Source organism: Grampus griseus (genome assembly GCF_964374135.1).
Source record: "Grampus griseus genome assembly, chromosome: 2".
In the NCBI taxonomy this organism is placed as follows: Eukaryota; Metazoa; Chordata; class Mammalia; order Artiodactyla; family Delphinidae; genus Grampus; species Grampus griseus.
This window is the reverse complement of record NC_139018.1, coordinates 13,246,844-13,797,575: the sequence shown is the minus strand read 5'-3', so window position 1 is coordinate 13,797,575 and position 550,732 is coordinate 13,246,844. Positions and strand designations below refer to the sequence as shown.

Here is a 550,732-nt window from a genome sequence, read left to right as displayed (position 1 = left end):
TTGAACTTAGGGCTGTGAAGCTCCAAAGTCAGAGATCCTCAACCATTACCTTGTATCACTCTTACAGGGCAGCAGCCTGGAGCTACTGCAAAACCCTTGTTAGGAACTTCTGATCATAAACTGAGCTCCCTGGGGGCTCTTCCCTGCACGAGGCACTGTGGGGATGGGGAGAGCATCTGGGTCCCTGCCCGTAGGGGATTTCTTGATCTCCACATTCCTGGTACAGGGACTGGCACGAAGCAAGGCCTTGCTTTCTAACCTGGGTCCCTAGAGATCTCGCAGGTGTACCAAGAGGCCAAGGAGCATCAGTATAAGCAAGCCTCATCTTCCTGGAGGGTCAGTTTTACTAAATGATTTTTGCAGAGAAATGTTATGTCAAAACACATCTATTTAAGTAGGTCCCGAAATTGGCGTAAACATTTAAGCTAAACATGAAAAACATTTGTGATCTTATGATGAGCTTTCTAAGTCTTCTCAGAGTCTCAGAGGATGAGTTTGTTCTCCTCTAGGTTGGGGGTTCCCTGGTGGAAACACTTGAGAACCAGTGTAAGGAGAGAAAAGTGCAATGCATTTAGGATGGATGGATAGATGGATGGGAGTAACATGCCAAAAAAATTACAAAACTAGGAATCTTTGTTTAGATAAACCTCTTTATACTTACCCTTAGGCGTGAGTTGGTCAATAAGAGAATTTCTAGATAGTAATATCAAAGCTGGAGTTCAAAACCTGAAGCCCACAGACCCCCTAATATTGTTATGTATGTGTACACGAACGTGAGCGGAAACACACATGTGCAATTTCCTAGGTAACAGCCTTCATGGTTTTCATCATGTTTCCAAAGGGGTCCTCACATCTTCACTAGAGTAAGAACGTTTACTGCTATTTTCTCTTGTTACCTTTGTCCCCACTCAGCATGTCTCTGGCCCTCCTGACCAGTTCTCTCTATTCTGTTCTCTCTGAACTGTCCCTGTGTGACCTTTAGGCTGGCCCAGGTTCTTCTGTTTAGGAACCCAGAGACTCCCCAGAGTGATAAAGGACCTATTGACTCAGCATCATGAGGTGGTCAGGCTTCATCCACGGCTGGGCTCACAGCTGGCCATCTTGAGCTCTCTGTGACGCTATAAATGTGAACTGGCCTTGAATGCAGGGACCTCAAAGGCAAGACCCAAGTGACCATCAAGTTTCTCAAGTGACCATCATCCCACACACTTGCACAAGTTTTGTTATATCTCCATCCTACCTGAAATAGTATCTTCTTAACATTTTAATCAACTCAGTTTTAATTAGTTTTGTTTAAAAAGAAACTTTGTCTCACTACCTAAACAGAAGACTCATATCACTTGCCATAAACAGAAAATAGAGTCATTACAAAAATCAATATAATGAAGATAAAACTATGTTATTAAATTCTAACAAGATCCCATATCCTAGTAAAGGCTTTAATCCCAAGATCTTTTCTCTCTTGGTTAAAAACTGAGATTGGCAAATGTGGGGAGTTGTTATAAAAACTCATTAGCACCGAACAGAGTCTCTCTTCATGATGTAATGAAAGGACTGGAAGAGAACTGGGAAGGGAGTAACTTTCTGACCGTACGGTTCAGTGTTAATTCATTCCAAGCCTCAGGGCCCCTAAAATCATCTTATGTTCCACCCAAATCATTGGTGCACATCCCACATTGGGGGGGCTACATAAAAGTAACAAAGTACAGCACAGTTTCTGAGGTCATGCCCCCCACATGGTAAAGAACAGTTCTCGGATTTGAACACCAGGCCCGGTAGTTGTAATGTGAGAGACAGTGGGCAGCTCTCTCAACCTCACTGTATCCCATTCCCTCTGTACCTGTGATGTGGAAACAGTAGCAACACCAGATCAAATGAGGAGATGCACAGGGCAGGGCTTTGTGGCCTCTGAGGAGCTGCAAATGCAGTGGGTGCTGGTGGTCCATGTGCTGTGGCGGTGGGGGGACGTTACATCCAACAGGGAAGGATTTTGTTCTCGCACCTTCCACCCAGCACTTGCCACACTGCACTTCATCAACTGTTCTCATTTATTAAATGGTGTCACTCTTGGTGAGGGTTTTATACTAAACCAAAAGACCACAATGTCTTTATTTCTGTTCCACTGAGTCCTTTTATTTTAGTATTAGCTGAGCCAATTGAATGATTTGACACAGTAGAATGTTCTGGGAGAGCTGTAATATCTTGGATTTTGCTAGAATTTTATAGCTTTTAAGGCTTATCCATTCACAGTTGTAATATTTTAACTTTTATAACCACATTGCGAAGTAGGTAGGGTACTTATCTTCAAACTGCCTTTAAGCTTTTCTGAAATAAGAGAGAGAAATAATCACACTTCACATAAAAATTAACTGGGGTTCAGATTGAAGTAGGTTAGAGACTAAGTAAGTTAAAATTATACAGGGCTTCCCTGGTGGCGCAGTGGTTGAGAGTCCGCCTGCCGATGCAGGGGACATGGGTTCGTGCCCCAGTCCGGGAAGATCCCATGGAGTGGTGGGATGCCGCGGAGTGGCTAGGCCTGTGAGCCATGGCCACTGGGCCTGCGCGTCCAGAGCCTGTGCTCCGCAATGGGAGAGGCCACAACAGTGAGAGGCCCGCATACCACACCAAAAAAATATATATATACAGACTGGGTTTGAAGTTTGGCTTTGTCACATTCTGGTTATATGAATATGGGAAAATTACTTAATGTTTTAAAGCCTAGTTTCCTCATTGTTAATGTGGGAACAGTTGTATCCGCATTGCGGCATCACTGAACCAGGTAAATGAAGTGATCTGGGTCTAGGCTCTCATCATCAAGACTATGGTCCCTAAGCCCTTGGAAGTGAAGGATGATAAGTCACAGCATTTCAGAAGCCAAAGGAAAAACAAGACCAGCTTCTAGAAGAGCCCATTTTATTCCAAGATTTGGAAAGAAAGGAAGTTTCCTCCTTCCTATATGACATAATGTAATACATTCTTTTATGACCAAGTGGGATTTATCCCTAGGATGCAAGGACAGTTTAACATTCACAAATCAATAAATGTGATACACAACCAATAGGCTGAAGATAAAAATCATAGAGTCATCTCAATAGATGTAGAAAAAGAATTTGACAAAATACAACATCCTTTCATGATAAAACAAAAACTCTCAACAAATTGGGTATAGAAGGAATGTACCACAACGTAATAAAGGCAGTAGATGACAAGCCCACAGCTAACATCATACTCAACAGTTAAAGGCTGAAATCTTTTAAGGTCAGGAACAAGACAAGGATGCCCACTCTCATCATTCCTATTCAACATAGTACTGGAAATCCTAGCCAGAGAAATCAGGCAAGAAAAAAAATAAAAGGCATCTAAATCGGAAAGGAAGAAGTAAAAATTCTCTCTGCAGATGATATGATCTTACGTATGGAAAATCCAAAAGACTCCGCAAAAAATGTTGTTAGAATTAATCAGTGAAATCAGGAAAGTTGCAGGATACAAAATCAGCTGTGTTTCTATACACTAACAATGAAATATCTGAAAAATAAATAAAGAAAAGAACCCCATTTATATTAGCATCAAAAACAACAAAATATTTAGGAATAAATTTAACCAAGAAGTTGAAAGATCTGTACACTGAAAACTATAAGACTTTGATTAAAGAAATTAAAGACAAAAGATATCCCATGTTAATGAGTCAGAAAAATTAATATTGGAAAAATTGCCATACTACCCCAAACCATCTATAAATTCAATGCAATCTCTATCAAAATTCCAATGGCATTTTTCACAGAAATAGAACAACAACCCTACAATTTGTATGAAACCACAAAAGACTCCAAATAGCCAAAGCAATCCTTAGAAGAACAAAGCTGGAGGCATCACGCTTTCTGACTTCAAACTATATTACAAGGCTATAGTAATCAAAACAGTGTGGTACTGGCATAAAACCAAACACATGGACCAATGGAACAGAATCAAAAGCCCAGAAATAAACCCAAGCATATGCAGTCAACTAATATTTGATTAGGGAGCCAAGAATACTCAATAGAGAAAAGACAGCCTCTTCAATAAATGGTTCTGGGAAAATTGGACATTCACAAGCAAAAGAATAAAACTAGACCCTTATCTTACACCACTCACAAAAATTAACTCAAAATGGATTAAATACATAAATACTGAAACCATAAAACTCCTAGAAGAAAACATAGGGGGAAAGCTCCTTGACATTGGTCTTGGCAATGATTTTTTTAGATATGACACCAAAAGGACAAGCAATAAAGGTGCAAATACACAAGAGGGACTACATCAAACTTAAAAGCTCTGCATAGCAAAAGAAATAATCAACAAAATGAAAAGGCACCTTACAGAATGGGAGAAATTATTTGCAAACCATCTATCTGATAAGAGGATAATATCTAAAATGTATAAGGAATTCATGCAACTCAACAGCAAAAAAATCAAACAATCTGATTTTAAAATGGGCAGAGGACCTGAATAAACATTTTTCCAAAGAAGACAAACAAACAGCCAACAGGTACGTGAAAAAATTCTCAATGTCATACTCTCTGTGCCTCCAGAGGAATGGGGTTATCTATAGCCATGTACCACATGGGGAGCAATGAGGAAATTCCCACCCCTTATTTAAACAAAAAAATGTACTAGAAGATTCAATCTTCTGGTATGGAAAAAAGGTAGTCTAGTGGTTTGATAGACTGTCTTGTCGTCTCATTTAAAAATTTAGCTACTGCTTCCTGGATATACAGTGGTGTGCTAATCAGGTGGGATGGAAAGTACCAGATGAGATGGGAATCCTCATCCCTGCTGTGCATCAGCATCCTTTAGGGACTTTTGTTAACATAACAGATTATCGGGTTCCATTCCTCACCTACTGCAAAATATTCTCTGATGCTGGAACCTCAGAAATATATTTTGCACAATTTTCATTGGTGCTTCTGATGTGCAGTCAGGTTGAGAGCCCCTGTTGAGGAGGAGCTTGTTATCTTGGGTTCCGGAAATTACTGTATCTAATTAGTAAGGATGATCTAACAAGCACAGTACCTTACCTGGCGTAATCTTTATAGTTTTCGAAGAGCTTCCATGTGTTCCATGTGCCACTTGATCCTGATGACAGTCCTGTGAAGAAGGCATAACCGTTCCCACATTTCTGATGAGGAAACTGAGCCTCAGAAAAATGTAAGGACTTGATAAAATTTCTGGCCTCTACCCCTAGATGTGGAGAGCTGGAAGGAACATCACTCCAGCCAAACAATGAAAAAGAGCCAGATGAGCTTCAAATTCTCCACTTTGTGGGAAATCACTGGAGAGCTGAGGTCGTAGAGCAACTGGCCCAAAATAGGAGGAGAAACAGATAATCTGCCGAAGAAGAGGAAACGCAAGTGCTCACTTAGCTGAGGTAGAAGCATTTAGCCAGAATAATTGATGAACTGGTGAATGGTGATTCTAGCCTCGCGGGATGTGTGAAGCCCCAAGGGCCACAGAAACTGGAGGAGCCCACAGCCTCTTGCAGATCTTTTCTCCATGAACCCCACTGAGCACTCACAGAAGAGACCAAAAAGAGCTCCAAGAAAGTGTCCATCGTGGCGCAAACCCAGGGGAGGGGAGTGGCTGCCACGTGGGGAGAGAAACTCCACCAGGACCCTCTCTCTCCTGTCTCCCCTATGGGACAAAAGTCTTAATGTGGAGTGGAGGTGGAGCAACAAAATCTGCTCTCCTTAGGGCAGAGTGAAAACTCACTGCAGTGGGGCAAGGGGACAGAAAAAGTATCTCTGCTTCGGGGAGAGAGGCAGGAATATGTGCTGCACCAAAAGGCACAGGCAGGGGACAAGCAGGAGGACTGGGACGAACATGTCCCTGATGCCCAAGGACATGGCACCTCTCGGAAACAAAGGCTGAATGTGAACAACACAAACACTCCCAGCATCCTCCCCATCGAGCTCAGGAGCTTCCGATGACAGGTATCAGTGGCAGGAAGGTGAGAGCGTGCAAAGAGACCCCCTCTCAGAAGGGTGCAGGGAGAAGACCTAACATTCAAGATCAAACAAACCTCGCTCTGGCAAATCAAGTTTCATTCTAAACACAAGGCATTGCTACAGGAATGTGAGGCCTGAGGAGCGCTGAGGGTAACCATAGCAACCACCAACCTCAAGTCCAGGCCAACTCCTAACTGGATTAAATCAAACATCCACACTAAGCATTTATCAATAAGAAAGGCATGCTCGTGTCTAGGCGTAAAAACTCTGCCTCAGTCTCTGCTGACATACACAAGATGCCCAGCTTTCAAGAAAAAAATTATAAGGCAGGCAGAAACATCAAAAAAAGAAAACTTCCCCCAGAGACAAAGCAATCGTCAGAACCAGACTCAGATTTGAAACAGATGTTAGAAAATATCTGGCAGGGAATTTAAAATAACTATCATTAGTATGTTAAAGATTTAAGAGGAAAAAGTGGACATCAGGCAACACAGGATGGATAATTTCAGTAGGGAGATGGAAACTATAAGAATCAAGTAGAAATGCTAGAAATAAAAAACATAGCAACAGAGATAAACAGTGCCCTTGACAGGCTCGTCAGTCGACTGACACAGCCAAGAAGAGAATCCACGAACTTGAAGACAGGCCAATAGAAATTGCTCAAACTAAACCACAAAGAGATGAAAGAATGAAAAAAAAAAATGACATCCAAGAGCTTTGGGACAATATCAAATGGGCTAGCACATGAATAATTGGAATCCCAGGAGAAAACAATGAGAACAGAGCAGAAGATATATTTGAAGAAATAATAGCTGAGAATTTTCCAAAATTAATGACAGAAGCCAAGATCCAAGAAGCTCATAGTACACCTAGCAAGTTTTAGGTATAAACACACACACACACATACATAATACACAAACGCACACCACATACACCTAGGCGTATCATATTCAAATTGCAGAAAACAAAAAATCTTGAAAGCAGTTAGGAAAAAAAAGAACATTACATTCACAAGAACAGGATAAAAATTACAACAGATCTCTCATCATAAACCATGGCTGTCATAAGACAATAATAGTATGACATCTTTAAAATGCTGAAATTTTTTAAAGAACCCCTGTCAATCCAGAATTCTATATCCATCAAAAATCTTTCAAAAGGGGAGGAGAAATAAATACTTTCTCAAACTAAAACTTAGAGAATTCATTGCCAGCAAACCTACCCTTCAAGAAATGTTTTTTAAAGTTCTTTAACATTTTAAAACAATGGGAGAGAAGGAACAACTTTTCCAAACAGAAGAATTCTAATTAGTAAATGGAGAGGAAATTAGGGAAATAGAGAATTACCATTAGAACACCAAAGTAATAATTGCTGCAGGGGAGACCCACAGATGGATGCTAAAATTAGTGATGTAAAACTTGAAGAAGAACCAGGATATTTACGGTCTCAAAGGATCTCCACCCACCACCAAAATATTTAGTCATTACAAAAAGAAAACTAGTCACTTAACAGTGGACAGTTCTGGCAGACACCACATTAATCCATTGAGCGGAGTTAATGTCACCAGTGACACCATGATGTCACAGATATCATGAGCCATCTAAAATGATGCGTCGAGACGGGAGCAGCAACTAAAGCATCCTTTGCAATAACTTCAATCTAATCATGAGAAAGCATCAGACCCAAACTGAGGGACATTCTACAAAATAACTGACAAGTAGTCTTCAAAAATCTCAAGCCAGTGAAAGACAAGACTAAAGAGGCATGACAACTAAATGCGTGTGGGATCCCGCCTTGAAATCTGAAATATAAAACAGACTTTAGTGGACAAACCGGGGTGACAGTCAATAAATTCTGTAGTCTACTTAATAGTATTATACCAAGGCTACAGTCTTCGTTTTGATGATTGTTCTATGGTTATGTAAGATGTTAAATAAGAAGCTGGATAAAAGGTATATAGAAACTCTCTGCACTATTTTTACAACTTGACTGTAAGTCTAAAATTATCTCAGAAAGTTAGGAAGAAAAAAACCCAAGAATTTCTCGAGTTTGCACACAGCCAGTCACAGCTCGGCGTGGGCTGTGACTTGAGCGTAATACACCCGTGATTCCAGTTCAGTTCTCACATCCTCAGCAGGTCTTGGCCATCGCTGTAAAGCTGTGGTTCTAAGAGTGTGGTCCTCAGATCGGCAGCCTTAACAGCAGCACCTGGGAAGTTTGAAGTGCAACTATCTGAGGCCCCAAACCTGACTTGAAGAATCAGAAACTCTGAGGGTAGGGCCCAGCAGTCTGTATTTTAACCAGTTTTTCAGGCAATCTTTTTCAGTAAAGAGTGCTTTCCTGAGCATGAGCTATAAAGGATGGGAAAGAGACCCTCCCTGGGACCCAGCCTGCATCCCCATCAGGCTGTTCCACTGTTGCCAGATGCCAGTGGCTCCCAGAAATTAATTTCTTCTGTATCTCAGAGCCATTTCTAATCATTTTGAATTTCCCAGACACTAAAATAACTACTCTGGAAACTCTGCTCCCTGCAGGTTATTAGATGAAGGTAATGATTCTGGATTTAGGCAGAAGATGGTGCTTTTTTGTTTGCAAGGCATTTTTTTAAAAATATCATCTCCTAGTTGTCCTCGGGTAGATTTCTTTGTATTCCTAGGGCATTTGCTGAGTGAATTTTGTTTAGTCTTCCCAGCAGCTGGCCTTGGAATTTAAGTTATTACAGAATTCCCTGCCGGTGGGAACCATGCGTCCAGTATGTCCTACCTTCCTCAAAAATCACCATAATCCCCTGGGGAGATTGTTTTTCATGCAGATTTTCAGGACTTTCCCCAGACCTTCTCCATCAGAACCTCTATGGGTGGGACCAAGGAATCTGCATTTTTTATTTTAATATGCATCCACCATCCCCTTAAAAATCAGTCCTTCAGCACATTAACGTTCGAGAACCACTGCTTTGTGGGGTTAGGTGGGAGGAAGAAAGGACATCGCCTCAAAGAAGGTGCAGGATCTGCCTCGGGTTTGCTGAGAAAGATTCGCGGACACGTGAGATTGTAAATTGCAGCAGAGATTTGTGCATTCATTCAGCTTGGTTGGGCTGATGGCCACTGAGACGATCAGAAACCTGCGTGGTGCACCCGTTCCCATGATTTATTCCTGACTTTCTCTGGCCCGCGTGGGAACTTGGGCACCACCCCATCCGCTTCTCCATGCGCAATGGAAATGTTCATCTCTGCTTTCTCGCGGGCTCTTGTAAGTCAGTTCCATATTTATTAAGTATCAAGACCTGCCCTGTGTGAGCTGCTTTGAAGGTGCAGAGTGAATCTCAGGCAGTCAGTCCCTGACTTTAGGGACACACTCAACACACTTTATATCACTAAGGGTTGAAGACAAAGTCTCTGAAACATTTCCAGGGTGACCAGGAAGGGGTGAGGGTCCGTGTGGACTTAGCAAGTCAGGGAGATCGCATGGAAGAGGTGGGCTGGGAGCTAGGACCGGGAGAATGGATACAAGCAGTAAAGAGCTCTCTGCTGAAGGCGTAGGTAGGTGAGAAAGGGAGAAGGAAGATCATGACTGCAAGGAAAGAGACTGTGTCCTGCAGCCAACATTGAGTATTTAAGAGCACCTCCCATGCGCAAGGGAAGTCAGGGGTGAGAACAAGTCTAGAGCTGAAGGCAGCTGCTTGCTCATCTTCTTCCGGAATTCTTTTTCTCCCTCCTCTAAGGAGAGTCTGCCCTGACTCTTCTCTTTCCTTTACTAGAATCTCTCTCCTTCTTGGTCCCCCTGGGTCCTCCGGGATTTTACACTAACCGCAAGGACTCTTTAAACTCTCCGTGAGTTGCTTAAGCTCGATCTAGTGGGAATGGAAGGTAGCAACCAGCGTCAACACCTCGTGCTCCTGGAGAAGAGACGTGGGACAGAGGAGAGTGATGAGCTGGGAGGCACCACCTGGGGAAGATGGGCAGGCCACAGCCTGTTGTATTAGCCAGCGTTCTGCAGAGACACGGAACCCATAGGTTGTGTAGATGCATAGAGACTTCTTTTAAGGGATTGGCTCATGCACATGTGGGGGCCGGCAAGTCCAAACTCTGCAGGGCTGGCCAACAGTCTGGAGACCCAGGGAAGAGTTGATGTTGCAGCTCAAGCTCAAAGACAGTACAGAGGCAGAACTCCCTCTTCCTCCGGGGACCTCAGTCTTTTTCTCTTGAGGTCTTCAACTGATTGGATGAGGCCCACCCACGTTTTGTACAGTCATCTGCTCTACTCAAATCTACCAATATAAAGGTTCATCTCTTCTTAAAATAGCTCCACAGCAACATCCAGACTGGTGTTGGACCAAATATTTGGGTGCCTTGCCCAAGCCAAGTTGTCATAAAACCAACCATCATCACATCTATTAAACACCTCAGAGCCTAAAGCAGAAAAAAATTAGAAACTATCCTAAACCCTGAAATCCCCTCCAGTTAAGCTTCAGAGAGAATGCCCAAAATGGCACACTCTCGCCTCAGGCGTCTGGACCTCAGCTCTGAGGGAGGGACGAGCACTCCTCTAAGTGTCCAAGGTCCCCCTCAGCCGCTCTCCCTCTGCTCTAGGGGCGGTAGCTTCTTTCTGCAGTTGCTGCATCTGCACACTTAAGATCCTCCTTCCCCCTCTGAGTGGTTAACACCTTTCACCAGGTAACCATTCCTTCTGTTAAATTTTCCCTGTTCAGATTGTTGGTGTGGTTTCCATCTCCAAATGGACTCTGATTAAATCAGAGGGAGAGCCCTGAGGAGAGCACCTGTGATCCTTCCCTTCCCTAATTCAGCTGGGAGACTGAAGAAGGGAGAGAACAGAAAATTCTATCCTCTGCTGAAAGTGAAAGCTGCTGTCTGTAGTGTCTCCTCTAGCCTTTTTGCTTCAACAGGGCATCCTCTTCTCTCACTGTACACTTGAATCATTTGAGAGCTTTAAAAAATATATGATGCCCCATTCCTGTCTCCAGGGATTCTGGCTCAGTTGGTCTGGGATGATGCTCAGTCATGAGTATTATTTAGTTGCTTCCATAGTTGTTACAAGAGAGAACTGCATGAAGTACTCAATTTATGCTGTATAAATTGCTATATAAATTCTGTGTTTCTATGTATTTTTTAATTTTCCCTGAGCTATATTTTGTAAGATTTGTTTTGAAATTTTTATCCTGCCTCAGGAGAGAGGTGGTTTGGTCCTCACTCAGTCTCAGGAGAAGAGCATGAGTAGGAAAGTCAGATTAGACATCCATGCCTTGCCTCCTGCAGGGAGGCCACAAAACATGCTCTTCTTTGTTGGATCCACGTGTCAAAACATAATTTTCAAAAAATTAAAATCATAATTCTCATGCAAATATACAGTGAACAAAAATAGAAGACTTTTTTAATAGAAGGTATCTTTAACTCAATGAGGGAACAAAAAGGAAAGAAAAAATGAGAGATGACAAATCATTCAAAGGATGATAGGAGATACATAATTCATATGTATGTACACACACACAGTGAAAGAAAAGATGCTGGAATAAAATTGCTAAATTAGATACAACGTGGGTTAAGCTAACAGCTTTATACAGAACACTCCACCAAATAACAGCAGAACACACATTTGTTTCAAGGGCACATGGAACAGTCTCCAAGATACCCCATATGTCAGGCCACAAAACAAGTCTTAACAGAAAGACTGTTTAAATTAAAATCATACAGAGTATCTTTTCCAATCACAACAGAATGAAACTAGAAATCAATAGCAGAAGGAAATAGCAGAAACTAGAAATCAATAGCAGAAGAAGAATTCACAAATATGTGTAAATTAAGTAACTCTTATGCAACCAATAAGTCAGAGAAGAAATCACAAGGGAAATTAAAAATATCTTGAGACAAACGAAAATGAAAACACAACATACCAAAACTTATGGAATGCAGCAGAAGCAGAGTTAAGAGGAAAATTTATAGCTATAAGTGATTACATTAAAAAGAAGCAAGATCTCAAATTCATGACCAAACTTTACACCTTAAGGAATTAGAAAATGAACAAAGTAAACCCAAAGCTAGCAGAGGAAGGGAATAAGAAAGTAGAGGTAAATAAAATAGACAATACGACAATAGAAAGAAAAAAAAAAAAAACCAAGAACTGGTTCTTCAAAAACATCAACAAAATTGACAGACATTTAGCTAGATTGACTAAGGAAAAATGAGCAAAGACTCAAATGACTACAATAAAAAAATGAAATTGGGAACATTAGTACTGATTTTACAGAAATAAAAAGATTATAAGAGAATACTGTGAGCACTTGTATAGCAACAAATTGGATAACCTAGGCGAAATGCAGAAATATCTATAAACATACACTCTACCAAGACTGAATCACAAAGAAATGAAAAACCTGAATAGAGATTGAATCCATAATCAAAAACCTCCCAACAAAGAAAAGCCCTGGACCAGATGGCTCCACTGGTGGAATCTACTAAACATTTAAAAATAAGGCCAATTCTTCTCAAACTATTCCAAAAGTTGAAGGGGAGGTAACATTTTCTAACTCATTCTGCAAGGCTGCATTACCCTGATACCAAAGCCCAACAAGAACATGACAAGAAAACCATAGAACGATATCCCTTATGAACATTAATGCAAAAATCCTCAAAAGAAAAATATACTAGCAAACTGAATTCAACAGCATATTGAAAGGGCTATACACCATGACCAAGTGAGATTTGTTCCTGGAATGCAAGGATGATTCAACACATGAAAATCAATCAATGTAACACACCACATCAACAGAATGAAGGGATGAAAAACACATGATCATCTCAATTGATGCAGAAAAAGTATTTGACAAAATTCAACACCCTTTCATAATAAAAACATTCAACAAACTAGGAATAGAAGGAAACTAGCTCAACCTAATAAAGACCAAATATGAAAAACCCACAGCTAGTATCATTCTCAATGATGAAAGACTAAATGCTTTTCCTCTAAAATCAAGAACAAGACAAGAATGCACACTTCAGCCACTTCTATTCAACATAATATTGGAAGCAGTAGCCAGAGCAATCAGACAAGACAAAGAATCTATGAGAGAAACATCTAGTTAAAAAAGAAAGAGGAAAGAGAAGGGGATGGGGGAGGGGAGGAAGGAAGGGAGGGAGAGAGGGAGGGATGGAAGGAAGGCAATTATTTCAACCTCAATATTTTTCATTACTTTACATGGATCGTTTCAGAAATATCTCTTGAAAAGAAGAAACATTTATTTGAAGTTTAATGATTTCTTCTATTTCTTGTCAGTTACTTCTATAAAGTTCAAGTAAGATTAAACGTAATTAGTCTTCTAAATGTCATGTATAGATTCATCCCATTTTTGCAATAGCATTTCTTTCTACAGCTGTCTATTCATCCATTTACCCATCTATTTATTTATCCATATTCTGATGCCTAAAAAGATGTCTGAAATTTTGTTCAGGCATAAACCTGGAAATAAATATACTTAAGATGCTAACAATAATTAATTCTGAGTTTTCATATGGCTGACTCTTAATTGCTTCTTTGTAGTTATCTATTGTTTTTAAATATTCAAGAATTAAAATAAAAATACAAAATAAAATGAGTTCAGTAATATGTAGTGGGAAAATCAGACAGATTTCTATTTGCGTATTGACAACTTTGTTAATTTCTCTGACTTTCAGCTTCCCCATCAGTGAAACAGAATAATTATACTCACCTTTACAGCAGAGTTGCACAGCTGAAAAGATTTAATGTCTGCAAAATGACCAGAAGTTCCTGGCTCAGAGTAAGCTCTTAAAGGAACTAACTTTGACTCTGTTCTTGACATGTTACTGTCTCCCTCCTCTTTTAGGGTCATCCTGGCAGCTGTCTCTTTTTCAGCTACCACTCTGACTTTTGGACCAGCCACTCTGCACTGTCTCTCCTAGTTAACGCTTCTAAAATAGACCCTTAAATGAATTTTAAATTATTGATTAAATATGAGTTACTAAAGCTGAAAGAGAGTCTAAGCAAGAGTGACTGGCTTTACTGTAGGGTTTATGGCATTTTAGGGCCAAATCTGTGTGCTGCTATGTTCATTCAATTAACCATTCATTTAGCAAATATAGATTGAGCATCTACCATCTGCCAGGTGCTATGCTGGGCATTAGAGGTAGAAAGATGAATAAGGCACAGTCCAGACTTAGGAGATCCACAGACTTCAGCCTTTATTCCATAATGTGGAACTTGTCAAAAAACTGGTGTCTGGTGCTTAGATGGGTGTTAAGGTGGATTTCTCTGTCCCCGAAGAGCTAGATCAGTTCAGGGAATACCCTGGCGGTCCAGTGGTTAGGACTCCGTGCTCTCACTGCCAAGGGCCTGAGTTTGATCCCTGGTTCAGGAACTAAAATCCCACAAGACGTGCAGCACAGCAAAAAAATAAAAATAAGTTTGAAAAAAAGCACATTAAAAAAAAAAAGATCAGTTCAAAGCCCTCCCCTCCCTACTCCCAAGACTGCTATGAGTTCTAGGGGAGCCATTGCTTTTGTGGTCATTTCTGGCTCTGAGATTCTTAACAGTCTAAACTGTGTTTTTTCAAAATAGGTCCTTAAATGCCTTCCTGGGTGAACACATGTGTGGTTCCTGTTGTGGGTGCTCCCACAAGCACACAGGCACCATTCTTCTGGCTTCTCTCTCTCTCTTCTCCTTTGTGATGATTAATTTCATGTGTCAACTTGACTGGGCCACCAGATGCCCCGGTATCTGGTCAAACATTATTTCTGGGTATGTCTGTGAGGGTGTTTCTAGAAGAGATTAACATTTGAATTCATAGACTGAGCAACGCAGATGGCCCTCTCCAATGTGGGGGGCACCATCCTATCTGTCAAGAGCCCCGGTAGCACAAAAAGGTTGAGGAAGGTTGGATTTGCTCTCTGCCTAACTGCTTGAACTGGGGAATTGATCTTCTCCTGCCCTCGGAGCTCCTGGTTATCAGGCCTTTGAACTACACCACCAGCTTTCCTGGGTGTCCAACTTGCAGACAGCAAATTGTGGGACTTCTCAGCCTCCATAATCCCATGAGGCAATATCTCATAATAAATCTCTTTATCTGTATCTATATCTCTATATCTTCATATCACTATCTATCTATCAATCTATCTATCTATCATCTATCTATCTCTTATTGGTCCTGTTTCTCTGGAACACCCCAACTAATGCACCTTCCTGCCTCACCTTCTCATCCTCTCCTGGATTATTCTGGGGAACTACCGGTTCTTCTCATCATTTATGAAGAATTATAATATTTCCTTCTCTTCACTGTCCTCCTCTTTTGAATTATTCCCCTTCAATGTGAAAAGGGCCTATCGTTGAATCTAATAAATATCTCTAATTAGCATCACAAAGGAGAAGAATTATTTTAAATTATTGCTGAGAAGGATGCCATTATATACTATAGGGAAAGATCTTTCTCTAATATGAAGTGGTTGGGGGCGGGAAGAACCAGTTACAATCGTCTAATTGTTTTTGATCCAAAATATTTCCTGCTTCATTTGTTTTACTTTTTTCTCAGATTAGTGACGGGGGCTGGAGGATTGAATCATAACATGGTTTGAAGCCCCATGTGTGAGGCCAACAGATAGCTTCCTGTTGAATGTTTCAAGGATCTGTTCACTGGGCTGAGAGTGCAAGTACAGTTGTTCTTCATCTCCAGAAATGGCCTCTTTACTCAGAGGCTCTCAGAAAAATTTAAGGAACATTCCTCCAATCAGTTCCATTTTCAAAGGCTTACCTAAAGGGATCCTTAATTAGAACCTTCAGTATAATGGATGCCACTCCCAGACAGTCGTAATTAAGTTACTTGCTAAGTTTCTGAGTCTACGCTGTAGTGACAGGCCTGTCGCAGGGCAGTTCCAGGGGTCCCTTTTGGTCCAGACACTTGGTTGCATTTCAGCCACTGAGCCATCTTTGGCTGTCACTTCTCACTAGATGAAGAGATTGACCTGCAGATGTTACAACTTTTCCACCCTGGACTCGCCATTGTCTTATCTCAACTTAGCCCCTGTGATCCCCCACTTCTCCCATTCTCTTAATTTCCTGGTCCTCACTTCAAAAGCCCGTTTCTGGTGCCTCCCCATGGCCTGACCTGGGCCAGTTTGGTCATTTACAATTCTTATGTTTTCTGTGCTGGATGCTGGAGACCACCAAAAGCTCTGAGAGGAAAAAGAGTTAAGTACCCCACCAAACCCTGCTGCCAGGAAATAATGAAAGGAAGTCTTAGACCAAATTCCACCCTACATATAGACGTTTATTAAATAACTATTTATCAGCATGTCGGTCCCAAACCAGTTCCTACAGCCTGTTCCGTGAGCTTGACGGAGTCCCAGCCCCTGTCCTTCTACACCCTCTGACCACACTCCACATAGAACATTCATCAAGGCAGAAGGACCAGTAGCCAGCATCAAAACAGATCTCTAGGTTCTGCGTTAGACAAGGGACACTTGGAGACTTGGCTGAGGGACTGGGTTCAGTCATCACCCCTTCCCTTCTGCACAGCTGATCTCTTCTATTAGCTCCCTCCGCCAACAGAAGAGCCAACACTTACTGAGTTCTCGCTGTGTGCCAGGCACTGTGCTAAGCGCCTTGTAGATGTTCTTTTATGCAGTCCCCATAATAACCACATGACCTAGGAAGTATTAGAAGCCCCGTTTTACAACTAAGAAAGTGGAGCTTGGAGAAGTGACTTGTCCTAGGTTACAGGAATTAAAGGTGCCCAAAGTTAGAGGAATAAAGAGGGAGGTCTGGCTGGTGCCAAAACTTTAACCACTTAACCACATACTGCATTTAACCACTGCACTGTGCTTGAGTCACTCCCAGAGAAACAAATAAATAAAGTAAAAAAGAAACAGGAAACAAAAAAATTCCTTTGATCTGCCACCTGGGCTCTCGTCTTCCCTTCAGAGCCACGCTTCCCCAAGCAAGAGTTGAAGTTGCCATTTCCTCTTCTCTACCCGCCTCTGTCCCGCTGCAGCACAGGCTGTGCCTCCAGCACCCACGAGATATGGTCACCAACAGCATCCATGTTGCCAGGGGCAATGGATACCTGGGCGCAGACCTTACGCTGTCTCCTGGCGTATTTGGCTCTGTGGTCCACGGCCTCCCTGAAATTGTGTCCTTGCTAGCCTGGCTGACAGTTTTGTCCTACTTCTCTGGGCACCCCTCCTCCAGGGCTCTTCTTCCTTGTGCATCCTGTGAACATCCTCCAGGGTTTACACTCACCCACCCACGTGCCTTTTACTCCCACCCTGTGGAACACTGCTTAGAGCTCTACTGATGTCACTCACTTGTCCTGCTGGTGGTAGAGAAAAAGGCAAAGCAAGTTTCAGCCTGTGTAAGGGATACTCTCTTTGCAGACGTTTCTCTCCCTGTTATATTTGTCAATACTTCAGTATGAGAAGTGTAGTGGGGAAGGCTGCGCCCGCAAGATAATCCAAACCCGTAACACCTCCGCAGACGTGCCTAATGAGCATAAGGGATGACAGAGCATCCTTTGGTTGGTGGAATTACAGGTGAAGTATCGGGACCCACCGTGTGATTAAGTATGAACACTGGTGAGCCCTTATGATGGGGAAACCTCTGGAAGTCTAGTTTGACCACAGCCCTTACCTGTGAGCCATGTTGTCACTCAAAGCTTTCATGCATGGGGTAGATGTGAGTCCCTGAGATGGAGAGAGACACCTTTCCTGAAATTCCAACCGCTAGTGAGACTATCTAGGCTGTTTACTAATAAATGTCTGTGTGTTTGGCAGAATGTGGAGGGGACTTGCTCTCACTGTCACTCACCTCCTGGTGGTGGCCATGGGGGCGCAGAGGGGCGCACAGCTCCTTTCTGCCTCCAAACACTAGAAGCTGCCCAGAGTCGTCAAAAGAACCCGACATTCAACAGATTATAAGATGAACTTTTGGTTCACAACACTCCATTTGGAAAGGATAAAATCTAAGGTCATAAAAAATGTCCTGCCAATGGAGGTTTTTTATTTAATACTTTATTTTTAAAATAAATTTACAGGACTTCCCTGGCAGTCCAGTAGTTAGGACTCGGAGCTTCCACTGCAGGGGGCGAGGGTTCAATCCTTGGTCGGGGAACTAAGATCCCACATGCCACGAGGCATGGGCAAAAAATAAAAAATAAAATAAATTTTCTATTTTAGGATTATTTTAGATTTACAGAAAAGTTGCAAATATAGTACAAAGTTCCCATATACCCCTCACCCAGGTTCCCTGAACGTTAACAGCTTACGTAACCATGGCACAATTGTCAAAACTAGAGAGTAGTACTGATACATTATGATTAACTAAACTAGTCTTCCCACTGATGCGCTCTTTCTGCCCCAGAATCCCATCCAGGGTCCCACACTGCAAATTAGTCATCGTGTCTCCTCGGTCTCCTCTGGTCTATGACACCTTCTCAGCCATTGCTTGCTTTCCTTTTCAAGACCTTGACAGGTTTGAGGAGTACTGGTCAGGTGTTTTGCAGAATGTCCCCCAGTTTGGGTTAGTTTGGTGCTTTCTCACAGTTAGACTGGGGTTATGTGTTTGGAGGGAGAGTCAATGCTGGAAGTCCCCCCACAATGCCCACTGAAGCCCCCTCCACTGAGCAGGGGCCCCCAGAGTGCTCTGTGGGAGCTGTAGGCTGGGAAGGGAGCCGGAGTGACTAGGAGACAGTGCCTTGGAATTCCATGATGGGACATCACCCTGAAGAGCTGTGTGGATTTTGTGGTCACTGGAAGGTCAGAGCTAGAGAAAGGCAACGGTTGTTGATGAAGGGGGTAAATATATCCGAGGCTGAAGGAGGGAGAACAGTACAGCTGCGCATGGGAAACCCTCACCCCTGTGTGTTGTAAATAGATGGGTTAAGCATCCTGTTGCTGTTTCTTATTTTTTCCAAATCTGCTTTTCCACAATAAAGCTGTATTTCCTGTCTAAGAAGGAAGGAAAGAGGGAAAGAAGGAAGGGAGGGAGGGAGGGAAGGAGAGAGGAAAGAAGGAAAACGTACTAGAAAGAAAGAACCTGAATATAATCCACCCTGGATTGTATTTGTCTTTGAACCAATGCAATCATCAAATATAATTTTAATAGGTTTTTTTAAAGAGGAAAGGGACCACAAAAGTTACACCACAGCCTTGCTCCAAGTGCTGGCAATCTTATTTATTTCTTAATTGAATGCAGGTCCCTGAGGAACAGGGTTCCATGAAGCTTAACTTGGGGTGAATGTTTATCAGCCAGTGTCCCCAGTAAGAGGGGAAAGATACAGCCAGAGAGCCTTTGGTGCCCACAGTGGAGGGGGAAGTATTGGTTGAAGCAGAGTCCACAGTATTGCTAAGGGCTGGACTTGTCCTTGAGAACACTAGTTCCTTGAGCTCCACTGGGCAGAGTCCCCATTCCACACTAATTGATTAGTGGTAAATGGCAGAAATAAATGGACAAATAGGCTAACAATTTAAATTAGTTTACAACCAGAAATGAAGTTAAATGCACAGAGCCCCAGTCTCTGGAGGAAGAGGCAAGATTACCAGGAAGCTGGACATGCCTCAGCTTCAGGGAGCTCACTACCTAAGGAGAAAGATGAAGAAATAAACAAATAATCACAAAGTAATAACACATTGAAGGGACAATGGGAGTGCAGAAGAGGAAAATCTATGCCTCAAAGTCAAGGATGACTTTATGAAGAGGTTAATTTAGACAGATGTGTGAGAGTTCACCAGATGAAGGATCAATGTTAGATGATAAAAATCACAGGCGTTGGAATCAAGCAGTCCAAGATTCCAATCCCAGCTCCATTCTTTACTGTTCATATGACCAGAGACAAGTTATTTAGCCTCTCTGAGACTCAGTTCCCCTATCTATAGTATACCTACTAAGAAGAGTTCTTGGGAAGATTAAAAACAATAATGTACATATAGTATCTAGGTGCTGCCTGGCACTTAGTAGGCTTTCTTGTAAATAGGAGCTACCAAAAGGAGAAGGTGCATCAGATGATGAGGGTGTGTATAAAGGTGTGTCGGAGGGATGAGTCACACAGAGGCTGGGGAGAGGGTATGTTGGAAGGCTGTTGGAGCCCAGGGAGCCTGGGTTTTCATTTCTTCCAGTCCTTGACTTACAAGCTGTGTGATCCTGGGCTAATTAGTTTCTCTGCAACCAGAAGATGTGGATAATAGTAGCACAACCTCAAAGGGCTGTTGTGACGATGCAATGAGTTAATGCAGGTAAAATGCCCAGTACAGAGTGACCAGTCAGCACAGGGCACCTATTATTTCTGTTGTCATCATCGTTCTTTTTGTCATCATTGGGAAGAAGGAAGTGAGAGAATGGAGCTAAGAACCAACAGCCTATATCTGGCCCTCCATCTACCTTGACAGTATTTATTGATAGGTTTACCTCTTTGTTGTATCTCCCCACTAGAACACGCCCTCCCATGAGGGTGAGCTCATGGTCTTATTCAATGCTGAGAGCCCAGTATCCAGCATCGTGCCTGGCATGTAGTATGTGCTCCAAAAACATATGTAAGATGGGTGGGTGGGTGGATGGATGGGTGGGCAGATGGATGGATGGATGGATGGATGGGTAGGTCGTTGGGTCATGGATAGATGGGTAGTTGGGTCACAGATGGATGGATGGATGGGTAGTTGGGTCATGGATGGTTGGATGGGTAGTCGGGTCATGGACGGGTGGGTGGTTGGATGGTTGGATGGTTGGATGGATAACTGGTTGCTTGGTTTGGAAAGAGCACAAAGCCTATTACAGGGAGGACTCAGAGCAGGAGAGTGACTGCGACTCAGCTCCACATGCAGTTAAAGCTCCAGAAACGTTTCCAGCAGTGGCCCTGGGAGAATAAAGCAGGAAGAAGGCAGATGGGTGCCATTGCAGGTGGGTGGGCGTACGTGGAATGCACCCCAGCCCCCGCACACAGGTGCAAGGTCAGCTGGACCTTCAAGGGGATCCTTGCCAGCCCCCAGCCACTGGCCCTAGGGAGCCTGGAACCCCACCCAGACAGCAGTGATGGGAGCCTGGCCTGGGTCCCCAAGGAGGGATGGTGGGGGGAGTGGAAGTGGGGCCTCTCCACTGCTCAAACTCTGACCATCCTTTGTTACCTTTTTCTAAGTATCAGGAGATCCGAATTCAAGTCCCGGTTCTGCCACTCACGGCTGTGTCTCTTAAGCCAGTTATACAACCATCTGTGCCTCAGTTTCCTCATTTGTAAATAGTGGGGAGAGGACCTACCTTCTAAATTGTTGTGAGCATTAGACCCAACACAGAGGACGCCCTGGACAGAGGTGACAGCTGTTGTTACTACTGTTATTATTATTTTTGATAATAAAATGCACTTCATAAACAGCTACAATTATTACTATAGGCCAAAGGAATCTCTTTTTTTGCTGAACAGCATAAAGACAGCTTTTCCTGTCTCAGTTACAAAATCCCCCTCTAGATGCAAAGCTCGTTTGGGGCTGTGGCCTCTGAGAATCATCCGTGTGTCATTCTGCTTTCCCTGGCTGTCAGGAGCTCCTGGGTCACCGGCGTGGTCTCTCTCTCCGTCTCTTTGTCTGTCTCTCTCTATCTCTATTTCTCTCTCTCCTCCTAACTCTCTCTTCCTTGATGTTCTCTCTCCTGAGGTCCTCCCGGCCCCACTCACCATCACCCTTAACCGAAAGTGACCCCCTCGCGACTCCCCGCCCCCCCCCCACTCCTCTGGGCAGCTTTGCACAGAGCCTCAGTTTCCTTGCCTGTTAAAGCAGGTATGGTGGCAGCCACATCTCTCAGGGCTGTGGGAGGATTCAGTGAGATGGAGCAGACAAATTGCTTAGCCCAGGGCCTGGCGCTGGGAAGCGCTCAGTCACAGGGCAGCACCTGTGCTCTGCATTTGCACCTCATTTCCTTCCCTTCATCGTGAGTCCTTAAGTCAGGCACTGCGCTCTGGCGTCATCCCTGAATAATTCCCAGCATGTATCACGGCGTCATCTGGGGACCAGTGAGGGGTGAGGAAGACACAAAAGGGAACGAACAGAGCGGGTGATGAGCTGGCCCTGCTCATAGAAAATGTAGTCCTTTTACTTGTCTATTTTTTTGTTGTTGCCTTTGCTTTTTTTTTTTTTTTTTTTTTTTGCTGTATGCGGGTCTCTCACTGTTGTGGCCTCTCCCGTTGCGGAGCACAGGCTCCGGACGCACAGGCCCAGCGGCAATGGCCCACGGGCCCAGCCGCTCCGCGGCATGCAGGATCCTCCCAGACCGGGGCACGAACCCGCGTCCCCTGCATCGGCAGGTGGATTCTCAACCACTGTGCCACCAGGGAAGCCCGTTGCCTTTGCTTTTGGTGTCAAATCCAAAAAATCATCACCAGAACCAATGTCAAGGAGCTTACTGCTTATGATTTCTTCCAGGAGTTTTAGGTCTCAGGTCTTACAATTCAAATCTTTAATCCATTTTGAGTTAATGTTTGTGTATGGTGTAAGACAGTGGTCAAGTTCATTCATTTGCCTGTAGCTGTACAGGTTTCCCGGCACCATTTATTTATTTATTTTTGAATTTTTCAATTTTATTTTATTTTATTTTTTTACACAGCAGGTTCTCATTATCATCAGTTTTATACACATCAGTGTATACATGTCAATCCCAGTCGCCCAATTCATCACACCACCACCACCACCCCCCCCGTGGCTTTCCCCCCTTCGTGTCCATACGTTTGTTCTCTACTTCTGTGTCTCAATTTCTGCCCTGCAAACTGGTTCATCTGTACCATTTTTCTAGGTTCCACATATATGCGTTAACATACGATATTTGTTTTTCTCTTTCTGACTTACTTCACTCTGTGTGACAGTCTCTAGATCCATCCACATCTCAACAAATGGCCCAATTTCGTTCCTTTTTATGGCTGAGTAATATTCCATTGTATATATGTACCACAACTTCTTTATCCATTCGTCTGTCGATGGGCATTTAGGTTGCTTCCATGACCTGGCTATTGTAAATAGTGCTGCAGTGAACATTGGGGTGCATGTGTCTTTTTGAATTATGGTTTTCTCTGGGTATATGCCCAGTAGTGGGATTGCTGGATCATATGGTAATTCTATTTCTAGTTTTTTAAGGAACGTCCATACTGTTCTCCATAGTGGCTGTATCAATTTACATTCCCACCAACAGTGCAAGAGGATTCCCTTTTCTCCACACCCTCTCCAGCATTTGTTGTTTGTAGATTTTCTGATGATGCCCATTCTAACTGGTGTGAAGTGATACCTCATTGTAGTTTTGATTTGCATTTCTCTAATAATTAGTGATGTTGAACAGCTTTTCATGTGCTTCTTGGCCATCTGTATGTCTTCTTTGGAGAAATGTCTATTTAGGTCTTCTGCCCATTTTTGGATTGGGTTGGTTTGTTTTTGTTTTGTTTTTGCGGTATGCGGGCCTCTCACCGCTGTGGCCTCTCCTGCTGCAGAGCACAGGCTCCAGACGCGCAGACTCAGCGGCCATGGCTCACGGGCCCAGCCGCTCCACGGCATGTGGGATCTTCCCAGACCGGGGCACGAACCCATGTCCCCTGCATCGGCAGGCGGACTCTCAACCACTGCGCCACCAGGGAAGCCCAGTTGTTTGTTTTTTTAATATTGAGCTGCATGAGCTATTTATATATTTTGAGATTAATCCTTTGTCCGTTGATTTGTTTGCAAGTATTTTCTCCCATTCTGAGGGTTGTCTTTTCATCTTGTTTATGGTTTCCTTTGCTGTGCAAAAGCTTTGAAGTGTCATTAGGTCCCATTTGTTTATTTTTGTTTTTATTTCCATTACTCTAGGTGGTGGATCAAAAAAGATCTTGCTGTGATTTATGTCAAAGAGTGTTCTTCCTATGTTTTCCTCTAAGAGTTTTATACTGTCCAGTCTTGCATTTAGGTCTCAAATCCATTTTGAGTTTATTTTTGCGTATGGTGTTAGGGAGTATTCTAATTTCATTCTTTTACATGTAGCTGTCCAGTTTTCCCAACACCACTTATTGAAGAGGCTGTCTTTTCTCCATTGTATATCCTTGCCTCCTTTGTCGTAGATTAGTTGACCATAGGTGCATGGGTTTATCTCTGGGCTTTCTATCTTGTTCCATTGATCTATGTTTCTGTTTTTGTGCCAGTACCATATTGTCTTGATTACTGTAGCTTTGTGGTATAGTCTGAAGTCAGGGAGTCTGATTCCTCCAGCTCTGTTTTTTTCCCTCAAGACTGCTTTGGCTATTCAGCGTCTTTTGTGTCTCCATACAAATTTTAAGATTTCTTGTTCTAGTTCCATAAAAAATGCCATTGGTAATTTGATAGGGATTCCAGCAACATTTATTGAAGAAGATGTCCTTTGTCCATTGTCTTGTAAGTTGTTATGGGAAAACCCGAATGAACTTTTTGGCCAACTCGATATATTCTTGGCTCCTTTGCCATAAATTATTTGACCATATATGTATGGCTTTATTTCTGGGCTGTCTATTCTATTCCATTGATATGTGTGTCTGTTTTTATGCCAATACTGTGCTGTTTTGAATACTATGGCTTTGTAATATAGTTTGTGATCAGGAAGCATGATAGTTCCAGTTTTGTTCTTTTTCAAGATTGCTTTGGCTATTTAGTGTCTTTTGTGATTCTGGAGTGTGTTGCATTTCTGAAGGGCCATTTCATTGTGATCGACTGTTTCAGGCATCATGAGATGTCCAGCTTTCTAGCCCACTAAATGCCAGGACAACCCCTCCCCCCAATCACTATGCCAACAAAAAATACCTCCTCATGCTTACAAATGCTCCCCAAGGAAGTGATATTATCTTATTTTAAGAACTGAGTCTTACCTGGGGCTATTTGCCATGCTCTTTTGTCTGACACAGACTGGTCAAAATATCAATACTTTCATGAAGCACATTGGGATTCTGTGGAGGCTCCCCATGAGGACCTCCACACTGCTCTGTTCCCTGACTTTGGCTTCAAATTCTCCAGCTGACCTCTCATGAACACCCCCCCTCCTGCCCCTGGGGGTATGCCACACAGACTCCCCCTGCTGGGGTTCCTACATGCTGGCAGACACCTCTTGGTTGGGATCCACTGAAGGTTCAAGCCAGCTATTTTCTGTGGCATCCTCTTGTTCCATGATGAGCAACAATCAGGCTGCCCCCTCTTCCAATGGCCACAGCAAGCTGGTCCAGGCACCCTCCCACACGGGCCCCCCAACTACAGGCATACATATCAAGTTCCCACCAAAATTACTCTCACGTGCTGCAGCCTGGTACCCCCATATGTCTGCAACTTAGCAAACCTGCAGCCAGGGAACCTGCACTCATCCCCTTCCTGACGGGGAGCCCCACATCTCTAGGGGTGATTCTGCTTGGGTTTGCTCACTTGGTTTGGGAGAGGGAAGAGAAAATCCAAAGTACTTTCTGCTTCCAGGTGTGACCTTCTCTCTCCAGTTCCTTTATAGGCGCCGTCATGGTGGCTGATGGGAGTTGATAGGACCAAGCCCTGCAAGGGTGTATCTGATACCTCTCTTAGCAGGTGGAAGGACTCGTTGTCTGCTGTTCTCAGTTTTAGGATTTCTCCTAACTTCTGTCACCTTCCACCTCCCCTTACAAATGAATGAATAAGCACAGTTCTTTGCGGAATGTAGGTAGGTCTCTGAGCCTGGAAGCCAGATTGTATACAGAGCAGATGAGAAAAAATGAGTCAGCTGGAACTCCAGAATATGTACAATAAGTGTTTATTATGTGCTAAGCTCCACACTATGGGCTTCCCGTGCATTATCTCATTTAAAACCTAATTTTACAGAGAAGGAAACTGAGGAGCAAAGAGGTCAGGTGACTTGCCCAAGGTCACCCAGCTGGGTGGAGGTTGAGGAGCTAAGCTGTGAACCAAGGTGGGCTGGGGAAAGCCAGGCTCTGAACTCCTGCTGTGATTAAGGTTAACCTCTGGGCGGGTCCATCCTGCTGGCAGCTTGGACCACAAAACCCTGTGGAGGGGATCAGAGGGGTCTTCATTATGGGGGTGTTTGTTATCCCAGCAAGCAACAGTCCCAGGCTACAGGAAGCAACGCTGCCATTTTACTAATGAGTTCAGCCGTTATAAAACCAGTGCCACCCAGTCACCACCCCCGCTTCCCAGCACACGGGGTCCACAGCTTTGTCCTCAGTCTCTTGCTCGTGTCTGATTGTCAGATGTTGCCATCCAGATGCAAGAGCAGAACCTTGAATCTTGACAACGATGCTGGACTTTGGGACAGTGATGCTGGAGAGCTGCTTGTGTCTCAAGCAAAGGTCTGGTCCGGGGAGGATGTGGTGAGGACAGGCCAGTTAACACCCCAGGACAAGAGCTTCAACAAGCGGGTGGTGACACGTAGAAAGAGAGTGATTGAATTTTGAGAGTCCAGGAGGCCGTCAAACATTTTTGCTAGAATGACCTTTCTGATTGTGCCATGAAAATCAACTGGGACAGGAAGGATTTAGTATCGCACTGTCATTTACGCTTGTGCTGCAGAAATCACTCTAAGAAGCCACCTCCAAGCAAGCAACGTCTGATTCATTCTTTGTTCACTTTTAGAATGTATGTGGGATGCCATTACACCCTAAATGTCCTTATATATTATTTTCCTAATTATGAGTTCTATTTTTCATAACTGAGTTTCAGCCATGTTTTTTTTCCTCTCTACTTTCTATTCCATTTCAATCCTTGCTTTAAGAGCCTGATAGGATGGGGAAAGAGAGAAAGACTGAGGCTAGGGAGAACTCAAAGGGGGAATGGAAAGAGTTTAGGAGATGGCTTGGAAGAGGAACAAAGGAACCGGAAGCCGTGACGTTGGGAATGGCAGCTGGTGAGGGCCTTACTGGGCTTCGTGGGTGTGGCACAGACACCATGGGTCTGGGGAGGCCTTGGCCATACCTTTATCCACACATATTCCCTGAGTGCCTACTGTATACCAGAAGTGCTGCTGGGGACACAGAGATGGAAAAGACCTTACAGCTCACAATCTATTAGGAGAAAGAGATACATGAACAGATAATTACTATATAAGGGGATTTTAATAAACACTAATAGTGAATCTCTAGGAAATTGTGTTTTTATAGGTTGAATTGTGTCCACCTCCCAAAAAGATATGTTTGAGTCTTAACCCCCATGACCTCAGAATGTGGCCTTCTTTGGAAATAGAATCATTGCAGATGTAATAGTTAAGATGAGGTCACGCTGGAGGAGGGGGGGCTCTAGTCCACTAGGACTGCCGTCCTTATAAAAAGACGGCCAGGTGAAGACACAGATACAGAGGGCAAGCCACGGGATAATGGAGGCAGAAGTCACGCAGCTGAAAGCCGAGGGACACCAAGGATTGGTGACAGTGCCAGATGCTGAGGGACCTAGGACAGGTTCTCCCCTAGAGCCGTCGGGAAAGCATGGCCCTTCCGACACCTGGATTTTGGACTTTCAGCCTCCAGAACTCAGAGACAATACATTTCTGTTATTTTAAGCCATCCAGTTTGTGATACCTTGTTGCCAGAGCAGTACTAGAAAACTAACACCTCTGCTGAGTAAAAATATCCCCAAAGGTTACATTTATTTAACATTCTTGAAATGGCAAAATTACAGAAATGAGAACAGATGGGTGGTTGCTAGGGGTTAAGGAGGGGGCGGGGGTGAGAGCAAAATGGGTGTGGCTGTACAGGGATCCCAACCGGGCTGTTCTGCATCCTGACTGTGTCCCTCTCGAGATCCTGGCTGTGATCTTGTAGTACAGCAGTGCAAGGTGTCAGCACTGGAGGAATCTGGGTAAAGGGTATGCAGGGTCTCTCTGTATTATTCCTAATAATTACATGTGAATCCATAATTATCTAAAAATTTAGAGTTTAATTTTTTTTTGCCCTACATGGGCCTCTCACTGTTGTGGTCTCTCCCGTTGCGGAGCACAGGCTCCAGACGCACAGGCTCAGCAGCCATGGCTCACGGGCCCAGCCCCTCCGCGGCATGTGGGATCTTCCCGGACCGGGGCACAAACTCGTGTCTCCTGCATCGGCAGGCGGACTCTCAACCACTGCGCCACCGGGGAAGCCCTAGAGTTTAATTTTTTTAAAAAACGTAGCTACCATTGATTAAATAATTACTGTGTGAAAGCACGTGGCACGTCTTATCTAATTCTCACTAAGATCTGAGGAAGAGGTATTATCATCCCTATTTTAGGAGGAAATGGAGGTTCAGAGAGGTTAAGGAGGACGTGGCTAGGAAGGGTTACGGATCAGGATTTGAACCCAAGCCTGAATAACTCAAAAGCCCAGGGGCTGAGAAGCACATGCTGCAGTAAGTGGGGAGAGAAGGTCCAGAAGAAACCGAAATGTCCAGGAGGCAGCTGGGGATTTAAGACTAAATCTCAGGACTGAAAAAGAGACAAAAGAGATTCTCCTTCTGAAAGTGGTGGCACGAGGTGAGTACCTTCTTCAGGAAACGCATATAAAAATGGACAAAGTGGGCTTCCCTCGTGGCACAGTGGTTGAGAGTCCGCCTGCCGATGCAGGGGACACGGGTTCGTGCCCCGATCAGGGAGGATCCCACATGCCGCGGAGCGGCTGGGCCCGTGAGCCGTGGCCGCTGAGCCTGCGCATCCGGAGCCTGTGCTTCGCAACGGGAGAGGCCACAGCAGTGAGAGGCCCGCGTACCGCAAAAAAAAAAAAAAAGAAAGAAAAAAACTGGACAAAGTTATCAAAACGACCATCACAGGGCCCTGGAAAATGATCAGAGGCAGACAGCTTGAGAAGTGCTTACTCATGAAAGCACAGCTCCTTCATGGAGAAGGAAGGCAAGTTCAAGGCATTCTGTTTTTTTTTCTTTTTTTTTTAAATTGAAGTTTAGTTGCTGTACAATATTATGTTACAGGTGTACAATATAGTGATTCACCATTTTTAAAGATTATACTCCATTTATAGTTATTGTAAAATATTGGCTATATTCCCCATGTTGTACAATATATCCTTGTAGCTTATTTTATACATAATAGTTTGTACCTCTTAATCCCATATCCCTATATTGCCCCTCCCTGCTTCCCTCTCCCCATTGGTAACCACTAGTTTGTTCTCTGTATCTGTGAATCTGCTTCTTTTTTGTTATATTCACCAGTTTATTTTTTAGATTCCACATGTAAGTGATATCATACACTATTTATCTTTCTCTGTCTGACTTATTTCCCTTAGCATAATACCCTCTAAATACATCCATGTTGCTGCAAATGTGATATTTCATTCTTTTTTTATTTGACGGAGTAATATTCCATTGTATATATATACACCACATCTTCTTTATCCATTATGTGTTGATGGACACTCAGGTTACTTCCATGTTTTGGCTATTGTAAATAGTGCTGCTATGAGCATAGGGGTGCATATATCTTTTCCAATTAGTGTTTTTGGTTTTTTTGGATAAATATCCAGGAGTGGAATTTCTGGGTCATATGGTAGTTCTATTTTAGTTTTCTGAGGAACCTCCATACTGTTTTCCATGGTGACTGCACCAAATTACATTCCCAACAACAGTGAAGGAGGGGAGGGTTCCCTTTTCTCCATGTTTGAGGCATTCTTGAGTGGGGTGTTCCACCCCCTCCCCAGCTCACGTGGCAAAACCTGCAGTTTTCTCAGCCACAGGTGGTGTCTGGACCAGGCAGGTGGCAGAGCAGCTATAAAGCTAACACAGCGATAGTGAAGTGAGAGAGCCAGGAAGACTGAATAACAAACTCCACAATCCCTGGCTGACTGCCCAGCTACACATGCGAGTGGGGGACCCCAGAGAACCCAGAGAAAATTCAAAGCCTGAAGAGACTTCTGAAATTCTGCACTTATGAATGCCTTTCCCATTCCCCACACAGCTTGGGCTGCAGAGGGTAGTGAAGTGTCTGAACAGAACCTCTACTGACCACTTAAAATATGCAGCTGCAAGGGAGACCGCTAGGGAGCGAGGCTCTAAAAACAAAAACCAAAAACTTTGAGGAAACACATCAGCAGCTACATATCCCAAGAGATACAGATTTTGCAGTTAGAGTTAATTACCTAGAAAAAGAAAAGAAACAAAAACAAAACACCAGAACCCTCAGAAGAACAAAACAGAAGCCAGAAATGTTACAGTGATACCACATATTGTTCACAATGTTCAGTTTCAATAAAAAAATTATTAGACCTGCAAAGAAACAGGACGGTGTGACCTGTGCTCAGAGGAAAGCGATCACTTCCGAGTGGGAATATGGGATTTAGCAGAACAAGACTCCAGAGCATTCCCGAGTATATATTCAAATAATTAAAGGGAAATGTGTTAATAATGAGTCAACAGTGGAGAATATTGACAGATAAATGCAAACTGTAAAAAAAAAAAGAACTTCTAGAATTTAAAAGTGTAATGTCTGAACAAAAAACTGACTAGGTGGGTTCAATGGGCAGAAGAAAGAATGAGTGTCTTTAAAGAAAGACGAATAGAAATTAAACCTCCAGAAAACAGGGAGAAAAGGGAAGAAAATTGAACAGAGCCTCTGAGATTTAGGACAATATCAAGTGTAACAACATAGAAGTAATTGCAGTCCCAGAAGGAAAGGAAAAAATAAAAAAGAGGCAGAAAAAATTTTTTGAAAAATAAATTGCTGATAACACCTCAAAGTTGGTGAAAAGGATCAACTTACAGATCCAAGAATTTCCATGAACTCCAGGTAAAATAAACAACGCAGGAGAGAAGGCGGAAGGAGGTGGGAGCTGTCTTCACAGAGGGGCTGGCTGAAGTCCTGGACTCTCCTCGGGGAGGCTGTAGGGAAAGCAGCCAATGGGCCAGGGTGACTCTAGTGAATGGCTGTAATTAGAGGGACTGGAGGAGGGACAGTTAAGGGCGAGAGGCCAGCCTAGACAGTGTACATACATGTCAGGGAGGTGAGGGGGAGAGAATCTCATGGAGGTCAGTGGTGTCGCGTGCACAGAGCAGCGTAGAATTAAGGACAAGGGACCCAAAGGCCACCGGGTATGGTCCTTACATCTCCAGGGCACATTCCGCCAACACCCTCATCCTCTACTGTTGGGAGGGCAGCCTGGTGCAGACTTGCAATATGGCAAAATGGCAAAATATTTAAAAATGCTAACTTTGACCCACTCACTCTACTTCTAGGAATTTATCCTATAGAAATTACTAAGTGAGGCACACAGATTTCTGCATATTCATTGCAATAATAATGACAGCGGACTTTTGTTAAGTGATTACCAGGTGCTGAGTGCTCTGCGTGTGTTATTTACCTCAATGAGGCAAATGCTATTTTTATACCCATTTCATAGATGAGGATACTGAGGCGTAAAGAGATTAACTTAACAAAGGCACATAATACAAGGGAAAGCTCAGGTCTTTCTGACACAGAGCCCCTACTCTCAAATGTGAAAGCAGCATAAACGCTGAAAAATACCAGCTTGGTATAAATGATGGTATATCCAACAACCGAAGTATCACGCTATCGTAAATCTCTTTCCCGTGAGAAGGTCAGCTCCATGAGTGTGGGGTGTTTGTCTGACTTGTTCCTCAACGCCTGAAACAGTGCCTGGAACATAGCAGATGTTCAATAAATGAGTTTATTTCATATTTGTTCATAAGGTAAATTCATAAAATAAGTGAAGGAATAAGCCTATATAATAGAATATTAAAGGTCATTAAAAATCATTTTTCAAAGAGTAGTTAATGACATGAGGGAAATATTCATGATAAACAACTGTGATAATATTTTAAGTAAAAAGGAAATATGTCACATGAAATATATAGTATGTTCCCGATTTTGCTTAATTATTTATTATACATAGAAAAAACAGCTTAAGGAAACACACCAAAATGTTAATGGGGTTACATCTGAGTGGTAGAATAGCAACTGACTTGTATTCGCTCAGTTTTTCTCAACTTTTTTCTCTATTTTTAACATTTTTTGTAATGAACATACGGCACTTCCAGATTTAGAAGAAAAAAAAAATGTTATGGGCAGGGTCAGCAGAATGAAGGTCACGGAAATCACACGGCAGATGGAAGGTTGAGGAGAAATCAACTGCAGGGGCATGGAGCAGCGGTCCCACCAGTCCTGCTGCGAAAAGGAGAGAAATCAGACAGAAACAGGAAGGGCAGCCGGGTCCGCTGAGGCTTCTTCTAGGTGATGATGATCCCGAACCTGTCTGAAGGCAAGGTGGGGAAGAAGCCCAAGGAGCCAACTTTGAAAACCCTGGAGGAAAGTAGAAGTGGTTTCCGTTTAAATGCCTTTGTATTTAGCCAGACCCACTGCAGAGCAGCAGAACTGCTCCCAGCTGAGCAGTACTTTCCTTCAACCAGTAAATGGTTAAGGAGGCCCCACCAAGTGCCTGGGGCAGGATACAGTGATCCAGGGATGCAGGGGTGAGCAGTAGATGTGGCACCCAGAAGACAGTGTCTGAGAATTGTAAACTTTTGTTTCCAATGACAAGCATCTAACTCTTGTGGGATTCGTGCTCAGAGAAGAGAAGGATGAGAAGATATGGCTGGGGTGGGGATCAGATCTGCCGGCCAGGGAAATGTTCTGAGGTGGATGCTGTTATGGGAGAAGAAGAACTCTTCCTCTCCCCTCTAAGGTTAAGTGAGTGGGTACATGCGAATTAAACTGACAAGAGACATATTAACAGGAGAAAAGGTTTATTCATATGCATATGAGAGGTAACAAGAGAAGTAGTAGCTCAATAAATGGTTAAAGTTAGAGGCTTATATACCTAATTTAGTAGCGTAAAGGGAGGGGGGAGAAAAGGCTCCTGCGGGAGAACAAATTGGTTTCTTTAGGAAAGACAAACATATTTCAGGGGAACAAATGGGAGATAAGAAAGGTTGTGATGATATTTGTCTATGCAGGTTTGAGTTGGCTTTCTGTCTTCTTCGGGGCCATAGAACTCCCTCAGAGGGAGGATTTGTGGCCGGTTTACTCTTGGTCTCTCTCCTGGAAGTAAACTGCCCCAAGAGGAAATTCATGGCAGCCTCATTTCCCCAAAGTTGCTGCTTTTAGTCAGATAAGGGAAGCTCCTAGGCTTCTTTCCGCATCTGTTGACTCTCAAATGTTTTCAGCTCATAATAATCTTCCTACCAACTCTGGGATTCTGAGTGGTTACCCGAAGTATCTAAGCTGAGATCTGCAAGTTAAGTAGGAGGAAGCCAGGCAGAGATGTCCCCAAGCAGAGGTCACGGGGCCCCCCAAGGGCTGGCTGAGGCACTGATCCACTGTCTGGGAAGTGCAGAATGTGAACTTGAGGCTGCATCCCAGTCCTAAAACCCTCTGGAGTTTCCTGCAAAAAAAAAAAAAAAGGCGATGAAAATAAAGGTTGGGAGCTGGAATGTCTAAGTTAGACCTGACTGCCCATCAGCTATATGGTCTAGAGCAGGTCATTTAATGACTCTGAGCTCCAATTTCTCATCTGCAATTTGGGGGTAATAGATGAAACTCAAAGCATTGTTGTGAAGTCATGTGAGCCCAGGTCGAAGAAGGTGGCCAGGGGGCACTGGGTGAGAGTTAAGTGGACTCCGAAGTCTTTAGCGTTAGTTCATGCCGTGGGGTCAAGGGCCCAAGGGGAGCAGAAATGAGGAGGAGTGGGAGAGCAAGGGAGAGCGGCCCGGCGCCTTTCGGGCGCCTTGGAGGAGCAAGAGTCCCGCTCCACGAGGCATTTCGAGCACGACCACTGCGCAGTATTTCGTTGGGCGGCCCCCTCTGCTGGTGAGTCTCTGAACTGCATGCACCCTTCAGCCACCCGGAAAACTGGCCGCCGTTCATTCCTCCTTCAGTCCCCCGGCTTGGGAGACACACCGACAGTAACAAGCAACCTGGGCGCTAACTCTGGGGTTTCTTCTTGTTGGAAGGTTATCAAACTTCAAGTCATTTAACCCAAACCCTTTATTAAAAAAGATAATTTAACAAACATAACTGCTCACCACACTGTTTTATGTACTACAAATGTCACCTAGTTTGTTATTTTAAGTACTTCTGTGAGTAGGGTCGGTTAGTGTACCTACTTTACGGATAGGGAAACTGATGCATGGGGTCACACACTGACATGCTGTGTGAGTGGCACACTGGGGGTCAAACCCAGGCAGCCTGGCTTTAGAGTCTCTGCTCTTAACCATTACTCTACACCACCCACTCCTTTATATATATATATAAATAATACATATATATAAAAATATATATATATAAAACAGCTTTATCGAGATATAATTCACAACTGTACAACTTATCCACTTAAAGTGTACGATTCAGTGGTTTTTATATGTCTTCACAGATATGTACAACCATCACTGCGGTACATTTTGGAAACTTTTCATCACTCCCAAAAGAAACCCACTACGCACCAGCAGTCAATCCCCATACCCCTCACCCGTTCCCAGGAAACCACGGATCTGTATACTTTCTGTCTCTATTGATTTGCCTGTTATGGACATTGGAAGTATATGTGGTCTTTTGTGACTGGCTTCTTTCCCTTATAATTTTTTCAAGGTTCATTCATGTCATATGTATCAGGACTTCATTTCTTTTATGTCTGAATACTATCCCGTTGTGTGGATATACACCACCTCATGTTTATCCATTCATTGGTGGACATTTGGGTTGTTTACACTTTTTTGGTCATTATGAATGTGGATGAGAAATTAATTGTCAACTGAAGAAAGAAATGGAGAATTTTACTCCAGCCAACTTGAGGATTATCACTTTGGAGGCAGTCTCTCAGAAAGCTCTGAGGACTGTTCCACCCGTTAGAGGTCAAAGCACAGTCTTGATTTCGAGACAAAGGGTTATACATCAAAGTAACATACTGACCGTTTACGTGGTCCAGATCTGCACGTACAAGGCCAGTAGTGGGTCATCGTGACCCTTGACAGGACTGGGAAAAGAATGTTATCTCCTAAGGAGTTACCTTGCTGGTACCAGGAGAAAACTGCTCTTTTCAGTTGAGCAGGCATTCCTGTGTCTTCCAAGGGGATCTGGTTAATGTATAATGTACATGCACAGGGCACACCAAAGAGGGGTAGTGGCCCAGACGGGCAGAGAGAATTTTATGGGTAAAAAGTTTCTTGTCGTGCCTTAAAAATAATTTTATTCCCTCAGAATAATGCTGCTATGAATGCTGATGCACAGGTTTTGTGCGAATGTATTATGTGTTCATCTCTCATCATCACCCAGGAGTGCAATTGCTGGGTCACAGGGTAGCTCTGTTTAACCTTCCAGAGCAGCTTCCAGACTGTTCTCATTATTATTTTTTTAAATGTATGTGTGCTTTTTTTTAAGGTAAGGCCCAAGGAGGGAAGGGACTCTCCCCAGTTCACACACAAGGTAAAGAAAAGGCCAGAACCTGACCCCAAGTCTCTGACTCCTGGCCAGTGCCCCTTCCGCTACACCATACCGTCCCTTGGGCCGGTGGCCTCACCCGTTGGGTCAGCTGAGCTGCCAGCACTGCCACATTCCACCCCTTCCTCCACCTGCTTCCCTTCACCTTCTACACCAAATAGCGGAACTTCCTTCCACACCAAGGTCCAGATGACGCTTAAACCCTTCCCAAGGGCTTCTGCTTTACAGCAGGAATCAAGCCTTGAGAAGAAAACTTAGTCACTTTAATGGTTAAAGTTCATGGTTGATGCAAAAAGGGTCCGGTTCCAGGCTCTGATCCTCAGAAACAGGTTTTTCAACCACAAAGATGCCTGGCGGTAAGGTATTGAGAGTCCTGGTGAATGCAGGATGTTTCATTGTGTGGGGTGTCCCTGCCCACCCTGCCGCCAAATACCAGTCACATTCCTCCTCATCACAAGGACCAAAAGCTGCCCCAGAACTTTCCCAAGTGTCCCATTAGGCGGCACCGTCTCTGGGAACCCAGCTCTGAACACCCACTCCTACCCCCAGATTCCCTTCCTGTCTGCTGCACCTACAACCCTCCCCACCAGCCTGGAGAGACTTCATTCTTAATCCACGTGGACTTTATCAAATCTATGTTCTAGGTCCTGAGATCTTTCCTTGCCCCCTTGAAGCTGGCTTCTGACACTGGCTTAGGAAGCAGGGGCTCCGTTTTCTCTGCTCTGCGCCAACCTCTCCATCCCTCACCTGGAGCAATGGGTCCAGGAGAGCCCGGCAGAACGGGGGAGGGCAAAAGGTAAAAGGCGATGTTGGAAACTGGGACACAAAACAGCCAGTGGTTAGGATTTTCAGACTATTCTTTCACCACAGCACCTAAAGGAGACTGACACCAGCAAGAACAAAGGCAGCCGGTACTGAGACAGGGGTTCTCAGGTAACGCCAAGCAGCCCACTTAGCTGAGGAGGCAACTCTGAAGGGAAGGCACCTGGGCTTCCCTGGTGGCGCAGTGGTTGAGAGTCCGCTTGCCGATGCAGGGGACACAGGTTCGTGCCCCGGTCCGGGAAGATCCCACGTGCCGCGGAGTGGCTGGGCCCATGAGCCATGGCCGCTGAGCCTGTGCTCCGCAATAGGAGAGGCCACAAGAGTGAGAGGCCCGCGTACCGCAAAAAAAAAAAAAAAAAGTTAAGCATCAGGGCTTTCCCGGTGGTGCAGTGGTTAAGAATCCCCCTGCCAATGCAGGGGACACAGGTTCAAGCCCTGGTCCGGGAAGATCCCACATGCCGCGGAGCAACTAAGCCCGTGCGCCACAACTACTGAGCCTGTGCGCCTAGAGCCCGCGTGCCACAACTACTGAAGCCCGTGCGCCTAGAACCTGTGCTCGGGAACGAGAGAAGCCACAGCGATAAGCCCGCGCACCGCAACGAAGAGTAGCCCCCGCTCACTGCAACTAGAGAAAGCCCGTGCGCAGCAAAGAAGACCCAGTGCAGCCAAAAATAAATAAATAAAATAAATAAATAAAAGAATGATGCATCTTATGATAGAGGTCAGATCATCAAACGAAACTTGTCATCACTCCCACTTTGCCTGTTTCCCCATGTATAAATTCAGAACACCGCACCATGGCTGCAGTACTTCCTTCCGACTCTGATGTGGCTGAATGGCTTGAAGTTGACCATTATTTGCCAATTAGACATTTTTCATAAATAGAATATTCCAAATCACTGATGCACCACAGTTTTTGACAAGATCTATTTAAAGAAGTTATGTGACAAAAAAATCTCGTAAAAAATATTACAATATTTCCAAAGCTGTAATGAAATTAATGATGTTAAAATGTTTCCCAGCTTTCTTTGAGGCTATTAGTTTAAATAAGGGGTTTCTGAGTGAAGAGGTAATAAGGATAATAGTTAATCTTTTGATGTGTCATGGTAAAGCCTTTTGGGTGCATTTCCCAGAAACTGAGAGTAAATGGCTTTGATGACTGAGTAGTAAATCCTTTTGTACACCCAATGTTTTCTAGTTCCTTGCCATCACATGGAAGAAAGACTTAATTCAAATTATCATTAATAATAGATTTTGCTGATAGATCACTATGTGATTTGGGGTATACGACACAGAAGGATTTAAAGAATTGGGTGACATTTTAATTACTAAATTCTTTCCTTTGCTTTTTAATTCCTAAAAATTAATTTATCACAAACTATAATATAATATATACTTTTGATCAAGTGTGTACTAGTTATAGTTTGTAATAACTCAATCTAGAAAACATTTTTAACACATGGCACCTTAAAGACAGAAAATAAAATACATTGTAAAATTCTAATTTGTATAAAATGTTTACAGAGATGTTTGGGAGATTGATCAATAAAATATTTTCAAGCACAGAAATACATGACATTAGGATAAAAGTATGTGGGATGGAAATGTGAATTCAAGGAGAAAAAAAATTTTTAACCCTACAACATACTCACCACCAAAAATTTATTTTCCATCTGTCACCATACAGTTGATCCCCTTTATCCATTTCACCCTTCCCCTGCCCCGCCCCTTCCCCTCTCATAACCACTACTCTGTATTTATATGTTTGGTTTTGTTTGGTTTGTTCCTTTCTTTTGTTTTGTTTATTAGCTTTTTATATTCCACATATGAGTGAAATCATAAGGTATTTGTCTTTCTTCATCTGACTTATTTCACTTAGCATAATACCCTCAAGGTCTGTCCATGTTGTCACAAACGCATGCTTTTATCTCTTTTTATGGCTGAGTAGAATTCCGTTATACATATACACATGTATACCAATTACATCTTCTTTATCCATTCACCTGTTGATGAGCACTTAGATTGTTTCCATATCTTGGCTTTTGTAAATAATTCTGCCATGAACATGGGGGTATCTTTTTGGATTAGTGTTTTCGTATTCTTTGGATAAATACCGAGAGGTGGGAAAGCTGGATCACGTGGTAGTTCTGGTCTTAATTTTTTGAGGAACCTCCATACTGTCTTCCCTGGTGGCTGCACCAATTTACATTCCCACCAACAGTGCATGAGGGTTCCCTTTTCTCCCCATCCTCACTAACACTTGGTGTTTAGTTGTCTTTCTGATAATAGCCATTCTGACAGGTGTGAGGTGACATCTCATTGTGGTTTAATCGGTTGTTTATTTTTTTGTCGTTGAGTTGTATGAGTTCTTTATATATTTTGAATATTAATCCCTTTTCGGCTATATCATGGGGAGAAAAATTTTCAGTGCTAAAGAAGAACCTGTGTACATAACTTTCAAATGGATGGTGTTAGATATCAAGCTATCAAGCTAGTTAGATTCCACTGGATAGACAGGAAAATATCAAGACTTCAAATGTGCTGATGAACGGATTCCTTGCAGCTATTTAAAACTTATGATGAAATTTAGATGCCAACTTAGAAATGTGTCACACAATATGTGGTTGTGCAGAGTTTTTGTTTGTTTGTTTGTTTTGCGGTACGCGGGCCTCTCACTGTTGTGGCCTCTCTCGCTGCGGAGCACAGGCTCCGGACGTGCAGACTCAGCGGCCATGGCTCAAGGGCCCAGCCGCTGTGCGGCATGTGGGATCTTCCCAGACCGGGGCACGAACCCGTGTTAGGCAGGCGGACTCTCAACCACTGCGCCACCAGGGAAACCCTGCAGAGTATTTTTGAGGACACGTGTAGGCAAACGTGTTTGAAGATCTCTGTACCAATAGGTTATAAATTTTGTGAAGGATATGTGACCATTTAATACAGCACAGAACAAGGAAACTAGGAGCAATTCGTGTATTAAAAATACTACTACTAATAATTGTAGCTGATGCTTAGAGTTCTAGGCACTTTAGTCCTCAAACAAGGACTCTGTGTGGGAGGAACTTTTTTTTTTTAATTTTATTGGAGTATAGTTGATTTACAATGTTGTGTTACTTTCAGGTGTAAAGCATAGTGATTCGGTTATACATATACATATATTCATTCTTTTTCAGATTCTTTCCCCATATAGGTTATTATACAGTACTGAGTAGAGTTCCCTGCGCTATACGGTAGGTCCTTGTTGGTTGTCTATTTTACATATAGCAGTGTGTGTATGTTAATCCCAAGCTCCTAATTTATCATGGGAGGAACTCTTAAGGCCCCTATTTCACAGATGGCAAAACTGAGGCACAAAGGGCTTAAACAGCTTACTAAGACCACACAGCTCCTTAGTGAGAAGGCCAGAAAGGAGACCTGAAGTGGGGGCCCACACCCTTAATCCCTGTGCTGATTGCCTGTTTAATTGCTCTTCTTTTATAAATAAAAGATTTAGTATTTAGTATCTAAAATAAAAAGATTTAGTTTCATTTTTAGCATGAAAACATTCTGATTTCTTGTCAGCTGGGTGGAGAATATTGAGAGGGTCCGTGATGGGGAAAAAAGAGAGGACCATGTTTGCTCTGCATTAAGAAGTCTTTTTTAATGAACATCCTCCAGAATAAATTCTTAAGTTTTCGCTATTAGCCTATATTCTTTGAATGTGACACAATCTCAGGGGCACTGTACTTCTTCAGATAACACACAGATTTCCTAGATATTCTGCACAACTCTGGAATTGCTTTCCGCATTCCTGAAGGGAGAGTTTTCTTGTCCCTAACCTATCACATCATTTCATGTATCATGTAGATGCCACATTTGTTAGTGGAGGTTGACAGTGTCAAGACTTTCTATTACAGTATTTTAGTGATGAAATGGAAATAGTAAGTTCCTGTTGCGTGTTAGGGAAATATTTTTAGACTTTCAAAATTAAAATGCCTAAATTAATCTGGATGGGGATGGGGTGGAAATCAGACAAATAAATCCATCTCTCCAGTTCAGCGAGATGCAGCATTTTGAGCACCTGTTATGGAAGTTTACAGTGGCCAAAAGGATGCTTGCCATCTTTCTGATGTTCTGCTGGATGTAATAAATGACGAACTTTACAAACTGGGTGCAAGATGAGGACTTTTAAGACAACATTTGGCATCATCACAAGTCATCAAAAAAAAAAAAAAAAGATTTAGATGATTCATGAGACAGATGAGCAGATTAATTCCAGAGACCAAATCAGAGCTTAAATGTTGGTGCAAAAGTATATGTTAACTTCTCAGTTCCAAATGCCAGTCCAGTTCTTGGAGAAGTAAGTAAAGGTCTTCCCAGCTTGATTTTTGCATATTAAAAAAAATTATATTTTCACAATTGTCTTAGTGTGACAGTCGAGGTCATTGTCTTAAGTTGTTGACAATAACCTAATAACTGCGATTTAAATTTTTTTTCAAGTTAAATATTTATAAGGCTCAAATCTCGCTTGTAAGTTAGCGCATCATTGCCCACCCGCTCGCACAAGCCGTGAGAGCTCATTGGTGCGTGCGGGATTTGGTTCCTATCGGCCTCCGTGGAGTCCCTCGTCAACTTCCGCCTCTGACGGGCCGCCGAGGCGGTGCACTTCCGGCAGCGGCGGCTCGAGCGGCCGAAGCAAGATGGTGAGTGACTAAGGGTTTCGGCTGGTAGTGGCGGTGCGACGGGGTCGAGGCGGCTGCCGGAGGCACTCGGTCCACCCGCCGGCCCGGTCTCCTGGGGCGGGCCTTATCCCGGGGCCCCGGGGCCGGGGCTCGGCATGGAGGGTCCCCCAGGCGGGCCACGGGGGCGGCGGAGCGGCTCAGGTGGCCCGGCCTCACTCCTCCGCCGGCCAGGGCTCTGCCAACCGGCGCGGGGTGTTTCGGCGGGAGCCTGCTCGAGTAACTGGGACGAGGGCTTTCGGAGCCGCGCAAGTGGAGGGATGTGCGGCTTGAGCGGAGGGAGGGATTCTCTCCAGCTGAGGAGGGAGAGCGAGTCGTGGGAGACCGCCCGGAGTTGGAGGCATTTGACGGAGGCCTTAAGATGCCTTTCTAACAGGTGGACCTTGGAGGGAAAGGTCCCGTGGTGCGCTAGTAATAATAAAAGCAGCTAGCATTTATTAGTTCGCGGATTGATGCTGCACTTTGGCGGAGGGAGGGCCCAGGCTCTGCTCTAGGCGCTGGGGATACAGGGGGTGAGCATGACTGACCTAGTCTCTGCCTCTTGGAGCTTACATTCTCAAGAAGACAGACAAAAAATAGAGGAAGGGGTATGTGATATGACGTCGGGGCGGGTGGCCGTCGCTTAGGGCTGTTGTGCAGAAGGGGGTAGGATGGGGAGGGGTAGCTGTTTTACATAGCATGTCAGCGAGTCCCGATGAGGAGGTGAGATTTGAGCAGAGATCTAAATGAAATGAGAGAGTAGCCTATGCAGGTACCTGAAGGAAACTGGTCCAGGCAGAAGCAACAGCAAGTGCAAAGGGCCTGAGATGGGAATGTGTTTGGCCTGTATCGTGAACAGCAGGAAGTCCCGACCACAGTCTTACAGGTCTTAGAAGGACTTCGGGGTAGCAGTATTCTGGGTATGATAAACACGTGGCAGGTACTTTTCCAGCATTTGGTCATTATTCTTCTCAACAGCCCCTTGAGGTAATTATTATCATCCTCAGTTTACCAAGGAGGAAACTGAGACAGGGTAAGCGGCTGTGCTAGAACACAAACCCTGTGGGTCTTTGCTATGAGGTACTAGTTACTCAGGCAGTAGAGAAACACAGGTATTGGTGTCCCGTGGGCCTGAGTGTGATTCCTGGCTACCTCTCTGACAGCTTTGTGACAACAGGCAAGTCACTTAACCTCTCTAAGCCTTCATTTCCTTATCTGTAAACTAGGGGTATTGATGGTGCCAACCTCATAGCGTCTGTAAGAATAAAACGAGATGATACCTTGAGAATGTTTAGCACGCTGCTTGGCATATAGTGTAATGCATATACTTGTTATTATTTGAGGCTGAGAAACATCATGTAAATGGCCCAGACATGAAGAAGTTCGGGACCGACTCAGGAAAACGTCCTCCAGTGGGGCCAGACTTGTAGGACCGTGGGAAAGGTAGATGAACCTGGGAGAAGTTGGTTGCAGCCAGTTTGGCAAGGGCCAGTCATGCCAAGCTAAAGAGTTTGGACATTACACTCTAAATGTTAGGGAGCAGTTGAAGGTTTTTGAGGAGATTTGAAGGATCGGCTCTTTGCTGTAGGCGGTAATAATTGGATTGGTGAGGGAAGAAACTGGACCTGGAAATCTCAGCTGGGAGACTAGAGCCCAAATAAGATATGATGGCCTGGACAAAACAGAGACAGGGTGTGGACAGAAGAGAGAGTGAAGAACTGAACCAGAGTGGGTTTGTTTCAGAGCCCAGACTTTATAACCAGACTGACAAAATCCTGACCCTGACATTTCTTATTCACCAATGATATTGTATTGAGTAGGTACTATGAGTCATGCAAATTTGAAGTGTTTTACGTGCATTACTTCATTTTCAGCAACAAATAGGAGCTAATACTATCCCCACTTTCCAGTTAAGGAAACCAAGGCTCAGAGAGGTGGCTTGACTTACCTGAGGTCACATAGCCTATTAGGAATGAAGTCGGAATTCAAACCTGGATACATTTATTTCCTTAGCCCATGTTCTTAGGCTTGTTGCAGTTCCTCATCTAGAAAGTAGTAGTAATGAACCCTACCTTGAAGGACTGTCCGGGATTAATGCGGCAGTGAAGGAGAACGTCTCGTACAGCCTTCGGCGCATCGTAAACATCTCGGACAGCTGCCCCAGCCAACAGCACACTCCCTTAGGGGTGTAATTGATTGTGAAAGGCCTGCAATTTGGACGGCTTAATGCAGTAAAACCAATTCTATTTCCCAAAACTTCTCAGAGCCTTGAATTACCTTCTTCAGAATAAAGTGCAAAGTTTTAAGAATCCTGCATGTTGGGAAATAGATTTGACTTTAACTCTTTCAGGTAACGATGAGAGGGTTGTTTCGTCCTGATAATGAAGCTGGTGCTGTATTAATTTAGAGGAAGTGATTTGAGGGGACAGAGGGCCCCTCTAGTCAAGTAAATTCACTATTGCTCATTTCAAATGCCGTCATTTCTGAGACACTGCTCTGTGTGAAACATTGTCCTGTAACTGAAGGGTCTGTTTTAAAGTCAGAAATCTCACTGAACTTATTAATACACTAAGTTCTTGATAGCTTAAGGTGATTCAACATTTTAGATTGGGAAGAAGGACCTGCCCGAGCACTCCAGGCTTTAGGGTGGGAGGTATTTAAGCTGCCATTGAAAGGAAAGTCTCCTGGATCTTGGCGTGATGCTAGTAAGGAGTAAGTGACTGACAAGTGACTGTTGAGTAGGTTAAATGATTTAGCTTTCATGGCCCAATTTCATGAAATACACTCTTGGTGGCCTCAGCCAGGTAGTTTTATATTAGAGAGTGTCAGGCTCTATACCTTCCCCTCAGGAAAGGGTGGTCTTAAGATCTTAGTCTCATAATGACACATTAGTTATATCTGTTTCTTAATAGAGTTGTCCTTGATTTAAGATGCAGTCTGTGGCAAGGTGCACCATTGATCTAACAGCTTTCCAGGAAAAAGAAATTCTGCCACATTAAATGTATACGTTGACTGCAGGGTATATCTTGAGTTCAGAAATATTAAAATGTGGGGAAGTGTTGGTGTCTTAGAATCGCAGGAGAATAAGAAGGGTTTTTTGAAGTGATCATATTCTGAATTTATACCTCTGTCTTAATTTTTTTATTTTTTTCAGGGTCAGAGTCAGAGTGGTGGTCATGGTCCTGGAGGTGGAAAGAAGGATGACAAGGTAAATAAATAAGAAGCCAGATATGTCTGTCATGTGAGTAAATTGTGGAAAATGTCAGATCTCAGCTGAGAAGTTCTTTGGGGATTCATGAATTTCAAAATGCAAAATAAATTATCTCTTCATTTAACCAGCCTAGCCTACAGATACAGTACCCTTTTCGTGTTTTACAAAAGATTATTGACCGTCACGTAGGTATTTATGAATTAATGATTTTTAAAGGTGTAAAATTAATAACGTTACAGAAGTGTTAAAATAAATTGCCTGTGATTTTAGTGTTTAATATCCTTAGGTGTGAAGACTTGTGTCAAATCATTTCACCTCAGACTTCTGGCATATTATTCTGAATTCTGACTTCTGTTCCTTATTGAATGATCTGTCAGTGTGTATTATAATAAAGAAAGATCAGTTACATTCACATATTATCATTGCAGGAATGTAAAAACAGATTTTGGGGTTTTTTAGGACAGTCTTTAATAACATCCTAAAAGATGAGGAAAATTGTATTACCTGAAAATAGATGATGGTCCCGCATAAGTAAGTTTGTGTTTTAATATGATTTCTGTGTGATTTTTTTTCCTTACTATTCTAAAAACTCAAGGACAAGAAAAAGAAATATGAACCTCCTGTACCAACTAGAGTGGGGAAAAAGAAGAAGAAAACAAAGGGACCAGATGCTGCCAGCAAACTGCCCCTGGGTAATGACATGGTTCCGATTCCTAGGGGGACTGTCTCTGTGTGTGTAGCTTAGAGGTCTGAATGTGGAGACAGGAAATAGGGCGTGGTTGAAGCTCTAGGTCTGTGACTTTGTGGGGCATTCTCTAGGTTGGAATAAAAGCTGTATTTTGGTTTTAACAGTATACACAGGATACGACTGTTATTCATTTTAAGAAATTCCATTAATTTCCTCTAAATAACCAGCTCCTCTAGTGTATTAGAGTACGGGGTTAGATTAGAAAACTCAGGTTGAGCTTGGTTACCTTAGAGATAAGATACACTTATTTCATGAAGAAATGGAATTTAGTGTATTGGAACTCACAGCATGCGATGCCTGAACATAAAATTTTTCAATGTCTTCCTACCAAGCAAGGAATAAAACTCAATCAGGTGACCTCACCCAGCCCACTGCTCCATCCTCAGCCTCTTGCACTCCCCTTGTGTGTCGTTCTTCACACTGCCCTGCCTCACGTCCTTTGAATCTCCTGCATCAGGGCCTTTGCTTCCCTCTGCTTAAAAATGTTCTTCCCCCAGTCCTTCCCGTGGCTGCCTGCTTCTCATCCCTTCAGGCTTCAGCTCAAATACCTCTGCCATCCTCATCTATCATCTAAACAAGTCTATTCCTGCTTAGATGCAATAAAATAATTTTTAAAATATTGCTTGGTTAATAATAGAGTCAGACAGTAAAAAAATGTGCCATTAACCTACCGTAGTGAATCAATATGGTATTGATAAAGAACAGATCATCAGATCCCCAGAAAAGCATATAAAATTCAAAAACAGAGTCAAGTTATGGATAACTAATATGTGGTAAAGGTGACATTTCTGTTCTGTGGAAGAGGATGGGTTATTTAATATAAATGGCTGGCATCTTTTATTTGTTATTGAGAGAAAATGAAATTAGACCCCTTGCTCTTTGGCAGATGAGTTAGATATACATATGTAAATAAGTAAATAAATGAAAATTCAGGAATACATTTAACCTTAGGGGAGGAGAGACCTTTTGAAGAAGCCAAGAAACCCAGAAACTACAGAAGAAAAGTTGTCTATATAAATGTTAAAAGTCCTATGTAGCACGAGACTTTAGGCCAAAAGAAACAACATACGAGTGTGGAAAAAAATATTTGCACGTATGTTAATATCCCCAGTATTTCATAATCCTCCTATAAATGAACGTATGTGTTACCGCTAGGGTGCAACAACCTATACTGACTGAACAGCACCTGCAGCTATCTTTATTAGCACCTGTGGGGAGTAATAAACCAAAGCAAACTATCTTTTTGGTCAATGAGTTTTTTCTTCTTTGTAGACAGTTACCACATGTCATTTATATTATCTGTTTGGTCATAGGCCTCATCCCCATTATTATTGGGCTGGCCTAAAAGTTCATTCGGGTTTTTCTGTAAGATGTTACAGAAAAAACCGAACGAACTTTCTGGCCAACCCAATACATAAAATCCCTCTCCCCTTTGCATTTAGGCACCTGCTTACTTCGGGTCACCAAACTTTGAATTTTTCAGTGTCTGTCCAACTAAACTAAGTTTAAGTGTTAACTTCTTTTTGTTCTTAAGGATGAACCGAATTAATTGCAAACTTCAAGCTCCAAGTATAATAAAACTTTCTTTTTTAATTACAGTGACACCTCACACTCAGTGCCGGTTAAAATTATTGAAGTTAGAGAGAATTAAAGACTATCTTCTCATGGAGGAAGAATTCATTAGAAATCAGGAACAAATGAAGCCTTTAGAAGAAAAGCAAGAGGTAAATTGAGAAATTACTGTAACTTGTTTTTTTTTACCAATTGAATTCTACTTAGAACTTAAAACTGCTAATGAATAAATGAAATTCATTTTCTGCCTTTAATGAATTATTATTTAACTGCCTTTTTTAAAAAATTTTATTTTAAATTTATTCATCGATTGATTGATTGGTGGCTGCGTTGGGTCCTCCCCATTGGGTCTTCGTTGCTGTGTGCGGGCTTTCTCTAGTTGCGGCGAGCAGGGGCTACTCTTTGTTGCAGTGCACGGGCTTCTCATGGCGGTGGCTTTTCTTGTTGCAGAGCATGGGCTCCAGGCGCACGGGCATCAGCAGTTGTGGCACGCGGGCTCAGTAGTTGTGGCTCTCGGGCTCTAGAGTGCAGGCTCGGTAGTTGTGGCACACGGGCTTAGTTGCTCCACAGCATGTGGGATCTTCCCAGACCAGGGCTCGAACCCGTGCCCCTGCATTGGTAGGCGGAGTCTTAACCACTGCCGCTACCAGGGAAATCCTTAGCTGCCTTTGAAAAGTACCAACTGCTTTGTGAATCTCGTGAACTGTCAGCATCGTCTACTTTTTAGGTCTAATCTGCTTTTCCTTCTTGGCCTACTCTTATGTAGGAGGAAAGATCAAAGGTGGATGATCTGAGGGGGACCCCAATGTCGGTAGGAACCTTGGAAGAGATCATTGATGACAATCATGCCATCGTGTCTACGTCTGTGGGCTCAGAACACTATGTCAGCATTCTTTCATTTGTAGACAAGGATCTGCTGGAACCGGGCTGCTCGGTCCTGCTCAACCACAAGGTAAGTTGATAGCCTAAGAAAGCCCGTCGGAGTGCTTGCTTCTTGCTTGCAGATCCGTCCACCTGTCCCGTGGAAGTAGATCACCAGAGCACTCCAAAGGGTAGAGAAAATTCTGTGATTGCCATTTCATTGTAAGTGGATTGTGTGAACCTTACATGCCTGTGTTAAAGCTTAATGTCCCCTGTTAGGTGCATGCTGTGATAGGGGTGCTGATGGATGACACGGATCCCTTGGTCACAGTGATGAAGGTGGAAAAGGCCCCCCAGGAGACATACGCTGATATTGGGGGGTTAGACAACCAAATCCAGGAAATTAAGGTATGTCAGGGAACCAGCTCTGGGGTTTTATTATGTATTTATTTATTTTAAAATATTTATTTATTTACTTGGCTGCTCCAGGTCTTAGTTGTGGCATGCGGGCCCTTTAGTTGCGGCATGCATGTGGGATCTAGTTCCCTGACCAGGGATTGAACCTGGGCCCCCTGCATTGGGAGCTTGGAGTCTTAACCACTGGACCACCAGAGAAGTCCTGAGCTCTGGGATTTTAGACCTTTGGTTTCTTACTGCTGTCTCATTTACGGTGCTTGGAGTTGTTTTGCGTGTTTTGTTTTTTCTTTATTGATCAGACCAGTAGCTGACTCATACCTTACTAGTGGTGGTGTTTTGTGTTGTTAGTACTGAGTTAGGTAATAGAAGTAAGTATAAATTGTGTGATAGTTTTGCGGCAGCAGCAGCTTAATACTCTGTACATGTAATGTTTAATGATTATCTGTGTGAACATGTTTCCAATTGTACTGACTTCAGCTGTGGCTATCCAGAAACCTCCAGTGATGTCTGGGGGTAGGGTGAGTGGCACACACTTGCACAGTGCTGGCGTCTAGAACGTTAACCCCAGCTCCTGCCATGGTCCTGGGGTCAGGGGCATGTGGTGGGCCAGCCCTCTGCAGGTTCTTTCATCTGCAGGGAGGTCATTCAGAGTGATCACAGATCTCCACTGGTGGCTCTCAGACAGCTGGGAAATAGCCGTCATGTCCCTTGGTGGTCACAACAGAAAATCTTGCCAGCTCCTGCCTGCAGTTTCATTGAAAAGGGTGAATTTTAGCTTTAAGTTTCTTTTGCTCAGGAAGGGCTTAAATGTTACTCAAGGTTGACTTTTACTGGGAAAGGGAAATTGGGTGCTATTAGGAAGAGGGGATCAGTGCTGGGAGCTCAGGTAGGACAGAGGTCCTCTTCAATGTGTCCTTGCTGCTGGTGGAAGTCAAACGTTGTCTCTAACAAGAATAATTGAAATTTTAGCTTATTTTTGTTGAAAGTGAGATGTACCCATGATGTCAGTGAATGAATCTGATAAATTTCAGTAAGAAAGCCTTTTATTTTTACCAAGTGTCTGTTTTCTTTAGGAATCTGTGGAGCTTCCACTCACTCATCCTGAATATTATGAAGAGATGGGTATAAAGCCCCCTAAGGGGGTCATTCTGTATGGTCCGCCTGGCACAGGTATGTGTGCTCTGTGTTGGTCACTTTCCAGGCACTAAGCTCGTCTCTTGAGCAGCAGCACTAGCTGGTTATAATGACTTAGCTGTTGAGTGAGGATGCCACACTTCCTTAGTTTGAAAATGTGCTCTAAGCAGCATTTTGGACATTTCTGAATAAGCAGCTCCTCTGGAAACATACCTATTGCATGAAAGTATATATTTCTGTATAATAGGTGTACTAAGAAACTGAACTATCTTAGGCTTGTAATTGTAGACTTAACAGAGTTAATGTGTTAAAAACAATAGTAGGAATTACAACACAAGATAAACACCAGTAGGCACCCCCCCAAAATGCCTGCTCGATGTGAATGCATTTCCAGTTCCCCTGCACACCTGTTGTATGCTCAAATGTGCTAGATTTACATGTTGTAAAACATAATGCCTTTAAATATTTTAGAGTAATGTGAGTCTGTTGAAAATATTTTGTAAGAAAAAATAAAAATAAACAGGGTGCTCAACTTTGGCTGTACGTTGGAATCACCTTGGGAGCTTTAAAAAATACTGATGGCTGCTCCCATCCCTGAAGATTCTGATCTGTTCATCTGGAGTGTGGCCAAGCATCAGCACCTTGGTGGAGGACAACTGTTTTAAAAGCTATCCTGTGCTGTTCAGATTAGGTTCATCCTCCTGGTCCGTTGGTACTGAATGAGTCTACCATTGGATGAATAAATGGATAAAGATAAAAATGCATATACGTATCTGGTTCATTATGCAGTAAGCTGACCTGAGTAAGTTGTATAGTCATTGCTATGTAAATTCCAAAGGAAGAGAGGTTATTTGATTGAGTGAACTGAAGCCATGTTGCCAAGAGGGTCTGTACTGAGGATTGCCCACGCTGGAGGGACAGGGAGCCAGCTGTACCCTGAGGCAGGGAGCTACTGTAGCCTGTCATTTTATAGCCCAGGGAAGTGAGTTTCAGAGAGGCCAGCGACTAGCCCAAGGCCCCATTAGCTCTGGGAATTGAGCTGGTACCAGGGCTGGAGCTGGAACACAGGCATTCTGACCCGCAGCCGTGAGCCTTCTTTGGGGCACATGTGCTGACAAGGGCTGGAGTGGAGTACCGGGTGTCAGCCCTGTCGGGAGGAAGAGGAGACTGGTTCAGGGATCCCTCTGGCCATTGAACATCCCGGCAGCTGAACCTGGCTGCTTCTGGACTGTAAGATCCCATCCACTTAGAAGGTCCTTTTGGTCTTCTGTCAGCCATCCTTAAATGATGCTCTCAGGAAGCAGTCCAGCCCTCTAATAGGCATCTGAACCTGCCACTCTGACTGCCCGGCTGAGGGAACGCCATTGCCCCGTCTTGTTGCAGAGCTTAGCTCCCTGTCCTCCTTCCCGCTTGCACGAAATCTTCTGTGTCACTCACTCACTCGCCTGCCGGCCTCCTCCCCTCCCCTTACAGGCCTGAGGGTGGTCCTCTGCCAGCTCTGCCTCTAACTGCCTCTGTGTCCTGAGGTGACTGCCCAACCCTCACCATCAAAGGGGCCATGGTCTTGAGCTCGAAAGTTCTCAAGTTGGTACTCTTTGCTTACTCTTGTTCTTGATCTGAAGGAGGAATATCAGGGAACAAAGCAGGGTTGGAAATGTCAGGTCTTCCCTGAGATCAGTGAGGAATGTCCCGTAAGGGCACACCACGAAGAGAAAAGTCTCTTGAGCTTTCAGCAGCTCACAGCTGTGGGCTCCATCAGGAGCTGGTCTTGGCTCAGCTGACTCAGCCCTGGGGCAGTCCCACAGCAATGTCTTCAGGAAGCCCCAGGGCACTGCAGGCCCTGCTCAGGGACACTATGTGTCCTTCGGTCAAACCTAGGGCTCCCGGGCCTTTTTTTCATCACTGATAGTTTTGTAGGAGTTGAGTTTGGTTCTCTAACCCTGGTTGCATAGGTCAGGTTAATATATGCAACTTTGCAGTAAAAAGTATTTTCTGACATTATCTTGATGAATTTAGGAAGATGGTTAAAAATAATCAAAATATGTTTTTTAGGTTTTTTGAATTTCCTCGTCTGCTTTGGAGAACAGAATGCTTTTCACAGAGGGATCCTCCCATTCTTGATGTCTTTTTAAGGTGACAATGAGGATTTTAAAGTTAAAACAGCACTTGAGTTTTTTTTTTCCCTTTTTCTCTTTCAATCTAAAATAGGTAAAACCTTACTAGCCAAAGCAGTAGCAAACCAAACCTCGGCCACTTTCTTGAGAGTCGTTGGCTCTGAACTTATTCAGAAGTACCTAGGTGATGGGCCCAAACTTGTTCGGGAACTGTTTCGAGTTGCTGAAGAACATGCACCGTCCATCGTGTTTATTGATGAAATTGATGCTATTGGGACGAAAAGGTAGACTTTCTCTTACCTCTTTTGTGTTATTTAGAGGTAAAAACCATATGGTTCGTCTCTAAGAATGCCCGACCGCCGGGCACTCCCTACGTGGCCTGCATGTTGGTTTGCCACAGTCCGTACTGGGTCGCTTCCATGCATTCTTTAGGCTCTGCTCTCCCACGTGCCAGGTAACAACTACCCGGCAGTTGACTGGTCAGTAGCCATGCCTTGAGCACCCGCTCTGAGCATGGCACCATCCTGACTCTGGAGACACAGCCATGAGGATGAGTCTCTGCCCTTGAGGAGCTCAATTGTGAAGACTGAATAAATCACATAATTTCAGGCATGAAAACCACTACGAAGAAAATAATGTGTTGTTTATCTTGGGCTTTGGGAGGGTGTGACATATAGGCTGAGACAGAGCTGTGTTTTGTAATCCCCTTTAACAGGAGATCAGTTGGGTCTTCACTTCTCCCTCACTTCTTTTCCAAAGGTATGACTCAAATTCCGGTGGTGAGAGAGAAATTCAGCGAACAATGTTGGAACTGTTGAACCAGTTGGATGGGTTTGATTCAAGGGGAGACGTGAAAGTCATCATGGCCACAAACCGGATAGAGACTTTGGACCCAGCACTTATCAGACCAGGTCACATTTGCTTTGGTTTCATTGTGGAGAATGAAGGTCCTATGTGGATTTGTATTTCTTAGGAGCACTTTGGGGAGAATATAAATGATACGTGTAAGGCAAATACTGCCTGGAAACTTAGAATAATTCACCAAAACTGTGTTCCCTTGAGATAATCGTGATGTAGTCTGTGTAGCTTGGCCCTTTTAGCCTCGAGACGCCTTTTTTTTTTTTTTAAAGAAATATGACAGCTGAGGTCCATTTTTTACATTCAGGTAGTACCAAAAGAAGCAGTAGCTAATTTTACTGTCTTTTGTAATGTTTTTAACATGATTGATCTGTCCTTTTCCACTAACTGTGCCATTTAGGAATCTCTCCTTTCGTTTGTTTCCCAAAGTACCAGAGCAGAGAGGATTCTGTAAATGAGATGAATTCAAACGTTGATATTTACAAACTACAGACATGAGTGTTCACTTTTTAAGATCTGGACCTCCTTCCATAGGACACTATGTGACTGAGACCACTCGTGTGGAGACTAAGGCCTCTCCCCGGGCCCCCAGGAGTGTGACTGAAAACCTTTTATACCCACAGGCCGCATCGACAGGAAGATCGAGTTCCCCTTGCCCGATGAAAAGACGAAGAAGCGCATCTTTCAGATCCACACGAGCAGGATGACACTAGCAGACGACGTAACCCTGGATGACTTGATCATGGCTAAAGATGACCTCTCTGGTGCCGACATCAAGGTGAGGACCTGGGCTGGATTGTACCCCTTTGTTTTATCACGTGTGTGTATGAGTTTGGACGTGTCTTCCCAGATGACCGGAGTTTAAAGCAAGGCCTGGCAGCACTGCATACGGCCACAGCCTGCCTTCTGGGGGAGGACCTGGGTTGATGCCATGGTTAGGTAGGGGCGGCACACACAGGCTGTTTCACGCTGGTGCCTGCACTGAACTGCGTATCCCTGGCATCTATAGAACTAGGTTAGTGTCTCAGTTGGGGAGTAAATCTCTCTTTTTAAAATTTAAATTACCTTAAAATTCTGCACCAACTTTTTATTTAGAAAAATTTCAAGCCTTCAGAAAAGTTGCAACAAAAACACCCACATACTCATCACCCCCATTTACCAAATGTTACCCTTTTACCTGTTTCTTCTCTCTGTATGCAGAAACACTCTCTCTTCTGAACCATCTGAAATAAATATCCTAAAGGCCATAACCAGATAGAACCTTCAGTGCCAGGATTGTGTTTTTACCATATCATGTTGCTTGGGTTCTTGTTTTACTTTTGGCAAGTAATTGTTGAGAAAATAGAGTAAATACTGTACTAAAACTTGTAAATATTTAACCAGAAAATACAAGTTCTCTTCTGACTATAGGTAAATGAAATGGATGTACACTCTATGTGGGCTCTAAATTTCTGGAATAATTTTATCTATTTCTTAGGAAGATTACTGCCTTTAATGAAAGCAGGGCTGTGAGAACTTACTGACCTGCCAGGCCACAAGGTGGGGGTTGGAACCTGAGCCGGTCCTCTTCCTTAGTGAAATAGTCCCAGTTTAAGCCACTTCAGGTCCTTTGAGGAAATAATTAGAATGTTTAAAACATTAAAAAAATCTAATCGTTCCCAAATGGTTTGAGAACTTCGTGTTTAGGCTGGGTGCCTACACCAGATTTCAAAATAGCACTCTCTGAATTGTTAGCATAAAAAGTATTTCACTTTCTGAACACACTGTTCCTTCTTACAGGCAATCTGTACGGAAGCTGGTCTGATGGCCTTGAGGGAACGTAGGATGAAAGTAACAAATGAAGACTTCAAAAAGTCTAAAGAAAATGTCCTTTATAAAAAACAAGAAGGCACCCCTGAGGGGCTCTATCTCTAGTGGACCACAGTTGCCTTCCAGGAAAAGGTTGGAAGTGTGTCGACCCCCTCAGAGGTGAGAGGTTGGGGAAGTTGCCCAGGAGTCCATGTTGCGGTTGATCTTCACTAGCACAGCACCCCGAGCACCTTTGCAATGTGATGTGTAGGATGCCCGTCCGGCCCTCTTCGTATGTTGCTCGCGTGCAGCGCTCTCTTGCCAATAAAGCGTGCTCTTTCTCAAACACACACTGAATCCTGTTTCTGGGCCCTCCACACCGGCCGCTCGGTAGCAGCAAGTCGATGGATCTGGGTGCTAAGGAAGCTGGCTGACCAAAAGGACTGCAGACTTCAATACCTGCTGCCCCGTCACACCCCCAGAGCTGGTGGCAGTTGTTCAACAGCAGCTGATGGGAAAGCAACGAGCGTACGTAAATAGCGGCTATCTTTGTCGCTTAAGCAACAAGGGCTGAGGAGTCCCTACAGCCGCGGCTTCCCTTTTGGAAGGTCGGTGGAGCATGTGGGCTCTCAGCGCTCTGGAGGCAGGAAGGAGGTGTTGCTGTTGCTAAGAGACTGAGGCTCCTACAAGAGACCTCAAAAGGGCAGGGCTGAAGAGTCCCTTACCAGCCCTGCCATCCCTTGTTCTCGGGTTCAGAACCTGATCCCTCCCAAGAGTGCTCAGAAATGTGTCAAGCTTCCCCTTCCCTTTCTTTGTCTATTATTTCCTGCTCTTCTCTCATTTCAGAACAGTTCCATCTCAAAGCCTGTAAGTGGGGCAGATCAAGGAAAGCCTCCACTTGGTTGGTCAGCTTCCTTGGGTGCTCCAAGATGCCCTTTAGAAAGTGCTCTAGCTCAGGGGTCCCCAGTCCCTGGGCCTCCACCTGTTAGGAACCACCGGGCCGAACAGCAGGAGGTGAGTGGCAGGTGAAGGAAGCTTCATCTGCTGCTCCCCATTGCTCGCATTGGGGCCTGAACCATCCCCCATCTCCCTCCCCCCCACCCCACCTTCTGTGGTAAAACTGTCTTCCACAAAACCGGTCCCTGGTGCCAAAAAGGTCGGGGACCGCTGCTGTAGCTGTGCTGCCCTCTGCTGCTTCTTCCCAACCAGTGTCCATCGATTTCTAGCCAAAATTCTATGCCACAGCACTGGCCTTTCTGGATGAGGTGCCAAGGAAATATGCTTTCAGCAATTCTAGAGAGCATGATTGATTTAAAAAAAAAAAAAAAAGCCAGAGAGAAGCTGTCCACTTTCTAAAAAGCAGGGCCTCAGAGAAGATAAAGCAATTTCCTCTCAGCCAAATGTAACTCAGTTCCTGGAAATCAAAACAAGAGCGTGGCCAACACCGCTGAAAGCCACCTCCGGCACGTGTCACAGGCAGCACTGGGTTTGGTAGGAAGGAGCTCGCTCCATTTTCCACGACTGGCTGCTGGTGAGCTCCCTGGCAGCGGAGTCCTTATTTGTTCAGGCAGTGCTTTCTACACGGTAACGTACACACAAAGTCCCCTAACAGGGCGTCCTGTTAGAGCCCAGGTTCTGACAGCAGGGCTGGGGAGGAGCCTGAGGGTCTACATTGCTCCCAAGCGACGCTGGCTGCTCAGGCCGTAGTCGAGGACGTCACTGAATAGGGTTCAGGGAGTAATGAGAACTTAACACATTTGATACAGGTGAGAATACCAAGGTTTAAACGACTCCCCACTGCTCTGGTCTGAAGATAAGGGTAAAATCTGCTAAGCAGCCCAGGGGAGGAAGTCCTAGTATTGAGTAACCAGACCTTTTTTTTTTTTTGACTGCAAGACCCAGGAGACCTGGCAGGACCACCAAGGATGCCAACCGAGAAGGTACATTCACCCCAGCAGGGCTGGCGCTGGCTGGGCAGGGGAAGAGTGGACCAAACGAGAACTCGCACATCAACCATGACAGGTTCATTTATCACTTAGCATGATTCCTGTCTATGCACATATATACACATACATATATAATATGCAAAACGATGGTTTTGTGTCATTTGCACACACAAACAATGTGCAAGAGGTGAGAGACCAATAACCCAGACACAAACTATCAGGAAAGAAACTCCAAAGGCAGAGGTCTTAACACACTCGCACGTATGTGTCACCGTCTCTTCTGGTATCTCCTGCTCCCATGGGGCCGGCGCCGAGGCCTCGGAGGCACGCCCCACTCCCCTCCTGGTCTCTAGTCCTCAAGCAGAAGCTCCAGCTCCTCCAGCGGCAGGCGCACCCGGAGCTCCTTCTCCGTCATCAGGTCCAGGATCTCCTGCATCTCATCGGGGAAGTACTCCACGGCATCCAGGTACAGCACCTGGGGCCGGAGAGCAACATCCTCGTCAGCCGGCCGCTCCCTCCAGCTGCCCCGCCACAGCCCACGCTCCCCTTGCTGTCCTAACCCAGCAACACCTTGACGTGCTTCAGGAAGGGCTGAACTCAAAAGCAGAGGGAAAGTGAGTAAACTCAAAGTGAGACCCTCTCTTTCCAAAGTGGGGCTGGCAGCTGTGGGCAGACACTGCGGTCACCATCAGTCTGGTCTCTGAACATCTCCTGACTTGGGCTGTACAGGGCAGAGCTGGGACGCGGATCCCAACGCTCTCAGCATCTGGGCTGAGCTTTGGGCAAATGTTGGGCACCAGCTGCCTACAGCAACGCTCCCATGAAACGCCAGCTCCAGTGCAGGGAAAGGACACAAATGCCCCTCCGTCTCCAAAGGGGATGCTCTGACTATGGAAAGGCCTGGGAAGTGCCCTGTCCCCATGACACTGACTGGATGAGGCTTGGCAGGGAGGTCCTTGGGAATCTGAAGAGACCATGGCCTTTAGAACTCACCTTTGCCCAAGGACAATTCTGAAGTGCCTTGTAGAACACACCTTTGCTTCTTTCTTTATTTCCTAAGGAAACCTGAGGCAAGGGGAAAAAATACAAAAATGACGAAAGAGAATCCAAGGCCATCCCGGTACTGATCCACCCGGGGCACTGCCACAGTGGCTGATGGGTGGTATGGGTCCCTGTACCACGGGATGCCCTCAGGGGCCACTGCTGTGTCTCAGTGGGCCTGGAGTTGACCTTTAACACTTCTGACTTGTTTTCATCTCCTCCATCACTGGGCCATCACACCTGGCATTACTAAGAGTGCCTAGAACGAGGCCTGTGCATGAGGTGAGGGTGATAACTTTACACAGAGAAAATATTTGCTTTAATACTTGCCATTTTTTGAAAACTCTCTTAGAGAAATGAGGTGACCAGGATTACTGAATCAGTAACCTTATCAAAAGCAAATTTCAGGTCAAAAATTTCAGTCTGAGAGCATGCAGATATTCAGCACGTTTTTAATCTAAGCACATTTTTATACTGATATAAAATCCTTATATCTTGTATCAACTCACAGACAGGCGCTTTTTCCACACCTGCTGTGGAAGCCGGAGCAGCGTGTGTCCTCCCCTCCATATCCCCGGGCCTCTCCCAAGTCCCAGGGAGGGATCTGTCCCTCCTCCAGGGAGTCACAACCCACCAGGCAGCTCCCCAGGCGGGCGTCCGCAGCTGTGAATGGGCACAAGCTGAGCTCACGGAGCTGAAGTCTGTTCCTGGGCTTCCTGCCCACCCACCTCCGCCAGACTTCCCCTTCCCACCGCAGAGCTTTCTAGTGGACGCTGGCTCTGCCCACCAGGCAGCCAGGGCATGATGTCCAGACAAGACCGGTGAGGGCTGTTGACCGACCTCTCAGAAACGTGGGGGATGGCATCAATAGACCCCTAGCCACAGCTCAGGACCTCTATCTACCAAGGACAGCCTCGCCTCCTTTTCAGATCTTTCAGGTTAACTCCCACAGTCAGGAAGACTGGAACTCCGGGCTGTAACCAGCATCTGTGATAACCTTCAGGCCGGCAAGGCGCAGGCCTTCCTCACCCCCTCCCAGTGCCACCCACAGAGTCAGCCGCGTGGCCCGGGGGACTCCTGCCTCCCTCCCTGGTATGAGCCTCGGCCATTCTGAGGCTGGACCTCTGAATTTATACCCAAGAAGCCAGTGTGAGCTGTCCTTTTTTCACACACCAAAATACTTCAATGTCCTCTGCTAAAATAGTAACTACACTTAAGGCTTTGTTCTTGAAAGAAGAAAAACTGTACTCCTGTACTTTCTCAACCACTGTATTTGTGAGACTCACAGTTAACCCTGGAATCCAGCAAATCCAGGTACGTAAGTTGGCTAGCCTCAAATGAGAACTGCCCTCTGCTATCTCCTTCATCCGTCGGCCACTGGAAAACGCCGTTGCTGCATCAGGTATGAAAGGGTTAAACGCCAGGTGAAAGCGTGGTAGTGACGTTTCTCCTCCAGGGAGCCAGAGCCACACCCTTCCACAGTGGCCCCACGGCGTCCTGCCCTCTCCTGGCACTCAGAGCCTACACATCACATTTTGGCCCTAATTTGATTTTTTCACTGAGTTTATCAAAGCGTTAGGAGCTCACCCAGATGCCTCAGAAACTGCTAGGAGTTTCACTGCTCTAATTAATTCTTGGTCTGATGCTAATCTTTCCAAAAAGACAGACATTCCTTAATGGTCCCAGGCTTTTTGTCTAAGTCAACAAGAATTTTTCTGTCTACAGTCCACCCAGACTTGGCTCATGGCAGATCCTCAGTGAAAGTACTACAAGTTTGCACTTCACCCTATCTGTCTCTACCTAAAAAAGACCGGAGAAGTTAAATTGGCAAGTGTGCAAGCTCTCCCTCTTTTTAAATTTAGAGTCTTTCACTGGCTTAGACTCCCAGAGTGTTAGCGCTGGAACCATTAGGGAGCATCTGGCGCGCTCCTTCAGAGAGGGCCTGACCACGGGGGTGGAGCTCAGTGGGAACCCAGCCCTCCTGCTGCACCCCAGTGGCCTCCTCTGGTAACAGGCAGGGCCCGCGTCCAGGCCGCGCGTGCCCACGGACACCACGCTGGCGTCTGGACTTCTGAAGGTTTCCATTTCACACAAGGGAGTCAAGACGTAAAATCTGAGCTTTTGAGTCTGAAGAATAAACATTAAAAACACAGAAACTTTGGTGGTAATTCATCTTGATGCCGACTTCTGCCCACAAAATTGTGCCCGTTTGTCCTGGGTGTGCTGTCCTGAGATCTGTCCTTCCCTGCTACTCAGGCCTTTCAGAGGTCAGGGGAGGTGCTCCCCGATGAATTCTGGACTCTAAGAGGATGGGGGAGGCCCAAACCTCTCCTAACCCCTAACTTACACTCTATGTATCTCTTTACACCCGACTCTGTCAAATGTCAATGGGAAATGTTCAAATACTTTGATCAACTTCTGAGAAATTATCCTATGGAAACAATCAGGGAGATACATATTTATCTTCTTTTCCAGGAAGGTCACTCCTGACTTCTGAAAGGTACAATATTCAATGGAGGTCACTGTGATATGATTCAATAGCCTTGAGCTAAACAACACTCAAGTGGCCTAGAAGATTGTTTCTAAAAAAGCATGCACCTTAGCAGTAGATGTATTATAGTAAAGGAGGCCCAGCCCAATGCCAAGCCTTTAAGCAAAGGCAGAGACAATTCAAGACTCCAGGAATGAAGCCCAGGAACCACCTTTCAGCCTGCACAACACATTAACAAAACTAAATGGCATCTCGCCATATTCAATTACTGTGGTACTTTTAAGTAAAAACAAAGTTGCTTTGGAAAGGTCTATTTTAAAAACCACATTCCAGATTGAATCTTATCTTTTAGTAACAAAACAGAATCAGGACCTGGAAATTCTTAGAGGCAGAACAGCAACAAATTTAGGTCTCTTTCAAATGAAAGCTCTTAGACTATTTCCAAGTTGTTGACTCAACAGCATCAACTAGGAGAAAGCCACGTGACATTCTGCTGCACCGAACAGCCCAGGCATCACTCCTCGCTATCATTCTACCAAAGGCCCCAGTAGAAAAGGCAACTTGTGACCCCTCCCACGTCCTGAGGGACCTGACGTCATCCCACCAGGATGCCCACAGGATGAGCCAAGGCTGAGAGGGGTGCGGGCTGCTGGACACCCGCACCGCTCACTTACGAAGGAGGAGGCAGAGCTCTGCATAAACACAAAAACTCCGCATCTTTTCTTACCAAAAAATTCAAATACATCCTCCACAGTAAGGGGCACTGGCTGCCGTAGTCACTCCGCATCGCATTTTCAAACAGGGCTCTGATCCGATGTGTCAGGCCGGTCTCGGGAATGGTGGCGTAGACCTCTCTACCATCTACCCTGCAAGACAAAAGCTCATGTACCTCCAAGACAACTTCCCACACCTACGTTGCAGTGGGAAGAGATACGTCAGTGACAGTTGACGTCAGCGACAACTGGATCTGAGCACGTCGGAGGCAGTGCTGCGGCCAGGTCTGGGGACATGGGGGTGCAGGATACAGTATGATGTGGCTCCTCCAGGGCCAGAGGAAGCCAGCGTCGAGGGTGCTGTGGTGTCTCCGCCACACTGGGTCTGCCTAGAAGGCACACAAACTCCCTGCTTCTCTGTTTTCTAAGGAAAACCTACCCTTTCATCAGCAGAGTGCAAATTCTACCCTATGGGAAAGAAAGACCTTTCAGTTGAAAGTAGAGTGAATAAAATCCTGATGGAAGAAGTAAAAAACAAGTAAACTGAAATACTATTCTGGACCTCCCTGGTGGCTCAGGGGTTAATAATCTGCCTGCCCACGCAGGGGACACAGGTTCGATCCCTGGTCCAGGGAGATCCCACGTGCCGTGGAGCCACTAAGCCCTTGCACCGCAGCTACTGAGCCTGCGCTCTAGAGCCCACGAGCCACAACTACTGAAGCCCACGCACCTAGAACCTGTGCTCCGCAACAAGAGAAGCCACCACAGTGAGAAGCCGCACACCGCAATGAAACTAGAGAAAGCCCGCGTGCAGCAACGAAGACCCAACGGAGAAAGAAGGAAGGGAGGGAGGGAGGGAGGGACGGAGGGAGGGAGGGACGGAGGAAGGAAGGAAGGGAAAGAAAGAAAGGAAGGAAATAAAAGTTAAAAATTATTTATTAAAAAAAAAGAGAAAGAAATACTATTCAGAGGCAATTCTGAACACTCGATTTCTAAGGTCAGAGTGAAGTAACAACAAAGCTTCTGGAAGGAACAATGATGCCTAAGCCAATATGTTCCCAAGCCTGTCGTTTAACCTTCAGATATAAAATACTGTATCCAAAAAAAAAACCCAAAACATTTAAAACATGACACTGTTATCATCAGTAATAATAACAGAGGCTAGTAATTAGTCTGCACTCTCTCTGTGCTCGATACTCACCCTTCCCAGCAACCCTCTGAGGCAGGTCTTTATTCCCATTTTACAGAAGGGGGAACCTACTGGAGACATGAACTGACTTGTCCAAGATCACACAGCTGCTAAGTGGAAGAGCTGGGATTTGACTCCAGATTCCAACTCCAGAGCCTGTGTTCTTACCCCCATGCTTTTACTACACCTTCTCAGACACCTGAAGACCTGGCAGTCACCACTCATGCACCGTAAGCAATGCTCAGGGATCCCAAAAAGCACGGCCTAAGGAGACAGCCACGGGAGCCTCTGACGAAAGGTGTTGCTACTTGCAAGTCTCTCATTCCTTTTTCACCATGTTTTTCTACAACACGGAGAAACCCCCCGGCAGGCGTTCCAGGCCCAGGCCGCATTCACTTCTGTATTCTGGAGGCCGAGTGGGTGGTGGGAACATGGCAAGCACTGCATAAAGGTTTCTGGACACACAGACAAGATGCTCTGTAATTACCTCTGCACAGTTTCCACTAGTCTTTTCCTCATTTTCTCAGCTTCAATTGCGAACAACCACGGCTCCAAGGGTTTGGCAGACCTGGTGATCGCATCGAAGAATCTTCTGGTCTTACTGGCACTGTGGGACTTATTCTGAATCTGTACATACGACCTCCAAAGAACCTGGTTGTCCGGATACAACTTTAAAGCCTCCGAGAGAGCCTCTCGCAGAGGAGCCAGAGGGTAGACGGCGACTTTCATGTGGAATCTAAGCAGGCTCGTGTGCATCAGGGTGACGGCCTCAAGGACACTGCTCAGGCTCGGGGGGCTGGCACTGCCCTCCAGACCAGGGCCCTCTGCGGAAACAGAGACCTTGTGTTTCGCAAATACCTGCTCATATATCCGCACAGCAGCGTCGATCCCTATGGTCAAATACTGGAAGAGCATAAAGCATTTAACCAGGCTAATCAGGCGGCTAAAGGAATCGGCGGGAGCTGGATCAGAGACACAGCTCTCCCCCAAACAGTCCTGCAGCGCGTGTTCATAAGCCTTCCGAGCTTTCAAAATGTGAACGGCCAAGACTTGCCCGGTGTAGGGCCCGTAGGCCCCATTCTCGGTCAGTCTGGTCAATACGTGAATGGCTCGGGCTGGGGCAGCCCCTCTCACGTCCGGCAACAGCTCCACCTCCAGCTCGGCGTAGAGGAGACCGAGCTCACACAGCTCATGGTCCTTCAGTTCTCTGCTCCCTGCCATGCCGAGCGCTGTATCGAAAACTCTTCTGGCATCCTCTGTGTTGCCGAGCAACCACTCCAGATGCGCATACTGCTTCCAGAGGCAAAAATTGTTGCGGTTGTCTGGCTCCTTGAGGAGATTCTTGGCTAGTTTTTTGCAGTTCTTTCCTTGTGATTTTAATCTCTTCTTGTTTTTAGTGCGCAGACACCAAACGACCTAAAGGTAAAAAGAAAAGAATGACTCCAAGTGCTCTGTGATATTAAAGACATCCCTTCGTACTGTCAGCTGCAGGAAGCCACACAAGGCTCTTCACTGCCTTCCTTTATCACGTGTCTGCTAAACACTTAGGCTCTCCGAGAAACAAATCAGGATTCCACCAGGGCCACAGGAGCCCCAAAATGAACACATCTAGGTTTCCATCTGAAATCCCTACAAAGAAGGCTTATATACTCCACATGCTCTTCTCCAAAGATAGATGACCACCAAATTTTACCAGGCACTATTTTAATAATACAGCCTGGTGTGTGCAACCTGCAATTAAAGCATCAGAACTTTGGGTTTTATAATTCAATACTAACCGGTGGCCAGCAGAGGGCAGAGGAGTCAACCCTAGATGAACTTCTAGCAGATAATGAAGAGCAGCATAAGTAAGTAGCTTATTTTCTCTATTTTAATAAGCCCCTAAATCCTCTAACCTGGCTTAAGCTTAAGCTTGGTCCTTAACACTAACTGCTCACATAATCACAGACATCCGGTAATAAAGAGTCAACACAACAAATAGCTCCCGTCACTGACGCGCTGGACTCACTCCCACCTTCCTCCTCTTCCCCGTGGCCCCTCAGAAGGGGCAGCCGCACACCCGGTGCCTTTGGGTCCCCGAAGGAGGAGGTGCTGTGGCCCAGAGCCCTGAAGAACACCAAGAGCCTGGCCATCCCACTGACAAACAGCGACGGGAAATGAGGTCCTCACACAGGGGAGGAGGAGGCCGGAGTTACCTTTGCAATCTCGTACCGTAACCAGGAGAAGCAGAGCTGAGACCTCTCCTTGCCTGAAAACAAAGGCATCACGAGGTGGAAGATGTTGCGGATGAACTCCTCGCCCTCTCGACTGTGACCCCTGGTCCAGTGCCGGCAACCCAGCTGGTCTGTGCGTCCGATACAGCTGACGCCAGAAAATGAAAGGTTGAGAAAAGTCAAGGGCTTTTCATCATAAAGTCCATTGTCAAAGATGCTGTTCTCATCCATGGCCAGATAGAGGCAGGAGGCCGGAGGGCTGAAGCCGGAAGGCACACCCAAGAACTGCAGAAAGGCTGCAATCAGCCGAAACTGAAGATCCGGGCTGGAAAGCTGGATCAGAGACTGTCCAATATCATCAAACAACACCTGCAACAAAGACAAAATCATGTGACCGAATGCAACAAACAAAAAAGCCTTCACATTTTTTTCCACAATTCTTTTTAGAGGAATATACTTACGAGTCAACATTATTCAAATTAAATTTTAAACAGACAGGAGCTAGGCTGTCTGCAAGGCGCAAAAAAGCTAGAGGCCTCCCAAGGCAAGCTGAGGGCGGGAGGGTGACTGCCAGGGGTCCTGCAGCGCCGGCAGCATCTCACACTTCCTGGGAATCCTCCACAGGAGGGGACACCAAAGTGGAAACTTTCAAAGTCTCCTAACGGATTCACAGGAAATCTAAAATCACATTCACTTCTTTTTCGTTACATGCATTTCTGAGAACACACAAAATTGCTTTTCTAGTTACTCTGATAAGTTACAATTGTGAAAAATTTTTATTTTAAGATAGAAGAACTTTACTACTTTGTGGTTTCTTTGTATAAAATTGCTTCAGGAAATGAAAAATACGCTCAAAAATACACAAACAGCAGCACAGTAAAAAGGAAACTGCAGGAGCAACGGACCATGCTGAAAGCAATTGTAAGAGCCTAATACGGACTGTAACCGTTTGTAGCTGACTTCGCGTAATAACTTTAAAATGTAAGGCCACGGGGACTACACTGTGTCTCAGGTCCTGCTTATCTGACTGGTCTCTGTGGCCCTCAGCAAAGAGGAAATCAAAACACGAGCACAATAAAAGTGGACTACCTGGGACTCAGCTCATCAAAACCATCAACTAATCAGAAAGCTTTTTCTCCTCCAGGCTTTGACTAGAGAAAAAAATCTCTATTTCTAGAGAAATTGTTCGCGGCAGTAGGTTCCTCCAAAAATGAGGTTCCGGGAAACCGCCAAAGTGCTGAGCCTTGAGAACTAACTTCTGAAGGGTGACCATGAACTCTGTAAAGCCATCAAACACCAAAGACCGAGCCCACCCACCCTGCCTGAAAACTTCAGCTCGGCGGGCGGGGACCTCACAGGCAGGCTCGCCTCAGAAGGTCGAAGGTCACCGCATGAGCAGCCATTCCCCTGGGCGCTGGCCCTTCCCTCCTGCCCAGAGGCCACCTCCGTCCTTCCTCCCAATTCTGTTTTCTCATTCTGGCCACTCCTCGAACATCCCCAGCCCTCTGGTTCCTTCACTCCTGCTGATCCCTCTGCCTGGAGGCGAAGCTCTGGCATCACTCTCCACATCCAGGACTACTAACTGAGCGCTCACCACTGGGCAAGCCTCGTCCAGGCACTGGTGATGCAGCAGTGACAGAAACGGGAAAAGTCTCCACTCTCACGGCACGTGATTTGTAGGGAGCGAGCGGGTCAAAGCTCAGGAGCCTTGCTGCTGTAAAACCTCTCAGACTGTACTTGTGACCTGTCGCGTGCCAAGCAGCACACAGTAGACGCTTGAAGAGCACGGGTTTGAACTGGGCGGGTCCACTTACACATGCATTTTTTAACTAAACATGTCCCACAGGACCCCATGACCCGTGGCTGGTTGAATCCGCAGCTGTGGAACCACGGATGCGGAGAGCTGACTGCAAAGTTTTACTCGGATTTTCAGTTGCTCGGTGCCCCTAACCCTCTCGTTGTTTAAGGGTCGACTGTAGTAGGTATCTTGCCAAAGTGGCTCAATTCCAGGTATCAAAATAGAATCTCTTCCTTTCGTTTAATGTAAAACTTCCAAAGCTGCTGGCCACTGGGCACAGAGTAGCAGGCGCCAAGCCACGCAACAGCCGTGAGGGACGTAACCTGAGTGCCTGGCAGCACAGGTGCCCAACAGATGCTACTTCCTCCCCAGCAAGATGAGCTGGACACCCACCGTCCCAACACGGCCTCTACATTCCTGTCCCTCTTGTCTTCCGGAGTCACACCCACCCACCCATCTTTAAGGATCCAAGAGTAGGTGGGGAAAGTGGACACAGTTGAAGAATCTAGGACAGTGACTCCATGCTTTTAAACCCTGAGCCCCCAGGCTTCCGTGCGAAAAACTAACTGAATAACCTGGAAGACAATCTCCAGAAGGGGGGACCACCAGAGCCGACCCTCCTCCTCGGGGACAGTAACTATCAGGTCGAGTGCCTCGATGCTCCCCCATCAGTAGCAGCCAGTGAAAGTCTCCCCGGTTTCCGGGAAAGAGGGGAGTTTCCGTAGGCAGGAGCAGGCTAGAACCTCCCAAGCCAGGCAGGTGCCCAGAGAGCCCAGCATACTCCTTCCGGGGAGCCAAACCCCAAGGGGAACGGGGGCAGAGCAAAGACCCCGCGGGAGGCAGCGCTCACCTGCCTCTCCGGGTCCTCACAGTCTTCCTCCGCCTGCTTCTTGGTCTTCTCAGGGCGCCACGGCCGCCAGTGTCTGTGGTCTCGGGACCGCTCAGCAGCAAGCCAGATCTGCCACCTGGGCAGAGTCTTATCTTTAATTTCCTGGTCGTCGTCTTCTGGTTCATCATCGTCATCATCTAGGCAAGAATCAAACTTCTAGACACCTAACCAGCAAACAAAGCCACCATCAACACTTAAATCTACCTGCTGGTTCCAGCTACAGAGGTGGGCACCTGGAAGGCCAAGGTAAGACCCAGGCCCAGCCTTCTGCGACACTCAGTGGCATTTACAGACTCTCCCATAATCACTCAGGTTCCCAGAAAAAAAACGGCAGGTTAGCCGGTGAAATCAGATGATTGTTAATGCTATCACAGCAATTAAAATGGGAATGACACATATTTAGGACAGCACTGCCCAGTGGAACTTTCTGTGATGCCGAAAGTGTTCCAATTCTGCGCTGAGTAATATGATAGCTACCAGCTACAAGTGACTTACTGGGCACTTGAAATGCAGCTGGTAGAATAACTGAATTTTAAATTTTATTTCATTTTAACTAATTTTAATTAAAATAACCACGTGTCACTAGTGGCTACTGTACTGTACAACACACTTCTAGAATGCTAAATGACATTTAATGAGAGCATTGCTTTAGATTTTCTTAAGCCATCAGAATTTTTAGCCAGTGGCCCTATGATTATGACACATGTTTACTTTTTTTTTTAAAAAAAAAGCAAGCCAAGATATCCTATACTTTATTTCACTTTGTTTCCTAACTCTGAACATGCAGAATAGGAAAGGAAAAAAGTCTGAGTCTTCTGTAAAGTTCAATATTTAAAAATAAACAAACAGAGTATGTACAATGGTGCAGCCACCCAGAAAACAGTTGGGCGGTTTCTTATAAAACTAAACTGCACTTAACGTAAGACCCAGAAACTGTATTCCTCGTGCTGATCCCAGAAAAATGAAAACCTATGTTCACACAAAAACCTATACATTAATGCCCACAGCAGTTTTATTCATAATAGCCAAAAACTGGCAACAATCCAACTGTCCTACAGAGGGTGAACAGAGAAACAAACTGTGGTACATCTATGCCATGGGCACTGCTAAGCAATAAATATGAAGAAACTGCTGACACATGCAACAGTGTGGACGGATCTCAGGGGAATTCTGCTAAGTGAGTAAAAGGCAATCTTAAAAAGTTACACAGAAAACAACTGTTAGTGAGGATGTGAAGAAACTGGAACCCTCGTGCACTGGTGGTGGGGATGTAAAATGGTGCAGCTGATGTGGAAGACAGTATGATGGATCCTCAAAAATCAAACCCAGAACTACCATATGATCTGTCAATTCCACTTCTGGGTATACACCCCGAAGAGCTGAAAGCAGGGACTCAAACAGGTGTTTGTGTATCCACGTTCACAGCAGTATTATTCACAGCTGCCAAAAGGTGAAGCAATCCAAGTGTCCATCCATAGATGGAGAGAGAAATAAAATGTGGTGTATACATACAACGGAAAATTATTCAGCCTTAAAAAGCAAAGACATATTGACACATGCTTCATACTGTATGAACCCTGAAGACATTACACTAAGTGAAATAAGCAATCACAAAACAACAAATATTGAATGATTCCACTTATATGACGTTCTTAAAGTAGTCAGATTCATAGAGACAGAAAGTAGAGTGGTGGCTGTCAGGGGCTAGGGAGAGAGGAGAGGAATAGAGAGTTAATACTTAATGGGTATAGAGTTGCAGCTGGAGAAAATGAAAAAGTTGAGGAGATGGATAGAGGTGATGATGGTCGCACAAGTGTCTGAATGTAATTAATGTCACTGAACTGTACACTTAAAAATAGTTAAGATGGTAAATTTTGTGTGTGTTTTACAATAAAAAATGTTGAAAAGAGTTACATGCCATGTGATCCCATTTATATAAACAGAGGTGAAATAACACAGTAATATAATAATAGACATGGAGAACAGATCAGTGGTAGGAGTGGGGGGAGCGGGGAGGAGGTGTGGCAAGAAAGGTACAGCATAGGGGGCCCTGTGGCGATGCAGTGGTTCTGTATCTTGATTGTGGTTACGTGAAGCTGCACATGTGGTAAAACCGTAAAGTACGAAACAAACACAGGCAAAGACGAGTGCCTGTCAAACCAGTGAAATCTGAATAAACTCTGTGGATTGTACCAGCATCGATTTCCTGGCTGTGCTACTGTCTGCAGCACTACCACTGGGGGCAGCTGGGTGAAGGGTGCACAAAACCTCCCTGTGTATTTTTTTTCCCAACTTCTTGTGAGTTTATAAGTATTTCAAAATAAATAACAAACAAGCAAAAATCTCAAAAAATCGAAATGCATGATACGTGTACCAGCATTTAAAACCCAATATTCTACCCAATGCTCTTCTGAATTCCTCAAAGAAGAAAACAAATTTAACTATTTATCACCTTCTTCTAAAGGTCTACACTTGAAGTAATCCTTTAATCACGCTGAGAAACTTACTATAAGAGAAATTACCCTTGTGAGCTACATATCAGACTTAGATACCAGAATTTATTACATCAGTAATTCAAAAAGTTACATGGTTGTGGACAGATGTATATACGTAACAATCACAGCCTAACAGGAAGCGAGGGTAAGCAAGGAGAAATAAGTTGTACCATATGAAGAAGTACTTCAGAATCAATGAGAAACACCAGCCACTCTCTAAATGCCAGCCCTGTCCTGATGAACCAAAAACTTAAAAATAAAACAAAACCAAAAATAATTATCCACTAGTTTTCTGAAAACAAGAATCTTTCAACCTTTCTCCTGATGCTGCTGGGGTTTTGCGTACTCCCATTATATTCATTAGAAAGAAATTCATTGAATTTTCTCTATAATGGAAACTTTGCAGGAATATTAGCACCAACATATGTCCCTAACTCGATACTAAAAATCAAGGTTTCAACACTGGGGTTACCTTTCTGAGAAAATTAACTTTACATCTGATTATGAGTGACGATTAGACATTCGGACATTTATCAGAGAAGTAATGTTAACTTGGTCTCTGGACACTGCTATGAGAACTCTATCCTCATAGAACTGCAGAATACGGTAAACTTTAGAACGTAGATTCCATGCAGTCTAAGAGTCTTGCTCATTCACAAAACACAGAAACAAAAACAAGCTGAAAACACAGAACCATGCTGAGTCGGTCACTCAGAGAAAGAAGATTTATTACCCAAAGACCTATGTTCGTAATTCTTCATGTGGTCTCGCAGACTCAGTGGCTAAAAGTGCAACACCTACTTCCATTTTTCCCTGCATGTTATTGTTTTCATATATGAAACCACTGAGGTCAGCCTGAAGAACAGTTCCAGTTCTTTTAGGAAAGGACACTCAAGAGAAGTCAAAACAGCTGAGCCTTTGACAGCATAGGTGAAGCATGACCATCACCAGACAGTGCTGCCCAGAGCAGAGTCACCCCAAACACCTGACGGTCCCCCCCACCCAACCTGCCTTAGTGGAGGCAGGGATGCCACCTGGCCTGGAGCTCTGCGCTGCCACGCAGACCTTAGCTAATCCAAAGCTTCCATGCCACGGATGAAGAAACCAAGGCCCAGAAAGGTCACACCTGTGAGAAGAGGCTGGCCGAGTCTGGGCTCTCTCCCCCTCACACTTTCAACAAAACCAGAAAGTGAAGCAATTCCTGAATAGCTGAGAGCTGTGCTGTCCAATTCAGTAGCCACAGTATGAGGCTATCAAGCACCTGAAAGTGGCTGGTCTGAACTGAGATGTGCTGTAAGTATAAAATATACACGAGATGGCAAAGTCTTTGTATGGAAAAAAAAGAAGGCAAAATATCTCATTAATTTGTTTAAATTGATTACATGTTGAAATGTTCATGTTCTGATATACTAGGTTAAACAAAATAACATTATCAAAATTAATTTCACCTCTTTCTTTTCACTTTTTTAACGTGACTACCAGAAAATGTGAAGTTACATATGTGACTTGAATTATTTTTCTGTTGGTCAATGCTGTCTTGAAGAATACAAATCTGGAAAATACTTTGGAGTCACTTAGGATGACTACTGTATAAATGCTAGTTAATAATTATAGTATTCCTAAAAAGGCAAGTATTTTTCAAATAATCTGTTGGTCTGTACATTGCCAAGAAAACGAAAAGACAGTCTTAAACACACACAAAAATGGGAGGAGGGAGAGCAGGGGATTAGTAACAAAATTACTAATCAGAAGCAACCTACAAAATGAAAATTACTTCCTCTGGAAAGAAATTCAACCCTCAAGAGTGTATGGACTAAAGGAGGGCATGGCAGTCAACTGCTTTAAAATCTCTAAGGGGAAGAAACAGTCTTTCTCCCAGGTCAGTTACTTCATGAGTTTTTGACACTTTGATGTTTGCACAGTGTTCTTAAGCTACTGATAAATAGCTCACACCTACAAACAAATAACCCGTGAAGACGTGAAAACAAATTCTGGAAGGAAAAGGCAGAGCATCTCAACTGAGAGGCGCCTTACCTGGGCTGACGACCACCCAGCCGCCCCGCTCCTGCTGCTGCATCCACGCTCTCCAGCCTCGGGCGCCCTTCTCCCCGGCCCTGGGCTCTCCACTGTCCCAAAAGGGCTCAAAGAATTCTACCTGTTCAGGTTTAAGACACAGAGGTTAGCCTACCTTGTACAGAACTGCTAAGTCACTGGGCAAAATCAGTGCTGACTGGCATAAGAGGGGCTTATGATTCTTGAAATCTTGCCTGTCATCAGTCCTGGGAGTAGATATACGATACACAAAACAGAAAAAACAATTCGTGTGACAGGCAGCCACCAAGAGAGGCCCCCGTGGCCCTCCCCTGCCTTGAAGTATTCACACCCTTGAGTGTGGGGTGGGCCCAGCGGCTTCTAACAAACAGAACATGGCACAAGGTGATGGGACGACACCTCTGAGGTTAGTTACAGAAAGACCGGCCAAGCCCACGAAGAGGGACCTGCAGCTGGGTGGGAGAAGGACGATTTGCCGGTTCTGACCCTGGTAGGCCAGTCTGACCAGGGACAGGGGCACTGCCAGTTCCCTGAATGCCACTGGGCCCCCTAACTGATACCTGAAGTCATGTTGCTTTCAAGACCTTTGGAGGGGAAGGAGAATCAAAGTCTTTTCTTTAAATAGAATGACAGTTGATTTACAATATTATATTACCAAAGTTTTAACAGGACAGACTGTGAGCTCTTGAGGTCAGGACCACATCTCAATTACAGTAAATTCCCAGCACCTGGCACTGTGCCCAACACACAGGAGGGACTCAATAATAAATGTTTGCTGGGAGACAGCTGAACATGGCTGGCACCCAGCGAACAAACAGGCCTGCAGGGTAAAGCCTGGTCCCTCCCTCAGTCATCTGGCCACCAGGCCTGCAGCGTGTGGGGGCAGTTTGGCAGCAGCAATTCCCTATGGAACAAACGTGAACACTTCCATGAACAGGAAACTGAATATGTCATCACCTGACAATCGGGACTTTGAAAGTTGGCCAGTAGGGACTTCCCTGGTGGTGCAGTGGTTAAGACTCCACGCTCCCAATGCAGGGGCCTGGGTTCGATCCCCGGTCAGGGAACTAGATCCCACATGCCGCAACTAAGAGATGGCATGCCACAACTAAGGAGTCCGTGAGCTGCAGCTAAAGGAGCTGGCAAGCCGCAACTAAGGAGACCCAGTGCAACCAAATAAATAAATAAATATTTAAAAAAAAAAAAAGTGAGCCAGTAACCTGTTCAATGAAAGCTTTTGCAAGAAACCTCTTGAAGAAGAACGAGCAGGCTTCAAAGGGCAGGAGCGGCAGGATGACGCAGCCTGAGCCCCAGTCTGCAACCAGGAGAGCCACAGGAGGGCCAGGCCCTGCGCTCGAGTGCAGGCAGCCACCTCGGCCAGGGGAACCGCGAGGACTACACTCCCTCTTTACAGGATTTGCTCTTATAATAAGAAGGGATGGCAGAAGCGCAGTCAAGAAAAAGAAGGTTTGTTTTTTTTTTTTTAAGTGTGATGAATGGTTATAACCAATTCATTTATTCCACAGAAGACCAGTAATCCCAGACTCTGCCTGTTTTCTGTTGTACTACTCTGTTTATGGTAACAATGTCTCTCAGTTACAAAGGTATGGAATGTCATTAAACAAAAGCTTCAAAGTTGTCATACACATGCTTTGAAATCACAGATCTCTTATTCACTGGGTGCCCACCACCGTCAGCTCTGTGCCAACAAGCACTGGTCCCTACCGTGTGCTGGGAACACGTGTTAAGCTGAGGTGTGGTCATGCCCTCCAGAGTATTTAAAGCCTCAAGTGCGTGGGCCAGTCCTGGGTGATGCTTCTGTCCTGGGCAGCGCCCCCCAAGCCGATCAGCAACTGCTCCCACCCCAGAGGGTGTCAGCAGAGGGGTGGGGGTGAGGGAAATTCTGTTCCTGACCCCCAGCACACACCCCAGGCTCCACAGAGAGGTTAAGAACCACTTCTGCGGCACAGCAGGTTCTTCAAACAGCAAAACGTGTCTTAAAGTAACTGTGCTATCTGGCTTATTATACTAATAATCAGTTATACCAATACTAACCAATATTCTTTAACCCAATTTTGTCTAGGAAAAAAAGGTTAAAAATAAGGATGATAAAAAGTCTTTACAGGCAGTTCATGAAAGCTCCACAAGATGGAGACCATAGCCTGTCACCAAAGACCTTTGAAAGTTCACCATAAATTCAGATGTCCAATCCATCTCTCATCAGACCCTCTTTGCTGAGTAGAAAACTCAGTTTTCTTGAGTGGAAAAAGGGAAAAGAAGGTTGTCTTATTTGGATAGTTCTATAGTTAGTTTTTTTTATTGCTTCACATCACGAATATTGGCAATGTTCACTCATCTTCTAAATGACTAACCCCCCCAGCCCTACCCACCCCCAGTTAGGATCGGTGTTGACAAAGCACCAACATGTGCTTGCAACTCCACTTGCAACTCCAGCAAGATTTTAGGTGGTGGAAAGGTTAACCGGGGGAGAGACGCGAGACCCAGATTAGAGTGCACGCAAGCAGGAGAGAGGACCACAGTTTACAGGGCATGACAACTGCCTGCCTGGAGGGCGGGGGCAACTAGCACTTAAACACGGGCAGTTAAGTAAGGGAAAAAAAGGAACATAAGTGAACCTTTATATTTGGGGAGGCAGAGGGATCGTCTTTCCTCTCTCCATGTTTCACTACTTTCATTATGGAATTTTCCTTGCATTGCCAGAATATTTCTGAGGAACAATCCTCAACAGGACTGATGTAAAGGAGGATATAAATATTCTAAAAATACGACCACCACCTCCCATTATCCACACACCCCCACGAAAGAGGGAGAGGGGGAGAGAGATAGAGATGGAGACGGGGTGGGGGGGACTCAAGCAGGACTCGCACCTGTCCTTTGGTAGGCAGGTCTTTCACACTGTCGGGTTTGAAGAAGGTGAAGTCAACCATGGCCTGGAACAGAGAGACGGCCTTCTCGGAGTGACCAGCCTGCCGCAGAAAGTGGCACTGCTGAAGAAAGAGGGCTGCAGGCAGGGAGAGCAAAGGGGGAGAACCCTGGTTAACACCCAAAAAGGGAGAGAACATAACTCTACAGACATGCAGTTCAACACCCAGAACATCTTTTCCCTGAAATTTAGTGACTTAATATTTTCAAAGCTGTGAGACATACATGTCCTGATTTTAAAGGACTCAGATGGTACTGCAATGAAAGTACATTCTCATTTTTATGTGAAACTATCACAGAGTACTAATAGTAACAATAAAATAAGGCAAGAGGATGGTCTGAATATTGGTTATCAAATACTCAAAGCTCATTAATACGAGAAAAATTCTAGGAAAAGGATGGCGTCATAGATTTCTTATCAGAAAGCAAAGATCTGTACTCAACTGATCACTAGATGGCATTATTCACCAGCAATTTTCATGGTGTACTCAGTCCGCTGTAAACAAATCAGGGTTCCATGTTTGAAAATTTCAGTTCATTTAAACTGTGGTACAATTCCATCTACTAAATACCATTAAGCTATTTGAGCTCATCACAAAGGATATCAAACATGAGACTCTTTTAAGTCAGTGGAGTAAATGCTTATTATTTCTAGAGCAATATATTTCTATCTTTAGAAATTAGCAGCACTATTCGATAGCAGGGATTTGATCAAATAAACACCTGCTACATGCCGGACCCTGAGCTAGACTCACCATATATTATCTCAGCTGACGTGCGCAACAATCAGGTAAAGCAGGTATTGTACTATTGCTGCTGAGGGAGAAACTAGAGCTCAAACAGGTTAAGGAACCTATCCAAGGTCACACCAGAACCCATGAAGGGCAAACTCAGGATTCAAGTCAAGAGTGACACTCTCCAGCTCCTGTATAACATGCAGTCTCCCGTGCCTCATTACTGGACAAAATTTATATTCTAGTCTCCTTCAGGACCTGCCAAAAATGGTAACAGTATAATAATACCAAAAACCTATACCTATCAGTGATGTCAGCCAGTCAGGGCAACCCGCACACAGTAGTACCTCAGACCCTATGCTATAATGGGTCAGATGAGCAGTGCAGGCATCTCAACAGATAAGGCCACCAACAGCCAAAGCAGTTAAGAGACTTGACTACATTTACCTGATTAACAAGTAGAAAAGTTGGAACTTCTAGTCTGGTGATATTTTCCGAGCCCTACTGGCTCTAATGCCCCACCACCAAGAAGCTGGAGGGGGAGAACCTGTTATCAAAAGGAGTCATAATACCTTTTTTAAAAATCAGTTTTATCGATTTAGACATTCCTAAAATAAACCAAAAATAAATCTTCATTTTCAAGTTAGCCAAAAGAAAGTACAGCTCCTCCCGCGTAAGAGGATCTGGTCATCATCTCCTTACCAAACATGGCCTCCTCAGTGCCAGGCAGCTCAGGGTGAGACAAGATGCTGCCGTCCTTAACAGCAGACAAAGTACTCAAGCATTTTCCATAAAGACTCTGAATTTTTGATATGGAAAAGGTGCTAAACTGGCTCTGGCAAAATAAAAGGTATTTCTGCCAAAGGGCTGTATTGTTGGGATGTAAAAATATCAGTTTCTGCCACTCTTTGACCAGAGTGGAGGGCTCCCAGAACTCGGTGCAGAGCTGCAGCTTGGCAAGTTTCAGATCCACGCTGCTCGGGTTGCTTTCCACGGCCCGTTCCAGAATGGCCAGCTTCTTCTCCAGAACCAGCTTCAGGGACCGCTTCCGCTTTTCCTGCTGTCCTTCCTCGATGGCATACAGGCCCGGACTCCTCATGACCTCGTCCTCAACAACAAAAACACCGATTTACAAATGCAAATGGAAGTGGGGGACCCTCAGGATTTCAAGGCTGCTTGTAGAGTGACTTATAAGCTCCAAACGGTTTCTCACCTCTCAAAATGAATTGTTATTCAGACATGTTTGATCTCGAGTTTAGTTCACCTAATTTACCTATCCACTCTCTGTCATTTTAAACTTAGATTTATGTATCAATAACTAGCATGCAATGTCTTGAAAACCTTTTCTGAAGAGCCAGTTTTACCAATAACACAGCCAAATGTAGGACAAATATGATAATTATATAAGTGGTTCAAAAAGATAAGTGGGACGAAGACAAATCCATGTGTTCCAGAAGGGGAGCACACAGCTCTAACTACGTCATTCCACGGGCAGCCCCTCTTTGCAGTTCTGTGCACTTCGCATGTGCTGTTTGTATTTCAGGAACGCCTCCCCCTGCCTGGTTAGCATCTACTGTTCTTTCACGATTCTGTTCAAGTTTCACCATCCCTTGGAAGCCATTTCTTACTCCCTAGTGGCAAGTCACCCCCTCATTCCATCCCCAAATTAGATGTTATAGCGTTTATTACCCCAGATTGCATTTATCCTCCCTCACGGGGCTTTGAGTAAACTCAAGGCGAGGGCTGAATTCTAGTTATCTTTAGAGGCCCGGCACCAGGGTTCCTCCTAGGAGCTCAAAAATCACTGCAGAGTAAATCAGTGCCCCAAATTATGACCGTCATTCTAAGGTAAGAGAACTGGGACAGCGATACTTACCTGAAAAGCAACAAATGCCATCCACAGCTGAATGTCCCGAGGATTCTCCCAAACCCTCCTGTTAAACTCCTCCACCTTGGCCTTGAGAAGCACGTTCTCTCTGTTGGGCTGTGAATCTGGCTGCTTGGATTCTTGCTCTGAAGGACCCCGGCCCTGCAACCACTGCGTGGTGGCTTCATCATAAATCCCCAGAGGGTTCAACCAGGTTGTAACAGGGGAAACCACATCCTCTGCACCCTTCACTGGGATAAATGAGATTGACTCTGATGAGGGAGGTTCAGTTTTACTGCTAATGGCAACTCCGTCAATGTTCATTAATCCCACACTCTTCTTTGTAAAGTAGCGCTCGACATGCTTGTGTGACCGCTTCTTTTCTGTGGAAGTCCCCTCCCAAGATATACACTGCTTCCTAGGGTTAATGCCAAGGCAGGAGTCTCCTTTCCTCTTGTATCTTGTATTTGAAAAAGAAAACAAGTTACTGAGAGAACATGTGCCCTGGATCCAAATGACTGAAGGCCCAGCAGACACACTCTTGTTCTGCAAGTTAACTGCATATATTCAAATTCACCTTCCCTTCAAACTGCTTCTAGTTAGAGAAGCACGAGGATTAGCTGCTAACTTTTTCTGCCTGTTTGACTTATTCCTCTAACATGACTCTTTGTTTATGTCTCATGAATTTAAGATCATGCCTGTCTTCCAGATCTTAGTAACTTATATTCTCCTGCAGCTTTGTACAGCACTGTCCCATACATTGTGTCATTTGAACACCCCAATCATGTGTGACAGGCAAGGCGGAAATCATCTCCTCTTTTACACCATTCCTAGATGAGGACGCTGAGACCTCAGGTGACACTATGTCATCTGTCTCCTAGACCAGTCCCTTTTTCTCAGTACTGCCCTGTGTCCCTGCTTAAGATAACAGAGAGGTCTAAGATTCTTTTTTTAATCCTGAAACGAAGTATGTCAAATAAAATTACACTTGGCTATTTTCTCCTCTACAGGAAAAGAGGCTGGGTTCTGAAATGCTTTTATGGATCATGTAGGCGTCCCCAGAGTTAAACACAAGACTACTGAATATGTGCACAAAAGCTAAGGAAAACTGTGCACACTTTTCTGTATGTATGTTATACAAACAACCCAATTAAAAAATGGGCAAAAGATCTGAACAGAAATGTCACAGAAGATATGAATGACCAATAAGCACATAAAGTGGTCAACATCATTAGTCATCAAGGAAAAGCAATTAAAACAGTGAGATACAGCACAGGCCCACCAGACAGCTAAAATTAAAAGGACTGACAATACCAAATGCTGGCAAATGCTCTGTGGAGTAACCGGGACTCTCATATGCTGTTGGTGGGAATGTAAACTGGTACAATCACTTTGGGAAAAGGTCTGGCAGTTTCTTAAAAAAACTAAACGCAGACCTTACCCTATGACCTAGCAATTCTATTCCTAGGTATTTACCCAAGAAAAAGGAAACCACAGGTCTACACAAAGAGCTGTGCACAAATGTTCTCAGCAGCTTTATTCGTAACAGCCAAACACTGGAAAAAGTCCAGGTGTCCATCAATAGAAGAATGGATAAACAAATTGTGGTATGGTACTCCCACCAGGAAAGAGGAACAAACTACCGATAAATGCTACAGCATGGATGAAACTCAAAAACATTATGCCGAGTGAAAGGAGCCAGACACAATGGAGCACGTACTATATGATTCCATTTATATGAAATTCCAGAATAGACCATACTAATTGATGGTGGAAAAAAATTAGAATGGTAATCTTCTCTAGGGAGGTGGGGTGTGGACTGAGTGGAAGGGAGCCTGGGGAAACTTCTTGGGGTCATAGTAATGTCCTCTATTTTCATAGGTGTCTGGGTTACACAGGTATATGCATTTATCAAAACTCAGCAAATAAAGATGTCGATTATTACACTGTAAGTAAATTTTAAATCAAAAGAAAAAAATAAGCAAATCTTGAACTCTAGCCAATGATATGCACGTTGAAGTATTTAGGGGGCAGTGTATTGATTTCTGCAATTTACTTTGAAACGCATCCAAAAATTAAGATGGGTGGGTAGACAGCCAAATGGACACGTATGTAACAAGGCAAGCACAGAAACATCAATGGTAGAACGTAGGGCATGGTTATATGAGTGCTCACTGTAAACTTCTTTCGACTTTGGCTGTATTTTTAAATTTTTTCACAATAAAATGCTGTGGAGAGAAAAAAACAAGAGAGAGGTGCTGCCATCTTCTGTCAACTCCCAGAGAGCTTCTCTTCCACCTCCTCCTGGTCCAGCTCCATCACCTCCTTTCCTTCCTCACTGTCAGCAGAGACCTGAGAAGCTCTCTGCTTGCCTGTGCCTCCCTCACCGCTCCACTGTGGTGGATTCCACTTTAGGGGAATAGTTTCTCTTGCACACACAAGTTTTCTCTCAAACCCTTTCTCTTTATCCTCTCTCCCAGTTCCTCCTGGATTACCTCTGGATAATCTCTCTCCTTTCCATTTATGAGTCAAACAACTTTAGCAAAGGGGTGATGAGATAAAATAGGCTAAAATAGCTCTATATAAGCCTTTCATCCCCTAAGAAACAAATTTTAAGTTAAAAACTAGTTTTGTTTTCCTTAATTACTATTTTCTTTTATTTTCACTAAAAATGAACAATATTTTAGATATTCAATCTCTTAAAAAATGTTTTCTGACTTTAAAACTGCATTTTGTAAAACTGATTTTAATAGCTTCCTTTTATAACAAATTTGATGAAAATGATAAAGGAGAAAAAAGAATGCTACTGGCCTACATTATTAAGTATCAACTTTCAGATAATGTGCATATGTATATATTCATATATATACATACACACATCCTTTTTAAAAACAGCTGATATATTATAGCTTCAGGCTTTCCTCCCTACTTTTAAGCATTTCCCCATACCATTAGTTTTAGAAAATACAATTCTTACTGGCTTCAAACTGGTTCATTGGAAGAGTGTGTCATAATTTATTTAACCATTTCCCTACTGTTGGATATTTAGGTTCTATACAATTTATCACAGAACCTTAATAATTGGACAGGACCTAGGATTAATGCAATAGTTCCCCAAATAAAGGCACTTTTTCTATAAAATCCTTACCAAATAATCAGCTAGTCTTCACTTGAATAATTCCAGAGGTAGGGACCCTCACTTTGTTTGGAGGTTCAGTGAATGATATCACATGTATCTAATTTAAATAAATTCAGATATAGGTACTTAGTCACCTCCCCAAAAAAAAGAGAGAGAGAGAGAAAGAAAGAAAGAGTGAAAGAAATGAAAAGAAAAGAAAGAGGGAAAGAGTTTGGGAAGAGAATATGTTTAAATCAAACACCCAGTTCTGCCCTGAATCCACTCAGTGGGTCTGAGCCCCAGAGTAAGCTGGACTGAACAACATGAATTTGCCTTTCCTTTGGCGAATTCAATTCACACATGCCTTCTGAGTGTCTGACTGCCTAGGTCCAAATTCCAACTCCACCATTTACTAGCTGGGTGACCATGATCAAGTTTTAAAAAACAAACAAACAAACTGTGCCTCAGTTTCCTTGTCTGTAAAACAGGGATAATAACAGTACCTTATGTCAGAGAATTGCTAGAATGATCAAAAAAGTTTATATATGTAAAGTCCTGGGACTTCCCTGGTGGCGCAGTGGTTAAGAATCTGCCTGCCAATGCAGGGGACATGGGTTCAATCCCTGGTCAGGGAATTAAACCCCACATGCTGCGGAGCAACTAAGCCTGTGTGCCACAACTACTGAGCCTGTGCTCTAGAGCCCGCGAGCCACAACTACTGAGCCCACGCACCACAGCTGCTGAAGCCCGCACGCCTAGAGCCCGTGCTCTGCAACAAGAGAAGCCACCGCAATGAGAAGCCTGTGCACCGCAACAAAGAGTAGCCCCCGCTCGCTGCAACTAGAGAAAGCCCACATGCAGCACTGAAGGCCCAACGCAGCCAAAAATAACTAAATAAATAAATAGAAAAAAAATTAAATTATATATGTAAAGTCCTTAGCCATACAGTAAGGACTAGATAAGTTTAAATTATTATTATTATTATTTCATACAACTTGGCTCCTAAACTTGAGCCAATTATTTCATTTGGTATATAGCCAAAGAAACAATAATCTCTTCCAAAAATGGAGGAAAAACTAGCTGAACTTCACTGACAGATAGTATACTAGTCCTATGGAATTTTCCAAAGGTAATTCTGACTTGTTATACACTCACTTTAGAAGCTGACCCTTGCTTACCACAATGCTCCAAAACACACCACATCATTGCTGGGATGCTCACACTCTTAGATCGCTTTCATGCTGAGCCAAACTTCCACTCACTGGTCCTCGTTCTGCTTCCCAAGTTACACAGGACATTGCCAACCCACCTTCCAAAACACAGTCCAACAAAGCCTACAAAACGACGACCATATCCCTGACAGGGGCCAAATACCCACAAGCCCTCACCTCATCCTCACACGATGGCCTTTAGTCAAGTGTCTGCTCACCTTCCTCTCAATGATCTTGGTTTGTCAGTATCCCTCTTAAAAAGTGTGAAAATTCAGCACCTGACACAGTATTCCCACCATCCCCTGAGCAGCTCAGAGTGCCATGGGACCAACACCTCCTCAGACCTGGACACTAACAGTTGTACAGCTATTAATCTGGGCAAGACTTGCCTCACTTAAGTTTTAGTAATTTACTAGGAAATCACACCAATGCCCTAAGCCCTTTGTAGTAGTCTCTTTGCAGTTTAGATTAACAAAGTTGTCTTTAATTACTCTTCCTGAGCTCTGGGCCATTCATTAGCAGAGGCTCAAGAGCCACTCTCTGTTCATATTTTTTCCTTTTTTCAATCTGTTACTAAATAATAACTCTTTCTATTTGCACACCAATTTCTAATTTCATAGCAAATATTTTTGATATTTGAGTGTAAGGCACAGCAGGCGTTACAATTCCCAATTTACAACTGAAGAAATGGAGGCTCAGAAAGGTTAAGAGACTTGCCTGGGATTACATTACTAGTCAACAGCAAAGTCAGAATGAGAACCAGAGTCTTCTGTTTCCCAGCCTAGAAAATGCCCTACCACCCAACCTGTCTCCTCTTTTTGTGGACAGTGGAAGAACATCTGAAGTCAGAGAAATACAGGTTTAAACCCCAACTCTCCTGCTTCCTGGTTGTATGACCTTGAGAAGGTACTTCATCTCTGAGATTCCTTTCCTCGTTGGTAAAATCAGAGTGTCCCCTCCTCATGGAACAGCTGTGAGGGTCAGACAGGCTAGCATCAGTGAGAGAACACACACAGGATCATGCTACCTACTTCATGCCAGGCCAGCATTTGCTGTGTGTCCCCACATCTGCGGCATGAAAAACCGCACAGGACTTTAGGGAGCATTAAAATCATTCTAAAAATACACAAATACACTTTAAATATGATAGTCATTTACTCCCTGCCATGAGGTTTTAGTAGACAGTATGGAGATACAAATATGCACCAAAAAATAACTGATATAAACTCATCATAGAGGAAATTTTAGTTGGAGTTGCTTATGTGGTGAGTTACAGTGTCAACAATGAGTGACAACATGACTAAAATGTGGAGGTGCAGCAAAGTAATGGGAACTAAAATTTACTTTAAAAAGTAATTAGCCCATGAAGAATGATGATGATCTTCAAGGCCTCCTCTTGGCTGTATATTCCATGATCTCTACCTTCAGTTTTCATTACCTATAAGCTGTTTGGGAATAGAGACTGTGTATTATTGTTCTTACAAAGTAGTAAGTGTCTAAAGAGTTTATTGAGGATTCCAATATTTTTGATTGACAGATTAGAGGAGAAAAGTTTAAACTCATTACTGAAGCAAATACCATCACCTATTTTTACGATTATCTGGTGACATCTGCATGCTGGAAGCAGTTTGAAAAGGTCATTACCATTTAATGTCATTTTTTAAAACGGCACACGTGCGTTGCAGGGGGTGGACAAATAAAAGGCTTTTGTAACTTTTAAGAACGGCATATAGATTAGCCCAAATGGTTCACGGATAGTCACAATTATTTCAAGGTATTTTTCGGTTCATTCATTCTACAAATATTCATTGAACACCTACTATGCCAACACACTATGCCAAGCACCATGGCTAAATAAGATTAATCTGACCTGGGTCCTGATCTCAAGGTTTAAAATTTTATTTTAGAATGTGAGATTACTCACCTTCTATTGTATATGCTTACATAACTTAACAGTGGATAAGAGTCAACAGAGTCGATGGGGGGCGGGGGAAGGCAAAAAGACACAGACAGTGCTGAGAGAGCACAGAGGAGAAGGAAGTTCCCTCCCAGCAGGGAAAACCAGGGAGCGCTACCACGATGGATACCTTGCTACATCTCCTCGGTAAAGAGACTTATACTCCCAGTTTGCAGGATCCGGCTTCTTATCTGTTCTGAAGGTTTCTCCCGTCAGAGCCTGAATGTCCTCAAGCCAAACAAAGTGACGTCCAGTATCAGCAGTGGCATTATTTTCTTGACTGTGGGACAAAGGAAGGCGAACAAAAAAAGGGAAGAGGCACTTAGAAATCTCCCAGTTACATATCTCACGTTTCAGAAATGTGAAAGTTACACACTTCAAACTCCATACAGCATCAAGCACACCTAAGTACATAAAATGTGCACATGCCATAAAAATGGGAAGAGGACTCCTACTCTGGAGAAAGTTTTAAAATACAGAGCAAAAACTGTCAACACTAAGTGACCCTTTACCAAGAAATCAAGTCAACTTATCCCAGAAATACAAGTGAAGGATACAGGTGTTTTTTAAAAAAAAATTCATTTAAATGATTATAACTTGATTTTCAAGTATATTTATAAACAAGGTTTTTTCTAAAAAAAAAAAGAGAGAGAGAGAAAGATAAGGCTGCCCTAACTTTGCCTAACTTTCTTGAAAGTGCTCAGATAATTTATTCCAATTAAAAACTTAACAACAACGGCAACAAAGCCACAGTTCTGAATGCTTCAGTCTTGCGTGCTACTTATGTATGGTCTAAGTCTCGTTTTTATAGTCTGGGCTCTGTGTAGGGTGTTTTGCCTATACGTCCGGACCTCTATCTAAAGGGCAGAGTCTACTATAAGACAAGACCCTTATTTATCCCTTTGAACCAATTTGTGACTTGGCAGACTTTCAGATACAAAGGGAACCAGTTCCCTAGGAGTCAAAGAAGAGGGAGGTTTTTTTCTGGCATCTAACATGTTTCTTCCTCTAAAGAAAATCAGTTCATAATGCTGCTGACACAAGAAGGTGCCAAAGTAGTCGAAACAGCCATTAAGTGTTGTTCCATCTTTGCTTTTTGGCTCTGCCCAGATAGAAATAAAGATTCTAAAGGCTTATAAATCATTCTTGGCTGGCAACACAAGGGAATGGTATTTCAGGGACACAAAGTAGCTACTCAATAAGTATTTGTTGAATGATGCATCTCGGGTTAAAATACATGGTGATTTTTAACACATTCCCCTCCAGAACAACTGTGGAGGGTTTTCTGATGACAAAAACTGAAAGGGGCAGCAAAGGGAGAGAAAGAGATCGGTGCACTCCAGAAAGAAATGGAAAGCCAGTGCGGAGAGGGGGCGGGAAGGGCCAGGCTGCCGACCACCCCTGGGGAGCAACAAGCCCTCACTCCTCCCCTACTGGGTACTGCGGTCAGGAAGCAGGCTGTGGTCTAGGCTGTGTAAGAGGAAGGATGCGCCTCCCCCTGAAGGTGAAGAAGAGCTCATCCTAGGAGACAAAGGTCAGTTATAAGCTGTGACCTCTGGGGAAGCTGTCCCTCGATCACCCTGAAATAGAGTCCCATATGGTATGCAACCCACCCCTCCCTCCAGGCCACTTTCCTGACATCATGGAAAGACTCTCACAACTCAGTAATATCTTACTCCCTGTCTGTACAGAAACAAACGATTCTTCCAGGTCACCGTTCCAGGAACAGACTGCAGAAGTGAGTAGTGAGAAAGTAAAAGACAAAGACAAGAACAATCCACTCTGATCTTAATGGGGATATTCTACAAAATATCAGCAGACTTAAAAATGCTGTCTGGATCATAAAACTATCAAGAGGCTGTAAAGATCACCTCTGATGTGGTTAAGCACAGGCTGAAAATAACTTATCTTTCAAGTTCTTATGGTCATTCCTGTACAGTTTCAGGAAATCCTTTAAAACTCATTTTCCTCAGCCATAAAAAAAGACAGTTAAAGATGAGTCTTCAGAACACACAGCAATTAATGTATTTTGCTTTGAAGACATACCAAAAAAGCAACAATATCAATGGTATATTCATCCATTCATTCATGTAACAAAAACGTACTTGAGCATTTACTCCACATCAGGCCCAGTGCCAACGGCTGGGGGGACTCAAAGGCAAGCAAGGTGGGGTGGTTCCCACCCACAGAAATTCAGCCAAGTTCGAAACCTTGCTGCTAGACTCCTTTATTCCTTCCTCCTCTAGGGTTACAGGGATAGCACCTGAGACACAGAGAAGGCTAAATAAATCTGGGTCCTCTGAGCCACAGAGGACTGCGGCATTCTCCAACACTGATCTGCTGACAAAAGGGTCCCGGAAGACTACGGTGTCTGCCTCTCTGGAGACTACGGGCCGGATTCCAGACTCACTCTGACCAGAGCTCTCACGGACATCAATGGGACTTCTAAGCACACCACAAGAGCAAATAATCCCTGAAGAGTCGCAAAAGTCTTAACAGCACTAAATTTTTTCAAGTATGCCTTGGAAAGGACTTAAATTTTCTCTCTTCTAGACCACATGAACAAAGAAAAGAAAAAAAGTTAAATGAGGAATAATAATTCAAGTAGTTTCACCACATAACCACCTGTCTCACGCATGGGAAAAGTGCCTCCCTATGTAAGAGGAAGTTAGATTAAGCAGAGAGGAAAAGCACCTGCTCTGGGGTCAACCTGTAGAACACCTGGAACACTATGCTCAGCGTAGACAGCAGAGCGAAACACGGGGAGAAAAAAGGGCCCCAAGGAAAGGAAATGCTGTGGTCATGAGCCATTCTATACCATTAACACAGTGGTTCTAAACAAATGTGAAATAAGGACAAAAGCAATGATTATTTTTAAGTGCTATATTAACCTTAACGTGTGTGTGTGTGTGTGTGTGTGTGTGTGTGATGCACACAGGGGTTCTGATGTGAGTGACTGAAAGGAAGACATATCAAGAAAGAGAACGAAGACATTTTTCTTACTCGTTACAAAAGCGTGTAAAGCTAAGTAGTGACCTGGTTCACATGCCCACTGTAAGGCACATCTGCCACCTTTCAGAAATCCTGTAGACTTTTTGTCTGAATCAGATTTGACACAATCATTACTGTGTCTAAATAATATTTCTCAAATAAAATCATGGTCCTATTTTTTTTTTAAATGAAAGTTTTCTTTTCTTATGTTGACCTAATGATAGAACTCTTTTCGGTTTTTTCCCACTTTACTGAGGTATTTATTGACTCCATTTTGATTGAGTGGCTAAACAGTCATTCAGATGTCTAACTTGTGGCAACGATCAAGGGAGAAAAAAATCAAGATTTGAAAAATCATAGGTATCTGAGAATAGAAAACCTACTTCGGTTTCTCTGATTCCTTTTTACTGCTTCTGATGCTTCTGGACGATATGTCTTTTTCAGAATCAGTATATGACTCAGATCCACTGCTACTTGACTGCCCACGTTTTCTCTTGGTTTTCTTGTGGTGCTGATGCTTCCTTTTCTTCTTTTTCTCTTTCTTCTTTTTTCTGCTTGTTTGTTTGGGCTTTTTGTTAGTGTCACTTTCATCTGAAGGCTCTGAATTCAGAGGACTCCTATTTGGGAAAAGCAACATTAGAATTATTTTCAAAAGAGAATTAGGGAAATAATATGTAAGTAAGTATGCAAATAAACAAATATGCAAAAGGAAATTCTATAAATGCCCACACCGACTTACTATGTGCCCATACATTATACAGTACCTTCCTGGATTGCAACTCACCTTAAAGATTTAAGAGTTGGACCTAAAATAACATCAGCCGAAGAAATTCTAATCTTTCTAAGATTTCTAAGCTTGTAAACCTATATTTTCATAGCTATATATTTTTAAATTAATCTACCAGTTATTTTTATCAAATACAGTTTTTTTAATGCTATAAAAGGTTTATTTTCAGTCTTACATATTATGCCAGCATATCCTTAATGCCAAAAGAAAAAAAAGGTTTAACTCTGGTCCTTGTTTTTTAAAGTTATAACAAGATCTTCCTCATTACTCCCTCTCATGCATTAACTATTCTCAATTTCTAAAAGCTTCCTACACTTTTAGAGTACATCATATTAATGAGACCGTTTGGCCTATATTTGTGAGAGAGCTCATTTCTCAATCCAGTGATCTATAACAAAATTCTTTCAAAGCTGGGTACAGATGCGTGCCATTTTGCTTTCCCCAAAGTTTTCATGAGGTTTTATCCTATCCTTCTATTTTTGCATGCAACTTCTATCTTTATGCAACTAAAGAAATATCTGAATTACAATATTCTAAAGGTTACTAATGAGGTTAATAAAGTTACTTAAGAATCACAATGATGCCATTTCCCTTGTGGCCTAATTACTGGCAGTAACTGTGTCAGGTACTTGCCACTCCAATGGAAAGGGAAAAAAAAAGGATAATCTGTTAAGAGTGAGATAAGGGAAAATAGTCAAAGATTACCTCATTACATCAGGTAAAAGGAAGAGTTTTACTTAACTCTTTTATCACAGGGTTTTCTATGGAGCATCATTCAAACTAAGCCATAGATGGTACACTGACAAAGACTAAAAATCCACCTATCAAAAAAACTACCTGGTCAGTAGCGACTCTTCAGAAACAAAGGCTGTGACCTCTTCAGTTTGTTGGCTCAGAGATGTTATGGTTCCAACACAAAAGCTTGGGTTGCTCAGCCAGTCTAATTCTGCACATGGGCAAAAAGGAGAAAAGATCAATGAAATTAGCTCAATAGGATTTCTAAAGCAGGAAATCCATCTTACCAGCTGACATCTTAATTCACAGCCAACGTCAGCCAGACATTTTGAACAGTCCACAGAAGCTGAAGGGAATCCACGAAATTGTTATTTCATAGGGCATGGGGCTTTAACACACTCTAAAGTATTTAAAACTGAAATCCTCTTGTGATATCAGGCTGTAGCTTAAGCAAAAGCCATGTAATAAGCATGGCCTAAAATACAACAAGGCTTTACGTATTCCATCCACACTCTAATGAGCATGAACGCTTCCAAAGCATTAGGTTTTAATGACCCCAAATTTGATTTAAACAATTCTGAAAAGTTAAAAAAAAATCAAATCATGCATAGAAACCCACCAGGCTTAACATTATTCCAGAAGATTCAGATATTTTTCTTTAAAAAAAAATTCCAATGTTCTTAGTATAGTAACTTAACATAAGCTTTTCCTTATAACAGTACTCTGTGAAAATAAAAACAGAAGGTGTCAACTTTTTAAATTAATGCTAAAATTATATAAGATGTTAATAATGATTATCTTTGGACAGTGAGGTTAAATGTCCAAAATTTTTCTTCTTTCTGCTTATCCATTAATTTCTAACTCTTCTATGATGAACTATTTCTAAATTACTTATTTTCTAACTTTTAGGAGTCTTGGCTGTGAAGGAAAGAAAAAGAATGGTGGCAGCAAGGGGGCCCACGGTGGTGTGTGTATTTTGTCCTGCTTTGTTTTAGGATGGGAGGCCACAGCACGATCACATGCTCAGGAGAAAGGACCCACAAAATGGTTGAAGTTAGAAGAGAAAAGGGTTAATTACATTTTTTAACAGTTGTACTGGGATATAGATTATATACAAGGTTCACCCATTTAAAGTGGACAAGTCAGTGGTTTTTAGTATATTTAGAATTGTGCAACTGCCACTGTAAGATAATTTTAGAACATTTTCATCATCCCCAAAAGAAACCCCACACCTATTAGCAGCAACTCCCCATCACCCACCTCCTGCCCTCCGACTCCCACAACCAGCCCTAGGCAACCACGAATCTACTTTCTCTCTCCGTAGATCTGCCTATTTTGGACATTTAATATAAACAAGATCATACAAGGTATGGTCTTTTGTACTGGCTTCTTTTGCTTGGCATAATGTTTTCAAGGTTCATCCATGCTGTATCATGTATCAGTACTCCATTCGTTTTTATTGCTGAATAATAATTCCATTTTATGGCTATACCACATTTTATCCTTTAACAGTTGAGGGACACTTGGGTTGCTTCCACTTTTGGCTATTATAAATAATGTTGCTATGAACATCCAGGTACAAGTTTTTATATGGACATATGTTTTCAGTTATCTTGGGCAGATATCTAGGAGCAGAATTGCTGGATCATATGGTAACTCATGTTCAGCATTTTGAGGAACTGTCAGATTGTTTTCCTAACTGCCTGCACCATTTTATACTCCCATTAACAAGGTATGAGGATTCCAATTTCTCCACATCACTGCCAGCTTGTTACTCTCTGTCTTTTAGATTACAGTCATCCTACTGGGTATGCTGTTTTCTCACTGTGGTTATGATTTCCATTTCCCAGGTGACTAACGATGTTGAGAAACTTTTCATGTGTGTGTTTGTTGGTCCTTCATATTTCAATAGAAATAGTTATTCAAATCTTTTCCCCATTTTTTAACTGGGTTGTCTTTTTATTATTGAGTTGTAAGAGTTCTTTATATATTCTGTATTCTAGTCCCTGGTGGTAACTGCATCTTAGCGAAGAGGGGATATCGGAATGTATGCTCCATGATACAGTACCTTATTTTATTCACTGCTGTATCCCTAGCACTGAGAGCAATGCCTGGCATACATCAGTAGGAGTTTAATAAATATCTGTGGAAAAGAGGGGATGAAGGAAGGAAGGAAAGTTCCTTAAGAGAAAAGGTACATTGAAAAGCAGAGGAAAAAGGGAAAGAAGAGAGGGAATCTAGCTTATGAAGGGCTTTACTGTAGGTCAAGCAACAGGTTAAGCACTTAATTTACATCCTTTAATCCTCACAACAACCCTCTATAGGAGGTACTACAATCTTCATTGTACAGAAGAGGAAACTAAGGCTCAAAGGGATCAAGTAATTTTTAAGGTCATACTTAATAAGAGTTAAAAGAATTCTTCATGCAGTCTTTCTTCTATTGTCTCCTTTTTCCTTCTGTGGGGTTCCCTTCCCTTGGGCCTAATTCCTGGCAAGAGGTATGTGAAAATAGTTCCTGTTGCTCACTGAGGTCACAATTATTTTCACAATAATTGGATTCTATCATGAGCAAAGGAAAAGTGGGAAAAAATGGAACAAACAATATGCAAGGAGAGATGCTCTCAAAGAAGTCCATTATATTTTTACATAAATATCTGGATAGTGAGGAGAGCTTGGAGGAAATGTAAAGAAATAGATACGTTAAAACAACAAAGTGTGTAGCTCTCCAAAGTCCTTCAGAAGGTACAAAAAAAGCTTTTAAAGGATGCATTTAAGGCTTTGCCATATGGGACCACTGTGGGGAGAGAAAAAAAGTAGTTTATAAAGAACTAAAACTCTTGAGTTTTGAACTCAGATCATCACTGACCCTCTGAGTGACCTTCATCTCAATCAAATGACCTTTTATAGGAACAAAAGGTATTTTTACCTGATAAGAAGTTGCTGCTGGTTTTTGGGGGGTGGGAGGAGGGAGGCTATCATATTAGCAGTAACCATGTGTGGAATATTAAAGTAATAATCATTGGGTGTTAGGCCTAGAAAAATTTGGGAGATCACCTAGTCCACAGATTTTCAAACTTTCTTAGCCAAGGAACTCACTGTTCAAGCACAATCTTTCAGAGAAGTTCAAAATGCAGAACAGAAAAAGCAGGATGCCCTTGTTGGGGGCTCACAGGGAGGGAGCAGGTCCACAAAGACTCACTGGAGCACAGCCTGGATACCCGTCCCTCATTTACAGATCAATAGCCAGAGGCTCAAAGAAGTTAAGTCACACACACATCTGAACCTGGATCTGGGATCCTCCATCCAGCCCTCTCTAACCATGCCATGGTGCTAACTCTTCACTGCCTCAGCTAAGGAGTTGCTTTTCCTAAGTCTCCCCGCAATCGGTACAGGGGACTACGACAGCAATTTTCACATTGTAATCTCATTATCTGCATGTCAAGTCTTCCCATCATATTCTAAGCCAAAGGCCAACAACTCAAATCCTTACAGGGACCAGATGAGTAATGATTACTATGACACTATCGAGAGTGACAACAGAAAAAAAGAAAACGACAAAAATATTCTTCCAGCCAAACAAATATACCAACTGGTTTACAACTCGTGCATCCAAGTTTCCAGCTTGCCTCCACTCCCACTCCCTTCTTCCCAAACCAAAAGAAACATGAGGGCAGGAGCCATGACTATTCACTCCTGTATTCCCAACTCCTAGCACAGTGCCTTGGTACAAAGTAACTGGAGTCAATAAATATTTGTTGAATAAGTAAAATGAATGAGCATCTGAATCATATCTCTGCATCCCTGTACCCCCAGCACCTAATTTACAGAACTGAAAAAATTTGATTGTTAAAAGCATGCCATTGGGGCTTCCCTGGTGGCACAGTGGTTGAGAGTCTGCCTGCCGATGCAGGGGACACGGGTTCGAGCCGCGGTCCGGGAAGATCCCACATGCCGCGGAGCGGCTGGGCCCATGAGCCATGGCCGCTGGGCCTAAGCGTCCGGAGCCTGTGCTCCACAACGGGAGAGGCCACAACAGTGAGAGGCCCGCATACCGCAAAAAAAAAAAAAAAGCGTGCCATTATCTAGGTATAAAGTACTACTTTATAATTCTTCCAGTCTTCATTGTAAATTCAGATTTAATCATTAAAGAATGGAATACCTACTATGTGTCCAGGCACAGTTCCAGGCTTTGGAGGCACAGTGGTGAACAAGTCCCTGCTCACGTGGTGCTTATACTTAATCATAACATTAACTGTTCATGTAATACATGTGCATTCTTAAATTTTAATTACACAGAATCCTGGAAAGTTATCTGAGATCAAAAGATGCTTTATTAATCAGATTGCAAAGTCCTTTTCTATATTTACTTACATCTTCAAATAATTTACAAATACCAATTATGTATTTAGATAACTGTGCTAATACCAAGCAGGATGTAACACGTTACAGAGAAGACTAGCAGGATACCACATGCCTAGGGTTTAAGATAGAGAAGATGACTAGCTAACAAATCTTTTGTCCCAGCAGGTTAGTAAGTAAATCACAGGTTGAAACTTACCTGGAAATTAGCACCCTGCTATACACATACACACATCTAGGAAGGGAAGAAGAGTGGAAGTATCAGGCAGAAAAACCACTTTAGAACTACTGCCTAACAAAACCAGGCAGGTATCTACAAAAACCACATCATGTGTAATTTTACAGAAAAAAATATAATGTATCATCACTGAATACTTCAAGCTGAAATGCTTTTTGCGATTATATAAGTTTATTATATAATTCTATTTCTCCATCACTAGTGAAAATGCTTTAATTCAATTCCACTATAGATGGAGGGAAGAAGGAATTGTCATGAATAGATTTAAATTTTAAAAACAAATTTTGGGGGGCTTCCCTGGTGGCGCAGTGGTTGGGAGTCCGCCTGCCGATGCAGGGGATGCGGGTTCATGCCCTGGTCTGGGAGGATCCTGCATGCCGCGGAGCGGCTGGGCCCGTGAGACATGGCCGCTGAGCCTGCACGTCCGGAGCCTGTGCTCTGCAACGGGAGAGGCCACAGCAGTGAGAGGCCCGCGTACCGCAAAAAAACAAACAAACAAACAAACAAATTTTGAGGACTTCCCTGGTGGCAGAGTGGTTAAGAATCCACCTGCCAATGCAGGGAACACGGGTTTGATCCCTGGTCCAGGAAGATCCCACATGCCGCGGAGCAACAAAGTCTGCGCCACAGCTGCTGAGCCTGCACTCTAGAGCTCATGAGCCACAACTACTGAGCCCGCGTGCCACAACTACTGAAGCCCGTGCACCTAGAGCTCATGCTCCGCAACAAGAGAAGCCACTGCAATGAGAAGCCCGTGCACCGCAACGAAGAGTAGCCCCCACTCACCACAACTAGAGAAAGCCTGCGCACAGCAACGAAGACCCAACACAGCCAAAAATAAATAATTTTTTTAAAAAATTAAAAAGTTAAAAAAATAAAAACAAATTTTGAACCACAGGTGGATAAAATGCCCTTGTTCTACACCCATTCCCCATTGTATTAGGCTTTCCCCTGCTTTTCCAAAGTTCACTGTATGACACTTTCCTCTTATGAAAGACCTTCAACTAGTACCTATTTTCACTAGCCAAAATCCGAAGAGGATTTTCGCTTTTACCAAAAAAAAAGGCGAAAAGCAAAAGTAGCCTTCAGTGTTTGTTTTGCAGCGAGCCTTCAGAGAGGCAGTGAGCACCCCAAGCAGCAACAGTGGCGTCACCAAGCTCCCTCCTCAGGAAGGAGCTCAGCATCAAGCCGCCATAGCTTTGAACTATGTCTGTGAGTATCTGTGCTTTATCCTGATTTACTCTGTGCATCCGTTAGCAAGATGTGTCCTGAAGTAACTGTTTCTTCACTGTACATCATTTCAGCTTAGGACAGGTTTCATCAGAACGCTGCTCTACCTTCAGATAGTGGGGGAAACCTGTATAACAAAATAGCACTGATTATGAGTTTACGTAAACTCAGAGGCAAGCACCATCCCTTCAGTGATAATTCAAAAGACATTTCTAGGGCTCTACAGCATACATATTAGGGAAGGGGGTTATTCCTTTAAAAAGAATGAGCCAAGCTCTTTGTTTTGATGGAAACACTTGATTCCTGACAGAATCTGAGAGCACAAGCATTTGTACAAACAGCACTGGCAAACATGACTAAACTGCATTTAAGACAGTGAGTACAGAGAATCTAAGCAAAGTCAGCCTTTCCACAGAGTTAAGCTACAATTTGAAGAGACCCAGGGATCCCAAGGGTAATGTTTAAACAACCAAACCCCAAAGTACAATATCACAGTGTGGTTTATAATACAATTTCCGGTGTCAGAAGGACCTGCGTTCAAACACTGGCTTTAAAGTTCATTAGTTGTGCAACTCGGAACAAAAAGCCTAATCTCTCCAAGTTTTCTCCTTTCATCCAGCACCTTTTCCCTGAGAGCCAGGCATGGACAAACCCAGGACAGCCCTCAGGGAGCGGACACACTGGCAGTCATTTACATGCAATTAGACAAGGCCAAGATAAAGAAAAGTTACAGGGTATAATGAGAGCACACAGCTGGGTTCCGTAGTCCATACTAGGTATGGATCAGAGAAAGCTGCCTGGGAGAACAGCTCAATAAGACCTAAAGCATGAGAAAAAAAGTAGGCAAATATGCTCCTAGGAAGCATCTAGGCAAGGGAAATGGCTTATACAAAGGCCTGAGAGTGAGAAAGCATGACTCTCTGGGCAACAGGAGGGAGCTGCTATGGCTGGACCACTGGGAGTGAGGGGGTGGGGCGGGGGGAGCAAAATGAAGCCAGAGAGGTTCAGGGGCCTAAGAAACCCTATCAGAGTTTGTGTTTACCCTAGGAGCAATGGGGAAATGCTTGAGTTTGTGGCAAGGGTGACAAAATCAGGCCTAGGGTTCAAAAGATCAGCAGCAAAGAGCATACACGTTTTGAAGCTAGATTGCTTGAGCTCAAATCCTGCTTCTGTGCCTGTTTCCTCCTCCCTAAAAATGCTGACAATAATACCGACTTCACAGGGTTGTTATGAGGATTCAGTGACTTAATATGTATTTGTAAAGCATTTAGATCAGTGAATGGCACATAGTGGTCTTTTTTAATTTATTTTTTATTGAAGTATAGTTGATTTACAATGTTGTGCCCATCTCTGCTGTACAGCAAAGTGACTCAGTTATACACATACATTCTTTTTAATATTCTTTTCCATTATGGTTTTTCCCAGGATATTGAATATAGTTCCCTGGGCTATACAGTAGGACCTTGTTGTTTATCCATTTTATATACAATAGTTTGTATCTACTAACCCCAAACTCCCAGTCCCTCCCCCACCCCCCCTCCCCTGGCAACCACAAGTCTGTTCTCTATGACTGTCTTTCTGTTTTGTAGGTTGGTTCATCTGTGCCATATTTTAGATTCTACATATAAGTGATAGCATATGGTATTTCTCTTCCTTTTTCTGACTTACTTCATTTAGTACAATGATCTCTAGGTACATCCATGTTGTTGCAAATGGTATTATTTCATTCTTTTTTATGGCTGAGTAATATTCCATTGTATATATGTGCCACATCTTCTTTATCCATTCATCTGTTGATGGACATTTAGGTTGTTTCCATGTCTTGGCTACTGTGAATAGTGCTGCGATGAACACAGGGTTGCATGTATCTTTTTGAATTATAGTTTTGTCCAGATATATGCCCAGGAGTGACATTGCTGGGTCATATGATAGTTCTATTTTTAGTTTTCTGAGGAACCTCCATACTGTTTTCCACAGTGGCTACACCAACTTACCTTCTCACCAACTTACATTCCCACCAACAGTATAAGAGGGTTCCCTTTTCTCCACACCCTCTCCAGCATTTGTTATTTGTACAGTTTTTAATGATGGCCATTCATTACCAGTGTGAGGTGGTACCTCATTGTAGCTCTGATTTGCATTTCTCTAATGATTAGCAATGTTGAGCATCTTTCCATGCGTCTATCAGCCATCTGTATGTCTTCTTTGGAGAAATGTCTATTTAGGTCTTCTGCCCAGTTTTCAATTGGGTTGTTTGGTTTTTTGCTGTTGAGTTGTATGAGCTGTTGGTGTATTTTGGAAATTAAGCCCTTGTTGGTCGCATCATTTGCAAATATTTTCTCCCATTCTGTGGGTTGTCTTTTCATTTTGTTTATGGTTTCCTTTGCTGTTCAAAAGCTTGTAAGTTTGATTAGGTCCCGTTTGTTTAGTTTTGTTTTTATTTCTATTGTCTTGGGAGACTGACCTAAGAAAACACTGGTACGATTTATCTCAGAGACACACAGTGTTTTTAAATAAGTAGTTTTAAAATTCTGGCTGTGGTGTGGAGAGTGGTTCAGGGAGTGACTATTTAGAAGGCCGTTGTAATAATCCAGGGGATGACTGTGGTGAAAATTATGCAGTGGCAGTGAGAATAGAGGGAAACTAACGAATTTAAGAGTTATTTGGAAGGACTGGATGAAGAACTGAATGGGAGGAACAGGAAGTTGAGGTATGTGTCTAAGTTTTGGCCTGGGAGAATGGCGGTGCCATTTTCTGACATGTGGACACAGGAAGAAGAGCAGGTTTCAGGTAAAAAGACAATGTGTGCAGTTTCTTCCCCCAATATAAATAATAACCTGCTTCATATGCCTCATATCTTCCAGCCCAACTCTGTCTGAATATTCAACCCCCAAGCAACAATGTTTTAGAGTAGACAAGCCTAATAAATCTGATGGTGTAGAAAGAAAAGCTCGAGAATTGGAGGGATCACACACTGAGGTCTTTCTGCTGCTCCTAACACAGGGGAGGCGCTGGATACCTGTTTGTTGACAGAATGAATGTTACTGAATTTAGCCTCCCCAAAACACTTACTGAGCGTGATGCCTGCTTAAATCCTGGCCTAACTCTTAACAGTACCGAGAGAGCGGCGAACAGAGCCTCTCTCACTTGCTTTGGTATTGCTCATCTTTCCTGTCCAGGAGTTTTTTGTTTCTGTTTTTGTTTTTGTTTTTAATTGAAACTCTGCACACACCAGTACTAACACCATCTTACATTTTTAGCACATTTTATAGTGTAAGGCCAAAAGTACAGTGCTTCTATTTTTAACAGCAAAAGACCAGAAACAGTCAAAATGTCCTTAATAGGGACTGACAGAATAAAGTATGTGACATCCACACTATGGAGCTCTGTGGACCAGTCAAAAGAAGTGAGGAAGACTTCTATACTCCACTGTAGAGTGATGTCTGGGATTTTAGGTAAAATGCAGAATAATATGCATTTAAGAAACAGAAGTGTGGGCTTCCCTGGTGGCGCAGTGGTTGAGAGTCCGCCTGCCGATGCAGGGGACACGGGTTCGTGCCCCTGTCTGGCAGGATCCCACATGCCGCGGAGCGGCTGGGCCCGTGAGCCATGGCCGCTGAGCCTGTGCGTCTGGAGCCTGTGCTCCGCAACGGGAGAGGCCACAACAGTGAGAGGCCCGCGTACCGCAAAAAAAAAGAAAAAAAAAAAGAAACCGAAGTGGAGGGGGGAGGAGAGATAAATTTGGGACTTGGAATTAACAGATATACATTACTATATATAAAACAGAGAAACGATGAGGACCTATTGTATAGCACAGGGCACTATATTCAATATCATGTAATAACCTATAATGGAAAAGAATCGGAAAAAGTATATATATATATATATATATGTATGTATAACTGAATCAATTTGCTGCATATCTGAAACACTGTAAATTAACTATACTTTAATTAAAAAACAAAATATTTAAAAAAAGAAACAGAACGGAAATGTAGTTGCTCATGTTAAGGAGGAAAGAAATAGAAGGATATCATTGATTACTAAAAATTCTAAACTGTAGGGGAAAGTTGGAGAATTGAGATGGAGGTTTATTCTCCGAAAATAACTGGGTTACACGTATTTTCAACTTTAGAACCATGTAAATGTTTCACAACATTACAAAATGGGACCAAATCAAAAAGAAGAAAAACACAATCCCCCAAAGTTAAAAACAAATATACCTAATTGTATATCAAACTGGTAATGAAATCACACAGAGAATTATTTCAAATGAATTTAAAACACAGTAATTTGACAGCACATGGGTTGTGGGATACAGCGTAAGGACAAATAGAACCATAAAGAAATAGTGAACTATTTAGTATTAGTCATACTACTATTGTTATTTTGGACCTATATATAATTGGACTAATGACACTAAGAACTAATATTTTCAGCATAAGAGGAAATGAATATAAATAGTAAATCAAAGAAATCAATTAAAAATCTCATAATCTTAAACTTGGATTAGAAATATCAGTATGAAGGCATGATGTATTTTTCTCTTTCTGGTTCTGGCCATTGAAAATGTTTAGAAGTAATGACAACCCAGTGCCATGAGTACTCCCAATATCCAATTTGTGGTTTTAACATACCCATACCATTTTCCACTAAAAGAAACCAGGGTTCCTTTGAGAAATAGTCAATTCCAGGCCATAATAAAACATGTAAGCGATGAGCTCTGAGCAGCTTTTAGGGCAGAAAACAAGGAAGTGATTAAAGACAACGGGTTTATGCTAAAAAGACACAGGCCCAACTTGATCAAGGCCCCATCAGCCAAAAATGGGACAATTTGAGCATTAGAAAATAGTATTCGCAATGGACTGAAATATAAGTATGTTAAAAATTCATGAGTTCATAATTAAAGGGGGTGGGGGGAGAAACACCTCATTTGTCACCTCTAAAAGTTGCCAAGACCCAAACTTGTTATTCTGTAAACTAACAAAAGGAACAAACCAAGTATTCATCCTGTCCTTCCTGCCTGAACTGTATTTCGGGGTATTCCAACAGTTTTGAGAAAAAGTTCTTTATAGGATAACTGATACTAATAAATATAGGAGGAATGCTAAAAACGGAAAATACCCATTTTGTAACCCCAATGAAATGGTGGATCTAAGCAATAATCATAAATGGCTGCAAAAATCATTAGGTGAAAGACTGATAGGCAGCTTCATAATGGATGAATCAGGCCATCCAGGAATCCACTGATCAATCTTACCACTAAAAGGGAGAAAACTGGACAGCTCATCTTCCTGATTTGGCTCAACAGCAAGTGTAGAGCACACCCAATGAGGTATTTTCAACTAAAAAAATTGTACCTGAATCTAATTAACGCTCTACATCTAACTACCAGTTTACAGGAAATGCTAGGGTAGAGAAGCATGTTAAATGACACCACAAGGATTTGGTGGGAAATGTCTATAGGACAAATGATGCAGTTTCCTCAACAAATCACAAGGGAAAATAGAAGGGAGGGAGAAATTGTTTTATATTTTTTAAAAAGACCTAAGAGACATATCCAAAATGCAGTGTTGGATTTCTTTGGATACTGATTTGAAGAAACCAACTGTAAAAGGCCATTTTTGAAACAACTCTGGAAATTTGAACATTAACTGACAATTAGATGATATTAAAGAATTATAGTTACTTTCATTATGGCTAATAATGTTGTGTTTAAATTTTTTAAAATACAGTACTTTATAAAAAGCTCTTAACATTCTCTAACATCATACACAAAAATAAACCCAAAGTGGATTAAAGACCTAAAACGTAAGACCGGATGCTGTAAAACTCTTAGAGGAAAACACAGGCAGAACACTCTCTGATATACACTGCAGCAATATCTTTTTGGATCCACCTCTTAGAGTAATGAAAATAAAAACAAAAATAAACAAATGGGACCTCATTAAACTTAAAAGCTTTTGCACAGCAAAGGGAACCATAAACAAAACGAAAAGACAACCCACAGAATAGGAGAAAACATTTGCAAACAATGTGACCGACAAGGGATTCATCTCCAAAATATACAAACAGCTCATACATATAGCTCATATTGATACAGCTCAATATCAAAAAAGTAAACAACCCAATCAAAAAAAAAGAAAAAATGGGCACAAAATCTAAATAGACATTTCTCCGAAGAAGACATACAGATGATCAAAAAGCACATGAAAAGATGCTCAGCATCGCTAATTATTAGAGAATTGCAAATCAAAACTACAGTGAGGTATCAACTCACACCAGTCAGAATGGTCATCATCAAAAAGTCTATAAACAGGGCTTCCCTGGTGGCGCAGTGGTTGAGAGTCTGCCTGTCGATGCAGGGGACACGGGTTCGTGCCCGGTCCAGAAAGATCCCACATGCCGCGGAGCGGCTAGGCCCATGAGCCATGGCCACTGAGCCTGCGCGTCCGGAGCCTGTGCTCCGCAACGGGAGAGGCCACAACAGTGAGAGGCCCGCGTACTGCCAAAAAAAAAAAAAGTCTATAAACAATAAGTGCTGGAGAGGGTGTGGAGAAAAGGGAACCCTCCTACACTGCTGGTGGGAATGTAAATTGATACAGCCACTATGGAGAACAGTATGGAGGTTCCTTAAAAAACTAAAAATAGAACTACCATATGACCCAGCAATTCCACTACTGGGCATATACCCTGAGAAAACCATATTTCGAAAAGATACATGCACCCCAGTGTTCACTGCAGCACTATTTACAATAACCAAGACATGGAAGCAACCTAAGTGTCCATCAACAGATGAATGGATAAAGAAGATGTGGTGCATATATACAATGGAATATTACTCAGCCATAAAAAAGAGTGAAATAATGCCATTTGCAACAACATGGATGGACCTAGAGATTATCGTAGTAAGTGAAGTCAGAGAAAGAGAAAGACAAACACCATATGCTATCACTTATATGTGGAATCTAAAAAATGATACAGATGAACTTATTTACAAACCAGAAACAGACTCACAGACTTAGAAAACAAACTTATGGTTACCAAAGCAGAAAGGTGGGGGGTGAGGAATAAATTAGGAGGTTGGGATTAACATATATACATTACTATATATAAAATGGATAATCAACAAGGACCTACTGTATAGCACAGGGAACTCTACTCAATACTGTGTCATAACCTATACGGGAAAAGAATCTGAAAAAGAATAGATATATGTATAACTAATCATCTTGTTGTACACCTGGAATTAACACATTTTAAATCAACTACACTGCAATATAAAATAAAAATTAAAAAAAAAACGAAAATAAATAAATTTTAAAAGAATAAAAAGCTCTTTTGCAATCATTACCCCGATGCGGGTACCCAGAAGATGTCCAATAAACACTGGTTAAGATAAATGACAAGAGTAACACTCCCCTGTAAACCTGCCACTTCACCCTCCCAAAATAAAAGGATTAATCCTTGGCCTGTTATTCAAGTCAGTACCATCCCTCATCACCAGTTCCAACCATATTTCCCAAGGTGCCTCCTTACACCTCTACATTTCCAGACAAATTGAACTACCTGCAGTTTTTTGCAGAGGTCTCATGTTTTCCTTCGTGCGTGCCTTTGAAGGCCCTGGAATGCCCTTCCACTATCTCTTTGTCCAAATCTACCCTCTTGAAGACCCATCTCCAAAGTTAGCTCCTATATAATGCTTTCTTTGAACTTCCCCACAGAAGTCATTATTCCGCTGGTTCACCTGTGTCATCTATAACATCCCACCTTGTAAGTACTGTTACTTTTTTGTTAAGTACTTACTATTGGTCTGTACATTCAGCTAATATTTATCGAACACCTACTACACTTTGGGCCTGTGCTAGGGGTTAACGATGCTGCAATGAATAGACAAACACTGTTTCTGACTACGTGGATGTTACGGTCTAGTAAAGGATGACCAAAATTACACTAGTTATATAAGAAATTACTCACAATTATGAGAAGCATACCAAAAAAAGAAATGTAGGAATTACGACTGGATACGATAAAGGTGTCAGACACAGCTGGACTCTGCCACATAAGGGCATGATTTAGGATTAATCACTTTAAATTACAATTCACTATGTGCCACAGCTTTTAACAATGCAGATCTGGGAACGCTTAAGGCCTAAATAAAATATGTAATGCCATTACCTGACCTACAGTCGACCCTCAATAAATAAATGTTAGTTCTTATTCCCAGCAGCTGTGCCCATCTGGACAGAAACTGTGTTTGATTAGCCTTTGGATCCTAATTCTCTAGCTCTTGGTCTGCCAAAAGATATGAGTCCAATAAACAATTCAGAAATAAGGAGAACAGAGAAGGAAAAAAAGCTGTAATAAGAACACCCAGCATTTGCATCAGGAGTCTCCCCGAGATGTGGAGTACCATTGTTTCCATCTTACAGGTGAAGTAACTGAGGCTGGGGGGAGAAAACGGGGCTCAACAATATGATTACATGTAAGTCCCAGCTCCGAAGCCTCTCCCGGTCTGTCTTTCTCCTTTTGGACTCTACAACTCTAGCGCAGAAACCCGGACGAGCGCCGCTGCTCCTCCCACAAGGCTTTGCAACACCGCGGAGAACTCTGGGATACAAATGAATAAACAAATCCAAGGCAAGGGCGAGACCTGGGCCCGAGAAACTCCGCCCTAAGCCCACCAAGTACCTTCTTCATCCCTTTTGTGTGCTTACCTTTCCTGGGGCTCCCGCTCTCGGGCTCCTCACTAACACCCGCAAAGGCGGGGAACAGCGCCATGTTCACAGGCCACACCGCCTTTTCACTCCACAAAAATGGCGGCGGGAAGCCGAGGCCGGTAGTAAGGCCCTTGCGGTCGGTGTGCACTCTGGGAAGTGTAGTTTTCCCGTCGGTCCTTTGGCTTGTACCCAAACCGCGGGGGCGGGGCGGAATGAAAGGGGAAGGGGCGTGATGGGGGAGGGGCGGAAGGGACCACTTCCCAGTAATTAGTACCGTCAGGCTTCTGTGAGAACCAGAAAATGCTGAGACTGGAGGTGCAACTGTTCAGAGCACAAAGTTCAAGGAAGTTGGGATTCTGATTACACCCCAGAGTTCACACCATGGCTTCCTGAGTCAAATCAAATTCCCTAAGCTTCAGGGTTTTTTTTGGGTTTTGGGGTTTTTTTTTTGCGCGGGCTTCTCACTGTTGTGGCCTCTCCCCTTGCGGAGCACAAGCTCCGGACGCGCAGGCTCAGCGGCCATGGCTCATGGGCCCAGCCGCTCCGCGGCATGTGGGATCTTCCCGCACCGGCGCACGAACCCGTGTCCCCTGCATCGGCAGGCGGACTCGCAACCACTGCGCCACCAGGGAAGCCCCAAGCTTCAGTTTTGATGAAATAAAAATTTGTATTTTAAGGCAAGATAAAAATTTAAACAAAATTTTTCTCTGCCCATTTGTACCTCCTCCCTCCCATCTAGTGTGCATCCTGCATCTGCATTATGCATTAACCAGACCTCCGCAATGGCAGAAATACCTGCTCAGCCGTAAAGATCAATTTTTCTTTTTCTGGTGCCAGCTGGGTAATTCCTCAGAAGATAACATTCCTTTCTCAATCCTGTAAGGGGTCATCTATGACCCACCACTCACCCTGTATGTGTAGGCATCTTTGGTGAACTTTATGTACAATACCAATATGTCATTTCCCTTAAAGATAGTGATTGGTGCAGAACAGACTGGTCAGACGACCTGCGGAGAGTACTGGGCCACACCTTATGGAAGTTCTTGGCTTAAATACATATTTATGAACTTAATGTTACCAGCTATATTACTTGTTTTCTGTCTATTCTATAAGATTATTGTTTCCTGCATTACCAAATGTGTGACTGAGTCTCAGATAAAATTAATGATGAATAGATGCCTTGAAGTGATTGATCAAATACATAGTTCTATAAGATCAATGATTGTAATAGTGTAACTCTAGATACGGGAAAAAGCAACAAGAGGGAACCATTTCCTGGACCATAGAAGACTAGTAAGACAGGCAGTCCAGAGGCTTTTGGTTACTGTTAAAGGGGCCTACTCCAGTAACAGTACCTTGAGGGGCCTATCAATGACATCTTTGCTTGACCTGGGAATGAGCATTTCCAGCACCTTGGGACAAAGTGGTCACGAAATCCCTCCCAAACCTTGGTCAAAATTAAGACCAAAAGGGAGGGGATTGTAAAATAAAGAATGTCACCCACCATCCAGTTCTACAAGAATCAAGTCACTAGCCACTGCAGTCACTGAAAGGAATCCCTGAAAGGAATTCAGGGCAAGCATCAGGATGAGGCACTTTTGTGCTCTGGGAGAACTGATAGAACTGGCCCTCAGATAGTTAGATATTTTCAGGTGAAAATTTTATGAACCCAGTTTCTTGCACCTTCCAATAATTAGAAAAGCACTAAAACCATTAACTAAGATACCTTTTCCTCCCAAATGGCAGCAACCTCCTATCAAGATGAGGGTTTGCATGTAACCCTTCACCAAAATCACATACATTCTGGCCTCGTACTGTATCTCTTCGGAACAGTTCTCAGAGCTGTCTGGGAGATTGTCTCCTGTATTATAATCCTCAGTTTGGCGCAAACAAAACTTTCCATTTCTTTCTTAGATTGACAATTGATTACGTTTTTTGTGTGGACAGTTTCTTCTGCAAAATGTTTTGAAGGTTAAATTAGCATAGAGGTAAAGTGCTTAGGCTTGTGCCTGGCTCGTGGAAAGCACTTAATACAAGTTAGCTTTTATGTGAGTTGTGACTGCAAGTCTGACTCAAAGCCTTGTGAGATATCCAAACTTCAATCAATTTATCATTTTAAATATTTTAGAAATACAAAAGAATTCAAGGTCTTCTCAAGTTCAAAGGTCTTTGCTGGTTAGAAAATATATTTACCCACTTATGAAGTATTCTTGACTTTAAAAAAACTGAATCTGAATCTAATGAAGACCGCTACCAGAAATACATGAGTAAAGGAACAATTTAAAGAGCTCATACCACCTAGAAGCAATCAGCCAAATTCGGAGTGTAGGAAATGATAGACAACAACCCAGTTTCTTCAACGAATCAACATCTTTAAGGGGGTGGGAGATTGAAATAGATGAAAAGATTTTAGAGATATATCAACCAAATGCAATATACGGCCTCATTATGATTCTGGTTGGAAGAATTGTAAAAATTCTTGTTTTGTGACAGATGGAGAAATTAGAAGTCGACAGAATATTAGATGACATCAGGTAATTCTTATTAATTCTGTTAGATGTACTAATGTACTAATGGCACTGAGGTTACTTTTTTAAAATTCTTATATATCAGAGATATATAGTGAAGTATTTGCAGGTGAAAATAAATAAATGAAAATATATTGGGGGGGTGGTGGAGTCCCAGGGAGTTCAAAGATCTTTAGTTAGGAAATAGATTAAGAGTGGGAGATGCAAATCAAGTCAAAGGATGGATGGACTCTTGCGAAAGCTGCAGACCTGTGTGAGAATTAGGTTGTGTGCGTCCAAAATGAGCACCCTTCAAGTTTTTTTTTGTTTGTTTTTTTTGGGTTCTTTTGCGGTACGCGGGGCCTCTCACTGTTGTGGCCTCTCCCGTTGCGGAGCACAGGCTCCGGACGCACAGGCTCAGCAGCCATGGCTCACGGGCCTAGCCGCCCCGCGGGATGTGGCATCTTCCCAGACCGGGGCACGAACCCGTGTCCCCTGCATGGGCAGGCGGACTCTCAACCACTGCGCCACCAGGGAAGCCCACCCTTCAAGCTTTGAAGGCCTCTACACATTGCTTACAAAAAGAGACTTAGTATGACGATATGAGCAGCAAAAGTCTGCAACTTTCAGGTTCTACCAAAATCTCTGGCTCTAAGGTCCCTCAGTTAATCGGGACAGCTTCCGCCTCCATTAGCAGACATCTCCCTTAGCAGACTCCCCTGGCTGCTGCGTTCCCCACCGCTTCGTATCCTTCCATTCCAGAAGAGCAACTAATGTGGAAGGGTTAGGAGAATCAGGGCCATAATAGTAACGTTTTTGTCCAAGAAGGAATCTGGGCATATTAGATATTTTCGGTACTACAGATGGGGAAGAGAATTTGGCTTAAGAGACGCCTTATAAGCAAAATTTAAAAGTGTGTAACTGAGTAACTGCTTTAGATTCCTGATTTTAAGTCGAAATCTTATGAAGTTTAGGCAAAGTTTCAGACCATCGAATAAGTTTACCATACTTTTAGGTATAATTGATTACCTTTGTAAAAATTAATACTTGAAGAAGATTGATGTATTGTCAGGTAACTGAAATACCCAAAGAGGAAATAAAATGTATTACGTTTATAAATTTATATAAGATGCATAAATGCTAAGCCAAGTTCAGCAAACTTTTTCTTAAAGGTCCAGATAGTAAATATTTTAGGTTTTGTGGGCCAGAGGGTCTGTGCCACAGCTACTCAATTTTGCCACTGTATTGGGAAAGCAGCCAGAGATAATAAATGTTAAATGAATGGACATGGCTATGTTCTAATAAAACTTTATTTACAAAAACAAGTGGTGAGCCCACAGGCCATCATTTGCCAATCCCAAAGAGGCCTGTATTACATTGGGAAGTGTTTCATTAGCTAGCTTTATAAACTGAAGCAAACATTATTCAAGATCCCTAAAAATTATTGCTAAAATAACAAATGAAATATGTAATCTGAACTTGAACATTTAAGAACATTATTCTTCAATTAAATCATTTATTCCTTTATATCCAACAACCAGTTTTCAGGAAATGAAAGGACAAAGGAACGTCATAAACACCACCAGGGGATACAATCACCAAAATCCTGATTTTGGGAAAACGTGTGGAACAAACTACCTGCTTGCTTTCTTTCTCTCTGTTTCTCTCTTGGCTGTGTTGGGTCTTCATTGCTGTAAGCGGGCTTTCTCTATTTGCCGTGAGAGGGGAATATTCTGTGTTGCAATGCACAGGTTTCTCATTGCGGTGGCTTCTCTTGTTGCTGAGCACGGGCTCTAGGCGCACGGGCTTCAGTAGTTGTGGCTCGTGGGCTCTAGAGCGCAGGCTCAATAGTTGAGGCGCAGGGGCTTAGTTGCTCTGCAGCATGTGGGATCTTCCCAGACCAGGGCTCGAACTCGTGTCCCCTGCGTTGGCAGGTGGATTTTTTGTTGTTGTTGTTTTTTGTTTTTTTGCGGTACGCGGGCCTCTCACTGTTGTGGCCTCTCCCGTTGCGGAGCACAGGATCCGGACGCGCAGGCTCAGCGGCCATGTCTCACGGGCCCAGCCGCTCCGTGGCATGTGGGATCTTCCCGGACTGGGGCACGAACCCGTGTGCCCTGCATCGGCAGGCGGACTCTCAACCACTGCGCCACCAGGGAAGCCCTAGCAGGTGGATTCTTAACCACTGCGCCACCAGGGAAGCCCCCTGCTTTCTTTAACAAATAAAGTGCAAGGGAAAAAAATAAAGCAAGTACCCAAATGGAGACATGTATTAAAAGAGACTTGAGTTAAAAAAAAAAAAAAAAAGAGAGACTTGAGAGGCATATTGACCAATAGTAATGCACAGATCTTATTTGGATTCTGATTCAAACATACTGTATACGTAAAATGATGACATTTACAAAACAGCTGAAAATGTGAACACTAGCTGGATATTTGATAAAATTAAGGAATTATTGTTCAAACTTTATAGACATGATAAATGTGTTATGGTTATATATTTTTTTAAAGAGTCCATATCATTTAGAAATACATGCTGAACTATTGACAAGTAAAATGGTATATGCCTAGGATTTGCTTCAAATATGGGAGGGAATTAATTGGTGAAGGTATGGTTGAAACAACATTGGCCCTGAGTTTATAATTATTGAAGTTGGGTAATGTGAACATGGGGGTTCATACATTATTTGGGCCTTTTTTGTTAAGTATATTGAAATGTTTCATAATACAAAATTTCTAAACTGGAAATTTAAAAGCTTATTTTTTTAAAAACATAGCAGTGAAAAGGAACAAACTACTGATATACATAGCGACATGAATGAATCTCAAAATCTATGCTGGGTAAGAAAAGCCAGACACAGAAGAGTGTTTACTGTATGACTCTGTTGATATAAAATTCTAGAAAATGCAAATTAATATATAGTGACAGAAAGTGGATCAGTGGCTTCCTGGCTCTGGGAGTAGAAGGAGGGATATTCTGTGTGGTGCAAGGAGAATCTCTTGGGAGTGATGAAAATGCTCTGTGTCTTGATTGTGGTGGTGGTGGTTTCATAGATGTGAACCATCTGTTTTTTTAAAAAGCTTAGGAACACACTAAGGTTTCGAATTTGTTGTTTCAATAAACTGAATGCTAATCTTTTAAACCAGGATCAGCAAACTTTCTGAAAAGGGTCACATAGTAAATATTTTAGACATAGCAGGACATACGGTCTCTGTGGCAACTACACTGAAATCTGAATTTCAAAAATTTTCACGTCACAAAATATTATTCCCCTTTCTATTTTTTCCAACATTTATAAATGTAAAAACCATTCTCAACTCGTGGGCCATGCAAATCAGCGTGGGCCGATTTGACCCACGGCCATAGTTCACTGGACCCTTACAAACTTTTTACCATTAGACAAAAATAAAAGTAAACTTTTGAATAGTCTTTTCTGCACAGGAAAAACCACCCCAGAGAGCATGAAACGAACTCACTTAACTATTAGTATTATTATCTGGGTATTTCCAGTGCATTTGGCAGGGTATTTCTTGGAATAAACCAACGTTTTCAAATTATGATTTGGTTTTGCGTGGAGCTTGACTAAAGGAAAAGAATGCACTGCTCATCTACTTGTAAATGTTGCTATTCTTTGTAGTAGAGATTACTCACTCTAAATTCATAAGTTGCTGTTCTAGCATCTGTCACACTTTCTAATGTACACTCATTTAGCCTGTCTCACAGACCTTGATCACCCTTGGACACCAACAAGGGTGAATCTTTTCTCCAAAGCTGGGAGGAAAAGATGTGGGGCAGGGGGGGTTGTGCAGGAGAGATATATGAAAAGGGGCTGTATTTTAGTTGCAGAAGAGTTGGATGAGAGAGGTTATGCAATCTTGATCTCAGTAAAGTGGGCAGTCAGACTGGCCATGAAGAATGAAAAAGACGCGGGCATGACGTAGGGGCTGAAAACCATAGAAAACAGCCTTTAAACGATGTCATAGAAGACACAACATGAACAAAAGGATTACCAGGAGGCAGTTAGATACCAAGTACGTAGGTGTAGGTACTCAGTACTTGTTTGTTGCCAAAATAGCACCTACATAATTCCCATTTACTTTTGGAGAAGGATATTATAGAAAAAAGAATAGGTAGTGGACATCTTTTGTTTTGCTTAACTAGCACCCTCTTTTCTGAATCCACAGGGTGGTCGTGTTAGTACAATGTGGCCTTACTGTCCTGGCCCCATCTGATTGGTCAGGGTAAGGATGTGACCCAACTTGGCCACGTCTATAGTTGGTCAGTGTTCAACACAGCTCTGACCCAGTCCGGGCCAAGCAAAGTTCTTTTCCAGGAATTTTGGAGCTAGAACTGAGAAAGAGAAGCTTGTCCCTCTTTGTGTGTCTGGACTGCAAGATATAATAGCCCAGGAGCTGGTGGACAAGTAGAGGAACCCTGCTTGTAGAGAGAGAAGGATGAAAGCAGATGTGAGTTGGAGAAGAGGGGTACGGAACTCTAATTCTAATCGTCCCTGGAGCCTCGGGTCTATGCTTGGATTCTGGAAAACAGCCCAACATCCCTTTCATGTATCCCTCATTTCAGTTAAACAGATTCCAGTTGACTTTCTGTCACTCACAACCAAAAGTCCTATATGATACAGAATGAATGAGTGAATGAATGAATAAATGACATCATCTCTACACTCAAGGTCATAATCCCAGAGCCTAGAGGTGCTCCAATTAGTTTCAATGATGATGAGATTTTTAAACTGGTATAAATATTAATAAAGGGAAACCTCACTAAAATGGATTTGGGAGGCTAGAAGCAGGAGAGCTCTCATGCACATACCACTCAGTCTCAATTACAGGAAAAACTGTCAATTACAGACCCCAACAAAAGAATCACCAACAAGAAGGAACCATCAATTCCAGGCCCCAACAGAAAAAGATGTACATTGCATCTCCTACATGAAATCTAATACCTCAGCAATTCAGCCAATGAGAAACCATCATTACCCCAAACTCTCACTTTCTCTAATGGACTTTCATTCAAAACAACGCCCCTGGGCTTCTCTGGTGGCGCAGTGGTTAGGAGTCCTCCTGCTAATGCAGGGGACACGGGTTCGACCCCTGGTCGGGGAAGATCCCACGTGCTGTGGAGCAGCTGGGCCCGTGCGCCACAACTACTGAGCCTGCGCTCTAGAGCCCGGGAGCCACAACTACTGAAGCCGGCGCGCCCGGAGCCCGTGCTCCGCAACAAGAGAAGCCACCACAATGAGAAGCCCGTGCACCGCAACAACGAGTAGCCCCCGCTCTCAGCAACTAGAGAAAACCTGCGTGCAGCAGCAAAGACCCAGTGCAGCCAAAAATTAAATAAATGAATAAATAAATTTATTTTTAAAAAAAAAACCTCCCAGTGCCCTCCTTTTTCCCTATAAAATAATGTTCTTCTTTGTTTATTGGACTTGCCTATGGTTTTTGCTATAGCTTGTTTGTCCCGAATTGTAATTCCTCCGCTATCCCGGAATAAACATATTTGCTGGTTGAATAACTGACTTTTATTTTTATGGTCAACATTGGCCTATGAAGAACATGTAAAAGCAAACTCTTTTCATCTTAAGAAGAAAGGAATCTTCACCCAGTAACTCAGGCAAACTGGAGAAACCGGTCTATCAACTCATTCAATCTTAAGGAATTTTCTGCTGGTCCCTATGAAGTAAAAGAAAGAAAATGTGCCTTTGGAAACCAGAGATATCAACAAGGAAATAAAAGAGCCTGAGCCATTTCATTGCTGTGATCTGCTTTCCCTTTTTTTTTTTTAAGAGGAAGAAGGATGGCATGTCTTAGGTTGGAATGCCTTAATACGTGGACACAATCCCGAGCAATTGTTCTTCAGTCATGGCTAAAGTGGCCTATTTATGCCTAATCGCAGTTCACATACTCAAGAATCTGTCTGAAATATGTAAAGTTTTGAGAAGTGGTGCAGAAATTACGGAAGAGTGTCAGCAACAACGCTTAGTAATGATGTTAGCATTTAGAAGAGTCTCTAGGAGGAAACTCAGGTTTACTCTTCTATAAGGAAGGTTATGTGGTCAGGCTGAGGGCGTTGCCTAAGAGCTTTGGATAAAAGGGATTAGAACCAGAGTTTTAAAAGGTTAAATGAATTTTCTTGTGTAGCTTACTCTTAAACTAGCCTTTCTTCCCAAAATGCCCTGAACTTTCAGTCTCTGTTATGATTAGACTCTTCCAGAAAGTGATATGTTTTATAAGTTATACTGATAATGAAAGGGATCAGTGAAAAAACATAAGCCTTTTATTTTTTTAAGTAATTTTTAACAAGCAAATAGTTAAATCCCCACTAGTCAGGCTGCCTTTCTTTGACTAGGAAAGTGACATTTTTAAGAACTGGTTGGTCCCAGTTTCCATTCAAAAACTCCTTTTTCCTATTGACTTTTCTCTCCCTGGTGATTCTCCTGGCTTGTGGCAGCATGTCTTTTAAGTATGGGGCAAGCGTGGCCGGTTTATCTCCTCCCCTTCTTATTCCCATCTTTGCCTCTCTTCACTGCCTCCTCTCATTGCCAAAAAGAACAAAAATGTGCATTTTTTTCACCTGTAAATTTCCAGTTGCAAATGAAAGTATCTAAATTAAATTGGTTTCACCTTGTGCCCACCTATTTAGGAGTACAGAGAGGAATTATCCCCCCCTACCATTTTAAGCATGCAATACATGCTTGATACAAAAAAAAAAAAAAAAGGTTTAAACACTGGAAAGTATAAAGAAGATGGGGAATAATTGCCCATATTTTCATTACCCAAAGACAAATACTATTTTGGAGTATTTCTACAGAGCCCTTTTCTTTCTTTCTTTTATGTCTTTTTGGGGTCTTAGTTTATGGGTATATTTTTTCATCATAACTGTGATTACTTTTCCTCCTAATATTCTATATAAGCATTTCTCGGTTTTACTACAAACCTCATAAATATGCATTAGATGCATAATATTTCATCCAATGAAATATTCTACTTAACCACTTTCTACTTCTAGATATTTCGCAAACCTTACTTCTTATGTCATCTCATCAGTGTTACCCGTGAGTTTTCCAAAACATGAATGGCCGGGCAGGATGGTCAGCAACAAGATCTTAAGTGGTAGCTCATCCACCAGTAGCCAAGAAAGGATGTTTGCAATGAGGAATTGCCACAGTGCTGGAGCATGAAGGGTGACGTGGCGAACATGGCAGCAAAAAAGGGCAAGAGGACACTTTCTAAAAAGACAAATATAACTTCAAATAATGTAGGCAAAACTCCATGAAACATTCACTCGGCAGTCACTACATTATGTGCCAACAGGACATACAGACATCTCAACAAACAAAGTGCAAAGATAATCTATAAACAAACAAGGAGTACCAGCAGCTGGGGAGGTGGGGATTAACTCTGCCTGGGAGGGCTCCACAGAGGTGGAACTGCTCACCTACGTCTTGACAAATAAGAAGGAGTTCCCTGGCTAGACAAAGGAGAAAACACAGGTAGACAGAGGAAATAGCATGTGCAGAAGTCCAGTTTCTAAAACAGCAAGGTGTGGTCAAGGACTCTCAATCAGGGCTATGTAGCTGCAGTGAAGTGAGAGAGGCTGGGGTCACGTCCTGAAGAACCCTGATGCCCTGTGTTGAACAGTAAAGAATTTGTCTGGTCCTTGTGTCTCTCAGTGGTAAACACTAAATCCTTGGCATTTACTGAGTGATCCTTTGCTGTTCATGGTGGCCCCTGACCACACCTGTGTTTATGCTAACGCGATGACTTTCCAGCATGACTGTCATGACTTAGACCAGTCATGCTGGAAAGATCAACCATGTGATTAGAGGGTTGGGGCTTTGAGCCAGCCAACCTCTAGGGAGTGGAAGGAGGCTGGAGGCTGAGTTCAATCACCTGGCTGATAATTCAATCAATCATATTATGTAATGAAATCCCAATAAAACTCGAGACCCCAAGACTCCAGTGAGCTTCCTGGTCGATAAATACATCAAATGTGCAAGGAGGAGGGTGCATCCTGAGTCTACTAGGAAAGTGCACAGAAGCTCTACATCTGGCTGGTCCTGATTTGCATCCTTTATAATAAAACTGTAGTTGTGAGTATAGTACTTTCTTGAGAGTTTTATGAGTTGCTCTAGGTGGTTGAGGGCACCCCTGAATTTGTAGCCAGTTGGTCAGAAGTGCAGGTAGGCTGGGGGCCCCTGAACTTGTGACTGGAATCTGAAGGAGAGCAGTCTTATCAGGGACAGTGCCCTCAACCTGTAAGTCTGCAAACTTCAGGTGATCTGCATAGGAATCGCACTACAAGGTTGCATCCTGGGAAGAAATTTGGACCTGATTTTGAAGGATTTTAAGTAAAGGGACATCACATATTTGTGTCTTAGGAAAATCACTCTGTGCAGTATGAAGAGTGGACTAGACAGGGGAAAATATGAAGGGAGGGCTTTATGGATTGCTGGGAATCAGGCAGGAGCAATAAACTAGGCCAACATACAGCAATCAGGAGTGAAGATGAATTACCAAAAATCTCTGAAATAACTGTGTGAAGCAGCAGATCAAAGAGCAAATCCCCCAGGGTTGGCTCTGCAAGAATGTGCCCAACCTATCATGGAATGAAGACAGAAGTTTATTGGAAACATCACTTTCGATTATCACAAGCTAAAAGATTTGGATCTTTTAAAAAAGAGTAAAAAGATACATTTTTCTTTTGAGTCTTTAGGAAGAGTTTAAAGACACAGAATAATACAACGAATGATTATGTGCTTACCCCTGCCCCCAATTAGCACATGTAAATATTCTCTTCTTTTCTATTAATTAGTTCTATTTGTGCTTATTTGTTTTCTATTATAAATCAGTGGCTTTCCGCAGGGGGGCGGGGGACTCCCAGGGGACATTGGATGGTGTCTAGAGGTATTTTTGGTTGTCACAATTGGGGATGCTACTGGCATCTAGTGAATACAGCCCAGAGGTGCTGCTAAACATCCTAAAATGCACAGGACAATCCCCATCGCAAAGAATTATCTGGCCCAAAATGTCAGTGCTGAGGCTGAAAAATCCTGATTTAAATAAAAGAAATAAAATATTATAAAGTTGAACTCCCTGTGTACCCTTCCAAACCCACTTCCCAACCACCCTCTCCCCAAAGGCAGCCACTAACTTGAATTAGGTATAAGGACAGAGGATTTTTTTGGAGTTATATTTTTCCAATTTCTTTTTTGCTAAGTTCTTAGGGTTCAACCCTTTGAAAATGTTTAGTTAATTCTCAGTGTCTCCTACAGGAATGAAAGTACCCACACAGACACCACTGTGCCACCAAAAAAGGACAATTGTAAAGGTGCTGCCTTTACACACGCACACACACACACACACACACACACACACACCCAGATCCATCCCCTTACCACTGTTAATCTGCGCTGCCCTCTTTCTCAAGCTAGGCTGGGTTGCCCACCTAAAAGCGGGAGAGGAGACACAGTGCTAGACATGCTTCAGCCTTGACCAAAACATAACAAAAAACTCTTCTTCATTCAGTCTCCTTTGACACTGCTACTAGCGGTCCATCCTACAGGATCCTATGGTTGACCCTTTTACAGAATATAGTAAGTGTTTAATAAATTTGTTGGAACAGGGTCACTAAAAGCAGGCTTATTGAGCAAGGATGATCTAATTCAAGTCATCGTCTTACAAAAAACTTACAAACAGATGTTTGTGTTACAAACAGCTTATGAGAATTTGGGGGTAATACTGAAATGATGCTTCAATGCAAAAAAAAAAAATCAACTAAAAGAAATGAAAAAGTTATCAAAAAGATGGAGAACAAAAAATAGCTCCTGGGCTTCCCTGGTGGTGCAGTGGTTGAGAGTCCACCTGCCGATGCAGGGGACACGGGTTCGTGCCCCAGTCCGGGAAGATCCCACATGCCGTGGAGCGGCTGGGCCCGTGAGCCATGGCCGCTGAGCCTGCGCGTCTGGAGCCTGTGCTCCGCAAACGGAGAGGCCACAACAGTGAGTAGGCCCGCGTACTGCAAAAAAAAAAAAAAAAAAAAAAAAAAGCTCCTTGTTTTTTATTTTAAAAAATAAAAAGCAAAACTATCTTTTAACTGCATGCTAAGTACTATGCTTTATACTGGTGATAAACTATCACTCCAAGTGAGGGAAATATCACTCAAGATGCCTTCAAGGATCTCATAATCCAGAAAGGGAAACACAAACATTAGCAGATAATGCTCGTAAGATGACATGGTGGGACAATGAAAGAGATATTTTTTCAGTATAACTGCAGCAGAGATGAAATTAAAGACTCAATTGGTAATAGCAATGCCCTTCTTCATCCCATGCAGACTATTGTTTATAACCTTGTAATAAGAGCTGAGAATGCCATTTAAATTAAAATAGTCCAACAAACTTACTCTACCAGATTTAAAATATATTGCTATAATAATCCACTGTAATTTATATGGATAAGACACTGGTTTAAAACTAGGTAGATATAATAGAATAGAGAGTATAGAAACAGAGTTTGATCTAGCATAAATATGGTATTTCATATCAGTAAAGAAAGTATGGATTATTCAATAAATGATCTTGAAATAAATTTTAGTTTGGAGGAAAAAGTACATCATATCCCTAGCTCTTCTTAGTAGCAAATAAATTCTAGGAGGATCAAAGATTAAATATTTTTAAAACACATGAAAAACTAGAAGGAAATATAGGTATTTTAAAAATCTTGAGTCAAATGAGATATTTCTAAGTATGACACCAAATTTAGAAATTCCAAAAAGAAAATAATTTTTGCTAGATTAAATTTTTAAACTTCTGAACTACAGAAAACTGTCACAAACAAATGTAAAAAGAGAAGCAATCTTTTTTCAAAAAAAAAACTAGGTCATCTGGACTAATATCCTTAAGACATATGAAGAGCTCTTATAAATGAATAAGGAAAATGTGACTCTCCCTGATAAAATGGGGAAAATGAAATAAAAATGTAATTCACAAAAGATTTACAAATAATCAGGTAGAAGATAGCGTTCTTATTAATAGTCAAAGAAATGCAAATTTCACCACAATAAATGATGGTGAAGATTTTAAGTCTGAAAATACCAGTTTGTGCAGAAAGCAGATATTATTACATGCTGATGGTGGCAAGATACCTCGGTAGAAATCTTCTAGATGGAAATTTGGTAATACGTGTAAAAAGTTAAAGGAGAAGAGAAAATAGAGGGGAAGAAGGTTGAGGGGAAGAAGAGATGCTGAAGGGAATACTTTTGAACTAGTCCTTTTCATGAAATTTGTCTTAAAATTTATCTTAGATATGCTTCTAGGTCAAGGTGTCAGCAGGGTTGGTTTCTCCTAAGACCTCCTTGGCTTGCCGATGGCCACCTTCTCGCTGTATCCTCACGTGGCTTTGCTCTGGCTTTGTTTCCTTTTCATATAAGGATACCAGTCATATTGGATTAAGGCTCTACCCTTATTTAACATTAATTACCTCTCTAAAAGCCCTATTTCCAAATATAGTCACATTCACGGTTAGGGCTTCAACATACGGATTTGGGGGGAACACAATTCAGTCTATTACAAATCGTGAAAAGTGGAAACAACCTAGAGGTCCAGAAAGTAAAATATTATGCAGCCTCACAGCGATGAAGCCGATTTATACTTGTTCACATGGAAAGCTGTCACAATACATGACATTTTTTTTTTTGGCCGCACCCCACAGGTTAGGGGATCTTAGTTCCCTGACCAGAGATTGAACCCCTGCCCTCGGCAGTGAAAGCGCAGAGTCATAACCACTGGGCCGCCAGGGAATTCCCTATGACATGTTTCTTAACAGGTTTTAAAACAATAGGCTTAGTATGACCACACTTTTGGAAAAATATATATGTATATTTGCAAAAAAACGTTATGTATGTAAACAAAGTGACATCTGGATAGCGGAGCTCTGAGAAAGATACATATTCAATTTTATATTTTTATGAATAATATAAAATGAATATTTTAACCTTTATAATAAAGGAGAAAAAAGTTATTTTCGAAAGGGCAGTTCCGTCCCAAATTTATTTCTTCCAGGATTATTTAAATACATTTCAAATTCTGATTGCTAATTTTTTGCATAAATAATTACAAACTATGAGCCAAAGTGACTCCGCGGGGTGCACCAGCGGAGGCCACTGATGCGAGGCAGATGACAAGCTTGAGTGGAAGAGATTCATTTGCAGAAAAATTATGAACATAAAAAAGTGTTAATTAGCCAACAGAATTTATGGGTGTGTTTTGTGGACCCTGGCACTCATTCAGTTTGATTATTGTAGCCTATCAAACTACATAATTTAAGCCAAAAGGCCCTGTTAGAATAGACAAATACATTGACAAATTTCAAAGACAATAGATTCCTTTTTTTAGCAACTTGGAATCCTATGCACAATTTCAACACCAACCAAGTGGAATTTCACAAAAAAAGTGCAGTTTCACAACAAGGAAAAAAACAACGTAACTGTGTATGTTGGTTTAGTCCCTGATTGGTTTATCCACTAATTCAGTCCCCCGAGTGACAACTCTTTCCTTTTAGTGAAAAATCATCTCAATTTGCTACTTCTTTTGAGTTAGTTTTTGTATTTAAAGAATCAAAATTCAAGGCAGCTCCCTCAAATTTGAAGACCTCAGCAGTGAAATCACCTAGTGGTGATGGTCGTTCAGACTAAGCAACATTCCCAGTGTAGCCCTCCCTTCTGCATCATTAGTTATGGTTACGTTGTAGACAGAACCTCCATAATGCAGCTTGATTTGCCTAAATAGAAGAAATAGATCTTTCTCTGTTAGAGGGAAAGTTGGCATCAAGGACAGAAATTCATCTCCTGATTTTTTGCCATCCTCAAACGTTTAGCTAACTGATTCATCAGAACAAGCGAAAGCATAATGTCTTTCAACCTCTCCTGGGATTATCAAGTAGCTGATTGCAACCTTTCACAATCCTTCAGCATATGGGTTGCATAATCTTTAGGGGATTCTGCAGAATGTGCTGATAATGGTTTCCTCTTTGACATTCAAGTTAATTATCACTATTGAATCTTTAATACTTAAAAAATATGTGTTGCTTAATTTGTTCATGAATCAGTGGTTTAATAAATGCCAGCATATATATTAAATTATGTTAATGTTTAATATCTTTTTTGAGCAAAGTGCATTAAAAATTAAAATAAAATTAATTCTCACTTTCCCATTCTTACACTGTAAGTAATGTTATTTTACGCTGTGCTACAGTCTTCTACAAATTGATGTTCAGTGCTTTGAATTAATGAACTTTGTGATTTATATACTGGCTGGGGTATTATTCATTGCTTTTTCAATTACAGTAAAACTTTATACATCATGACATGAGACTGAGCAATTGGATGAATAGTACTGGGGGAGTTTTTCTTTTAAAAGGGATCACGTAATAAAGACAGAAAACTAAATTAGCGTCTCTAATATGCCAGCCAGCGACACTGGGCTCCGTGTTAGTGCGCTTATGAATGACCTTCCGGAAGTGAAGTTTTCAGAATCAGAATGTTCAGGAAAACCTGATCTCCCGCCCTTGAATAACTGCAAACGTTCATGGCGAACCACTATCATCCAGAGAACTAAAAAACAAGAATCTCTAGGATCCAGCGTATTAAAAAGAGGCTGAGATTTTGAAAGTACTGACATGTCGTATCATCCTATCAATTTTTAGAACTGCCAGAAGTGATGGTTATGCTTTGCACCAACACCTAAGTGTGTCCCATGCATCTGACTTCTTTCCATATTTCTTTTAGTCAACACTGACAAGATTCCTATCCCTGCCCTGGGCTCTAAGGGCTGAGGGAACATAACACAGGGATGACATTCCCCCAGGGTTTGTTCTGTTTGTTTGTTTGTTTTAATCTCTTGAAAACCATGTGTCATTCCCAGGAGGAGCATCCCATGTAGTACATGGCCCCAGCTGGAAAACTCAAGGTGAGGCCAATGTGAGGAAAGGCTAGAGGGGGCCTCACTGAACTGCTCCCACAATCACAGAAGAGCGAGAAGCACAGTGAGAAGCCAGGAGAAGCGGTTGACAAGGCAACAGAAGCAGCAAACAGGCTCACTGGGAATCCAGACTCAGCACCGGCAAGCCACTGCCTGTGAAAAACCCACAGCCACATGGGGCCCAGGCTCCTTCCAGCCAGCTTGACCTACTCTGCTCATGACCCTCAACCTACAGGAACTTCAAATGCGCCAATAGAAAGGGAGGCTTTTCACCTGGCATGAGGGATTTTACTATTCAAAAGGAAGGACACAGGGAGGGAGGAAAGACCTGTTATCGCCTCAGAAAAATGGGCCTGATGACAAGACCCTGCACCACGAATACCCCAGAAGCCTGGGCAGCCCCTTGCTTACTCAGGCAATTTGAGACCAGACCACACAAAACACCGGAAGGAAGCCTGTGCTTAAGACAAGGGATAGCCATGTAACTAATTAGCATTTATTAGTCCTGTGCATAGATATGCAAAATACCCATCACACAAGGAGACTTCAAACTCTAATTTTAGGATTTTATTCCTGTCTGAAAAATATAACCTCTGTTTTCTGGAATTTTCCTCATTCTGTTCTGGCATCTCTTAGTTGGTCAATCTGCCCACATCCCTTTGGTCACCTCCCATTAGAACAGGTCCCCCTCCACCCCGCGCCCCGCCCCCCAGGGCCATTGCCTCCTCCGGCACAGGGCTGGTCCCAAGTCACTGTCTGTCATACAAGCATCCATCTGAACTGACCCCTCATTTCTTGTCCCCCACCCTGTTCCCTGCTTATGGTCTTTCCTGACCCTTGTACCTGATGCTCAGGATGGCTTCTCTGGCTCTTAACACTGTCTTCTGCTTTCTCCTTGATTTAAACCCAGCTCTTTGATGAAGCCTGTCTAAGCCCCTCCAGGAGCCCCTTACCCAGGACAGGTCCCCACCAAGCCAGCCCTGGTTCCTCCAGCTGAGCAGACCAAGACAGTTCTGGAAATTTTGCATTTGGAAGTCAAGGAGAAAATCTTATTTTGCATCAACACTTATTGTAAATAACACCTGTAAAAACTGGTGGATTTCTTGTCTGATCCTTTCTCAATGATGCAGCATGGTATGTATCTCAGGGTCCTCATTCCAAACATCAGTGAAGGTTGCACAGAGCTACAGTTCATCCAGTAAGATGGTTCATCCACTAATAGGACCAGACACTGGAATCCTTGGCTTGAGTCACCTCTCTTGTCATTTGATGTTTTCTGATAAGAGACAAGTGCTGTAAAAATAAATAAGCAACAGCATTCCAGTTGTTGCAAGTTCTGGGGAGCAGGGGGCTTTTAGACTTCCTACGCCATAACCATTCAAATGGATCCCAAAATTTACGTAGCTCCTGGAAAGTGTCACAATTATCTTGGCAAGTAAATCACTCTGCCCAGAAGTATCCACAAAATCCATTTTTTAACATCTTTATTGGAGTACAATTGCTTTACAATGGTGTGTTAGTTTCTGCTTTATAACAAAGTGAATCAGCTATACGTATACATATATCCCCATATCTCCACCCTCTTGCATATCCCTCCCACCCTCTCTCTCCCACCCCTCTAGGTTGTCACAAAGCATGGAGCTGATCTCCCTGCTGCTACCCACTAGCTATCTATTTTACATTTGGTAGTATATATAAGTCCATGCCACTCTCTTACTTCATCTCAGCTTCCCCTTTCCCCTCCCTGTGTCCTCAAGTCCATTCTCTACGTCTGTGTCTTTATGCCTGTCCTGCCCCTAGGTTCCTTAGAACCAGTATTTTTTTTTTTTTTTTAGATTCCATATGTATGTGTTAGCCTACAGTATTTTTCTCTTTCTGACTTACTTCACTCTGTATGACAGACTCTAGGTCCACCCACCTCACTACAAATAGCTCAATTTCGTTTCTTTTTATGGCTGAGTGATATTCCATTGTATATATGTGCCACATCTTCTTTATCCATTCATCTGTCGATGGACACTTAGGTTGCTTCCATGTCCTGGCTATTGTAAATAGAGCTGCAATGAACATTGTGGTACATGAGTCTTTTTGAATTATGATTTTCTCAGGGTATATGCCCAGTAGTGGGATTGCTGGGTCGTATGGTAGTTCTGTTTTTAGTTTTTTAAGGAACCTCCATACTGTTCTCCATAGTGGCTGTATCAATTTACATTCCCACCAACAGTGCACAAAATCCATTTTAAAGCCTCTGCTTTCAGGTTATCTGAAGACCCTGTATGGAGAGACCTAGCATAGGTTGTAGTGAATAGATGGTGTAGGTTCCAAGAAAGTCATGACATGTGCTCAGTTTTGGCCAGAGTGGCTCATGGTTATACTGTGGTCAGTGCCAGCTGAGACCCACTCAGGACCCTGCATGGCCTGCCCAATGACCTCCAGAACTTTTGGGAAGGTGGTGACAGCATGGGAGCGTGACTGAGGGAAGATTCAGGGATGTGTCCCACCCTTAGTCTCTGAAATAGGTGTGACTCGTTGGCTCCAGTTAGAACTGGTGAATTCCCCAAATCCAAATGTCAGAGTGGTGATTTCTTGCAGAGAGTGGATGGCAGCCCTGGATATTTTGGGAACGAACCGTATCATCTTCCCTCATCTCTTCTGGGAGAGCAGCCTACTTCTACACATCTGCTCCCAGGAGATCAGTCTCCAAAAAGCCCCACCTTGAGTGCAGGTTAGAGGGTCAAAAGATGCTGCTGCTTTGGCTGCCAGCTGGGGTGATGTAGGCAGAGAAGCTGGGATGCGGAGGCATGCCATCCTGACCTACAACTGCTTCCCTTGCAGCCTGTAGACACTGCGAAAGCAATTTTGAAAATCTGAGACATCTTGACGTATCTGTTCATCTTAAGCTTATTTTAATAACTATAATTTTATTTATTTTTTAAAGCATTTATACCCTTTAAAAATTTTATTTATTTACTTATTTTATTTTATTTGGCTGCGCTGGGTCTTAGTTGCGGCACACAGGATCGTCGTTGCCACATGCAGGATCTTTGTTGCAGCATGAGGGATCTTTAGTTGCATCATGCGGGATCTTTTAGTTGCAGCATGCTAACTCTTAGTTGCGTCACGTGGGATCTAGTTCCCTGACCAGGGATCAAACCTGGGCCCCCTACATTGTGAGCGCAGAGTCTTAGCCACTGGGCTACCAGGGAAGTCCCTAATAACTATAATTTTAGATGGTCATCTTTTATCCTGATCTTGAGTCTTACATCTTACATTTAATTTTTAAGCATCATAATGAATATTAATGAACTAATTTACTTAGGGATTCACCTAGAGTCTATTCCTTTATGTATGGCTTTCATCACAGTGATCTCAAACACTTCTAGGAAGATTACCCACATAAATAGTGCCCCCAGCATTTATGCTGGGAAATACTTGATTGCTTTCTGCTTATTGTTAATTCAGGAAACCCGTTCATTCTCAAAATATAAACTCTTGCAATTGAATCAAATGACTCAGCTCTCCCGCTCCAGCCATGCTGCCTGGCCTTTCCTCACAGCTCCAGACAGGGGTCCAGTTGTCCTGAGCACACCCCCGCTCACCTGTCCTGTTGTACGAAACTAAACGCGTTCCCTTCTTTCCCAGAGTCTCCCTATTTACTCCCACCAGTTAGACTGTGCAAATATTCCCGTGTCCTTCGGGGATCCCAAATCACACTAGACCCATGAACCAACCCCCAAAATCACACATGATATGTGGTCCATGTGTGCATAGTTTTCTGGGGATCACACCCACGGCTTTCATTATATTCTCAAAGGGCCCGTGACCCTCTCATCCAAAAGGATGGAAATCGTCTCTCACTGTCATCGATACTGTCCTACGGTATACTTGCAACAGTAAAACAGCCTCCTGGCTGGTCCCCCCGCCTCCAGGGTCCTTCCAGTCCATTCTGTGCACTGACACCACCTCATTGATCATCAGTGGAACACAAGGTTTACCTGCTTTAATTCTCTCCCATTCCCCAAGTCCACAGGAGCCTGAGAGCGGTGCTACCACACCTGTTTTATTCCTAATTAATTGCTTTTCTACCTAGAACACCTCCCCTGCCTCTCTCCGCACGCCCATTCAACCTCCACACTTCAAGGCCCAGCCAAAGGCACGTCCCAGCCGAAGACCAGCCTAGAGGTGGAGTTCAGTTTCAGATGACAGGATACCTGAGAGGGGATGTGGGCCTGGAGGTTTACAGAGCTGGAAAGGTCTGCATGGAGTTGAAAATCTTGAAAAAGGACGAGCTCTCCAAGGTTTCAACCTTGACAATGAAAGAGCTCTCCAAGGTAACTAAAAGCAAAAACAGTCAAATGTTTATTCTCAATTTCTACAGCACTTAGGTGCCCGGCCCAGGGCTCCACAAAGAGCTCACTTGAATACTTACCGAACAAATGTGGAATGTTACATTCAAAACGAAACATAATCTGATGGGGGAATGGGAGTTTCATAAGGTTAAAATTTGCCTGCAAAATATTTTGAACAAAGTACTTTGCAAAAATTAGGTGAATTATTTCCCTAGTCTTTGCCTCAAAAATTGTAATTTATAAAAGCACTGGAGTTGAAAGTGGTTTAAAGCGGCAAATGAAAAGTCAAATGACATCCTTAATAGGTGCATATTAAATATACATATTTCTATTAACATTTTTCATGGATGTGATGATAAAGTAAATCTACAGTGGAGAGAAAGAAAATACACTTTGCATTAATAATTTGTAAATCACTATCTCAGGGATTTGCTTAATTACTGTTACCTATGCAACTAACCCCGGGCATAATTATTTAGGAAAGAATTCATGTCTTCCTTGCGACACATTCTAAACCAATATTGTTGGTCTCTAAGGAGAAACTGTGTCCGCAGTTAAGTTAGGTGTTTAATATCATGAGTCAATATTAATATTAAACTAGAGCTGAAGAGAGAACAAAAAACAGGGGCTGGTGCACAGCCACAGAACCACGCTACAACTGCAGGCAAATGTGAGTTGCCAAATTAGGTGTTATTGAAATGGAAGACCAAGCAGGAAGCTGGTGGATCGGCAGGCGGGGCCCGTCCCTCATAACGCGCTCACCAATATAACATTCCCCCAGTGCTTCATCTTCATTTGCAGAGGATAATGGATAGGATCAGGGCTGCGAGAGTTTGGTCAGTTGCACAAGACCCAGCCTCTAGGCACAGAGCTACCACGGAGCCTGGCTTCTACCAGACCATCTACTCTCTACCAACTCAACAGCAGTTTATAAATTCCCCCCAGGGCTTAACAATGCCCTTTGGACCTCCATGCACAGGAGCCCTTTAAAAGCCGTCATCCCCAAAGCTGGCTGCCCATAGCATCCCACCAGTGTTCAGACCACACAGCCCAACTGTGCCCCAAATCTAGAGAATTTCCAAGTCAGAGCCCTCAACAATAACTGCTCCTCTGCACATGTGACGAAACAGAGGCCTGGAAGATCTAAGAACTGGGCCCGAACCTGATCTTCTTCCAGTCCGGAGGAGGTTCTGCTGTATCCCAGTTCTGCCAGCTGTTATGACATAGGGGATGCCAACCGAAGTAGAGCTGGCTTTTCAGAAGTGATATTGCAGTCCTTCAGGAATCCTGAGCGCCTGGACCTTTGAGTGTTATTGGAAAAGCATTGTTCCAATTTACTGGAAATTTTCCTTTTACAAATTGACCTCCTGCCCTTGCTAAACTGTTCCCCTTCTTTTCCTCTGGAAATGGTCTACCTGGACACCCCTTGCCATTGTTACCCGGCTGTGGGCACAGGGATTCCTGTCTACTAGGCTCCCTTGTAAATAAATGTAGTGAGCACTGGCAAAGAATGGGAGGAAAAGGCTGGAGCATCAGAGGTTTTTTGATGCAGCTGTTCTAGAGCAAGACCCACGGTGCAGAAAACCAAACTCTGACAGCAGGTGTTTGCAGCAAAATAAGGGTTTATTTGCAGGGTGCCAAGCAAGGGAGTGGGAGACCAGTCTCAGATCCACTCCATCTTGGTCTTTGAGTTAGGGCTGTTTTAAACGGGAAGAACAAAGAAACTGGGATTAATCATTTTGTGACATTTCTGTGACATTTCTTAACTGTCGTTTCGCGAGTCAGGATGCCTCTGGTTTATGATTCTCTGGCCAGATGGTCCAAGCCTCAGGGATCTGTGAGCTCATCTTGCTCTGAGTCTTTACGTTAACGATGACCTCCATAATAGCAATTTTACTGTATTAACAATGTTACCGAGAACAGCCATCTTTGTCATCTGACTGTTTGATTCGTGTTCAGTTAGCACAGGATTGAGGTCAGAGGAGACAAGAAAGAGATCAAGGTTTTGAATAGAGAGATTAATCATAAACTCTGCAAGGGAACTCGGTTTTAGAGGCACTCAGTTTCACAGTCAGTGGCCAAGTCCTTGACCTGAAAGCTGCCTCGGGTGCCCGTGTCTTCATGAAGGGCTTTGCCTGGCTCAGAAAAGCCTTGCAGCTGATAAACTTTGTGAAGTCCCTGTCCTGCCTGTTTCCACCAAGTAAAGCACCCTCAGCCCTTTCCCCTTCCCTCACTGGTTTAGGCAGATGGCCCAGTCCGTCACAACCAAAGCGGAGAAATGGTCTGAGCTGACTCATTGAAGAACAGTAATTCCTTCCAGAGAAGATTCGCCATTCGCTTAGACACTGGAACGATTATTTGCTGGCGGACAGCTGAAATTACTTTTTGCTGCAGGTAGGCAACTGTTCCAGAAGTCAAACTAATAGAATTACTGGTTTCTGAACGGCTTTTGGAACAAGTAATTTTCAACAAGTCAGCACAGCATGTTCAGTGAACTTTCCACCCAGGACAAATCCCTGCCTCTGTGACTCCGCACTGCAGGCAAGATGTGGGTTCTTCGATGGGGCACTTTGGAACTGTAGGGGCATTTTTCTTCCAGGACCCTTCGTTTGAAAATGGGACTTGAGCAAATCGTGCTTGGAGATATTTCATGAGCTTGCACCAAATCACTCTTCTAATTTTTAATTACTCTGGGAGTTGGCATTAAATTGTATCAACCAACTAACCAATCTTTCTAGCAATAGCAGGGTAAATCACTTTCCCAGTCATGGTATCCCATGGTAACTTCTCCCTCCATGCTACCCATTTCTGAAGAGAAGTTAAGGGAAAAATAAATCCAGAGGGCCTTTTAGTCAAGGTTCCTAACAAGATTACCAACTACTGTAGACTGTAGATAATGATTTTGCAACTAGATTCTCTATTTGATAAGAAAAAGCCCTTTTGAATGCTTGTCAACATTGGACCCTATCAGCTGATTTGATGTCTAACAGATTTTAAAAAGCACATCCATGGTCTGTTGGGACAACAGTTCCTTTTACTGAGAAGTCTTTGAGGTATTTTTTGCTGTTGTTGTTGTTGTTATGATTACTAAACATTCCCGCCTCCTGCTTTGCCATCCACTAATTAGCTGAGCTCTGTTTTTGAGTGGGCTGGGCCATAACTGTTCTCTTTGTGCCCATGAGTTGGCTTGTCCTGTTACCTGTCCAGGGGAAGGAGCAAACGCAAAACTGTATGACTTGGGAGAAGACTGGGCCTACCTTAACTCTAGTATCATAAGAAGAGACAGGTCTGCTTTTAAGCAGATTGAGAACACTGAGTTGTTGAGAATCAAGAGAGGATGGACTATATAGACTATTGATCCGGAGACTGTGTATGGTGAGAACATTTAAGACTTACCCGCTTAGTAACCTTCAAATATACAATACAGTATTGTAAACTATAATCACCATGCTGCACAACAGATCCCTAGAACTCATTCATGTTATGACTAGAAGTTTCTACCCTTTGACCAATATCTCATCACCACCCAACACCCCAGTTCCTGGCAGCCACCAATCTACTCTCTATTTCCATGGCTTTGGGTTTTCTAGATTCCACATATAAGTGAGATCATATAGTATTTGTCTTTCTCTGTGGAGACTATTTTTCAGACTTTTTGACATATGGTCAATGCATAGAGACCTGTTAAGGGAATTTATTTCAAGCAATTGGTGTTATCAGTCTGCTTTATTGATATGCAAATTCATTAGAGTCTGGGATCCCCAGAGAAGGAACTGTAACCCCACAGCAAACTTCCTTTGCAGCCCTTAGAAATCAAAAAACCTTCATTCATTGTTAGGAAAGTTGAAAGTATGCTAGATAGCTGTCCTCAAAAGCCTGAAAACTGCTTAGCTGAAAATCATTAAGTAGGTTTAAGGAACTGTTGACTGTTTAGTACTACAAAACATTTAGTATTACCACAACCTTTGCAAGTCATTCTGATGGGGGCACTAAAGTCACTCAACTGCAGGACCCCAGCTCTAAAACATCAGGAGGGTAGAGTCTGCAAATTGACAGCATATGAGTCAGAGCAAAAGTTTGGAATCAGACAGAACTGGGCTCAAATCCCACTCTACCACTTCCTACCCGTGTCTTCCTACAATCCTGTCTGCCTTGCAATGGGGGTGATGAGATAATGTATGTGAAGCACTTAGTGCTGTGCCTGGCACATAGTAAATGCTCAACAAACAGTGATCAATACATTAATTATGCTGATGAATCATGCTTCCTTTAAAAGACATACACCAATAACATTTCAAAGGGCGTACCCTTTGCTAGCCAAACCTCCTTTACGGAAGATCTAACATTCTGGGTGTTGAGGAAGATTCTAAGGTACCCATGAGACCCATACTATCACAAAAGGTCAGTGTGGTCACTTATCACAAAGTGTGGTCAGTGGGCCACTGCCCCAGAATCACCAATAGTGCCTGTTTATAAAACTGGTTTCTGGGCCCCCTAGAAGGCAGGCTGCATTGGTCAGGATTGGCCAGGCTATGCTGCAGTAAGAGACACACCCTAGAAGCTTGGCGATTTCACCTTGAAAGGTTTATTTCTCACTCACGCAAAGTCCGCTGTGGCTCTGAGCGTCCTCCAGGGCATCTCATTTTCAGCAGGGGCTCGGGGACGCAGGCTGTTTCTCTCTGGTGGCTCCACTGTGGAGGTAAAGCCTCTTGCTGTTGACGTGGCAGGTGAAGAAGACCACCAAAGTGACTCCTGGCACATCTACTCACAGTCTGTTGGCCAGAACCTGTCACGTGATCCCGTTTACTTCCAGGAGCTGAGAAAAATGGTGAGGAGGGTGGATATCTGAAATGTCTCTCTCTGCCTCACTCACTGAATCATTCTCTGGGGTTAGGATCTAGGAATCTACATTTTCAAACTCCCCAGATGATACAATTCAAAGTTAGCCATCACAGGGCTGTGATTGTCTACTGCTGGCAATGTTCCTTTTTGGGATAAATAATTTGAAATAATGGAAATGAGAGAGTGGCTCTGTCAACATAATAATTAAACTGGGAGTCTAAGAGTCTAAAACATTAGGCTCTTTTCTAGCTGTTATGTTAAGTGTAGCTCTTAGGTACAGATGCCTCTGAAATCTATTTCTGGTCCAGACTCTCCACTGCCTTCAGACTGATATATACTCAGCCAGGGTGTCACAAATCTCAAACTGTTTGTTCATCTCTACCAAACCTGTCCCTGTGTCGTGTCCTGGGACAGTACCAACACCCACCCTCTCGGGCAGCTTCCAAGGCTTCGTGACTTGGGAGTCTTCCTTGGCTTTTCCCTTTTTTTAACCCCTCAAAGCCAGGCATCAAGACTGTGTTTCTGTCTCTTCACCGCATAGTGCGTCTGTTCCCATCTCTCTTCCTCCACTGCCGTTCCCTTAGTCCAGGGTCCCATCATCACCTGCCCTGGTCCAGCTCCTCTCTCCTCTCTCTCCCAAATTGCTGCCAGGGTGATGAACTCCCCTTCACGATAAGCATTTCCTCATTTCTTCCCAGCAAGACTCCTCTCCTCAGCCTTCTCTGAGCTTACTCTTTTCCCCTTCACTGTTCCCCAGCATACTTCTCTCACACAGCTATAATTTGAACTCACCTGTATCTGCTACACTGCAAGCACCCTGAGGACAGACAGCAAGTTTGCCTCTCTCAGGATGGGATCCTCATGGTCTGACACCACACTCAGCACATAGTAGGTATGAAGGGAGAGACCAGTGAGGGTGGGGAGCTGCATGGTGCCTGGCACCCGGTGGGTGCTATACAAAATTTGTTGAGAAGAGGATATCCAACCATCTTCCTCTGCTTAGTTATCCTGTCCTGCAGCTATGATCAAAGATGAGAAAAAGAGGTGGAGCGAGTCAGCATGTTCAGGGTGTCTGAGTAATATTGTTTTGCAAGCAGAGCAGCATTTTAATTTGCAAAAAAACAATTCTGGGTAAAACCAAGTGAATTAAAAATAAATTGCATGAGTGAACTAATTCCCAGTTCAAGGAGGGCTAACAACTGAAAGTGATATCATTTTTCTTAATTCACAATAGAATCCATAAATATTTGGGGGAGTTAAAATAGTAGTGTTAATATTTGTTATATTCCTGAACATCTACAACAGTATTTATCCACACGTAGTAAAAAGTGAGCCAGAAATATACTCAGAATGTATTTCTAGGAGCATGTTTGTGAGCCATTTACATACTATACAATGGGTCTCATGTCTTAAATCATAATACAATTTTGTTACAAAAGTTTTCTTATCTCTAGGTCTGCTCTTTCATATATTTAAGGCAAGACTTGGCACCTCTACTCACTAAAGATTTCCAAAAAATGACCCTCAAATAGGAGACTCTACAAAAGAGGGTAATGTTCTAATATGTAGATATAAAGAGATAAAGAGAGATTAATGAATTAGAAATAGTACTTGGAAAATAATGAATTCTTTTTTTATATTTTAATTAAAAATTTTTTTTGATGTGGACCATTTTTAAAGTCTTTATTGAATCTGTTACAATATTGCTTCTGTTTTATGTTTTGTTTTTTTTGGCCATGAGGCATGTGGGATCTTATCTCCCTGAGCAGGGATTGAACCTGCACCCCCTGCCTTGGAAGGTGAAGTCTTAACTACTGGGCCACCAGGGAAGTCCCAACAAGAAATTCTTTTAAAATAATTTTTAATAATATGTGTGTGACAAAGCGAGAGAGAGGCATGGACATATATACACTACCAAACGTAAGGTAGATGGCTAGTGGGAAGCAGCCGCATAGCACAGGGATATCAGCTCGCTGCTTTGTGACTGCCTGGAGGGGTGGGATAGGGAGGGTGGGACGGAGGAAGATGCAAGAGGGAAGAGATATGGGAACATATGTATATGTATAACTGATTCACTTTGTTATAAAGCAGAAACTAACACACCATTGTAAAGCATTATACCCCAATAAAGATGTTAAAAAAAATATGTAAACTATTTGGAAACTAGAGACAATCAAAAATAATAAAACAAAAATCGGTCATAATTCCTCCCAAAGCAGATAGTTACTAAATTTTTTGATTTATCTGAAATTTCATATGATGTATGGTGTAGGGGAGAAATCAAACTTTATTTTTTTCCTGAATACAAGTTAGCCAGTTATCTCAACTTATATCATTGGGTAAAGCCTTAGAAGAAGTTAATTTCCACTTAAGCAAACCAAGATTGCACCTGTGTTGGCGGCACTTCCTGAGATCCTCTGCTTTTGCCACAGTTCTAAACTTTCTTGGTTCTCTGACTGAAGGGAATATACCAGCAGCGGTGGCCATGTTGCCCACTCAGACCCCAGCCCCGGGTCTAATTCCTTCTCTGGGAAGCCAGGAGGACTAGTCAAACCAGAACAGGGAGTTCCAGGGTGGCACCAGCTGAGGGAACAAGTGGAGGCAGAAAGGGTGTCACAGACATTTTCCAAAAGTCTGAATGCATATGCCCAGGATACCACCTCTTTGAATCTAACCTAAAGAAATACTTTCACACATGGACAAAAATGCAAAGGAAGCACTGACCACTGCAGCATTATCAGTTATCAGCAAAAACATCAATAGGAAGTTGGTTACATAATGATAAATCTGTATTATGGAATACTTTGCAGTGATTAAAAAGAATAAGGGGGGAGGGAGAGAAGGGAAAGAGAACGACTGCAAAAACATATTAAATGAAAAACCAAGTCATAGAATAATATGTATGATTTGATCTTGTTAATGTAAAACGAACCCTCATAAATGTGTATAATGTATATATGATATATAAAATGTAATATATACAAAATATGTATTTATACATATATAAAAATATATAAAATAAATAAACATATATATACATATATAATATATAGTATATATTTAGAGTATTTAGGTATATGTAACGAGAAAATGTTTTGAAAAGATGCAAATTCCACTAAAGAAATCACAAATGGAATTGACAGGGGGAGTGCTGGAAAAGAGAGATGGCAGAGACGCTGTTTTACATTTTGCTCTAAGTACTTCTGTATTTTTAAAAAATCTTTTACAACGAGAAATGCAGGAAATGCTTATTCAATATTTTCAAAAGACAAAAATAAACATATAAGAAAGGAAGACTTTCATGGAAACCCTAAGCCCATTTATGCCAGCATGAACCAGCATGTTCCCGACTTGCCCGACAGTGGGGTTCAGTCTTTATCAGCAGGTGCAGCTGAAGGCCAGCCCACAAATTCCTACCCATGACTCGAAGCTTAATCTGGGAAATGCAGAATGGAATACAGGAGAACAGGAAACACAGGAGTCCCAGGAACGCTTATATTAAGGACCAGTTAAACCCAGAATTTTAAAAAGTAAAAGGAGCCAGAAATGATGACTACAACAAAAAGAATCATCACCCCCACGGAGAGGGCCAGGCCGATTTTGTTCTGGGCTGGACTTGATTAGACCATGGCATGAAAAAAATGAAATAATTTTTTTTTTACTGTCTCAGAAGAAAAATACAGAAGGTGTGTCTTGAAGTGACCGAAAATCACAAAGTTTTATTTTTTAAAGTGGAAATGATTCTCTCTTTTGCCACCTGGTGTATCTTACCAAACTGATTTACTAAAGGCTTGACCTTTGGGTCGTCCTATGTTTATAGCAGGTGCCAGATTAGATTCCATTAAACTGGAATAAAAAGCACCTGCCCCAGCCTGCAGCATCAGCCCAGTCCGAGGGCCGTCTGAGAGAGCAGGGGCATGGGGAAGCCTCAGGGAGGGAAGACGGTGGGCTGCCCTACCTGTCAGGTGTCCTAAGGAGAGCACTCCAAGGGACCCTGCTCCTCAGACGCTGATTTCTATTAATGAAGGAAGTACTCAGGAGAAGGGAGGGGAGCATAGACGTAGTGGATTATGAGGAAAACACCACTGCCACCACCACCTTCTTTTATAGGTCTGGTCCCAGAAAATGTCACCTTATTTCCCAATTCCCACCCTACCCTTGCCCAGGGGTGAGAAGGGGTGAGAAGAGGGGAAAAATGATTTGCTTTGATACTTGAAATGTATTAAAACCTGCAGACACTGACAGTCTGCTCCTCTTCCATGCAGCAGCGTGGGGCAGTGATGAACCTAAGGAGAGAGATCCTGACAGCTGAGAACACTCACAGGTTAAGTGGTTCTGTGCAATTCCACACCCCTGCTGGTATCCCCCAAAGGACGAAATCCCAGAGTACTGTTAAGTGAGACAGTGTCTTTTATCTAAGGCCACTTTTTCTATTCCGTCCTCTCTTGCTGCGTGCTTTCAATTACCCTTCTCTTGCTCAATTATTTAATCTTTACCCCTCAACTGCAACTTTTCAGCATGCGGAAGGCCTTCCCATTTAAAGAAAAATAACCACATTCTCTTGTTATGGACTAAATTTTGTTCTCCCCAAATCCATTTGTTGAAGCCCTAAGCCCCCAATGTGATGGCATTTGGAGACAGAGCCTTTGGGAAGTGATTACATTTAGATGAGGTCATGAGGTTGGGGCCCTCATGATGGGATTACTGCCCTTATACTCAGAGGAACCAGAGAGCTTGCATGCTCTCTCTCATTCTCTCTCACTTTCACTTCCCACCATGTGAGGACACAGCAACGAGGCAACCACTGTAAGCCAGGAAGAGAGTTCTCTCCAGAAAGCAGCCATGCTGGCGCCTTGATCTTAGACTTTCAGCCTTCACAACTGTGAGAAAATAAAAGTCTGTTGTTGAAGCCACCCAGTCTATGGCACTTCGTTACAGCAGCCCGAGCTAAGACGGTCCTACACTCTGCTTCCAGGAACTACTTCTTCCACCATTTCACAGCCAAATTTCTGGAAAGTGTCAGTGTTTATAAAGCCTGTCTTCATTGCCCTTCTCCCACTCATCACACCCCTCCAGTCTGGCTTCCTCCATTTCACTAGCCCAAAGAATCTTTCTGTTAAGTTACCAATCACTTCCATATTGCTACATCCAGTGGACAGTTTTTGCCTCTCTCAGGTGTATTTGACCACTCCCTCTTCCCCTGGCTTCTATGAAGCCACACTCTCCTAGTTTTCCTCTTCTGTCTCTGGCTGCTCTGCCTTAATCTCTTTTGTGGGCCTATTTTCTGCTATTGCCCTAGGCCCTCTTCTCTTCTCCCTGTAGACACTCTCTCAGCCGGGGTGCACACCTTCAATTATCACTTACATGCCAGTGATTCTAATTTTCATCTTCAGCTGGGACCTTCCCTCTAGGCCCCAGATCTACAAATGCTGATCTGACGATTCTAAGAGGAGCACCCCAGGACCAGCATGTCCAAAGTAAACTCACAAGTTTGCCCATAACATGGTTCATTCATGCATTTAGACAAATGAGTCCGAAATCTAGGAATGAATCATTCTTGACCATTCCCGCCTCCATCTTACATCCAATTTATCATCAAGGCTCACTTATTTTGCTTTCTGTGACCAATTCCCTTTATGCCCCTTCCTCTCTCACCTGCTCTATTGCAGTAGCTTCCTAAATGGTATACCTGCATCTATTCTTGCTGTCACCAACCCATGTGATATTTTTCAAAGTGCAAATCTGATCACATCTTATTCCTGCTGAAATCTTCCAATAAAGTTTCATTGCTCTTACATTATGACCAAAGTCCCTAATGCAGGCCTAACCACGCATCTTTACTTCCGTTCCAGCTTCCTCTCACACCACACAACCCCTCACTTTCTACTCCACAGAGGCCATGTTTCCTCCCGCCAAAGGACCATGTCATGTACTGTTTCCCCTGCATAGAACACTCTTCTACTCCTCTTCTTCTTGTCCTGTTATGGGTTGAATTGTGGCCCCCAAAAAGATATGTTGAAGCTCCAACCCCTAGTACCTCAGAAGGTGATCTTATTTGAAGACAGGGTCTTTACAGAAGTAATCAAGTTAGACAAAATGAGGTCATTAGGGTGGGTCCTAATCTAATACGACTGATGTTCTTACTACAAAGGGGACATCTGGGCACAGAGACCAACATGTACAGAGGGAAGGAAATATAAAGACACAAAGGGAGAAGGCAGTCATATGCCTTGGGAGGTACATCTACAAGCCAAAGAACACCTGGGGTTGCCAGCACACACCAGAAGCTAGATAAGACAAGGAAGGAGTCTCTCCTAGAACCATCAGAGAGAGCACGGCCCTGCTGACACCTTGATTGCGGACTTCTAGCCTCCAGGACCACGAAATAATACATTTCCGATGCTTTAAGCAACCCAATTTTTGGTACTTTATTATGGCAATCCTAGGAGGCCAATACATCCTATCAATCCTTCTGTCTCATTAACTCCCATTCAGTTCAATCAGACTTTCTCAGGGAGTATGTCCTGGACCTCCTGGCTAGGGCCCCTATTAGATATACACAGCACTCTGTTCTCCCCTTCATAGCACTTACCACAGTTACAACTTGACATGTATTTACATGATTATTTGACAGAATCTCTCATTAGACTATAAAGTCCACTGCAGTAGGGACTGTGCCTTTCTTTAGTTTATTGTGCTACTCCCTGTGCCTAGCCTAGTACATCACACATACTGAAGCTCTATAAATATTTGTTGAATAAATGAATGAGAGAAAGAGATAAGAGGGGCATGCTGGAGATGGAACTAGAGGCTAAGACCTTAAAAGAAGACAGGCTGGGAGACAGTTTAACATGATAATAATTTCCAGAAGGGCCTCGAAATACCTCTGCTGTCAGCTGGTGCTATCATTCCATAGAAGAAAGGTTTGAAATGCACATATCCCTGAGAGAGATAAGACATTAACCTAAATTTGCATTAGCATATTAATAACATCCTTCCCAGAAAGTAAGCTCGAGGAGAAGGTGTGTCATGGAGAACACTAAATCAAGACTCTGAATGTCTGAAGATGGAGGCTGTGACTTGATGATGGGAACCAGGGTGAATGGTGTAAAAAAATAACCTTTCTTACGTCACAGTTTTGTTAAGGGTCAGCTTACCATTGGCCAGAAGCAAACTGCCAGATTACTACTTACCAAGCGTCGACGAGACCCCTTCCCAGAGAACTTTAACACAGCGCTTCACTGACACTTGGCAGCCAGGGAACCACTTCCTCTTCAACTAGATGATGCTGGGGGACAGTGAGAGGACGGGTATCCGGGACCCACCCAACCCACCATGCCCTTGAGTTCTGATCACAAGGTTCTTCTGCTGGAATTAAAATGGAAAAATCTTCACCATTGATCAACATCCAGATCCCACAAGGTACAGGCCACCACACACAGCCGGTTCACAAAGGACAGTCAGCTTTTCGGGGAGATCAAACTTTAGAACCCAATAATGACAGGAAATGATCCTCACATTTTATTAAAAAGGATTTGCTGAAGATCAGCAGAAATAGAAGAGAAAGTTGTTGTGTTTTTTTTTGTGGTACGCGGGCCTCTCACTGTTGTGGCCTCTCCCGTTGCGGAGCACAGGCTCAGCGACCATGGTTCACGGACCCAGCCGCTCCGCGGCATGTGGGATCTTCCCGGACCGGGGCACTGAACCCGCGTCCCCTGCGTCGGCAGGTGGATTCTCAACCACTGCGCCACCAGGGAAGCCCCGATAGTTGCTTTTATAAAACGTTTTTAGAGCTACAGGAGTTCATTTTTTTTTTTTTTTTATTCTCTACTGCCAACATGCCTTCAATGGCAGCAAAAAGGGAAACAGATTTTTCTTCATTGCCCCAACTCAGGATATATTTCCAGAATAATGATTAAACACCCCTCAAAATGCCTCCCATTCATACTCTCTGAAATTGTTAACGTTAGTTTTATAAAGGATTAGTCTAAAGTTTACTGAAATCTTAGACTTTTAGAGTTAAAAGGGATCTTTGAGTATATCTGATCCAACCTCCCTCCAGTGAAAAAATATATTCTACAAAATTTCCAACAGTGACCTCAACTTATGCTTGAGTTTTCATGGGAACAATGATCTATTTTACTTCTTTTCTAGCCAAGTTATTCCATTACTAAGCAATTCTACTTAAGCTTTTTTTTTTTTAACATCTTTATTGGTACTTAAGCTTTTTTTAATATATCTTATTACATGGAACTCTATAAAACCAGTTGGCTCCATTTAAATTTTACGCTGGTACCTTATTCTTCCAAAAGTAATTGCCTAAAAAATTACTTAATTGAATATTTAAGTGAAAGGCACAAAATTGGCAATGATTTTATTTTTGCACTTATGACCTCTGGAATATTCCTGTGGCAGGTGTAAAATTAAGCTAAATTTTGAAATCTAACACAAGTTTCAACATGTACATTACACATTTGCAGTCTTTCCCCAAAAAGAGCTTTAAGCATTAGAGTGTTTTCAATCTTTACCTTTTTTAGTGAAACTTGAACTTCACAAAACAGTCATTTGTGAGGTATCTTTCCTACAGTGACTCATTTTTGTGAACAATTTCATTTCTATAAAATATATTGTTGGCACGTGGTATAGTCATTTAATTTTATAATGACAGTATATTTTAAGAGTAAAAGCAAATATAGATGATTTAGAAATTCTGAAACATAAATTGAGCAACTGGAAGTAAAAACCAAAAGCTTTCTCAAATATGTTTTAAATAAACCATTAGAGTCAGAGTAAAAAGAAAACTTTTAACTTTGAGCAGAATTTTAGAACATTTTAAATGTTCATAAAAATCTCAAAATATATAACCAAAATAAGCAGAAAAATACAGAGGTCACAGGCTTCTGATTGGGCTCAATGTGGAAATAACAATCTACACTGTTTCCTGAAAGTCATTAATAGGACTTAGTCAAAACGAGAGAAAATTCTAAAGAAAGGAGATCTGATAATTAAATCATGAGATGATTAGCAAAAGCATTTACCTTCCAAGAGGCAGCAGGAAGAAGGTAATCTCAGCCAACATCTCTATTCAGCAAAAAAGAGAGCCCCGAGAAACTGAAATGACTTAGCTAGATCTCCCCTACTGTTCTCTATAACTGATAGGGGCTGCTGCTGTTTGACTCAGTTGTAAGGACTCATACCGATGAAAATTAGTTATAGCAATTGCTTGTACTGTCAGCCATGTTCAAATGCTGCCTTCTATACTGTAATAATCACGTTTCAACTTGAAAGGGATGAAAACCTCCACAAATACTGAAGCATACTGAAAATAAATTGAAAACCAGTGGGAAATAGAGTGTGGTTTAAAAAGCTTCATCAGCAACTTAAACAGAAGAATTACGACTTGTGCCCCAGATAAAATTTCAGAACGGACTTCAAAAGCAATCCTTAGACTATTTTCAGTGTCTCAAAATATGTTAGTGGGAAGAGAGGCATAACAATTTTATTTGGATCTGTTTTGGACAAAAGAAAGTTTAATTAGAGACAAATTCCATAATTCACTTAGGAAGCAGAGTCCTTTTTCCTTGGTTTTTTTATTTACAATATTTTAAAGTTACAGTTTTGAAAGAGCTGAAAAATGTTTCCTACTAACTCTCCCATGTTCTCTGTGGATAAAAGTTCTGTGTTTTGGATCCTTCACATGACAGAAGATAAATGCAGGAGATGGAAGGAGTGAATTCCACAAACACTCAGCCTAGCTGCAATGTGAAACCAGCAACTCTAATAATTTATAGCTATATAAAAAGAAAAAAGGGAGACTGCTACACTTCACAACCACGAGGAGTAGCTGATCACAACTTTCATACAATACGCATGCAAGCACTTCCCCACAATCACTTCAAAGAACCATTCTCTTGTTCCAAACAATTTCAAAAGCAAAGGAACTACCTATAGCCATTTAGAAAATGAAATGCTGTCTAGAAAATAATTATTGGGATCCATAAACAATTAAAATTGGAGATAGGGGATACTTAGATTTACTTGGATTCTTTCTTAGGAAGTTAAATTAAGAATTATCAAAGAAAATAAATTTCAAAATACTGTATAAACTCCTTTGGAAGTAAGCTACATATAAATAAGTAGGTGTTCTCTTGATCTGTTCAAAAATCATCTGACACTAACAGATATACTACCCTGTATTTTGGTAGTACCATTTACGATCCATAAGATGGCAGGCCTAGATTTCATAGTGATATTCTTAAAAGTGTAAGTATACTGGTTGCCTTGAAATAAATATTGAATATTATCAGCAGTGTGTGGCTAGTAATAATATTAAGGGCATCTATCAGATTAAATTTGGAAATTATGAAGCATGGAAACTATTAACAAGCTAATGCATTCTATTAGCTCATAATGAATCACAAAATACTACAGCCAGAAGAAAACTCACGATCATCTATTTTAGTCTTGCCTTTCTCCATATAAGGAAACCAGAATCCAGATTGCCCAATGTCACAGGGCATAGGGAATAGCAGAGAGAGACCCAGAATCCTGGTTTTCTTCACCCCAGTTGGCATTAATCCTAACGTTCACTGTATTTCTTCAGCTCCTCATGGTGGCATCAAAGGCCACATAACTGCTCTGCCCTATCTCACTGCTCTCAAACCCCACTTCTGCACTTCTCCACAGACTGCCTTTTACTTGTCAAAGTGTCTCTCATGAGTTAGCACTCTGTTCTGCCTGGACCCCAAGCATGGAATTCCACAACTCTCTTCATGAATTTGTTCGTGTGTTTCTCAAACTGGGGTGTGGTGATATGGAGTGGTATTTGAAGCTACAGGAGTAGTTAAGTCCTATCTCTTAGACAGGTTTTTGGAGGTGCCACATCTTCTTAATTGAAAGAAATAAAATATGTATAAATTTTAAACATGAAATACATGAAGTTTCAAAAAAATGTGTAGCACTGGGTAGACTAGCTCAGGCCGGCAGCAATAAATCTCTTCTGTTCCCTATCCTGTCAGGGATACTCTGGTGAAAAGCTTACAGCTGTACAGTCGGCCCTCAGGTTCTGTTATCGGTGGATTCAACCAACTGTAGATTGAAAATATTCGGGAAAAAAAAATTCTAGAAAGTTCAGAAAAAGCAAAACTTGAATTTGCTGTGCACTAGCAACTAGTTACACAGCATTTACATTGTATTAGGTCCTATAAGTAATCTAAAGATGATTTTAAGTATATTGGAGGATATGCATAGGTTACATGCAAAGATCACGCCATTTTGTATAAGGGCCTTGAGCATCTGCAGATTTCGGCATCCTCAGGGATCCTGGAACCAAACCCCCTCACATACCAAGGGTGACTGAACCTGGTTAAAAGGTTCCTTTCCTTCAGAGCATAGCCTGGAGCCCACCCTGTCTTCTGTGAAGTACCTAAGGTCATGTTACACTTGTGTCCTAGACAAACTATCACACTACTGCCTAAATACTGTGTAAATGGTCCTAAGATAAATTTAACTTCTATGTGACAAAACATTATATTATAAACATTATAATGGAAATCAAATATCAACTATTATACAACTATCATATGGGATACATATGTAACAGATAGAGACAACTGGTTGGCAGAATTCTTATGGGCAAACCAAACACAGTAGACGGAATTAATAAAAATAAACCAATGTACTACTTTTAGAGTTTTATACTGAGTTTTTTCCATTAAGCATTATATGCTATAGAGAAAAGTACGGAGATCCAAGAAGGTGAGCTAGAGGACTTCTGACCAATTACCTAATCTGTCTTGGTCTGCTTTCTATTTTCTCATCTGTAAAAAAGAGTGAATTGGACTAGGAAGGGGGGGAAAAAGTTTAGAATTTTAAATTGCTTTTTCTCATCTTTTGCTCTACCATCTCTTTGGCATAACTTTTTAATGAATGTAACATAAAATAATCAGTGCCTAAACCTTTTTTCTATATATCCTGACAGTGATTAATTCAGTTACTTGAAATATACTTACTTCCTTAAAAATTCTCAGCATATTCATGGGTTAGAAATCTGTAAACTAGTCCATGTTGTGAAAAACACAGACGGACTGAGGAAGGATTCCAGATTACGTGACACTAGAGACATGACACTTGAATGCAATGCATGATCTGGGATTTTACTTTTCTATAAAGAACAGTAGTGGGACAATTTGCAAATTTTGAATGAAGACTGTAGATTGGACAATATTGGACAATGTTATTATGTCCTTTTCCTGATTTTGATAATTGTACTATAGTTATGTAACATGTAATAGAATGACCTTATTTCTAGAATTATACACTGAAATGTTTAGGGACAAAGGGCTATCATGCCTGCCACAAGAAAGAGGGAGCACAAGAGAACATGTATGAATGTGCCAATGTGATAAATGTTACCATTTGGGAAATACAGGGTACATGGGGATTCTTTGTACAATTCTTGGAACTTTTCTGTAAGTCTGAAATTATGTCAAGTAAAAAATTAAAAGAGGGACTTCCCTGGTGGCACAGTGGTTAAGAATCCGCCTGCAATGCAGGGAACACGGGTTCAAGCCCTGGTCCGGGAAGATCCCACATGCCGCGGAGCAACGAAGCCCGTGCACCACAACGACTGAGCCTGTGAGCTGCAACTACTGAAGCCTGTGCGCCTAGAGCCTGTGCTCCACAAGAGAAGCCACTGCAATGAGAAGCCCTCGCACTGTAACAAAGAGTAGCCCCCGCTCGCCGCAAATAGAGAAAGCCTGCAGACAGCAACGAGGACCCAACTCAGCCAAAAATTAATTAATTAATTTTAAAAAATTAAAAGAAAGAAATCAGAAAGACAACTTGTTTGATGGCTGCATATAGAACTACAATGGAAACCAGATGTAGAAAGATTAATGAGAAAGGAAAATTTTTCTGGAAAGAAATCCTATTCATTTACAATACTATATTTCTCTGGAATTTGAGTTTATGATACTAGACATAACACACTATACTATGTATTGTAGAAAAGGATGCTCCTATTAAACATTGGTGTAAGGATTCTTATTTGATAAGATAAATGTTTCTATAATGCCATTCTGTTTGTGGCTTGCTTCTTTACTTTTATGTTCTGCTTTAGTAAATCTTTACCAGTGTTATAACTTAAAATCTCTTCACAGACAACTCACAGGAAGAGTTTCACTAAGAATCGATGTAAAAACATACCCCAAGTGATTAAAGACAGTTTTGAGACTATGAAATAGAAAACATACATGACAAATAGAAAAGCAATTTAAAGTAAATTTCCCCCAAAAAATGATATTTCAAAATTTACTTTACACCATAAGAGGGAAGGAAAGGCAAAACAAACAAAACAAAAAAGTGAACTCTAATATATGCCTTCTCTGAGTGCATAGGTAAGCTGTTCTGATGTCCCCAGGATTTAGCACACAGAAGTAACCCTTACTACTTTTTTATGGTATTCAAAGAGCCTGTAATAAATTATCTTCCATATGATTATTAACAAATGTATTTTTCAATCACTTACTAAATGTATTAATTCTTTTTTTTTTTTTTTTTTTTTTTGCGGTACGCGGGCCTCTCACTGTTGTGGCCTCTCCCGTTGCGGAGCCAAAGGCTCCGGACGCGCAGGCTTAGCGGCCATGGCTCACGGACCTAGCCACTCTGCGGCATGTGGGATCTTCCCGGACCGCGGCACGAACCCGTGTCCCCTGCATCAGCAGGCGGACTCTCAACCACTGCGCCACCAGGGAAGCCCTGTATTAATTCTTAATAAAGAATCACATAGATTTGTCTTCTGTAAATCCTTGTTTCTGATTTATCCATCTCAAAGTTAAAATACCCCTGAATTGAGAATGCAGTTTGGGCTGAGGGAGAGGCAGGAAGATGACATTGGGAAGTATACAAGTTATTTTCCACAGTATTGGTAATTTTCTAATTATTTGAATAGGTGGTGAATTCACTGGGGCTTATTTTAATATGCTTAATAATTTACATTTACTATATATATTATTTTATATGTATCAAATATCACATAATAAAGGTGTTTTAAAAGAACATATGTAGTATTTTCCCTTTTAAAAGCTACATTACAAAATAGAAGCTTTTCTTCTTTCATTTAACTCTCTTTTTTCCTCTCCAACTATTTTAATAGTTATTGATTCAGATGTTCAACATACACTTAGTTAGCAACTATTATATGCCAGACTTGGTTGTAAGTATTGAGGGTATAAGCAAACGTAAGTGTAACTAACTAAATAACTAACTAAATAAAACTATGGTCCCTGCCTGCATGTGGGTTATAGTTTAGTTGTGAGAATGTAAAGGGCAGAGCTATGTGTAATTCTTTGCAAGCTCGGTACTCCCAGAGTACCTTGCCCAGGTAAGAACCTCAATAATGTTCACTGATGATATTGATGAAGCTTGCACCACCTATAGATCTTTTTTATGGGTAGAAGATTCTTTATGTTGTAATCAGATCATTTTACCATTTAAAATAGACTTCATCCAGCAACAAAGAAATCTGTCATACTGGATTCCTAAAGGCCACTTGGAATTACATCCTTTTGGGAAATCTCAGCAACCTTGTCTTCCTGAAATAATAATCATTGCAACAAGTTTCCAGGTAGAGGTAAAGAGTTGTAGACACTTGTAAATTTTGTTTGGTATCCAGTTATACCATCATTAATTATTCACACAGAGAAGAACTCTCAAACGACAGCTTGTGTTCCCTCTCTTCACCTTTTAAACATACAAGTTTTACACAAATTCATAAATCTCAGGTTCCAGATGACAGGGTTTCTCTTTATCAGTCTTTCTGCAATAAAATTTATCAAACCTGATGTTAATTAGGAAGAGCAGCACAAGGGAAGTAATACCAAAAAACCCACTGGTAAACTGTTCTGAAAATAACTCAGGCAATCACCACTCATTCTCTTCAATGAAAATACTTTTTCAAGATAATAAACAAACTTTGATCAAAACATCAATTGTACTAAATCTCACAGGAAAATGTTCTGTGAAAAATCTTATTTACGTACTCCAGGTATGTAATTGTATATATTTAATTGTATATATTTCTTTAATTGTATATATTTCAGGTTGTACAGACTTTAAAACAAATGAGAGACCAGAACTTAAAAACTTCAAAGACTAGATTTACCAATATGGCATATTATAATTTGAAAAATGCTTGCATAAGTGACGAATTACAACTCTTATCTTAATGAAAAAAACAATGCTATAATGTATTTTGCCTCCCAAATTCCAGTAGCAAAAAGATGGCCCTTTTTTGCTTTAAAGTCTTATGATTAAAAACAACAATCAGTTCGAGTATTGAAATAGTTCCCTTAGTGCTATGTATACAGTTGATCAACTAAACTACGTATGAATGCCTATGTATGTAGTTATCTATATAGATAGATCATATGTGATCATACAGTGGTAAGGCCTAAACACATCCCACTGAAGAGGATTTTTAGATTTTAAATGTCTTGGTTTTGATTGAGTCTGAAAGTCTAGACTCTATGACAAGAGTTGCAGAATTATTTTGTGTATGTTTTTCTGGGAGGTTTCTATGGCTTTTATTAGACACCCAAAGGTGCTGATGACCCCCAAACCACTAATAACCATGACCCCAGGACAGGGTAATAAGCACTCACATTCAAGGGTATCTGACATACAGAATGAATTTAATAAACATTGTTGAATGAATCTTGAATGAATATCCTTTTTCTAGAGTATCATTAAACTTTTCAGTGCTGTCATCAGAGATAAGTGTTGACTAGAAAAATCAGAAAAAAAGGGGAGAAAAATGACAAATCAAGACTGAGTGATTACTATATGCAGGACAACGGTGCAGGTGGTGGGAATTTTTTTTTAAGGTAATTTCTGTTTTTAAGGAACTTATGATCTAATTAGAATGATAAAAACACACAAAATGATGTAAGAACATTAGCAAAAGGGAAAAAGGTAGTCAGTGTATTATAAAATGTATACTAGAACTACTGACGATGAAAAGCCTTTCCTAGGTTTGAAGGATCTTTGACATATATAGCGTTTAATTTTGCCATCTATAATCAGGAAAAGACCAGAAGTATAAAGGGTAGCGAGAGGTGGAATAGAAGGGGTTGGAATAAATACTCTTTTTACGGTCTTTGGTGATTGGGAAGACGGTACCAAGGGAAACACAAAATAATCCAGTGGTTCTTGAAGGGCAATTGTTCTTGACGCTCTTCCTCCTTATTGCTAGTGTATTTTTTGGAGGGGCACGGTGGGGGGCCATGGGGATGCTGACTTGACCAGAGCATAGGAAAATCACTCCTCCAGTGCTCTGAAACCATTAAATATCTTTAAGCAGGTACTACCCAAGGTCTTTCACCCGAAGGCAAATGCACTGAAAAATTCTAGTTCACATTCAGAAACATGCCCAATCAACAGGAATATTTGGAAGCATAACTTGGTACACCTCCAGGCCACTGCTGTTGGCACTTTTCCTCTATGAGGTTTCTGAGGAGTCCGAGTAGAAGGCCAAGCCCAACTAGCATCTATATACTTTCCCCATTTTGATATCATGAGCTTTCGTACAGTGAGGCAGAACTGTAGCAACATATTTTGCTTACTGGTCTTATTTCCTTCATATAGAAAAATATGTAGGAGATACATGACGAAACCAATGTTGGAGAAGACAGTCCAGGAGTTCAGCCCAACCACAGTGGTATTTGTTGCTTTTTCATTCTTCACTTCAAACTTAAAGTACATAAAATACTATAATTTAAGAAGTATCGGGGACTTCCCTGGTGGTCCAGTGGTGAAGAATCCACCTTCCAGTTCAGGGGACGCGGGTTCGATCCCTGGTCGGGGAACTAAGATCCCACGTGCTGCAGGGCAACTAAGCCCGCACACCACAACTACTGAGCTCGCACACCTCAACAAGAGAGCCCGAGTGCCGCAAAGTACAGAGCCCACGTGCCCTGGAGCCTGCACGCCACAACTAGAGAGAGAAAACCCACACCGCAACAAAAGATCCCGCATGCCACAGCTAAGACCTGATGCAGTCAAAACATAATAAAGACAATTAAAAATATATATATCATTTCTTGGATCTTCTCCTCTAATTCCACTGCTAACACTTTCAGATTAAGGGTAATTCATGGACCAACTACTGCATACAGTAAATGGGTTCAACTTCCAACTCTGTCACCATGGGTGAAGTTGGATAAGTTATTCTTATAACTTAGTTATTATAACTAACCTCTTGTAACTTAGAGGTTAGTTATTCCTCTCTAACCTAAATTTCCTTATTTGTGAAAAGGAGTGAATAATAAGGTTTTCGTGAGCTATAAATGAGATATTGCAAGGAAGGATATTGCACGGCATTTTGTAAGGGCTCAATAAATATATGCCATTATTCTTATCGCTTTCATTAGTCTCCCTGTGTACAGCATCACTGTAAAATTCACCTCCCACTTTGCTGCCACATAATTATTCTGAACTCACCTCTGATTCTGTCCGTCTCTTGTCAAAACTCTTCAATGGATTCCATGCAACGGCATCATCTTATCTTCTGGCCGGGAATGTGTGGCCATTCTCTATCTAGCCTTAACCAAACTGCCACCAGCCTGTCTCCCAAGAGGCCCCTTAATAACAGACGAAACTTCTTCCCCTTCCCTAACATACCCTTCATACCCTTCATACAGCTTGGTAGCTTTGTTCCTGGTATTCCTTCTGTGTTGAATGCCTTCCCCATGTACATCCATATAAGTCGCTGATCCTCCAAGCTAGCTTGGATGCCACCTTCTCCACAAAGCTTTCTCTCATCCCTCTAGCAAAGTGCGTTCTCCCTCTGGATGCCTGAAATACTTGTTTTCTTTTACCTTGAAAAAAATGTTATTTAGGTTCACATTACCTCCCAACTCAAAATACAAGTCCTTTAAAAACCAGGGTTTGAATCAGTTTTATTTTATATCCACATGGCCCCTAGTACAGGGCCACACTCACAACAGATACTTGAAAAACATTTATGGAATGAGTAATCAAATACTCATAATAAAGTAGACAGTAAGAACAGAAGAGGGTAAAATAAAGCACTGAGGGAGTCCAGCGGAGGAAGAGGTTATCTTAGCTAACTTTGCATTTGAAGTCTTTAAGGATGGTAGAACTCTGCTAGGCAGAGATGATGGAAATCAGAAATCGAGGCCCAGAGAGCAACGTGAATGTAAGAGGGAGGGGAAAAAGCACAAAGATTAAAGAACAGTTCGTACGGCCAAAATTTAGGAGTTGCAAAGGGTAGTAGATTATTAGGACTGAAAGATCAGATTACGGAGGGCCCTGAAGGAATTCCTGAGGAAACTGCACTTAAGGCTAGAGGCCATAGGAAGCCATGGGAGGTTGAGGAGGGAAATTATATAGTTATATATGTGCTTTAGAAAAACTACTCCATCAGCTGGGCGTAAGATAGAACTAGGGGCGGGAGAACAATTTTTGCAATAGTTAGGAAAACAGCCACAGTGTCTTGAACTATGGTGGTGACATATAATGGCAAGAATGTAAAGGTGGGACTTCCCTGCTGGTGCAGTGGTTAAGAATCCACCTGCCATTTCAGGGGACACAGGTTCGAGCCCTGGTCCAGGAAGATCCCACGTGCCGTGGAGCAACTAAACCCATGTGCCACAACTACTGAGCCTGCGCTATAGAGCCCACACACCACAGCTACTGAAGCCCGCGTGCCTAGAGCCCGTGCTCTGCAGCAAAGAGAAGCCACTGCAATGAGAAGCCCGCACACCGCGACGAAGAGTAGCCCCCGCTCGCCGCAACTAGAGAAAGCCTGCACGCAGCAACAAAGACCCAACAAAACCAAAAATAAATAAATTTATTTATTAAAAAAAAAAGAATGTAAAGGTAAAAGAGAATAAAAGAGGACAGGGTGGAAAGAGAACTACAATGGAGCAATGGAGAAGGAGTGGGGTTCTGAACCTGGCCTACATGGAGACAATTCAGGTCCATAAACTTGGATGGAAAAGTAGAACATCTCTTTTCACTAACCTCTAAGTGAAATGTAGCATGCCTTCAATTATGAATACAGCAATGAACCATAGCAGCATTAGGCTTCGTCAGATTGACAAAGGGGTCCATGGCATAAAAAAGAATTTCTGGGCTCCAAAGTGACGAAATCTTTAGGAGAGCCTTTACCAGAGATAAAGATTAGAACTGAATAAGAAAATTCCGAAACAGAAAGATTGAAAAGAAAGAAAACAGAGGAAGAGAGGAAGGAAGGAAGGAAGGCACGCAGGCAGGCCCTGTGTGGGGACTGAGAGAAGGAAGGACAATAAAGATGGATAAAATTATGTTTGAATTTGGACATGCTGAGTTTCAGGCGTCAGCCCACACTTACCTTACACAAGGACATCCCTTTTCTTGAGCCCAGTAGCCTCCAGCTGCAGGGAAACCTAATCGCCTCTATATAGTAGGAATCTTCATTTCCTATTCTGTTCATCCTCCCATCTTGTGGGAATGAAAACAGTCCAAGGGTGACCAAATGTCCTGGTTTGCCTGGGACAGAGGCGCTTTCTAGGACATGGGCCTTTGATGCCAAAACCAGGAAAGACCAAGGCAAACTGATGTGCTAGTCACCCTAAGGGCCCTCAAATCTGGCCTGCATGCAAATAAGGCTACAATAATACTATGCCTTCAATTAAGAAAAAAACTATGCTATTTAAGGTTTATTTTAGATCTGAGTTTGTCAATCTGTTCACCCCACAAAGCAGAAAATACTGAAGGAAAATCTTCCTCTCACAGTGTCAGACAGTTATTGGCACTCAATAAATGCTTTAGTAACTGAATATCATTATGTCAATAGTTCTACAATTTACATAGTGCTGGCACATTCCCATCTCATGCAATCGTCACAAGGACGGGGAAACAGACTTGATTCTCTTCATACTACAGAAGAAACCAAGACTCTGGAAGATGTAGTCCTTGGCTCTACCTCCCACAGCAAGCCAAGTGGCGGACTCCCAGCACTGCAGCTGACAAAGAACACTGAATTACTGCGTGTTCCACAAAGGCACGAGTGGTTGTTGCTATATGGCGATTATGCAAAGCTGCAACTGTCTTTCTTTTGCAATGTCCATGAACTCAGTGGTCTGGTATTATATTGATACACAGTAAAATGGAGTGTAAGTTTTAGGCAGAAAGCACCCTAAGGTAAAGTGATGGTTTGCCTATGGGAAAAGGCATAAAAAGCCAATGATTAAATGTTCGAACTCGGTATGATGAGGTAAGAGAAGCAGTAACTTACACATCAAATTGTATGGCCAATGGTTCCAAAACTATGCTCCCGTATGCAGCCTCTAATTACAAAACCCATACAAGGCAGTGACTGCGCCTGTATTAGTCAATATAGGAATCAATACAAGACCCTCGTGTGCCTGTAATGATCAGTCCAGGAACCTTGGACCGGGATGGGAATGGTGAAAGCCAGGATACATAAACTTGGATAGTTAATACTAAGGCTTCATTCAAGGGAGAGGCCTGGCCTTGCTGGGTTTATTGGCCCCCGCAACTCACCAACTACCTCTCCCTGTAGCCATGGCAACACCCACACCAAGGCAGCTCCAGAATTCACCTTTGGATACCCACACCGCACCGAATTTGCACCTACGCAGCTCAAATAAAACCAACAGAGACATCCCTCCCGCTAAACCAAGACAACCATGGCCTTTCTCGTTTCTCCAGCTCTAATTCACCCAGGGAACATAGTCTTTCTTTTCACCCATATCCACTGAAGAGAGTCCTGGACAACGACCACTTCTGCTGCAGTAAAAGATAAGAAGAGGGTTTTTCTCTTTTTTGCGGGTGTGGATATCAGAGACGAATGAAAGCCGGATGCGCGCGCGCGCGAGCACACACACACACACACACACTCACACACACACAGAATAGTTGCCTAAAAAGGCAACTAAACTGATAAGATCAAAATAATTTTCAGCCAACATCTCGTAGCATGTCTGTCAGGCAAGCTCCGTTTTGCTCCTGCAGGCCACTGTCCCTGCAGCCGGTAAATAGTTTCCAAGACGGCTACTGGACTTACAGCTCTAAAACACAAAAAACACATTCCCTGCAGGCGCACAGCATGAGCAAGAACCATGACGTATTCGGGAGAGCTTTCCAGAACTGCTTTCCAGCCCGAGCAAGATGCCCAGGAAGCAAATCTCCCTTTTGCTTCTAGAAATGGAGAGGAATCAAATCACACTCCCCGCGCTCGCCGAGAGAACGCAGACCCAGCGGTTTTCGGGAAGCGGCGGCTAAACGTCCTGTCAGACCCCCTCCTTCCTGGATGGCCACTCGGCCCTGAGCCGGGAGCCCGCGAATTCTACCCCCTCCACCTCCCTGGCACCTGAGCAAAACCGAAACAACCCACCGCAATGGAAAAAAGGAAAAGAACCCCCCTCCACAAAACTTCTGTCGCAAAGCGTTTTTCTACTGGCCCAAGAGCGCCGTGAAAAACCCCTTTGCGTCTGGGACGTCCCGGCTGCCACTAGTAAAGATGGCGGCCATAGGCGGAGCCGCTCCCTCCCGAAGGCGGCCGGCTGCCCCTCCAGCCATGGGCATTCACGCCCACTGCGGCTTGACGCATTGCAGGTGCGGCGCGGCCAATCAGGCGCCTCGACTCTTTCCGGCCAACTACTGCAGGGTCGCGCTGGCCAATCAGAGCATCCTTGTCAAACTGAACGAGGAAAGCAGCCTCGGCAGCGCCAACTAAACAACCGGCCCCAGAGCAGCGCGTTTTGGGGCGTGGAAAGCTAGAGCTGCTGTGTGCTCCTCCGCGGGGAGATATAGTGCCCTCGGCCCGCGCCCCGCCCCGCCTGCCCGCGCGCGCTTGAAAAGCTTAGGCTTGAGGCTCGCCTATTCTCTTCCCCTCGGAGGGACGGGAAGCTAGGAGTTGTTTTAAGAACAATGCTGAGTTCCTTTGCCGTAGCACGTGGCACTCCGGGGGGCGATCTCAAACCACTCTCGCCCTGCCTCCTGGCTTGTTGAGGCCGCGCTCGTTACGGTTCATCCGGCACGTTGTGAGAAACAGTTGCCACTGGTGAAATAAGAAAAACCTCCCCTTATCTCCAAAACCTGACTCGATCCGCCTCTGAGACGACCCTTCCTGTTTACGAGCGGAGGCCCAGCCGCCCGACAAGCATCCTTGTGGGCACTTTTGTTTCAGAAGGGCCCTTTTCCATTTCCCTCCTGTGGTCCCGCGGGCTCGGGTTTTCCGCCGCGGCCGAGCAGGAGGGGCCTGAGGGGGACGCGCCAGGAGCCGGCCTGGGGGCTACGGGACAGACGAGGGTAACTTAACAGGCAGTGAGCTGACAGCCAATGGTTAGCTCCTGGGTAGACCGACGGGGAGCTTCTTGTGTCCTGAGGAAAGACTCTCCTAGATGGAGGAGAAGGCTTAGTGAAATAACCTGTCAAACGTGCCAGATCTGGTACCGTAGTGTGCCTAGTGTGTAGTCTGTCTGGGTTTCTCTAATCCCTCACTGTACAGCCAAACAGTCTGAGATCCAGGAGGGTCAATGGACCCTCCTGCAGTCACACAGCAACTGAGAAGCAGAGCACAGAACAGAATCTAGGTTGTCTGTCTCCCAAGCCCGTGTTTTTCGGCTATAGTAACACCTCATCTTCTGGAGCTGATGGCTGTAGTGTGAGATGGCTCAAGCATTTGGGGAGCTTTATTGTATAATTGAAGGAAGGTATAGGAATTAAGGGAACTAAGTTGTCTCTGAACATAATTTTCCATTAGTGTCCTACAGAGAAAGTTAGCAGAGAAGAAATGTTACTTGGTTATTCTCACTCCTGTAAGAATCTAGCTAAGAAAATGAAATCCTCTGGATTTCTTAGAACTGCCATTTCATTTAAATGTGATTTTATCCTCTCTGATTTTGACACAATATGACTTGGATGATCTAATGATTTTTGTGATTGAACTACTGTATATTCCTGTTTCCAAGATTATGCTATTAGTGGTCTTTCCTGAGGTTTTACAACTTGTAGTGGTGTCTGCTCTGTACCCGTGTAAAAGTTGTTCTCTGATCTAAGGCTATAGTTGCCAGCTGCTGTTTATTGCTGCTTCTTAGGCTTTTACTCAAAGCCTTGATCAAAAAGGAGAAAAGCTGTGGTTTTCTTTTTTTTTGAAGATGTTGAGGGTAGGAGTTTATTAATTTATTAATTTATTTTTGCTGTGTTGGGTCTTCGTTTCTGTGCGAGGGCTTTCTCTAGTCGTGGCAAGCGGGGGCCACTCACTACCATGGCCTCTCTTGTTGCGGAGCACAGGAGACACGCAGGCTCAGTAGTTGTGGCTCACGGGCCTAGTTGCTCCACGGCATGTGGGATCCTCCCAGACCAAGGCTCGAACCCGTGTCCCCTGCATTAGCAGGCAGATTCTCAACCACTGCGCCACCAGGGAAGCCCTGTGGTTTTCTTTCTGTAGGCGGCTAGTAGTCATCTCTAAAGGTGTTTACCAAATGAGCAAATATCTGAACTTCCAAATGAGCAACTCATTATAAAAATACCTACTCAAAGAAACAGTACATCATATTTCTTTTGCAATGTGTATGGTATAGGAAATATGTACCATGACTTCTTGGTGTCAAGTCAGATCATAATGTGAGATAAGAGCTCTGGCTGTGCCACTAACAAATTGGAAATTCTTGGCTAAGCCCCTCTGTTCCCTGGACCTCAGTTTTCTATTCTGTCGAATGAGAGGATTGAATTAGATGATTTCCAGACTTCCTTTCAGCTCTAATATTTGATTCTGCTGCAAAGAAGTTAGACCATAACATAGCTGTGTCGTTATATTTAGGCTTACCTGCTTCTGCATGTAGTGCTTTAAGCTTTTTTTTTTTTTTTGCGGTATGCAGGCCTCTCACTGTTGTGGCCTCTCCCGTTGCGGAGCACAGGCTCCGGACGCGCAGGCTCAGCGGCCATGGCTCACCGGACCAGCCGCTCTGCGGCACGTGGGATCTTCCCGGACCAACCCCCGTGCCCTGCATCGGCAGGCGGACTCTCAACCACTGCGCCACCAGGGAAGCCCTGCTTTAAGCTTTTAAAGTCACTCTTACATTTATTTTCATGCTGGAGGGAGAGTCCCCATTTACCAAGAAGTTAGGTTTACTGTAAAGTGTATCCCAGGTTTATCTTAATGTGAATCAGTGTGCCACAAAATATTCCTCTGAGTTTACTTCAGTCCTAGTACATACCAAACATGCTACTTTTGGTGGTCAGAAAAGTAGCTCACTAAATTGTGAGCTCCTCAAGGACGGGGCCTATCAAATTTATCTTCATATTCACAGTGTTTAGTGAATTTCATTTCCATGAGCTCAATAAAAGTTTATTGAAGGAATGAATGAACAATAATTAGGACAGAGGTAGAAAGAAGAACTTGGATGTGAAGGGGTCTTTTGAGTTTCAAGAAAATCAATCAACCAATACTTACGGAGAGTCTACAGTGTAGAAGGTATAGTTTCTTTTTTCAACACCACAATTTTTTTTTCCATTTGAATTGTCTTCACTTTTTATTTTTAAATTAAGGAAATATCGTCATTATGGGACATTAATCTTTTGAAATAGCAGGGCTTATCTCCAAGCTTTCCTTTATATGTATTCTATCATGTTCTTTGAAGAATATAAATATTTAGAAGAAAATGTTTTTTTAAAAAATTTGACACTCAAAATTGCTCACTTTCCCCTTTTATTGTTGCTTTTCTGGTCTTTTTAAAGAGATCATGTCCTCTTCCCAGCTTTTGATCATTTTTGGCTCTTTTTGGAAATAAATGTCCAGGATTGATCTGTCAGTGGGAGTAGGCATGACCTAGTCTGTTCTAAGTATTTTAACTGAGTATCATTCAACAAAGTAGGAACTCTATAATGATCTGAATTTTTACCATTTATAAAAAGATGTAACTCTTGAGTCAAGTCCCCTATGACCTTAGCTCTATTTACATTCACATCTCCAGGGGTCTCCTAGTTACTAGGGAATTCTGCACAAGTTCCTCACAAATTTCACAAGCAAAATATTTAGAATCATAAAATTCTAGATCAGGGAGGCACCAGAGAAAGTCCATCTGGGTCCCCTTTCCCATTTTTCAGTTAAGAAAACTAAGTTCCAAGAAGTACAGGTTCAGGACAGAGCCGCCTTTAGGGTCTTACTAGACTGATCTTTCCTTTGACCTTTGAAAACATTTTAATGAAAGATTAGTCATATTAAGGGGATCAGAGGAATGTTATCATTTACAAGGCCTCCGAGTGACTGTGGAAAATCTCTAGATGACTTTGCTTTGGACTTTGTGATTCCATTTAGGGATTGGCTGTCCTGAATTGTTCCCTGTGCTAGGCCTTATCTATACAGCTTGTTTAAAATCTTTGACCTCAGTTTAAATTGCTGACACTTTCCTGTTGTTAAGCCTTATCATAGTTTCTTTACTTACGTCTTCTTCAGGCTAGCAGTGGTTCCCTTTCTTATTCCCAAAAGAGCTCAGAGAAGCTAATTTTTAAAAAGAATTTTTTTAACTGAAGTGTAGTTTATTTACAATGTAGTGCAAAGAAGCTAATTAAAAAAAAAATTTATTTATGTATTTGGCCGCGCCAGGTCACTGCCGCGTGCAGGATCTTCATTGTGGCATGCAGGATCTTTTACTTGCAGCATGCAGGCTCTTAGTTGCGGCGTGCGGGATCTAGTTCCCTGACCAGGGATTGAACCCGGGCCCCTGCATTGGGAGTGTGGAATCTTAACAGCTGGACCACCAGGGAAATCCCAAAGAAGCTAATTTTTTGAGATGAGTAACAAACAAATGAAAGGGTAAGTAGTTATACAATTATAATTTTTTCATATCATTCCAAAGTATTTTTTAGGGTATTGCAACATGCTAATAAAGAATAATCATGGATATATCTTCATTTCTCACTGTCCAACTTTTAGGCTGGTTCCTAAAAATTTGGTTCTTTTCTTCAGCTGATTAAAACAGGTATGAATGGACTTGTTCAGAGTATGGTGCTCTTTCACAGAAAGAAAAACTTGTTCCATGACTTTTGCAGCACCTAACCCCCAACCCAGCTGGCTACCTAGCAAATGTTACAAGCAGCAGCGTTTAGAAAGTAAAAATGGCTTGGTGGCAGCCTGTGGTATCACCATACAAAGCACAGGTTGAAATGCATGCTCTAGTCTCAAAGTACCCCAAAATACAAAGTTCCCACAGGTGTATACAAAGTCCTGAACGGCTCTGTTCCGTTCTCAACCTTTCTTTAGGATTTGAAAGTCAGAAATACCTCTATTAGAATCACTACGTCAATAGGCCATTTAAAACATGGCTTCTATATTTTGCTGCTATTCGGTTTTGAGGTCATTTCCTAGGTTTCAAACGTTGTGTGAAACAGGTGCAACTGGGAAACTTTGTGTGGCAGAGAAGAGCTAGAGCAGTGAAACGTGAAACTATAAATCAGTTCTCTGAGTCACAAATCTCTTCGGCTGCTCTAGAAGACAGTGATGACTCAGCAGCATTCCACTGGCATGGTGGAGGGAATGAGTCTGCCAGGGCTTGTTGCCCTGGGCACCAGCCTGTTGGGGGCGTGGAAAGATGGGAGACCTTGGATCTTCCCACTGCTGAACTGTTAGACTGCTTCAGATTCCCTGACTGTTCTGAATTGCCTTCTATCTGACCTTTGCCATGTTTAGCTGATTGATGTTTTAGATATTACAAACAACCACAACTTGTATTTGTCTCGCTAGGTATTTATTGTTTACAAACTAATTCGACATTCTTTTCACGCATGTAACCCTCACACAAGCCCTTGAGGTTTTGTTATCACACCCATTTTACAGATGAGATGGCTGAGTCTGTGTGGTTAACTGGCCAAGGAAATAGTCATTTAACCTGGCAAATAATATGCCACAATATTATCCTCTTCTTGGGAAATAACTGTTTTCTTTGTCAAAACAATAAAAATAACCAAGCCTTTTGCTGAAATAAGACAAAATTTCTTTCGTTTTGGTTTATAGAGGAGGGTGTGAGAAGAAAGGGGGCACACCACTACTCAGTTGTACAGCTTAAAAACTCTCCTGAAGGCAAACCTTTTCAGGGACCAAATGATCCAGTCATCTTGTTGTGATGCCTAGAGTTGGTTTATTAGCCAACGACTCGGAGTCTCTACTTAGGATGAATAAGACTCAAGAAGCATCTTCACTGGACTTAGACAGAGATAGTTCCAGTTTTTCTGTTCAACTACAACTTGCCTTTGGCCGTATTTTCTCCATATAGGAAGCAGGGAATGGATCCAGTCATGTGAAAGTGGGGAAAGAATTGCAGAAGGAGGAAGGATCAGCCCAGGTCCATACGTGCTCAGGGCTGTAGAAGGGTACAGGTCAGGATCAAAGCAGGAACAGTCTGGCCTATTCCTGAGGAAGTATGATCCGCCACCAAATCTAGGGAGACTCATTTCTGGTGGTAGTTCCAGTGGTAGTATCAAAGCAAAAGACTTCCTTTTCCTTTTGTCTCTGCTTTGGAAAATTCACTTCTCATATCCTCTCTAGCCCAGTAGTGAATTGAGCTCACCACTAATCAATTAAATAATCTATTGATATTTATTATCAGGTACTGTGCTGAGCTCAGAGTATAAGATGGTAGCTTCTGCTACTACCTGGTTGAGGAGATGAAATACATGAAAAGATAATACCAAGTAGAAATGGGTAAGAGGTGTAGGCATTCAGAAGAGAGGAAGTATCATTCAGAGCTATGATAATTGGGAAAGTTTGAAAGATGTGTGATTTAAAGAGGACATGAAGGACTGGTAGGATTTAGATTGGTGGCGAGGATCTGGACACTGAGAATGGCATGGAAAAGGCAGTGAGTTGGGAGGGCAGAATGAGTCTTCAGGGGTCAGAGAGTAAACCAATTTGTCTGAGGCAGAGAATTCATATTTGTAGAATAACAAAAGTAATGCTGAAAAAGTAGATCAACAGACTGTTGAAGGGCTTTGAATGCTAGGCACAAGGACGTTGCATTTTATCTCCTGCAGGCATTGGGGAGCCTCTGAAAGTTTCTGAGCAGAGAAGTGACAGGATGAAGCTAATTTGGGTGACTGACTGTGTGCTGCATGTATCAGAAGGGAACAAACTCATTGGGATGAACAAAGAATAATGGATGTGGTACTAAAAATTTGGAACCCTCAGGATTCTTGATCCAGGCAAACATGATGCTCCTTCCTTTTTTTAAATCTCTAGAATGGTGCTGTCCAATAAAACTTTTTTTTTTTTCAATAAAACTTTTGTGATGATGGAAATGTTCTGTGCTGTCCAACACGGTAACCACTAGCTATGGGGGCCTACTGAGTACTTGACTGTGGCTAGTGAAACGAAGGAACTACATTTTAAAATTTTAATTATTTTGAGTTAAATAGCCACACGCAGCTAGTGGCTACTCTACTGAACATCATGGCTCCAGAAGGCAGGATAAAGGCTATTCATTATGATTCAAAACCAAACCACACAGTTACCAAAATAAATCTTAATTCTGTTGGAATTGGTGAGGCCCATTCTTTGGTATAATCCACATTCAGCATCAGTTTCTCTGATTTATCATTATGGCCCAGTTTTCTGCATATCAAGACCTCAGTGAAAGTACCAGTTTGTGCGGATCACTGGCTCTGCCCTTCAGGCAAACTGAGTCACCCCAAAACCTGCCATTCCAGCTTACCACTGTGGCTACACAGCCCTCAGATGACTAGTTGTTAAATCATCTATAAGCTGCTAAATGCCTATTGTTGCATGGACGTCTTAGACCTGCTCTCTGGTATGACCCCCACTGTAGCACATGTGGTAGAAATGAGAAGTTGCTGGTTACTGTTTGGATGTTGATTAAAGCTACTTTTGCACTTGACTTTTGGATTAATGGGGAAAATGGTGACTCAGGAATTTCCAGAATAATATGGCTTAGAGAATACATTGCTCAGTAGGTCAGCTGCATTGTTTTAAAAAAAAGTTTAAATTTAGTGTAAACACCTAAAGCACAAAAACTATGATCTTATCCCATTGGGCGTTTTAGAATCTGAATTCACATACTTGGTCCTTAAGTCTATAACTGTTGGCTGCCTGTGACTTAAAATTCAGTCCATTAAAGCACAGACCTAACGAGGCCCAAGTCATGGGTCCAGTCTCATTAATGGTCAATTATTTTGCTCTGTTCTCACACTTGCTGTGTTGCATATTCATGACCTTGGTCACAAGGGTGGACCAAGCCAGAGAGGGAATAGTGCAAATCCATGACCACAGCTACTAGCAAAAGAAGCACAAGCCCTGTGAATGGAGGGCAAGATGTGTCCTCTACTATACAAAAGAAAGTGTTTAAAAAACAAACAAGAATTGGGCACATATGCAAGGTGAATGGTGCTATTTGGAAATATTTCACTTTAGATCATTAACTAAATATACTGATGAACCCTGCAAGCTGGAACACACAGTAGGACATGTAGTGGTCTGGTTATGATTCACTGAAAATTCTGGGACACTAAGTAGACATATGCTAAAATTGATAATGTTTTTCTCATGGTAATAAGTCATGGCCTAACACTTGCTTATTTTGTTACAATGGTAACACATTTCAAATTTGAATGTAATGTTAGAATTTTCCCTGTATTCTTTACCTATCTAAGAGTCATTCATAAAATATAATAGCAAAAAAAAAGATAATAGCAAAATTTTATATGGAAAAATAATGAGGTATTTTGTCATTGATAGGGATAGTAAAGCTTGTGTAATAATCCTGTATAACACTTAATGAAATGTAAATCCACACACAAACAGCAGGAACCTGTTCTGGCTATTGGAGATGATTGATGAGGAAGACAATCCCAAATGGTGGATCATCATCAAATTATATTGGACTATGGGGCAGAGAAGGAGGGAGCTGGGGATGGTGGAGAGGTAGAAGACAAGATTTCTTTCCTGTGAGACAGCTTACAAATTCCTTAAGGAAAATCCTCTAACTAGATAATCCATCCACGAAGACACAACAGACTATGGTTATATTCAGTGAATGAATTTAGACTGGTTACTTTGTAAAAACCATCAAACCAACCATTCACCTCTCTCTCTCTCTCTCTCTCTCTCTCTCTCTCACACACACACACACACACACAGTCATTTTCTCAAAAGACTGTAAGCTCCATGAAGGCTAGGAGATCTATCTATCTATCTATCTATCTATCTACCTATCTACCTATCTACCTATCTATCCATCATTCCAATCATCCATCTCTCTCTGTGTTTAATTTAAAATACCAAATCCCAGGGCTTCCCTGGTGGCGCAGTGGTTGAGAGTCTGCCTGCCAATGCAGGGGACGTGGGTTCTTGCCCCGGTCCGGGAAGATCCCACATGCCGCGGAGCGCCTAGGCCCGTGAGCCATGGCCGCTGAGCCCGTGCATCCGGAGCCTGTGCTCTGCAACGGGAGAGGCCACAACAGCGAGAGGCCCGCATATCGCAAAAAAAAAATTTTAATAAATAAAATTAAATAAAATACCAGCTCCCAAAGATACAGCATGGAATAGGACTGGGATTAGGGAGTCCTTGGCTATCTCTTTCAATGAAAGCATATAGTCAACTAAATGTTTGACAGTGAGCAAGTCTCCTCACCTCTTTAGGTCTCCTCTGCAAAATGAGAAATGTCCTCCAACTAGGAAGCATCACAAAGTAAAAGTTTTTCTTTTTCTTATGCATTCTACTCCTTGTGTGGGAGATACAGCTATTACTACATTCCTATGATCTTATTTTAGTTTTAAATCCTTGGGTAAGAAGTATCTCTTTAACAACCAAATTTGAACCTTATTCTTTGTGCTCCTTCCAAAAAATTAAAAATAAATTCTATTAAAAATTCTATTAAATTACAAGAGATATAGTGTAATGCTTACATGTTTGGTCCTCTGAAATAGATTTTTGGGTTCCACCACTTAAATTAGGCAAATCACTGAATCTCTCAGTGCCTTGATTTCTACATAAGGATAATAATGACACTGGCCTCACAGGATGGGCAGGAAGATGAAATAATACAGTTAGCACAGAGCCTGGCCATAGCCAATGCTCAGCAAATGTTAATTTTTAAGCCATTCCCATTTCTCCATTTGCCCTCTTCATCTTCAGTATATGTATAATTGTGTGTATACACGCATATATGAAATAATGTATAATATATATTATACATGTATATTTTATAATAACATATATTATAATCTCAGGCACACCGTTTTACAGCTGGAAGGAATTTTTAGATTAAATCCAAACCTCTTGTTTTACCCCTGAGTATGTAAAATTATTACATTTTTATTCTTTCTGTTAGACTCAGATAGGTAGAGTAATCAGGTTAGTGACAGAAATGATATTCGAACTTGAGATTCCTGACTTGGGGTTGCATTCTTTCTATTTTTCTTCAATTTAATATTACTTTATATAAATAATAATAACCATTTTCTATCAATATTATGAAATATTCCATAGTTTTTTGGTTCTCAGTAAATTATGAGTTCATAATAATGTGACTTATTTTCTTGATTCTTGATCTTTTCATAAATTAGGAAGTTTATTCACTTAAAGAAATCTTTAATGAACACCCAGTGATCATCTAGGTGGTCGGAAGAACCTGCTTCAGGAAACAGGTAAATCTTCACACGGTACCTTTAAAAATTTCAGGTATTAATTTCACTAATATCTAATCTAATATTAGAGCCCCTGAGCAAGATCTTGGGCAAGTCACTTGACCTTCTTATATTTCAATGTGTCAAACTGGCCGTAAAACTGAGTAAAGCATGACCTCATTATAAATCCAATTAGACTTGAAAGCTAAGATGTGATTTGATACATTAAAGAATTACCAAAAGGGAACTCTAGCTGGTAAAATATGAAGAATCACAATAATGAATTTTACTATAATAAGTAAAATGATTCTGAAATACAGTTTTTAGCAAGTAAAATCATGAAAAAGGTTCACAGTGTTTTATTTGGGTGAAATAGGTTAAATGATAGAGGAAGAAATATTATTTTAGAAAATGCCTGGTTTTCAAAACCATACATTGTAGCAACTTAATTATAAGGCGTGGAAGACTATTAGAAGGTAATAAACCCTTAACAAACACATTTTATTTCTAGGCCACTATTTCCCCCTACCTACACAACGTATGCCAAGTTTTAAAATGTATTTAACTAACTACTGTATGAAAACCTGGCAAAAGAATACAAATTCCCTTAGTGTGTTTAGCCATTTAGACTGTAACTCACTGTATTACTGAATATTCTTTTAACTGACTTTATATTAGTCCCTTCCCCCTATTTCCAACTCTCCTATTAATATATACATTTAAAAAATATATATACATATATTTTATTTCCACTCAGGTTACCCCTGTGAGCACAAGATGATGATGATGACGATGGCGATGACAATGACAGTGATTGGTAGATGTGTTAACTGGATGATGTCTTTCTCATCTGCAGAGGGAAGGCAGTACCATTCCCTGGCTTGCTGCTACAGCTTCTCTTTAAATCGTACAGCAGGTTCACCCTTTCTGCAGCATTCCAGAAGGAATATCAGTAAGAACAGTTCCACAGATGCTTGTCTGAGGTTATCACAGAAGTCCTGGGGCATCTACAGTGTGCCTGAACATTTTCCATTGTTTTACATCTTTCTGCAGACTTTGTCAAAGCCAGAAACAAACACAACCAAGCAAAGCCCTTTCAAGCAGAGCTTGTCAATCGCACACTTTGCCACATTCTCTGAAACAGTAAGCAAATGATAACTTGCAACTGTTGCTCAGGCCCTGTAAACAAAAGATCAAATTCTGTGCTCTGCCTTGGCCAAAAAAGAAACTGCAGCATTTTGTCAAGATTTTTACAAAGTTCTGGGCTTCAAATTTACAACTGGTACTGTCGTTTCTCTAGTATACAGAAAATTGAAAACATTAGTAAATTTAAAGATTAAAATACTACTTGAAAAAGCATATAATTAAGATTGTACATTAAAGAATGGTCTAGCTCCATAGTAGAGTCAGTCAGCTGTGTGTTCTAGCTCTAATCTAGGGGATTCTATGTATCTATTTTTCTCCTTCTTTGTTTGTACGGGCGTATGAGTAAAGATCTGATCTCTCTCAGGACCAGGTAATTAACAAAAAACCCAAAACCAAACAAACAAAAAAATTAAAGCATGTGTTTTAAAGTCTATAGAAGATGCACAGATACATTAATTTCAGTAAGACTGGGATCAGGATGAATAGTATTTTCCACAGGAAAAAGAGAACCAAACAGTAGGAGAGGGAGATTATTCAGGCATAAAAAAAAAAAAAATTCAGTGGAAACGTAAAAACATTAAAATAAGACTGGCTAAGCATATGAACACGACACAGATTTAGCAACTGAGCATATATTAATTTGTCTCTGATATTACTTCAAATTTTCAAAAGCAAACGTCTGACCAATTTCTTGCACGAGGCACACTGCCCTTCCCCTTCCAGACCCCTCTCCCCGGCAGCAGAAGGAGAGCGGTCAATTCCTGTCCCCAGTTCCCCGCGGCCGCCCCCTACCCTAGGACCGCCCGCAGCTCCCCAACGGAGGCGGCCAGCTGGGGACGACGAGGCCAGGGGCCAGGGGCACCCGGGTGCCCCAGCGGAGCAGTAGGAGATGTGAGGTGGGGGTAGGAGGGGGGCCCACAGGTGGGGGTGGGGCTGGGGTGAGGGGCCTTGGGCTTCTGAAGCCCAGGGCCGCCCCAAGTCGGGGCTATGCTGACGTTCCGTCCTCGCCCCGGCCCCGGTGAGCATCTCCGGGGACTCTTCGCCGCACCTGTCCCGCGACCCTGCGCCTCTCCCCTCACCCTTCGCGTATGGGTCTCCAGCCCCGGCCCGCCGCGGCTTGCGCGCAGGGGCCGGCGGGAGGCCGGGCGCGCCTGGGGGCGGGGCCGAGTGGCCAAGGCCCGGCCCTCGCAGCGCAGCTCAGAACGAGGCGGCCGCGGCTGAGGCGGAGGGATACCGAGCGCCGTATATATATCGCGGAGCGCAGGCTCGCACTTCGACAGTGGTGCTGGGAGTGTCGCGGACGCGGAGCCGTTACTCGCAGTTGGGCGGCGGCGGCGGCGGTGGCGGCGGTGGCGGTGGCGTAGCGCTCAGCGCTCACAGCGCCTTAGCAGCAGCAGCAGCAGTAGTAGCAGAGGCACCCCTGCGGTCACAGCCCCGGCGCAGGTGCAGCCACCCTTGTTCTCTCTGCTCTTCCTCCGTTTGCTCGCACCATGGTAGGTCGGGAGTGGCAAACGCCGGCGTAGCAGCTGCCGGCCCATGATTTCTTCCCCAATTTTTAGTTCAGACTATTTTTTACTCCTCTTTTTCTTTTCTTTGTTGGGTTTTTTTTCTTTTCTGGGTGTTACGAAGCAGGTGCGGTTTAGGATGCATTCCGGATTTGCATCTCGGTTTCCTCGGCCAGGGATCCTCATTTAAATTTTGGTGCGTCTTGGAGCTGGGATTGGCCGTGGGCTGTCCGCGGGCTGGGGCTCTGGCCCCAGCTGAATCGGAGCCATCTGCATCCACCCCCCTCCCCCAGTCCGCACCACTGCATCCAGCGCGCCGCACCCGGGCTGCCCGCAGCGCTTCGCCTCTGCCCCGGGGGGCGGGGGAGCCGGGCGGGGCCGGGCACTAGACCCTGGCTCGCAGGCAGCTGGGCGGGCGGGCAGCGGAGAATGAATGGGCCGGAGCGAGCCGGTGGCGCTCGTTGCTCCTGCCGGGATGTGGGGGGCGCCGTCAGCCTTCCCCCAACACTGCTGTCCCCGTTGGGCGCTCTCTCCCGGCGCTCTTTCCTCCTCCCTCCCGGGGGGCGCGGCGCGGGCGTGGGCTGGGAAGGAAGGAGCCGGGGAAGGGTGGGGTGGGGGCAGGAAGGCGCGGGGTGGGGGCGGAGAGGGCGGAAGCGGCGGGCCGGCCGCCCTGCACCCGGGCGGGGCCCTGCGGCGTGGCCGGGGCTCGTGTCTCGTGGGTTCGTCCCCCTGCAGCCCCCCACCCTGTGCGGCAGTAAAGGCGTGCGGGAGCCTCGGTACACCAGGAGGTCCCTTCCCGAGGGAGGCGCTCGGCTCGCGCTAATTGGGGCGGGGGACAGGCGGGGGAGGAGGGAGCTGGCGCGCAGCTCGGCTTCCAGTAGAGACGCAAAGTTTCTGCTCTGGGAGGCGGTGGCGGCGCGGCGGGCTCGTCGCCTCGGGGAGCAGAAGCGGGTGGGGGGCGCGGGGCGGACTGGGCCTCCGCCTGCCGCGCAGCCGGGGGGTGGGGTTGGGGGTGGGAGTGGGGGTCTCCCTGGCCTGGGAGGGCGGCGCCCCCTTGAACCCGCCTGCACTCGGGGCCCGCTCCCCTGCCCGGCCCTTCGCCCGGCGTTTTCTCCGCCCCGAGCCACTTCCCAGTCCGAAGGGAGATGCCCTCCACGTTTCCGCTTTCTCTGCAGCCTCTAGATTGCCAGATGCGGCTGTGCGCCTCGCTGGGTGTTTTCCATAGCCCCTTTCCTCTCTCGGCGGGCAGGGCTGACATCACCCACAGCGTTTTCTGGCTTGGCGGGGTGGGGAGGTGGCTCCCGGCAGGTTCAGCGCACCTTCGCCCCCAAGGCCAGCGCGGTCTGGTGGTCGGCGTGTATTTCTTTGTCGAGGAAGGCTGATGCTCTCGATAACCACTCTAATGCGAGAATTTTGCGGCGAGGTGAGACTGTCTCCACGGTGAGGTGACAGCTTCTCTTGCGAGGTGTGGCAGCGCTTCCTGTTGTGCAAGACAGACGTTGCCCTGGCATTACGTAAATCATCGTGTCTCCTTCATTCGGTATAAAGAAGACCAACGTGCTATGTCTGGGTTAGAAAGGAAGGAAGACCCAGTTCTAATTTGAAAACATAAGTGTCTGATATAAATCAGTATATGGGAACATCATTCCTATTGTGAAAGCTTTCACTTATGAGTTAGAATAAACTTAATCCCGTCAGCTTTCTAATAGGACTTATTCTGGAACTGGCTTCATTAGGCGTCCTTCATTAATATAAAAATACATATTAGCTCTCCTTGAGATCTCGAATTCCCCTGGCTGGAGGCACAGGTTCAGTGTTGCTGAGGCCAAATAATGCAAGTGAGAATTACCTTCGTGGCCGTTACCACCTCTAGTCAAGTATTTCTATTATGAGCAGCTCTTACGTCATCCATAAAGTAGGTAAATATTCTCTAACAAAGTTAATAGTTCCTCTCCAAAAAAGGGAGGGCGCAGTCTCAATAATTATTATGTAGTTTCTTTGTACTTAATTTTTGCAGTTTTCTAACAGCTCAGCTGTAGGACAGTTCCATTTTTTCCTGGCTCCTGAGTCAGGATAATTTGACCAAGGGCATTTAGCTGTTCTAAATTTTAGGCTTTTAACAAATAGCTGCCTAATTTAAATGATTGGAAAGCACTTGTTACGTGAGAATGAAGTCGGTAGGATAACCCATTGCTGTATATTTTTTTCCATTGAATTGTGTCTCATAAAATAGATATAAAAGCCTGTTAATCCAACCCAATGACATTATGTAACGCCAGTTTGGAGCTTTGGAGTGCCTGCAGCAATGCGCAAGGTGCACTAAAAGTCTGCCCCTGGACCCAATCCTGGCTGCGGTGACAGCAGCAGCAGGCTGGGTCCCTTCTTGGATGGAAGCGGGGACTGTGGCACCCCTGGTGCAGTAGGTGGCGCTCTTCTTTCTCAGAGCCTGCCCCTGCAGCCGATGCAGTGGGCCTTTTGCCACTAGAGGTGCCATTTTTCAAACTATGAACTGACCCTTCCTAGTTAGACTGCAGAGCGTATAGCCATAGGCCCAGAGAAGAAAACCCGAAATGAGATGTTGTCACTTCCTTTGCCATCCTTTGTTTTTAAAATAGCGTAAAGGGTTCCCTTTATTCTAATTGTTTTTATTAAGTGACTTTGCTGAAGTTTTCAAACAGCTGATTTTTTTTTGAGATTGATTTTTGAAAGATCACTATTAAAAGTGTAATTGGAAAAACCATGTTGACCTCGATCAAACTCTGGTGGATTGAATTATAACCTTTTCTTTTTCTATGTAGGCTGATCAGCTGACCGAAGAACAGATTGCTGGTAAGTTGATGATTTCAGGGAGTTTCAGTAGACCGGAACTAGGCAGACTCAGTTCTGGTGACTCCTCTGTCCTCTCCCCCTATAGTCTGAGCAGTTTTCTAAGAATTTACTTAAATGAAAACAATAAGCAGAGATATTTAGGTCAAGTGTTACTCCTTGTCAGCGTTTTGGAGATAATGAGAAAGGAAGTAGAACTAAGAATACCCACATATTATACTCTGGAGTATTTGACTATGCTTCACGGTGTGCCAGGCTTTGTATATAATGAGATTGCATGGAGCCTGCTACAAAAATGTAGCAAAAATGTAGTTTAGAATTCTTATGCCATAGGTCTTTTAGTAATTCACCATGAAAGCTTGTACTTGCTATTCTAAATGGGAATGGATGGAAATAAGTGTCAGGACCACTGTAATAATTGGGAAGGGAATGATTTAGTTTATATTTTAGCTTTTAATATTCCCTGGAGAACTTTTTTTTTTTTTTTTTTTTTTTTGCGGTACGCAGGCCTCTTACTGTTGTGGCCTCTCCCGTTGCGGAGCACAGGCTCAGCGGCCATGGCTCACGGGCCCAGCCGCTCCGCGGCATGTGGGATCTTCCCGGACTGGGGCACGAACCCGTGTCCCCTGCATCGGCAGGCGGACTCTCAACCACTGCGCCAGCAGGGCAGCCCCTGGAGGACTTTTTTGAGATGGTTTCTCTTTAGGAAACCAGGAATGCCTTTGAAATACTCTGAATGCCATGTAGAGAGAATACACTGGTTACGTGGGATTGTACATTTCTGGTAACCACCTCTTCCTATGGCTGTGAAACGGGGAGTTCTTGTGGCTGTAGAAATTTAACAGGAAGGGACCATAAAGGAACATGTGGACCAATCTTCACTTGTCAGATTGGACTTAGGACTAAATTAAGTGTGTTGAAGCTTAGCCTTCCTTATGTGACAATATTGTGGCTTTATGGAACTGGTTACCAGGAATGACGTGTGCTCTATGGACTACTGTGTGAAGGCCAATCCAACAGAACTGCTGTGATCTTTGTTTCAGCAGATAAAGAGCAGACAGTTTCTCTTAACTTGCACAACTTGGATGGCTTGCTTTGGCAAGTTAAGGAAAGGGCGTGCTGTGGCTGGGTTGGGTGAAGACATTCATTCTAAAAGGTAAACTTTTGTTTTCAGAATTCAAGGAAGCTTTCTCCCTATTTGACAAAGATGGCGATGGCACCATCACAACAAAGGAACTTGGAACTGTCATGAGGTCACTGGGTCAGAACCCAACAGAAGCCGAATTGCAGGATATGATCAACGAAGTGGACGCTGATGGTAAGGGCTTTAGCACTATGAACGAATGCCAGCGTTGTGTAATTCAAGTTCAGACATTAAAGATTGTCTTTCAGGTCCCCAGATCAAGGCAAACGTGCAAAGATCCTTTCTGTGGTTTCCTTACAGCCACTGACAATTAAAATAGAAGATTACGGGCCTGCCTTTCGCCCTGCTCACTGTCTAGAATATTTCCTGGATCGGATCACAGTATTGTTCTTTTCCACTCGCCATGACCTACAGCTCAGTCTTTTATCAACTGGCCCATGAGTCTGCACTGAGTCCTATGGGGAAAGTAAAAATAAATAGCCGTAGACCTTTAAAAAAGCTTATTGTCTCTAAGAGGAGAAAAAACCCAAGTGAGGTGGGGGAAGAGCATTCTCAGATGTTAACATGTGGAAGTGAGTACAGTGTGAGCTGTCAGTGTGTTGTTTTTTTTTTGTGTGTGGTACGCGGGCCTCTCACTGTTGTGGCCTCTCCCGTTGCGGAGCACAGGCTCCGGACGCGCAGGCTCAGCGGCCATGGCTCATGGGCCTAGCCGCTCCGTGGCATGTGGGATCCTCCCGGACCGGGGCACGAACCCGTGTCCCCTGCATCGGCAGGCGGACTCTCAACCACTGCGCCACCAGGGAAGCCCTGTCCGTGTGTTTATTGAAGAGGATTTTGAGGATCATTGAGGCTTGGAGGTGGGGTGCATGATGATTGTAGGGAGCAGATTTATAGAAGCTAGTAGAAGGATGTGGAGCCAGAAGGGACAAGCAGTAACCCCTCCAGCAGTTGGTCACCATTTGGTTGTTCGTTCCTCTGGACTCCAGAACAGTGGACAGTAGACCTTTTATTGGGCACTTCTATCAGTAAGTCGTTTTTGATCACTTCCCCCCCCAAAAGAAAACACGTTTTTTGGAAATAATATCAATTAAATTAATAATTTTAATTTATTTAATAAACTGAAGTAAATTAATCAAATCTACAGACATTGTAGAACATCAGTAAATTTTGAAAAGAGGTAGGAATAAACAATTTGGATCTAGACTACTTTCTTGATGATTGGCATGATAGTAGCCATTAAAAATATGGTATCATAAGGTGATAAAATGGAATTACACTTCTCTGGTAATATACATTTAGAAGCAGGGGTTTTGGGTCAGCTCTTTAACAATGGTTTTACCCCATTTGAACTACTTCTAAAGACTGTTTTCATCCTTAGTAATTTGGAAAAAGGTTTTTCATAGTTCCGTCTCGTTTGACTGCTAAGGGTGACCAGCCATCTGGGAGCGTGGGGTGGCTCTCTCATGTTTTGTGTAAGCCCCGGGGAAGCTGCTTGGGGGCTGGCAAAGTGTATTAGGCCCTCGGGTTTTATGGAACAAGGTGGGGAAAGTTGTCTCGAGGTATAGAATCTGGTACTCACAATGAATAAATGTGATGCCTAAGGACATCGCTGTGTGGCTGTAAGAGAGCATTTCAAATAATTTTGTCTTCCGTGAATGTCAATAATGCTTAAAAATTTTGGAGGCTAAATAGATTTGAAGGAATCTCTGAATTATTATTTTGATTTAAAGGTACTGGTGAAAATGAGTGACTTAACGTAAGGCTTTTTTCTTCTAATTTAATTTTTGTTTCTGTTTAGTTCAAGTAACACTGTTGATCTGGTGACTTGTCTTTGGGGTGTTCATCGAGCTGTTGGTTTTAAAGGAGGAGTTGTTTGGAATACTGGCCATAGAACAGATTCTTCTGACAAAGTTTCCTGAATGTTAATAGTCTGAGCTGAGAAAACACTTTTGAGCCTTGCCCTTAATGGGAAATAAAGATACTGGAGTTGGGGAGAACATGATTAGGTGACTTACCATAATGTGGCTGAGAAATGCCTCCTGGAGAAGACTTTGCAACACTTCATGGTCCCTGGCATAACAAAGTCAACTTTTTTCCCGCTCATAATCCTTTTCTTTCCTAAAAACATTGTGTAATCCTGGTGGCCCAATTATGGACCTTCACCAGCATCGCTAGTGCAGGCAGAGCTAGATCCGAGTGACCTCCCTAACTCTGGGGAAGGCAAACTCAGGTGCCTCCCTTGGGAGTAGAAAGATTCAGCTTGCACTGCTGTGGGCTTTTTTTCCTCTTGAACGGTACAAAACCTTCAGTGGCCAAGAGTCTGTATGTGCATTTTCCTTTGCATCATTAAATGCTATCCTGGGCACTGATCACTGGTTTGAATTAAGTGAATCACATGAAATTGCCCTGTGAAGTATTTGAATAGTTTAAACCTAAGATGGCTCAACATAATAAAACAATTTACCAGTTTGTCCTAGCAAATGCTTACTGTTCTATAAAGTGGTTCTAAAACTATCACTCCAGGGTAGCGTCACTGGAGCGCTTATTTTACATGAGCTTTTGTTTTTTTATTTGAGGCAATGGCACCATTGACTTCCCAGAATTTTTGACTATGATGGCTAGAAAAATGAAAGATACAGACAGTGAAGAAGAAATCCGCGAGGCATTCCGAGTCTTTGACAAGGTAACCCTGCGTCTGCATTGCAGACTGTGCTTAAATATGGCTTTCTGGCTGTCATTTCTAAAAGCTTTAACGTTCTGTTCTAGTTAGAACACTTACCTAACTGCCTGAGCCTCTGTAATCTCATTTTCAGATATCCTGACTTATTGTAGTAACCTTATCAGATGAGAGTAAACATAATAAATAGTAGAGAAATTTTGAACCAAGTTTCTTGATTGTGACTTTCAATTTCTGTTTGCTTTTCAAAAGCCCCTGCAGTGTCTGCATTGCCTGACTGCATGTGTTTAGTAGGTAGAAGTGGGAACTGGAGATGGAGAATTGTCGACATACACACAGTTGGCAGTAACTTGAGGGGCTTAATTAAGTCAAAGGCCTACTTGCCCACAGCGAACCACTATGAGTCCCTACCAGTAACAGTTGCTGAATGTTCACAGGATGGCAATGGTTACATCAGTGCTGCAGAGCTACGTCACGTCATGACAAACTTAGGAGAAAAACTAACAGATGAAGAAGTAGATGAAATGATCAGAGAAGCAGATATTGATGGAGATGGACAAGTCAACTACGAAGGTAACACACCAAGTTTCTTCAGCTTGGTTTTTAAGGTTTCCCTTTAGGATCTATAAACAAGTTAACTGCTTGAACTAGATTTTTTTTTTTTTCCTTATGCAGAGTAGAGACGTTATGTTCATTAAAGCTGCTTTTGAAGATAACCGAAAGTTATGATTATTTGTCTTTTCAGAATTCGTACAGATGATGACTGCAAAATGAAGACCTACTTTCAACTCCTTTTTTCCCCCCTCTAGAAGAATCAAATTGATCTTTTACTTACCTCTTGCAAAAAAAAAAAAAAAATTCATTTACTCATTCTGTTTCTATATAGCAAAACTGAATGTCAAGAGTACCTTCTGTCCACACACACAAAAAATCTGCATGTATTGATTGGTGGTCCTGTCCCCTAAAGATCAAGCTACATCAGTTTTCCGATATAAATACTTGTCCTACCTTAATGATAAGGAAGCACTTAGTGGACACCTGGCAGGTCCGTCCGCTCATGGTTAATACACTGTTTGGGCTGGCCAGTTTTTCATGCATGCAGCTTGACAGTTGAGCACAGTCAGGCGTTTGTATTAAAAATGAAAAACAAAAAAACAAATTCAAAGCCTGCTCAAAGGGGCTCTAGTTCAATTTGTTACCATAAACCATAAAAGCTGGTTTACTGAAAACAGACATTGAAGATTGGTTTACCTCAGGATGCTGTGGAAGAGAAACTGTCCAGGCATAGCCCCACTAGCAGGATGGCCCTCTTGTAACTTCCCCGTGCCCCTACCTGTCGTGACCGGGACACACCCTGGTGGCATGCCCACGTGTGTTGGTTTAGCCTTGTGTGCATTGTGCTAGAGCGGAGTGGGTGTCAGGCTATCACCATTCATACAAATTTTTAAAAACCTTTATCAAGGGAGCATCTTTGGACTCTCTGTTTTTAAAACCTTCTGAACCATGACTTGGAGCCAGCAGAGTAGGCTGTGGCTGTGGACTTCAGCACAACCATCAACATTGCTGTTCAAGAAATTACAATTTACGTCCATTCCAAGTTGTAAATGCTAGTTTTTTTTTTTTCCAATAAAAAGACCATTAACTTAAAGTGGTGTTAAATGCTTTGTAAAGCTGAGATCTAAACGGGGACAAGGCAGTTGGAGGGGAGGCAAGTGTACCTTTAAATGCCCACAGCCCAGCATTGGGTTTCCCTCCCTCCCTCCCTCCTGAAATCCCAGCACCAACTGCTGAGCCTGAGACCTTGCCTAAAACCAAGCAGATGCCGATTGCTTCATCTTATTTATGGACATGTAGGTCTACTTGTATTTTCACTGGGGGGGAGGGGGAAAGTGAATTATGGTAACTTAATGATTATTCAGGCGGTAGAGCTCTTAATGAAGGAAAAAAACCACTTTCTCTCAAGCATGTATTTAGGGGTTCTTATCAATTGTGCTGCTGATTACCTGTTTTATGTAACTACTTGAGACCATCTGTGCAAAAGACATGATTTAGTGCGTCTGTAATTCAATCCTCGCTGTGTGTGGTAGAAGCAGTCACTTTTCTAAGCCAGGCTTTTCATGCCTAAAAGACACTACCAGTCACCTTTTGATTCACAGTTTTTAATTTATGATTATACTTACCTTAGACTCCTTTTCCTTTTCCTTTTTGTTTTTTTCGGTTGACTTGACTTTGCTTCCCCACCCCCCAAGTAGAACGAATGCTAGCTCCCAGCTTGAAAGTAACACTCCCAGCCCAGAGGGAATTTTGTGTTTCTTGATAAACCTGTAACCAAAACTCAGAGATGCTGGTACTGGTCTTTGCAGTGGGATTGGTTTGCTTAAAAGCTCCCTAAGAGGCGTTTGGATTTAGCGCAGACCTCTTTTTGAAGTGAAGGCTGAATGTGCATGTTTCAGGGTGTTAACTTGGTTGTATCTTATTAGCGAGGAGATTTGGATTTTGAGTGTTTCTGTGAGAAGTTTTACTTTGCCAGGGAACAGCGGCAGGCTGCTAGTGAGGCAGTGAGAAGCTCTTGGCAGCCAAATGGGTGCATTCGGGGCTGTTTACGGAGACCCTCAGCTTCTCCCTCTCCTACTTCTCGTCTCTCTGGCACTTTGCAGCTCTTTAGTTTTCCCGCCAGAGGGGTGGGTCAGAGCAGTGGAGAGGAGCCTGCCCATCTGCCTTTGCTGCTGGTCCTTAGACCCGGTGGTTGGAAGAAGAGAGGTTGACGTCATGAGCTGGGCTTGGCTTTCACAACTCCTTGAATCTGGAAGGAACATCTCAGAATACCTCGGGGGTTTTCTTCTGGTGAGACAGGACTGGGGTTTCTCCTTCGAGTAAGTTAATAACCTGGATGTTTCTTGCAGGGAGGTCAAGTAGCCTGACTGTTGACCCACTCTCAGGCCTGCGGCCGATGACCTCCTGGTAGTTTTAAAAAGGGTTGAGGGCGATTTGGCTTGTTTTTCAGAAACTTTGCCTTCTATCTTACCCTTTCACCAAGTTTTTTTTCTAGAAGCTGGGTGGACTCCATGTTAGTGGTCCTGCAGTCTTTCCTAAAAGACTACTCTTGAAACCAGATTCTTGAATGGCCCGGATCCTGTACGGGAACCAGAAACCTTTCCCCCAGGGAATGCTGAGTTCCACTTTGGTGCACCGGGAACTCAGTCCACTGTAGCCTTTCTCTCTGGCCTTTGAGAGGGACGACCAGCCCAGGGGTTGAGTGTTTGCAGTCTGCAGGGGTTTGTGAGAGGAAATGGCTGGAATGAGGTGGCAGTACTGTGAAAGTTGGTCAGCACCTTCCTGTAAACTCTTGCCCTACTTCTAACTGCTCTATAAATATATATATATATATATATATACACACACACATATATATATATATATATACACACACACATATATAAAGTGACTAGTTTAACTGGCATCCCGCAGGAGCCTGAGACTTGCCATAAAAAACTGCTGAGTCCTTGGCATATACCTTCATAGTTTTGTTCTCCATCTGTTCAGGGTAGGTGTCAAGCAAGGTAAATGTATCTTGATATTTCAGATGGACTTTTGATGTACTGTTGCCAAGGAAGGTTTTTTTCTGATTTTTTGACAAACGAATTTTTGCACACTTTAAATTGGTGTCTTTCGGCAACTTAAAACACATTGAAAATTAGCTACTGTACATATTTTTATATTCTCTTTATAAATGCATGTCTGACTGTACTTGTAACCATATTGTAACACGTGGCCGCCCAGTAGGCCTCGTGCTGCTGTGGCCCCGTCGGAGTAGCAGCATATTAGCAGCCCCTCAGCATACTGGGAACTTCTTCCTAAACAAAGAATGTAAATTTGGTCAAGTCTGCTCTTGGTTCATTCAATTATTTTTAACATTTGAATTAATTATTGTATATCCTAAATACATTTATCCTTTTGGCAGTGACTAGATTCCACGAATGTGTCTTAATCTATCCCTTCAGCTGGCGGTTACTATTATCTTTTTTGATCCCTTGAAGTTACCCTGTAGGAGACAGAAATTCTTTGCTGTCTGTATTCCTCAGAGTGAGAAGGTAGTGGCATGGGTGGAGTGTGTGTTCTTTCTCCAAATCTATTATAATGTTCATTAAACATGTCTGTAGCAAAGATGGTGGTAGTTCTTTTGTTACCGAAGTCACCCTTCACCGTGGCGATTTGCGAAGGAGATGTACTCGAACGTTTCTGTAAATCGTGAGATGAACTGTTTGGAGATTTAACCACCTCTCTGATGGGGGACCAACTCTATGGAAATTGTAAATAAGTTCTATTTATAAACCTGGCACTGTATTCAATAAACATTTCTGCAGCCTTTCATCTCTAACTGCGAACTCTGTAGGTTTTTAGCTCGCAATGCTTTCCATTCCTTTTGCTCAATGAACAAGCTACACCTGCCCTCAGCTGTGATTCCACCTGGGCCCTAGCGTGGTAGGGGAGGGACCAGAAACACCACAGACACATCCCACTACGGCCTTACCCTGGTTTTAAAGTTTAGGTGTCAATAGCTGACGTTTTAACACAATCTCTTGGCATATTAATGTATCTGTGTTTGCCTTATGTGGAAAATTCACACCGTAAAAAGATTCATTCCTCTTTAACTTCAAGGTTAATCCAAGTCTCTTTAGGAATTGTGTGAAGAAGTACACTTTAAACATTAGATGGGAATTTAGATACTAGATGGGAATTTAACATTACGTAAGCACATGCCTCTGCCCATGTCCAGAGCAGGGCAGTGGAGGCTACAGCTTCCATGCAGAACCTTGGAGTTGAAACCTTGTCCTTAATCAGTGCCATCGCAGACCCTGGTTTCTAGACAAGGTTCTCTAGCAGGAAAGGCCATCTCCTGGCTGCCACCTGTGTTTCCAGAAGGATCTTCCCCAGGCTGCCTTGCCCATTTCCTTTCTTCCCACTGCACAGAAGCACAAGAGGGCTGAGAAGAACGGGAATGATCACAGGGTAAGCCCCTGCTTTGGCCAGAGGGCTTGAGACACAGCCAGCCCCTCGTCTACAAGGATGGAGACACCACCGTGGGGACAGAGCCCTCTGCTGAGACTTTAGGCCCGGCTCCTAGTTTTGCTTCTGTCCTTCTGTAGCCATAGACAGGTTCTTTACCTCTCTACACCTCAGTTAAAATCAGATTATTGGACGAGGTACATTCTACCTGTGGCTTTCTAGTATTGTGACCAACCCAGCTTGGCGTCACTTGGTGTTTAAATTGAAATTGCAGCCTAAAGGGTGGGAGGCAAAAGAGTGTAGGTATGCTGTACACTTGGAGATGACAAATGGCATTTTAAAAGTCTCAGCAGCTCCCTGTTGGGGGTGGAGCGGAGGGTAAACTTGCTCTTAACACTGTGATGTAATACTGGAACGGGGGTCAAAGAAACATCATGAAGTGACTTCCATCCTCCTGGCAGCACAGAAATAGGAAGCTACCATTCACTGCCTGCAGGAGATTCAGTCCAAGTGACGTCATCTAGTTTTTCAGCAGTTTTGGTTCAGGAAGAAAAACACATGCACACATTTCCGATTTGAGCTGAACTTCCCAGAGCACTGAGGGCCGGAGCGTCCAGTGACTCATGATGCCTTAGAAGGAAATCAGACTTCAAGTTTTTTTATAGCTGCTGAGAAGCTGAGAAGCTGCTGCTTCTCTCCCACTGCCCTCAGCCCTCTGCCAGGGAGTGAGAGGAGTTCACTCGTGCTCTGGAATCCACGGGAAAGCTGACGGGAGCCCGAGGAACTGCCGGCTCTCCCATCTCACGTCTCCATCGACAATGCCGGAACTTGGGTTAAAAAAATGGTGGCACTGTCCCACATAAGAATTATTTATGTCCTGCCTGTGTGTCAGCAACTATGGGAGTGAATGTGTAATTTACATATTCAGATAGTATTTCAAATGTCACGTTTTTAAGTTCTGCTTTCACTTTTACAAAGGTGAAAGGTCAGTGGTTCGGCTCCCTCTTCACTCTTTGTGAACATCCCATTCCCTTCCATAGCCTGGCAGAGGCCTGCCTCTTCCTGTTCCTCCTCTTCTGGGTCCCCTGTGGTCCTATCAGAATTCTGACTACTCCTTGAGAAATGCTCACTGCCCCCAGCCAGGAGCCCTTCTCTCTAGTATGGCTGGACCTAGCCCAGATTTGTCTAACACCATGAGAAATGAAGCCACCTGGTCACATCTCACCTCTTCTCTTCTTCGCCAAAGTCTTGATCTTCAACTGGAAGATGTCACACAACACCCCGGGGCTCCCACGACCTGATTCCAACTCAAGGTTGGAGACACTTCCCTAAACCCCAGAAGTGGGTGATGACCCAATGGTTGGCTAAACCCTAGTGAGCTCATCCTTTTTGGAGGGTTCCGGAGGGGAACTCAGGGTCTGAAAGCAGCTGTTCAAACAGAGCAAATCCTTTAACTCAGCTCTGCAAATAACTGCCCGGCCTTCCCATTCAGGCTGCCACCTATGGCCAGGAAGGAATTCAGAGCATAGTTCTTTTGCTGTTTCTTACTGGGAGCGCCAACTCATTAGAGGAAAAAGTGAGAGTGCTGTATTCTGATGATTTGTTCTCAGGTTCAATGCCTACAATGTTCAGAGCTCAGAATTAGAGGACTTCAAAATACTGGAAGGCTCAGTATCAACCTTTTGAGGAGCTTTTGCAGGCTATTCATAGAAACATGAGATACAACCGCCAAGTAGCGTGCCAATGAACAATATATAACAACTTGAATAAATAAGAACTGATGCAGACATAGCATAAGAAAGTATAAAGCAAGAATTGACAAGAGTAACAAATCCATCATCATAGAGATTTTGACATAGTTACCCCAGTTATTAAGAAATCAAGTAGACAATAGTATATTTGAACTACACAATGAACAAGTTGATTTCATGTATGTACGTAGAACATGGCAACCAGCAGTTAGAGATTTCATATTACAGATATTAACATTAATAATAATAAATCATTAAATATTATATTGATTATAGTTATAGGATAATATAATTACAAATACGTAACAAATTAGTAATGATAACATAAGAAATTAATAAATAAGTTTAAGTAGAGAATTAAGATTGACTATATATTAGATCATAAAGTAAACTGCAACAAACATTAAAAAAAATCTTTCATATTGACCAAGTTGCCTAATAACAATGCAATGGATAGAAAACAATTTAAAAATTACAACTTTTAATATACCCATTTAGTTTGAAAATTAAAGTCCACTTCTAATAGCATTTCTAAAAAGAAATAATATGCACATCTAGAAAATGTTTAGGACTGAATGAGAACAAAATTCTACATTCCAAAACTGTGGGATACAGCTTCGAAATTAATAGCATGAAAATGCTTATAATGGAAAAGAAGAAAGACTAAAAATAAATAAGGTAAACATCCAACTTGAGTTAGAAAAAGAATAAAATAAGCCCAAAGAGAGCAGAAGTATCAAAGATACCCACAGAAATTAATGAAATACGAAACAAAGGTACAAAAAAGAAGATCAACAAAGACAAAAAGTTGGCTCTTTGAAAAGATGATTAGACACAGTATGGTAGCTTGTCAAAAAATTAAACATATAATTACCACATGATATATCAATTCCACTTCTGAGTATATACCCAAAAGAATTGAAAGCAGGGACTAAAACAGATATTTGTACACCCATGTTCATAGCAGCTTTATTTACAATAGCTAAAAGGTGGAAGGAACCCAAGTGCCCATCAGTGGGTGAATGGATCAAAAAAGAAGGTGGTGTATATATATATATATATATATATATATATATATATATATATATATATATATATATATATATAAAACAAAATATTATTCAGTCTTTAAAAAAGAAAGGAAATGCTGACATATGCTACAACATGGATGACAACAATCTGTTCTTTTGTAAGAACAAATACTGTATGATTCCACTTACATGAGGTCCCTAGAGTAGTCAAATTCACAGAGACAGAAGGTAGAATGGGTGGATGCAATGGGGGGGACAATCATTGTTTAATGGGTAAAATTTCAGTTTTGCAAGATAAAAACGTTCTAGAGATGGATGGTAGTGATGGTTGCACAGCAATGTGAATATACTTAATGCTGATGAATCGTACACTTAAAAATGGTAAAAATTATAAATTTTGTTATGCATGTTATACAATTGTTTTTAAAAGTCAAGCAAGTGAAGAAAATATTACAGAAAGATAATGTCATCCTGGAAGTTGCTTATATTGCAGATGATGTTTTCTGTTTCATTGATTTTTTTTCCCTATTATTTCACCATTAATATAATGTTTAATTATTATAGTTTTATAATAATAATAATTTTTTATAATAATAATTTTTAAATTATTATAGTTTCATAATAAAAAATATATAAACTATATTATAGTTTTTATAATAAAAGTTCATTCCATTTCTGGTTTAAAAAGTTTAGACAAATCTCAGGCAGTGCTAATGAAAAAAATGTTAGGAGGGAATTCTCTGGTGGTCCAGTGGTTAGAACTCCACGCTTTGACTGCTGAGGGCCCGGGTTTGACCCATAGTCGGGGAACTAAGATCCCACAAGCCGTGGAGTGCGGCCAAAAAAAAAAAAAATGTTAGGAATAAAGTGGGAGACGTAACCACAAATAAACGAGAGATTTTTTAAAAACTGTACTGTAAAAACTTTGATGCCAATAAATATGAAAACTTAGGTAAAAGGGATAATTTCCTAGAGAACTGACTCAAGAAGAAGTAGAAAATTTAAAACAAACTAACCATTAAAGGAATCTAATCAGTAGTTAAAAATATATCTACCTGTGCTGGATGACTGTCTAACTGTGCCCCATTCCTCCCCATGAGTGATGAGGCCTTGGTCTCATACCCTTGAGTCTAAGAGGACACTGTGACTACTTTGACCAATGGAATACACTAGAAAGGATATACTAGTTTCTGGGCCCATGCTTTTTCCAATTCTGCCCTTGGAACATTCTGGAAGCCCTGAGATCTCCATGCTGGAGAGGCCACATGTAGATGCTTCAGCAGACAGTCAGCTGAGCCAAGCCTTCCTGCCAGCTGTCCCCACTGAGGTGCCCAGTAGGTGAGGCTATCTTGGATCTTCCAGACCAGGTCATTTGCCAGCTGAATACCACTGAGTAATCTCAGTTGACCTCAGATGGAGCAGAAGAATCACCCATCTGAACCCTGCCTGAATTCCTCACCCACAAAATCAGGAGATAAAATAAAATGGAAGTTGTTTTAAGCCACTAATATTTGGGTTCATTTGTTCTGAAGTAACAGATAACAAAGCCACCACCAAAAACAGAAAAAAATTATTCCAGAGAAAGAAAACAAAACAGAAAGATTACACTGCAACTCTTTACCCATTCTTGACAAGTTCTTCCAGAAAATAAAGAGAGAGTATGTTAAAACTGATTATCCACACCAGATAAGAATACAAGAAGGAAGGAAAATGACAGGCTGGTCTATGTACATAGATGTAAAAATATACAAATATAATTATTAAACTCAATCCAGCAGTGTATTAAATAAAATGCATCTATGAACATGTTGGTTGTAATCCAATAACCCAATGATTATTTCACATGGAAGGAGAGAGAGTCGTACGAGGGGAAGGAAAGGCTGAACAACCTAGCCAGTGGAAAGGCAGATGCCCCGAGCTTCAGGCTTTTTGGAACTGGGGACTCCCCCTCCTCCGTCGAGCCTCTGGTCCTCTTGCTTGTGCATTGTCTTCCTTCCCTATCTTCCTCGAAGACTGGCTTTCTCTACTGTAGGCAATGTGGCTGGTACCACTCCTGAGATTTATACCCTACACTTTTAGCCAGGTAGAGACAATCTGTTTCAGTCCCAGCTCCAACATTTTTGAGGAAGAATTCTGCTACAGTTTGCCTAAGGCACCCAATCTTGGACTATTCATCTGTGCCAGGAGGTAGACTCTGGGGAAACAACTATGCATTAATTTCTTATTGCTGCCGTAACAAGTATCGTAGACTTAGCGGCTTAAAACGGGGGTCTCCAAAGCCTGGGCTGCAGACTGGTAACGGTTCACGGCCTGTTAGGAACCAGGCCACACAGCAGGAGGTGAGTGGCTGGCCAGCGAGTGAAGCTTCATCTGCCGCTCCCCATCGCTCCCCATCACTCGCATTGCCGCCTGAACCATCCCTGACCCCTCCCCCCCAGCCCCCCACCCCCGACTGGCCTGGAAAAATTGTCTTCCATGAAATCGGTTCCTGGTGCCAAAAAGGTTGGGGACCGCTGGCTTAAAACAGCACACACTTATCTTACAGTCCTGGAGGTCAGAAGTTTGAAATCACTTTCACTGGCCTAAAATCAAGGTGTCAGCAGGACAGGTTCCTTCTGGAAGCCCTAGGAGAGAATCTGTTTCCATGCCTTTTCTAGCTTCTATAGGTCACCTGCATTCCCTGGCTCATGGCCCCTTCCTGAATCTTCAAATGTAGCATCTTAAATCTCTTTCTCTATGACCCCTGCTTCTATTGTCACATCTCCTCTGACTGTGACCCTCCTGCCTCCCTCTTATAAAGACCCTTGTGATTATATTGGGCCCATCTGGACAATCCAGGATATTCTTTCCACCTCAAGATTCTTAATCACATTTGCAAAGTCTCTTTTTCCATGTAAGGAAACATATTCACAGGTTCCAGGAATTGGATGTGGGCCTCTTTGGGGGCTATTATTCTGTCTGCCCTCAACTGTGATTGGCTTAGATTGGATCAGGTGTTCACCTCTGGACCGATCAACCACCACTAGGAAGTTGGGCTACTCTAAAGTCAGGGCTGCTTCCACAGGAACCTCAGAGATGGGGGAGTTCTCAGAAGGATGGGAACACTACACAGAGAGGATGAAAATTTTCCCCTCCGGTGGCATTGCTGTCCACTCATTACCCAAACTAGAAATGTGGGAGTCACTCATAATTCCTTTCTTCCCCCTCATGCAGTATCAATTGTATTATTTTAACCAATACTTAAGTAGCACTTAGTCTGTGCCAAGCGTTGGTTTCAGCCCGTGACCCATAGTCACTCATGTATCCTCCTGTGAGATAGTTACTCTCCCAGCTCCGTTTTCCAGGAGGGAACCTGTGGCATAGAAAAGGTCCAGTGCTTGCCTGGGGTCCCACAGCCAGGAAGCTGAGAGCCAAGATTTGAGCCCAGGAAAACTGGCCCTAGAGGCCATGCTCTTAAACACCCTTCAATTCTGCTTCATCCTTTTCCTTATTTTGCCAGCGAGCATTTCCTAAATGCTGTGTTTCTTCCCTACATTATCTTATTTGCTCCTTCAGATAACTGTGATTGAAGGTGGTCCAGACAATTCTACCTTTTAAACGCCCTGCACCCTGACCTGCTTCCCTCCTGAGCCTTATCCTGTTACCATCCACCTCTTTTTTTTTTTTTTTTTTAGGCTGCACCATGCAGCGTAATTGAACCTGGGACCCTGCGGTGAAAGTGCAGAGCCCTAACCACTGGACTGCCAGGGAATTCCCACCGTCCACCTCTTATCTCTTGGTTGACTGCTACTGCCTTCTAACTGGACTGTCTGCCTCTGGCTTGGTCCCCTCAAATTCATCCGTCAAACAGGTGACACAATAATCTGCCCGCTTAAAATGCTGAAGTTGAGGGTTCCTTTCCCATTGTCGAGGGGAAAGTCCAGTCTCACTAACACACTCTCCAAGGCCTTCCATGAGGTGCCTCACCCACCTCTCCAGCTGCCTTCCTGCCACTTTATGCTCCAGCAAAACCAACTTGCTCATGGGTCCCCTCACATACAACCCATCCCATTAAATGGTGAGTTTCTTGAGGGCAAAGACTTTCTTACTTACATCTGAATCCACTTGGCCTGGCATGGAGGGATGACTCATACTCCAAAAATGTGTTAGGGATCCACTCCCATGGGACAGGAGGTCTCCAGTGGATTGCCACTGAGCTCTGTCCTGATCTATGTTCCTATGCTTGGCTCTGATGAAACCATAACGACACCCCGTATGACAGAATCAGGAAAGTTGAGGTTGAAATGATGGTCCCACAGGAATTTAACAGACATGTGTGTAACATCTTATGCTTAGGTTCCAGAATGCACCTGCCCACGTACAGCAAGAGGGAGACAGAATTTAGGGCAGCAAATAAGGTAGCGCTGTGAAAATTAGAGATTCAGCGAGCGACTCGAGGCCAGGAAAGGGTCAGTGTTGAGTCCAGAGTTTGAAATTCCGTTTCTGACGTTCTTTCTATAGTCCAGCATGGCTTCCCCAAGGCCTCTCTCTCTTATTGGTTTCTGTCTCCATTGAAGAAGAAAAGCGTGTCTTATATTTCACGGCATCCCTGTTGGCTTAGGCGGTTCCGTCTGGTCACCATGCTTGTTCCGCCACTCTGGGATGGCTGACTCCTTCTCAGTCTTTGGGTCTCAGCTTGGATGTTTTCTCCTCAAGAATCCTTCCCTGACCATCCTCTACAAGACATCCGCCCATTAGTCTCTACCACAGCATCCCTGTTTGTTTGCTTCCCACCAGCGTAATTTGCTTCCCTTCCTTGTTCATTGTCTGTCTCCTGTGAGAGACAAAGCCCACGGGGCAGGGACCAGGTTGGTCTTGTTCACCAACGTGTCCCCAGCCTCCGGCTCCAGGCCTCGGTGTTGGAGGTCCTCAGTAAATAAATATTTGTTGAATTGGAGAAAGATATGCCACTGAAGCAGTAGAAGGTTACACAGGAAACGCCAAACACGCAGGTGGGCCTTCTCAACAAGGGGTCCTGTCACGGCAGCGGATGGGAGGAGATGAGGGGGTCAGTAAGCCCACAGCAGGGTCCAGCCCTGGGGGACTGTAGTCCTGGCCAAGGAGCCAAGGCAGGGACTCGGATCCAGGTGGCTCTTTGCTGTGTTCGTGTAGGGCCCAGCATGAAGTTGAGTTTAATACATTATAGCTGGGTTTTATTATTTTTTTTAATTTTTATTATTTATTTATTTATTTTTTCGGCACGCGGGCCTCTCACTGTTGCGGCCTCTCCCGTTGCGGAGCACAGGCTCCGGACGCGCAGGCTCAGCGGCCATGGCTCACGGGCCCAGCCGCTCCGCGGCATGTGGGATCTTCCCGGACCGGGGCACGAACCCGCGTCCCCTGCATCGGCAGGCGGACTCTCAACCACTGCGCCACCAGGGAAGCCCAAATACATTATAGCTGGGTTTTAAAAAATTTACATATCACACCGTAACTGCCTGACTTCTCCCTTGTTTTTTTCTTTTTTAATGGTAGCAAAGCTCATATAACATAAAATTAACCATTTTAAAGTGTACAATTCAGTGGCATTTAGTACATTCACCATTGTGCAAACACCACCTCTGTCTAGTTGCAAAACATTTTCATCACCCGAAAGGAAACCCCAGAGCTCCTCCCAGGCCCTGGCAACCACCAACCTGTGTTCTGTCTCTACGAATTTATCAATGCTGTACAGTTCCTGTGAATAGAGTCATGCGATATGTGGCCTGTCGTGTCTGGCTTCTTTCACTGAGCAGAGTGTTTTCAAGAGTCATCTACACCGCAGCATGTATCAATGCTTTGTCCCTTTTTATGACTGAATAAAATAACAGTCCACTGCATGGATAGACCCCAAGTTGTTCATTCATTCATCCGCGACGGGCATTTGAGTGACTCCCGTCTTTTGGTCTCCCCTTGTTCTGGCCAGTGATGCATGTATCTTAGTGGGTGACCTAAGAAAATGGTACCCCAGTGTGTGTGATGCTGATATCACAAGTGAGAAGAATGTGCCCTGGGGGCCCTGTGTCCATCCTGCTGTCTTTGGGGGCAATGCTAAGAGCCCAGCTGTTGGCCTCAGGACATCCACCTTTGAGTCCTGGCTCTGCCACACGGGCTCCCTGGACCTCACCTGCCAATGGAGCCGGCCACACTTGTGCTGCCCCCTCATAGGTATGTTGGGAGGCTCCTGTGGTTGCCAGAAGGCTTTGTGAGCTGAGAAGCTTAGCAGATGGGCAGCTAATGCTGCTGGTTTCCAGACCCAGGTGGAGCAGTAAGTCTCTAGGCCTCATGTGACCCAGACTGCTGCGGTCCAAATCCTGGCTCCTATAATTTCTAGTCCAGTGGTTAAGACATGTTGTCAGCTTCTCTGAGCTATTGAGAGAATACTTTCCCCCCTGGGCCCCTGAGTTGAGCTGGGCTGGGAACTTGGTTCTCCTGCTTCCAAACTTCAGATTCCTTCCTCTGAAATAATGAGAGGGGGCACCTTTTTATCAAACTGTTGTGGAAAGGTGAGGGACAGGCTCTTTGCGAAACCAACCCACATGGGCGTCCAGATACAAACCTTCACACAGCTGCGTACACACATCCAGGTTAGCCATCAAGACACTGAACAACAGATAGGGCCCTTGTTACCTCCACCAACTAGAATGCTCTCTTTCCTTCACTGGAGCAGGTCGGGGGTTAACCCTTCAGTTGAAGGCTCATCTGTGCCAGGGTTCCAGGGAGGGGCTGGGGCAATAAAGGAGCACTTGGGTGTTTGGGGCAGTGGCTGTTTACCAGCAGGTAAGGATATTTTAGAATATTTGAAGACTGAAGGCCATGATGGTATTTATCAGGTACACATCAGATGAACGTCGACCTTGCCTACCTGCGAACATTTGCTCATCCATCAGCACATACAAGGGCACTGCCCCCTGCCAGCCCGCGTCCGACACCAGACTTTCTGACCTCCTGCAATCAGTTTTCCTCGAATGAGGCCGGCGGGGGCTGACTCAGGCGGCACACGGCCAGCCTGCTGATACTACCCTCAGCTCCGGCCTGAGAAGCTTCAGGGAAAGAATCACGCACATCCTGAGCTCTCACCTGCCCTGGACAGGCCTGTGGGCCTCCTGGTCTGGATGTCAAGGCAGCTGGCCACGGTTCCACCCTGTCCTTCCCTCCTGCCAATCACGTTTGCAGGGAGAAAAACTCATACCACACAGGGTTTCTCCAAAGTCCTTCTTGGGAAGAGGCCTACAGGATGGGCTGAGGCTGGGTTTCCTACCTTTTGGAGCTGGGAAGTCACTCTGGGATAACCGGGCCAAGCTCTCCACTTACCAGGTGAAGAATTAGGTCCCAAATGTTGGAGGAGAACCAACCCAAGTCACCCATGGAGAGGGTGGTGAGACTAGGGCAACGTCCAGGCCTCCCAAGGCCCAGCTGACACCTTCTACCTTTACAAGTAGAAGGGGACATTCCCCCACTTGGTGTTCCGATTCCCTCCCAGGCAGGACCCCACGAGCAAAATGTCCTAACTGGCTCAGTTTTCTCTCCAAGCTCCACCCGTGACTGTTCTGAAGGCCTGCCTTCTATCAGCTCTGGTCAGGACTTAACCCATCCATGTCCTGCTCTCCCAGGTTCAGGTGTCAAATGGGTCCACCTGATTGGCCAGCTGACAGGCTGATGCACTTCAATGAGTGTCCTCTCCTGGGAGTGTGTGGCCTTCATCAACCCAGTTAAATTCACCCTTCCCCACACCCAGCCCATACCCACCGCAACACACTGGCTAAGAGCTCCTTGGAGGTCACAGCTGGTCCCGTGGTCTCTCCCTTGCAGAGCCCAGCACAGGGCTAGACTCAGAGCAAGTGTCTGGTGACTGTTCCCTGAAGGGGACTGAGAGGGACAGGGATCTGCTTAGAATCCATGTCCTTAGAGGGACCGGGAAGGGGAGGAACTGTGGAGGGTGGCCTGCAGGGTGGCTGCGAGCAGGCAGGGAAGGGATTCCCTCGGGGGGTGGGGGGGGCTCTGGAATCCCTCGGCCTGCCTTCCTGGACAGCACCCACCAAGCACCCAGTCCCGCCTGTGACTGTAGGGGCCAAGGTGGGCCGGAGAGCGCTTGCTCAAGATGGGCTGGGGGGCTTCCCTGGTGGCGCAGTGGTTGAGAGTCCGCCTGCCGGTGCAGGGGACACGGGTTCGTGCCCCGGTCTGGGAAGATCCCACATGCCGCGGAGCGGCTGGGCCCGTGAGCCATGGCCACTGAGCCTGCACGTCCAGAGCCTGTGCTCCGCAACGGGAGAGGCCACAACAGTGAGAGGCCTGCGTACCGCAAACGAAACAAAACAAAACATGGGCTGGGTGGTAGCAAGGCCTCAACGACACCCCCCGCGGGAGGGTCCTGATTCTGAACAGATGGGCATGGGGAGGGCTTCAGGGAATGGCTGAGAGCCCAGGATGCGGGGCCGGGTGGAGCTTGCGTGACTCAGGTGGGCAGTGGGGAGCCAGGGAGCCTGTCGGGCTGTTTGTTCTCCGTGTACCCCCAGACTCATCTCTGCCCTTCTCTGCCCTGCCCAGTGTCCTGGAGTGGGGCTGGCCTGTCTCCATGGCATCAGTGGGCCCCCTTACCCACTGGTTTCTGGTTGGAGCTGGCCAAAGGGAAGCACTTAGGCAGACTGGAGGGCAGAGGGGCTAGTCATTGCCAGGCCATGAGTCAGCAGTGGCTGTGTCCCAGCTGCTGCGTGTGTGTGTGTGTGTGTGTGTGTGTGTGTGTGTGTGTGTGTGTGTGTGTGTGTGTGTGTGTGTGTGTGTGTGTGTGTGTGTGTGTGTGAGGGTCCCAGCTCCTGTGGGGCAGCCCTCCCTGCAGCTCCGGCGCTCTCTGGGGACTGCCCCTGCCCCTTGCTCGGCAGGAGTAGGGCTGGTGCCGTGTCTAGCCTGGATGCTTCCATATCCCATGCTGGTGTCCTTCTCCCTGTCCACACCCTGTAAACAGCCCCAATTCTCCTGTTTCAGGGTGCCCTCTGTGTCCCTCCAGGACACTTGTCGGGACCCTGTGGGTCAGGACCAACAGTTGACAAGCATGGTTCTAGAAGATGAGGGGGAAAAGGCCTAAAGCAGACATGATAGTAACTGGGGCTCTGAGGCTCACCCCAGAGCAGACTCCACTGGGCAGCAAGACTTCTGAGCACAGAGGTCGCCCAGACTCAGCTGGAGGCCCTGGGGGCTGAGATTAGAGAACCAGCTGAGCCCACAGACATGGTTAGGATGACTCCCAGAGGAGGGAGCTTGGCTCCCAGGACAGAAGAACCCAAAATGGCCCTCCTCAAGCCCAGGCAGTGGGGGGGGGGGGTGTCTGAACCTGCAGACGGGCACCCCAGAATGGCTCATCCCTCATTCCTGCTCCGCCCTCACACCTCCTGCTGCCCATGGGGAATTGGCCTGGGCTTCCAGCATGCACCTGGACTACTTGGACCTTGATAGAACAGTCCAGAGCCTTGGGGAGATGCGGGAAGGGCAGTGGGGTCAACACAGGGCCTTGTTCTGACTCTGGCCTTCCTACTAATCAGTGATGGAATCTCAGGGGGGCAGCTTCTTACCCCTGGGGCTGCAGCCTGCCCTGCTCCCACACTGGGACTCTGGGGCTTCGACCCAAACCTACTTGAGAAGATACTGAGAGCTGACTTGGCTTCTCTAAAAAATTGGAGAGAACAAAGAAGCAAACTCACCAGTTACCATGGAAACCACCCAAAATTTAAAAGACTAAAACAACAGTTTAATATCTCAAAAATCCTCTCTTTTCTCTCCCCCTCTTAAAAACACACACTCATATACAAATCCCATTGTACCACATTATTCTGATGAGATGGGGTGGAGGTGGAGGGGAGGACGAGAAAAGGATTCAGAATCTCAGGGGGACCACATGGCGATGGGGTTCCCAGAATTAGTTCTAGGGGTTTAAATTAAAACACAAATAAACATTGGAAATGCAAAAGACCTAAATCCTCCTGCTCCACTGCAGATGGAAACAAGGTAAAAGCTTTTCACTGGATTAAAAGGGAGAGAAGATATGCAGGTGGGATAGTGGGGCTGAGGAAGTCAGCTGGGCCCTAGTGCCTGAGGGAGGGCCGGGGACCACTGCTCCCTCCAGAACCCCATCTCTTGGGCTTGGCCATCACTCCAGTCCCACCCTGTCCCATCCCCCCACTCTCTGCAGGGCCTGAGAACTGAAGACTGGGAACAAGGCATCCCCAGAACACTCATCCCCTGGTGTGGGTGAGTGGAGACTGAGCTCCCTTATGTGGAGGCCATGGAGCCACTGCCGAAATGCCAGGTCCACTCCTGTGAGGACAGGTCTCGCCTCCCAGAGTGTCACACTGGCCCCAGAGAACTGCCCCAGTATAGCACCTCACTGCTGGCAGGATGAGTCTGTGGGGCACGCTTGCTGCCCTGTCCTTCTGGGAATGGTTCCCTGAATGTCCACAGGACCCACCCATCCTCGAGTCTCAGGCATGTGGTTTTTGCAGGACTGACTCCACCCCCAGTCCCAGGGGAGAGGCCTGCCTGGCCACAGGGACGTGTTAAAGGATAAGCAAGTGACATGTCATTAGATGCTGACTTGGAGTTCTGCGAGAGAGATGTCCGTCTTCCCCTCTGGGCTTGAACTTGGCAGCGTGAGTGTGCTGGGGGCCACCCTGAGAACATGAAGGGGTAAACCTGCCTAGAGAAAGGAGCCAACACTGAGAAAGCAATGCTGAGATAACATCACCCTGGATTAAGCTTCGCCTGAACCCCATCTCCCGGCCCCCAAATGCTTCAGTTGTTTGAGCAGATACATTCCCATCATTTCCTCCTGAAAACATTTTAGATGGTACAGATCTCGACCCCTGGGCCTGGCATTCAAGGCTTGTCGCCATCTACTTCTCTCCCCTTTTATCTGCATCTCCACTAATTGCTCTGCATGATTCCTCCACTCAGCCCACTGATCCAGTTGGCCTTTTTCCAAACATGCTGCGAGCAACCCACCCTCCAGGGTGTTGCTTACAGCACTGTCCCTACCAGGAATGCCCGTTCTATTTATCTGAGTACTGAGTACTCAGCACTTGCTACTATCTGAGTAGTACTTAGACAGGTAGGCATATTAGATTAGGACTAATTGCTAAGTACTACTTACTCTCCAAGGTCCTTCTCCCTCTTCCAGGAAGACTTCCTTGGAAGCCTCCTCTTGTGTGTTTTCCTGATTGCCCAGGTCTCTCATCTGGCCCTGATGAAATACACCTGGCTTCCCAGGTGGTTCATGAACTCCAAGTATCATCCCTTGGCTTGATTCAGTAGGTTCCTAGAACCTATTTCTATTCCAGCAAGGGACTTGTGTTTAGGGATGGACACCTGTCCCCAGGCCCCAGCTCTGCCCTGTTCAGGCAGCAAAGAAAATGGATCCTATCATACTCATTTTCACATTTGGTCCTTACAATAGGTCTGTGAGGTAGGAGATTTTAACCCATTTTAAGAACCAAACCTTGAGGCTCAGAACAGTTCAATGACTTGTCCAAGGTCACACGTTCCTGCACTAGTAGACTTGGCACCTCAAACCCAGGTCTTCTGATTCCCTCGTTCATTCCTCAGATGAGAGACAGAACTGAATTTTACTGAGGGGTCCCCTGGGATGTGTGTGCATCTCTCCTTGGTCCTGCGGAGCCCAGGGTGGCACCTGTACCTTCACAGCTGAGCCAGTGTCTTCCATCCTGGACCCAGCAGGCTGGGTCCCAGGTGGCAGTGGATTCTGAGCAGCCAGGGGCTGGCCAGCCTCATCCTGACCATGTCAAATCCCAGAGGCCTCGCTGAGGGGTCATGTCCCTCCAGATGAACAAAATAAATTCATGGAAATGTTTTCACAAGGGCGTTTTTCCTCTGCTGGTCTCTGCTTCCTTGAAAAACACAGACTTGGAGGTAAACAGTCTTTGCTGCTACAAGGGAGCAAATACAGACTTCCTTCCCCATCTCCGGCCCCGACAGTTCTGCTTCCTCTGCCCTTCTTTCCAGCACTGTCCAGTGTCCCCCAGGAAGGCCTGAGGACCAAGCTCCAAGGGTGGAGGGTGTCCCACAGAGACAAGCCGCGGGGACACCTGGAGCTCCAGATGCTTCTGCCTCCCCATCAGTCAGGGTAGTTGGACTCCTGTCCTCTGGACTCTCCCCACTCCCATCAGATGGGCCCGCTGGCCTGGAGAAGCAAAAGGGGAGCACTTCTGAAAGGAGGGGTGCTGTTAGGTTAAGATGGAGGCTCGATCCTGACGGGAAAAATAATCCACGGGCTTGAACCATGCTTTCTTCTTAATTCCAGACCCTGGAATTTGCTTGTAAACAACACATTGTCATCTTGATTTTCAGCTCCTTGAAATTAAACAATGTTAAGAAGGGTTTGTACGAACAACCTTAACTGCAGAGGGCAGAATGAGAGGAATTACTGTCTGTTTATTTATGCTTTACATTTTCTACTTGAAAAATGCTTCAAGATACATTTCACTTTCTGTCTGGGATTTTTTGTCCCCCAAGATCCTGGTGGGGACGCCTCTTTCTAGTGATTCCTGGGGATGGACTGGAGGCAAACAGCAGTAGAGTGACCTGCCCTCAGTCACCTGCAAGGGCAGGATTCACATGATGGGTGAGCACCACGGCAGATGGGATTATTGGTTGCAGTTCCTCACTCCCCTGTGCTCATGTAACACACCCACACCCTAGCCATAGCCTCATAGATTTCCTTGTCCCACTGATTTTGAGGCTGACCATGTGACTTGCTTTGACCTATGGCAGGTGGACAGAAATGGCAGTGTGCCAGTTCTCAGCCTAGGCAATAAGAGACCGCACGTATTTCTACTTGTCCTCGTGCGCTTTTGCTATCTTCACGAGTGAAGTTTCCCCTGGTTGCCGCTGCCCTTTTATCCTGGGGCCCAGAATGAACATGTGAGGGGTCAGAGTTGCCCCTATTGATCCACAGATCCCCGAGAGGGAAAAATGACGGCTGTTGTAATTCTCTGAGTTTTGAGGTGATCTGTTACACAGTGTTTCATGGCCATTGCTGACTGATACAAGTACTCAGTAGAAATTCTGTAGATAGTAGGTGATTAATAAATGACACCCTGGCATGTTTATTTCCTACAGATTTACTGAGCATTATCTATGTTTTTGCCAACCACTGTGATATGTTAAGTTATGGGGATACAGATAATAACAAAAATCAGTAAAATAATAATTAACATTTATTAAACATTTACTAGGTTCCAGGTATCATGCTCAGCTCTTTATATATAATATCTTATTGAATTCTCCCACATTTCTATGAAGAAAATGAGGAAATTAAGCCTTTGAGAGTGAAAGCAACCTTCCCCAGATCATATGACCGAGAGACCCAGTTTCTGTCCTCAGGACACTCACAATCTGGCAAAGAAGGATGCTTGCCTGCATACACTTGTGCACGCCTGTCCATGTGACTGGACCGGTATTATTATTGTCCAAGTTTGAATTCTGTGGTGAGGCAGCAAAAGGCAGACTGGCTGTTTTGGCAGGAAAATCTGCCTTGTTCTTCTCCGCAGGCAGAGTTGAGCTAAAGGCTGTTAGCAAGCTAGGGGGTGGTGAGGTTACAACCTGCACCAAATGGCATGAAGGTGAACATGACCCCCACAGGTGCTTAGGAAAGCCCTGCTTTTGGAGTTATAAAAGCTTGAAAGTAAGTTTCTGTGGTTCTGCACCCAGCTTCCATAGACATGTGGTATGACCTTGGGCCCACCCCTTGCTCTCTTTGGGCCTCAGTCTCCTCACCTGTAAAATGGGCTGGAGGATGTGGTTGGGTGATCTCTACAGTGGCTTCCATTTCAGAGATGTGTGTAGCCTTGGACCCCTGCTTTGGAAGGAAAATGTCTTCCTTTCTCTTTGCTCTTGTCATCTGCAAGGGGGTGGGAAAGGGAGTATAGAGGGGTAGGGGAGGAGTGGACGTGTTCTTTTAGAAATTGTGTTAAGGGCTTCCCTGGTGGCGCAGTGGTTGGGAACCTGCCTGCCAATGCAGGGGACACGGTTCTATCCCTGGTCCGGGAGGATTCCGCATGTCACGGAGCAGCTAAGCCCGTGCACCACAACTACTGAGGCTGCGCTCTAGAGCCTGCGAGCCACAACTACTGAAGCCCGCGTGCCTAGAGCCTGTGCTCCGCAGCAAAGAGAAGCCACCACAATGAGAAGCCTGCGCACTGCAACGAAGAGTAGCCCCCACTCACAGCAATAAAGACCTAACTCAGCCAATAATAAATAAATAAATATTTATTTATTTACTAAAAAAAAAACGAAATTGTGTTAAAAGCAGTGCAAGCACAGAGACTTCCCTGGTGGTGCAGTGGATAGGACTCTGTGCTCCCATTGCAGGGGCCTGGGTTCGATCCCTGGTCAGGGAACTAGATCCCACATGCATGCCACAGCTAAGGAGCCTGCAAGCCGCAGCTAAGACCTAGTGCAACCAAAAAAAAAAAGCAGTGCAAGCAGTTTCATACTGTGATGTTTGTTTGATTAGAGACTTTGTTGACTGTGGCTCTTTCTCCTGGAAACTGGCTGTAGAGTGGGATTTTAGCACCAGCACACGGGGCGTGTGTGTATGTGTGTGTGTGTGGGGTGGCCGTGTTCTGTGGGGGGGGGGGTTAGCTTTTCAAATGGAAGGATCACAACCCCATCAATAGCTACCATTTATTGAGCAACTATTATGAGCCAGGCACTTGCATTACCTCCATCAATCCTCCATTTTACAAAGGAGAAAACTGAGCCCCTTAGAGGCTTCCTGTGCTGCTTTCTCCTGCTCAGGAGCCTCTCCTCTTAGCAGAGATGCCCTTCATGGCTCTGTCATCTTGGGCAAGTTCTGAACATCTCTGAGCCTCAGTTTCCTTATCTATAAAATGGGCATAAGAAGCCCTGCCTCACAAGTTTGTCGTGAGGATCACACTGAGTAACATAAGTGTTACTGGAACGTAGAAGGCACTTGATGAAAGTAAACATTTTACTTAATGTGCAAATAAGCATGTATTTACTTAAAGTCTTTCCCTTCAGATGCAATAATTCTAACTCCATCCCTTCCCAGAAATTTTTATTCTGTTTTCACAATTACTCACTTTGCTCAGTTCAATTCAAACCTCAGAATCATAGACATCAAAGCTCAAAATCACCCAATGTCTGCCGGTCCAGTCAGTTTTAATCTTGTTTTTTTTTTTTTTCTTCGCTGTCTAACCAGAGAAACCTTTTTGCTAACTAAACCTTCCGGAGAAGCCCAATGAACAAAACACAGAAAAGCTAGGTTGCTCTGATGGAGGCAAGATGGCTGGGTGGTGCAAGGGATGAAATCCTGCCCGATGGGGGTTCCTCCTCCCCTAGAGGGGGCTTCTAAATGCCTCTGAGGATCCTTGCCTGGCGCCCTTCAAACCGCGTGAAATCAGTCTCCAAGTGCATCATTTGGAGCCCAAGGCTGGTTGCAGAGATCAGACCAAGGAAGAAGGATACTGCACTTTACTGATGACCGCAAAGGTCCCGGCAGTGTGTGGGCTGCATTCAGAGACAGCGGGATTCCATGCAGGAAGCAGCTCCCAGCTGGCTTCTGCTGGATCACGAGGGCTGGCATCCCCAGGCTGGAGCTAGGAGTAACCTTCCTGCTGCACCCCAGCACTCCTGGTGCCGCTAAAGCAAGTGAGCAAGGGCAACCTTGAACCTCTTAAGTTATATTGCTATTAATGAGCACCTTTTCCCCATGCAAATTACTTGTCATATACCTCCCGTGATCCTGCCTGGGATGCCGAGGTGGAAGGCATTAGGCCTGCAGTGAAGCAAGTTTTGATTTTTGTTTTTCTTAGTAATATTCATTTTTTAGACACAGTCCCTACAACTCTTCTGTCCTCCCTTTGTCCCCACCTTCTTTGTGTGCCAGTGTCTCTCTGTGTCTCTCTTAGTCTTTGTGTGTCTCCCTGGATGCCCCAGTCTTTCTCTATGGACTATTCTCTGTCTCTCTCCCTCTCTGGCTCACTGTTTCCTCTTTCTCTCCATCTCTCTGATGTTCTTCCCTTCTTTTTTTTTTAATTAACAGGAACAGAGCTGGTGGCTCTGAATTCACAGTGGCTACCCCCTTGCTAATTTCACCACCAGGACCCATAGACCAATGACCACGTGGGAAGAGGCTTTCAAGAAAAGGGCAGTTCCCATGATTCTCCTCTCCTCTCTCCACGGGAACAGGAGGGGAGCCATTTGTGGCTGGTTTCTCCATGGGAAGCTTTAACAAGGTGCTGGCAATCAATGGTGGCCTTTTGAGCCCCGACTGCCTGCTCTGGGACACCATCCAGCTCTAGAGAGAGCTAAAATACCCACACTGGACAGATATTATTAACACTGAGACAGAAAGTAATTTCCCCTCAGCATTTACAGAATCTTCCCCTCAGCTCTGGGAAGGAAACCAATATTGTCCCCATTTTATGGATGGGGAAACTGAGGGCCAGAGTAGTAAGTGAAGTGACTCACCAGAGGTCTCACAAGTGATTCAGAGCAGAGCCAAGACTTGAATCCAGGTCTCTTGACCCTAAACCTCAATGCTCTGAGCATGAGGCCTGTGGAGATGGAAGCTTCCAGGAAATATTGGTGGGGAGAATGAGAGGGGCAGGCTGCAGGCTGCTTAGAATTGTGACTGTTTTCCTCCTCTGGGTCCCGGGGCTGAAGTGAGGAAATTCCTCCATGAAGCAAAGTTGGATTGCCTCTTGGAGGCTTCTCTTCCTGTGTTTGGAAGGCTCTCAAGGCAGGAGGGAAGGGGAGCAGCTGGTGGGCATGTTCCTTGCGCCAGGAGAGAGCTGTAGGCGACTACTTATTTTCCTGTGTCCTCCTAGGGTTTCTTTTCTTTTCTTTTTTCTCTTAAAAGATTAACTTGAGAATTTAGTATCTTTTATCTATTTATTATTATTTTTTGGCTGTGTCACGTGGCATGCAGGATCTTAGTTCCCCTACCAGGGATCGAACCGTGCCCCTTGCAGTGGAAGCGCAGAATCTTAACCACTGGATCTCCAGGGAAGTCCCTCTACTAAAGTCTTGATTCAGGGCTTCAGTCTGATCTTGGATGGGCAAAGGGGAATTACAGGTAACTGAGGAGGGATGGCAAAGGGGGGCAGTAGTCCACTCCCAGAGCTGCCTGGTGGCAGCATGGTGCTTCATGAGAACACCCTAAGGAAGGTGGGGAGGCTGTTTTGTGCCCAGCTCAGCCTGTCAATAAGCTATGCTGTGGTTGGATTGGCCCTTGTGGTTCTTATTATGATTGTAAGGCATCCTTCGGCAATACCCACCAGGAGACTCTGTAAAAAATAAAGGTTTATTACTTACAGGACCTGGAAGTTACATGACACACCTGGGGCCACACAGCAAGGCCTTGCGGGGCAGGGGTGGGGTAGAGGGAGAATGGGCCTGGGCTTTGCTTTTATCGGGGTCAACGGTGGAGGCCTAGGGTTTCAAGGACTCAATCTTTATTGGTGAATTTAAAACATAAGAGTGAGCAGAGAAAGACAAATATCATATGATATTGCTTATATGTGGGATCTAAAAAAATGGTACAAGGGAACATAATTACAACAGAGAAATAGATTCACGGATGTAGAAAACAAACTTAAGGTTACCAAGGGGGAAAGGCGGGGGGAAGGGATAAATTGGGAGATTGGGATTGACATATACACATTGCTATATGTAAACCAGGTAACTAATAAGAACCTACTGTATAGCACAGGGAACTCTACTCAATATTCTGTAATGACCTATATGGGAAAAGAATCTAAAAAAGAGTGGATATATATATATGTATAACTGATTCACTTTGCTGTACAGCAGAAACTTATATAACATTGTAAATCAACTAAACTCCAACACAAATTAATTTTAGGGACTTCTCTGGTGGTCCAGTGGTTAAGATTCTGCGCTTCCACTGTAGGGGGCAAGGGTTCGATCCTTGGTTGGGGAACTAAGATCTCGCGTGCCATGAGGCACAGCCAAAGAAACAAATTAATTAAAAAAAATAAAGTTTAATTATCAAGGGGGAAAAAACCCCACAAGAGTGAGAATTTAAAGCATGGGAAGAGAAAAAACAACTAGCCCAAATGGTCAGTTATTGAAATCAAACAAGGTCTCTAAAACAAAGGCGCCTCAGTGGGAGGAGGTGGGCTGGGTCTTTACCTAGTCCTTTGGCTGGCAATGTGTTTATTCAAGATCCCCATCATTGAAGTGGATGCCTCTTTGAAGTGGCTGCCTGGACAATCAAAGCTTAAGTCAGGCACTTGCATTACACAAAAGAAAAAACAAACAGACAAGAAACAACTGGCAGGATTTATACTGCAAAGGCCCTCCACAACTGGAACTATACGGACTAGGCACCCTCCCCGCATGCAGACTCTCCCCTCACTGTCAGCTTTGAAGGGCTGGGGTGAGATTTTATTGAGGGAGCTGAAGCTGGTCTGCTGGGTGGGCTATGAGGGAGGGCGGAGGCACTAGTCCATTGCTATCCATTTTGGACATCATTCACTGGTTTAGGGAAGCAGGTTTGCCTCATCTGGGCTCCACGAAGGATGTACGCTGCACAACTCTGGGGAGCACCGGTCCCATTGTGCAGTGCACAACCTACACTCCTGTATGTGGCAGCCTGGTCTGGGAAGGAGGGGTGCCTGATTCAAGGCAAAACCAGCCCAACACAGATCCCGGCTCTGGGAACTGAAAGGCTGGTCTTGGTCCACTTTAGTGACCAATTCAATTTCAGATTGAACTAGCCCACACTGAGCTCCTATTATGTGCCAAGCTCATAGTAGGTGATTTTTCTTATTCAAATCTCTCCATCTCCCAGTGTACTCTCTACTACATTTTGAATTGGAGGAAATTTACTTGCCTTATTGATAGAATGACCACATTTATGTTCTCAGGGCAGACGGTTCATTTTCAAAACTCAAAAGTCAGTTTTTCTTTGTTTTTGTTTTTTTGCAGTACGTGGGCCTCTCACTGTTGTGGCCTCTCCCTTTGCGGAGCACAGGCTCCATACGCGCAGGCTCAGCGGCCATGGCTCACAGGCCTACCCGCTCCGCGGCATGTGGGATCTTCCCAGACCGGGGCACGAACCCATGTCCCCTGCATCGGCAGGCGGACTCTCAACCACTGCACCACCAGGGAAGCCCCAAAAGTCAGTTTTGTAGCCAGGTCTGGCATGCAGTGTAGATTGCCTTTGTGCCTCTAAAGACAATTGAGACATTCAAGTTGGTACTCAAGAGCCTTTCTGGGGCCCCGTGGATGCTTCTTCTCATACTGATGACCCACAGGCTTCCAAGCAATCACTCAAAGGGTCCCTGGGCATTTGGCTCTTAGCCGGGTTAAGAAGGGCCTGTGATTCTGGGAGGTTCTCCTGCATCAGGGGCTGGGCTGCCTGCTGGAGTGGCCTGTGGAACTAGAAAGGACCTGGGTCTTGGGTTCAACTCTTAGCTCTCTTACCTACCAGCTATGGACCTTGGACAAATTTCTTGCAGTCTCAGTTTTCTTACTGTGAAATGGAGATGATAATACATGCTGTATTATATCATGAGGTTTACATGGAAATAAAAGGCACTGTTTATTGAGTACCCACTGTGTACCAGATCTGCTGAGCCCTTGACATTTGTCAGCTCATATGACTTGTACCTGGCACAAAATCCCCACTATTTGCTGAATGAATGAATAAACGCTTCCTCAGAGGGCCAGCTTCACGTGCAGGCCACCTGGGCACTTGCACAGGACCCCACACTTAGTTTAGTGCTCTGCTGTTGCCATCTTGAAATGTTTCATACTTTTTGAGCAAGGGACCCTGCTTTTTTTTAAGGTAAGAAGTAGATTTATTAATATCTTTTGTTGCAGGAAAATGGGGCACAAGAGGACGGTCAGGTCCCAGGTCTCGGGTGAGTTCCTGGGATGGGCCATCAAATAAGGGTCCTTGGCTTCACGCAGGGAAAGAGGACCCTGCATTTTGATTTTGCACTGGGTCCTGCAAATCATGTAGCTGGTATTGCCTCTCCATAAACCCTGTGGGACATGCCTAGTCTGCATTGTCATACCTATTCTACAGATGCATAAACTGAGGCATAGGGAGGCGAAACTACCTGCACAAAGTTTCCCAGCCTATAAAATGCAGAGCAGGGCCCCATTGTGGACCTCCACTAAATGCAGTTCATTTCACTGGGGTGGTGGCCCTGTTGCTCTGGCCTCACGCCTGGGCTGGGCCTGGCAGTGGACAGGTTACAAATCCACAAATTGGAGTGGCCTTTCCTCCAGCTCTTAAAAGTCAGGGGTTTGGAGGATCTCACCAGTCTTTGGAAAAACTTCCAGTTTCTGACAAAGCAGTAAAAATGGCCTTCAGTCCGCCCACTCTCTTTCTGTCTTGTTCTGGAAGATGAGTGAGAGGTAAATGCGGGAGAAACAAGGAAGATGAACAAATGTCATGGAAAGTCAACAACATCTCCCTCACCAGTGTGGTCGAGGGGAGGAGGACACAGAAAAAGAAAGCCCCCCACCCCAGGCCTGGGGCCTCTGGGTGGCTGTGTCCACGGCTCTCCAAACAGTGCTGAAAATGAAAACTGTGGGACAAGCTGGTCCCCACTGCCTAGAACAAAGGGAGGCTGGTGTGTCTTAGTCACTGCTAATTTCTGGCAAATTACTGGCCTTGGGAGCAGGACTGCTTGTAAAGTTCTCAGCTGCTCTAAGCTGAAGGCAATGTATTCAAAGGGAAATAAGGGCCACATCTGCTGAGGTGATGGGGAGACAGGGAGCCTCTTACAAGCTCGTAAAGACGGTGCTGGAATCTTAGATGCACCTGCAACAGGCCTGGCACTCTCCTCAGCCCAGTTTTTATTCTTTTGGATTGGTTTGCAGAAGGATGCCCAGAAGGGTTTATGAGAACCTGGGACTGTGTGTATGGGTTCTTTAAAAAATAATAAAGTCCTCTACTACTCCCATGGCTGAGTGCATGTGATGTGGGAGTCGTGGGCGGGAGGAAATTGCAACTGGTTTTTTTCAGCCTGAGAGGGAGGGTGTTGGAACAGGTTCTGAAGGAGAGGAAATGCTCCGTTGTCTCTTAATTCCAATGATGCTGGATCCACACACAACACTCCAGCAGCTCAAGGCGAAAAGGGAGCTTCAGGTTGTAGGTGAGCGTTCAGGTTCACCAGCGTTCAGGAGCTTCAGGTTCCAGGTCTCAGGGCTGGAAACCCTGCGAGGGTAAAAGGAGAGAAGGAAGAGGAGGTAATGCCTTTGCATCCTTGGGCCTCAGTTTACCCTTCTGTAAAATGGGATCTGGGAGCCCAGACTAGAATGGAGCTTAAACATTCTGGATTATGAACCTAGAGAAAAGGGGCAGGCAGGAAGAGGGGGTTATTCATGAGCCCTAATATGTACACAGAGCTTTACAGTTTATGAGCCTCTTTAAAGACATTGTCCATTTCTTCTTCTTCATTATCATCCTAGCAGACATACAGAGAAGGACATAAGCAAATGCAAAGTGTCATGGGTAATTCTAATTGTAATAAATTCTAAAGCAAACACCCATCTAGTGAACAACCCAGATCAAGACAGAATGAATGACAGAATGATGCCAGCAGCACTAAGTGATCTTTCCCACTCACATCCCCTCCCATATACTACAGGCACTCATAGCTTTGCTTTTATGAAAATCATTTCTTTTTCTTTCTCTTTTGTTTTAGTTTTGCCACCGTGTATACATTCCTCAATGATAAAGTTTAGCCCTGCCTGTTTTTGAACCGTATATAAGTGGATTCATACAGGACATGTCATCTGTGTCAGCTTCTTTTACTCAAAATCATGATTGTAACACTGGCCCATTTTTCCAGATGAAAAAAGGGAGCCTCGGAGAAGTTAAGTGACACATCAAAGGTCACGTAACTAGTCCTGGCAAAGCTGGGCATGAAGCCACACCACCTGGTTACTCCGTTACCCAGATCAATCCGCTGGGGTTGCTAACGTCCGTTTCCAGCAATAGGGCAGAGTAGGTAATCCGAGAACAGAAGAGAGGCCCTTATGGCTGAGCCAAGGTCACGGGCCCTAGAGAAGGAGCCTCTGTGACCTGCTCTTCTCTGGCTTGTTCCTGTTTCACTTTTTTTTTCTCTATTGAAGCATAGTTGATTTACAATGTTGTGTTAGTTTCAGGTGTAGAACAAAGTGATTCAGTTATTTATATATATATATTCAATATCCTGTAATATATTCAATATATTCTATATATATATATATTCTTTTACAGATTCTTTTCCATTATAGATTATTACAGGATATTGAATATAGTTCTCTGTGCTATACAGTAAATCCTTGTTTATCTGTTTTATACTCAGTAGTGTGTATCTGTTAATCCCAAACTCCTAATTTATCCCTCCCCGCCCTTTTCCACTTTGGTAACCATAAATTTGTTTCTGTGTCTGCGAGTCTCTTTCTGTTTTGTAAACAAGTTCATTTGTAGCTTTTTAAAAAAAGATTCTACATATAAGTGATATCATATGATATTTGTCTTTCTCTGCTCCACTTCTTAATATATGAGTTAGGACAATTTATCAAAATAAACCCCTAAGTACCAGCGGGCAACAGTGAGCAATCTAAGCTAATGGAAACATAGATTTTTCTGAATTTCTTCTTCAAGAAAGCCTTGCATTTTCTCCTCATAGGCTTTGGCTCCTGAGGCTGACACAAACATAACATAAAATTGAGGCATTTTACAGCACCCAGATGCCCACAGGACTACATTTCCCAGCCCCTGCCTGGGCAGTTCTTTCATGTTACCCCTGCCTTTGCTTGGCCCTTCAGGGTCATGCCAGAGGCCACTAAAGTCTTGAGAAATGTCCTCAGTTTCCAGCAGTGGCATAAAATGTTTCCTCATATTGTCTTAAGTGGGGCTCCTGGTGAGTCAGTTATATCCTAGACTGCAGAGAGGCTCCCGGGTTTTTGGAAGATATTTGCAGCTGGGATGAGACTTTGGGGAAGGCGGGATTCTTGGCTGGAGAGGGGAGATGGTGAAGGAGGAGAAATGAATATCTGAAGAAATTGGGCTGTGGGTATTCGGGCATGGAAATGGGGGCAGGGCAGCTTAGAAACACAATACAGGGGTCACAGTGCTCGGGGAGGGAGTGTCAGGTGAAGACAGGGCCCTTGCACAGACCCTGGCCTGGGGCGGCTCCTTCGAGGTGCTCATGACTGAGGCCCTTGATCCCTTCCAGGAAAGCACAGAACTATCTCCAGGAAGCCCCCAGCCTTGGGCAGAGGCATGAGCACTTGTCCAGGAGTCTGGGAGCACTCAGGATGTGCCCGGTCCTGTTGCACGCACGCTCCCGTGTTAATTCATTTGAGACTTACAAGGACCCTACACTTTTTACTGGCATCATTACTTTATCATAAAAGGGAACGTGACGGTTCCCTTTTGACAGACGAGGAAAATGAGGCACTGTGAGGGTAAATAACATGCTTGAGTAAACTAGTGGTGGAGCTGGGATTTGAACCTTGGTATCTGACTTGATTTTTTTTAAATCTTAAAAAAATGAGGGGATGGGACCGGGCGACATCCATCGTCCCTCCCGGTCCACCATCACAAGGGCTGATGGTCTTGTCTGCTAACTTTATTGTGAAGTCTGGGGTCACACAACGCAACAGAACAAACCTTACGAGAAGCAAGCAGCTTCGTAAAAGATGAGGCTGCCGGGCTGACCTGATTTCCTTCCTTGACATCATGCGATTGTAAGAGAACAGGCGGGCTGGGGGCACATCCTGCCCGTGGTTTGTGCAGATCAGCCGTGAGCCAGCGGTCCCTTGAAGCTCCACTGTGTTCTGGGTCTCTCTGAACGAATCCTGCCCTGCCTCGCTCATGCAGCTAATGCTGGATGGGGGGGTCCTCACCTCCTCTGACCTCCCCACCTGCTACGCCAGCATGGTGCCAACTTGTACTCACAACCAGTAACGCCAGTGGTGGGGACTGAAGCTGGGCCTCTCTCATCCTTTCTCTGTGGGGTAACACTGGGTTGTCATAAAGTGGGGTCCGCCTAGATAGAGTGGGGAATCTAAGGCTTTCATTGGCCTGACTTGCTTGGGTGCCTGCTTAAGCAGAGAAGCAAAGATGAGCCACAGGGGGTGGCATTTAAGAGTCACCAGGTCGTTAGAAACAAACTGGTCCTGAGAGTCAGAGGGGAGAGACGTTGGCCCCAGCTCTGGGGGGAAGCTCTGAGTGACAGCATCGGGGAACCCCTGCTACCCACTCCCTGGACAGATGAGCAACTTGCCCAAGTTCATAGTGAGTGATGGTGGAACTGAGATTCAAACGGGATCTCTCAAGGCCAAGTCTGGGGCTCCAGCCACTTAACCTTTTCTGCCTTCACATCTGGTACCAGCTCAGGAAACCATATGCTCTGGTCATATGGGCTCGACACCCAGGAGGCCCCACCGCGCTGCCAACAAACATGAACGTGAGTTTGTCCCATCTCTACGGGAACCTCCAGTGATGACTCAGCACCTGCATGCTCTGAGTTCTTGGAGCTCCTCCATCCAGAAACAGAGAGCCTAGGAGTAACATGGCTGGCAGCTCTTGGAGTCGCTCCAGGCCAGGAGGGACACAGCCCGTCACGGGCCACCTTGGCAACCTGTGCCGTTTCTCCGGGGAGTGGATTGATCCTGTGCTCTGCACTCTGTCTCTCCCAGTCCCCGTACACAGCGATACCACCAACCAACATTCACTACCCTTCACAGCAATCTAGTGAGGTTGATACATTACTGCACAATAGCATTTTACCGATGAGGAAACTGAGGCATAGGAAGGTTAATACCCTGCCTGTACTGGTTAAGTACAACTAGTCAGTGGGAAAGCCAGGATGGCAAACCCAGACAGACTGGCTCCCAAGTCCATGTGCCCAATCACTGCACCCAGGTTATCCCTCCCTTCTCCTTTCTGGGGGAAATTCACTCAGCATCTCCTTTAAGAAGCTCCCCTCCTCCATTCCGTGAGGTGGGGGGAAGGGAGGGGCTGGCTGTCAGCCACCATGCCCTACCCACAGGGCGGACCCAATGCCCAAGCTGGGTCAATCAGGTTCTCTAGGCACAGGACTCTTTGCCTGAGTGACAAAGACATCTTGAGTCATCCTCACAGTGATGGCCCCCAAAAGCTCCTTTCTGACTGAGTTCTCTGGACCTGCCTTTGTTTCTTCAGCGTTTCTTTCACCACTGAGCTGTCCAGTTTCCTTCCAATAAATAGCATTTTTCCCCTGCTTGTTAGCCAGAATTAGGTTCTACAGTTCAAGAACCCTATGGGTATAACCACTGCAGAAATGACTTACCTTTCATTCCATATACATTTAGTAGGTGCCCAAACAGGCCTGCATTCAAATGTGAGCTCTGTACTTACTAGCGGTGTGATCCTGAGGAAGGGACTTCTCCGATCTGATCCTCACCCCTCTCATCTGATAAAGGAGGACATTACCTTGTAGAACAATTATACGGACAACATTCCAAGAAGAGGAAAACCCAGATGCAAAGGACTGGAAGTGAGCGAGTGTTTGCCTTTGACCACAGTGGCATTAATGGCCCTGTTCTACACCTCTCCCTGTGTCCATGCCCTTTGTCATGTGGCTTTGCAGTACCTTCCTTATTGTGGGTGGGAGGTACTTCCCTACCTCTTTACTCTGGGCTCGACTATGTGCTTTGGCCAATGGGATGACAGCAGATATGGCTCAAGCAGACACTTGATAAGGGCTTGCAGGACTGATTTTGCTTCCTCGTGCTACTACCATCACCTTCAGATGGACATACCCAGGTGAACCCACTGGCCTCAGGTGGAGGATGAGAGACACATGGAGCACAGCCATCCCCAGCTGAGCCTAGCCTAGATCCACGAGCTGCAGACTCATAAATTGGCCCAGCCAAGACCAGCAGAGCCAGTCAAGTTCAGCCTGGGTCAGCCACCCCCCAGCTGACTCACAGACATGTGAAAAAATCATTCATGATTGTTATCTTAAATGACTGAAATTTGGGATATTTTGTTATGTATCAATAATTAACTGCTACATAAACTGGTACGCAGAAGTGAACATAAATCATATGTAACGTTGTTTTTTGGGACTGGGTGGTGGGAATGAGTAAACTATTAGGGAAGGCTGAAAAAAAAGTAAGGAAATTGCTCTTGGAGGCTGGAAAAATGGCAATCCACATTATGTAATGCTGAATCCTTTAGGAAAACTGTTAGTAACTTGGGAGATAAAAAGTGTATCTAATAAACTCTTGGACTTGGGCAAAGAGATTTCTCAGCAGAGTATTGAAAGCATCAGTTGGCTTTTATGACTGTGTTTGATAAGGTACTACAAAAAAGAGACAAGCTCATAAAATAACTGCCTAGTTTGCAAGTAGTATTAGAAGCATGATAGAGAAGGTAGAATCTGTTCTGTTGCTGTGGCTTCTGGCACATGCTGTAGAATGGAATCAAAGACAAAGGGAACCCACAAAGTTTTTAGGCAGAGTTATATTGACAAAATGACTCATAGCCTGAATTAAAAGAGATGGAAATTGTTCAAAATATAAAAAGACCTCTGGGTAGGAAGTAGTTTCAAAAGATTGCTTAAAGGCTATATTTTATAATGCCTTCAGAAGTAGCCAGTGATGGTGATAGAAAAGGAAGGACATCTCAGAGGCTGGAGCAAGAGCCATAGAGAACAATGGGGAGAGAACCTTTCTTAGAATGCAGATCTTGGAGCCTTTCGGCCGGAACCGCCATCTTCCAGTAATTTGTCAAAATGACCAATGCAAAGGGAAGGAGGAGGGACACCTGCTACATGTTCTCTAGGCCTTTTAGAAAACATGGAGTTGTTCCTTTGGCCACATACATGTGACTCTACAAGAAAGGTGATATTGTATGTATCAAGGGAATGGGCACTATTCAAAAAGGAATGCCCCACAAATGTTACCATGGCAAAACTGGAAGAGTCTACAATGTTATGCAGCATGGTGTTGGCACTGTTGTAAACAAGCAAGTTAAGGGCAAGATTCTTGCCAAGAGAATTAATGTGCATATTGAGCTTTTGAGCACTCTAAGACCCGAGATAGCTTCCTGAAATGTGTGAAGGAAAATGATCAGAAAAAGAAGGAAGCCAAAAAGAAAGGTACTTGGGTTCAACTGAAGCACCAGCCTGCTCCACCCAGAGAAGCACACTTTGTGAGAACCAATGGAAAGGAGCCTGAACTGTTGGAGCCCATTCCCTATGAACTCATGGCATGATGGGTGTAAAGAAAATAAGGGACCTGGACTGTACAAGTGTTTCTCTTAACTGAGTAGAAGTGTTGTGTCCCCTCCCCCAAAGAAATATTTAAAGCACATTTTAATTGTGTCCAGATTCAGTGGGTGATGTCTTTACTTTCCAAATTTAGTAGTTTTTCTTCCTGAAAGATGTGAGGTAGTTTGCTGTGCAATATACTCCACTGGTGAATAAACTGCCAATTATAATTTATATATATATTAAAAAAAGAATGCAGATCTTGGAGCTAATCAAGGAATGTTACCTATCCCCAAGGTTGTGGTAGCTGGAAATGTTTTCCCAGCAGGATTTCAGAATTGCTATGGACCAGTGACTGGTATGGATCTCCTTCTTCCCCTGTTTGAATAGGAATGTTTATTGCAGATGTCCTGTCCCTAGCTTACCATTATATGTTGGAGGTATGGGAGATGGATAACTTTCCCAGAGGTCTTGGATCAAAAGGAGCTGTATCTGGACTGATGTAGATCATGAGAAAGTAGATTTTGAGCTTGATGCCACCAGCTGTTTCTCAGTCTTGCAATGGGAGTGATTGATTTTTGCATGTGGGAAGGATCTGAGTAATTGAGGTTGAGTGTAGGGTGCAATAGATTGATTGCCTTAATGGACCCAATTCTTCACCCCTGCTGTATCCACATCATTTGCCATGTAAATTGGCAGTGCCCTCTTACTGTGGGGAGGAAGCACTTCCCTACCCCTTGACTCTGGGCTCCTATATGACTTGCTTTGGCCAATGGGATATTAGCAGAGCTGACACAAGCAGAGTCCTGACAAATGCTTACCTGATGGGGTTCGTCCCCTTGCGCCTCTGACATCACCATCAGAAGGCTGTGCTCAGGCCAGCCTAGTGATCCACGGAGGAGGATGAAAGACACATGTGGCAGAGCCTCTCCCAAGCTGGGCAACTGCAGACTTATGTGAGTTCACTCAAGACCCACAGGACCATCCAGCCAACTCCAGTCAATCCACAGAGACATGAAAAATAATACGATTGCTGTTTCGAGCTTCAGAGATTTGCAGCGATATTTTTATGCAGCAGTAGATATCTGATATAGCAACAAAGTGGAGTTTTTCTCCACGGGAGGCTGCTAGCCACACATGAAGACCAAATGAACCCCTTCCCTTGTAAGACTTCTCCAATACTAATCATGATAACAATAACAAAAGCTATCACTTACTGAACTCTTATTTCCAGGTCCTGTGAGAAGGGCTAGATGCATCATCTCGCTGAATTCTTACAACAGCCCTGAGGGTTGGTTATGATTATTTCCATTTTATAGATTAAAAAACCCCCAACACCCCCCCCCCCCGGGGCTCAGAGAGGTTAAGAAAACAGGCTGAGGTCACACAGATAGTAAGTAGTACAGTTTGGATTCAACCTCAAGCTAGTCTAACTCCAAAAGCTATGCCATCTAGTCAGGCACAGGCACTGTAGTGAATGGGGTTGGTTTCAGGCCTGCATTCTCCAGGCTGCCCTATGGATCACACAGCATTTGTTGGTTTTGTTTTCCCAACAGACTTTAATGTAAGAAATTATTTGAACAGGTGCTGGAGAATTGAAGAAGTGAAACGGGGGATATGAGCATAACACAGAGGTAGAAGCCACAGCTGTCATCACCCTTAAATCAGGGAACAGAGGGAAGAGGTGGAGTTATCAGAACTTTGCAGCTGGGACTCCATTTTCTGGGGAGGAGCCCTGTCTGGCAGGTGCTGGTGCCTCTGATGGGCAGAGCTCATTTCTGACATGTGAACAATGTCAAGAGCATCAAGGAACATAGCTGGCTGGTTGGGGAAGGACTGGGTTATCCAGTCTGGAACCCACTTTGCTCCAGACATAAAGAAGACACCCAAGGAGAAGGAACGACACCAGGGAGAAGATGGGGCTTGGATTAGGCATCAGAAGATGGGGATAACTGAAGAAGAGATCTAAGGGAAGGAAACACTCACCCAAGTTCCTGGGGCTAGGATGGGGGCAGGGCTGAGACTGAACACAGATCCAGGTGTGCACACTTCCCACACTGCCCTGGGGAGGGACGCACCCCTGGAACTTCCTGCCAAGACTCCAAGCATGGGCTTGTCCACCCTCTGACATGATGATAGTGGTCATGTGTGCTGGGGAGGGCAAGTGACAGTGGCCCTCTGAGTTGGAGTATGGGGGCCACAAGCATGGTCTTTGCAGCCAGATGGTCTGGGACCTAATTCTCCCCTCTGCCACCTAGTAGCCATGTGACCTCAGGCAAGTCACTTAACCTCTTTTATTTTTATTTATTTATTTGCGGTACGCGGGCCTCTCACTGTTACAGCCTCTCCCGTTGTGGAGCACAGGCTCCGGACGCGCAGGCTCAGCAGCCATGGCTCACGGGCCCAGCCGCTCCACGGCACGTGGGATCTTCCCGGACCGGGGCATGAACCCGTGTCCCCTGCATCGGCAGGCGGACTCTCAACCACTGCGCCACCAGGGAAGCCCAACCTCTTTTATTTTTAAACTTTTTATGTCAAGAGAATTTTAGATTTACAAAAGACTTGCAAGGAGAGTTCCCACATACTCTTCACCCAGCTGCCCCTGATGTTAGCATCTTACATTCATCCCAAGAAAGAAAGGAACACTGGTACATTACTGTTAACTGAACTCCAGACTTTATTCAGGTATCTCCAGTTTTTCCACCAATGTCCTTTCTCTGTTCTGGGACCTAATCCAGGATACCCTGTCACACTTAGACTTCTCCTCTCTTTGCTTCAGTGTCCTCATCTGTAAAATGGGGCGATGGTCATGATGGCACCTAGAATCCTTGTCCTCTTGTGAGGATCAAGTGATGGGTCACTGATGCATAGCACTGAGGTGGTGCCTGGCACAGGGAACGGCTGTATCAGTGTAGGTCATGATTATAACGCTTAAGACCAGTGATGCCTTTTCCTGCCTTCTGGGAGCGTACCCTGGAATGCCAGCCGGAGCCCCTACCACTCACTCAGGACTCAGGTTCCTTTGGAAACCCCTGGCAGTTAGGTGGGTGACAGCGAATCCCAGATACCATCACTGAGACCCAAGTGGTGGGAATCCACGTCGTCCAAATCCAGCAACTGCACTCTTCAGCCCGAGCTCACTGCCCCGCAATGATCAATTCTGTAGGAATTTCACAGGCTCAGCATTTGAGGCGTCCCACACATACTGTGGGAAGAGGGATCGGGACACAGAGCTGTCTCAGAAATAGGAGAAAGAGGAGCAAAAATAGGAACCCAGGGAGAGGGTGGGCAGCAGAGCATCATCTGGGCCAGCCTGAGACCCTCCTTTTCAAGTCACAATGCCACCCGCAAGCCCTCGCTGAGTGCCCGGTGCTGGCCAGGCTCTGGGAGGACAGCATGACAGCGGGCGCACATGAAGGTGCCGTCCGAGGCCACCTTCTGGGAGCCTCCCGCTGCCTCTGGGTTCTGGAGGCATCCTCCTGGGAAGGCCCTGATGGCCTGGTTGGGCATTTCTGCAGAAGCATCAGCTGGGTAGAAGTAAAGGGGCGGGGAGGGGAGCAGAGAGGAGATAGCGCGCGGCCAAGGCAAGGGGCGATGTGGCGGACTGGAGGGAGAAGCGGGCGTATGCGATTCCCCGTGAGCTAGGCTGTATGTTCAAATGTGGACAAGTGTTTGCCCAGGGGCACCAAGCCTGAGGGGAGCCCAGCCGGAGAACAGCGCGGAGAGGGCTCGGCCTGCCCGGGAAATTGTTGCATGGCTCTGCGTTATGCTGGGAAAAAGAGGGAGTCTGGGTTTGTGACGACCAAGGGAAGAAGACCGGAAGCTGCCATGCATCACGCCTGCTGTGGGCCCTGAGGCTGACCTCCGCTGTCAGCCACCCTCCCTTCTAGCTACCCCGGAGTAGGGGTTACAGAGGCTCAGAGAAATTAGCTGATTTGCCCACGGACAGACAGGTACTAATTGGGAGAGGTAGGTGTCTCATACAGTGTCCTGCTCTGAGGAGGGTGAGCTGCTTAGGACTCTCAGGGGGTGGAGGTAGGGGACTTCTGCACCAGGCTGGCCTCCCAGCTCGCAGCCCCACCTGCTGTCATTCCTGGCTCTGATGCAGCTCATGGGCTCTGGAGCTCACGCCTAGCTGTGGAGGCAGCTGGGAAAGTCAACCCACGGCCTTGGGGGCTTTAAGACAACCACCAAAAAAATACTAGGAGGGCAGAGAGAAGCCAGCACTTCACTTAAACTGCAGTGGCTGTGTAGAGGCACATTCAGGCAAAACTTCAAAGAACTAGACTGAGAAAGGTCTTGAGGAACAGGAAACAGACTAACAGGTAGAGGGAAGAGCAATGGTGTTTGCTGTCGATTGCACTGATGGCCCCAGGGACTGGCCCACGCTCTTTGCCGTGAGATCTTGCAGCTCCTTCCCACCTCCGATCTGGGATGCCCTTGGTACTTGCTTTGGCTGATAGAATGCAGCAGAAGTGTGCCAGTCCTGAGCCCAAGCCATAAGAGGACTCTCATGCTGCCACCCACTCTCTTGGACTCCAGCCTCCTCCGTGGGAATAGCCTGGGCTAGCCTCTTGGGAGATGAGACACCTCATGGAGCAGAGGCAAGTCACCCAGTTGTCCCAGCTGAGGCCCTGGCATGTGAGAGAGCCCAGCCCACAGCTCTTCTGCCCGCTGACACATGAGTGAGACGGCTAAGACAAAAGAACTGCCTCGCTGATCCCCAGACTCAGAGGCTAAACAAATGCATACTCGTAAGCATGGGTTTTGTGGTTTGTTACACAGCATTACTGTGAAATAGAGAACTGATACAGTGTTCAGTGGGAAGACAAGGCTTGGAGGTGGGAGAGTGTGGGGTACCTGGGGATGGTGAGCAGTCCAGAATTTCTGTTTCAAAGGGAGGGCTGGAGGTAGCCCCAAAGTATTCTCCAGCCAGGGGCCCTGGAACCTCCAGGGCAGCTGACCTGGCCAGCTGTTGAATGATGGATCAAGTGAGTATCTGATTGCCTGGCTGACTGGCCACCAGCCTGACTGCTATCTGATGAGCTGACTAGTTGAATGCCTGCCAGGTTCACAGACAAATAGGCCAGCCTGATGGGATGTTTCCTCAGCCTGTTTTTTCCTATTGATATTTGCCAGTGGCCAGGCCTTTGGAACACCTATCACAAGACGGCTTCCTGGCAGATCCTGCTCACTGGTGACTTTTGCACCTCCCTTGTGCCCTCTATTATGGACTGAATGTTTGTGTCCCCTTCAAATTCATGCACTGGAATCCTAACCCCCAATGTGATGGTGTTAGGAGGTGGAGGCCTTTGGGAAGTGATTAGGTCATGAGGGTGGAGCCCTCATGAATGGGATTAGTGCCCTTTTAAAAGAGGCCCACAGAGCTCTCTCCCCATCTCTGCCACATAGGAATACAATGAGAACTTGGCTGTCTGCAACCCAGAAGAGGGCCCTCACCAGAACCCAACCATGCTGGCACCCTGATCTCAGACTTCCAGCCTCTAGGACTGTAAGAAATAAATGTCTCTCGTCTATAAGTCACCTGGTCTGTGGCATTCTCTTACACAGCCTGAGTGAACTAACACACCTTCTGAGCATTCATTGCATAGATGGCCACATGGGGTTTGTCATGTCTACTGTTCTAGTTGTTAGAGGGGAGGAGGCCTTACAGGAGATGCTGATGACGCAGGGGGGTAGAGTTAGGACAAGTAAGGTCGAGGGGGTCTTAGATGTGCCCCCCTCCTCTGCTGGTGCTGGAGCTGAAATGTGCCCCTGAAACCCTCTAGTCTAACCTCTTATTATGGAACAGGGAGCCTGAGACAGAGAAGGCAAACAGCTTGTCCTTGGTCACACAGCAAGTTCACAGCAGGGCTCAGACTGGAACCCCATGCCAATGGTCCCACCACACTGCCCAGCACTGCCTTGCCTTCCCATAATCTCCCCTTGCTGCCAGAGCCAAGCTCCCCCTTCACCCCTTCTTCTGCCCCTCTCTGAGGGGGAGGGGAGCAGAGCCACACAGAACAATCTGGCGTCCTGGCTGGGTGGATGGGTGGTCAGCCCCTCATGCCAGCTCAGGACCCCCGAGTGCCCCTCCCTGTAACTACAGTCATCAGTCATTCTCCTTGTCCTTGTCTTGTACCTGGTCTCTCCCCCACCAACCCCCACTTCTGTCTGGGTGCTGCTCAGAAGGCCTGGGGGCAGGGGTCCCAGCCTGCCCCTCAGAGAAGAAAGGGGGACCTTCCAGCCTGTCCTGCCCCTTTCCTTTTTGTTAAAGAGTCCCTAGTCAGCTAGGTTCACAGCAAGGGCACAGTGATGGGGGTGAGGGCAGTGGAGGTTGTGGGCATCGGGTGGTGGGGAAGGAGACCTGTGGGTGTGGGAAGAGCCTGAGCTGGGAGTCTGGAGAGCCATCCCCAGTCCTTGCACTGCCTCAAGAGGGCTCAGTATCTTCATTTATCAAGTGGGGGGTGAGGAGTCTAAGGGAACTCTGAGATCCTGTCCAGATCCCCAGCCTGAAGTTTTTGTGTTACCCCCTGAAGATCTGCATCTGAGAAGGGAAGGAGGCTACCTGTGTGTGTGTGTGGCGGGGGGGGGGGGGGGGGGGGGCTTGCTGCATGCCAGGAGTCCTTTGAACCTGCCGTGTGGGTGTGACCCCCAGGACCTTGAGGGAGGCCCAGAGAGGCTCCAAGACCATGCCTAAGTTCCATAGCTGTTAAGAGGCCAAGGTCATTCTGGGACTGGAACCCACGTCTCTGGCCCTGTGAGGGTGCTCTGTGTGACAGAGACAGAGGCCCAGGTCACCTGCACACCTTTGGCAAAAGCACAGGTAGGAAGTAGGTGGGAAGTGGGCTAGTTCAGGCCTAGGCTAGAGGGCCAACCCCCATGGGAGGGGCTGGAAGGGAGGGACCTACTGCCTCTGCCCCGAATGTGCAGTTTGGTGGGGGCATGGGTAGTCCTAGGCCTCTGCCCTGTTTCTGAGGAGAGCAAGGAAACGCTCCGTGTGTCCTGACTCTGTGGCTCCAGCTGGAAGTGTGTTTTTGCAAGGCAGCCTCTCCCTTCCCCACCCTTCCACCCACCCAAGCAGTCCCTCTATCCCAGGACTCCCCGTGCCCAGGTTGGTCCCTCTGGCTGGGGACCTGTGTGAACCATAGAGCACCAGCCTTGGCGTCAGGCAGTCCAGAGTCAGGTCCTGGCTTTCTGCCACTGCATCTTTCCATCCCTCAGTTTTCTCATCTGTAAAATGGGGATCACGACAGGGATTACCTCATAGGGTTGGGGGAGGGATAGGGCCCTTGTGTGCCAGTGCATGTAGTTGGGATTCCTGGGGCAGAGATAGGATGGAGGGGCCCACAGGTGTCTCACCCCCTCCTTCGAGAAGTAAAAGCTGCTTTGGTTTCCATCCCCAACTCCCCCTGCTCTCTCTCCCTCGGGCCATTTGAATGGTCTTTTAAAAAAAGCACAGGGATTTCTGAGGCGAAGGCAAGTCCTGGGCAGCTCCTGGCTGCCCATGCCACATTTTGGACTCAAACCTGTAATTCATCACGTGTCTAGAGCAAGTCGTAGGCATCCGAATCTCACACCTCACATTCTCAGCTCAGCCTCCTCCCTCTGGGCACCAGGCTGTTTCCCCGGAGGGCCGGGCTAGTGCCTCTTCCTTTCCTCACTCTCCTAGGATTTGCGCGCCCGCAGACTCGAAGGCACTTGCGCTGCCCCAGGGGGTGACGGAGTAGGGGGTGTTTGGAACCCTCTCCCCGCGCTCCCCCATGAGCTTAGAGCTTGGTAAAGGCAGCAGCCGGCAGCTGCCAGTCCCCGGGTCTGCTCAGGGAGGGACCCGGGCTCCTGGCTCAGTCCTTAGCTCCCCCAATTCGCGCCCCACCCCCTCCCCAGACCCTTGATTCCTTCTGCGGAAAACCCCCAGCCGCGAAAAGCACTGCCCTGGAGTGGGTTTTGGAGTGGCAGGAAGAGCAGCCAATGACGTTGGAGGCCAAGCATTACATCATCACTGTGGGCTCCCATTGGTTGGGGACACGGCCTTCCCGGCGCTTACCCCCGTGCTTGACAATGGGCATCTCTGTGCCCCAGGCTCCCAAAGGTCTAGTGCTGGGTTTGCAGAAGGGCCCGACGAGCTGGAGGTCCAGGCTCTGCCACTGATAAGGGGTGAGGCGCTGTGTCGCCAGGCGTCAGCTTCCTCACGTGCAAGAGGAGAGAGTTTCTGCTTTAACATCCTCGCCCACTGCCACCATTCTACAGAATTCCCCAGGACCAGGCTCTGACCCAGTTCCTCCACACCACATCCACCGGCTTGAAGGTCCTCCCCGCGGGGCCAGGAGCCCTGGGGGGACAAGAATCTCGCCTGGCCCACTCTCCTTTTCATCCCCAGAGCCGGGCAGGACGTGGACATGTATAATAATGGTTAGCGTTAACTGAGTGTTTTCCTAAAAGGCAGACATTGTGCTAAGCTTTATATATCATTTTATTCATATTATAAATATTAACTCCCCACTGACATTGAGGCTGGGTAAGGACAATGATTGCCCAAGGTCATGAGACTGGTGAGTGGGAAAGCCAGGCATCGCGCCCAGGCAGGCTGGCTCCAGAGCCCGTAATTCCAAAGCCATGGGAATGAAGGACCAACCCTCACCGCTGTGCCTGGTTTAAGCTCCCCTGCCTGACAGGCAGTCCTTGGCAGGAGCCTTCCCTGGACTGGCTTCTCAGGGCAGGGCTATTCCGCTGAACTGTTGTCAGTGAGCTTGGGTGTTGCTGGGGAAAAGCTGTTGCTGGGATTTGAGGAGTTCGGTCCTGAGCTGTCAGAAAGGATTTTAGCTCTTGTGCCACCCCAGGGATGGTGGCACATAAATCACAGCAGACTGGCTCCTGGCATGTCACCTGTGGCATTTGATGCCAGCATGGCTGCCTCCTCTGTCTCCCCATCTGTCTTGGCTCTTGTTTGAACTCTACACAGATTCTCTGAGTGATCCGGAGAAAACTGTCCTGACTGTTTAGGCCTGACATCCGCTAACCTGTACCAGGAAAGGGCGGAGATGGATAATCTCACACCCAGGAAACCTGTGGGGCCCTACCTGTGCCCTCCACCTGAGCTCATCTGGCCTGTGCCCTATGGTTTTTGAGCCAAGGTGCAGTTTTGGGGGTGCAGGACCAGGGAGAGGGTGCAGGTGTCTGAATGCTTTTTTTAAAAATTTTTTGGCTGTGTTGGGTCTTCATTGCTACGCGTATCCTAGCAACCTCCAAGGCTGACATCCGCAGGGCTAGACCCAAACTCAAGGCTTGTTCGAATTCCCTAGCCTTCCATTAATGTGTGTTTCCCACAGAAATGGGGGGTGGGTTGGGGAAAAGAGGAGAGAAAAAAGCAACAAGTGTAGCATCCAGCCCCATCCTGGCCCAGATCAGGCCTCTCAAAAAACACAGTGGGGGTGGGGGGGGGAGGGAGGAACAAGGGGAGTCCTTTAACTGAATATTGCCACCTGCCTGTCACCAAGGTCAATTTACAGCCATTTAGAATACAGTGAATCTAGGCAGTGACCGTCAATGACAGCTAATATCATAAAATGATAGCTGGAAATTATGTTCCTTCCGATGGAAGAACACAACACTATCTATGCAGTATTCCTGCCCCCAAAATCAAACCTGAATCTGATCAAGCCTCTAGAGGTAACTCCCAGTTACAGAGATGCAGCGAGATCTTATCTATAGGAAAAACACTACAGGTTTCATCAACAAGAGACTGTAAGGAAAAGGAACAACGGCAAGAACAGCAACAACAAAAACCTCAAACAAAACAGAAGGGGAACAGAAGCTCAAGAGAAATACCAACCAATTATAATATATGGACATTGTTCGGATCCTGATTCTTACTAATAAACTAAAAAACAACAATGACAGTAAAAACTAAGACATTCTGGGCTTCCCTGGTGGCACAGTGGTTGAGAGTCCGCCTGCCGATGCAGGGGACGCGGGTTCGTGCCCTGGTCCGGGAAGATCCCACATGCCGCAGAGCGGCTGGGCCTGTGAGCTATGGCCGCTGAGCCTGCGCGTCCGGAGCCTGTGCTCCGCAGTGGGAGAGGCCACAGCAGTGAGAGGCCCGTGTACCGCAAAAAAAAAAACCAAAAACCTAAGATATTCATGAGACAGTTGGGGAAATTTGAACACTGACTGGATGTCTACTGATATCATTGAATAATTTTAATTTTTAGGGATGTTAAAATGATTTGGAGATTGGAAAGAGTCCTAGTTGTTCAGGAATGCATACTGAAATATTTGTGAATAAACTAATAAGAGGTCTGGAATGTGCTTTAAAGTAATCCATGATGGAGAGGAGGGTGGAGAGGTTTAGATGAAACAAGATTGACCTTGAGCTGATGATGGCTGTAACTGGGTGGTGATAGGAACATGGGGGTCATTATACTATTAATTTAAGTCATGTCGAATAGCTGCTATTTAACCATTTTGGACCTTCAGATGGCAATTTTGTATGGTACAAACTAATCCTTTGGTATATGTTTGAAATTTTTCATAATAAACGTTTTTTTAGAGCAAAAGGAGAGGTCCAATCCTGCTTTTCCAAGAGACTGTGCTCTAGGAAAGTGATATCCCAGGCTGGTACTAAACTCTGTAGCACTGTTATGAAAAAAGCTGAAAACAACTCTCAGAGGCTTCTGTAACCTGCATGAATGATCTCTGTTGAACTACTAATAATAGTAACAATATAATTTACTGATCACTGACAGCAAATGCTGAGCGACTTGACTGGGTATGTTTGAGCTACGGAAGATGGCTTCATTGACATTTTAACTGCTTACTAAGTAACAATAAAAAATTAAAGGAATCCAAACAAACAGTAGACACATCAAACGAAAATTCTTCTTGCTTGCGGAAGAAGGCACACTGGATCACTTCTGGAGCATAAATTTTCCCTGCGGAACATTGGCCAGAAGACCCCAAAGAGGGGGCAGAGTCAGGCCCTGAACTCCAGCGCTGCTTCATCCCATGGTCTCTGCAAATCTCCCAACTTTTGAAGCCACAGTGTTGAACTCCTGCCCATTTCTCAGACTTGTGGTTTCCTGTACCTGGAGAAGGCCCAGGTCACTCTACTACATCCCTTGTCTAGTTCCTGCTTTTATCTCGATGCTGAGTTAATTACTCATGCAACCAACAAGGTTTTATTTGTTTGTTTTAAATAATGTCTTCTCTTTGTGAACCACTGTGCTGGATGCTTTAGATGACACGGTTTCTTGTCGTGACAAGCTCGTGAATCAAATCCCAACTCTTAATAGCTTTGTGGCCCTAGGCATGTAGTATTTAACCTCCATTTGGGTCTCAGTTTCCTTACCTGCAAATTGGGGTTAATGATAGTTAATACCTGCATATAGGGATTTTGTGAGGATTAAATAAAATAAGGCAGATCAACCACTTAGTGTCTGGCACATTGTAAGGCTCAATGAATGGTAACTACCACTATTATTATTATTACATAAAACCCTGAGTGTTTAACAGTAAAGGTAAACTGTGTGGTTTTGGTGATATGTGATATAAGATATCCTAGTGGACTGGTTTCACAGGAAAATCTTGTACTGAGAAACTACTAACTGCCCCTCACTATTCATTGTCCCTTTTTTCCTTAGTAACAAAGCTGGGACTACATTTCCCAGCCTTCCTTGCTGCTAGACATGGCCATGTGACTAAGTTCAAAGAAGTGAAAACACAGGTGTTATGTAGGACTTCTAGAAAGGCTGCTCAAAAGGATCTGATTCAGCTGGGAGGAGAGTCCCTTTGTCCCCATTTCTTGCTTCTGCTGGTGTGGAATGCTGATGTGATGGTTGGAGCTCTAGCATCCACTTTGGAGTGTGAATCCATCTTGCAGATAGAAGAAGTGTACTGAGGATGATAGAACATGACAGGAGCCTGGGTTTCTGATGACTGTGGAACAACCATGATGTCCCTGGACTCCCTATCTCTTTACTTTTTTGTGTGAGAGAAGTAAACTCTCTTGTTTACCCCACCCCCTCTTCTCTGGTAACCACCTGTTTGTTCTCTGTATTTATGACTCTGTTTCTGTCTGTTTGTCCATTTGTTCTGTTTTTTTAGATCCCACATATAAGTAAAATAATACAGTATTTGTCTTTCTCTGACATTTCATTTAGCATGATACCCTCTAGATCCATCCATGTTGTCTCAAATGGCAAGATTTCATTCTTTTTTATGGCTGAGTAATATTCCATTGTGTATGGGGTGGTGTCTCATTGCAGTTTTGATTTACATTTCCCTAATGATGAGTGGCTCTGAGCATCTTTTTATGTGCTTATTGGCCACCTGAATGTCTCCTTTGAAGAAAGAATGTTCTCTTTAGTGTGTGTGTGTATGTGTGTGTGTAGGTTATAAGAGGGGCTCGAAGATATCACTGGAAGTAACATCAAAGAGGCCAAATGAATCAGATTACAGAAGCCTGTGAGAGGTAGATTCAGAAATATTCTTGAATTTGAGGCGGTGGAGCATCTGTGGGTTTGGGGGTGAGTGAGGGACCAGATGACCATCGGAAGTGATGAATCTTGGCTGTGCAGTGCCAGGTGGCACTTCAGTTGCCCCTTCAGTGTAACAAGCCATCTCTATCAGTCAAAGAAATCATGAGTCTGTCCAGATTCGGGGGAAGCACACATAGGTGCCCCTTCTCACCGGGAGAAGAGTCAAGTTCATATTGCAGAAACACATGAGATGGGAGATTCGATTGCAGTCATCTGTGGAAACTACAGCCTGGCGCTGGAGGTGTCCTTCCTTTTCAGCACCTGTCTAGTTAAGAAGACCCTCAGGGTGGATGCTTTCCCTTACTTCGCAGTTCCAGCCCATTCAGAAGTATCTGGAGGTGCTTACTGCCTTCTAAGTGGGATACACAATGTGCACCTAAATTATTTATGGAAACAAATGATATCTATCGTGGAAAATAACCAAGAAAAAGCTTAAGCATTGAACTAATTAGCTAATGTAATTGAAACAAAGGGAATAGTTCAGACTCTAAGTATGACTCAAAAATAAAGAGAAATGATTTTTCAGTGGGAGATGATATAGTTCCCATCACTATCCAAAATTACTGGACTTATGAGTTATTCATTTAACAAAATTTCCGGAGTGCCTACTAGGTACCAGGCACTGTGCTGAGTCCAGGTTAGAAGCAGATGATCCAGCTCCTACCTGCAAGCAGTTGGATAAGATTTAAAAACTGTGGACCATGATGTGCTAAGCGCTCTGCTGGAGGAATGCAAAAGGAGCCCTGGGAACATGGGGGTGGTTGGGCTCAAGGGTCAACCTTGAGCTGGGTTTTGAAGGAGTATAAGAGTACTGGGAACCCAGAGGCAAAGCAGGGTTTGACCTGCAGGGTGACCCTGCAAGTTTCCTGAGGCTGGATCTTCTCAACCATGGCTGAATGTTGATCTGTCTCATAGACCCAAAGTTAAAAAAAAAAAAGAAATATATATATGGTTTCCGTCTTTTTACTGTAGCCTTAAGATAAGGAACAGCTAGTTTTATACAGCAATATGGGCCTATTCAGGGAAGGGGCAAGCAGCCCCCCAAATCTCTACAAGCCCAGAGGGAATCGTCCAGTTGTATTTAGGGCAATAATCAATGTCAATAATGATGATTCTGGGCCATCCAAATGTTTAATTATCTCTTAGATCCATTGTTTAAATGAGGCACAGCAGATGATTGCATCTTAAAGAAAATCAATCATTCTTATATAAATTTACAAACAACATTTACACATATCCTTTGGTCTAATTTTCTTGACAGTCCTGTAAATGAGTTTATCCCCACTTTCTGGATAAGGCTCAGAAAGGTCAAGGGGCTCACTCAAGGTCACTCAGTTAAAATCAGAGAGGGGACTCCAGCTTAGTTCTTCTGGTATGTTTTACTTTCTTGACGGGATAGTTAACTTCTGGGGAACAACTGATTCTTCCATGATGCCAGATAAATGACAGATGAATGGATTCAAGTTAGCATCACGGAGGGGAGGAAGCGATGGTCTTTGGTCTTTTATCATTTCGAGCCCCACCCCCAAGGTCATTCTGAGCCTGGATATCCCACTGGCAGGAAGAGGAAGAGAGAGTATGGCAGCCCAAGAAGATTTTCTGAACCAGGTGGGGATGTGGCATACATGATGTCCCCCACATTCTGTTGGCCAGAACTCAGTCACGTGGCCTCATCTCAAGATCGAGGTGGCAGGGAAATATAATCCCCAAGTAGTAAAGTGCTTCCCAGTGCCATTTAGACTAAGAAAGAGAAGCATGATTGTCTGATATTCTGCTGGTCATCAATGCCGTAACACACTTGTCAAGCGTTTACAATGTACCAAGCAACGTTCTATGAGTTCCACCAGTATTGACGCATTTAATCCTCACACCAAAACTGGGTGGAGGTCCTGCTGTTAGTCCCATTTACGGGTAAGGAAGCTAAGGCACAGAAAGGAGGTAGTTAACTGGGATTCACACTGAGATCCTTGCTCTGGACCTTGGAGCTTGGCTTGTCTCCATCCCACACATCCCTTCTTGACTTCTCCTCTGACTTACAGCCTGCATCTGGCGCCTCGTCTCCATCCTCTGCCACAGGTCCAGGTTACACTTTCTCCATATCTCTTGTGTTCCCCTCTCCCCTAGCTTGTCCCCTCCCATCCACTGTCCCCTCTGCCACCAGTGATCTTGAAAGTCAAGTGTGGCTCTGTCCTTGCACCTTCCTACCAGTGCCTGTCTGTTGCCCTCAGGATAAAGTCCAGACTCCCCTCCGTGGCAGTCTAGGTCTATTCAGTTTGACAATATCTCCATCCTCATCTCTCACCAAGCTGTGTTCTCCAAACACTAGGCTTCCACCCCTCTGAGCTTCTCACCAGTCCCCACTCACCAAGGAGCCCAATTGTGAACTCATGCGTTTGCAATGCTGTGCTTTCTTTCTGGAATGATCTTTCCTTCTCGCATTTGTCAAATTCCCAGTTCTTCAGGACGAGGCTCAGAGACCGCCCACCCCATACCTCCCCTTGGGGCTCCCCCAGGTGGGTCCTTCACTCCCTCTTCTGTGCTTCTCAAGTTTGCACGGAGACTCCAGCCCTTCCCACAGTACCTTGTTGGTTCTTTACTTGAGTGTCTCCCTCCCCAGACCAGGAGCTACTCAGGGTCAAGACAGTATCTCCTCCACCATCATTTCCATGGGGCCCAGAACAGGAGCTGAGCTCTCACACTGTCGAGCCAGGAGGAAGGGAGCCTGTGTCCTATGGCCCGCTCTTCCCTGGCTAGATTTGACCCTAGTCAGCCTCTCTGTGAATGAATGGAGGGCATTTGTCTAGTCAGTGGTTCTTAACCCCAGGAACCTTGTAAAAATTACTGATGGCTAAGCGTTACCCCCAGCAATTCTAATTCGATGCTCCCTGGTGATTCTAATATGCAGCAGGGCTGAGGACCACTCCAGCGCTTCTCTGGCTTTAATGTGCACGCAGATCCCCTGGGATCGTGTTGAAGGGCCAGCTCGGATCCAGTAGGTCTGGGGTGGGGTCAGAGGGTCTGCATTTCTCACGAGCTCCCCAGTGATGCCAGTGCTGCTCGTCCAAGGTCCACAGCTTGAGTAGAAAGGACTTAGATGATCTCTCCCGTGGCTGGCCTGGCATTCGATGCCACTGAGAAGAGAGGAGGAGGCCTGGAGGCCTGCAGGTCAGAAAGAAGGGGTGAGGGATGAGGGGAGGTAGTGAGGTCAGGGAGGTGGGGCATACCTGAGAGCTGTCAGGGAGGACACATGGGGGGGACATGGCGATACTTGGCACAAGGGTGGGTGACGAAGGTCCTGGCCTGCATGTTGTGGCACCACGGTCCGTGGTCCTGCGAATCGTAACAGCTAGTGTTTACCAGGTACTGGGCAATATTCTAGACTTCTAATAACTCATTTAATCCCCTCGTCCTTTTCATAAATGAGGAAACAGGGGCACAGAGAGATTAAATAACATACCCAAGGTCATGCAGTAGGAAGTAACAGAGCCCAGGCACTCTGGCTGCAGGGTCTGAGTGACTGACCCCTTCGTCATATGGCCCCTCTGGTTTCTGAGCCAATGCATATTCATTTCTTTGTTCATTTCACCAAATATTTGATGGCCGCCCGCTCTGAGCCAAGGTCCAGGTTGGGCACTGGGAATACAAGGGTGCCACTGCCCTGGCCCCCACCCCACAGAACCCCAGCCCCTTCTGCAAGATCTACTCTCACGAGCAGCTCCTCGAATCTGGCCCCAGCTGGCGGGCATGCTTGGCTGAATGGAGGGTCAACGTGTAGCACCCACAGGGCTCTGGACCGGAGGAAGGCAAAGCAGCCTGGGGCCCTTGTCTCTTTCCCTGACAACCTCCTTCCCTGCCCTGCCCAGCCTCTTAGGAGTTCAGTCCTCTTCAGGTCTCCTCTCCAGTCCTTGAATTTCATTGTCCCAGCCCATGAGGCACCTAACTGCTTGCCTTTTACAAAATCAATTCCATTCTATTATTTACTAATTACTTAGTTATTATTTTGATGGATGGAATAGGCACCCAGCCCTCTGGGCTTCTGGAAGCCCACAGTACTTGGATAAATAATAGATCCTCACACTGGGAGGCAGGTGAAAGCCCATGTGCTGCGATGCCATTGTTCTCTGTGTCCCTTGCTCCTGGGGACCGAGAGCCTTCACCTTCCCTCAGGTGGGCTCTCACGGAATGGGTGCCCCATTTGGTGAGCTCACTGGCTGAGGTCAGAACTCTCCCTCAGGGAACCTGGTTGCTATGGGGACTGATGCCCTGAGCTCCAGGTCGGGGAGAGGAGACGGACACGGGGTCAGCAGGAGAGTTATCCAAGTCAGAGGGAATCAGACTGACCAAGGAAAAGCTTATCCCAGCCAGACCCCCCTGGTCCCAGCCTCTGTCTCATTGGGTCGTCATGTTGGCATCATTGCCGCCACCATCAGGCTGGGAGCTCCAGCAGCATCTGATTTCTTTTCATCTCTGTCACCCCCAGAGCCTGTGTAGATGATGTCATGTGTATCCCATGGGAGGGGAGAGCCCAAGGATTATCATTCCAGTAGCTGTCACCAGCCTGGCATCTGCCATTCATCTGCCGTTTTGTTTGACTCCTGTTCCTAATAGCTCACGTTTGTGACACATACGGTATACTGTTTATTCACAATTAGTATTTCCACTTGATGAAAACCTATGGGATCTTGTAACTTACATAGCAAACTCATAGGGAGTGTTTACAATGAGCCATGCCTTGTTTGAGGTGTTATTCACTCATTGAATCCTCATAGCAGCCCTATGAAGTAGGTACAGTCATCATCTACATTTCACAGAAACCTGAAGCACAGAGAGGTTAAGTCAACTTGTGGGTAAGTGAGGAGCTGGGATTTAAACCCAGGCGGCCTGGCTGCAGATTCTGTGCCCTAACCCTTAGCTGAGCTCCTCTCCTGGTCTTTTCATTTCCAATCATTCTTCTCTTTCCCTGATGTTGTATGCCTGCCTTGATCAACATAAAGGAGCTTCTAAACTTTCTGATCAGGTATGCCACCAGCAAAAATTTCTGAGCGTGCATCCCTCCAATATACGTATATTTAAGTGCCTATAAGTTATGTTCAGGCACTGCCATCAGGAATCAATATCTCAAGACCCAATATAGACTTCGTGCAAGGGCCATCACTTACTATGATGGAAATAACCCACTTTTCAAATAGTCTTCTTGAGAATTAAAAATTGGGGGCTAGGGGTAATTGTTTGTCAGATTTGTCACTGGTTTTATCTCAAAGCAGCTGAAAGTAAAGGCTGTCCTTGGAAGAGAGGAGGGTCAGCTTTGTCATTTGCTTGTTTTTCTCCTGTGCTTACGTGATTTGTATTATCTTCAGCCCATAGATTCTTGGGAGTCTTTTAAAGCCATATGTCCACTTCTTGAGAGCTGATTTAATGAAAAGTAGTTTGCAAACTCAGTTGCCTTGGGCAAACCTGAAACCCACACACTGAAACACTTATGGAAGAGGGTCTGCGGTTAACCTCACCACACTGTGGCCACCTGATTTGGGACAACCTAGAGGTCAGTTTGTAAATTAAACATTAGTAAAGTATCATTTCTTTCCTAATTTTTACATGAAGATCTGAACAAAAATTCTAATATTGTCTGAACTCAGATGAACCAGCTTTAGCACCCCCTGGGTGCATATACCGCCCCCCATTACAGTCTGTTTCTTGCTCCTTTAATGTTTATTACCATTTTTTCTATGGTTTTCCAGAGTTCTTACACATGATCGGCCAATTTTACACAGATCAAACCTTTGACTAACAGAATAAACACTTAAAAATAGCCACAGAAAATTATTTGATTAACTAAATACAAGCTCAGAAACACTAACATTTCTCAAAAACACTTTTATGGGTGGCATTAAGTTCAAAATAGGTGATCTGTGTTTAGTATTAAACACAGTAGAAATTCTAAGCTTGATTTTAAGAGATCAAGTAAACAAGTGCTCTGAAGGACTTGCAATTCTTGTGAACAGTCCCTGCCTACCTGTCACTTGTTGGGTCAACATTTACAGAGGAACAAGGATGGTGATCACTGCTGTAGTGATCATGGGATTAGTGGGCCCAGCTGCATTTGTATCTCCCATATCAGCATTTGAAGCAGAGAGGTTTAAAAGGGGAGGCACCTGAATCTTGGAGAGGTTAAAGGTCACACAGAGAGTTAATGGTGGAGCTGGGTTATAGCCAGGTCTTTTGATAGTGCTATAGCAAGCTTTCAAGTTGGCCTGTGAATTTTTGAAAAAATTTTGAGATTCTTTGATGTTTTTTTCATTTTTATTTACTTGATCCCAAGTCAAAACTATAAAACATGGTACATTCAGATAAGTCTACTTCTAGCTATGTTCACTTCTATTGTTTTTATTAGCTTGGGGGATTACTTCAATTGTTTCTTCTTAAAAATATAGATAAAACACACACACACACACACGTGTGTGTGTTTGTGTTTATATGTATTTCTCCCTGTTCTACACAAAAAAAGGACAAACTATGCACTCTGTTCTGCACTCTCTCTTAACAATATGTCTTGGAAATTTCTGCATAACATTACGTAGACATTGTCCTCATTCTTTTATACAACTGCATAGTAATCCATTGTATGGATGTACATAGGCTATTCAACCAATTACATATTGATCAATATTTGTTTTTTTTCCAGTTTTTGACTGTTACAAATAATGCTTCAATGAATGACTTTTACCTACATCATTTTGCATTTCTTTCAGTGTACTTTTGGGATAGATTCCTAGAAATGGGATTGCAGGGTCAAAAGGTAAGGCCTACGTAATTTTGCTAGATATTGCCAAATTCTTGATAGGGAGTGCTTTTTTTTTTTTTTCTACCAGAATTATGTGAGAGTGCCTGTTTTCCTAAGGCTTCTCCAATAGTGTATGTTGTTAAATTTTTGGAGTTTGCCAGTATGTTAGGTAAGAAGTGGTATCTTGGTTTGGTTTTAATTTGCATTTTCTATTTTTATAAGTTTAGTGGCTACGTGCTTTTTTTTCCCCCTGGGAACTGTCTATTCATATCTTTCATCCATTTTTCTACTGAGCTGTTGTTAGGGGTACTAACTCTTTGTGATGTAAGCTTAAAAATATTTCCCCAGTTTATCATTTTTTCACTGTGCTTATTTTTTTATATAAAAAAAATGAAAACTTTTTTATATAGTAACTTTACTATTTTTTCCCTTATTGCTTCTGGATTTTTAGTCATAGTTTAAAAAATGTTTTTCCAACCCCAGGTTATAAAGGAATTCACATATATTCTCTTTATAGAATTTTATTTAGTTTCTACAATTAGATTTCTGGTTCATATGGAATTTATCCTGGCATGCAATGTGAAGGCTGGATCTGATTTTATCCTTTTCTATATGGCTACCCAGTTGTCTCAACACAACTTATTAAAATGTTCTTCTGGGCTTCCCTGGTGGCGCAGTGGTTAAGAATCCGCCTGCCGATGCAGGGGACACGGGTTTGAGCCTGGGTCCGAGAAGATCCCACATGTCACGGAGCAACTTGGCCTGTGCACCACAACTACTGAGCCTAAGCTCTAGAGCCCGTGAGCCACAACTACTGAGCCTGTGTGCTGTTACTACTGAAGCCCGCATGCTTAGAGCCCGTGCTCTACAACAAGAGTGGTCACTACAATGAGAAGCCCGCACACCACAACGAAGGATAGCCCCTGCTTGCCACAACTAGAGAAAGCCTGCACACAGCAATGAAGACCCAATGCAGCCAAAAATAAATAAACAAATAAATAAATTTTAAAAAATAAATAAATTAAATTAAATTAAATTAAATGTTCTTCTGGGACTTCCCTGGTGGTCCAGTGGTTAAGACTGTGTGCTTCCACTGCAGGGGGCACATGTTTGATCCCTGGTCGGGGAACTAAGATCCTGCATGCCATGTGGTATGGCCAAAATAAATAAATAAATAAACAAATAAATTAAAATAAAATAAATTTTAAAAATAAAATAAAATGTTCTTCTTTGCCACCATTGACTTGAAATGCTACCTTTATCATATACTAAATTTCCATATACACTTGTGTTTATTTCTGGATTTTGATCAGTGTGTGCACCAATACTATACTGTTATAATTATAGAGGCTTTAAAATATATTTAATATCTTTTAATGCTAGGATCCCTTATTACTCTTCTTTTTTAGTTTTTTTTTCTTTTTTTTGGCTACTCTTACTAGCTTTTTTCCTTATGAATTTTGTAATCAACTTCTGATGCTCCAGGGAAAAATAGACGGTATTTTGGGAGTGAGAGATCTCAGTAAATTTATAAATTAACTTATGGAGAATTGGCATTTTTACAACGTTGAATTTTTCTACCTGAGAACATGGTATATACATCAATTTACTCAAGTGTACATATCTGCATTTCAGGAACTTAAAACTTTTTCTTCTTATAGATTTTACACATTCCTTGTTAAGTTTATGTCTAATTTTTTTTTAAGTTTTGCTATTATAAATGGAGTCTGCTCTGCTGTTTTTTATAATTTCTAACATAATTTTTTATATTTATGAAGACTTGGTTTCTGCATGTTAATTTTATCTTACTATTTTGCTAAATTCTCAACATTTATAGCAGTTTTTCCATATTCTTTTGGCTTTTCCAAATATATATAGTCATATCATCTGCAAATAGAGATAGTTTTTACCTCTTCCTTTCTGGTTCTTATACCTCTACTTCCTTTCTCTTATCTAATTGCATTGGTGAATATCTCCAATGCATGTTAAATAGTCACAATGTGCTGTTTTAAAATGTGCTGTTGGTTTTTGTTTGCTAGTATTTTATTTAAGATTTTTCTATCTGTGGTCATAGGTGAGATTGGTGGGGCCTGTTTTTAAACCTTTCCATGGTAACCATGGCTTAAGCATGGGTGACAGCATGAACTGCAAAGATTCTCATTAACTTCACTTTGTGTCTCTTTCCTCTCTTCTTCCTCCACACTGGCTGGTGTTATCACCTTCAAAATATACCTCCCCTTTGCTTCCTTTTTCTCACCCTCCATTGGTTTTTTATTCTTCTCCATTCACCCTCATGTTTGCTTTCTGTTCTTTCTCTTTCCTGGGAATCTATGAATCTTGATGGGATTGGGTAAGTGAATAGACCTCAGACTCACAGAGACCAACCTGGTATTGAATCACAGCTCAGCCACTTACCAGTTCTGTGACTTTGGGCCAATTGTAGAATCTTTTCAAGCCTCAGCTTTCTCATCTGTAAAATGGAAATGATAATAGTGCCTTACTTCACAGTATTGCTGATAAGAGTAACGGATGAAACAGACAGTACAATTAACATGTGTCTGTTATAGCTCACCAAACCCATCCTTTCTTCCTGAGCATATTCTTAAAAAGCATTTCCATTTTTCCTTGCAGTTAGGTGTGGCCAGGTGCCTGTGTGCTAGCCAATGGAATATGATCAGAATAATGTGTGATACTTACAGGTAAGGGCCATAAAAAACTTCCCACAGGTAATTGTCCATGCTTTTCCCCTTCTGCTAGTTTCATGCAGACAAGCAAGGTGCAGATGGTGGAGATGCAATGTGGAAGGAGGCTGGGCCCCTGCATTGCCATGTGGAGGAGAGTCACTCGTTAATCAGAAACATAGTTTCAGACTTTACTTGAATACATAGTAAACCTCTACCATGTTTGACCCATTGCCCTTTTCAAGGTTTGCTTGTTACAGCAACTAGAATTACCCTAAGTAATACCATGCTCAATAAACATGACTTCTTCCCATCCCTTACAACCCATCTCACAATGCCAGCTCCCTGGTGAGACTTTCTCCACCCTCCTCAGGCAAAATTAACGTCATTCTGTCTCTGTGCTCGCAGGTCACTTAGCACAAGCCCTGCCTGAATCACAAACTGGATTGTGGATTCTTTGTTTACTTACCTTCTCTAGTCACCTGGCCCACAGCTGGTGTTCAGCAAGGGTTGGCGGGTTGAATGAAGAATGTGTGTAGTATGAAGACGCATCAAATCCACGTTCTAATAAAGATGGAAGGCTAGCTGATGGCTGCAAAAGGGTGTGGAAATAACACACTCACCTGCTCGTCCAAAGTTAAGTCTCAAAGCGAACTGTTGGCCTAGTTACAACATTACGTCACTGCCAGGGACAGCTCTCAGTAAAGGCTCTTGTTTTTGCACTGGTACCAATGACGTGGATCGCACGGGCCCTTCATTTCCTACCACATAAGGTTCAAGCCTTGGTTCTGTCTGGAATTGGCTGTGCGGCCTTGGACATGTTACCCCTTCCCCCGCCCCCAGCCCCGGACTCACCCCTCCAGCTCAGAGAGCTGTACCTGGGAGTGGGGGAGATAACTTCTGACCTGAATGTGGGCCTAGGGGAGCTGAGCGACAGGGACCTGAGGCTGGGGGAGGCCTCCCTATGGCTTCTCTGGGGTCCCAAGTGGCATTCATGTCAGCAAACATCAGAATTATGGGCCCAGGCCTCAGCTCTCCCTGTCTTGCCCAGCTCAGCCCCAGCCAGTCTCACTGCTCCAAACTCCCCATAGGCAGGGCCACTATATTTGGAAGAGATTCTGGGGATCGCCACCACTGCAGAAGTCATACAAAATTAAAACAATACTGGAAATACTGTAGTCCAAATGAGTTCTGATTTTTTTGATGATTATTATTTTGACAGTGCTTTTACAACATTACATATCAACATCTTTCTAAAATGTTTTATTTTTCCTCATTTATTTTTGGTGACCCTGCTTGCAGTCTACTTCAGCACCTGCTGGGCCTCCTGTGTTAGGATCCAGGAGGCAAGTGATACTCATCTGAAAGCACCTTGAGAATTGCGCATCCCTGGTGTCTGTGGGAGCGGAGCCCAATTCCTGTCCGTGTGGGTAGGTGCTGATACTTCCCTTCACACGTGGCTGGAGAGGAGCCAGGTCTCAGAGCTGCAGCACCTCTCTCCAGTTCCCGTGGCACTTGGCACTCGGAGGAGGAAGGAAGTCTTGCAAGCTGCCGAGTGTGGGGTGAGGGTGTGACAAAGGGTGCAGGGATGGGGACGGGTGGGCAATGGAGAAGCTGAGCTGGGAGGAAAGTGAGTCGGGAGGGGCCCCTAGAAAATGCCACGTGCGTCATCCCTTCGGCTCTGGATGAGGCAGAAAAATGTGGAACAAGCCCAGATGGTGCTTGGTGGTACAGGGGATTAGGGGCTTGGGACTGGGGAACAAGGAACCCCTGACTGGACTTCCAGCCTTTCTTCTGATGTTCCAATAGTGGCAGTGAAGCAGAACAGTTAAAAAGAATGCACTTTAGAGCCAGATTGACCAGATCCACATCTGGGCCCCATCATGACCTTGGAAAAATCACTTAATGTTTCTGAGACAGGAGTTGGTCCAAACTGGAAGGGATCAAAAAAGCCAACTAGTCCAGCAACCTCGTTTTATAGAGGATGCTGCTGAGATCTTGAGTGGGGAATGAGCTCTCCAAGAGTCCCAGCTAGTAGGAGGCAAGCTGGAGTCTGAACCACGGACTTCTGACTCCCAACCAAGTACTTCATCCAGTACATCATTGTGAATATTGGGTACAAACAACATCCACCACCAATTCCCCCCATTTAACCAGTTATCCCTCCAACCATCCATCATCCATTCACAGATCTACCAACTGCGCCATTTACCCACCCATATACCTCATTCCATGCATGACCCATCTATCATCCATCCATCCACCTATCAGTCTATCCAACTAGTCCTTATCCATCCATTTACCCACCATCCTATCCACCATCCATCTATCCACTCACTTATCTCCCCATCTTTCCATCCAACCACCATGACATCCATCAACCCGGGGGAAGAGAGGGGGAATGACTGTACATAACCAACAGTGTTTGCCATAGGGTGTGAAGCTGAAATTATTACTATTAAACCTGTTGTTCTTAATTCAATTCAAAGTGATTACTGAGTTGCTATTAAGTTCATAGCTTTGTGCTAAGCACTGCTGGGTAGGGGTAGGGATTCAGAAAAAAAAAAAACCACAATACATAAAATATTTCCTCCTAAAGAAATAGGACAACTAAAAGCAATTCTAGACCCTGGGTTGGGTCTTAGCTTGGGAAAATAAAAGGACTATAAAGGACATTACTGAGACAATTGATGAAATTCTAATATGGGCTGTACAACGGATAATACTATTTTCCTGGTATGGTTAATTTCCTGATTTTTATAACTGTACTGTTGTTATATAAGAGAATGTCCTTTTTCTTAGGAAATTCACACTTGAAGTATTTGGGAATAAAGGGGCATGAAATCTTTGACTTACTTGCAAATGATTTCAGAAAAAAGTTTTTTATATATATAAAAATATATAAAATGTATAATATATATTAACACTGTAATATATGGTAATATATATGGAGAGAGAGAGTGAGGAAACAAATGGGGCAAAAAGTAAGCAATTAATGAATTTGGGTCAAGAATATAAGGGGGAGCCTTTATATTCTTGCAAATTTTTTGTCTGTTTGAAATGATATGAAATAAAAAGTCAGTCCCCCAAATCAATAGTTCCTTTGTGTTAGAGCTTATAATTAGATGAGGGAGATACCCATTGGAAGCTCAAACACATATGAGGAGGGCGAGATGCGCATTAATTTGTGAGTGTTTGTGTTCCCCTCCCCCACCCTGCAATGTACATCATAAAGAACGGGAGGGGAGAGAATGCAAGTAAATCTGTAGGGGCTGGGGCTGGGATGGGCTTTTGAGAGCTGCAGCTTCAGGCTGTATGAGGACCTGGGAGTCGCAAAGGAGCTTCTGAGAAGTCTGCTACGGATGATGAATTTGTTTTTCAAGCATCAAGAATAAAGACTGAAATGTCTTTTGAAATTACTTTTGGTTGCTTGACTGTCTTTGAGTGCAAATCTATGCAAAGACTGACCACACGGAGCCCTGCATCTTATCCCGGTAACAGATTTATAACTACTCCCTATCAATGAGGACTACAGCAAAGAGGTGACTGAGGAATGGGCTGGTCAGAGAAGGTCTACCTCCGATAGTCATTGGAAGATATGGACGGTGGAGCTTGAGGCATAAGTGGCAGCTGGCTAGGCAGAGAGGAAGAGGAAGCTATGGGAATCCAGTGAGAGAGGGGAAAGTCACAGAGAAGATGGGTATTTATGGAGCACTGTACTAGGCTCTTTTACATACCTTCATTTCACTTAATCCATACGATATCCCTGCTAATTACTCACTGTTAGTTCTATTTTGCAGGTAAGGAAGCTGGGTCGCAGGGAGATTGCCTATACTGCTGGTAAATGGCAGAAGCAAGAATTGCATGACTCTAAAGACCTCTGATGCCACAATGCCTCAGGAAAGCGCATGGCTCGAGGAGATGGTAAGGACAGATGAGAATGGGATGTGTCTGAAGGGAATGGCCTTGAATGCTAGTGTTAGGGGAACCACTGACGGAAACCACCCTCCCTGCTCAGGCATGATAGTAGCCACTTGCATGAGTTATCTTACAACAGGAGGTCCTGGTAAGGAACGTGGAACTAATAAGCTACAACCAACCGGAAGAATTCGGGAAAGGCCAAGAAGAGGGAGGAGACACCGGTCTATATGTCCCTAACAATCTCCCAGAATCCTTCTCGCTGGAATCCATCTTGCCTGAGTGATGTGCACGCCACCAGGAAGGACCCTGAGTCAGAGTGATTGGCCAGAGACAACCTGGAAACTAATTCCATCACCATAAAACCCAAGACTGCGAGCCACGTGGCAGAGCAGTTCTCCTCGGCTGCCTTACCCTGCTGCTCTCCACCAGGGCGCCTGTTCCCAATAAAGTCTCTTGCCTTTTCAGCACGTGTGTCTCCTTGGACAATTCATTTTGGAGCCCACTCTCGGACCCTGGAAAGTGTCCCCCTTCCTGCAGCACTAGGAGTGAGATCCCAGGCTTTACAAATACAGATTCCCAGAAAACTACTAGAGGGAAAGGGCCTGGTGGACGTAGAATATTAACAGTTGGGGCCGGGGGACTTCCCTGGCGGCGCAGTGGTTAAGAATCCACCTGCCTATGCAGGGGACACGGGTTCGAGCCCTGGCCTGAGAGGATCCCACATGCTGCAGAGCAAATAAGCCCATGTGCCACAACTACTGAGCCTGTGCTCTAGAGCCCGCGCACCACAACAAAGAATAACCCCCGCTCGCCGCAACTAGAGAAAGCCCACGTGCAGCAACGAAGACTCAACACAGCCAAAAAAAAAAAGAAAAAAGAATTGGGGCCGGGTGTTCCCAATCTTATCCAGCCACAACAGCAGTGGTGACACAGAAGGCCACCTCTTAGCGGGCCTGGTTGGTAGACCTCTCAGCCTGATTGAATATCCTCAGGGTAGAAAATGCTTCTTTCACCATGGCACCAGGCACATTTAAATTCAGAGAGAAGGATTTGTGATTCTGTGTGGGCAGACTCCAACTGTGAACTTGCCAGCTGTCGCTTCCTGTTCTCTCCTGCCACAGGATGGGGGGAAGCGCCCCACTTCCCCCCCCCCCTGCCTTGCAGAATGCATGATTATTGGACGCACACCAGCTGTTCAATTATTCCAGCCTCCCTCTGCTTGGTGACTTGGACTGAAGCCCTGCCCACCTGGCCGGCCGTGACTCCAGACCCAACCCTTCCGGGATGGGCAGAGGGGCTGAGCATGTGACACAAGGGGCCAAGAGAAGGCTGCAGTTTGGAGGAACGGCTTCAGGGCAGCATGAAGGGAGCAGTGAAAGCCAGAAAAAAGTCATTTGGGATTTCAGCAAAGTCGAATCCATTCTCCTGACTGGGCCAGGGCTCTGTCTCCATCTTTCAGATGATGGCAGTGAACTATGCCCTGCAGGATGGCTGAGCCACGAGATGGAAGGATCCTGGGTCTCTGAAGGACAGTGAGGAGGACAGCTGACTAACCACCCTGAATACTCAGCCAGGACTAGTGTGAGCAAAAAGAACTTCTGTTGTGGTGATCTGTTACATGTTTGGGCCTGCAGTTACAGCAGTTAGCCTGCTCTAACCAATACACAGTCTGAATCATCAGGGTGTCATGAAAAGAGCACCCTACTCCTGGTTCTACCACCAATTCACTCTGTCATCTTGGACCAGTCACTTTTCTGGGCCTTGGCTTCACCATCTGTGAGAAAAGAGTATGAGTTAGGTGATTTCCAAAGTCTCTTCTATTCTACAATTCTACAAGTCTGTTTTCTAAAAGGTGGGTGGTAATACTTGAGAATAGAAACCCAGTCAGATATTTGACAAAATGCTCCCAGTCATCCTTACTAATAATATAGTAAAATGGAACCTTGCAGGTTGTAGGTGGAGACTGGTCACAGCAGGTTGATTAATGATACCTAAGGAGCACTGAGAAGTAGATCAATAACAACTGGGAAAGGAGGTCTCTAGTGACATGCTACAGGGCTCTTTTAAAATCAACAATTTGGATGAACACACAGAAAGGAAGCTGGGAAAATACAGATCTTTCTCCACTTACAGTGGGGTTACATCCCCATGGTAAAGTTGAAATCACTGTGAGCTGAAAATGCACTTAACACACCTAACCTAACGAACATCATAGCTTAGCCTAGCCTATCTTAAAGTGCTCGGAACACTTATATTAACCTACAGCTTAGCAAAATCATCTAAAACAAAGACTTTTATAATGAAGTGTTGAATATCTCATGTCATTTACTGAAGACTATACTGAAAGTGAAAAACAGAATGGTTGTCTGGGTACAGAATGGTTGTAAGTATATAACCGTTGTTTACCCTCGTGATTGCTGGCTGACTGGGAGCTGTGCTCACTGTCTACTGCCCAGCAACAAGAGAGAGGATTGTACCATATATCACCAGTCAGGGAAAGATCAAAATTCAAAATTTAAAGTATGGTTTCCACTGAATACATACTGCTTTTGCACCATCGTAACGTCAAAAAATTGTAAGTTAAACCATTGTGAGTCAGGGACAGTCTGTATATGGAAAACACAAAGCTGGGAGGGCTGGTTTATAGATGGATGAGGGACTCATGGTTCAAAATAGTCTTTATTAAGCAAGAAGTTGGGACAAAGACAGCAAAGGAGAATGAACCAAGATGGATGCAGGTCCTGCAAAACTCAAGGGCCGGGGCACTTGTTTTGGCAATAGGCCTTAGCGACAGGCTGTGCAAAAGTGCCCTGGGCATTTCTGTTGACCACAGGTTCTCATGGAGCCAATGCCGGGTCATGGCTGCTGAAATCCACAGCATCTGATGCTGCACCAAGCAGTCACACAGAGGATCCTAGGAGGGGACACCAAGGGAGGCGCCCATCCTGAAGGTCAGGCCATACCTGGGATCTCTTGTACCATTTAGGGGACCACTGATGCTTTGGAACAGGGGTCAGAAAACTTCTTCTGTAAAGGGACAGGTAGTAAATGTTTTAAGCTTTGTGGACCATACAGTGTCTGTCTTGACTATTCAACTTGGCCTTTGTAGCACAAAAGCAGCCATAGACAATAATAAATGAGTCAGTGTGTCTGTGTCCTAATAAAACTTTATTTACAAAACAGGTGGTGGGCCAGATTTGGCCCTTAGGCTGTAGTTTGCAATCCCTGCTTTAGAAACAGGCAGACATAAGCGACTGGAGTGGTGAGGGTCCTGGAGGTTGGGGCATATGTGGATTGGTCAAAGAAAGGAGTGGAATTCACTGTGGAGAGTTAGATGTGCCCATTCAGTGGTCTCAGAAGGAAAACCATAATGGGGGGAAGTCACAAAGAGGCTTAATTACATTCATGCCAATAAGGACACCATAAACCAACAAAGAGATGATTCTGTATCATCGGAGGTGTGCAAGCAGAGGCTGGGGGATGGGGGAATTGGGCTGGGTGCTCATTAATCCCCAGTCCTGCTCTGGAGTGAAAAGGTTTTCTACCTCTCATGACGGCCCTGTCTTCCCATCCTTCCCAGTGCTCAGTGCTGAGCTGGTACATCCTGCCCACATAGTGAGGCGTGAATAACACATTGGAGGTGGAGCCACAGTCCCTTTGATCATGAAGCTCCAGGAGTCGGGGAGACATTTGTAGGGCTGGCTTGATAGGAGACTTGCAGTGAGCCCCGTGGAGGATGGCGAGCGGATGCAACCCCCTTCCCTTATGGGTGATAGAAAGCTGCCTCCTACAATGGGGGGCCTGGCCCAGAACTGAGCATTCAGAGCTCCCCACATGACCAAAATGGTGGGAAGGAGTTGGATGAGTTAATTTCTCTGGTCCTTCTCAGCATAGGTGTCGTGGGGCCAGCAGATGGAAGCATAAACCTCACTCATTGCTTTTGGCTGACCGCTGGAAGGAGGCTTGCTAGTAGAAGTGGGACCTCCAGGTTTCTTGAGACAACATTCTGGATCCCCTCACCTCAATTCCGTAAGGTCACGACCGAGCTTGACCAGGTCTGACATTCAGTTTTGCAGTAAACCTATGGAATGGCAGGCCGGCCATGAGGTTTTGTTACTAGTAACAGAAACCACAACTCACCTGACTACATAGAAGCATAGAAGCAAGTGACTCAGCACCAAGGGTATGAGACCCAAGTCCAGGTGAGTGAGGTGTCTGCTCAGGTAAAAGAACCCGCAATTCCAAATGGCTTAAACAGTGAAGAAATGCATCCATTATCTTAGCAACGATCTTCAGTAACATGGGACCCCGCCTCCCTGGCCACAGCTGATTGGACCAGGAGAAAGCACCAGACTCAGAGCAGCCAATCAGTGGCCTGGCCAGCAGCCCATGGGATGGTCTGGAGGGGGAGTTCTGTGCCATCAGGGTGCCAGCAATTAAGATGTCCAGGCTGGACGCCTTGGAAATTTGATCCAGAGAGTTGGAGAGAGTGGGACAAGCCTTAGAGGGATCTGAAGACAAAAATCCCACCCAAGGTAGTGAGTAGAGGAGCATCAGGCACAAGGATACGGAAACCAGGAGAAAACAAGGCCAAGTGGCTCAGCATGGAGGTCATGCCCAGCGACTGGCCTGGCTGAGTTACTATCTTTGCTGCTCCCACAATATCTTTATACATGATCTCCCACCAACCCCTCACCATCATCTGAAAGGTTCTGAGGAGTGCAGTGAACCCCCTGGAATTCTAAGCCTCTTGTAGGAGTATGATGGGCATAGGCAGACCTGAACCCTGGGTCAGGTTCTCAATCCCCAGGGTCCCCCAGGAGAAATGAGGGGGTGCTGGGAATGGCATCCAGGTCTCTGGCTCCCTGAACCTCCTAATGCCATCTCTAGGACAGGAGCCTCCTCTGGACCTAAGAGAGCGAGCACTGGTCAGCCAAGGCCAGGAAACTCAGCCAATGGTGGTGCCCGGCAGGTGTGGGCAGTTGGCATTGCCCTCCACCCTGGCTTCAACCAGGAAGGTCGGTGTGGGGTGCAGGCAGTGGGAGGGGAAGTGGGGACAGGGTCTTCAGAGCATGGACATGTGCTGCCTGTGCCCCTCTGTGTCCCCCCGCCCCTTCATTTCATTAGCAGCCCCTGGTGTTTCTTAGACAATGGAGACCATCCAGACACCACAGTGGCTGAGGGTGCCGTCACTGGCATCCAGCCAAACTCCTGAGTCTGCCAGTTACTGGGCAAGTCATCCAACCTCCCTGGGCCTCCACTTGCCCATCTGTGAAATGGGGATGATGATAGTACCTACCACATAGTGGTGAGAGGGTTAAATGAATTCACATGTGTAAAACACTTGGAACAGTGCCTGGTGCGTAGTATGTGCTCAGTAAGCACCAACTACTGTTCCTAAGGGCAAGGGCTCAGGGAAGGGAGCGGGAAGGAGGACCTAGAGAAAGGAGAAAAGAACATAGAAACATCAAAAGAGGGAGAAGGGAATGAAAATGCAGAGGAAATGTGGGGTCCGCTTGGGTACTGGCCCTACCCTCGCCCAGGGCCTGCTCAGGGCTCACTTTCTTGTTCTTCCCTCCCCCATATGCTCTCCCCGGAATTCTGAGGAATTCTGCTTCCATCCCCCAGCAGTTGCCATGGTGATGGAAACCTGGACCCAGTGGAAAGTTCTCTGTGCTTGGCAACGAGACTGCAGCACCCTGCCTCCTGCCTGCCTGTGCGTGGGCGGCCAGCTACGACTGCTGCCAGATTCAGGGCCAGCACGGCCGCTCCCTCTCCATGGAGACCAGCCCTCCCCCATAGAATCTAGGATGGGAGCCCTGGCATGACTGGCACCAAGCGCCCTCAGGGAACATCTAGCCTGTCCCACTTTATAGGTGGGACATTGGGCCTGGGAGGCGACGTGGGTGACACAGGGCACCTGACACCCCTGTATTCTCTCTTCTGGGCTCAGCTGTGAATTCTGCAGGCATGGGGTACCCGAGGACATCACAGCATTGGCTACAAGGCAGGGCAGGCCAGTCCCAGAGAACTGGACAGCTGCGGAGAGCCAGGGGGACACAGGAAAACAATGGGACTCTGGGGAGGGCACCACGGTCCCCTTCCCACGTCACAGTTGTCGGTGGGGTTTGCTGGGGTGCTGAGTTTGCTTTCCTCTAGTCAGGCCTACTTTTAGCCAAAGTGAGGTCATAAAGCCAGCCTTTAGCAGCTCCCATCTGGCCTTTCCTGACAGGGTCCCACTGCCCAGTCTCAGCTCCTTCCTCCACCCCTTCCCTTCCCCCCAGACTGAACCTTGGTTCCCAGAAGGAGACCAACTATTTCCTTCAGGTGTTGGTAGGTCCTGGCTTCTCCTCCTTCTCACCTACTCAGCTTCTTCTGTGTGATGTTTCTTCTATGGATCCCATATTTTCAAAACATTGTCCCTTGAGCAAAACATCTTTATTGAGTGGCTATGCTCACACAGCTCATTTTTCTTTTTTTCACAGCTCATTTTTGATCATCAAAATCCTTTACACCCCAGGTTTGACTGCTCCAGAGGCAGAGACACGGGACTTGTGTGGCTGTATGGGGGATACATGGGACAGTTCCAAGAAGTGAAAACTGCCGCTAGCTCAGGACTCATGGTCCCCACACCTTAGAACCCTGCAGGTGACAGTCCGCAGGTTGGCGACAATGGGATTTCTCCCAAGTCCCACAAACCACCAGTGGGTAGGATGTGGGTTGTCTTGGGAGCTGTGGCTACTGGCCAGACGGAGGCCAGGATGGGCCATATCACGCCTACCCGCATTTCCTGTGAGTCTGGAGTGTCCAGGCGTTTGGGGTTTATGAAAGACTCTTGCGGTTGCTGCCGAGAATCCAGCTCTTGCCAAGAAGGGGTCTCCCACCCTGTTTCTGATAATATGACTTGGACAACAAAACAACTTATTAGAAGCAAAGGGCTTTCCTCATGGGATCTTAGTGACCCTGGAAGCTGTTACCCAAAGACTAGACACTAAGCCCATGAGTCCTAATTTTCCATGGAAGCTAGGATTTGGAAAATTCCCTTAGAGATAGATGTAGCCCAGTGTCTTCATTACCCAGCGGTGTGAACTGCAGTCTAGAGGGGGGAGTGATGGCATAGGCAGGGGATGGGTACCAGATCCAGAGCCAAGGCATAGGGGCTCAAGAGCCACCTCTGTCACTCCTGAGCTAAGTGATTACAGAAGAATTGCATCACTTCTCTAAGCTTCAGGCTTCCCATCTATAAAATGTGGCCACTGTTCATTCCTTCACCAGGTCATGTGTTCCACAGAGGAAGAACCATGTCAATCTCTTGTTTCTCTTCCACATTCCTACTACAGAGAGCCTGGCATAGTAGTCCTGGTGAAATCAAAGGGTAGGAACAAACCATGAGGGCATTCCTTCCTTAGACCATCCACCTCTCATTCATTTCATTAATTCATTTGTTTGTTCAACCAAAATTTATTGTCATCACTTATGTGTTGGGGGCACAGCAGTGTGGTAGACAGACAAGCTTATCATTAACTCATGGGGTCAGGTAGGTGATTCCCCACACACTGGGATGTGGGAGGTACAGAACATAGAGGAGACCACCACCTTTAGTTTTGCAGAACCTGAGAAGCCTTCCTGAGGAGGTGACAACTCAGCCAAGACCTCAAAGATAAGAAGGTTTAATACAAGCAAAAGCAGTAGGATTAGAGTTCTAGGAAAGATAAGTATAAACTGGAGGGGGAGAGGTCCTCTGGGGCCACACAATTCCCCTTCCCCCCCCTCTATTTCCCAAAGAAACAACCTCACTCTGAGCAGAGACCAGAGAGGTAGTTCAGGACCACGGAGAGCACCGTAGGGACTTCCCCACCATTTTGACCTTGCTAATTCGAAGGTGCACCACTTGGGCTAAGACCTGAGGAGAAGGGCTGGTCTGTGGCGGTTTGGGAACCACCGGGTTAGAAAAAGAGGTAGGAGAGTCTGGGGACCTGACTGAAGTCCAGGGTACCAACTGTCACCTCTCCAGCTGGGTGATGGCTGCAGTCACCAGACCCAAGAGGAGCCTGGTGAGCAACCCCTAGGCATGGGAGCCCAGGAGCCCTGCTGGCCACAAAGAAAACAGCAGGATGATTGAGACAAGTGGTTCTCAAACTGTTTAGAGTCAGAAATCCCTTTGAGAATCTGCTAAATAATAAAGAATAAATTTAAAAACATAGCATATAAATAAGTAAATCATATAGCATGTCAGAAGGTGATATATGCTGTGGGAAAAACAACCCTCCCTCCCCAATTAAAAAAACAACAAACAAACCCAAGTGAACTGAATATTTTGGTATAATTTAGGAGGTTTTTTTTCTTTCTAGCATTCTAAAGTCACCTCTTTATTATTTATTTATTTATTTTTATTGAAGTGTAACTGATTTACAATATTATATTAGTTTCAGGTGTACAATATAGTGATTCCGTGTCCTTGTAGATTACACCCCATTTAAAGTTACTATGAAATATTGGCTACATTCCCTATGCTGTATACTATATCCTTGTAGCTTATTTATTTTATACATAATAGTTTGTAACTCTTAATCCCCTACCCTTATCTTGTCCCTTCCTCCTTCCCTCTCTCCACGGGTAACCACTAGCTTATTCTCTGTATCTGTGATTTTTAGCATGCCCGAGCCCTCCATGGACACAGTTAAGAACCAGTCCCCCTCCAGGGTATAAGCCAGTCTGCATGAGTGTAAGGGATGGGGGGGGAGGATAGGTGGCGAGGGAAGCTGGCTGAGTCTGCCTGGATCCCCAGGAAGGTACTGGGGGCCCCATGCTCCCTGACCAGCTGCTAGGGGCATCCCCAGGATCCTGGATCCTGACTTACTTGCAGTCCCATCTCTCCATCATCATATTTATTGATTGAGCATCTATGTTGGATCAGCCACTGTTCTAGGTGTTTAGAAGATATCGGAAAAAGTAAAGCCAATGCCCCCAGGGAGCTTATACTCTAGTGGATGAATGCAGATTGTAGATAATCAAATAACTGAAAATTATATAGTATATTCAAAGTGGTAAGTGCTGTGCAAAGAAAAGAAGAAACCCGGTAGGTTAAGAGGGATTGGGGGCACCCAGGATGGGCTGGGTGGGGGAGGGGCAGTTGCAATTTTAAATATGGAGGAAAGAGTGGGTCTCACTGTGGAAGTCACCCCTGAGCAAAGACTTGAAGAGGGTGAGGGCCGTGGCCATGCAAACACAGAGGGGAAGAGGTCCAGACCAAGGAAACAGCCACTGCAGAAGCTGCGAGAAGGGGACTGTGCCTGGTGTATTGGAGGGATGGCAAGGACCAGTCAGGGAGTAGGGGAGGGGGCAGCAGGGGACCAGATCGTGGGGAGGCTTCACCAGGCTGGTAGCCAGAGCAGTGGAGGAAACAGGTCAGATTCTGGATAGAGTCTGAAGGTAGAACCAACAGGATTTGCCGAAGGATCAAATGTAGGATGGAAGACAGAGAGAGAGGACTCAAGGATGACTCTGAAATTTTGACCTGAGCACCTGGAAAGATGGAGTTGCCATCCACTGAGATGAGGAAGCTGTGGAGGGGGCAGGAGGGGACAGAACGAGAGCTCAGTTTCAGCTGTGTTCTTTTCGAGATGTTCATTGAACATCTCGGTGGAGACACTGAGGAGGCATTTGAACTATGGGCTGGATTTCACAGCCCAGAGTGGCTCGAATGGCTGCCTGAGCCCAAGCGCCCATCAGAGCTGGCGCGTTCCCTCACGCATCTCCCATCACTGCTTGCACGTCCCCAGGGATGGGTGCTCACTGGCTGCTGAGGCGGCCCCTGTCTGTCTGAACAGTCCTGACTGAGAGAAGTTCTTCCTGCACTGAGCAGACTTCTGTACCAGGGCTCTAAGGACCGCAGAAAGAAACGCAGATGAGAGGCACTGGGTCGCTGCCTCCGGTGTAAGAGAGTGACATGTAGAGGAGATATATGGGTTCCTGACACCTTCCCAGGGTCTGGCTGCAATCCTTTATGAGACTGGGTTTCCCCAAGATGCCTGGAGCTTCCCCACAGATGTTCCCTTTCTCTTGAGCTGGCTCCAGCGGGCTCTGCCCCTGCCACCTAGATCCCTGCCCAGCCAAGCCCAGGACTGACAGAGGGGCTGTGAAGACTGGGTGAGAGAATGTGTTGAATGCTTGTCCCTGTGCCTGGTGAGGAGCAGGTGCTAGATACAATGAGATAATCACCTGTGACAGAAGAATCACCTGTGCTCCAGAAGCATCCAGAAAGGCAGTGGTCAGGAGCCTTGAGTGAAGTCCTGAGAGGTGGGTAGGAGTTAACCAGATGAAGGGAGGGAGGAAGGGCTTCCCTGTCCTCAGGACATCTCTTCTCCATACTGAGCAGCCCAGCTCCTGCCACGGCCACGCACCCTCCCCCATGGCTAGTGTGGCCCTGCCCCTTACTGGCCGTGCCCAGCACAGAGCTGTGAGAGAGAACATAGGACTGTGTAAAGAAAGTTCACAGACTAGATCCAGATATTCAAATTCAGACCCTTTGCTTACTAGCTGTGTGACCTTAGACGACTTAACCCTTCTGTGCTTCTGTTTCTACTGCAGACAAGGGGATAGTAAGAGAACCTACCTTGTAGACTTTTGTGACAACAAAATGGGATAGTGCCTGGAAAGAGTCTAGACATGGCGAGCGCTCAAGAAATGTGAGCCTCTGTCATCACAGATGGAGCCTGACGTGGTACTGGTCTCTGCCTCCACTCCGTCCAGCCACCTCTGGTCTGCCACGGTTCACAAGGCTTGCTCCAGCACGTGAGCTCAGGAGACCCCATTTTACAAAGAATGAAATGAAGGTGACTCTGAGTGGCCAAATGACATTTCTTAGACCCTAGAGCTGGTTCAGGGCAAACTCAGCCCAGGGTCTGGCTCAGGAGAGAGGCAGTTACCGAGGGACCCAAGTGAAGGTGTGGTGGGAACTCAGGGCTGCAGCAGGAAGCAGAGGAGACAGGCAGGGCTGAGGGGAGAGAGAGGCAGTTTCCAGCAGGAAGAGGGAGAGGAAACCCAGCAGTCTCCCCAGGGGCAGAGGAAGGTCTGACCCCAGACACCTGGCCGTTCCGTTAGGTCCCCACAGACCCCTCTTGCTTCGACTCTGGGTCCTGGGCTGCAGCAGAAAAGTCATTTGCTGAGTCACCCAGCAGCTGGGACAGCCCCAGAACTTCCTCAGGCTTCCTGCAGAGCTGGGCTGCCTGAATCAGCTCATCCCATTCAGTTCCATGCCCCTGCCCAGCGTCACCTCTGAGGCTCGGCCTCTGCTCCGGCCTGGCCACTAGCTGATGGTGTATCCTTGGGCAGGTTGCTTACCTCTTAGACCTACAAACTGTCCAGTGGGGGTTCCCATCACCAGAATGCAGCCCCCAGGAAGCCAGGGACTTTGATGGTCTGTTTGCTATGTATCCCAGGACCTACAGTGCAGTCAGGTAGATGGTGCTTAGAGAGCATTTGTCAAGTAAGTAAATGAATGTATGAATGAATGCCCAGCTTTGGTCTGACGGCAGTAGTGGAAACCAGATAATAGGCTGCAAAGTTCAACTTGGTCCCGTCTCCAGATCTGTGCACACACTGGAAACTGGACCCCTCCTTCAGGATGCTTCCAGGCCTCAGACTCCTTATAACTGAACCCCTTCATTGCCTGCCCCCGACCCCAGCTTCTGCTCAACATCGTCGCCCCTGACCACCGCCTAGGAGTCCCCTCAAAATCATCACCCTCATCTCCTGTCCATCACCTGCTCCCTCTACATACTTAATCTCAACTCCGCCCACTGTCTCCATTTGAACTTCATCACCTTAGCTGGGCCACACCCTTTCCCCTCCTACCTTCCAGAGCCACCTCCCAGCTGGCCCCTCTCCAGTCACACCTCCCCACCACACACACCACCCCATCCTCCCCACTGCAGCCAGATGGGTCCTTCTCCTCCAGGACAGAGTCCAAATTCCTCAGCAGGCCCGGCATGGCCCTTGGAAGCTGGACCTCTGCTTATCTTTCCAGAACTCCTGCCTCTCCACGCCCCTCTCCTCTTACTGTACGACACTCCCCTTATGATTCAGGAACCGCCTTGCTCTCTCCACACCTCTGTGCCTTTGCTCATTCCATTCTTTTGGCCTGGAATGTGCAAAGGCCTCCCTTGTCCGCATGATAAGCAATCATCCCTCACATCCCTCAATGTCCAGGGAAACCCATCCTGACCGCCCAGAGTTGTACAACTTTTGTGAATACATCTATTATATTACATTTCTCATGTTGTACCTTAAGTATTGGATGTCTCTCTCCCTTAGGACGTATTTCTATAATAGGCTCATGGTTTATTTAGGTTGAACATGAATATAAATGTGAATATTTAAATATAAGCAGTATCCAGCTCAAGTAGGTGTTCATAACTGTGTGAATAATGGAGGTATTGTTAGATAGCAAGGATGGGAAGACAAATGGAAAAATGAAAGAAAGAATGATTGGATAGATGAATGGCTGGAAGTAAGGAAAAAGGAAAGATGGATGGATGGATATGTTGAAGGAACAAGGATGGAAGGAAGGAGGGACAGCTCAATGGAAGGAAAGAAGGATAGATATTGAATGGCAGGATGTAATGATAAAGGATGGATGAATAAATGGATGGATAGATGGGTGGCTGGATAGAGAGAAAGACAAGAAGGAAAGATGGAAAGATAGAAGGAAGGAAGGAAGAGAGAAAAGAGGAATGAATAAAAGAATAGTTGGATGGAATGGATGAATGGTTGGTTGAATGGACGAATGGAAGGATGAAAAGATGGAGGGAAGATAGGAGGAAGACTGGAAGGATGGTTGAGTGAAGGCATGAATGCTCAGATGTGATTCGTGGATAGATGTGAGTTTTTGTGCCGCTGGAGCTGGTCGGCTTTCTCACAAGGCAGTAGGGGTTCCAAGGTAGTCCCTGTAGCTGGCCCCAGTTGCCTGACCTGGCACATTTATACTGCACGTTTTCACCTTAGGCAATAAACTCATCATCAATTTGTGGTTACTAAGAAAAACTAGAATTCTAGAGATCATTTAGTTCAATAGACTCAAGGGCGTATCAGAGGAAACGGAGCTCAGAGGGTTAAGCAGCCTGCCTAGGTCATAGCCGGCTCCTGGACTCAGCTACCTACCTTGAACTCAGCTCTTCTAACTCCCTCCAGAGCTCTGCACGCTATTCTTTGACCTGCCCTTCTCCCCGGAGGCTCATTCTGGGCAGTGCCTGCCTGTCCACCAACTTGGGGAGAGTTTTTTTCATGGAACAATGCGAAAAAGAAATGACCTCACCCAGGGTTGAGGCCGGGGAGACCTGAGCGCGGCAGCTGCCTTTCCACACCCAGCGTAACCCTGGGCACATTCCTGAGCACGAGGAAGGGAATCTGGGCCAGTGCCAGCTTCCAGGCACCCTGCCAGGGCCACGACACAGAAAAGGTTTGTGCAGCATTAGAGAGCGGTCTGGGTGCCTGGGAACCCTCGGGGGAGGTGAGCCGGGAGGTCAGGGTGCCCCTCATGGATCCCAGAACAGGGCCTGGCCGTGGAGGAATCTGGCCCCTGTGCACTGTCCCACCTGCCTTCTGTGGTCAAGGTCCAAAGACTGAACCTCTACCTGTGCCCCCAGGCCTGTCCCCTCCGTAGCACTGACTCCTCTCATTCTTAGCTCTTCATCCACGGACTTTATTAATGAAGCTTCCAGAAGATGCTTGGCCACTTGTGGTACCCACACACTCTCCTGCCTCCCTGCATCCCAGTGAGGCCGGCAATGACCCAGGAGAGCCGTGCCTGGGGTGCCATCGGCCCCTCTTTCCAGTTTCCTTCCACACGTAGCCCCACTCTGGGGCACCTGGTGGTCACCTCCTCTGGCTCTCCCTCCTTTACCGCTCGTGGAGACTTCTAGCAGCCCCCTTGCGGGGAGGGACTTAGGGTTTCTACTACACAGCTGTAGACCCAGAACCCGGGGCAAGAGGGTCAAGAGAGGTCACAAGATTCAGTTACCGAGGGGCACAGATTCTGGAAGGTACCCTTAAGGCAAGGTGAGAGCTTCACTTTTTCAACATCTCTGTCTAACTTTGTAAGTCCTGCTGCCTGTTCGTTTTCTTTAAGGCAGCCTGAGGACAAAGCATGTATTTTTGAAATGGCAACATTTTATTTTCTTTTTCTCCCTTTCTTCCTGGAAAACAATTCAGGGCTTTCTTTTCATGCTTCATGACCATAGTGACTGAAAAAAGTCTGCTTTGGAAAGTTGGGGGAGAGTCCAAGTTTCCTAAGGAGGCTGGCCTGGCCACGGGGTGTGGGCCATCTCGCTTTCTTTGGTGCGGACGTGGTTGGCCGACCCCTGCCAGCCAGCCTCAGACTCAGGCCTCCCGCCCTCCGCGGTTTTAAATGTTGTTTCTTTTCAGAGTTAAGAATCTGTGGTTTTTAATTGCACCCCAGGATACCACCCTGCTCTGTTCCCAACCACTGGTCTTCCAGGTGAACGCAGGGCCTCAAGGTAAGTTTCGAGGCTCTGTCATGCTGATTATTCATGAAAACACATAGAGATCTGTATTTACTCAACCAGAGACAAGTACTGGAAGCCTCTACAAAGAACTAGATATATAAAGTCTAGTTTTAAAATGTATGCAAATTAATGTTTGAAGTGTAGATATATGTAGCAAAATTGCGATAATACTGTAATTTGGGATTTTATTACTGCACGTCTTTAAGAGTCCAGCCTCTTCCTGGGCTTCCTTGCCTCTGCCATTGCCCCTTACAGTCATTTTCAACGTCTCGCCAAGAGAGAAACTTAAGGCACACGCATTTAGGACAGGGGTCAGAAAACTTTCTTGTAAAGGGCCAGAGAGTAAATATTGTAAACTTTGTGGGTCACACAGTCTCCAAGGCAGCAACGCAACTCCGAACAAAGCAGCCGTAGACAATAGCGAACAAAGCAGCCGTAGACAATAGCAAACAAATGTGTTCCAATAAAACTTTATTTACAAAAACAGGCTGAGGACCTGAGGGTTGTATTTGGCCAGTCCCTCTTTAGAAAAAGGACAGACATAAATGGCCGGTATGGCAAACATTCAGGAGGATTAGGGAAAGAACTTGTTGGGGCTCTGTGTGGAGAAGACTTGGAGACTTAGACAACCCCCCCTTTAAAACATTGTGGGATTGGGGAGGGACTCAGTGGTCCCAGAGGCAGACTGTAATGGGGGGGTGGAGTTACAGGGGGTTTATTTTCATTCATGACAAGACATAAGCAACCCAAGACACCCATAAACAACGGAGGGGTGAGCTCCTCGTCATTGGAGGTGGGCAAGTGGAGGCTGGGGCATGGGGGGAGGGGGCTGGGTGCTCTTTACAACCCTGTTCTTAGAGTGTAAGTTCCTCTGCTTCTGCTCAAAACTCTCCGTGCCCTTTGTGCTTGGCACAAAGCAAAAACCAAAGTAGCCACAAAGATGGACGACCTCGCATATCCCGGTCCTGCCGCCTCCCATCCCCCTCCCTCTCTTGACTCCAGTCCTGCTGACCTCTGGGCTGATTCCTGAGCCCCTGGACACACTCCCACCACAGTGTCTCTGCCTTAGCTGATCTGCCTCCTAGAATCTTGTCCCTAGACCTCCCCACGGCCAGCTCTCAGAAGTCACCTGCCTCCTAGCGCACCCTAGCCCTCCACCCTGCAGTATAGCTTTTCCTCTCTAGCATTTACCTCTACTTAATATGCCATTTAGTTTACCTGTTTATTTGGCTGACGGGCTGTCTCCCCCAGCTAGAATGTCAGCTCCACGGGGCAGGGATTTTGGTCTCCGGGTCACTGCTGTGTCTCCAGTGGTTGTACTATGCCTGGCTCGTGGTAGGTGCACAATAGTTACTAAAGATGGCAGATTGTAGTTTTCCAAAGATGGCCACCACCACACTTCACCCCCAACTTGCTTTTTTTTTTTTTTAACATCTTTATTGGAGTATAATTGCTTTACAATGGCGTGTTAGTTTCTGCTGTATGACAAAGTGAATCAGCTATACGCATACATATATCCCCATCTCCTCCCTCTTGCGTCTCCCTCCCACCCTCCCTATCCCACCCCTCTAGGTGGTCACAAAGCACTGAGCTGATCTCCCTGTGCAACTTGCTTTTCTTACAGCACGAGGCTGACACTCCCCGCTTTGAGTAGTGGGGCCAGCGCTCCATCCCCTTGAAGCTTGGCAGGCCTGTGACTATGCTGGGAATGATATTCTGAGACTGGGTGACTTCTGAGACTGGGTGACAAAGCTCTGTCCAGTTCTACTGGGATGTTTGCCCTTGGAACCCAGACGCCATGGTGTGAGGAAGCCCAAGTCACATAAAGGCCATGAGCAGAGGCTCCAGCTGACAGCCCTGGCTGAGGTCCCAGCTGATAACCGGCCCCAACCAGCAGACACACGTGTGAGGAAGTCTTCAAAATGACTCCAGCCCCAGACACCGTAACTGCATCAGAGGCTCCAAGTGAGAGCCAGTCAACCTCCAGGAATGCAGGCTATAGTAACGAAATGTCGTGTTTTTCTAAAAATTGAAGCATGGTTGATTTACAATGTTTTGAGTGTATAGCGAAGTGATTCAGATATATATATATATATATATATATATCTTCTTTTCCAGATTCTTTTCCATTATAGGTTATTACAAAATATTAAGTATAGTCCCCCGTGCTATACAGTCGGCTCCGACTGCCCCTGCCTCCACCCCTACCTCACATTCTGTGGCCTCAGGCCCAGTCCTTCTCATTAACTGACCATCTGTCGCTCACTGTGGTGAGGGCCACCCCCTGTCCCCGCCCGCCTGAGGCTCCGTCCTCGTCCTCAGCGCTCAGGGAGCCACCCCAGGGCCGCTCGTCAGCTCCCTCTGGGGCTTGCAGATCCGAATAAGCCCTTGCTCTCTGTCCTGGCAGAGCCTCTCTTTCTTCTGCTTTACCCCAAATGAATAGAAAAAGGGTCCAGGAAAGGAGGTGTGTTGAAAACTGGCCTTTGAGTCGGGGTCAAATGGCTCAAGCCTTGGCTGCTAGAAGCAACATGGACCCCCAGAGGTTTTGGGGGACACATCTCTGCTCCTTACTAGCTGTGTGAACTTGGGCGACTTCCTTTACCTCTTTGAGCCTCAGTTTTGTCATTTCTGAAATGGGCACAATAGTACCGGTCCTGAGGCGTCAGACATGCCTGCCTGGCTCTGGGGCTGAACCAAGATACTTCTCTGAGGTCACTTTGAAGTTGGTCTCCGCCTTCTCTGGGTCCAATGGCCCCTTCCCCCCGGACAGAAGTCCCATGGTGATGATGTGTGTACAGGTCTGCTTGCCCTTCACGTGTGGGCACCTGGAGGGCTGGGACCCTCCACCATGTCCTCTGTTAGGGGCCCCGTGCCCAGCACAGGGCCACATGCAGAGAAACCAGCCTGAGTCAGAGGAGTGAATATGGACTGATTTGTGAGCTCACGGCTCCAGCTGGGGCTGAGAACCCAGGGAAAAATGTCCCAAGCAACACCTTGGGGTGAGTCAGCAGGCAGAGACAGGCAGAGGTGGGCAGGGGCAGGCCAAGGAAGACGCTGTCAGCTCACCTGGCCTTTGGAGAATTCCTAGACAGTAACCCAGGGACCGGCCCAGCCCAGCCCACTGTAGGTGGTGCTGACTCAGGGGTGACTGACTCCTCCTTTCCCAGAATCCAGGGGCCCTGGAGGCACCTCAGCTGAAGAGATCTCTAGGACCCACAGGCCTGATCTCTTTTGCTTTCCCCATCAGTTTCGTCCTGTAATCTTTGTCATTCTCATTGTCATCATCCCATTACAATGTATTTGTTTTATTTGGTAAATGTAATGTTTGATAAATGCTGTATTTGATTTAAGTAATGATTATGATATACCAGGCACTATTCTCCGTGTTCAAAAAATGTGAATTCATTTACTACATCAACTCTGGAAGATGGGTACTACTCATTAACCCGAGGCCCAGAGAGGCTGAGTAACTTGCTGGACGCCACATGGCTAATGGATGTCAGAGCAGGGCTCTCTGCTTCCTTCTGAGAGGCAGCAGCTGAGAACAGGGCACAGAATGGTTCTAAGCCCATGTCCAGACACAATATTATCCTGTAAGCTCCTCCACATGCCACGTGGGGCCTCCTGAGCTTCAGTTTCTTCATCCGTAAGTGGGGACAATAATGGCCATTTCTGCGGGGACCAGGGCTGGGTACAGGGGCCCCATACCCTGTCCTTTCCGTCCACCATCTGGCCAAGGCTGGCTCAGAAGTTCTCGCTGATGCGATTCTGCTGGAACAAGCTGCTGGGACGGAAGGAGGTAAGAGCAGGGCCAGGAAGGAACCCTTAGACTCCATGGCTGGCTGCACTGGGGGGAGGCCCCAGAGTGTGCCAACCCCAAGTGGTGACCTGTGCCCTTGACCTTCCTCTGCCAAGCCGAGAGCCTGGGCTGGCTCTGTATAACACTGGGCCAGGTTCGCAGCAGCCCCAGGGCCTGGCCCTGAGCTGTGGGCTGGCTTGCCAAGGTAGGGTGACCCTGAGGTCAGGAGGCCTCCTCAACAAGGCCCGCCCCCATCTATGAGGAAATCCACTCTGTTCCCCAAAGAATTCCCTGCGTGAGCGTCCTGCCAACCAAGTTACACGGGGCCTTTGTGAAGCACAGGGTGTGGGCAGGAGGGGCGGGCAGGGCTCGGGCCAGGAGGAGCCCCGGGCCTGGTGGAAGGCCATTAGGCACCTGCCCAGGAGTTGTGGGTATCCCCCTCAAATCAGCTTCAAGCCCCCAAAGCTCCCACCCCAGCCCTCCTGGGGAACTGGGTCCTCGGGGTGAGGGGAGACGGAGCCCAGAGCACAGCTTGCCCTTCCCCTGCATCAAGGGAGCTGAGGCGGGTGGCACGGGCTGAAGGTCACACAGGCGCCTTGGCCATTGGCCACCTTGGGCTGGGCCTGTCACGGGAGGCCTGTCACGCACCAAAGGCCTCAAAGTAGCCCTTTGACACTCTCTCTGAAAGAGGTGGCAGCCTTGGGCATGACTGAGATGTCTGCAGGGTGAAAGGAAGTTTATTTTATAGCCACCAGGGAGGGTCCCATCCCTGGATGCCCCTCCCACGCGTGCCACCCCCCGCCCCTGAGCGTGTGTATGTGGAAAATAAGTCCTATAACTAGCTTGTCACTATCACTACGGTGTTGCCCTGCAGGTGAGGTGGGGCGTTAACAGTAGCATTTTATTAACTGCAAGCTTTAGAAATAACACTGTGATTCTTATAACCCTATCTTGACATGTCTTGGTTTGGTAATGAGCGTGCTTTGCGTTGTCTCCATCTCCGAGGGCCTGGCCCCGGGACTGCAGGGTGAGTGGGCAGCCTTCCCCACCCCCATCCTGCAGGGATGGCGGGAAGATGACGAGGCTTTGGGACTGCACCAAGTGCTGATGACCAGCATGTGAGGGGCAGGTGGACGCCTCCCAAATCAGCTCCGTGCAGAGCACAGGACCTCGGTGCCCGGCCCGTCTCACCAGCCCCTCCTCTGTGACCTTGGGCCATCAGACTCTCGAGGGGCTGAGCTGAGTGACGTCTCTGATGCCCTCCAGCCCTGCCCGTGCATGGCGAGGACAACCCAGCTCAGTCCCGGGGAAGCCCCTCACTCTGGGGATTCTCCCCCGAGCCACCTGGGGCTCGAGCAGCTTCAGGAAGGAAAGACAGGCTCTTTGAGTTGTCATAGCAGAGCGGGCCTCCAGGTACCTCCTGTTTACCGAGGCTGAGTAAATACAGCCAGGCCCTAGCAACGGGCACAAAGGGGTCTTTGTGCAGCCGCCCAGCCCTCTGCTCCTTCCCTGGCTCAGCCCCAGCTGGGGAGCGCTGGGAGAGGCAGGGCCGGGCCACCAGGCAGGTGACAGGGGTGGGTACAGGACCAGCTGTGCGAGGGCTGGGTGTCGGGTAGCCAGGCCCTTGAGGGTCCCGTCCTCTACAGGCAGGAAACTCCACCCGATTCTTTCTATCACGCTTGTCAGTCAGAGATGCAGCAGGGCGAGCCTTGGACCAAGGAAGCGCAGGGGGGTGGAGGGATCGATGTCACTCTTGGCCGTGAAACCTTTAGCACGTTATGAAGCAGGTTTGGGCCTCCGTTTCCTCATTGGTAACAAGGGGCTGCACACCATCTGCCTCGCGTGGCCGCCTGGGCATCAAATGAGATGAATGTCTGAGGACGTTCGTTCTATAAACCCTACCCCTGGGCAGACAGAGCAGAGGGAGCTGTCATTTCAGGCTGAGAGTCGATGGTAAATGGGTTGTGCCCCCGGTAAGAGCCGGAGGCTCCCAGGCCCCCTTTTGAACATGAGGAGCCCCTCTTCTGGAAGCCTGCTCTGTACCAGGCCCTGGGGGAAATCCCCTCTCCCCACTGGCCCTCAGTGTCTAAACAGGGGGTAAGGCAGATCATGACAAACGGCTGACTCGTGTAGTGTGTGAAGCGCTACAACAAATCAATACAAAGATGAATGCCTAGGCTGAAAAATGAGGCAAAAACACGAGAAAGTAGTTCATAAAAGAATGGCTGATAAACACTTGGGGAAAAAACAACCTCACCAGAAACAGAAATGAAAATAAAAGCAACAATGAGATTTTCTTCTTTTCCCCCATTAGATTATCAAAAGATTGGAAATATTTCTCCTAGTATTGTCAGAAGTGTGGGGAGGGGACTTCCCTGGTGGCGCAGTAGTTAAGAATCTGCCTGCCAATGCAGGGGACACGGGTTCGAGCCCTGGTCTGGGAAGATCCCACACGCCGCAGAGCAACTAAGCCCGTGCATCACAACTACTGAGCCTGAGCTCTAGAGTCTGCGAGCCACAACTACTGAGCCCGCGAGCCACAACTACTGAAGCCCACGTGCCTAGAGCCCGTGCTCCGCAACAAGAGAAGCCACCGCAATGAGAAGCCTGCACACCACAACGGAGAGTAGCCCCTGCTCGCCCCAACTAGAGAAAGCCTGCGTGCAGCAACGAAGACCCAACACGGCCAAAAATAAATGAATGAATAAATAAATAAATTTTAAAAAAAAGGAAATGTGGGGAAAGAGGAGCCTCCATAAACTAGCGCTCTGCCACTTACTAACCCCTGACCACCGACATAAACTTCTCTGTTCCTCACTTTCCTCATCTGTAAAATGGGTAATGCAAGTACACACCTTGCAGGTTTGAGGGAAGGATTAAATGAATTTTTCGGTATAACGTGCTTACAGCAGTGCCAGGCAAGGAAAAAGTGCTTAATATATGGTAGTTATTAATTATTAATATTATTATTCAAAATATAAATTGGTCCAGTCTTTCTAAAGGCCAATTTGGAAACATGTATTCCAGGTTTAAACTGCCAACCAGTTCCAGGTCTAAGGAAATAATCAGACAAGTGGACAAAGAGCAATTAAAAGGATATGCATCAGAGCATTGTTTGTAAAAACGAAAAATTGGAAAGAATCTGAATGACCATTAATAGGGAGCAGAATAATTAGATTATAATCCATCTATCCCATGGAATATCGCCCAACCATTAGATCAGATAGGGTGGAGATATCTGTATTGATATGGAAAGTTCCACCCATCACACTGAGGGGTGAAAAAGCAGGTCATGTGACAGGGAATTCAAAGAGATCCCATTTATGGGAAATTGTAAACATAGCTTTATAGGTTTTGTACTGTGTGTGAGGATACTCACCAGAACGCTAGCAGTGGTTTTCTCTTCAGGTAGCTTTTATTTTCTTCTTTACATTTTTCTGTATTATTTAAACTAAAACACAAACAAACATGTATAAAGTTGTTTTTAAAAAATCTTCCTAAAGCTATTTCCTGTTGTTTCAAGTTCACATGCAGTATGTGCTGAATGGAACCATCCAGGCCTCCCTCTCAGCGTCTGGAAATGAACCAGGGCACGGAGGGACTCAAATCGGGAAAGATGTGGACCGTCCTGATGGTGGGGGGGTCAGGAAGGCTCCACGGAGGGCAGCACAGAGGCAGGGAGGGCCGGCGGCCAGTGCAGGAGGGACCCTGCAAGGTCAGAGCCTGGAGGAGTCCGGGGGTGCGAAGGATGGGGTGGAGGGGGGCAGCTAGAAGAGTAGGTTGATGTCAGATCACAGGGACTAGAGGGCCAGGTGCAGGGTGTGGTTTGTTGGTTTTTTTTGCGGTACACGGGTCTCTCACTGTTATGGCCTCTCCCGTTGCGGAGCAACAGGCTCCAGACACGCAGACTCAGCGACCATGGCTCACGGGCCCAGCTGCTCCGCGGCATGTGGGATCTTCCCGGACCGGGGCACGAACCCGTGTCCCCTGCATCGGCAGGCGGTCTCTCAACCACTGCGCCACCAGGGAAGCCCAGGGTGTGGATTTTATTTGGAATGTTGGGACAAGGCGCAGGCACTGACCCGGTGACTCTGTCCCTTTTGGGTTGCTCACATCCGGGCCTCACTGCTCCCGGCAGGAAAGACTTGGAAAGGAGGGGACGGGCCCGCGGAGGCCGGATGCTCGCACATAAGCACGTCGTGCCTACTTGAGGCCTGCTGGGGCTGCAGCTGTGACTGTGTCTCTCCCAGTCCGGTAGAGCCTGGGCCATCCCGTGACTCACAGTGAGAGCTGGGCCTCATGCACCTGCTGGGACATGGTGAGCCTGGGGAAAGGACTGGATCCTCCTGTGGTCGGCAGGCTCTCCCACCCAAGTCCAGAGCCACCCCAAGGCAGCCTGGTTAGTAACCACAGGGCTTTTGCCTGGCAGCCTTGTACAATTACAGGAGATGCCGTGCTTCCTTCTCTGCGCTCCAGCCACGCCCCTGGATGTCTTGAGATGCGCTATTGGCATCTGGGGGCTCAGATAATTCTCTGTGGGGACCTACCCTGTCCATTGTAGGTGTTTACCAGCATCCTCGACCTCCACCCACTAGATGCCAGTGGTGCCCCTGACAGGTGTAACAGCCCCAAATGTCTCCAGACATGAAATGACCCCTGGGAGGCACAATCACCCTCAAGTGGGAACCAGGGCCCCACGGTGACCTACATGGCCGCCAGCCCCTCTCCAGGACCGAACGCTCCTCCTGGGCAGGGTCTCTGAGCCCCAGCTCAGGCCCGGTGCACAGAAGCGATTCAGCCAAACGGGGAGCTCCAGCGCTGCCTCACCCGGACCCCTCCCCTCCCCCGCCTGCAGAGAGAGCCAGAGCAGCCTTGCCCCCTGCCTGCCCAGCCGGGGATACTGAAAGCCCCACTGTGTCCTCCCACCTCCCCTAGCTCTGGTCTCCAAGTCACCATGATGAAAAGAACCAAATCCTTGGAGTGAAACAAGCTTTAGTAACATTTGCAGACACTGCCCTCTACCCCACCCCCACACACAGGGAAACCAGCGCTGGGGACACAGCAGCCAGCGGCCAGCGGGGCAACTCCCTCTGCTGGGTTTCTGCACACGCATCCTTCACACACATCCTTCCCCGGTACCTCTCAGGAGGACCTGCCACCGGATGCAGCACCACATCCTTAACGCGCTAAAGTATTTATGGGGAGTTAAATTCTCAGGACTGCCGCCAGGAAGGGCGCTGTGGGTGATGCTCCTGTAAGATGTGCAGGGCTTGGATGGCCAGGAGGGGTCCTGGGCAGGGGTGCTGCGAGGTGAAGGGTGCCAGGTGGGTGGCAGGGGCGCTCCTGCAGCAAACATCCTGGGGCCGTGATCTGCACAGGTGAGAGGTTGCTTCCTTTCAGACTCTGATGCGGAAGGGATTCCGTCACCTTGCCCTGCCAGTGCTTCGGACCAAGGCAGCTCCTGCTGCAGGGCCAAACATAAAGTGAAAAGCCATTCTAGGTAGGCAAGTGGCCAGCAGGGCACAGAGGGCATCGAAGGAAGGAAACTCTTGACAGCTGCCGGGCTGGAGCTGCCAGATATGGGGCTCAGGGCATTCGCAGGTTCAGGGACCCCAAATCTTGTGCACACGGTGAAACGGGCCTTGCCTCAGGAAGGGCCCCTTCCCAGACCCCATGTCCTGGACGAGAGCTCATGGGGCACAGCAGGAGTCAGCAAAACCCCAAAGATGAGGCCTTTGGATAACATCAGAACAGGGCCACGTCTCCAAGAAGAGGACTGTCACCGGTCCTCAGAGAGGAAAGACTGGACCCTGATCACACCAAGCCCCACTGTCAGGCTCCCCATCCTTAGGCTTTGTTAACTGCAGGGAGACAGGTGACCTTTTATTTCAGAAGACGCCTGACAGCCAGCCAGCCCTTGATAAATCATCTTTATTTGCTGCATGCCATCTCAGGCTTCTCAGCACTGACTGGCCCCTGGAGTAACGGAGTCCAAGGAGAGGGGCCACACTAAAGCATCTGAGCTTCTAAATGACTTCCTATTTGGTCACAGTTAAAGGGGATTCCAGGCTACCCCGCGACACCATCGCACACAGGCAGGCCGATGTTTTGGTGAGGGCTGGTGGGGGTGGAACCCCGCGGGAACGCCATCAGGTGTGTCACGGTACGAAGAAATAAAGGCTGAGCTCTGCAGCTCTAGACGTCTGGGTTTGGGGGACACAGGATACTATGACCAAGATTCTGGTGCCTGGGGTGGGCACAGCCCGGTAAGTGGCCCCCCTGCTTCCAGCTGGTTGTCTTCAGCAGGCCTCTTTCTGGCTGGGCTTGCTATCTTTGGAGGCACAGCTGCACTGGGATTTGGGGTCCCTTCCTCCCCTCCCCAGGGAGTTCAAACCCCTGTACCTCCTGTGTCCTCTATCATCACATTGCCCCCTGGAGGATGGAGCTCATGGTCACATGCGCACAAGTGGCAGACATTTTAACAGGCCCTCCCTCTCCTCTTCCTGGCCATCCAGATCCCAGTTTTGTTCAAAACAGCAGTGTCCAGGCCCACGGGACGAATCTTGCCCCACTGACGGTCCTGGGCCCTTTTTCCAGATTCTCTCTTTCCAGGCTCCCTTGCAGCTCTAGGTGGCCACTGATTCAGTCCCAGGCAATGAAATATAAGGAAAAGTCTGTTGGGTGGAGGGGGAGTTGGGGAGACATCTGGGAGAGCTTTTGCGCCTTCATAAAAGGGACAGGTATCAAAGGAGAGTTCTCTTAGGCCACCTTTCCTCTTTTTTCGTGATGGAACGCAGGCCTGATGTCTAGAGCTGCAGCAGCCATCTTGCAACCATGTGACACCAGGTTAACACTGAGGATGGTGGGCAGAGGTATGGAAAGACCCTGGGTTCTTGATGACCTCACCAAACTGCCAAATCACTCTGAAGCCCCCTATGCCCGGGATTCTTTTTATTTTTATTATTTATTTTTAAATTGATTGTGGTGATGGTTACTCTGTGACATGTACTCTGTTTTTTTTTTTTATGTACTCTGCTTTTTAAAAATTTTATTTTATTTTTATTTTTATTTATTTTTGGCTGCATTGGGTCTTTGTTGCTGCGCATGGGCTTTCTCTAGCTGTAGGGAGCAGGGGCTACTCCTCTTTGCAGTGTGCGGGCTTCTCACTGCAGTGGCTTCTCTTGTTGCGGAGCATGGGCTCTAGGCATGCAGGCTCAGTAGTTGTGGTGCACGGGCTTAGTTGCTCCGTGGCATGTGGGAAATTCCCAGACCAGGGATCAAACCCGTGTCCCCTGCATTGGCAGGTGGATTCTTAACCACTGCGCCACCAGGGAAGCCCCAGGATTCTTCTTAAATAAGGAATTAATGCACTTGTGGTTTAGCTGGGTTCTGATACTTGCAGCCAAACACATCAGGGAGGCAGTGAGGTGTGACTTGCTCATTGTGAGCGTATGTGAAGCGCCTAGCATGGTGGCCATTATCACCATGGCATGTGGTGCATGTGCTGCGTGTGTACGCGGTCGCTTACTCACGTGGGTACGTGCAGATGGACGATGGATGCGTGAAGTATACGTACACGTGACCTCTAGAGTCGGGATGCAATTCACGTCCAGGTCTTGTGACTCGGCCCGGCCCTGGGGCATGCCCCTAACCTAACCTCGGGAGACTCAGTTTCCTTAATTAAACTCAGAGGATGATGACGATTAACTAAACTGGCAATTAATATGCCAGGTGTCAAGATGACGCAGTTAGAGCGAGAGTTCTGGCTCCACTTGGCAGGCGGGGAGGCCGAGGCTCAGAGAGGCTAAGTGACGTGGCAAAGTCATGAGTTGAGAGTGGGGAAGCTGGGACTTGAACCAGATTTTCTGCTCTACCATGTGGCCTCACACAGTGCTTTGGGCATTGGAGGATTGCATGTGGTGTGAGTGCAGGGTGTGTGTACAGGGTGTGTACGCAGGGGTGTGTTGCAGGCGTGTGTGTGCAGGGGTATGTGTGCAGGGTGTGTGTACAGGGTGTGTACGCAGGGGTGTGTTGCAGGCGTGTGTGTGCAGGGTGTGTGTATATGTGTGTATTCAGGGGTGTGTCTGTGCAGGGGAGTATGTATAGGGTTGCGTGTGCAGGGGCGTGTGCACACCGTCACACAGCGCAGTCACATATGCTCTCGCAGACTCCCAGGCTCCGGCAGGGTGCTCTGTGTGCCGATTCCCTCTAGCTCCCGGGGCGCTGGGACCTCCTGCTCCCTTCTCCAAAACAACATCAACAGCAGCATCGGTAACAGCTCCCAGGGGATGAGCCGCTTCCCTCCTGTTTACCACCTGCCCTGGCCTCACCCTGCTGGGCTGCTCCAGGCTGCCACCAGCAGGTGTGTTTTCTAGGCCCCTGACATTTTCCCCTCTGGCACCTTTCAGGGCCGGCTTTGATGCATGCAGCTGCTCCTGAGAAGAGCTACCCTCTCCTTTGATGCCAAGACCCCCAAAACAAAGGGTGTTTCCCAGGCTTCTCCAGCTGAGCCAGCCTGGGGGGCAGGGGTGGGGCCCTTGTATGAAAGAGAGGCCAGGTGAAGGATGTCAGAAGCTTACAGAGAAGCTTACCCTCCTCCTTGTTGGAGCAGATCTTTCAGGTTGCCCTGAAGACAGGGGTCCACTAGGACCTTAAGCTCTGGCCCAGACGTTGCCCAGTCACGACAACGTGACTGGGAAACCCTCTTGTTCTCACCTTACCCTGAAGGGCGCCTTTCCCCTTCCCCTTGCTGCCTGTCCTCGCCTCCTTTTCTGCATCTCTGGTAGAAGGAGATTCTTCCCTCCCACCTAGAGCTCAGGGCATTCCCACCTCCTGGGCCCACCCAACACCTCCAGCCCCCGGGCCACAGGCCTCAGTTCCATGATTTTCTCACAACAAACACACTGCCCTGCTGTCCTTCCCCCAGGGAGGCTTTGATCCACCTTGGGTCCTGAGCCAAAAAGTCATTAAAAGAAAGTACAGCCAAGGAGGGGAAAAAATTGCTCTTCTGACAGGACGAAGCCAACCACTGTCACACACCGAGGCCACTGACCCTCTCCCAGGAACTGCGGGAGAGCTTCTGGGGGCGGGGCGAGGGGGGGGGAACAGAGTGAGGCAGAAGAGGGTGCTTATAGCCGGGGCCTTGCAACCCAGCTGGGGAGCCCAGCTTCATTCCTGATGAGGCCTTGAGCAAGAGGTCAGCCCCTTGGGGACAGCCACCTCGCACCTGGCATAGAGCAGGCCCCAGTGAGGAGGGCCGCCTGAGGGCTCTGCTCTTTCCCACAGCTCACAAGCGTGTTTGAGGGGGGACAGCACCGGCCTGAGCCTCTCACAGGACAGGTGACCAACTGAGGTCTGGGAGCGATGACCTGCCTGACATCACAACCTGGCCCATAGAAGACATCACAGCAGTAAAGAGAGTGGCCCTCAAGAGCCTCTTTCTCAGCTGGAGAAACAGGCCTAAAGCGGGCATTCTCACGGGACGGGGGCTAGAATACACATCTCCTGGTTCTTCCTGCATCCTGCTGGACTAAATAGCTGATGCTTTTTTTTTGACCGTGCCATGTGGCATGTGGGATCTTAGTTCCCCGGCCAGGGATTGAACCCATGCCCCATGCAGTGGAAGGGCGGAGTCTTAAACACTGGACCTCCAAGGACATCCCCAGAACTAAATAGCCGATGCTTATTGGGTGCTTACTGCACTTGGGGCCTAGCGCTCTGAGCTTTCAGTACATGATCATAGTTATTTTTACAACAAACTGATAAATTAGGCACATTTATTACCCTCCCATTTACGGATGAGTTAGTTGGGATGGCAAGGGACAGACCCAAGGTCACACAGCTGACACACGGTGGGGTTAGGACTCAAACCCAGGGCGTCTGACTCCAGTGTCTGTGGCCGTGGCCTCTGATGGGGGCTGAGGAAAGCTGACATAATCCTCTATGTCGTGGGCCCCGTGAGCCAGGTGGGAAGAGTGCAAGGGCGCCTTCTGCAGGGTGCCTGGTGCACAGTAGGCCCCTAGCGGATGAGGCACTGCATTGAGATGCACGCAGACTAGGCAGTCACAGCAACAGGGCGCGCTGGCTGAGACCCCACGGAAGAAATGGAAGGGGCCGAGGTCAAGCACTTAAAACAGTGGTTAGTGCAGCCTAAGCGCAAACGATGAACCTCTGTTAATCCGGAGGCCCTCTGCTCGAGAGGAAGGACAGGCGGGGATATCCGTGAGGATGCAGGGGCCAGTTAGGACCCTTGAAAGGAACAGAAGAGCAGAGCGTAGGGGAAACTCCTCCCAAGGAAACCCAGCCGGGGTAGTGGAAGGAGGAGCCATTGGCTGAAGGACACAGGGGCTGCGGTCGGTACGGCTTCCTCCAGGTGCCTGGTCCCGGCTGGGCATGGAAGTGACCAGAGAGATTGCCCAGGCTCTTGCCATGGCTTCCTCTCTCTCCCAGCCACAGGCCTTTCATGGTCTCTGGAGCTTCTTCTCTGAGAGTCTGCCTCCATCACCTGTCCCCCAAGGGAGCTTCACGTTCGTGGAGGGGCGCTAGGGCAGGGAAGGCCTCCTCCACCCCCAGCCCAATCCTATCTCTTCTTGCAGCCACAGGCGGGCTCCACACCACCCTCTGCCCTCCCGACCTCTCTGTAAATCCAGGTGTAACTGGGTCTCAAAGAGAGATGCCCCTCTCCACACTGGATGATGGGGGGAGCTAGTCCTTTGGCTCCAGACCCTGAGCCCGAGTTGGTTGCCAGGGCAACAGCAGCCCTAGGGGAGGCGGGAAGCTGGGTGCTGGGGAGTCACAGCCCAGCCCGCTCATCCCTAAGTGCTGTAAGGGTGTGTGTGTGTGCCTGCTGCATGCCTAGCGTGCGAGCAGGAGTGTGTAGCAGGGGTGTGTGTGCCTTGGTGTGTGTCTCTGTGTGTACCATAGCCTGTGAGCATGTAGCCCTCAATTCTGTAACAGAAGGGGAGGGAGGAAAGGGGAGGAGAAGGAAGGGGAAGGGAAAAAAAAAGTGTGCCTTGGTTAATCCTTCCAACTGTCCAGGAAACATCCCCCCATTTTATAGATGAGGAAACTGAGGGTCATTATGTATTTTGTCAACAGCATAGCAGGGCGGTGGCATTTCCCCTAGACCTGCCGGATCCAAGCCTGGACTCTTTCCCGGTCCCCTCTGTCACTCCTTCTGGCTTCAGGTGCAGGGCCCGAATTGTACAATACACTTTTCTCTGTCCTTGGACTGTGTGCCTGGTGTTGTTGAGCAGAGCTCCTGGCTCACCTGCCATCCGTCCTCCTGAGGCAAGTTATGAACAGCTGTGCAGGAGGCCCCGTCCTGATGGGGTCCCTGGGCAGGGGCAGAGCCTGGACCCCACAGGACTGAGGACCAGAAGGAGGTGGCAGGGGAAAGGGCACTGGGAGCTATAGGCTCGACTCCACTCTGGTCAGCTGAGCAGCTGCACGCAGGTTGGGGAAGCTGAGTCTCCTGCATGCATCGCACTGTCCCTTCTGCCCCTCACCACCGGAGGGGCTCCTGGGGCTGTGGCTGGGGAGAGGCAGCTTGGTAGGCCCATTACCCGTGGCCTCACCAATGGCCAAACCCTTCACTGCCCGTGCTTGCTCAGGGACAGAGAGAACCACCCTTCCTTCCAGAGAACTCAGTGGAAAGAGCTTGGGGGACAGACGGCCCAGGCTTCAAATCCTGCCCCCAGCTGCTCACCAGCTATGTGACCCCGCATACGTTTCTTAACCTTTTCAAAGCCTCGGCCTTTTCACGTGTGATGGGGCATCTACTAGTCTGCGCAGGCTGCCACGACAAAGTACCACAGACTGGGGGCTTAAACAACAGACATTTGTTTTCTTACAGGTCTGGAGCTGGCAGTCCAAGATCACGGTGTCGGCAGAGGTGGTTTCCTCCGAGGCCTCTCTCCTTGGCTTGTAGACGGCCGCCTTCTCCCCGGGTCCTCACATGGTCATCCCTCTGTGCGTGCCTGAGTCCTAATCTCCTCTTCTTGTCTCCCAATCTCCCCCAGTCTTATTGGATCAGTGTCCACCCATATGACCTCATATAAGTTTTCCATTCCTTTAAAGCCCTTGTCTCTAAATACAGTTGCATTCTGAGGTACTGGGGGTTAGGACTTCAATGTGTGCATTTGGAGGGGTACAACTCCATCCATAATAAGGTGTAATATGAGTAGCAGTCTCCTTGGTTTGGTGTGAGGGTTATTCATCATGGAATGAAGCCAGCAGGCCTGGGCACCACAGCCCAGCCAGGGTCTTCATACATCATATCCATAACCCTCACAGCCTGGGGGGAGCACAGGCCTGCGCCCCCAGGAAATGGGGGGTGCTAGGGCTCAGTGCCTGGTCTGGCTGCACCCTTGGCCGGAGCCCAGCCTTCTCAAGCCTGCCCTGTCCACTCCACCACAGAAAAGGGCAGATGTGCACTGTTTCCAAGAGCCGTCCATACTCTCAGCCCCACGAGCACAGCCCAGCCCTAGAGTGAGCAGGACGAGGTAGCAGGGCACTCCGCTTCCCAGATGGGAAAACCGAGGCACGGAGAAGCCACGCAGGGCACTGTAGCAGGGGGTGGAGGTGCACTGGGGCCGTGGGCCTGGCATAGGGAGCAGCGATGATGAGGAGGTAGCTGCCTGGCTGTGCCCTGTGCTCCCAGAAGTGGGAGAGAGGAGGTGGGCCTGGCCTGAGCGAGGGAAGGATCCCTGTGGCCCCAGACCGCGGCTTCTGCCCCGGGCCCTGCCCGGCCGAGCCTCCACTTCCTGAGCCGGTAGCCAGGACAGGCTGGGCTGCTGAAACCCTTCCTAAAAAGGAATCGGGCTGTGGTGGCCCAGGCTATTTTTAGACAATTGTGTTGAAAAATTCCCAAAGTACATGTGGCATTTCTTCAGGAAGAAAAAACAGAGAGGGTAAGTGGACTCCCCCTCCTTCGGGAGGGTCCTCATACCACCAGGGCCCTGCAGCTGCCCAGCCTGGAGTTAGGTGATCGGGCCCTTGGGCCAAGGCAGGGCTCACCTCGGCCCCTCTTCATCCTGGGCTTTCAGGGGGTCTGGGACACACACGATCACCCCAAATTACAGGTGAGAAGACTTAAGCCATGTGGCCTTTGTCCCCATTTTCAGTCTTCACTTAAAAAAAACAACTTTTACAAAATAAACTTTACTGGAGTATAGCTGATACAGCAAAGTGAATCAGTTATACATATACATATATCCACTCCTTTGTCGATTCTTTCCTTGTATAGGCCATTACAGGGTATTGAGAAGAGTTCCCTGTACTGTGTCTGTTTTATATGGAGCAGTGTGTATATGTCAATCCCAATCTCCCAATTTATTCCTCCTCCCCCCCACACCCCGGCTTTCCCCTCCGGTAACCATAAGTTTGTTTTCTACATCTGTGACTCTATTTTTGTTTTAAAAAACCAGTTTTATTGGGGTATAATTGACAAATGATAAACTGTACATATGTAAAGAGTACAATTTGGTATGACCTGGGTTTAAACTCATGAAGCCAGCACCACAGTGCAGGCAGTGAACAGACCCATCATCCCCCAAACTTGCCTTATCCTCTTTGTAACCCCACCCACCGGACCCCCTCCACCCTCCTCAGTTCCCTCCTGCTCCTGGGAACCACGAGTCTGCTTTCTGTAACTGATTTGTTTTCATTTTCTAGAATTTTCTGTAAATGGAATCATACAGTCTGCTCTCTTTTTTCGACTGGCTCCTTGAACTCATCATCATTACGTTGAAATCCATCCATTTTTTTTTTTTTTAATTGGAGTATAGTTGCTTTACAATGTTGTGTTAGTTTCTGCTGTATAGTAAAGTGAATCAGCTATGCATATACATATATCCCCTCTTTTTTTGGATTTCCTTCCCATTTAGGTCACCACAGAGTGCTGAGTAGAGTTCCCTGTGCTATACAGTGATTCTCATTAGTTATCTATTTTATTGCCAGGACTATCCCATTATGTGAACGGACCACAATTTGTTTCTCCAATCATCTGTTGATGGCTATTTGAGCTGTTTCCAGTTTTTGGCTATTATGAATAAAGCAAGTCTTTGTGTGGACAGATATTTCCTTTATGGTAAATACACAGGAGAGGAATTCCTGGGTAACTCGATGTTTAACTTTTTAAGAAACCACCAAGCCGTTTTCCCAGGTGGCTGCACCATGTTACATTCCCACCAGCAATACCCAAGGCCTCCAGTATCTCCACATTCGTGCCAACACTTGTTATTGTCTGTCTTTTTGATTATAGACACCCTAGTGGGTGTGAAGTGGTATCTCACTGTGGTTTTGATTTGCATTTCCCTCATGACTAATGATGTTGACTGTCTTTTCTTGTGCTTGTTGGCCCAAATCGCACTTCCTTCTTAAATAAGCTTTTAATTTGGGGATAGTTTTAGATTTGCTGAAAAGTTGCAAAGATAACATAGATACGCAGATATCCCCTCACCCAGTTTCTACTAATATTACTCCCTTCTGTTATCTGGTATATGTGTCGCAACTAAGAAACCAGCATTGGTATATTGCTATTAAACTTTATTTAGATGTCACCAATCCATCACATCCATGTCCCTTCCCTGTGCCTGGATCCCCACACCACGTGATATTGTCATGTCTCCATAGGCTTCTCCAGCTCGGGTCAGTTTTCTAGAATTTCCTTGACAGTTTTGAGGAGTATTGTCAGGTATTTTGTAGAAAGTTCCTCAGTTTGAGTTTTTCTGGTGTTTTCTCATGACTGGGTTTTGGGGAAGAAGCCCACAGGGGTGAAGAGCCTTCTCATCCCATCCTATCAGGGTACATGCCGTCCACATGACTAACCACTGGTGATGTCGACCTGATCTCTAGGTTTCTCCTGCCAGGTTTCTCCACTGTAGTGTTATTAGTTTTCCTCTTTCCAAACTCTACTCCTCAGAAAGGAGCTGCTAATTCCAGCCCACACTTGAGTGTTTAAGCTTCTCAAGCCTCACTTTGCTTTGAGCATCTTCTATGTCAGGCGCTTCACACTGATACTTCCCTTAATCCCCAGCCCTTCCACTGTCCCACAGGGAGAGGGTCCAATGATCCCTAAACTCGGCAATGTTTAAAGTTACAAAGGATCAGGGATCATTCATTCATACTCTTTCCTACCCTTTTAACAGACGAGGAAACCGAGGCCCAGAGAGGGAGGTGACTCACTTATGATCACACTACAATCAGAAGTGGTCTTGGGGCACTGGATAGGGCAGAGGTCTGGAAGGATGTCCTGGCCCAGAGTAGACATCTATTGGTAGATGAGTTGGGCATATGATGATTGAATGATAAGGACTTCTGTTTGTGATAAGGTTTCTCTGAGGACAACGCAGACAGCCATGCAGGACACCTGTGCCTCCCAGGTACCTGCACAAACCAGGGAAGCAAGAATGGGTGATGCCAAAGGGCAGACCACCCCACACTACCCTGATGTGAGCCTGGAATGCCCCCCAAGCTGGCCACACAACAGAAAGCCTGGATTCGGGGTTTCAGCTGGCTACGCACAGCCTGCTGAGTGGTCAGGGTCCCCATAGTGAGCAGACACAGTCACAGCCTACGGTGTGAGTATAAACTGGTAGGGTGATTTGTTCATACGTATCAAGGGCATTAAAAGTGTTAATGGTTTTCACCCTGGTTCCCACAGGGAGGCCACGGATGGACCATGGAATCAGATGGATCCTGGATGGAATACAGCTTATGCTCTCCCATGAGTCACTTTATCACCCTGAGTCTCCGTTTTCCCATCTATAAAATGAGGGTAGATTTGAGAAATGCTTTCTTTTTTTTTTTTTTTTTTGATGAAATTAGTGGTGTTAAAGTGTGCGTCAATCCACAATCAGGGTGGATTGGTTAGCAATATTGTACGGGTACCTCTAATGCGCCCAGTAACCTCTACCCTTCCTGGAGCACCTAGGACCAAACCTCCATCTAATTCTGTGTCCAGATGCCTTTGAGGATTTTGTTGCCTGATCAGACCAGAAGGGAAGCTGAATCCTGCCGTCAGAATCCTGTTGCATCTGCCCTAGCGGACTTTTCATGGGAGAGCTTCTCAGTGCCTGAGATGCCAGAGACTGGGAGCCCCACCCGGCCCAGACCGGGTATCTGCTTTGGCACCTGCTTCCTGATGGTACCCTGTGTCTACGCCTCACATGCATTGGGGCACCAGCTGGCAAGGTGAGCTTGGCAAGGGAGGAGCCGATAGCCCTCCGTGCTGCTAGCGATTGGTCTCCACACAGAGCGGTCAGACAGCATCTAGCAACTAGAGCCACCCACGTGGGCTCTGTTCAGTTTATAGACCACCTCATAGAACCGTGAGGGTTAATGAGACAATCCACAGATAGTGTGTAGTGTGGTTCCTGCACAAACTAACATTCCTCCTAGAAGTCTACCCTAAGATAGATAATCAGAGATGCTGGAGAAAATGTGTATGTGAGGGGCTAAGAGTGTGGATTCTGGAGTCTGGTGACCTGGGTTTGAAGCTACCACGGAATCACCCAACCGTGGGCAAGTTTCTTCATCTTCTGAAGAAAGCTTCATCCCGCAACTGTACCAGTATCTGTAGTAATATCATCCAGCTCACAGAGCTGTCATCAGGGTTAGATGAATTCATGCATCTTTTAGTTGTACGTAGATCTTTTAGAACAGTACTTGGTGCACGGTAAGTGCTCAATCAATGTGAGCTAGCATTAATTATTCCGTTGTATGTGGTGTGACAGGGTAAGACCCCTTAAATGGCTGATAATAAGGGCCAGGGTTAGATAATAATAATAAGGGTTAAATGTTTGACAGGGCATCCATGTGATGGAAGGTTAGGCTGTCTTTAATTGTTCATGGAGTTTAATGACAAGGGGAAGATTAAGTGAAATGGTGTATAAAGTGTTACATAGAGTATGATTTTACTTTATTAAAAATATACACTCTACAAATGAACTTATTTACAAAACAGAAACAGACTTATGGTTACCAAAGGGGAAAGATGTGGGGAGGAGGGATAAATTAGGAGGTTGGGATTAACATATACACACTACTATATATAAAATGGATAATCAACAAGGACCTACTGTACAGCACAGGGAACTCTACTCGAAACTCTGTAATAACCTATATGGGAAAAGGATCTGAAAAAGAATAGATGTATGTATATCTATAACTGAATCACTTTGCTGTACACCTGAAACTAACACAACATTGTAAAGCAACTATACTCCAATATAAAATGAAAATTAAAAAAATAAAATGCAGTTATCATTCAAAAATATATATACTCATAGGAAATTGCTGGAAGACAATAGGCCAGAATGATGAGAAAGTTAACACTAGATGGTAGAATTTAATGACCTTTATCTTTGTATTCCTGAAACTGTGTGTGGTGGGAGTGGTCAGCAGAAAAATGCGCCCGCCACCCATAAGATGTCCACGCCTGTGAATTTTTCACCTTGCAGAGCAAAAGGAACTTTGCAGAAGTGATTATGTTAAGGATATTGAGATGGGGAGGTGATCCTGGATTATGCACTTGGGCCCAAAGTAATCATAAGGTCCTAACCTGGGAAAGAGGGTGGTGGAAGTCAGGGTTGCAGCAGGTGCTATGATGAGGAAGATCAAAGGTCAGCACGATTCACTGATGGTTTTGAGGATGGAGGAAGGTGCTGCAAACCAAGGGATGTGGGCAGCCTCTAGAAGCTGGAAACAGCAAGGAACGGATTCTCCCCTCAAGCCCCCAGAAGGAACACATCCCTGCCAACACTTTGACTTTTGCCCCTTAAGACCCATTGCAGACCTCTGACTTCAAAATTCTAAGAGAATAAACGTGTGTTAAGCCACTAAGTGGCCATTGACTACGGCAGCAATAGGAAACTAACACAATGAGCATGTATTTTATAATCACACACACACACACAGAGAGAGAGAGAGAGAGAGAGAGAGAGAAAGCTGCTTGTTATTTTTAAAAAGGCAGAGTTATGGGTGAAGCAACTTCATTTCCACAGAAAGCCACGTGCACCTGCCAGGGCAGACAGGAGCTGCCCAGGTTCAAGATGTTAAATACGAGAAAATGAAGTTTGTAAAAATTCTTCAGGAAGTTGAAAGCCTGAAGATTCAAAATACTGTGCTGAAAAGTCGTGTGGTTTTTGAGTTCCATCTGATTGCTTAATGAATTTTATTGTTTTTAAGACCACGATTGGCTAAATGAAAATATTTGTAAAAACTAAATTAGTAACCTTTGACCAACCATGTTAAAAAAAAACCAACAAAACCTTGAGAGGATTTAAAGTGGGCCACATCTTTTCAGTTTAGAGAATGCTTTTTCATCTTCACATGGTCAGATTGTCAGTTCCTTGCTGACAATTAGAGGATGGGCCCCCTTTTGCACACTGCCGGGCCCAGGCATCTAGAGTGAAAAGTGGCAGAACCACAGGCTTCTTGGCCATGGTTTTCCCTCAGGAAGTCTGTACATGATCCTCTTTTAGGCAGAGAACCCCAGACTCCTACCTCTCTCCATGGTGGGGGGCCTTCCCGTCACTCAGTGTCACCGCCTCACAGAAGGGTCCCCTGGCCACCCCATGTAAAGTAGCCATCCACCCATTACGTAAAACTTGCTCCCAGCACTGCCATCTATCCAGTAATTATTTATTTACTGCTCTGTTTGCTGTCTGTCTGCCCAGTCCCCACCTAGACTGTGACCACCTAAGGCCACAGGAGGTGCTCAGAACCTGGTAGCTAACAAAGGGGGATCCGGAGGGGGGGGGTCCACCTTCCTGGCAGCTGTACCTTCCCGGGTGCTGCTGAGGGGCAGTGGGGCTGGGGGCTGGGGCTGAAGCTCAGGCTGGAATCCCCTCCTTCCCACCATGGCCTTGGGGGTGCTGCATGGGAGGGCCAGGCTGGGCTCTCACCAGAGAGTAACGATAAGCACAGTGGTGGTGAAAGTCATGTTAACACGGGTACCATCAATGGAGCACATGTGCCTGTCGAGCGCTGTGCTTATGTTACACACACTCTGAATCTTTGCAGTGATCTTGTTCTGCCCATTTGACAGATGAGGAAGCTGAGGCTCAGGACGAGTGACGGCTCCCCCGTCCCCCCCACCACAAGGTTCCTCAGAGAATGAGCATCCAGGCCCAGATTCAAAGCCTGGCTGGCCGACCCCACGGCCCGAGCCCTTGGACACAGGCCCTGCTTCAGGCAGCTGCAGACGTGAGCTTCATGGCGCGTGTGGGCAGGGCTGGCTCTCCCCCTCTCCTGGACCCGGGGGCCGAGGAGGCAAAGGTGAGGGAGGCCACCAGCTGCACCCCTGCTGTCCTGGCGCTGTGGGCAGGAGGCCCCCGGCCCAGGCGTCTCATCTCCTCCTCCAAGCAGAGAGGGAATGAAGCGCAGTGGGAATCGCCATGTGGTTGCAAATAGTTCTGTGTGGGAAGAGGGAGGAGGGAGCGGCCTGTCTCCCCAGGGACTCGCCTCACTCCAGGCAGGGGAGAAAGAGGGGCGTCCCTGCAGCGCACCCAGGGCCCAGGCCCCGTGCTTCATCGAGGCTGTATTAACAGGCCCAACGGCGGTGTGAGGGGAAATGTCACCCCTACGTTGAGACAGGAGCAGGAGGCCCTTCTCCACTGGCGGTGACGTGACCGGGCAGAGCTGGGATTCCAGCCAGATCTGTGTGACCCATAGCCCAGTGGTCACCAGGAAAGCCTATTGTCCTCAGGGGGCCAGGGGTCAACCAGTAGAAGACGGGGGAGGCAGGGAGGGCCCTGGAGGCTCTGGGTGGCCCAGCTGGAGCTGCTGCTCCAGGCGGACGGGCAGAAGGCACCCCACGACCTGCCTGCCACCCCCCGTAGCCAGCGTCGCTCTGGGCCTGAGCATCCAGGAGTCGTCCAGCGGCAGCCTGGCTCCCAGGCCCCTCGCGGTGGCCCCACGGGGTGGCCCCTTCCTGGCACCGCACACCCGCTACAGCTGCCTGCTGACTCATGTCTCAGCTGGGAGGGCAGGCTGGCAGGGGGGCCTGTCCCCAGAGAAGGACAGTGACTCAGGGTCACCCCCCGGCAGGCACAGAGCTGGAATGGGTCCCCCAGGGTATGGCCTTGGCGGGGCAGGGTGGGGGTGGGGGTCTCGGCCTGGCCCCCAAAGACCTTCTGGAGGAGCCCCTGCCTGCCTGAGACATTTGCAGGATGTCCTTTTCCTGGTCCCATCTGGCCGTGGAGTGGGAGGAGGCAGCAGGAAATGAGCTGACCTCGAGTGGGAGGAAGGCTGGTGGCAGTTCTGAGGGTCAGTCTCCTGGGGACCAGCCATCCGCTTGTGTGTGTGTGTTGGGGGGGAAGGGGGCTGGGGTCCTCACAGCCTGGCACGGTCTGCCCACTGCCCGTCTGCCCCCGGACGGGACTTGAGCACGGCCTCAGGAGCTTGTGGTCCCCTGTGTGGATGCTTCCAGAGCAGGCGGGAGGGAGAGGAACCAGAGGAGGCCTGAGCGGGCTAGCGCCAATTCTACAACTCACTTGGTGCCCCCAGTTGGACATGAGAGGTGGGGGGGGGGGAGGGGGAGAGGGCAGGAAGGAGTTAGGTGGAGGTGAAGGAGGAGGCACTGTGCCGCCTTAGGCTCCCTGTGGGAGAGGCTGGGAGGGCGTGGAAGAGGGACATGGCAGGGCACGGAGTGGCTGGCTCTGCCTCAGAACCCCCTCTGCTGCCCCCAAGCCTTCAGCCGAGCCTGCCATCTTACCCCGCGCTGGCGATGCCGGGGGAGCTGAGGAGGGGCCGCTGGGCTGGGGCCACGGCTGAGGTGGGAGTGAAAGGCTGCCCGACGTGCCCAGAGCAGACAGGGTGGAGGGCGAAGATCTCCAGAGTGTGTGAGATGGGTGCCTGGCTAAGGGCAGGACTTCCGGGGGGCAGATGGGATGGGGCATCCAAGGATGGTCATGTGACCACAGAGGAGCTCGGAGTGACCGTCCGGAGGACTCTGGGGGCTGTTCCATGCTGTCACAGACAGGGACACGCACAGGCCCTCTCTTGGGCCATGAACAGGTAAGGGGTCCAGGGGAAGGAGGCCTTGGTTCCCACCTGGGGAGATCCTGAGCTCACAGCCCTCCCTGGTCCTGAGAGTGAACCTGGGACCTGGCCCAGGCCCCAACCTGGCCCTGTCCCCAAGACCCTTCCCCGCTGCTGGTGGTGGGGAGGGCTGGCTCCCTTTAAAGAAGGGCAACCCCTCTCCCCTCACTTCTTCGTCCTCCCCTCCCTGGCCCACCCGCCCTCCCATTCCCTTCCAACTCGGTGGGGAGCTGGAGCTTTCGTGTTCCAGCCATGACCCTGGGACCCAGTCTCTCTACCTCCTCACTCTTTTCCTGAGTTGGCATCATTCTCAGGCAGGCCATCCCACATGGTGCCAAATGGCCACCCGCATCCCCAGGCTGGCATCCTATCAGGATGTCAAACCCAGTAGAAAGAGGTTTTTTCTAATATTTCCATAACACAGGTGCTAGAGGGGCCTCCCATTGGCCAAGTTTGGGCCACATGTCTAAACCTGAACCAGTCACTAAGCTTGGGGGCTGTAAAGTTCTGGACGAAAAGGTCGGGCCCATGTGTTCTTCCTTGAGCCATACGGGTGGAGACTGGGTTCTCCCAAGGGAGATGGGACACTACGGAGGGGACAGATGGTGGACAGGCAGACAGCAGCCGTCACCAGTGCCCCTGCACAGGCTGACGTGCGCAGGACTCTCCAAGGCAAGGCCCTGACACACAGCCAGCCTGGGAGAGAGTGGCTGGTATGATACCTAGACTATTATCCTTGGGTGGCCCTGGCCTCCTGCCTTCCCGGTCCTGACCTGAAAGGGTCTCTTCCCGCAGTGCTGCACAGGATGGCAGGCTGGCCCTGACCCTCCAGCCAGGGCTAGCTGCTGCCCCTCTGAGCACCTGTCCTTTCCTGCCAGTGTCTCACGTTGCAAATTCCATGACTTATGACCACCCGCAGCTCCAGGTGCTGCCTGGCAGGGCCAGTGCTAAAGTTGGGATGCCTACCTGCTTTGCCTACAGTGAGCTCCTGCCTTCAGTCTCTCTCCAGACATCAGCTGACCCCTCACCTGCCTGCCTAGTGAGTCACGGAGGTTGTGTCTAGCTTGGGGGGAGGGGGATTGAGACTTAGCGTGCCTACGATCAGAGCTCAGGCTCTGCACACTTCCCTGGGTCCTGGCAGGGTGGGGTCACCCCACAGCTGCTCAGCCGCGCAGCTCTGGGGGATTAGAGAGGCCTGCTCAAGTCCTCTCTGGTTCTTCACCTTTACTCTTCACTCTGTTGGGCTGAGTCTCTGACTTCACGTCTGGCCCCCAAACCTCTACATGCCCTCTCCTCACGGTGGCAGGACGGCTACTGCAGTTCCAGCCTCACCTCTCAGGTTTAGGTCCCTCAGGAGAGTGAGACTCTTTCCTTGCAGCTCCCACTCTCACTGGACCATTTCAGGTCACATGCTCATTCCCCATCCTCCGTAGAAGTGAATGCTAGATGTTAACTGGCCAGGTCTCAGTCACATGCTCCAATCCCAGGCAACATGGGGAGAGCTGGGAAAGGTGAATTCCCACACTAAAATCAGGGCTGGACCTCCTAGTTCCAAGGGCGGACCTGTCCAGGGCGGCCCCCAGGCGCCGAAAACTCCCCACCCCAGGAACTGAGCCTTAACCTCTCTCGGGTCTGTGGGCTTTCACGAACAACACAAGCCATGGGTCCATTTAAAAATCATTTTATTATTAACGTCATCTTTCCATTTAGCCAAGTGTCTGTCATGTATAAGGAACGTCGGTAAATATTCCATTTGAAGCTTCTTTGTACATATTTCCATCGATAAATAAACTCTGAATTCACATAAAAAAGTTAAACTTAAATAACTCATATTTCCTTCTCTTGTAACAGGCCTATACTGGTAAAATATAAATATTCTTGGACTCAGGCTTTGTTCTAAGTGAGGGCAGCAATTTATCACATGGTACAATTACTGACAACAAAACTAAGAAATTGTCGGCTGGTGTCCTGGCTTGGACGAGTACTGAGGCGGAAAACAGAAAATTCACATTTGGTTTCTGGGCCAAGGGTAGGGCAGGAGTGGTGATGGTGGGGCGAGAACAGTTTTCTTTAGAGCTCTGATAAAGTAATCTGTCCTGCCACTGAACTTGAACTTTGAATATATTCTTCTATATTTGCAGATTAATTCCATGATCATTTTACTTAAAACTTAGATGTCAGCTAACAAAATATGGCACATGGTCCATTTTGAACAACGTCAGTAGGCTCAGAAACTACCATTGGGCTGGCGAAAACGACAACAGAAATGCACGTAGAGAGCGACGATCAGGGGTTGGTTTGTTTAGTCCACTGTGGTCAATCGCACATTCATCCAGGGCCTTCGTGCGCACACTCGACCCTCAGCGCCCAGGCGGGGCCCCCTTGGCCTGGGCAGCAGTGAGGCCGGGGCGCTGCTCAGAGCACGCGGGGGATGATGGTGAAGGGCACCGCGGGGCTGCTGGCCTCCAGCTCCAAGGCCGTCAGGAAGCACTCAGTGGCCGCCGCGTCGTTGCCCTGAGCTTGCAGGACCTCACCCAGTCCGTTCCAGACCTCGTGGGCCGTGGAGTTCACCTGCACCGCGTCCCGGAGGATTTTCTCGGCCAGACTGTAGCGGCCCAGCTGATGGAGGATCAGGGCCTGCAGAGACAGACAGACAGTCAGAGAGACTACCACTCTGCACTCCTATCTGTCCTTGAGTTTTGGCACGTTCCTTGGAGGGAGGCATGCATCTCCATTGGGCTGGGCACAACGTAAGTTCAAGTTCTTCCTGCACTTGGGGCTAAGAGTCAAAAGAATCGCTCGAACCATGAACTGTATGAAGTTACTGATGTTCAGCCTTTTTTTTTTTTTTTTTAACGGTACGCGGGCCTCTCACTGTTGTGGCCGCTCCCGTTGCGGAGCACAGGCTCCAGACGCGCAGGCTCAGCGGCCATAGCTCACAGGCCCAGCCGCTCTGCGGCATGTGGGATCTTCCCGGACCGGGGCACGAACCCGCGTCCCCTGCATCGGCAGGCGGACTCTCAACCACTGCGCCACCAGGGAAGCCCTCAAAGCGTTTTTTATACCCCGTAAATCTTTGGCTAAATGGAATCTTACTGCTCACGCTCACACATTATGGGTATAAACAGACAAAAAGGAACTGCTGAGGGTAGGACAAGGGAGGGGAGCCCAGAGTCCCCAGTGGGCTCCCCAGAGGCCCTGTACAGGCTCAGTGGAACCAGCTGGACAACCATTTGGAGAGTCTTCCTTTAGGACAAATTTCCCCAAAGTGGCATTACTGGGTCAGAGGATAAGACTCTTTAGGGTTCTCCAAATATTTTGCAAATGATATCCCCAAAGGGTGGCGTCACGTTTTTAGCCATCTACAGAGTTGCAGTGGTCCGTCCCCCGCCCCACCCCCGCTACCATTACTCTTTATTTTTACTAATTTTGTAAGTGCAGATTGTCCCCTCCTTGTCAAAACCTGCATTTCTTTCATAACAATTGAGGTTAAATATTCAATATTTCCCACGCCCGTTAGAAGACGTGCATCTGTTACCGTAATTGTCTAAAGTCTGTTTTTGACTTTTGAGGGGTTTTTTTCTTCTGTGAACAGAAGTTTTTAGTTTTTTAAGTTGAATTTGTTGATCTTTGGTTATTTACTGATTGATTGTCACTTCAAAGCTTTGGCAGTTATCCTTTCAAAGAACTGACATGCCTTGGATTCCATTTGTTGTGATCTGACTCCCCCGCCCCCATAGTTGTCCACCTTCCCCGGCAGATAGGAAACCTCAGTGGGTCTCCTCTACGTAGCTGGACACAAACTAGCTACTCCCCGCTTCCCCTCATTCCTGTGAGGCACTGCCTTTGTCACACAGTGAATTACTGCAAGAGATGCGGGGGGGTGGGGGGGGGAGCTTCTTAAATTTTCCGATGAGCTACACCACCTACCTTTCACATAAGCACCGTGCTGTTTGGATTTCCTTATTCCACATTAGGATTGAACAGGTGGGATTAGAGCCTTTCCTCATCGCTCTTCGCTTTCAGTGTATTTATTGACAATCTTGCCCTGTACTAGTCCAGATGAATTTTAAAAATCACTTTGTGGCTTCCCTTTGGGAGTTGAATTGTACTTGCATGAAAGCTCTAAGAGTGTGGAGAAGCCTAACATCCTTACAGTGTTTTGTCTTCCTGCCCAAGAATGTGGCCTGACTCACCGGTCCTTCAAATCTCGGCCCTGTACTTTCTTTCTGTGCCTCACGTGTGGCAGGGGTGAGTCCTCCCTGGTTTCCTCAAAGCTGTACTTCACCGGCGGGCAAGGGGCAGACCCAGGCAGTGCAGGGGCATGACGTGCAGCCTGGGCCAGGTGGGCCCACTCCAAAGGGCTCTGGCCTCCAAGATGAGCTCTTAGACGGGGTAGGAGGAGCCCTCAGCAGGCGGTGTCCAGCACCTGAGGGTTGTCTGGCTGACCTTGCCCCGGGCTTGTGGCCCTGGGGGTGGTGTCTGAGAGCCAGAAAAGCAGCCTGACTTCCTAGAGTCGCCTGCACCTATGAGCCGCTGGCACGGGAGCCGTGAGGCCAACCCCGGAGGAGCTTGCGGTCAGCGGGGCCTGGGAGACCCACGGCCCCAGCACAGGGTGTGACGCCTCGTCTCTGGGAGGGGAGCCAGCCCGGGGAGGCTCCCTGAGTGAGGAGGTAGAGGAGGCCTCAGGCCAAGAGGCTGCAGACTTTAAGGTCAGGTCCAGCCTCTCTAAGAGGCAAACTGCATATGTGTCCTTTCTTATTAACATCTAGATACGCTGTAACAATGTCCACCCTGGAGTCCCTGGGTACGAGTAGGTCCTGGACTGGATCTGCCAGAGCTGGGGGCTCCAGGGGGGTGGCCAGGGCCAGGCAGGAGGGTGTTCCAAGCTTCGGAACAAAAGAGGTGGCAGAAGCCAGTGCTCGCAATTAGGATTTTACTGGGTTTCTGGAATTTGCTCTCCTCAGACTGCAAGGCCTTCCCGTTCTGCAGTGAGCACTGCTGGGTTTCGGCTGCCTTCCTAGGCTGGTCAGGGTCAGGTTTGCTGGGACTACCGTGAAAGCCCCCTGTTTGCACATGAGGCCACCGCACAGAAGCACTTCCCGCGTCCACAGGGTTTTCTCCTCATGGCTCCCTCCCCAGAGCACCGACTCCCTACCCACCCAGGAGGGGACAAGGGAACAAGGGCGGACGTTCAGTGTGGACTCGGGCTTCCTGGCAGGATGAATAGTAATAATAAGAGCGGCAGCAAGTGCTAACAGTGTTTATAGCACACCAGGCCCTGCTCCAAGTGCTTAGTTCACCTGGGGACTCCAGAGCAATTTCACACAGGCGTGGCCAGGACACAGAAGCACCTGCGTGCAAGGCCTGCTTTTATTGCTGCGGAGAAAGAGCCCACAGTTGAGGCGGAAAACATGCTCACGCACTGGGTCCTCCTACCCCCATTTTGCAGGTGAGTATGCCAGGGTGCCTAGAGGCTCCGGGTCTCTTGCCCTGGGACAAGCTGCTTACTGCAGAGCCGGGCCAGAACCTGCATCTCCCAACTCTTCAGGCCTCCCTGAAGGCCATTCGGCTGTGGAGTGCACGGTGGGGTGGGGAGTAACCGCATCCCTCTCCCAGGTGGCGCCCCCACTACTCCGGCCCTCCGCCCTCCGTTAGAGAAAACCTGACAGCTGACACCTGCACTTCCCAACCTCGAAGGTCAGGTGGAAAGAACGGGAGGCCACTTGCCCAGGACGTGAGGGCTATGCCTCCTTTCTTCCAGGGGAGGTTATCAGCCCCAACTCCTGCTAGAACATTCTGATTTAGCCAACAGAGAAATGAGAGGAGGGAGGAGGGTCTGGGTAATGGCAGCAAACACAGGCATTTAAAGGTTACAGAAGGAGTCCCGTCGCGTTCCTTCAAGGCAAGACTTTCTCAATGCATCAAATTATTGAACACACACGTTTTCTGAGCGGCTCTACCAGGCAGGGAGGCACAGATTGCGTGTTTGGCAAATGGTGATGGGGACAAGGCACCTGGTAAGCCACAAAGAGGCATGCTTGGTTAATTGGTGCAGGTGGAGAATATAACTTAGGTCCCACTGGCTCTGCTGCGGTAGAAGCAGCCTCATGCTGTTTCCTTTCTGTACCCGGAGTTCTGTCTCCCCGTCCGGCACTATGCCGGACGCTTGAACTTGGCTTTGGCTCGTCTCCTATTTCCTCCACTTTAGATATAAGGAGACAGGCTCGGAAAGGCCAAGTGTCTTGCCCAAGGTCACAGGGCACATGAGTATGGAGCTTGCAGGCCAGCCCAGGTCTTCCTGAGGCCAAAGCCCCGTTCTCCCCACCTTGGCTTCTCATCCGCTCGCTGCTGCCTCTGTCACTTTAAGAGACAAGGCCGGTGCCCCTCAGGCACTAACCCAGTTACATCTGAGCAACAGTAAACGGGCACCTGCCATGCTGTCTCTCCCTTCCACTTTCTCTGACCACTGACGGCCGGCTCTGTCGCTCCTTCCCGCGGTTACAATGGGGAGGTGGCTCCTCTCCAGGGCACAGCTTTTCTCCTATTTTTCTGCTGTTTGGGAGCATCCTGTATATTCACTCAAGGACCGGAAGGCTCCTTGCCTCCCTTTGGTGGCCCACAGGCCGGCTGTGACCTTGAGGCTTGGGGTGGCTGCAGCCGCCAAAGGACTGGGGCTGCTGTTAGCCGGAAGGCAGACCAATGAGATGTGGAGACCCAGGAGGACCAGGGCCTTGGTCCAGCAAGGCCCGGAGGTCACTGCTCTCAGCAGCAATGACCTGCCCCTACTCTGCTGGAGTGGGGACGAGAACCCCAGTCCTTTTGCTGGGAATTTTGTTTAGAAAGTGGCAGGCTGCTGAATCTACCCTATCTTGGGGGCTCTAGGGTACATGGCAGCGGCAAGTGTACCCCCCAAAATGCCTGCAGGAACCAGCCCCTGGGCTAATCTGACCCGTCGCCCTCAGTGCTGGGCAGCTAAGGGCCGTTGTGAGTCTCTAGTGTTCTCGTGGGCTTGGAAATTTCCAGCCCATTCCTGGACTTATATTCCGAATGTACGAACAGGCTACCATTTCCAGATGACCTTGAAGCTTCCTGAGCAATCTGTCTAGTGGAACTAATTCCTAAAGCTGGAGCAGCTCAGGGAGACATCAGACTTGCTAGGGGCTGCCAGCTCAGGCTTGGCCAGGGAATGAAAAATCGGCCTCTCCCCAGTGCCCCAGTGAGGCAAGAGCAGCTCAGAAATCAGTCACACGAGGAGTCCAACCAGAACAAGCTCCAGCTGGGGTCTGAGTCACTGTACTGGGCCAGCGTTGCCGGCAGGTTGGCCAGAGGTGGGATGAGACCTGGACGGGCCTGGCTGTCAGGACTGACACACCTCCCGAACCCCTCTACGTTGTGAGAGGCCTCCCCTGGCTTTGATGTGCGCTTATGCATTAGGACCCTGCTGTCTTTTTCATCCTTCAGGCCCCCTGCTTCCTCTCTTCTGCAAAGATCAGAGGCCACTGATCTCACCACCAGCTGGGTCTCACCACCAGTTGGGTCCAGCTTTCTCCTGGTACAGACCTCTGGGTTCATCCAGGCTGATTTGTCAGCCCAGGTATTTCTGCAGGACATAGCCCCCAGCCCCCGTCCACCTGTCCAACCTTAGTCGGTCCCGGCCTGGCCCCCTGCTGCTGGGGCTCTAGTCCATCTGCTTGAAGTGCTGAAGATCCCCATTCCCCCCAAAGCCCAGGCTACACTGCCTACCTTAGGCAGGGCTACCCAGAGGCACACGGCTCCCAGCTCCAGCCCTCAGGCTGGCAGGAGACAGAGATTTCGACGACTGACATATTTCATTACCTTAGTAAGTACCCCCCATCAAAATCACAAAAACTCACTGAGCGATTGCCCAGCCCCCAGCCACGTGCTGGGGACACCGATGTGGGCAAGAAGCAGGCCTGCTTTCAAAGCTGGGGCCTGGTGACCATCCTAACACGACCGAGCTATGTGCCAGGCGCTGGGCTACGCCTCGGCCGGCGCGCCCAGGCCCTCACTCACGTCTATGCCTCGGGGCCTCAGCAGGTAATGTTGGCTCCTGCCTAAGGCAGGGCGTAAGTGGCAGAGCTGAGACGTGAACGCTGCCGCCCGTGCTCCTGACACTGGGCCCTCTCCCTTTCTCTTGGAGAGGATGTGCAAACAGGCCTCCACCTTTGCCAGCCCTGCTGTTTCTGGAGACTCTGGAGGTGGGGAGCTGTCTGGGGCTGGCCTTCTGAGAAGACGGGAAGCACTGAGGAGGTAGCTCATTAGTCCCTTTCTCCAGACACAAATGGAGGCAGCTCCCCAAGCTTGTAATTATTATAATCAGGTGTTTTGTACAAATAAGATCTTGGCGATGCACCAAGTTGCAAATAAGGGATTAAATTAAACTTGTTATTTCAAATGAGACAAAACGGACTTGGCTAGTTTGAAGCCAATTAGCATCTTCCTCATTCATGTCTTTCATGCGTGTGTGAAAATAGCTGCTCAAGGACTAAACACCTTGCCCCACGCTGAGGGCGCCGTGCAGAAGCCCTGTGCAGGCTCCACTGCTGCAGCCCTGGCTCTGCGGAGACTCTGTCCACGGTCCCGGGAGACCAACAGCCGGGCTGCAGGACAAAAAGCTCCTTGGAGATTTTAGACATCCCTGTGGTGCTCTGCCCAAGTGCCAAGTCAGCCCTTCGCTGGGTTCAACGGTGTCTCAGACCCCTGCTTGTCCCCCTAGGCGCACAGGTACAGGGAGATAACATCGCCGCAAGATCCCCACCACAGCATGCCTTGCAGAGGGGGAAGGATTTCCCTGGCACCCGTGAGCCAGGGGCCCCATCCTGGATGGGGGCTAATGACCAGATCTGCAGCCTTTCCCAGGGCCTGGCCTGCACCTGAGCTGCTGGGACCGTTCAAGGCAAGCCAGCACCTCCGAGCTTTGGACAAGGATAGTTAAGCCTCCTCCTGGTGGAATTCCCGTTGTCAGGACCCTGGGATTGTGATGGCAGCTAAAGGAAAGCCTGTCTCCCCAGCTTGTTACTCTCGGGGACAATGACAGAGCTGCTGAGCTGGCTGCAGTCTGAGCTGCGGCTGTGCTGGCTGGGGGAGGTGTGTCAGGGGGTCAAGACACAGGCTGTGCAGGCCCTCGTCACCGCTGGTGGCTCTGGAGTTAGAGGGGCCCACCAGCAGCCGGGGAAAGGTGTGGATCGCTCAGAGACGGCAGAGGGTAGGTCAGGAGCACGGGCTCTAGGCTCCCCCGAACTGGTTTGAATCCTAGCTCCACCACTGACTTGAACAACTTCTTCTGGGTCTCAGGTCTTCTGTCTGTATAATGGGGACAAATACTAAAATACAGGCGAGCAGCGAGGCCTAAATGAGACAGAGTTTGTAAAGTACTCAGTATGATAAACCTTCGGTGAATGGTCCCCATCATCAATATTACGATTATGAGCGCTATCATTCCTCCTAACGATCGCGGGGCAGGGAGGGCTTCCAGGACGCCCACAGTTAGATGCTTCGTCACTGCCAGCCCTGATGCCCTCTGGGCTGGTGCTCACAGAGCAGGGACCATCTGATTTGCCTTTGCTTTTGCAGCACCTAGAGCGGGCCTGGCACAGCTGAGGTTCTAGGTGAATGTCTGTTGAATGGATGGAAGGATGGAAAAGGGGATGGTGTGGATGCTGTGTGATGGTGGGGAGGGGAGAAGTGGGCGTGGCCTCTTCTAGTGCTTCTGACTAATGAGCCCCTCAAAGTTCTGGCCTCAGGTCACCCTTGTCCACACTCCCAAGTCAGACCCCGCTCACTCAGAGCCTTCTCCGCCTTCTGGGTACATCAGCATGGTGGCTGAGTGAGGGAGGGGAGCAGCTCCGTGGGAGAAGGTGCCCGGCTCCCGCTGGAGCCCAGGAGCTGCCATGGCCTGCCCTCAGGCTGTTTGCTCACTCACCACAGATCTGACACCACTCCCCAAGAAAACCCCAGAACCCACCTACAGACTTTCTGGTCCTACACTCTTACAGATGAGGGAACAGAGGGCGAGAGAGGAAAAGAGGCTTGCTCAAGGCCACGGCCCCTGGATGCAGAGTGGGCTCGACCCCTGAAGGTGCCAGGAGGAGAGGCCTGGTGGCAAGTACCCAGAGCTTTAGTTTCGGAGCCCAGTGCTTTAACACCACCCTCAACACAGCTGTATGTGCACGGCAGAGTCAGGGCTTTCTGGAAGCCTATCAGGCCCCCAAGAGGGAACAGGGACCCCACACGAGCTCCCACCCTTTCCCAGAGGCCACAGGTCGGCTGGTCTGGGAGTCAGCACCAGCTGAAACATCACATTGGGTGAGAAAACCCAGCGCGCTGCCGTCACTTCTCTTCAGGTATTTGCATTTTCTTCCTGAAGATGCAATCCATCAGAGAGAAGCAGGGTGGTAGCGGTGGTGTTCTCAAAACTATTTTTCTTTCAAATCAGAAGACCACAAGGAGACAACCGACTTAGAAAGGCTTTCCTCGGAGCAGCTCTGAATGCCAAGCCCAGGGAGGCCCGCTCTTGTCTGCAAGCATCAAAGGCACTGTTGGTTCTGAGCACGAGCATTTTGTGGGTGCAGCGAAGGGGCAGCCCTGAGCCCCGCCCTGCTTTCCAACAACGCCTTGAAGAGGAACTGAACTCATACTCGGATGGGGCGGGGTTGCAGCTTCTTCACCTGGATTCCAGCAGCTCTGGGTGAGGCCTGGTTTACACTGGGCTCTGTTTTGTGTTTCATTTCTGTTTGCTTTGAGTGCTTAGAAATCGCACTGGCTTGCCAGGGGCCCGCGTGTGTGTCTCTTGGCAACTATGGCAGCCACGGAAGCCCCGCCTAACCCGGCCAGGAGTCCCCAGGGAGCCTCATCCTAGGGATCCTGGCTGATGCCGAGGGCGTCTGCAATCCTACCTCCTAAAGCCCCTTGCCCGCTGGAGCGCCAGAGCCTTCCATAGGCCGTCAAGAGTGAGTCGAGGATGCCCTGGAGAAGGACCCCTGGGAGTTGGTGGGACTCAGTTTTCCTATCAACAGATCTCAAGTTTTGGGGAGGGGCTGGTTCTTTGCCACTTTATTCAATTTGATCCAGTTTCCCCAAAGGCCAAAGCTAGCCATTCTTGAGAACCATGTACTCATCTGAGCCAGGACACAGCAGGGCATGTGCACGGCTGCTGCAACCGTCACCTGGGGGTCTCAGAGTCCCACCTAGCTGCCCCGGTCCTCAGGTGGGGACAGAGCATTCATGAGGCCATCTGACCTTCAGAGCAACAAAGGGCCGCTGACGTCCTCATGAAGAGGAGGGGCAGTGCTGGCTGAGCGGCTCCCGGGGAAGGGCCAGTACTGGACAGTGACCTTGAGGATGGCTCCTGACCAGGGTTGGTGGGATTGAGAAGCTGGGGGCGGGGGGAGGAGAGTGGGGACCAGGCCTCCACGGTAGCCAGACTTTTTCCACGTATTCTGGGGCTGGAGACGAGCGTTATGAGAAAACCTCCCGGCACCCCTGTGGCCTCCGTCCTCCACATCCCCCCAGTCTCCCTGCTCCGGTGTCAGAACCAAATCACGAGGTGGCTCCTTCCCCCACCCCACTTCAAGTCAACTAGGCCAAATGCCCCCATGTCCTCAGACAGGCATGGGGGTGCAGCACCCAGAGAGGAGCCTCGGCCCGAGGAACCAGCGGTCTGGGCACTAAGCTGACACCCTGGGAGCCATTCCCTCAGCAGTGTGTGCTGTGAAATGGTGCTGAGTATTCCAGAGCGAGGAGGGAAAGACCCCCAGCCCTTCCCCTCCCTCCCGCAGAGGATGAGCAGACGTGGCTGAGAGGCTGCCCACACCTTTGCTCACCAGGACGCCTGTGCTCTCGTGGGGGCCCCTTTCCAGGTCAAATGTTTTATTTGAAGAAATGTACCTTCTGGGGACCAGGCCTTTCTAGCATTGAACTCAACTCAGAAGGAAACAAAGCTCAATTTTTCAAAAACCTCTTGTTTTTCGAAGCCAGCAGCCAACCAGCTATGGAAGCAGAAATCCTCGGGGTTGGCGCAGGGTGTGTGGGGGGGGGTTGGGCCTCTGCTCTATGACAGAAATCCCTGCTGCAGTCCCCGACAGGCAGCCTCCCACTCTTGCTTGCACCCTCCAGTGACGGGGAGCTCACTACTTCTCCAGGCCGCCCACACCGTTGGTGGGCAGTCTGAACTGTCGGTTAAAAACGTGTAGCCCTAATTAGGCTTTATATCTAATTCCTACTCTTTGATGTTTGCTGAGTCCTCTGGAGTCATGCAGAAAAGTTCCCTCCCCTCCCTTTCTGCCCTATAGCCTTTCAGGCTCTGAAGAAAGTTTCCAGAATTCTCTCTCTCTCTCTCTCTCTCTCTCTCTCTCTCGCTCTCTCTCGCTCTCTCTCACACACACACACACACACACACACACTTCAGGGCTTTAGAGGAATGGTAAACTCAGACCTCCCACCCTCCTGCCCTCATCTCACTGGACTCTAGTGCTGAGGGCGGTGCCCAAAGGAGACCTCACTGTGGGCTCAGAAGGAGGAGCCGTTAAGCCCCAGAAAACCGCGAGTGGGGCTCTTCCTTTATGTTTAAGCGTCTGACTGGCAGAATCTTTCAAAGCTGCCTTCTTCCAGGATGGTGTGGAATATTCTGAAGGAGCTCATTCTACGATTAGCAGAGCAATGGGCCGTCAGGCAGTAAACACCAGCGGTGAGCGGGGGGGCAAGTCTGGCCCGAGCCAGAGGGCCCGTCCAGCCCCCAGTGGATGTCACACAGACTCAGGGCCCTTGGCCCCAAATTTCCTCTGGCCTAATTTCTTTGAAACTGGGTAGCTCGGCGTCAGTGCTGAAATATCCACAGATCATGGTGGCTTCTAGGGAACGGTCCCTCAGGGAGGAACCACAGCTGGCCTGCCAGCAGCTTCCAAGCACCGAAGGCCCACAGCCTGTCGCATCTGCAGCAGGGCGTCGGGAGGGCGCTCAGGCGTGTGCAGAAGGGCACGTGAGCGCCTCCAAAGGCGGGAAAGGGGGCCATGGGTGGGCACGCACGCTGTCAGGGTCACAGAGTGAGCTGAGGAACAGCATCCCAGTTCCCGGGTTCCCAGGACGGGGCTCGCTCACTTTGCTACAACCAAGGCTGTTTTTAGCTCTTCTCTCCCTTCCGCAAACTTCTTTTGAGTACTGCGATGATCCAGCACCGCGGTGTCGGGAGCTGTGTGGCGCGCAGGGCGCTCAGAGGCACAGGCCGACACCCTGGCCACATTCCCTGCTCTCTCTGGCCTGGAGGGGTTGGTTTGCCGGGGGTCCTGCCCCAGACTGAGAGCCCCCTGAGCAGGGCAGGACTGTCATTCACGTGCGGACACATCGAGAACAGAGCCAGGCTGCTGGAAGGAGGATGAGGGGGAACATTCCAGGAAAGAAAACATGACGCTCCCCCCTTTATAAAAAACGAATGAGAAGCTCATAGTTGGGGTGACCACTCATGGCCACACAGCGGTGAAGCACTGTCACCCTAAATCGGATCCGATGCCTCCACCTCTAAAAGCTTCCCGTAAACTGGTACCTGGCCCTGCGTGTCTAGTTCTTCCTGGAGGACAGTGGCTCTCCCTGAATGGTCTGGGGTAGGCAGGCTCCTATCCGGGGGAGCCACACCGGGGAGGGGCCTTAGAGGTGACAGAGAAATGAGGAAATGGCCCTGGGAGTTGGGTCCCAGCACCCAGGTTTCCCAAGGACCAGCTCAGGGCTCTTTGCCGCACGTCAGGTTACCAGGATCTCTAGCGAGGGCACCGGGCATACAGGGAGCTTAGACGCATGCCAAGAGCCTTCTCTGGGTTCACTGGCTCTGACCCTACAGCTCGTGGCTGGTTTGTCCAGGGAGCAATCCTCCTTGGGGGAGAAGTTCTGGGGACATGACATCCCCGTCCAGCTCTGTCAGCCTGCCTGGGCAGCGCAGGCCCTTCCTGCACGTTGTGGCTTCCAGACCATGGGCTCTCCAGACCCAGGGGACCACCAGAGTGCCTGGCCTGAGAGGGGCTGACAGCGTTGCCCTCATCTGTGTGACGTGAAGAGCGCCCACCCTACCCGGCACGCTGCTCACACGGCACGCCCGTTCAGTCTGGGACGGGGGCAGCCCGGCTCCCTTCCCTGCGACGTTACCTCAGCAGCATCCGTCCCACTGGCTGTGCTATCTTATAACCATCCCCCACCTGTAATCTCTGCTGGAAGATGAGCTCAGACTCCAGATTACAGATGGGGCGTCCTGTGCCCTTGGCAGTCTCCCCTGGCCCCGACTGCAACCCGGCTGTCTAGAACCCAGCGCCCCTTCACTTGCCCTTCAGAGTTCATGGTGTGGTGATTTTGCTAGTCAGGAAAAAAAAAGGGAGAGCTGACCTCAGTAACAGAAGGATGACATCACCTCAACATCAGTATGTCTGAGCATCTCTCTGACTCGAGCGCTGGAAGGACTAAGGAGGCGTCGGCTTCCTTCCTCCCTGAAAACCAGCGCAAAGGCAGGCCGGGAGCTGCTCTCTCTCCTTACCCCAAGTGCTGCCCCGACCCCTAGCCCTGGGGGTGGAATTACTTTTATCTGTGTCCCGAGGCCTGGGTGTCCCACACGGCAGCAGGCAGGACCCTCGGAGACCAGGCCGGCAGGGTGACAGGGAGTCCCGTGCCCGGGCAGGTGAGCTCCACACTGGCCGCAGCCTGAGGCGAGGCACTCGTAAATTCAACGAGCTCGCGCTCAGAAACGCCAGCGTGAGCATCTCCAGAGCTCTGCGTGGCACACTGAGCTAACTGAAGAAATGTCAGCTCTAGCCAGCCCCACGCAGCATCAAGGGACACCCGTGAGAAGGAGTCTCGGGGTTACTTCTGCACCTGAGGCTGGGCGGGGGCCCTGGCGAGGGGCGAAGGGGGGAGCTTTGGTGTCCCCAAAAGATGTGGAGATCCTGGGCATCGTCCTCACTCTGAAGCCTGGGACAGTTCTTGGTAACGTTCCAGGTAAATCTCTAGCCCCGCCTCCCCCACTCTGCCATTTGAATCACGGGCTTCGTTGTTGCAACTATTAGCTCAGAGTCTCAGCGTGAACGGGAACGTCAGCTGCCAGCTCTGAGGAGAGAGAAAGCCACAGCTTGGCCCCAGGGCTGTGGGACCTGCCACGCCCCAGCCAATGTTTTCTGTGGGTGCTAACACGGCTCCCCGTGCCCATACTTTTCCATTGGTAATGGGCAAGAGACTCCTGGCTGACTTAGTTAAACATCTCCCTGGTTGACTTATTTATAAAGAATAAATAAGGAGGATATCCACCTTCCCCAACAGCAAGTCAGGCAGGAACGAGAGCAAGGGGTGGCCCGGAAGTCAGCATTTCCCCACGGTCTGAGTTACCCACGCAGTGGAAAGTTTGGTGCTCATCACCCCCGGAGGCCGAGGCCCAGCCTCCCACCCTCAGGGGAGGCTGTTGCTACTCCGGGTGTGTTTGGGAAGATGGTGTTCCTCTCGAGGCCTGTGCAGCCCGGCCAGAGAGTAAACCGGGTCCTGCTTTGGGCCCAGCCTCCCCGTGGGGTCCCAGGGCTTCCACAGGTGAGAACAGCAGCCCAGGCAGTCACCTGGCTCTTCCAGAAGCTGGTGGGAATGGGGAGGGAGACATGACCCCAGAGCCCTGGAGCGGGGAGTGGAGGTTCTCCACGGTCAGAAAGACGATTCCCAGGCCACCACCTCGTCGCTGAGCTGACGAGCTTCCTGGGAGAAGCCGAGGGTGGGAGGGTCCTAGAAACTCCAGCCTCACTCCTGAGGTCCCAGGCTGAGATCCCTTCCCAACGACCCTGACACACCCTCATCAGGCCTCTGTCCCAACCTGTCCTCAGATGGGGGGATGGGGTGGGGGAGGGTCACACCTTTGACTGGCGTGTCACTGTACGTGAGTCTGAACATTTACCACCAAACAATGAAAGCAAAAGCCGGTCCTGTTATTTCCAACAAGAAGTCCTGGCCTTCCCTGGGCCGGCACCCTGGTGGAGGGCAGGCCCTCTCAGGCCAGCTCCGTGGTCCACCGCCAGCTGTCCAACTTAGGCAAAACCTTCTCTCTAGCCTCTTTCCCAACCTAGAAAATGAAGGGGTGGAGTAGATGATCTCCAGATGAAAATACTAGGGTTTGGGAGAGTTTCCCACCCACCAAGTATTTTTGGAGCACCTACTACACACCTGATGCCCGTCTATTCTTTCAGGGCTTAAAGTTTAATTGGAGGAACAAGCAGAAAACACTCCAGGGCAGCCTCTTTCCTGCTGTCTGCAGGGTAACCGACCACAGTGTGAAAGGAAGGGGCGAGGGGCAGCGGCCGGCACGGCTGGGAGGGCTTCCCGGGGGAGGAGAGGCCCAGAGCAGGGCTGCCCTCCAGCAGCAAAACTGGACACAAACAGGAGAGTGGCCCCAGAGGCACATTCCCTACTGCGGCGCAGTAGCCCAGGCAGAAGAGAGGAGAGCAGGCTCTGCTCTGATTCTGTGGGGGACCCTGGGGACGCTGGGGACCTGTGTGCCCTGGAACCCCGTGGGCACTCAGTAAATGCTGCTTGACTGAAAGGCAGTTCCGGTCCCTGGCACGTGCTCAGTATACTACAGGCACTCAATAGATGGCTGTGTGTGGGCGTCATCTCCCTGCTCAGTCACCCACTCCAGTCTAGGCAGTGCCCACCCTAAGAGGGGTTGGCACCCTCCATGGCACCCGGAGCAGGGGAGCGGAGGGGAGGGCTTCCAGGCCCCAGCCCTGCAGGCTCCTTGGGGCTATCATGGAGAACGTCAGCTACACGACGGCCACCAGGACGCCTCAAGGCCAAGTGCTCCCGCGACCGGGCTTCCAGCAGGTCCGGCCGGGGGCTGCCCACCCGAGGCCCACCGGCTGGAGCGGGACAATGCTCCCCACCTGCCCCGCCGGGACGTGAGCACGGTGATTTACTCTCCGCCAAGGAGGATGCGGTCATTTTGGCGAGCGCCTCCCCCATCCCCGCCAGGGTTTGGCATGAACAATTTTTCCATTTTTACACAGGAACAAACAGAAATGATAAGACAGTTTCTGATGACGGGAGGACAGGAATTGATAAACCTTGGAAAAAACGTTTTCCACAAATAACATGAGGACTCACCCCACGGAGTGCGGGCAGGAAGGTAGGTGTGGGCTCCAAGACCCCTGGGCCAGGCCGGGCCAGCCTGGAGGACAGAGCCCGGGGAAGCTATGCTGCAGTGAGGAAAAGAAAGACAGGCAGTTTGCTCGGACATGGGGACTTCCTTGCCTGGGCTTTTGTTATAAACGTTCTCCCCAGGGTCCTCAGGCCTCGTCCTGGGACATGCGGGGAGCAGCTGCCACCGGGAACCACGTGGCTGCCGGGGAAATGGAACAACCTGGCCCGCGCTCTCTGTTCCCACAGAGCCGAGCTCTTACCACTGACCACTTCAACACAGAGTAAACAGCATCAAGATTAGGGCCGTTTCCTCAAAACTCCCCCATCAGCCCCCATGGGAAGGGTGCAGTGACGTGGTGGCTCCCCTGAACAGAGGCCCTCAGGGCTGGGCCTCGGTGCCCAGGGCCATGAAGGCTTCTCCAGGCCACGTGCCTGTGCAGGGAGCTCCCCAGCGGATCCCTGAGGGGTTGACCAATCACCTGGGTGGAGACAGGCAATAGGAGAAGGAAATTACAGCCACTGCAAATATCGCTCCTGTGGTTAAGCTCCTGCGACTCTCACGTGTGTGGACTTAGGGAAGGTAACACTCACTGGGTCCACAGAGGTGGCCGCTCGCAGCCAGTGGGGACCTGCCCCGGGCTCCGCTGCCCCAGGAGCTGAGCGGGTCTGGTCTCAGCTTCCTGGTAACCCTCTCGGGCACCCCCTGCTCTCCGACTGGGGTACTTTGCTGAGAAGTGAGCCCTGGCCTTCTCCCAAAGGACCTAACGTCCACCTTGCATGGGCCCTGGGGACCTCTTCACCTCACCCTCAGTTCTCACAGCCATGTGTCCTTGGGAAAAGGGAAGGTGCAGAAACCTAACACCTGCTAGGCAGCTCTTACATGCTGGGCAGGTGCCCTCACAACACCTATAAGGATAGACAGCTAGTGGGAAGCAGCGGAAGATCACAGGGAGATCAGCTCCGTGCTTTGTGACCACCTGGAGGGGTGGGATGGGGAGGGTGGGAGGGAGACGCCAGAGGGAGGGGATATGGGGATGTATGTGTAGGTATGGCCGATTCACTTTGTTACACAGCAGAAACGAACGCACCATTGTAAAGCAATTATACTCCAATAAAGATGTTAAAAAAAAAAAAAAGGATGGAATTCTCATTTCTGCATGACAGAGGCCAAACTGTCCAAGGTCATAGGAATCGCCCATGGTTGGTAGAGCTAGAAATCAAACGTGGGTCTTCTTGGCTCCAAGATGTGAGATCTCCCAACGACTTCTCCCTCCCGGCCACCTGCCCGGGCAGTTCTGAGTCTCAGTCTAACGACCTCTCCCTCCCGGCCACCTGCCCGGGGAGTCCTGAGTCTCAGTCTTTCTCCCCGTTGCCTCCTCTCAGCTGTTGTCTCTGTGGAGAGTGGTGAGGTGAGCTCCATTGCATCTGTGCCCCAAGCACCCTGCGCTCGCAAGTCCTGACTCAGGGACACCTGTGCTCTTCTTTGCCGATGTCCACTGCTCCCCCTTCTCCTCTGCCTCCCTCCCCACCACTAAACCATCTGGATCGGAGTCCAGCCGTGTGCTGGTAAAGTTGCTCTCCGAAAGAAAAAACCCCGGATGCGTAGCATTTGCCACTTTCCGTGGTATAAATACTCCCTCCGCGGCTGAGTTCACAGAACGTCACTGTAGGCGGAGCTGGGAAGCCGGGAACAGAGCGGCCCACCGGCCCCGCAGGCACTGTCTGCGTCCTCTAATTGGCAGGAGCCCTGAGCTCCTCGCCCCCAACGACAGCAGAGAGGGGCAAGAAAGGCAGGCGATGCTGGTGCCCTGAGACACGTGCACCCCGTCGGCCAAAGCACATGGTACCTTGATGGCTGGGCGGGGTCAGTACAAAAATACTATTTTCTCCAGGATCGAGGACAGAAAGGGAGAAAAGAGGCCCGTTTTCTTCTGTCATCAAGCAACTTGACTCGGGGAAGCTTAAGGCATCGTTGAAACGCCCTCATAACGCCTCCGACATCTGGCCTTTGTCTTCTCCCGTTCAGTCTCCAAAGGATCGTTGGGCAACATGGCCTCCTAAGCCTGGATTTCCCTAAAGCCAACTTCCTTGTACACCGGGCTGCGTCCTGTCATACTCGTGGGTGGGTGCACGGTGGTCGGGGGTGACTGCTGGGAGGGGTCACGGGAGGAGCTGCTGGCAGCAAGGAGGATGGGATTGCAGCTTTAATCATTCCAGAGGCAGGAGCAGATTCGTCCCCTTTGTGTAAGACACCAGGCAGCAGGTACAGAACCTAACAGCTTGTGGGAGTCCTAATTAGAGAGCCAGGTATAACTCCGTTGACCTGCCCGGCTTTGAAAGGCCTGGAAAAATGCATGTTTGTCCTTAGGAAGAAGCAGATTTTGCTTCTCGCTTGTTCTGCAAGGTCCCCGCGGGGATCGCTTGTTGGCACTTTGATTCTAGCCTCCTGCATCTGCCCGGATGCCCGCTGCCCGGACGTGGAGGATCAGAGAGAACCTGCGGGGACCCAGGTCCCTACAGGGGAGGGGCCGTTTTCCACAACAGGCCTGCTTCACGCCTTTGTTTATGAAGAAAGACACAGCATCGTACCCCACAGCTTCCCCCGTGGGGCTGGGCCAGCAGTTGCTGCTTCATTTGGAAGGACATCAGCCAGCATTTCAATTACGGATCTAATCAAGACTGACCTCTCGGCAAGGCCAGATCCCAGGCTGAGTGTGTGTGTGTCCAGGATTCCTTGGAGGAACAATCACTGCTGTTATCAGCTTGGGTTATCCCCCTCCCAACCCCGCCCCCCCAACCCGGGAGGCTGCCAGCTGGCCAGAGAATCAGGTCTCCAGGAGACATCAAGAGGGGACAGTTCACGTTTTTCTCGAGAACCAAGGCCGCCTTGACTGTCAGACACCATCGGAGTCTAGGTAAAGCTAGAACAACCCCTCACACGGAGCAGAGGCTCAAATACTGAGTCCTTTGCGGCTTTACACGCCTTCTGGGCGACTAGCTGATGTTCTGAGAGGCATGAAAAGAAACAATACCTGCAAAGGTATTTTAAGAGACAGGTGTTATGTAAACACCAAGCAGATGAGGAAGGTGGAGGGAGGACGCAGCCTGGAGGAGGGACGAGAGGGACCGCGGCACAGTCAGTGGACCTGGCGGGAAGTGAAGGGGCAAAGTAACCACGGGGCGAAGTGCTTGGAGTCCCGGGAACCTTGGCGGAGGAGCCGTCGAGCTGAGGAGCTCGCAAAGGGCGTTCCCAAACTCTTGGAGTCTTAGGCTTTCTGGACACCGAGGCCCAGATCTGAGAGCTAGTGGGGGGTCTCTCAGACCGCAGTTCTCTTCTCTCCCCAGGAGGCAGCTGAGGCCTTCCTTGGAGGCACGTTGGGGTAAGGCCACCTCCGGACCCCGGGCAGCCTTCTCATCAAATACCCCAGCGTGGAGCCCCTGCACACCTTGTACCCCTCCTTGGTCAGCAGGTTTCTAAGAGCAAGGGGTCTGCGATGACAGGCCCCAGAGGAGGCTTCTGCACATCTGGATCCAAGTAATCACCTTTCCAGAGCCTGAAACCTGGTGATTCTTGGTATTTCGTCATTGGTGCATTTGGCATTCCTTCCTCCTAAAGCAATCCTTCACCACCACCCCACCCCCTTGGTAACAGGAGGGACACCAAAGGCTAACCCAGAAACTTCTCTGCATGTGCCTGGGCTCCTAAATCAGTGCTGAAGCTGTCGATTCAGGCATATCCAGGGTCCGGGCAGCTGTGAGCAGGGATGCTACACAGCAGGGAGAGACCCCTCTGGGCAAGGTGAGAGGCAAGAGGAAAGACAGAGACTTCACTGCAGTTGAGAGCAAAAGAGAAAGGAGACAGGCTCAGCAGTTGCTGCTTGACTGTCAAGTCACAGAGTCAAGCCCTCCAATCCCCAGAAGATGGTGAGAAATTCCACTCCTCCCACCAGAGCAAGGGGCAGAGTTCTCTGGGGCCAGGGTCACCCTGGAGGGGTCCAGAGAGCTGATGCCTTTCACCCCACCCCCAACCCAAGAAGGCAAGTGCTATTATCCTGTTTTACAGATAAGGAAAGTGGGCATGAAACCTTCAAAAGTGATGGAATCAGGATTCCTGGTGGGTCTGCCACTCAGTGCTGTGCCCTTGGCAAGTCCCTTCCCCTGTCTGTCTCAGCTTCCCCAATTGTGAAAGGGGACGCTTAGATTAGGGAATTCCACTGGCGTTGTAAATCCCGGACTGCTTTCAACTGCCTGGGGAGCATCAGGTCCAAAGGCTTTCATCTGCCACCTGTCCACCCTAGGCCCTCATCCTTGATATCGGTGAAGGAAAACCAGAAGCAGTACCTGGGGGAGACTTCTCACAGGAGGTCCTCCCTAGACCTCTGGGCTGAAGAGTTTTAAGCTCAGACTGTCAGAAGGTCCGGACAACACGTGAGAGAGACATGGCCCAGAGAGAGCCCAGAAACACCAGCAGGGGCGTCTCTGGGACCAGCCCCAAATGATGGGGAAGCAATTCAGGCACAAGACGGGTCGGAGGCTGCCAGCCCGCATGGCTCCAAATGCCACCATGAGAAAATGGTGGCAGCTACGCCCTCTGGCTGAGTTCAGAGGCAGGCTGCGCGGGGGCGGAGGGAGCTGAGGAATCCAAGTTAAGCAGCAGGGCTAAAATCCTGGGAGGCCCGAAATAAGGAGGGGGGATTAGGGACCGGGATCTGAGAACACAGAAGGACCCTGGTAAGTGAAAAAATCTGGATCAAATTCCTGATCCAAGCTAGGGAGCAATAACTGTGGAAAGGCAGGAAAGCAGTGGAAGCGAACCGTCAAATCGTCCTGGAATAATGGGGCAGAATTTCTAAGAATACATGGTTTGGGTAGAGTATGTCAGATTTTAAATAATTTTAGATCATCATTACTAATGAGACACTGAAGCACTCTGCCTGTAATTAGTCATCTAAGACTCCAAAACAAAAGAGGAATAAACACAGAATTCATTTTTTCCCTTAAGCTGCAGCAGAGGAAAGCCTAGTGACACGGCTTGCATTTCAGAGCCTGGCCTGGGTCTGTGCTGCTTCTGGGTCTGTGATTTCAGTCCTCAGGGAACGCAGGGGTGGCCCGATGCCGCGGCTCCCTGGCCAGCACCCAGAAAATGCTGCAGTGGGAGGATGGACCCAATCATCAAGCAGAAAATGTCTGCAGAGAACATCCCTGCACCGACTGATGCTGTCTGGGGTGGGAGGGTTTCTGGCGGGGGCGGGGGGTGGCGGGAACAAGGGCCCCAAGTCACACAGGAGCCATGCGGATGTACAGCACACGTTCCGGATTCCCAGGCGACACTCCTTTTGCTCCAACAAGGACACACGTTCCCAACAAGCCAGAAGCACACAGTTTCAAAATGATGTGAAGACATAGCTTGTGTCGTAAAACCTTTCAATTACCTGCTTCTTCCCTCAAGTCATTCCCAATACCCGCCACCCCCGTCCCCACTCAAAGGTCCTCTCTGCTGGGTTCGCTCCCCTGATCCGCTTCGGCAGACTCGCTCTTTGACTGTTTCTGCCACCGCTGTCACCTCCCTCCCAAAGCCGGGTGCAGGTGCTCTGCAAAGCCGGTTAGGGCAATGTGGCCTCTCCCTCCCTTCCTCGGAAGACGTCCCTCCCCAACCCAAGCAAGATGTGAGAGCAGAGAAGATATCTTGGTGCTGTGGAAATAAGGAAGCTGCTTTCATCTGGGTTTGGAGTGGGGGTCAGGGGCAAAAGAAGAGGCTCCCTCAGTCTGGGACCAAGAGCAGAAGGTGGTCTCGTCCTGAACGGGACGCCAGGCTCACAATCTATGGAGGGAACCAGCAGGAAGGGCTGAGGGTGTGTCCCGAGTCACAACCAAGGGACAAAAGATCGTCCTTGGGGAGAGATGGCTTGGGGGTGACCAACAGAAAGTCCACTACAAGAGAATTCACCTGGCCTGAGGGAGTGGGGTTTGGACGTCCGTTGTTTTCAGACAGGAGATGATGTTGAATGATACTTGCATGGCACACGGGGCTGAGGCTACCCCTTTCTTGCCTCACCTGTAGCCACAGGACATTAGCAGGGAGGCTCTGGCCTACAGGGGAGGTCACAGGTGGGAGCGCTCTGGCCCAGGAAGAAGCTCTGTGTGGCGGAGGAGGGGTGCTGCCGGCGTCCACGCAGCTCCAACCCCTCGGCAGCTGCCACGCCAACACGTCTGCCTCGGTGCCCCCGGCCGCCCGGGGTGGCCATTTCAGCCTCCCCAGCACTTGAGTCTGAGTCAGGCCTTGGGGCCTGGCATCGAGCTTGGCAGGTGAGCTCCTCTGGGGAGCGGGGAAACAGAGCACAGGGGCTTCGACCAAGGAATGGTGGATTCTTTTTACATTACCATTTTGATCTCTGGTCTGGAACTAGGTCTCTCGTGGGTGTGGTCAGGTGAGTCCGTTTCTTAGAGGTGACCCTCCCCGACTGGACTGAGAGAGCCTCGCAGGCCCGGCAGACAGCTGCACGGGGGCGCCTGCCCGCCCTCGGCCCGGGCCTCGCCCCTGTGGACTCCAGTAGCGTCCCACGGCCGTCTGTGGTCTAAGGATGGTGACCACCATGCTCCCCAAATGGGGTTCAGGGTCTGACACAGAAGAATGTGCTTGGGGACAACAGGACAGAGTATCTGAACTTGAGAGGGGTTGTCACCGCGCCCCTCCCGGGGCCCCTGAACAGAGGGCTGCCCCTCCAGCCTTCTGTCATGTTCAGCCCCTGGAGCAGGTCCACAGGTAACCACTAAGCTGACACACCTGACGGGAGCCCTGCCTGGCAACCCAGCAAGTCCTCTCTGAGATCCCGCTGCCCCAGGAGGTGCATTAATTAGCCCTGTCCGGCCCTCCACGGTCTCCAGTCCCACCTCAGTGTCATTTCCTGTCCTCGTGGTCGATGGGACTTTGTGCAGAGGCGGAGCCACAAAGAGCTAGTAAACCTGCCCGGCGGAGCCAGCATGTTCCCACGAGAGCTGCTCGGTCTATTCAAGGGAATTAGCACCCAGGCTTTGGGGGGCTTCACTCATAGAAGGGGAGTAATGACATCTGTCAAGTTCACCGTCGCCTGTAGTTGTTCTCCCCCTCCCTCCTCCCCAGCCCACCCGCCCCACGCCGGCCGGCCACCCCTGGTCTATGCAGTCACTGGGCTGCCTCAGGCAGGGCGCCTTCCCCCAAGGAGCAGACAGACCCATGAGCAAACAATTCCGCGTTGGTTCAACCGGTGCTTCCAGGGAGGGAGGTCAAGGGGCTGAGGGCCCCTCTGTCAGGGTAGGTAGGTAGGGGGCCAAGAAACGCTTCTCAGAGGCAGTGACTCCTGAGCCGGGCTCCACGACAGGCTCTGCCCTTCCTGCCGCCCAGGCTGATGCCTGGTACCTGACTGCCCCTGCCCACAGGCCGAGGGACCACCCCACCCTGGCCATGGGGGCACCCATCTTCCACAGCAGCCCTGGTCTGGCCCAGCTGGGCTTCCCCCTGAACCCAGTCAGAAGAGATGCTTTCTGCCTCTACCTGACAACAGGTCAGGCCAGCTGGGGCCTCCACCGTTCCCTGACTCCTTTCAGCCTGGATAACTAGGGCTACAGGCTCAACAGAAACAGTCAGAAAGTAATACTTAAAAAGGAAAGTGTAATACCATGCTCTCGGCCAAGCACGTGCCACGATATATTCTTTTTTTTTTTTTTTTGCGGTACGCGGGCCTCTCACTGTTGTGGCCTCTCCCGTTGCAGAGCACAGGCTCCGGATGCGCAGGCTCAGCGGCCATGGCTCACGGGCCCAGCCGCTCCGTGGCATGTGGGATCTTCCCGGACCGGGGCACGAACCCGTGTCCCCTGCATCAGCAGGTGGACTCTCAACCACTGCGCCACCAGGGAAGCCCCATGATATATTCTTATTTCAGCTCCTCCAACTGCTGAAATTTGGTTCAGGAGGAAAGCTACACCCATGGTCAGTTCCTTCAGAAAAGAACTCCCTGTCAAATCGAAGCAGAGAGGCTTCCACCACGGGCAGGTGGGACCTAAATTATGGAGACTGGTAGTAACGCTCATAGCTAGTGCTTATGGAGGGCTAGGCAGCCTGTGTGACTCACTTAACCCGCAAAATCACACTGCCAGGGGATCACCATTATTATCCCCATTTTATAGCTGAGAAAATGGAAGTACAGAAAGATTAAGGGACGTATCTCAGGCCACACAGTTGGTAAGTGACAAAGCTGGGACCCAGGTGGGTTGGCTCCAGTGCCACGCTCTCAACCTCTGTGCTGTCCTATCATTCAAGCTGGAGACTCTTAAGTGACTCTACCTTCTTGTCCTGGCTCTGCTCCTAACTTGAAATACGACCTAGGGCAGGTCACCAAGGGCAGCGACCCCATCAGTAAAAATGAAATTCTCTATTTCATATTTCATACGGCAAGAATAAACATCAGATACGGCGAATGAGGTTTTACATTTCTTTTTTGAGGTTAAGGTTATATTCGTGCCAATTATTAATAATTCTTGGGGGACTTCCCTGGTGGTGCAGTGGTTAAGAATCTGCCTGCCAATGCAGGGGACGTGGATTCGAGCCCTGGTCGGAGAAGATCTCACATGCCGAGGAGCAACTAAGCCCGTGCGCCACAACTACTGAGCCAGCACTCTAGAGACTGAGAGCCACAACAACCGAGCCTGCGTGCCACAACTACTGAAGCCCGCACACCTAGAGCCCGTGCTCCGCAACAAGAGAAGCCACCGCAATGAGAAGCCCGTGCACCGCAACGAAGAGCAGCCCCGGCTCACTGCAACTAGAGAGAGTCCGCGCGCAGCAACGAAGACCCAACGAAGCCAAAAATAAATAAATAAATCTATTAAAAAAAGAAAAATTCTTGGAAGGGCCTGAAGCTGTCAATGTTGCTCAGAGGCAGTGTGTACCATTAAGGGACGGGAGGGAAGCTGGAGTGAGGAACAGGGGCTAAGCATCTGGTAGAAGGCCCTGCTGTTTCCTCTCCTCTGTTAGTTTGAGTCCCAAATACTGTCAGTAAAGACAGTAGAGAAGTTAAGGCCTGTACACTTTTCAAAGAGTACTGTCAACAGCACACAGATGAGTAGGAAAGGTGGACATCTAAATATTTCAGTAGTCTTCCTTTAAAGAAAACAATTGTTCTCCTTATGTTTAAAAGCATTTTAAAAATCCTGGAAGTAAATGAAATACAATTAATAGATGAGAAGGCTTCTCACTAGACGATGGTAGTGTTTTGTTCCCTGCCAATCATTCTTTCTATGTACAGAGAGAAATCGATACTTTGGATGAAAGAGATCCGTTTCTCAAGATCAGCATTTGCAAGGGGAAGGGTATCTCCATTCGGCTTCATTACCTTAATTGTACCTGGGTCTTATCCAGAGTAACAGGAAGGATCAAAGTTCCCTTCTTTAAGACTGGCTTCTCCAAGGGAAAGATGCGGAGCCCTGCCCTGTCTGGGCCCTGGGCCCTGGGTACCCCTTACTAAACTGATGGATAAGCTAGACAGATACACAGACAGTTGCCGCCTCTGGAGTCACCCTGAAAATTTCACGACTCCATGCTGCATCTCTCCTCCAATAGGGGCATCAACTGGAAAACGTGCTTCTAAATCATAAAATAGATGCAAGCTATTTCCTCCAAGTCTCATGAAACACTTTAAAAGAGGGAGAGAGAGAAAACACCAAAGTTTCATAATTTAGCAGTGCAAGCTGCGTCAGGCAAGCCGGAGTCACCTCTTTCCCTTGATTCAGACCTGCCCTGCCTGCCACCCTTCTGGCTCGTCATGCGCAACGGGATGAAGTATTTTCGCACAGTAGACGCGCGTGTAAGCTTGAGGACATTTTAAAGAAAGCTCCGACTTCAGGTCCCTCTTTGAACTTCAGAAGAGCTGCCGCCGTCTCCGAGCAACGTCATTAGCCTTGTTCGGATGCTTCCGGCTCAAACTTTAGAGCTGCGAACACGACTTAAAAGGAAGTAACCATCCAGAAGACTTGTCCCCCTGCATCGCGCATTTCAGGTCCTCCTTCCAGACCTCCCGCCGACGTGGCGTGCCTCCGGGTATCTCATAACAGGATGCACTTTTCCGACAGCGCGGCCGTTCTCTGCCAGCCTTTGCTACTAATGTGCTCCCGGAACAGAACGGCAGCACCCGTTCTGAAGTTCTCACACTTGATGTCACTACAGATTTCTGATGTTTCTGAAAATGTAAGATCACGGAGGAGACCCTCGAAGACACCTGTGCTGAAATCTTTAGGCTGGAGCTGTCTGGATTGAACTGAGGTGCGGGGTGAGGCGTGTTTCACGCCTCATCCACAGAGGTCAGCCAGCACTTTTGGACCCTTCATGCCCCAAACAAAAAGTCTATTCTATTATTCAACTGGCCACCTACAAGAGCCCCCAAAGTGTCTTTCCACTGAGCAGGAACCCCCTGCAGCCTCCCTGGGGGTCCTTGCTGAGCTATTCATACAACCCACCATCACGGGGCCCTCAGGCTGAGGCAGGGAGGCCTCCGCCCCATTCCTGGGAGGACCTCTGGGGCCTGACCCCTGGCCTCCGATGGTCCCTCTTCCCCATCGTCCTCCCCTTTCTTTGGGGTGCTCCACCAGTAGGCCTTTCTCACTACTTCCTGTGGCAGAGCGGGTGAAATTCACACCACCCGCCCCCGGTCTCCTAGCTACGCTCCTTTGAAGGATGGATGGCCTCTGTCCCTGTCCGGGTGTCCAGCCTTGTCGTGGGACCTTCGACATTCAAGGCTGTGGTCCCTGGTGCTTCCCCTCTGGTTTCTCCCCGCTTCGGCATTAGCTCTGAGAGACCCTCATCTTGCCGTAGCTGGAGGCCCATCCCTTGGGGACAAGTCAGTCCTCTTCCTTCCCTGCAGGGCAGGGGTGGGGCACAAGCAGGGCCCTTTGGGCCCAGCCCCTCTCCAGCTCACACCCTCCCCAAAACCGCCCGAGCAGAGCACGCCTGTCTCCCTCTCCTGCGGCCCCGGCCTCCAGCACGCCCTGGGCGACCCCCACCATCTGCTTCTGTTTCACACCTCTTTTCGACCTGTCGAGTTCATTGGTGAGGTGCTCCAGGATAAGTTACTTTCTCAGCAGTATTTTCCCCTCTAGTCTCACCAACATCATCTCCCCGCACACAGCCTTTCTGGCTTCCTTCCACGTTCATCTCCCTCTTGAAGGCTCTCTCTGTTCCTTTCTTTTTTTTTTTTTTTTTTTTGCGGTACGCGGGCCTCTCACTATTGTGGCCTCTCCCGTTGCGGAGCACAGGCTCCGGACGCGCAGGCTCAGCGGCCATGGCTCACGGGCCTAGCCACTCCGCGGCATGTGGGATCCTCCCGGACCGGGGCACGAACCCGTGTCCCCTGCATCGGCAGGTGGACTCTCAACCACTGCACCACCAGGGAAGCCCCTCTGTTCCTTTCTTACCCTCCCATCTCACACACAGCCCTCGGGAGCCTAGGGTGACGTTATCAGAGGGCAAGCGGGTGGCCCTGTTTGCAGAGCCTGTCCCTATCCTGGTCATCGTGTCCCTGTCTACCCTGAGTCCGTGCCTGTCCTTGGCCTGGGTGGTATCACCCAGAGGTCGTTCCTCTGCCCTTAGTCCGCCGTGAGCCCCCTTTCCCTCCTCTACCCCCTCCTCCTGAGCACAGGGTTACTGGTGTGGAAACAGTTGCTCTATGTTTCATTAATTTATCTCAGGTCCTGGGAGTGAAAGGCTTTTTACCACGGCATGCAAATGTATGTAAAGTTATATACTTATGCAAAAAAGATATGAACATATGCCTTTAGATTTTCTGGAAAGAAGTCTGATCACTCTATGATTCCCTCCCCTTGTCAACAACATCACTTTGTAATTCCTTATCCCGTCAGCTCACCGCTCCCTTACTATCTGCCCACACTCAGCTCTCTTGTCTTGTGCTAACTCATTATTAATATTAAACACATTATTTCTCTTCTTTCTTTGCCCTGTATGTGAATTTAAACACATCTGTGAAGGCTGAAACTATTAGAAAACTGTCAATTTTCACTGGGGTTTAATTTACATTTCTGTTGTCAAGTCGGACCTTGTATTAACTTTAATACATTTAATACTTTAATGAATACCATCTGCCTCCAAGTCGTTATTGCTTTTTAACAATATTAATGTGTTTGCATTTCTCTGAAATCGTGCCTCTCCTACGAGCTGGGCTGGGCGGTGGCACGTCCTCCCACTAACCCGCCCTAGAAGGTAGCAAACAATCGTTCCTCAGGGAACAAGCTCGCGCCCCGACTGCTAACCGTTCTCCGTGGCCACCGTCAGCCCCTGGTCTCCACCTGTGACACACAACGTGGCTTCCTTCCTTCAAATTGGCTCCCTCCGACTGCCCCTTGGCCCCTCTCCTTCCTCTCTGAGCATCAGGGCTGACGCAGACGCACTTTCCATCCTCTGGGCTTTTTCCATGACCTGCAATCTGCCTGCAGTCGGTTCCTTCCCTTGGAAGCCCCTTGGCTGGTTCTTTGGGATGGTGCTCGCTGCTGCGCTCAGGTCCTTCAAACTCCTTCTAGTCTGACCTCTGACCCTCGCCGTGGCCTTGCGGCCAGGCCTCCTTGGCCCACCCTGTCACTTGCGCACCCCACTCCTGAGAGCCAGGCAGGTGCCAACGCTCACATCTGTTTCCGCCTCCTCTGCCCCGTAAGTCTAGAGCCCCCGACTCTTCCCTTGGACGTCACCTGGGAAAAAGGCGGCCTCTGATCTCCCTGCTGACAATTCGTCTTCACTTAGGGGTTTGCAAAGCAGTCTGGCTGCCACGAGGGTAGAGGCAGGACCTTCTGTGACTCAATAAGAGGTTTCCCTTCCCGTGCTTCGTCTGTGTCTGGGGCTAAGATTATGCCTCTTTATGCACCAAGAGGGTGAGCCAAAGAAACAGAGCTTTCCTGTGCCGCTGGGGTGGGAGGCAGGAAAGACAGGGCTGTGATGTTTCAGGGCTGGGGGCCTGGGTTCCAGGGGCTGCCCCTCCGTGGGCACCAGGAGAGTCGGCAGTACCGGTGGGAGGGGAAGCTGACCTTGGCTGCCGCGGGGCTCCCGCCAGCTGTGGCTGTGGCTGGGAGGACGCAGGCCAGCGGGCATCATTTACGAGGTCACCAAGAAGGAACTGGCCGAGCCACCCTTTGGGACCCACAACAAGCACAGTCACTGGGCAGTTTCGGACCACGAGAATCTGAACTCCTCAAATTTGTAGGCCTGTCGGACTCAATCTGCCTCCAGTCTAGATAGTTTTTGAATGTATCAGGATGCGTGGAGAAGTTTAAGAGTTTATTATTATCGCAATTTTCTCCTGTTGAAACCTCCAAGGCAGCTAATGTCTCCGGGCCAGAGAAGGCTCGGTCGTTGCCCTGGATCCAACAGGCAAGGCCCCTCCATCACCCGGCCCTCGCTCACCAGCTCTCCTCCGCTGGGCCCACTGCTGCTCCTTTCAGAAAGGAAAGCGTCTGGCATTTGGCAGGGAGCTCAGGTGTCTTGACAAGCTCCAAAGGTGAAACAGAAAACTTTCCCGGTGCGATTTTCCTATTTGATCTTTTGTCTCATGTGTTCCCCTTGGGGACGAACAAGAAATACTTCTCTGAATAATTCATAGGCCCCGGGGTAGAAACACGCTGCCTCTTTTTAATAAAAAGGCTGAGTGCTCGGTGTTGATTATACCTCTTCTGTGATACTTCAGCAAAAGCAGGGAGATCTCAAAAGCTCTTTACAGATTCCTCTTACAATAGTGAGACAAAAATGAAAAGCCATGGAATATTTTTAACCAAACAAACTAATGTTTGGATAATACGTAAAATTATTTATAAAGCTGTATTGAACTACAAAATGCTCATAAAGGGAAGTTGAAAATTAAATGATTGTGATTATTACAAGGTCTGATTTATTTTTAAAACTGAAAATGATTGTCTTCAGTTTTCTATTTAATGAGCACCTACTAGGTGCCAGGAGCTCTGCTGGCCTCGTTATGTAAACCATTTCATGTTGTTCTCACAAATGAACTGGGTAAGGAACAGCTCAATGCACAGAAACACCGAGGCTCTTAGAGGTTAAGTGACTAGCCCAAGGTGTCCCGGGGGCAGGGACAGGGCTGAGTTTGAACCCAGATCTGGCTCAGAAGCATACGTTTCCCATGGTTCCTAATGCTGGGCACCTGGGCCCTCTTCTGCTGAAAACCACTAGTTACTGCTCAGCTCCATCTACATTTTGTGATGTTACTGTGAGCAATGGTGAGAGAACAAAGCCTTTGGGACCCTCTGGAGAACATTTTACTTATTGGTTACAAAACCGTATCCTCTTAGCACTGGACAGAAACTCAGAGCCTATCTAGTTGAATATTTTCATTTTACAGCAAGGAAACCGAGTGCGGAGAGCTTATGGGCTTTCCCCAAAGTCAGAGAGCGAGCGAGTGACACGGCAGGGCCAGAATTCTGTCCCTGGACACCTTGTCCGGTGCCCGTTCCTCCACGTCACACCCCCCTGATCATACACGCTGGGCTCCCGAGGGCTGCCCACCTGAAGGACACCTCGGCTGCATTACGGGCTTTTCCCTTCCCGTGGCTCATGAAATCAGAGATGTCCTACCGCTAAGAATGAAATACAAATTCAGAAGCTAAGTCTGGCCGACAGGCCCAGAGAAAGCAGCTTTTCACCCGCTCCCTGGACCCGGTTCATCTCCAAGTCTCCATCCAGACTCTCGCAGGAAGGGGACAGCAGACGGGCAGCTCCTGGGCAGCCGCTGTGCCCCACGTGTGAGTGGTCTAACTGACCCCGCCCAACTGAAACCGAGCTGGTCGGGTGGCCAACTCCCAGGCAAGGAAGGGAGGGGAGCAGTGGGGCAGCCCCGGGCTCCTGGCCGGGCACCCAGAGGAGGGGCATGTGCGGCTTCAGAGCCACCACACCCGTATGCAGTGTGGATGCTGTGGTGACTTACCTGGGTCCTCTGGGCACAGTAGGGCTGCCCCCGTCCTCTGACAGGATGCTCCCACTAGCCAGTGGCCTCCGAGACAGGCTGGGGTCTCGGCTCTCTCAAGGTAAGAGAGCCCCCCAGGAGGTAAAGTGCTCTGACTTCTGTACTGAAGGCTCCCCAAGGTGCGGACACCCCCAAGGTGGCTGCTATAAGCAGCTCGGAGACCAAGATGACAATGACAGTGCCCAGGGCCACAAATATGTCTTTATTAAACCCAGAGCCACAAGGTGGCTTGGACTGCTGGCCGGAGACCGCTGACTCAAAACTCTCCTCTCACACAGATCAGGACCCCCAGGCAGGGTCGCTGAGGCTGTGCGCTGCCGATTCCTACGAGCTCCATTTGCGTAAACTACAACAGGAACGGCGCTCGCTGGCTTTAAGCACCTTGACAGCCTGGCAGCCCAGGTGCATCTGGCCTTTGGAACAGGAGCAGGGTTTGAGGGTCAAGAACTATGTGCTGCTTCCCGGGGGACCCCTGGTCCAGGGCTGGAGGCCCCGCCAGCGCTCAGACTCACCAGCCGCTGCATGCTTTTCACGTGGGTGGGGCTTATGGATAAGGCCTCTTCATACCACCGCCGGGCCTCCTCGATGTTTCCTCGGAGCTCGGCAACCTGGCCTCGCATGTACAGGACGTTGTGGGACATCGGGAAGAGGTTGGCAGCTTCTTGGGTACAGGCTGTGGCTTCTGCCGGCTTCCCAATGCCGATGTAGACATCAGCTGTGAGGAGGAGAGCACAGGCAGATGCTGTCCTGGGCCACTGCCCTTCAGAGGCCCTGGGACATCGCCTCCCCTCCACCACGGGAGTCTGGCAGGGGCCCACCTGGAATACGCAGGGCCCAGAGCCAGCCAGCCTAGCCCCCAACCCCAAGTGGAAACAGCCGCGGGCTGACGGTCCTTCCCGCCCACTGTTCACAGGCACTCGAGTCAAGGCCGTGCGGCCTTGGAGGGGACACTTGTCACCACCGATGAGACGGGAGTGAGGCCTGCCTGGGCCCTGCCCCCCCATTCGGAGGTCACGCATCCTCAGGGCACATCAGGGACACCTGCCCTCAGCTCTGGCAACCACAGAAGAAGGGCTGGATGAACCCAAGGACAGGCAAACCAGAGGGGCACAGCCCCTCACAGGGCAACGGCTCTGCTCTCGGGCTGGTTCCCCGATGCCAGGAAGCGTGACAAGGCCAGCAGGCGGTGCTGCTATGGGCACGACATAAAATCACTGCTCCATCAGACCCTGCCCTGGACCGACCAGGGAAAGCCACTGCACCGGGGGGACTAGTAACTGTGTAACACTGCCGAGCCATCGCTTTCCAAAAAGCAGGAAAATGAGCTCTCCTCCAATCTCAGGTCTCAAGGCTCCCACGCCTCCGTGGAGGGTCCCTAATTGCTCTGCAGCCCTGGCTTCCATCATGCACGTCCCGTGCCCCCAGCCATCCCCAGGTCCGCTCAGATTCCTCATTTCCTTAGGGCCCTGAGGTCACGGCCCCACCGTCTCTCCAATGTAGGGCCTGCGTTGGCTGGATGTGGGAAGACTCTCCCTCCTCAGCCACACCTGTCAAGACCACCACCAAGAGCCCCGCTCAGGTGGCCGCTGTGCTCCGGGCCCACGGACCCCTCCTCCCACCCCCGGGCAGCCCCTTCCTCGCCTGCTCCTGCCCTGACTGCTGGCCTCCACTCCTGGCAGAGAAGGAGGTTTTGTGTCCATATCTCCAAGTTACGTGTATATGCACACATTGTGTATAACGGAAGGCACACGAGAATAGGAATGATAGAAGAACACAATACAAAGAAACAGAAAACGTTGACTTTTTCCCTCACGCCCCTCCCGTCTCTCCTCCAGCCCCTCTGTCCCGCGCAGCCACTGACAGACCAGCCTCCCCAGGCAAAGCTCCGGTGGGGTCACCACCCTGCTGCAAAGCGCTCCTTCCGTTCCTGGGCACCCCTCACCCCCTTCAGTCTTCCCCGGAACGGCCTCTGAGAGGCTTCTGCTGACCATCCCACCTAAAACTGCTGCTCCCCCTACCCCGTCCTGACCCAGCACGACCCAGTTCCTTTCCCTGCTTTCTCTTCCGGCCAATACCAGGCTCACCCTGTCTGTCTCACTCACTGTCTGGGGGGCCCCTCTAGGACATAAGCCACCACCTTCACACTATTCACTGCTGAGTCCCCAGCGACCGGATGAGCGCCTGGCAGTCAGAGCGCAAGAAATGGTTGCGAACGAATGAACGGTAACAGTAATGATACCAGTAGCTAATTATCATCAAACATGGGCTTTGTGCAAAGAAGTGCTCTCATTTCTGCTTTTGTCTGCACAGTGATCCACTAGGTACTATTATTTTATCCCCGTTATACAGACGAGGAAACTGCGGCACAGACAGGCTGAGCAATTTGTCCGAGGTCCCAGGCAAGGTACAGGCAGGCGTGGCTTTGCGGCTGTGCTCTCAGCTCTCTACAGAGAACAGTGTCTCCCCTGCCCCCAGATAACATCCAGACCCCTTTGCCTGGCATCCGGAGCCCGTGGTGACTGTCTCTACCACCCCTACTAACCTGTGTTCCTATTGCTTCCTACACCCACGGGCTCTGCCGTGTTAAGCCGCCGCTGTTTCCCTGGGCTTTTGTTTATTCTCTTGCCTCTGCCCTGATGGTGTCACCCCTGTACCCCCTTTAAAGCCCAGCTCAACGGCCACCACCCCCGGAAGCTACCTCTGACCCCGTCCCACCGCCCCAGCTGGAAGGGGAGCCCAGCCTGGGTATCCCTCTGATGGCTGTGTCCCTAGAGACATTTTGTGAGGGGTCCTGGCTACGCCCCCGGACAGCACGTTCTGCTGACATCCACCCTTCTACCTCCCCACCTCCAGCTTCAGGCGCGGAGACTGGAAATTCTGGGTGGGCAGGGTGTGGTCAGTGTCGATGCCACTGCATGGCCCTCTCCTAAGCACCTCACTTCCCTGGTGACCATAGTCACACCAGTGACTGACTCCTCAGGCCATGAGCAAGCCCGGGGGAGGCACAGACCCACCCTGCACCCCATCTGTGCTTCTGGCCATCAGTCCCCCTCAACAGGGAGCAGAGGTGATGGGCTGGCCCGGGGACCTGCGGGGAGAGGCCCAGCCTCTCAGACCTGGAAACTCGGACACTCACATACAACTGAGCTCTAAGTGTGGCCGGGCCGGCACTGCGCCTGCCTCACGTCCTCCGAGACTCCTCTCTTGAGGTACTTACTGAGCACCTACTACACACGGGGCCTCTGTAGGAACAGAGACCACACGCGTCTGTCCTTCCGCCTGGGCCTCTGCAAAACCTGCCCTCCTGGGAGGTAGACACGCAGGGCTGCCCGCTGTCTTCCAGTAACACGACTCTCTCCAAGCTCCCGCCAGAAGAGTCCGGGGTGTATCTGGCAGTTTCAGGTTCCGGAGCCTGGCGGCTGCGGGGGCAGCAATACAGAATGTTCCTCCCACTGTATGCTGCCTCCTGACTTGCTTCCCTTTGGGGGTGAGTTCGTGTTCATTTCCAAGGTCCCAGGGCTGCCTGTGGGTGGGTGAGACACCACAGGCCCCTCCCATCTAGATCGCTCCGGAATAAAGGCCAACTTGGGAGAGCGGGGACGAAATGATTCCAGAGCTTTGTTTTGCTTTTGATTTTTAAATTTTATTTTATTTTATTTTCATTTATTTGTTTTTTGGCTGCTTCGGGGCTTAGTTGCGGCACGCAGGCTCTTCATTGCGGTGCGTGGGCTCCTCTCTAGTTGTGGCGTGCGGGCCTAGTTGCCTCGCAGCATGTGAAATCCCAGTTCCCCGACCAGGGATCGAACCCGCATCCCCTGCATTGGAAGGCAGACTCCCAGCCACTGGACCACCAGGGAAGTCCCCAGAGGTTTTATAACAAGAATCAAGGTGTATGTTGCAGCAGTGGGGGGAGCCTTGAACACCAACACAACAATGTAGATGACACCCTGTTCTGTGTGGGTCCCCGTGAAAACAAACACGGGACCGAGTGTCTTCTTGGTTCCGTGTCTTCGGCTACAGGTCTGGTGCCTCTCCTCCCTCCTCGTGATGAGGAAACAGACGACGGGGGCTGAGCTGAGTCATGATTGAGAAGGTGGGAGAGAGGATCCAGACCCCCGAGGACTTCTTTGCCGTGCTGTCCAAGTTGTAGGGGCAGGCTCATGTCACTGCTGCGGCCTGTGCTCCCGAGGCAGAGGGGCGGGCGAGTGCACGGCCCGCGCTGCTCCCTGACCCCTCCGTTTTAAGATCAAACAGAAGGACACAGGCGCAACGGGCTGGGGTGATTTTCAAACCATTTCTCCCCAGTGGAGCCTCTTTCCTCCAAAGAGATCTTAAGAGTGGACAGCTGGCCTCCCCTCTTGGTTAGGCCCCCTCTCCGGGTCTCTGAGGCAGCACTGTCTCCACCTTATTCAAGCCCTCCTTCTCCTTGCTATCAGGACTCTAGGGTACCCCGTTGGTCAGCCAGTGTCAGGGGAACATGGAGGGTTCGATCCCTGCGCCCAGGCCTTGTGTGTGACCTTGGGCAAGGCCATCAACTTCTCTGGGCCTGTTCACCTGCCAGGTGGGGCCTGAGGCTGGCCCGTGTCTCTACCAAGAGGGTGGAAGCCTGGAGTCTTGAATGCCTGCATTCTCAGCTTGCTCCTGCGGGCGTGATGCTGGGCTCTGCCCCTGCGACAGCGAGGCCAGCAATTCGGGACGGGTGAATTCGATCAGCTGTGATGCACTGGGAGCCCAGCTGAGGCCAGGAGTCACGATGCATCCTCCGATTCAGCCTCCCTGGGCACAAAGCTGGGAGTGTGATCTCCATCTCACTCCCTGTCTCTTTCTTAACTGGCTCAGAACTCAGGACGTAAACAGAGGTGTACTATTTCCCTAAAGCCTCCAAAAAATGTGATCGGTATTGTCTTTTCCCACTAAAACTATGAGCAACTTCCAGCCACGTCACCTCTGCACCCCTTAGCACAGGACCTAGCACTTAGTAGGTGCTTAAGGAAAGACTGTAGACTAATGGACACTGCTTGCGGGTCAGAGGAAGGCAACCGTCTCTGTGGCCCAGGTCGATGAGGAGTCAAAGGCCAGAGAAGCCACAGCAAGTGATGCTCCCCTGACCCCTTCACCAAGGGCTAAATTCAAGTGAAAACAAAAAAACCACAAAAAAACCCACAAAGGGCCTTTTGAGCTCATTAAGAGATATAAGAGCTTGTACCGAAGGAACAGCAACAGAGAGGGAAGCTGGCTCTGGGAACTTAAAGCTGATCGGCTCCTAACAAGAACACAGTTCAGCGCAGTGTCAGAGCCCCCGCTGCGGGGCGGGCTCTGAAGGGTCACTCTCTGAAGAGGTCACAGGGACAGAGTCTGTCCTGGTCGCTGGCAGCTGACAGCCTCTAACCAAAGGTAAGGTGCCACGCAGGGTCATGGACACTTTCTACCCCTTTCTGAAGCTCAGACTAAGCTCTGGCTGTCCTCTCTGGAATCCCCTGCCTTCTCCTTGCTACCAGGTTACTATGAAAAATGCTGGAAATACCCCTCCACCCCACCCCCGCTTGCAAACCCTCAATGGTTCCCAACTGCCGGTGAATGTAACCCAGATGTTTTTGCTGCCCGTTCTAAACTAGGACCCTGCTACCTTTTCACTCCCTCCGTGCTCCATTCACGGTCTCACCTCCACACATTGGCTCTGCTGTTTCTTCTGCCCAAAGTGCCTTCCCTGTACTGTTGCAGACCCATCACTCCTCACCCTGGGCTCCCGCAAACCTCGCCCTGCACACGACGTCCCCCCAAACCCCACCCTGCACACGACTTCCCCAGATAGGCCTGGGTGCGTCACCCCTCCACTGCCCTGCGTGCTCTGGGAAGTCCCTCACCCCAGGCTGCCCCGTGCTCCCGTGACTTGTGTTATCCCATAGAGGTCACGTCCCTGGAGGGCCGGGATCAAGTCCACTCCCCTGTGCGTTGTGCCTCGCGCAGAGGGCTTTCCGAAATCGTTGGTCAAACCAAGCTAAAGATGGGATCTGAAAAGGGCTGAGCTATAGTGCCAAGGCCCGGGGCCTCTTTCCTCCTCAGTGGTGAAGGGGGCTCCCGATAGGGGGACCTGGAGCGGGATGCACCCACAGCCCCGCACGGGGCCCAGTTTCCTCACTCGTTCATTCACTCTTCTGACACTTGTCAAGCACCTGCTTCACGTCGGCTGCAAGGCTGAGAACCGGCTCCCATTGCCTGCCTTGGGCTCAGGGCTGTTTGGGTCGTGCGCCGTGCAGAGGCGCTGGGCAGAGTGGGGCTGACCAGCCTGGACCCCGCTGGCCAGCTGTGAGCCTGGAGTAGGGCTGCATCTGCCCCTGGAAAGCGAGGAAGCTCTTCTCACCAAGGTGCCTTCAGCTAAGGCACACCTGCTCCCTGGGGCTTAGCCTACCCAGAGGGGACATTCCTGTGAAACTCACACAAAGGAGCCGTGTATGTGAGAGGCGGCCCGAGGGCTGTACCTGTGTGCGAGCCATCAGATCCTCCATTCCACCAGAGGTCCGGCAGAGAGGGATGCAGAAAAAGGCGCGTGGGCCATCAGCTTCTCTTGGTCTTGCAGGCAGCAGGGAGTTATGCCTGCAGACTCGCCGACCCCCCGAAACCATTTCCCTTTCCCCAAACCCTGCTTCCCTAGAGAGAGGAGACTTGGGAAACAACCTTAGCTGGTCCTGGGACAGCCTCCGCCGCGGAGGGCAGGGCAGCGCCAGGGCTGGGCACACGTGTCTGCCGGGAGACAAATGTCTTTGTCTCCACCTTATTCAAGCCCTCCGCAGCATTTCCTACCTGCCACACGCACTTAAAAATCATCATTTTACAATGGGGAGAGGGAAGGGGGCAGGGGCAAGGGAGGGGTAGGGGACTAAGAGGTATGAACTATTAGGTATAAAATGAGCTGCAAGGATATATTATACAACGTGGGGAATATTTTATAATAACTATAAATGGACTATAACCTTTAAAAAGAAATGAAGATACAATGCTGATCAAGAAATCATTATTTTAACAGTTATGGAGTGTCTGACCCCCCCCGTTGAACACTCTCATGCATTTTCTGTGTGACTGTCAAACTGTCGTCATTTTGCAGAGGACGGCACTAGGGTGGTGGGACCAGGATTTCAACTAGTCTGAGTCCAGAACCCAAGCCCTTGATGGTACCGCGCAGGCACCTTCGTAACCCCCCTTGGCTGCCAGGACGCCACGTCTCCCGGTTCCCTCCCGCCTTGCTGACCACTTCCTTTCTGCTGCTTTGGCTTTTCCTCTCCTCCCCAAATTTTGAATGTTGAGGGCTCAGGTCTGGTGCCTGGCCCTTTCCCTTCTCCATCGACATTCTCACCACATCCCTTGGCTTTAAATCCCCACTCGCAACTTGATGTCTCTAGCCCAAACCTCAAGCGTAGACTTGAGTATCCAGCCACCTGCCTGACACCTTCACTGTGGGTCCTCAGGCACCCGACGCTCCCAAGTTCAAGGAGGGCTCTGGTTGCTCTTGCCCCCCCATATCCCCACCCATCGGTTCCCACCACCCAGGCTGCCCGTGGCAGGAAGAGGAATCACCAGTTACCCGCTGGCTCCAGCTCCCAACACAGGAGTCTTCCTTTTCCTTCACCCCTACATCTAACCCATCAACAAGTCCTATCAGTTCTGCCTCGAAAATGCAACTCAGGTATCCCCCCTCTCCACCCTCAGACCAGCCGTTCCCCGCGGTCACACAGACCGAAGTTCCTGACCTTGCCTCCCCACGGCACTGTCTCCCGTTCCGTGCCCCACATTCCTCCAGGGTGATCTTGTAGCAACCTCCCTCTGATCCTTTCATGCTCCCGCTTGCCGTCCTTCAACAGCTTTTCAGTGCTTTTAGGAAGAGATCCTGACCTGGTCACCGGGGCGCTGGCTCGTCTGGCCTCGCCTCGGCCACGTGGTTCTTCCTCTCTAGGCTGCATGCCCTGCGGCCCTGCCATTTCTCTAACCTCAGGGCTCACGTGGCCCACAGGCCTGTCCACGTGTGTCCTACGCCTGCCACATGCTCAGGCCTCCTCCGGTCCTGGCTGGGGAGGACCTCGGTTCCCAGTTCTCCCAGAGCCTACACTGCTGCTCTGGGGTACTCGGCACCGTGGAACTAAGTGCTTCTGCAGTTGTTACGTTTCATATCTGTAAACTCCATGAAGGCAGAGCCCGTGTCCGTCTGCTGACCACTGAGCTCCAGAGCCTCGCCCTGATGACGCACGTAAACAGGTGCTCACAGGTGCGTGCTCCATAGCTAAGCGCCCTCCCTGGGCGGGGGCTGGGGCTCTGGGGCCACACTGGCTGGGTTTGGATTCTGGTTTCTCCACTTACTAGTCATGTAACCTTAGGCAGGTGACGTGAGAGCTGTGTCTTGGTTTTTCCATCTGTAAAATGGGGTGATTAAAGGGTATTTATACCTTATATGGCTATCACAAGGACTAAACAAGTTAAGACACATAAAGTCCCAGGATAAGGTCTGACACATGCACGGTGCTTGGTAAAGGTCAGCTACCTGCAGGTCGTAGACCGTGAATCAAAACCTCCCAGGGCAGCAGAAGGGGCAGGTCTGGCGGGGCTGACCCATGGAGACTGGCACCGTGTCAGGTCAGGCTTGACCCCTGGGTACCACATGTTCCCTCCTGCAAGCACTCCCTGTGCAGTCACCCTCACGCCACCTGTCTGGGAGCTGTCTTCACCTTGTCATGGTGGCCGCGCCACAGGATTACCCTTCAACCCTGCCGATGCAGCCTCCCGGTGGCTGGGAGGAACCTAGCAGGGGGAAGGGCAAACGGGACAGGCCGGCCAGGGCCAAGGAATTTGTGAGAGTATCACAGCTTTACATTCCCAGCAGAAATCAGAAAATCTGATCTTGCACATCTAAGAATAGCCGTTGCTTTCGACGGTGAGAGATGCCAAAGTGAAAGCTATAATTATTAGTAAGTAACAAGCAGAAATTATCCACCTACTGCACAGTCATTTTTAGCTGCCATCCCAGAAGTGGAAATTGAAGGATGGACACCAAGAAGCTGCTTGGCTTGGGAAAGGCCCTGGTTCAACTCTGAATGACTGTGAATGTATGAATTTCCAAAGGCCAGTGATAAGGTGTGCATTCTAAAGAAAACGATGTATGACTCCCAGGGAGATATGTCTCAAGGTGCAACAAACATCAAAGGCTCTAATTCAGCTCACCTGACTCCTGCCCAGTGAGACCACAGAGGAGCTGGTTTCTATTTGGCCTGGGTTTCCCTTCTGCATAACAGAGGAAAAGAACGCTTTGGACCTTCTTTGTAAGATGGTGTTTATACAAATGGCACTAGAAGATACTTGGAACTTCCAGGAAAAGAGACCATAAAAATGGGTAGTTTCTTTCTAAATATCATGTGATACCCAGAGCTGATACCCAATCTTTTGATACCCAAAAGATTGGTAAATGTAAAAAAAAAAAAATTTGGCAAAAATCCCCCAACAAAACCCCAAAACACAAACAAAATTAAAATGGGGGGAAATACTTAGAGCACATATGGCACAAGGCCAATTTCTTTGACACATAATAAGTGCTTACAACTCACAAAGAAAAGCTCGGTATCTAAGAAGATAAATGGGCAGAAGCCGTGAGCAGACAACTGAAATACCATTTTCATCTATCAGATCGGCAAAGATCTTGAGGTCTGATGATTTGCTGTGTTATCAAGAATGTGAGAACATGGGCATTCTCACCTTGTTGACTGGAATGCAAACTGGCACAATTCTGTGGAAGGCAATGTGACAAAATTTACCAAAATTAAAGAGTACGCACCCTTTGATCCGTCAATTCCACTTTGAGGAGTTTACCTTACAGGGACGGAACAATCTATAGACGGCTACTCATTGACCCATCGTCTGTAGCAGCAAAATACTAGAACTAATCTAAATGTTAGTCAGTGGGCTACTGGTTAAATTACGGTAAAATCATACAGTGGATTTGCTCTCTGACGTGCCGACGGGCAATGGTCTGCAGCGAGTGTTATACCCCGGCGGGGGTGCACACACTAACGGTGGCTGCCGTGGGGGAGTGTGACTGACACTCGGGTTGGCAGGAAGCCTCTCATTTCACATCTCTTGTGCCTTTTGAACTGTGTAGCATGTGCGTGTATTATTTTTTCAAAAATAATTTAAATAAAATTGTCACATGGGTCCAAAAAAACCAAACAACAAAACATGTACAACCCATGCCAGTTGGCCACCAGGTACCCTGTGAGGAGCCTGAGGCCCTGGGGTCAGAAGCGTCCAGGAAGGAGGAAGAGGTACAGCGGGAAGGGGTGCCCAGGGCGTGGGTCCCACCACACAGGACGGGAGGGACCCCGGATGGTCAAGCATCCCTGGACTTCCTGGGTCTGTGCTCCCCACTGGGCCTGTGGCTGATGTCCTCACAGAGCAGCCAGAGGCTCCGGTGTCCCAGTCATGATCTCTTTGCCACTCAGATGACACACAAGTGGCTCAGGGACCTGCTCATATAATAGGCTGGAAATCTGAGGTCGTCTCAGAGTGGCCTTACCTGCCAGCCTCAAATCTGGGGCCACCTCCAGCACGGGCCTCCACCACAAGCTCCCACTACACTCAGATCATCAGCAAAAACAACCAGGAGAGAAGAGACCCGCAAACGCCACAGAAACACCATGGCCTTGGGTGTGAGGCCTTGATCTAGTTTCTTCCAAAGCTTGCGGCATTTACAGAATCTGGCGGTATTGTTAGAGCTGACGATGGACGCAGATGTTACCTGGTTTCCATAAGTTGTCAAAAAATGTGAGTCACTTTTAGTTTGCCACCCAGAGCAGTAAAGCTCAAACCACCTATGGTAAAACCTTACAGTTCAGTGGAAGCTTCTTTTATGAATTCCTTCTGAGTTTACCTCTTCAAAGACCATATTGAATATACGATACCATTCTAATCTTGACTCAAAGTCAGTGCTTTGAAAGAGTCAATATAGCACCAATCCTATAAAGATTATAATTTGCTTCACTCATTCATACTATATAAGCGGGACTTACATTCTGCCTGGAGTTTAAGGCAAGTATGATATTCCATTTCCAGAATTCAATCCCACCAACTCGTAGAATGTTAAAAGCCACACGCGTTAATAGCAATGAGAGCTTTATTCTGTCCTATAGGCTATGGCAATGAGAAAGGGATGTCACACGATTGATAAAACTTCAAGGATAACTCCAAAAGGAATCTTAGCTGCCGGGTTCTTCAATGTTCTAATAAGCAGCTACAAAATTTCCTCCCGAGTCATGGTGGGTCACGTCGAGGAGCAAAGCCTGGATAACTGAGGGAGGGGCAGCAAGCCACTGGGCAAAGCGGTCCTGGGACTCAGTGACCCTCACCAAGGTCATTAGGTTTTCCGAGCCACAAGCAAGAGAATGCCTGGGAGGTCAAGGGAGCTGCTTCCAGCCTAGAAGGATCACCTTCTGCCCTTGTGGTTTCCTAGACATTGACCCTTTAAAAACTCAACTTCATGCCCATTTTGAAGGACAACTCTGCCCCTCTACTAGCCCTGCAGGTTCGGCCAGTCTCACCTGGCCTGGACACTAAAGTGAACCCCTTCTCTTTTTGTTCTTTGCCGTCACTGCTCACGAGGATGACTGAGTAGGACAGGCACCAGGTCCTAGACTGGGGACCAGCTTTTCTTCAAGAGAGCCACAGAGGAAGGCATGACTGCTGTTCCCGGGCCCTTGAGTCAGCCTGTCTAGAACCCAGCAAGAGGCTGAACGCTGGCCAGCATCTGCACAGGAAGAACAATCAGCACGTTCGTGAATCATCCCTCTTTTGTATTTCTGCTTAGAAGAACATAATTTGTTAATTTACAGTGGTTGTTTTGGCTCAATTAAAGATGCCAACACGGGAGCGGCTGACTGAGCTCGGCTCTGGGACATGCCAAACCTAGGTAAATCCAATTGTGTTTCTTACACGAAGGTTCCAAACAAGGTTGGACATCATACAATTAGCCTTGGCAAAAAAGGGGTAAACAGATGGCCAGTGGTGGGTAATAAGCACTTCTGCGGCCAAACCTGGGCTTTTGCCGTGCACCCTGAGAGTTGAGCCTGGGAAGGCCTTGCAGATCAAGGGGTAAAACTGGAGAAACAGAAGTTATCTTTCCTATGTAAGCACATCAAGAGCCGCCATTTGCTCTGTATGGTGGGATTCCCATTGCTAAATGTCTGCAGGCTGCACAATAATGTGGCGATTCCCTAGCTATGCAGAAGCAGCCGTGTGAAACTGGGGGAGGGGCAGTCACACCTGCCTTCTGGGCTAGTTTCCAGTCCGGCAGCTGCTGGTACCTGCCTCGCTCTCTGAGGATTACCAGGAGCGCCGTCAGAAGTGGCAGCTCGGACATCCAAACGCTGTTCCCCCCGTCCCCTCGGCTTAGATAAAGACATCTGTGTCATCAGGACACCTGGCCCCTCTCCCAGGGTCTCTTAGACTTCACCACCAGGGTGTGCCAGGCACTGTGCTCACCAACCCTAGGAGACGATGCTATTGACCCACCATACGGATGAGGAAACCGAGGCTGAGAGGGGAGGCTATCACCTCCAGCCCATGCAGCTGTTGGTAAGTAGCAGAGCTGAGGCTCCACTCCAAGGCTGCAGGACTGCCAGACCTCCGTCGGGTCTGGGACACCACGCTCTGCTGTCCCCCTCAAAGAAAGTCTGGGGTGTAGATCTCTGGCCCCTGCGACAGCATAAACCCTGCGGCCCAGGCCGCAAGCTCCCCTCTGGCAGAGCGGCAGGTGGGCGTGGGGTTGAGGGGCGGAGCGGTACCTGCGTGGAGCCAGATCTGCGCCAGCGTCATCCAAGGGTGTAGCGGGCCCTGCTTGGGGGCACTGCTCTGCAGAGACGACGCCACTTCCGACAGTGCCTGCTCCACTCTGGAGGCTGCTACCGACGTGGCGTGGACAGAGCCTGCGGGAGGGTTTCGGGAAGACGGCATCAGAGGTGGAAGGACAGACCCAGAGCCAGCCACCGACCCACACAGCCAGCCGTCCCCCTCACACACAGGCACGGGTTCAAGACGTACACACACCCCTCCCTCACAATGTTTCTGAGGTTTACGGTCCTTACTGTCCATACAGTCACTATGGCCTGGCACCTTAGTTTCTGTCCGTTGCTTTAGTTCGTCTTTTAGTCAGGACAGAGCACACGCTGTGCAGATGCTCCGTCCGGGAGCTGAGTCGAGCGCAGGCTGAGTGTCGGGGCAGGAGAGGCACAGCTAGCCACGAGGCCGTGACACGCTGCTGAAACTTCGCAGACGTGAAGTACTACGAAGGGAGGTGACAAAGCACCCCCGCCTGGGCCTGAACCTAGAAACTACCTGGGGGGCAGGGGGAGGAACCACACTTGCCTCCTGGGGCAGGATTTGGCATAGATGGAGCCCATTCTCAAGACAAACCCAGCAACCGCCCGTTTCATTCCCTGGCCTTTGAGGGATCTGGAACCGTATTCTAGGACATGCCTTAAAAACTGTAGACAAAGCACAATTTGCCTGCTGTCTAAGCAGGTGTCTATCACTAAGGCTAATACTAGACTCGCCGAGGACAGGTTACGGCAAAGGGGCCCGGAGCTCAGGAGCTGCACCCGCCTCACTCCTCTGTAGAAGCTACTGTCCTGAGAACTGGGGGAGGCGGCAGGCTGAGCACATTCACCGGCCAAAGGGCTTCTATTCAGAAGTCCGATGAGTCAAATGACACACTCCTCTCCACGCTGACCCTCGGGAGGTCCTGGCGATTGGAGGCCACCTCCCCAAACAGGGGCTCTTTCCCCACTTCTTTCCAACATCCGCTCTTGGAGGAATGGTTTCAGAGCTGAGAGCGGGAGTCTCGGTTATTTCAAATTTAAAACCGGTGATATTTATATTCACTGGCAACATTCTTAACTTATAACGCATCGTAAAGCGTAATACGGAGATAAACGTTCCAGCGCCTTCAGTGGTAACTATCGACTTATCGTGAGGTTGAAAATGGTGATGATATAGAGAGATAAATGCTGACTACTCAAATAAATTTCACTCTGGGTAAAATGAGACTGTGAGCATAAAAATAATTTCTGTTGGGGCTTTGAGATGCACCAAGTTGGTCCTTTTTATGATAGAAAAATATTAATCTAGAAATGGGAAAGTATATTCTCAGTAAGGCACAAAGGGCCAGCAACTTCTTGCAGTTAAACATCAGAGATTGTCTCATTGAAGTCACAAATGACATAAGAATGCCTTCTATTTTCATGAATATTTAAGGAAGAAAGCTTCTAAAAGTTCTAAACAGTGAATAAGACGTGAAAGATTTGAAAAGAGGAAAGCACAAAGTTATTATTTTCAGACTATACGATTGTATTTCACGAAGACAAAATCTGGAAATTAACTGATCTGAAAAAAATTTTTTTTTAAATAAAAATTCATGTATTCATTTTTAAGACTACCTGCGGCAATAGACTGGCCATCCATATTCCAACACAAAGGAAACATGGATTTTTCTAAATACACTCAAATCCTTCAGTGGGGTGGGGTTGGTGGAGGCAAAATGCAGGAGGTGGATGGGAACCAGACTGGGAATCCAGCGTCTGTGGATAATCCACACACAGCGCCCACGGGGAAAAGCATGAGGAGGGCCTCTGGAGAAGGACCAGTGAGTCCTCCAGTGAGCGCTGCCGTGCAAGGAGGATCTCGAGGCCCAGTTCAGAGGCACTGATCGATATCATTATGATCCAGGAGAACTGATGAAGTTCAGCTAAGAACTGACCTTGCTTAGACAAAGTGTGTGGGACTACCTAAAAAAACCCCAAACAGCAAAATGATTAAACTGCTGTTGATTTTTTTGGTCTTGTTTTGTTTTGAACCTTTTTATGGAAAAATCAATGCTTTAACTTTGATAACAATGATTTGATGTCGTTTCCCTGAGACTTTCAATAGCAACTATTAGTAAATAAGTAAGGTTGTTGTTGCTACATTCTGACATTATCAAGCCGACTCACCTCCTCACTGACTACCTTCAACAGTGGTTCTCAACTTTGACTTCGCATCAAAATCACTTAGGGATTTAAAAAAATCATATGCCGTAGCTACAGCCCAGACTGACCGAATCATGGACCCTAGGGGTGGGACCAGGCATCTGTTTGTTAATAGCCCAGGTGGTTCCAATGTGCAGCTAAGGCTGAGGCCCCTGACCTGGGGAGAGAGGAAGCAGGTGTTATTAACTGACATGTGGTCAAGAAAAGCCTGCAGGCGTCCTCTACACAGGCCAGCCAGCCTGAGCTGTCCTGCTTCCCTGCAGCCCAACAGTCTGGGGAAAGAGTATCGGGAAGATCTTGTCCTTTAGGACGGAGGTTCTCAGAAACCTCTCGGTCTCAGAATCCCTTAGGAGTCTGCAAATTTATTGAGACCCCTCAAGAGATCTTGTTTACACGGGTTATATCTATTGATATTGACCCATGAGAAGTCGAAACTGAGAAATGCTCAAAATATTTAGTTATTAATTCATTTTTCAAAAAGAACAATAATAAACTACCGCTCTAGAAAACTCCCACACATTTTCTACCAGGTTCTCAGGCTCCTTTGCTACAAGGACTTGTGAGTTTTGGAGGTGCTAATTCTGTTTTTTTGGATTAACTGTTTGGTTCACAAATGCACTCGTCAGAACTAATGTCAAAGTCCTTTCTCTTTGTGGTATCTATATACAACTAAATCAATTAATGCTTCACATAATCATCTGTAAAATAACAGATTTTAAGTTATTATTACAATCAATGTTTCACTGTGAATAAGGTCTGGCAATGATGATGATGATGATGCCAGCAGTGGTGATTAGCGGCTTCAGTGAACGTGGCCTGTTTCAGGCACTCTGATTTGCACTTTACATATATTATCTCACTTAACCTTTAAACAATTCTTTGAGGCAGGTAACACTGTTACCTGCATTGTTTAGATGACAAAATTGAGATTTTAGTGAGTATCTTACCCAAAGTCATACAGCCAGCAGGTGGCAAAACCAGGACTCAAACACTATCCTAACTCCGAATCTAGCCTCTGAATCCAGCCCTGATGCCACCTCCACCGGGAAGGCTGCCGTGAGCCTTCTGTTTCTTCTCCCTACCACCCTCGTGTAAAAAGTTAGGCCTCGGGTCCTCAGTGCCCCATCTCCCCCTGTGGGTATGGTTATCACTGTACAGACCACACTGTTTTATGTAAAAAGTTGATGTAACTGTCTCTCCTCCGAGACTGGGTGGTTCTGGAAGACAGGAACATGCCCTCCATTGAGGTATTTTCAGGGGCTAACAATGCCAGGCCCACGCAATGTACTTGGTAAATGCTTGCAGAATGAGTGAATGATGAATCAATGAATGGAAGAATGAGTACTGTCAATACACACATCACTGTGTGAAATTTAGAAGAGTGGCCCCTCTTTGGGGAAGCACGTCTGGGTGCCCTACTGTCCTTCCCTAATGGCTCAGAGGCCAGAACCTTCCCTGTCTCAAGGGGCTTCTCAGCATGGCTGTGCTCACTTCCAACAACCCGGACTAAGAAGCACAGTGGTGCACAGCTGGATTAACACTGTACTCACCTAGGGGCTTCCCAGATCTAACATAACTAACCTGCTTAAATAGGGAGGGTAACTGAGGTCCGTCAGAAATAACTGTTTCCTTCCTAGTCGATCCCTTTTCACACACACCTCACAGGGGCAGAGACCCTTCAGGTTCTGAACTGGGGATGGATATTAGGGCATTCAGTACTCATTAATAATGGTAGGTGACTTATGATAATGGTAAAATTATTTAATAGTTAATGTCTACTCTTTCTGGCAATAGCACAGTATATCAAATTCTTCCACTGGGTTAGAATTTGGAGGAAAAAAGGGATAAACATCATTATGAATCAGAATGGATATATATCTGATTACAAATAATCAAAACAACCTGTAACTTAACTGTTTCATAGGATTGAAAATGGTAAGTGGCAAAACAGATTTTGATTTCTGTTGGTAACACCTAGAAATGCTAGTTCTAACCCGCCTATCTTTACAGCAACCCCTTTCTCACCAAAGCAAATGTCCTCCTACAGCGTGCATGGGGGTTAAGAGGATTATTCCCCTAAGGGAAATGGACAAATTGAGGCTTGAGAAAGGAATTAGAGGGAGGAAGAGAAGACATATTTCTAATTTGAAATCCAAGACTCTGGAGAAACAAGCTTCCACATAATCAGGTTCGACAGGTAAGCCAGCAGATGTGTCTGGCCACTGTACACCTCTTATTTATCACGTTAATTTGAGAAGCGCTTATCCCTGTCGTAACCCTGAGAGCCGAGCAGCCACCAGGTCCCTCAGTCACAGGGCACAGTGGCTCTGAAAAGCTACTGCAAAACCAACTGAACCGACAGCTGACACAGGCAGGTGAGAGCACGCCCTAACATCTGGCCTAGGTTCTGTAACCTGACTGCCCCAGTGGTCCAGAGGGCATAAGATGCCCCGGAGCTGAGGAGACCTGAATTTCCTCCCAGCTAGAGGCCCAAGAGGAAATGTTATCTCGGACACCTGATACATAGGCAAAATGCCACTTGAAGAATTGTTCTGATCCCTACATCTGGGGTCTTTATCTGAGTCCCCCCTCCCCCCCGGACCACTGTCTGGGTGGGGTGGGGGACAGGGGCAGCGAAAGAGAGGCCCCAGGAGCTGCAGTGGAGAGTCATCTCCCCATGGGCTGAGGGGCCAGGAACCCAGGCCCCTGACCTCAGGAAGCTGAGTCCAAGCTCAGCTTGGAGGATGTCTGCCCCACATTCCTATCATTTGCTGAAGCCTGTGGAGAAACCCTGCCACAAGTAGGATGCCGGGCACAGCCAGGTCAACTTGCTGTTGCAGTTGAAGCCTTCCCAAAAATCCTTTTCCAAAGCACACTACACCCGCGGTCAATTTCACACAGACCTCAAATGTGGCAATCACACGTGGACCCTATTTCAATATCTAAGGCTCATCATTCAAAGGGATCTCAGAGCCAATAATTCTGTGAAGCAAAGGGCTCAATAAATTATGTGGCCTAGTTATGTTCCATCACCTGTATTTTCACAAGCAGGGTCACTGAGTGCATGGCATGTATTTATATTCTAGCTACCCTTTTGGCTGTTCTGGTCGCATTATGTAAGCTGCTATGGTCTGAAGGATGTCCACCTTCCCTGTCCCCTCATATCTTCACAGCATGTAGAAGATGAACAGGTCTCAGATGCAGCCCTGCTGCCTGCTGACTTGGTGAGCAACACGGTTCAGGAACAACAGACAGCTATGTTACTTGATGTGCGAAAAGAATCCTCTACCAAAGAGACATCAGGAGGCACATCTCACAGGTGTTTGCTCAGGATTCAGGCTGCTCTTTGCTTCCCGGCCCTGGAGAGTTAACTCGGATGCCTCCTATGCATGAACGTGAGACAACGTAGAGCACGTGGCCGCGCCCCAAGTTCCATCTCTCTGCTTGTCACCCACATTCTTTCTGCCTGATGCCGCCGCAGCAGATACTTGCCCTCCCCACGTTTTTCTGAAAAGAAACCAAGTGTGCAGAAACTACCCACCGCTAATAAATCTCTGTACTTATTTTCCCTCAGTCCTGAAGTGATTCCATCGTATCTGTCAGTAGAGTTTATTCAGCTTCCGGTTCTTAGAAGCTGTGCCCCCCAAACAATGAAAGAATTAAAGAAAAGAAGGCGCCCCTCCCCCCTTTAAAGACCCTGCAAACTGAACAACGATCTGAGTGACTAAGCATTCTGCCCCAGAGCTTTGCTTAAAACTCTTCGTTTTTAACAGGAAAAGGATGCCTGTTTCTCAAGATAGGGCTTGCGCATAAATCAGTGCAACACTGCGGACTGCTGGCAGCCCAGTGACCTCACACCTGGCCCCTGTGCTCTAAGAACCCGAACGTCCTTGGACCCGAGGAGACAGTGCTGACTGTCTCTTCTTTTCTGAGGCGAGAGGAGAGATGCGAGCGTCTGCTCTCACTTCAGCACTCAAATTAGGCATATTTTTCTCTGTACCTTAAAAACATGAGCCATTTTCCTCCACTCCCCACCCTGCCAACCCCGGGCGAGGACAATTCCTATCTTTGCTGGAGGCGGTCCTGCCTCTCAAGGAGGCTGATCTGGGGGTGGTGGGCTCTTCACAGCACGCTGTCAGAGATCCCCCTTCCACATTCTGATCCCTCGAGGGCTGCCCCCTGCCCTCTGCACAGCATGTCCACCCACGTGATGGGGCCACGGGGCTGGGGCGGATTTAGGGGCCACTGCTGGGTCTATCCAACTCCCACCGACTATGGGGCCTCTTGGTTGTGGGTCCCGCTGATAAATAGCTCTGGAGGTCATTCTAGTAGATACTTTCCTTTGTTCACTGAGTGAAAAAGGAGGTTAAGATAGCCAAGGAAATCTGGACAGCCAACCCACGGTCCCAAGACGAGATCACAATTTCCAAATGACTTTAACAGAACATCAAGCACAGCTGAAACCTGACGGGATGTGCCTTCTCTTGAAAGGGGAACGTCCTTTCCAGGGAAAGCTTTAGGGAAGGATCCCCCGAAGGCAGGGGTATGTGGTCACCAGCGGGCATGCGGGGCTGGCCTGCGTGCTGCTGCTGGGGGCTGGCGGAGCTAAGCGGCGCACATGCAGGGAGGGGCCCGCCGTGAGGGTGAGCCGGGAGACAGCAGCTTCCGGAGGACTGCACAGGGCAGAGGCTACCCACCTCCTCAAACCCTCCCCCGTGCACAGCCATGAGGCCGTGTCTCTGGAATGAAGTGTCCTTCCGCCTGGGAAAGGCTTTTGTCTCTGATGCAGCTGATGGGAGAAGCCTCCCTGGCTCAGGCCGTAGTCTAATTGCTGGTCACACACTCAACTTCTCCCCGAGTGCCATTTATTATTGACTTGTCCATCTCCTAAAATTCCAACCGACCTTGTTTAAAGAAAGACACCCCAGAACTACTTAAGGAGAATTAATTTTAATTTAATTAAAATGGCAAGAAAAGGTTTATACTTGAATCATTAGGACTGAATGTTTTAAACTGCCACTCCTCGAAAGCAGTGGGGTCATCACTAGAGTGATTTTTTGGTCACATATAGGTGACAAAGATGACTTTATTCTATTAAGCAGTAGCAGAGGGTGAAATTCACCACCTGACTAGTCACTTCCTGATCATGACAGATGTTTCTGAATGTTAGAAAAATGCGAAGTCAATAATACAACGCCAGCCACCGTGGAAGGAGACAAAACGACTACCTTGGCTTTATTTCTCACCTGAGTTCGTTTGAGAGGTGTGTTTTCTCGTTAATGTCTATTCTCGTGTCCTGGTTCCTAAAGAGAGCCGCGGTGTCACCAGAATCGGTGATATGAAAAATGAAGCTGAGCACCCAGTTAGCACGTTCTTGGAGAGAAGAATAAAACCTCAACCCACACTTCTCTCCAGAAGGATGACTGCTGGGGCGCTCGCTGCTGGGGGCGCCTGGGATCCTCAGGTTTCAGGAGTGAGGGCAGCGGGGCGGGGGGCGGGGGGTGGGGGGGGTCCTGGCGGCTGCGTTCCAGTCCGGCTCTCCCCATCTGGCCGGTCACTGCCCTCTGGAGGCCACAGAGTCCAGGCTGCAACTTGGGGAGCAAGGCACCTGGCCGAGGTTTGAAATCAGGATCAGCTACCGGCAAACCCCAAAGGTGTGTGTGAACAGAATAATTAGTCGACTAAGACCTTTACAGATGAGGATGCTGAGGCCAGGAAGGTTAAATGAGTTGCCTGGATTCCTCTGCAGAACCCAGGTTTCCTGACCCTCGAGAGACTTGGAGCTGTTTTTATGGAAGTAGTTAAGTCCCTTGTATAAATATGTCAAGCCTCCCTTTAACATATTTGAAGGGAATTGCTTAGTCTGCTTTAAATTCTGGTAGAAGTAGTTTAAGTTTTATGATGTCTGATTAGCTTATTTTAGGAAAACGAATTATTAGAATTGTTTTCTATGAGCAATAGTGGTTGAACTGGAAAGGAATTTTAAGATTCAACTAGTTCCCTCTACCTCAGATTTACAGATGAGCCACACTGGGGAGGCTGGACGTCTCACACTTTTGATCAGCCCCCGTGGGGTTGCTGACCAAGCCACTGCACGCCCCTACTTGGGCATTCTTTCTGCAATGCCTTCTTCTGTAGTCCTTCCCAGACAAGTGCTGCCTCCTCAGTGTTTACACCCGAGCTGCAGAAAGCATTAGAGGGCCTGGGAGGGCTGGTCCCCAGCGGGAGGGGTGAGCAAGCTTCAGGTCCAAGCCATCTCAACATTCCTGATCAACGGCCACAACACACACTGCATGGTGGGGTCAGCGTGATTCTGGAGACCCTCAGAAAAGTTAACAGATAGATCGGTAAACTACTTACTAACTGAAAAAAGGGAGGGAAAACCATGAAAGTATACTTCTGGAGAGTTGCCTTGGAACAACAAATCAAACCAAAAATTAAAACCAAGAAACAAACATTTGAAAAATCAAAATTAAGGCTAAAAAAGCAAATGGAGTTCTAATAACCTTCCAACCGTAAGTCTGGCTGTCTGGAATCAGATTTCAATTCAATAGTGACATATGTTTTTCCACTAACAATGATTTTTTCTTTTTTTTTTAAAGCAAAGAAAGGCCAACTGGGCATTCCCCTCCACGTTTAAATGTTCACTCAGCACATGAAAGCTGACCAATTCATGTAATGTGTTTTGTTTCCAGGGCAGGAAATTCCAAAGGGAAGGGAAAAATAATCAAACGAGCAGTTTTCAGATCTTTCCACACGTTAACCCTAATCACGATTCCAACCGTTTGTAGGGCTGGGCTAGCTTTCAATCCTGTGAAGTAAAGGACTGGAGGGAGAAATTCATAAAACTTCAGGTCTTGGCTATCTGTCCTAAGGGAAAGAGTTGGGATTCAAATTCATTATAATTTTAATCAAGAAATTCTACATTTACTAGCAATGTATGTTATGTTTTCCCTTCTCTAACTAAATGTTGGATTTATGGGGTGGGGGGAGGGGAACAGTCTTACTTAAAACACCTGGTTACTGGCTATGCACTCCCTAAGGATGGAAGATGACTCAGAGCTTCACAGAGAATAAACAACTGAGCACTGCTTGGTACATATTACGTTCAGCAGAAAGCCCAGTGGGTGCTCATCGCCCTAACAATTTGCTAATTAATCTGATATAAGGTGCCCCACCAGAAGAGTCTGGACTTCAATCTTCAGAGGTTTAAAGGGACACAGGGCTCCTTGGGATGCAACAAGATAACTACTGGCAGGATGTGGAGGTAGGTGGGTTCATTGTGCAAACGAGAAAGGATGGGGCAGTGGGAACATCTAACATTATTCTAGAACAGTAAGATCCCATTTTAAGACCCCAGAAAACTGGGCAAAAGTCAGTGTAATAAACAATTTTTTCTGGAAAAACCAAAGCAGAAAAAAAAAAAAAAAGTTGGCAATTGCCCGTAGGCATCATATTAAAGGGAAAATATCTATTTTAAGAAGTGGATTAAAAACGACATAAGCAGTTTGTAAATTTTATCTTCATATTCCATTTCATAAAACTGGGATTGCCGTTGAGGCTGAGTTCAGAACACTTAATATGCAGATAAGTAAGGTCAGAGTGTTTCTTGGTTTGAATTATTTATTTTAGATCATAGTCTCCTTTCTGCCAGACTGTGTGTGTGTGTGTGTGTGTGTGTGTGTGTGTGTGTGTGTGTGTGTGTGTGTGTGTGTGTGTGTGTGTGTGTGTAACACAGCAGGTTACCATCAGAAAGATAAGCGCATTAGGGAAAGTAGTTCTTTCTGGCAGCAGCTCCCCTTATGAGCTTTTGTTTAGCATATAACTGAGTGTTTGGAACAAAGATGAGCCCTTTTAAATCATGGACACAGAGATTAAATTTTCTGGCCGTGTTGCGGGTAAAGTGAACATTAAATAAATGAGTGGAAGAACAAGGGTGGCTCTCCTGGTGAGAGCCATATTTAGGTGCCATTTAAGGGCTTTATCAACAAGTGTCTCATTTCAATACAGGGATCTTTTTTTTTTTTTTTCCATTGACAAGTCCCTAAACGCCCTAAAACAGACTTTCAAATTTCCCTATTATTTAAAATCAAGATTAGATTAAAATACTGTTCAATTTCCCTGCATAGTTTCATGACACAAGCCCTACGTTTTCCTTCCTTGCAAACAGAAAACAATTTATAGCATTGTTTTTCAAAATGTAGTACACAGCCCACTGGCATCGGGATCCTAAGGAGGTATTTTATAAATACAGATTCTGGGGCCCCACCTCAGGCCTCCTGAATCATAAACTCCGGGGGTAGGGCCCAGAGAATCTGCAGCGTTCAAAGCTCTCTGGGTGATTTTAACGCACAGTAAGGTTTGAGAACCACATACTTAAAAGGCATATGACTGATATCTTTAGAATACTACCTTGATTACTATATACTTGGTGAATTAATTTCTAAACTGAAAACCAGAAATGATTAGGAGTAAATTATTATTTGCAAAATGTTCTAATTTGTCTTTTTAAAAAATGAGATCTGTATGAATTTATATCCACTCCAGGAAAGCGGAAAGCACAGAAGTCCCCAAGAACTGGAAGCGATGCTCCAGAGAAGCTTCTATTGATTCTGCTCTAAACAGATTTCCTTTACTTTTTAAAAGGGAGGTTGGAACTTGGGCACCAACGTCTCCTTCTGCCCGCACAGTTTTTGGATTTTCAAACTAGCAAGATTTTTCTCTCAGGTAAATTTGATGGAGTTTCCGATCCAGCTTAGCAGTTAGGAAGATTATCAGAAAATAAAACATCAGGCAAATGAAGCAGATCTAACAAGAAAGGAAAAAACCATAAACCATGTTTACACAGAGAGGGTTCCTGGCGGGGACCTGGGTCACTGACTGAATGAGCTGCCGGGGGCCACACAAAGGTATCGGGTTTGGGATGAGAATGAAGATGAGAAGATACAAACAGGTGGAGAGGAGATTCGGTTCTTGAAAGAGAAGAGGAGGAGGAGGAATCTGACACTAAAAACATGAAAGAGAGAGAGAAAAAAAAGGATAAAGGCAAAAAAACTTTAGAAACACAAAGAAAAAAAATAAACTGGCTTTTAATATACTCACATAAGCTGCAAAGAAAATGAGGCCACGTAATACACAGTCATTCCTCTACTTGACAAGAGAATGCAAGTGCTTTCCGAAGAAAACACATTTGCTGTTTTTTCCACTGGTTATTTAATTGTTCTGCAACAACACCACGGCATAAAAACATCTCAGATTTACCTGGGCACGGATTCAGCAGTATGATCCATTGAAAATAATGCCTCTTTAACCTAGAATACCCAGGACATTCTGGAGGAAAAGAAACTATCTGCTTTTCAATTGGAAAGGATTAGAACTTGACTTTTCCTTGATTTGTTTTTTATGAGAAGCACTTATATAAAGTTTACTTGAAAACTAAGGTCTTTCTAGGTGCAGATAACTGAGGTGCAACAATGGGTCAGGTCCCTGAATCGTGACAATGGAGTCTAAGCTTGCTAAGCTGGTCTACGGTTGGGTCCACTGGCCGGGCATTTTGAAAAGGAAGCTATTACTGTCACTTCCATGCCTTCAGCTGGAGAGATACACAGCAGTAGGGAGAACCACTGCAGTGCCAAATTAAAATTTTTCCCAGACAAAATGGATCAAACTTTCAAGGCGGAAGAATCCTTACTACGGATCGGTGTCTGGTAATATCTACCAATGATCAAAGATAAATCTCCTTACTCCGCTTCCTGTTTTGAAGGCAAAAGGAAGGAAAAGAATTCTTTTTCCTCCTCTATTTAAGGAACTAACTTATTCCGAAGAAAAGACAATGATTCAAAGCTTCAAAGTTAAATGACTGTCCCTCCATTTGATTCCTCTCTCCTGATGGCTAGGACCTATTGGATGACAGAGGTGGGGGGAAGGGGACCCAGAGGCGATATTAGAAGGGAAAGCATATTCCTTAAGGGTTTTTTTTTTCAGTCTGCCACATCCATTTAATAAAACCAATGTCCACTCTTTAGCCACAGTGGACTCAGCTATAGTCCAAAGCTTGTAGACATGGGTTCCCCTTATGTTATTACACAGATCTGCATATGGACAATTTCAGAGGTGGAAAACCATACCCCAGTTAATTATTCACCTTCCAAAATCAAGAACACTGAGCCTGTACTTCATAATGACCCAGATGTATAATAATGGGATCTCGGTTATATTTTTATAACCGAGCTCTCATCTGTTTGACATATACACTGAAATTTTAACAGGCAAAATACGATGTCTGAGATCTGCCTCAAAATAGTCTACAAAAACTAAGTGTGGGACAGCAGAGATACAGGAAAAAAGAATAGGAATTGTTGAAGGCTGGTGTTAGGTACATGGGGGTTCATTATACGAGTATTTCTATTTTGGTATACTTGAAATTTTTCCACAGTAGAAAATTTTTTTAAAAAAGGAAATAAATTTTAGCTCTGGAAGACAAAAACAACAATCCAAGAGGGCCTGTGGCTTCACAGAGGCGTCTACTGCACACTGGGTGACTCAGAATTGGCAGTATCACAACCGTGGCAGGTCACCTCGGCTTTGGCCACACGTCTTTGCCGGCTGTGCTCTTGTCGGATGCATTTCGAAAAGCAGAGAAGCACTGCAGAAGCCTGAGGACGTTCTCCCAAACGGGTGCAGAGGAATCCTCAGGGCATGTGTAAAGGGACACGTCACAGGGGCTGTGCAGCACGTATATGGTATGCTATTTTCAAGTCAAGGGACACGGGAAATAAGATATAATCTTATTTGTATGGGAGGGTAAACAAAAAGCTAATAAAAAATGGTTGTCTTTAGGGAAAGGCAAGATGGAAGGGCAGGGATGGAAGCAAAACACCTCTATGGAACCTTCGGAATCAAGTTTGGACCAAATCTGTGGGTCGCTCACGAGACAGGCAGCCCCACTGATGCACTAATAAGAACCGCTGCCCTCCTGCGACCACCAATGGGCTGAACTATCTAAAACTGGGCTTTATTAATCAAGATGGAGGCATCTTTTCCATTTATAGGTGAGTCTTCATAATTTTTAAGTCTCTCTGATTTAAATGATCACTTCAGAATGTTTTACCATCATTTATAATCAGTCTGCAACTGATAAGGCCTGCTAACATGGCCTTCCGTTTCTCTGATTCCTGGCCTCCTGGGTAAGTAACTGGTGGTGGTGGTGTGAAAAGCAACGATTTGGGGCTGTGGGGGCAGGGCCAGTGAGAGGAGTCTTGGAGGGCGTCGTGTGGACATACAACCACACCAACACAATAAACTGGTCACTGGCCAGCGCCTGAGGGAGAGCAGTGTCCACTACGGACAAGTGGCAGCGACCCCCGACTCTGCCACGGAGACACACCTCGGCTGGAAGCTACAGCACCTGATGTTTAACCTGAAGTGGGAGCCTCCTGGAGGCTCCGGGGAAGAGGTCCCAAGGGGCAAAGGGGAGAATGAATCCCAAGGGCCTCCCTCATTTTCTCCCACTGTCTGTTTTTAATGTGATGTGGATGAAAGTCTCAGACCTCAGGGGAGATTAAGGTCCCGATCAGCTGGTGGGGAAGGGGGTCTGAAATTAGTATGAGTGTCCTCGCAGGGTCCTGTGGGTGGGGGAGAAGGGGAAGCTGGCCCTGGGCAGCCACAGCAGCTGTGAACCAGCTGTAGTGACTGTTACCTCCCTCTCTTCTCTCCCCGGGGTCCGAGCCTCACCTCTCAGTGGCTAAGTCCTGACAGCCTGACCTTCCCTCTCCTGCAGCGAGGGGGGCTACACACGTCCCTCTAGCAGGTCTGGACCACAAGCAGAACTCTGCTGTACCATCCCAGGTCAGAGTCTGCCTGGTGCGCCGTCTAAGCCCACCAATGACTGCCCCTCCACCCAGGGGCCAGGCTACTCCAGGGGCGAGTTTCTCTGTGGCCTAGCTGGCCTGCATTTTGAGCAGTGGCTGCGAGCCCTGTTAAACTGCACTAATTTATAATTCATGCTGCTTCCGATGCCCAACACTCTTTTGACCTAGGAGCCCCAAGGCCCTGGGATCAGGCTTCTTCAGCCGACTTTAAATTTGGTAAAAGGGAGACTAGCACAGGAAGGCAGGCAGCTGTGAGGACGGGCTTGGGTGAGTACCACACCCGGCTCCCATTGCCACCTGGGGAGAGATTTTCCAAGGACGGCTGTGCACGCCTCGGGGCTGCTCTCTGGCTCTTTGGAGGGGCTTGGTCAGGAGCCGGGACCTGGCACAGTGCAGGAGAAAGACCCGGAGGCTCCTTTCATGAAATCAACCCACAGAAGACCAGGCGTACCCAGACAGCGATTCAGCCTGACCCAGGGCCCTCTGGGGTGGCGGGAGAAGCACCAAAACCAGCTTCCAAATGATGCTCTGGAACTATCCCTGAGGCTCAAAGCGCCGTGGATTTCTTTACATTCTGTGGGTCTGTCGAGTCCTCCGAATTGCCACTGAAAAGTCAGTATTACTACTAAAGTTACTTGTTTGGAGATTACAGAGGTCTCTTTACCCCTCTGTACTTAGGCACCTGTGGAAACGCAAATGATAACTGAGGTGTAAATATCTGCTCCGAGGCAGTAAGTGCTACAAGCTTCCTCGTGGGGTCAGTAGATTCAGAAGCTCTGAACCCACCTGCCTCTCCCTGCAGGGTTTCCTGTGGGGTTGTGTGAGTTCATATGTGCAACTGATTAGAAACCGAAAGCTTGATTTTTAGCAAGGTCTGAAATCTGAAGAAAGAGAGAGAAACAGAAAAGCAGAGGGAAGCTTGATGGGGATGGGAACAGTCTAATTTTAGTTTCAAATTTTCGGCTCCAAGAGCAAGGGGAAAAATCGATTTCAAAGAGCTGCGTTGGGCAAGTAATATTACTTCCCCCACTGTGAACAAACGCTTGAAAAAAGACACCGGAGAAAACGCACCTCAGGCGACAGTGTAGCCTATTTGGGTGAGGACTTCTTCCCGCCCCAGGCCCTGGCGGTCTTCGTCCCGCGCGGCTTGGGGCCAGGCCCCACGTCCCTTCCGGTTGACACCATTTCGGCCCCTCTGGCTTTTTATTCTCACCTGTCTCGGGATCGCTGAAGTCTGGCAAAGTAATTGTATTAAGCTGTCGTCTGTCAGCAATGGTTCTATCTAAGAGGCTGCTCCCACGTCCAGAATCACTGCAAAACACAGCTACAAATGTCAGTCATTTGAAGGGTGGGCAGGGGAAGGCAACAGAGTCAACCAATCCCGACTCCTGAACCGCAGCAAAACCTCCTGTGCATTTCTGGAGCTTCATCAGCACCTTTCCACTCGTCACCGGGCTTCCTGCTTCCCCGCCCGGCCTGGTCTGGGATTCCTTTCAGGATCCGTATCACAAACACGGTTTAAACCGCACCCAGAGACCCGAGCTAATTTTCGTCTCTTTTGTGCCATGGCAAGACACAAAAATGAGAACTTCGAGCCACGCTCTCCATCCACCGTGTGGGGGAAGCTGATGAGCATTCTGTGCTGCTACGTGTCGGGCTCAAGCCCATGAACACATCATCCTCGAGCTGTCTTTAGGAACCAACGCTCTACACCAGTGCGTCTAAGCCCTGGCTGCACAGAAGAATCACCCGGGGCATCTCGAAAAGCCATGGATGCCTGGGTCCTGCCCCAGACCAAATAAATCAGAATTTCTGGTTTTCAAAGCTCCCCAGATGGTTCTCATGCATAACCAAATTCAAGAACCACTGGCCCTGCCTTTTCAAAGGGTGACACAGCCACGGCCTCGTTTGTGTCCTAAGAACAAGCCTTTAAGATAAATGGCGTGGTTGATACCTCTATTCAATAGACAAGAGAGAGGAGGTGTGAGGCCCTACACTGAGCTGGGTGCTGGCAGAGTGGCAGCTACAGCCCCCTTCCGGTGTTCCCGAGCTGGGAAGGCTGGGCCTTGGAGAGAACACAGTCGCGTTTGGGCAGCAGCCTCCAGGCCGGTGGTTCTCATTAGCTTCCGGCACTGAAGCCCCCTCTCCAGGCTGCTCCCGCGTATAGTAACGGGATCAGCCCCACTCCTTGGGCGAGTCACGTGGGAGACCACATCGGGACTAACGGGAATGGAACACCGTTAAGGGCGCTCAGCTCAGAAAGATTTTTTTTTTTTTTTAATTCTAAGAAACTTGTAAGTAAAAACAATTAAACAATTGCATTCTTTTTTCCTCTATCATGGTATTCTATCAAAAGATGTATATCTGTCTCTTGAGGTTTGAGCCTTTAATGCTTTTCTTTGAATCCATTTTTTTTCCCCCAATCTGGGGGCTCTACAAATGATTTTTTTCGTTAAGAAGTTCAAATTCCACAGTAAAGGGACACAATTTCCTTCCTCTATGCAGCTGTTGCTAAAAGTGGTACAAACAAGATTTGCTATGAAACTTAATATGGTTTGCAGGCTGCAATTTCCACGTCCAGTGATGTAGTTAGAGAAATCCACAGGAAACAGAAGGAAACTTGCTTCAGTACAGACTGGTTTGTCAGCCTATACTTATGACATCACTGGATACATGCTTTTAGGAATCTGTTCTATTAATTATTTCCATGACTGAGAAACAATAAATGTCTCTGAGCAGAAGACAGCATAAAAGTACATGCAAATTTGCATTAATCACATTAGCAACTGAATATTTCTAGCATTGATCTATTCATGCATGTATTTTTAATATAAATATTACAAAAAATACTACAAAAATATTACAAAGAGTTAATTATCTGAACGTTGCAATGGCTCCCCACTTAGGAGTTTTTTGGAAGATCTTATCTCAAAATATAGTGAAGTTTTTCATCACCTTGGGGATTCCAGGACGCACAATGAGGTCTTGGAATTGCCAAGGAAGGATCTGCCTGGGTTTTCAGTGGACCAAATCACAGTAAGTGGATGGGAGATGTCTGGTTCAGCCACAATCCTCCAGGCTTCTCATTTCATCAAGTATCAGAGCACAGGGTTGGCTGCTGCATGTCATGCTGGGTCCTGGAACCCAACCAGGAGTCTGGGTTCTTATCCCACATCTGTCACTAATGGTAGGTCACTTTGAGCAAGGCCCCTTTCTCTGTGCCTCAGTGACTTCCCTGTTAGGTGAGGTGGCCTCTTCTTCCCATACAGAAGTGTGTCAGGCTGAACTGAGGTCACGGAGACAGAACCTTCAGAAGAATTATAACCTCTGGACACATGCCAGGTGTCCTTATAAACACCATGCCTCCAAATACGCATCAGGGGTTAACAAGGCTGGCCGACTTTTGGAGACAACTTATTCCCAGCTGTCTGGTGCAACGGTAGGTGTGGAGAAGCTGAGTTAAGGACCTCCTACTCCAGATGTTATAAACCCCAACTAAAACGAAGATCTTAACTTATGAACCTCAGCCAATGATAGGGACACAGGACCTATTTCCCTTCCACCAGCTGAGAAACAATATTTGGTTACATTCCTTTGTTTATCTCCATAGTATCTGTTTATCTCCATAGTATCTGTTTATCTCCATAGTATCTGTTGCTTATATAGCAACAAATAACTGTTCACAATGGAGATGCCTTCATTTCCACTCTGACTGTTGTGACTGACTGAGAATTTTGGTGGATGCTTCAAGCAGGTTTTAGTTCTTTGTTTATATGGTGCAGAATTTGTCTTTGCCATGATCCACAGGATATGGAAGGAGGGGCAGAGGGAGGCCTGGCCTCGCTCTCTCATTCTGGCCAGCGTGTCTCGGGCAAGCCTTCCTCTCTCCCTCTGGGACACATCTACTTGGGCACTCCGTGGACCACCTCCCCCCTACAGCTCAGTCACCTGACCTCTTCTCTGTCTGGCCCTTGGGTGCCAGGACCACCTCCGAAGGACGATGACAGGAAGGAAAGGAAAACCATTACTGGTCAGTGGTGTTAGTAGAGGGTTTAGGGAAAGGAAACTGGAAGGAGCCCCAAATCCACCGCACATAAGCTGAAGAGACCCACATATGTAGATGTACACATCCAGGTAATTTCTATTCCCTTAAAGAAGGACTGAAAATCCAGAGTAGACTGTACTGATGGTTAAGTTATCCTAGAAACTGGAAGCTTCTCTTGGAAATCCTCTAACACAGCTACACAGAGATTAAACACAAGAGGCAAGCTGATGGTGGACTGGGAGCCAGAACCCTGGGGTCCTTGTCACAGCCTTGTCCTCTCCCAGCTCTGAGACACAGTGCCTGGCACACAGTAAATACTGATGTAATAGAGGGGCCTTGGATAGGAAACCAGAACATTTCCCAGGCAACTTAAGCCTGGATTACATGAATCAAGGCAAGTTCTCAACATTCCCAAACTCAATTTTCTCATCAGTAAAATGGGTCTGATGTAACACGACATTCGCCCATTTTATGGGGCTACTGTGAAGATGAATGAGAGCACACTTTGTAAAAAGAAAAGCTCCACCGAAAGATGGATGACTACTAGCGTGAAATGGGGTTTCCGGGGCTTCCCTGGTGGCGCAGTGGTTGAGGGTCCGCCTGCCGATGCAGGGGACGCGGGTTCGTGCCCCGGTCCGGGAGGATCCCACATGCCGCGGAGCGGCTGGGCCCGTGAGACATGGCCGCTGAGCCTGCGCATCCGGAGCCTGTGCTCCGCAATGGGAGAGGACACAGCAGTGAGAGGCCCGCATACCACAAAAAAAAAAAAAAAAAAATGGGGTTTCCAATTTCCAACTGAGGTTAGAGCAAATAAATTCTTTTTAAAAAATGTTTATATGCTATTCGTTAATGTGATTGAAATGGGACTTGGGAAGAAAAACTTTTCTTCCGATCATATGGCTACATGATGGAGATGGTCTAAGTGGCAGTGACAAGAGGGGGAAGAAGTAGTTAATAATAAAAAATAAAAATAAAGGAAAAAAAGCTGGTTGTCAATTCAGAGAGGCAGCATGGGTGATGGAGAGAGCTTTGATGTTTGGCAGACCTGGGTTTGAATAATAGCTCTACTAGTTGTTTAATTGAGAAAACTAGGGCAAGTTCTTTAATAAAAGTGTAGTGTAGCTTCACTTTTATTTTCTATGAAGTGGAAAGAACAGTAGCTTTCTTGCAAGGCTGAGGCAGGGGTTGAGGAGGACGTATGTATAAACAGCTTAGCACGGTGCAGCACAGAGAAGGTACAGCATCCCTTGCTGAAGCGCTGGACCGCCTGGCGAGGCTCTGGCCAGAGGTCACACTGTCTTAAGTGGCCAAGTCAACGCGCACAAGAGCTGAGGGAGCTGTGCACTTCAGCAGGAGAGAAGACGAAACGTGAGGCGGATTTCTGTCCTAAAGGCACGCAAAGCTGCAGGCCTCAACCCAGGCTTCTGAAGTGACCAACACCTTGCCAAACGTACACTCAGGACAACGCCACCCACCCTTTGCTCACGGCAGGAGAAGCGTTCTCAGCCTGCAGGGACCGCTCTTTGGCCTCAGGCTCCGTTCAGCAACCGGCCCAGAGGGTGGTGCTCCTTCAAGCAAGAGTGAAGAGGAGGGACGGGTCGCAAAGGACAGGAAGCCAGGTCTTGTCTTCCGTTTGGCCCTGTTACTGCCCGTGTCTTCTTCCGCGCCCCCTTGTCCCACTGCTCTGGAGGCCTGTGCCAGCCCCTGGGTGGGGCTCTTGGGGGTGGCGAGCAGTGGGACGCCCTGGGAGGGTGAGCACAGGCCCCTCACAACTGAGCACACTTAGAAACACGGGCGCCTGAGCCCGGAAGTCAGTGAGGACCTTCTCCAGCTGGAAACCAACCGGCCCCTGCCAGCATGCTTTCTGCTCAGTTTTCACGTCTTTTATGAAGCAGGGATGCTTCTCAGCCACTTGTGCATGCGTTTCTATCCTCTTCTAAAGCCCCGCGTGTCCCGACTTGAGGCTGCTGGGCCCAGAGCCGCCCTTATCTGGAGAACTGCGGGGTGTGCTGTCCCCGTCAAGACACTACCCTCCCCTCTTCTGCTTTATTCTACTGCCAGGGTCACGCCCTCCCCGACCGTACTGGGGAGGATGTCTAAGTCTGCACACTGGTGAGGGCTACAGGAGAAACATTTATTTATATCCCAGAGAAAATAGTTAAAAAACAAACAGGAAACTCCTTAATAAGGGGCTGCTGGACTGCCAGCACCCCCCCTCGAGGCTTTGGGAGTAGCTGGAGGGAGCAGTTCCGTAGAGCTGATGCGTCCTCCACCCACCCCCACCCCCACCCCCAGCCAGACTCTGCGCCCGGAGCCAAGGTCCCCCGTGCCTGGCCCTGAAGGATCCTTCAGGGAGCTGAGCAAGTACGGACACAGCCCAGGCATTTGGTTAAGTGTTTTTAAAAAGCTTTCCAATTCTGCTATTTTTTCTTCTCCTCACATGCAATACTCTTGGTTGCTAAGTGGGAAGAAATGTGGGGAGGTGGGAGAGGTGTGGAGAACTGAGAGAAAACTGGCAACGGGAAAGCTGATGGATTTATTTTCTCACTTCTAAAGGGGGTACAGACAAAGGGATGTGCTCCACTAGGAAGCAGCCAGCCCGGGGAGTATCGCCTGTAGCTGGGCTCGCGGCAAAGACCCTCCCTCAAATCCTGCTGCGTCTGGTAGGCTGGGAGTGGGGACTATGGGACATAAATATGGACATTTCCTATTTCTGCCTACAGACTTAGAAAAGTAGAATTTTTTTAAAAAATTAAAATGATCTTTATCTCCAGAACATACCCACAAAAGGGAAGAGGCCAGTTTCACGATTAGCTTTTCACCAAGAGGAAGATGGGCCCCATGGGCCTGGTAACGTGCCACAGGCTACGGTTAGGAAGGGGGCTCTCGTGTAATTCTTGTGGCTCGGGCTCTGCGAGGGGGGGCTCCCGGCCAGGCTCCCCCATCTTCTAGCCACACCGCCCACGGGGCTTGTGGTCTCAACTCTGGCTCATGTCAGCTCATCAGGACCCATCACCTCAACAGGGCCCTGATTTTGAACATATATATTTTTTTAACGGCAGAAACTTGTCGAACAAGATCTCACATGGAGCCCCACCAGCACCCTGCTGCTTCCCTAACCCCACCCCACCTTTCCTCCCACCCCGCAGCGACTCACCAGCCTGCCTGCCCGCCTCCTGCTGGGCTGGATTGGGTGGGCCACACCCTTGGACACATTTACGATTTGACTTATACATTCTTAGGCTCCTGACTCTTAAGAGCAGAATGTGGGCTGTCCATACATCTTGCTGCGAACTTGAAAAATGTTCTGAGTGCTTGAGCAGTTGTTTGAATTCACCTGAATCGTGAGGTCCCTTTTCATTAAATCACTTCCTTCACAGGTCAGGGCACACTTCGTAATCTAGACACATGCCGGGAAACACTGCTCAAGACTTGAAGATGGTGCTTTTCGGGGACATGCTGGGAGTTGACTAGTGGACCTTCCTTAGATTATCTGCCTCTGCAGGGTGGGCGCCTTTGACTGACTCCTACTGGCTGGGCCCTTTCACATCTCTATGGGGCAGAGTTGGCCAGTAGAAAACCTATGAATTTTGTCTGGTCGAGATATAATCAATGTCCACTCCGTAGAAAAGATAACCCCAAACAATGTATTTCATTGTTCTAGAGAATATTATTGTTTTTATATTTATTTGCAAATTCATTTCAGCAAATCTATTTTTCAAATTCTTCTTTGAATGGGTCTCAACATTTTACTGCTTCCCTCATTAGTTAACGAGGTAAGTAAAATCTTCCATATGTGCTAATCTTTTATGTTTTATATGTGCTAATCTTTTATATTTGTTTGAGTCATGATTTTAACTTTTTGAAAATTACACTTTATCATGTCAAAAGCAATTTCTACTCTCCTTAGTAGCATGTGGCCTGTTGTCTACGCAGGTCTTTTTAAAATATTACTGTGAGAACCCCATCTGGAATATATAATTGACTAGTCTATCCATAAAGCACCAGAAAGATAAAGACTTGTCAAAGGGAATTACACAAATGGCTGGCCGAGGGAAATCAGACGGAGACCAATTGGAAGTGAGCCTAGAGGGCCACCGTGGCAACGAAAGCATAAGAAACCCACGATTTGGAGATTTCATCAGACGCTAAGAGAAAATCGGCTTAAAAATGTAATGTGTGAGGCTCCACTGCTCTTACCTGTGGCTCCCGGGGGCCTAGGGGTGCACAGGGGTGGAGAATTTGTCCTGCTAAATGCCTATCGGGGATGGACTGAGAGGCAGGGGCCATGCCAAAACCACGCACAACAGGTGCCGCCGCTGGCCTCTTACCTGGGATTGGTAAGATTGTAGCAGGACTTCCAAGTCTGCAGCATGTGCTTACAGGTGAGGAGCGCCTCATCCGGGCCCCGGCACAGCGACTCCAGCCTCACTTTGGAAAACAGTAGTCTGTGGTGGGGGGATAAAGGGAGAAAAGAACACAGCTCAAGCCAGAGTTCCCACCAGGACAAAACAGAGTAGCCAGAAGCTCTGTACTCATTCTAGAAGGGTGCGCCCAAAGGCTGGATGCGAGGGAAGCAGTGGCAGGAGGGCTGAGGATTCCAGAACTCCCGGCTCAGTATCTGCCTTTGCGTAAGTCTCACCCCCAACGCCAATGCCGGCACAATGCCACCATGTGTGGTCAGGTTAAACGTATCTGGAGTGGCTAATTTCATTCAGAACACAGGGATTTTATTAAGACCGTGCTTTTTAGAACAAAGCCAACTTATTTGCAAAACTTCAAAAATGCATCAAAAGCGAATCTTGATTTATTTACAAAATTACACAGGCGATGTAATTATCTACATAAATATCTACAAATAACCTTCCGCAATGATCCTCATCATGGGAAGGAGATGAAAGCCTGAACCGAGGGCACATAAAAAGGGGGCCTCGGGCTAAGGCCCTCTCCGCTTTGATCTTTTCCAGCCCTGCTCTGTAGGGGCTAGGACTTCACCAAGTCACCCATAGTCACCCACTACCTCTTCCCAATTTTTTTTTTTTTTACCACCGATGGCTTCGCGTTCCGCCCAGACCTTCAGGGCACTAAGCTTAGCCCCTTCTCCCTTTCGTGGCCCCTCAGAGCTGCCCCGCCCCCTAAGTCTACTTATGTCCCTCTAGACATCAGCTCCCTTGGTCCCTGGGCTCATCACTACTGTCCCTGTGAAAGCCCCAGCATGAGCCCAGGTACCGTCCTGAAAGTCTTGCTGTCCACTCACCTGCCCGGCTCTAAGAAGTCATATAATAAAGATCTCCAAAAATCATTTTCATTCCCAGCTCAAGAAACTACAATGATTCCTTACTGACTGCAATAATAAGTCAAAATTCCTTATTGAGTCCTTTAAGACAGGGGTACTAGTCCGCGGCCTGTTAGGAACTGGGCCGCACAGCAGGAGGTGAGCAGCGAGTGAGCAAAGCTTCATCCGCCGCCCCCCATCGCTCGCATTACAGCCTGAACCACCTGCCCTGCCTCCCACGGCCCCCCACCGGTCCGAAGAAAAAATTGTCTTCTGTGAAACTGGCCCCTGGTGCCAAAAAGGCTGGGGACCACTGCTTTAAGACACTCTGCCCACTGGCCCACTCCTATGTCACCATCCCATTCAGTGCCACGGATCCCACTGGGCCCTTTACTCCTACCAATGTAATTCACTGGCCAAAGACTATGTTTTTATCATAACTCTAAGAATATATGCCATGCTCTCAATCTTTTTTTTTTTTGCGCTACGCAGGCCTCTCACTGTTGTGGCCTCTTCCGTTGCGGAGCACAGCCTCCGGACGCGCAGGCTCAGCGGCCATGGCTCATGGGCCCAGCCGCTCCGCGGCATGTGGGATCTTCCCGGACCGGGGCATGAACCCGCGTCCCCCGCATCGGCAGGCGGACTCTCAACCACTGCGCCACCAGGGAAGCCCATGCTCTCAATCTTAATCTCTACTAATCCACATCACTCCTTAATTCTTCCTAAATTCAGCTAAAACTCCACCTCATCAAATAAGTCTTCCATGGGTACCACTTTCACACCTTTATCTTTACACTGTGTGTATCATATCAGCTGGTGTTTGTTGTTAATAAAAAGAAGACAAAGACAGGGAGGAACTCCTGCTTTTTAAAGGTCTTCTATGTGCCCGTACTTGGCACTTTTACAAAACAATATCAGTGTTATCTGTGTAAGGACCCCTCTCAGTAGGGGGTTTTATCTCCCTTCAATAAAAGAACCTCTGGCCTCACTTCCACAGTGCTTAGAACTGTGCTCTGAGGTCAGTGGGCTTTAAATCAGCACTTGCTCACTGACTATTTTCTCTATAAACCACAGAAGGTAAAGAAGTATGTTCCCGGTGACTTAAGTTAGACACATAGGAGAATTGCCTCACTACTCATCTGAGGGCAGGCGCTTCGGAGGAGGAAAGTCCACCCCCTGCCCCGGGAGAGGTGGAAGGAGGGCGGTCCTAACAGTCGCCACCCAAGCTCAGGATGGGTTAGCACCAACCACTCCCTCCAAATGGAACACAGGATGCCCAAGGGGGCGCTGGTGGCTCCCAGAAGGGTCAGGGCTGCAGCCTTCTCAAGCCTGGGTCTGCAGAAGCCTAGGACGATGGAATAACAGGCCAGGTAAGGAGACGGATGGAGGCCCTGATCTACCAGCAGGTGGGCGTAAAGAGTGAGGCCAGATGTGAGAACAGGGCTTGGCTTCTGCTCAAAAACACCTCAAGAAGTGGAAATTCCCTGAGGCCTTTCCAGGACTGCCTGCAAGGGATGGCAGCCACTCAGGCTGTCTGAGGGGTTTTTAAGGAGCCGGAAGCCAACTCTTGCTGATGTCTTCATGAGTCCAGAAGGTGGTGGGAGTACTTCTCCACCAGAATCTCCCACATGACACGGGTCCAGTCAACATGGGTCAACTGGAACATGTGTTACAAAGGAAGGAGGAGCTGCCGAACGGTCACCTGCCAGCGTTTGGTGGAGACCTACTTGGAGGCCAGAGACCCTCGTGGATGAGGTCTGGGTGCCAAGCAATTTTGGCCAGGGGAGACCCCACCGAGACCATGGTGTTCTCTGGAGGCGCACCGAGTCCTCTGGCTGAGTCAGGTTCGGAGCTTGCCAGCCCACGGACGGCCACGGAGTCGTGGGGAAGGTGTCCTGGCCTGGCAGGCAGAGCTGCGGCTCTAAGAGCAATTACCCACGATTCCTCTAACCGTACCAAAGTACAAAACACCAGAGCTCGTCTCTAAGCCACAGCTTGGGGGAACAGTTCTGTGCAAGGCTTCTTGGCTGGAAAAAGAACTGCTAATTAACATGAAATAACAGCTTTCAAACACTTGACTCAGGATATGGAGTTGAAAGGTGTGGGCTGGATTTCAGAGAACCAGACAGGAAGAACAATAGTAGAATTGCTGAGCCCAAATGATGGAAAAGGTACTTGGAAGTGAAGCAAGAGGGGCAGTGTGAAGGAGAGGCTGACGGAGAAGAGGAGCTGAGAGCACAGGCTGGGGAGAGAAAGCAAAGCCTCTCGGCCACTGTCGGATGTGCCCAGCGCGATGGGCAGACAGTTCCAGGAGCCTTTAGCTCCGACATGTTCTTGCGTGCAAAAGAGAAGCAGGAGATTGGAGGCCTCAGAGACTCTGCTCCTTCTCGCCATTCCCCAGACCTTGGCTGGTTTATAAGGCAGAGAACAATGCCGAAAACAGGACAAGGGACTTGTCAACGTGTTTGCCGAGCCCTGCTCACACATTTCAAGGTGGTTCGAAAACATCTGGCTGGGTGCAAGTTACACTGGCACAGATGTGAAGATAAGCGTTCATGTGCTGCGTTTGATGTCCAAAGATACTGTAGATTCCATCTACTGAGGAAACCCTGAGGCAAAAAACCTGGGACCAACCAGCATTTCAATCTGTGGAACTGTCAACCTGATAGAGAGGGCACAGGGATGGCCGGGCTGAGATCATTTGCCGGCCACATCACCCAGGACCCACCACAAATTAAGTGAGATGTTCCTCTTAAGTATAGTAAGGCATCACATGCTGGGAAAATGGTCTATTCCTCTTCCCTGTACCTGGCTCAAAGTCCATTAATCTAATTAAAACGAATTTTGCCCAGAGACTCATTGAATACTTACAGGATATTAATGAAGAATAGAACCTCGCTAAAATACCAATCTAACAATGTTCCTGGTAGTCCAAATCTAGCATCACGTGCAGTGCCTTTTATGATCTGGCTCCTGCCCACATGCTTAGCCTCTGTCTGCCCTCTGCCCGCCGGGTACATCCCCTATTCTAGCCACGATCAACTTCCTCCGCATGTCACTCTCCTTCGTGCCCCTGGGTCTTTGCACATGCTGTTCCTTCTGCCTGGAATGCCTTTTCTGTCCGCTTCTGCTTTTTAAGCCTCTACTCATCTTTGGAGATTCAGGTCAAAGAGCCTCCCCAACTCCCAACCACTGAAGCCAGCCTTAAGTAATAGGAGCTAAAACTCCCAAATGCAAATGCAATTCCAGAAAATACAAGAGCTCTCAACTGTGGAATAATAAGCTATAAGCCAGGAGGCTTCTGCTTTCAAGATGGGTGAAATAATGACAATAACAGCAGCAGCTGTCAGACGCTGTAAATACGTAATCAGTGATCTCTACAACAACCCTCCAAGTTAGGCTGAGAGCTAAGGAATCTGCCCCAGTTCACGTTGCCAGTCGCTGTTAGAACAGAAATGTAAACCCAAACCCATTTGACTCCAAACAGCCAAACGAGAAACAGAGGAGAATGACTTGAAATGTTCTGGCCACACTAATGAAGATATGTAGCATTTTCTAATCCAGTGTTAAATATTTAAAACCCTAAAATGTGCAAAGATCTGTGTTAGATACTGTGTGGAATAAAAGTGGCATAAAATACAGTCCCTTGACCTCAGAGAAGTTACAGTCCAGTCAGCAGGAAAGACTTGCCACGAATATTAGGCAGGATTTCTGGCTTAGGGACAGATTAAGGCCCTGAAATCTGGGTAGGGCTGCAGGAAAAGTGGAGTTTGGGCTCCTGGGGTGTTGTTCCTAGGATACATCATACATGGTTCTTTAAAAAATGATCACACTAAAAAAAAATTGATCACATTTGCCTGTGCTTTTTGTGACTTGCCTCTTTCACTCAAAAGTCAGGCACATATAAAATTCTAGACACTTGAAGGATGCAGTTAATCAAGGCTTTACTTTTCATTAAAACTAACAGAAACAATACTTTACCCCATTTTTGGAATTTTTTGAGAATTCCAAGGTAACTCTTGAAATAACTGTCTGGCTTAGTGTAGAGCTTAGAAAGAAGATACAGGCCCCTGGTGAAGCTCTGGGGCCATGTGGCCTGGTGACTTTTCACTGGGCACCCTGGAGGATGTACCAGGGCCAGGTTTAATGTCTAATCCTCATCCCCGGGAAGACTCCTCACTCCCTGGAAACTGCCCCCAAGCACTAGGCTTCCCCTCTAGCACATCTCTCTGGTTTAGCTTCACCCCGGGCCCCACCCCCATGAGACACAGACTCAACAGGATTCCTCGAGCTTTTTCCACGTGCCCTCCCATCTTCCTGCCTGCGCTCACCGTGCTCCCTCTGCCTGCCTAGAAGTCCCCTCCCCAGAGCCCCCCAACCAACTCTACCTGTTCAAGTCCCACCGTCTGACATCTCCTATGACTCACCCCCTGCCCCCCAGGCAGCATCTAGCTCCTTCCTCATCTGTATAAAATATTTTTTGTAATCTGTTCACTCACCCCATAATTTGTACAGCTGACTACCTACATGTCAGTGTGCCTGATAATGAACTTGAATTTGTTCGTCCTTTTGTCAATCATTAAAAAAATGCCTATTACGCCCTTGAGGCCACAAAGGGGAATAAGACATGGTATCTTTCCCCACCAAACCTCACAGTCTAGTGTTACATACACATATGTGATGAACACAAACAGACATATGGACAAGGTTCTCTGGCAGCACAAAAGGAAGGAGACAGGGTCGGCCTGGGGGGGTCATGCAAGACAGCTGAGAAGTAGGACTTTCAGTTAGGGTGGGAGGGGTCCTGGGGAAGGGCCTTCCAGGCAGGCAGATGGACCATCTCGACAATGGCAGGAGCGTCCCGTGCACTCAAGGAATGGTGTCTGGAGTCTGGGATATAAGGCTGGGGCCCACGAAGAAGCTAAAAGGGTAGATATCACTAAATTCTGAAATCTAATACTCCTCACGAAGCTTTCTGATGAAGAACTGTCCATGAAAATAAATTAGGAAAGTTTAGAGAAATTCTAAAGTAATAATTCCCTCCAATCTTATTTGGCAGTATAAACAATGCGCTCATTAAGTCCATCAAGGAGGAAACACGCATATTAATAAACAAAACCCCTCACTAATTAGCAGATTAGTAAATGCTGTATTCAAGGCAACTGATTCAGAAAGAACATCACGGGAACCTTGAACGTTTGGTATTTTGTGCTGATCTGTGCTTGTGTGCTCTTGGGCTCAGCATGCCAGGGACCTGTCTTTGTTTATCTGCTGAATGTAGGCTGGGATGCAAAACAGCTGTGCAGGAAACGCATGTGGTATTTGCCCACGTGGGACAGTGGCCACGGGGGACTTGGATACCTCCCACATCTCTCACTTCCCAGGAGCCTGACCTGAGAGCTGGAGTGGGGCGGGCTGCCAAACACCTGAAGGGAAGTGTCACCACTCTGTCACCAGGTAGAAGTGACAGTGCATCAGGCAGGGGTGGGGAGGAGGTAGGTATGATGAAATGAAATTTTAAATTGAGAAGATGGCTTGGCAGCCACAGATCAGATGGTGAGAGAAATTGAAAGAGATGCGCCCCAAGCACGTGGTGATGAGCAGGGGCGGTGGAAATCTGAACCCAGATGAGTCAGCTGGGAACAAAGTCAGACAGGACTGAGCGGCAGCCGGTCACGGAGAGGATGTTCGAAACACCTCTAACCCACCCCTCAGGGGGGGACGAGGGGCTGCTTTCAGGTTTCAGTGTGGCTTTCGTGCAGGAAATCCATCTCAGTTCCTCGTTACCAGCATTTCTCATGTCCTGCTGGTCTTGGAGCCCTTGCTCTCCTGGCCGGGTTTCCAAGGCAGCCCAATCCCAGGAGGTGGTGTTCTCTGCAAAAAGCAGCCTCTGACCCGGGGCTGAGTCACTGTCACTGGAGATCAAGGCCACGACTGGCCTGCGAGCTGCCTGGCCTGACGCAGCTCCACAGGCCCAGTCACCACCAGGAGAGCCCATGATGGTGGGGTTGCAGCTGCGCAGGCCCCAGAGCTGAGGCCTCCAGCCCCCTGAGGACCCTCTGACGACAGCTGGAAGGGATGGGGGGGTATGATATTAGATTAGATATCAAACACTGCTTGGGGGGGTCTCACTAATGGTGGTTGTTCAGTAAATGTCACCTGAATGAACGCTCTGTCTACCCAACTATTACACGGGAAATACACAATTTCTTTGATCATCTGGCTCACCTAACTGCTGTACTGATGTGCTGTTCATTGACTCATTAGAAAAAATATAGATTTTTCCAATTAACCCAACCCTGGAAAAGGCCTTGAGAGGTCCTATAATGCTTTACTGCTCAAGAGCGTGGCTGGGGCAACAGCCTCTGCATCCCCTGGGAGCATGTGAGAAATGCAGAAAGTACACACCACTCGAGACCCGGTGGATCAGAACCTTCATGTAACAAGAGTCCTAGGTGATTTGTGCAAACTTAAGTTCAAAAAGCACCACTCTACTTCATAACTCTCCATCTTAGCCTTCAAAGGGTCTGAGTTTTTTTAAAAAAGACATCCAAGGAAAAGAGTTCCCATAGTCCCTACACTTAGGCAATTCTACCTGTGTTTATTTCATTCCAATAAGGATTTTGAGGGTATTTTATTCTTAAATTCAGTGGCAATTCTCATCAACCACCTACATTAAGCTCACAAATGAAGGCTACCCCCACCTGTGGTCTTGAACCTTCCTTTCCATCTGGAGAGAGTCTCTGGGTGGCTTCCTGGTGGATGTGCTACAACCCTGTCCGGGTCCTTCCCGAGCATCTCCGGTGAGGGGCAGCGTACTAAGCCAGGGGCACCATTCGCATTTTCGCCCACATAAAGGGCACGTCCCGAGTCTGCAAAGCACTGGATAATCACCCACTGCCTTTGGGGGGTCCTCTTCAGGGCTGGAAAACTCAAACATCTTCCAGAACCAAGCAAGTAAACAGGAGGTGAGCTCAGGATCTCAGGGAGTGTTTGGAGTCATGCCTGCCCAGCCTGAAGATAATTAAATCCAGACATCTTTGAAATGTGCGTTGACCTCCTGGAATTCTAAGAGATGTCGGCTCACAGGCTGCCAGACAGGAACCCTTCGTCTACAAGTCTTAAAGGGATCAAATCTGAGTGCCTGGTTTCCTCTACAAAACCCCCAAGTGCGCGCTGACTCCTGCTGGCTTTGCTAACAGGACCACCAAGGGAGGGTTTGGAGGGCACGGCTCCTGCTATGAGAGCATCTTCTCCGGGAACGAAGCCCTGTCGAGAGACCGGCACAGGCGGCTCATGGGTAAACTTCCGTCTGGGAGTTTTTACCGCTGAGGAAGTTCTTGAAATCTGACCACTTTCAGGGCCTCTGCTTGCCATGGAAGGAGATGCCGCACAGGGTGCTGGCAGGTCTGGCGGGGGGGACATTCAGCACGGCTCCCAGTCGCCGTGAGCCTGACCCCAGCTCAGGCTCCCAGATCTGCTGGTTCCTGGAACATCGACACCACGCTTGTTCAGCAAAAGGAAGCATCAGGGTCAGATACCTCGCTCTGCAGGACTTAGCAGCCCCTCATCCTGGCCTGGGAGGCTGCTTGGAGTGACGGCGCTGGGGACGGTCCTGCCGCCGCTTCTCGGTAGCCTGATCCCGCCTCCTCCTCGTGACCCGCAGGGACTCCTGCACGATCCCGTATCAGTTACACTCTGCTTCTCATTTCAGTCAAAGTGTCAACAATCTGGAATACTCCCCCATCCTCCTCACGATATTTTTAGAACAAACAAACAACTGACATATTTAGCTGAAATAAATCACCCCAAGAAACCCCAGTTTGGCTCATTTTTCGCTCCCACTTCAGCTATTAATCTCAACTCCGATTAGCGTCCTGGAACCGGCACCTAAGCCGGAAACGACCAAGACAGGCTGACCTGAGAACATGTGTGGATTCACGCTGCCCAGACTTGGGAGACCTCCTCCCATGCCTGAGCGTGACAGTTTCATGAAGGGAGCCCTTTCATTAAGTGCTATCCACGAAGCAGCAGTCGGGATGGTTTCCTGAGCACGGTCGGACCGGGTGGAACCAGGGGCCGACGGCGTGCAGGGCAGCAGGCGGCCGAGAAGCTGCCCCCAGCTCTGGTGAGCGATTCGGTGAGCAAGTGCCTTGGGCCCGGTGAGCCCTCTGCTATACAAACGTGTGAACAGGAAACATTTGAAAAAAAGTTCTCCATTGAACTATCCCGGCTCTAAAAAGAAATAATCTATTCTGTCTGAACCACAAAGCCATTGGTCGTCTCTAAAATTGTGAGGGGGCAAACCAAGAGCAGATCTACTGACAGGCCGCTCCCCAAAAGCCGTCTCTGCGGGATTTATTTCTGACTCGGCTGCCACGGCCTGGATCTCCCCACATTCCCACGTCTGAGGATGGGAGCTCAAGAAGAAAAGATGCACTGGGGGCCCTTTTCAGGGATAAAGGCAGATGCCAAAGAGTGGGGATCCTACAATCACCTAGACCTAGAAGGAAGAGGGCTCAGCCCGATGAGACACAGACTCTAAGGGAGCCATGAAGTTCTGTAATTTAGAAATGGCAGCCTCCACCCAAAGTCAAGAAGGGCGCCAGAAAGGAAGAGAGCAGCGGGGTGCTACGAAGCTGGCCAGCTCCGTGGGACCAGAGGTGGATCAGGCATCCCGCTGGGATCACAGGCCGAATGGAGCCATGGGTCCTTGCACAGAACCTGCTCTCATGAAACCTGCCCTGTCTTATCCACGTTCTCTCTTTACCTTCTCTGTGTCCTCACGTAGCACATCATGAGGTTTGGTACACACTTGGCAGAAAGCGGGCTCTCTCACCCTTAACTGGAGGGATGTTTAAAGCAGAGCAAGTCTGACCGTCTGCAGGTGGGTGATGCATTCCCCACCAGCTGTTTTCAGCTCAGGATCCCACAGGAATGCTTAGGAGATAAATTTGAAGATTCTTTTCTTGCTCTCCTTTAGCTCTCAGGTGTTTTTGTTTTGTTTGTCATTAACTGAAAATGCAAAGACCACTACAAATGAACTGGCATTCAGCTGGACTTGTACTATTGGAGGTTTTCTCACAGGTGGCTGGGTACCTAGCAGGAGCGGTATGTGAGCCCTGAAATCAGCAGACATCATCATTTTATCATGTAGCGGAACTCAGCAGAGTGAAAGCGGAAACAGACACTAGACGAAACACAGGTAAACATGCTTCGCTGTGAACTAAGGCCTCTAGGCTGCTCAGCAGGGTCGTCAGTGTACAAACGAGTAGTAATGTTTGCAGCAAGCTAAGCTCTGGGTTAGGGGCTGGGGATCCAGAGATCTCCAGGAAACACCCCGCATGAATTCTGAAGATGATATTCCACACTTTGAATGGTGGGACGAGATATCTAGGAGAACTTGAGACATTGTAAATGGGAGCACTGAAATAAATAAACCTTCTGCATGCCACCATCGGGGATGGCTGGCTCTGGGGTGACTGCCCTGGCCTGGCTTCTCCCAGCAGCCAGGCCTTCAGACAAGCTCTCTTCCCAGGAGGACAGGGAGACAGGCGTGCAGAACTGGAACCCTGTATCCACTAAGTACTCTACTTTGTCTCTATGATTTTGACTACTCTGGGAACCTCATCTAAGAGTAATCATACAGTATTTGTCCTTTTGTGGATGGCTTGTTTCTCTAGCATAACATCCTCAAGGTTCATCTGTGTTGCAGCATGTCAGAATTTCCTTCTTTCTTTCTTTTTTTTCTTTTTTTTCGAATTTCCTTCTTTTTTGAAAGCTGAATAACATTCTGTTTTATGTATGGACCAGATTTTGCTTATCCGTTCATCCATCCATGGACACTTAGGTGATTTCTACCTTTTGGATATTATGAATACTGCTATTATGAACATGAGTGTACAACCTCTGTTTGAATTCCTTCCTTCAATTCTATTGAGTATTTACCCAGAAGTGGAATTGCTGGATCATATAGTAATCTATTCTTATTTTTTTGAGGAATGGCCACGCTATTTTCCAAAGCAGCTGCACCATTATACATTCCCACCAGCAGAGCACAAGGGTTCCGGCTTCGCCACATCCTCTCCAGCACCTGTTAGTATCTGTTTTTTTTTTTTTTGTTTTGTTTTTTAAAATAATAGTCATCCTAATGGTATCTCATTGTGGTTTTGATTTGCATTTCCCTAATGATTGGTGATGCTAAGAATATTTTCATGTGCTTACTGGCCATTTGAATATCTACTTTGTAGAAATGTCTATCTAAGTCCTTTGTCCACTTTTTTTTTTTTTTTTTTGCGGTACGCGGGCCTCTCACTGTTGTGGCCTCTCCCATTGCGGAGCACAGGCTCCGGAAGCGCAGGCTCAGCGGCCATGGCTCACGGGCCCAGCCGCTCCGCGGCATGTGGGATCTTCCCGGACCGGGGCACGAACCCATGTCCCCTGTCTCAGCAGGCGGACTCTCAACCACTGCGCCACCAGGGAAGCCCCTTTGTCCACTTTTTATTCAAGTCCTTTTGCTGTTGTTGTTGTGGAAAGTTGATTTTAAATAAGCTGCTGCACCACTGAATCCACTCCACTTTGGTCTGTGGTGTCGTTTAGGCTGTCACCCGCTCTCCTTTGCCCAAGGATCCCCTCCCCAGCCTGTATCTGAGGAACAGGCATCCCTGGGTTGGTTACCTTGCACTCATCCCTCCCAGACATCCTTCAGGTTTCCAGTGAATCATTTCTCTAGTTTAATTAGATGAACAGCCTCTTTTCTTGAGTTCCAACTTTCTATCAAATGCAAATTTAATAGGCATGTTCATTACTCCATCACTCAGCTCAGACATAAAAATAGTCCATAACACCTGGCCTCTCAGTAATCACTACATCAAAACATTACTCAATATGATATTTCAACTTAAACTGAGTTTCTCTGAGACTATGTGTGTTAAGTGAGACAGACTGAGAAAAAGGTACAATCTTACTTGCCAAGTAATATTTTTTTTAAACGAGGTATATATACTCCACTCAAGAAAAGAATGATCCCCATCAATCTTTCTGGTTTATTGAAGAGATTAACGGAGGGTGTAGGATAAAAATCCTGTTCATCTGGATTGTTAGCCTGAAGAGGGCATAAATTACCTCTCTCTCGTCCATGGCGGCATGCCCAGCACCTCACATGGCAACTGGAATGTGGGAAGAGCGCAATGCTTCGAAGGCACAGAGCACAGAGGCCAAGGCCAGGCTGCCTGGGTTCAAAGCATGACTCTGCCACTTACTAGGTACACAACTAGACAAATCACTAAACCTCCCTATGCCTTAGTTTCCTTATCTGTAAAACGGGGATGATAATACTACCAACCTTTGATGGTCTCATGATGATTAAATTAGTTTAAAATATGTGAAGTGCGGATAGGAGTTGCCTGTCACAAAGCAGTGCATAAATGCTAGTGGTTATTATTGCTAAATGAGTGAACAAATGGATGAATGAATGCATGAACGTTATATATGTTCATTTCTTTCCATACAGTTAGTTCCTGTTGACGTAAAAAGCAGCACGATTGTCTGAAAAAATCTGTTTCCACGGGTACGAAAATAGAAGACCACATACAGAAGAAGAGATTGTTTTCCAATCTGGTGGCTTGAGGATTTGTTTCAATATCTGATATATCAAAGTCGTGGATCAGAAAACACCATAATGATCCCACTTGTATTTTTATCTTTGAGAGGTTTCAAAATTTACTTTTTGTGCTTTGCAGTAACATTTGATGGTTTCTTAAGTGTGTTGTTGATTTGATGACCTCTCTGAGAGCCGGAGAATAAGTGTCTGTATGTGTTTTACTTAAGTAGGAAAGAGTAAAGTTCAAATCAACTAAAAATCTGTAATTAGGAAAGTTGTAAAACCACAGTTTGTCTCAGGGCAAGAAACTACACCCTGGTGTGGCTGCCCTTAGCAGCCATTGGAAGGCTTGCTGAAATTAGAATAAAATATCTCAGTTATACTAAAGTTCTCAAATGTGCCACCATTGGCATGATACTATCTGGTATATTTTCCAGAGACAAAAGTAACAAACTGTCAGTTCTCATTGCGATATTTTATCTAGAAATGAATAATCCCGTGGCAGAAACACGACGTCTGTGAGGGCCTGACCAAGCCCTGGCCACCACCCTGTCTTTAGGAGAAACAATTGTTCCCAACATCACCTGGCATCTACTTCTACATTCTTGGGCCAGTGAGGAAAATTACTAAGTAAAATACAGTAATCAATTAGGAAATTTTTGCAAAGCTCTATTTTAAAAGAAGAACGATTGAGGCTCTTATACCAAGTACAAGAGAAAGCGAATCTATCAGAATCTGTGAACACTGTTCAATATAAAAATGTGTACTTTGTTAAATTTTATTTTGGAAAAAACTTACAGTGTGTTAGAGACATTTAATACGTAATCAGCAAATACTAATTTTTCATCCTTTTGTTTAGGCATTTAATAGTTAAAGGGTTTAAAAAAACAAGTTTTCAACAGAAGAAAAAGGCAGTATTAGAGGAACAAAAGAGACAAGATATATACAGAAATGGCAGACGTACATTCAACCATCATTAATTATATTAAATGTGAATGGACCAAACACTTGACACAAAAGGCAGAACTTATCAGACTAAACAACAAAAGCAAGATCCAGTGATATGCCAGCTATAGGAGAAGACATACTGGAAGAAATGATGGCTGAGAATTTTCTAGAAATGATAAACAATACAAACAAGACCAATCCACAGTTTTAAAAAGTCCCCAGCAGGACCTACTCTTAGCTGTATCACAGTGAAAATGCCAAGCATCAGCAAGAATGGCAATGAAAGCAGCCAGAGAGAAAAGGCAGATGACATTAAAATGAACTAAAATTAAACCAACGGTTGACTTCTCAACAACGACAAAAGGAGCAAGATCACTGTGCTGTGAGGAAATGTGAGCTTGGAATCATAGATCTAGTTTGAAAATCTCTTTTGAGAGAAAGGCCAAATACAATTTTAGACACAGGTTGAGAAAGTTTGCCAACAACAGACCCTCACTAAAATTTCTAAAACAACCAAAATAGAACGTTTCTCTTACAAATTAGTAAAGGAAAAATATGTAATAAAAACATAATTATTTAAAAGAAGGTAGGAAAGGAGAGGATAAGATATGAAAAAAGAGCAGGACAAATAGAAAACACAAATGAAGTGGGAGACACTAATACAAATATGTCACTATTTATAATAAATGGAAATGAACTAAATGTTCCAGATAGACTGTCAGCCTATCTGGAACAAAAAAACAAAACAGCTATATTTAATGAATACAAGAGTGCATGTAAAATATAAGAATATAAAAAGTTCAAAGAATGGAAAAAGATATTCTAAGCACACACACACACACACAGTATGTGTGTATACATGTATATGTACACATATACATTTGTGTGTGCAGGTATGTGTCCATCATACAAAATAGACTTTCAGGCAAAATGAATTATGCAACTACTTACATATTGATAAAAGGTTGAATTTACTAGGAAGACATAGCAATTCTAAATTTAAATGCACCTAATAGCACAGCTTTTAAAAGGTGCATTTTAAGAGAGGCCTGCGTACCGCAAAAAAAAAAGAAGAAAAAAAAATTGCTTCAACTATGTGGTAAAACAGGACAATCTACCAATCAGAGGTAGTTTCAATATACCTCTGCTCAAAAACTGATAGATATTAAGTAGAAAAAAAAAATCAATAAGAAAAAAAAGATCTGAAAAGCACAGTTGATAGCTCAACGTAATAAAATATACAAAAAATTACCCCCAAATGCAGGAAACATTCTTTTTAAGCACACGTGAAATATTTATAAGTAGTGACCACATGCTGGGCCATAAAACAAGTCTCAACAAATTTCAAACTTATATTGATTATAGTCTCTGAACACAGTTCAATGAAGTTAAAAACCCATTGACAAAAGATAAGTTAAAAAAAACCCATATATTTTTAAATTATAAAATACAGTTCTAAAATAATTAATTCATCAAAAAATAATAATGGAAATTTAAAAATATTTAGAATGAAACAATAACAAATATTTCACGTATTGAAACTTGTGGTTTATAGTTAAAGGAGTACATAGCAGAATATTTTATCTTAAATGCTTATGTCAGAAAATAAGAAAGGCACAATACTAAAGAACTAAACATCCAACTTAAAAAATTAAGAAGGAAAACCAACTAAAACAAAACAGAACAAACTCTAAGAAAATAGGAGAAAAGAAATAATAGAAATAAGGACAGAAATTCATAAAAGAGAAAGTAAATATACGGTTGAGATGATAAAAAAAACTAAAGGTTCTTTGAAAAGATCAATGTTTCAGACAGTTTTCTGGCAAGACTGTTCAAGAAAAAAAAAAAAGGCACATTAAACAGCAATGAGGAAAGAAAAAGACCTAACCACAGATGCTGTATGACAATAAATAATTTTAAAACATTATAAACTACTCTATGGCAATAAAATTTAGAACTTAGATTAAATGGGCAAATTCTTAAAATATATATAGTATATCAAACATAGCTTAATAAAATAAGAAGTAGAAAAACCTGAATATACTATAATCATTTTTAAAAAGCATCAGAAGTCCTTCCATGGAAAAAAAGACCAGTCCCAGATGGTCTTACAGGCAAATTCTACCCAAACTTATTATTCTAGGAACAGATAATTCACATCTTACACAAAGATTCCAAAACACACAAAAAAGAGCTAGTCCAACTCATTTTATGAGGCCGGCCTAACCTTGATGCCAAAACCTGACAAGGATATAATGAGAAAGGAAAATTACAAGCTAGTTCACACATGAACATAAATGTAAATGTTCTTTAAAAAAACTAGTAAACTGAATCCATTAAAAAATGAATAGATCATGATGATGTTGGGCTTATTCCAAGAATGCAAGGTTAATTTAACATTTAAAAATATCAATTAATATAACATTCACAGATTAAAGGAGTAAAATCATATAATCATCTCAATAAATACTGAAAAAACATTTGATAAAATTCAATATCAATTCATGATGAAAAAAAAAAAACTCTTAGCAAGCCTTCTTGGAAGAAGGAAATTTCCCTAAACTCTTAATAGAGGTTTAAATAGAAAAGCATGGAATTTTTTTCAGGTAACTAGGAATAAACCTAGTAAACATCAACAAAATCTTTATAAAGAAAATTATAAAGCTTCATTTAAAAAGTATTTTCTAAAGGCCTAAATAATTAGAGATATCTAATTTTCCCCAAACTAAGCTATTAGATTAAATGTAATTCCAATCAAAATCTCAACAGATTTTTTTTGGTGGAACGTGAAAAAACCAATTTGAAAATTTATATGGAGGCTCAAAGGCCTGAGGGCAGCCAGGATATCCCTGAGGAGCAAGTTACAGGGGTGGACTGACCTCATGTATAATAAAGTTGTAAGAATGACGATAGAGGGGCTTCCCTGGTGGCGCAGTGGTTGAGAGTCTGCCTGCCGATGCAGGGGACGCGGGTTCGTGCCCCGGTCCGGGAAGATCCCACATGCCGCGGAGCGGCTGGGCCCGTGAGCCATGGCCACAGAGCCTGCGTGTCCGGAGCCTGTGCTCCGCAATGGGAGAGGCCACAACAGTGAGAGGCCCGCGTACCGCAAAAAAACCCAAAACCAAAACAAACAAAAAAAAAGGATGACGATAGAGAGGCAATCACACAGAGGTGGGCACCCTGAACCCATGGAACCAAGTGGAAAGCTCACAGACAACTCCTCACACAGATGGACGTTTGGTTTAAGACAAAAGTGGCCCTGGGGAGAAACCGCAAAAGGAATCTTTTCAATACATGTGGCTGGACAATTGGGTATCCACATGGGAAAAAATTACCCTGGATCCCTTACACCTCACATACATAAAACAGTCAATTCCAGATGGACTCCTAGCCTCAAGGATGAAAGATAACATGAGAGAGCTTGAGAAGATAACTTAGGAAAGGTCTCTTAAACTAGACAGAGAAGTACTACCCATGGATATGACTGATACATTCAACTATACTTTAAAATTAAGAACTTCTGTTCATCAAAAGATATCATTAAGAGAAAGGAAAGACAAGACACAGATTGGGAGAAGCTTTTTACAATGCATATAACCAACAAAAGCATTTTTAATCATAACATAAAGAAATCTTACAAATTAGCATGAAATGGACAACCAGATTAGAAAAGAAGAAAGACTTCTATATGTGCCTCATAAAAGAGAAAAGCTAAATGACCAATAAACACATGAAAAAGGTGTTCAACCTCATTAATAATGAGGACATGCAACTTAAACTCACAGTGTAATACCATTAACCAGCAGCCAACAAGTCTGAGGGCACCAAGTGTTGGTGTCTGGAGTTGCGTGGGCCCGTGGGCACTGCTGCTGGAGATGTAAACGGACACAACCGCTATGGAGAACAGTTTGGAATTATTTGGTAAAACTGAAGATACACGCATCCTATGACTCAACAGTTCCGCTCCTAGGTGTCTACCTGACGAAATACTTGCACATGGGCACCAGGAGGACTGTGCAAGGATATTTACAGCAGCATCGTTCGTGTAACAGCTGAAAACTGAAAACAACCCACATATCCGCTTACGGTAAACTAGAAAAAGAAATCTTGGTATATTTATACAATAAAGTACTATTTGTCAGTATAAATGAATAAATTGCTGTTGTATGCAAGAAGGATGACCCTCAGAAACACAATGTTAAGCAATGAAAGCAAGTGGTGTAAGGAGATCATTAAAAATTTTTTTAGAATTCAGGATGGTGGTTAACCCGTGCAGGGAGAGGTCAGGGAAGAGGACAGCAGGAGTGCACAAGAAATTCACAGGCAACATTAATGTTCTTTTTCTTAAGTTAAGAAGTGGGTATACATAGGTTAGTTGTATTATTATTTTGAATAGATTTAATAAATAGTCTTTTGCTTCTACTCAATATTTAATCATTTTAAAGGATTCTAAAATATTACATTTGAAGACACTGTAACAGTAGTAATACTATTAATATGAATGCCTCTCAATTACTGAGTGATCACCACGTATGAATGCCTTCAATGCACTGACCAGGACAGCTCACTGCCCCTGGGGGAGCCCCTGGTTTCTCCAGGGTTACCCGTCCTTACTGTCACCATGAAGTGATAAAAGATGGTAGCTAAGTATCTTGAATACGTTTAATGGAGACCAAAAAGCTCTGTAATTCTCTGCATCAGGCTAAGAGGCTAGTGAAATCACTTCTTGGTTCAACAGTCGGACAGGCCTGACCCTAGCAGAGGGAAGGGGCCGAGGGAACATCCACTACATACTCAGTCTGTGGTAGGTTGTGGCTGCTGGGACACGAGAGACACGAGGACATCCCAGGCTTCCGAAAGTCTGCAGCTCTCTGGAGACAAGCTTGTCACAAACATACGGATAATGCTACATGGCAGTTGGGACAGGTGCCCACGTAATCTCATTTAGGTTGGTGTTGAAATGTTTCAGCCAGGTTGGGAAGAAACCATGGGATCCACTGACTATATCTGGCCCCAACTTTTAATAAAGTATTCTTGGGAGGAAGAAGTTTCCCATCACAAAGGAAGAAATACAAATATTTAAAAAGCAAGCAAGTCATCAGAGGCTCTCAGCCCTGCTGCCATATGCTTTGCTTTTTTGAGCTTACAGCTTAACATTAAAATAACAGGCTCGCATTCCTCAAATACCTCTACTGCTGTTCCTTACTTCTACTACTTGAAAAGGCTGTCAGCTGCTGTCACTTGGAGGCATTACCATATTAGCCACCACTGTTTACTGCTTACCGTGCAGTGTGGCTGTTAGTTTAATAAGCCTCCTCTCCTCTCAGATGACACCCCAGGCTGTCTACGCAAGGGCCACACGCTGGAGTCTAACATCTAACAAACATCCAATGAAGGTGCTGGGCTTGGGAGGCAGGGGCAGCCACTTTATAAGAGTATTGATGAGAGAAACCGAATTCAGTTGCATCAGGCTCTACTCTACTGAGGGCTAAAGGGCCGAGTATTTTTGAAAGTGCTTTAACCACTTGACGGTTCCACGGGCTAACCAGCTTTGGATAAAATCCAGAAATGCACTCCGTGTGCATTTTGAGATGTACTCCGTGAGCAAGTGGCAAAGCTCTTTAATTCACTCTGCATAAATAGCTGAACCTACAAGAGAAATCTCTAGTCAGAGGTTTCCTGGATTATAATGAGAATTTTCTCGATGGGGAGAAGAGAAGTGCCCTTTTCACTTGAAGACAAAGAAATGTTTGTAATGGAAACGTGTGAACCGATTTTCTGAGCGGAGTTTGCTGAAACGCACTGATTAAAACCACAGTGAGGTGATGAGGCAGAGAAATAAAGCCAAGGCGGGTCCACTTAAAATTTGCATTATTTCTGGAAGTGGAGAGAGCCTGCCTTCCCTTCTCCCCCTGCCCCAGGCCGCCCCCGCCCACTGCTGACCCTGCCACTTAGACAATGAGAACCTGCCAGCCTGCGGGACTGTTTACTGTTTCTGGCCACTGTGTACTGGTTACTAAGCTACTCCACTGAGGATAAAATGAGTAGCCCAAAAGACAATGTCCTTCTCAACAAAGCCTAATCAACAGGCCTGGATTCAGGGATTCAGAGGGAAGACGGGAAGACGCAGACAATTCCAGCACATGGCAGTGTGTAATGACAATTAGGTTACGAACAAACACTGCTGATTGATTTAAGGAATTCCATTTCCTAGAGAATAAACCTAAGACACAAAGAGGTCAGGTATCCAGATCAAAGTTGCCTAAAATATAGTGATCACCTGGAAGTAATGGAGTCCTTTATGGAACGTGGGACAAACAAGCTACAAAGCAATGTTTCCCAAATTTCAGTCATTGGAGTTTGTTCAACATAGCTTTTGCCATATCCATGTATATTAATATTTCCCTTTAAATTCACTTTAAAACAACTCATTTAAAAATTCTTAGTCTCCCTCTGAGCAATAATTTCTATGAAATCACACTTTGATAGGCAGCTGTATTTTCTCTAATGTACATTTTAAAATGCATAGCTATTAAAATAAAAATGTTCATCCACAATGCATTTAAAATCATCTTGTATGTCTCAAAGGTACACAATGGGAAAGAATGGATAAAGTATTTCAACTCAGGTTGACCTGAAGACTATGTTTGTTTCTAAATATCATGAAAAAACAAGAGTAAAGGGGATTCTGTACTATTTACCACCAGGAAGTGCATGAAGGACTTAGATAGATTGGGAGAAGTAAATTCAATACCTTCTGTGTAAGGAAAAGCAAGTCCAGTATCACTTACATAAAATTTTCTGGATATTCACTCAGGGCCATGTCAATGATATTCAGAGCATCATGGTAATGCTTTTGTGCTGACAACAGGAGGGCAAGGAGGTGCAGGGAGTTGGCATCATCGCCTTGAAGTTGAAGAGCTTGGCGGACATACCCCAGAGCCTCTGGTATCTGGTTTAAAACAAAACCAGAAAGAATTTTTAAACACACACACACACACACACACACACACATAGAGCCACCATTTCAGTATCTGATTCTCTGTATATATCAGGAGTTGTTTCACCATGTGCCACACTCAGATTTTAAGCCATCTTCACGGCAGCCCCAGGATATTAACCACAAACACGAAAACAGAGGCCCCCTTCAAGCAACAGTATGACTAATGAAGTGATACAAGAGACTCTGTTTCTCAGTATAACTGCCAACACCAAATCGTTTACTTCTCCCTAAATAATCTGTCTCTTTTTCCACAAAACTGATTTACTTTCGATTATGCCCAAGATAATTTCACTCTAAATGGAGACACATAACAAATTCCCAGCAGTTTTTATTGGAATGAAACTGACTTAGCTGAACTGTTCTGATTTTTTAAGTGTACTGAAATTAAACTGCTTGATAAGTTTCAGAACCTTAAACAGAGCTTTCCAAAGGATCAGACACCTGTGATTCTTTTCAAGTCCCTTTGTCCTGCATCTCCGTTAGACATCAAGGAACTATGCAAACAAATTAACCAACCCCACACCTTTCCAAACTACAATCCAAAGGAACTCCACCCAAGAAACAAACTGCAATGCCACATACACAGCAGGTGTGTCCAAATTTAAGTAGGATCAGATACAACCTTAACCTTCAAAATCCAACAGCTCTTCAAGACTTTCTTCAAAATCACCCAAGCACAAGGGTGGATAAAATGCATACATAACGGGTATCTGAACACCCGAGATTCTATGCAGGTTTAACAGTACCTAGGGAGGATTAGAACCTGAAGCTGGATTTCAAAACAGGCTCAAGACTGAAGCATTCTTACACGGTCACCCCAGGGACTCCTTTCTGTCTCCCCTCCAACTCCGGGCCCTGGCTGGACCTCTTCTCAGCTCTCCTGCTTCTTCCCAAACCCTCAGTAACCTCGCTCCTTAGTAGGAAACCGTGACTTCTGTCTTTACCAAATCTATTCGTTTTCCTCTCCGAAATACCATTTTTGATGAATGTAAGTTAAAAATGCTGGTTACAGAGGCTTTCTGTTTTGAGCCGTAGAATCCCAGCTATCACAGCAGGAAGAGATCATCCGGCCCTACACGTCACTTCACGAAGTGAACCCAGAAGCCTCCATCTACTGCGCCCCTCCCCAGGGGCACAGGCTGCTGTGTAAACAGCACTGGTATTCTGGGAGGGTCAAAAGGCAGGTACACTCATGATATCCGTTTTTAGGGATGACTAGTGTAATCAGGAAAAAACTGATACAGGGTGCAAAGTGAGGTCCTTAAGGGCTGGGCGGACTTGAAGGAATTCGAAGCTGGTTCCTTCATTCAATGAGTATTAGTGAGGGCCTACCACGTGCCAGGCAGTGTCCCCGCTGCCAGCGCAAAGCAATGATGACAGATGTGGGTTCCTGCCCTCAGGGAACCTAAGGTCTAGTGAGAAAGATACTGAACAAGAGAGCTGGGCAAGAGGAAGCAGAGGAACGGGCTGCTATGGGAAGGGGGCTTCAAGGAGGAGGCGAGCGGAGCTCCTGGAGGAGGAGAGAGACTGGACGGTTGGTCACCCGCCCACAGCTGTCTCTGCAGCAGCTTGTGGTCAGGCCAGCTGTGAGCCACACCGTGCCAGGTGAGCTCTCTTGGTTTCCTTGGTCCCCAGGCCACCAAGGGGAGCCACTTCTTGGCAGCGTTCCCTGGCCTCCGGGAAGTCAGATACATGTGGACAGCCCAGGCCTGCCAGGGGAATGGCATGTCTGGGGAACTGACCTTCGATTCACCCTCCAGTCAGCACTTAGGATTGTGCTGGGGTTACCACCAGTGTCTTGCACGTGGTGGGCAGGCAGACATGGGGCCGGAGTCTCCTGAACAGCTGGGAGGGAACGGGAGGGTATGAGAATGGCAAAGGCAGCTTCTGGAAGCTACCGCTGGGAAGATGAAGGCCAACAAAGCTTGCACCTCCAGCAAGGAGAATACTGTCGAGTCTCCTATTTCGAGGAGACACTGTGTGTAATTGTTCATATCTTCTACATATTTGAAAGGAACTGGTCTCTTTTGTCTACACTCGCTGGCATCTTCCTGTCAATCACTGATACCCTTATGACGACCAGGCCTCACCAGTGACTAAATCCCCACCATGCAGCTCACCACTGGGCTCTGTTAGCAAGGGACAAAGGCTGTCTGAGGACTCCTCCGTCAGGGTCTACATCATGTGCTGCATCCCCTGTTGCCATGTGACCCCAGGTGGGGCCCTCCAGATTTGCAGATTTAATCTCCAAAAGCAGAGCCTGCCTGCCTTGTGTCTTCACAGCTGGTGCTCCAATTGACCGAAACACCAGGGTCTCCGCTGTGAGGAGGCAGCGGCCTCTGAGGAGAGTCCCTGGCTCCAGGTCAGCCTCAGGTGAAGGAAAGCAGGTCAGCTACTCCCTCAAACTGTATCAAGACGGAACAGGCACCAAGTGTGGGAACATTGGAGAACTGACCTGTCTGGAGATGGCAAGCTGCAGAGCCAGGTAGAAAGCTGCCTGGTGATCCGTAGGTGACAGGCTGTGGGCCCTGAAAAAGCATTTGCAGCTATTAGTACATGAGAGAGGCCATTGTTACTTTCCATGTCAAACAAGTACTCCCATTTGTATTTTTATTTATACCAAGGCCCCATATTTTTTTAAATTAATTTTCATTGGAGTATAGTTGATTTACAATGTGTTAGTTTCTGCTGTACAGAAAAGTGAATCAGTTATCCATATGTCTACTCTTTTTTACATTCTTTTCTCATATAGGTCATTACGGAGTATCGAGTAGAGTTCCCTGTGCTATACAGTAGGTTCTTATTAATTATGTTACCAAGTCCCCATATTTAATTTAACTATTTAATGTTTCATTTAAACTCTTCTCCTCTGTCCTCGAACAAATGGCATGCATGTTTCCTCTTGCCACTGTACATGGGAATGACACAGGAGCATGTCTCTGTTTTGTTTAGCATCTGAAATGGCAGCCAATGGGCTTGACTTTGAGAAGGAGCCTGGGGCTGAAGAAGCCACAGGCCCCGAGGTCTGACCTCCCCAGCAGACGCCTCCCTTGGGCTGAGCAGGAGAGCTCCACGTGTCACGCTGGGACACGGTGAGGCTGTGAGCATACTTGGCAAGGCGACAGCTGCTTTGGTTAAGTTTTCGCTTGGTCTTAACACTACTTTATCCAAATTTCTGGATTTCAGAGAAACCATATGAAAATCAAAGGCCCGGCTTTGCTTGTAAAATGAGGTTTTGGTTTTTTGATGAACTATAGAGAGAAATGGAGGATATTCATTCAGTCTTTTGAAGCTTCTACTAAGTTCCATGCAGTTTAACTAATTACATGCAACCAAGACATGTAAGACTTTGTGGCCAGACACCAGACTTAGTCTATCAACTGGCTTTTGACACCAATGGGAAGAGGCTATGCTGACCTCCTACTTGATGGCAGACACGTCATTCTTGCTTTTATGTGGAAGTCAACTGTATCTTACCACAAGCAACTGGGGGGAACTAGGGGGTGGGGGATGTTCTCTGTCCTTTTTTTAACCTTAAGAGCAAAACTCCCATCCCTGGGGAATCTTCACTAGTAAGTTTGCCTCCAGACACTGCCTTAGGACTCCTCTCACTTTAGTCTAAGAGGCTGAGGCGGAGGATTTGCCTGTGTTGCCCTTTGAGATGTCTTATTTCTAGCAGAGGCCTACTCAGCATGCCCCAGTTTTTATTACTTGACAGGCATTGGTTTTTCCATGAATTTATACATCAAAGAATATTTTTCTTTGGTGTTCATAAAAAGTGAGATTGGAATGTCATGGTTTCTGTCTCTCCCAATTATTCAGGGAAAATGAATACAAAATGGATTATGAAGAGACTTTGAATTTAGCATTATTTATTTTATCTCATCCTCTTTCACAATTAAACCAGCTTTCTACAACCCTCAAAAAGAATTCCACAGAGCTATAATTTTCTCAGCACAGTCTAGAGTTTTTACAAATGAAGTTAAATCAAATCACGGTTGTTTCTACCCAACACCAACCAAGTGAAAAGCTGACAATGGTCTGCTGAACTCAGGGTGTGGATAAGAATAGTTCTGACCAAAGGCCCTACCTTAGCCTCTTCAAATGATTATTAACTGTTAGCCACAGCACTAAGAAACAAACAGAAGTGCTAGAAATCTTGGCATCACTGGGGTACATTAGGACAACGTCGGAAGAATCGTCAACTTGGCTAATAATGAATATCCAACAGCCAAATTTCTAATGAGGCACAACTTAAGCAGACACATTTAAAAAAAAAACCTTATTTCAAGAATTTGGCTAATACGTTAAACTGGCCACTTTAGCTTATGAAAGAAAAAAGGAAACATGGAGATGCTCAAAAAACTAGAAAAAGTGCAAGATGTTCATCTCAGGTAGAGTCCTGAAAACGTGCTCCAGTTGCGCGGGACAACTTCGGCAGCTAGGCTTCCTGTGACAACACCAACTTTGTATGCCCACAGAAAATGTGCTTGACAGAAATCATCAAGCAATGCAGGTGAGAGGAAGGACATTAGTGATCTTGAAAACTGCAAGCTTGCTGGACTCTGTACGTGAATTTAGAGCAGCGCTATGAATCCCATTCCCATGCTGTGAGCACCTGGTGAGGCTGCTAAGAGAAAATCAGAGACCTAAAAAATGTCACTACAGGGGTGCTCACAAAGTGCTTCCCTTGTCAAAGCACCTCCATACTCATTAATTCCATTTTTATTCCATAGGAAAAGAAAGAATTGCAAGACACTGGCCCACTGAGGGCACCCATCTATCCACCCATCCACCCATCCATCCATCTACCCCTTCATCTCTCCATCCATCCATCCATCCACCCATCCATCCACATTATGCAGTACCTACTGTGATGCCAGGCCCTGTGTTAACTTTTAGGGAGCTTGGAGATGAATAATACAAGTGCCTTTCCTTGAGGAGCTCCCCCCAACACCACAGAGGGGGAGACCTAAATGATCATTACAGTGCAGTACGAGCAGTGCCCTGAGAAGGGTACGCCAGACTGCTACTGGAGTGCATGCGATGGGCCTCCCAGATCACCTGGCTAAAACTTAGACTGCCCTGAGGTCCACCCCATCATTCTCCTGAACTCTGGCTCCAACATCCTCTGGAGCTGAACCAAGAATACAGAGATAGCTGATCAATTTTGACCCTGGCCCATTAAGACATGTACCCCTTGTAACAATAATAACTACAATTTATGAAGCATCTACTATTAAGCATCTTGTTCGAGAACATCAAGCAAAAGAGGTAAAGCCAGAAGTGAAATTCCGAGGCCTGGTCTCTCCACCGTATCACCCTGCTGCCTTATTTAGCCGATTCTCCTTGAAGTCCCCTTCAATCCTGATTACAGTAGACATGGGATTAGTGTATCATTATGTTAAGAAAGAAAAGTGCAAACCTGGTTAAATCTATTACTCTGGGACCTCCCATTACTTACACACATAGGATGACCCACTTGTCCTGGTTTGTCCTGTATTTTCCTGGTGTTTGCACTGAAAGTCCCATATTCTGGGAAACTGCTCAGTTCCCAACAAACCGGGCTGGCTGGTCACTCCATACCCACAAAACATACCACATTCAAACTTAAATTCAAGCTAGGAGTGGGAGAGGAAAATAAAAGTGAGATTGTGAGACTGTGTCCCTTCTACCACACTGAGTGATAAACACCAGTGACACCACGCAGCCCGGATTCCTGCACGTTGGGGGGCAAGGCACTGAGACATGCGCTCGACTGTTTCCAGCCTGGCTTTTCTCTGTAGGATGTGAGAGCCCCCAGGAGCCACCACTGAGATCAATACAGCATCTTAGAAAGCTTTGCAAACAACAGTCTTTCTTCACTATAATTTTGTACAGGACATATGAATTGGTTCAGCCTCTTGGGCTCAGCTTATGAGTGTATGAACAGCTGAGGGTCTCAACATTAAGATGCAATCATGCAACTGGGATGTCTTCAAAAATCACCTCTCTGAATCCAGGAGAGAGCAAACCTTTTTGAATTCTGACTCCAGTCATAATTGAGTTAATTTTCACACGCTATATCTGCAACCTCACCACTTTTTGAGATACACCGTTTTCTTTTTAAACCAAATTTGCTAAACAATAGTATTAACAGAATTGTGGGGAGAAGATTTAAAATATATAGTAAGAAAATATTTCTCATCCAAGTGATTTTTAAATACTCATTTACATGTAAGAAGTAATACAGATCCTTCTTATTTACTTAAAATCTTTCCCTTATAGACTTTTGTACAGTACACTAGGATAGTCCTAGTTCATGCGTACTTGAAACCAAATATTTTTATTACTTTGAAAAATACCCTTAAATACACATAAATACAAATTTAGGTTAGCCTTCCCCAATAGAATCACGTAGGTTAGTAGGATTTTATTCCGCTTTATTCCCATATGAACTAATATTTTAAAAATCCCTTTGAATTAGAAACTAAGCAAAAGAGGAACAAAAAGAAATTCAGGCCAATGGAACAGCTGTTATATAACATGAAGTTATGAATTCTGCGGCTCAAGGCAGACCACCACCATGGCTGTTTTTAGAGAGCCAGTAAGATGAGCTGATTTAAGGAAAGTGAAACAGTGAAACAGATGTAATGACCACTTTCTTAGGCATCCATGTGTGGGTTTTACAAACTAGGACTGGAAAATTTAAAACTCCAAATCATTTGAAATGGAAATGCTTTCCACACTCCGTGCTGAAGGATATCAACAAAAACTTAGCACACAGATAGGAGGTCTGTTTGCTGCTGTCAGTTGGTACCTTCTGTCATTAACCAGTCTGGGACTGGCAGCGTGAAGGAGCTATGGGCACGCCTGCTAGGAAATGGAAAGAAAAGAGATGAAAGTGTTTCAGACTAACTGAAACCAAGTGCTAATGATTTCGTGATAAAAAGGAGCATGTACACTGTGACAAACCTATAGGCAGCCCTAGTTCTAAGGAAAGAAATCTAACAATGGTTATTAGGTATTGAGAGGTCCTCGTAAAACTTTTGGTTAAGTAACTAAGTTTCTAATATAATTCCAAGAAATCAAGTAACTCAGGTATATTTAAGCTGACAGGATCAATACCAATTCTAGATTGGACATCATGGGGTTATACTTTCAGACAGTGATTCATGTTAGTGATTTATTATGCCTGCAGTAAGAATAAAATGAGGGAAGTGTGGTGTAGTAGGTACCAGAGAAGCCAGTCAGTGTCAGAGACCTTGACCTTCCTGACCTCAACAGCTACAGGATTCCGGCTCTTCATCCCTGCATCTCGGTCCCTCACCTGCAGTGAACACACGACTTGTTCCATCTACCTTATTGGTGTGGGGTGAGGATCAAGTAAGGGGTGTGAAAGGCCACTGTGACATGCAAGCGGTCTCTAATTATAAGGCCTTCTCCTAATTTCATGAAAGGTACAGTGATGGAGATAAGCATAAGGTATTATGGAGCATGGAGGGGATGGAGAGGCCTGGGACCTGCTGGCCTGACTGTCTTATAAGTATTTCAGAGACTGCCCTAAAATCTGGCCTTTTCATTTCGTAATATAAAAATCTGCAGATTGACATGTTAAAAAAAAAAAGGTTGCAAAGAATGATGCTTTTTCTAGATGATAAAAAATGTCTTTAATAAAAGGAATCATCTCCCTAGACATAAAAAAGTACCTCTCTTAGAGCTGAAATCGCTTTATTAGGAATGAATAAAATGTGCCCGAATGAATAAACATATCAAGGATGCAGATTTACATGGCAACAAGTGATGCAGCAAGTTTTATACTGTCTGTTCGGTACTCGGGAGGAAAGACTCCCAGGGGTAAAATACTGTTTACATAATCTTTATAAATATCTCTTCTTTTTATACTTATCATACTTTGGTGTCATTATGTACAGCCGAGTGAAAAGATGAACTCCCACTCACCTCTGAAATGCAAGAAGCGCCTTTCTCTGTAGGACCTCCTGCATCCCTCGCAAAGAAGCTAAGAAAAGGGTTCGATTAGTCAGTGGCATGGGAGATCAGGGAGTTTCTGACAAATAGAAAACTCATCACAAAAACTAAACATTTGACTGGATTAAGAGCAACAAATTCTGGGAGCTTATGTGCCCAGTCCTGTCCCAGGCACTGTCGAGGATGGGAAACGAAGGCCGTGTCAGCCTGAGGCCCTTGCACTTGTTGGGCATAACTGTGGAACCATGCCAAGGCGAGAGTGAGAGTTGGCTGGTCACTCTTGGTACCCCCAGGAATAGCAGCCTGTCTTCAAAAGACCAGCTGGGAACTCCAGAGAGGAAACCATTCTCAAGGGCAGGCATGTAATTCATGGGTGAAGAATGGCTCTGCCAGAATGGAAGAGAAGAGATTCAAGCCCCAGTGGGTGGATTTGACGGCCTTCAGAGTTCCTTCTGGCACCGAAAACCAAGGACACTAGCCTGATGCCATGGAAGGCCAGTTTAATTCACGGAGGCAATGGCTAGGACCTTTAATGCCTTGATGTGAACACCAGGGACAGACAGGGCAAACCCAACACTGATACTGGAAAATCAGCTCAACACTTCCCCTGTAGACAGCATGTGAGAAATGCCACCTTAGAGCCTTGTAGAAACTAAAAAGGTACTTTTTACGGGGACAACAGAAAAACTCCTAGAGGAACCTGTTGATGGCTGCACCTGGAGATGGTCCTTATCTAACAAATCCAACATGGCAGATCCCATCCTGACATCGCACTGAGGATGGTGGAAGGCTGCCCAGAGCTGGATGTAGCTGTGAGCCATGACTAACTTAGAACAACAGTGAATGAGCTAGAGGCATCCAGAGAGCTGTCCCAAGAGAACCGTGGATACAGATGAGACCCAGCAGGGTCACGTGACTCTCCCAAAATTAGGTGTAGAGTCTCAACTAAGAAGTTATATGGATAAACATATGCTATGAAATTTACCCTTCACTGAAAGCCTACTATAGTTAAAAAAATGTTCTGGGTATTGTCAGTGTATATGAAAAATTAGCAAAAAAATCTATGATTGAAAATCAGTTGATATGCAAAACTTCTCCAGGGTCTTTGATATTTTAGGGCAGAGGAAAGAAAGATTTGGGGTAACATGTAAAATAAACTATAGCAAAATTACAAAGAAAGCAAAAGAAAATGAATACCATAAAAGTCAGGGTAGTGTCTTCTCTTAAGGGGGCTTGTGATTGGGAGGGGCACGTAAAGGGCTCCCAGGTAGCTGGCAAGGTTCTATCTCCTAAGCAGGGTGCTGCTTATAAGAATACTTTCCCTTATACTAATTCACTGAGTTGGACAATCATTTTTGAGATTTTTTTTGGTATTTGTGTTACATTTAACAACAAAATGTAAAAGGAATAATAGAAAGTTCAGAAAAACAATTTACCAATTTACCCTTTCTGCAAACATATAATTGAAAACTCATTAAGTATAGAAAACATAATTAAGATTTTTTTTTTTTAGCCGGAAGCCCATCCACCAAAACAGTAAATACATCCCAAACGTGTAATGTCACTGCAGGTGCTGTGAGCCACTATACTACACGTGTACGTATCCGTGAATTAAAATGTGCAAATGGGGACTTCCCTGGCGGTCCAGTGGTTAAGACACCGCGCTCCCACTGCAGGGGGCATGGGCTCGATCCCTGGCTGGGGAACTAAGATCCCACATGCTGCGCGGAGCGGCCAAAACATAAATAAATAAAAAAGAGTTGTTTTTTTTTTAAAAAAAAGTGCAAATGGAGAAGGGGCAGGTACTGATAAATCAAGGGATGCTTTCTGGAGGAGGTGGGCCCTGAATGCTTCTACATTCCTAGCCTAAGACCCAACATCCCTCCACATGGGGAGAGCTCAGGCCAAGCGCTGGGGCAGAGTCAGGTGAAGGCCGGGTGGGGTGAATTCTCTCTCAGGGCCCTGCTCACCTCACTCCTCAGGACAGATCCCTACAGCTGCCAGCTGGGCACCACCAGCACAGTGCACCTGTGAAGAGGGCCTGGGAGCCGGGGCACAGGGCCTGCATTTCTTCCCTCCCATTCTCCGACCGGTCCAAGCAAAGAGGACAGCGGTGGCAGGTCCCCACAGGACGGCAAACGAGGAACCAGCCATGCGCCCTCCTGAGACAGGGGATGGGCCGGTCCTGCAGTGCAGACTTGGTGGCTCCCCAGCTACCGTGGGCGGGGACTTCGCTCACCGTCAGTGGCCTGCAGACTGTACGTAAGCCCCAGGGCCAAGTAGCCTTTGGCCTTGAACTCTGATGTTTTCTCTCCCGCATCAACGACGGTTTTGGCAAACTTCTCAGCCTCTTCCAACTGAAAAACCAGGTAAGTTAAAAACAACACCAACATCCTGCAGAATTTCTAACATGAGTTCCCGTAAGCATCTGCTGTCCTAAGCGATTTCTGATGAGTCACTGTGAAAATAACTCCCAGATCTTCCAGTTCCACTCTGGTGATTCTGTTTTCTGTATTTCAGCTTCTCAACAGTCCTCAGGATTCCCACCTTGCCTTTTTGCTTTCAACCTTTCCTTATCGCTTTTTTGCCCTCTTTTCCAAGGTCACTTGCATACTTGGTGGGGCTCTTTGTCGTCTCTGTTTTTCACTGATTGGCTCTGTGATTAGATTGTGCTAGGTATTCAGAAGCTATGTATACATGTATGTATAATTTGTAAAGAATAAAGTTCTTGAAATATTTTGTGCTTGGGTCTTTCCTTTTTTGCATGACATAAAGAATCTTTTAGGCTTGGATTCTCTTTCCCACAAGCTGTTAGAAATTTCAAAACTCCATCTATTTATTTTACAGTACACCGCACACAGACCTCGCACTGGCAGATTCCAAAGGGAAGAATGTGCACCTGTAAACTACACCCACAATAAGACCTTTTGCACAGCTCACTAGAGGCAAAAATAATAAGATTTGCTCCTTCGGGGTATGGTAAGTGCTGATGTTACTGAAGCTGGGTGATAGTACATGGATGATAGTTGATTATACTCCTTACTTTTGCGGTATTTGGAAATTTTAATGATAAAAATGTAAAAAATATACAGAAAAGATTTGTTATTCTCATCTTGTAAAAGAGAGTCAGGTTTATGTTAGGTGTTATGGTGATGAATGATGCCATCGCTGGAAGGAGTGTGGCAGAGTCACAGCTGGAAGCTGGCATTTTCAAAACCGAAAGATTCGGTCCACTGCTCCAGCCACTCTCGGGGCCTGCCTGCATGTCCCCTCACTTGCCACACCAAAGTGTTAAAACCTGCACGGACCACACAACACCTTCACGGCTGTGTTTCAGGTGAGAGCCACATTTCAAAATGTGTTTTTTCTTCCACACTTTCCCAAGAAAAATTTGACCAAAGTAGGACACTTTCTTCACAATGTTTACTTTCGCCCTGCTGGGTGAGAATAAATGGAAAAAAAAGAGCAGCAAGGACCGTCATGGTAGAAAACCTTAGCCACGTGCCTCAGTCTTTTGGGCAACTTCTTCTTATCACTAACCTTGACATGAAGTTAGAGAAAGACATTAAAACTCCATTGTATGTGGCGATCAATTGAGTTTTCTAGTTTCTGCTCAAACAGTACGTTTTTGAGGTACTACAATTGTTACAAATCAGGCTCTTCCCAGATTCAAAGCTGAACAAGAACATTGGAAGCTGAAAGCCTCTGTGCAGGAAGAGGAATGAAGGAAGCTGGGTTTACACATGAGCTAAAGTAGAGGTTGACTCTTGGCTTTACAGAAAAGCTCAGGCTCTCCTAAGAGGGAATCACTGAGTGACATAGACTTTTTCAGTCCCATACGACTTACATACAGGATGCGTCTGAGTAGGAATTCCAATTCCATCTTACCATTTCTACTTTTGAAGCACATTCCCATGAAAAAGAAAAACCTGGAGTTGTACTGATTCCCCGAAGTCCTTGGGGTGGGGTTGAGGCCTGAGGAGGGCTGTAGCCTGGGCCAGAAGCCCGGGGCTCTGAACAGCCTTGCTTTTGTGTAGCTGATGCACTGCTACTATTTCCTCTCTGCCTAGGAATCAAAAGGGTGGCAGCCCCCGCACACGCGGAGGGCCCCAGCCCCACTCACCCAGTGAAGGGAGCCCATGCACAGCTTTGCGGCCAGAAGTGGGATGGTGGCGTCGTCCGGCTTCAGGCGGATGCACTCTTTCAGCACCTTCACCGCGCGAGCAGACTTGGCAAAAGGAGATCATTTCTGTGAAACTCAAAATTTTTGACAGAACCAAATACTAAAGCCTTCCCAGTGGGGTTTCTGGTTAGGATACACTCTTAATGAGGTTTTCCAACTTTCACCCAATGAAGCAAGAGCCTGGGGATGGAGATAACCTGAGCTTGGAACTTTTGGGGGACCGGGGAGTAAACTGTGGTTAAAACAAGTGAAAACGCTGCCCCGAATCCCCCTAGTTTTATTCCCTACTTGTGTAGCCATTGTAAAAGTAAGAAAAAAATAAAGACAGTGGAGGTTTACATTATTATAAAAAAGAAACTATCTAATTTAAAGCATACCATTCAGAATGGAAAGCATACCACTCCACTTTGCCCCAATAATCTTGTGTCTCAGACTTTACAATTCACTAAAGGGCCCAAATTAACAAGAATAACAGTGGCTATTATCTTTATTGAGTGTGTTCGTTTTGGGGGTCCTATGCTAAACACCTTGTGGGTATCATCTCACTACCTGATGACAATTCTATGAAGTCGGTACCATTTCTCCATGAGACGGAAGAGGAAGCTGAGACACTAAGTGACCTGCCATGGGTCACACGGCTTCGAGGTCCGCACCAGGCCTCTCTCTCCACAGCCCTTGCTTTCAACCAATACCGTACACGGTCTCAGATCACATCTTGCTACAGATAATTAGCAGATTTCCCCTGCCAGGAATAGTTTACACTCTCAAATGAGTGAAAGGGGTCAGTGTGAAGAACTGACCTTACAGCTTCAGATAAATAAAGTTACAAACACTAGAAAAAGGCAAGAATTTCAAAATTTTCTTCTCAATGATGTGTCCATGTTGGCCCCCAAATAATTAAATTCGATCACTCATTTATAAATGACCACAGGACAGTTTCAAGTAGCTGGTGTAGACATCTACCAGGTATCACATCATCCCATGAAATTCAAGTTAACCATCAACACAGAGGACTGCATGTCAGAAAGGGAGACTCACTTTTCCAGCAGCCATGAGTGACAGAGCAAACTGGTACCAGAGGTGGAACTCCTCAAAGGCAAACTTCATGGCTCTTTCTAAGCACTGGATTGGAAAGAAGAACAAATGCAGACAGGTAAGAATTGCCGGTGGCGCAGCTGGGCAGGTGTGAGTGTGCGTCTGTGCGCACTAAGAGCAGTCCTACCACATCGGCTTCCCTGGAATGCTTAAAGCACCCTGCTCCTCCGAACCCTCCCGAGGCGCCCCCCGAGGCAGCCCCCTGGGCCAGAAGCCGGGGGCAATCCACAGCTGACTACAACACAACCCTTGATCCCAAGGAGCTTTTCCTCTAATACAGGCAAAGAGGCAGGTACACAAACTACTCAAATACAAGGTCCCAACTGACAAGTGTCCCAAGAGGAGGAAACAGAAAGTACTGTGGGAAAGCGGTCACGGGCATCGGGAACGGCGTCCTGGCAGACTGGTACTTGAGCCAGTTCTGTTGGATGAGAAGGGAGAAAACACAGCTAGGATTCAGAAACGGTGCTCCGGGAAGAGGGGGGACAAACAAGGACGTGGAGGCACGAAAGAGGATGCTTCGACGTGCCAATGACAAGTGGTCCAGTATAAACCCAGCTGAGGGCACGGGCGGCCAGAAGGCAGGCGCGGCTGGGGCCGCGTCACTGAGAGTCTGACGTGGTGGCTCCTTGTCTGAGTTGTTCCATCTCCCTCCCCCTCCCCAGCTTTGGTTCTCCCTCCTCTGTGCTCCCAGAGTTCATACCTGTGTTAATGTGATGTCTTCACCCGCCCCAGCCCAGCCCAACCCAGTCCAGCCCAGCCCAGCCCAGCCCAGCCCAGCCCAGTCCAGCCCAGCCCAGTCCCACTCTGAGAAACTATCCAGGGCAGAGATCCTGTCTTCAATGTCTCCTCAGTGCCCGCCTGAGGCGGGAGATCTACAAATGCAGGTCACCCAATCCATGAGGAGCCTCTGGTTTCTGCAAAGAGTGACACGACCATGTCAGAACCTAAGGGAGATCATGGGATGAGGGGGGTGTATGACCAGGGGGGTGTATGACCAGGGTGGATGAAGGCCAGGAATAAGGTGGATAGAATGGTCCAGGGACTTCAGAAACAAGGACAGAAGCAAGAAATGTGTCTGAATTAGAATCAGCAAGGAAGGGCCACCCAAGGAAGGAGCGGGTGGCTGGTGAGATGGAGGGAGTGAAGGGGGCCCCCAGAGTCTCCGGCCTACATACCCGGGAGCAAACCCATGGCACGGAAGGTCTGTGTATGCAGGTGTGTGTGTGTGTGTGTGTGTGTGTGTGTGTGTGTGTGTGTGTGTGTGTGTGTGTGTGTGTGTGTGTGTGTGTGTGTGTTTATTAGAGAGAACGACAGAGAAAGAGACAGAGAGAAAGAGAGACTGGGGAGGCAACCTGAGGGGAACTAGCAGGCAGAGAAGAAAGTGCAGAGATGGGTTAGAAAGCCAGGCCCCTGGAACAATGGGCTTCTCACGTGAGGCCTTCTCCCGAGGAGGTTTTTAAATGAACAGAAAAGCCTTAAACAGCAACAAAACCTTCACCCTGAGAGGGCAGACAGCTCCCATCAGGGTCACCTCAAAGACTGATGTGGACATGCGGTGGCACCTACGGCACCACGTGGACATGCGGTGGCACCTACGGCACCACGTGGCCCCTCTTCTCCAGCGACGCTCCCTGCAGCCCGGGAGCGGAGGAGAAGGACAGGTGGGATGCTTAGGATTCATGGATGCCCAAGGAGGGAGGGGCAGGGGGCTGGAGCTGAGAGACAAAGCAGCCACAGAGAAGGTCATGATACAGGTAAAGTGAAGGGGTGAGAGGAGAGGAAAGAATTCCAGGATTTTAAATGGTATTCACAGAGAAAGTCACAGTAAATACTGTGCTGGTTGGTTTACTGTGAAAACCTGCCCTAAAAAATATATTAAGAAGCGAAGTATAAGCAGTTAATAAGCCCATGCTAATGATGGTGTAGGATGTAAAACGGACACTTGGTCCCTTATTCTGATCCCACTGGAGACACACTTCGTCAAAAACTCGGGGGTGGACATGTGACTCCGTCCTAGACCAGGATGTTGGCAGAAGTTAAGGGGAGGGCACCTGCAGTTGGCATACACTTTGCCCTCAGCCCTGGTCCTTCTTCCGCCCGGGACAAAGACTCAATACTGGAGGTGGGGCGGCCAGGAAGTGAGAAACATGAGGACAAATGCTACCCTCTAGAATGACTGAGCAGAAAGAGAGAAGGCGCCGGGCCTCTGATATCATGAGATGCTGCAGCTGCCTCTCCTCAGACTTCCTGCCATAGGGAAAAAATACTCATATTTGGTTAAGGCACTCACTATATGGTGGTTTTGTTCATTACTTCTGGATACACCTCTCACTAATAAAAACACTGAATAGCAGAGCTGGGATCTGAATCTGTCGCCAGAGCCCTCTTACCTGCTCTGCTACACAGATGAGCAACAAGAAAGCATTACTGTGCCTTTAAGAAGCACAGTGGGTGTAAAAAGAGGAAAGCACCTCGCTGAGAAGATCAAGTGGGTGAGACAGGGTGGTGCGGGAAGACCTAACCCAGGTGTGGGGCGGCACGGGCTGGGAGCACGTGGGGCAGGACAGGTATTAAGGAGAGAACGCCAAGCGGTGAAAAGCCAGTGCTTGGAAACTGACTTAGGGAAGGGGGATGAGGGATGATGAAGAAGGAAACCAGAATGATGATCACATTGGTGGAAGTAGGCAAAGGAGTCAGTATGTGGAGAGAAGTAGGTAGATAATGATCAAAATGAGGTTTGTTCTACAGCTCCACTCAACGAATTCATTGCAATATAACCACTAAGCACTTAAATGTGTACACGGAGACATTTAAAGGTTTAAGTGCTTTTCTGCCTCCTTTTGTGAAGAAGAACGATAAACATCAACTTCTTTCCTGATAAACAAAAGCTCACAGCTCAAACACTTTGCTCTGAATCAAAAAGCTAGAGCTTATAAATAAGTGTGCATCCTTATTTTCTTTTGTGACAAAGGCCAACATACTCATTATCTTCAGTGAGAAACATTCATGGAAGCCTAATCGGTATAGAGCTCCACTCCAGGTGCTCCAGGGAAATACCAGCCCTCATAAAGAGTAGACTCAGAATCGTGGGGCTACCAGGGAACTTGGGAAGCATCTAGTCGAAGTCTCTTAACGGAAGGGACATTTGTCATTTTGGCTGCCTATCACCTCAAAACTCTCCTGTTTATTTTCAGGCAGGAGTTGGGGTAAGGACACCCTAGATAAAAGGGGAACAGACTCTGCTTTCCAGGTGCCAAACCTAAGGGTGAACGAAGGAGGGAAGCAACTGGAGTGTGTCACGTGACCTGAGCCTGGCCAGTGAGATGCTCCTGCCAGCGAGCTGCATCCAGAGGTCTGGGCAGGGGGACGGGCCGTTGGAAGTTGTTTTCCGTGGCCAGGCCTGGGGGCCGCGGTAGCAGCCGGGTTGGTGGAGGCCCTCCAGAGTTAACAGTATCCTCCCAGACTGGGGCAGGGGGCTTTGCCTCCTCAATTTCTGCTCACCCCTGTTCTTTAGCCTTCTGTGGATCCTGTGTGCTAAACGGTATGCATTGGTAGATGCATGACTTTTCTGCCTGAATTGACAAGTCACGTCTGTTACCTACAACCAAGGTTCTGAAGGTGCACCCGATCAAATGCTTCAAGCCCCTCTGATAGCACCCCCTACCACCCAGCCCCCAACAAGTAGTTGTACTACTTCTGCCTGAGAACTTTCCAGAATAGGGAATTCATGACATGTACAGCAGCTAGAAATAAAGAATCACCACAGGTTAAGTGTGTGAATTTGGGCAAGCCAATTAACTTCTCTATACCCAGATTCCTCACCGTAACGTGAGAAATATAACAGTAATTAATGTAGCAAGTTACCAGGAAGATTAAATTAGTTAATACATAACAAGCAACAGGAACAGTACTTCAGATACAGGCTAGTAGGTGCTAAAAAAAGGTTAGCTATTACCCAAAATTAACATTCTTATATTAAGAGAGGAAATGTAATATGACATCTATCATTTTACCCAAATTTAATATATGAAAATTCAAACGTATAATACATAATATCAGAAATAATTATTTACTTTACAAAATGTTTCCTCATTTTAGAAAAGGATTCAATCTGAGACCCTTGAAAATAATGTACAACTTTATGGAACCAAACTGTTAGAATACATGTTTATTATTTCCTTAATAAGTGGTATGGACTAAAAGTCTGTGTCCCCCCCCAAAATTCTTATGTTGAAACCTAATCCCCAATGTGACCGTGTTAGGAGGCGGGGCCTTTGGGGTTGATTGGGTCATGAGGGCGGAGCCACAGAGAGATTCCTTGCCCCTTCCACTGGGCGAACAGCGGGCAGTCTGCAACCAGAAAGCAGGCCTTCACCAGACATCAAATCTGCCACTCATGACCTTGGACTTCCCAGCCTCCAGAATTGTGAGAAATAAACGTTTGTTGCGTACAAGCCACGCAGTCTGTGGTATTTTGTTACAACAGCCCAGACTCGCTGAGACAACAAGCTCTTCGCTAACACTGCAGCCAAGTGCTCTTCTAATTGCTTTACAGGAACTGCCTCGTTCGCTGGTCCCAATGACCCAACAAGGTCCAAGCAGGTACTGTTACATTTACAGAGGAGGGAAATGGAGCACAACTTTGCCATGTGACCATGCAGGGTCTCAGAGAGCTGTGGCAGAGCCAGGATCTGCACACAGGTGGTCTGGTTCCAGAGCTGGAGCGCTTATCCATAGCTCTCCACTGCCTCTGAGACGTTAATTACAGACAAGCCACTCAACTGATTGGGCCCATCCCTACCGCATAAAGCAGAGTATAGCTAAATAAAAGCCTCCTAAAAATGCCACACGTTCCCTGAAATACTCCCGAGATTCAACAATATTTTGTACTGCTGAGGGGCCCTCGCTCCTGTGTCCTCTTGGGGATCCCTGGAGCTCTGAGGACTGAGGCCTTTCCAGCTTGCTGAATTTTCAGGAAACTTCACAGATCCCAGAGATGCCCACCAGCATCACGGTGGCCCATCTCAAAGGCGCACGATTTGACAAAGATGTACCCAGGCCATGGTTTCCTCTACACTGCAGATCTTTCACAGCCCCTCCCAGCTCGGACCCCATTCTCATAACTGTAACTACCCACGTCCCATTATAAGCCATCGGGGTGTCATAGAGAGAGTTAGGAAACGCAAACCAACAATTACAAATTAACCCTTCACCCCAATTCAAAAGTATTGGCGCTCTGGCCTCAGAGCCGATGGCTCTGTCTTCCTGTGGGCTCTTGGCATCCTCTATACAATGACGGCAGCTGGCTCTGAAAAAGTGCCCAGACAGCTCCAGATGCTCCTGAAATCCTGATGCCAAGCGTACTGCTCGGCTATGTAACGCGTCCTCCCCTATGTCCCTGTAAACACGGAGATTATATAAATCTCTAAGCACTCAGGTCGACATACCTCAATCACAAAGGAAGCGCTCTTCCAAAGAATGCATCTAAGACCAAAGGGAACTTGGGGCGTCACTGGAGCACCTGCTATCCACAGCCTCTGCCCCTTAGACTAGGGCTTTGCTCGCCCCAGTTCTGTTTGGCTATCCCTTTTAAGCACCTTAAACACATATGTATGTGACAGAGTAAAAATTTCCAGTTTATTTTCCTTCTTAAAAATTTTGATTATTACTATTCCTGTTCTCTGTGAGTTAACTGCCTTTGATACAAATAAGAAGTTTGGTGATCAAAAATTTTTATTGTTGAAAAATTTCAAACACAAAGATGGGGAAATAGCATAATAAATCCCCGTGTACCCTTCACCCTATTTCAACTACCAACTCAGTTCTCAACCTGTTCCATTTGTATCCCTACCCATTTCTCCCCAACATATTATTTTGATGCAGATCACAGACAGCATAACATCTTGTCCATAAATTTAAAAATTCCAGTTTTAATGAAGTAAGGAGCCTGGGAGCAGAATATATGCTATAAAGTGAGATAATTCACATTTCAATAACGGTTCCAGTCTAAAAGAGGTACTAATGAAAATGGAAGAAGATGTAGGTGTTGCAGGATGGAGACAGACGGGAGTGGGGTGCATATAAGAGGCGGCTTCGGTCCCCCAGACCCAGCCTGGCTGGTGGCTGGAGAGGAGAGCAGCACGTGCTGATGGCAGCGGCTCTAAGGCCAGACTGCCTAAGCTTAATGCAAACGCCTCGCTCACCAGCCAGAGGGTTGTTATTGGGTTAAAGGAAGTCATACGTGTAAAATGCTTAGAAGAGTGTCTGGCACAGAGCGAATGCAATAAACATGCTACTGCTGATGTCGCTTTCACGAAACAAAGAAGTAGTGGATGCTGCTGCAGGGCTAGATCTGCGGCGAGGAGCCCTGGGAACGGGGCTGGGGTGCCAGTGGAGGGCAGGGGGAGAGAGGAAGGGAGCCCCTAAGTGGAAAGGGGGAGATGAGAGCTGGCCCTTTTCCACTTCCAATGTCCAGCGGAGAGACGGCAGTGTGGGCCTGGGGAGAGGGACGTGGACTCCAATGCAGATCTGCAGATCCCTTAGTCACCCACACAAAACGGCAGGTGATATCTCCAAATCATCTCCCTTACAAGGAAAGAAGATGGATCTGGCAACAGTATTATCTCTACCAGGAAAGACAGGTCCATTTGCTGCAATCAGACTTACTGCCACCTCTCTCTAAATCCCAGATAACATTCATTTAATACCAAGAATATTTGGTAGAACAATAATTAGACTCTAATTGGCATCCTAATCATTTGAGTGGTCATCAAAATGTCACTTCCAAAAATGTTATTTCCTTTTGGTAGCAAGAGCTCATCCCTTCCAGTCTCCTAATTTGGCTTTTCATAAACGAGCCGCCTCTGAGGGGGCTCCAGGGATGAGAAGTTCTTCTGGCAGAAGAAAAGGATTTAGCAATTACCTTCCTAGTATGCAAAGCCCAATTACACGAACTGGGTGCATGGCAGTGACAGCTGTGCAATACCACAAGCAAGGAAAAGCCAACGTCTATATTTGGAATTCAACGGTGAGATTCCAAAACCCATGGGGGAGGGGGCAGGAATAAAATAATCAGATACCCCTCAAATTTAGCCTGGAGGGGATGTCTAAAATTCATCACTATTAAAATAGAACAAATAACATAGAGAACTGTCTCCATTATTCACCTTTGTGGACAGGTTGGCCATATCCTACAAGTTCTCATAACCTAGATCCTTCGATTGATTAGGAAGCTTTTCTTTTCTACATCGTATATACTTAATGAATCAATTAATAAATGTAATTCCTGGCAGGTGTGTAACAATTTTTAAAAATTTAACATGGTATATGAATAATATTTCATTTCCTTACTTTAGCGGTGAAAAACTAAGCAATGAAAAACTATCTAAGCAATTTAGACATTCTGGACCATTATCTTAGACCCACAGATTGATATAATCAGAGAGCGTGTTGACCTTCGAGATTATCTCGTCCCATTCTTACTTTACTAAGGACATGGAAACTAAGACCTAGAGAGAGGAGATAGGACCAGCCCAGGGTCACACAGTGGCAGCCCTGGAATTAGAAGCCAGGTCTCATGATGCTCAGGTCAGAGCCCTTATTTCTAAATTAACTGCATATAAAAGTACAAATTAAAGTGGAGTTCGAGAGATCTACCCTACAAGGAGTCTGGGGCCAGGAAAAGCTTCTAAAAGTCAGGCTGATGGGACTCTCAGCTACAAATAAAAGTCCTCCTACCCAGTTTTGAGAAAACATAGACAACACCCATCAAGGCTTGCTCAAGTTTTCTCCCCTTAAACTGGAAATAAAACGGAGCAAACCCCACGTCCGTGCCCCCGCTTCCCGTTTCTCTTTTTGCTCTAAAGCAGCGATATGGCTTCAAGCAGAGGAGTGTCAAACCTTTATTACTTCAGCAGATGCTTAAATTAGAGGCCACCGCTGCCTCTGGCCATGGTGGGGGGAGTAGAGAGTGGGTTGTTTTTCAAAGGTCACAGAGTTTATTACAGAGCGTGAACGCTGGACGCCACCCTCCGGCACGCTCTCCCTTCGAGGATGTGAAGCAACTGGATCAAGTTTGCACAGTGAGTAAAGGGTTGCCAGGTTTCTACTCAAATACCGCTCCATCTGCTCTTTTGCTGATGTAGCCCTTTGTTATTCTTACAAAATGAATCCCTAAACTCAGGAAATGGGCATTTCATTCCTCTCCCTCCTCTCTCCCCAACTGCCCTCACCTTTTGGTCTTTGTTTTCAGTCCTTCTCCCCTGGCTCTGGGCACCAGGGACTTCAACCATGGTGGCCCCTTGACACACACAAGAAGTAGGGAGGGAGGTAAGGTGTCCCGGGTGCTCCCCAGAGGTGTGTCTTACACAAAGTAGGTGTTCAACGAACGCTTGAATATAGGTCGAATGTTAGGATCCATTCTTCTGGTTGTCCTGTAACGGGGGCCCCAGACAAATCTTCATGACCTTGGATTTGGCAACGGATTCTTAGATATGACACCAAAAGCATGAGCAACAAAAGAAAAAAATCAGTACACTAGACTTCATCAGAATTAAGAACTTGTGCGCATCAAAGGACATTGTCAAGAAAGTGAAAAGACAACCTACAGAATGGGAAAAAGTATTTGCAAATCATGTATCTGTTAAGGTTCTTATCCACATTAAATAAAGAACTCCTATAACTCAACAACAAAAAGACAAACAGCCCAATATAAAAATGGGCAAAGGGGACTTCCCTGGTGGTCCAGTGGTTAAGAATCCTCCTGCCAACGCAGGGGACATGGGTTCGATCCCTGGTCCGGGAAGATCCCACGTGCCGCGGAACAACTAAGCCCAGGCGCCACAACTACTGAGCCTGCGCTCTAGAGCCCATGGGCCACAACTACTGAAGCCCAGGCGCCTAGAGCCCGTGCTCCGCAACAAGAGAAGCCACCGCAATGAGAAGCCTGCACACCGCAACGAAGAGCAGCCCCCGCTCGACGCAACTACAGAAAGCCCGCACACAGCAACGAAGACCCAAAGCAGCCAAAAATAGATAAATAAAAAAATAATTTTTTAAAAAATGGGCAAAGGTCTTGAACAGACATTAGTCCAAACAAGATAACGCAGATGATGAATATGCACGTGAAAAGATGTTCAACATCATTAGTCAACAGGCAAACTCACAATGAGATACCATTTCACGCCTACTGGAATGGCTATAATACAACAACAACAGCAAAAAAACAAAAACAAAAAATAAAAGCGTGGGTGAGAATGTGGAGAAACTGGAACACTCGTGCCTTGCTGCTTGGAACATAAAATGGTGCAGCTGCCGTGAAAAACAGTTTGGTAGTTCTTCAGAAAGTTAAACATAGAATTACCATGTGACCTGGCAATTTTACTCTTGGACATATACCCAAAAGAACTGAAAACAGGAACTCAGATACGTGTCCATCACTGCATTATTCACAATAGCCAAAAGGTGAAAACAATCCACACGTCCATCAACAGACGAATGAATAAACAACATGTGGCATATACACACGATGGAATATTACTCAGCTCTGAAAAGGAATGGAGTTCTGATACACGCTATCAGATATATTATTACAACACAGCTGAAGCTTGGAAACACTAGGCTAAGTGAAATCAGCCAGAACCAAAAAACTAGTACTGCATGATTCCATTTGTATAATGTACCCAGAATAGGCAAATTCACAGACACAAAAAGTAGCTTAGAGGTTACCAGGTTATGGGGGTTGCGGGAATGGGGAGTATTGCTTAATAGGTACAGAGCTTCTGTTCGGGGTGATGGAAAAGTATGGAAACAGACATACTGGTTACACAACACTGTGGATCCAATTGATGCCACTGAATTATATATTTTAAAATGGTTACTTATGGCATTTTTTAAGTTGAAAAATTTTTTCCCTTGAGGGCCATAAGAAGAGAACAATGATGCTTATTTCAAAAAACATACCCATAATGGTGGGAATATAGACACCTGTGGCCACATCAGTGGCTGAGATTCTTCAGGGCAGGCCTGTCATTCAAAAATGATGTAGTTGATCCCTACTGGGCTGACCCCCAAAGCTGGACCAGAGCTGGGATCTGCACCAGTCAGTGCTCTGCCCCAAGCAGGGCCCACCTCTTCCTCTGCTATTTCCCAAGTAAAGGACCTTTAACCTTTGGGCCTACCTGGGGAAGATACACTCATTGTACATCCAGGGACAGTTTACCCCCAAACCAAAGGAAAGCAGGATGAGAATGTACATTGGTTTTGAAGCACGGGTTTATTCAGCAAGTGTTTATTGTGCACCTATCACGAACCAAACGCTCTGCCTCGATTTCTCAGAAGTCTGCGGTTCCGTTTGCATCAGGCCACCCTGATGCCTTCTAGGGACCCTGGCATGTAGGTCAAGGCTGGGTTTCTGCAGAGTGAGTGGGGCTGCATGAAATACCAAATGTTAGTGTAAACTAACAAATGACAGGCCGGTTAAGCAGATGTAGTTAGATGTTCAAGTGTTTTCTACAAGGCTCCCTGATTAAATAAGTGTTTGGGGTACGGACGTGTAGATGCCCCTTTGGTACAAGCACGAGCCAGACAGTCCTACCCACAGAACTATAAAGTTGTTGAGATTTACCATAAACAAATGAATACGAATTCAACAGGAAAGATAAAAAAACCATTTCTGTCTTTAAAGCTGCCATGTCTGTGTAGAGGGGATACACACACCCTTCAAAAAGGACCCCAAAACATTCTGTCAAAATGGAGCCATTAATAGTCAAATTCAAGAAACAATTCCTTAGCAGCTTGCGTTCATTCTAAAAAACAGAGAAAGCGGCGCTTGTTGCTTTACTTTTAATAGCGCAGGTTGTCATGCCAACTAGCGCTACTGTTTAAAAAGGGGGAGAAAAAGAAGTGTTCCTTCCTACACAAACCTTTCAGCAGGGCTTCACATCAGTCTTTAAAAACATGAAAACTCCTAGCACTGGAGATACGGTAACCATTGCGCTTATATTTAAACCCGTTAGGATGAGGATATGATGCTCCTTTGGTTTGAATTCCCTTTGCACACAGCGCTCCTTGCCCAGGATCCGGCTGAACAGCGCCCCGAGAGAAAGAAAGGCACCGTGTGGGCACACAAGAAAGCAGCCCATCTTGAGATGCGAGGGGAGCCTTCCATCTTGAACCACGGAGACACAGAGGAGAGTCTTTCTGCAAAGTGGCTCTGCTCCCCACATAAGCACCATTCTTAAAGGGCGGAGTCTGCACAATGCTTACGACACACACAAAGGTGTCGTGAGTATGAGAAGATGGACTGGGGGCCCCCCACCCTGTCCCTGCTGGTGCGGGAGTGCCTGGACCTGCGCTAGCCACGTCCTGATGCAGAAGTGTTGACGCTGTTTGGGGACAAGAGAAGGGAGGAAGGTATGATGAGGACAGGGTGGGAAGGAGGCAAGACCTCTCCTCTCACAGCAGCCTGGTGGAGGTGAACTCTTCTGTTCATGAAAGATTCTACCCAGAAGAAAGGAAGGTTCCTGCAGCGGCACAGAGGCAAAGATAATCTGCTCACAGAGCAGCTGAAGGGTGGTGTGCCAGACACGTCAGGGCCTGGCAACCTGGCTCCTTGCTTTCACCCAGTCCTCGCCTCTTCTCCCTCCATGAGAGCAAGGCCTCATGTCCCTGCACCTCCGTGACCTTGATAATGAGGGTGTCCCTCTGCTCTTAGACTTAATTCCTGTCAGGCCCCGAAGAGCCAATTCATACATCAGCTGTTTGTCATTCTCCCTGGCACCCCCAACCTGCCAGCTCTGCTGCACCTGGCCTAGTCCCTTCACCTGCAATTAACGTGCCTTGCACTATCTAGTCTTCTCTAACTGGTTACCTTTCCATGTGTTGTTTTCTGATTTCCTTATATAGACTGGAAGTTTCTGGAAGACAAGATACTGTTTTTGTATACTTAGCTGCTTCCCCCATGCCTGGCAACTCCTGGGCACCCAGCGGTAGAAACAGCACAGCAGCACGCGGCTGCTGTTTAATGAGCTCTACGTGTAGGGCTCTGTTCTGAGCGCTTTACATGAATTAGCGAATAACCCTCAGAATGATCTGACATAGGTGTGATTATTATGCCTATTTTACAGAAGGAAAGACTGAGGCATAAGAGGTTAATGATTTGCCGGGATCACACAACTAGTAAGCGGCAGAACCAGAACTCAAACCGAAGCTCTCTGACTCTAGGGCCTGTGCTCAGGACACGTGAGATGTCTGACCCGGGTTTGGGGGTTGAGGAGGCAGGGCTGGGGTGGGGATGTCAATGGAGGGGAGGAGAATGATGGGGAATATCCACAATAAAACGTCTGTGATACTGTCCCATTCCTTGAAACTTACATAGATGTACATGCACTTGTTCATAAAGAGATACAGGACAAAGTGATCTCTAAAATGTCAGTGGGTAGTCAACTCTTTCAGGAGAGTGGGATTCTCAGTGACTTTTTTCTTTGTCATGTTTGTATGTAATGTTTGATTCTTCAAGGGCTGTAGCATGGGGCAGAAAGACAATGAAGTTGTTTTCATTACAGGAGGAAAAAGAAAGCAAAACAAAATAAAAAGAGGGAGAAAAAGAAGGGGAAGGGGGATAGCCATGAAATGTTTCTCAACAGAAGGGTGTTTGAGAAAGATCACTGTGGTGACGATGCAGCAGATGAAGACAGGATATAAACAACCGCCACGTGAATGATAATGATAATCCCAACATCCGTGGGGCCCAGAGAAATAATGTAGGAAGTTTAAAAGCCAGTTACTCCGCAGCAGCACTGTCGCCACGGCCAAATGTCCACCAACTGATAAATGGAGAAACAAATCGTGGTCTATCCATACGATGGGATGCTACTCAGCCATAAAAAGGAATGAAGGATGGATACGTGCTACCATGTGGATGACCCTGAAAGCATTACACCAGGTGAAAGAAGCCAGACACAAAAGGTCACATGATGGATGATTGCATTTACATGAAATACTCAAACTAGGTAAATCTAGGGAGTCAGAAAGCAGATTAGTAGCTGCCAGGGCCTGGGGGCGGGGAGGAGTGGGAGCAGCTGCTCAGTGGGGCCGGGGTGTCCTCCCAGGGTGATGAAAGTGTTTTGAAATTAGAGGTGGTGGTTGTACAACAGCATGAATGTACTAAATGCCACTGAATTGTACCTTTTAAAGTGGTTGAGTGTATGTCATGTAAATTTACCGCAATTAAAAAAAATCCAGTTAGCCTTTTAACCTAAAGTCCTCAGGAAATGGAAGAGCAGATGAGAAGAAAGAAAGGAAGGGTGGGGAGGAAGGAAGGAAGGAAACATACAATACAAATTGGGGGGAAAAAAGGGGGAAGGAGGGAAGGGAGGGAGGGAGGAAGGGAGGGAAGGAGGGAGGAAGGGAGGGAGGGAGGGAGGGAGGAAGGGAGGGAGGGAGGGAGGGAGGAAGGGAGGGAGGGAGGAAGGAAGGGAGGGAGGGAGGGAGGAAAGGAGGGAGGGAGGGAGGGAGGAAGGAAGGGAGGGAGGGAGGGAGGAAACCCCAGCAAATGAGGGAAGCGGGACACTTTAAGTCATGGCCTGAGACCAAGGGAGAGAGGTCGGCGCTCAGCCAAGGGCGGACCGAGACCCTCCTCCAGGAGGCGAGCTCTCCCAAACCAGGCCCAGCCCTCGAGACGCTGTGCACCTGCGCCTTCCTCCTAAAACAGCTCTACTCAGATCTGCTTCACTGTGGCCGCCACATGTGCACTGGGGGAAGCTCCATCTGCAAAACTAAGTAGAAGTAGCAAGAAAAGCTAAGGCCAAGGATTCAGATCCGTCATTACTGGATGAGACCCTGTGTGGAGACCCCCCGGCAGCGGCCAGCCCAGATGGCGACTGCCTGCTGCTTGGCGGCCTTCCTCTGGGCTGGGAGCCGCTCACGGACAGGGACCCCGCCTCGCCCACGGCTGCATCCCCGGCCTGAATCACAGCCCCTGGCACAGAACCAGGGGCTGCATTTATATGTGTTAAAGAAATGAATGTCCTCTATTATATACATATTTGATCCATCGATTTATATGTTTAATAGATAAAACACAGATACGGCACGAAATTCAAAAGGCTCCGAGGGATACACAGTGATAAATTTCCCTTTCTTCCACCGTTCTGCTCCAGCACTTGCAAGGCAATCCCTGACGCTGTTTCCACTGTTGACAATGTGACTAGAGCATATTCTGAATTGCAAAGGCTCCGGCAACCAACCGGACTACCCAGTGACTTGGGCGTCAGGTCATCACCACGAGATGAAGCTACATGTGATGTCAAGGTGAAAGTCATCTGGCTGAAGACAAGGTCCCAGGATTCCGTGCCGGGCAGAGGCCCATGCCAGGGAGCTGCGGGCTCGCAGAGGAATGCCGCTAGGATGACAGCCGTGCCCCTGGAGTCACTTGTGGCACGACGAGAAGCCTGTGGGCAGGGGCTGTCCAGCCTGTCAGCCTCAGGCTCCTCACACCTGCTGCGGACACAGGGGAATTTCAAGCTGGGGACAGGTTCTGTTGCTACATGATGGGAGGAAAGCAGACGTGCCAACCATGCTCAACCCTGGCCTCTGAGAAACTTTTAGTGGTTTGTCGGGGGTGGAGGGGAGTTCACCTTAAGAGAACTCAGCTGTGAGCTGGGTGGCACTACAGATGGGCTCTTTGGTGGAAGCGGCGGACAGGAACTAAGCTGGCCAGAAGGAGGGGGTCCCAGGAAGCCAAAGCCCTGGGGTGGTAAAGAATCCAGGCCGATCCCAAGCCTGGGCAGTGTCCCAGGGGGTATACCGTGTATGACAGGAACATCTGGACTCATTGCCTTATCTAAGCCAGATGGCGAGGGCTTTTTGTTTTTTTTTTTTTTGAAGACTGAGTAACCATTGCCCTGTATAGTCACCAAACCAAAGACTAAAAAAAGATCCAAGCCACGCAGGCTCATCTGTTCTCCAAGGCTCCTGCCTAATGCGGCGATGCACCGGCAGGCAGGCTACAGGGTGAGCTGGGTGCTTATCTGATTTCAGCCAATCTGTTACTGTATTTCATTCCCTGTCCTCGTGCCCGGAGGCTGTTGCAATGTGTGTAAATTTAGAAAAAGAAAGATAAATAACATGGAAAAGTTCGTTTTAACAAAAGGAGTTGTCTTTCTTCCCTGCTTTCTTTTTACTTCACTAAAGAGAAGATAAAATGATCTTGTTACTGATTTAGCCCCTACCAGGGTGGATCTGGTATTCTGGGCAGGGACTCAACAGCGCACAACCGCAGCCTCGGATTAACCAGCTTCTTCTGAAACTGGAAAACCCGTCAGGCTCCCATCCTAAGTGTTTCTTAGCAGCTGAGGGGCTGAGACGGTAATGCCTGGTACAAGATCTGTGAGCAACTGGGGTCTCTCCTGAGCGAGTAGAAGACTCTACGTGGCGACAGCGTTTGCTTCCCGCGAAGCCTGCACCAGCTCGCCCAACGCACACTGTGCCGGAAGACGCCAGCTCACCAGCGGCTATGCATTGATACTTTATATAAAATGAGACCTGTTTTACAAGGAAATTAATGTCACAGACGGGAGATTGGGGTTATGGTGCAAATTACACTGAAAGAGAAACTGCTTGAGAAACGCTTGCCTTCTCTCATACGGGAACTCGCCCCAGTGGGTTTATGGACCCTTGGTAGGAGATGACCACCAATGAATTCCACCACCTAATCGTTTAGCCCAATTCGCATTTTGCAGAGATGGAAACCAAAGTTAAGTGATGGGCCCAAGGCCACATGGCTGCCAGCGACGGGGGGTGGGGACAAGACCAGGTCCCACAGCTCTTCACAGTGCTGGTACTGCCAGCACTACCCACTGCTGGAAGTCAACCAGACTCAAGGGCTGTACCTCTGACAGCATCTCATACTGGCCTCTTCTTCCAAGAGCGATGGTCAGTAAATCATAGACCACAGATGCACTCTGTAAACTGATGAGGCGGTCGCTCTTGTGCTCAGGTATCCTGCTCAGCACAGCGTCCCGGTTGGCCTGGAAACAACACAGAAGAGAGAAGCAGACGGTGAGCTAGCCCGTGCACACAGCTGTCACCGTGCGCAGAGAAGCCATCCAGGCTCTCCTGCCCCTGGGAGCTTGCCGCGGGTCTGGAGGCAAGGACACAAATGAGACAGGGGTCATTTATTCAAAATCCCCAGAGCACCACAGCACATGGTAACATGGTATTATCCAAACACTGAAGGCCTGGCGGGCACTTGTCCCTGTCAGCAGGCGTCTGGAGGAAGCTTTAGGAGTCGGTGAAAAGCAGGGTGGTTCCTCCTGGGCTCGGGTTCACAGACAGCCATGCTGCAGACACAGCTGCGCTCTGGGGCAGCAGAATCAACCACCAAGTGAAGCCCTGCTGCGCCTCACTTGTAGATCCTGCTTCTGCTGTACATTACAGAGCGGGAGAAAATTCCCAGCCCCACACTTCCCATCACCAACTGGTGTCATCACGTTCCATCAGTCCAACAGAGATATAGCGTACTTTTCCTCTCTCACCCAAGTCACGTTCAAATCCCTATATGACATCTTCACTGGAACAGACTACAGAAACTAATTCAACTTTGTTTAGGGAAGCACAAAACAGATGTACAAGAGACAGCAAGAAGCGAACGGATTTTTGTTTTAAAAGACGTTAGCACAGAGGACCCAGGAGAACACCAGGGCATGCCTATTTCACTTCCCCACTGCTTAGCACAGAAACACAGCAGGTGCGTTCAAGCTTATTTATCTCATCTATCTAGAAATCAACCGCTCTTCACAGTGACTTATTTTCATTACTTTTGAAATTTCTCCCCCAATTCCTCCAGACATATCACAGGTACTGGAGACTCTCAACATAGCTCATTTTCCTTTTCGCCCTAATAGGGAGTTCAGTATCAATAAAGTTAGATTTTTCCTGTCTTCTTTTCCTTGCTAAGGAACAGAAGTCCATCCCTAGGAGCACAGAAAGGGCCCCTCCGTTCTCCCCACGGAAGTGGCACGTGCAGGACGAGGGTCACCGGTCCAGGCGGGCTGACGTCTACCTTCCTGCCTGACACTTGGAAAGGCCACGCACACAATCTCCTGCTCACTAACGAGGTGAATGCTTTCTTTCGTGTGAGTCCAAGGCACTGACTTGTAGCCTCCTGTCAGTACTTACTTGTTTTAAAACTCCTTACTCTTAAATGTCAAAGACAAATAAGAATATATAAGACAGGCCACTTCCTACAAAGTGAGTCATCTCTTATGGAAACAAGCCTGCTTTTGAAGATTTCATTCTAAGTTTTTCTTGTTAGGAGTGCCTTTCGACCCAAAAAAAGAAGCTCTGGGGAAAATACGGCCTGCTGTAAGTGGTCTCATTTTATTTATTTCCTCTAAATGTTCCATATTGAGATCAATGCCTGGGAGAGAAGGGAGTAAGACAAAACACCATTTAAGAGAGATTTTCAGGTTATGCCCAAATGTGTCTTTTTTTTTTCTTTTTAAAAGAAAAAGTCTCTCAGTGCTTTTTGATTAAAAAGGTACAATATAGAACCTCAAACAGGTCCACAAATAATAAATGTCCCAGAACATTGTCTCAGTGGTAGTTGTACTAATATGGCTCTGATAACCCCTTTCTCCTGGGGAAACTAATTTGACTTGAGGTAAGAATGCAGTCCAATTCCAAATGAGTTCTTGTAGGTGGAGGGACTATGGACAAATTTATGCTTCTAAGTTAAAATTAGGACCAGTAAAGAATACAATTTTCTCAGACACCAAAAAAGCCCGGCAATTCTCATTTTGGTTCTGAAATTGAGCACATCTATTTTCGGTCTAAAAACTGAAAAAAATCAAGGAGTCAAGGGACGTGAAAAAAGACTTCCAAAGGCAACTTAATTTAGACTTCTACCTACGTAACTATGGAACGATTTACAGGGAGAACATAACCATTTTGGTTGGCAACCTAGCCCTTCATATCTACTGTCATTGGATTTCACCATCCTCTGAAGAGACTTCCTGGAAATTAAATACGACAGAGTCAGATTTGACTGTCTCCAGGGGATCCGAACTTTGAGTATTACTAGTTTCTACCACTTCAAGGAGGGAGCAGGAGAGTTGGGGACATCACTCCCAAGACAACAACACTTAGAGCAAGCATTCTAGAGATGTGGCCATGTTTCCCAAATTCCAATCTGGAACACATGATCTGACAATAGAACTCAATCCTTTCAATCAGAATTGTCCAAGAAATCGAAAGCGTATGCTCACCACGCTTTCAGAATTTTTACACCGTTACTAACCAAGTCTGCCCAAAGGAAGCTAAGTGCCAGGTTGTGAAGAGTCCAGCGATGAGGCCTGTGTGGGCAGCCCCCCTCCCCCGCCACAGAACTGATGACGGTGAGATCTGCCCATCTGAACACCAGTTACTGGAGGCCACTGGGCGCCAGCCTGTGCACATATGTGCCTCCACATCTGTGCCAAGGTAGAGTAGAGGATGTAAATGACACCGTCCTAAGTCACCAGCTGACAGTCAAGGAAAGATAAGCCACAGGGGCAACCTGTTTCCTTCAGAGGAAGTAGGGCCAATGATGTCAAAGAGCTTCCAAATAAAAAGAAGCGGTGACTCAAGCAGTCTCGCTCTTATAAACATCTCGGGGCCATTTCACAGAACAAGAGAACCCAAAGCTTTAACTTAAGGCAAGAAAGCTACGCTGCCTGCCTAATCCCAGACTCTTTTGCCCCTCTTTCACTCAGCACGCAGACATTCCTCTTGTGCTCCGTTTCTAAGTCTTTCTCCCTGAGTGTATTTCACGCCTCCATTTAAACTGTCTGCTTGGGGAAGAAGGGAACACCTTCTCTTGCTTTAGTTACGACGCCTTTTCCTCTTTTCTCCTCCTGCCTGCCTGGTGGGGTGGGAGTTATGGAAGAAGGCAGGATGCTCTGCTACAAGGAGCAGCAGACCACTGCATGATGCCTCCATTCTGCCTGCTCTAGGCCTCCGGTCCCTCGTCTAAATAACTAGGTGGATGTGAGGACCTCTAGGTCCCTCCAAGTTCCAGGGGCTTGCTGTTCTGCTCAGGTGCTCAGCAGACACCATTTACTTGCCAAGGTATTAACTACTATAACACAGATTACTCCAGAATGTTTCAAGCCGGGCTGTCATGTCTAGCGATATGCAGAGTAGATACCCAGTAAAGGATGAGCGATGAAATCGTAGACCTATATTTGATATCCTGGCCAAACACTAAGAAAACATTTCAAAGGAATTTGATGGTCTGGCAAAAACTCCCTCACAACAGCAGAGCCAGGTAACAGGAGTAGGCTCTCTGGGCCTGGGCTCTGCAGTGCCTGGGAAACAGGTGGGGGCTTGGGGAGAGGACCTGGGCAGGAGGACGAGGCAGTTTCATCAGGCTGCTGCTATGGAAACCAGAGGTTCAAGTATACAAGTGTTTCACCCCCAAATTCTCCCTCCCACCAAGGCAAATGGAGAAGGCTCATAAAGGTTACCTTTTGGGGGCTTCTTTCCCCTTTCAAGGTTCCTCTGGTGGTCATTTTAGCTATAGTTACCCATATACAACTGTGTTAGTGTTCAATCAGTACTTGGTGGATAAATGAATGAACTAAGGGAAGAGAAGCTCCATGCTCCAGGCTGACCCAGGGACATATCTGGCCAGTCCAAGAATTAGAAACGTCCCTTTTTTTTAAACCACTATACTTTTTTCCCACCAGGTATCCCCTTTGGAAAGTACTCATCTCCAAAGAGAAAGAATCACCATCCTGATGGAGTCACCATATCAAAACAGGGACCATAGGAATAGGGGAAAGAAAAACGTAAAAACACATTCTACTCACCATTGACTCACTAATCAGCAATAACAACAGGGCTTCTTCAGTATTTTCTTGAGGACAAAAAATGCTGTATAAAGAAAATTGACGTTGATATATGGCAATTTCAAAATAACACAAAATACATGACTAAGCAGAACTGAACGGCTAACAGCTTCTAGATTTTTATATAGTGTAGAACCCACGAAAAATACTGTATAATCTGGGCCCCTGGATTAATCTGTTTATTTCTATGGTAATCTATGGAATGTATACACTTTAACTACGCATTTTAATAGCAGGCAGCCGGGTAACGCTGGAGAAACCAAGTTAAAAGCCCAAAGAACGTTTGTGCCTATTACAGAGGTGGAAAGTTTGATCACTACAAACTGACGTTATCTAAAGAACACAAGCTTCCTCCTAAACCCATTACGAGGTATAAACTAAAGACATTTCACTACATGGTACTCTTCTTACCTCTTACTTGCTAGCTGGCGTATTGTATATTGTCATTTAGATGATACAGGAGATAGGAAGCAATTTTAGAGTTTGAATGATTTCTAGAATACAGTAAGAACTTAGTGAGCTATCTTACTCAAACACACGTGTACTACGGGGTGGCACGCAGGAGCTGTCTTATTCATCAACTTTATGGGATTTGGCTACCATCTTGGATTAAAATAAAAAGCTTTTAAGCTCAGTGTTGCTCAGGATTAAAGAACAACGAAAACCAAACATAACTCTGGTCTCCATTCCCTATATCCTATTTTTTGTGCTCTGAGCGTTTTAAAAGACCTCCAGGGAATTCTCTGGTGGTCCAGTGGTTAGGACTCTGCGCTCTCATCGTCCGGGGGCTGGGGGTTCAATCCCTGGTTAGGGAACTACGATCCCACAAGCCGCGGGGCACAGCCGGAAAAAAAAAACCCTCCAGCATTTTCCCCCATTCTAAAGTTCTAGCATCCTTTGAATAGAATTGTAAGTCTTATCACTGGTTGGGCCAAACTCAACTCTGTTTTTTTTTTTCTCGGTTCTTGCTTTTTTGTTTGTTTGTTTTTCGGCCATGCCAGGCGGGCATGTGGGATCTTAGTTCCCCCACCAGGGATCAAGCCCGCACCCCCTGCGGTGGAAGCGCAGAGTTTTAACCACTGGACTGCCAGGGAAGTCCCATCAACTCTTTTTCGTGGAATGGTAGAAGAGTGCAGTAAAAATGAACTTGGTTAAAAAAACTTGGGGATGTTTTGGAGATGACTAAATAAAGACTAAATTTACATCTTCCCAGGGGTAATATTACAATCATTTAACTTAAGAGAAGGGATGATTTCCCCCCCAAAATGGCCAAAAAAATGTTTTCCAAATGATTGCAAATATTTGTTCTCTTTGAAGTGCTGGCAACTTTTGTATTGTGTCAAAGGGCCATGAGGAGTAAGACAGAAAAGTCCAGTGACTGATACTCTTTTTACAATTCAGTCATCCCTGGAGGTAAGGAAACCACCTGTGGGATGGTTCCTATTGCTCCTGCAGGGCTAAAATTTATAAAAGGGCTGGGCTGTGAGTGAGAAGCAGGATTCTGGAATGTGCAGTGACCTCCTTAAAGAGGTAACTTGAGGTGATTTGGGTTTTTGGAAGATGGAACATTTCTTTCCCCTTAAATTCAGAAATAGAGCCAACAGGCTTTGAATTAAGAACGCTCGTGTGTGTGTGTCTGTGTGTGTGTCTCTGTGTGTGTCTGTGTGTATCCCCATCCAGCAATCATTTCCTGATATCCTGGCTCGTGCTTACATGCAGTTGGGACCTTACAAATAAAGCAGAACCATTAATCATTTTTTTCACAGCTACCCAGTTCTGCATTGTCCAGACTAATTGAAAAGAGAGGGAGCCCATTCTAATCATAACTTAACACCAGCAAATTCAGTCCAGAGATAATCCCCAAATTCCACTTGAGCCATCTAGTCTACTTAAATGTGAGGTTGTGTTATTTTTACTAGAGCTGCTAACAAGTAGCACATTAACTGATTCTAATTCTACTTCCTCTACCCTTCTTTTCAAGGCAGGAAAGATGGGTACTCAGGGGTGCTGCAAAGTTCTCAGGGCTGGCAGGAAGAAGTGGGGGGCGGGGGAGGGGGAAAGGATAGTTTTAAGAGACATGCCTAAAAAGCTACCCACTGGAATGCCCCCTTCTCCATAATTATGAATTCTCTAGATCTATTTCTGGTCATTCTTTCCCTCTTCCCTGCCCAGGGAAGTGTGGAGCTCAGGGTGGACAGTCAAAATTGTTGGGGCCCTCCTTTTGTGATATTATCCTCTTGGGGCCCAAGAGCCTCAAGGGGAGATCCTGGGGTGCCCAGGCCTCAGCCTTGTGGAGCCAGAAGCCTGGGGCCTTAGACCTGGAGGAAGTTGATTGAAGGGATGGCCGTTCACAGCTTCAGTTCTGCCATCAGGTAGTTGTTAGGACCCTTCAATGTCCCCTATCTTTAAACTTTGAACAGCATCCTCGTCCTTACCAAAAGCCTCTGCACTGGCTACCAGGAGGTTCAGACCTGTATTTAGCACGCCATGATCATTACTTTCTCCCCTTAGGCCTACCGAGGAGTTTAGCACAATGTGTGGCACTCCTAGTTTTCAATAAATCATCATCCGCTTCCTGGCATCATAGTGGTTTCTAGCTTCCTCCTTTACTTAATGCTAATTATCTAGTCTAATATGCATTTAATTATCTAAGCCACCTCAAGTGCTTTTTACAAGGAGGAATACAATGGAAGTAAAAACATACTTGAGTGACATGCACACATATGTGGACTAAGAAACATATATAAGAATATTCATAGCAGCACTATTCCTATTAGCTCCAAATGAGAAACAACGCAAATGTCCATCAAGAGTAGAATGGATCAACATATGGGAGTATATTAATAAAATGGAATATTATTCAACAACAAAAACAAACTACTACTACATGCAAAAATATGGATGAATCTCTCCAATATAATGTTAGACAAAAGAAGTTAAATGTAAAAGTACTCAATATATGATTCCATTCATGTAAATTTCAAAAATGGGCCAGGCTAATTACAGTGATAGAAGTCAGGATAGGGTTACCCTTGGGCAAGGAGCAGTAACTGGGGGAGGGTACAGAGAGTCCTTCTAGGGTTCTGGCCATGTCTAGTTCTTGACCAGGATGCTAAATTACTTGCATGTGTTCACTTAGTGAAAATTCATCAAGTTTTCTACTTTTGGTTCGTGTATTTTTCGCAATGTATATTATGTGCCAGTAAAAAGCTTACTTAAAAAATAAGTAAACAAAAGTCAATAAAATTCTTCATAGAAAGATCTAGAAGAAAGGAAGTAAGGAGGCCTATGGCATGTGATTCTTCCTCTCTTTTTTTATCTTGGATTATCAGCATTTGATTTCCTTTCAACATTTAAGACGGAGAGAGGATGAGCATCCTGTACCCACTTCACATCCAGGTTGCAGTGACAGGGAGGGGAGTTTTCTGGCAGAGGTTATTTTTCAGTAATGGTCCATCATGACCAATGGTCCTGAATGGTCCGTGTGGTTTGCTGGAGCTGGAAGGATCTATGGCACATCAAGTTTGCTTTGTGCTCATGTTCCTCATAAGAGGGGAGAGAGGAGGGACCACTGGCCAAAATGAGATTTAAACATCATCTATGGATTCCCCCTTTTTACCTCCCAACTCACATAACTGAACTGGTGATAACATCTTTTTGCCACAAAATTGCTTGATTGGAGAGTCCTGTCTTGTTAATACGGAAGCCCCAAGCAGATTTTTCTCTCTTTACTAATAAATCAGAAGTAAGGGTATGAACATGCAAAACTAGAAAGCTAAAAGCTGATGGCGATAACTGAAGGAAGAAAGATTAGCACAGAGATTAACTAACTAGAGAAATAGAAACACAATAGAGAAAAATCAACAAAACTGAAAGTTAATTCTTCAAAAAGATCAATAAGACTTGACAAACTTTTTAGGTAGACTGACCCAGAAAAGAAAGAGAAGACTCAAATTACTAAAAGGAGAAATGAGAAATGGAAGAGGGTACATGACTACAAATCTTATAGAAATTATATGTGTGTGTGTGTGTGTGTGTGTGTGTGTGTGTGTGTGTACGTGAATACTATGAACAACTGTACTCAGCAAATTAGTTAACTTAGATGAAATGGACAAATTTCTAGAAAGACACAAACTACCAAAACTGAAGAAATAGAAAATCTTAATAGCTCTGTAACAAGTAAAGGGAGCGGATTAGTAATCAAAAACATTCCCACAAAGAAAAGTCCACGAGCAGATGGCTTCACTGGTGAATTCTACCAAACATTTAAAGAAAAATTAATAATAATTCTCCATAAACTCTTTCCAAAAATAGAAGAGGAAGGAATATTTCCCACTCATTCTACGAGGCTAGTATTATCCTCATACTAAAATTAGACAAAGACATCATGAGAAAAGAAAACTATAGATCAATTATTTTATGATTATTGATGCAAAAATCCTCAACAAAATACTAGTAAATCAAACACAGTAATAAATAAGGATTATATACCTAGTGGGATTCACCTAGGAATGCAAGGTTGGCTTCATATCTGAAAATCAATTAATGTAATACATCACATCAATAGAATAAAGGACAAAAGCCAGATGATCATCTCAGTAGATACAGAAAAAGCATTTGACAAATTCAAAACCTTTTCACAAAAAAATATACTCAACAAACTAGTAATAGAAGGGACTTTCCTCAACCTGATAAAGGGCATCTATGAAAACCCACAGCTAACATCATACTTAATAGTGAAAGACTGGATGTTTTCCCCTTCCTAAGATCAGGAATAAAACAAAGGTGTCCACTCTTGCCACTTCTATTCAACATTGTACTGGAGGTTCTACCCAGGGCAATTAGGAAAGAAAATGAAATAAAAGGCATTTATGTTAGGAAGAAGTAAAACTATATTTGCAGATGACATGATCTTGTATATAGAAAATCCTAAAGAATCTAAAAAAAACTATTAGAACTAATAAACAAGCTCAGCAAGACTTCAGTATACAAGATCAATATAGAAAACCAATTTTACTTCTATATACTTGCAATGAACAGCCCCAAAATGAAATTAATAATAACAATTCCATTTGTGATAGTATCAAAAAGAATAGCACACACACCAACACACCCTTAAGAATAAGTTTAACAAAAGAAGTGCAGGGCTTCCCTGGTGGCGCAGTGGTTGAGAGTCTGCCTGCTGATGCAGGGGACACGAGTTCGTGCCCCGGTCCGGGAAGATCCCACATGCCGCGGAACGGCTGGGCCCATGAGCCATGGCCGCTGAGCCTGCGTGTCCGGAGCCTGTGCTCCGCAATGGGAGAGGCCACAACAGTGAGAGGCCCGTGTACCGTGAAAAAAAAAAAAAAGTGCAAACCTTATACCCTGAAAACTACAAATTGTTGCTGAAAAAAGTTAAAGAAAACCTAAATAAATGGAAAGATATCCCATGTTCATGGATCAGAAGACTTAATATTGTCAAGATGGCAATACTTCTCCAATTGAGCTACAGATTAAATACAATTCCTACAAAATTCCAGTTGCTTTTTTTTTTTTTTTTTTTTTTGCAGAAATAGACAAAATGATCCTAAAATTCATGTGAAAATACAAGTGTTTGGGGATGGCAGGTGACAGCTAAGGGGTGCTAGGTTTATTTTGGGGGCAGTGAAAGTATTCTAAATTTGACTGTAGTGATGGGCTATGTGACTATATTAAAAGCTATATTAATGTGAATTGTACACTTTAAATGAATGAATTATATAGTATGTGAATTATATCTCAATGAAACAGTTTAAAAAAATGTGTGTATTTGTGTGAAATGAAACTTGTGTCTCAGTAACCTGTCACATGGGAATCTTCCCTTTAACTAATAACTTCATTTAACTAGATCTGCATTTTGCCTCCATGATTCTCCTTGTACAGATGGGGAAACATGTTAAAAGAGTGACAGAGGCTGAGTGGTTTAGGAAATAAGGGAGAAGTGGCCAGCACTGTGAGCTTCTCTGCCTTCAAGGGGTGAGGCCACACTGGAATCGCACCCAGAGAGACACAGGGCTTCATCCATGTGTCAAAGTTGATTGGGGGAGGGAACAAGAATTAGATTCTTCAATATACCGGCACTTTGGCTATTAAGAAGCATCTGAAGCAGAAGAAAAATCTAGGGTCTATTTTTAAGATTTAAATATCACCTAAGAAAGAACCCCAATCCTGCTGCTAAATAGTTCATAATGAGGGGTCAGCATTTTAAAAGTGAGAGTTTGAGAATTGCTAGAACAGATGTTCTATGAATCCAGACAAGTACTAAGGAGTAAACGCAGGGAAAAGTTAAGAAAATGCTCAGTAGTCTGAATCCATATAAGAAATGCAAATTGAACAAGATGAGGAGGGAGACAAATGCCAGGGTCAATTTAAGAGGATTAAGAGGCAGTTACCCTGAGAAATTCTGCCCCTTGTAAAATGCGGCATTGCGTTCAGAAGTCACACACGTAATAACTATCTAATCACCCCATGTCTGTCAGTGCTTTCTGGGGCCTCAGAAGCAGCAGCCTGCGGTCTTTCAGCCATTTTTCCAATTTGTAATGACTAAAGAAGGTTTCCGTATTTATTCTTACACGTTCCCCTTTGCTTCATGGAGAGGTTCTGAAAAGCCATCATGCCTTGTCCTTGTAGGAACAAAGACGGGAAGGAAAGCTTTGAGGGGAGGAATGAGTCAACCCCTGTTCCCGTTTCCCCGCCTTCTTGTGGTCTCTCTCCCTCCCACCTCCTCCTTCCCGGACCTGGGGAAATCCCAGGCTGAGACCGGAGTGTTTCCCTAGCCCATTTTCCTCAAAGGTGATCAAGTTCCCAATCCAAAACTTAAACCAATTAAAACATTCTAAAGAGACATCACCTTCCAATCACCGGTAAATTATCAAATTCGCCTTCTTCTTACAGCTAATTCAGTTTAAAACAAGCTTTTAAACAAAAGGATCAAGGAATTGCTGAGGAAAAGTAAAGAAAAGTCAACTCTGGCTTACTAATAGCTTTGTCACTGACTGCTGTATGGTTCTGCGGTTCTTATAATAAACGAAATGAAAATCCCAAAGACCAACAGCGAAGGCTGAGAATGGCAGCCAAGCACTAGATGAGAGCATTTTCCTACTCAAAACGTCCCCACGCATGCATGGATATTTGCTGAAATTATGAAGAGTAAAGAGCTATCTTTATTAAACTGGTAGAAAATCTACCCTTGAACTTCTATTCAATCCTTACATTTTCCTGAAGTTTCCCTCCCATCCCCTAACCTACAGATGAGGACACCAACTCCCATACTTCTCTCCTGAGTAGACACGGGCTTTCCGCGTGAGGGTGTAGGTTTTTGTGTTTGCTCCTTTCCGGAGAGGATCGTCCAGAGGTGACTGGCATGGTGGATTCTCCAGAGGGTTCCAGTAGCTCTGCTCACACATACCCCGCAACAAGATCTCCGCCAGCTGCCTGGCTATTGTCTGGGGACACAAAGGAGCAAAGGCACAGCCATGAATCTATTTTGTATCATTCATTCATTCATTCGCTCATTTAATAAATACGTGTTAGTCATCACTTTGTCATCACTGTTCCAAGACTCATAATTAAAAATGTCTACTCCTATGATGAAAATTATATCAGTTGATGACAAAAAAAGAAAAGAAAAAATGATACACTAAGATATTTGAAAGATTAAAAAAAAAATAAGTTTATGCCCTTCAAATGCTGCCCTGCCTGTTATACTCTGGAACACTAAACATGTTTTATACCGGAAACAACTGAAACTTTTAGTTAAGCGCTTTTCCAAAAGCTCTTATAAATAATAGGTGAACTGCAAATATTTTCATCACCTCCCAACCGAGGCCTGCCAAAGCCCGACCTTGGCAGAAAGCCAGTACTCAACCTAGATGATGTAATCCCTGAAAAAAATCTCTTCGTTGATGATAAGATGATGTTCGGTGCAGATTTTTAGAATGTCTTCCTTCTTCGGAGTGCCAAGGGCAAGTCCTTCACAGCCCCACCCTGCGACTCAGTACCTGAGGCCCCGTTCTTACTGCATCCTGGCCCTTCAGCCCAAAGGTTCCCACTGGCCTTGAGCAAAGTGGAGAACTGGCGAAGTGACTGTGGCTACTGATCCAGAAGACCGTTTTTTTAAAGCTGGGTAGGGATCTCCTTTCTTACTGTGAAAACCCAGAAATATCCAGATCTTGTTCTTCTAAGTTAGGTGCAGATTACTATGTTTTTCCAAACTCTATAGCTCCACTGCCTAGAACAGCATCACGTACGATGTATGGGGGAGGGAGATGTGGCAGCTACTAAGAAGTACTTTGTTAACTGATGCATAACAGTTAACTTACCTCATAATCTTCCAGTGACAAAGAAGAGAAGTAAAAAAAAAAAAAAATCCCTCCGAAGATAGAAGCACTGCATCTCAGGGTGGTCCAGGCCACCTCACAATCAGCCAGAGGTGGCCAAAGACAACTTCAACCAGCAGATTTTTCCACAAGGTTTTAGCATTCTTTGGAAGATGCAGACAAAGAATGCTGATCTTCCCTGACAATGAGCCTTTTTAAATAAATATTTTCCAGAACAGAACTTTGCTAGGCTTTCATCCATGTGAAATCTCTTAAAACACCACAAGGAATCTTAAATGCAACCAAATCACTAGCTTAGTGGTTTCTGATAGTCACTGGGTAAAGGCAAATTTTCTTCATTATTCCCAAGTAAGACCCACTAGCTTTAAATGTCTATAAAAATGTGAAATTAAATGCACTCCTATCATCCCCAACTGAGCCATCTGTAAAGATCTCATAAGAGCACGATTTTTAGGACCTAAACAGTTCCTGAACTGTTTTCTTAAACCTTCCATTACAGCCTCATTTTGATCTCACTGCAGTCATATAAGCTAATGACTTCTGCTGGAAGCGCCAACTAGCAAAAATAACCTCCACTCACTATAGCTGAGAAAAAAACGTTAAAGGAGAAAAATGAACAGAGAACTTCACTTTCTGGATGTATCTGCCATGGAGGGATTCTAAGGTTGTAAAAGTCTCTGCCCTCAAAACAGTTTGCTTGTCCACTGCTGGATAGCTCACGCTAGATCTCATTTTCCCTCAAGGTATTAACCTTCCGGAGAGATTTTTAAAATGAGGTTATGTGATTGCACATTTTAAAGGCATCACCTCGTCATGCATTACCGATTAGGAAGGATGTTGGCTGTGTTCACTGAAATCTCAAATGAAGTTCAGAAAAGGAGATTAAATATGAGAAATTATCAGCAAGATCACCAATATCTATGATACCTTTTATGTTTTATACTCCGGTTATATTTAGCTTGCGGTTTAAATGTCTAAAAATTGTTGGTAGCTACCAAATACATTTCAAATACATTTAGAATTAAAGGAAGGAAAGGAGAGAAGCTGGTCTGGAAGAAGACTTGAACTTCTTTGTACAAACTGGGTCATTAAATGCACTTTTTTGTATGTGATTTTAAATTGTGATAAAATTCACATAACATAAAATTCATCACGTTAACCATTTTAAAGTGTACAGTCCAATGGCACTTAGCACATTCACCATGTTGTACAACCATGACCACTCTAGTTCCAGAACATTCTTTACCCTAAAAGGAAACCCCATACCCTCTAAGAAGTCACTCTCCATTCTCCCTCCTTCCACCCCCTGGGAACAGCTAATCTGCTTTCTGTCACTATAGGTTTGCCTCTTCTGGACATTTCACATAAATGGAATCATATAATATGTGGTCTTTTTGTGTCTGGCTTCTCTTACTTAGCATAATGTTTTCAAGGTTCATCCATGTGTTAGCATGAATCAGTACTTCATTCCTTTTTATAGCTGAATGATATTCCATTGTATGGCTAGACCACATTTTGCTTATTCAATCATCAGTTGGTAGACATTTGGATTGTTTCCGTCTTTTGGCTATTGTCAATAATGCTGCTATGAACATTCATATACAAGTTTTGATTTGAACACCTGCTTTCAATTATTTGGAGTACTTATCTAGAAATGGGGCTGCTGTGAATGTACTTTTAAATCCTTCTCTGCTATGGTCTCACACCAGAGTTTACAAAGCAACTTTTTCATCTCATAAGGATATCATAAATTTGTAATTATCAGCTAATCTAAAAAGAATCATACAGCAATTAAGGCTGATAGAAACACTGTCTTATGAGTGGCAATAGCTGGAGAAGTGTCCTGATGTCCACCGGAAACCAAGCACCAGTGTAGACTTCCCAGGAAATGCTTCTCAACTAGAGTGGGCAAAGACTCACTTGTGGAAACTAGAAAATACGGATTTTCAGGCCCTGCCGCAGACGGACTCAGTTGGCATTCCTGAGGTCAGATACAGGGATGTGTATTTGCTCAAAATTCCTCAGATGGTTCTGATGCACACCTTTCGTTAAGCACTCAAGGGATTAGAAACGGTTTAACTTAGGTCACTTGAGAACCATCCACCAAGACCAAAGGTGTACTTGCAACTCAAGTGTGACATTGAGTGGGGAGTGACTCCCCCACTTACATAACACTAACCCGTCAGTAACAGCTGAACGTGCCCAGGGGCAGCTTTAGCTACACAGACTTTCTTTAGAAGCCTCTTCACGGGGCTTCTCAGAAAAAAGGAAAAAAAAAGAAAAAAGAAGAAGAAAACTGTCTTCCTTCCTAACATCTCTAGTCAGAATCCTACCTCACAGGATTTTTATAAGTTAAAACACATTGGTTTGAAAATCATAAACCTTAGACAATAATGGAAGATATTCTCTAATTTTGATAAATATTGGAGTAAGCAGCAAGCAGATTCTCACAGTGCAGTGCATGCACTCAACCTTCTAACGAGGAAACACCCCTTATCTCCTTAACAAAATATATATTTTTTGAGAGTCTATAAGCAATTTTGAAAGATTGGCATTTTTAAAATTTTTATTTATTTATTTATTTATTTATTTATTTATTTATGGCTCCGTTGGGTCTTCGTTGCTTTGCGCAGGCTTTCTCTAGTTGTAGCGCGCGGGGGCTACTCTTTGTCGCGGTGTGTGGGCTTCCCATTGCGGTGGCTTCTCTTGTTGCAGTGCACAGGCTCTAGGCATGCGGGCTTCAGTAGTTGTGGCTCGCGGGCTCTGGAGTGCGGTCTTGGTAGTTGTGGTGCACGGGCTTAGATGCTCCGCGGCGTGTGGGATCTTCCCGGACCAGGGCTTGAACCCGTGCTCCTGCATCGGCAGGCAGATTCTTAACCCGAGTCACCAGGGAAGCCCAAAAGATTGGCATTTTAAATGTGCTTTTAAAACAATTATAAGAACACTTGCCAATATAACCACTTACTTTCATTGTGCTTCCAAATCTTAGAAGAAGCTATTCATGCTGACCAGTTCAGAAGTTTTATGGAATGTTGGGAGTAGGTCAGTTTGAGAGAAAAGATAGATAGCAATAAATTTTATCCATATTTTTTTTTTTTTTTGCGGTACGCGGGCCTCTCACTGTCGCGGCCTCTCCCGTTGTGGAGCACAGGCTCCGGACGCGCAGGCTCAGTGGCCATGGCTCACGGGCCCAGCCGCTCCGTGGCATGTGGGATCTTCCCGGACCGGGGCACGAACCCGCGTCCCCTGCATCGGCAGGCGGACTCTCAACCACTGCGCCACCAGGGAAGCCCTATCCATATTTTTGCAGGGTTTTTTCCCTTAAAGGACTGTGAAGATCAAAATGTTTTGTTTGAACTTCTGAGGGCACCCGTAAATCATATAATACATAGGTAGATATCGAAGACCAAGTGAGTTCTTGGTGCGGGGTGTGTGTGAAGTCGCCCGTCTTGTCTCACCTCCCATAATTCTAGGAAAGCCTATGGCTTAGCCATCTGGGCCAGTGAGTTGTATGTCCACATCCTTAGCATGAAGATACAGCCTCATTTCCCAGGACAGGAATCTCTTAGCCTTGCCCAACTGAACACTGTCCCACAGCATTTAAAGGACTCATGATAATGGGAGGACAACAGCATGGATGACGAGACCAAGGACACTGCGGTCTTAGTGGGGCTGCCACATCGGCTGGGGCCTGGGGCGCTTCTTAGCTTCCACGAGCACCAAGCCTCACCCAAACACTCGATGACTCTGGCTCTGAAGGGTAAACTGTGGAGGTATAATTAATGAGCCTCCCAGACAGGAAGGTGAAAGGTTTAAAAGGAAAGAGAGAGAACTCAAGTCAACAGGAGAGCCAAGCTGCTGATCAACCAGTTTATTTAACTAGCTTTTCTATTTCTGGGTTTTATGGTCCATATAGTGAGTCCAACAGCTAGGTTCTCCTCAGGATCTAATCTGCTTTGCTCTGTCTGGGTTTTGGTATGAATCAGCAGCCTACAACGAACCCTTCACCGCACTGGCATCAGGAGGGTATGCCTTCTAACTGCTATACAGGATGCATTTTTTGTTTCAAGAGAGAGCATTCGCAAGAAGCAACTGAAAAGATGCTCAACATCATTAGCCATCAGGGAGTGTAAATCAAAACCACAATGAGACAGCACTTCACACCCACTAGGATGGCTAGAACTAAAGAAAAAGATAATAAACACGTGTTGTTGAGGATATGGAAAAACTGGAACCCTCGTCATTTCTGGTGAGAATGTAAAATGGTGCAGCCGATCTGACAAATAGTTTGGCAATTCCTCCAAATGCTAAATGTAGAGTTACCATGTGACCCAGCAATTCCACTCCTAGGTATCTACTCAAGAAAAATGAACACATATATACACATAAAAACTTGCATGAGAATGTTTGTAGCAGCATTATTCATAAAAGCTGAAAAGTGGAAACAAAAAATGTCTACTGACTGATGACTGTACAAACAAAAATGTGGTCTATCCATACGATGGAATATCATGGTGCGACGAAAAGGAACGAAAGACGGATACATGGTATAACGTGAATGAACCTTGAAAACGTTATGCTAAGTAAAGGAAGCCCGTCACAAAAAAGACCACATACTGTATAATGCCACTTATATGAAATGTCCAGAATAGGCAAACCATAGAAACAGGAAGTAAATTAGTGGCTGTCGGAAGCTGGGGAAAGGGAAGAATGGGGATTGACTAGTAATGGGCATGGAGATTTTGGGGGAGTGATGAGAATGCTCTGAAATTCAATATTAGCGATGGCTGAACAATTCTGTGACTACTAAAATATAATGAGTTTGGGTGAACGTATGATGTATATATATATACACATGTATATATGTGTATATATATATATGCTTCACTGAGATATAATTTATAATGTATAATATCTAAATTACATAGTATGTTATGATATATAATGTATTATTTATAATACACGTATGAAAGAGAGAGAGGCACTTGAAGTGCCTCGGGCCTCAGCCAAGTCATTAGTTACACTTACCATTCGCAGGTTCTGGGTTGTCCTCGTTTCCACTGCTCTGAGGATCTCTCTAAATCTCCCGACCCCTCTCGTCAAGTTCCTGTGCGCACACAGAATGGGACAGGGTTTCCGTCTGGCGTGTATTAATGTTAGATATTTTATACACATACTTCAATTCATTTTGCCTACATAAAAGCTGTTGGCGAGACTGTAAGCAATCGTTCTGCACATGCCTGTCCATCTTTGTTCAACTCTGAAAAGTTTGACCTAGGATCAGTGGTCTTTTGAACTTCCACAATTCAATTTTCTCGGGAAAATAAATGTCGGAAGATCAGATCCGAGGCAAAAAACAGAAGGCAAGATATCTTTCCAGAGTCTATCTTCTACCTCACAGTGGCTGAGGAGTTTTCCTGCTCTGCTGAGTGGTGCTGAAAACTCTATGTTTTCACCGCAAGGTGGGTGGCAAAGGGGTACAGGAGTATCAACAAGGCACTGTGTGCAACGTGGGAAAGGCTTCTTGTGACCTGCAACCTTTACAGGCAAGACAAAGAGAAAAGGTATGAAAAATGAGGGGCTCCACCAAGCAACCACTCCGTGTCTTCGAGAACACACGTCACTGCCCAGTAAACCCATCGGCCCCTCCTGCCCCCAGCGAGGCAGAGGGTCACAGCCCCTCCCACGGTTAGTGAGCGCTGGCTGGAGGCCGGCGCCACCTGACTGGGGCCAGCATACCTCATTTTGGTGCCCACACACCTCACAGAGATGTGCAGGGTGACACGTTTCGTGAAGGGACAGTAATTCGTTAGTAAATCCCGGTCCACGTGCCCAGACCCCACTTGCTGTCTGCCCCCTCTGAAGGCCGTGCCTGACCCATTCAGCTGGGAGCATTTCCCAGCAGGTCCCTTTACATCGAGCACCGCCACCTCCTACGACAGAACCCCGTGATATTTATAACCTGCTCGTTAGAACACATCTCAGCTTTCCAAAAAAGCCACAGAGCGGGTCAGCCGGTGCGGACCTGTCAGCCAGCCTCTGCAGTCTGTGGCAGATGCTCTAGGTATTCAGCTCTCTTCTTGGATGACATTTTGAATCACACAAAGGGATTAAATCAAACTGAAGGTGGGTTCTGTATGCTACGAGCACTCATAAGGGCTATCAATTCGTGTCTTATACCTAACGTGACATCCCAGGACGCTGATTCACAAGAACAGCCCCAGAACTTGAAGGTAATGGTTTATTGGCACAGATACGTCAATACTCCCATATTCCTCTCACCCACACATATCAGATGATACCAGATCAGAAGCTTTACGGTGGCATGAAAAGAGAGGCTTGCGCTTGGCAGTCCAGGCAGCACTAAAGGAGACGTGAATAAAAATTAGGTAACAGGCCCTGGGACATGCAATCTACGCTGCTGCTTTCCCCTTCATCTGCTTTTATGGGATCTGTGTTCACAGGCACCAGAGTACACTTGCTTTGGACTGAAGCTCGGTTCTGTTAAGTAACATGGTGGGGAGAAAACAGCTACAGCTGAAAAAGGGGACGGGCAGGGCAGAGCAGTCTCATTTTATTCCAGAATCGCAGAGTAAGCTCCTACTATGTACGAAAAGAATGGCGTTTTGAACTGTGTGAAATAAGGTGGGACTGGGACAATATAGTTGGAGACCCAGGTTTAAAGGGCTGTTTTGGCAGGGTGGAAATTAAGCCTTCAGTAGGCAGTATCAAATCTATATGTTATAAGTCAGGGAAGGCTATCAGACGGGAATTGGCCATTTGGAATGCCTCCCAGGCCCTCTTTGCAGAGTGAGATACCTATCCAGTTACGCAAGCACAGAATTGTCTAGCTATAAGTGATCTGACACAACCTGGTCCACTGGGACACAGAAGAGAAACGGCTTGCTCAGCCCTCCACAGCCAGTGAGAGGGAGAGCTGGGACCTTTCGACCCAACCTCTCACCTTCCTGACAAAAGAAATGTGAGCCCTCAAGCTGAAGTGCAGCTCTAGAAGAAAGAACAAAATATGCATACGAGAAAGGTCTGTTTTACATCATTAATATGAAAATTAATATATATACATAATACAAGTCGGATGCGCTCCAGTGCTCCCAGCTAACGAGATTCTCCTAGGAACTGGTTCAAAACTGGAAAGAAAATCTGCTGGCCCAGGTGAAGCAGCCTGGTGTCCAAGGGTGAGGCCTCAGCTGCCCTAAATGAGAACCGACGGGTAGAGAAATTCAATTCCCCTCTGAGGCCGAGGTGTGGTTTCTCCCGTGCAGGACCGAGGCCCTCTGGTGGCGACTGCAGGAAGTCCCCGTGACCGAGAGGACGCACAGGAGGCCAAACCGGTAGCAGCTGAGGGCGTATTCCTGACGCATTGACACTGCCTTTGAGGCAAATTCAAGTTTTTCTCAAGCTGCTTCCAGTTTACTTCTGGGAAGAGCTTAGGATTCAGAACCAAGTTCTTCCTGAAGCTGGGAGGAATCCTGCTTGTCAACAGCAGATCTGCAGTAACCGCAGAATGTCTCAGAAGGCCTCCGGCTGTGCTGGTCGAACGGCACCGTCAGGACAACCATGAGGCTGCCTGTCCACCCACGGGGCAGGAGGGAGGGGGACTGGAGGGGAGAGATCACCCAGCTTAAATATCAGAAAAGGAAATAAATATCCTAAGCGCAAAGACATCCAATTCTCAGCAACTCTTATACCATCCATACATGTTTTTAGTCACATAATTTTATTCAAGCAATCACTTCCACTGTTGCCATGACAGCAGAAAAAAAATTTTTAAGCTAGATGGATAATCATGATAGAAAGGAACAAAAAAAGGAATTAACTTGCAAGAATTACATTCTAAAGGCTATGAAATACCCCAATTTGAGGGAAATAAACAAAAGCCACATGATTGTTTTCATGTCTCTAAACTCTTAGTTTATCCTTAAAATGTGGAGACCCATGAACTACCTGGAATGAACCTCTGCTTAAAAACTCCACTCCAAAATGAACAGAAGAGAGACAAGGAGTTGCCCCGGTTTTGAGGGTTTCCACAGACCCTCGACATTAGGTCATTTGTTCCATTTCAACACCTTTGACTTAGAGAGTGCAATGATGTCAAAATCCATTATGGTAAACTATTCTTAAAAGGAAGGTTCTGGCCAGCATTCAAGCAGCAGGCACTGGCAAGCTGTCAGAACTTGGGGTTCACCTCCTGCACCTCGCTTCCTGAGCTGGGTGCGCTTCCCTCCACGTGGAACGGTTCCCAACTGCTAAGCTCTTACCACGGAGAAAGGGCCTACAAGTCCCTCGAGCACCAGCTGGTTGTTCAGCCCGACAGGCAGGCGAAACCTGCCAACATCACCGACAGTCCCCAGCCCAGCAGGGAGAGCCCAGGCCAGCGTCCTCAGCCTTGCTCTCGTGCAAACCCAGGCAAAGGAAAGCCCACCCACGGTTCACGGGCACACATTCTAATCCCCCCCCTTGACATACTTCCTTTTTTTCTTCTCTCCTCCCTTTACCATCAGGTTTCATCCTCCTCCCCCTGAGCCACCTCCTTCCAGGTCTCGTGTGCTGGTCCTCAGGTCACTGCAGAAGCATGACTTCCTGAAGACACCCGGGGAGGGCACTGACTGGCCAGCGCTCGGCCTCCCTCTTGACCCTTTGGGCCTTGAAAGCAGCACTTCTGAAGGCTGGTCTCTGAAATGTACATTCTGACGTACAAACCTACAACCGAACCAAGGCGGAAACGTACATGGGAAGGAAGCCAGAGTTCCCAAATCCAAATCCAAATGGAAAACCGAGGCTGGGAGAAACTCGGAGACCGGAGAACTATTTCACCTGGAGATGGGCAGCTATTTCAACTGCAAGCTCAATATATTTTATTTTTATATTTTTTATGTTCACTTCTTGGGAGCAGGGTGGAAAAATACAATTCTTCCCTTAACCTGTCCTTCCATATTCTCTTCTAACCTCAGAGTTTGGCCCAGGCCACCAATGCACTCAAATTCAACCTCAACTGTCATTGTCATCGCAAACTCAACGTTCTGATGTGCATAAAATACTGGATGTCAAATTCCTGGGTAACAAGGGAAAGGTACCACTGCCAGCGTAGGTTCAGTATTTTTTCTCCTTCTCTGTGGTGGAGAACTTTATAACTAAAGATCAATTTTAGAACAAGTCAACACAGTAGATCTCTTAGAGCTAAGAAATCGTTCGGCTTTTTCCATGTTCTTTCATACCAACTGGCGCTTCTGAATCTCTTAAGCAGTAGGTTATTTCAATAATTACTGAGCACTGTTACATATCGGGTTCCAGTCTCATCCCTGAGGATACACTGGTGAACACGGGACAGCACCAAGAAGCTTGGATGGCTTCACATCCCCCATAAGAACATAAGCGCCTTGAGGACCAAGATCTTTGTTTTGCTCACTGCCATATCCCAAGCCCCTCAAACAGAGTTGGCATCCAGAAAGTGCTCAATAAATATGTGTTGAATGAATGAAATTCAGAACTACCATGAGCTGAGTGAACCACGACCCCGAGGGGATGCACTTTCTACCTGTTTCTTACCCCCTTCGTTCTCACCGCACATGGACTGGCAGGCAGCAGAGCAAGCTCCCTTTAAACAGAACACGTCTCATACATCCTCAGTCGTGTTTGTAGCATGGGTGCCTGGGAGAGCAGGGACATGCCTGCAGCAAGCAACGTACCCAGGCATGCCCAGCCTGCCAGCTTCTAGAGGGTTGTGTGGATAATGAGGATTTCGAGGCTTTTGAAAAAACCTTTCAGACAGTTCAGGGAAACCTTGCTGCCCAGGTGCCTTTCCACATGCTCCTCTCTCTCTTTAAAGAGTCCTAAGTCATCCTTCAAGACCCAGGTCAAAGGCCACCTTTGAGAACCTTTTGTGAGCTTCCCCAGGAAGACACGACAATGCCTCCTGGTGTTGCCAACAAGTTTGTACTTTTTTTTTTTTTTTTTTAAATTTTTGGCTGCGTTGGGTCTTCGTTGCTGCACATGGGCTTTCTCTAGTTGGGGCAGGAGGGGGCTACTCTTCGTTGCGGTGCGGTGGCTTCTCTTGTTATGGAGCATGGGCTCTAGGTGCACGGGCTTCAGTAGCTGTGGCACGTGGGCTCAGCAGTTGTGGCACGCTGGCTCAGTAGTTGTGGCACACTGGCTCAGTAGTCGTGGCTTGCAGCTAGAGCGCGGGCTCAGTAGTTGTGGTGCACGGGCTTAGTTGCTCTGCGGCATGTGGCATCTTCCCGGACCAGGGCTCAAACCTGTGTCCTCTGCACTGGCAGGTGGATTCGCAACCACTGTGCCACCAGGGAAGTCCAAGTTTGTACCTATTTTGAGTGTAGACAGCACTAAACCTGTGCTTTTCCTTTGTATTTACGTCTGCAGTCATCTTGAGAGCACAGGCCCTCTTGTACTCACCTCTTCTTGTCCCAACTGCCTCACAGAGCCAACCAGGTACCCAGTGACCCTCAGCAAGCTTTTTGTGGGGTGAGGGCAATCTTACATTCTGAAATCCCCTTCCCCATCTCCTGGCTGAAAAGCATGTTTGTGATCACAAAGAGGACAACTGAAGAGATCCTTCTCACACCAGGAGATCCACCCTGTCAGTGTCTGGACACTGTCAGCACTTACAACCCTAGAAAAACACAAAGGGATACCATGTATCCCTAGGTCAATTTCTCTTCGTTCTCAGGCTTGGGAATTGCTTCCCCTTCATTTATACAACCCTTAGTACCATCTATGTGGAAAGAGTCTGGAATCGAAACCAGAACTCCAGATCCGGAAAGTGGGAGAAGAAAAAGACATCCTTCACAGTACGGAAGGCCACTTCTGGCCGGCTGTCAGGGAGCTGTTTTTCCCAGAATGGATTCCAGCTTCTCCCTCTGTGCACACTCTTTGCCTCAGATCCAGTGACATGCATTTGTGAAGACAGATGGCTTGCTGTAGTCAAGGGCCAGGGATCAAACCCACAACCTTGGCCTCATTAGCAAAGGACTCTCTCTGATCACTGGAGCGAGCCAGCTGCAACCTAGATATAGCAATGGAGGGTGTGACAACCGTGCACGCCGGGACCTGAACAAGCGGGCGAAGCTTCCGTAAGTCTCATTTCAAACCTAATGAGAGTCATACTAGGCTTAACAACATTTTTTGGACCACCCTGGCAACGAGGGCTTCCTCGTGACAAAAGCAGAGCAGACCAGGCATCCTAGTCAGCTGGCCAGGCAGCCACAGCACACGGAGCAGCTGGGTCCCGGCAGCAGAGACACAGGTGGACGAGGCACAGGGAGCCCTGCGGGGCCCGGCCTGCTCACGCCTGTGACATGTGACAGCCAGACAAACTGTCCTGCCTGTGATGTATGACAGCTGGACAAACTGCCGTAGGGGCTCAGACGGAAGGACTACGCACCCTCCTACCCATTCTCTCCCCTCATCCCGACCCCGAGGCTCTGGGGAAACACGGGATACGGAAAGGCCTGCTCCTCTCCCATCCTCCTTCCTTTCAACCTTTGGAAATGAGTCAAAGGATATCAATCCTCATTCAAACAATACACAGCGAGTGTCCACTGCGCATGAGGAGAGGACCCCGGGGACGCAATGCTGGGCTCGCCAACAAACGCGCTTCCTCCCGCAGACCTGGATCGTAACGAGGCTCAACTTGACCCGAGAGGCCTCACAGTACCTAACGCAGAGCTGGACTCCTCGATCTGACAGCACTTTTAACAAACGAACCAGAGCGCGTCTAACACGTGAGGCTCGCTCTTCAGGGCACCCACCTGGAAATCCATGTACGCATCTAATCTACGTCCTCAAACCGAGGCAAAATAGAACGCGGACTCTGGAGTCAGTCTGGGCTCAGACCCAAGCTCTTCCACTTAACTAGTTGTTGACCTTGGGCAAGTGCTTGCCTCGGTTTCCTCATCTGTAAAATGGTGAGAACACATGTACCCACCTCATAGACTGGCTGTAGGAATTAAATGAGTTCATACACGGAGTAAGTGCTTTTTAAGCACTCGCCATGATTATCACTATCATCCTCAAAACTCTGCCATTGGTCAAAACGGTTCTGGAATTCTGGAATCTACCTTCCAGTCAATGCACAGACATGAAAGTCTGTTTTACTTCTTTGGAGTCATTTAATTTTGAAGAAAAAAAAAAGATATTCCCCAGTCTGATTCATTCATTCACTCTGCTATTTACTGAAAGCCTACCATGCTCACAATGACAGAAGACACGACTGATGTCAGGTGGAAGAGTGAAAAGCTCTTTCCTGGGGCCCTGTGGTCACTCTCGCAGGAAAGGATGGCGACATCGCTTAGGAGTGCTGGTGCCCGTGGGGAGGAGCAGAGAGTCTCCGCCAAAGGCCACCAGGTAAGGGTCAGAGCCCAACAACACAGATGAGGCAGAGGAACCAAGGCTGTTAGCAGTTGAGTCCTTCTTGTTCTGGCTCAGCTAATACAGGTTTGCTCTGAATCAATCAACAGGGGCCAGTCCAAACTCAAAAATGTGAGCTTGGGTGGCTGAGCCACTAGAGGTAGTTTAGTGGCTCAAAGTAGTGGTCCAGGAGGTTTAGCCACTAAAGTTCTAGGAGAGCCTGATACAAAGCTGACAAGAGAAAAGCTCAGCACCGACATCGTTCACTTCCACAGCGGAAGTGTTTGCTCGAGAGCAGCCCGAGGTGGGAGACACACACACATGTAGCACGAGGAGTGCAAGAGAGGCCAGGGCTCCAAGGCCTGCTTCCAAGAAGGGACATAGCTTATTACGTGGAACCCTGATACGCACCAGGCCAATCTAATACTCATTTAAAATGTCAGTAATAAAGCAGAAGGAAAACAATCTAGGAGGTAGAACTGGTCTGCTAACAATATGGCTTCAAACATTCATGAATTCTAAGCAGCAGGGTCACATAGTTAGGAGGACTTCTGACCATCCTGTTCATCCAGTCACTTGGGCTGTGGAGAGGGGGAAAGGCAGAGAGGACATCAAGGTGGGGGGGCAGTCCTTCCAGATGGACCACAGTACTTAAGCTGAAGGTTCAATACAAGGATAAGAGGACAGTGTTCACTTCCATTCCAATAGCGGGAAACAGAACTGCATTTCCAAAACAACCTCTGGGGACAATATTTCAAAAGCTATGACAAGTGAGAAAAAATCCAAGGGACTCAGTTTAAAAATAACATATATAGGACTTTAGGGACTTCCCTGGTGGCGCAGTGCTTAAGAATCCGCCTGCCAATGCAGGGGACACGGGTTCAAGCCAGGAAGATCCCACATGCCGCGGAGCAGCTAAGCCCGTGCTCCGCAACTACTGAGCCTGCGCTCTAGAGCCCGAGAGCCACAACTACTGAGCCCATGTGCCTAGAGCCCGTGCTCCACAACAAGAGAAGCCACCGCAATGAGAAGCCTGCGCACCGCGATGAACAGTAGTCCCCAATCGCCACAACTGGAGAAAGCCTGCACTCAGCCATGAAGACCCAACGCAGCCAAAAATAAAATAATAAAATTAAAAAAAATATATATATATATATAGGCCTTTAAATGTCCAGGAGTCACGGGTCCAAACGCCTTCAGGAGCCAAGCAGGCAAGAGATGGGGGTGAGGAGAGCTGAGTGGGGACGGGGAATGGCAGCAACTCTGAAGGCAGCGCTCAGGCCAGGTCAGCCCGAGGGTCCCATTCAAAACCAGACCAGGCACCCTTGGAGGGGAAAGGAGGACCTTGGCCATGAAGCAGGCACATAAAAGCCTCCGGGAATTTTCTCGGGGAAAACAAAGCAGTGTTGCCCAGTTTGAGGCAGCATGGTGCCGCTTGGAATCCTCACAGGTTCTTGTGAGTCAGGCTGGGAAAGATTAGTAAGTTGGGGATAGAAAAGAAGGAGAGGGCAAAGGTTGAGAGTGATCCTGAGACGAGGAACAGAGACTGGAATGTGAGACATCTGGAAACAAGGCGAAGGGAAACAGTACCAGGCGCTGGACCTCCACGGGAGGGTAAGAGCCCGGGAAACAGGCTTCACCTTGCTGTACCTGCCTCCCCATCTGTAAAATGGGACTAATACCTGCTCCTGAGGCCTGGATAAGATGACGCCTGTAAAGTCGCTGGCCCAGTGCTCAAATCATGTAATCCTCCCATTCCCCACCCTCCCCTAACCCTCGCACCACCCACCACCTGGTCCTCCGTTCCACACATAAACTGTTATCGGGTAAAAGCCAAAGACAGACACTGGTACGTTTGTGTACCTCTGGTTTAGCAGAAGATACTGCAACATCAGGACTGGTTTCCATCGTATACTATGGTCAAAATTTTTTTCTCAACTGACAGGTATTTAGTATCTTCTGTAGTTTTATACACGAAGAAACAAAGGCTCAGAGAAATTATGTAACGTGCCCGTGATCATCACACAGCCCACAGACAGAAGAGCTGGTATTTGAACCCAGGCCCAGTCTGACTCCAGTGCCCAGAAAAGTTGATGATCCCTGTCATGCAGAAGCCTGCAAACAGTCTGGAAACTGTGACTAACTCCCATGACACAAAAGCAAAAGCACGACAGGGCAGAAGAGAAGCAAGGAAGGCTGGGAACAGCGAGGGCCAGGCCAAATTCCTACCGGGACACACTTGGCTCTGAAGAAGGGCTGTGATTCATGGCCCCTGCCAGTGGCGGCAGACAACAAAGGGACAGCACAGCATTTCTGCCGCGTGGGCTAACCTTCACGGCAGAAAGAGAACTCTGAACTGGACCAGGATGGACAAGGAGACTAACATTGACAAAATGATGGTAATATAAAAACGGGTCTGTCCACAATTCGTTAGGACAAGCTTCTACATCAGATGCTTTCATCATATGCCTCACAGAGTGGCCCTTCCCAGTCAGAATTCACATCCAATCACTCAGATGGTGAGCTCAACTGTACCTTTGCACCATCTATAGAAAAGAGGCTTTGTTAAGCACATGAGCAGGGCAAACATGATCTGTGGGGAGAATATTGAATTTGCTCAGCAGAATAAGCTATTTTCAAGCCCTTCTAAGCCATCCAGAAGAGCAGACATTTACTAATAGACCCCTGACAAGATAATTACAAATGAGTCCTCTCTCTCATCAAGAAAGCCTCCCTAAGACTTTCGGCTGCTGGGAACTTCCCTGGTGGCGCAGTGGTTGGGACTCCACGTTCCCAATGCATAGGGGCCTGGGTTCGATCCCTGGTCAGGGAACCCGTGCATGGATCCCACATGCATGCCGCATCTAGGAGTTAGCATGCTGCAACTGAGGAGCTGGCGAGCCTCAACTAAGGAGCCCACGAGCTGCAACTAAGACAACAGCGCAGCCAAATAAATAAATAAAATAATTTTTTTTTTTTTTTTGTGGTATGCGGGCCTCTCACTGTTGGGGCCTCTCCCATTGCGGAGCACAGGCTCCAGACGCGCAGGCTCAGCGGCCATGGCTCACAGGCCCAGCCGCTCCGCAGCACGTGGGATCCTCCCGGACCAGGGCACGAACCCGTGTCCCCTGCATCGGCCGGCGGACTCTCAACCACTGCGCCACCAGGGAAGCCCTAAAATAAATATTTTTAAAGAAAAAGAGACTTTCAGCTGCTTCAGGACAGAGACGGGGTCTTCCAGGGTAAGACCAGCTGCACACCTGCTAGTCACAGGGCTGCTGTGAAGATCACATGAGGCCACAGTCACTGCTCAGTAAATGTTCGCCATCATCGACTTCTTCTGAAGTGACACGAGCTGGTCCCACGCCACCCCCAGCCCATTGTTCCAGATGGTTCTCCCACCAACCTAGTGAGCAGACAGGACTCGTTACCCTCAACTGACAGAGAGGGAAACTGAGTCCCAGAGATGGAATGGGAGAGGCCTGCCCAACAGCGCTGAGCGGGCAGCGGAGCCAGGACCGGGATCCCCAGTGCAGGGATCCTTCCCCTGCCCCTGCTCGGTGTCCTTCTATCCACCCCAACTATTTTTTTTAACTTTTTGTTATATAAAAAATAGACACAGAACGCCACATAAAACAAATATATCGCTTGAGAAATTATTACAAGGCAAAAACACTTGTAACTATCACCCAAGTTTAAAAAAAAAAAAAAGAATCGTTGTCACTCACCCCATCCCAGTTAACAGGCCTCTCCATCCAACCAGAGTAACTGCCCCCCTGACTTTCCTAGTCATGGCCTCATTCCACTCCTTACAGCTTAATCACTCAAGTATACATCCCTGCACTTGCCCATTTTTTTTTTTCTTACTTGATGAGTCTTTAAAATCTCGCTTAATCTACAGGTTCCCTTTCTACCTCTTTCTTTTCCTTACAATTAATCAGTTAAAGAATCTGAACTGCTTGACCTGTAGAGATTCCCATTGGCTGGAAAACCACACAGTCATGCAGTTCGATAGGAAAACCACAGAGTCATGCAGTTGGATATATTCCTCCTTTCCCTGTATTTCTTGCATTTGGGAGCTGGATTTTGAGGCTTCACCCATTCATGTTCAATCCCTTTGCAAGACTTTGCCAGTCGTGTGTTCTTCCATCAGGAGGCACATTGGGTCCAGCTGTCGCTCTTTTTTTTGCTGTTAGCTGCCCTTGATGCTTGCTGGTCAGATATGTTAATTCACTGGGAGTTACAAAATGGTGACATTCTAATTCTCTCACTGCATTTTCACTTACTAGCTGGAATAATTTTATAGGGAGGTGTTTCCCTTCATCTAATATTTGGTTTTCCAGTTCATACAGTAAATGGAGGAAAACCATTTGAATCTTTCTTTCTGTCTACTTTGTTAGATACTGAATTAGAACTCATGAATTTAAACATATTTGATGAGACTATTGCAATTTTTATCCTTCTTGAAATTTAAATTGTCCCATATATGGCCTGAATTCCATGTTAGAAAACATAGCCCTAGAAATCTTTGATAGTTCTCTTGCTATCTGATATGTAGAGATTTTACAGGCTTGTCTTATTTATTTCCTAACCCAGAACTGAATGAGGTTTTTTAAATTGGAAAATGATACTTCAAGATCACAACCTAGGCACTAGGGACGGTCATTGCTACTGGGTCAGTCACTGAGCCAAACCTCCTCTCCTCTCCTTGTCTCTCTGAAGGACTTATTTAAAGGACCTCCTCTTTCTCTCTCTCTCTCTCTCTCTCTCACACACACACACACACACACATACACACACAAACATATATGTGTATATCTACACACACACAAATACACATACAGACACACACACACACACACACACACAGATACTTAATGATTTCATACTGATATTTCCAATTCAGTCATTCAAATTGAGGACTACACTACAAATAACAAATGCTGGAAAGGGTATGGAGAAAAGGGAACCCTCCTACACTGTTGGTGGGAATATAAGTTGGTACAGTCACTATGGAGAACAGGTGGAGGTTCCTCAGAAAACTAAAAATAGAATTACCATATGATCCAGCAATCCCACTCCTGAGCATATACCGGGACAAACCCATAATTCAAAAAGATACATGCACCCCTATGTTCATAGCAGCACTATTTCACAATAGCCAAGTCATGGAAAATACCTAAATGTCCATCAATAGACAAATGGATAAAGAAGATGTGGTACATATATATACAATGGAATACTACTCAGCTATAAAAAAGAATGCAATAATGCCATTTGCAGTAACATAGATGCAACTAGAGATTATGATACTAAGTGAAGTAAGTCAGAAAAAGATATACCATATGATATCAGTTATATGTGGAATCTAAAATATGGCACAATTATAAAGCAATTATACTCCAATAATAAAATAAGGCACAAATTAACCTGTCTACAAAACAGAAACAGACTCACAGACACAGAGAACAGACTTGTGGTTGCCATGGGGGAGAGGGGTAGGGGAGGACAGGACTGGGAGTGTGGGATTAGCAGATGTAAACTATTATACATAGGATGGATAAACAACAAGGTCCTTCAGTACGGCATAAGGAACTATATTCAATATCTTGTGATAAACCATAATGGAGAAGAATATTTAAAAAAAAAGAATGTTGGGGCTTCCCTGGTGGCACAGTGATTGAGAGTCCACCTGACGATGCAGGGGACACGGGTTCGTGCCCCGGTCCGGGAAGATACCACATGCCGCAGAGCGGCTGCGCCCGTGAGCCATGGCCGCTGAGCCTGCGCGTCTGGAGCCTGTGCTCCGCAGCGGGACAGGCCACAACAGTGAGAGGCCCGCGTACCGCAAAAAAAAAAAAAGAATGTCTATATGCGTATAACTGAGTCACTTTGCTATACAGCAGAGATGGGCACAACATTGTAAATCAACTATACTTTAAAAAAATTAAATTAGAAAAAAACAAATTCAGGACTACAGAGTTTTTCCTTGATTCCTTCTATCTTAAATCTATTTTGCCTTTCTCCCACACCAAGAATCCTGGTTCTCAAGGACATGGGGGATAAGAGAAGTAGAACATTCCATGACTATTAAGCTGCTCTATTTTGTTACACAAAAACATTTCACAATATCAAATCATATCACCATCATTATGATTACTGAAAAGCTAAAAATCTTATTTTCTGCATATGCTATCAGCATTCTCCTTTCATTTTTTAGTTTATGGTTGTACTATATCTGTTATGAGACAATCAAAGAAATAGGGAAGCATGACCTATACTTTAAAAAAAAAAGAGTAGTCAATATAAACTCACTCTGAGTGAGCCTACGTGTTGGATTTAGCAAAGACTTCAAAGTGCCTATTATAAGTATGATCAAAGAATTAATAGAAACTACGTTTAAAGATTAAAAGAAAATAGCAAGTCAGCAAATAGGGAATCTCAACAGAGAAATAGAAACTATAAAAATTAACCAAGTGGGGATTTTAGAGTTAAAAAGTATAACTAAAATTAAAAATTCCCTAAATGGGCTCAACAGCAGCTTTGAGATAGCTAAAAAATCACTGAACTTAAGATAAATGAATAAAAATCATCCAATCCAAAGAACAGAGAAAAAAAAAAGGCTGAAGAAAAACAGAGACACATAATGATAAAACTGCGGAAAAACAAATCTTGAAAGTAACAACAGAAAAATAATTAATCACATAGAGGGGAACAACAGTTAAGATTAATAGTGACTTCTCATCAAACATAGGGGAAGATATACTCAAAGTGATGAGAGAAAAAAAAAAATCACCAAGAATTCTGCATGGCGTAAAATTGTCACTCAAAAATGATGGCAAAATAAAGACATTCCCAGATAAACAAAAAGTGGGAGAATTCATATCTAGCAGACATGCCCAATACAAAATTTTAAAGGAAGTCCTTCAGACTACAAGGAAATGACAACAGAAGGTAATTTGAAACCACAGGAGTAAATTAGTAAGAGTACTAGAAATATAAATATGTGGTTAAATATAGTTTAAATATATTTTAAAATCTTTTCTTCTTTTAATTTATATTAAAAATAGGACTGTATGAGGAAATAATTATTAATATCGCACTGTTGTGTTTATAACATATAGAGACATTAGTAGCAAAAGGAGGGAGGAAATAAAGCTATATTAGAGCTAACCTGCATATTTTACTGAAATAGATGGATAATTTAAGATATGTTTTATAATTCATAGAGGAACCACCATAGAAATTTTCAAAAAATACAGGTAAAAAATCAACAGAGGAATTAAAATGTAATGCTGAAAGGTATTTGTTTAACACAAAAGAGGGCCATAGGGAGGAACAAAGAATAAAAAAGACACGAGACATACAGAAAACAAAGAGCAAAATGGCAGATGTAGATCTAATCATGTCAGTAGTTACATTACATGTGAATGAGTTAAATATTCCAATCAAAAGGCAATTTTTTTTATACTGGATAAAAAAAGCAAGCTCCAACTATCCGCTATCTGCAAGAGATATACAAGAGAGGTGTTTTAATTCAAAGATACAAATAGGTTGAAAGCAAAAGGATGAAAAAGATACACTATGTAAACAGTAACCACAAGATGGCTGGAGTGGCTATATTAATATCAGATAAGGCAGACTTTAAGTGAAGAAATATCACTAGAGACAAAGAGGTATCTATGAAAAACCTACAGCTAACATCTTACTTAATGGTGAAAGACTGCATGCTTTCTCCCTAAGATCGGGCAGGAGTAAGATAAAGAGGTCTGCTCTCACCACTTCTATTCAACATTGTATTGAAGGTTCGGGGCAGTGCAATAAGGTGACGGTAGAAATAAAAGACATACGGTTTGGAAAGGAGGAAGTAAAACTGTTTTTATTCACAGATGACATGATCCCATATGTAAAAATCCTAAGTAATCGATCTATTAAAAATTATAAGAACTAGTTAACAAGTTCAGCAAGGTTGCAAGATACAGCATCTATATATAAAAATCAATAGTATATATATGTATATATATATATATATAAGCAAAGAATAATCTGAAAATAAAATTTTAAAAACAATTTCATTCACAATAACATAAAATGAATAAACTACTTAGGAACAAATTTAACAAAAAATTCAAAACCTGTGCAATAAAAACTGCGAAAAGATTTTGAGAGAAATTAAAGAGGATCTACATAAAAGACGAGACAATGGATTGGAAGATTCACTATTGTTAATGTGGCAATTCTCCCTAAATTGATCTAGAGATTCACTGCCAGCCTTATTCAAATCCTGGCAGGCTTTTTTTTTTTTTTTGTAGAAATTGACAAGCTGAGTCTAAAATTCATATGGAAATATCAAAGACTGAGAGTAGCCAAAATAATTTTGAAAAAGAACAAAATTAGAGGACTTACACTAACCTAATTTCAAAACTTGCAATACAGCTACATATTCAAGACAGTGTGCTATTGGCTTAAGAATAGACATATAAATCAACGACACAAAATAGAGACCCCAGAAATAAACCTTTATATTTATGCTCAATTAATTAATTATTTTGCTAAAGTGTCAAGGCAATTTAATGGGAAAAGAGTTGACTTTTCAACAAATGGTGCTTAGACAACTGGATATCTAAATGCAAAAAAAAAAAATTCACTTAGACTCTTACATCGCACCATACACAAATATTAACTCAAAATAGATTAGAGGCCTACGTGTAAAAGTTAAAACTATAAAACTTCTGTAATAAAACACAGGAGAAAAACTTTGTGGTCTTAGATTGGGCCAAAATTTCTTAGCTATGACACCAAAAGGACGATCCATAAAAAGAAAAATTGGTTAAGTTGGACTTCATCAAAATTAACTTTTCCTCTCTGAATGACATAATTTAAAAAAATGAACACCTGCCATAGACTGGCAGAAAATATCTGCAAATTATATATCTGATAAAGGACCTGTATCCAGAATATATAAGGAACTCTTACAACTTGATAATAAGATGACAATCCAATTGAAAACAGGGCAAAAGATCTGAAGACGTTTCACCAAAGAAGATATAATAGCTAATAGGCACATGCAAAACAGCTGAACATCATTAATCATTAGGGAAATGCAAATTAAAATCACGAGATACCACTACAAACCCACCAGACTGGCTTTAATTTCAAAACTGCCAACACTAAATGTTGAAGAGAATGGAAAGAAGCTGGAACTCTCATACACTGCTGCTAGGAAGGTAAAATGGTACAGTCACTCAGGAAAACAGCTTAGCAGTTTCTTAAAAGTTAAACATAAACTTATGACCCATCAATTCCACTCTGATGAATCTATCTAAGGAAAATGAAAACATATGTCTACAGAAAGATTTGTCCATGAGTGATCATAGCAGCATTATTCATAATAGCCCCAGAGTGGAAATGATCCAAATGTTCATCAACTGGTAAACGGACAAACAATGGAAAAACTATTTAGCAATACAAAGGAGTGATTACTCATATATATTCAACAACGTGGGTAAACCTCAAACACATTATCCTAAGAGAAAGAAGCAAGACACAAAGGACGACATATTCTATGATCCCATTTATGTGACATTTCTGGAAAAGGCAAATCTATAGAGCAGATAAGTGGTTGTCTGGAGCTGGGGGTAGGAGTGGGGACTGATTACAAATAGGCATGAAGAACTTTTAGGGTGATGGAATGTTCTAACGCTGAATTGTGCCAATGACTGCAATGCTTCCGTAAGTTTATTTAAAACAATTGAACTGTAATATTTACAACAGGTGAATTTTTGATATATAAATTATACCTGAATAAAGCCACTAAAAAATAATAGTAGCATCTTGCTTTATGATAGTTCCTGGCTACCTCCCCGTCCTTCACTTTTATCTCTACCTGATCGTTCTTTTGTCTCTTGTGTCACTTGGTCAGTTTTCATTCCACTTTCAGCATTCTCCTCACTGTGGGGTCCAGTCCCAGCAAAAAGCCCTAGTGGGTCTGTTTCAAGTCTTCACAGGGGCCAGACTGCTCCAGTCCCTTAGACCTTACTTGGCAAAACCCTCTTATTTTCAGCAGCTAATCTCAAATTGGCCAGACAAGCTTTTCAGGAGTCTTGAGGGCTATTTTCGGGTCTCCTGTCCTCAGGCCCCTGGGATCCCCCATTGCTTCCTTCTGCTTTCTCCCACACAGATGCAAATAACATGCTTGCCTCTAGCTGTTGGTAGTCTGTCGCCATTAGCTTGTACTTTGGTGTTCGTGAGTACACCTTGTCATCTAGTTTCACTGTAAATGTTGTGCACGGGTTTTTGGTTTTGCTGTCCGGTTACTGTGTCTTTTTTAATGACAGGATACGAGAAGATCCCAAAACTATACTGCCACTGTTGTTATCATCTTCCCAGACTCTCAGCTGCTGATTCTTACCTTTTCTTCTAGGGAGCTGACAAACCCTTCACTCTGCAGGGTTTTATTAATTTATTTATCAAACTTACCATGTGCCAGACACTGTCCAAACACACAATAATTACTAACGCACTTAGTCTGCCTAACAACACTATGAAGCAGGTACTATTATTATCCCCAGTTTACAAATGAGGAAAGTGAAACACAGAGAGGTTAAGTAACTTGGCAAGGTCACCGCGCTTGTAAGGGGGAGGATTCAAATCCAGGCAGGTGGATCCAGAGTCAATGGTTTTTAACCACTAGACAATGCTGCCTGCCAAGGGTGCATAAAGTGTGTCTGGCCTGGTAGCTCTAGCATTCAACGAGGACTGCCATCCCTGCCCCCCCAGGCCTCCCTGAGATGGGGAAATCTCACCCCTCCCTCAAAGACCAAGTTCAAATGTCAGTTCTTCTAATGAACTTGATGAACGCACCCAGGCAAGTGCTTGTTCCTCCTTCCTCCCCTCCCTCTCCTTCTCCCCAGCAGCCCATCTTTTCTTTATAGTGCTTTTCACCAGGTGTTATAATTATTTGTTGTCTTCCCCATGAGCTCAGAGAACATTTTTTATTCATCGCATATCCCAGAGCTTATCCTAGTGACTGGTGCCCAGCAGGCTCTCAATAAACATACATGGAGTTGAGATGGCAATATCTTCTTTTTTTTAACTAGCTCAAAACGTACTTGAAAGCAGTGTAATTGCATCTTTAAAAAAATCTGTAATTCAGAGGTTTTACCAAGTCTGGCTAATGAGTTTTTCTGAGTATTCTTCAGAAGAAACACAACATCAGATTCTTCCTGGTATTTTAACTGCTTGTTTCCAACATGCAGAGATTGCTGCTTCTGATGCTAATTTGCCAGGGAGAGTCAAAGGAGAACCAGCTCCCATAACCATCAACCAAGCACCTGCCAGCAAAGAGAAGATACAGAAGGAAGAGCTAACTGAACAAAAAGGTACAGTATTTCTGTGCCGGGCCTAGAGAATCACCACCAAAGTCACCTGTGAATAAAAAGTAAAAATTCAAACCTCAAATAGAGAGGAAGGTGGAAAAATCAAATGTCAACTGAAAAAAGCAATTCATTAATTTTTAAAAATCTTACAATTTAATGCAGGATTTTGCTATGAGAACATACAATCATATTGCAGATATCCTTATTGGTGTAAAGATCTATGGCGGACATTGCTATAAAAATATAAAGGCAGGTGTTTGTAAGAAAATTTATGGCCCCCTCACTTTCAATAGAAGGTTCTAGCATTTCCTAAGAAAAGTCATAAATTTTCCAAAGATGTCTCAGTCATTTTCTGGGCTTTAACTCAACCTCTCTGCAACTCTCTCTAAGAGCTGACTAAAAATACCTCTGCAAAAAAAAAAAAAAGTATGGAGAGAAAAATGATGACTTAAAAAGAAATAGGTAGGAAATATCCCTTGAAAAGAGCTGGGGCCTCCACCCCCTGCACCCTGCCCTCATATAAAATATTAACACATTTGACACCTAAACCAGGGAAGGGAAAGAACAGGTTGATGAGATTTGCTCTGGCCAAGAACAGGAATGCTGCGTGCCTTCCCAGCACCCTCCTGCCCATCCACCCCGCTTCCCGGGCAGATACATCTGGACCGGCTCTGTGGCACAGACGTCACTAAATTACCGAGAAAGCTCTCCACAGTCTGACAGGCTCAGAGAGGGTAAAATCTGGCTTCCTCCTTGACCAGACGGGACGTGAATTCCTCCTTCCCGACACACATGTGTCATTTCAATGGCCTGCCCTTGAGGGGCTGCCTACAAAGGCCATGCTTAAACAGGCTCTCAGGCTTCTGTGTCCAACTTCAGCCTGTGAGGCTTCAACTCAAAGCGCTACATACTTGAAAAAAAATGCGGGTCTGGGAGGCTCTGGGAGCAAATGTTCTCAACACTAAACCGTGGAAAATGATAATTCTCTTTCCTGCTGTGGGAACGCTAGAATCCCATCCAGATGTGTACACGCCAGGCTTAAGCAAGGAGGGCTACAAGCACCAATTTTCCACCAAGCTAGGAGCTTCTCAGAAAAGAAAGAGTCTATCAGGCCTGCTTGGGGGGTGTCTTATAATAAAGCCACCGTTATTGGAAACAGTCTCAGAGATAAGGCAGACAGCAGAAGTCCCTATGACCTTCCCAGAAAACGTATTATCTCTTACTGAGGTCAAGGAAACCACTTGATACCTGGCCCCCTTCACCCTCTTCCAACAGAAGGACATCATCTGTGGGAAGAGCTGGACGGTCAGAGCACAGCTCCCCCTAAACAGCAACAGGAGCGGTCACTTCCATGAGGCCCATCTAGGCTGTCTTTTTCTTCCTTACATCCCGGCACCTAGCACAGTGCTTGCACGCTTAGCTGTCAGTACATACATGCTGCGTGAACTAATTTTAAAGAAAACACACAACTGTCAGGCATCTGTGAGCCACAGCCATCTCGGCCGAACGTAAGTTCATTCACTCACTCACTCATTCATTCACGTACACCTGTATACCAGATACTCTCAAGGTACAGATCCCTCCCCAAACCAAACAGATAAAAATTCCTGGAACTTATATGCCAGTGATGGGAGACAGACAATAAACAGATTAGATAAGGGGAAAAAAACACAATGTGGGCAAAGGGTTAGCAAATTCCTTTCCTCTCCTGCTTGAGAATCTGACCTTAGGTTAACTTTCTAGTTCTGTTTCCCTGGAAACCTAATAAAGCTAGAATGTCAATTATGTTACGAGGCAACACTGCTTATATTAAGAATGACCTCTGACTGATAACTTGCATCTGGACTGGAAGGAACTATAAATATCCGACGGGGACAACGCCGCTTTGGGCTTCCTTGAATGTGATGACTTACGACTGAGCATATCCCTCAGGGAGATGTTAAGCCGGGGCAGACCCCATCCCTACTCCACGTGAAGCTCACTCTCTAGCATGTGAGCTGTCACAGGATGAGGGAGGGGCAAAGAGGACAGCTCCTGGGTGGCCAGATGACTGCCAAGAGCACAGCTCACATAGGAGAGAAACCCTTGACACTGCCTGGTTGGCAACTTACGGTTCTGTTCCAGATCTGTCTCCACAGATGGCCAAGTGTGGCCAGTGAAAGGGGTCGGAATGCTTAACTGAACCTAAGAAGATCCCTGGTAAGCACTGTTCGTAGTACATTTGATGCCCGTTAAATACTGAGAAAAACAGAGCAGAGAAAAAGGATGGGTTGGTTGGACCAGATGCCTTTGATGCCTATTCAGGATCCTTTCAGGTCTAACCAGCACGAGCACCCTTCCCAGTCCACCTTGCCTTTGTGAATTAGCTCCTCTTCACTGATTCATCTGCAGGCTCTGCTCAGTCACTTGCTCGGGAAACCTCCCCTAACCACCAGCTCCAGGTCAACTTCATTTTCAAACGGCCTCTTACAGAAATGGGTACCTTGCCGCCTGAGCCCCATCTCGGGGTGTAGTTATACACCCAGGAATATAAGGACCTGGTTTCTCTCTGAAAGCAAGAAGCACGTCTGGCTGCTCACCATTTCACCCGCAGCACCTGGAGAACATCTGGCAGGAGCAGCAGCTGAATAAACACTGGCAGAACAAGTGAATGTTGGAACAAATCGTCTAAAACTAAACAGAGTTGGGCAGTAGTCCTCACATCGCACTGTTATGTTCCTGCTGTGTATGCTCACTGAGGATACTCCTGTTCAGAGCATGACCCAAGAGTCGGCCTGCAATATTGCCCTCCATAAAAGAAAATTCCAGGGTCAATCTCCGGTCGTATCAAGAATTATTGGGAAATATCAAAAAAATAAAGTTAATTTTGATTTTTTAGCCACAACTGTTATATAACCATCTCTTTTGGGGAAAACGTGCAAAGTGAAAGGCTGAATTTAAAGAGGTAGTATCGCCTTCTTCTCCTTTCCTAAGGTGTAAGCCTACTTGTAGTTATTTATCTTCCTGTTGGACTAGAAAATCCACTGGGATCATTTGCTGTCTCAACCCTAGCTCCTAGCACATAAATGTTTGCTGGATGAACAAATAAGTGAATGAATAAACAAAGAACCTCCCCCTTCCCTCCTGCCTCCATTAAAATAGAAAATCACTATCCCGGACAAACGCAAGGTGAAGAACTGGAATAATCTCCGGTACCAGTTCATCTTTCAGGGAATTCCAACTCTGAATGGAGGCTGAAGGAGGCAGCCTACAGCTGGGAGAAACCGTCCGGAGAGGGGCCTTTGTGAGATGCGAGTAACTGCTAATGAGTTCACCGGTCCCCTCCCCACGCCCCGTGCTCCCACCCTACCCCGCCTTGTACTCTGGAAGCCTCAGATGACCTACCCCGTTCTTCTGCTGAAGCCAGGACAGGCCAACGTGGAGGCACCCACCTTGCTGAACGCGGATAACGCTTTGATGGTGCAGGCCTCGAACACGCCGTGGGTGCTAGCGCTTATGCAGTGCAGAAAGCAACTACCCGTCCCCCATAATTCATTCCCTGAAATTTATCACGGAAAGTGGTCCTAGAATTTCATAATTAAAACTGACAAAGACTCCTTTGTTTTCATACTAAACTTTTGATGGCATTAAGGGATGAGCCAGACCTAGTCTACACTGAAACGAAACAGAGGAGACTTGGCTGACGCTTTTTATTCCATAAACAATTACAACTAGACTGGCTTTAAAAGTCCTTATTTTCTCAGCCTGATGGATTCCTTGCGGCTCTGCTGCCCAGAGCTCCATCTTCAAGAAGAGAACACTAACTGGGCGTGGTCATTCTGTGCGAGCGCTGAGAAAACCGGGCGTCAGCAGGGGGAGGCACAGGCCACCAACTAGCTGTGTGACCCTGAATAAGTCTCACTGCCTTGTTTAATTCTCTTCTTTTTCTTTCTTTTTTTTTTTTAGCAGTTTTAGGTTTACAACAAAATTGACAGGAAGGTACAGACATTTCCCGAAGTCCATAGTCCACCTTAGGGCTCACTCTAAGGAAGTGAATAGTGTTGCACATTCCATGGGTTTGGACAAAAGTATAATGACACCTATCCGTCATTATAATGGCGCACAAAGTATTTTCACTGCGCTAAAAAACTTCTATGTGCTGTGTATTCATCTCCCCTCTCTCCCAAACTCCTGGCAACCACTGACCTTTTTATTGTCTCCACTGTTTGGTCCTTTCTAGAATAGCATATAAATGGGATTTTTTATTTTTCCTTGAAAAGAGGGTCAAAGCCTTTAAGTCTATAAGACCACTCATGGTCCTCCACAGGCTCTAGGCGGCAAACTCCCCCGCTAAACACTGTGGCTTTTCTTCCAGCATGGAGCCCTGTCCCACTGGTCCCGCTGAGCGGCCACCTGGAGGTGCAGGAGGACATGTGTAGGGTATTTGTTCATAGGAAGGCTACAAGTTTTGTGTCCCTTGTCACAATGAACCCAGATGCTTGTCAGGTGTGTTATAAACAGAGGAGCCATTTCTTCAGGCTCCTGCTCTGAGCACACCCCAGCACTGCCTTGTGTACTGACGGTCTCCCTGAGCAAAATGTAAACCCCAGCAAGGCAGTGACTGGGTCTGACCCGTTCACTTAGAACAGCGTTTGGCACTAGTAAATAACCTCTGGAGGTTCTTGATAAATATTTATTAAATGATCATTGAATGTGATTTCTCTGGATCTCAGAGTCCTCAGCTACAAAGGGCAGTGATTTTTAAAAATATGCTCTAACCATTTGGACTCCAGGATTTTCAGATTCTATACCCGACCTTCAGCTCAACTATTATGAAAATTTTCCTTATTACTGAAATGACTCATGGGAAGTGCTTGCACAGTCCGCTAGGTTGACCCAAAGTCTTCCAGACCCAGGACTGCTTGAATGACAAGTGGCATCACTGAGGTGGTCCTGGCTGACCAGGCTGCAGGACTCACACTGGTCCGTAAACTTCCCTCCTGAAGCTGTTGTGAATAAAGGAAGTAGCCCACTTACATGGACTCCCCCCCCAACTCCCTCCATCACCCCATCTTTCTCTCAGTCCAATACATACATGGTTCTTGCTGAGATCAGAACGTAGCCTATGGCTGAAAACCAAGTAAAATGAACCAAGTCCGACTGACATGGTGGGCGTGATTCTGCTGGCACTAGACCCCTGCCAAATGAACTACCCTAGCCTTGGCCCTTCCTGATACCCCATCCTTCTCCACACCTGAAGAATAAATGCCCTGCATCTTAGCCTGGTTTTCAGTCTTCCACCATCTCTCCGCCATCCATCCTTCCAGCGAGAACCCTAACTTGGAAAAGGAAATGGGAACTGAAATAACATTTATTTAAAGTGACCCACATCTGACGCCACCACTTCATTCGTGCCGCTCTTTCCCCAATCTAGCTTGTGCTCTGACCATCCACCAAAAGTCCTTTCAAGGTCACAAAGGCTTTCCATATTATCGAATCCAGTGCTTTGGTATTTACCCTTATTAACACCTCAGCATCATCAGGTGAGCCCTTCCTCCTCTTCAGGCACCTTAGGCTTCTACGAGGACACACCCTCGTGGTCCCTCCTACCTCGGGCAGCTCCCCTATGGGCTCCTCCTCCTTGGCCCAACTCCAACTCTTGCAGGTTTCCTGCTGGGTCCTGGGCTTTGCTTCTCTCTTTACGGTCTGTCCCTCTCAGCCCATCCAGTCCAGGGCTTTAAATATAATCAACATGCTGAGACTCCCAACTTATAACTCAAGGTTCAACCTCCCCTGTGCTCATCTATCCTCCTAGTCGACACTGCCACTTGGAAATCTCACAGGCTCTCAAATGATACACATCCAAATCTCTGATTTCCCCTTTTCCGAATCTGGTCCTCCCCTTGTCCCCACTCCATCTAAACAGTTGCTCCGACTGCAACTGGGGAGTCATTCCTGATTCCTCTGTTCCCCTTCCCGCTCCCCCCGCAAATCCAATTCATCACCTAGTCCCCACACCAGTTGGGATCACACATCAACGAACAGCAGTTCTACCATACATCTCCAATCCATCCACTTGTCTTGGTCCCTACTACCACTGTCATCTTTTTTTTTTTTTTTGCGGTACGCCGGCCTCTCACTGTTGTGGCCTCTCCCGTTGCGGAGCACAGGCTCCGGACGCGCAGGCTCAGCGGCCATGGCTCACGGGCCCAGCCACTCTGCGGCACGTGGGATCCTCCCGGACCAGGGCACGAACCCGCGTCCCCTTCATCGGCAGGCGGGCTCTCAACCACTGCGCCACCAGGGAAGCCCCACTGTCACCTTTGATAGTGAGCATCTAATGCCTTGCCCACCACTGTCACCTCGCCTTTGTTTTGGTGACTTGGGGATTTTTCTTTGGACAATCGCTACTCTCCCATTGTACGCCACCACAGTAGATCTGCCTTTTCAGGGTAAGCCAAACCAGGAGAGTCTGTGACTCTCCCCCTTCCAACTCTGCTGCAGCCACACTGGGCTCTTTTCAGGTTCCTAAACACATCAAACTTCCCTGGGTCAAGACCTTACACGTGGCGGGCCCTCTGCTTGCAGCACCCTTTCTCCTGCTTGTGGCACGCTTACTTCCTTCTCATCCTTCAAGTCTTGGTCTCATGTCACTTCCTCAGGAGGCCTGGCCTGACCACCCTACCTAAGCAGGTGCCCTCTGTTATTTGCTGCACCCATTCGTTTCCTAGCATTTATTACGATTTGTAATTATAAACATTGGTTTACTTGTTTATTATCTTCTCCCTCACTAGGCTGTATCCTCCCTGAGAACCCGGACTATGTGTCTTATATTCCCCAATTCAGTACCAAGCACAGTACAGGCACATAGCAGAACTATGTTGGATAACTGACCCAACCTACTGCATGCCAGGTCCTGTGCTGGGAGGTTTATATAGAAACACATACATTACTGTATAAACCTCTGCTCCAACCAGAGTGGTCTCCTGATACCCTGCAGAATATATACAATACTGAGTACAGTTCTAACCCCAGGTTTCTACCAACTAGTTGCAAAGCACCCCTGACTCTCCCCAATCTGTGCACCTACATCATCTCAATCCCACTTCTCCAAAGCTTTACTCCCCTTCCCAAATCTTCCGCCGTCTCAACAGGCAGCCTCCTTATTTGGCTTTCTGGCAACCTGGACTTCCCCTGTCACACATGTACAGACTATCCTGAGACTGCTTCTTTTAGTTAATTCCCTGAGATGAAGTTCTAGGAGGTCAGGGACTTTGTTGTTCTTTTCCGCATTAGAGCCCCAGTGCTAGGACAGGGCCTGGCTCCTATGCAATTAGTCCTCACTAAATGGATGAATAAGTACTTTACTGAATGAATGAATGGGCCTGGAAACCTCAGCTCAGTTACAGTGATTATTAGGTGTTCTTGCACTGTTTACTCTTTTATACAACCATACTGTCGCCTATAAAGTTACTTATTTTCACATCTTACCCTTTTTCTTTTCTCCTACTATCTCCCACAGTGCAGGCTCATTTCTTTTTACTCTCTGAGTCTCTCGAGAAATGTCATGTACCAAAAGTTGATACATACGAAACACTTACTGGAAATGTGTCTGAATTTTCTCATGTTCCTTGCATTTGACTCCTAATGTAAAAAGCAGGGGGCAGTTGAAAAAACAACCACTTCTATCACCGCCAGAAGGAAGACGTACTGAAGGCAAGAATGCAGAGGACAAGGCCAAGTCGCTCCAGTGCCTGGGGAGGCCAGTGCATCGAGCCAAGCCCTCTCCCTCCCCCTCCCTCCCGCCCCCAACAGGGCCTGTGGGAGCCCGTCTGCTGCTACTGTTTCTCTGAGGCCATAAACCCAGGAACCTCGGCAGCCCATGGGATGCCGCAGGCCTCATGGCCCTTCTTCCTGCCTTCTAATTCCAAGCTACACTGAGCAGGGCTGAACAGTTGCAAAGGTCAACAAGATGACTGGGGAAGTTTAAAAACTTTGAAAAGTCAATGCATAGTGCTAATTAGAGGTCTATTTAAAGCCAACAAATGCATAGTGCTGACTGACTGTAATAACACAACTCCAAAAAGCCCTCCATCCCACTTTATTCCCTGGCCTGGCTGCAGGCACGTGGGGGGCAGCCCAGAGTCTGACCATATTGCCTGACTTCCTACCTTCTCCGAGGATCTCCCACACAGAACTCCGTGATGCACCCTAGGAAAGAGGACGACCCAGCGGGTACACTTCCCAGACACTGACGCTCATTTGCCTTCTTGCTTGAATTTATCCCCACCCTCCTTGAATTAAAACCAATTCAGAACCAGGGGAAACACACACTACAATCCATTTGGCTTACCCAGTACACCTGACATGCTGGAGCAAGAAGCAAAGCTCCTTGAAATGTCCTTGGCTACCCTTTGTTTATAAGATATAGTTCAATATTCCTAAAATAACGTGGAGTAAATAAATGGCCTCCCAAACCCAAGCTTCTCTGGCATTGTGGCCTCAAGGACTCAAGGAGGGGCAACACTTCTCAGAAGGCTGAGGGGAGCCCCAGGCTGAGGCTGTTTCTCTGCACACTGCCCAGAACACCCAGTGCTAGTGCCTCACACCAGGCGGCCCCGCCTCCTTTCTCTGAAACACTGGGGTGGCCCTCGGTGATTAGGGGTTACCCAAGCTAATTGTTACGCATCTCGAGCAGAGCTGGCTCACACCAGCAGTCATAAACGAGGGCCCTTCCTTGAAAACTCTGCTGTGTGAGGCTCTGCAGTGAAATGAGTGACGCCTGCTTCGAGAACGTCCACTTCAGCTGGAGCCCGACCTTCCTGTGGTCCCACTTCCAGCTGGCAAGCCAGCCGGGCATCGTCATCACTGGAAGTTACAGTTTCCCCCTGCCTGTTTGCCTGACGCTGCACCAGATGCTTCCACATGCGTTCTCTTATTTGCGCCACACGCAGCTCTCTGGTTCTGGCACTATTTTACAGATAAAGAAACGGACATCCAGCGAGGAGAAGGGCTGGTCCCTTATCCGGTCCTCTGGCTCCAGCGCCCTTGCTTCCCCTCATCCGAGTGCCTACCGTGGGTGAGGAAATTCGAAAAGCTCAGAGGCAGTAGCCCTGGCCCTCTGCGGCTAACGCGCTCTGCCTCCACCCTCTGCACAGCCTCAGCAGGACGGTTTTCTCATCCACAGCAGGCCTGCTGCTGCCACCCAGAGGGATGAGAGAAACCCCCGTGAAATCGACGTGGGTGTGTGCCAAGCCAGACCACGCCCAAGGACACTGGGGCTGGGATGATGACAGGTGCTCTCTCCCTCCCAGGGGACAGGGGGGAAGGGGGAGTGAGGGGGCAACAAGGAGAGGGAGGGGAAGGGGGTGAGGCAGGAAAGAGAGGGGGAGGAAAGGAGCGGGGAGAGGGGCAGGGGGAGGAGGAGAGAAGAAGAAACATATGATTTGTGACAGGCTGTAGATGAGACATGAGGAAAAGTGTGATGAGAAAACACCAATTCGTGGAGGCTGGGGACCATCCCCCGGCAATGTCTCATCCCGGGGTCAAGCGCTCCCTCACAAGTGAGGCTGGATGGTGGACAAGGCCACGGTTTGAAGGTTGAGCCAAGGCCCTGCACACAGCATTTCCCCTGCAGTGGGGGCAGCACTGAAAGGACTGAGGTCGGAAGCCCGGCAGCCAGGTCACCGTGCGTGTAATAGAGGTGATGCTGTTTACACCGCCAACCCCAAGGGCGGTGGTGGGCGTGGAAGATATAACGCCATGAGGATCAACGATGAAATAAAAGTACTTGGTAAACAGAAGAGGGATCTAAGGGATCAGAGCGGCCCAGGAGCTGGTCCTGGCGTCAGGTTCTTTCTGAAAGAGACCCAAGTTCACGGGCTTGGCAACTAAAAGGCTGAACATATTTAAGTGTATTTCTAAAGAAAAAGGTACGCTTTACCAATTAGTAACTCTTATTGCCAAACTCATCTAAGATGCATTTTCCTAACCCTGAAAATCAGTCAAATCCTGTCAATCCCAGATATATATATTTCTAAGTTGTAGAAACACAAAAAGGGAGCGAGACGACGAAGGAGCAGAGCAAACGCATTGGAAGATGGGAAGCCGCTGGTGTTTAGGGATGGCTCCCGCCTCCATTTGCCCCCACTTGCTCCGCAGAGACACTGGCGGTACGCGTCCACTGATGAATGCCCCCCGGGTGTGGCTCTTGGGCCCCGAGTGACCCACCGTGTAAGTCAGCAGCCCTGACAGCGCTTGGCATGTCCAAAACCTCCCACTGGTCTCTCTCCTTTCGTCCGTGTTTCGTGGTCTCAAAACTGGCCCTCACCTCCACCTACCCACGTAACCTCTTGTTACCGCTTTAGAACACTGCAGCTGACAAGAGCCCTCCAGGGTGGCCGGCTCAATGCATCACTGGTCTTTAGAGCCCAGGGAGAAGACCAAGAGGACAAGAAGAAACGAAGAGGGGCTTCAAAATTAAGCAGTCCCTTAACTTTGACTATGTCAATGGGAACCTTCTTGAACTTGGGTAAGATAAAATGAGACATGAGCCAGTAAGCAATTCCCAGCATGTAATCCATCACCTAGTGCAAACCTCTCATCATTATTTTTTAGTTGGGCTCTGGTGGGCATCCAGAGGTTCGGGGCAAGAGGACAGAGCCCCATAGCCCCGCTTCTTCCTCCTCGACCAATAAGCTTCAAATAGGAAAATAAGTCATCCGGCTGGTCCTTATCAATCTCACACAAAACATTTTCAATAGAAGGTATTGGTTTGGGACTCCTGAAAGCCCCAGGGAAATTCATTCCGGCCTCTGGACTTGCATATCAATCACACACACTCACAGGTTAGAGGGAGGGAAAGCCAGGGTTGGAGTTTCCTCTGTGATGACACTATTTATTGTGAAGAGGGAGAATAAACAGAAAAAATATTCTACGTTCCCTCCCTTCTCTCTCTATTTATAACAGCAAAGAAACTAGAACTCAAAACTCAGTCTAGAGGACATGCACCATCACTCAGACAATCTCAATCAGTGACAGATGAGATCAAACTCAAAAGCATCTATGCCAAAGCTACCAAGCCATTCCAAACTTTGGGGTGTTTATTGCAGCCTTTTGTGGGTCCTGCCAATCTGAACCTTTGGAGCAAAGCAGGCCTTCTCCACAAACAGTTTAATAGGATTTGGAAAATAAGCATTTACTCCCCCAACAAATGGGAAACAGAAGCACGTGGCTCTGGGCAGGTGAAATCCCACTTCCATGAGCTACGCCCCAAGGTTTGAAGCTCTTGAAAATGAAGAGGGAGCAACTCCCCTGTTCAGTTATCCAATCTGCAGCTTAAAGCGCTATTGGACTATTCCTGAGGAAGGGGCCTCCCACGCACAGCCTAGGAGGAGCTACGGGGGAACCAGATACCTACTGTTGGTCTCCATGCACATCTATCCTGCAGCAAAATGTCAAAACAAGGGACAGCTGAAGAGATTTGGAAGAGTATCATTGCATTTCTCATAAGAGCAACACGAAAAGGAAAACAAGCATCAAATGCATGAGAGAGCTATCCCTTACGTGCAGGCTCTTAAACCTTTTAAAAACTCTTTTCAAGGGCAGCTCAAGGGGAAAATGTACCTGTGTGGCATTACAGCCATACTCGCTTTCATAAAAACCGTCTGAAATTTGGCAAATCCAGTTCTCTAAACGGATCAGCCATTCAAAGGCAGGTGATCCTGTGGGCCAGGGTTTCCGATCCATTCATTTTCCCCACAACAAAGCAGGGAGGCCTGTGCAGTACCATCCCAGGGAGGCAAGGGAGCACAGAGCATGGGCCCCATTCCCTCCTGGTCCCGGTGCTCCACACTGTGACTCGTACTCATAGGGGGGCCTCCTCCCTCCCCCCACCTTCAAATCTCATGGGAAAGTGAGGACCCAGGTGGAGAAGAGACAAAAGAGCCTATGCTCATTCTTTTTTTGAAAAAAAATTTATATTTATATTTAAAATTGCTTTACGATAAAAACTAAACTGAAGACAGCATTATAAGGATTCTACTTTCCTTCTTTAGGAATTTGATTTAGAAAAAGAAGAAGGCTTACCCATTTTTGAAATAGAGGACATGGGCTCTCTGTAGTCCTGTTTCTAGGAAAAAACCTAGTTCTTGATCGTGGGGAGCAGAGCCAGGCTTAGGACTTCTGTTTTGAATATTAGAAAGTATTACCTAGAAGGGGAGAAAATCGGAAAACTAATCAGATCCACATGCAAGCCTGCCTCCTTCAAACCCTGTCTCTAAATGCACTGCAGGACTTGAAAAAATAACTTCTGTATGCAAACATCAGTGCAAGGCACTGAGGTAGACGTGTAGCGATAAGAAAAGCAGAGAGAATGACTTCTGTGAGACAGGGAACAACTGCTAACCCCGGGCCACGTGTGGCCCTCCTGGCACTGAGGACAGAGGAGTGAAGGGTGCTGATGAGCGCACGGTGCCAGGAGAAGCATTAGAGGTGGAGTGGCTCTGCCGAAGGTCAGGATGTTGACAGAGAGGCTGAGTGACACAGAAGCCAGTCCAGCAATGGACAGAAACAGTCATCATCCACCAATGGCTGAGGTCACTGATGGGTGGCCCGCGGCTTCAGCCCTCCAGAGTTTGATGAGCTTCAGAAAGAGCTGGAAGGTGCCATGATTGGCACTGGCTCTGGAATTAACCAGAGAGGGCAAATTCACCAGGCTACAGAGCTGAGGCCTGTGGACTGGGCAGCAGCCACCTATTCTCAAGGGGAGAGTTGAGAAAAACCACCTCGACTCGCCCTCTCCCCAAACTTGACCTCTTGTCAGCAGATAACAAGGTTTTAAAGGTTGACGTGTTTAGCCCTGCCAGAAAGACTGCCAACTAGTCAAGAGAAAGGCTTGCAAGTTGAGGGGGATACAGTGAAGTGTAAACACTTAGCTACGGTTACAGAGGCCGCTCTCCTTAAACTCACAAGTCAAATGAAGCATTTATCAACCAGAAGCTACTGTGGCCCATTTTAAAACCACAGGAGTGCTCTCCAAACATGCTGCCAACATCTGCTGAGTCAGCAGCTCTCCAGAGATCCAGCTGTTAGCCAGACCCCAAATATTTCAGAGGCCTTGAAATTATTCTCCAAATGGAGCTGAAGGAATTGCTGGTTCTCTACCTTATGAGCTTTAGGGAGGGAAAAAAAAGTAGAAGACACACAATGAACAATACATTGTGGAACGAAAGCCGGGTGGGCAACCCTTGCCTTTGAACTACATCCCCGCATCTTATCAAAACTGCCTGGCTCCTTCTTGACTTAGCCCTTGGCTCTGCAAGTGCTAAGAGGTAGGTAGGTGTTCCTCCTGCCTCTGAGAACTGTCATTTTTGGCTTCACCCTCACCCATCCTCGAAGTGCTGGAGATGCACAGAGTGCGGTTCTGGGCCCTTGTCCTTCTCTGTGAAGTGTCTCTCAAGATGATCTCATCCACTCCTCAAAAATCAGCTACATGCTGCCGAATCCCAAATTTATAATCTCTAGTCCAGACTCTCCCAGACTCATATATCCAACTACTTCCTTGACATTTCCACTTGGGGGTCCAATGCTGAAACTTTAAAAAATTATCCTCCATTTGCTTTTGATAATAGTTTTAAATTTTTTTAAATGCCATGGTTATTTTAAAGTGAAAACAATGTAGTACAGTACAAAAAGAAAATTAAAAATCATCTCAAAATTCTACCACATAGAAATAGCCAGTGAACATTGATTGAACGATAACCCAGCTATCTCCATGTACGTATGTATCAAGAGGAGAGAAAGATAATAATCATTTTACAAACATTGAGATTGTTATACATACTGGTTTTAATTTTAAATTTAACAGGAGAAACTAAAGTGTGACCAAAGTAATCACTCAACCTCAGAAAAATGTGGTTTTTTTTACACATAGTTCATACATTTATGTCTCTCTGACGTTAAAAATATGTTATATTTATTACATGTATGCATGTGTGTTATATGTATGTGTATATAGACAGAAAGACAGAGACAGGGAGACAAAGAAAGAGCCAGAGAAAGGACAGAAAGTAGGTCATTCTTTTATCTACACAGTTCAACACCATACAGTATCTGCTGACCCAGAACAAAAGTGAGGAAACTGACATATTCATACTACCTTCTCCTTTGCCTTCTCCTCAGCCTCTTACTTTTGTTATAGTACTGTTTTTTATTGCCAAGGTACCTAACAATTATGTTCTACTCCATAATTGTTTCTCATCAGTTCTATAGCAAAATGCATTTGAGGGGCAAGATAGGGGTAGAGGATCAAGAGGTACAAACTAGTACGTATAAAATAAATATGTTACAAGGATATTTAGTACAACACAGGGAATACAGCCAATGTTTTATAATAACTATAAATGGGATATAACCTTTATAAATTGTGAATCACTATGCTGTACCCCTAAAACATATAATACTGTACATCAACTATACCTCAATCAATCAAATGCATTCATTGTTTCTTTAATTCTTTATTTTCAATTGATGCTTGCTTGGTGGAATATTGCCAAAAAGGGCTCGTGGATGCTACAGGCCCTGAATTCTTCCAGGTGTAAGAATGTCTGTCTCTTGTCTCTGTTCCTCTAAACCTGAGTATGACATTCTCAGATTTCCCACTTTCTCTCCCTCAGAACATGGCAGACGATACTCCAGTCTTCCAGCACCGACAGTTGCTGTGGACAACTCGGAAGCCAGCCTTACTGGTCTCCCTGCAGACAATCGGCAAAGAGCAGTCCTTTTCTCCCTGAAGTCTAGAAGATCTACCAGGTGTTGTCTTGCCGCTCATCATTCTATGTCAGCTATTCTTGGAACACAGTATGAACTCTCAATCTAAAACTTCAGATCTGCAGTATCAAGTAAGGCACTGGACTCGGGCTGCCATTCTGGGTTCAAAGCCCAGGTCCACTACTATGGGCAAGTCACAGTCTCTAAAGTTTTCTCATTGGTAAAATGGAGATGGTAATAGAATTTTTCACTTAGTGAAGTCCTACGAACTAAATGGAATAATAAATGGATAGAACACTTAGCACAGTGTGTAGCAAGTGCTGAATAAAGCCTTACTTTGTTGAAGAATTTCTCTTTGATTATATAACTGCATTTTCTTATCTAGTCTGGTTTTTTTCCATTTTCTTTTTCAGGAATACTAATTGTGTGCACTGTCTTAATTACTGTAGCTTTGTACAATAGAAAGTTAAGAAATTGGGAAGTGTGAGTCCCTCAACTTTGTTCTTTTTCAAGATTGTTTTGGCTCTTCTGGTCCCTTGCATTTCCATATTAATTTGTGAATCAGCTTATCAATTTCTGCAAAAAAGGCAGCTAGGATTTTAATGGGGATTGGGTTGAATTTGTAGATCAATTTGGGGAGTATTGTCATCTTAACAAATTAAGTCTTTTGTTCCATGAGTGTAGGACGCCTTTCCATTTATGTAGGTTTTCTTTCATTTCTTTCAACAGTGATTTGTAGTTTTCAGAGTATACGGTTTGAGCTTTTTATTATCCCAATGCATTTTAATCTTTTTGATGCTATTAGAAGTGGAATTACAATTTTAATTTCATTTTCAGATTGCTCATTGCTAGTGTATACAAATAAAAGTGATTTTTGTATATTGACCTTGTATCCTACAACCTTGCTGAAATCATTTATTATTTATAGTATTTTTTGTGTGAATTCCTTAGAATTTTCTATATACAAGATCATGTCATCTGTAAATATAGTTTTACTTCTTTTTTTAAAAATATTTTATTTTTTGGCTCTGTTGGGTCTCTCTTGCTGCACGCTGGCTTTCTCTAGTTGCGGCGAGCAGGGGCTACTGTTCACTGTGGTGAGTGTGCTTCTCATTGTGGTGGCTTCTCTTGCTGTGGAGCACGGGCTCTAGGCGTGCAGGCTCAGAGGGCTTCAGTAGTTGTGGCACGTGGGCTCAGTAGTTGTGGCGCACGGGCTTAGTTGCTCCACAGCATGCGGGATCTTCCCAGACCAGGGTTCAAACTCACGTCCCCTGCACTGGCAGGCGGATTCTTAACCACTGTGCCACCAGGGAAGTCCCTCCCTTTTCAATCTGGATGCCTTTTATTTCTTTTTCCTGCCTAATCTGATCTTGGAAGGAAAGCATCCACTCTTCCACCATTAGATATGTTGTTAGACATGGGTTTTCACGGATGCCTTCTATCAGGTTGCGGATATTAATTTCTTTTTTTTTAAATTTTTCTTTACTTCTATTCCTAGTTTGTTGTGTGTTTTTGTTATCATGGGGATTGTTGGACTTTGCCAAATGAGTTCTCTGCATCTACTGAGATTATCATTATCATGTGGTTTTTGTCTTTTATTCTATTTATATGTTGTATTACATTCATTGATTTCCATACGTTAAATCAATCTTGCATTTCTGAAAAGAATCTCGCTTGCTGGTATATAATTCCTTCTCTATGCTGTTAGATTCAGTTTGCTGGTATTTTGTTGAGGATATCTGCATCTGTATTCATAAGAGATACTGGTCTCTGGGACTTCCCTGGTGGCGCAGTGGTTAAGAATCCTCCTGCCAATGCAGGGGACACGGGTTCGAGTCCTGGTCTGGGAAAATCCCACATGCCGCAGAGCAACTAAGCCCGTGCACCACAACTACTGATCCTGTGCTCTAGAGCCCAAGTGCCGCAACTACTGGAGCCCACGTGCGTAGAGCCCGTGCTCCACAGCAAGAGAAGCTACCGCAATGAGAAGCCCACACACCGCAACAAAGAGTAGCCCCCACTCACCGCGACTAGAGAAAGCCCACGCGCAGCAATGAAGACCCAACACAGCCAAAAATTAATTAATTAATTAATTAATCAATTAATACAAAAAAAAAGAGATACTGGTCTCACAAAATTAATTAGGGAGTGTTTTACTCCTCTTTTCCTTTCTGAAAGCTTCTATAGTACTGGCCTCATTTCTCCCTTAAACTGAATCTCTCTTCATTGAATTCACCAAGGAAGCCAACTTGACCTGTAATTTTCTTTATGGGACGATTTTTAATGATAAAGTCAATTTCTTTAATTCATATAGGTATACTTGAGTTATCTATTCTTTCTTGAGTGAGCTTTGGTACCTTGTGTCTTTCAGGGAATTTGTCTATTTTCTACAAATGATCAAGTTTATTTGCATAAAGTTGGTCATAATTTTCCCTTACAGCCTTTCAATGTCTATAGATCTATAGAAGTGCCTCCTTTTTTCTGGGTATTGATAATTTGTGTCTTCTCTCTTTAATTCTTGTTCAGCTTATTAATAGTTTACACAAATTTTATTGATCTTTTCTAAGACTCCAGTTTTGGTTTCACTAGTTTTCTCTACTGTTTATCTGTTTTCTATTTCACTGATTTCTGTTCTAATCGTTCTTATTGCCTTCCTTCCGCTTATTTTGGCTTTAATTTGTTCATCTTTTTCTAGTTCCTTGAGTTGGAAATGTAGATCATTGATTTGAAATTTTTCTTCTTTTCTACTATACACATTTAATGTTATAAACTCTTCTATACATTTTGTTTTCTATATCTTGAATCGCTATTATTAGGTATACACACTTTTAGGATTATAATGTCTTGATGAATTGACTCCTTTTATTATATCTCCCTTTATCTCCTATAATATCCCTTGTTTCTAATTCTACTTTATGATATAATACAGTCACTCTAGCTTTGTTTTGATTATTGTTTGCATAGTGTGTAATTTTACCTTTTATCTACCTATGTTTTAATATTTAAATCATTTTCTTGTAGATAGAAAATCTCTGCCTTTAAATTGGGGTGCTTAGACAATTTACATTTAATATAATTATTGACATGGTTGGAATCATCTTGCTAGTTTTTGTTTTATTGTCCCATATGTTCTTTGTTCCTTTTTCTCACTTTCTTCTTTTGTTTTTTTTTGGATTGATGATTCCATTTCATTTCCACTATCAACTGGTTAATTATGTCTCTTTCTTATTTTTTAGTGGCTGCCCTAGGGTTTATAATATAGATCTTTATAACATCTCTAAGTAATATTACGCCAATTCATATATAGTATAAACACCTGATAACAATATACTTCTATTTCCTCCACTATCTTTTTTGCTATTGTTGTCACACATTTTACTTCTATATTATAAATCCCATAATACCTTGTTCATATTTTTGGTTTAGGCAGTCGATTATCTTTTAAAGAAATTAAACATAAGAAAGTCTTCTTTTTTTTTTTTTGCGGTAGGCGGGCCTCTCACTGTTGTGGCCTCTCCCATTGTGGAGCACAGGCTCTGGATGCACAGGCTCAGTGGCCATGGCTCACAGGCCCAGCCGCTCCGCGGCATGTGGGATCTTCCCAGACCAGGGCACAAACCTGTGTCCCCTGCATTGGCAGATAGACTCTCAACCATTGTGCCACCAGGGAAGCCCAACCATTTTCTCTTCAAATAGTTCTTCTGTTCCAGTTTCTCTCTCTTATCCTCTTGGGGCACCAAATACATATATGATATTTTACCACAGCCCTTGGATGCTCTGTTCTGTTTTTTTCCCACTCTTTTTAATTTTCTTTTTGTGTTTCTCTTTGAATAATCTCCATTAACCTATCTTCATATGAAAGTTTTTTCTTAGCTCTTTCCAGTCTTCTAAAAGTTATCAAAGAAGTTCCTCATCTCTTATATCATGTTTTGTTATTTCTAGCATTTTAATTATGCTTTTTTAATAGTTTCCTTCTCCTTGTTGAAATTCCCATCTGTTCCTGCATGTTGTATATCTTTTCCATGATATCCTTTAACATATAACTCATGGGTATTTTAAAGTTCCTATCAGATAGTTCCAATACCTGGGTCATTTCTGGGTTTGGTTTTGTTTATTGCTCGTCACAGTGATTTGTTTATTCCAGTTTGTGTGTGTATATATATGTATCTTATAGTTTTTTTTTTTTTTTTTTTTTTTTTTGCGGTACGCAGGCCTCTCACTGTTGTGACCTCTCCCATTACGGAGCACAGGCTCCGGACACGCAGGCCCAGTGGCCATGGCCCACGAGCCCAGCCGCTCCGTGGCATGTGGGATCCTCCTGGACTGGGGCACGAACCCATGTCCCCTGCATCGGCAGGCAGACTCTCAACCACTGTGCCACCAGGGAAGCCCTTAATTTTTTATTTATTGTTGACAATTGTGTATACAGAAATAAACTGAGTTAAATAATATTTACACTTGAAAATGTGTACCCCTTTTCTCTTATCAGGCCCTAAGTGTTGGGGATTGAGTCAACCTAGTCAGTAGTTGAGCTGGAGCTGGGTTTTATTGTTTCTATAGTTACCTCCAATGCACCACGGGCTTCAAACTCCTCCAGCATTGGGCTGCTAACTGTGGGACTTGGGATTCCAGAGGGTTTTCCTCAGTGTTTCTATCCCACCCTCAGTTTTTAGCAGTCTCTGTATGCTTCCACTACAGAGGAGTTCTCTCTCCACATTCATGCCTCTTTCCCAGTAGTAGTCTGCTGTTGTGTAGTACTTGGTGCTGTGTTTGTTATGTGGCTGGTGGTGGAAGGGAGAAATTCTTGGTTCTCCTGGTCCAGCCTCAGTCTTAAGAAGGGTCTCTATACCAGAACCTCAGGGATGGGGCTCATCTTCAAGGGCCCCTTTCTGGGCATCTCCCTCCTAGCTCCTGGAATGCCTTCCTGGGACAAAAGCCATATAACTTCTACCCCAGAGAAACTTTGAGCATGATTACACTCCTAGGAGTCCAGATTCAGCCCAAAACTGAAGCCTCTATTTATCACTCCATCTTATAAATACAGCTGGTCCTGTATCCACGGGTTCCACACCTGCAGATACGGAGGGCCGACTGCACTACGCCATATTACATAAGGGACTTGAGCATCTGCAGATTTTGGTATTCACAGGGGGTCCTGGAACTAATCCCCTACAGATACCGAGGGGCGACTGTAACGTCATCCAGCCAGCTGCCCAAATCAGACACTGGGGATTGAGCCTTGAGACCTTGACACTCTCTCACATCTAATCTATTACTATTTTCCTCCTAATTATTTCTCAAATGTCTGTATATATCCATTTCCACAACCATAACTTTCATCAAAGCTACCATCACTTCCTGTTAGATTTCTACAGCAGCCTCCTAAATACAGTCTCCATGTCCTCTCTTGCACCTTAACTTCCTTTCCACCTTCCACAAGCAGCCTGAATAATTTTTTAAAACACAGTCTGGATCGTGTTACTCTTATGCTCTTTCTCACCTCTCATATATCAGCTTGATTGTCATTTCTCAGAAGGGCCTTCCCTGAGCACTAACATAAAGCAGGCCTGCCTCTATTATTCCCTCCCACAGCAACCTATTCTATTCCTTCAATGCATTTATTAATTTTGTGTGTGTGTGTGTGTGTGTGGTACACGGGCCTCTCACTGTTGTGGCCTCTCCCGTTATGGAGCACAGGCTCCGGACGCGCAGGCTCAGCGGCCATGGCCCACGGGCCCAGCCGCTCCGTGGCATGTGGGATCCTCCTGGACCGGGGCACGAACCCGTGTCCCCTGCATCGGCAGGCGGACTCCCAACCACTGCGCCACCAGGGAAGCCCTATTAATGTATTTTTTACTTGATTATTGGCTGTCTCCCTCCATGGTGCTGCACCTTCTGCAAAGTCAGGGGCCATGTCTATTCCATTTACTAATATATCCAGTGTCTACTGCAGTGTCTGGGACAGGGTAAGCATTCAATATACATAGTAAGTGTAGTAAATGAATAAAACACATAGTAAATGAATGAATGAATAAATTTGCAGGGCCAATAAGAAATGCAGGGAAAAAAGCAATAAGAAAATAACCTATTCTGCATTAGGCACTATGTAGGTACATAGACTATCTCATTTATTCTCCCACAAAAACCCACTGAGACGCACACTATTACCCTCTCTTTACTGAAGGCGAAACTGAGACTTTGCTCCACTGAGCAAGCTGCCCAAATCACATGGCTAACGAGTGTTAAGGCTGGTGTTGAAACTCAGGTCTACCTGACTCTGCAGTCTGACTCCTCTCCCTTTGTCCTATTAGTCTGCATTTCCTTGCAGAACAAAGTCCAAAAGACAAGGTCAGGGCTGCCAGGATGAGTCAGGATGGGAAAAATGCAAGGTGGATGAGAGAGGGAATAGCTTAACTCAGAGTTTGCCCTGAAGTCTAAGTATCTTGGATTTAATCCCTTCCTCACAAAGAGCCTCTAACACATGGGCCTGGGCAGGAGCATTGTTTGGCAGTGTTGAAGCCACCACTTTTTCTGTGGATAAACACTTCCCTGTGAGAGGACTGCCAACAAGTATCCTTAACAAGTACAGCCTGCTTGGGCAAAAGCACACACCCAACACCTGAGGAAGCATGACAGAAAGTGGGCTGGGGCCAAAGATTTTAGGTCAAAAGGCCCAGGTTCAAGGTCTGGTTCTGACATTCCTCACCACTTGTGGACTTAGGACAACTCCTTTGATCTCTCAGATCTTCACTGTTTTCATCTGATTAATGGGGATAATAATATATACCTACATAATTGTTATGAACTGCAAATGAGAAACTCAATGAGCATGTAAACACTATAACCCTTACTGGAGATATATTAAAGTATCACCTTCAAGTAGGAACAAAATAAGGATACTTTCCACCACCTTTATAATAACATTGTTTTAGAAAAGTCTGGAGATAGGGCATGAAAGAGAGATAAAGTGGAAAACAGTAGAAAGGAAGAAAGAATAATGACAAAAATCATTCCTCTGCCATATGTTCATAGCCTTAGAAAAATGAAAAGAAACAACTCTATTTTTATGGAGGAGTTCAGTATCATGGCTGATAACCCTGTATTCCTATCCTTGTCAGCATTCAAGGTTCAGCTCAGGTGTCATCTCTTCCAGGAGCCATCCCCGAACTTCCGCACGGGTCCAAGACCCTTCTCTGGGCTTGCAGAATTCTCTGAGCGTTCCCCACCAAAGCAGCCCACGTGCTGTTTATGGACCTGTGTCCTCAGAAAACAGTAAGTTTCCTGAGGACATGCTCTGTGGCTTATTTCCTCTAGTGCCCCTGGTGTCAAGCACAGTGTGCAGAACAAAGAAGGCACTCATTAAATATTTTTGTAATTGAATTTTAAAAACCAAAGCATTGCTATATGTGAAAATGCAATGAAAAAAATGATCCTATATGCGAAGCAATACAAATAGAAAAGATCTGGGAATACAATCCATCTACTGAAGTCTGTAAAACAAAAATCTTGCAAAATGGAAAGAGGTATCATGGTCACAGGTGAGTAAAGACTAAATATAATTCTCCAAACCAATGTATAGCGTTAATAAAAATTTGACCAAATCCCAATTATTCTAAAATGCATCTAGAAATACCAACAGAAAAGGACAAAGGGTATTCTGAAAAATAAGTAGTTACTAATCCCTTCAGATGTTAAAACATATCATAAAGAAGCACTTATTAAACAGTGTCACACTGGTGCAATATAAGATTAGCAGAACAAAATAGGAAAGTTCAGAAATCACTGTTGTGTCTAAAATTTTATTAAATGACTTAAAATACATAACAGAAAATATGAAAAAAGAAAGATAAGATCATCTTAAAGTGGTACTGAAGTTTGAGGAAAACATTAGAGTCATATCTAATATCATACACCAAAATAAATCTCTCCAACAAGATTTGAAAATTAAAAGTTTTTTTTTTTAAAATGGAAAATGGTTGAAAACTTTTTATATCCTAGAGAAGATTTATCCCAGTATTTCAGCTTTAAAACAATGAAATAAATGTAATAAAAAGATAATCAGATTCAACTAATATATATAATAGGTTTAAAATGTATGAACAATTTAGAAATGGAAAAGTACTGAGTGGGAAATCATTCAGAGCAAACATAATAATGGGTTAACATATTTATGGTATAAAAGCTTTATTCAAATTATAAGAATAATACGACATCTTAAAACCAGAGAGAAAGTATAAACAAACAAAAAGGAAATATAACAAGGTTAAACATAAAGTTATCATATGACCCAGCAATTCCACTCCCAGGAATATACTCAAGAAAAATGAAAACATTTGTCCACATGAAATCTTATATACAAAAAGTTATAGCAGCATTATCATAACAGCCCAAAGTAGAAACAACCCAAATAATAAACGATAAAATAATGAATGGATAAACATAATGCAGTATCGCCATACAATGGCATATTATTTGGCAATAAAAAGAAATGAAGTACCGATGCGTGCTGCAACATGAGAACATTACGCTGAGCCAAAGAAGCCAGTCATAAAAGACCACATGTTGTATGGTCTGATTTACAGGAAGTGTCTAGAATATACACATCTATAGAGACTGGAGAAATTGGAGGTAAATAGGGAGTGACTGCTAATGCGTACAGGGTTTCTTTTGGGGGTGATGAAAATGTTTTGAAATTAAGTATTGGTGATGGTTGCACAACTCTGTGACTATATTAAAAACCACTGAATTGAATACTTTAAATGGGTAAATTCTATGGTATGTGAATTATATCTCAATAATGCTGTGATTTTAAAAAAAGAAAAGAAATATAGCTAGTAAGCAAATAGATGGAAAAAATTTCAACCTGACTGATAGTCAAAGAAATGCAGGCCAAAATGGCAAAGTACTGTTTTCACCTAGCAAATCAGCAAAGTAACTTAGAAACAAATGCAACCCCGTCAAGATTGTGAAGCAACCACTACTCTCCTGTATGGCCAAAGGTATAAGATGTTAGTATGACTTGTAGGAAGCAATTGGATACAATATATAGTAACGAGAATGTTAAAAATGTCCCGACTTCTGGGAATTTGCCCTTAGGAAACAAAGCAAAACAAGGGAAAAGCTACCTGAAGGAAGCTGGCACCAGAGCAGTATAAAAACAGGCTATACCCAACTATAAGTGAATTATACCATAGAGGCCATCCACTTGGTAAAATATTACATAACCATGACAACACTTTGAAGTTTTGATGTAATCTTGAGTGAAAAAAGACAGATATAGGCCCCTTTAATGCTATAAAATTATGAGGGCAAAGACTGACCAAGAACATACAAAAATAAAAATAAGCTACTGTTCTTTTCTGGTTTCCAGGCTTTTCTAACTCAGCTTTAAGTGTGCTGTAGCCTCCTTTCCCAGCCAGTCAGATGGCAGCCTCAAAGTCGGAGCAACATACTGGCCAGTCAGTTTCTTGACATTTCTTTAAGGAAGTAGTTTATTCAGATGCACTACATTAAGCCATGACCTATAACCTGCTGCTTCAGCTTAAGTGAAAAGGCGGGGATTGGGAAGGAGAAGAGAAGGGAGAATCCATCTTTTTTTCATGGTCTCATGTTTTAGACCCTAAAGCACAGCCACATGGATCTCCAGAGTCACACCCTGCCTTCCGTGTCAGTAGCCCTGAGTTCTTTTCTTAGGACATCTTGTTTGAGTTCAAGACACACAGTAACCTTAATCTAATCCAGTTGTGAATCCAACGTCTCAGCTGTGTCACTGCAAGTTCTTCCTGTGGGGGGGACAGAATCCACTCAAGGACTGACCACGATGACCAGTGAACGGCTCCTGATGAACAGATGAAGTCTAGGCTGGGCCCTGCAACATTTGGGCACCAGCTGTTTCTCAACACTTCAACGCTGAAACAGCCCATAAAAAAAACTATGGGTGTCCCGTAATTTAGCATTAACTTCTTTTCTAAAATAGGGTGTAAAGAAATGAACTGTCAGCAGAAGGTAAGGTTCCACCCTGGCGTGGCTTCTGCTCAAGAAAGCCATACCCAGCTGGCTGGCTGATGCATGCAAAGGACAGAGACAGGATGATTTCATTTGCCAAAAGCAGGGCTCATATTATGATATTCGAGGGTGAAGTCATCTTTATTCCTATCATTGCACCTTTAGAAGCTTCTTGTGGGGCAGATAACTTTATTTACTGTTGGTGTAATGCCACCATCCAAAGATAAACTAATCAAGGTCAACCTATGTCATGTCCATCTATTCTAATTTGGTTTGCTTGATTAAATTATTCTATATGCATAATTTTGGAGGTATTTCTCATTCCCCTTCAGAGAACAAACTATCAGAGAAAATTATTAGCAGATGTCTCTGTGACCCTAATGTAACAAGGACAACACTAAACAAATATTCAATGCACGCGGCTTTCAGGTATTCAAATTTCCTTTGGCCCTGCCTCCCTGTTTGGAACAAGGAGGGGGAACAGTACATGGAAAGCTCCTATCATACTGGGCGGAGAACACTGGTGGCTCACTGGTTTTCTTCCCCAGACAAGTCAGGCAGTATTAATCCCGCCATGAAAATGGAAAGCTGAAGCACACAGATATGAACGACTGGACCAGGTCCAACAGCCGGGTGAGCAGAGGTTCAGAACCCGGGTACGATGTGGGGACTCTAGGCGAGATGGTGTTCCATTAGCTTCCAGGCAAGAAACGCAAAACCAAATTCTCCTGAAAAAATTACTCCATAAATATCTCTTTAAAATTACTTAACACTTTTAATAAAACAGCATGTCTAAAATACTCCATATTTTCATCTAAATATCTGAAATCTTCGAAGGTGAGGAAAGATTCCACCGCCAGGTGACACAGGAACAGATAATGACAATAAAACGAACATTTAATGTGTGCTAAACATGTACTGGGAACAACATGAGTTGACCCAATTTATGCTCACATCAGCCTTACAGCAATTATTATTGCTATTTTACAGCTGAGGTTCGGAGGCAGCACAGAGAGGTTGAGTAACTTGCCTGATGTTCCACAGCTAAGAGGTGGCAAGGCCAGGATCCCAACGCCGGCGTCACTTAACCCCTGGGCCCTGCTGCCTCTCCCAACTTAACTTAGCCGCCTGGAGGGGAAGCCAAGGTCAGCCCCCTTTCTGAAGAGCCCCCGCCCTTCAGGAAACAAACAACACTAACGTTGCTAAACATACCCACTCTTAGAGAAACTAGAAGAGGAATGCGGCTGCAGCAGAAACAAATCGATGGTTCCAGATTATGAAAAAACATTTTCCACAATACTCCAAACTGTGCTCAAAAGTTCTCCTCAAATTTTATCCTTGCTAGTGAATGACATTAAGAGGCAACACATAAATAAAATGCCAAAAGGTCCCGGCAAACAGAAGTTTCTTCGCTTTAGAATGGCTGGGAAATGAGGGGAAAAACCACTGAAAGACTGTCTTTGCCCAGCAGAACAAACACAGGAACAGTGTGTGGGGTTTTCTACTTAAAGGGCTACCTACCCAGAAAAGCAAAGCACTATTTACCTAAGCTTGCCCCAGTCTTTTGCTTCCTTCAGATTTTATTTTCCTAACATTTGTTTTCAATTTAGCATAATTCTTAAAAGTCACTTAAGTTAAAGGAAGAAAAAAAAGGCCAAACAGGTATCTTCCTCTGCATGCCATCATTGTCTTGCCTCATAAAAACCCCTGAACTTCCACCAAGCCCAGTGGTCACTTAAGGAAGGTCATTTTTCCCCTAGACTTCTAATTAGTCACAGATAATTTATTGAGCATCTACTACAGTCAAAACAGATGTTTCATTCATTCAATCTCTCTCATTGCTAATATCCCAGCTTCCTGGATCTGGGGAGACCCAAAGTGGTTTCCCATGAAGGAAAACTCAGACTGGAAAATCAGAGCCAGAAATGTGAAAGTCATCTAATATATACCCTGAAATTGAACCATACACTGAGTGAGGCTGCTTCCCCACACTACTAAGAGCTATGGCTTGCTTGGTCAAATACTTATTGAGCACTTTCTACATATAAGGGTGTAAGAAACTACGGGGTTCCACATTTATTGGCAGTGGCCTGGGATAATGAAGTAAGTGATGCTGAACTAGGTGTCAGAAGAGCTGAGTTCTAATCTTAGCTTTGGCCCTAACTTCCTGTGTGTCCTTGGGGGTCTCCCTTTCTGGGCCTCCATTTTTTTCTCAAAATCTAACATCCTATGATCACTGTTTCCTCAAAACCACGAAAAATATTTATTTTAAATCCTACGATTATGAGAGTCTCCTTTCTGGTCTGGCTAAAGAAACCAGTGGTGAATAGGTGGTTATAAAGGAACACAACAGGAAGTACATCTAGATCTGCCAATTCCCACATCATTAAAGACACACATAACACATGAACCTCCTTTCTCCCAGCCAGGAGAAGGCAGCCCCAGCGTGACAACAGAGAGTAAAATGCAAAATAAGGTCCTCTAAGTGGCAAGGACTGTGGGGTCCACAAGAACAGCTTAGCTGGCATAAGCAGACTTCTCAGCTGCCCAGCACTGGCCATCAGGGAGGTAGACAAAGAAAATCATGCAGATTTTAAAATCAAGCTGCATGATCATTTCTCTAAAGATCGTACCATCAGTTCTGAATAACAAATAATTCCTTTCTCATAGAACAACATTTTGGCAAGACAGCCAAATATATTCCTGAATTCCTGGATATCGCGAACCATGATGTATAAACCATTCTGGTATGGGCCAGGCCAGACACCACTCCCATCATCCTCTCCCCCTCTTCTCTGTGGCTCTCACCCTACTCTCCCTGCTCTTGAAAGGTAATTCTGATCCTTGCCACCCACATCAACACACTACAAAAAGATTTCTATGAAAGAAACTACTTCCAGTCTGTACACTTATAAAATAACAAAAACTATCAAGACTTTGGTAGTCCCTCTCTATTCTAATCCTTAAGGAAACAGAGAACCCATAAGTTGATGGGAAACAAGATTCTGACCATTTTCAAAAAGTCTCACAGAACTTCTACTCATTTTAAACAATCTCACAGGATGCACCTCTGGGTCCGAAAGGGGAAATATCAGGATCCAGCCTTGGTTAGAACACCAGGAAGCTCTGTAAGGGGCGGACTTGACTAGGAGCTATTGTTTTTAGTAAAAATAAGTGTCAATTACCAAGAATCCAATTCGTTTCTGAATCTGGGCTAAATGCCTTTATTTAAACGACCTTTTACAATGCCCACAAGAACTCCATGAAGTAAGAACCATTATTATGCTCCTTTTACAGACAGGAAAATTAACGCTGAGAAGTGAAGGAGGTAACTTAGTGAAGAGCAGAGCCAAAGACAGCGATCCTTCTGAACAGACAAATTGCCCAAGCTCCCCAGCCTCATCCAGCCTTCAACGTCCTCTGTCTGAGGGCGTGAGCTCAGGGTGCCTTGCTCACTCGTTCTCTCCTCAGATGGCCCTCTGATCAGCTTCTGGTTTCATTCCCCACAGCAGAGGCAAACCACTGACTGCTGGGAGAAAACCCAGATGGTCTCAAGGAACACAGCCTGCTCCAAGCAGGTTGGTTGAGAGTCCCCAGCAGCCCTTTGGCATGACCATTGAGGTAAAGCCTCCCAAACTCCAGATGTACCCTATGTGGGTACAGAATCCACACAAGTACAAAGGAAGCTCAACCTGTTTTGCCCATGAGAACAGGAATGAGTAGCCAGCTTCGGGGCACTGAGGGTATAAACAGATGCATAGTGTCATTTCTGCTCAGAGGATGTTAAAATGCTTCCCAAACATTGATCCATCTATTTTCACAAGGTGCCACCTTTATTTACCACCATATTCTCCATAGCATTAAAGAACAGAAGCAAAGCTTTGCACCCAGAGACAGACAAGCTGAAGGCTTCCAGAGGCTGACCACAGTTCTGTGAGATCTGATTTGAAATTTTAAAAACTTATCAACTGAACGAACACATGGTCCTCACTTACCCTTTCTATCTCTTGGAGGTACAGGAGTGCAATGTCCCCTGCCTTCTCATAACACGTGATGACATCCTGTTCCCGATCCACAAGGAGATTACTGGTAGAAGAAGAAATAGGCAACTTCTCTAAACAAAGTCCTAAAAAAAAAATCAACATACAAAAACTGGGTAAGTTGTTTTTCATGGGGCTTAATTTTTTTTTTTTTTTTTTTTTTGCGGTACGCGGGCCTCTCACTGCTGGGGCCTCTCCCCGCTGCGGAGCACAGGCTCCAGACGCACAGGCTCAGCGGCCATGGCTCACGGGCCCAGCCGCTCCGCGGCACGTGGGATCTTCCCGGACCGGGGCACGAACCCGTGTCCCCTGCATCGGCAGGCAGACTCTCAACCACTGCGCCTCCAGGGAAGCCCCATGGGGCTTAATTTTTTAATATTGCTCTAGAGGGCCAGATAATATTAGAGAAGCAGATACTCTGCCCTCTCTCTTTAAGGACAAAAGGGAACAGCAAAATGGAGTACCAAAAAGAATATCCATAAGTTTCAGATGAAGGAGGCCCCTATATATACAGAAAGCACCATTTGACTTTGATATCCAGGTTGAGAATTTGATCGGGTACTTCACCATGATTCCATTCAGATCTAACAGAGCTTCTCATTCAAGTATGTCTCAAGGTCCTTAAAGAATTTTTTAAAGTAAGTACAGGTAGGCTCACAGCACAATACTAGGTACAGAGTATCTTCTGTCCCATGATGTACACTTAACCGATTGAACACAAAACATTTCTAAATGCTCTCAGGAGCCTCAGTTACCAGGAAACTCTTCCAACTCTCAGCCCTAGAGTTCTGTAGTGATGACAACACCCCAAGCCACCTCTCAGTTCCAGGCCAAGAAAACACCCAGAACATTGCTGTGTGGGCACACCTTGGGAGATGGAGGGGTTACTCTTTGCCAAGAGAGAGTTCAGGGCTGGGACGGGATATGAAAGCATGAAAGACTGAGAAACAACAATGCTGAGAGGAGCAGCTGTTGTGTAAACCGAGCACCAACCTCAGCCCCTGCTCTGGGCAACCAGGCTGGGGCACGTCGGGCTCCAGGTCCCCGCCTGCAATTGGAGGCAGAGAGGGAGCCCCGCGGGGAGGGTTTCTGCTGTGTCAAGTGCCCTGGGGTACCGGGAAACACACACTGCACATGTTCACTCCACGCACGAGGGTGCGAGAAGCTTCAATGCGGACACAGTCCGGCTCTGCAGCTGGAAGGGGCCAGAGAGGTCCCTGGGAAAGCCACTCATTTTATAGACGAAGAAGCTGAGAGCCATCATGGTAAAGTAAGCGACTTGCCCAAAACCTGACAGGCAGTTAACAGCACAGCAGGAACGAGAACCCAGGTCTGGGGCCTCCCAAGCAACACCTGTCAAGTGAGCTGCTGGCTTTCAGAGCAGACACCACCGCAGAGGGGACCAAACACACCAAACGCCAGCAAGTGACCCAGAGCCTCCCATGCATCACTCTGAGAAGGGCCTCCTCCAAGGTGCTCTTATCAAACTGTGACAGTCCCTCTAGGCTGTAGAAGGTGATAGGAGGTGGTCGTACTGCATGGGAAGGAGAAACCACTTCCATCCACAGGGAGCCCACAGCTGAGGACAGTGTGCCGGGGAGCTCAGAGGTGACCACGTTGTCACAGAAGGTGCGGATCGGCCAAAGATTTTGTTACTGTTTAACAGCTATATTGAGGTTGCGCTTTTTTAATGTTTCATCATGATTTCTTTTGTTTTTATTGACTCTTACTTTTTATTAACTAAAGTCCATCGTTTCCATTAGGGTTCACTCTTAGGGTTGTGAAGTTCTATGAGTTTTAACAAATGCATGGTGTCATGTATCCACCATCACAGCATCGTACAGAATTGACTCACTGCCCTAAAATTGTGCTCTATCCCTCTAGTCCTCCTCCTGAACCCGTGGCAACCACTAATCTTTTTACTGTCTCTACAGTTTTGCTTTGTCCAGAATATCATATAATTGCAATCATCCAGTAGGTAGCCTTTTCAGATTGGCTTCGTTCACGTAGAAATATGCTTTTAAGCTCCCTTCATGTCTTTTTGTAGGCAGATAGCTAACTTCCTTTTGTCGTTAAATAACATTCCATTTATTCATTATTTAAAGGCACCACGGTTGCTTACAAGTTTTGGCAATTATGAAGAAAGCTACTATAAACATTCACGTGCAGGTTTTTGTGTGGACATAGACTTCAACTCAATTGGGTAAATACAAAGAAGGGGAACTGGTGGATTGTATGGTGAGAATGTGTTTGTAAGAAATAGCTAAATAAATATATTTAATTTACAGATAGCTTTGTAAGAATAAATATTATTGGGTTGGCCAAAAATTTTGTTTGGGTTTTTCTATCAGATCTTATTTTTAGCTTTATAAGGAACTACTAAACTGTCTTCCAAAGTGGCTGTACTATTTTGCATTCCCGCCAGCAATGAATGAGAGTTCCTACTATTCAGCATCCTTGTCAACACTTGGTGTTATCAGTTTTTTGAATTTTAGTCATTCTAGTATGTATAGGGGTGTCTCACTGTTGTTTTAACTTGCAGTTCCCTAATGGCATATGATATTGATCTTTTCTTACGCTTATTTGCCACCTGTATACCTTCTTTGGTGAAACGTCTGGTCAGATCTTTTGCCCTTTTTTCGATTCAGTTGTTTGTTTTCTTACTGTTGACTTTTGAGTTCTTTGTATATTTTGGATACGTGTCCTTTATCAGATATCTATTCTGTAAATATTTTCTCGCAGTCTGTGACTTTTCATTCTCTTAACAGTGTCTTTCACAGAACAGAAGTTGTTAGTTTTAATAAAGTCCAACCTATCAATTTTTTATTTCAAGGATTGTGCTTTTGGTGTGGTCTCTAAAACGCCACTGCTAAATCCAAGGTCACCTAGGTTTTCTCCTATGGTATCTTCCAGAAGTTTTATAGTTTGGCATTTTACATTTAGGTCTACAATCCATTTTGAGTTGATATTTGTGAAAGGTATAAGGTTTTTGTCTATATATATATATATATATATATACACATATATATATATGTGGCATGTGTATGTTCGTTTGTTCCAGCACTATTTGTTGAAGAGACTACCTTTCCCCATTGAATTGCCTTTGCTCCTTTGTCAAAAATCAGTTGATTATAGTCGAGTAGGTCTATTTCTGGGCTCTCTATTCTGTTCCACTGATTTTTTTGGTCTATTCTTTCACCAATATTATGTGTCTGGATTACCAGTATACAGTATATCATTTTTTAAAAATAGCTCTACTGAGAGATAATTTACATGCTATAAAATTCACTCATTTTAAGTAAAATTCAACATTTTTAAAATAAACTCATAGAGTTGTACAACCATCAACACAATCCAGTTTAAGAACATTTCCATCATCCCCAAATGATCAAATGATTGATTGCCCAAATCAATCTCTATTCTCAGCCCCAGCCTCAGGCAACTGTTAACCTGCTTTCTGTCTCTGTAGATTTACCTTTTCTGGACACTTCATAAAAACAGAATCATATAATATCTGGTCTTTTGTGTCTAACTTCTTTCACTTAGCATAATGTTTTCAATGTTCCTCCAAGTTACAGCAATACTCCATTTCTTTCTACTGCTGTATGGATATAGTGCATTTTATCTGTCCATTTGCCAGTAATGGGCATTTGGGTTGCTTCCTTTTTGGCTATTATGAATAATGCTGCTATGAACATTCAGGTATAATTTTCTTGTGTGAACATATATTTTTAATTCTCTTGGGTAAATACCTAGAAGTGGAATTGTTGGGTCAGATAACAAATTCACTTTTAACTGTTTAAAAAACACTTGTTTTCCAAAGTGGCTATACCATTTTACATTCCCACCAGCAACTTATGAGGATTCCAGTTTCTCCACATTCCTGTCAATACTTGTTCTTGTCTGACTGTTTTGTTATAGCCATCTAAGTAGGTGTGAAGTGGTATCTCATTGTGGTTTTGATTTGCATTTCCATAATGACTAATGATACTGACTTTTCATGTGCTTATTTGTTATCCATACATCTTCTTTGGTGAAATGTCTATTAAAATCAGTATTGAGTTTTCTGACCTATGCACAGAGTATGTCTCTTCATTTATGTAGGTCTTCTTTACATCTCTGAGCAATGGTTTGTAGCTTTCAGTGTGCATGCCTTGCAAACCTTTTGTTAGATTTAAGTATTTCATATTTATTATGCTGTTGTAAGTGGTATTGTTTTAATTTTCATTTCCTTTTGTTCATTGCTAACATATAGAAATACAATAGATTTTTGAATAGTGATCTTATATTCTGTACCCTTGCTAAATTCACTTATTAGTTCTACACAATCATGTTGTTTGCAAATAAAGACAGTTTTACTTCCCCCTTTCCAATCTGGATGCCTTTATTTCTATTTATTGCCTTATTGCCTTATTGCACTGTCAAGAACCTCCAGTACAACACTGAATAGAAATGGTGAGAGCAGACATCCTTATCTTATTACTGACCTAAGGGAGAAAGCACTTAGTCTTTCACATGAAGTTTGATGTTAACTATCAGTTTTTCATAGATGCCCTTTATTAGGTTGAGGAAGATCCCTTCTACACCAATTTTGCTAAGAGTTTATATCAAAAATGGATGTTGGATTTCCTCAAATCCTTTTTCTGTGTCTATGGGTTGTTCTCTTTTATTTAATCTGGTGAATTAAATCGACTGATTTTCAAATATTAAACCAAACTTCCTTTCCTGAGATAAACCCTATTGACCATGATGTATTAGCCTTTTTTTATATTTTTAGATTTGATTTGTTAAATTTCTGCTTGGAATTTTTTCATCTATGTTCATGAGGAGTATTTGTCTACAGATTCCTTGTAATGTCTCTGTCTGATTTTGGGATTAGGGTAAGTCTTAACCTCATAAAATGACTTGAGAAGTATTCTCCTCCCTTCAATTTCCTGGAAGAGTTCGTGTAGAATTACTATTTTGTTCTTAAATGTTTGGTAGAATTTACCAGTAAAGCCATCTGGACCTGGAGTTTTCTGTGTGGAAGTTTTTTAACTATAAATTCCATTTCTTTGATATACGGTTGTTCAGATAATCTCTTTGTTCTTAAGTGAGCTTTGGTAGTTTACATCTTTTAAGTAGTTTGTCCATTTCTTCTGAGTTGTCAAATGTATTGGTACAGTGTTGTTTATAATGCTCCCTGATCCTTTTAGTATCTGTAGAATCTCTAATGGTGACATCTCTCTCATTCCTGATGTCGGCACAGTTTGTGTCCTCTATTTTCATCCTGGACAGTCTAACGGTTTATCAGTTGAACAGTTGAAATTCTCATTGAGATCTTTTGATTTCATTGACTTTGGTTTCACTGATTTTTCTCTATTATTTTCCTGTTTTCTACTTCATTTATTTCTGTTCTGATCTTTATTATTTCCTTTCCTCTGCATACACTGGACTTAATTTATTCTTCCTTTTCCAGTTTCTTAGGGTGGAAGCCAAAGTATACATCTGAGACCTTTTTCCTTTTCTAATATATGCACTTTGTGTGATGAATTTCTCACCAAGTAGTTTTAGCAGTATCATACAAATTTTGATATGTTATGTTTTTATTTTTATTCAGTTCACAATACTTTCTAATTTAACTTTTGATTTCGTCTTTAAAATTGTGTTATTTAGTTTCCAAACACTCATGGATTGTCCAAAGATCTTTCTGTTATTGATTTCTAAATTAATTCCATTATGGTCTATGCAGTAAAGACTAAACAGGCTTGAGATGTTCAAACTCTGCCCATTCCAAAGAAAGGACTGGCCTTTGATCAGCTGGGAGAAAAGCTCTAAGCCCTTGGAATATCCTACCGGATAAGAGTGTCTTTGTACATCTGGGGCCTCAGGCCATGCCATTTAGTTATACTTAGAATGTGATTTACAGTGTAGGTCTTAGGCCACACTATACCACTTTGACCTCTAGGGAGACTAGAGACCAAATAATTAAGTTCTATGCCTTCTTGACTGACCCCCAATACAAACCGTGGACATGATGGCCTGAGCGAGTTTCCCTGGCCGGCAGTACACCATTAGTGCTGTCCCACATCGTTGCTGGGAGAACTAAGTGCTGTCCATATCACCCCACTGTGAGAAGATGACTTAAATCTTGTGGTCCCTTCTGGACTCTGCCTTACGTGCCTTTACTAATTTTAACCTGTAGTTTTTTGTTGTAATAAACTGTAACCATGAGTATGATAGCTTTTCTGAGTTCTGTGAGTCTTTCTAGTGAACCACTGACCTGAGGGTGGTCTTGGGGATCTCTGACAGAAGTCAGAGAACATATTTGAACCCTTCTAATTTTGTTGAAATTTGTTTCTGGCCCGGAATATGGTCAATCTTGGTGAGAATCTTGAAAAGAATGTGTATTCTGTTGTTGGGTGGAGTGACATATAAATGCCAACTAGGTAAAATTAGTAGATTGTGTTGTTGCAACGTTTCTGTATCCTTACTGATCATCTGTTGACTTGTTCTATCATTTATTGAAACAGGGTATGGAAGTCTCCGAGGACTGCTGTCAGTGGTTGCTTGAAGGTTTAACTTAAAACAGTCTACGTCAAATGATATTATACTAATTCACATACAGCATAACACCTTTACTATTACATACTTCCATTTCTCTCTTTCCAGTCCGTATCTTCGTATTATATACATTATACTTTTACACAGATTATAAATCCAATGCTACATGATGATTATTTTTATTGAAATGGTGGATTATGTTTTAAAGACATTTTAATAAGGAGGAAAAACTGATATAGGCTCTAATATAGTTACGATTTCCAGTGCGCTTTGCTCCTTTGTGCAGATTCGTATTTCCTTCTACCTAAAGGGATTCCTTTAATATTTATTACAGTGTAGTTCAGCTGATGATGAGGGCTTTCAGTTACTGTCTGTCTGAAAAAGGCTTTATTCCACCTTCATGTTTGAGAACATTTTCATTTTCATTCACTTGACAGGTTGCTTCCCCCGCCCATGCCCTCCACCCTCCTAGAACTAAAGATGTTCCTCTATGTATTCTCACTTGCATGTTTTTTTACAACAAATCTGCTGTCACCTTATGTTTATTCGTCTGCATGTAATGTGTCTTTCCTTTGGCTATTTTAAAGATTTTCTCTTTATTACTGGTCATGAGCAGTTTGGATTATGAAGTGCTTTGGTTTCGTTTTCTTCATGTTTCTTGTGCTTGGGCCTCACTGAACTTTCTGGATCTGAGGATTTATAGTTTTCATAGTATCTGAAAAACATTCAGCCATTATTTCTTCAGAATATTTTTTTTTACCCTTCCCCTTCCTTAGGGGACTCCAATTACACACGTATTAGGCCACTTGAAGTTATCCCACAACTCACTTATGTTCTTTGCACTTTTTTAAAAAGTTTTCACTCTGTTTCATTCTAGATGGTGTCTATTGCTATGTCTTCAAGTTCACTAATCTTTTCTTCAATGTCTAATCTGCCATTAATCACATTCAGTGTATGTTTCATCTTAGACATTGTAGTTTTCATCTCTAGAAATTAGATTCAGTTCTAGTTTTAACTTCCATGTCTCTACTAAACTTTTTGAACATGAAGAATAGATATAATAACTGCTTTAATGTCCCCCCAGTCCTAAGTGCTCAATATTCACTCCCTTTCCTTTAGAGCCAAAGTTGTTTATATGGTTGCAAAAAAAAACTATTAAGCACCCTCTCTCCAGTGTGAACTCTGTTTCAACCTCTTAAAATTTTCTCTGAAGGAGAATACAAGATAAACTGAACAAATTCACCATTTGGTAGAACAGCTCTGGAACTACTCAAAAGCAAGCACTTGATTGGGGCTTCCTAAATGTGCTTTAAGTGCTCATTTGTACAAAATTAAAATCTCCAGAAAACAACAAAAAGAGATAAATTGTTTCATAATCTGCCTTCTGCTTGTATGAGAAGCAGCCAAATACTGTGCAAGTTGGTATCAGGGACTTAATATAAAGGAAACAAATTCTCCAGAGTATGTCAAAGGGCCAGGAAAAAATGGGTCTAGTCTTTGGCACTTGATACTACTGCAGGCTGGACTCTGACCCCTAATGCTCATGAAGATGACCAAGGCCCTCAGGGACCTGACAAGCCCACTGAGTCAAAGAAAAGGCAAATCCAGTTCAACACAGTTTGACTATCATCTGTACTGTACATTCTGAAATAGCTGAAATCCACTTATCTAGGGCTGCAATCCATGGCCATGCATAGTTGGTAAGAATATTCAAAGCAGCTACACAACTTAATCCTCCACCATGAGGACAGACTGGTGTTTTCTGTGGATTCGTGTTCTGATTAGGTAACTATGTGGACACCTAAGCTCTTGGCTGGCAAATGGGTCTTTGGCAAGGAGTCCATTCTCGGGTAGGAGGCCCTTAAGGGTAAATACTGTTCCTTTCCTTCTCCCAAATGCTGTGACGTTCATTCCACGTGCCACCACGCACATCTCAGAGCAACAGCGGAGTCTTGATTTACCACAGTGAATTTGTGGCTATGCAGCTCAGTTCCAGAACATGCAGTTCTCTGTCAAAAGCTGCTTACAGGACCTCTGGACTAGACTGTCAATTTTCAAGTGTCTGGGATCAGATCGACACTATCTGAGAAGCAGAGTTCTGAGGTCACAGTCCAAATTGGCCCTCATTAAAATGTCAGATAATGCCTTGTCAGTTTGGAAGGCTATCATCAATAATGTTTTTGGTTACTTTTTTTCCAGAGAAATGCATGACAAAAATAAAAATCAGACTTGAAAAATAGCTGGTGTGGGAGCGATGCCTAATAAACATCTCAATAAGATCTGCATCTCCAAAATCAAAGCCGTGTACAAAAGAGTAGACGCTAAGTGCTCCATGACCAATCATCAAGGCCAACTTTAAAGCATGGGTGGAAAAAGTGGCTGACTACATGCTGTGATTTAAAGAATGCTGAGTAGCCACTGGACCCAAAATGTATCTCCCTTCCCATGGGAAATTCCCACAGATGGACTCACTTCTGATTCTGAAAGGTCCTTTCTATGAAGGGCAACATATTTTAACTAAACTCATGATAATAAAGTCATTTAGGTCATACTTGACTGCTTCGAGGCTCTTCCATGCGCATTAGCCTGTTCGGGCCTGTTTAATGGGTACTATCCTCCTCCCAAACTTGTGGGAAAAGAAACAGGAGGTCTGCACAAGGGCCAGAACTGAGATTACAAGGGAGCCCCTGAGCTGGGACAAGTGTATCCTGCCCCAGGTGATGGATGGTCTAAGAGTCTGAGGCAGGGTGGACTGCTGGAAGCAAAGGTGCAGTGCAGCCGTCAGGGACCAGTGGAACATCACGGTTGGGAGGGGACACCAGTCAATGAGGGGCAGCTGAGGACCCTGGACACTTAAAAGTTCAAATGCGTTCAGCCCCCGAATCGCTCTGTTGAGACGCATCTTACAGATGCAACATAATATGGCAACCCGGACTCTCCGTCCCTTGTTTCCTTCCACACCAAGGTTTCGTCACCTCTGAAAGGGAGCTCCATTTTCTTTCCTCAAGGGCTGGAGGTTTGGCTGAGCAAGTGGAGAGCTACACGTCTCACTGCCAGAAAGATAAATAAATAAATCCAGTGATCACTGAGGGGTTAACATCCCCACATTCTTTCAGGATTGTCTAAACTTGAGATTCCTCAGCTAGGAGCCTGATCTGGGCGCGTAAGGCTGCACAGTTTCCGTAATAGTAAAGGTTCGTTTGTCAAGGCCCTACTCAGCATGCAGCACTGTGCCTGGGGTTTGACATGCACCACTTAAAATCCCCACAGCCACCCTGGCGAGGAAGGCGTTAACAGAACCTTATACATAAGATTGAACTTAGGGTCCCACAGCTAGTAAAGGGTAAAGCCAAGTTTCGACCCCTGGTCTATCCAACTACAAAACTCTGCTCATAATATCCTGTCTCAGGGAGCTGCTGACAGCATATTCGGTATCTGATAAGAGCAGTGACCATAAAAATGAGTTTCAAATGGTAAAGGCATAGAAATCGGAGTCCAGAGCTTAGGGCAGTGGTTTCCTCTCCCACCAGGAGCTGCATCACCCTAGGCAAGTCCCGGGATCACCGGCCTCTTCTCCTCATCTGAGCCATGAGGGCTGAACTACTGGGACACCATCTTGAGCTGGATGACTGTGCAGGACTACAAGCCAAAGCAAATATTTGGATTTTTTTAAGTCGCCTTAAAATGAACAGGGAATTAATTTCTCATGAAGTTAAGCAACACAATAAAAGGCAACACAATAAAATATAATTATAGGAACTATGTACTAAAACATTAGGCATTGTTTCGTCATTTATCTTAACTGCATCTCTGAAGCCAGGCCCAGGCCAGGTACACTCTGATGCCTTGCTGTAACATGACCCACAGGGCAGTTTATAACTGGAAGTACCAGAAAAACCTCATTACGATACCATGTCTCTGTGGCAAGGACTTCAAAGGCAGTAAGACAGATTCCAGGGATCTCAGTTTCCAAGGCTGAAAAGTAACTGGGGAAAAGAGATTCAAGAGTCTCAAAGCAAAGTCCTGGTACAGGCAGCCCCAGATTGCTAGTCCTGTGTTCTCACCTGTAGAACAGCCGGGCTCCCAGAGGTGTCAGATGTACTCAACTCAGTGCAAGACAAGCCTCGACACAGGGTGTAGAGAGGGGATGCTAATGGAAACCACCCAATGCGGGGGATGGGTGGCCTAGACCTCCTGTGAAGACCCCGTCAATCCAGAGCTTCTCTGCTTTTAGTGGTCTCTGGGCTGGGAGGCACAGTTGGCCCCTTCTGGATGCTTTCAGAAGTTGCTGTCTTCCTTCCAGAGTCAGCATATTCTTCTTAGGAAGTGTGCACGTATACATACATGCACGCACACGCACGCACGCGCACACACACACACACACACACACACACACTGCTTATAAAAGGAGACGCCAGGCCTTGAATCAGACATTCACCTGCTACAGCAGACGATCTTTCAGTGTCCCTGCCAGCTCTATAATTCTGTGAGCAAATGAGATGCTAATTCAACCTGAAATGCTCACTAAATAAAGAGTTTATAATTTGAATTAATGTTCTTAAAGTCTCTACTTAGTAACCATATACTAGTAATAACAACATGCAACAAGTGCTAGCTACATGCCAGACACCTGAGAGTTTAAAATAATTTTTCTAACCTTCACAGGAATGAGGGAGAATTCACTATCATCCTCATTTCAGAGATGAGGGAACTGGAGCTCTGAGCTGTTAAGTAAATCACCCGAGATTACACAACTAGTAAGTGGCAGACCCTCTGCCGTCTGAATTCTTGCTCTCAGCCTCTCACATCTCGGATTTATCTGTCTTTAACGTGTAAAGCGGTACTGCATAGTGGCTAAGAGTGTGGGCTTTGGAGCCAGACTCCCTGCTTCCTAATCCACAGCTGACTTCATATGTAAAATGTTATGTGCTTAAAACAGTGCCTGGCACATAGTAAGCATGCAAAACCCAGCCACTATCAGGATTATTCTCTATATCACTATTCTCGTTACATAACAGTAGGCTGGAAGGTCTCCAGGAGGAAGCATTTATTCTTTTGCTATATTCTTTTTATATATTTTTTAAATATCAGCTTTATTGACATATTATTCGTATACCATAAAATTCATCTGTTTAAAGTGTACAATTCAGTGGTTTTAGTATATTCACACAGTTGTGGAACCATCACCACTAGCTAATTCTGGGACATTTTCATCACCCCAAAAAGGAATACCTTACCCATTAGCCCTTGCCCCCCATCCCCCCTCCTCCCTGACCCTGGAAACCACTAACCCACTTTCTGTCTCTTTGGATTTGCCAATTCCGGATATTTCACATAAATGGAATCCTACAATATGTGACCTTTTGTGTCTGACTTCTTTGTCTCAGCATATTTTCAAGGTACATACTATTGTAGCATATATCAGTGCTTCATCCCTTTTTTTTAAATTGAGGGGAAATTCACATAACATAAAATTAACCATTTTAAAGTGAACAATTCAGCAACATTTACTACATTCACAATGTTGTACAACCTCCATCTCTGTCTAGTTCCAAATATTCCACTCCTTTTTATGGCTGAATAATACTCCATTGTATGGGTATAACACTTTTTACTTATCCAGTCATCAGCTGATGAACATTTGGGTTGCTTACACTTTTTGGGTATTTTGAATCATGCTGCTATGAATATTCATGCACTGGTTTCTGTACGGACAAATGCTTTCAATTCTCTTGGATATATACCTGGAATAGAATTGGTAGGTCAGGTGGTAATCCTATGTTTTGTTATATTATTTGTAATCTTTGTGCTAAAAATGACACCTATTACTACTACCAATCTGCTGGGTAAAATATTAAGAAGTGAAAATACATGGACATGGAAAATACATGAAAATACAGGAGTAGACAGCCTTGGATTCAAACCCTGCTCCTCCATTTTCTAGCTCTGTGACTTTGAGCAACTTCCTCAGTATCTCGGGGCCTCTGTTCCCTCATTAAGCAAATGAAAATAACAGCACTTGCTCTAAGCGAGTATTATGAGGTTTAGTCCAGTGCCTGGCTACAAGTAAAGTAAGTACTTGATAAATAACAACTACTATTATCAACAAGCACCTTTCCTGGGGGGAACTGCAATCCTGCTCAATTTTCTGAGGAGTATCTATAAAATACAGAAAAGCATCGAGAAGACAGTAACAATCATCTATGTCCCCACCCCTCAGAATCAAGCATAGTTAACATTTTAGTACAGACCCTCAGCCTTGCTAATACATGATACCATGTAAACTTTGGTCTTGGTTCTAGTTTCTTTCCTAAGAAGAGTGGACTCATCACCCTTAGGGGATCCCTACGGTACCAAGTGTAGCCCTGACTACAGCAAGGAATGAGAGTGGCCAGTGAACAGACGTGCCTTCCCTTTCTCCATTCCACAAATTCTCACTAAGCACCACGGCTGGGCTTCACGGAGCAGGACATGTTCTTCTCCCTTGAGAAGGCCCACCCCTAGTGGAATGGAGGAGAAAGACATTTCCAAAACAGTGTGAAGAGTACAGTGATTGAGACAGACATGGTATCACAGAAGAACTAAGTACAAGCACCTCAGTGGACCTTCACCTAAGGCCCCAAACTTTCTTTGGGCTCTGTCTCTGCTTGTTTCCCAAAAAAGAACCAATGAAGAGTCTATCAACACAACCAACGTTAAATATGAATATGGGTCAGCAGCAATAAAAGGGCTCTTACTCTCCTTACACTATCTAAATATAAACAGGAGGCTCTGACTAGCAACCTGAGATGAGTGGCTACATGCAACGCAGCATCTAGCTTCCCACCATCCGCAGAACCGTTAAATCTAGATGGGAAGAGGCCTAAGAGAGTGCCGCGCCCGAGATAAACAGCTCCGGAAGGCTTACACAGCAGATCCCCAGCGGGCCACGGCATCACAGCTCCTCGCCTTCTCACACCCGTACTCCCACATTTTCTGGGTTTTGCACATGGGCAAAAGCACTCGGCAAGGACCCCCCGGGCCCCACCTCTGCCACCCCATACCCTCCTCTCATGGATAGCTGTCTATCAAACTACTTCTTTTCACTGAGCCTGAAGCGATCTCAAGACTTCAAAAAGAATAAAAAGCAGCTTCTAAAGGGAAAAAAACTGGATCCCCCTATCTCCTCTCCTCTCCTTACCATGGAGATGAGGAAATTCAGGCTCAGAGGGGGTTCATAATTTGCCCCAGGTCACATAGTGGGTATTGGCGAAGCCAACCCTGAGCGCTGCTGCAATGAGCTCACTACCGGGGCAGGTCTACAGAAGCTGGGACCCAGCCTCCAACAGACTGTAGAATTTTCCTGCCAGGGAGGAAGCATCCTGCATGTTACTAGTCTGTCGTTCGGCTCCAGGATACCTAGGAGGTCATGGTCATTAGCAAATATCCAATTCATAAAGGTCAGGATTAGGTTCTGTCACTTTAAGACCTGATATTAATCCACCAAGAAATACTCTAGGAAAATTCTCTTTGGATTCTCCCTACAGTCCTTATGACCAGGGACTTTTCAGTCCATGAAAAAAAGGAGGTATATCAACTCCTGCTAACCCTCCACTACCAGAATTCATACTTGTAATTCCTTTCTCTTTTCAAGTCATCCATGCACTGACTTTAACGTACTGAACGGGGTCAGACCCTGTGGGAGTCTCTGTAAACGCGGTCACTGCAGGGAGCTGTAGAGGTTCGGCTCCCGGTCTAGTAAGAACGGGCGAGGCCTGTGTATAATTGCCTACCCAAGGCACAGCTTTCGAGAAATGACCCAGGAGTCCCTTAGGAGGCTCACTGATCCAAGGTTAATAAAGACGGCTGGCAAGTTCACACTTCTTCCCGGCTCCCTGACCTCGAGCAGAATCTTAGAATGATCCAAATTTCAGGGCCAAGGCTGCTGGGTCGGCTCCGCGCATGCTCGAACTCCTCGGCGAGGACGCGGCTCCCGCGCCCCCTGGCGGCGGCAGCCGGCACTGCAGGAAGACCTCGATGGGTGCCCTGCGCTTGGAGGGTCCTCCCCACCCCACTGTGGTGTGGCCCACGACGGAACTTTTGGCATGTGACCCGCTCAGAGGCCTAGTGTGGAATTCCGGTTTTTGAACGTGGCCAGGGTACCAAAGAATCCTACTGTTTAAGTAAGAAGCCCCAGTGTTATCGACGCTGTTCAGGGAGAAGGATGTTTTTTCCAAGACCTCCTGCAAGGTCCAACCAGCTCTGGGAGCCACTCAACGCAAACCAAGGCACCTCACAGCACACCAGGGTAGACTCAGCCTCTCTCGGTGCGCCATCGGCAACCTCTGCACCCGGGAGCGCCTGCACAAATGATACACCGGCCCCAGTCCACAAAGCAAGCATCTGACAGCAAAGGAGAAAATGAACGGGGGTCTGAAACAGAGGGTCCACCCTTTACTCCTCCTCTTAACTAGGGATGGTACCTGTGTGAGGTTTAAGGGCATTAGGGGGCAAGTGCTTAAAGAGTGTTTAGAAGGTTTTTCTTTTTAATGCTGTAATTACTATTAATAATTTAGTACTATTATTCCAGAACCTGGCCCATAGTAGGAGCTTAATAAACCTGAGTTCCTCTCCCTGTCTTGCGAGGCTGCGGTGTGTCCCTGCAGGGCAGACACAGGTCTCTGCCTCACGGGTCAAGGGACTGGGCAGGGAGGCCCAGCACAGCTTCCTGCTCTGCTGCACCAGTCCCAAGGTGACTGGGGGAGAGTGCAGAGCGGCTCTGACACCCTCCCTCTCCCCAGAACAGTCTGTGCTCTGCTCCCGCCCCCAGAGAGCTCTGAGCTTTCCAAATAAGGATGCTTTTTTCATTCCCAAAGCATCAGGAACATTTGGGGGAAGAAAATGAACACCAGACATGGTTTGGAAATGATGGAAGCCAAGTGATGGGTGGTGGCAGAACAAGCACTGTGCTAGGACTCAGAAGTCCTGGTTTTAAAGTATTAAATGGGAGCCTGGACTACTCCCCTTTTATAACCTGGCCCGCGTTGTATGGGTCTAGGCCTCAGGGACCTAGAAAAAAGGCCCCAAGTCCAAAGAGGGAAAAATACAGCCACTAGCACACAATGCAGGGGAGAAAACTGCATTAAGGAGGCCCAAAGAGCCCCTGGATTTCAAAGAACTGAGCCATGAGAGATGGGCTCGTCAGAGCCAAACAGCCTGAAAGACAGTCCACAAATTGGGATGATCTACCTGAAGGTGAGTGTGGGTAGAAGACGAATTAGAGACAAGATTGTTTGTTTTATATCGGGCCCAAACCGAAATCTATTTTCATCTAAAATGGAGAGCATTTCAGAATACACTAAAAACCCTGCACTTTTGCTTAAGCAGCTTGTGTTACTCGGGTAGAGTTTATCGTCGATAGTGTGGCCCTGGATGCCAGGGGAGAATGTTTAAAGAACCATCCCATCACAAGTACCCCTGTGTGGCAGGCACTGTCCCAGGTGCCAATGCCGGGATCCGCAGCCGGATCCAGCAGCTTAGATGCGGTAGAGCCTCAGAGCCCGCCCCCCGGAGCAGGCACTCACATATCTGCTGATTTAATGAATTAATCAATCATACAGTCTAGTCCGAGAGAGGCAAGTGGCAGGTGCGAAATAATTAAAAACAGAATGCCCAACTGGATGGTACTAACTATAAATAGAGGTAGAATCAGAGGAAGGAGAAGTTGAAGTGGACGATGGAGCTGGAGAGGTTGTCCCCGAGGTGTCCCCGAGGGCGGACTCCTCACAGGAGAAATGAGAGACTCACAGCTGGAGGGAGAAGACAGGCGGAGGAGGGAATAGGCCCGCCGGGCTGAGGCAAGCGGGCAGGCAGCCGGCAGGTGGCCTGGAGCAGAGTGTGGGCAGGATGGAGCAGGATGTGGGCCCAGCCCCGGCAGACCAGGACAGAGCCTCCAGGATGGGGAAAATGCACGCCCGTCCCTAGACTTTTTATGGTCAGCAGAACTCATCAGGAACCCGAGCTTCAACAACAGGGGAGAAGGTAACAATGGGGGCGCGGGCATCTGCTCCTGACGACCTCAGTGTGGATTTTCCTGTGGTACATTAAAACCTCAGACTGGGCTTCCCTGGCGGCGCAGTGGTTGGGAGTCCGCCTGCTGATGCAGGGGACACGGGTTCGTGCCCCGGTCCGGGAAGATCCCACATGCCGTGGAGCGGCTGGGCCCGTGAGCCTGCGCGTCCGGAGCCTGTGCTCCGCAACGGGAGAGGCCACAACAATGAGGCCCGCGTACCGTAAAAAAAAAAAAAAAAAAACCAAAACCTCAGACTGCTTACCGCCTTCACCACATTTTAACTTCGACCTACTTAAGAATATAAAATTGCCACAAATGTGCAAATGCTCACATGTTCTGGGTCCCGTAACCCCCAGGGCAAAGGTCTCTGTCACCTGCATCCCTCCTCCCTTTGTGGGCCCAGAGCCCTGGCAGGCGCTCCGCCTACAGGTAGAGCTCCCCTGTTATGTGCTGGGCCTCTTGCCTTCCCCACTCCCTGTGGTCCCCTGGGCGAGATGCAGCCGCTCCTGGGTTGTAACCAAATCTACACACAGTCAATTCCCGAATCTTGACCAACGAACCAAGAGCCTAGAGACCCCTGTGCTGAGCAGCAGCCCCAGAATTAGAATGGTTCCCTGGACAGCACCCCCTTGTGGTTGCAGCGGTCTCATCCTGCTCAACTTCAACGCAGTGTCTTCGCCCCACCCTCCTAGGGAAATTGGCTCCTCCCCCTGCAACCCTTACCTGGTTCAGCAACAGCATTGCCTGCCCAGTGAGCTAAGCTAAAAATCTCACAGTCATCTCGGTTCCTTCCTCAACCACATCAACACACATACCATCTCCACGGCCTACTGCGATCCAGGCTTTTGCAGTTATGTGTCAGGATCCAGCTAGGACAAAGGAATCACTCTAGTTCTTTCCAATAAAGGAGAGTCAGTGTATGGGACCGGCTACATAAGGGATGAAACATATGAGAAGCCAAACAGGATGGTATGGCATCCCAGGATTCTGCAAGAGCGGAAGGCCATGAACACCCCGGGGCTGGAAAGGATACAGGGAGGAGGTGGAGTTACAAGAGCTGACGAGCTGGGGCTGTTGCTTGGGAGACAGAACCCAGCAGAAGCCCCCTAGTGGGAGCCGAAGCCACAGAGGGAGGGTCTGTCTGACTACAGCTGGAACCACGGGAGAGATGCAGCCGCTGTCAAAGGTGCTGCCTAAGGCAGAGAGAGAAGAAAAAAAAAAAACCCTGGCCCCTCCCTCCTCTTGCTCTCTAATTTCCTGCCAGTGTTTTCTGTTGGCGGAGCCCAGGCGCCCGGAAACAGCCTGCAGAAGTCAGGCCCCCGAAATGCAGACCCCAAAGCCAGCTCACCTCCCCAACCGGTCTCCTTCCCCATAATCTCTAATTCCTTCTAATCTATTCTCCACTCTGTGCCAGAAAGATGCTTCTTGCTCATGAACTTAATTAAGTCATTCCTCCTGCTTAAAACCTGGCAGTGGCTGACGGTTTTCTAGCAGGAAAAAACAGGACTCATCCACCAAGCTGATTGTGTCAATCAAGTGCGAATATAGGAAGTGCTGTTTCCCTTGACGACGACGTGTACTTGAGTTTACTCTGTAACATGGGGTGAGCTGCTATTCAAGGTATCGTTGTGGAAGAAAATAGAGACCATTCCTCAGTCATCCACCCTGAAAATGGCAACTGGCTAAAGACCATTCCTTTCTGAGCACGATGGTTTGCCATGATCTGAGGCTCAGGGCACCAATGAAAAGATGCCATGTAGAAGCAAGTGGAGAACAAGTAATGGTTTCAAAATCTATTAAAACAATAGAGTATCAAGAGATTGAATTAGTAATCCAAAAACTTCCTATGAAGAAGAGCCCAGGCTCAGATGGCTTACTGGTGAATTCTACCAAATGTTTAAAGAAGAATTAACACCAATCCTTCACAAACTCTTCCAAAAAGTAGAAGAGGAGGTAACACTTCACAACTCACTCTATGACACCAGTATTATCTTGATACCAGAACCAGACAAAGATATCCCAAGAAAACTGCACCATTATGAACATAGACGTAAAAATCCTCAACAAAATATTAGTGTAGCAAATCCAGCAACACATTCAAAAGGATTATATACCATGACCAAATGGGATTTGTTCCAGGAATGCAAAGTTGGCTTAACATATGAAAATCAGTCAATATAATACATCCTAATAGAAGAATAGGCACAAAGATCACACAATTATTTCAACAGAAAAAGCATTTGACAAAATCTGACACCCTTTTAGGATCAAAAACACTCAACAAACTAGAAATACTTCTTCACCCTGATAGAGGCCATTTATGAAAAACCCACAGCTAACATAGTGGTGAAAGACTGAAAGCTTTGCCCCGAAGACAAAGATCTCTGCCCTGGTCACTTCTATGCAACATTGTACTGGAGGCTCTGGCTAACGCAGTTTGGCAACAAAAAGAAATGAAAGGCATTCAGATTGGAAAGGAAGAAGTAAAACTATCCTATTTACAGATGACATGATATATATAGAAAACCCTAAAGAATCCATAAAAAATTATTAGAACTTATAAATGAGCACACCAAGGTTACAGGATAAAAGATCAATATACAAAAGTCAGTTGTGTTTTCTATACACTAGCAATGAACATTCTGAAAATTAAATTAAGAAAACAATTCCACTTATGATAGCATCCAAAAGAATAAAACTTAGCAATAAATTTAACAAAAGGAATGTAACACTTGTACACCAAAAACTAGAAAACATTTCTGAAAGAAATTAAAGAAGGCATCCCATGTTCGTGGATTGGAAGACTTAATATTGTTAAGATGGCAATATTCCCCAAATTGATCTACAGATTCAACATAATCCTTATCAAATTCCCAGCAGGCTTTTTTTTTTGGTACTAATTGACTATTTGATCCTAAAATTTATATGGAAATGTAAGGGACCCAGAAAAGCCAAAACAATCTTGGAAAGAACAAAGTTGGAGGACTCACACTCCCCAATCTTAAAACTTACTACAAAGCTACAGTAAAAAAGTAGTACTGGCATAAGGATAGATATACAGACCAATGTAATAGAATTGAGAGTCCAGAAATAAACCTTTACATTTATATTCAATTAAATTCAACAAAGACATCAAAACAACTCAATGGGGAAGAAATAGTCTTTCAACAAATGGTGCTGGAAAACCGGATAGCCACAGATAAAAGGATGAAGTTGGACCACTACCTCACACTATATACAAAAATTAACTCAAAGTAGATCATAGACCTAAATGTAAGAGTTCAAACTACAAAACTCTTTTGAAATGTTAATAAAAGATCTGTGACCATGATGAGGCAACAGTTTCTTAGATACAACACCAAAAGCACAAAAGAGAAAAAAGTAGATAAACTAAAATTAATCCAAATTTAAAACTTTTACATTTCAAAGGACACCATCAAGAAAGTAAAAAGACAACCCATAGAATGGGAGAATATATTTTAAAACCATATAGCTGTAAAGGGACTTGCATCTAGAATATAAAATGAACAATTATAACTCAATAATAAAAAGACAAACTACCCGATTTTAAAATGGTCACAAGATCTGAATAGACATTTTTCCAAAAAAGATATACAAATGGCCAAAAAGCACATGAAAAATTGTTCAACATCATTAGTCATTAGGGAAACAAGTTAAAAACCACAGTGAGATACCATATCACACACACACCAGGATGACTGTGATCAAAAGAACAGAAAAGCGTTGACAAGGATGTGGAGAAACTGGAATCTTTCAGAATAATACAGCCGCTTTGGCAAACAGTTTGCAGTTCCCCGAAAAGTTAAACACAGAGTTATCACGTGACCCAGTAATTTCACTCCTAAGTATGTACCCAAGAGAAATGAACACATACATCCACCCCAAATCTGGTACACAAATGTTCATGGCAGCATTATTGATAATAGCCAGAAAGCAGGAACAACCTCACGTCCATCAGCTGATGCGTGGATTAACAAAATGTGCAAAATGTGGTACCTTCATACAATGGAATATTGTTCAGCCATAAAAAGGAAAGATACATGCTGCAACATGTGAGAACCCTGGAAACATGCCAAGTGAAAGAAGCCAGACACAAAACATCACATGTTAGGACATTCCATTTATCTCAAACGTCTAGAATAGGCAAATCTCTAGACAAAAGGTAGATTAGTGACTGGCTAGAGCTGGGGGGGTGGGCATTAATCAAATAACAGGAAGTGAGTGTTAATGAGTACAGATTTCCTTCTGGGGTGACGAAAATGTTCTAAAATTGACTGTGGTGATGGTCGCACAACTTCTGAACTACTGAATTGTACACTTAAAAGGTTGTATTTAATGGGATGTAAATTATATCTCAATAAAGTTTTTTTTAAAAGCTATAGAGCATATTTGTAATAGGAAAACCTGAAACAACACAGATGTTCCATAGGCGATTCGTTCAAACATACCCATAAGGCACACCACTGTGCAAGCCCAGGCTGGTTCGAACCCTGGTCCCAAAAACACACCTGTAAAATTTGTTAACTAACTCAAGTGGCAGTAGGGTAGCTGGTTTTATTTTTTGCTTTATATTGTTCTTCATTTTCCAAATAGCCTATACTCAACATACAAGTGAAGAATAAATGTTTAGGGGCTTCTCTGGTGGCGCAGTGGTTAAGAATAGGCCTGCCAATGCAGGGGACACGGGTCCGGGAAGATCCCACATGCCGCGGAGCAACTAAGCCTGTGCGCCACAACTACTGAGCCTGTGCTCTAGAGCCCGCGAGCCAGAACTACTGAGCCCACGTGCCACAACTACTGAAGCCTGCGTGCCTAGAGCCCGTGCTCTGCAACAGGAGAAGCCACCACAGTGAGAAGCCCGCGCACCGCAACGAAGAGTAGCCCCCGCTCGCTGCAACTAGAGAAAGCCCGCGCACAGCAATAAAGACCCAACACAGCTAAAAATAAAATAAATGTAAAAATAAATAAATTTTTTAAAAAATTTAAAAAAGAAAAAAAAAATGTTCACTTTCAGATCAAAGGTCAGAATGAGAGGCAGCTGGTCCCACATAGCGCAGATAGGAAAGCACACAGGCACAGCCGTTCTGCAGCAGTCTGGAAATACTTCTTTTCTGACCCAGAAACTCCACCTCTGGAAACCTCTCCTAGGGAAATCATTAAGAACAAGCACAAAGACCAGGCTGAGAGGGCATTCATCACAGCCTTATATGTAACAGAGAAAAGCTGAAAACAACATACATGGCCCAAAATAGAGGCTTTTTAGTTAAATATATTATAGCTTATCCATGCAATGAAATGCTGCACAGCTGCTAAAATGTTGCAGAAATTTATCTGTTGTTGCAGAAAATGACAGCAGGTCACAAAGCAGTATATATGATATAATCTCATTTTATTAAAAAAAAAAGCCACACGCATGATAAGTATAGAGAAGATCTAAAAGGAAACACACTAAGATGTTAACAGACGTTGGCTTTGGGTAAACAGGGTGATGGGTATTTTTATGTTCTTTTGACTGGTCTGTATTTCTTATTTTTATACAATGCACATGTATCTTGTCTGTATTAAGAAGAATAATAAAGGGAAATTATGGGGGAAGAGGCAAGAGGGCAACCCAGGACAGCTGGAAGCACCACCAGCTGCCCAAGCAAAGGAGCATGATAGGCGGGGCCGTGGGGAGGGTTGAGACCGTCACAGCCACTGCTGCTCCCAATCTCGGGACACCAGAAGTCAAGACTACACAAACTCCCTTTTGCTGACCTCAGATTTATATATTTAAAAGCGTTTTCCCATTTTGTCTTCTTCATTCTTCTCAGTATTCTTGTATCATTATCTCCATTGTGTAGATAAGAAAAGTGAGACTTAGATTTACTTACTTAAGAATCACAGAAGAGCATCAAAGGTTAGCAGGTTATCTGACACCAGAATTCCATCAGTGACATCCCTACTCCAACTGAAAGGCAGCTCAAGAAAGCAGAAATAATATGGATTCTGGAGTCCACAGGCCTTGATCTGACTCCCACCTCACCTCTGAAATTCAGGCTTTCAACCCCTCCGCAGGGAATGATAATCCTTATGGCGCAGGACTGTTCTCGGGGCAAAGTGCAATCATGCAGGTAAATCTGAGAGCGTCATGCCTGGCTCCTGGGAGCGCTCAACAAATGCTAATCCAACAGGAACCCCAACCTCTCAGGGCAGCCGAACCCTGAGGTGGCTGTGTGTGTTAGAAAGATCTCCAGATATGGGAATACTGCTGGACTGCGTGCCGTTTCCACTGCCTGGTCCTATCCCCGAGGCCAGAACAGTCAAGTCCTTCTTCCCCCGAGAGCTCTCCACGCAGGCAAGGTCGGCTCCTCCATCCTTGGAGACTGCCTGATGCGGTCTGGTCCCAAGGCCATCTCCAGTCCACAGTGACTCTGTCACAGAGCAGTCACCTGGCTCCTCCTCAATTGTCCCTTTTCCTTTTCCCCTGCAGGGATCGCCTCCAAGGAGAAAAGGCAGAAAGAGCCCCAGCTTCTTTGACAAGAAGGCTCCTACTCAGAGGAGCCACTGCTGTGTCACCTGTCATGGACATTTGCCCTCCCTCTCATTCCCCTGAAGGGCCCACCCTCTTCGTCACAGCCTTCATGCAGGTCCTGGGCCAGTTACAGGGCATGTCGCTGGCCACCGTAACTACATTGAGGATGGGAATGTGACCCAGGCAGGGTCAACAAGACCCAGTGAAAATCTGGCTGAGGTTCCTACGACTTACGCCTAAGAGAATCAGAGTCTGGAGCTTGAGATGGGAAGCAACACAGGGGAAGATGTGCTGGGAAAAGGAGAGAAAGCGTCCACGCCTTTGAGCCCTGAATCCGGCTGCCCCCGAAGTCAGATTGAGTTGGGTTTTCTTTCACCTACAACTGAAAGGCCCTAACCCACAGATCTCAGCAGAACTTCAAAATGCGTCTTCAGCGTGGGTTTACCCTATGCATGCGCTCAGGGCAGGGGCTCTGGCCTTGGGGGATGGAGTCTGAGTCGCTGACTTGGATCGGCACTTCTGCCTCCATCCTCTCGGTGAGCACAGCATACCCGTTCACTACATCTGCAGAGCAGTGGGCTCGGGCTGGGCAGAGCAGGTGACACGGACACCCTGCCACCGGTCCAGCCCCTCCGCCTCCCACCATGTCCCAGCAGCTGTTGTGTCTCTCTCACGGCACTCTCTCCCACCGAGCACACAAGCGACCTGAGAGCCTCTCTGCCACCCAGTGCCTACGTGAGCTGGCTCAAGGGGCGAGCCCTGGTCACCATGCCTGCGCCTGCAGCTGTCAGCTGAGCATAGGCGCCAGCTGGTCCGGAAGACGTCAACCCACGGCCTGGAGAGGGCAGGGGCCCTAGTGTGCGAGGGGACCGGCACTGCCTACCCCACAGATGCCTCTGGCACTGGTGGAGCATGGCCAGCCTGGACCCAACCCACCACATGCAGGTTCCCCTGGGGGCGGCAAACGAACATCCCTGAGGATAGAGCCCCCACCATGGCCCCCAGGCGAAAGCCCCCAACAAACATGCCTCCACTTTCCCAGGGGAATCTGGGCTGCTCCAGACAGACAATATTCCAGGAGGAAAAATGAGGCAGAAAGGTAAACCACCTTCTAGGAACCTCATTCCTCGAGTCACCTCGTCGGGAGTCTGGCCTCACCTTGACACAGAGGGCTGTTACGATGAGCCCCCAAGGAGGAAGAGCAGATACACCCTTCTTCTCCCGTCTCTTATATTTCATGGGTGGGGGGCAGGGAACCCTGGTTCAAGATATTTGTTTCCTCCGTGGCCACAACATGCGACAGCCTTCTTGGGAGCACGACAGTACTCAAGTCATAACTACCCACAGCCTGAACAATTTCCAACTCAATTTATTTCAGGCCTTTTTTGATACCACCCAGCGGCCCAGGACTGAGCAAAGTGTGGTGGAGAAGCCCGTGAGCAACACCTAATAAAAGCCACTCAACAATGAACCGTGTCCCTTGTGCTGATGTGTCTGAATTTTGCACTGGCAGGGGGCCCATGGAAGACAGCGAGCAATCCCCAGGGGCCTCTTCCCCAAACGTTTTGTCAGTGAATGTTTTAAGTCTCTGTCCTCTGGCCTAACGACTGATTACTGCAAGCTGAGGTCCGTGGGTGTGAGAAGACACTGGTTTTCAAGCTGGGGAGGGCAAGGCTGAGATCCACACCTTTCTGGAGATGGGTTCTGTGTTTGAAGACTAGTGCTTACAAGCTTAAGGGAACAGGCAGCACTTCTGAAAGCCCCTGAGAGCTCCCTCGCCCCTCGGCGCTGCCCACGGAGAGGTGGGCATCTTAGTTCCTTCTTGACACCACGCCCCAAGACCCGATGCTCAGAGCACACAGTGGGCAGACCGAAGAGGGCTCTGGGGCCAGTCTCACCCGAGGAAGGAAGTAACATACCCAAGGGGAGGCCATTATATGATTCCGTTACCACATCCCCACTGCTGTTCTCATCACACCCGCCCTTCTGCGAAGCGAGAGGCCCACGAGGTCTGCAGACTCTAGGGAAGGGGAGGCCTCTGGCCAGGAAGTGAAGTGCGGTCAGCAGAGACGAGCCCTCCTCCCTGGAGCCCAGCAGAGACAGTTTCTCCTCCTCCGCGATCTCCTCTCTTATCGGCCAATGGATTTAGCATGTTCCTTATGAAGACAACTGTCTGGGAATTGTGTGGATTGTTTTTGCCTCTTAAAGGAACACTACTTGCATCAGCTGATCCATCCCAACGTGAATGGCCTTTTGTGATAAAACCATGAATGTGGCTCCAACTCTAAAGACCCTCTAACCTTCCGGGCCAGCCCGGGGCAGGGCTGATGAAGTGCAGGATGTTACGGTACCCACTCCACTTGCCCCTGACCACTGGGTGCCCCCCAGCCTCCAGCAGCAACAGCCTTTCCTCCCTCAGCCTCCAATCTCTGCTTGCACTCCCACAGCCTGAGCCAAGCCCTCTGCTACACAAGGCAGATACACTAGGGCAACTCTCCCCTCTCCCCATAGCTGGCTGTTACCTGGGGCTTCTGAAGAGATCTATCCATTTGGGTTCAAGCTCCAGGGATACATAAGAATAAAAATAGCTAACCTTTGTTATCTGCCAGGCACCGTGCTAAGCGCTTTACATGTGCTCACTCCTTCCCTACAACAATGCTACAGTGTAGATACTATTATTATCTCCATTTTATAGATGAAGAAAGGGAGCCCCAGTGAGGTGAAAGTAATTTGCACGAGATCCTACAGCTAGTAAGTGACAAAGCTACAGATCAAACTTGGAAGTCTGGCTCCAACACCCCAAGCTCTGAGTCAGTGTGTCAGAGGAGCAATTTCAAACCCAGGGACAAAGGAGGAATAAAGAAAGTGGAGGAGGCCCCACAAAGCTCCCAACACTATACCGCCTTCTCCACCTGGGCAGATGTCATGCAGCTTGACAGGAACGTTTCCTACCAAGAAACACCTCCGTGTCGGGGCCCTGCCTCCAGTTCATTCTGTGTCATTGGGCAAGTCCCTTACCTTCTCTGGCACAGTCTCCCCTGCTGGAAAATAAGACATTTGTATGAGAGATGGTTGTGAAGGCCCTGTTTAGATTTTGGAGTCAGTCCTTCTCTGCTTTGGTACCATGCAATCTGGAAAGGAAGTTTAATACCACGCTGCTGTTTCCAGGTTCGTAATTTCCCTCCTCGTGGGCACCAATCCCAAGCCTCAGATCCTACGCATTCCCTTTCATTCACCTGAGCACAGGCTACTCTCTTCTCCCTGCATCCTCCAACAGGTCCCATCTGGGTCCGAGACCAAGCTCTGATGGACATGTCTAATGAGAGGCTTACATGCCCCCCCCGCCAGTCTCCTCTTTTTCCCAAGTGCCTGGTGGCATGGCCCTATAGTGACTTCTCACCAGTGCACTGTCAGCACAGCTGATGTGTGTTACTTCTGCTCACCCTAGACATCTCTCTCCTTTCCCCTTTCCACGAGCTGCAACATGCCAGCCACCCAGCTTCAGTCATCCATCACACAGATGAGGACTGCGCCCTAGCAGACGGGGGAGGAACAGCAACCTCGCAGAACACAGCTGCCTACCCACCGTGACCAGGTGGGCCATCGCAGGACTGTCACAGGCCTTCCCTCAATTGGAACCCACGCATCTGTGGTCCCTCTATTACAACAGGGTACATGCCAAGGCTATTTATAAAGGCCATCTCTAGGAAGGCAAGCCACTTACAGCTCCCACTGTCCTAGCTGCAGCAAGTTAGCCGATGTCCAGCAGATCGAAGTCCCAAAATAGACAGTGACCATGTGTTCACTGTTCCCAAGCCTCCCCCTTTGGGAAAAGAACATCTGTGGCCACTCGGTGTCCTGGAGATTTCACGTGATATCTCAATCTGTACCCAGAATAAAGATTTCTACTCACTTGATTAACCCAGTTCTACCAGAAGCTAAAGAGTTTCTCCATGTCTTCTATTCCCATTCTCTGTTTCTCTACTTAGTTTTAAGGGATAGGAGGAAGGCACTGGGGGGATGGGCGGGGGGGGAGTTGAGATCCATTGAGAGGCTCTCTGATAATGGCAATGAACTGAAATGTATAACCTTTGGGGAAGGGATCCATGCCAGCCTCTGTCATGGTGTGATGTCAACATGCTCTTACAGGTATACCCCGTAACTGGCAGCGAGTAAGTCTGAATTATCGAAATATGCCCAGTATGTTACCCCTGGGCAAAGAAAATGCACCTGACCATGACAGCTAGAAGCAAAGGCACCCAGAATCACCTGAATTACACGATGGGCACCTTGGTAGAAATCTGAGCAAGGGAACTTCTATAAATTTCAATCAATAATTGAGCACCAATTAGGTACCAGACACCGTGCTAGTTTCTGAGGATGGCAAACGAACAAAACAGTTCCTCCCTGAGTGGAACTCACAGACTGGCAGGAGTGTCTGATCGCAGTACAACTAGTTCTAATATGATGTTTGAGTAGTTCTAACCTACTGGGCTGTGATACTATCAAATGCGATGGCTTCTGAATGGGTGAGCCCTGGAGGGTGTCAGGGAAGACAGGACATGTGAGCTTAAGGGCCAGAACTTACAGCAAGGGACCTGGGCAAGGAGTTAAGGGAGAGGAACGTGAGAGGTGGGGCTGAGAGGAGGAGTGTGGACACAAATCTAGGGTGTTCTCTAGTGACCTGAATGTTTTCTACCTGCGGAAACCTTACCTGGCCTGAGCGCATTCCCATCCACGTGCCAACAGAGCAGAGTAATTAAGAACGTGGGCTTTGGAGCTGAACACTCTTCAGACTAAGTCCCCCTCTGTCACTCAGTAGGAGAGCATGGGCTCTGGAACCAGCCACTGAGGCTGAGTCCTGGCTCTACCACTTCCCAGCTGTAGGGCCCCGGGCAGCATATCTAACATCCCTGTGCCTCGGTTTTCTCATCTGTAAAATGGAAAAAATAATAGTGTCTACCTCATAGGGTGATGGTGAAGCTTGGCCGAGATACCCAAATAAGGGCCACAGTGCCTGGCACACAGTGGGCACCATATCATTCTTAGTAACCTCACCCAGTCTCATTTCCTTTGTCTGTAAATTAGGGGTTTGGAGGATTAAAAAGACAATAAAACCCTCACGTGGTGTTGGCCCATAGGAGGTTCTCATAACTGAATCCTGTTGGCTTCTGATTCCCAACAAGCCGAGGCTATATTACCTGGCCAGGGGAATCTGCTCCCGGCCATGGCTGCAAGAGCAGATGTGGGAGTTCATGGACATTGACTCTGGCTGAGAGACTGGGTCGAGTCAGACCTCAGGGGACCATGGAAAAGTTGAGGTGACCTGTGAAAGTGTGCAGGTCAATTCCCCGGCTGACAGCAGCATACAGGTGGCACAGGGGAGGGGCGTGGGCTGGTGCATGCCCATCCAAGGTGCACCTGGGCTTTGCTCCAGCCCAGTCTTACTCTGGTGAAGTGAGGGGACAGCTGTTCCCTTCTCCCATGAGCCAGCCAGCATGTCCCAACAGCCAAATGCCTCAGCCCCGTGGCTGGGGCCCACTGCTAATCACACACCACCCAGGGCCAGACTTGGGGACCAAGCCTCCTGTCCCCCTTGCCCACTTTGCATGGCAGGTGTGAGACTAAGCTGGTGGTGCCACCTGCAGACAGTCTGTCCACCAGGCCGTCTCAAATCAAGACCTGAGCTCTTGGTGCTAACCAGGTCTTAGAGCCATGCTCCACCCCCAAAGGACAAACCAACTCCTGGCTACAAGCCAGGAGGCCCCAAGTCAATCAGGTGACTGGAAACTGCCAGATGAAGCCTTGCTCTTGTTGCACAATATCGTTCCTGGCCCCAAATCTCTCTCTCTCTCACACACACACACACACACACACACACGCACACACACACGTGCACACACACACAGCTCCCATAAGCCTAAGGCATGTGAGGCGCTGGGTGAACACCAGCGAGAAAAGAGAGCAGCTGTGTGGCACAGACCTCAGACAGATGCACGCCCAGGTCCAGGCCCTCAGAACCCCTGAGACAGCCTCAAAGGACTGTGCCCAGTAAACCACCAGAGTGCCCTGTCAGAGTGACAGCATCCTTTCCCAGCCCACAGGGACACTGAGAAGATTAATTAGAGGAACCTAAAAGTGCTTGAGCAAGGCTCCCGAGGGAACTGGGTGAATCTGTCACCCCTGTCACAAGGCTCTTTAAGTGTGCCTTGGCTGGGTCTTTGTTCAACATTGCATAGGATAACCAAGACAGACAGCCGGCTGCAGACAAGTGGCCAGCTCAGTGCTGTTCTAGAGGGTCAACCCACCCAGGGCCCGAGCCTCTGTGTGGCCACAGTCAGCCACATTGCATGGTTTGCATGGTAGGTGGCAGGAAGGAGAGGAGCTGCTTTCAGAGGGTCTCCTTCTTACTGAGGCCTTTATAAATCTGCTTCAAAGTGTCCCTCCTCCTCCAGGAAGCCTTCCTGGCCCTGCTGGCCTACAGTGACCTCTCCTGCCTCTGAAAAGCTGTTACCGGGCCTGGCTTTTTCCATTTGCTGTTTTGTTTGGGGCTGACGTTTAAAAATATCATTTAGTAAGTGCTTTACATACATTATGTGACTTAATCCTCATAACTCTGTGAAGTGGATGTGATTACACTCATTTCATAGATGAGGAAGTGGAGACTTGGAAAGGTCAAATAATGTGTGTGCCCTGGCTTTCTGTCATTTTTTTTTTCCCGTGGGATTGCACTCCCTCACATTAGATTACAAACTCCTCTGTGGCAACCAGGGCAACATTTCCCCCGTCTATCCCCTGAGCCCCTAGGCCCCCAGGTAAACACTGCATGACGGGCTGTTACAGTGACCACTGAGCCTTAATTAACCCAGAGGTGGCACTGATGAATAAAAATGAGATCAGCCACATGGCCGACTGGCCATGTGATAAGGATCCCTGTATATACGCTGTGCGGCATCTCAGTTACCGAGAACGGTCCCTGCTTAAGCTGCACATTAATCATCAGGAAACTTTACTGCAATGTTGTTCCTTCAGGGACAACTGAGGAGCTGCAGCTCTAAGGAAACGCCGTGTCGCTGGACTTAAAATGATCCAGTGCCTGTGGTGGGGCAACCCCAGGGGCCTCGCCAGGAGCTGCCGGGGTTAAGCTCAGCCAAGGGCACAGGGGTCAAACCGCAGGATCCAGGGAGGCCCTGCAGCTCCAGACAGCGCGACCCAGGGCATGGCCCCCAGGAGAGCAGGCGTGGGCCTCACCTTTGGTGGCGTAGGCGTCCGCGGCCATCCGTAACCTGTAAGGGGGGACGCCCGTCAGCGGCCAGTCTTCCAGGCCCACCCGGGCATAAATGTTGAGAGCGGCTTCATAGTCTCCTTCAACATAATCCAACTTGGCCATGATCAGATTGGACTCTTGTAGGAATTCTGACTAGAAGGAAAAGGAGAGAAAAAAACATTTTCCTACGATATGATGTGTGATGCTCCCATGGAGCCCCGCGGCTCTACACAGAAAGACGGGTGTGGGAGCCTTCTTGTTGGTACTGCTCGCAGGGGCCCCAGAGCGGAAACAGCCCATGTGGCCAGCAGCTGATGAGGGGGGAGGCAAAATGTGGTCTCGCCGTCCCCCGGAATATTACTGAGCCATCATCAGGAACGAAAAACTGACCCCTGGGACCACATGGGTGAACCTCAAGAACATGACGCTGAGTGAAAAAGCCCGTCACACAGGCGACATATATTGGCCCGAACGGTCGAGCCTGCTGAGGCAGAAAGCAGACTGGTGTTGCCTAGGGCTGCACGATGGGGGCATGAGAGATGACTGCTAACACCTACAGGTTTACTTCTGGGGTGATGAAAATGTTCTAAAACTGACGTAATGGTTGCACAGCTCCTGAACTGTACACTTTCAATGGATGAATTATATGGCATGTGAATTATACTTCAATAAATCTGCTGTGGGGCTTCCCTGGTGGCGCAGTGGTTGAGAGGCCGCCTGCCGATGCAGGGGACGCGGGTTCGGGAGGATCCCACATGCCGCGGAGCGGCTGGGCCCGTGAGCCATGGCCTCTGAGCCTGCGCGTCCGGAGCCTGTGCTCCGCAACGGGAGAGGCCACGGCGGTGAGAGACCCGCGTACCGCAAAAAAAAAAAAAAAAAAAAAAAAATCTGCTGTAAAACAGGCTCCCCTCAGGCCTCAGGTTTGGGTCAAGAATGGAAGGCGTGCGTTATGAACAAAACACACGAGCACCTGTCTCCGAAAAGGAGGCTCCACGGACATCTTGGTGGGTCCTGCCCACAGCACTGGGGCTATAACACAGACTGTAACCCAAATCCCAAGGAGAGAGGCTTTCTAAATTGGTGCAAAATTCAGGACTTGCTTTCTTTCCGGGGACAAACTTTTCTCGCTGAGCTGTTCCAGCTTGTTATGGTTACTGACCCAGGTCCCTTCCCAGAGGCTGCAAGTTCTAACTCTGATGGGCTCGTCTTCCTCTCCATCAGGAGAGGCTGGCTTCCCCAGTCCACACCCACCAACCTCATCCTCAGCCCATCCTCAAGCCCCACTCATCACTGGGGAAAGAAGAGGCAACCCAGCCATCTACATAAGGAAACATTTATCACCCTCTTCTAGGCCTTCTCATTGGAACCCCAGGTATACAAAGCCGGATTTTTCAGCTTACAGAAGCACACCATGAAGCTGCACTATCCTGTAATCTATGGCTGAGACGGAGTGGGCGATGTGCAGGTAACCAGCCAGAGCGTGGCGAAGCCGCTGTTTCAGCCAAGGTGGTCGGCTTCCAGGCAGTCCCTGAAAGGGAGCAGGGGTAGCGCTACAGAGGACATAGAACAGGCAAGAGAATGAAGGGAGCAAAAGGGTTTTAAGAGTGGCCCAAGGGAGTGGCACCAATGCAAGACGTCAGAATTATATTTGGAAACAGAGAAAGAAATCAGAGCAGACTTAAGAAAAGAGAAAAAGAGCTGTGAAAAGAAAGCATCCACCACAGGGGTTCTCCACCAGGGAAGGGGACAGGGCAGGCTTGGGTATATTGAAAAGGCTTCCTAGGAGATTCCTGTGTCCTCCCTCTTTCCCCAGAACTGAGACCCATAGGCTGAAAAGCAAACTAAAGGGGGAGGGGGAGGGAGTTAGTGTTTGCTGGGCACAGAGCTTCAGTTTGGGATGATGAAAAGTTTCTGGGGATAGATGGTGGTGATCTGAATACGAATGCACTTAAAACCACTGAACCTAAAAGATGGTTAAAATGGCAAATTTTATGATATTTATATTTTACCACAAGAAAAAAGTTTTAAAAATTAAACCCGAAAAAATTTTTAATTAAAAAAAAAAAAGGTAAACTTGAAGGGCCAGATGGAAAATATGCAGGAGCTTGAAGAAAATTCCAAGAGTATGCACAGTATGGAGAGCCTTGCTGGGCAAGTCCAATCTATGGCCTTGTGCAGAGGAGGAAACAGCTTGGCAGAGGCCCCTGGGCCGAGGGGGAGAGGGGAGCAGCTCCAGCCTGTGACAAGCCATGTTACCTTGCCTGTGACAAGCGCAACTTTCTTGAGTTGAATCAGAAGCCAGGCCTCCTGACTCCTCGTCCGGGCTCTTTTTGCCACCACACGGCTACCTCGCTCTAGTCTCTCCAGCCTCAGTTCACTTGTGTTTTGTGGGCACCTGTGTCTGCACAGGGCTTTCCCTAGCTCCCAGCTAGGAGACACCCGAACTTAAGGTCAAGAGGAGAGGAAATTTCACATCAGCCAGCGTGAGTGGGTCAACCCGCCCAGGCAAGATATGTTCCAAATATGACTTTGGAACACTCTTTATAAGGCAGAGGGAGCTCAAAAATGGCAGCAGGAGAAAACTTCTCTAGGTAGAACCAATAAAATAGCAAAAACTGACATGTATCTCGCGCTATCCAGTTGTGAAAGAACTTCTACACCTGAGACTCAGAATGGCCTTGAGCTAAGTACACTTACAGATAACGTGAAGCTCAGAGAGCTTAAGTAACTTCCCACGGTCACACGGCTTACAAAGCCACAACTGGGAAGCAGACTCCGAATTCTAAGTTGAAATTCAATGTTCTTACTACCGCACTGGGTTGTGAGGATGGAGAGCAAAAACTATGAACATGTGGTAAAATTAAAGGTTAATTCAAAGTGGGGGGGCTCAAAGTGGGATAGAAACTAGCCAAGGTGCCAGGCCTGGAGCAGTGATCTTCAACCTCTCCCCCCAACACAGAGCCTCAGCCTTATACCTCCTGGAAGGACACTTGAGTCTGACCAGCTGTCACTATGAGGTCCCCCCACCCTTTCCCACTGATTAGGACCCACCAATGTCACCAGGACCATCTTCGTTAAGAACAACTGACATGGAGACAACTGTCCCTAACTCTGAAGAAAAGTGAAAGAAGGAAGGAAGGAAGAAAGGAAGAGCTTTAAAAGTTCACTGAAGACTGCCCTTCCCCAACAGAGAATACATCCGAGATTTTAAAGGGACCCTGAAGAAGCTGGCAGGAGTGCTGGGATGCAGTCAGCTATCTGAACAAGACTGACTTCAGGAAACCAGTCAAGAGCCAGACTTCAGGCAGGGAAGTGTCCAGAAACCAGTAAGTGAGGTAACAGGGTGGGGAAGGGGGCAGAGGGGAGGGAAGGCAAGGTGGAAAAGCTTCAGTGAAGCAAGGAAAGATGTGAAATGGAGAGGGAAAGCTGGATACAGAGACCAGGAAACAGGGCAGATGAGGAGAAGGGCAGCGCTTAGGGTTTCCTGTGCCATGAGGATTAGGGTCATTGCTCAGGCAGAGGGAAGTTCCTGCCCCGGTTCCCTCCCACACCAAGGTACCAGGCCTGCCGGCGCCAATGTGCACCCCGCTCCGGGCCAGAGCTGCCTGGGACAGTCACAAGCTGCACGTTTCAGGCAGGGTATCATGTGGTTTAAGCGACACTCCTGATTCACTTCTCTCTTCTCAGGGGGACAAGGTGTCAGATTGAGTCCTGGGCCACAGATAACAGCTTTATTCCAAGCACCTGGGGAAGATTAGTGCCATTTCTCAGGATAATGTGTCATTAGAGACTCTCATCAGAGAGAAGCCATTGGTCTGGAAGCCCCACATCAATTGCACAGGGAGTCGGCCTGCTCCTCAGAAGACAAGCCACAGATGTGCTCCGCCCGTCGCCCAGTTTGTCCCTGGGCGTCCTTCCCGAGCACACGCTGCCCAGAGGAGGTAGAGCCAGCACATCCCTCTAAGCCCTCATCCCGAGGCCCACGGTACCTTGAGGTTCCCTCGGTCCAGGGCAGCGGTCAGATGCTTGCGGACCTCAGTCATCTGGGGCCTGGGGCCTCGGGGACTGGCCCCCTGCCGCAGGGGGTGTTCCTTCAGGTACTGCTCCAGCTTTGATTCCCCAAGGAGGAGTTCTGCCATGTCATCTACAAAGAACACAGTGAGAAGCTAAATGGGGGTGAGGAATGGTCTGTGTGCTGGGAACTCCCCAAGGACCTCAGGACCATCTTACGGTGAATTCTCTTAATTAGTTAAGAATGTTCCAGAGTATGAAAGCAAAAGGGTGGTAGCCCAAGCATTCATTCCTCCGTCCCATATTTATTGAACTAGAAAGATGGATACTCGTTAATGTGGACAGAGCTCAAGTTCAGTAGAAGACACAAAGTTGTCTTATGATTTATTCAGCATGATCGCTACAAAACACACAAAACCCAATACTCTGTATTTTCCAGAGACAATGCAGTGAAATCTTCTAGCTCTTTTGTGGTCTACGGCTTTATACACGGACATGAGCTGGTAGAAAGTCTTGTGTACTCAGATTCTTAAAACAAGTTTGTGTCAAAATGACCTGAATGCATGCAGTCTGTTCCTGCCTAGAAGTCAAAGCTCTACAGACATGGTATCTGGGAACGTTTGTACGAAGGTTCTGCTCCTAAGAGCGCATTGCTTATACTTCTTTGTTAATGTCTCTGTTGGCTTGTTAATTAGAATAAAAACCTCACTCTAAGAGCAGCTCTTTGGAATCCACACATACAGATTGTTCTGAGTAAACCCAGAACAATTCATACACCAGCCTGAACACAGTCTATTTTTTCTGTGAAGGGACAGAACATAATTGTATGAAAATATAAAAGCAATTTTTAAAGGTCTGGAAGGATATGCCTCAAACCCATGGCAGTAGTTACCACTGGGGTACAGGAAGGAGAACCTCAATGGGGGTTAGCGGCCAATTAGACTTTAGCTTTATCTGTAATGTCCTGGCCCTAGAAAGGAGAACAGGTTTGCCCATTATTTGTGTAATCTAAAATTAACTAAAAAGAAAATATCACAGAGGACCCACTGAGATTTTGGGAAGTAGGTCTACCAAAGGCCGAGAGCTGTAACAAGAGCCTTTCCAAGTGCTCTGGTCAGTGACCCAAAGCTGCTGACTCTATAGTTCTCAGCAGTGCCTCTGTGCAATGTGGAGCCGAAAATAATCTTTTAGAGATGAGACCGAGGGTCCTGGGAGGAACCAAGCAACGCAAAAACAGAGCTGAGTTAGGCTACTGAACACAAGAATTCTTCTGCTGTCCAAGAAGAGAAAGCAATTGCCTACAAGATGCAGAGGACGTCAGGCTTGTTCCACGGCCGCATCAACACCGAGGGCCGTAAGGCCATGTCGGCACAGAGCTCGGGGATACGGAGCAAAGCCCACATGGACAGGCCAGCCCAAACAGCAGCTTCCTCCCAGAAGCATGAGTCCTTCCTGAGAATGAAATCCAGCTAAAAAAGAAATCCAGGGCTCAGGGATGAAGGACATGTAGGCAGAGGCCTGCAGGCCTATGAGAATTACAAAACAGAACATTACTGTTATAAATTAATATGATGCAAAAACAATAATACGTCAAAAACTGGGAGGAACTTCAGGGGCCATGCCCTCATCTTTCAAAACACTGTAATATATGTTTAAACAAAAAAACCAAACATGACTCCAATCTTCTTAAAGCTTTATTGGGGACTTCCCTGGTGGTCCAGTGGCTAAGACTCCACGATCCCAATGCAGGGGGCCCAGGTTCAATCCCTAGTCACTAGAGAACTAGATCCTGTATGCCGCAACTAAGAGCCCACGTGCCGCAACTAAAAGATCCCACATGTCGCAACTAAGACCCGGTGCAGCCAAATAAATAAATATTTTTTTAAAAAAAGCTTTATTGGACTCTTTAGGAAATGATTGTCACATGGTGAAGCAGTTATTTGGAGCTCAACAATTCCTTCGGATTCAGTTTCTTCCCTCCATGAATACTTACTAACACCTTATTTTGTAATAGTGCCCTGCCATCCAACAGAAATATATGCAAGCCACATGTTACTTTAAAATTTGTAGTAGCTACATTAAAAAAGAAACAAGAGACAGGTGAAGTTAATTTTACTAATATATTCTGTTTAACTCAATATATCCAAATATTATCAGTTTAACCAGTAATCAGTATTTTTTAAGTTATTGAGATATTTTACATTCTTTTTCATATTAATTTTTCTAAATCCGTTGTGTACTTTACACTTAGAGCACATCTTGATTCAAACCTACCACAATTCAAGGGGTCAGTAGGTACATGTGGCTAGTGGCTACTCTACTAAACAGGAATATGATCACCATTTATAAAAGTGTCTATTTAAATCTGTCTATATCCCTACAGAGACATCTAGAATGATTATCACTGGAGGAAACGACAGGCATTTCTGAAGGATAATATTTGGGATAATTTTTAAGCTCTCATCTTTAAAGTTTGAATTATTTATATTGAGCAGAATCATTTAATATTACTTTTAGAAAAGATGAACTCTTTTATAAAAATTGGAAATAAACTTTTTTTAAAAAAAAAATATATATATATATCAGGATATTAATAGTGGTTATTTCCGGGCTTCCCTGGTGACACGGGTTCGTGCCCCGGTCCGGGAGGATCCCACATGTCGCGGAGCGGCTGGGCCCGTGAGCCATGGCCGCTGAGCCTGCGCCTCCGGAGCCTGTGCTCCGCAACGGGAGAGGCCACAACAGTGAGAGGCCCGCGTACTGCAAAAAAAAAATAGTGGTTATTTCTGAGCGGTAAGACTATCAGTATACTTTGAATTTCTTTTCTGTATACTTTAAGCTTCCAAAAAATAAAATAAAGTAAAATGGGATTCAGAGTCCTAGATTTAAATCTCAGTTTGTTGCTCTGTGACTTTGGCCCTAGGATTTAACCTCAGCATTTTGGGGGGTAATTCTAAGAAAGGCTCTCTGGACACATGAGCTGAGGATTCCTCTCTCCCCATCATTCCACACTACTCCGCATTATTCTGAATTATTCCGCGTCATTCCCCGCCCCTCCAGCTCACCTCCCTGCTGCTGATCTCCTGCCCCTGCATCTGGAAATGGCTGCCCGGGGCAGCATCGCCAGGCCAGCGAGCAGAGAGGACAATAGATCAGGACCTCTGCTACCTGCTGCATCTCTCTAGCTGTGGGACCAGGGGCATACTGAAGCATCAATTCCCCCGTTTATAAAATGGGAGCAATACTGTGACCATAGCAAGACTGCAGAATAGAGCTAATGAGTTCTTAGTAGGGACTATGCTGTGACCTTGGAGTGTGACCACACCACTCAGCTGGGCCTTAAAGGTTGAGTAGGATCTGGACTGGCAAACAAGAGAGGGAAGGGTAAACTAGGCTGAGGGAACAGCACAGCATTGGAAAGGTGCAAAGGCAAGTTTCCTTTGCATTGAACAAAGCGGCTGGAGAACAAGGTGCGGTGAGTGAGAAGACCAGCTGGGGTCAGAACTCAGAGACTGGGGCTTCCCTGGTGGCGCAGTGGTTGAGAGTCCGCCTGCCGATGCAGGGGATACGGGTTCGTGCCCCGGTCCGGGAAGATCCCACATGCCGCGGAGTGGCTGGGCCCGTGAGCCATGGCTGCTGAGCCTGCGCTTCCGGAGTCTGTGCTCCGCAACGGGAAAGGCCACAACAGTGAGAGGCCCGCATATCGCAAAAAAAAAAAAGAACTCAGAGACTCACCGGTTCACCCTCCCCCACCCCCTACCCAGCCCCATCACCACGGGGTGACGCCCAAATCCCTTAGCATGGAACACAGGTCCTGGCCAAGTTCTCCACAGGTGCCAGCCTGGTTCACTCCTCCAAGCCTTTGCAAGGCTCTGGGATGCTGAGAACACTGTTGGCCGTTACTGATCTCTAAGCGCTGTGGATCTCCTCCCCGACATGCCCCATCCCAAGCCACCCCCAGCTGTCCCAGCAACCTTGAGCACCCCAATCCCTTGTAGACTATAAGGAGAGGCTTAAAGGAAGAACCTGAGTGTCATTTTTTTTTTTTTTTTTTTTTCAGTACGCGGGCCTCTCACTGTCGTGGCCTCTCCTGTTGCGCAGCACAGGCTCCGGACGCGCAGGCTCAGCGGCCACGGCTCACAGGCCCAGCCGCTCCGCGGCATGTGGGATCTTCCCGGACCGGGGCACGAACCTGTGTCCCCTGCACCGGCAGGCAGACTCTCAACCACTGCGCCACCAGGGAAGCCCCTGAGTGTCATTTATTTTTGAGTCCCAGGACCGGGCACAACATCTGGCAAAGAGTGACAATAAACGGTGAATTAACTCGATGACAGGCAGAGGCATTTGGGCTGCACCTTCCAGGGTAGGCCTGTCCCTGCCTGTGGCAGAATCTGCCAGTCGCCCCCTAATATTCATTCTCCCCTTCTTCCTTTAGCATTAGAATGCCCAGGTTTCATCAGTGCGCATAGCTTCCCAGGGCCCCTGGGAGCTAGATGCTGCGTGTGACTCAGTTACAGCTGATGGGATACACGCAGCATCTGGGCCAGGGCCTGAGCGGGGATGAGCCTGTCATCCAGCCCCTCTTCATCCCACCCTACCAGCCGGGATGTGGCTGTGCTGATAGATACTGGCAGACTGTCCCGGACCACGAGGTGGAAGCCATCTACTGAGGATGGCGAGCAGCAAGACACAAGGACCCTTGTTCTCTAACACCCAGGAGCTGCCACAAGCCCTGGGCGCTGCTATGGTCAATTAGTACATGAGAGAGAAACACTAACTTTTACCTTGTTCTGCTTAAGTCACTGTTATTCTGACCTGTGTTACAGTGGCCAAAATCGTATCCTAACTAGATCTCCCAAACACAAAACAGGCTTTCAGTTGAGAAACACTGTCTGAGAAAACTTACCAATGCCCATCCCGAAGTTCACTGCTTTCTAAACAGAACTCTGCAGAACCCAACTGAGGGCTTTGGTAGAACCCCTAGGCTCTTCACCTCTCCTCTTTCATTGCTTTTTACTTCCCAGGCTTGCAAAGATGTTGATGTAAACAAGGGGCTGCATAGTTGAAGAGGAGTGTACAAACCACTCCCTAGTGCTGTGTGGGATTCACGTCCCTTTGTGTTCACCGATCTCCTAACACTGGGGCAACACATCAGGGTCTTTTTGTTGTTGTTTGTTTTGTTGGTTTTTTAAAATTTATTTATTTTATTTATTTATTTTTGGCTGCATTGCGTCTTCGTGGCTGTGCCAGGGCTTTCTCTAGTTGTGGCGAGCGGGGGCTACTCTTTGTTGTGGTGCGTGGGCTTCTCATTGCGGTGGCTTCTCTTGTTGCAGAGCATGGGCTCTAGGCGTGCGGGCTTCAGTAGTTGTGGCACGCGGGCTCTAAAGCCCAGGCTCAGTAGTTGTGGCACACGGGCTTAGCTGCTCCGCGGCATGTGGGATCTTCCCGGACCAGGCCTCGAACCCATGTCCCCTGCTCTGGCAGGCGGATTCTTAACCACTGCACCACCAGGGAAGTCCACGCACCAGAGTCTTCATTCAAGACGTGAAGAGAGCCCAGTGCTCGCAGAGCAGAGGGGTGGGCCCTGGCAGAGGTTCAGCCTAGAGGAAGAGGCTCTCCTCAGAATTAGGAGACAGCGCCCCTTTTCTCATGGAGATTCTGGTCCTTCAAGACCATTTAACATGGTGCGGGCTCTAACAGAGATGCGTGTAGCTCTGGCTGGGAGGAGGAGAAGCAGGAGACAAAACCTTCAGCAAGAGTGTGACAGGTATATGCTTTCAAAGAGGAAAATGTGGGGAAGGGCATTCCAGGCAGAAGGAACAGAATATGCAAAGGCATGACACAGACCAGCTGCTTGGGGAAACTCCAAGAGCTGAACCATGAAGGGCGTGGAGAGGGAGAGGAGGTAGTCGGGGTAGTTTCCTGTCAGATAGGCAAGGATCAGCTCCTCAGTTCTAAAAGGAGGTGCACATTCTGAGTAAAGAGCTTACAATCTAATTTGAAATTTAGCATGGTGGCTACAAAATCATTTTTGAAATTTTTAAAATTTCCAGGCTCTAATTAATCTCCCAAGCAAATTATGTTTTCTTGGCCTCCCTTCAAAAAAGGTGACTTCCCTGCCACTCACTCTCCCAACAAGGAGGACAGAAATCTTAAAAATATCAAGCAGCTTGGGGCTTCCCGGGTGGCACGGCGGTTAAGAATCCACCTGCCAATGCAGGGGACACGGGTTCGAGCCCTGGTCCAGGAAGATCCCACGTGCTGTGAAGCAACTAAGCCCGTGCGCCACAACTACTGAGCCTGCGCTCTAGAGCCCGTGAGCTGCAACTACTGAGCCCAAGTGCCACAACTACTGAAGACCGTGCACCTAGAGCCCGTGCTCCGCAACAAAGGGAAGCCACTGCAATGAGAAGCCCGTGCACCACAACCAAGAGTAGCCCCCGCTCGCCACAACTAGAGAAAGCCCGTGCGCAGCAACTAAGACCCAATGCAGCCAAAAATTAATTAATTATTTTAAAAGATCAAGCAGCTCATGCCAGAGGAATTATGCAGAAGCTGCAAGGCTAGTGATGGATGGGGCTCCACGGGCGCTGGCCAAGGACCGCACAGCTCCCCAAACAGAATCCACTATCGACAAAAGAAACAGACGTCCCCCACCCCGCTGTCATGGCCCAACCGTGTGTCCCGCTACATGCCAGGACCATGAGGCATAAGGAAATAAGGCACCTCGGGGCACACAAGGAAATGAATTCCCACTGTATTAAAGAATTAAATATAAAAGAGGATCCAAATGTTAAAAATATACTTTCACTTCCAGCCAAGACGGACCGAATTTACCCTCCCATCTAAAATAAACACAAAAACAAGACAGAATTTATGAAAAAAAAAAAGAAAAGCAGTTTTCCAGACATTGGACATCAGGCAAGAGAGGAAAGTGACCCCAGAGAACTGGGTAGCAAACAAGGTGCACCCTATGATCGCCTTGAGAGCTTCCCAGTCGCAACACAGAATCCTGCTCCCGAAAGACTTAAATCTGAGTATCTCTTCCTCCACTTGCCTATTCACACACCCAAGCACAGGGGAGAGCATCAGGACTGCAAAGTGGGGCCGGGGTGTCCTTCCCAGGATGGGGAAGCCCAGTAGTACTATGTGAGAAACAGCTTTGGCCTCAGGCAGCCGTGGGCTTGAATCCCTGCTCCTCTGTTTCCTAGCTGTGTGGCACTGGACAAGTTACTTAACCTCTCTGAGCCTTAGTTTCCTCACCTTTCGCTACTGTGAGGCGCTGGGATACTGTCCTGGAGATGGGATTCAAACCCAGATGGCTCCTGCCCCGTCTCCCCAGCAGGTCAGGCACAAACCATGTGGACGTCAGCTCCAAGAGAAGGAGCCCAGCTTCCTTCCCAACCCTGGCCAAGCCGGGACAGGCAGTTTCCAAGTCCCTCTCCTGCTCCACCTGCTGGGATTCTCAGGTGACCAAAGTGAGGGGGGACTCAGGGGCCCAGGGGCTGGATTCAACTTTCCCACGGGTATTTTTGGGGGTTTGAGGTGGCAGAAACCAGCTTCCCAGTGACAAACAGAGAGGAAGCCTGAAGCCAGAGACCACTCCCCAGGGCCCTCACCAGGAAGAGTGTGGGGAATTAGCCCCCAGGCAGGGGACTCTGGTCCCCGGTTCATGCCCACAGACAGTCCCATGAGCCTCGCGGCCGGCTCGGCTCTGTGCCCAGGTGGCCCCGGAACCCCCCTCCCCCCAGGGAAGGAGGAACTGTGCCCTTTGCCACTTGAAGTGACTGCCCCTTCCTCACAGCCTTCTCCCTTGTGGGATAAACAGCTGACACCCAGAGATGTGATCAGATGGGGAAGAAAAAACTTCGGTTTCCACTCTGTTCAGGGAGTACTTGATATCAGTATAAAAAATCTCAACTACTCAGTTTGCATGTCAATAGAGAAGCATTAGGTCTATTCAAACCATTCCTGCTGGGGCTCCAATCCAAGAGGAAACAACAAACCCCTATTGAAGGAGGAACTGGTTTGTCCCCTTTGTTATCCAGCAAAGACAGTCAGGCTCTCCATTTCCCAGTCTCCGTAGGAACTCTGAATTTCATCCCCTCGTCTCTCTGGCTTCTTGTAAATCACAGGTACCTTAATGTTTGCAGCACTTGGGACCCTCCTGCCTCCCAAAGAGTGTTGACAAGAAAACAGAGACCATCAGATAGCGTTGGGAGAAGTATAAATCGATAGGAGTGTCTACAGAGGGCAACTCAGCAACACCTACAAAACAATGTACGTACCTGTACCATCCGACCCAGAAATTCCAGTTTTAGCAAATTCTCCCATAGATACATGCACTCTTGAGCTCAAAGACGTACGTATAGGGATGTTTAGTTTACTACATGCAGTCCTACTGGTCATGGCAAAGGATAGGAACTATGACAGGGGGCCTGTTAAACGAATGACGGTGTACCCCAGGCAATGGGACAGACTGTGTCCATTAAACAAAGGGGACAGATCTAAACACAGCTCCGTGGTAGCCTGGCTGCGCCTCCCTGAATCCACATGCTTCGTGGCCTTTCCCATTGACCCTGGGCTTGGCCACATGACTTGCTTCAACTGATATGACCCGAGCAAATCTGATGCACACAGAAGCTCAGAAAAGGGCTTATTCACTTCCACTTCCCTCTTGCTTCTCTGCAACCACCATGAGAACATGCTTGGCTGGCCTGGACCTAGGAGGCTGCAAGGTCACGTGCAACAGAGCTGAGCTGTCTCAGGTGAGACCTAGCCAGGTAAGAGCGCCCCGCCAAGGGCAGCAGCATCCCTGAGCTGACCCACGGCTGGCCACCGAGGCAGGAGCAAGCTCTGAGAAGCCCAGAATCATGAAAAACAATAAAATGTGATTGTTTTAGGCACTAAGTGTTCCGATCGTTTGTTACAGAGTAATAGATAACAACTCAAAGACAGATACAAAATAGGGAGTGCAGTATGTCACTACTGTGTGTAAAAGCCAAAAACCAACAATACACTTTCTTATAAAGGTACAGGTACACAGAGTGTTTCTGAAAGGGCACCCAGGAATGGTCGCTTCAGTGGAAGGGCGCAGGAGGACACGGAGATGATGTAAGGAGGCAGCTACTTTCACTGTATACTCCTTTGCATTATTAGGTCTTAATAACCACGTACATTCGTTACCTAGAAAGTATTAACTGGCTAATTTAAAAGGAAAAAAGATGGCCCGTGTTACAGTGTACTCTGAATCTAGAGCAGCTGGTCTGGGCACCCACAGAGGGCTTCCCACGACGTACTCCACCATCTCAGAACCATGTGAAGATGTTTTAAGTCTGCAGTTACTACTGAGAAACGAGCACCCGCTCTCCCTGGGCCGCCAGCCTCTCACACACACTCTCCAGGCCCTCAGCATCCTTCCAAGGCCGTGTCTCACCAGAGGGTGCCTGGACATGCCGTGCCTGCCTCCCTTCTCCTGCCAAAGTTCGAGGCATCGTCTGAGATGCATTTCAGGGTCCACCGGGAGAAGCTTCCTCCGCTCCCTCCGTCTGAGCTAACCATGTACCTCCCAGGGCTCTGCACGTGCAGGCACCGGCCAGCCCGCGCCAGGACGTGCGGCAGCGAATGAGACAGGAGAGGCCTCTGCCCCCAGGGAGCTTACGTTTCGGGACAGAGGAGACAGAGACAAACCAGAGAAAGGCCAGACAGTGGTAAGAGATGTGCAGAGAACTAAAGCAGGGTGGCGTGACAGTGAGCAAGTGTATGGCTACTTGAAACTGGGTGGTCAGACCAGAGCAAGAGTCTCCACGGAGAGGCGTTTGACACTTGAATGATGTGCTAGTCAGCCATGCAGATGGCTGAGGGAACAGCATCCTCTGAGCTCACGTAAGGGCCCTAGGTGGGGACACAGCTGGTGTGTTCTAGCAAAAGCAAGAAGGCCAGCGTAGCTGGAAAAGAGGGAACAGGTCAAGGTGGGGATAGACAGAGAGGCGATCATGAACTTTCTCATAGACTGCAGTGAGGAGTCTGGCATTCACTCTAAGTGCAATCGCAAGTCTTTGGTTGGGGGTTGCGGGTAAATGGGGGTGTGCAATGATCTGATGTAGGTTTTGGAAAGATCCCTCTGTCTGCTGTGTGGAGAATGAACTTGGGGTTGGAGCATGGCAGAGGCAAAGGCAGAGCCAGTTAGGTTGCTGTAGTAGTCGGGCGAGAGGTGACAGACACTTGGACAAGAGGGTAAGTGGTGAGAAATAGCACAGAGAGGGAGAAATCGTTTGACTGAGACATAGTTTGGAGAGAACATAAACCAGACTAACTAATGGAATGGACTGGAGGTATGGCAGACAGAATAGTAGCCACCCCTCGCCCCATCAAGACGTCTATGTCCTAACTTCTGGAACCTGTGGATATGCCACCTTGTCTGGCAGAAGGGACTTCGCAGACGTGATTAAGTTAAGGATGTTGAAATGGGAGGATTCTCCTGGATTATCTGGGTGGGCACATTGGGTCCCTAGAAGAGAGAAGCAGGAGGGTCAGAGTCAGAGAAGAAGGCGTGATGATGGAAGCAGAGTGAGAGAGACTGGAGGACACTGAACCACCGGCTTTAAAGATGGAGGTGGGGCCGCAAGCCAAGGAGTGCAGGCAGCCTGTAGAGGCTGGACAAGGCAAGGACACAGTCTCCTCCCTACAGCCTCCGGAAGGAATGCAGTTCCGTCGACACTTGATTTTAGCCCAATGAGACCCATTTCCTATTTCTGACCTCCAGAACCGAAGGAAAACAAATCTGTATTGATTTAAGCCAGTAAATTTGCAGTAATTTGCTATAGCAGCAGCAGGAAACTAATGCACAAGGGTTGAGGAGAGGAGAGGATTAAAGGTAAATTCTAGATTTTAGATTGCACAGTGGAGCGGACAGCGGTACCACTTTGCCATGTACTGAGGTGAGGAAGAAAATACCCAAGAGTTCTGTGTTAACCAAGTTAAATGACACTTGATATCCAAGTAGAGAAATCATGTCAGTGGGCGAGGGTCCACATCAAAGCTGCGGGAGACTGAGTGAGAAGGACCAGGAAAGAGAGACTGAGGTTAGAAGTTTCCAGAAAGAGGAAGTGGTCAAGTGGGTTCAAAGCAGCTGGAATATCCAGGAAGATAAGAGCATAAATATAATCATTACGTTTGGCAACATGGAGGCAACATTGGGGTGGAGGGGGGCGGGAGACCTTAACATGAGAAGTCTCGGGGAAGCCCAGGGGATACAAGCCCAGCCAGGGTGAGCAGAGGAGATGACGATTCTCCAAAGAGCCTTTGCCAAAAGGGAACAGAGAGATGAGGCAGTAATTAGACAGCGATGCAGGGCTAAGGATGGTTCCAATAGGAAGTCTAGGGCATGTGTGCATCCTACAGGGCATGGTCCAGGAGAGCCAGACAGAGAGACAGAGAACTGATCCAGGGAGGCAGAGAGTGGACTGCAGAGGCCAATCTGGGAAGGCGAGGACGGAAGGGATTCAGGGCTGCAGGCCTTTGGAAGGAACTGAGGCCCCCAAGCAGGCCAGGAGGAAAGCGGGTCAACTCGGGGGGAGGAAACGAGCTGGTCTCCTGATTGTTTCTATTTCCTCAACAAAGAATGAGGCAAGGTCATGAGCGAGGGGTGACAGCAAGGCATTCAGAGGACGTACAGGGTCTAAGAAGAGAAAAGAACGCGTGCGACAGACATTTTGGAAAGGGGGAACGCAGACCTACTGGAGGAGGGGCAGTGCCTTGGTGAGGTCACTGTTCACCAGGGGCACGTGGTCAGCAAGGTGAGGGCGTTCCTCAGCCAGACCCACGGGTAGGTAGAGCTGGGCCGAACCAGGGTAGGGACACTGTCACGGTGGAGGATGGGGAAGAAAAGGGCACACACCTTGACTAGAAAATATGGATTACATGCCCTACACCTGTTTCAAATCTAAGTCGGGTCAGGTCACCCCTCCCCTCAAACCCTACAACGGCTCCCCCCTCACCCAAAGTGAAAGCCAAGATCCTTGTAACTTACCACCTTAGCTCTGCCCTCCCTCCTATCGCTCTCACATTCACACTCCACCGCCAATGCTCAGCACACAGCAGGCGTCCCATACACATTTCTGGAACGAGTCAATCAGTAAGCATGTCTCCCCTCCACAGACACGGCCCAACCAAGTACCTTAGTCTCTGGAGACACAGCTTCCTCCGCCGGGGTGCCCGGCACACAGTCGGGGCACGACGCTCACCGAGACCAGACCTCCCCGTGTCTACCTCAGGCCCCACTGCTCCCCTTCCACTAGCTTTGTTTAAATTGTGACCCAGCTCGGAGGGCCCGGCTACTGTGGAACTCTTACTGACAGGCAAAGGTGGCATGAGGCAAAGGGTAAGGAGCTCAGAAGAAGCTGGCAGAAACGACATTCTGGGATGGCCAGGGTCCAGGCCTCATGCCAATGCCTGCTCATATCCACACACAACGCAGAAGCTGAGGGACAGGACGGGAGAGGAACATGCGGGAACAGAAGACTACGCTTCCTCCGCGCTGCCAGAGTAGACGAGTATGCTGGACACACACACACACACGCACACGCACACGCACGCACACGCACACACTTCCCCTAGAGAAACCTCGTCTAAGAAGAGACGAGGTAACTTGAAAGTCATGAGCTTGGAGTTGGCCTGACCTGTCCCCAGAGCTCCGCAGGGCAGGAAGTGAGTCTAGCGGGCAGGGGGGCTGTTATCAGGCCAGCCCAGAAGGCTTGGAAATGGCTCTCTCAGGAAGCCAGCCCCACACAGGCTCGTTAAACGTACACCCACACGGACTCAGCAAGTTCCTCCTGAAGACCCAAAGCCCCAATCCAGTTCTTGCCTCCAAGGGGTAGGGTCTGTAGGGAGGCGGGTACCACCAAGCCCTGTGCGGTGGTGTGCAAAGACCAGCAGGGACACTCAGGAGGGTGTGAGAAGCAAGTGAGGTTTGAGGGGCCTGAGGAATTTCTCTAAGTGAGACTCCAGGCAGAAGGGTGACTGGACACCACCGGCGTGTGTGCTGGGGCAGGGCGGGGAGGCTGCCACAGGGTGTGCGGCGGCTACAACGGGCCAGGGAGACCCACTTTCCCAGGCCTCCAGGCCCAAGACTCAGTGGGGAGCTGACTGCCTTGGCCTGGTGCCTGGTGGACCAGGGAAGGGAGGGTGGCATTGACTGTAGGTCCCTGGGCTGGGCACCACCCACCCCTCAGGGGTATCATCTCACCAAGCGGACACCCCTCCAAGGCTGGCTAACTTGAGAGAACGCTGCTTCAGAACCTACAAGAGCCAGAGGGGGCAGTTCCTCAATGGAGCCCGGCCCTGCAGCAACGGGGCTGAGCCAGCCTGAACGTGAGGAGGAAAGAGGGATAAGGGGGCAGCGAGGGGACCGGAAACCCTCCCTGGGATGGGCCTCCCAGCAAGTGTCCACCCTGCAGTTGCCCAAGAAACAGGGAGAGAAGGCCACAGGCAGCCAGCCCGAACAGCGATCCATCAGCCCCAGGTGGGCCCAGGCCAGTCGCGCTAGGACGACACCAAGAGACTCAGATGTGCAACCACGCGCGGGTGGACACTCCCTCCCAGGGGCCGCCACAGCCCAGTCCCTCCACCACCCCCAGCCCCGAGCCCAGTCTGCCAAGTTTCCATGTACTGGACTCAGCGATCTTCGTGTTCCGGGCCCTCAGGACAGGGCTGGCACCCAGGAGGTGTTCAGTAGGTGTCTGATGAGTAAATGAATCCAAGTTAACTCCTCCAGAGCACAGGCCAAGGTGTTCGTTGAAGAATTAGTTGAGTACCTACTGTGTGCCAGCCATGTGATGGGTGCTTGGGATAGAGCAATGAACAAGAGAACAAAAGGCCGTGCCCTCCTGGGGTGGCCAGCCCCGTGGTCTCATTCATCTTCGTGTCCCCATTACCCATGGCAGCACCCCTACGTCCTACCCCAGGCTTACTGGGTGCTGAATGGGTGGCTGGAAGAGAAGGCCTGAGGCATCTGTCAGACCTGGGCTGAAGCGCTTACTAGTTCTGTGACCCAGCAAACACGGGTTGTTGTCAGCTTCTCAGCACAACAAGAACCCCACCGCCACTAAGCATCTTTGCTATCATTGCTATTAGTGTTGTCCTGCCCACTTCGTCCACACCCTGTAAAGGACTGAGTATCTGGAACTTTCTACCCTCCTTCCACACACAATACTCCTGATGCAGTGAGGCTGCTTGAGATAATGCTTGTGCTAGAAACTGCATTATCTTATTTGTTCCTCAAAGTAACCTTTGAGATAAAGATTGAGGCTCAGAGAAGCTAAGTAATTCACCTAAGGCCGGACGAGCAGTAAGTGTCGGACCCAGGATTTGAACCCGGATCTAACAGGGCAAAATCCACCGCTTTCTCCTGTACTAGGTTCCTTTCCTCTTTGCTAAAATAACTCCATCCGCCTAAGAGGGTGAACTACTGTCCCACTGCCTAGGACTGAGGGGGCTCTGGGACACAGGACTCTCGGTGCTAAGACCAGGAGAGGCCGCCTAAAGCCACGCTCTGCCAGGCCTCACCCACCACCCTCAGCCCCAGTAACCCAGCTGCACCCTGTAGCCTTCAGTGATGCTGTCACTGTTCTCCTCAGGCCGCAGGTGACACTGTCCCACCACTTGGACAATCATGTCTCAGTGTGGTCCGGGAACTCCCTGCGCCACAATCCCCCGGGTGCCGGTTAACAACCCTGTTCCCTGAACCCGACGCCACCAAGACTTCCCGAAGCAGAAGCTTGGACCCAGCCTGCGACTCCGAGTTACTAAGCAGCCCCAGGTGAGTCAGCTGCCCAGAGGCTGAGGGACTGCCCTGAGCGGGAAGCTTCCTGTGGCTGGTGACCGGCTCGCTCTACGTCTTCTGGTGCAGCGTCCCCCGCCCCGCTCCACAGGAGGTGCTCCTTAAATGCTAAGAATGGTGGCTGAGGGCAGGGGCTTTCAGACATGCCTGGTGACACAAATCACCAGAGGCTGAATTTTGAAATACAGATTTCCAGTCCGCATCTTGGACCGAGAATCGCCACCCTAGAGGAGAGGTCTGGCAATCCATATTGTCTGAGCTCCCTTAATTCAGTGCAGCTCAGAGCGTGTCCATGGACCTGCATAACTGGCAAGACCTGGGAGCTTATAAAGAGTGCAGAAGCCTAGGCCCCAACCCAAACGGGCTGCATCAGAATCACCACGTGTGGAGCCCTACAAACTGGGTTCTAATAAGCCAGCTCGGTGATTCTCTGATCTGAAAAGTTCAGAAAAACATTAGTGTAGAATAATGGAACTAGAGTCATAATTGGGCTAGAGTCCTGTTCTATGAACATCTCCAAGCCTCGGTCTACTCGTGCCCTGAATGGGAATCACAGCCCCGACCCCACTCCCCACGTGGCTGTTGGGATGATTAACCGGGATCCACGTGCAAGTTCACGCGCAGAATCCGGCACACAGCTGAAGCTCAAGAAACGCTTGTTCATCCTCCCTCCGTACTGGCACTGTTTTAACACCCATGAAGTCGGGAAAACTAAGGTTTCAGTGGTTCAAGTGATGTGCACAAGGTCACTCAGAGGGAAAATACCTGGGGATTCTGACTCCGTGTCTGGCAGGCCCGTGAAAGGACCAAAAAGCATCTGTTCTGCCTGGTGCTGGCACCTCCACCACGCGCTGTGCTCGATGAACAGGGACAGACAAGCCTGGAGGGTAGCAGGGGCTGAGGCCACAACACCAGGTTTCCTGTGGCTGCGGCTGCCCTTTCTAGTTTACGTGGCTCTCATCCCACCCGCGTGCCAAACTCTGCTCAGTCTCATCTTGGTGGCTGACGAGGAAGGTTTTGAGATGTCTCAGAAGACCTCTTCCTATTGGTAGCAACATGGATGGACTTGGAGGGCATTACGCTAAGTGAAATAAGTCAGACAGAGAAAAACAAATACTGCATGATATCATTTATATGTGGAATCTAAACAATACAACAGGGGGCTTCCCTGATGGCGCAATGGTTAAGAATCCACCTGCCAGTGCAGAGGACACGGGTTCGAGCCCTGGTCCGGGAAGATCCCACATGCCACGGAGCAACTAAGCCCATGTGCCACAACTACTAAGCCTGTGCTCTAGAGCCCGTGAGCTGCAACTACTGAAGCCCGTGCGCCTCCAGGAGCCTCCCCTGGTGAAAGTCTGCGGGCCACTTCGACACAGCACACCCAGTGTGGGCTAGGAGGCTGGTGGCCCACTAAAGCAGGAGCACACCCTCTGCCCTTCAGAAGGGCCACCACAGTGGGAAGACCAGGCACATGCCCAGCAGACTGTGTGGGGAGGGGAAGCGGCCCTGAGCGGGGAGGTGGGAGACGCTAGCACCCACCACGAGACAACCCATGCTATCTCTGATAAGGGCTTACTCTGTGCAGGCCCCAGGCTAAAAGCACTTTCAGGTGCTCTTTGGCTTGTTTGTTTTGTTCTGTTGTCATGTGGTCCTTCCAGCCACCTTACCAGTTTAGCACTGTCATTACAGGTTCACGATCCCTTGTCCATAATTTCCAAAATCCAGACCTCTCTACAAACCAAAAGCTGGGTTTTGTTGTTAACTTACTGGGCAGGTAAACTGAACCAATGTAAGGTTACGTGGAGTCTATTTATCCCTTTTGCAATGACTGTTGATATGTTTTGATGCAGAAATACTGCTTGTTTTCTCATGAAGCACTGCCACTAACCCCACGGGGAGTGTCACGTAATGTCCAGTATATACACTGCACTCTGAAAAATTCTGCATCCTGAAACACATCTGGCCCCAAGGGTTTCAGAAAAGGAATTTTGGACGTGTGTCCCCACTTTACACATGGGGTTTCACAAGGCAGAGCAACACTCTGACCCAGGGTCCAGACCTCTGACCCACTCTGCTCACCTCTGCCATCGCCGGCTGGTGGCTTTAAGGAAGACACCTCTCTCTCTGGGCCTGTTTTCTCATCTATAAGATGGGGAGGTTGGACTAGATCAGTGGGTTTCAAATGTGTTTTTTTAAGCACATTAGCCCTTCCTTCAAAGGAAACTTTAAGGGAAAATGTACCTGCTCCAGTGAGTGAGGCCTGCCCACCTGGTCACCAGGGTGCTTTCTCGACAGGACAGTGTGAAAACTGTTATCCAGTGTGATCGCTCAGGGCCCATCTGGTTCTAACTCTCTGTGGTTGTCTTCTCAGAGGCCAACAGCCTTTTCTGTGAGGGAAGGACAGCTAGGAGGAACCTGAACCAGACCATGACAGATGGCTAGGCTTCTGACCTGCAGAGAGGGCTCTGGAGCCCAACAGCTTGCGCACAGGTGAGAGATGAAAAGCAAGGGGAGCGAGAAGGTCCAGGAGGCCAAACCAGCCAACGGAGGGGCCCCGCGCACCAAGGGGATGGAGGTCAGGCTGGAAAGGCTGGCTGGCCAAGCGGATGGATGTCGGGTATCCTCCTTCCTCTCCACTCGGAGCCTGAAATTCCTGTGCCCTGGAGGTGGGGGGGGGGGCGGCGGGGGGGGGCGTGCAGGAGGAGCTGAGCAGCCCCAGTCCCACTGTGTGGAGCCACAAGGTCACAGTGTTTTTGCCCTGACCACAGCGACCACGTGAGCTCCAATGCCCAGCTCAGAGCCACCCATGTGCGTTGTGGAATGAGTGAATCTTCTGGATCCAAAAATCAGGACGTGTGGTCTGCCACAAAGGCATGTCCTTCAGAGGACAGCAGGACGCTGGCCTGGGAAAGCCAGGAGGGAGAGTCTCCTAAGTTTCCTTCCCCTGTGTCTGGGGGCTTCCCGAGAGTCTGCCGTACCCCAGGAGTGTCCAAAGAAGCCATTCCTACACGTCAGGGCCACCTTCTCACCCCGCTGCAGGCTCTCAGATACACCTCAGCCTTGTTTCCTAAGAAGCCCCTCGGGCGGGCAGAGGGGCCCCCCATCCACCATTACCTCTCTGCCTCTCTGGGAAATCTCCAGGGGCCTGAGCGGGCCCGGCCCTCCTCCAAAAGGGGAAGCCACAATGCCACCCGTGCCCTCCTTCAAACCACAGGAATATCAGCTATTGGCAAAGGCGAGAACCTCACTCTCACTCAAAGGTCTAAGTACATTTTATAACCAAACTTTGCCCCCTAAATATTCTTTGTTTCAGGCACCACTTCCCTACCTACCCTTCACCAAGAGGTAAGTAAAGTAACCCCAAATCACACCTAACCAGAGGGGCGATGGTCCCTTCAGGAGACACTATGATCAGGGCCTAATTGCTCTAAGTGAGCTCAGCGACTGAGCCCGTCTGAGAAGCTGAGCAGCCTGGGGAAGTGCGGAGAGGCCGACACTGCCTCAGAGCGAGCGGCTGTCTTTCGGGGCGGGTGCAGCCTCCAAAAGGCCTGTTCTGTTACCGAAATATGCGGAAGTCTTGACCAGGCCCAGCTCACGTGTGTCACCCGAGGTCTCCCACACTTCTTCCCAACCAGGTGATAGCCAGGACCTGGCCTGTCTTGCCCAGGGTCGTGCTGGGTCAGCAGGAAGGAGTGAACACCAGTATTTTGCAAATACCAAGTTTAACATATATCAACTCATTTCATCCTCACAGCCATCCTGATGGGTTAGGTATTATTAACCCTATATTACTGATGAGGAAACGCAGGCTCAGAGATGTTAAGTAACTGGCTCAAGGTCACCCAGCCAGCCAGAGTCTGAATTGAAGCCCAGGGGCCAGATAACTGCACTTTCTCACGCAGCAGTGAACCTAACCACCAGGAGGCTAGAGGGTGACCTTCTGCAGAGGGAAGCCAGCTGGGACTGCCCTCCCACGGCCAGGGCTGACCTGTGAGCCGACAAGAAGCCGATGTGCGGTTCTCCATGTTCACCCCTGACCTCTCGGGCGGCCACGCCATCTCCAGGCCAGGGCCCCTCCCACTTCCCTGTGCCCACCAATCCCCTGCAGGTCTGGGGTGGGGCCCGAGAGTGTGCGCTCCTCACGTGCTCCCAGACGATGCCCATGCTGCTGGACCCCTGGCCACACTTGAGGTAGCAAGAGCCTGGGCTTGAGTGGACTCTCCCATCCCCCTTAGCTTGTATGTATTCCCATCCCCGCTCTCTTGCTGGAACTCATCAGGGCCTGGCATTTAGCTGCCACACATTTCGGTTCCTTGAGATGGAGTGATTAAAAACAGTGACTGCAGTGGGGTGTGAGGCAGAAAAGGAACTTCTGGGCTCTGTTTCCAGCTTGGCATTGGCCCTTTTCTTCCTTATACACCTCTTGGCAAAACTAGCTAAACCAATTTATCTCAAAGGAGTCAGGCTGGAGCAGCAGGCTCTGAAAGTGTCCGCTATTTACCGGCCTCCATGGGGAGGGGCTGCCATGCCCAAGCACAGACGCTGACGTGCTGAGCGGAGAGGCTCGCTGCAGGCGGGAGCGCAAGAACCAGTGACTCCTCTGCTCAGAACCTTCCCGGGGCTCCCACATCACTCAGAGAAAACCCAAAGCCTTAACCATGACCCATGAGGCCCCATGCCATCTGGCCCTGCCACCCCTCTGCCCTCACCAGGCTTCTGCCCTGGAAGTCCCCTCCCTGGAACACACTCCACCAACTTAGCTCTTATCTCAGATGCTGCCTTCCCATCAGAGGCCTTCCCCGGCCACCCATTTAAACAAGCCCCACCCCCACCCCACCCCAAAGCACTTTTCCTTCTTCCCCTCTTTATTCTTCTCATACCACTTACCACCATCTGACATCCTGTACATTTTACTTCATGATTTTATCTATCTGTCTCCCTGCCCCTTCCCTACTAGAATGTGGGTGTCATAAGGGCAGGGATGTTTGTCTGATGTGATCACTGGTAGATCCCCAGTGCCTAAAACAGTGACTAGCACATTGGCAAGTACTCAGTTTTTGTGGAATGAATGAATAAGTGAATGAATGAAGGGCCTGCCTACTAAGGCGTCAGGCTCTGTGGCTAGCCCTGGGAGTCTTTAGACTCCTTTGAATCTCATAACAACCCCTACACGGTAAGTCTTTTAATCCTCATTCTAGGATGAAACTACTGAGGCCCCGAGTGGTTAAGTAATTTGACCAAGGTCACAGCGTTAGGAAGTGGCAGGTCCAGGACTCAGGCACTGGTCTGGCTGGTTCCAAAGACTGTGCCCTTTTCTGCCTGTGGTTGCCTTCAAGGTAACTGTCTTAGTATGATAAACATGACATTAACTCGCTGTCCTTATTCTAAACAGCAAATGTTTTAGCTTAGGGATTTTGCCAAATCTGCCCAAAACTTGAGGTCTAGTGCACCCAGGTGGGTCTGGTGCCCCCAAAGCCAGGAGGACGTCCCACTGCCAGTCAGGGGAGCCCCCATCAGCCAAAGAAAGGGAAAGACCCTCCTACAAGCACTTCTCTGAACCCCAAAGGAAAGCCACAATAATTCTGTTTTGTTTCATCCTTTTTCTTTTTTTTTTTTTTATCTTCCTGAGCAATCTCTTTGACCTTTTCTAGTCTGTGTGACCTTTGGCCATCAACGGCTGCTGTTTACCATGTGGGTTCTGGGGCAAAAGTCTCTCTCTCATGAGTTTCCCCAAACCAAACTTGCACATAGACCCATGGACCACTGTGCCCCGTACAACCTGCTCCCCCCGCAAGCCCCATTAATGACTGTGGCTTAGATTCTAGGGACCAAGCCTTGGAAAGGGAGCCAAGCCTAGAGGGGCCGTGAAGGTAAGATCGGCTCATGCCACTGAAAGCCCATCTACCCTCTCATTCCAGAGACCACCATAGTTTGAGTTACCCCACCTCTCCTACCCATCATTCTCAGTCACATGATCTTGTCTGTTTTCTTCAAATCACTTCTCACTATCTGAAGCTACCTTGTTTACTATGTCCATATTTGCTTACCATCTGTCTCCTCAGAGGAGGTAAGCACATGACGGTAGAAGCTTGGTCAGTGCTATTCACCACTGTTGATGCCCGACACGTGTGGGCATGCAAATACTGGTTGAATGAGTAAATAAAGCAGGAAACAAGTGGGTTCTGAAGGGAAAAACCAGGGGGCTCACAAATGAACTTATTTAATCCTAAAATCAACGAAGGTATTATATGCCCTGAAGGTATAATACGCCCTGAAGGTATTATATGCCCACACAGCCGGGAAGTGGCAAAGTAGACCCAGGATTGTCGAGCTCTGAAGAAACAAGAAAACTTTGCAGGTACGGGGAAGAGACGCAAGAGGCCAAGCTCGTGACCCTTACAGGGACAGCAAGGTCAGGCTGCCACTGGGGCCCAGGGGACTGAACACCTTTTCCTCAAATGCTCGCGTAACTGAGAAGAGTCAACACGTTCCACATGCTGAGCCCAGGTAGGTCTGTGCTTCCTCCATGCCCCTGCTATGATCATGGCACCTGCATCTGCCCAGGAAATACCGGCCCAAAGCAAGGTACCACAGTTGAGAGTGCACAAAACCAAGTTCTTATTTTGAGGCTCTGATACTATAAAAGGCACAAATATAAACCATTCCTGAAGAGGACACACGACATCCCTCTCCATTTCTGGGTAGTTTGAGGCGAGAAGGTTGAAAACAGTGTGGCGGTCCTTTCTCAGAACAGTGTCATTTATTCATTCTTTCATTCATTCATTTGTTCAGCCAACATGTGCTCACCCAGCCTCAGGAAGCCTGAGATGAAATGTGACAAAACCTCTGCCCTCTCGCCAGTGCATTGGTGCCTGCGGTTCTGGCGGGCACTAAAAGACAAGCAAATATTAAGGATACTTGCTTCCAAAACAAATAAGGACACGTGGAGCTATGCTCTGAAATGGCATTTTGGATGCAATTTTGATTCCACTGGGTATGAGAACCAGTTGAGTCAACCGGGTCACAGACTAACTCCAGGCACCAGGTTCCTACTCCTTGGACCTCTCTGACCCCCTCTTCCTCTAGGCCCCAAGCCCCTCACACACCCAACTCCATTTCCCAACATTCTTCAACCACATTGCCACCTCACTCCACAATATTCTCCCTCCTGACTCCCCTGACTCTATTTCCCCCATATTCCCAAACCCGACCTCCCTAGATCCACAGCTTCGACATCCTACCCTCTGGATCCCGGGACACATCTCAACCTGATTTCCACCACCACCCCACACACACCCCAAGCCTGGGCTTCCACCTGGAGCCCCTTGAACGCCATCTGTTTACAGAGCATATTTCCCAGGTGTCTCTGCTCACCATCCCCATTCGCAGGACCCCCGTAAATACATCATGACTCCGAGTACACCACACACACACCCTGGATCCCCATACATCCACACCCGAGTCTTGAGGACGCACCCTCCCCCCATCACCTCCAACTTCTCAGAGCCCCTAGGCCGGCCCCTGACCCCCTGGGACCCCAGTACAGCAGCCAACTCCGAGACACCCACCCCCTGACTCCGCAGAAGCCCGCCCTGCACGCCGGAACTCTGGGACGCCCGGCACAAGCCCTCGGCCGCCGGAGGCCCCCACCGCGCCGCTCCGCGGACCCCGGGTTCCCGAGGCCCTGGCCCCGCCGCGCACATCTCCGGGCGCAGCGCCCTCGTGACCCGGCCGCGCCCCTGCCCGCGCCCCGCCGCGCCTCGGGGGCCCGGCCCGGTGATCGGCGGAGGCCGCGGCGCCTCCAGCAGCCCAGGCCGGAGCGCCCGGCGCGTACCGTTGGCGATGAGCTTGGCCGACAGCTGCTTGACGAGCTCGGGGATCCGCTCCCACTGGCACTCGGAGCGGCAGCGCTCGATCTCCGTCTCCAGCCGCGAGCCCGCTTTCTTGGTCGCCATCGCGGCCTGGCCGGGCCCGGCCAGCCCCCCCGCAGGCCCCGCAGGCCCCGCCGCCGCCGCCGCCGCCCGGGCGCCCCCGTCTCCGCCTCCCGCTGCCGCCGCGGGCTCGGGCTCCGGCTCCCGGCTCCGCGGCGTAACGGGAGCGCCGGCTGGGGAAGGGGCGGGGAGGCGGGCGGCGGCGGCTGGCGCGGCGGGGCCCCGGGCGCCGCGAGGAGCGGCCCCTACCGGCCAGGGCCGGAGCCGCAGCGCGGGCCCGGGTCGGGGCCGGGGCCGGGGCCGCGGGGGCCGGGGTCCGGGGGGAGGGGGAGGCGCGAGGAGGGGCGAGGTGCGGCGGAGGCCGGGTCGGGGAAGGAGGCCCGGGAACGGGACCTGGAGGGGGGCTGGGGCTGGGATCCAGATTCGAGGGGGAAGGCGTGGAAGAGAGAGGTGAGGAAAAGCAGGGGCTGTGGTGGTAGGGGTCTGGCAGAATGGGGGCGTGGAGGAGGGAGACCCGGGAGGAAGGGAGGGAGGGAGGCAGAGACTGGGAGTCCCACAAACCCTCAGGAATAGGGCCTAGAAAGGGCAGTGACCCTGGGGACGGTCACGGGCCAGGCCGGACTAGTGGGCCTGGGGTATGAGGTGGGTGTGACGGGGAGGCCTGCCTGAGCTTGCCCTGCCATCTCAGGTTTCTGGGAGATCCCTCTGGGCCTGGCTTGGCCTGTGCCCCTTAGCAGGCCCCCTCTGCCCCAGGCAGCCTTCGCCCCACCCAGTTCGAGGTGGGTGGAGACTCATCCCTCAGGCAGGCTCAGCACCTGCCCAGGGCTCCATCAATGTCTGTTGAGGCGAGTTGGATTGAACCGGGCAAGGACTGCCAGCTCAGATGTCGGCTACCTTGCCCTCTGAGGAGGATGCAGAGTCCGCAGGGGGGTTTCCTTGTCTTGGCCTTGCAGACAGAGCTGAGGGGAGGCGTCCCAACTGTGCCTTCTTTCAGTTATCCGATGACTATGTAGTCATCACCTGCTATGGCTCGGTCCTGTTGCAGGTGCTGGGAATACAGCAGGAAACTAACAAAATACCTGCCTTGGTTACATTCCAGGCAGGGGAATAAATAAGCAAAATAAAGTAGTAAATCAGAAGGTAAAAATGGTTAGCTGAAGAAACAGAGCAGGGTCCAATGAGGAGAGTAAAGAACTGACAGGGTGGTAAGAGACGGCCTCCTTGAAGTGACATTGGACAAAGACTTGAAGAAGGTGAGAGAGAACATCTCTGGGCAGAGGGTACTGCAACCAAGTACAAAGGCCCTGGAGCATATTTAATAAGCTGGGGGAACAGGAAAGAGACCCAAGTGGCTGGGGTAGAGGAAGGGAGGGGGTCGAAGCAGGAGAGTTCAGAGGTGGGAGTCAGAGCTGAGTTCATGTTGGGCCTGCGGACCATTATGGAGACTTTGGCTTTTCCTCTGGTGAAATGGGGCATCCGTGCAGGACTTTTAATGTACGTCATGACGTGACCTACATTTTAGGAATACCACTGTGGCTGCAGGGCTGAGAACACTGCCAGTAGTTCAGGAGAGAGATGGTGGTGGATGGACCAGGGTGATAGCTGTGGCAGTGGTGAGAGGATTGGATTCTGGATACCGCATTTGAGGATGGAGCTGACAGTCTGGAATGTCAGGTATGAGGAAGAACCAAGTCATAGTCAACATCATCCCTTCTAGGGGTGCCTTACTCTAGCTTTCCAGGAGTTCTTACCTGCAGTTTCGTCTCTCATCCCCTCAGCAGCCCCGGGGCTGTTCTTGGGAAGAAAAGACATGGACCCCAGTCAACCAAGGGTGAAGCTGAAACTCAGATATCCAGAGATGTGAGGAAGGAAGATCCGGAGATGCCTTCTGATGTGACCGGCATAACCTCAGGCACCTGCAAGGACCTATGAGGTGATGAAGGTTGGCCTGATGAGCCTCAGATGCTATGGACAGCTCGAGGGGAAATACAATGTCAAAGTTTCAACAGAGGTCCCTTTGGGGGCTTGGATTCTTTAGTTTCACCAAGAAGAAATAGGAAGAGAAGTAGAAGGAATCTGCACAGGAGGTATTTCCACCACCATCCTCCACCCTGAACGCTCATATTCTCCTCTTAGCATGGAGGTCTGTTTCTCCAGATGCTTGCACAGGAAGTTCTCTCCCCTCTGGTCCAGGAGGGAAATTCCTGTGCATTCTTTGAGACCCAAGCCAAGGGTCACCAAGAAGCCGTGCTCAACATCTGACAGATCCTGTGTGATCCCACAATAGTGCTCTTTCCCTCTGTGATAGGGCTTCTTATAACAAACTCTGTCATATAATGCCTGATGTTTATACTGCCTCAGTTGCCACACTGTAAGGTATATTATTGGTGTCCATCTCTGTGCTCCCCCGCCAGCTGATAAGTTCCAGAGACAAGGCCTGTGTCTTCATGAGGGCAGAGCAGACCTTGACCCTTGACTCAGCATGTGCTGCCTGGGCAGTGGCATTAATAGTTCCTGCCTTCCCCGCCGACAGTTCCTCAGCTATAATACCTACCCTGTAGAATTGATTGTGAATTAAATGAGGAAATACAGGTAAGGCACTTAGAAGGGTGTTGATAGACCATAAGAGTGCAATAAACGTGCCCTGACATTCCGTGTCTCTGTACCCCTTGCACCCAGTGTAGGGTCTGGCACTGTGTAGGAGCTTGAATGAAAGAGTGAATGAATGAATGAATGAATGAATGGACGAGGCTGGAGATCTCCAAGGTCGAGAATCAGCCTGCAAATGTATTCCTTCAGGATTTAACACAACAGTAATAAGTGACTACATTTGAGGCTTCCACCTTCACAGCAGGCCGTCCTGGAAGTGACTGACACCCACCAGCGTACCTTCTGACCATCTGCCTGAGCGCTGAGCTTGCTGGGATATGGGGGTTGGGAGCAGAAGCTGATAAACATTGTCTGACAGTTGGGCTCCTTGGTCTCTGGGCTCATTCCCACATCTGCGATGTTTTCTGATCTTCATCCGTTGCCCGGGCTGCTCTGGCAGCTGCCACAGCAACCCTGGAGATATACAGGTGATCACAGGGGGAGAACGTCCCCAAATGGTTTTCCAGGTGAGTTTACCTGCAGGCGGCACTCAGGGAACCTCAGTAGTAGGAAGTCGTTGGTGCTAATAATAGTAATTAAGCCGACATCTTTTTTCCAGGCATTGCTGTTACAGGTTTGACAAGGATGTGAAAAATCACAGCCTGTAGGCCGAATCCAGCCTTGAGGCCTGGCAATGGCTGGCAGGAAAGGAGCTAAGTGGAAGACGGCTCAGGAAGTCTGACTCCAGGATAATTCCTGCAGGAGAGCTGTCTTGCCAGGAGCCATGGAGACGGGCTAAATGTTCAGAGCAAAGGTCAATGCAAATGGGATGCCTCGGTGGTCTGGAAACGTCCCCGTCCTCTTCCCCCAAAAGCCTGGGCCCCCTGGACAACTAGAATAAGGCAAACAAACTATACTTCATTTAAAAAAAAAAAACAAAAAACACACCCACAACTAGAATAGGGCAAGAGGTAAGCAGAGGGGAGAGGGCTTGAGAAAGAAGACAGGCTGGGAGGGGCGGGGGAGCCCCAGGGAAAGAAAGAGACTCGAGTGAGCAGGGGCCGGGCCTTTACCCTTGTGCCTCCCTCAGCCTGGAAGACCCTTCCCACATACCCACGTGGTCCCCTCCCTTCATTTAGGTCCCTGACCCAAGGCCACCTCCTTAGAGAGACCTTCCCGACCACCCTATCCAAACCCACTCCCTGCCCTTCCCTCCACTCCCTGTTCCCTTACTCAGCTCTAGGCTTCTGCTTGTCACCACCTGATTCATATTTATTAATTTAGTGTTTGCCTCCTTCACTAGAATGTCAGCTCCACGAGGGCAGGGATTTTTGTGTGGTCTCGTTCACTGCTGCATCCCCAGCGCTGAGAATGGTGCCTGGGACGTCGTAGGTGCCTAGTAAATATTTGTTGAACGGCTGAACGAGTAGAAGGAAAGTGGTGGGGCTGGAGTTGTACTCCAGGCAGACAAGCCCGCAGTCGAGTGCAAATCAGCTTGCGGAAGCATATGGGGCAGGTTTGAGGGGGAGATGGAAATCCGGAGAGAGGAGATGTCAAGGGGCCTCAGTGTGCTAACAGAATAACCGCTGCTAACCTTTGACCTCACCATGCCAGGCAGCAGCCCTGTCATCTGGCTGCCTGAGCGGGGAGACTCCCCAGAGCCCGGGGGGTGTGAGCCATGCGTGCTCGGTGAGCCCCATGGGCGGGCACTACAGCAGCGCGTGTGACGAACGGGGGGACAAGCCACAGTGCTCGTGCTTGAGTCATGATAGCTGCAGTGCCTTTGGATGTCTTTGATTATGTTTTTGACACCTACAAAAACAGATAATCAAGAGGCACCTATATAATAAAATAATGAAGTGAACACCAGGGACCCAACTGACCATCTCAGAGTTAACCACAAGTTTGATTTTTGTGTTGATTACATCCTTATTTTGTTTTTTAAGTAGTTTTAGCACCACACATTTCCTGCCACCCCTAGTAATATGAGTGTCATATGTAACCGTATGACGCTCTTTAGCTTCGTGCTTTCTAAAGTGGCGTCCTGTCCTGTAATTTGCTTTGTTGCTCATTACGCCCCACGATTTGTCCTTGTTATGCGAGGCTGTGGTTCCTTCCTTTTCTGTAGCGTGTACTGCTCCATGGCATGGAGTATATTATCCACCCCCCAGGCTTATCACACTTCAGTGCCCAGGTGTGCTTTTATGAACAAGGCTGCGGTTTATAAAGCTGCATCGCTGCCGCTGTTTTGAGCAGGGTTTCTGAGGATGACTCAAGATGGCTCTGTGCCCCTCTCCCCCTTCAAATACCCCGGGGTCCCCTGACTTTCTTCCCAGGGTCACCTGCTGCTGCCTGGAGCCATGGTTCCCACTGTAGGAACAAACCAGTGGGATCCTTGCTGAGCAACCCCACTGCAGGCACCGAGCTGGTGTTTCCAGTTAACCATCTGTTACCATTTGAGAGGGACAGCCAGGTGTAGGAGGCTGGCTGGCTGGCTGGCTGCTCAAGGAGGGAACCAGCACGGCATGACCTGAGTGCGGAAACCACGTTCCTGCGTGGCCTTCAGCTTTGCAAGTCCGGAAACACGTGGGTGCTCCAGGGTGCTCCACCTGCTCCCACAGTGAAGTCCACCAGCGGCCCTCGCTTATGCTCCATGCCAATTCCATTTATGATGGAAGCCGTCCCCCAGTGCCCCATACCCAGAGACCTAGTTCCCGGTGTCAGGATGCTTGCAAAGCTGAAATGCTTGCTTGGAGGTTGCTTGGTGAGTGTGGACTTGGAACCAGAGAGAGGAAAGTCTCAAGAAGGTCATTACCCAAGCCCTGGAAAAGCTCTGTGAGCCTTCTTGGTTCCATTTCTGAACCACCTCTCTGGGGCTGAGAATATCCATGTGTCTCAGATCTGCGTCCTCCTGCCCAGGATGAAGCTGGAATAGCTCTGAGACTTTTCACTTTTCCTCTCCATTCATGATAACCTTGCCTAGGCTTTGGACACCATAACAAAAATCAAGTTAGTTTTCGGTTTAGTCAGTATGATAGAAATCACTTATCTTTGTGAGTGTTTTTTTCACACTTGGAGATCTGGGGATACTTTCCTGTTACCCTATATATCACCTGTCCTACCTTCTCCCAGAAAGGCAAAGAGTGGGCTTATATGTCTAAATGAACAGCAAAGTAAAGATCAGAAACTACACAGCTATAGGGGAGAACATTATACCTGTCACCAGAGAGGAGACTGTTCCTAACAGTGTGAATAGGATGATTTTTGAGCTTCCTAGCAGACCAGGCACAGAAGAAAACACATGGAGGGTTCTGATTTGAATAATGCAATTGACTCACACTTCTGGAGTTTTAAAGGGCAATCAGGAATTAGGTAAGCACAAGGGATCTGTTTGTTTTTATGGAGTTGTACTGGGTTGGCCAAAAGATTCGTTTTTTTCCATAAGATGGCTCTAGTAGCACTTAGCTGTCTTTAACTTCATTTGAAACAATTTTGTTAGATTGTATGTGACAGCTGTCATATCAGCGTGCATTTAAAAAAAAGAATCAAAATTGGTGAATTTTTGTATAGCCATTTTAATGTTGAAGATGGATGAAAAAAGCAACATTTTCGGTATATTATGCTTTATTATTTCAAGAAAGGTTAAAATGCAACTGAAACACAAAAAAGGATTTGTGCAGTGTATGGAGAAGGTTCAGTGACTGATCAAACGTGTCAAAAGTGGTTCGTGAAGTTTCGTGCTGGAGACTTTCTGCTGGATGATGCTCCATGGTCAGGTAGACCAGTTGAAGTTGACAGCGATCCAATCCAGATATTAATTGAGAACAATCAACGTTATACCATGCGGGAGATGGCTGACATACTCAAAAAAATACCCAAATCAAGTGCTGAAAATCATTCGCACCAGCTTGGTTATGTGAATCGCTTTGATGTTTGGGTTCCATATAAGTTAAGTGAAAAAACCTTCTTGACCGTATTTCCGCATGTGATTCTCTACTTAAATGTAATGAAAACGTGCTGTTTGTAAAACAAATTGTGACAGGCAATGAAAAGTGGATACTGTACAATAATGTGGAACGGAAGAGATCGTGGGGCAAGTGAAATGAACCACCACCAACCACACCAAAGGCTGGTCTTCATCCAAAGAAGGTGATGTTGTGTATATGGTGGGATTAGAAGGGAGTCCTCTATTATGAGCTCCTTCCGGAAAACCGAACGATTAATTCCAACAAGTACTGCTCCCAATTAGACCAACTGAAAGCAGCACTCGACAAAAAGAGTCCAGAATTAGCCAACAGAAAACGCATAATCTTCCATCAGGATAACGCAAGACCGCATGTTTCTTTGATGATCAGGCAAAAACTGTCACAGCTTGGCCGGGAAGTTCTGATTCATCCACAGTATTCACCAGACATTGCATGTTCGGATTTCCATTTATTTCAGTCTTTACAAAATTCTCTTAATGGAAAAAATTTCAATTCCCTGGAAGACTGTAAAAGGCATCTGGAACAGTTCTTTGCTCAAAACGATAAAAAGTTTTGGGAAGATGGAATTATGAAGTTGCCTGGAAAATGACAGAACGTAGTGGAACAAGAGGGTGAATATGTTGTCCAATAAAGTTCTTGGTGAAAATGAAAAATGTGTCTTTTATTTTTACTTAAAAACTGAAGGCACTTTTTGGCCAACCCAATATTAGCAAACAGTTGTGAAGTTTTCATTTCAAACACTTTACTAATAAAAAGAGTGAGAAGTCTCATTTTGTGTGAAGGAGCCTCATAAACACAAAATCTGCATCTGTTAGGAGCTGCGAGTGATCTTCCCCTGCACAAGGCAACTAGCGTGCAAGGTTTCCACAGTTCAATTCAACAAACATTTATTGAGCATCTACTATGTGTCAGACCACGTTAGGCCCTGAGAATACAAAATTGTATAAAGTGTGATGCCATCCCTCAGGAACTCATGGTCTAGTTGGAAAGGGGACAAAGAAGTGAACAATGGCACTGCAGCTGGACTCAGATGAGCATTGGGGGCTGAAGGAGCCCTTGGTCCACCTTTGTTGGTGGGGATTCCAGGAAGTCTTGGAGGAGGTAAACTCTGAGCCAAGCCTTGCAAAAGGATTTCAGGTCTAGTCTGCTTGCCAAGTCTCCCCATCTAACAGAGTGGTCCTGAGTTTTCAAAAATCCTTGACTCAAGAGAGGGTCATAGCATTCGGACTCTTCAAGCACCAGATCACCCGCTACGTCAGAGGAGAAAAAATCCACAGCTTGGTCTCCTTTCCTGTAGCAAAGAAGCTGTTGGTAAGAAAGGTTGGGGATGAAGGCTCACCTGAACTGCTGGCCAGCCAGAGAAGCATACAAACACTTCGGATTGCTTCCTTACTCCCAGATTAGTGCTTGCAGTACTGAAACCATGCTCACTGCACAAAACTTTCCCTGGGGACTCGTGGGCTTTCCATTCTTTCCAGCATTTGGGGCTCATCGCTGGACAAGAAGAGCAGGAGGTCAAGTCCGGCCTCTACCCACAAACAACTGGTTTGTGCTCAAGTACCCATCAATTTCTTCATTTGTAAAATGAGAGCACTGCTCTGGGAGATTGTAGTCCATGACTCTATCCTGTCAAACTGGGAGTTAGGCAGTTGCTAGAATGTGAGGAAACCTGGATTATCCCTTATTAGTCTGTGGGTTCTCCTACAGGCAGAGCTTCCTGGACTGCAATGCTGCTCTGAGCTCTCAGGCATCAGACGGCGGGTGGGGTGTGGGGGGGTGGAGGTGTGCAACACTGAGGTTGCAGTTGGAGCCCTGGATCTGATTTTCATCTCTGTTCACCAACCAGCTGTGTGACCTTGTGGGAGCCACCTAATTTACTTCCCAGGTAAAATGTGGGACAGATGATCACTAGCATTCCACAGTAAATTGGGGCTTGAGAAACTCATCCACTGAGATGCAGGACAAAACTCATTCAAATACACGATTAAAGTAAGTGGGAAATGCGTGCGATCTGCCAGGTACCTAAGAAAGGTTGAAGACACCAGCTAAACCTCAGCGATGCAGCAGTCAAAGGTCAGCGCAGAAAACCAGTACTTTGTCTGACTGAGAGGCACGCTCAAGTCTTTGTCAGAAAGCAGAATTTTCCTTCTGAGGTATCTGTTGTTTGAAGAGAAGTCCGCAAGACTCGAAGACGAGGTTAAGAACTCAACCTGCCTTCCACTTAGGGGCGGGGCCCGCGCAGTTTTCCCGAGATCTAATGGAAGGGGCGGGTCCGGCGCGGCGGCAGCAGCCAATGAGAGAGTAATCCGATGAAGTCATGGAGTTCCTCAGCGCTTCATTGGCGGATCCCCGAGGCGCCGGCGCAGACTGCAAGGCGGGTTGGCCAGTGGCAGCTGGGCGCCCGAGATCCAGGAATTGCAGGGCGAGTCTGCAAACTTCTGCCCAGCTTTTACTTACCCTAAGGGGAGAACCACGCGATGAGTGCGTCTCTTCTTGAAGGGAGAAATGAAAATGCCTAGAAAAAAGACCTCTTACCCACCCCAAAGGCTGGATTTACTCATCCTGAGGTAACTCGCGTTTCTTTGGTGAAAGTGGAAAGTTTGTTTTGTTTTAATCCAAACACACTGATTAATTAACCGCTTTAACCGTTTAATGATACTGAACAAACATCCCTTGGCTGGTCACCTTTTATTTCCGCAGTGACACTCAAGGTTGGGAACAAAGACATTTCTGACGTTTTGAAACATTTTAAAACCGTGATTCTCAAACCGTGGTGTACAGGGCGATCCAGAATGTAGGTTGCACACCCCGGGCGCCACTCCCTGTTTCCAGTCCTTCTGACCCTGGAACCTGCAGATTGAAGAAACTGGCAGGGCCAGGAATGTGGACCCCACTTTGGGAACCAAGCATTTGAGCATCATCAGAGCTTGTTACAAATGCAAATTCTCAGACTGTGCCCCTCCAGACCTACTGAGTCAGAAACTCTGAGGTCTAGCCCTCTGTGTTTTAACAAGTCCTCCAGGTGGTTCTGATGCACCTTCAAGTTTGAGAATGGGGCTTCCCTGGTGGCGCAGTGGTTGAGAGTCCGCCTGCCGATGCAGGGGACACGGGTTCGTGCCCCGGTCCGGGAGGATCCCACATGCCGCGGAGCGGCTAGGCCCGTGAGCCATGGCCGCTGAGCCTGCGCTCCACAACGGGAGAGGCCACAACAGTGAGAGGCCCGCGTACCGCAAAAAAAAAAAAAAAAAAAAAAAAAAAGTTTGAGAATGGCTTTAAATCAAATCCTCATGACCCTTGAGACTGCTTCTGCACAATCTGAAGAGTTACCCTGCAGTCCATTCACTCCTGCACTCCCAGACTCTTAGGCCTGTCTGGGGGCCTGTAGTCCAGTCCTTCTGGGGTAGGTAATTTTGGTTGCCATGGAACTCCAGGCTCCTCACCAGGGCTCCTAGCAGCTGCCATGGTTTTGCCTACAAGTAATTGGACCAGAGATGCACCTGTAACAGTGCTTTCCTAGAATTGATTGAGATGGTTTCTGTGAGTGACTAGACCCTAAGGGTGAACATGGTACCCAAGGGCAGACTTGTTCTGCCATATGGCCTGGGGAGCAGAGGAAACTGGTCTTCAGAAGGAAGAAGAGGAGTGAAGCAGACACATAGGTCCAGAGATGGGGGGGTGGAAAGAGAATCCATTCCTAGATGCCCTCCAGGCCCTGCACTACCAGCCTCTGCCTACTTCTCAGACTTAGGCCGCTGGCTCTGGCTCACAGGACTCCGTTAGCTGAAGGAAAGATCACTTTCCCAACCTACCTGAGGCCCTGCTGCCTTCCAGCCCTCAGGTAGCAGGTGGTTCCTCAGCTTGTATTCTCTGATAACAAACACCCCTGACTGACCCAAGTGGATTCCTGAGATTTGCCACCCAGGGACTCTTGAGGGATTCAGCTTTGTTTTACAGACAAGGAAACTGAGACCCAAGTGACCTGCCCACGGTTATGTGAGCACTAAGCTTGCAGGCCACTGCTGCATCCCCAGGGGACTCACCCTCATGACCTTGGGTCACAGCCCAGGGCTCTCACAGCAAAGCAGTCTGGTCAACCTCAGGCCTTTTCGCCTCCTCTTGCAAGCTTTTAATAAGTCAGTTTCATTTTCAAAATACTGCCCAGAATAGTCTATGGTCAGCAGAAAGATGCTGACAGCACTGTCTATTCTAGGAAGTTATTTTATTTTCTGATGAACTATAGTGGCAATGGATGGTTTGAACGTCTGTTGCTGAAGGAGCATGACAGATGTTACACTGGTCCTCACCCCACCCAGATTTCTTTCTTTCTTTCTTTCTTTCTTTTTTTTTTTTTTTTGCGGTACGCGGGCCTCTCACTGTTGTGGCCTCTCCCGTTGTGGAGCACAGGCTCCGGACGCGCAGGCTCAGCGGCCATGGCTCACGGGCCCAGCCGCTCTGCGGTATTTGGGATCTTCCTGGACCGGGGCACGAACCTGTGTCCCCTGCATCGGCAGGCGGACTCTCAACCACTGCGCCACCAGGGAAGCCCCCAGATTTCTTTTTTAAGATGTAAAATGATATGATCTAGTAATTCCACTCCTGGGTATTTATCTGAAGAAAATGCAAACACTAATTCTAAAAGATAGGTGCACCCCTTGTTCATTGCAGCATTATTTACAATAATAACCAAGATATGGAAACAGCCTGTGTCCACACACAGATGAAAAGAAAATAAGAAAATGCAAGATATATGTGTGTGTTCTATATTATAATATATATATAAAAATATTACTCAGCCATGAAAAGAATGAAATCCTGCCGTTTGCGACAGCATGGATGCACGTTGAGGGCATTGTGCTAAGTGAGACAAGTCAGACAGAGAAAGACAAATACCGTATGATTCCATATGTGGAATCTAAAACAAAATAAAACAAACTCATAGATATAGAGAACAGATCGGTGGTTGCCAGAGGCCAGGGGTGGGGGTTGGGAGAAATGGGAAAGGGGGTCAAAAGGTATAAATTCCCAGTTATAAAATAAATCAGCTATGGGATGTAATGTATGGCATGGTGACTGTAGTTAATATTGTTTGTATATTTGAAAGTAGCTAAGAGAGTAAATCTTTTTTTTAAACATCTTTATTGGAGTATAATTGCTTTACAATGTTGTGTTAGTTTCTGCTTTATAACAAAGTGAATCAGCTATACGTATACATATGTCCCCATATCTCCTCCCTCTTGCGTCTCCCTCCCACCCTCCCCATCACACCCTCCCCATCCCACCCCTCTAGGTAGTCACAAAGCACCGAGCTGATCTCCCTGTGCTATGTGGCTGCTTCCCACTAGCTATCTGTTTTACATTTGGTAGTGTATATATGTCCATGCCACTCTCTCACTTCGTCCCAGCTTACCCTTCCCCTTCCCCGTGTCCTCAAGTCCATTCTCTACATCTGCGTCTTTATTCCTGTCCTGCACCTAGGTTCTTCAGAACAATTTTTTTTTTTTTAGATTCCATATATATGTGTTAGCATATGGTATTTGTTTTTCTCTTTCTGACTTACTTCACTAAGAGAGTAAATCTTAAAAGTTCTCATCATATGAAAAAAGTTCTCATCAATACTTTGCCTGAGTGACTTTTACCAAACTCAGAGATCGTGCTGGTCAGGGAAGGCAGGGGGAGAAAAGAATAGAATTACTAGCTGCCCTTACTCCTGAGAGGCAGAACAACCATTTTTCATGCCTTATGGCCACCTGGGATCTTTATGTCCTGTCCTGTATTGGGGGAATTCCCTGCCTGATGAGGCGGAACGCTCCTCCCACTGGAGAGGCTGAAGATGCCAGGTGCTCACCGTGCCAGACTCCCTGGTGGCTACAGTGAAGCTGGGTAACAGCTCTGCCAGGCAGACACCACTCAGAGTCCAGGGGCAGCTGCTTCCGGATTCAGCTGAGGTTGCTAGAGCAGCTGTGGGTAGAGTTGGTCCAGGTGCACCTGGGTGCCCACACCCAGCAGCGGCTCCCAGAGAATGTGAACCACCCGAGATTAATTCCGTTTCTACCTAAATCAGCCAGAGTTGGTTTCTGTGGCTTTTAACGGTGAACAGGACTGATGGATGAGGCTTCTCAAAGGAGGGCCAGGCACTGGCAGGGCTAGACGAGGGGGCAGGTGCCCAGGTAGAAGAAAATGGCATTCGAGCAGGGAGAGGTGCTGCAGCACACTGTCCTTCAGACCGAGTCACACGTTGTACGGAGGGAAGTGAGTCACATTGCAGGTCAGAGCATCCTCCAGCTCCTCACAGGGGTTACAGAGGGTCACAGGAATCATGAACAGGCTGGAGGGTTTTCCTGCAAGTCTGGCTTCTTTCCCTTTGATGCTCTCTGAGCTTTTCATTCAAGAATGCTGGGCTTTTCCTTTGTGGAAGAGGAGGTTGGGTTAGGAGGGAAAGGTTAGACTTCCTGAGCCTCTGCATAGGCAGCTTCTCGGGTTTGACTGGGGAGCCTCAGGGTGCTCCCCCGCTTCCAACGCCAAAAGTTAAATTCTTCCCCTAAAGTGTTATTTAACTAGGGGTGGATTTCCTTCCTCCGTCCCTCTGTCCCTCCCTCCCTCTCTCTCTCCCCTTCTTCCTTCCTTCCCCCCTTCCTTCCTTCCCTCCTTCCTTTCTTTCTATCTGATTTACAATATTGTGTTAGTTTCAGGTGTACAGCATAGTGATTCCAGTGTTTGCTTTTTTGCAGATTATATTCCATTATGGGTTATTACAAGATATTAGATATAATTCCCTGTGCTATACAGTAAATCCTTGTTGCTTATCTATTTTATGTATAGCAGTTTGTATCTGTTAACCCCATACTCCTAATTTGTCTCTCCCCCCTGCTCCCCTTTGATAACCATAAGTTTGTTTTCTGTGTCTGTGCGTCTCTCTCTGTTTTGTATATAGATTCATTTGTATTACTTTTTAGATTCCACATATAAGTGATACCATATAGTATTTCTCTTTCTTTGTTTGACTTATTTCAGTCAGCATAATATTCTATGGGTCCATCCATGTTGCTGCAAATGGCAAGATTTCATTCTTTCTTATGGCTGAGTAATATTGCATTGTATATACTTACAAGATCTCTCTTTTTTTTTTTTTGATTGTACTAACTTATTTGTTTTTAACTTTATTTTTTATTGAAGTATAATTGAATTACACTGTTGTGTTAATTACTGCTGTACAGCAAAGTGACTCAGTTATACATATACATACATTCTTTTTCATGGATATTGAATATAGTTCCCAGTGCTATACAGTAGGGCCTTGTTGTTTATCCCTTCTACATATACCAGTTTGCATCTGCGAATCCCAAACTCCCAATACAACCCTCTCCCACCCCTCTCGCCCTTGGCAACCATCAGTCTATTATCTATGTCCCTGATTCTGTTTCTGTTTCACAGATAGGTTCATTTGTGTCGTATTTTAGATTCCACATATAAGTTATATCATATGGTATTTGTCTTTCTCTTTCAGACTACTTCACTTAGTATGATAATCTCTAGTGGCATCCATGTTGCTAAAAATGGCATTATTTTGTTCTTTTTTATGGCTGAGTAGTATTCCATTGTATATATATACCACATCTTCTTTATCCATTCATCTGTTGATGGACACAGGTTACTTCCATGACTTGGCTATTGTAAATAGTGTTGCCCTGAATATTGGGGAGCATGTATCTTTCTGAATTAGAGTTTTCAGTTTTTTCAGATATATACCCAGGAGTGGGATTGCCGGATCATATGGTAGCTCTCTTTTTAGTTTTTTAAGGAACTTCCATACTGTTTTCCAACTGGCGGCACATTACATTCCCACCAACAGTGTAGGAGGGTTCCCTTTTCTCCATACCCCTTCCAGCATTTATTATTTGTAGACTTTTTGATGATGGCCATTCTGACCAGTGAGGTGATACCTCATTGTGGTTTTGATTTGCATTTCTCTAATACTTAGTGATGTTGAGCATATTTTAATGTGCTTACTGGCCATTTGTATGGCTTCTTTGGAGAAATGTCTGTTTAGGTTTCTGCCCATTTTTTGATTGGGTTGTTTGGTTTTTTTCAATATTGAGCTATATAAACTGTTTGTATATTTTGGAAATTAATTCCTTGTCGGTTTCATCGTTTGCAAATATTTTCTCCCATTCTGTAGGTTGTTTTTTGTTTTGTTGATGGTTTCCTCTGCTGTGCAAAAGCTTGTAAGTTTGATTAGGTCCCATTTGTTTATTTTTCCTCTTATTTCTTTTGCTTTGACTGCTCTAAGAAAATATTTCTACAATTTATGTCTCAGAATGTTCACCCATGTTCTCTTCTAGGAGTTTTATGGTGTCATGTCTTACATTTAGGTCTTTAAACCATTTTGTGTTCATTTTTGTATATGTTGTGAGGGAATGTTCTAATTTCATTAATTTACATTTAGCTGTCCAGCTTTTTCAACACCACTAGAAGGGATTGTCTTTTCTCCATTGTATATTCTTGCCTTCTTTGTTGTTAATTGACCATAGGTGCATGGATTTATTTCTGGGCTTTCTATCCTGTTCCATTGATTTATATTTCTGTTTTTGTGCCAGTACCATATTGTCTTGATTACTGTAGCTTTGTAGTGTAGTCTGAAGTCGGGGAGTCTGATTCCTCCAGCTCCTTTTTTTCCCTCAAGCTGGCTTTGGCTATTTGGGGTCTTTTGTGTCTCCATACAAATTTTAAGATTTTTTTTGTTCTAGTTCTGTAAAAAATGCCACTGGTAATTTGATAGGGATTGCATTAAATCTATAGATTGCTTTGGGTAGTATGGCCATTTTAATACTATTAATTCTTCCAATCCGAAAGCACAGGATATCTTTCCATTTCTTTGAATCATCTTCATTTTCCTGTATCAATGTTTTCTAGTTTTCAGCATAGAGATCTTTTACCTCCTTGGTTAAGTTTATTCCTAGGTGTTTATTTTTTTGATGTAATTTTAAATGTTTTTTTTTTCTTAACTTTCTCTTTCTGATATTTCATTATTAGTGTAAAGAAACACAACAGATTTCTGCATAATAATCTTGCACCCTGCTACCTTGCTAAATTCATGTATTAGTTCTAATAGCTTTTGTGTGTAGACTTTAGGGTTTTCTATATAGAGTATCATGTCATCTGCAAACAGTGACAGTTTTACTTCTTCCCTTCCAGTTTGGATACCTTTTATTTCTTTTTCTTGTCTGATTGCTGTGGCTAAGACTTCCAATACTATGTTGAATAGAAGCGGTAAGAGTGGGCATCCTTGTCTTGTTCCTGAATTTAGTGGACAGGCTTTCAGCTTTTCATTGTTGAATATTACGCTGGCTGTGGGTTTGTTGTAAATGTTGAGATGTGTTCCCTCTGTACTCACTTTGGTGAGAATTTTTATCATGAATGGATGTTGGATTTTGTCAAATGTTTTTTATGCATCTATTGAGATGATTGATCATTGTGGTTTTTCTCTTTCCTTTTGTTAATGGGGTGTATCAATCATTGATTGATTTGTGTATGTTGAACCATCCTTGGGACCCTGGAATAAATCTACCTTGATCATGGTGTATGATTCGGGTTGCTAATATTTTGTCAAGGATTTTTGCTCCGATATTCATCAAATATATTGGCCTGTAATTTTCTTTTTTTGTAGTGTCTTTGTCTGGTTTTGGTATCAGGGTGATGGTGGCCTCATAGAATAAATTTGGAATAGTTTGACAAGGATAGGTATAAGTTCTTTGTAGTATGTTTTGTAGGATTCCCCAGTGAAGCCATCTGGTCCTGGACTTTTGTTTGCAGGGAGTTTTTTAAAATTACAGATTATACTTCACTTGTAGTGATCAGTCTGTTCAAATTATTTATTTCTTCTTGACTCAGTCTTGGCAGACTGTATGTTTCTGGAAACTTGTCCATTTCTTCTAGGTTGTCCAATTTGTTGGCATATAACAGTTCATAGTATTCTCTTTATGATTTTTTGTATTTCTCTGGTATCAGTTGTCATTTCCCCTCTTTCATTTCTTATTTTGTTTATTTGGATCCTCTCTCTTTTCTTCTTGATGAGCCTGGCTAGAGGTTTGTTGATTTTGTTTATATTTAAAAAACAAAACAAAAAAAACAGCTCTTGGATTGATCTTTTCTATTTTTTTAATCTCCATTTTATTTATTTCTTCTCTGATCTTTATTATTTCTTTCCTTTTGCTGACTTTAGGTTTTGTTTGTTCTTCTTTTTCTAATTCTTTTAGGTGATAGGTTAGGTTGTTAATTTGAGATTTTTATTGTTTCTTGAGGAAGGCCTGTATTGCTATGAACTTCCCTCTTTGAACTGCTTTTGCTTCAGGGGTGGGTTTTCTTTTTACAAGGAACGATATAGATTAAAATAACACCCCCCTGCTCCAGCACAGCTGTTAATATTTATGCCTTTGATGGGAGCAACAAATTCCAGTGGAATGGGCCCTTGCAGCTCTGAGTGCATTAGAATGGGCTCCCAAGCCCAAGCCTCTGGGGGATGCCACCCCTGCGCGGCTGAGGGGCCCCTCTAGTGAGACTTCATCCAACATGGGGAGGCGCTGATGCATACTGGGGGCCCAGAGATCAGGTCCTTTCTTGGAAGCACAGTCTGAGCAAGCAATGGGAATGGCTTAAGTACATAGAGGAGGAAGAGGAGGGAAAGGCCTCCAGAAGGTGGGGGCAGAATCTGGCACCCCACAGACAGGCCTCTCTCCCCTGCTCTCAGGGACCGGGCTGTGGGTCTGTCATCTTATCCCTAACCCCAGTTTAAACCATCAACTTCCACACAGCCCTGTGTGCAGGTCCATGTGAACGAGCCCAGGAGGCATCTGCCCACACAGGGGGCTTACGGAGAACAATCCGGAAAGAGTGGAAGCAGGACAAGTTACCCCTGCAGCACTTACCATCCTGAGCACTCAAACCAGCATCTGTCACCTGCTCCCTTCTGCAGGTCGTCTGCTCAGTGCACCCACTTCTCACTGCGTCCCTGCCTGGTGGGCTGTGGAGTCCCTGGCACTACAGGCCATGCCTTAGTCCTCCACACATCCCCCGGACACCCAGCTGCCCACGGCTCCACAGGCACTCATCAGTTCTCCCACCCATGCAATGTGGATGTCTTTGGAGAGCCCCCAAAGGAAGGAGAAGGGAAACCCCTGATGAACTACACCTCCCTCTTCACCAGGCTCATCTCCTTCCCCAAGAGGAAGGAGCAGTTAGGATTTCCAACTCACTCCTTTGTCAGTTTTTCTTACACTTTGTGTTTTTACTATAACAGGTATCCACAATCCCTCTCCTGTTAGAGGCATTTGGGTATGTATTTGCTTCTCTGAACAGGTTCTGAGTCCCAGAAAGGCCAGGACTGTGTCTTGGTCACTTCAACATCCCCCTCCCCCATCATCTGGCACATGGCTGGCATGCTGTAGTTTTTGAAAAAAGGAACAGTCATTGAATGGAATTGTCATGCTGAGGGCACCTACTCCCCTATAATGTCTGTGTAGTGTGTTGGAATGTGTGATCTTTTTAAAAAAGTTTAAGATATAAATCACATAGCACAGAGTCTCAGTTTAAAGTACACAGTTCAGTATATATTGACAGTTATGCAACAACCACAGCAATCAATTTTAGAACATGTCACCCCAAAAATATATTGACAGTTATGCAACAACCACAGCAATCAATTTTAGAACATGTCACACCAAAAACAAACCTTGGACCCATTAGCAGTCACTCCCAGCCCCTCCCCCTGCCAGCCCTGGAAAATACTAATCCATTTTCTGTCTCTATAGATTTTATTCTGGCCATTTCATATAAATGGAAACATACAATATATGGTCTTTTATAACCGGCTTCTTTGACTTAGCATAATGTTGTCAGGGTTCCTCCACAGTGTAGCATGTATCAGTACTTCATTCAGTCTTATGGTTGAATAATGTTCCATTGTGTGGAGACCACATTTTATTCATCCACTCGTCAGTTGTGTTCCCACTTCTTAGCTATTGTGAACGATGCTGCTATGTTCGTTTGTGTGCACATTTTTGCATGGACATAATTTTCGTTTTGCTTAGGTATGTACGTAGGAGTGGAATTGCTGGCTCATATGGTAACTCTATACTTAACCTTTTGAGGAATTGTCAAACTCTTTTCCAAAACAGCTGAACCATTTTACATTCTCACTAACAATGTATGAGGGTTCTAATTTCTCTGCATCCTTGTCAACACTTGTTATTATCTGTCTTTTTAATTTTAGCCATCCTAGTGTATGTGAAGTGGCTAAGGATGTTGAGCAACTTTTCATGTGCTTATTGACCGTTTGTTTATCTTCTTCAGAGAATTCAGATCCCTTGCCCATTTTAAAATTGGGTTGTTTTTCCTTTTAATAATTGAGTTATGATTATTCTTTATATATTCTAAATACAATTCTCTTAGCAGACATATGATTTGCAAATATTTTCTCCTATTCTGTGGGTTGTCTTTTCACTTTCTTTGTAGTATCCTTTGAAGTGCAAATGTTTTTAATTTCAATGAAATTGAATTTATCTAATTTTTCCTTCTGTTACCTCTACTTTTGGTATTGTGCTTAAGACACCATTGCCTAATCAAAGATCATAAAGATTTGCATCCATGTTTTCTTCTAAGAATTTTGTAGTTTTAGCCCTTACGATTAGGTCTGTGATCCATTTTGAATTAATTTTTGTATATGGTGTGATGTAGGGGTCCAAATTCATTCTTTTGCATGTGATATCCAGTTGTGACAGCCCCATTTATTAAAAAGACTATTCTTTCCTTCTTTGAATGATATTAGCACCCTTATCAAAAAAAAATGTTTATCTCTGAACTCTGATGTTGATTCTATAGATCTCTATGCCTATTCCTACGTCAGTATCACACCTTCTTGGTTACTGTAGCTTTATAGTAACTTTTGAAGTTGGGAAATGTGAGTTTTTAACATTGTTCTTTTACAAGATTGTTTCAATCATTGAGGGTCTTTTGCATTTTCACATTAAAATTCGGATCAGTCTGTCCCTTTCTGCAAAAACTGGCAGCTGGGATTTTGATAGGGATTGTGTTGAATCTGTACATCAGTTTGGTGAGTATAGACATCTTAAGAATGTGAAGTCTCATCCTGTCTACTTCACCTCGTCCCTTGTCTCTGCAGAGTTGCTATTGTTTGAAAGAGGCCAGAGAGCTGGATTTACTGAGCTCCTGAAATCAGAGAAGTGCTTTGCTTTTTCTCTAGAAGCCCTTGGGGATCAAGGCTCAGCTCCTGGCAGGATCATCTTCTGCATGATCGCTGTAATTCCTGGGCCCCAATCTGGATGCACTTTCTCAGGACTTCTTTCCACCCCAGGCCTGATCAGCAGATACTCCCAGCCAGGCCTCAGGAACCATCACCACGTTAACAAACCAATCATAGGCTGGCTTCTACATGTGAGTTCACAAATGTTTTTGCAAGTCATTCAGGCAAACAATAACCCCAGCTGCTCTTTGAAGGCTATCAAAAAAGGCTTCTACCCAAAGGCTTTACCCTTCCTCCCCAACCGTCCTTAGAGATTCTCGCCTTGGGCAGGTGCCTTTTAACATGCCCATGTGTCTGAAGATAACATATGAAGCTCCAAACTCCTAGTTCAAATTAGTTTCTTATCTTGCTTTCCCTTGCAGCTGGCAGTGAAATGTTCCCAGCAAAGTGAGGTGCCTCAGGAGGGCTGTGAGAGAAGCAAGGGATGGAGAGCAGAGCAGAGGCCCTGCCAGCCCAGGGAGGGGTGGGAGGGCGCCCAGGAGAAACTTCTTGACATCATGATTTTCTGAGACCAGGCCTGAATGAATTCATGGCCATTGAGAATGTCAGGGCCGGAGGGAAGTCCTCAGAGAGCAGAGGGTCAGACAGCACAGAGAAGGAGACCAGGTCAGGGCATCAAAAGGACACGTCTGCAGTCTGGAAGGAAGTGCCGGAGGTAAGACCTGAGCCCAGGGCTCCTACCTCTGTCCCTCTGTGCTGCACCTGCCTCGCTGCCGCAGACAGACAGTTCCTTCCAGCTTCCTGAGTGTGGCCCCTGGGACAAAGCTGGATGCTGGTGACATGCAGTGGGGAGCTGACATTCATTCGATGGGTATGTGGTCATTTGCTCATAACTGCTAGGTATATTAGGAGCTCTTCAACCTAGCGAGGCATCCGGGAAGGCTCCGTGAAGGCGGCCAGTGATCTGAAGGCCCTGGGCTGAGGGCGGGGAGAAGCAGCGGGCAGATGAAGGGCAGTGAAAGTCTGCCAGGAAGGGGTTGGGGAGTGCTAGGGGGAGAGCAGGAAGGCAGGCAGCACAGGGGGCCAGGGCCTGGTCTGCTGTGTGAAGGAGAGGGGACCAGCACCCCACGGGGCTCTGGGGCTTCTTCCAGGGAGCAGTTGGGAGACACAGAGGAGTTTCACTGGGAACGTGACATAATCAGATTGGAATATTCAGATGGTCGTTGAGGGGACGTCCTCCTCTAATATCTCTGACCGTGGACCCCACTGGAGCCCAGGCCCTCACCCAGGAGCTGACACCACCCAGGAGAACCTCTGGGGAGGCCGGCCGCCCCCTCCACAAGCAGATCGGTGTCCCTGGTGTAGAAACCAAAGCTCAGGCTTCTCTCATTTACTTAAGAGGGATAACATTTAAGCCTACTCTTCACCCTGAGCTTCAGGGAGTTTCCTCAGCTCCCAGAGACACCCTGGTCTGGCTGGAGACCCAAGACACCAGAGCACACGGGGGCATTTCTGGGCTGGCTGGCCCCTCACTTGTGCCTGGGAGGCAGAAGTACCATTTTCTCTCAGGCCTTCTTTCCACCGCTCCGAAATCTCAGGAAAGCTACAGAGCCACCTTCTGACAAGGGTAGAGCACTCCAGTCAGCGTGATCCAGCCGCAAGGGCAGGAGGATGCTGTTTAACAGACAAAGTCAGCTCTGGGACCCGTCCCTTTGTCAAGAAGCTGGGTTCTAAATCACCCACGTGCCCCCTCTGTGGCCTATTCATTTGGGGTATCAGTATACAAGGCTGGGAATGATGTCTGTCTGTCTTTCTCTCTCTCTCTCTTAGGAAAATTTCTGAACAAACAAACAAAACAAAGAAACATGATTTCCAGGGTGGAGCTATCTCTGAGGGTCTTTCTACCAGACTATGGGTAAGTCAATTAATCTTCTGAGCCTCACTTTTCTTGTAAATATTTCTTGACCCCAAAGTATCTCAGAGTAGGAGTGTCTGGACACCCCATCCTGGTCAGCAGCCAATTGTACAGAGTCCAGAAACTCAACTGCATTGAGGCCCTGGGCCTCCCAGGTCATCCAGTAGGTTTCACTGGGAGGGTTTCACACGCATGCAGAGGAGTAGGCCCTAAGCTTCAGAGGGGGCTGTCCATCTCCATGACATCACGGGGCAGCTCAGAGCCCAGCCTAAAACCTCAGGAAACATTCACGTATCAAAGGACAGTCATCAGGGAATAGGTTATTGTTCATTTGTTTGAAGTCTTTTTTCAAAGTGCCTTTGGAAAGACAACTATAAAACTGCGAGATGACTCAGGAGTTTGCGAGTTATTCGTTCATGCTGCTGACGATAGTCTGAGTCTGATCTTTAGCTATTTAACACATAAGAAGCAGACGGTGTTTGTAAGTCCAAACAGTGGTCTTGAGAGAAAGGAGGAAAGCTTGTTATTTCACACGTGGCCCGTGATGCGCAGCTCAGCTTGCTCCCGTGAGGGCTGGGTCGCCCCGATGAAGATTCCTCAGGGAGAATGTATGGCCCCTAATTACAGTGGCTACACAGTCACTTCTCCAAAAGTAAGGTGCGCTAACGGTCGGGAGAACGGATGCAACCTTTGACTGAGACAATGAGTCATATTCTTTCAAGCTGGGAAGGGAAAGACCGTGGGCTCGAGCGTCAATAGACTGATGAATCAACACAACTTTGCTGCAGTTTGCATTCCTTTCTTTCTCAAGGATGGAAATTAATATCTGGCATCTATTGAGCCTTTTTTCAAACTTTATCTCAGAATAAAACCCTCATTGTTGGATGCAGTGTCTTGACAGTAAATGGCAAAATTATTCCATTATTCTGCACCACCACAGATAATCGCCCGACCCGGGGCAGGAGGTGAAGGTGCGGGGAGTGAAAAGGAGCTTCCAGGATCAAGTGGCCTTAGGAGCACAAAGCCAGTTGGATATGCTTAATCCTTGCCACTTGCCCTCAGAGTACAAAAATGTTTTGAACTGCCAGAAGGCACTTTGCAAGGATCTGCATTTCCATTTTTCTTCTTGATTTTATTGAATTCAAGTCCATGAGTAGTTATTAAGCAGCTGCTGAGTATTCAGAATACTGCTGAATCCCTTCGCTCCCTCGCCCTGCTTTTCACCCCACCCCCTACACGTTAGTATAGGATGCCCCGCACGGTGGGACTCGCTGATGGATTCAGTTCCACAGGTCACTCGTTCTGCAGGTCCACGAACCCCGAAGGCCTGATGGCTTGCATGAGTGAGCTCACACAGCTCCTTGCACTGCACTTTGTACTGTACACTCACTCACCCTCGGGATCATCTGGGTTAAAATTTTAATCCCTGGGTGGCCTCCTCTCACCGTCCATTGTGCTCAGGGCGGACTGTCTCCCTTACCAGCTGTTCAGGGAACGTTTAGAAACTAGTTCTAACAAGGTACTGGCGTGCCAGTCCGCTGCTCGTGGCACTCCGTCTTCTGCAGCTCTGTTCCTCTCTGCCGGGTTTTGTCATCAAGAACGGACTGCTGGGAGGGATAAATTGGGAGATTGGGATTGACATATACACACTACTGTATATCAAATAGATAACTAATAAGGACCTACTGTATAGCACAAGGAACTCTTCTCAGTACTCTGTAATGACCTACATGGGAAAAGAATCTAAAAAAGAGTGAATATATGTATACATATAACTGATTCACTTTGCTGTACGGCAGAAACGAATACAACACTTTAAACAAATTATACTCCAATGAAAATTAAAAACAAACAAACAAAAAGCAAATAAGATGCAGGCAACTCTGCAGTACAGATGTGTCTTTGGAAAAGCAAAGGCCCCTTTGAATAAAATTTACAGCCTGTCATTAGAGCCAAAAAAAAATGGACTGTGCTTTGCTGGTAGGACTAGGCCTACATTTTCCTTTAAGAAGTCCTTAGGAGGGCTTCCCTGGTGGCGCAGTGGTTGAGAGTCCGCCTGCCGATGCAGGGGACACAGGTTCGTGCCCCGGTCCGGGAAGATACCACATAACGCGGAGTGGCTGGGCCCGTGAGCCATGGCCGCTGAGTCTGCGCGTCCGGAGCCTGTGCTCCACAACGAGAGAGGCCACAACAGTGAGAGGCCCGCGTACAGAAAAAAAAAAAAAAAGAAGTCCTTAGGAAGTATTTCTGATATGCAGAAAGGCCTAGGAAATGCTATAGGTGTTAACACCTGTGTGCTGCCACTAAGCTCAAGAAAGAAAACATCAGAAATACAACCGCAGCCTCCTGCTTAAAGAGCCCCAAACACGAAAGTAGAGCTTTGCAACTTGCTCCTATGCTTGGGATCAACAGCAATTCATTGGGCCACAGTGAAACATAGCTTCTGTGTCTGATCTGGTAAGACACTGCAGAGTCGCTATGGGCCTAGGAGATTGCTAACAATTATTATCCCTATCACTGCATCTTTCTGCATCCAAAATGCGTCCCCAGCTGCAAGATCAACGTGGGCAGGCCAGTGTGTGGAGTTGGAATTTTGACTTCAGCCCACTGAGCCCCCTTCTCATCCTAATGATAGCCACACTGTCAAGTTGAGGGGTGTTGTCAGGCCCAAATTATGAAGTAATGCCCAGGCCCACGGCCTTCCCCTGTGCCCAGACCTCCTGCAGGGCCACCATGCCCAACTTCTTTAGGTCGTGCTGGCTCTTCCTACTGTAGGTGCCCTCTTTAAGCTGCGTGGTATATTACTGACCTTAGACCCTCCCTCAATATTTGTGATTAATCAATAACTACTAAAATTTTTGAGCACCCCAAATGTATCAGACATTTTATATAGATATTGCAGCATAAAAAATTACTGCAGAGCATGTCCCAGTCTTCTGTGATGAAAGGATAACAATAACGTTATACCTATTTTGCAGGTGAGGAAACTGAGGCCCAGGTGGGTTGGATCCTCCAGTGGTGGAAACAAAGGCAGTACCGAAGGGTTGTACCAAACTTGCTGAGAAGGTAGGATTTTGAGGCATAGGTCTTCCCCAGACCTTCCACTGCAGGCTGACTCTGTTTTCTTGCCAGGCTGGTCTATCCATTTATTTGGTTGTCTTTTAGCCACTCGTGGTCACACCACATTGTTCAGTGGAAGGACCCAGCGTGGCCTTCATCGGGTTTCCTGTGAGTTCCACTTCAGCACCAGCTGCAGCCTCAAACTACCACAAGGTACGGTCTGGAAGAACTGACGACTGCTTTTGCTGAGCTGTATCACCTGCGACTATGAAAGTCTGATAGAATAAACTAGAATATTTTCTAGAAACATCCACGGATGCTTTGCATATATTATTATCTTACAAACATGAGATTCTTGACTCAGTCCATGCATGTGGCGCAGCATCATTTGCAGCTGAACCTTCTGGAAAGTAAGCCTGCAGACGGGCAGCAGCAAGCCAGAGCCACCATCTGGGTCATCAGGTGGCCCAAGGTTATCCCCTTCACCCCACACCTCTGCCTGGAGGCTTAGTCCTGCCTTTGGCATCACCTGGGGATTACTTCTTCTTTGTCTTATAAATAGTCAAACACATGCCTAGGTTAGCTATTAATCCCGGGGGCTTGCTCTGAGATTTCAGAATCATGTCTTCCTCAGACTGAGCACACAGCACACACAGCAGAGCTGACCAGAGTTAAAGGAAAAAAAAAAACCCCACAGAATGCCAAGCACAAGTCCAGTTTTGAGAGTGTGGCTGGCTTTGAGAATTGATCAAAGAGGGAAGTGTGCTAAAAACAGCCCTCACCACGCAATCCTGTTTACATTATCCCGTATAATAGAAACCTGTTTATATTACCCCTCCTGCCGTGGAAGACTCCACCGCTCTCTGCTCTCTGGTAATTCTCTGTGGCGAAAGGAAACTTCTTCCATTTGGTCAAGAGGTTTCAGGGCCCAGAGAAAGGGAGGAGAAGGGGATAGGAATAGAGAACAAGGGATCCAGGGCAGGAGGATGGGCTATAATTTATTTCCAAGAAATAAAAAAGGATTAAGAGTACAGAAAGAGCTGTGCCACAGAGTCGGGAACACTGACGAGCAGCCTTCCTTCTCAGCAAATTAAATTTCTATTGCTCTTTTTTATTTTTTAAGCATCCAGTTTAAAACAAAGGCTTAGATAAAAATGTCCTGCAGTTTTCAACTTGATGTAAAACATAAACAAACACTGTACTGGACACAGCCCAGCTGCAGGGAACCCAAAAGGCAACCACCAACAAATGAAGCTTTACTCTTGGGCCTAATAAGGACCCAAGCTTCTAAGTTGAGGACACATTTATTTCACTGGCAAATTTTGGTTTTAGCTTGTTGAGCTCAAGAGCAAAATGTCTTGAGAAAAGCCCTCAGGGGCATTGATCCCAAGCAGGGCCACTCCTGGAGGTTGGTGGGAAGGGGGAGGAGCTTTGCTCGTTTCTGGGAGCTCTGCACTGTTCTGTCCCTGGTTTTTAAAAGGAGTCTCCTATGTGTTGTGTTCATTGGTGTAAAGTAAAGCTTGTCTCACCCAAGGTAAGTAAAAAATACATCCCCACCCCACCCAGATGCTATGCACCACCAAGGAGGAAGAAAGCAAGTGCTGGGAGAGTGTGTGCTCAGCAGGGAGACCAAGCAGTTGGGTCACGGCCAAACCCATGGTGGCTAGAAGTGGGCATGGGGTGTATGTTTCCTACTGTTGCTGTAATAGCTATCATGGGCGTAGTGGCTTAAAACAACACAAGTTTAATTTTTATTGGTTCTTTTCAAAAACAGATTTATCGAGATATAATTCACACACTATACAATTCACCCATTGAAGGCATACAATTCAGAGGTTTTCAGTATATTCACAGATATGGACAACCATCACCATAGCCAGTTATAGAACACTGTCATTGCCTCATAAAGAAACCCAGTACCCTTTAGCTTTCACTCCCTTATGCCCCTAAACCCCCTGGTCCTAGGCAACCACGAATCTAGTTTCTATCTGGGGCTGGGGACAGTTGTGTGCTTCCCTCTAAGTGCTGCCCCTGCTTTCGAGCTGAGTGTTTGGTGGGGCTGTGGGTGGGCAGTAGCCTCAGGTCTCCTAGGCTCTCTCAGCATGGAACTCTGCCGCAGGAGTCGGGCAAGGCAACCAGGCCCCAGTGCTCTCGATGCACCATGCCAGGGGTGGAGCCCCATCCCACAAGTGTGGGCCAGGCAGAGGAATGAGGCCCCAGCTCCCATCTGCATGTCCCCCCAGAATTTGGCCTTGGCAACAGGAAGCTGGGGCAGGTTTAGAAATGCTGACATCTTGCCTCTCCTGGGAAGACAGCCCTCCGTCCCGGAGCTGGGGGAGAGGGAGCCCTGTGTTCTTGACTTCACCATTCTGGAGTGGAGTTTCCATCATGCTGAGCTGGAGGTCCAAAGTCCAAAATCAGTCTCACTGGTCTAAGTCAAAGTGTCAGCAGGGTCAGCACTTCTTGGAGGCTCTTGGGAGAATCCATTTCCTTGCCATTCTAGATACCACCTCTATCCTTAGGCTTGTGGGCCCTTTCTCCATCTTCAGAGCCTGCAGTATAGCATCTTCTTTGCTCTCTGACCTCCTGCATCTCTTATAAGGAACCTTGTGTTACATCGGGCCCACCTGATAATCCAGGTTAATCTCCATCTCAAGACCAAGAAGTTGAGATTGGTTCAAGATGGAGGACTAGAAGGACATGTGCTCACTCCCTCTTGCGAGAGCACTGGAATCACAACTAACTGCTGAACAATCATCGACAGGAAGACACTGGGACTCACCAAAAAAGATACCCCAGATCCAAAGACAAAGGAGAGGCCTCTATGAGATGGTAGGAGGGGTGCAATCACAATAAAATCAAATCTCATAACTGCTGGGTGGGTGACTCACAAACTGGAGAACAATTATACCACAGAAATCCACACACTAGAGTGAAGGTTCTGAGTCCCACATCAGGCTTCCCAACCTGGGGGGTCCGGCAACGGGAGGGGGAATTCCCAGAGAATCAGACTTTGAAGGCCGGCGGGATTTGATTGCAGGATTTTGACGTGACTGGGGGAAACAGAGACTGAACTCTTGGAGGGCACACACAAGTTGTGTGTGCATCAGGACCCAGGGGGAAGGAGCAGTGACCCCCATAGGAGACTGAACCAGACCTACCTGCTAGTGTTGGAGGATCTCCTGCAGAGGCGGGGGGTAGCTGTGGCTCATCGTGGGGACAAGGACACTGGAAGCAGAAGTTCTGGGGAGTACTCCTTGGTGTGAGCCCTCCAAGAGTCCGCCATTAGCCCCACCAAAAAGCCTGTAGCCTCCAGTGCTGGGTCGCCTCAGGCCAAATAACCAACAGTGGGGAGGTTAGCCCCACCCAACAGCAGACAAGCAGATGAAAGTTTTACTGAGCTCTGCTCACCAGAGCAACACCCAGCTCTACCCACCACCAGTCCCTTCCATCAGGAGGCTTGCACAAGCCTCTTAGATAGCCTTATCCAACAGAGGGCAGACAGCAGAAACAAGAAGAACTACAATCCTACAGGCTGTGGAACAAAAACCACATTCACAGAAAGATAGACAAAATGAAAAGGCAGAGAACTATGTACCAGATGAAGGAACAAGATAAAACCCCAGAAAAACAACTAAATGAAGCAGAGATAGGCAACCTTCCAGAAGAAGAATTCAGAATAATGATAGTGAAGATGATCCAGGACCTCGGAAAAAGAATGGAGGCAAAGATCGAGGAGATGCAAGAAATGTTTAACAAAGACCTAGAAGAATTAAAGAACAAACAGAGATAAACAATACAGTAACTGAAAGAGAAATACACTAGAAAGAATCAATAGCAGAATAACTGAAGCAGAAGAATGGATAAGTGACCTGGAAGACAGAATGGTGGAGTTCACTGCTGTGGAACAGAATAAACAAAAGAGAATGAAAAGAAATGAAGACAGCCTAAGAGACCTCTGGGACAACATTAAACACACCAACATTCACATTATAGGGGTCCCAGAAGGAGAAGAGCGAGAGAAAGGACCTGAGAAAATATTTGAAGAGATTATAGTCGAAAACTTCCCTAACACGGGAAAGGAAATAGCCACCCAAGTCCAGGAAGCGCAGAGTCCTAGGCATGATAAACCCAAGGAGAAACATGCCAAGACACGTAATAATCAAATTGACAAAAATTAAAGACAAAGAAAAATTATTGAAAGCAACAAGGGAAAAACAACAAATAACATACAAGGGAACTCCCATAAGGTTAACAGCTGATTTCTCAGCAGAAACTCTACAAGCCAGAAGGGAGTGGCAAGATATATTTAAAGTGATGAAAAGGAAGAACCTACAACCAAGATTACTCTACCTGGCAAGGATCTCATTCAGATTCGATGGAGAAATCAAAAGCTTTACAGACAAGCAAAAGCTAAGAGAATTCAGCACCACCAAACCAGCTCTACAACAAATGCTAAAGGAACTTCTCTAAGCAGGAAACACCAGAGAAGAAAAGGACCTATGAAAACAAACACAAAACAATTAAGAAAATGATAATAGGAAGATACATATTGATAATTACCTTAAATGTGAATGGATTAAATGCTCCAACCAAAGGACACAGGCTTGCTGAATGGATACAAAAACAAGACCGATATATATGCTGTCTACAAGACACCCACTTCAGACCTAGGGACATATACAGACTGAAAGTGAGGGGATGGAAAAAGATATTCCTTGCAAATGGAAATCCAAAGAAAGCTGGAGTAGTAATACTCATATCAGATAAAATAGACTTTAAAATAAAGAATGTTACAAGAGACAAGAAGGACACTACATAATGATCAAGGGATCAATCCAAGAAGAAGATATAACAATTATAAATATATATGCACCCAACATAGGAGTACCTCAATACATAAGGCAACTGCTAACAGCTCTAAAAGAGGAAATCGGCAGTAACACAATAATAGTGGGGGACTTTAACACCTCAGTTACACCAATGGATAGATCACCCAAAATGAAAATAAATAAGGAAACACAAACTTTAAATGACACAATAGACCAGATAGATTTAATTGATATTTATAGGACATTCCATCCAAAAACAGCAGATTTACACTTTCTTCTCAAGGACAAACGGAATATTCTCCAGAATAGATCACATCTTGGGTCACAAATCAAGCCTCAGTAAATTTAAGAATATTGAAATCATAACAAGCATATTTTCTGACCACAACGCTATGAAATTAGAAGTAAATTACAGGGAAAAAACATAAAAAACACGAACACATCGAGATCAAACAATACGTTACTAACTAACCAGGAGATCACTGAAGAAATCAAAGAGGAAATAGAAAAATACTTAGAGACAAATGACAACAAATACACTATGATCCAACACCTATGGGATGCAGCAAAAGCAGTTCTAAGAAGGAAGTTTATAGCAATACAATCCTACCTCAAGAAGCAAGAAAAACCTCAAATAAACAATCTAAACTTACACCTAGAAGAACTAGAGAAAGAAGAACAAACAAAACCCAAAGTTAGTAGAAGGAAAGAAATCATAAAGATCAGAGCAGATGAAATGAAATGAAATAGAAACAAAGAAAACAGTAGCAAAGATCAATAAAACTAAAATCTGGTTCTTTGAGAACATAAACAAAAGTGATAAACCTTTAGCCAGACTCATCAAGAAAAAGAGGGAGAAGACTCAAATCAATAAAATCAGAAATGAAAAAGGAGAAGTTACAACAGACACTGCAGAAATACAAAGCATCATAAGAGACTACTATAAGAAACTCTATGCCAATAAAATGCACAACCTGGAAGAAATGGACAAATTCTTAGAAAGGTATAAACTTCCAAGACTGAACCAGGAAGAAATAGAAACTATGAATAGACCAATCACAAGTAATGAAGTTGAAACTGTGATTAAAAATCTCCCAACAGGGCTTCCCTGGTGGCGCAGTGGTTGAGAGTCCACCTGCTGATGCAGGGGACACAGGTTCGTGCCCCGGTCTGGGAAGATCCCACATGCCACGGAGCGGCTGGGCCCATAAGCCATGGCCGCTGACCCTGCGCGTCCAGAGCCTGTGCTCCGCAACGGGAGAGGCCACAACAGTGAGAGGCCTGCGTACCGCAAAAAAAAAAAAAAGTCTCCCAACAAACAAAAGTCCAGGATCAGATGGCTTCACAGGTGAATTCTATCAAACATTTAGAGAAGAGCTAACACCCATCCTTCTCAAACTCTTCCAAAAAATTGCAGAGGAAGGAGCACTCCCAAACTCATTCTATGAGGCCACCATCACCCTGATACCAAAACCAGACAAAGATACTACTAAAAGAGAAAATTACAGACCAGTATCACTGATGAATATAGATGCAGAAATCCTCAACAAAATACTAGCAAACAGAATCCAACAATACATTAAAAGGATCATATACCATGATCAAGTGGGACTTATCCCAGGGATGCAAGGATTCTTGAATATACGCAAATCAATCAGTGTGATACACCATATTAACAAATTGAATAATAAAAACCATATGATCAACTCAATAGATGCAGAAAAAGCTTTTCAAATCAACACCCATTTATGATAAAAACTCTCCAGAAAATGGGCAAAGAGGGAACCTACCTCAACATAATAAAGGCCATGTACGACAAACCCACAGCAAACATCATTCTCAATAGTGAAAAACTGAAAGCATTTCCTCTAAGATCAGGAACAAGACAAGGATGTCCACTCTTGCCACTAGTACTCAACATAGTGTTGGAAGTCCTAGCCATGCAATCAGAGAATAAAAAGAAATAAAAGGAATACAAATTGGAAAAGAAGAAGTAAAACTGTCACTGTATGCAGATGACATGATACTATACATAGAGAATACTAAAGATGCCACCAGAAAACTACTAGAGCTAATCAATGAATCTGGTAAAGTTTCAGGATACAAAATTAATGCACAGAAATCTCTTGCTTTCCTATACACTAACAATGAAAGATCAGAAAGAGAAATTAAGGAAACAATCCCATTCACCATTGCAACAAAAAGAATAAAATACCTAGGAATAAACCTACCTAAGGAGGTAAAAGACCTGTACTCAGAAAACTCTAAGACACTGATGGAAGAAATCAAAGATGACACAAACAGATGGAGAGATATACCACGTTCTTGGATTGAAAGAAGCAACATTGTGAAAATGACTATACTACCCGAAGCAATCTGCAGATTTGGTGCAATCCCTACCAAATTACCAACGGCATTTTTTACAGAACTAGAACAAAAAATTGTAAAATTTGTATGGAGACACAAAAGACCCTGAATAGCCAAAGCAATACTGAGAAAAAAAATGGAGCTGGAGGAATCAGTCTCCTGGACTTCAGACTATACTACAAAGCTACAGTAATCAAGACAGTATGGTACTGGCACAAAAACAGAAATACAGATCAATGGAACAGGATAGAAAGCCCAGAGATAAACCCACGCACCTATGGTCAACTAATCTATGACAAAGGAGGCAAGGATATACAATGGAGAAAAGACAGTCTCTTCAATAAGTGGTGCTGGGAAAACTGGACAGCTACATGTAAAACAATGAAATTAGAACACTCCCTAACATCATACACAAAAATAAACTCCAAATGGATTAAAGACCTAAACGTAAGACTGGATGCTATAAAACTCTTAGAGGAAAACATAGGAAGAACACTCTTTGACATAAATCACAGCAAGATCTTTTTTGACCCACCTCCTAGAGTAATGGAGATAAAAATAAACAAATGGGACCTAATGAAACTTAAAACCTTTTGCACATCAAAGGAAACTATAAACAAGATGAAAAGACAACCCTCAGAATGGGAGAAAATATTTGCAAATGAATCAACGGACAAAGGATTAATCTCCAAAATATATAAACAGCTCATGCAGGTCAATATTAAAAAAACAAACAACCCAATCAAAAAATGGGCAGAAGACCTAAATGGACATTTCCCAAAGAAGACATACAGATGGCCAAGAGGCACATGAAAAGCTGCTCAACATCACTAATTATTAGAGAAATGCAACTCAAAACTACAATGAGGTTATCACCTCACACTGGTCAGAATGGCCATCATCAGAAAATCTACAAACAACAAATGCTGGAGAGGGTGTGGAGAGAAGGGAACCCTCTTGCACTGTTGGTGGGAATGTAAATTGATACAGCCACTATGGAGAACAGTATCGAGGTTCCTTAAAAAACTAAAAATTGAATTACCATATGACCCAGCAATCCCACTACTGGGCATATACCCAGAGAAATCCATAACTCAAAAAGACACATGCACCCCAATGTTCATTGCAGCACTATTTACAATAGCCAGGTCATGGAAGCAACCTAAGTGCCCATCGACAGATGAATGGATAAAGAAGATGTGGTTAATATATACAATGGAATATTACTCTGCCATAAAAAGGTACAAAATTGGGTCATTTGTAGAGACGTGGATGGATCTAGAGTCTGTCATACAGAGTGAAGTAAGTCAGAAAAAAAACAAATATCGTATATTAACGCATATATGTGGAATCTAGAAAAATGGTACAGATGAATTGGTTTGCAGGGCAGAAATAGAGACACAGATGTAGAGAACACACGTCTGGACACCAAGGGGGGAAAGTGGTGGGGGGGTGAGATGAATTGGGAGATTGGGATTGAGATAGATACACTAACATGTATAAAACAGATAACTAATAAGAACCTGCTGTATTAAAAAATAAAATAAAATTCAAAAAGAAAATAAAGACCAGGAAGTTTCCTTTTGTGGCATAAGGCACCATATTCTGAGATTAGGACACAGCCATTGTTCTGTCTGTTGCAGGGTGAGAAGTAGGAGAAAAGCAAAGTGGTGGCTTCCAGCTCAGAAACTGGCACTTTTACACGAAGCCAGCTTGGCTCCTTCACTGACCTAGCTGGGAGAAGCCCCCCGTACTGTGGGACTGTCTGGCGAGTGTCTTTCCCAAACACCACCATGCTGGGGGTCCATCTTCACCTGGGCAGTCAGCAGAGTCCAACCTTGGTCTTCTTCCCAAGCCCAGATAACAATAACTACCATTCATTGAACACCTGCTGGGCCTCAGGCTTGGTCTGAATCCATATGACTTCCCTTTGAGGAGATAGTGTTATACTCATTGTAGAGATGAAGAAACTAAGGCTTGGGAGTGTAACTCATCCAATACCACCTAGTAAAATGCGGGAATAAGGATTTACATGTGTGGCGATTTTAAAATATGTCCACAGATTCTTTAATACTCCTCCCTTCAAAAGGGGAGCCTAACTCTCATCCCCTTAAGAGTGGCTGTACTTGGTTGCTGGCTTCTAGAGAATGTAACGTCTGTGACATCTGAGACTAGAACAGCAAAGGAACTGTCGCTCCCTCCTTGCTTTCTCATAGGTACTTAGCTTAGGAGAAGCCAGTTGTCATATTGTAAGGACACTCAAGCAACCCTTTTGAGAGCCTGGGTGAACCATCCTGGGAGAGATCAGCCAGCCCCAGTCAAGGGTTCAGATGATGGCAACCCAGGCACCATCTTCATCCTGACTGCATGAGAAACTCTGGTCTGAGTCAGAACCATGCAGCTAAGCTGCTCCTGAATTCCTGACCCACAGGAACTGGGAAATAATAATAAATGGTGGTTGTTTGATGCCACTGGGTTTTGGGGTTATTTGTTATGCTAGCTGACACAGCATCTAAGCCTCTGCTCATTCCATCAACTGCTGCTGTCTCCAAAAATAATCCAGTTAAGGAACTATTTCTTTGGAAGACTGAGAAAAGTTGGCCTTGAGGGGTAGAAGGTGGGTGAGTTTCAGGGGATAAAAGTAAGGGATCGTTGCCCAAGGGAGCAGGGGAGAGAGTCGCAGAAGATTGGGTGGGAGGTGGCCAAGGAGATGGGGAACCGGCTGCCAAGAGCTGTGGTAACGAAGCCCCAGGCATCCCCTCCCTCATGACCTATCAGGGGCCAGTTTCAGGTTCTGACAGGGGTTCTTTCGAGAAGAGCAATGAATGGGCAACTAGAGCACCAGACCTCTAGACAACTCGGTGCAAGGGAAGCTTCCTCTACTTCCAAGGCAGTGCAAAGCAGAGCAGACAAGTGCAGCTAAGAGAACAACAGAAAACTGCAGTTACCTACATGCAATTTTAGCACAAGCAAGTTAATTTGAGTCATTCCTCTAAGACATAAAATTACTGATATCTACTGTTGTGTTACTTTAATAATCTTACTAATTCCAAAAAACAACATACTATAAACAGCTCTCTCTGCCCCAAACCACCTCCCCCCAAATCCAAATCAGATATCAAGTGTTTGTACACTGACAGGTTAATTTTTTTCTTAAAGCTTGAACAAATACATCTTTACACACCAGCAGTTGGTAGAAAGTAAGCCCTTACTGCTTTGTTAAAAATAAAACCCATACATAAAAACTGTCTGGTCAGATTTCCAAGGCAAGAAAACATCATGTTTCTACAATATATCTACCTTTTGATACATGTGTGTTTTCCAGTGATACAACTCATTCAAACCTTCCTGAACAAAGGGAAAACTAAATTTGAGACCAGGAAGGGAAAAAAACACATTCCTCTTATAAATTTTAGAGACAAGCAGCTCTGGGATTCTGAAAATTCTCAACAAATAGTATATCGTATACAAATTTTAACTCCATATATTTTACCTTTAATCAATGGCAATACCAATTATCACTGTAATAAAGCATTCAAATAACTTTCAAATGACTGTGTATATTTATAGCAACAAAAGAAACATGTAACACTTAGCCCTTCTAATAATCCCAGAAGAGGAAAAGTTCATTATAAATTAATACTTGAAGATTCTAGCACAACTAAACTTAATCAATTTCAAAAAAAAAAAAAAAATCCTACCCTGAAGTATTATAAATATGGGATTCAGGAAAGCAGCTAAAGAAAAGCTTCTACCTACTTAATGTGGGAGGCATCAAGCCACTCCCTTTGGGGAGAATTAATACTAGATTAATACTAATAAAAACAATGGAAGATGGCATAAAGGCAGATATAAAGTAAAACTGATCCTTGATGTGAGAATAATTTTATCTTTTGCACTGTCAAAATGTCTTAACATTCTTCTAGAGCGACTTAGAAAAAAAGTCATGCAAATAAAATTGTAATTGCATGCCAGTTCAGTGACTCTGTCAGCGGTTTGCCCCAGAAGGGCTTTTTCAAAGAGTTAAAAAACCTGTTCTAATCGCCATCCAAATTGAGGTTTACAACCGAAAGAAGAAGAAATCATCTATTCGCAAAGCAAATTCTATCTATAGACTTCACTTAAAAGGATTTTTTGCTTCCTTCTCAAATAAAAAGGAATTTTCCATATTGGAAAATTGGGAGTAAGGTGAGAGAGAGACAGATATGAAGGTAAAGAACCTCATTAAGGCAGGCAGAACATGACAAAGATCGACAGAAGAAAAATACAATCAAATGTCTGCAAATAGAATAGTTCCCTCCTTTGATGACAAATGAGTACTTGATCCTCGCTGAGGGGACCTGCATAGGCTGCCTGGGAGTCTGAATATAACAGCTGCTCCTCTGGTATTTAGGGAATGATGAATTAGCTACTGCTTATCAGGCAACTAACAGAGCCAGCAACAAAAGGGTTGCAAAGACACCTTCAGAAACAGCCCTTCTGAGATTGGAAACAAACTTTTGGCCAGAGAGGAACATGCACCCGTATGTCTGAAGAGAGAAGCTTTTCAAAGGGGATCACTAACTACAGGTCTTTTATTTTAGAAACGTATCCACTCTGGTTGGTGATTCTTCTGCCTGAAAGGCCACCTTGGACTGCTAGACAGCTGATGTGACTGGACAGCAAAGAGCTGTTTAAAACTGTCTAAAATAGTTAATTTGGTGGCTACCCACAGATAATCCCTGCTACAGGGTTTAGAGTCTAAGGCTGGTGACATGGTGACCTGGATTCCAGCAAGAACAAGCACAGCTTCCTTTAAAAAGGTGGGAGAAAGCAGAAGGAATGCCATGGGGGAGAGAGACTGAGGGAGAGAGAGAGAAACAGAGAAGCGAAAACCAAATGAAAAGATGCAGTTAAAGTGATTTACTTTGTTGATGCACATCTGGGCCAGTTAGCAACACCAAGGTACTCTCATTTCCCAAAGATGGAACAAAGGGTGGATTTAAATATCAAAGCTACATACGTCCCTAAACCCGACCTGCTAAAGCAAAATGGACACATTGTTTCAAGGCTGTCTTAACCTGGCAGCTGGCACTACACTAGAATGCCATGTCTCTGCCGTGTCTCTCCTGTCTCTTGGAAGCATGCTCCTTAGAAGGAAATACAGTTTCAGGACAGTTTCGGGACATTTGGACACTCTACTCTGGGGTCCTCTCAGCTTCCCCTTCCCCAGAGTTCCTGACATCACTTATCAGGCATTGCCCTGAAAGGAATGGCTTCTAGTTTTGAAGGACCTTTAAATAAGAGATGGTCATCAATCCAGTTGCCATGGTAAGACAAAAACAGAAGCTATGATTTCAGCCCACTGAAAAAATAGACATCCTTCCCCTCCTTGCTACCATAAATGCTAAGTGGAAGAAGATACAAATAAAAAGGAAAGAAAATATTGTCAAATTATTAAGAAAATGGAAAAAACAACCCAATCAATGGGGAAGACCATCTTGAAAACATAAAACAAACCCCAGAAAATAATACAAGCCTAGGCCCTTTAAATAAGGATGGTGTTCAATACAAAATTTTAAATGCTTGCATCTTCTAATGTAACACATGACTAGTTCCAAGTTTTAGGAAATTCTTGAACAAAAGGGACATATCAAAGCAGTGAGGTAGCAGCACACTCCTCCTTCCCCAAAAAGTTTTCAGGAAGAGGCTGCATAAGCGCCTGTCAGTGACATCACCAGGAAGGAACCTGGTTTCCGGCAGGAAATTGCCCTGGGTGAGCTCCAAGGCTCCTAAACTCTAAGATTCTGGGATATGCTAAAAAAGAACTATGACTACAGTTTGACCTGATTAACCCTGCAGCCCTCTGAAATAACCAAGTCAACTCAAATAGCAAGACATTCTACAAATTAGCTGAGTGTAGTGATATGTTTTTAACCCACACTCAGATCTATAACATACACTATAAATTTTTACCAATATTATTTGATGACCTTAAGTATTAAAAATCTATAATTAAAAAACTCCCTATTATCAGTTTCTACTTCAAAATGCTAGTTGATATTCACTATAGAGTACTAGGCAAAGATACAATGAAATTGCTATACAGCAAAGCTGTCATTATTAAATAACAGCTACATCTATGTTCTGTCCATCTTTTGGATCAATGCATCTTAGAGATTTTTTCCCTCTACTTTAATTGATCTTTCAGTATGCTGCTGAGGTGGGGGGAGGACAGGTATAATTATTTTCATTTTACAGATGAAGAAACAGAGGCAGAGTGATGCTGAGTGTCTGGCCAGTCTGGAAATCCGGTACTAAATTGCCTTCCCACCTCCTTTTTGCAAAATCATCAGCAATACTCATGGAGAGGCATACATAATACATTTTACTCTTCAATTAAAGCCAAGCGTTCAGGGAAGAGAGAAGGAATAAAGTGAGCTTTTTATAATTATTAAAAACTGAACACTGAGAAGCAAAGCTGGGGCACTGACTAAGCTACAAACGAATGACGGGCTTTATGCTTCATTACTCACAGCTTCCTGAGCCTTCGGTTCTCCCAAGAGGTTCACAGTACAATAGTCAACTTTGCATCCAACTTCAGCACATAGTGTTCCCAGTCACCTCAGAGCTCTTTTGAGCGAAAAGAGCTAATTTAATAATATGTTGGTCGATATTAAGAAATAAATAGTATTATTTGTTAACAGTCCTAGAATATAGAAACGTAGCATTATGCCCAACTAGTCCATCTACAAAAAGGTTAAGAAATGGAAATTTCATTTCAAATGGCTCCTGAAATCTACGGCTCATAAGCAAGCCATTTATTTCCAATGTCTAAATACCTTCAAAGGAGTAAATATTTATGTATTAGTCCAGTCATGTGAAATCTGCCCAAATAAGATCTGATTTGAAAACTTTCAATGTAAAGTGCTAAGTTTAATGAAAAACAGTATATCTGCATGCCGTTAGTATGGCTGGTATCTAATGCTGTGACAGAGTAATGCTAATTTAGAGTTTGCCATATGAGAGGCATATGTGCAGCTTTTATTTTCTCCATATTAAAAATATTTCTTTAAACAAAAATAAATTCCAGTCGGCCTCTTATCAGGAAGGAACATTATTAAGTCTGCAAAACAGTCACGATGAAAAGAAGCCCAGAATATTAGCAAAAACTGCTAAATGTGCTTGTCATTCTGTACGTAAGCTGAATTCATTATGATGCTTAGCCTAATTTGCCTACATTCCAACACAGGCTTTGAAAAACTCCTCTAAATGCCACAACTTTGTAAGGGACATATATGGTTTCATGATATTTCTGCTGCAGAAACTTCTTAGGTTATCACCTCTCCCACAAAAAACCCCCAAAACCAACCAAACAAAAAAATTCAAATACCCAAAACCCAGCAGAGAGAGTTGACTAATCAAACTAAAATTTCCTATGAAGGCACCGACTATGAAGTAGCTTGGAAAAAAAAAAATCACATTTATAAAGTCTAGATAAAATCAACCAAATAAACAAAATGCATTCCTTACTTAATCTTCAAAAAACAAATACCTACTATCTCTGGATGTTCTAAATAACCAAGTTTAGGACTCTGAAGTCTTTGTATGAAATCAAAATCTAACCATCTTTAAAGCCACCTTAAAATAATCATGGAACTCTGGAATGTTACCACCTCTTATAGCTTTATTAGTTCTTAGGAAACCAATCTGGTATTACTAGTTTGAACTGTTTGTATCCATATATTTCATTTAGAAAGAAACAAATACAGATATCTCATACTCTATAGTTGACTGATCATTCATACCAGAGAGTACTTCAGTATAGGTGGGGATCACAGCAGGGTAGATAGTGAATTTAAGGAATGGATCTTATTAATTAGGTGTTACAAGCCCCAAATATATGTGTGTGTGTGTATACACAGATACACACACACACACACACAGGTACATTTCACTGAACTATTAAGTAACTAGTAACAATTAAGTGAATTGTTAAGTAACTAGAAAATAGAATAGTGTTTTTTCCTCCAAACTAAGGTATCTATTTAGGCTATTAATGCAGACTGATTTTAAGTAATTATAATGCAAGTATGAAGATTTGAAATTGTAATTTATAATTTAATGATTCCTAAATATGCTACCAGATTTAAAACAGAACCCTTTACTATAACCACCATAATCTGCTAATGTTTGAAAAACTTAACATGAAACCACTGTAGAAACTAACTTAAAAATAAAAAGTCTAAATAATGAAGATTATACATTAAGGACAATAGCCACAAATAGTTATCTTTTTAGCTTTCATAGCATACATATGGCTCAAATGAATCAATTTAAACTCTAATTAGAATTTTTAAAGACTCGAGTTTTTCACTGAATGTATTTATCATTAGAAAAACTTTTCTGAATTTTTCAGTTAGTAGGATTTATTCTGACATTAGAAAGCCAACACTAGGCTCAAAAGCAAGGACACTGAAACTAAAAAAAAAAAAAAGGATTATTTTGTCAGTAGACTTTACTCAAATATCTAAAAGATAGAATCACTCAGTAAAATAATAGTGTACTTATTACAAACTAATCTTTATCTTACCAGCCCATTCTTGTTGGGTTTTTTTTTTTTTTTTTTTTTTTTGCTGTACGCGGGCCTCTCACTGTTGTGGCCTCTCCCGTTGCGGAGCACAGGCTCCGGACGCACAGGCTCAGCGGCCATGGCTCACGGGCCCAGCCGCTCCGCGGCATGTGGGATCTTCCCAGACCGGGGCACGAACCCGTGTCCCCTGCATCGGCAGGCGGACTCTCAACCACTGTGCCACCAGGGAAGCCCCCATTCTTGTTTTAACACATATATACAATGAGACTAATGCTACAACAAAATACTTATACTACTTCATACATTTTATGTGTGATTTATTCTAAATATTTTAAGAAAAGAAATTTTAATAGTTACTATTAAAAAATACCTTCAAAACATTTACCATTCAAAATTTATAAAAAGTACTGATTTTATTGTGCTGAAATATATATTCTTCCCATAAAGATTTTACGTAAAACAACTTGTGATCTGAAACAACTTTATTTGCATTTTCTATAAAAGCATTTTGACACTTTTAAAGTCTAATTAATTTTCTTCAAAATAGTTCATCTTTGCTAGGACAAAAGAAAAGTTTCATGTGATGTCTCAATCGGTGAATAAAAAAGGTTTATAACTTCACTCTCATGTTGATAAAACCTTTGCATTCGCTGAGTATAAATAAATTATTGAGGCTAAAATTATTTTAAATGTATGCAGTGGAATTAAGAGAGACAATATAACCTCTGATCACAGTAGACCCTTTGAACAACATGGGGGTTAGGGGTGACGACCCTCCATGTGGTCAAAAATCTGTATATAACTTGTGGCTGGCCCTCTTTATATGAGGGTCCTCCGTACCTGCTGATTTAAGCAACTGGGAATCGTGTAGTACTGTAGCATTTACTATTGAAAAAATCCATGTATAAGTGGACCTGAGCAGTTCAAATCAGTGTTGTTCAAGGGTCAACTGTACTTTTAGTGAAATGGCAAAGTCATGAGGAGCACAATTTTCTGGTATTTCAATGGTACGATGTTTGAGAAAAAGATAACTGCTCCAAATGACTTCATGAGTAAATAAAATACTTCACTGCACAAATGAATCTGCTTCTGAGAGAAAGTTAACATAGGCAGGATTAGAGAGATTTGAGAGAAGCATTCACCAAAAAAAAACATACGTGAAACAAGAGGCTTGTGGTCCCATTATGACAACAAGGCCAAAAGCGAGGGATTAACCCTCAGAGCAGAGATAAAAGTACGGTAATGAGAAGCTGGATGTAATCACCATTAAAACAAAGAGCACATTTGATAGCTATCCAAACATTAACCTACGCTGGAAAAAATATGGTTCAAAGGAGGTGCTCTCTCTCTGTTAGGCTGGGTCTTTGATGTTATCTGCAAGAAAAACATTCACTTTGTCCCCAAGAACTCAATTTCTGCTATTTGCTCTCTAGTTGGTAGTTCTTTTATATGTGTGATTTTTTAAAAAAATTAAGGTAACTTTGGGACTTCCCTGGCAGTCCAGTGGTTAAGACTCCTCGCTTCCACTGCAGGTGACACGAGTTCAATCCCTGGTCAGGGAACTAAGATCCCACATGCTGCATGGTGTGGCCAAAATAATTTTAAAAATTTAGGACAACATTCACATAACATAAAATTCACCATTTTAAGTGTACAATTCAGTGGTTTTTAGTATATTTACAATGGTGTGCAACCATTACCACTATCTAATTCCAGTACATTTCATCATCCCCAAACCTCATCGCCCATACACATTAAGTAGTCACTTCCCCAACTCCCCCTCCCACCATCCCCTGGAAACCACTAATCTGCTTTCTATTTGTATGGATATGCCTGTTTTGAACATTTCATGTAAATGGAATTATACAATATGTGGCCTTTTGTGCCTGGCTTCTTCCACTTTTAACTGCCTGTTCTTAGACCACTCCAAAAGGGCCGTAATTCCAAGTACACTAAACCGCAGGTGCTGAAGATTCTTGATCTGTCCTCTGAGTGCACTTTAGTTTCTACAGACCTCCTACCTATGATGATGTTCTAGTTCTTTGACTGCCTTTTGATCACATGAAAGTGGACTGTAATGGGAAATACAAATTATCATCTCTGGAATATGTCTTTGGAATAGAAAATAATCCATTGGATGGAGTTTCTGAAGTGGGAAAGAATACCAAAGAACAGAGGAGTAAAATTTTTGATTTGACCATAATATCTTAACAGTGACATGTACCCAGGTTATATTTTTCTCAGTGACATTTAAGCTGTTCTGGAAGACTGAGAACACCAAGCCATTTTTTAGTATCTCAAAGCATTTAATAAGTGCTCTGTAGCATGTGAAAACTGAAGTTAAAGTGAGAAGCCACAGTAGGCTGATTCTTTATCAGACTCTTGTTGACACTCATGGAGAGATTTAATCTCAGAGTTAAATTTGTTCTCCATAAGTTAGTTCCTGGAGCTTCAACTCAAATTGTCATATAATTGTGCTTCAAAGTGAGTTTTCATATGTTTATCTTGTTTGTATGATGTAGAAACTCATAGATAGGGAATAGATAGGGAATTAGCTTTCCAAAGGTGGAAAAAATATTGGTGTATTGTGTGTGAACTGTGAACTGGGTTATTAATATCTGCAGAACTTTATAAAAGGCTAAAAATATTTGT

General features: G+C 46.2%; 4 protein-coding genes, 1 long non-coding RNA gene and 1 pseudogene across 10 annotated transcripts; 4 read left to right on the top strand and 2 right to left on the bottom strand.

The window, feature by feature from the left end:
- Positions 1-40,801: 40,801 nt before the first annotated feature.
- On the top strand, positions 40,802-53,919 carry PSMC1 (proteasome 26S subunit, ATPase 1). The gene is made up of 11 exons (XM_082648612.1): positions 40,802-40,855; positions 44,025-44,078; positions 44,677-44,773; positions 46,429-46,553; positions 47,168-47,353; positions 47,542-47,670; positions 48,753-48,849; positions 51,022-51,211; positions 51,687-51,838; positions 52,409-52,563; positions 53,565-53,919. The coding sequence occupies exons 1-11, from the start codon at positions 40,853-40,855 to the stop codon at positions 53,697-53,699; spliced, it is 1,323 nt and encodes a 440-aa protein (XP_082504738.1). The 5' UTR covers positions 40,802-40,852; the 3' UTR covers positions 53,700-53,919.
- Positions 53,920-55,618: 1,699 nt separating this feature from the next.
- NRDE2 (NRDE-2, necessary for RNA interference, domain containing) lies at positions 55,619-101,371 on the bottom strand. 2 transcript variants are annotated; one of them, XM_082648774.1, is made up of 14 exons: positions 101,288-101,371; positions 86,846-86,954; positions 85,605-85,838; positions 82,361-82,510; positions 75,954-76,404; positions 74,780-75,185; positions 73,289-73,422; positions 70,383-70,503; positions 65,815-65,990; positions 63,149-63,535; positions 61,441-62,369; positions 59,779-59,917; positions 56,513-56,584; positions 55,619-55,994 (listed from the first exon to the last, which is right to left on the bottom strand). In XM_082648774.1, the coding sequence occupies exons 1-14, from the start codon at positions 101,349-101,351 to the stop codon at positions 55,869-55,871; spliced, it is 3,498 nt and encodes a 1,165-aa protein (XP_082504900.1). In that variant the 5' UTR covers positions 101,352-101,371; the 3' UTR covers positions 55,619-55,868. The 2 variants fall into 2 exon arrangements, with proteins under 2 accessions (XP_082504900.1, XP_082504901.1); XM_082648775.1 differs by lacking the exons at positions 55,619-55,994; positions 56,513-56,584 and having other exon boundaries at positions 59,787-59,912.
- Positions 101,372-161,072: 59,701 nt separating this feature from the next.
- Positions 161,073-172,321, top strand: CALM1 (calmodulin 1). Its single transcript, XM_082649233.1, has 6 exons — positions 161,073-161,284; positions 164,095-164,125; positions 165,297-165,440; positions 167,843-167,949; positions 168,381-168,516; positions 168,689-172,321. Exons 1-6 carry the CDS (start codon positions 161,282-161,284, stop codon positions 168,715-168,717), a joined length of 450 nt encoding a protein of 149 aa, XP_082505359.1. The 5' UTR covers positions 161,073-161,281; the 3' UTR covers positions 168,718-172,321.
- A 30,218-nt stretch (positions 172,322-202,539) lies between these two features.
- On the top strand, positions 202,540-203,029 carry LOC309818900 (large ribosomal subunit protein eL21-like; annotated as a pseudogene). The gene has a single exon. The product of its transcript is annotated as a large ribosomal subunit protein eL21-like (transcript).
- Positions 203,030-269,969: 66,940 nt separating this feature from the next.
- Positions 269,970-507,554, bottom strand: TTC7B (tetratricopeptide repeat domain 7B). 4 transcript variants are annotated; one of them, XM_082647696.1, is made up of 22 exons: positions 507,408-507,554; positions 484,710-484,864; positions 480,705-480,873; positions 450,280-450,410; positions 433,598-433,719; positions 402,798-402,876; positions 396,703-396,875; positions 389,371-389,434; positions 385,411-385,548; positions 369,461-369,544; positions 368,363-368,467; positions 366,479-366,596; positions 364,213-364,270; positions 358,727-358,799; positions 356,060-356,220; positions 335,775-335,891; positions 328,612-328,709; positions 324,373-324,534; positions 321,889-321,939; positions 313,291-313,431; positions 300,988-301,190; positions 269,970-270,941 (listed from the first exon to the last, which is right to left on the bottom strand). In XM_082647696.1, exons 1-22 carry the CDS (start codon positions 507,526-507,528, stop codon positions 270,720-270,722), a joined length of 2,745 nt encoding a protein of 914 aa, XP_082503822.1. In that variant the 5' UTR covers positions 507,529-507,554; the 3' UTR covers positions 269,970-270,719. The 4 variants fall into 4 exon arrangements, with proteins under 4 accessions (XP_082503822.1, XP_082503823.1, XP_082503824.1 ...); XM_082647697.1 differs by lacking the exon at positions 321,889-321,939; XM_082647698.1 differs by lacking the exons at positions 321,889-321,939; positions 324,373-324,534.
- Positions 507,555-516,522: 8,968 nt separating this feature from the next.
- Positions 516,523-532,287, top strand: LOC309818240. Its single transcript, XR_014296327.1, has 3 exons — positions 516,523-516,646; positions 529,165-529,249; positions 532,228-532,287. It is a non-coding gene; the product is annotated as an uncharacterized lncRNA (long non-coding RNA).
- Positions 532,288-550,732: the final 18,445 nt, after the last annotated feature.

Excerpts from the sequence above, each read along its gene's own strand:
- CALM1 (XM_082649233.1), top strand. Across the intron at positions 164,126-165,296 it reads GACCGAAGAACAGATTGCTG|AATTCAAGGAAGCTTTCTCC; the intron begins GTAAGTTGATGA and ends TTTTGTTTTCAG. Across the intron at positions 168,517-168,688 it reads TGGACAAGTCAACTACGAAG|AATTCGTACAGATGATGACT; the intron begins GTAACACACCAA and ends TTGTCTTTTCAG.
- PSMC1 (XM_082648612.1), top strand. Across the intron at positions 44,079-44,676 it reads GTGGAAAGAAGGATGACAAG|GACAAGAAAAAGAAATATGA; the intron begins GTAAATAAATAA and ends TAAAAACTCAAG. Across the intron at positions 47,354-47,541 it reads CGGTCCTGCTCAACCACAAG|GTGCATGCTGTGATAGGGGT; the intron begins GTAAGTTGATAG and ends GTCCCCTGTTAG.
- TTC7B (XM_082647696.1), bottom strand. The coding sequence starts at position 507,528 with ATGGCGACCAAGAAAGCGGGCTCGCGGCTGGAGACGGAGATCGAGCGC. Across the intron at positions 324,535-328,611 it reads CTTCAGCGATCCCGAGACAG|TGTCAGATTCCTCCTCCTCC; the intron begins GTGAGAATAAAA and ends TCATGTTTTTAG. Across the intron at positions 321,940-324,372 it reads CCGCCAGGAACCCTCTCTGT|GCAACTCTCCAGAAGTATAC; the intron begins GTAAACATGGTT and ends TGTTGTTCCAAG.
- NRDE2 (XM_082648774.1), bottom strand. The coding sequence starts at position 101,351 with ATGGCGCTGTTCCCCGCCTTTGCGGGTGTTAGTGAGGAGCCCGAGAGC. Across the intron at positions 63,536-65,814 it reads GTGAGGACCCGGAGAGGCAG|GTGTTGTTTGATGATATTGG; the intron begins GTGAGCGCTGCC and ends TCTTTGTTGCAG. Across the intron at positions 59,918-61,440 it reads CTAGTGGAAACTGTGCAGAG|GGTAGATGGTAGAGAGGTCT; the intron begins GTAATTACAGAG and ends TTTGTCTTGCAG.